The 576,716-nt window shown below is 36.7% G+C and overlaps 2 protein-coding genes and 1 long non-coding RNA gene across 8 annotated transcripts; 1 reads left to right on the top strand and 2 right to left on the bottom strand.

Annotated features, from left to right (window-relative positions):
• Window positions 1-8,173: 8,173 nt before the first annotated feature.
• HGF (hepatocyte growth factor) lies at window positions 8,174-57,990 on the bottom strand. Its single transcript, XM_066184510.1, has 19 exons — window positions 57,985-57,990; window positions 50,364-50,484; window positions 49,902-50,067; window positions 45,123-45,235; window positions 44,382-44,496; window positions 40,148-40,290; window positions 38,286-38,406; window positions 33,448-33,566; window positions 24,521-24,695; window positions 22,955-23,082; window positions 21,447-21,549; window positions 19,491-19,630; window positions 17,400-17,438; window positions 16,832-16,928; window positions 14,020-14,094; window positions 13,288-13,434; window positions 12,524-12,630; window positions 10,450-10,595; window positions 8,174-8,345 (listed from the first exon to the last, which is right to left on the bottom strand). Exons 1-19 carry the CDS (start codon window positions 57,988-57,990, stop codon window positions 8,175-8,177), a joined length of 2,232 nt encoding a protein of 743 aa, XP_066040607.1. The 3' UTR covers window position 8,174.
• A 61,515-nt stretch (window positions 57,991-119,505) lies between these two features.
• Window positions 119,506-492,787, bottom strand: CACNA2D1 (calcium voltage-gated channel auxiliary subunit alpha2delta 1). 5 transcript variants are annotated; one of them, XM_066182784.1, is made up of 39 exons: window positions 492,195-492,780; window positions 441,924-442,005; window positions 425,071-425,187; window positions 315,528-315,587; window positions 292,395-292,439; window positions 274,216-274,345; window positions 232,606-232,737; window positions 219,825-219,894; window positions 218,942-218,992; window positions 217,757-217,856; window positions 200,445-200,603; window positions 196,508-196,612; window positions 176,832-176,910; window positions 174,713-174,762; window positions 172,993-173,082; window positions 169,181-169,249; window positions 167,422-167,496; window positions 166,038-166,112; window positions 162,823-162,879; window positions 158,804-158,875; window positions 157,633-157,704; window positions 153,783-153,844; window positions 152,031-152,107; window positions 150,050-150,110; window positions 148,263-148,360; window positions 146,378-146,462; window positions 146,102-146,164; window positions 145,011-145,114; window positions 143,604-143,690; window positions 143,189-143,256; window positions 141,841-141,879; window positions 140,578-140,649; window positions 139,975-140,127; window positions 139,826-139,878; window positions 136,863-136,918; window positions 136,589-136,718; window positions 135,145-135,257; window positions 132,039-132,121; window positions 119,506-124,113 (listed from the first exon to the last, which is right to left on the bottom strand). In XM_066182784.1, the coding sequence occupies exons 1-39, from the start codon at window positions 492,287-492,289 to the stop codon at window positions 123,997-123,999; spliced, it is 3,306 nt and encodes a 1,101-aa protein (XP_066038881.1). In that variant the 5' UTR covers window positions 492,290-492,780; the 3' UTR covers window positions 119,506-123,996. The 5 variants fall into 5 exon arrangements, with proteins under 5 accessions (XP_066038881.1, XP_066038882.1, XP_066038883.1 ...); XM_066182785.1 differs by lacking the exon at window positions 162,823-162,879; XM_066182786.1 differs by lacking the exon at window positions 162,823-162,879 and having other exon boundaries at window positions 158,804-158,860.
• A 6,222-nt stretch (window positions 492,788-499,009) lies between these two features.
• On the top strand, window positions 499,010-511,065 carry LOC136290111 (uncharacterized). Of its 2 annotated transcripts, XR_010720970.1 has the most exons (4): window positions 499,010-499,108; window positions 508,495-508,663; window positions 509,966-510,069; window positions 511,002-511,065. It is a non-coding gene; the product is annotated as an uncharacterized lncRNA (long non-coding RNA). The 2 variants fall into 2 exon arrangements; XR_010720969.1 differs by lacking the exon at window positions 511,002-511,065 and having other exon boundaries at window positions 509,966-510,217.
• Window positions 511,066-576,716: the final 65,651 nt, after the last annotated feature.

Raw genomic sequence — 576,716 nt, 5'->3', positions numbered from 1 at the left:
CATTCATGCAAAGGCCAGTTAAAGAAAACTGAAAGCCTTTTTAAATTTTTTTTTTCCCTCCTTTTATTTTCCAAGTATATGTATAAACCCGGCAGGAAGGTAAGACTTAAAAAACTTACACAGAAAGCTAAAGGAATTAATGCTCAGTGTTCAGTGTTAGGGAGTTACATGAAATAAAATGTTGCTAACACTAAGTAACATCAGAGGGGATTAAAAAACAATGCTTGCAAATACAGCCTGGTGTGTCTGCTAAAATAAAAAAATAAAATAAAGTGAGAAGTCAGCTTGAGAAAACACTACTTTAGAAGAGACTCCTACCTAAATTAATTAAGATAACAACCCAGAAAGAGCTCTGGTAAGGAAGCACATTTCTACAGGAAGAATTTTCACTTTTAAGTCATCTTTAAAATTAAGGCCAGCCTCTGGTGACAGCTACCAAAAATTAAAGTGGAATAAAAGGAAAAAATAAACCCTCTAGACGGATCTTCAAAGGCCTATTCACTCTTTCAATTAGAAGTGTAGATACAAGTGATTAGCACTGACTCTCTAAAACGTTTGAGCATCTTAAGGGCCAAGGCTGAACTTCTTAATTTATAAATGTTGGACCATTCACATGCAGGTTATAGTTACACCCATGTGTAAAAACTAGAACACAGATAACTGAAAATTATCCAGGTCTGCTTTGCTTCCAGAACAATAAAAAGCAATCCTTGAGCTTTTACATTGTTCCAGGAAGAATAGACACGTGCCTCTGCAAACATAGGCAGGCACACACATCCACAAAGACGTATGCAAACATGCAATCACTACAGAACTAAGTGGATCCAGCTAATCCAGAGCATGGCCAAAGGATAAGAGGTACATAAGATTTTATTCCACCTCAGGCTTACACTCAAATGTGTGTCATCACAAATGTGCCAAATCAGGATATCAAAAATTCATCTCTCTGGCTGGCACTATAAAGCTTCCCCTTGTTATTCTACGTTAGTTTGAAAGTGAGATAAGTTGCCCTGGTAGGATGACCTCTCTTCTCATGCTGTCCTGTTCTTGTAGCAAAGCACTTGACTTATCACAGCACTGGGACAAGGAAACCCTCAGGTTATAATCCTCTTCCTGAAGCATGTAGACTGAGAATTTGTTAATTATTTGGCTAGATACCATTGTGAAGGTATTTATGTGCATTTGGGTGGGTGTGATGTGCACTGGTTTGTGTGTCCATGTGTTATTTTTGTGTTTCTAGTGCTCAGCCACACCAGACCTCAGCCAATGTGTGGCTGGTTTGCTATAGATGGCTCTGGAGCACCTCCCCAGGTTTTGCTGATGTGGGACATGTAGAAGCCATCTAGCCCACTAGAATATTTCATTTCCATGAGTTAATTTACTTGATGGCAAGCTGGGAATATCAGGGTAGATAGCTGAAGGCTGGGCTGCAATGAGTTTTCACCTCCTAAAGGTATTTTGGGGATTTTTTCTGAATATATACAACAGAAAAAAATGCAACCATGTGGGGACTTTGCCAACAGAAACATAACCTTCAAAGAACTGAAGGATCAGGCAAATATTGGGACTCATCTGCCTTGTGAGGATGCACAGAAATGCAAAGCAGAGGTTTTCAAGTGAATGTTTACTGCAAATCTTCCACAACTTAAACCACTGTGAAGAGCAAATTTTCTGTGATTTCATTAAAAAAAAATTAAAGAAAGTAAATAAAAATAAATGGAGAAAGAGTTCTGTGATGGCAGTTTTGCAACTGCTCTGTGATGTGAGAGCCCTGTTAAACACAAAGATGAACAGCAGATGGCATATTTACTCCCAAGACATGAGACTCTTGTTGACATGGTTTGTAATAGCAATGTTGATGTTAATGCATATTTGCTCATTGTGTGTATAATGCTGACACTAATCTTCAAGAAAAGAAAACCATCTGGAATTTTTTTAGCCAGTATAATATGAACTGAATTAAATACTATAAACTCATATATTGCTGGAGGCAAAACTTGTCTCTGTGGAAGAGGACTGTATCTTTGTGTTTTACACTAGCCTCATCTAATCCAGCATATACCTTTAATCTTGAGTTTCTTGCCTTATTTTTGATAAATTGTTATGAATTGCATTTCTTTATAATTTCTCTCCCAGTAGAATGCATTAAATAACCCAACTGAGGTCAACACTAGCTTCAACAGACAAAACTTGAGATACCTCAAGCAAATGACATCTCTTGGACTCTGAAGTGGTAATTTTTTTTTTATGGTGGGGAGTTTTTCCCTAAAGAATTTATTCTTTTGTGTATAAAAGCTAGATTAATAGCAACTGCATTCATCATGGGGTTTAAGACTGTTGCTGTTGTTGTTGTTCTTGTTCTTAACAATTTATAATAATAAAATTGTTGTTGTTATTATTACTAAATTAACAATATTTGATTACTAAAAAGATTAACCAAGTTTCATCTTCAATCAGACTCTGAGAAAATTTGATAGTCTGCAGTTGAACTTTGATGCCCATCTTTGAAATAAAATCTATATTTTCTTCTACTGACACTCATTAACAATCTGGAACATGCCCTGAGCATTTCCTTAAGCCAGGATCCGAAATAATGCCATGACAAGGGCCAAGGGGTTCAAGAAGGAAGTTTTGGGACATATCCATTAGCCCTAGATTGGGCTAAATCATGTTTTTAAAAAGTGTTTTGATGGTGACTTCAATGCGAGTAGGATCAGGATATCAGACACAGAAGCACAGCTTGTCCTATATCTTCTGTGAACATATGGAGAAGTCATTGCATCTTCCCAAGTGTTCTCAACAAAATGAAGTAGATTTAGCTATTAGGCTATTCTGTTGCAGCTTTTCACACCATATACCCTATGTTTTTAAAACTGAGACAACATAAAAAAAAAATCTTTTTTATTTTATGGCTTAATTTGTTAATAATCTTTTTATGGTCTGCCTTTTCCTTCCCAGCTGTTTTCTTTCCTATTTATTGCACATGGGTTTTATTGGAACATAGCTGTCCAGAAATCGGTGCTTTTGAAGGCAGAGTATATACACAACTGAGTCCTACTAAATGGCCTGCTCTGTTTACACGAGGCTTGTTAAATAACACAGAGCAGAACACAAGCAGTGAGCATCAACGTGGGTTTCCATCATTTATCATCTGCAGATCACAGTGTTCCTGGAGCTACAAAAGATAAAGCCACGACAGAATGTAATATGAAGACGATTTCCCTTTAGAGATTTTTCTGGTGCAAATTGCTGTACAAGCAGTTAATTCTCATGGATCCCAGAAGACACACAGGTCACCTGAATATATTGAAAAATGAATGCAAAACTATAGCAAAGTATTGTTTTGACATATGGACATATTTATGGATTTTTATTACTTTGGAAGCATTCTTGCATGGTTGAAGTTATTGCAAGCTTCCCACTGATTTCAAGAGTTCTTGATAAAATCCAATCATTTTATGGATTGATTACAAAACCCCCTTTTTGGAAAACAACAAAAAAGGGAAGTGATATTTGCCATGGAAAACTTCAGAACAAGACTTCAAACACTCTGCATAGGAGTTTATTTGAAAAAAAATTCACTGTGGATGTAGCTGGAGAAAATATATATTTAAATCATCCACATCAGAGTGTAATCAGAAATGCTTACAGCTTTGAAATTCCAGCTGGATAATGACAAAGAAGTAATGAACCTACTGGTGGGGTTAGTAAGGGTGTTGTTTATTTCCTTTTCTGGTAACTGCTGGCTGGTTGTAGTATTAAGTGCAGCAGCAGCACCAAGGTTTATTGCAAGTTATTGCTCTCCTTTGCATCATCTCTTGTTCCATCAGTATTAAGTGACACTGACAGGGGAGCCCTTTCTGGAAGTGTAAAGTGTATTTATACAAAGAAGGAAAATCCCAAGCTTCTCCTACTGAAATCTTAAGGAACAAAAAACTCTTGGAAAGTATTTATGTTTAGCTTAAGAACATCCTTTCCATTGCAAATATAGTAACATGTATCTCATTGTAATATGCTTAGACCATTCTCAGAGAAGAAATCATTCAGAAAGATCTTGGGAAGTCTCAACAAGATCACCATGCATTTGGCTCTTTCTTTAATTTTATTTTCAATTCTACAATTGGACACCAGAGGATCTTTAAAGCACCAGTCCTCTTTACTTTGCACATTAAAATCCCTCGCTGGAATTGGAACTGGGAGACCTGCAGTGGGGTCCTGACCTTATTCCTTCAATAAGAAATGTAATGCTAATTTAGTTTTTTTTTTTTATAAAATACTTTATTAAGAATAATAAGAGTAAACAAGGTTACAAAAATACCAACTTTATTAACTAATGAAGATGCTAATTACAGAAGATTTGTATTATAAGTTATAACCACAGTGTTCCCTTTTCATTAGGCATTCAGCAAGTTGTACTTAATGGGAGCATTATTTTTCCCACTTAAATAAGAAAAAATACTTTTATCATACACTGAACTCCACAGGCAGCTCCCTGAAGTTAGATCCCATGCAAGAAAACACCATACATAAATGCCCAAGGGTATGTTTAAAAGGAACACTGGAAAATTTTAGGGTGAAAAGCCATGTCAGTTCCTGCCAGCAGCCCCAACATTCAAAAACAGTAATATACCAGTGCACATGAGGGAGGAAGAAAATAATTGATAAGAAGACAAGGCTAAATAAACAATCTAATAGGCTTCATACAGTCTCCATGGGGGTCAACTGGTTTACAACCAGCTTTCCAGAAGGATGATGACAAAGCCTCAACTCCTGCTTCAGTTGCCTTGGAGCTGAGAATCTGTGTACAAGGAACCATGTGGAAAAGTACTGAACAACTCTTAAGCCCTGCTCTTTTGACAATCACATTCACTGAATTCAAGGGACATTTTGCCTGAGTAGATTTTGACCCCCAGAAATATATTTGGACCCTCGTCTGAAAAGCTCTTACTCAAGTGAGTAGCTCTGTCAAGTACATTGGCATTACCTGCAGGAAAGGACTGCAGAATTTTTATCTTAAACTAGAGAAGAAGATTTCAGCAGTAGCAGCAAAAATCTAGACCAGTACATTCCCAATGAGAGCTACTTTTTTCTTGGAGGGTCATGAGGTTTACGAGAGACAGAGAGATAAGGGGGAAAACATTTTTTAAGGGAAAAATGTTTACTTTAACAAAAGGAAGAAGTGTTACACAATTCCAATGCCCAAAGAAAATAATGATTAAGTTAGACTAACCAGTTGCACCAAATCAGCACTTAGGATTTAGTCCCAGAATTTTACATCCAGACATTACACCTTTCAGAGATAAAGGATTAGTTACAGCAAGAAGAATGAGAATGAAATTCAATGGAGAATGTCCTTAGATAAGAATTTAGGTTCTGTACCCCTTTTTTTAGTCTGATAAAAATCACATTTATGAAGTAAAGTTCAAATCCCACTGAAGTTAGTAATAGGTTTTCAGCAATTTAGATGGGCACTGGATCAGGTTCCCTTGTTATAGCAGAGAAAAAAATATTAGAACAGTGAAAAAATGTCTATAGAGTGTCCTTTCTTAAAGAGAGTCCTGTAGTTATAACAGTTGCCTGGTACGGTACCATTGGTACCAACAAGAAATATTCACCGGAATAAATGAAGTAAAGATTCATTACCACATGTCATTATTCTTCTCTTCCCTTGCTCTTCAGGATCTCAGGTGCCCTCCATTCTGAGACAGGGAGAGCAAAAGTACCTGGTAAGCAAGTGCATACAAACTTGTAATGTTCTGGAGCATCAACTCTGCAAAATTTATTTTACTGAGGCACTGCCCAGAACAAACAGGTAAAAATCCTTACACACTGCCTAACAAAACCCAGTATTTTTATCATATATTTATGCATGTGTGAGTGATATATATATATATATATATATATATATATATATATATATATAAATCACAGTCTTCTGCACAGCAGAAGCTTATAACTAAAATATTTTAGGATTTGATTTTTTTAGATAGACATAACAAAACGCCTGCAAATATAATACAGTGAGCACGTAACAAGTCTTAGAATACAAAGAGTGAACATGGAATTGTATATTTTATCCACATTCTACTTGTGGCTGAGAACAAAACTCACTTGGAGTTTTTTAAAAGTCTTTCTTAAAAATGTAATCCTTTCAGTAAGATATGGTCAGTATATACTGAGGATGAATACACTCTTCACCTACATGACAATAATTAAGTGTAAATACAACAGGCTAAATCCTGCCCTCTTCAGGGCTGGTAAGTAAGAGAGGCCAAAGGGAGCACAAAAAACTTCAGAGGTGGCCAGAATAGATTGAGACACACTGTCTGCAGAGCATCCACGACCTTGAATCTGCTGTACAGAGAAGTCACATCTTGTCCAAAGAGACTATTTACATCAGGAGGAATTTCAGAAGGTCTGGTTGCTGAAAAACTTTGTCCTATGTGCCAGTTGAATTCGCTGGATATGTGACACAAATCTCAGCAAGCCAAGCCACTTAAGCGTGGGCTGAAACTCATCCTAGCTCACCAGATGTAAGCATACTTGAGTCCCATTGAAGTCAAAGTGCACTGCTGAAGAAAATTTGGTGAGTCAAGACGAGGACTGTCTCCCAAGACATCTCCCCTGAAGTGGTCACTTTCTGACAGGGCAGAATTCAACCCTGCATCTTCTGCACTAAATGTCCTTTTGCATGTCAACACCATGGGGTCAGCCTCGTGGCGATGCAGTTAGATATGACACAGAGACCAAACACTACTGGAAACATTTACAATTTACACAGTCACAAGTGAAACAACAGTGCTGTTACTTATGCAATTATATGTACAGTAGTAAAACTAACACTTGGATATATGTTGTATCAATTTTCCAGAAATTAAATGGTAATCAGTGCCATGTATAACAACACATTTGTACAATATTTCCAGATATAAAACTAAATGCCTACAGAAGAACAAGCACTTTACATAGATGATGATTTTTTGTTCCCCTTCCCTGTCAGCATAAAGAAAAAAGATTGTCTTATAAATAGGCAGGAATCAAGCAACTAAACTATCGGTGATGTTTTCCATATTAAATACAAGATCATATCAATCTCTGTAATTTTTTATTATCCTGAAAGGAATTATACAAAGGATAAAATTTTGTCCAAATCTAGTTAAGGTTTCATTAAATTTCTCAGATCTCTGAAAATTTTTAAATGTATAACTTACTTTTCCCAGTTTTAAGTCTCTCAGCCAGGTGCTAGATTCAACTGTTCTTTTCTTGCTGTAAATGCAGAGTTTCACAGAATAACTAGAACCAACTGAATTTTTAATACTTGTCTGTTTAGAAAAATTTGAGCAGATCTGATTTAAAAATTTATTTTAATGTCCAAAGTCTTCTAGTAGCTAATCAGGATTGCTTTTCCAAACTGTACGAGATGCTGTCTTTAGCATTGTAAATCCACAGTTATTTCTGGGTCAAACTTTAAAGAAATGATCAGTAGTTTGGTAATCAAAATGGGGTTTGAGACATCTGTTAGAGGACCACACATACAGTGAAGGGACCAAGTGCAGAACTAGAGTCTGTAAGCACTGCATAAAAGAAAGTGGTAGTGACTTCTACGAGAACTCTGCTTACTGCAGGCTTGTCAAAGTCCATCAATAAGGAAAAAAATTACTTACTAAAGATATTATTTTTTAATAAAATACTGAAATCTTTGACCTCTTATAAAGGGCAAAGAGAAATATGATCATAAATGCTGTCCTCGACATATGCATATATCTCTCAGTAGGGCTTTTTTTATATATGGAGAGAAATATATGGCTCACAGAAAGAATAAAATGTGTTAAGTAGAACTATAATTTGTTTCTCCTTCTAAGATAATCTGAAGAGCAGCATTAAGGAGGTCATATGATCTATTTCTACAAAACCATTTATCATCCAGTAATGTCTTTGCAAAATTGTTTATCCATTCAAGTATCTTCAGGAGATATGTCACCATACTTGCATATACTGTAAGTCACTCCAACATTTATAAAACAACACTGGTAGACAAAAACACCAAAAACACCCATAAATATTAAAAGAAGCTCAACAAACTTGACTATCAAGTACTTAAAAAATTGTTGATCTTTATATTACACATTAATTACAGGCTGTCCAAAATCTTTAAGTGGGAGTTGTTGACTTTTTCAGGGTTCTCTGTAGGTCATCATAATCTTGTGTATCCACCGGGAATAATATGAGACCCGAACAAAAATCCCAGGACGATTTCGAATGGCACATCCACGGCCAGGAACAATGACACCAATTACAATCTTCAGCCTGTTTTGTTCACAAACCAAAGGACCACCATAATCTCTCTAGGAAAAAAATAAAACGGCGTGAGTGTCACTTCTCAAAATGCTTCAAGACAGAGGTCCCACCTGTCTACTACTGAATGGTTTCTTCTGGGGATGACAGAACGCACCAGGCAATAGTGTTCTTGCCATAGGACATAAACCAACTTCAAATACCTTTTTTTCGTAACCAGAACTTATGAGAAACAGTGAAGAGTTGGCCTCTGACCTTTTGTTCCTTTCTGTGCAAATTAAGCTCTGTGATCCATCTTTACATGTCATTAGACTTCAGACTACCAGGTTTTATTCACCTCTTTCAGCTACCTGGAAGGCTAAAATTTATTTATGTGAATATCAACCAGAGGAGCAGAATGTGAGTTGACAGATAAACATCTTTGTTATGATAGGTTTTGCATGAAACACTACTGGCATAGTCAGGTTAGTATCTCTCTTTCAGTCAACATACTTGCAAGGCCCTAGGATGAGAATCTGTATATATTAATAGGCAGGGGAGATAACAAACATAATAAAAGGTTATATTTTTTTAAGTATTATTTTGAAACATAACTTGTTAAAATGATATTTTTTGTTATTCTGGATGAATGAGACACCTATACACTAGTTTATGCACTCTATGAAAATTTGGAGTATGACCCACCAAGATCAGAGTTAGATACAATCACATAGATCTGGGACTTGAACAGAGATGCTGCAGTTTCTACCTAGGTTAAAGGTAGACTGGACCCAGAAAACTCGCTGCAAAACTAAACAGCAAATGTTCATATCAGATAGTGAGTCATTGTTTCAAAAAATGAAAGCTGACAATTAGCATTTCATTCTTTCTGGATCACCAGAGAAACAACAATGCTTGACCTTTATTTGGTTTGGGATTTTTTCTGACTGACAGCAGACTAGTTCCCATATGAACAATGTACTATGTCAGCGCCATCAGAGCGGCTCATAAAACACTTTCAGGAGTGGAGTTTCACCTGCCAATCTGATTTTGTTCCTCTGCCTGTTCTCTGCTGAGGAAAGTCGCTTCAAAGGAGAACTTAGGGAGCAGGAAACTGCTCAGTGATTAAGACTGATTGCTAATATTAATTCATTCCATTTCTTCTTGCAGGGGAAAACAAAGTGCAGGATCCCCAGCAGACTTCCATGCAGATGTTTCATTTATAAGCCTTGACAAGTCTAAGACCTCATTTACAATTAAATATTTTATTTTGAAGAAAACACTTTGCAACAAAAAATAATCCCATGGAATATTAATAACAAATGGAAGAGGCCTCAGCTTTATGAAGATGACCTCTGTTTCCCATGGTTTAGTAGTACCCTTGGCTAGGGAAAATTTTGCTGCATGTTTAACATTGGTGTTAGGAAATCAACAATTCTATTCCAGATAATAAATACTTAATAACGTTCATGGCTTTCTTCCTTCTAGATATCTGCAGTAAGATTTACAGAAAAAAAGAAGAAAAAAAAAAAGAAAAAGAAGATTTTATCTTCCTGTAATAAATTATTTACAGCTTTTCTCCTCAGATGTCTTTTCTCCATCATCAAAACCAGTGCTAAGCAAAAAAACTGTACCAAACAATCACTGAAATAGTTGTCCTGTCCTCATCAATATATTGCTCAGGCTCAGAAGACTAAAATGCTCCAGCCTTCTGACTCATAAAAACCCAGCACATTTTTGGATCTTTCTCCTTCCTTCATAACTTTATCAACTCTGTTGAATACTGTCAGTTATGTATTTTGCATGCAATACCTCATCTAAATAAGAAGATAAATTTGCTCTAGCTTTTGATTTCTACTCAGTCAAAACACACAGCTATTACTACCACAGAGCCCACCTTTGTCCTTAGTATAGAGAACACAAGTATGTCTCAGTCTAGTGAAGTGTTTTAGCATATGAGTATATATAAGATTCCTGTAAATATTTTAGTGACGTGGTAGCACAGTGAAATTGAAGTAATTTCTGCACTCTGACATAAAATAGAACACTTGTAACATGAATCATTTTCCAATGCAAAAGTTTAGTGCAATAAGAATAATTATAAAAAACCTCCAGTAATTTTTTTTAAAGAAATAGCCAGGGTCCTATAAATGTATTAGGAAATGCAATATTTACCTCACAAGGCCCAGCACCTATGGTTTCAGCCACAGCACAGATTTCAGACTCGTTCACAGTAATCTTCCCTTTGAGATATTGGTTGCATTTCTCATTTCCCAAAATAAACAGGTTTGCTACTTGGAGAAGGCCATCATAATTAACTACTACAATTGAAGATAATGAAAAAAATTGTATTTTAGGGGAAAAAAGTGTTTCAAGATACAGTCTAAAGAAACTTATTAATATAATTTCAGTTACTGTATTTTCTCTCCAAAACTCACATTTTTGTCCATCCCCACTGTTTTTGCTTTTGTATGTTGTATTTTGGATTTCTTATATTTTCTACAAATGGGACTTGCCAGACATTTGTTCAGTTTTCATGGCTGTTCAGTTCTCTGAGAATACCTGGGTAAGTTTTTAGCACTAGAATAGAGGGCTGGGTAACTGGGCTTCCTCTGCAGCTCACCACCAGCTTGCCCAGTCATCAAGGAAATCAGAGAAAGAGCTTGAAAATGTTATCACTCCCATCAGTGGAGAGAGGATTCTTCTCCCTGCCTTAAACACGAGTTAATGTGTAACAGTGCCTGCCATGGCCTAGGGAAGGACATGTGACTTGAAAAATATTGTAGCAGAGTGGAGTTTTTCTCATTCTGTGCTGGCTCAGCTACCCTGAATGACTTTGTGCCTGCAAGGGCAGAGCCACAGCCTTGTGCAATCTCCATTCACCAGTGTGAAGGTCAGGAAGCAGGAGCCCTGTGGAGTTTACTCTTGTTCTACATGTCGAAAGACAAGCCTGGACAAGTTGCAAAGATAAATAAAGGGTCTGGACCTGCCCATTCTCTGCACAAGCCATCAAAAAAAAAAAAAAAAAAAAAAAAAAAAAAAAAAAAAAAAAAAAGCCAAGCTTGCCCTCCACTGACTTATTATCCTGTTTTCTTGAAAAAAAAAATGTATGTAACACTTCTTCCTTTCCTGACCAGGACTCTGCGAGGATTATAATAAGTAGTGCAAAAAATATAGTACAAAGTCCTTGGATGACAGATGTTATGTATTTACTGTATTACATAACTCCACAACATTGCAAATTCCTTATCAGTTGTCTTAAGCTAAGCTTTCCTGTGATGCTGTACTGTGCTCCAGCCTCATGTCCCTGTCCCCCAGACAGCCAGCGCTCCCAGAGGATGGCCATTATGGCCATTCTGGGAACATCAAAGGCAGTCATTTGGGAGAGGGCTGGTACAGATTAACTGCCGCCCACAAAGAAATGGCAGAGTAGTGGCTACAAGGAAGACAGCCTCAGAATTCCAGCCTAGCTTCTGCTCTGCTTCCAGGACAGAGTGAGTATTTTGCTGCTACTTACTCAGGGTCTGTGGCAAAACAACATTTGAGCACAGTAAATATTGGAGTAATTATTGTCAACTGGCAGCTATTAACATTTTATCAACACATAATTAGCCAGATATAGCATTTACTAGACTAAATAAATGTCTGTTCTCCCACATATTTGTATTTTCTTCGCACAGAACTGTGTTTAATAAACATAAGAAAGGTTGCAAAGTCAAGTACTCAAAAGATAGGAAATGCCAGACTTAGAGTTGCCTGTGCATCCCAAATTCACTGTTATTGTCTATGTTAATAAAGTCTTTGATTACATGTTTCTGTATTAGTTTTTCCACAGGGGCCTGCTTTGGATTACAGAAGGAGACTGCTCAAGTAGATGACAAATATTTGTCAAAAAAACCCTGCTAACATTCTGCAGATCAATTTTGTTGGTTTTTTTTGGTTGGTTTTTTTTTTAAACATGTAGATTGGTATTTTTCTCTAATTCACTCCTTCAAATGTTTGAATCCTTTTGCCTGACCCTGAAACAACAACAACAACAACAAAGGAGAGACTAGTGGAAAATATTTCATATTAAATTAACTTGGATAAAAGGCTCAGAAATTTACAAATTAGAAAAGAACAACTCTTATTTTTTAACAAGATGTGTTGGACAACCATGGCATCAGGCAATACCCACAGCCTCACCTATAATGACAAGAGGAAGTAAGTTGTCAACGTATTCATTTAGTTTTTAAAAATAGTTTCTTACATCCAGTGTATCCCCATCCATAAACACTGCAACTGGTCTTCTCTGGAATGGTACATCCAGAAATGGGCAATCGGATTATTTCTACAAAATTTGTCAATATAGCAGGTCTGAAAAGAGGAAAAAAAAATAATACATATAACCTTCTAAAATGTATTTTTAAAATTACATTAAGTCTATTATAGACCACAGCAATTAAAAACTGTGCCAATTCTTTTCCTTTCATTTTCTGTCTTTGAAGAATATGATGGATTCTTCTACCTATTTTTTGTACTACAGCTGCCAACTGTCAAAAAATTCTTGAAATGCTGTCACCACTTTTATACTATTTAACTTGGGTTTTAATCTTAAAAGTAAGTAGTGATGCCATTTCATTTGGATACATAGGTTTGTTAATGTGGAGAAATTTTGAAAGCTTATATATACACAAGGATCTCATCTACAATCTGGTGCTCATTCTATAAATTAAAACCATACACTAGTCCACCACTTTGTGGGTTTTCTTTAAATCTCCCAACAAACCTAAACATGGTTAACAGGAATAATGTAGGTATGATTTCACAGGAGTAACATCTGTTTTCTGAGTAACGTTGATGGACCTGCATTTCTGCGTATACCAAGTAACATTTCTTTCTGTTAGAAGTTTACCCCATGCAGACAGCATCTGTAGTACTGGAGATCATACAGCAGTGAACTTGCAAATCTCATTTAGGAAGAATCTCACCCAGCAGATGAAAGTCTCAGAATTCACAATAACAGATACTAACCTGCTAAGTTTCAGTAAGACCAAATCTGACCCTGGGGGGCCATATACCAACTGGGCGATATTCCGAACTTGTCTACGCTTCTCCTCTCCTTTTCCTTGGATATTATGGACTCCAAGCAGGGCTTTGTAGTCTTTCAAATCTTTGTACCTAAGTGAGGCAAAGTTGGTAATGATTTTTCCGACTGAAAATAAAATAACTAAAAACTTTGCTTAATATGATTATGCTGGAAGATCTTAACTAATGCTCCTTAGCAGAAATGGCTTCATGCTGCCAACTGCTATTCCAAAATCAACATGCTTGGATGTAAGGTTTTGGCTTGACGCCATTACATAATTTTATCTTTAACTGTTGCTAAAATCTATTTTTTTTTTAATAATAGTATCCAAACATTTAAATCCTTGGACGCTATGAACCTTTGAACTTTTTTACATTTACCCAAGTTTTCTATTTTATTTTGTCCAGAAGCATGAGCTTATTCTCATAAAGAGGCAATTGTCTAACCATGACACTTGGAAAATGTATTTATGCTTCCATGTAAAATAGCCAGGGCTATTTAGATTTACAGCAATAATAACAGAAAATACCAAGGTCCCACAGGCCTTTTATATCAGAAAAGCAGTGTTAAAGCCAAACAGGAGGAAAAACTGCTGCATTCAAGCTGAAGAAGAGTTGTGCTGATAAGTTCCAGAAAATAGATGTATTTTCATATTGTAAAGTTACAGACTACTGTACCGAGAAGGGAAACACTGCCTTGCTGTAAGAACCCACTCTTCTTTTATCAAAGTACCACCACAGATATGCTTATTCCTGGGGGAGAAAAGAAAAGAACAAAAGGTTAAAAAAAAAAGCCCCAAACCACTAGGATTAGTTTCTACACAGTCGAAATGTTTAGAGTGTTTTGCTCCCCATGCATGTTTGCTGGTGAAAAGTGGCAGACTGACAACACAAGGAAACTTTTCTCTGTCCCTTTGCTCTACAGTTCCAACACTTACAGTTACATGACTTCTCAGAGCTTTACTCCAATGTGCAAAAACCAGAAAGAAAGATAAATTCAGTTACTCTGTTCATTTAGTGGTTTCAAAGATGAATTTGTAATAAGACACCTAATTTAAAAAAAAATAATAAAAAAATTAAGGCAGATACTCTGTAACAGGAACCGGACTGAAACTTTCAAGCAAGTCCCCAAACTGCCACCAGATGTAAACAACATTTGGTCATTACTCATGTAAGTATTATTCAAAGCATTGACCTCAAGGTGGAGAGTTCCTATTTGATTACAAGCCCTAGGAGATTTGTGTCCCCACATACTTCAGTTGGAAACAATCTGCAGTGTATGACATCCTACATGTGATTATAGAAAAACTGAAGCATAATATATCATGCAAAATTAAAGCAATTAAGCATGACAGTTCTTTTAAAAAAAATTACTGTGGAATGTAGATTAATTAGTTTCCTTCTTTGTGCCTCCAAAATCACATTTATTTTCTGTAGCTCTTTGGAAAGTGAATCAGAATTGTCAGCAATTTGGGAAAAGCTTAAAATCTCAGAAATTATAAATTCAAATCACACAAATGTTCAAAGCTTTGCAAAGAACTACTGGATGTATACCAGACCAAATATGGAGCTCACAGACAGCAGAATACAGAGCTTTGACTTTTATATTTTTTTACACATATTTTGGTTGAGTAGCAAAATATCTGGTCCAAAAAGCTGGAGTCTTCTGAAATGTAGGTTCTAACTTGTTTTATTATAAAAAAATCACATCCAGGAGTATAACTATGTTCCTCTATGTTATGTGTGCATCACTTATTATGTTATACAGAATTTCATTGTCTTTGTTAGATTCATTAGTCCACATAGAAAGGTTAATTCCTCATTTAAGTGTGGGGAAAATTTAGAGCTGGTTCCATGAAACAGATTAAATCCACTTAAAAACACTTAAATACACTTTGTTACAGAATCTGAATTGGATATACAAGAAAATTTCATTAATCAATTTAAGATCTAGAGGTGGGCTTTTGTTACCAAATACGAATAGTTTCTAAGTTTCACTGGGCCTTCACCATTCAGACACAACAATTCCATTTTGGAGTGTACAGTTAGGCTTTCTTGCAGAAAGGTCAGAGGCCATTAAGATTTTGTTTCAGACAATATTCTATTTGCTTCCAGGGTAACAATGCAAAATAAAACTACATTTTTATGCCCTCATGTAATACTTCAAGATATATTTTGCTGCTGGACTATTCCAGGAATCCCTTATTCATTAAAGGATCTGCAATCATTTAAGCACTCATGTTTCATGGAATTTTATTGCACAGCAGAAAATCCAGGTTCAACTACCGTAACAATAACTATTTAAATTTTAGGCACCCAGATGTAATTCACCTTACCTGCCTAAAAGTTCATCAAATATGAAGGCTATTTTTAAAATAGTGCAAAGATTAACTTTTCCAGGGAGTGATTTAGCCCACCTATCTGGTTACTTAGTCTAGGAATATAGTGATTTTCCTCTATAAAAGTCTTTCTGAACCACCCAATGCACTCCCCAAAAGATCAAGATCTGATGGATCTCATAAGATGCAAAAGTAACCAGGGATGGGAAGAACCCCCCAACCCGAACTTCTCTACCAATGAAGAGATGTAGAGAATATAATCTTTTTCTTTACTCCCATTTTTCAATTAATACCTCTTTTACAACATAGTTTTAAAGGAGATGCTGACTCATAAGCTAATAGAACTGAGCTTTACTTTAGTCTGGCCCAGCAGACAAAAGACTGGTTTTTTTAATTATTTTTTTTTCATCATAGAAGATCCAGGGCCAATGCATGAGATATATCCTGTCATAAATTAATGATTCACACTTCCAGCTGATGAGTTATGAACCAGAGTAAAGAACATAGGAAACTGCCATTGTGTGTTCTGGCCTTTAAACAGCAGCAAAGATCTGCCATAATGTAATGCATGTGTTACACACAAGTCGTGCATTTCAGGGTCTTGTTTTACAGAATAAAAAGGATTTCCTTATAGCTCCTACTTTTTTTTCTTTTTCTTTTTCTTTTTTTCCCCAATACCAGATAAATTTTAATTGAATGCAATGTCATAGGGGAAAGCTTAATTTGACACAGGTCAAAATCCTGAATCCTACACTAAATTCTCTACATTCTATAAATTCTCTAAATTCACTAAACTAAATTCTCTGCCATCAAAGTGAAAATATTGATCTGAAATTCATTTTTTTTCTAACAGTCTCTAAACTAAACAGTTTAATGCTGAATTTAAAGCCAATGTTATGAAAAGGTCTACAGTAGCTAATTGAAAGAGCAGAACATTATGAATGCTCTGCAGGTTCATATGTTTAAATTAGTGATAATGAACATATATAGTACTTCACTAGCAAAGTGAATACTATGGCATCAGCTGATTCTCTGCTTTTACAGAACTAAACTGCAGTGTAGAAATATTCTTATTATGGTCAACATTTTCTACAATCCTAAAAAGAATATCCTAATAGTTGCATTGCTCTTCTAATCAAAGTGATAGTTACCTGTATGTCAAACTAACCACCCATCCTTCGTTAGTTTGTGTTGGGATTCCATTTACAACTCTCAAATGTTTTGTTGAGGCACAGGGAATGGCAGTATCTGAAAGCAGATCCAGAGATCACATTTTACTAAAAACAGTGGTAGGAAACCTGCACAGTTGCACATAAGGACCACAAGAAGGTCAATATTTATTATGTACTAACTTTCCTGTGCTAATAGAATATATTTTTAGGCCATCAAAACTACTTCAGTGCAGCTGAGTAGGTCTATTTAAATATCCACGTGGAATATAAAATACATACATTTAAACAGTTTTTTGATATCTACATAGTTAAAAAGCAAACATTGAAGCTCATTACCAAATCTCACCACTGGCAAGACACAACAGTGAGAATAGATAAAGGAATATAATAAAGCTATTCTCCATTTTTGTCTTGTAAAATTAATTTTGCTCAGTCTATATGGTGGGTTTTTACAACTTTAATTAATCTTTATTTTGTTTCCTAGCTGGAAAGAAATGCCTAGATTTAGAGGATAGTCATGCACTGCTTAGATCATACACAAACTTACCATCGAAACTAGCTGTAGTAGGAGTTGTATCACCTTCACCTAGACAGACACACAAGATAGCCACAATAGAAAATTAACATGCATTTAAAAACTGTATAAAATTCAACAGCAAATGCCATATTGTTAACTTTAATGGATCACAAAGTTTTAAACTTCAATGATTTCTTCAATACACTGCAAAAGCAGTATTCAGTAAGGCTTAACAAATGAGAAAAATTTTATTCCAATAAAAGGAAAAAAGAAATAAACATTTTGTAACAGGAATGTCAAGCCTTTTTCTTCTTGGCTGAATCCTGAAGACATCAGGCTGCCTATCATGTTCAATTTACATGTTTCATTCAAACAAGCAAACGCTGAAAAATGGAATTATCATTTTTATATAAGCTTTCAGGAACTATAGAAGTAATGTGATTAAATCCAAAGAAGACTGAAAGAAATTCTCAATTCCCTAAAAAACTTCGAAAAACATTTTGAGTTCCTATCAGCAAAAAATCTTATCGAAACGTGTTCCTCAAAATCTAGTACAGTTCTTCCATCTAGCCCAATTAAAAAAACAGTTACAAGTTTGCTTAAACTTGTTTCTAAATGTTTACCTTCTGTGACACTTACAGAATGACCCAGCATTATGAACTAGAGGTACAGGGCTAACTGCTGAAAACTTGCACAAAGTAAATTTAAACAGTCTCATCCACCTAGACTTCTGTTATTTAGAAAATGTGTATGTATACACACAGTCACACACACAGACACACACACACCCCCACCCACACATATAAGTATATTCATTATATAGATACAGTTATATTCACAGTTAAATTTCTATGTATATGTGTATACACATGCATATACATACATGTATGCGTATAGATGTATGCATTTGTGTGCATACATACATGTGTTTCTATGCATAACTGTATGTACGTGCACATATATTTATATAGTATTGTAATACTAGTCCATATGAACTACAATTGTGAAACTGGCATATTCCCACTCTGGTGTTTGATTGCAGAAATGTACTACTCACCAGTTCTGGACACCCTACAAATGTTTGCTGAGAATACATTCTTAGGATTTCACAGATCCAAATAATGAACTCAGAATAAGTGAATAAAAATATATATTTCTTCAGCTGCTATGCTTCATTTTTACTGAGACAAATAACCTTTTGCAGAGTTTTGTTTACTCTTCACATAGATGTCAAAATATCACCTGAGACTTCAAATATCACATTTTAGAGATGCTGGAGTTTGGGCTATGAGGAAATGCAGCAGATTGCCGCTAGGAACGAGTGTAACATTATCCTTAACCTCTAGAGATCACAGACGTGCATTAAAAAGCCTGATTTACCATTTAAGTGTTCTCCCAGCACATACAGTAAAGTAACTTAGAAATAAGAACTGAAGAGAAAGATTTTGAACATAAATGTGAATTGCGCATTTTTCAGCATAAAACTATCTTTTTCTACTTGTCATCAGTTTATTGCTGAATTCCCTAGTATTCTTAATTCTGTTTATTTAAGCTATTAATATTTAAACATTCAACTTTGGAGGCACAATTTTCCTAGTTCTTACCAGGAGTTAAATCATCCCATAAACATCCGAAAGCAGAATCTAACCTTTATAGCACATATACACTTCAGCATGTATATAGTGACTTATTCTATCATTACAAAGACAGATCACACAAAGAGTTTTTGAAGCTTGTAGCCCAGAAGATAACTCTGCCTGGGTTTCTTGAGGCCACAGCCAGCATTCTGACCGCTAGACAATTCTTTGTCTCCATCCAGCCCTCATTCAATAGCTAGATCTGCTGGAAAATGTTTGACCATCTGTAATAGCCCCTTTGTGCTCCTGCTGCATAAATAAGTCTTAAAAACTCCAAGCTGGTCAAGGAAAAGAACCCCTTGTCCATATATTGCACAAGCAGCTTCAGTCTGCTCCTTTCTCAGTCACGCACAGTTGATTCTTGACAGAATCACACATTTCCTGCTGCCACAAGTGACAATAGGAAGGTGTGCACAGGCATGTGGCACCATGGCTTCAGTGGGACTGCACAGCTGGCAGTGCCAGCGGCACACCGAGTACTCACATCGAGAAATAGGGCAGTAATCCCAGGGAACAAGAGGATCATCTGTGTAACACCAGGGACCATGAAAATCATCATCTGGATTGCGGCAATAGTTTTTCTTCAGTTTACTAACATCTGGTTCTCTGAATATTTGTATATGCCTACAGGGAAAAAAAAAAAATCAAAGTGTTGAAAAGCTTTATACTATAGCCCAAATTTTCAAAGGTTAAATGTTGTTTTGCTCCACACTGTATAATTAGCTGATTGAGAAGCCTACAGGTCAGGGTTTAGGGCTGGTTAAAATCAAAGGGAAGATGAGACCCAAATATTTTCTGGATCTGGGTCCAACTTTCCTCTGGTTGGTATTTTAAGCACTGTGTCCACTGGACAGCTGGGAGGCTTCCAGGTCTCCCACTCAAGCTAAAATCTCTAGATACCTTCAGGAGGGATTATTATACTGATTAGAAGACTGCCTGTGATGCCCTCAGCAAATCTGCAGGCCTCTCTGAGGAGCAGAGGTATTTTCTCCTGCAGGTTAACAGCACAGGGGAGCATTGAATCTACAAAGCTGAATCAAAGGCAAAAGAAAGGCAAACTAAGAAGGTTAGCAAGGATGAGCAGCAGGCAAGGAAAAAGATGAATGGCTCAGACAAACTGCAGTGATAGGTCACCTAAGTTGCAAGCCTACATGAAGCACTGCAGGGGTGAAATTTTGAGGCCAAAATCTGAAACAGAGGAAGATGTTTATTTTTGGCTTGTCAGATACAAGGATAGAGGCTTCCGTAGTTACAGCTGTACTGCTCCTTCAGTTCATAACCAACCACACATGCTGCCTCTAGAACACTCATAACCAGAGGAACTGTTGGAGTGAGACAGAGAACTCCCCAAAGAAGTTCCCAGATGGAAAATGTGTGGGAGTAAGAAAAGAAAGGCTGATCTGTGCTCCATTAGGAGAATACAGTTGCATCAAGAATCCAGTAGGTTTTACACTGCCTCATTCACAGCAAACTACAACTTATCATGCTTCTCAGAAAGCATGAGCTTAAACCTCTGCTTCCCTTACATGGGCAGCACACGGGAATATGTATCCTCTCTCTCAACATCTGTGGGAAGAAGCACATGTAGTCCAGGTGACGATACCAGACAGGGCCACTGAAATCTGCCTTTTTGCAATACAGCTTCCTCAAAAGCTCACTTCCTGACTTACACAGTCCTTCCAAGGGACAATGGCTTATGTGTACAGCACTGTGACTACAACAAGCACCAAAGCTAATATTGACACATTCGCATCAGCATCAGAAACTAAAGGAAAATGAAGGAGAAACTATTTTCATCACAGCCACTAGTGCGTGTAATTTCTCATGCGTAGCAGAACATTTTATTTTTCATTATCCCTTTTTTATATATACAGTCCTGATCATTCATTTTACGTCATCAAATAAATGAACTTGCCATTTCTACTACTTTGAATATAAAGCCAAAGTAAAGATAAACAACAGAAATTGCAGGTCTTTTTACTGGCATTTGACATCAGTGTCACTAGACTGTTGACTGAAGTTGAAGTCAGTTTCAGGCGGCAGGGGACATTAGGTGGTCTCGAGTCCAACATCCTCCTTGAAGCAGCATGAGTTATGAGGCTGACGACACAACCCTTTCCCCTCATTTCTGATACCCTCTCATTGTACCAAACTTTCAAGGACAGGGATGGGGGAAAATAAGCCAGTAAACTAAACACTAAGAAACATCCCAAAGCCTGCAATTAGTGGTTAGCCTGAACAAAGTCATGTTGTGCAATATAGTTAAACGCAAAGAAAAAAAGAAAAATATAAAAATAAAGATTAAGAAAACAAAGATATTAAAAGCTCCAGGGCATAGGGGCTACTTTAGAATCAATGCAGATGAAAAAGAGTTGCCATCTGGAGGCAGTATTTATTCAGGACTCACTGAACCATCTCTTTCTGTTTAGTACATACACACCTACGTAAGTCTTCAATATTTTTGTCCCATGTGGAGCAAGTTAGCCCAAATCTTGTCTTGGAGAGATTCCCCATGTAACTCTTGCCATTGCCACGATAACAATCTGAAAAAAGAAGGTTGAGATAAAAATGGAGGGTGATTGTGCAAGATTAAGAAGAAAACTCTTGCTTTTCATCAGTAATCCAAATAACTAAAGACAAGAGTTTTGTTTAGCAAATGCTATATACTATTAATCCGTCGTGTATAAATCAGATCAGAAGAAAAATGGAAAATAGTTTTCAAATTTACATACATAATCTCTTGTTTGAGACCTTTGTTCCCATCACAGCAGTATCTTAAATTTATACTTAAATTTTATTACATAAACTTGGAAAATTTCTTTCATAAATAGTTGGCTTATGATTAATTTAGAAGAGTCATACAGAATATCCTAAAAGTTTTCAGAAGCTAGTTTATACCAAACCAAGTAAAAATGGTCCCCTCCCTATTCCTCCCTCCACAAAAAAACAGGCATTCAATTTGGCTTTTTGTAGTTTCCAGATATTGGAAACAGCATATAATTCTAGACTTAAGTACTTCTTCAGAAAAATCAAAAAATCATCAGGACTTTAATTTTAATGTAATTCAAAAACTTGCCTGTTTGCTCCAGCAGAAGTCATGTTTAATTCATAAGCTTTTATGACAAGCCTTTTTGAGACTTTTCAAGAGAATTGTTTAAAATGATCAGTACTATAAAGACATTTTGCATTTAATTTCATATTCATCAGTATTTTTACTTTTTGATAATTGATCCTTTACAAGAAATACAGAATAACTATAAAAGTTTAGTCCTTTCTCTGACATAAGTCTTGCAACTGCAACTTTTTCAAACTTAAAGCAAAATTGGCTAAAATTCAAAGAGAGAGACGTTAATGCAGCCTTATATAGGGTTATAGGTCTGAGGTCTTTGCCTCAGTTTATGATGTGATTGACATCCATTCAGGATGCAACATTACTCCTTAGAGTAATACCAAAACCTCATGGGAAAAACATTTGGGTGAAGACTCATAGTGAACCTCACAGGCAGAGGTAGGTAAGAACTCAGAGGGTCAATCCCTTCTAGACAAGGAGGCATATGCAAGAAAATAAAAAGGGGGAAAAATTGCTTTTGGTAGCCTGATAATCCAGTTATAAAAAGACTGTGAACAAAGGAAATCATCTCAGCTGTGCAAAAAGACCTTTCAAACTAAGAAAGGTAAAGACAGTAGAGCAGATACATAGCTTGGCCTTGCCTAAAAATCAGATCCAATCAAATCTTTGCTGCAGTTTTCCCTGCTGGAATCACAAATTAAACTGTGAAAAGAATCTCATTTACACCACAATGAATCCCAAACATGCTAATAAAGCCAAAGCGGAACTCCGTAGGTGTAATGCAGACACAACTTTTCCAGTTTTCAAGGCTGTCTACTTGATGTTTGGAACAGCATGGCAGTCACTTAAAATCAAGTTATCACCCTTTCCTCTGTTACCTTGTTCATTTGATACATCACACTTAGGAATCTGGGAGCAATAACCAATACGGATGTTTGGGTCAGTGGTAAAGCACCAGGGTGATTCAGATCCATCTGGATTTCGGCAGTAGTTCTCCCTCAAATCCCTATAAAAATAAATATGTTAGCTCACAGCAGGGATAACCTAAACCCACCAATGTGGTCCATTGTTTTTTGTTATGAATTAACAAAAATACAGGCTCTTTCAGGTATCTGTGTTACTGATCAGTGTCAAGTGCAAGGAGATGAGCCAGTAAGAACAGTGTCCAGAAAAAAATATTAATGTAATAAGAATATGTTTGTGGAAAATCATTTTCAGCAGACATATGTTTTGATGGGATATAAGATTTCATTTGAAGATTAACAGTATTTTCATTCAGGATCCTCCATCAAAATTTGCATGCAACTGACATTGGATACACCTGCAATGCATTACAAGTGCTTTTAAATACAAACATTACCTGAGTGCTTAAAACTCCCTGTACTTTGAATGGTTCTGGTGAGTTTGGAGAAGCAGAGTGCTTTAGACAATCAGTAACTCATTTAAGAAACTGAATCGTGGAAAATAAAAAAAAGTGTATGTTGAAATTCTACACAGCTGTTACCTTTAAAGTAAAAGTTAGTCACAAGGGAACATCTTTAAATGTCTTTTGCAGCTTGCATGAAATATTCAAGCCTCTTAAATGTTAAGTTTTATTTCCCTGTCTCCTGACAGTTGTTGCCATGTTCTGCGCATCTCCATATTTCACTGTATTTTTTACATCTGCAGCACTTACTGATAACAGACTAGGGAAAGAATGGGCCTTATATGGCAATTCTTACCCATCAATAAAGATATTTAGTAAAAACTGGACTGTAGTTCCAATCTGGTCAGCAAGGTTTCCTCCCTTCTTAGTTAAAAAAGGACTGAACGAACATTGCTAAGGTAATTGCCTAGAATGAGTAGATTATTCACACCTTGGAAGTTTATGAACCATACAGAAAGGTGTGATGACCAGTGGTCACTCAAGTAAGAACAGTCCTATTGATGTATCTATATTTAGTAATGAGCCAGAAAAAAGGATTTAAACTATGAAAAATTATAGAAGTGCTTTCAAGTATTATAAATGGTAATTATAACAAAGAAGATTACATTCAGGTCATATTTAGGACATATTAAATTAAAATCAGTAATCAAGCTGTGAACAAGTATTTAGCTGCATGAAAAAAAATCCAGTGGTAATGTATCATTACTGTTGGGATACAGATGCCGGACTGGAACACATCCAGGAACTTCACAATCAAATTGGTGAATACATGCTTGAAGAAAGTTCATAAAAATCCCTAGAGTTTCAGACAACTTTCTTTAGAACTACAGCATTGAGTTGTGACGGACTGATTTTCCCAGGCATGAATGGTTTTGAGCCTCAGCAGGTGGAGTTGATGCATCAGAACACGGGGCAGGGACAAGGGCCCAAGGTCTGCTCCAGTGGCACAAACTGTTAAACACAGTAAAACTCAACCCTTTTCTCACTGCAGTAACAATACGCACATGTCTCTACTCACTTGCATTTGAAGTTCTCAGGGGTGATGTTGTGCTGGTGAGGGAACTGGGAGTCCCACCTCTGGCACGGGATTCCACTCCATATGGTGCTGACGGTGCCGCGGTAGCCCTCGCCCTGCCCGCGAATGCACGTCGTGGTCTCGGCTGCCGCCTCTGTGCTGTTCAGGGAGCTTTCCTCTGCAGACCCAGACAAGAAGTGCTCTTTCATTCTCTTAAGAATGGCTCAGGATGTCAGGTTTGAACTCTGCGTTACTGATGGAGTCATGGATTACATGATGCTCAAAACATGGTAATTGCTGTTCTTTGGTGAAATTGCCAATGTGATTATAGCATAATTTTCTCCTCTTCACATTTACAGCATCCACCAAAAATCCAAAATCAAAATAAGTGCCAGACTTTATGCTAGTTTATCTGCTTGCATGGAAAGGGTGCAATATTTTTCTTGCGTGAGACACCTGACCAATGCTGTACATTAGAGGTTAGAAGATATTCCCGGTTACTCTTTCAAGTTCAGCAAATACGATTCCCTCAGCTTTAAAAAACTGAGTGACCACCCACATGCACACAGTTAAACATGGTAACACATATTTGCAGGATTAAAATACAATAGGGTTTCTTTAAAGAATTCCCAGAATATCAGGTCACAGGAGAAAAAGATGCAGATAAAAAATAATTTAAAAAATATAGATCCTATTATAGGTTAATGTGCTAAATTCTTTGCGAAGGTTTGTTTTTTGGAGGTTTTTTATGCCTCATATGGTTAAAAGAAGAAAAAAAAAAATCCCAGCTTTTGAAATCAAAGATCAGTATTCTCTACAGAGAGAAAAATGTTTTAAAGACTAACAAATTCATCAGACTCAAGATCTCTTACAGATGTTGATATACTCTGCACTCACCCTGGTGTGGGCTGTCTTGAACTAAATTCAGAAAAACAGTGGTTTTTAAATGACTCATTCACATAACTTTAAAGTCTCTTTTTATTTCTTATGCAATTTTCATAATTGAAAATTAATGGCACAGATATTGCATCAGATATATACAAAGTAGTACAAAACTAAATACACTGCAGTAAGAGTAACTCTTCTGCAATATCCTCAAAAGTTCCCAATACAATATTTAAAAAGTAACCACATATCTGTTGGCAATTGCTATTGTTTACAAGACTAATTTTATTAATTATCTTTAAAGTATTAGTTGCCAGCAAAAAGTATGTTAACAACGTTCCTTAATTAGTTTTCTTCAAATGGTCCAATGAATAGAATAGTATTTGTGTTACTCATAATATAGTTCACTCCTGGCAACTTGAGCCAGTTCCATGAACTCTGAGAAAATATGGATCCCAAGGAAACCAAATGTCATAACAGATGGTTTTGGCTGATTTGCTGACTGATCTTTGACGTTAAAGATCATTTCCCTGTCAGATGATAACATCAAGTAGTGCAGTTGAATTATGCATTTATCCATGCATCCCTTTTGCTCTTCATCTGGTTGATGTTTTTAAATCAAGTGTCTCATGGTCAAATTCATTTCCTGTCCCTCCTTTCCAAGGCAAATGTTGTCCTGTTTCAGTGGGATATTGAGTTAGAAGCTCATTCCAAAGTCAAAAGGATATGGCACTGGAAGTATCACAAGGAGGTTTCTGCAGGCTGACAACTGCACTCTTTCTGGGGGACTCATCAAACAGTCTTGCAGCTAGTTGCTGTATATTTAGTCTTTATACATCACTTTTAAAATAATTAGATTACAAAAAGATGAATTCATACAACTTATAGTAATAAATAGCTGCAATATTTGTGTTTTCCATTATAAATAATATATGAAACCAAATGGAGTTATACTCTAAAATAGCTTCTAAGCTGATTATAGTGAGCATCGCTATGTCACATTCAAATACACATTAATCTTTTTCAAAAATACATGCTTTTCTTTTATACAAATGAAAGAGATCTGAGGAAAAACCTGGGGGGGGATGCAGGGGAGAAGAGCTCCCTAAGATGATAAATTTCAGCATACACCCTGGCTTCATAATATTTCCTTAGTAAATTAATAAATTAAAACTCCGTAACACTACGTACTCCATGAACTCTAGCAAAGTCTTCTTAAATACTAATAGTGTACAAAAAAAAAAAAAAATCAGTCTAACATAAGCAGTTGCAAAGACCTTATCTCTACACAAAAAATTGCTCTTTCAACTTTTATGAAGTGTATACAGCATCTACTTTGTACTCAGTCATGCTAAAGAAAAAGTAATTTGGTTGGTGTTTATATATCATTATGTTGGAATGTTGTTTTTTGGTTTTTTTGGTTTTGTTTGTTGGTTTATTTGTTTTTTGTTGCATTTTTTTTTTAATCACATGCCTGAAATGAAATAAGTAATGTATCAATTAATTTAAGCAAGGCCACAGTAATTTGGAAGAGCATTCCTTCTTGTACATCTGCAGATGTACGTGTCTGGACAGTGACCTCTACCTGTAGAGGAGATTTTACAACTTGGCCATGCCAAAATATACAATCTAAAGAACTTAACTTTCACATTGTCATGAATACTTGCACAGCCAAGCCACTTCTGGAAAGACTTGCTTTATAATGACTAAGAGAAAGTATTTCAAAATCTGCAATGTGATTATCTCCTACTACTTTGTGGCAGCTCTCAATAGGAATTCTAGTAATGAGGGATCACTAAAATATTCTTATTTCACTAATAAAGCAATTTCATTGTTCCAAAAGGTTGTCAAAACCTTCCCCAAATTCTTCTTGCTGTACCACCTGCATATACTACAAATGCCTAATTTTGAAACACGAAAAATGAGACTTCAAAATATTTCTGAAATTTAGTTCTGAAATTCTGAGGGCTTCTGCCCTCAGAACCAATTCCCATTGTGGCTATTGAGTCTCACAGAAAGCTCAAAACTTACCAATAAAGGCTTGAGAAATCCTTTATTCATCTGCCGATTCCACAAACAGGCATGATGGGAACAGTCTCCCTATTCCTGTTAATGAAAGTTGGGCTGGATATGCACAGGAACAGGCAAGAGCTTGAGGAGCAGTGCCTGCCTCACCAGACACTGCAGGTTATACAGCACTTGCCAAACTAAGTGCCCAGGCTGCCCAAGCCTACAACTTACATAGTCATCTCCATTCAGTACGGGTCTTGTTGTTGAGGCTAATTACTCATCACCCATATACCAAATTTAATAACTCTGAGCATGGGCATCAGATGTGCAGAGCATTGGTGAAAGAGCCCTAAGACCACACTCACTGTTCTCTTACAAGGTAAAATCAAGATCAAGATCAGGATCAAAATCTATAAAATTAAATTGCCATCCTTATCCCAGTAAATCGTCTAAAATATAAATTAAGATCTGAAAACCCAAGAGATTGTTCCAATGAGGAAGACAATCTGAATTTAGTTAGATTCATTTAAAATCAACAAGCAATCCTTACTTTGCAGTACTTACTAATATTTCATATTGGAAGTTCCTAGGGGTTTTTTGCTTCAATTCACAATTTTTTAGTTCTGAACTGAGATTAAAAATACTGTTAAAGAAACATCACACAAACTACCACCTTATAAAAGACAACTATTTATCATTTATGGATTAAGTTTCACTTCTTACTCCTGTAGGAAAGTTCATTATGAACAGAGGAATTTGGTAATTGTTAGCAGCATTTTCCTACTTTTGAACTTTGTGGAGTTTTTTTTTTCTTTTTTAAATTCTGGATGACTAAGATTAAATATGTAATTCAGACAGCCACATGTGGGGATTTTCCATTAGCAGTATTTCTACCTTCACATGTTCACACTAAAGTCCCCAACCAAGGGGCAATAATGCAAGGATATCCTTTTATTTTCATAAAACCCTCCTTTTTTGATACTTCAAAATACATAACTTTTATTAATACAGGCCAGCTCATGCATTCATAGGTGCTTAAGTAAAAAGATGAAACACTATCCAGAGCCTTATGTGTAAAGCCACAGACAGTCTTCTCAATTCTGGTTCTCACAGCAACGCCAGCATGAGGGAATCAGCAGGGGCCTTGAGTCATTTGACAGCTGAAGTAACCAGCTATTTCTGACTTTAATCCCAATGACCCAGAAGAAAATCCTGCACAGATTTTATGTCAATGGTGAGAATCATACCGACTTAGAAAGAAGGTGGAGATTTTGCTGGAGAATTTGTCTTCTTTCATGATAATACAGCCTATGTATTTGTGGAAAAATACATAATTGGAAAAGAAGCAGAGTCCTAAATTATATCATGAGGAAAATACCAGTTCTTGCTTATATTCATGCAAATGTCTCTTCTACAGTGTCTACAGAAGGAGAATGTGCCCTGATTTGTAACAAAACAAAACAATTTTAAAAGTTGATTCTAAACGTGATCCATGCAGTTCTGCAAATGTTAGTAAGAAAGCTGAGTGATGTTTTGAAGCTGCTCCCGCTCAGTTACACTGCTTTCAGGCATCCCTTCCTTTAGCAATGGCACTTACAGTTCTGGGCACTAGTTTAGTGGCAGCTCCTTCCTTTCTACATTTACTTCAAGGTACAGTACAAGAATGTACTGTACTACCATGACACAGTATAAGAATGGAAGAAAAAACCCACTGATTTTCAGTGTTTTGCTTTTTTTTCAGTAAAAACATATGGGAAAGCGAAGAAAGCAATTATAGCCAAGCTCAAGAATCACAGTAGTGAAGAACTCATTGTCACCTGAAACCTTCACACATACAATTAATTTGTCCATGAGCACAGACAGATCTTTCCACGCTGTTCCAGTGTCTACAACAAGGCTTTATATTCAAACAATTTTTATTTAAAGTGTATTTAAAAAAAAAAAATCTCCACACATTTAGAGTTCTTATATTTCTCTTTCAAATTATCCTAAAAATGATGAAAAGGATTTGAGAAGGACCCTTTTTGAGGAAATATGGATTACACTGTTGCGTAAACAGTAAACACTGGACCTATTCTTTGTCTCTTTGTAAAGCAAGATGGAAGGTAACACTTTATCAGCTACTAAATATCAGTCTCTTTTCACTGCCTGCTTTACATAAACATCTTTATTTTACACAAATATTAACCTTAAATGAGTCTTATTTTAATTTCTTTACATACAATGATTCAACAAATAACTCTTTAATCAAAACTATGTGTTTGGTTGAAATCTGTTTCTAAAAAATGAGTAATTTCATATTGGCGGGTTTTTGCTTTTCCAAAAGCTGTGAGCACAACACAGTTCATTTTAGATCTAGATTCTCAGTTTTGGTGTTTCATTACTCATCCTTTCCCATCAAACCAAGGCTTACACTGAATCTTCTCAAGGCTTTTCAGGTTCTGGTCGCCCCTGACTGTGACTACTGGTGACAAAGGCTAAATCCATAGTAAAGGCATCTGGGTTAGCTGGATGTCAGATAAGCATCAGTGAAACACTGTCTTTAGCAAAGTAATTCCCAAAAGCTCTGCAGTTCTCAAATGACTGATATACACAGCTTCCTTTACGGGCCTCAGCACCTTCCTAAAGCTCATCCACAGAAGAGCTGCTACCCGTTTGTTTTTTTTGTTGGGTTTTTTTTTTTGTTTTTTTTTTTTTGTTTTTTTTTTTTGTTTTGTTTTTTGGGTTTTTTTTTTAGCAGTACAAATTCCCTACTCTTGTCTTCCCTGTAGTCAATGTTCTCATTCATGCCAAAATAACAGTCATTTTCCTTTTTCATGTTAGCTGGAACTGCTTCCATTTCTTCATTTCATCCTACACTTCTTCATTGCTGTTAGTTGTCCTTTTATCCTCTCTTCTAACTAAAAATTGTCTCAAGCCAAAACCACAGACACATATGTGAGCAACTTCAAACCAGTCCTGGGGTCCCCAAAGTCTTAATCCAAATCCAGTTTTTGCAGCTTGAGCCATCTCTAATTCCTAATTGCTCCTGTCATCTCTTTCTCACAGCCTTGGCTGTAAGCCACAATGTTTTATGCTGCATTCTGTGCTTGGAAGTAAAATTACAATGCCCTCTCTCTCTTCAGTCTTAAAACCATATTTATTTTCTAAACGCTTCCTTCCACCAACTTTTTTGCTGAAAATTTTGTATATGAGCTGTTGTCAGCATTTTGGCTATAGAGCACACTAGCACTCACGACATGTAGCAAAAGCCACAAGCACTATGCTGCCTTGTGGTCACTCCCCAAAGAGAGGACACCTACATTTTTGTATATAGTCCAGGGACTTGGATTTGCAAAGCATTTTTTCCTAATTAGTATTTCTTGTAAATTAAATAAACAGTCCTCAGCATAGGAATTAAAAACCTGTGTGAGAATCCAAACCACAAAGCTATAAAGACCTATAACTCATGATCTCTTTTTAGTGTTCTGAGATTGCAAACAGCCCCAGCTTCAGAAACGCAGAGCAGCCACTGAAACCCAGAATAGCCAAGTGTTTTGGGCTCCCTGCTAGGAGGTGGGAAAACAGTTTTTTTATGAGCCTCAAGAAAACCAGAAAACTGAAAACAGGGTTTTGATATTTTCTGTTAGTATTCTGGCCATCAAGATGGTGATTTAACAGTAGCATCAGCAATAAATTCCCTCACTGGAAAGCATGGAGCACCACTGCATTTTACATAGAGGTTCATGTGACATGCTTGTGAGAAAAACCCTTTGAAAATATCAACTGGATTAGCATTTCAAGACCACTACTTTTGTATTTTTCTCTCATATAGATTGCCTTATTAATTTCAAAAGACACACAGTATTCTGCAAGGAAAATACAGTTTTACATGTGAAATTTCCACTGATTTTAATATAGTTTCTAACTGAAGGAAAGAATTTCTAGTTTCTTCAGTGAACTTTTGCCTAGAAATAAGACAAAAGGCTTTCATCACAATATTAAAATCGTTGCACTGTGGTTTTTTAAATTTCATTTTGATATTTACATTTTGTTCAGGGCTCTCCTATGACCTGGAAGACAAAGGTGATAATATAGTAGTTTTCAGGATATCTCCCACCCAACTATTTTATAAGGCTGAGGCCAGAGTGTAGATACTGGAAGTTGCATGGGGCGTAAGCTTACGTGACCAACAAAGCCAGATGTGAATCCTCAGAACACTGACACATCAGCTCAGGAAATGCCAAAGGATAAAGGTTCATAAAAGTTGCATTTGTAAAACAGTCAGCTGTAACTTAGGAATAATTTTTTTTTCATAATAGTAATATATTTACCAGGGGAAAAGAACAGTTCTAGTATGTTACACATGATTCATACGTTATCTAAAAATTGGAGAAGTGTAGGAAGCACAGTTTCACTTAAAAAAAACAAACCACAAACCAAAACAAAACCCAAACCAGCACAGGCCAAAAATCCAAAGCAACAGCTCCTTACTTAATGGAGTAACTAAAAACTTGGAAGATGATTCAGTTGCACAGCTAAGCAATCTGTGTTCACAAAGAAGAAAGTCTGAGCTTTTATCAAGCTTTGATAAAGACCCCTTTATCGAAGATTATCAATAAGTCTAGATACAAAGACATGAATTATTCCTGCAGTTCACAGGTAAGACTTTCAGTGTGGGTGTGACTTAAGTTTGCCTGACCCAAAACAAGCAGTAATCCTGCCAAGTTTCTTCTGTCTCTGGAGAGCCTGATTAGACATTGCCCAAAGTATGAAAATAACTTTGCCTTTTTAACAGTGGACTAATTTTGATAATTTAACTACCTTGTACTGGAATTACAATGACATAAGATAGAGTAAGATTAATTACTCTACATCGGGAGGTACAGAATATTCTTACTCAACCTTTGGATTTCAAAAACAGACAAATTGATTAGACCAGACTGAATCTCGAATACATTAGAACTGGCCTAAGTTATGAAGAGCCAAGGAGAGAAAATTCTGAATTACTGGTGATTCAGGCAGAAAACATGATATAATTTGTTTGATAAGAATTCTAAGTGAAGGTGGAGAATCCCTCTTTAGGCAGCAGCTGCTCATAAATAAAGTTTCATGTCAGAGCTATTACCTCTTCCCTGTCACCCATCCCAATATTAAAAGCGTTTCTCAGCAAAACTGATTCCACCATCTGCCTCAGCCCCAGTATGACCAGGAAAGTCTAGAAGAATTGCTTTGTGCAAGTTTTCAAGGAATGTCCAAGTGTTTTACCTTTTTCTTGTCCCTTTACTTCTCATTTAGGACATCTAATTATCAGTTAAAAAGAGCTGTCAGAGGTGACACCAAAGTTAAAATGATCTGAGCTTTGTAGACATGCTGCAGGAAGCTCTAAAATGCTAAACAAGAGCATCTCAAAGTGAGTATCCAATAACTGTACACCTTAATGACACTTTGATTCAATTCTGTGTCTCTAAAGTGTGGTTAACAAATGCCACAATCTTGTAGCTGATGCATGAAAAGAAATTCATTGCCTGTGGACTGCTTTGATATGGAGTGCTGAATAACACAGAGAGACCCATGAGGAAATTAATAATTTTTTTCTTCAGCACAAGAGTGAATAATGTGCAGGACTCAAGGCCTTGAACTGCAAAGCAGTGAAGAGTTGTTAGCAGAGGACACTGAGGAGGGATTGTGAGTGTGCACCAAATGATATTTGATACTCTCAAATGATAATGCAAGCGTCCAACAGGGCCAAACCAATACTGTACATGAGACTCTCATGATTTTGTTGCCTCACTCTTTTAGTTCTTGATTTTCGTGCATTTTAATGCAATATACAGTATATAAGATATACACATATTTCAGAGGTAAATAACACACAACTCTTCTTTCCTGCCCAGATTAAATATAAAGTTTTTATAGGAGACCCCCTTTGAAACCTATGTTTTAAAAGCCAATGAAGGGAAACGAATGAACTAGTGGTGGTCCTACACTGCTTGAAATATCTGTGTCCAGATTTTGGAAAGGAAAAGGAAGTAATAAATTTTGCTTGAACTCACCACACGTTTTAATTGCACAGAACTCCCAGGGGGTGTTAGGGTCAAGAGTGTAGCACCATGGTCTCAGTTTGCCATCAGGATTGCGGCAGTAATTATCATCAAAGCCCTTGTCAGGATATCTGCAAACCACAATGAGAAACGTGTCAGGGAAGTCTTCCTGGCAACACTGCACTGCCTTCTACAAGGTACTTAAAGGACAGATTTCAGCACAGGCAAACAAGAACCGGTTCCTATTAACCTTGGGTCTGATCCTGTAGGATGGATACAAACACGTTTTTAACGCTGTTAGAAAGTTAATAACACATAAACACTTTCCAAATCTGCAGCAGAATCAGACCTCCACTGAGGGGACTCCCTGCTGTGCTAATGCACAGGGTACGGATAGGCCAACTCCACTAATTGCTAAACTCTTGCTCTTGCATCTGTCAACTGATGACCAGACATAGAAGCCACTCATTTTTTTGAAACAGAGCAATTAAATGCGGATTATCTAAAAACTGCCTGCCATGCCGGACTCATTAAGAAAACAGGTTCTTCAGTGCCACAGCCCTGAGTTCAAACTGGAAGCTATTTTGAGTAGCTGTGCTAGTAATGATAGCTCCATTTCTGTAACAGAGCTCATTTTTGGTCATGCCCTCATCTCAAGCATTGGGAGAAAGAAGGAATAAAATAAGGAAATAACTTCCGTCTCACTTTATCTCATTAAGACTCGATATTATTGTGCTATTGTGTTATATTTAAATGTTTCCACATTCCTACAGCCATCACTGATGATCAGACAGACATCCAAGATACAAAGGGTTTTTTGTATAAATATGGGATACTAACATCTGTAAACTTGAAGGAGATAAGAGTATCCGGTTGTTTTGGTTTTCTTTCTCTAGTGAATACAAATTGTCTTGTCCTTCCAGTTTCATTGAAATATGTTTGCAAAAGAAAGAAAAAGTAGATTTGCCTCTGAGGGAAACATGCAAAGTATGCAAGAGAACAATAAAGTTAACTACCTGGGAACTTGAATCTATTTACAACTGCAAGCAGATGTGCTTCACACAAGCAAAGGAAAATATGATTTACAAGTGTATTTTTTTGCTAGGATGCTTTTTTCTGTCAAATGATCAACCTAATTTTGACTCATTTGCAACTTGATCTCCCACTTCTTAGGAAAAAAATCAGGTTCCTTCAACTATACAAGGGACAAGGATAAGATTTAAGTAGAATTAAAAAAAAAAAAAAAAAAAAACAACCCAACACCAACCCACCCCAAAACCAAAATGACACCAAAACCACCAAGGAGAAACTTCACCAAACTGCAAATTCAATGCAGTCAAGAGCATGCTAATTTCAGATCTAGCAGCTGGTTTTTGCTTGGTTTAAAACAAACTGTAAAGAACAAGTTGTGCCCAAAGATTTCCCAAAAATTAGTTAATGGGCTAATAATAAAGCAGAAAACAATATAGGTTTGGCCTCCGAGTAGGTGCAGTGGTGAGCCTTGATGCCGGTGGAATACGGTCCACATCAAATAGCGTGGAAAGTGCATTTTACCACACAAGAACCAAGGTGAGTCCAGGAATTGCAAAATATCTCCAGTCACAGCTCACAAAAAGCATTTGAAACAGCTCTTGATGTAAAGAATCCATGTTCTAGAATACAAATGTCTGCCTTTTCACTGAATGCTCCACCCTTCTTAATATTATATAGCATGTTCCACAATATATCAAAAAGCGGTAAGTTATTAATTAAAACTTAAAGCTAGGTAGAGACGTTCTTACAGGATCAAGCTTTGAGTGCCTACATGGGATGGAGTAATGCCTGTGAGCTATATCTTTTTATTCTTATCTAGATATTCTTGTCCTCTTCTAGAGCAAAACTAGACTTCCCAGTCAATGGTTCTTCCCCCAGTATTCAAGGAGGCTTCTGTCTTCCTTCACACCCAACAAGCAACAATTGCTATAAGAAAGGCTAACTAATACCATTAAGAAACAAATATTAGCAATAAGATAAATAATAGGGCTTCAAACTGTTCCACATAATTCAACAGGGAGCCCATGCAGGATTCCCTGAGAGTTGTCTCTTTGTTGTGCACACTCCTCCTTCCGCAGTACATTTGGGCACAGACTCCTTTCTTAGACCTAAGAAAGAGCCTGAGGTGTCAGACATCTTCCAGAACTCTACAAATTTCTGCTTTTCCCCCCTTGAAACAAGAGTAGTTGTACTTCACTGCCAGAACTGAAAAGAAGCATCAGGATACATATCTGGTGTCAAAATCATGGTTTTACCTCAGGATCTAGAGAAAAGGGAGGAGATTATTACCCAAAGAAATAAAATCTACTCTTTTTAAAGAGACAGATGCTGATCTCCAGCTCTCATGGAGATAAAATGAAATTTAGTACCTAAAGCTCTTCACCAATATTTCTTTTCCCCCCTTTTTTTCAAAGACATGTTAGACTGGAAATTTGATTTTTTATAAAGTAAATTTTCATGCAAGAGGCATAAGTCAGGGTACTAATAAAAGGATATCTGCAGTAATTCACCTCCTGTGATGCACTTCAACCCTACTTCGTTCCATGTAATAAATATTTTCTCAGGATGTTTGAGCAGAAAAGCACAAAAAGCACAAAAAACTTTTCCCCCTTATGCTGCTCTGTGCCCAAGACATTTTCCTTCCCTCCATCCTGAGGCATAACTGTGCCCCTGAGAAGTACATAAGAGAAGCAGAGTTTCAGAATATAAGTCTGCAACCACTAATAGCTAAAAAATGGGCCATGCAGGAGCTGTTTGGGGGGATTCATTCTGCTCACTACAATCATGTCAAAGCAGACAGTAAACATCTTCAGTAACTGATCTCTGAGGGGAGTAAATGTGGAACAATTCATTGAGGTGACAGAAAAGTGAGTTGTATTTACCCTGAGCCAAAACCACTGTCCAACAGCAGGTAGACTGATGCATTTGGAAAGATTACCATCTTTATTCCCTTTCTTCATCATTGCAACTGATCAAGCCTTAAATGAAAATAGGTCTAAATGTGTCCAGATAATCCTTCCTGGTTTCCAGGTTATTTACATTACACCTGGATGATATACTAGAAGTGTCTCTAGAGACTGCTTTATTTTAACAGGTCATTTGTTCCAGATCTTTTCTCTTATTTTCAACTTACATGACTATGAAAAAAACCCCCAGCCAACCAAAACCTTCAACATTATAAAAATGTGGTTTGATCAAAGCATAATTGTTGCTATTTTTAGTGACTGTTCACAGAGTTAATTAACATCAGTATATCAGAAAGATGCTGGATTACATTACTCTTCTGAAAGCCCATACATGTCAGTTCAGTCTGGATGGGTTGATTTTTGATTTATAAAAAAGCATTTTATTACTGTATGAAAACTCTCAAGAAGATGTTCTCAGAAGGAATTATTTCAAAGAGGAACACGATTGTTCGTAAGACTGTGGTTAGTCTGAAAAGTCATTTTGCAAACCATCAGAAATTAATGGAAAAAAAGAAATTTCCTCCTGACAGTAAAATTATTATTGTTTGTACCCAGGAGTTCTATAAATGTTTCACTCCCAAGGAATAAAACTGTTTCTGTGACTTATTCTAGAATGCACAGTAAGTGCATGGCAAAACTCAGAAACAGATAATCTTCAGTCCCACTCTACTAATACAAAATATTTATTGTGGCAGAACAATGGGATAGCCTGCTATTATTCATGAAGCGGATCATCCAAGCCAAGGGAAAAAACAGATTATACCACAGAAGGTCCAAAACTGCAGATCCTCAATATTTTGCTGAATAATCAGGCTTTCTAAAATCTACCAGTACCCATACTTCTTAGAATAAAAATAATGTTTTATTTGGTGAAACACTATAACATATAAAAAGATACTTTCAGGGGAAGGCCTTAATCATTCTGGTTTTGTTGATTCTTGCAGTCTTCATCTGGCAGTTTAAATTTATTCAAAACAATATATAAATTGAGTCAATCCAAAATCCAGAATAGCCCAGTTTGAGATGAACAGAGACCCCCTCCTGTGTGGCCTAACCCCTGCCCACCCCCTCTCTCCCACAGTAATTTCAGAAGTGTGTATTATAGATGACCCTTTGTAGTTGGGTGAATTTGGCCCATAGGACAAACCCTAACAGGGATGAAATTTGTTTTGCTGTTTCTGACTCAACTTCTGGCACTGTGAATCAATGCCTAAATCAAAAAAAAAGAAAAGAAAAAAAAGCCTTATAAAGAAATCCATGTTCATAAAATGCTAAACAGAATGATTAAATCCTTTCCAAAGGTGAAATAACACATATAGTGGGCAAAAAACTTGGTCAAACAAATTGGATACTAAAGTGTGATTGCAATGCAAGGTCACCTACAGCTTTAAAGCTCTTCAATATTGCAAAAAGGAGGATATTGTGATTTGACAATACTGGAAGTTTATATTTATTAATTGTGTTAAGAAATCTAACAAAAATGTATGACTTTAAATCATTGTTTACTATGTGATTACTTTAAGGTATTTAAACTGACTGCAGCTGGATATCAATATATACAGAAATACTCAGAAGTTATTTATTTACTGTCAACGATCTAGGGAAGAATTTTTGATCAATTAAAGCAGTAGCAGCATTAGTACACTAGTCAGGCATGGGATGTGACCAGAACTGCATCTCCATCAGGTTAGTAGCCAGCCTACACCATGGGCCAGGAGCCCAAACATCTAAAACTGGTGAAGTCCATAAATCTCAGTTGTGCTGATGCTAGTTTTGCTCAACTGGTTCCAGAATGAGTGTAATTTTCAAATTATGACCACATGGTCGTGCCTGGGGGGGAGGAGAGGTTACCTCTCTGGACGAAATTTGTGCTTGTGTGGTCTCTGAAGATCCCAGCGCTGACACTCCTTGCCTGTCTCAGTGTGATCCATTGGCCCTCTATAGCTCTCTCCATTGCAGGTCATGCATTCAACTAGGAAAAATATAGACAGTAGTAATTTATTACACTGATGACTTATACCACAAAAAAAAAAAAAATTAAAAACCAACAAAAAAATCCTCAAAACCCCCCAAAAGAAACAAACCAACATCAAAGAAATCAATTAAAAATACCCCTTAACGTATCCCTGTTCTTATATGATACCAACATAAAGAGCATAATAAAAAAGCATATCTTTTTGTTGGGTTTGTATGTGTAATGTCCTTTGGAACATAATTGTATCCATTAGCATTAATCCACATGCTTAAATGTTACATCACTTTATAGGACACAGTTTTGAAACAGGTAGAGGGGAGCTACTAGAGGCATTCATGTTCCTATCAGTCTTTGGGTTAGTAAGAGAGAGACACATAGCTAAGGAAGAAGTATTTTTTAAAGGTGATATTATTTATTAAGCACAATTTATTTTTCTAAATTACTCTAAGTCATAGTATAATTACAGGACAAGTTTAAGTGCAGAATATTGTCAGAATCCCAACTTCAGTGCAGTGGAGTGTGTCTCTTTATATACCCACCCCTTTCAACTGTATCTTTTTGATGATAATGGTTTTTGGCAGCTTAAACTAAGATACATTTTCAGTCCTGGTTTGAGACAGTGAGTAGGGGGCATGGAGGAAGAGTGGGCAAAAGTTACCAAAGGAATTTGAAAGAATTGTTGAACCATATTTAGAATGAAAGGTCAGAAAACATAAAACAAATTCACCAGAATTAACTTAGACAAACTTCTCAAGTAGTCCCTACTTAGAGTAATTATAAGGAAGTATAATTTAGAAAACTCCATTTTATGGAATTACAGATACCACAAAACATCAGCTACAAAAGTCTTCATTCTTAAGTGAGCACCAGGCCAAATATCCATTTGAAATTCACATAAGTTTACCTTTAAATAGGTAACCTTTTAATGGATTTAACAAAGCTTTTAATAGATTTTTAACAAATTCTTAAGCTCTGTGTAAATGATTCTATTCCTCCTTCTCTTCCTCTCTCCCTCCCTGTCTCCCTCCCTCCCTCTCTTCCTTTCCTAAGGACAGCACAGCTATTGCATGTGACACATTAGCAGGAAAATTAAAGGCATCCTATCTTGAAAATTTAAATAGGTTGATTGACTGGAACTGAATTGGCTGATTAGCAAGATATAAGAGCTTGGTTTGGAGGTTAACAGAACTTAAAATTCAACAAATGCAATGGTGCTTATAAAGTGTCTTTCAAATTCCGTGACTTGAAAGTCAAATGGGGTTGGATTTGCAAATAGTTATACTTCTTTACAGCATTTATTCAAAAAACAAAATGCATGCTTATCTTAAGCTTTCATTTTGTAATCCAGTATCTGTATTTTCATCAAAAAGAAGATGAAAAGCTGATTTTACCATGGAATGGCACTAGATGATTTTATCACATAGTAATACTGAAATTGCTAATGGATTCAGTATGGACTAGACAAGCAAAAAAAAAGGGTCACATTTGTATGATCAGCACAACTTCATTGTTCAAGCTCCTCCATAACTTGAAAAAAGCTGCTGAGCCTGAAACCTTCCAGCATACTGGAGCATCACAAGATCTCCTCTTCCTCTAATAACTTATTTTCTTGCTATGTGAGTTACTCTCGCTTAGAAATCACCTATTCTTTCTCTAAATCCAAATGATTGCTGGAAGCTCCATGCAGCTGCTGCCAGCAGAGCAGAGGCAGCTTTCTGCAGCAGCTGTGCTGGGTTACCTTCTGAGCAGAGGGGGATGTCACAGACTTCGTGGCGAGTCTCTGGACTGGTGGTGAAGCACCAAGGGCCTCCCTCTTCCCCTCGGGGGTTTCGGCAGTAGTTTTCCCTCAGGTCTTTTCCCCGATAGCTCGAAGGCAAAAAGCTAGTTTTAAAATGACAATCATTACAGTATAAGAGCATGCAAATGTTGGGGTTAATCATACTATTTTTACAAACAGTTAGAAACAATCGCATTTCTGCTTCCTTCTCCCTCCACCCTGCCTAAGCAAATGCACACACCCAAATATCTGTCCGTACACAAATACACATCTTCGGTTGGAATTACTCAACCTAAATGGCCTAAATCTGGGACAATTTGTCTAGCCCATAGCATGCTCTAGGGAGTTTTACTCCCATCCCTCAGTTCTCAAGAGCCAACTATCCAGGGCAGAGCCAGAGGCAGTCACACACTCCCTGCCAGCCTGCACTGTGCTCTCCTTCGGCAGCCCTGGGTGCACAGGGGATGATGGGGTCTGCATTCAGGTGAGGCCAGTCTTTCCTGTGGGTGTTGGCACATACAACAGGTCCAGCTGGGCTCAGAGTTCACCTACTATGTGAAACCCACAAGCAGAGAAACCTCTTTGCATCCCTGGTCAGGCAGCAGCAAGAACTGATCATCAGAGGCATGCAAGTGTGACCAAGTCTGTGCTACACCTCACTGAGAAGCTTTCACTGCCTGAAACCAGGGACTGATTTACATTCCAGCACAAGAGATTTCCCCAGATGCTATTTCAGCTGCTTTTCCTTTGTGGTCTGCCACGAACCCCACTGTTGTCACCTCACGGTCTGCTACTTACAGACCCACTCATAAATGCATTGTCTATGTTCAGATATTTAACAGCACCCCAGCTGACTTGAAATTTCCAGGGTCAAGGTGTTTTCTTCTCAGGTATCTGTAAAAGTATGTGCTTAAACCTAGAGAAACCACGTTGTACACAGTGACACACACACACACACAAATTATATAGCGATATATAAATATTTACACATAAAAGTGATGTTAGCTTATTTACCCCACAAAATAAGGAACAGTTAACCCCAGAGTAAGGAACCCAACTCCAGAGCTGGTCTGTTCAATGCCACTCCAACAGCTCATGACCACATTCAGGCTGCACACTGCAGACAAATCCAGTGATAGTTCTCTCTACCAGTTACATGGCAGTGATGCTAAACAGCAGCTAAATCCCTGGAGTTAGAAAATACCTTAAAATCAGAGATCTGCCCCATGAAGGTTTTTTTGTTAATTGCAATACTGGGCTAACTACACAGGGCATCACATAAAATTTGTAACGGAACTTAATTATTTAATTATTGAGATTTATAAAATTTTTTCCTTTTTTTTAATCAGTATTTAAGCTTTAGTGGAAGTATCATAAATAATGCACCTTTTATTCTGAAAATATCTAATATTTTATTTTGAGTGTTTTGAGAGAGAGAAACGAGAAGAAAATTTTGCTATGTGACATTTATTCCCATTAATGAAATATTTGAACTAACTGAAGTGAAAAAGACCTTTTTTAATCACATTGCGGTTCTAGTCAATGCAATGTGGAAGCATTTCACAAAGGGTTTTTTTTTAATTTTGTTGCTTGAGAAGACTAATTTTTATGTCATTTCGTGCTGCCTATAAAATTGGTGCTTCTTCTTTTCCTCTATAGTTTTATAATGTATCTTAAACTTTTAAACTTTTTTTTTAACTAAAGGCCACAAGGCAAACATTTTTGATGGGACATTCCAACCTGTATATGTGTTAAAGTGGTATGTCAGTGCAAATTAGAATATTCTATTTAACTTTTCTGCTCATTAGAAAATATAGGTAAAAGGCATCTCAAATTACATCAGATACGCTGTAAGAGCATTAAAAAAAGAAAAAAGTCTAAATGAGTGGCACTAGGGATGCAAGATGGGTCAGATATACAAAGGGCTTCAAACGGGTACAGAAGCAACATTCTTGAGAGAGAAAAATATGAGTTGCAGTAAAGTTCTACCCAGAAATGGACAAAAGGGCCACTCATAAATTTAGATTCAGTCCATCTACATTAGGTAAGGAAAAAAGAAGAAAAATCCAAAAACTGAAGCCAGTAAGAGTAATGGTAAAAACAGATTCAACCACACAAAAGCCATGGAAACTAACCAAATGTCTATGAAGCACTGGTCTGCTCCTTGACCATTTCTCTTTGAGCCCTTTTTACACTGCATTTCTAAATCTAAAACTCTCTAAGATTTTTAAAATCTGTACTGGGATAGAGATGACAATAATAGAAAGCAGGGGTTTGCTGGGAATCTCTGTGTTCTGATGGAATACAAATAAATAAAAATGTGACTTGCTAGATTGAAGCAAAAATTTAAAGTTTCAAGTTATTTCAATTCATCCTAGAAATATAACTAAAAATAATTAAAATAGATTTCTCCCTTTAATATTGAAAAGGGATTTATTTTCCAATGGCACTTTGTGATAATCAGCTGTTGAGAAAAACTGACCTAAAAAGCTAAGTCTTTTGTACTAATAAGTTCCAAACACACCACTACTGTCTGCTCCTTCCCACCTCCCTCATGTCTCTGATGATGAAACCAAATTTTCTGATGTTGAAAAACAAAATTAGCATGCAGCCACCTCATTTATCCGGTGACCTTTTAAAAACTAAACTTATTGCACAAGGCAGGAGAAGAGTCACTCTCATAAAATTCAACATAGAAGAGTGGCTGTCCAAATGCATTGAATAAAACTGTGTATGTGATAAAACTGTGTATGCTGTGTATTAAAATGCAATTTAGTGATAATGTGTGCTATCCAGACACTTTCATTTCTCTAATTATATAAAGTCACATGTATATTATATAGAATAAATGCTCATTTTTGCTTAGGTTATAATGATTTAGAATTCTTCCATTTCTGAAAGATGAAGATACATGAAGATATCCACCAAGGTGTTGAGTCTCAAGAAGTCATTGCTTTGGGATCTGGTGGTATTTATGGTATGCTCCCAGTTAAGAGCAGGTCTGGTCCCAAACTGAAAAGCAGACACTGCTGTCTATACTGTAAGAGCCAAGTCCAGTAAGTCCAAGCCTGAGGCTCAGCTTTGTAACACATCATAAGAGGACAGAACTCAACTATCCTTTGCCTTTTAATGTTGTTCCAAGATATCCTCTTGCACACTGGATTGTTTTGGTCAGGACAGGACTGAGCAGTGCAGAGCCCAGTTCTTCACCAGAGATCTCCAGTTTGGCTCCTCCCAAACAAATTGCTGATCCTGGGAGTCTGGAGCAAAAGGCAGCAATGTGGATAGTAAGCTTATGGGTAGAAGGACATTTTGTTTTTGTCTCTTAAAGTTTTATTATCTGCGTGGTTACAGCCAGTACAAAAATGTTTAAAGAGAAGTTGTTAAAGAGTAGACCAGTACTTTGTAGTCCTTTTACTGGTTTCTGGGAATATTTGTTAGGGATGAATCTGTTTTTACCATTACTCTTACTGGCTTCAGGTTTTGGCTTTCTTCTCTTTTTCCTTAGCCAATAGAGTTCAACTGGATTTACTCTCAAGGTGTAGGTTTGGCCTCAGTTTCTCACTGTACCAGGTCCTAATCTGAAATGATAAGTCCTGTACATGCTCCCTTGGTCTTTAGTTATTGCTTCTACGATCTGAAGGGAAGGATTTCAAAAGCCTCTTCAGTCCTTTCCATGGATTTGTTTCCTGGCCTAAGTGCTCCACAGAGTTTCACATACTCTATAAATAACAGAGAATTGACAGTGACTATGTAAAATATATTAACAATATTATACACTAAGCAAATAGGTGGTCTAATATCCCCTGCTTCCTAATAATGTGGTTTTCAAAATTGCTCATTCCTTGGGAGTCAATTAGAAAACAGTGATGAACTTCCAGACCCTGGGCTGAAATAATGCAGATGTTTTGTTTCTGCCAGTAGCTAAAAGATCAAAAGGATGTAAACAGCTAAAAAAAGAACCTCAACATAGAAGAGAAAAAGATACAGACACACAGACTGGCATTAGGAGAGACCTCTTTGGAGAAAGTCCAAGATAAGGATTTTCTGGGATTTGGAGAATGGTATTTATTGGAGAAAGGCAAGAATATGCCCAAGAGATTTTATTGTCTAAGGTTAGTTTTCTCATAAATTCTTATGCTTTATGGAAGCTGTCTGGGCACTATTCCCATTGTCTTTGCTCCTGAACTCTTACCTGTGCTCATGGGGGATCATTGAATTCCAGGCCTGACACTGGATACCACTTTTGGTAACAGACACTGTTCCTTTATAGTCTGCTCCTTTTCCAATGATACAATTTCTGATATAATCTATTGAAATAAAAGAGTAAAAATTAGAGATTTGGTTAATGTATAAAAAATTAAAGCTTATCATCTGTTTTCAAATAAAAATATATTTATTAGACTTTACATACTGAATTCTTCAAAATACTTTTTATTTCTTGACATACATGGCTGTCTTTTTTTTTTTTCTTTTTTCTTTTTTTTTTTTTTCCCAAGTATTGATCACTATTTGAGCCCCAAAAAATCCTGGAAATGTTTCCAATGTATCTGATTAAACAAAACTCCATGTCTGAGGACTTGAGTATCCTACTTATTAACGAGGTAAATAAGAGCAATATTAAGTAATAAATGGCAACTCATACAACTGAGCTGCTCAGTATTAAACTGAAGTACAAAACTGAAACTAGTATGTATGATGGTAGGCAAATATGTAGATTAGAAAACTGACCAACAGCAAGTACATAGACAAATTTGCATGACAGCAAACTCAGGATATGTGTAAATAAACCTATAGGATGCAGCTTTCAAAATGCATGAAAGCATCCATGCCCAGGATGTTCCTACAGCCAAAAAAGTCAGTGACTGACCTCAGGGTTTTGGGTTTTTTTCCCTTCCCTAGCTGGAAAAATAAAATCAGTAAATAAATCAGTTACCCTTCTTTTCATACAGATCAAACGCATGGTCTTGCTTCTTTCTCACACCATTTGTCAAGCTGTTGAAGGATAACCAATGGCACCGTTTTGTAACTCTGTCATAAGCAAAGGCCCTGCAAAGAAAATCTGGATAAGAAAAAAATCTCTGTGTAGTTTATAATAATGACACATGGCCTGCCAAGGAGCATGCAATGACATCAGATTTATTTTTACTGGGAAAGTCAGAGAAACAGTCCAAATTACTATTTAAACCCACAACTGTGCTGACAAGAGCAAAGAAACAAAGAAATTAAATTGATGTGGTCATTACATTAAATACCAGTTTGGTTGTTCACACTAATCTAAGAGTTCCCTTGTCATTAAAGATCTTTATTTTAAAACTTAGATAAATGTGACTGAGACATCATTCGTGTCCTCAGTTATGCTGCTCTCTGGGATGAAAAACATCATCTTTGCTATGCTTACAATATGCCTCTGAAATAGTTAAGTGTCTCACACTGATGGATTGAGGAGAACTCAAGTACAAGGAATCTTTTTTCTTTCCCAGAACAACAGAGCTGTTTAAAAAATATAATTATTTTTATTTTTATTTATAAAAAAAACTGTGATAGTGTACCTAAAGTTTGTCCTTGCTCACTTTTGTTTTCTTTTTTTTTTTCTCTTATTTTGAACTGCTTTCTAGGAATGAGTACAATGTGTGCTGAATTGACTAGATATGGGGGAGGGTAAGAAAGACAAACAAATCCATAGAATAAAAATACTTTCTTTCAATACTTGAAATTAAAAATCCAGACCTTCTTCTCCTATAACCGTTTTGAAATGACAGTCTTTAACTATAGGTAAATTATTTTAAAGGATTTTTAAAACACAGCTGACTGCCTTGGAGGAGTCAACAGTTATTCCCTTAAGGAAATGTTTTAAAAAATAAGAAAAAAAAACTCCATAGGTGTTTTTTCCTTAATTTTTCATTTGAACCAAATAACTGATATAATTTCCTCTAGCCAACTACAATATCTAAATTTTTGTCATTCATCCCATACTTTCTGAGATATTTCATTCTTATCTGAGAAGATATTTTAACAACTATTTGATAATATCCAAGAGTCACACAGATTTCTTACACTTCATCCATACTTTGGCTCTGCCATATTCTTCAGCACTGCATCCTCCAACAAAACGTTCCTTGATCTTCATTTAATTCACCACACAAGCTTTCCGTGTGAGATCTTGCTGGCTTCAGTTAAAAATGCTACAAGATCCTATCCAATCTCCCCAGTCTTCACTCTTTCAGATATCTTCTTCATTATCGTTCCCATCACCAAACAGATTTTTCATCCAACTGCTCTCTCTACTCTGTTGACTCCAAATGTTTCCAACCTGCTAACCTTCATCCCTCTGCCCTTGTGCAGCCTTCTGTTCTCTTCTGGCTGATTCTCAAATTTGAGCATATCCAAGTGCCTCTAACTCCATCTTCACAAAAATATCCTTGACCTTTCCTGCCTTCCCAATTACATTCTGGTTTCCGCTCCTCCCTCCTAGAGAGGGAATGCAGAATGCACTGTTTACAAACTATTCTTCCAGTTTTTGCCTTTCAGTTGCCTTTTGGTTTCTTTCCAGTTTGGCTTCCATCACTTCTGCATATAAAAGTTTGTAGCAATCTTTTCTTGGGCCCAAATCTGGAGGGTTTTTATACCTCCAAAATCAACACATTTGAGCAAATTCTTGGACTTTCTTCTACTGATACAGCCGACCACAACAATTTTTTTTTTTTTGTTTCTCTTTGTGCTGAGATAGTCTGTAGATTTTCTTATAAGGTACTGAAATTCTGTTCTCTATACTGAAATCCCTTCCTGTGTAAACACAGAAATTCCGAGCAGATAACAAAGGATAAGACAGTGACAACTTTGCAAATAAGAAAGGAACATATCTGCAAAAGTCACCTGTATAGCAAACAAAATAGTAACTATAGTGACTTTTTTTAATCCATAGGAATTGTAGTGGGAAAAACTGCAAGGATGACTGTAGGAAAACAGAGAGTGTAATGGAATGCCAAGGGTGGTGAAACAAAGGAATAGAACAGTTCAACGGCTGCAGCTTGATAAAACTGATAGGGAAGGCAGAAAAAGAGGCACAGAGATTTATGAAGTCAAAAACACAGTGAATCTAAGGGTTTCTTTAATGGAGGATTTCAAGAATAATATTATGAAAAAGAAACAAGGCCAGATAAGAATCTTGTAATTCATCTGGAAATGAACAGATCTGTGCAAGCACGACAACAAGGGAATAGAAAAAATATCTGTTCTGAAAAGTGACATATATTAGCTTCAACAAAAAAGTCTTAGAGTTAAAACCAGCAAGGACTAATGATTAACCAATAAAATACTCAAAATTTACTTAAAAGTGATAGAGAAACTTATAATGAAGAAATAGAAAGTTGTCTTAATTTCCCCCCCTCCAGAAAACAAGGAGTACCTGAACTTTTACAAGTCTGTAGTGCCTGAAATCTGCTACTTTTTACCACTTTCTGGCAAAAAAGAAACCTAACACTGTTCCTGCTTGTGTACGTCACAGTGCACAGACACAGATGTTGTGGCTTCCAGTGCTATTGTAATAATTATGTTACAAACAATTCAATTTTTAATTCTTACATAAAGCTTGCATGCAGAAAATAAAACATCCATTCTGTGACTTAAGTGATGGAGAACTCTTGCATGGATATGGAGTATAAGAATCAAGCCATGAAAATGTCAATAAACATAGGAAATTTCAAGTCTCATATTTCAAGCATTTAAAATGTCATTTTGTATTACTTCTTATTTTAGAATGCTCCCATAGCAGGCAGGAAGCTAACTGGTTTTTATTTAAGTTGGCAACAAATTTCACCTTATAGTAACCATGTGCTGGTATGAAGTTAAAGACTGAGATCCTAGGAATAAAAGGGAAACATTAGTTAACACTGGATCCTTTAAGATGGAACACATGTAAAATGTGTGTTTACAGTAGCATCAAAAAACAGTTCACACTACAAAAGGATCCATATGGGGCCAAAAGAGAAACCACAAGAAAGTTCTGAGACCCAGAAAAGAAAACCCCATGCACTCAGTGCATAGTGATAGCACAGGCAAGACCCCATCACCTACACCTCTACTGCTAAAGCAGGTTTTTAGCACCTCCCATGCTAAAAGCCTGCCAGGGAAAACAGGAATTCAGAGAGTAAGTCATCAGGATCTGTAATTCTTCTCCATATTCAGTGCAAAGTAACTGCATGACAGATTGCCGTTCTGTTATCTGTGAGCAGGGCTTTTCCAAGCTGTACTCTCAAAAGTCCCTCATGTCTCCTCTATGTTGTTGTATTGATTCACTGAAGAAGAAATTGCCCCTTAAGATATCCATCAGACACTGTCTCAAAAAAAAAAAATCTACTAAACATGAAGACATTTTTAAAATTCTGAGAGTTTCAAGATTAATTTTATTATAAAAGAGAATAGACACATACATTAACTTGCTTTTTATTTTCATAACACCAAAGATAGGATTCAGACCAACTACAGGTGGTTTGGGAAAGTTTCCCTAAACTGATGCTAGAATACAGAATTGTTGTTTGCCTGGTGTTATACTGAATTTGTTTTATCCTGTGATAAATAATTTTGCAATACTCCTTGTTGCTGCTCATCTGAACTCAAGGGTGTCTTGCTGTATTGAAGACAACCTGATCCTCTTGGCAATGACATCAATGGAAGCTCTGCCAGTAGGGAAAGACATGGCTTGTACCATGTGAAAAATATTAGTGCCTGGAAAATATTTTCTATCTGAAAAAAGTTAACTCCACTCTATTATTTACACATATAAAAAGAGTACAGAATGATACAAACAAGATCTTGCAACAATGGGATTAAAGGCTTATGGAAGAATTTAACTGCAGTTGAGAAACCTCTCTGTCAAGGAAGAACATTTTTGTCCAGCTTCAATTTGTACCAATTGTCAAAACTGTTTTATGTTTCAAGTTCAGGCTTTAGCCCAGTACTCACCACTACAGAAGTCATCCACTCTCTCCAAGATCCTGCATTCATGGCCTTTCAATGATTGCTAATGGTCTAGACTAAGAAAGGCCAGGGGGATCTTATAAGTCTAATACATCAGAAAAAATGATAGCGATTTGCTCCAAAAAAATAACCGAGAATCTGCACAAGGCAGACAAGCGATCAGCTGCGTGATGTGTTTCTAAGAGACAGCAGATGCTGAGGGATAGCTATCCACAGCCCAGGTTTGATTCCATGGTATCAGATTCGCAGCACTTGCCAGTGAACTTCAGCAGTGGCTGTATCTGTGCTCCATGTGTGAGGTTCTCGTTGATTTCAGCAGGAGTAATGTGCAAAGAATGAATAGAGAATATGGCCTGAAGTGGTGCTGAAATAGTGCAGCTGTGATGTGTGACAATAACCATTTTATAAGAGACATAAAAATCTCAGAAATGTTCACCTAATGCTACATTGCAGCCCAAGTCATCTGCATCTTAACATGAGTACATTTTTTCAGCTATGTTATGGAAAAGGTTAGAGATTGGACAAGATAAGAAAACAGATAACTCAGAAAAAGCCTCAGAAAAGACTGACACTCTCTAGACAGGTAGAGCAAGATCAGTGAAATCAAAAATCACAATCTTTAGCTTGTTCTTGGTACAAGCTACCACTGATGACAATTACAGAGAGACCTTTGATCAAAGGCTGTTATACATGTTTCCTGAGGGAATAAAACAAACAAAAGAGATACATAACTTACTTGCAAGTGAAGGAAAGGCCCTTGTTCCTGCTGCATCTCTTTGCACATTGCTCTGTGGTATTTAACAGCTTCGTTTTTACTTCCAGTGTTTTGTTTACTTTAATGAGCATCAATTCTCCTGTTTTTTTGAAGTCATGAAGAGAATTTCTCTTTTTTCCTTTACCCTCTAAAAAAAGAAGCAAAAAACCCAAAAAACCAACAAAATGAAGCATTGTAAAGAAGAATGCAAAGAATAAAAATGGCATTAGATTTGGGTAATATTTTCTAAGAATTATAATATCTTCAGTACCTAAAGCATAGAGAACCCCACAAAAACAGGGTCTAAGTATATACCGCAGAAGAATTGATTATTTTAGATGGTGATTTCCATTTATAAAACCAAAATAGTAAGAAATATAGCAAAACTAATTTCAAATAATGACTTGCACAATGCTGTAAAAAGGTAAAAGGAAAGTTTCTCACCCTTTGCAATTTTTTTCAGAACTTCCAAAATATGTCCAATATAAATGTGTCCAATAAATATGTCCAATCTGAGACCTTGTAAATATTTCCATGAAAAACTCAAGTGAAAGAGGATCACTTCCTGAATGCAAAAAACTGTTCTTAAAACAATGTATTTATTACAAATCATGAAAGAAATGGATTCTGGAAGTGACACAAAATAATCATTTGTCCTCTTGCTGCTCCAGTGAAGACTCAGTGTGAATGCTGTGTCCAGTTTAAGTGTGACTGAACTAGAGTTTTTAGCCTACGGAAAAGATTATATGGTCAAACAGAGGCCATAGCATGGAAACAGTCTGCAGTGTTGCAAAGATTCCTGCAAAAATGAACACAATTATCTCTTTTACATGTCTCTATTGAAAGGCCCAGAGGAAGAGATATCAAATAGAGGGAAGAAGATTGGCTAGAGATGTTTGGCTAAAGTGTAAGAGGAAAGCTCTTTGACATATGCAAGAAAATCCCAGAATTCTTCCATTTTTTATTTATATTTTTACTTTGCATTCCATGAACACCAGTCTGCCAGTGAAGGCTACTCACTCCATTGTCTGTGAAGGCAGATGAGCACATCTGGAGAGTAACTGTCCCTATTCTGTCAGATGAGTAACATAGACAGAATAAATTGCCCTGTGGATCTATCTCTCCTATTTCACTCAGAGATCCCAGATGATCTTTTTGGATTAGATGGCTTATCCACGTAAGGTTGGGTGAATAAATTCCTCCTTAGTTTAAAAAGTAGAAAATAGTATTTTCCATAATTTATTTCCATGAAACTGGATTCACTGTCCTTTCATTTTTCTCCACAGACTCTGAAAACAATAATAGAACACAAATGCTCAGGTTCAATTTATTAAATTTCACCAGAGTTTTTCCAATAGATAAAACCTCTGCCCAATGTTCTGAACAGATCCTCATGCACATGCAGATTGCACTTAGGCCAGTACAGTTTTTCTCAGTGCACTCTGCAGAAGCTCAGAATAACTGTGAATAACAGTAGCTGAGGCTCTGGAGGAGTTACTGACAGCTCCACATACTGAAAACCCAAAGAGGGCTTAGGGGTGTTCCCTTTGCAGAACTCTCATCTCATCACTGAGTTCGCATTTTCACTGGATTCAGCTAAATCACACCTCTCAGTGGTGAGTTATCCCTAAGACACCTAGAAATATAACAAAGACATTTACATTAGATCTCATCAAGCTTCAGCTTTATATTAAAAAAAAAAAAAAAAAACAAAACAAAAAAAAACAAAGGAGCAGAATATCTCTGCTATAACATCACTATAAAATAATCTTCACCCCATTCTCCTTTCTTTCTTCTTTAACTGATGAAAGTAATCTATGCTACTCCCCAGCATCTAACAACTCACAATTTTAATTCCAATCACAAAAAAAATAAGAAAAAAAGATTTACCTTTAATTATAATGTTGCTATATGAAGAAGCTTTTGAATAAAAAATCAAATGCTAATAATTTTGGTGTAGTGTTAGTGACTCATATCTTCTCTCTCAAGCATTTTTAACCTCCTATTTGTGCAGTGCACATGCACCCAAAATGAACTACTGCTTAGAGAAATGTTATGATGAAGTTCTCATCTTAAGGATCCACATCCTGTTACTGGAAATGGTTGTGTCTACATTGAAAGTGCTTTATTTTTTGTTGTACCTGTGATAGAGCCAAAGTGCTTTAAAAAGGATTGTGCTTGCCCCTTAAGTAAACCACAAAAAAAACAAATCTCCTATGAAGCTTTTGTGGTGTATTTCTCAATCTATTATCTTCCAAGACATAGTTGGTAGTTTTATGTTGTCTCAGTCAAGACTTTTATGTCAAGTGGTGGTAAGAATTTGTAGAGAAATATCAAAGTATTTTCTTTCAGCTCCTGATACTAACATTTCCCATCTACTGATAAGTGTCATTATCTTAATTCCCAATGATAACAGCTTCTTAAACTCACCAGCCAGCATGCAATACAATTTAAAAACCTCAAGAAATTCTGTTCCCTGAAAAATATGGTACAGAGTTCTGCTTTTTCTTTTTGTCCTTCTTTTCCTAGCAGTTGTCCAAAGAGGATTATGGGTTTGATCTTGCATTTAGCAATTCATAACAGCCTGATTTAGTTTAGCTTTCAAACAACAACATTCTATGTCTTGCCTATAATCCAAGAGGCAAAGGGCCAAGTGCATCTGTGGTGTGACTGTTAGAAACATCAGAAAAACGCAAAGCACTACTCTAAATTCTTGCAACAAAATATATAAAAATAATATTCTTTTTGTGTTAAATTAGGTGCCTTTTTTTAACAAAAAGCTAACTCAAATAGTGCCATAGGCATGCTCCAATTCGAAGTTCAGATTCTATAACAATGCAACTAATTGTGACTGCCATTCATTTCCATTTTTTAAGCTTTGATTAATCAGGATTTCTGCTCATTTTGTGGACCATGTTTCCTGTAGTTTCAGATCACATTACCAAGGAAGTCTGACATTCCACTTAAATCTGAAAATATTAGCAGCTGATTCAAACACAAAGGAATCCAGTCAAATGTGAACCAACTTTTTTTCTTCAACAGAAACAACCACTAACTAAAAATATTTCTTCAGTCAACTTAAAAAAAAAATCCTCAAAAAGGTGAGGGTGGTGCCATTTCCTGGGTCTTAAGATGAAGTTGAACAGAAAAGAGAAGATCTCAGCCAGTGCCCAAGGAAATGGGAACTGACAGATTTGCTCTAGTAGGATGCAGCATTGGACAAGTGCTCCATAATCACATTTGGGATTTCCACAGTCTCCCTGCTGGTGTTTCCCATTTTCATAAAAGACTTTTAACATTTACTTAAGAAAAAAGGTGCCTCACAAGGAAAGACATTAATCTTGGAGCTACAAGAACTCACCTTTCAGTTCCCTTACTAAATTTTCAAATGAGGTTTCTGTACAATCTTCTCAGACAAGAATCATTGACTGAGACTGCTCAAAATATAGGGCACCTGGAGGAAAAGATCTCCAACATACCTACTCTTGGAGCAGTTCCAGTCCATGTCAAATAATCTCAATAACCAGAGATAAAGAAAACTGACATTCTCCAGCATTTTTGTAGGAAAATTTACCAGCAAGTTCCAGTGCCTGCGTTCTAGAACCTGCTTAACTTTAATTTTAATTATATTTATACAAAACAGGATGAGTTACACAGAGAACTGTGAGCAATGGAGGCCACAGTATGCAATATCATAGAAAGACACTTTCTTGATTAACAAGAGAAACAGGTTTGAATCGGCAAAAATGTTTGTATTTTGATCTCTCTTTCTCTCCAGTTATTCTGTAATCACTGACAGAAAAATGACATCAAAACACCTTTATTTTTCCCTTCTGGCCTTATGTCCACACCAAAATAAGCTCTGTGCTCCCAAACCACCTCATCACTCAGTTCTGAAACTACCCGATTATGTTCCATACCTCAAATAAAACTTACACCCTGCAGAATTTAATTGGTCTGATACTGAGCTACATGAGAGTACAGAATTTCAGGATAAATCTAGTTTCCGGTTATTTGGAGTTCAAACACCTAAGAAAGTCACATTTTACACCCTCAGGTCTTAGTCTGATCACAAAGAGTATTTAGTTTTGCATTACCTACTTAGTAGTAAAAAACCTAGTACAGTAAATACAATACCATTGCTGTGGTAATCAAAATTGCACACGGGGTGTCATAGCACCCAAAGATCACCTTTGTTCATTATAATGAGATCAAAACATTACTTGAGTTATCTACAGCAAAATTGTACAAGGAGATTGCCTGAATTTATCTGCTTCATTGGTAATCCCTTTCTCCTTTCTCCACCATTCCAGCTTTTTCTAATAAAGATATACATTTTAGGCTGCAAAATTATGGTCTTACACAGCACAAGTGGAGCATATTGGCTGCCTCCCCTAGAAAAATCTCAACTCCTATTGACTTGTTACAGACTCTACGAATCTTTTATTAAATACCAGTTATGATGTACTCAGCATGTCAGCTTCCAGGGTTCCCAAATTTCTCTCTATTCTATGCAAAAGTTAGTGCTTTCTTAAAGAAATATATCCTGAAGTCTCCTGATAATGTAAGGAAGCTAATTCCTCTTGTTTCTTTCTATTTTTGCATCCCACTTTACTATTCAGAACAAAACCATCAAAACTTAACACCAGGTTTTCCAAATGGGAAGACAAAAATTAAATGTTTATTTTAAAACTGAGATTATTAATGAAAACTTGGTGCTTTGTGATTGAGTTTTATTTTCCTTTTCTGTGTGTTCAAACTTGCAGAACTTGAACATTTTACTATTTATTTACTTTGTTGAGATAAATTTTCAACTGTGTGGAGATCTTTTAAAACTTCCAGTTTTTAAATGTATATGAACAGTCATGTAAAAGCATCACTGTCCTTTGTTTGTTAGATGTCAGAGATAAACTAAATCTTTGGGAAAATAAATAAAGAAAATGAAGATACCTGAATTCCTTAGACTAGCAGATGCTGTCAGAGAACTGCAGGAATCAAATGCAGTCCTTCCAAATGGAGAATGAAATACAAAGTAACATGGCATGAGGAGAAATATTTAAAAGTAGGAAATTGTCCACATGCTGTGCAGGAAGCACAGAGAAGCTGATGATTCAAAATATATTCCAGTGAATAAAAATGGTCATATAAAGTGACACAATTATTTCAGAAATATAAAACAGACATAGGCGCTTTCTTTAGTACCAACTGGCATATTAGATCTCTGTTTAATATTTTGCATCATGTTTGTAATGAAATTAAGTCACTTGACCTTGAGCAGTTAACAGATGGACTAATTAAAGATTGACTTATTTGTGTTATAATTGATAACCAGGTCAGAATGCTAAAATGAGATTAGCTATTAATTTAATTTTGCAAACAGTCATAACTGCAAGCTAAAGTAAACTGGATTTTCCCAGAGAGGAATATCATGTGATTTAAAACTTGGGTGCAGGGAGTGGGAAATCAGAAATCTACCATCATATGAAAGACCTTTAATTAAAACAAAAACAAAAACAAAAACAAACCAAAAAACTTTAAACACACCTGAAATAAATTTAAGAAAGCACAGTTCAGCACAATAAACATATCTAAAATTTTATCAGGGGACACAATACTTGATAGAAAATGCATGGTAACTTATATTCATAAGTTTCTAAATGGGAAAAAATATGTAAAGCAAAAATCTGCAAAACAGTGTACTATCACAGTGTCAGATACATCAAATCAGAATGCTTATTTCAGTAAAAAAATTGACTATTTAATACGAAAATTAAAAACAAAGTATGTTTATATGCATAAAAGAGCATTTGGCAAAACTTGTGCAACAAGAAAAAATCAGTGAGTGGGGTTCAAAAAAAAGCAATAGTTCTCATCATATATGGGCTGACACCAGTATGCAAATACAGTGAGGTGTTTTGCTTGTCTATAGAATATGATAGAAGGGATAGTTTTAAATTATATTGAATAAAGTATTTCTAAGACAATGCTTTTTAAAGGATATAAAACATCAAGGGTAAAATGTATTCTGATGTGTGCCTCAGTATGATAGCATAAATATACTGGCTTCATCAAGAAAAAAAGAAAAAACAAACAATCCAAATCTTCACCAGATGGTGAATATAGATGTTACTAAATGGTTTTGGATACAACATGCTGAAGTTAAGAGTGTGGTCACAGAAACAAAGACGTTAAAGATGAATGTTGATACTAATATCATCAATAGGGTCATCACAGTATTGTTATCAGTGTGAACAATTAGAAAGCACTTTTTCAATAAATAAATTCAAGGTAGTTTTTTTCTCTTAAGTCATAACAGAGTCACTTTGAAAAAGAATTAATGCTCAACGCTCATAACTTTCATTTAGTGTGACTTTTCCTTCTGTCTGTTTCAGTATCAGAAATATCCAGTTCCTGGCTAGAATGCAAGAAGTGAACATCTCTTCCAAATGACTTTTCATTTGAGGAGGAATAGAAAAAAAAAAAAAGGAAGAAAGGCAGACCAACATAATGAGAAACTGGAACAATCTGAGTTGTGCCCGAGAAAACAACTTCATAGATTGGATAGGTTTAAAATGCCAGATTAAGTTTAATGCGGTTATTTATGTAAGAAAATAATTTGGCGTAAAAGAAGTTTACCAACCATACCCATAAAATCTGCAGTCAGCTGTGTAGATGGAAAGTCACCAAAATAAAACCAGCTGTCCAAGGAAGCATCTCTAGCTTGTCAAAACTAAACAGTTTCTCAGAAGTACCTGGAGGATGATGTGAATATTTTAACTTCTGAAATTTATTTTCTTGGAACAAGAGCTTCATGGAGAAAAAACACACAATTTTTAGAGAGGAGTCTGAAATATGTATAACTATCCATACAATATCTATATATAATAGATAATGATTTCCGTATTTCTACATTGGCTCTCAGTCTGGTTGCTGAGCATATTCAGGAAATGCAAAAAGATATTTCTTTTTTGGCTTTACATTACTACTGACACCACCACACCCACACCCCCTTATTAGCAACTGCAAAGACTGCCATGTAACTAGGAACCCAGCTAAGTCCTGCCTTTTGAACCCACGCCTATAGTCAGCGTGAAAGTTCAAGGAGCTGAGGATAATGCTAAAAACTGATAGTATATTCTAAAATTGGATGGTAGCTGCAAATGGACAGCTCTTTTCCTTCCAAGAAAAGGTTATCTGCTCAGCAGGATGCTGGGATCCACTGACAGAAACAAATGTGCTGCAGTTTGTACTCTGACTTACTGTATCTAACCTCTGGCTAAATTACTGAGAGGATTTTCCCTTGTAAGATTTGTCTTCTTATGCGTTGTGCACAAATACTAAATCGCCACCATTTCCCTTTGAGTTCCACAATCTTTACAAGCACTTGATGCCTCCTCAAGGCACCCAGCATGCTGTGCCCTTCCTTTGTGATGCTGTCCCAGCCAGCCAGAATTCCGGGCATGCAGCAAGGGCTAAGGAGAAAAGCACAAGCAGGCAGGGCAGGGACTGGGCAAAACAAAGAATGGCAGATGGCTGAGGGCAGCAAAACAGCCCCTGTGAGGAGTGATGAGGGCCTTACTGTATGTTGTATACATAAAAATAGTGCCTCTGGCCAAGGCAGCAAGTCAGAGGAAAAGCTGGAGCTGAGGGGGGACAGAGGGAGCAGCCAGACCCCAGCTGGGCCAGCAGCACGGAGGAGTGCCAGGCACGGCGGGGCTCATCAGACAGCACATGGGTGGAGGCCCACAAGGCACTGAAAACTACAGCTAGATTTTGCCAACACATTTGACTAATCTGGAGCACGTTCCCAGCTCTGCTTCACCACAGTGCTCCTCTGCATGTAGGTACTAAATGCATTCGGGAACAGCTGGAGAAACTTTTGGGGCATTGCCACAAAAACCTACAGGAAAAGATGGGTTAACAGTGAGCATGTCCTCACCCCTTCTTCCCAGTTTTTTTAGCTGCCATACTTTACCCACAGCAAGGTTCAAATTTTGCTTGCATTATGGCAGTTGTCCTACTCTCCTTGATTCCCAAGTAAGCACAGAGATCAATCCTTTCTCACCTCCATGATCAATCCATTCTCACCTCTGTGCTGCCTTCCAGCCTCTGTCATTCCACCACACCTCAATGCTGATGGGGAGAAAGTGAAATTCCAACACTCATCCAGCACAAGTAATTGTAAAACATTCAAGGCAATGCTTTTTTTTCTCCACACCGTGCTTTTACTCAAAAAGAGGCCCAGTTATCCTGGTTTCCAACCTCCTTGGAAAAGTTTGAAATGCTTAAGTGGCAAACTAATGTTCAGCATAAAGACCCAAAAGGGAGATATTCTGCTCTCTGAGGGAGACTGCACGTTTCCCTTCCAACCCTGGCCTCAGTTGAAGTATTACAATAATGACAGATGAGCTCCTCCAATAAGAGGCTTTCCTTTCCTTGACTTCAGTGGTCAATTTTCCAGAGTTTTACGCAACATTTTAATCTCATGTCTTTCAACTCTCTATTCTCCTGCTATGTTGCTTATGAAAATGGCATTAATAGAAACAGAAAATCTGTTAAGCAGGGTAAGTGCTGTATTACATGTGAGAGCAAAACAAGCAGCCCCTGGCACTGAGCACCAAAAGGATTCCATTAAACAGAAGGAATACACTCTTCCAACTGGCACAGTATCATTTCACTTTGTTGACAGTATATAGTATAATGATTATCTACAGCTGGGATGGGAAAGTCTAAATCACATTAATTTTTGAAAATATACTTAGCTATGCAGACCACAAGAACACGCAACATTCAAAAAATGATTATGGCTATGGGATTTGATTTTATTTTTCTTAAAGTGATAATTATATATAGGAATTAAGAGCAACTCCCACATCTTCATTAGCAACTTCTTCAGATCATCCAAACTATGGAATGTGCTTTAAATAAATTTAAACACACTTGGCTGACAGTCCTCTCACAGAAAAAAATGTATCTTTAATTTGAATAAATCTTTAACATTCACTCTTTTGCAACATGCCAATCTACCTGTTGCTTTGATTAAAGAGTCATTTTTAGTTTCACCAGATGAACATTACTAAAGAGATACTTCCCAAGGATACTGAATAATATTTGAACAAGAAAGAAAACTCCTTGATAAAGTTATTAGCTACAGATTAAATTCTTTGTGCAAGTGATAGAGACTTACAGGATATTGATAATGACTAGGCAAGCTGTCTATAGGAACCATGCACGTTTATCTTTCATCAATCACTGTCTTATCTTTTATATATTAAAACGAAACTCAGAAAGTGATAGCATAGACAGATTGCTGACATTTAAATTTCTTGTGTTTTCTTCACTCTCCTTTTTCTTTACCCCTTAATATAACCCAACTGTATTATTCAGCAACTTGTGTTACACAGGACATTGTCTTTGCACAGAACTTAGGGCATGGGATTACAAACCCAGAATATTAATTCACACAAGAAATTATTTTCATCATTATGGACATTTGAAATCAGATTTGACAGAACAGCACTAGAAGTATGGATGTGCATTAGCAAAAGACTTCTAGTGTTTTAATTCTCTTTTCATCATTTAGCTTGTTTTTCATATCAGAAAATAATCATATGTAGGCAAATCCTTATCTTAAAAACACCCCAGTAAAAGGAATCCAACATCCCAAACAAAGACAACATGTATGTTTACAAAACAATCATTTTCAGAAATGATCTAGAAATTTGTACTTTCAAAAAGAAGTAGCACAACTTTCCCTTGCCTACAGTGTAAATATACAGACACTTTTGTTGAAGGTGTATTTTTAAAAGCAAGGTAAGCAAAATGGCAGTGTGTAGTAAGAGTCATCTTTCTTGCTAATAAAGTAAACAACAGGATTAATTAATATTAAGCAAGGTGGGGGAGGAAAATCAAGAAAGGCAGGGTTGTCAAGAAACTGTCACCATGAGAGCTGGTAGAAAAACAAGTCCTACTCTAAAAAACTCTGAAGTTTTGGAAATCCAGTTTTTCTCCTCATCAAGGTGAACCATTCACTCCTAAACTGGAGAGCCCATTGGATAAGGCACAACTCTGTTTATCAGCCCCTACTGATGCAGCAGTATAGAAGGTGTCTTACAGTCTCCCTCTCAAAATATTAGATAGATCCAACATTCACTGAAGTTGGTAAACTACAGACCAACACTAAGAGCCTACAGTCAGGGACAACAAGGACTTTCTCTCACTCAAGAAAAGAACCCTGACTTACCAGGAGAGCAAATCATGACCTAGCTTCTTATGAGCTTGGCTATAGACTAGCTGTGTACCTTTGGCCCATGGAATAAAGTGTGTGTGAGTGTGTCTGCAGTGTGTTTGCTTTTTTCCCCTAACTATCCCATCAGTTGATGAGCTTCTGTTACAGGTTAAGGTTTCTTAACCTTCTTCTTAACCTTAAGCTTCTTACCACAAGCTATTGCCAATGTCTTTTGCAGCATATTTCGCTGTCATTTGATTTGAGGGAAACAAACCAAAGAAAGTTTCTCTTTAACAGGAATTATTTTTGCTAAAAGTTCTGATGCATCAGCATTTTCCAGTAAAAGAAACCCAAAACATTTCCTCAGAAAATTCCTAACCAGCTCTAGTCATCACTTTTCAGAGAAGCTGCATTGAAAAATGGAAATTCCAATGTCCATGGAAAAGGAGTTCAGAAAAGTATAGTATCATAGTGTCTGTATCTCTGTGTCACCTGCTAAAGAATGCCTGTAAAAACAATATCCTCAGTGAGCAGACTGAGCACAGAAGCTGTAATGAGATTATTCAGCATCCTACAGAACAACACTCTTGCTTGCAGGGGGAAAACAACAGGTTTTACCGCACGTGATGCTGCCAGTCTGTTTCTGACTTGCTCACTCAGACCACAAAATATTCCCCTTCGAAATCCCATTACAAAATATTATTTTTTTTAACTAGAAAACATAGTTACGTCTTAGAAGCCATCAGTGTTCTTTGCCATAATCTGCCTGATGCCCTCAGATATTGCCCCAGAGCCCAGCTGCCACACTTCCCTGCCCTTGCTTTGCCCGCTCCTGGCAGATTCTTTCCCTAAATTGTGCCTGTCCTTTGTTTCTGTCTGTGCAAAGGTCTGACCCTAACAATGTTGCCGGAAGGAAGGAAAGGTTTGTAGAAACCTTTACAAACTTTTTTCCTTAAACGTCTTCCCAGAGGGCCAATAGAAAGCACAGAGTTGGCTCTTCAGATAACCAGTCCAGGAGGGACACTTCAGGAAAGAAATTCAGCTAAAGAGCATCCAGCACTTGATTACTTATTGTGTTCCTCGCCACCCCCCTCCATCTCCCGGATTTCTGCGGGAACATCTAATGAAATTACAAGTATTTCAGTCTGGAAATAGCATTTTCATGCTGTTGAACTTCAGCAAGGACATTCCCGTTCAGCAACGCACTATCCCGTGCTTTTGGGTATTCCTTGTCAACTTCTGTTATTTAACATTTATTCTACCGCTGGAAACTAAGGATACACGGTCGCGTCCTGACAACGGCCGGCAGCACCTCTGGGCAGTGATGAGATTTCCTTCCCCTCTCTCTCGGTTTCAAGGTCTGCCCGTCCTGGGCGAGCCCCGCGCCCTCTCAACGCGGAGCGGGCGGTGGGGAGCGGCGGCCGGGCCGGGCCGGGGCCGCGTCCCGCGGGGCAGCGCGGCTGGAGCGCGGCTGGTCCCGGCCGCCGCTCGCTGCGCTGCGCTGCGCTGCGCTCGGCTCCGCGGGCGCTGCCTCCCCGCCCGCACACGCAAGGTGAGGCGCTGCCAGCCCCACCTGCGGGCTGCGACCTGCGGGCTTCGGGCTGAGACCTGCGGGCTGCGCCCGGCGCGCCGCCCCAGCACCCTTCCTCCCTGCCTCTCCAGAGCGGGGGAGAGGGGACGTGCTGCGGCTGCGAGGCGGACGGGGGTCGCTAGGGAAGCGATAGAAGAACTGACCTGCCGCGGGGATGGCGGTGGGCAGCAGCAGCAGCTGGTGGAGCAGCAAGGCTGGCAGGAGGTGGGTGGCCCGCATGGTGCCGGCGGCCCCCCCCCGGCGTCTGGCGGGGAGGAGAAGGGGAGATGGCTCCTCGGAGGGACCCCGTGCACCGCCGGTCACTCGAGGAGGCAGAGTGAGCCGAGCTTTTTATTGCGATGATCTAAGTTTGTTGTGTGATTAACTGGAAAGATCTGGGTCCCAACTCCCTCTTACGGTAAGAAACTGTTTAACAACATCCCCTCTCTGCCTCTTCTTCTCCTCCCCTCCTCAAGAGCTGCCTCCCTTCCCTCCCACCTCTCAACCAGCCCAGGGAGAAGGCTTCCACCGCCTCATCCCTCCCTCCCTCCTTCCCCCCCGCCTCCCTGTCTCCATCCCTCAGAGACTCGGGAGGAGCAGCGGGGCCGGGCCGGGCCGGGTCTCCCAACTCTTGCCCCGGGGCTGGTGGCTCCTGCTGCATGCTTACCTCAGAGTCCCCATCTCACCTGCAGCCAGAACAGACCTCTCCTTCCCTGCAGACATTCCCTTCACAACATCCCACTTCCTGCACCTGCCCCTTGCCCTCATCCCAAGGCAGCATAGCCATTTCACTGGGATTCTCCCACCCCATGGACAGTTTCACTTTAAGGAAACACCTTTCCTCTGACCTACCCATGGCTGCACCTAGCCACCAGCCCGGCCTTTCCATCACCCTCCTTGGCCCGCTGACAAATCCCACTTCCCCAAAATTGTGGCAGCTCTGGGCAATTTAAAGGTCAAGTATCAGCTGCTGGCGGCGCTCCATGGAGACAAGCTTCAGTCCAAAGTGATGCCTGACCTTCCTTCTGTTGGAGGCAAAGTCATTGTAGTTCTTCTCTTGCACTTCATTTTAACCTCATGGAAGCAATGACATTGGGTTTTGTTTAAAGTCATGAGACCAGCCTCTGTGACACGCAAGCGTTCGAAAATAAACACTCAAGGAAAAGTTTTGCTGTAATTTAAACTGTTCCTTTCTCCCATGCATCCACCTACCATCTAGGGCAGGAGAGTGTGGCAACAGCGGAAACTGTTTCCCTCCATTTTCCACAAATAAACCAGAGACCTACATGTGGCCCCATGCAATATGAGTCAGAAATGTATGTCTCCTTCCCAGCTTAGACTTCTTTGCCCATATTGATGATTAGCACCTTTGAGTGAAACAACTATTCTTAAAAAAAAAAAAAAAAGTTGTTTCCCAATCCACAAGTAACTTTTAATCAAGTATTTCCAACATATATGAGTGGGACTTTTTATCCAGTTTGTGCCCCGTGGCAAAAGTTAAAATTTCCATTTGGAATTACTGCCTTACTAAATGAAAGTAAGGTGACAAAAGCAAGTTGAGAGACAGTCTGTTAGGAAAATATTTTGAACATTTGGTATTACAGGAAAAACACATTCGTGTGAAAAAAATACTTTCTGTTGTAGAATGAGCATTACTTCCAGGAGTCTTAGTTGATTTCTTTTTGATGTCCTTGTTTTTCTCCCAAGAGTAAAAGTTAATTTTCAGGAATTTCTTGGAGATGTACAACCTGAGAAACAGAGAACATGCGTTTCACTGGCCAACAACCTTGTGTGGAATCCTTGCCCACTGCAACTGATAAAACATGGATTTCCCAGGTTTTAGTTTCTGTTTTTCTCTCTGCCAAAGATAGACATGAGTATAAACAAAAAGCAACAAAAAGAATCATATCACCATTCTGAGCCCATAATAGCCACATTCTGTTAACCAGATGTATTTGTCTTGTTGTCCATACGTGTGTTGAGTGACCTTTCTTGCAGAGGACAGGATCATGAGCCATTAAAGTGTAGTAGGATATTTTTACCAATTACTTCCCTGAGAGGATTATTTGGCCTGTATTCAGATTCCTTCTAAATTTTAGGAAGATTTCTGTTGTGTCTCATGAGGACTAGGGTGCTGCTTAATGGAGGAAATATTCTGCTGTATGGATTCCTATTATTAATACATAATCTTGTGGATTATTCATGATGTGTCTCAGTTCTGTAGGAGAGCTCAAGCCCTGGTCATAAGCTTCTTTAGGTGCATATATTGTGCTGGGCACGTATAACTCCATATTCCTGCTTCTCCACTCGTCCAATTTTGGGGAGCTGCTTGAGGATGCCTCTGCCTTTTACACAGGCCATAAATATCTCCCCTCAGAGGGAGTCAGGGCACATGGGCTAAAGGGCCAGGGGCAGAAGGTCCATTAGAAAGGAAAGATCCTACAGATTCTGTATTCAGATGTTCTATTCGTAGGCAGTCAAGACAAAGATTTACATCTGGACCTGTGAAAGGAAAATATTTTTTGGTGCCCCACCATATATGGCAAAATGTACAATGATTCTTTTTCTGCGTCTTCTTGCCCCATGTATTTTGAAACAGAAGCATGATATCAATTCAATCAAATTTTACCTTGAAATGAATTTTCAATATGAAGGAAAGCTGCAAAAATTGCATTTTCATGCTTCAGTTTTCAGAAAGATTTCAGTGTTCAGTTTCAGTCTGCACATAGAGTAACTAAAGTATAATATTCAAAAGTAGTAGGTTTTATGCAAGAATATGATTTTTTCTGACCTTTTGAGGGCATGTTTTCAGACCTATAAATCTCTTTCTATTTCTGTTTTTGGGGCTTATGTGAGAGTGGGGATTTTTGGGTTGTTGGGTTTTTTGATTTTTTTTTCTAATTTTTTGGCAGCTCTGCAAACTTGCTCTGATAACCTGGCTTTCAAATCAGTGTAGCTCTGTATTAGGAAAGTAGCATAACATTTCTGTAGAAGGTATCTAAAAAGAAAAGTTACTGCACACTTTACCAAAGATGTATTTGGTCTGGACTGCCTACATGAGTAAAAAAAAATAAAATTAAAAACTTTATTTTGGTTGGAAAAGTAAGCAGACATGACCAAACACATAGAAACTACTATTTTAATATTCTCTTTTCTGACCATAACCACATTTCAATCTGTTTTTCAGATGTAACTTGCTATTCAGAAGTGCTAGATATTCACAGTTTGGGCAGGAATCCTTATGTGTGTACAAAATAATATTTAGTCACAATTAGCTTTAAAGAAAAGTTTTCTAAATGAACCGGCATCTTTCATATGAAGCAACACTTTTTCTCAAAAGAAACCTTTTTACCTCTTGATTTATCTGGTATAGGAATCACTGTGGAGAATAAGCCAAATAAACAAGTAAGTAATTGCAGCAATTATTGTTAGACACAGAGCTGATTCATGAAAGTCTCAGGCTGCCTGAGTAGTTTAAACCAAGTAATTGTGCTTCACATTTCGAGTATTAAGCTTTATTGTCTTTTTTATATAACCTGATCTTGAGATTTGGAGCAGAAAAGGCTGTGCTATGGACCACAAGGTTTGACACTGCTAGGAAAGGCAGAGTTCAAGCAGTTACAGCACGTGAGAGGTGTCAGTACTTGCTGAGGCACCCAGGCTCTGGGAACACGTGGTACTTTCCAAGATAATAACCATGCCTTCTTCTTGCAGAAAGAGAAAGGGAAATAAGGTGTGAAAACTGGAAGGAGGAGCAGGAAAAAGTGGATAACAAGATCCACAAAGAGAAATTAATGTCCGGTTGAAAGCAAAGGCTCAGAAACTTCACGGTCTACTATTCTAGATTCAGTCCAAAGGACTTTGCATGTCATCATACCAAATGTTGCAGATCTGACCTGCTAGTCCTAGAGGGCAGATTCACCACCCAGTCAAGTGGGTAGAATCCTGGGCAGTAAAGCAGGATACTGTGGCACCTCACATGAGGCTTTGTGTTGATTCCCCACCAGGGAAACCCAAGAATGAAGACGAGCTCCAGAGTGACTTGGTTGGGCTTTGTTCCACCCCTTGTGACTCACATGTGTTCATAATATTCGAACACACATAATTTACAATTCTTCCTGCAAACAGAGTCGCAGGTGCTCAGGCCTGGCTGCTAAATCCGAGCCAGGTAATCCTGCATTCATATCTGCAGTAGGTTTAATACATAAATCATTTATGGTTTTCCTGCGTGGGACATATGGTAGCTGCTTTTCTTTTATTTCCTATATGCTAACTAAGAAGAGTTAAGATGGATAACAGAACAATTTTCAAGTTCTAGTGTAAAAGTCATTTAAGTCATTTATGGAATGGTACCCAAGGGCAGCAGATGATAATGCACCCCATGAGAAATTACTATTTCTAATATTTGGGAGAAGAAAAAGAAAAAAAAAAGAAAAAAAGAAAAATGTAAAGATATATACAGTGCATTGCTATTAGTAGGAAATATCTGTTAGGTTTTTGTCTAATTGAAATTTAGATATTTACATACCTAAATGCTTTATCTACATGGAGATGTGCATACAAAATTATTATTTTCATTAAAATTTCCAGTAATATCCATTTGAAGTTTTGTGGGATGTCCTGCACTATGGTTATGTGCATTTTGAAACACCAAAAATACCTCACTCAACTCAGAAGAATTTTGTTCCTCTTATGTAATCAAGAGTTGAGGTATACTGATGAAGAATGCTAAACTTTTGGTTTATATTTGCTTTTTTCCTCTTCTATTAGTGTCTGCAGTGTCAAGAAAGTCTGCAAAGAATAAACATCACTGGTAGTACTGGTAAATAAATTCTAATGTACTTTGTATTACTCAAGGCCTAATTTGAACTGCAAACCCTTTACAATAGCTTTTTTTATTTGCTTTGTTTTTGGTTTTGTTTTTGTTTTTGTGCAAAAATTTAAGAAAAAATTAACCTCTCTGTGACCTTGGTCTACTAGAATTAGGTTGTGGTACTGGCCTTTGGAAAAAAAAACCCAGAAGCTGAACATGTTTGATATAAAGCAACAGCCCTTGAAACCCTCAAAACCCTTTATTTACATGCCATAGTTTAAGTGGGGTTGTTTTGTTTTGTTTTGTTTTTGTTTGGGTTTTTTTGTTTTGGTTTTTTGGGTTTTTTTCCTGAGGATGTGTTTTTTGGTTTGGAAAGTCCTCATAGCTTTGCATATTTTGGTAAAGTACAAAGCTTGACCATGGTCAAGGAAATCAAGATTTCTATTTGTACTTTTTTTTTTTTTTTTTAATTGTTGAAAAGCTTGGAAATATCCACCTAAAATATTTAACCACTAAGAAAATCTCCAAGTCACGTTTTCTTTAGAATTGTCTGTATTTTAAATCAGTTTGATGATTTTAGTGCCCGGGGTAAGATGTGTATATATGTAATTTGGGTAGTATATTAAGGCTTTCTTTTTTATATACAAATAATTCACCTGTACTCTTGCGTTTTTTTGAGTCATTGAAAACCAAGCATATGCTTAAATAAAACCACTGAACGTCCCTGGCTGATTTTTTTTTTTTTTTTCATTTATCTGGCTAAACCAGAAAACCTAGGATAGTTTTTCTAAGATATTCTTATGTTAGATTCCAAACTGGACAATAATTTTTTGCATTTCCTAGAGCATTTTTTACTTTCAGTAATTGCTTTTATTTGAAAAACATATTAAAATTTTGATGGGTTTCAAATCAGAACATAGTTTTTACTTTGAATTTTTTTAAAAAAAGAAAATATATAATATACAATAAAAAAATCTAAACAAAACACAATTATTCCAGGAAGATTTTGACAAAAGCAATGCAGGCCCATGTATTTTTTTTTCAACTTAAATGTGTGCTTTTAAATTGGGAAAAGTTTCCAACAAGTTCCTTATAGCACACATTTTGGCACAAAAATTGAAGGATCTTTATCTTTCATTATGATACTTCTGTAAAAAGAAGTCATCATCAGATAAGCTGAGAAAACACTACCAAAACTGATGCTGAGACATCAGATACAATAAAAAAGTAACATGCAGTGGTTTAATAAAAATAAGATATTGCTATAAAGATACTATTAATATATCTCAGACTGGTATAGATTTTAAGAAATGTTTTCAATAAGTTTGGAGTACCAAAGGATAAAATTAAACTGGTCTTTGACTGTGGACTGTATGCTATGGAATAACTTCAACAGTTCAAAAATCCAGAGACAAAAGCCTTAGCTCTTTGATTTCCAGAGACTGAAGATTTCCAGAACTTGCTGTCAAGAGTAAATTCTCTAGGATTTCATATCAAAGAGGAGAATTTCTACCTATAGTGCTGTTAAAGATTTTGAAAAGAAACCTTCATGGGGATTCATCAGTTTCCTAGCAGTCTCTCAGACAGGAGCCCATATTTATAACAGCTCAGAAAAAAAACACAAACAAAAAAGAACTCACCAAAAAGATTCATGGCCATAAAATACTGATCTTTCCTGGTTTAAGGCTTGTAAGCCCAGCGGAAGAAAGCTTGTCGAGATATCAGAAAAAGACATTTGCAAAGGAGAAATCTTAGCTTGACTTCTTTTAAAGAATAAGCTTTGGGTACTTTATTTGAATCGAAGTCTCCTTGTTTGGGATACGAGCTTCATAATGCAGTTACTGGAAAATAGTCAAGTAGGGAAAACGGACATGTGGCTGCAGAATCAGGACAGGAGCTCTCAAAGGAAGACCAGGGCAAACTGTTAAATATCTCTGCTCTGTCATTTCTTTATATCTTAAAGAAAAACCTTCCATCAGCCCAGCATTCTCCCCTAAGGTCATACCAAAGGTATTGCAATTCTGGTAGTGAAATGATGCTGATAACAGTGTGATTGCGCCATATCTTCTATGCCAATAAAGCGTTTTCACTTCTCCAGGTTATTTTTAGTATTCTATACCTCAAAACTATGCACAGTGATTTTCACAAAGTACCCAATTCCCACATTTCATAGAGATAAACTATTGGCCAAGTCTTTTTCTTATAGGTGAAATTTGAGCGTGGATGACTAGGCTTCACTGCACATTAAACAATGACAGAGTATATCCTGGCCTTGGCATATTCTGCTGCTGAGGATTTTGGTACCAATTTATGCAGCGAAAATAAGACTGAAGCAGAATTTGGATGTCTATGGGTTGAAGCTGCAATTCTAAAGTTGTCTGCAACTTTGCCGAGCTTTTCTGAAGTTTTGATCCCATTTTTTATATGAAAAATTAAACTTACCAAATAAAAAAGTTTTAATTTGGAACACTACTGATAAACAAGTTGATATGATAGCCTATTTCAATGTTTTTTGTCATATTATTAAATAATATTTTCCTATTAATGAAATCATATTGATACATATAAACATAAGACAAAAAATATATTTTCAATAGTGGCATAGAAAAAATTATAGGAAAATTGTTTGGTTTTTTCCTGCTGAATAGCAGTTGTGCTGTGCTCTAAACTGAAACACATTATTTCTGACTTTGTATTATTACTGGAAGTTTTTTGAAGTATTTCTTACAGTAGTGATATAAAGATTAATACTCACTGTATCTCTTAACTTCCCAGATCAGTTAACACTGGGTTTTAATTTAACAGTCTGCAGATTAGTTTGAGGGGCAAGTCCAAATGGACAAGAAATTTTATCTGACAGTAATCAATGGAGGTTGTCTAGGGAAAAGTATAAAACCAGAAGTTTTCAATGATATTTCCTTAGAATGTTTTCCAACTTGCCAATATTTGATGGTCATCCAACTTTTGATGATATGAAATTATTATCCCAGTGATTTATGATGTTTTTCTCTCTCTGTGCAGAGATCATTCCCATGTAAACAGCTAAGCAAAAATATTAGCTAAATCAGCTGAGCAAGGGATTTTCAAATATACAATTTTGTGAGTTTCTTTTTTCTTCTGGTAAGAAATAGCGTTTTTCATATACCATGGAGAAGTGAATATTCAGAGTTGCAATATTATTACTTAAGAAGAAAAGAAGCCAAACCAAACCCTAATGACCCTGATGTCCTTTACTTGTTTTTCATCTGAACCCTTGAATAAACAATTCATGTAAACCCTTGAGTAAACAATTTTTAATAAGGAAGTAGAACCATCAATACAGAAAATATGTAAATTTACATACCACATATCTGATTAGCATTTTTTTTGCCATTCCAATGTATTTCTTCATTTATTCCCAGTAGATAAACCAATGTGGTTTCAATTCATGTATTAAAGAGCAATGGCAATACTCTTTATTTTTGCCTGAGATTATTTTATACACATGTCCTTCAGTTATGGAAATACTTCAGATAAACCCCTGATAATGTGCATTGAGCACCCACAGGAAATACAAGGATATGTCGCTCAGCCTGAGATGAACAACGTTTAAATTATTTTTTATATAAGTGCTCTAAGGGAAAAAAAAAAAAAAAGGAAAAAAAAATCTGGTATTTGTTTCCCAAGAACAAAATAGAAATACACTCTTGACATTTAATCTGAATTTTATGACAAGAATGTCTGATAAAGTCCTAGTGAAAGGACTCTTGGTATAGAAACCTGTCTCTCTATCTGGAAACAATTTTCCAATTTTTAACAGGAGGCATAGTTAACCAAAATGTTGAATACTGTATATCACATTTTTAATTAACCTTGAGTGCTAATTACTGTGGTAAACCACTTATATGCCTCATTGGCAGTAGATACTGACAGTGGATATTGAATTTAATATTTTCTTTTCTTTTTCTTTTTCTTTCTTTCTTTCTTTCTTTCTTTCTTTCTTTCTTTCTTTCTTTTTTTCTTTCTTTCTTTCTTTCTTTCTTTCTCATTCATTCTCTTTTCCTCTTTAAATTCATCTTCCTCTTCCTCACTTTCTTTCTCTCTTTTTTCCTTTTTTCCCTTTTTCCATCACAATCTCCCTTTAACTTTCTCCCTACCATCCTGGTTTTCTTTCCTTCTCTCTTTTTCCCTTTCTCTCTTTTAAAACTTTTAGTAAAACCCCACAGTCTTCCTGTATATTGTCAATTTAAAAATACAGTTTTGTGGGCTAATATTTATGAATTTAATTTTGGCCTATAAAACAGACACAGAAGAGAAGTTTGCAAGAAGAAAAGTTAACAAAGAATCATGACTCTGAGGGCAAAATTTAGTAGCTAAATCCCAGATAGTAGGCATTTTAGGTGGCATACTGAGATACACTGCCTGCCACCCTGTCCATGGTCATTTCCTGACTTCGCTGATACCAGAACAACTGGTGAAATGCAGTTACAGTTGAACCAAAGATACTCCTCTGTGGTAGATTTTCAAATAAACTTTTTATGGAGGTAGAAGGATACTAAGAGCTTGAAATGTTCTATCACATCAGTGTATCCACCTAATACCGAGAGAGTATCAGCACTGTAAATAGCAGCCTGTTCAAAGATAAAGCTTAACAGCAGGGTTCAGCTTTTCTGCTGCTCACAAAGATCACATCTGAATAACATTAACTAGCTGTTGTTCTGGGTGACCCATTTTTAAAGAGATAACAAAATATGGTCACAAATTTAGTTATCCTTGGTTATCTCCCAGTCATATCTATGGGAATACTAATGATTTTCGACACTTTTTCAAAAGAACTTTCTTGGCTCTAGGTATACCTGAATATTTCCATTAACTAGAGGAGGTAATTCAAAGGGTGTTGACTCCAAAATAACTCACAAACTATTGATAAAAACCTTATAGAGTTTTATCCTGAGTCAAAACATTGACAAAAAAAAAATTTGCCTTGTAAAATCAAGGCTGAATGAATAGCTAGCTTTTGTCATGGAATTCAAAGAAGAGAATGTCAGGATGGAAAAATGCACGTTCAGACTGAAAATCGTTGGTCGTCTGGCCAGCAAAAATTCCAGTGGAGTAGCACTCATGGTGAAACAAGAATTCAGTCAAATATGACGTGGCTGCAACATGAAGGAAAATAATTTTTCAGCAGTGCATCACACTGTTTAAGCCAAGACTGATCATTACTTGATGAATATCAAGGCAATGATACAACCTTCTAAGTAGGTAAAAAATCTCTGCAGTCAAGCAGGAACAGCAACTGCAGCAAAGGGATAAAGTTGTTTGCTTATTCATTTTATTTAATAGGTAATAGAGCACAATTATTCTGTTTTAAATAAAATAGTCACTGCATCATTTCCAAATGGATTAAGTCAGTTAGAAAAAAAGTATAGTTACAATAGTCTGTAAAAAATGTTCCACTTAGCATGTCTAAATAATAAATGCAGATGTACCATCTGTGTTTGGAATGGAAGGTTGCCTACCCACAAATCCATTTTAAAAGACATTTTTATATATACACCAGGGAACCAGAAGTGAAAATAAGAAACATAAGAAAACTTCAGGCATATATAGAGTCCAGGAAGCCTAAAAAAATACTACTAGAAGAGTGAAAAATCATTACACCTATGGTTGTTTCTTACATAGGTGGGAAAATATGTATTTCTGCCTGTCACACTGTATTTATACCATGTTATACCCCAGATTTCCTAGATATTTCTGCCTTGTAGTCCTCCAGCCTTACCAAAGGAAGCCCAGCTTCCTCGGTGCACATCTCCTCCTGAGAACACTCCTGTTTGTCCCTGAGCTGCCTTCAGGTATCTGTCACATCCCCCAGCAACAGCTGTGCTGCTGGGAACTGCACACACACCTTTTTGCCATGTGCCAGGGCATGCACACATGGACTGGTCACAAACAAGCAATAAAATACATAATCAACGAGAAAAAGGACTCCCTACTAAAGGATGTTTTTCCAGTGGAAATGTTTACATGGGCTTCTCACATGTACCTTGTTATTAATTGTGAGTTTCATCTAATGCTAGATGTCCAGGATCTGGGCATTTAAATCGGAGGTAATCACTTAAGTTTCACTGTAGCATTGCTGGAAGTAAAGAAGTATTTGGTGTCACAATCAAGAAGCCTTCATAGAATAAATTTCAGGGCAACTTTCAGATGGCAGTGTACAGTATTCTGGAAGTATTTGCTTCCTCTTAGCCAAATTCCCACCTTTCTGAGTGTCTTCAATGTAAATCCTTTTAGCTGAAATCTGCTTATTGATTTTGATTGCAAGAAGATAAATAAGTTCATAGGAAAAGATTCTAAGAATTAAGGAAATTTATCTCATGAAACAAAAAGTAGGTAAAGGACAGAATTTTTGTTGCTTTACTGCACCAGAAGTGAATTAGAAAACCATTCTGAAACCTGTGGAAACACATGAAAAACTCCGTGTCCGTAAGTTTGTGATGTAATACAGAATCAGTAGGAACTTTTAGGAAATTATGTAGAATTAATAAAATCAATAGGAATTTGTAAAAAAAAAACCCTAGAAGAATAAAAATAATGAAAATTATCCTTATAATGATAAAAAGGTCATTCCCTGTGTAGCTAAGGTTCTGATTAAATAAGACATGAGTCAAGAACTCAAGAGGTCAGTGAGCCAGTGTTCTGGTCATGAGGACAGTATCCCAAAGTTCTAAACAAATCCACAATTACATATTACCTAATTTTTATGTATGTATTATCTCTCTGATGTTCTGTGATTTGTGTGGTTGGTGTAGGAAACCACATGGGAATGTGTGAACATAATATGTAAATCTGGATATGCATTATGTCCACGAATAAATTTCCTAATCTCATTCATTTTGGTTACTGGCTCCAACAATTCTAACCCATAACAACCAGAAGGTGTTGTGAGGCTCTGTTCATTCATTAAAAGCATGAAATCTGCTGTGACAGATTTGCATGAGCAGTGCTCAAAGTCTATAGCTAAAATTATGTGCTCATAGGATTATAACCCATACAAGGCTTTTTTTTCTTTCTTTTTGCATAATCCTGTTGCATAGATTTAAACCATAATTAGTTAAACCGGGAAATTCCTTGTCAACATTTTAAAGCATTAAAACTATTAATGCTTCCTGCAATAATATTATAACTGACACCTATAATCTTCATCTTCTTTGAATGAATTCTCATATCTGTTGATAGTAATCCAATATTTAGAAGATATAAAAAAACCACAGTGTTTCCTACTTCCTTAGAGACAGACATTTACTCAGAGTATTTGTCTTATTTTACAAAGAGTAAAACATATTTCTCACCTGCTTTTCCACTACCTTTTGTTTTCCTCATATTACTTTGTTAGATTTGTTTTTAGGACTTTTTGTTTTGCTGGGTTTTAAGTCTTATGTAGGTGAAGAAATTTCTGGGAAAAAAGAAAAAAAGAAAACTGGGATAAAAAATAAACATTTCTCAGCTGAACCACCCTCAACAGACCAGCAAACTCCTCCCCTAAACATTCTGATATATGACTGTACATGAAAATCAGATGGGCATGAGGAAGTGATTCCATTTGCCAAATGCAGTTTTGATCCATATGGCAAACAGCTGCTGCTCAGAAGAGCAAACTTCTGAGAAGCTAATTTGTTAAATCCAAACAGAGGATCTTGCAGTCAAAGGTAAGTACATCACAGCACCTCTCAGCTTTTATTTGCTCCCATCACCACTGGTAGTGCATAGTCTCCTGTGACCTGCTCTTTCTTTCTTTGAGAGTAACCTGCAAGGCAGACAACAAATACTCAACCCACAGGATCTAAGTGTGTGCCACGGCTGAAACATGCAATAAATAGGAAAACAGTTCTTTGCAGTCAGCAAATTACCACAGACATTTCTGGGAATTGTGAGAATCCTGATCTTAGACAGAAGACCACTCAAGAAGGTTATGTTTTGGTTTCGTGGTGTTACCACTGCCACTCAGCGCTAACCTGGTTCTGCCTCAGTGTATCTAGGGGAAAACTTGACAATTGATTTTATTATAAACAGTTGCAAGGTCTGTTAAAAATCCCACCTTCAACAACTGAGAGTATCTATGTGAGCTGAGGTCCATGCTGTTTGTCTGCCTGCAGCTTTTGTAGCAAACTCTGAATTGCTTTCTGCCTCTCTAGCAATGTTTGCAAACCTCTTTAGGAATGCTTCCTTTCCTTGGAACAGCCGTGTCATATTTCTTACCATCCACAGTACTGCCTTATGGAGGGCCTGGCTGGACATGTCCAGCTTCATGTTAATTTGTAGGGAGTGTTGAGGCAGGAGGCTTTGAGTTCTGCCCTGAGACACCTTCCAGACATCTGAAACCATGAATCCAAGCCAATGAGTTACATGTCTTGTCTCAGGACTTAGGTCTTGAGTGTCCTCAACATCATAGATTTATGCTATACCTTCCTTATGTAACTTATAAAAACATATATAGAGAGATAGCTTTTGCAGAGATTGGATTTACATAGCAACAGGTTGTCAGGAACATGATTTGAAAACAGCAACTACCCTGATTAGTATGCATTTCTCTCACTTTGTCTTGTGACAATATTTGATGTGCAATTTTTCTCATCAATTTAAGATTACTTAGAGAGTTCATCTCTTTCATTATAAAATTCAATAATGGCATAGGCTTTTTTCCACAGATGTGATGCAGATATCTGAATTTTAAAAGTCATAGACTGGATAAAAAAGAAATTATATTTACTGCCAAATTGTCTTTGGAATAAATCCATAAAAACTAAAAGAGGAAGAAAATGGGAAGACTGAAGCCAAAAGGTTAGCTGTAAGGTTTTCTAGTTCTAGTCTGAGCAAGACAATATCTGAGAAAGTGGCTGTGGATACTTATGTAGTTAGATCAGTAATCACTGCAGTTCATTTTCCTTTTAGTGCTTTTCATAAAAAATGATAAGGTAAGAGGATAATTTTCATATACATATTTGTCTAAAATATTTGAAAGTCAAGTTAGATGCCTATTTAGTTTTGCTTACAATTCTACTTCACTAATTGTTTGAATATATTCCTTTATCTCTCATTCTTCAATCAGATATAAATCTGAAGACTTTTAACCTTACAATGCAATAACATTTCTAAGAGGCTTAAATTCAAAAGTGTTTGTAATTTTTATCTGCTGTGAGAGAATATGGTCATTTGTTTTCCTATTATGACTTTCTTGACTATATTTTTGTTTCAGTCTTTTTAGTTTTGCCTTGCAAATAATGAAATGCTTCTTCAGTTCAGTTAACATCCATTCCGTGATAGGCATAAATCATATTCCCTTCTTTGCTTCACTCCTTTGCAGAAAATAATATCCAGGAAATCGGATCAGATCAGAGCAGGTGTTCGGCCTTGCTCCCTAATCTGAATTACCAGGAACTGAGATTTTTATTCACAATACTTTCACACCAACAATTCAGTTTAGACACAGCATATAAGACTGCTGTATTTATTGAAAAGTCTTTGCATCCCTCTAACTATTACTGCTCCCTTAGAGTTTCTAAGCTGGGGTCAATGACTCCAAATCAGTTTTTATTTTGCCAGCTTCCTGTTGCTAACAGAGATGGGCTACCAGAGAACAGCAATAGCTCTCTCTCCTTCACTAGAACAAAAGGATTGGGTTTTTTCAAGCAATGTTCTCAAAGCCTAAATTTAAGTACTTGATCTTTCTCGGCTTCTGTATTTATGACTGTTGAATTATATGATATTTTTCTGAGATCCACATGTAAGTCTGTGCATGTTGTACTGTTGGATTTTGTTCTATTTCTAACACTTCAGTGTTCTAAGTCATCACTCTTACATTGACAATGTTCATATTACACCTGCTTCATGTTAAAGAGTTCTCTTAAGACTACATCAGGGCAAGATCCAGACACACAGCAGCCTTGTTTCTGCCAGACACTCAAATATCTGCATTGGAAGGAACTGTGATATGCTCCAGGTAGGTCACCAATGTTAACAATTAAGGAACGGGAACTTTTGGTAGTTAGGAAGTGACACCCAGTCTAGCTACACACAACATAGTCTAACTGTTGAAAAGCCCTATGGAAACATATCTACTTTTTATTCTGTAACCACTAATTAGAAATACTAAACAACATTTGTTCCAAAGAGTTACAGTGTCTCTAGCTTGACAGTTACCTTCACCGCAATCTATTGTTATCTTACTTTCACAAATCCATAATTTTATTGTAGTAAAATTAAAAGCTTCCTATCTGATATGGTATCACAATGCTTTTGGATATGTGCACTGTTTGGAAAATCAAAAGTTCTCTGTTGGCAGGCTATGATTAACTTTGAAAAACTCATTGTGTATTATGTCATTTTCTGTTTATTGTGAAATCTTCAATTACACTTTCTCCAGGTGTTCGATATTACAAAGGTTAAACAATTGTTCCTCAGCCACCCAAGATCTCATTTTTCTTCTTTTAAATACAGATTTTGTGTTGTACAGCTTCTAGCTATGAAGTAGAATCTTCAACATGACAGAATCTTTATTATTTCTTGCTACATTCTGTGTCCATTTTCTTGCAGGTCTGAAGTGATACTTTCCAGCCCTCCCAAATTCAGCATATCACTTCACAACACATGAACACAAAAACTGCCCAAAGACCTGTCTATGGAGAGACAAAAATTCAAAAATTAGACCTTAGAGAGTTTAAGCTTTTGTTAATAGAGGATTTTTTTCCGCATTGATTTTAGAGGAGCACAGAAAAAACAGGCTTCTGATCACTCTGCTTAAGTCTTAACACTTGGGAAGCTCTGTTTGGAAACAAATGCCCCTTCCTGCCACAGCACAGGATGGCATTCCAGCCCCTGGAGCTGTCAGTCTCTGCCCCAGAGAAGCCAGAGGACACATCTCCAGCCCTGCTACAACCCTGTATGTGGCCCCTGCCCAGCTGATGTCCCAACCTGGCCCCACCAGAGCCCTGCCCAGCCCTCCTGGTCACCCTCGCTGGCCTGGATCTAAATCCTTCCTGCTGGCCAAGTCCCAGCCTGGCCATGGCTCCTTCTAGTCTCCAAGGAGGTGCTTGTAGCCTGAGTGCCTCAGCTAATCCCTGGCCCATCCATCTCCTTGTTCCAAGAGTTGCTCAGTTGAATGTTAGGCTCTGGTGCCACATTAGGTTTTGTTTTCTCTTGACCCCTCACTGAACAGGAGCCAGACTTCCACATTTTAGACATTTTTAGAAGAGTCCTCTGCTCACCTGCTTTATTTTCCTTTGTAAAGGAAAACCCAGCTTAACTTTTCAAAATTTTTGCTTTGTTCTTGCACTTTCTGACCTTTAAAATAAAGCTTCCCTAAATGGTCACTTGTTTTCCCATTCCAGATAACTTCCCTGTTTATTGCTAATATCCTTTTTATGAGATGGCTGTTTATCCACTTAGGCCTTTAAAAAGCTTGGTTAAAGTTATTTTCTCTCTGTATGAGATGTGAATCCCAGATAATTTTTGGATGTTTGACTTAGATAAATTCCAGTTGTGTTCCTTGATGAAGTTTCTGAGCTATTTGGTCCAGCTAACTTCATTAATTAATTTTCTTAATTATCAAAGTTTGTACGTTGGAAACAAAAACCAAAAGAAATCCTCAGCTCCTGACCCATCCTACTGAAGTCATTAGAGGGGAATGAGCCCAGCGTGGTAATACTTCCCCTTGTTTGCACAATGTATTTGCAAAGTGATTTATACTAGTCCAGTCAAAATGCAAGCACTTCTGTTGATACTGAGTTTAATTGGGCACAGTAATGACTAAAGGCTTTTAAAGGTCACTGCATCCAGATGTTCAGCTATTAGTCACCATCACCCAACAAACTTTCTAAATAAAGATAAATAAAGATAAAATAACGAAACACTGCAACTTTCAAGAAAATTAGTGTCTGCAACTGGTAGGATTATATACTTCTGCTTTCTGGTCAGCTCTGTTAAGTTCCCTCAGAACACAAAACCTTACCAAAAATAATTTTTTTCCCTATAAGGAACAATCTTTGCTATATTTAGGCAAGTAAGCAGTACTTACATGAGTAATGCAATTATCGTTTGAAACTTGTAGAGATTACAATTCTTATAATTTACCCTTTAAATAATCAGAGTGTTCTGAACATTACAATGTGTGTAACCCCTTGACTTTTACCAATTCCTTACTGTTTCCACAGTGCAGTTTAGGCAGTAATATTGAAAGTGAGGATTTTTAGGTTTCAAAAGTTCATAATTCATCCTAATGGAATGAAGGTTCTTATTCTTAATCTTTGGTTTATTATTATCTAATGTATTAATATTTAAAACCAATTTTTTACAGAAATTGACTAAATCATTTCTAGCAAGAAGTTTATATAAACTGACAGCCTCTGATAAAATTTCATACTCTTATATCATATATTCATATTTTAATCTAAAATAATTTTCCCAACTTTTTTCTTCTTTCTTCCTTAAGATGTACATGAACCTTTTAGATTTCCATAAGCTTTCTATATTTCAGCTTCTTGTATTACTCAGGTTTTGAATGAGCACAAAGTAATTTAATCACTTAGGAACTATCGCAGGGTTTAGTCTTTGGGAAACACAAAAATTCCATTGAAGTTTTTTTAATTTTAGGAGAGCTTAAAATTAAATTATTTAAAATGTCCATTCTCAGTCTGCTCTTATAGACTGAAGTTGGTGAAAATTATTCATTTAAAGTGAATGGAAAGCTAAGCAAGAGCTGAAGCTACTGCTGAACAACCATTCATCATTAAATTCTGTACAAATGCTTTTCATATGTAATTAGAATTCACATCATCAAATGTTATGAGAAGGCAACATTTCATTGATCTTTTTTGCTTATCATCTCAGAACTTATATAAATGCATGAGAAACCTGTAATTTAATCAGACATGTAACATGGAACATTCCTACACTGAAGCGGGAAAGCAATAGTATTGAATCTTCCTTTCAAACCATCTACCATGTTTCATCCAAAAGGCTGTTCTCCTTATTTATCAGCACTCTGCTTCCCCAGTGAGATAAACAGCATTCTTTAAAAGATATATTGCCCGATTTTACAGTAGAATTCATTTGCTGAAGTGATAAATTTAGAGCTAAGACAGAATACAGTCTCATTTAATCTGAGAACATTGTCACAATTTATGTAATGGGTTGCTCTAAAGGTTAACAAGAAAACATCCTATCTCTTTTTTCAAATGTCAGCCAAATATTTTATAGATTTCTCTCCATCCTCTCTTGTAGCCCCTTTAGTTAAATTAGCACAGCTGTCTGAGAGATCAGATTTAAGACCTTTCAATGTTCCCTTGATCTGAGAACAGATGCCTCAGGAGTATTGCCAGGCAAAAGGTAAAGTGGTCTAGTGAAGTGCATTATTTTCTGAGCATATTTTCTAGGAACATTATAAACACAGAATGGATAGGTGGGTAGGTAAGGATACACTCTCTATTAAGTGACTTTTAAAATCCTGCAAACAGTTTACAGTGTCCAAAAGCAGATCCAGATAACATACACTGGCTGAATGCTATCCTTTATTTATAGAAATAACCAGTAGTATTTTGGTTGCTTAAAAACCCAGCAAAAAGTACTTTAATAGGATGACTAAAATTTAGCACTGATATTGAATGGCAATGAGTGCAATTTACAAAAGAAAAGTTTGTGACTTTGGGGAGCTCAGATGAAAATATGACCTCTAGGCACACAGCAAGGAACCATTCTCTTGTTATTTTACCTTTACTGGCTGCTGAAGGAAAACTTTCTAAAATTACTCTTGTGCTCTAAAATAGAATCCACTGTTGTGCTTTGGGCATGATGATCAAAGGTTGTCTGTCTTTTGGTGCCTCCACAAATGAGACCCTCCAGCCATAGACAGCTTCACCAATCCATTTGAAAACAGCCAACCCACTGAAATAAGGGAGGACAAGTTTTCTTTCCTTGAGCTTGTTTCCCATAAAGGCTAGCTGTACTCTAAGTAAGCTGTATGGCTCAAGGCACAAATCTGAGTAGGAAATAAGGCCTCTTGACTGTCTGGCCACTAGTGCAAATGCACCAAGTGAAATTAAATAAAGGTAATATGAGCACTGCTGATAGCACCTCCTGCAGGTAGAAAGGAAATCTGTCTTCAAATCTTTAAACAGAAGAGGAGTGACATAAGTTTCAAAGAAAATATTACCCTCATCCTACTCCCCAAAGAAGAGATGTAGTATTTCTCAGAACCATTTTTCATGCCAAGACTCTATGTATGTGGACCGACAATATTCTTGGTTCTGCTCTAGTCCTAAAATGGAGCAGTCAGGGAGTCATCAGATAAAAATCTTTTCGTATCTAATCTTCTTATGGAAAACAAGTCAACATAGATGGGACATGTACATATTCAAAACAAAGAGCTCTATTTTCTGTGTTATCACAGCTAATCCTTGCATTGTGAATGCATGGAGAAATGGGCAAGTGGAATGACTGGAGTTGATAAATAAGTCATTCGGTCTTTGAACTGACAGGCCATAACATTTTTTAATATGTCACAAACACAGAGAAGAAGAATCTTTAAGATTTTACAAGAGTTTTTGTAGGATCTAAGGTTTACTTGCCCATTTTCACCTGATCAGTGTGATGCAAGGACCAAGAGACTGTCTATATCTTAAAAAATGTATCCTCTTTGTGTTTCAGTTTTTATATTGTAATACTATCCCTGTTGAATCATCAGTAAGGATTTCATTTTTAAGCATGAAAACCAGTAAAATTATTTTATAAATTATTGATATAAGCACAAATGTTTATACAAACATAAGACCTTTTTGAATATGAGATTATTGCACTTCAGTAAAAAGGGAAGAGATCAATATCATAGAGTTGGAGCAGAAACACAGTGTACCTTAGAGGCACATACTGAAGCACCTACTACAGATAAAGCAGTTAAAAATATTATTCTACAGTGCTGCTGTTAGCATGAGTCAAAATAAATGGAACCTACTTTACTAGGAATTGTCATCAGTTTCCCATTTGTGCTGTAAAATTAGCAACTCCAGCATTGTTGGGAATAGGGAGGAGAAGACACACTACAGTTTAAAGTTTTCTGAGTTTTAAAAATGTTTTTTCAAACACTTGGTGTTTTACTACATTAGTTTAAGCATTGTGAAACATCCCATCCACCCTTGTAATTAAGCTACTGTTTATTTGTTTTTATGGAGTTTAAATTAAAACCATGATTTTTCCTACCTAAAGGGAAGCCAGGGTTGAGCAAACTTCAAGCAAATCATAAAAGAGAAACTTCTGTATGAGTTGCTTGTTTTTTCCTATAAAATATAAAGGGTGAAATCCAAGCTTATTGAAGTCATTGGGAGATTTGTAATTGGCTTTGAAAGGCCAAGATTTCACCCTTAAGAAACAAGGCTAATTTTTCCAAAACCAGTCTCTGATTTGGAGTGCTTGTATGTGCCTGCTTGATCATTTGTCTGTGCTGAGTTTTAATGCTCTAGAACTCAGACTTGCTGATGCTCAGCACTTCTAAAATAGGATCTCACTTGTCTTAATTTGAATGCTTAAATCATCACTACACCAAGAATTAAATGCTGCCTTTGGAACTTTTTAGCCTACTTCTTTAAAATGAAGTTCAAAAAACCATACTGTGCATATCAGAAACTCTTATTGCTATTAAAATCAGCTGTGTGAAATAAATTGAGAGCAGAAGTGAAAATTGGCAAGAGATATGATCATGCAAATAGCAGTTTTCAGTGTTGCCCTGGTTTTTGTAACCCTGCTTCATTGGACATGTTGAGAAAGGGGGAAAGAGCTAGTGGGATATTTCCATCAAATTCTATTAAGAGATAAGAAGAGTCTGAAACTAAAGAAAACAGAAGTGACATGTTTACAGCACTTGCAAAAGAAAGGTAAAGAAGATGGATTAATTTAAAGGGCACATTTAAATTTGACAGTTTCATATTGTTTAAAATTTCCTCATCACAACCTGTTTGTTTTTTTCCTTCCTGGGCTCACATGGTATCATATTGCCATCAATCATTATCACCTATAAGAAAAAACATATGCAATTGGAAATTAAAAAAATGCTTAGATACTATGGGCTGAATTTTTGAAATTCCAGTACTGGTACATATCTTTGTTTTCCTGTCTATAGCAGGTGTTATGAATTTTTTCTCGTGTTTCCTCCTTCGCTGTAAACACAGCAGATGAGAAAAAAGGAGAATTTTAAAAGAAGGAACAAAAGAGAAATAGAGTTCACAGTGCAGTTGAGTTCTTACTGGGATGAATTTAAATGAAGAAATTTGCCATATCTCCATATCACTGGAAGCAGAAAAGTTCCAGGGCTGTTTTTCTTCTGCTGGAAGTATGGAGAGTTTGGGAAACCAAGAAGTAGCCAATGTTGCTCTTTGTTATTTTGCACTGTGTGAAATATCTACAAAGAAAATGGTAACAGCCATGAGGGCAAAACTTACTTTACTTAAAATCCAGCTCCTTCCTTTTTGCTACATGGAAGAAGACACTGGCCATATCCTGGGGTAGGTATATAATGACCAGGATAGTTATAGGGCACCAGATCCATGGGAAAACAAGGATTGATGTGGCTAGCATCACTTTTGATTCCTTCCCTCATACAACTCAGATGTAAGTGCAAGTCCAGAGAAAAGCTTTAACTCATATCTTCAGCACCTTAGCAGATGGAACTACTAACTTTCCTATCCCATCTTTACTACATTCCTATTCTACACTCTGAATGCAAAGAAAGGGTGTTTCTGGCAAATAAAATGAGATAAATTGCTGCTTTTCAGATACAGAATACTTCTAGGAGAAAAAAAATATACATATTGTGGATTGCCTGACTTGATAAATGATTTTTCTTATGTATTTTTTTAGTAGACCAGAAGTATTGTTCTGGAAAAGCAAACAGCAATATGCTTTAGCTGATGTTTCTTTTCTTTTCTGAAACACACTGAAGAAAGTAATTAGTTTACAAAATTATTTCAGGTAGGATGTTTACTTCCCACCTTAGCTTAATGGAACATCTTCTTGGATATCATTTCCCATCTCTTAAAGAATAAGTGTTCTGAGTTCTGAAAAGCAAGATTTTATTGACTAGAATGAGAATGCACATGCATATAATTTTTATCCCACGTTAAAATGTCCACTTCTTTTGTATTTTTTATAAAAAGGTCAGACAAAGAAATAGCTGGGGGTTAAAATTTTCAACATGACATGGAATTAGTAGACACTGTACTGCAATGTACAGTCTTGTTCCAGACAAAACCAGATACATGACTTGAAAAATGCCTGATGAGCACTGTTGAGACTGAGTGTTCTTTCTTTTTAATCAACTTATTTAGGGCTCATTCTTTCTTCAGTTAATTTCACACAGTCTTAAATATACTTGCAAAGAATGAAATTAATCTGGGAAATGATCAACCAACCAGTGTCTTTTCAGCAAACTTTTAAGCAAAGGAAGCAAGCTATACTATTAGCTCTAAATTCATTCATCACTAAGATTTGTATGTCTGGAATATAGGAACTGTAAAGACCCTGTGAAGACACCACTAAAACTTTTATTTGGGCAATGTCCATTTTTGCACAACATACTGAATAAAAACAAATTTGAAATGTCCTTATCTTAAAATGTATCTGTTTATATCTGTTGCATACAACTGGAATTTCCAAAAGTAAGTGCTAACTTATTTTGTCCTGAAAATGTTGACCTTTTTCTTTTTTTCTTTTTTTTTTTTCTTTTTTTTTTTATTTTTTTTTTTTTTCTTTTTTTTTTTTTTTCTTTTTCAGGAAATAATCTTTTAGGTGAAGGACAACCCAACAAGTACTAGCAATAATGAATATTGAAAAATGTTTTTGAATATGCACTACAGAAAGGTGTAGACCTTGTATATAACCTGAAAAATCATAATTTGTCCAGTCAAATGCATGCAGCTACAGAATGCTCTTGTGCTTAAGACAAATGCTATGTAAGATCATTAAAAATGTCTGGAAATAGAAAGTCAACAAAACTGGATCCAGCTACATTACACACTCTGCTATATTGGTGTCAAAAAGAATATAGCTTCTACCACAAATCCCCCATATTACTACAAAACCTGGATGAAAATGAAATAAGGGAAAGACTAGAAAAATAACACAAATAGCAAAGTACTATGGATAAATATCAGCAACATTAAAGGCAAAAAATTTTGTTATAGAAGAGGAATTTTTTAAAGCAACTAAAAACATGAGCGTCCAAAGCATCTGTTAAAGAAAATCCTTTATTTAGTAACATATGATCTGATTGCTGTATCTGTCTGTATCTCTATGTTTTATAATAGAATTTTCAAAGGAAAACAGGTAGCAATGTTCAAAATAATGCTGACTTTTCCTTCAGCTCCTTTGAAAACCCAAAGGAGTTGTGCAATCTGTTACCCTCATTAGCCTGCTAATTAGTTTTGTTGAAGACAGACAGGAATGCTGTACTGGTTTTCCATAAAGGTATGAGAAGATGACATATTTGTGACTACATTCATGTTACCAGAAAGGATTTTCCGACTCAGCTATCACACTGATTCGCCAGTCAAAAAGCATGTCAGCAGTTCATGTCCCAAAAGAGACATATTGTTATGGCTGAATTTTTTTAACAGCTTCATCCCAAAATTTGAACAACTGGACCAAATTCTGACATTTATTATACTGTGGCATATTTAATAAAGGTAAACTCTGTGTGCAATAAGGCATTATCAAGCAGATCATGGGCCATTCAAACATCTCTGCTTCAGAAATATATATATGTATAGTCACATGTAGGATCTTAAGGACAACTATGATGATTTTGAGGAATAATAATATTAGCAAGTGGACAAAAAAATGACATTATATTTATATCAATATTGTGCATGAGTGGAAGAAATAAAAATATAGTTTTAATCCATATTTGGACGGGGTTGGAGTTGGAAAATGCTTACTATGGAGATAGACTGTAGACAGCATTTTACTGACATATTATTCTCATATTTGTAAAAACATAGATAGGCAGACATTCTCCTGAGGCCACTACAGATGTCATTAATCATATTTGTAATTGCATTCTTAAAAATAAAATAATTCACCGTGTCAAGGATCATTTAGTGTGATGATTTTTTTATTCTTCCATCTGATTTCAATATTCGAGTTTTAATTCATGATCCTAAATAAACAATACTAACAAAACCAGCTGATTAGTAAAGTAAACAGTACTTGAACTAAGCTTAAAATGGCACTAAAAATACACATTCTTACTTTGCAAATTAATTTGCTTATGTCTGTAAAAAGTAAAGTCAATTTTAGGGCTATACTTGGAGTTGGAATTATGGAGCAATAATGGTGTCCCACACTTTTAAGGGCACAGTTTCACTACATGTAAGGAAATCGGCCTTTTTTGCGCAGTGGGGTCACAGTTGAATAAAAATAAATAATAGAGCTATTGGACAGATATTCTTAAGTGTAGAAATTTAGACTTGCTTTGAAGGTCATTTATTCTAAGTAAACATTTTATTCTAGCCTGTCAGTAAATTTCCACTCAACTTTGTTTCACAAACAAAAAAAAAAGTCTTCTTAGGCAAGATACTTATTTAAACACATCTGTATACTCAATGGTTTGATCTGAAAACAGCCTAAGTTACAATAGCTGTGAAAAAGTATCACATCAGCTGGTTGTGTTTCGTTCATAGCTAATGTTGCTTGAGTTTGGCATCAGTCTTCATTTTTTCAGGAAACCCATGGTTGAGCTATGTCTGAGTGAAACTGAAGTGGAATTTTGCTTTCTGATTATTTTTCCCTTTTCTGTGATTGTGCCTCTGTTTTATTGTGAGAACATAAAGACTAGCAGAAATCACAAAGGCAGATAGAGAACCAGTGAAAGGCCACCCATTTCAAGAAACCCAAATCAACAGAGAAATAGAAGTAATAGGATTCAGGGTTCCCTTTTGCCCTTCAATTTTCCCCATGACTTGGTACCTCATGAATCATCTCTGTAAAGCACACAGCTGATGTCAGATGAGAATGTTCAGTCACTTGTTTTTTTTTCAAATGGGACAACGAAAGAAGGGTCACACATTTCATATTTAAATTTGGAAAGTACTGCAGAACTGACCTAAATGAAGCAATAAAGTGGCACAACAAAACATCAATACAAGTATTGTCTTCACAGGAAAAAGTACCAACGGAAAAGAAGTGTCTTTGTGTTCTAATTTCTCTTGGTGGCAAGTTCCTCTCCTTTTTCCTGCACACTGTGAGATTATTGTAATTGATTTGGGTTTAGAAAAGTTTTACACACAGCTGGTGAATAGAGGAGAAAAGCAATTAACCAGAGGCCTAACTTTGGCTTAATGTTTAAGCATGTGAGCAGTTCCATAAAAATTCACTTTGAATCGTGAGTAAGTGGGATAGACAAGTCAGGCACTGAAGTTTTGGAGACAGAAGGGTTGAAAACCCTTTCCTGCAGATGTATCTGCTGCCACTATTACACAGTCCTACACAGATCTCAGATCTCACTAGCTGGATTTGCTCTTGTTGAGTCCTACTCTCCATATGCTGCAAGCATATTTTCACATAGTAGCATCATTGAACTCCATATACAAGACTGTGGACATTAACTAGAAGTGCCTACTAATGTTATTTAGTCCTCTGTCACATTCCGTGTTTTCATACAAACTTTAGTTCTATAAAAAACCAATAACCTGAGTATTAAGTACTCCATGTACTCCTTCACCAATCATGTAGCTCTTCAGAACAATTAACAAGTTGGTTGAAAATGAAAATAGAACCACTAAATTTATGTTTCTCTCCCCTGTGTTCTTTCTTTGAGTGCATTTTAAAACTTAATATTTTTTTGTTTCTGTTCCCGGGTATGAACTACATAGGGCATTGATATTTTTAGACTGAGTTACCATTACAATAAATATTTTCAAGGATTTTGAAGTCCAAAAGGAAGAGATATTTGAAATATGTTAGGCCAAGGAGACACCTTCCACATAATTCAATTTTAAATAAATAATGTCTAGAGATACATTAGAAATAAGACAAAAACTCAGCCAGCAAAGATACAGTTTTCTTTGTGAAATTTATTATCCTCCAAGACCTTCCAGTGCCTTTTCTTTCTGCCCAGAGTCCTCTGAAGTCCTGAGATCATAGATGCAAATTACTTTCCAGGTAGTGGATGAATGCCAGAAACACCTTAATCTATATGTGTTAAAAATTAGCTCAGGTGAAGACTTCTAAAGTTAGGTAAGGTCAAGCCCACCAATCAGTCCTTGAGATGAAAGAGCCAGGAGGTGAAACAATATGAAAAAAAATAAAGGTCACTTTTCATTCTCTTCCTTCTAAACTTGCAAGCGTGATTGGAACAAGAGTTTTCTCTTTCCAGAAAAGTTGTTCATTTCTCCTTCAGTAGAAATCTCTTTGGCCTGTCAGATATATTTCTGGTTTTCTGTCAAAGGCAGCAAGAAAAACAAGATTTCTGTTAATCAAGTTCACATCTTCTTCATTCTATCCTTTTCACCTTCCCAGAGTGTTCTCTTAATGTTATTTTGTCTTTAAGAGATTCACAGAATCACCAGGGCTATGGTGCTCTCTCTTTTCCATCTGTTGAACCAGTGGCATTATTCTTCCTTCCTCCTTATTCTGCTGTTTCTTCTTTCTCATCATCCTTAAGCAACTATTCTTATTTTGCCTCCTTAATATATTAATTCTTTACTTTTCACTTAACTCACAGAACAAATAAATGCAGGTGATTTTGCAGAGGAATAGAGATGATATGGAAAGGAACATGTAGATTTCTGCTTATGATTCAACAGATCAGTTAAAAAATTAAAGCCCTTCCTTAAAACACTGTGGTAAATTGGCCTGAGATTTCGATCATCTATTTCCAAAAAAGTTGGAGAACATTTTAAAAGGACAGAGAAATGCTTGAAGCTGCCAACCACTGACCTATTGTCTTGTTGGTGGCATTGTGCTGTAAAAAGATCCTGGTTTGAGGTCTGGTTTAAAATTTGAAAACTTCTGTTTTCTAACTAATTTAGGAGTCTCAAGTTTATCGTTATTTGTAAATTTACAGCTGTTCTATCCATCATCAACTTACTAATAGGCAATTGTGCAACTCTCAGGAGCCCGTCATAAGAAATAGGAGCAGTAGGTACAGCTGGAATCTCTTTCCACCTCAGGAGCTTCTTAACAACATTCTCAGATGTGTAAATGATCCATTAGTAACCAGAGGGAATTGCTACAAGCATAAAAAGCTACCATCACGGAATGAGATGAACCTTTCACATTGTGATGAGAAACTGCTGGAACAGAGAAACCCTGTACACCAATTCATTACTGCACAGGTCTGTAGAAGAAAATTTGCAAACAATTATCAAAGGCAATTATCAAAAGCCACTGAAATTTGATGAAGGCATGTTCTCTTGTATGAGAAGTTTCATGGGATCTGTCTTATCTCTGTTTTTTCTTCTAAATGTTAGAGACTTTATGACATCTCAGTTGTTGCTTTCACTGCAGAATAATCACTCAATCCAGCACATGAGCCATGGTAGCTTCCCTCTGAATTTCTTTTTCTTGCCTGGCTCAAAGTCTATTTGATCTTCCTGTTGTCCTTAATGCACTTAGTCATTTCCCTTCTTCGTGGCAGCCAGCTTCTCCCTGGTCCCCTCAATTGTTCTTCACTGCTCATTTTTCTAACTGCTCTCAGCAGCCCCACTGGCAGCTCTATTTCCCCACTATCAACCATTACACCAAGACCCCCCCCTTTTCCATGTTTCTTCTTTATTTATATGTATTTTTTTCTGCCATGCTTAGACTAACTACTCAGAATTTACATGTCTATGCTCCAGAGCTTTTAAAATTCTGATCTCTTTCATATTCTTCTGTAGAAGATCTCATCTAGAATAATTTGTCCATGAAGCCCAGTAAAATCAAAGCAAGTTATCTACGCTTTTTCCTTTATTAACCACATCCCTCCAAACGTTTTGAGATGCCCATTTCCTCTAATACATCCATAATATAGTTCCAACCTTTCTTCTTTCTTTCCAGTCATACATCACACAGCCATTGCCACCCTCTTTTTCAAAGTGCACATTCCTTCACAATTTCTTATAAGTTCTTGCACTTTTTTTCAGCCCTATTTACTGTCCCCATGCTTACTTCTTGAGTTCATAGACACACTGTTGGAAAATCAGACTTAGTAAAGAAAAGAAAAGAAGAGGAAAAACCAGGACCATTTAATAAGTCCTTTTCCTGATTAATTGTATGACCTCATTGTCATACTTTCCTCTCCCCTCGTGACTTTCTGGCTTGTGACACATTGAGTATGAATGACATAATCTTCAATTTTTTTTTTTTTTTTGGTGAGAATCCTAAAAAATCCCTGGCCACATAATAGATTAAAATGATAAAATCAACCGATAAAAGCTGGTTTTAACATTAAAAGACAAAAGTATTTTAGATACTCATGAAAGTTCGGAATTAATTGAGAGAAATGTTGGCTGAGGTTGCACTTCTGCTATAGAATTTGGATTCCTTTGCAGATCCACCTTAAACAGTTATAAATTCTTAAGGACAATTACCATAAGGGAAAAAAATATTTTAAAAAAAGTACTCTCTCTTTTTTTTTTTTTTTTTTTTTTTTTTTTTTTTTTTTTTTTTGAGAAGACACAGACATAGTCAGATCATATCACTTGATCTTGTCTGGTTGTTATTCTGGCTAGTTGCAATACCCAAGACTGCACTTTCACTTCCTAAACATTCTTCCAGGGGCAGAAATCTGTTGATGACTCAACGTCACCTCCAGAAACTACAAACATTGTTCTCTGAGGGATTTAGTTCCTGTTCTTTTTCTTTTGGTTAGACAATTGCAATGTGCTTTTAATCTCTATGTCTAACTGATCCAACAACAATGTTAACAAATATTGCTTTTCAAGCATGAAGTACAAACATCTCTGATAAAAGAAGAATTTTTTGGTATCTAGACTGTTTCAAGTGCCATTTCTTTCCAAGTCTCCACTTTTTTGGTTGTTCCTTTATTTATGGAGTACATAAATTACAGAGGCAGCTTTAACACCAAGTAAATTTAAACAATGTTAGAAATCTAGGTGTGATTGACTTGACTAAATGTTAGTGACTGCTTCCAAACTAGTTAGCAAGGCCCCTGTCACAATCAGTGCAAAGAAGCAGTCATGTCACTATGAAGTTCATTGTAAGTTGGATATCCAAAACAGATCAAAGAAACTCTTTTCCCTCTGTTTATAAAAGAGGTGTGGAGACATTATTTCTGATGAGATATACACACACAACATTTTTTGAAAAAAATCTTATCTTTAGAATTTAACCCTTTATTGGTATGGTGGGCCTGTTGGCAAGCAACAATTTCATAGATATAGACAACTGTCGCTTCCTCTGAGACCTAATTTTCTGGATAATAGCCTTTCAAGAAAACCAGATAACCTACCAAATGAAAGAAGAGCAGTCATGGTTTAACTTCATTTTGCCCCAAATTCACTTCATGACATAAAATATAACGAAAAGCCACTGTCACGCAGCCATAATAGTACTGTTTCCTGAATCAGAGGACAGATGGAGAGCTAGATGTACCTGTTTTCCTTTTCTTTGGCATAACCCACCTTCCTGCTTTGCAATCCAGTATCACCACTGACTCAAATCTCAGAAATATATACTATCCAGGCAGGAGGACTTATTTTAATCTCTCATCTGTAAGTAATTCTCTAAGATTAATTCACAATAGCCATGTAAGCATGAATTATAAGTGATTCTGTCATTCAGTGATGAGTTGCATTCTATATGCTTAGCCAAAACCCAAGTAACCTCTGAAATTGAATAAAATAATTGATTATAGAAGAATACAGAAACATTCTTGTGGTAGGTCTTGCTGGAATGATGTCCAGGTTGCCTAGAAAGGCAGTATTGGCTGAAGAATAAGGAAAACTTTCTTCATCAGTTATGGAAAATCTACCTATTGTCGACTCCAAAAGCTGAAAACTACCAAACAAAATTTCTAGAGGTGATTTGCCACTGCACATGCTTAAATCCCTTATCTTTAAATCCCTTAAATATTTATATGTACTGCTTCTCTTTCCATCTGTACATTCACCTTGACATCACATATAGTGGTGATTTAATGTAGATACAGTTTGAGTTGAAAATGCAGTAAATCATGTTACTGTTCTGAAACATGTTCAAAAAAGCTTGTCTATTCCACAGACTTAGGGGATTTTTAAAAGAATTTGAAAGGACCTTCTTCTTTGCCATGGTTTATTTCATTCATTTTACCAGAATAGTGGGGTTAATGATGTCTTCTTGAAATGGGGAACAGATGGAGATAGGCTGGCCATGCCATGCCAGGAAAAAAAAAGAAAAAAAAAAAGAAAAAAAAAAAAAAAAAAAAAAAGGAAAAAAAAAAAAAGAGAGAGAAATAAACTATCTGGTTCAGTTGCAAAAGTAAACAGCCTAATTTGCTTCTTCTAGCTGCACAAGGATCATCCAGCTTCGCAAATGATTCTTTCACTTAATTGAGTGTAAGAAAACTAATCAAGTCTATCAATGCAGTGGATGAGAGAAGAGGATTTTGAGTGAAAATCCATGGAAGATATCATATAACAAAAAATTGAAGGAATTCTGTCTATGATGGTAAGTACCTTGCTTTTCAGAGTTCAGACACATACTTCTGAATACTCTTGTTTTCAAAGTCTGCATATCAGCTTACTTAAGTCTCAATTTTTAAAGCTTGCGCTTCTGAAAACTCAATGAAGTCCTAAATAGGAATCCCAGAATCTAGTTCTAGCCATCTGGTTTTGAAAATGTTGGTTCAAAATGTCATGTTTGTGATTGATATCTAGCTCACAGGGAGATTTGTTTGACAATACAACACACATTCTCTGAAGGTCCGGTCCAATTTTTAAACAACAAAACATGTTTTCAAAATTAGCTCAGTAATTGGGCACATAATATCCATTAAAATAATATAAGTGGGATCTCCAAATGATGTGGCATAGAATTTCAGGACACTTATTTTCTTGGTCTCTTTTGTTGCAGGCAAAAATATCATACAGTTCTATCTATCAACATAATAAAAATAGGCACATTTCATGTCACCACAATCTCATTAAAGTTATCATAAAATCTCACTGTATTAGCAGTTGAAAACTTTTTTTTCATGCCTAACCTGGCCATTTCATATTCACCTATTCTTTGTTCTGTCCACTTCTCTTTATATCATGTTTCTGCTTTAATGATATGCTTAAATAGGAACATCTTTTTGGACATAATAAGAGAAATTTTACGCAAATTAGAAAAAAATTTTGCATCCAAACCACTGTTTTAGGGGCCTCAGTCCTTTGTTGGAAATTCAGTGACTGTGGCAGCTAAAAGCTTAGGTTGTTTTCCAGAAAAAACAAAATGAGAACATGAGTGAAGATGTTCAAAAAATTATTTTCATTGTTTTAATTAAAACCCATTTTTTTCTTCCATCTAAAACACAGTATCCTTGTGGAATAAAAAGCAAAGCCCTTCTTCAGGCATCACCTACATTCCTAATAATTCTGCAGATTAAGCAAGATCTGTGTCATTGTTTGGGGCCATTGCAACATCTAGTTTTGTATTCCTAAAGGGAACAAGCAAACTTGATTCTTGAAAACACTCATTTCAATTGAGTCATAATCACTCAAGTCACACTTACAACCCTCCACAGTGAAATGCTTTTTACTCTGTGTGGGTATTCAAGAGGGAGAGGGAGAACTGGAGAAATTCAGTATTATATGGCACATTTTGTATTAAATTTGGAAAATGCTTGAACTACTTTTAACACTTAGCATTATGACTCCCCTAAGATGATTTTTTTTAATAATTCTGATTACCTTACCTTAAGAATACATTTGAAACCAGAGAACCTAATAAAAGATCTGTCTGGTAAGTACTAAACACCATCCTAATTTCAGTCTTTAAAAAGGCTAGAAAATTCAGAAAGAGTTATATTTCTGGAACTTTTGTGAAAATGTGGAGTGCATTTGAAAAGAGGAGAGAATCCTTGTGAAAGAAAGGCAGACAGAATTTAGCTGTTCCCCAACCCTTTTGGAAGTAGCTGTACGTCTGGGTATGCAGACCCTCATCCAGCTGGGAAGGCCAGATGTGCATGTCTGTGGGTCAGAACTTACCCCTCTGTGGATGTAAGCCTAGAACAGCCTGTGCTGGGGGCGGACTACACCCCCTACATGTGCCTCCTGGCTGACTGGGGCCATCATATTTCATGTAAAGGTGTCATTCCTGCCCTAGGGAAGAACTTATATCCTTCTACTGCTAATGAAGCAACAAAAGAATCCTGCTATGAGATCTGAAATATACTAATTCCCCCTATTAATGATCAAGAGTAAGTCACTAGATAGACTAGATGATCTAATGGTATTTTCCATTCTTAAATAATAAGATTAACATAAAGCAACTGTATGGGCCTGGGTTAGCCAGTGGTGTTATCATTTACCAAAGACAAAATAAAAGTCTCAAGGATTCAGGAGAGACCTAACTTTTCAATTACTCAGTGTCAGAGATGGAATTCAGGTTATGAATATATTCAAGAGCCCAAAACACCTCAAGAATTTTCCACATATAGGTATTTTAATGTTACACTTGATTTTTCCACTTTCAATGGTTTTGCTCATTATTTTATAGTTAGGTGAAAAACCCCTTATTTGTAGACATTGAAATATCACTGATGGTCACAGAAAACTTGGTTCCTTATTACCTTCTTATAGGCTGACCTCCTGTAAATAGCTAAGAAAAAATAACCCTATTTCCTAATGAGTCCTTTTCAAATAAGAAATCCTGGAGGGATATCTCACAAATATGAAATCCAGTGAAATAATCTCCATTTTAATGATATCAGTAGCTGCAATAAGTTATTCTCTCAATATGTGTTTCATACTATGATAAAGACTGAAAACTGCACATTTAAGTCATTGCCAGAAATCTTTCCAGAAAATATTATTTGCTTAGAGAAATCCTATAGCTACTGCTGCCAGTTTACCTTTGAAAAACAAAGGAAAATTTGAAAGCATGCTGGTACTTGTTCACTCTCCAGTACGCAAGTGATCCCAACTTTCAAGGTTTCATCTTCTACAGAAAGAGGCAATTTCCCAGAAGTGCCTATCATCTCTGCGTCTGTCCAAAAAATATGATCCTCATGATATAAAAATAACTATGCTTGCCAAGTTTAAATTTGCTGCACATAATAAGGGCATTTTTTTTAAATTTACCCTTTCACACCATTGTGTAGCATAAAAAAAAAAAAAAAAAAAGCAAGCATATTTCACTATATTGAGCTGAGTTATCATTGAGATAAAAACGCTAAGGAAATCCACCGGAAACGTTCTTCTGTGTGGTTACATCACTGACGTCAATTCAGAAGTTCTGTGTATTTCAAGAACAGATGTCAGTTTTGAAATGTCTTGTGTTATAAATAAATTGGCTTTTGACCTGATTAATATGATAGCTGTACTTTGGCTGTAAATACAATTACTTATGGCTAAACACTGCAAGGTTCCAGCTCTGAGATGTGTTGACTTACAGAAATGCATAACAAAAAAAAAAAAAAAAAAAAAAAAAAAAAAAAAAACCAAAAAAAAAAAAAAAAAACCAAAACAAACACACCACCCAAAAAAAAAAAAAAAAAACCCAAACAACAACAACAAAAAAGCATAGCTCAAAATGATTTTTTAAATTTTTTTTTTAAATCAATGTGGTGAGAAGCATGACTGGATATGGTGAGATACAATTAATGAAATCTTAGGGATTTCTCATTTTACATTACATATTTTAATTCTCAGAAATCTGATCAGTGTGCAAACAAAACCAAAAACTCAGCAAGACTCCAAAAATTCAAACCTGAAATGAAGTGATCCAGTCTAGAAAAGTCACTCTCTAACCAAGCACTTTGTCTTGGAGAGGTGAAGTAATGCTGCTTTCCTGTCACTTTCAGGTGAGTTGTCCTTTTCCAAAGATTTTAATGGAGTATTTAGTTGGCATAGAAAGCTGTAGTTGCCACAGCAGAAGGATCTGTGATCAGTCAAGGGCTCTGGATCAGATTCACAAAGACTTACTGAAATATGTCGGTCCCATCTTGTAGACTTGCAAGGCAAAATATGGATCAAAGTGAGGGACAAATTCCAAAACTAATGTAAAGACATTCAACGCTCATCAATGCCAAACTCTGAATGGATCAAAATTGGCCTAACTCCATGTCTGCCATCTCAAAATCAAGTGATTCTGAAAATTTATTGCCATAATTTTGTGTTAAAGTCTCAGTGATGCTGACACCTCTCTACCAGCTGTCAATCTTTTCAAATGGAGTTGCTCAGTGCTTTCTTCTATTTTGAGCCTTGGACCCTTATTGGGGTAGATTATCTGTTCTTAGATTTGATGCTGCAGATGAGAAAACTGCCTCCTGAGTTCATTTGCCTTACAGTCATTATACCAGTTCTGAAAATTTGTATGGATGGGAACAAAACAGTGAGTGAGTTTGCACTCTCCTGCTGAGATATTGCTTTTCCACAGTAGACTTGGCTCTTGCAAAAATTTTATCCTGGAAGATGATGAATCTGTTGGTTTTGGAAGTCCTTTGATGTCATCCTTTTTTCTTTCTTCAGTGACTTCACAAGGGACTATCAGAGAAATGAACCAAATGTTTGTTGAAAAAAGACATTGTTCTTAAAGCAATTACGTATCTAGATTAAATGCTCTAAATACAATTAGTAGATCTACTACAAATATTTCACTAAAAATGTTTTTCTTTGAAAATAGCTGCTTCAAGAAGATATGTCCGTGGACCTATGCTTTATGATTCTTTTTTAATTTTTCTTTTTGTTGGTCGGTATTTTGTTTCCTATTGAAAGAAAACAAAGCAGAAAGACAGAAAAACTGAAACCAGATAAATCAGTAGGAAAGGAATTGGAAAATCATTGTACATCTGGCTAAAATGTGTTAGCACAGACTTTCAGAGATTTTCTCTCTTTCTTGTCCCAGAGACAATTCTCTTTGTGTCAGCTCCACTTTTGGAAGAAAAGTGAAGTAGTAGATATTCCTAAAGTCAAGTAGATATTGATGGGGCTGATAGTTTGAGGATTGCAACAGGCTATAGAATATTATAATCTGCTAAGTGCATCAGCTCGTTGATACTGGATATCTCGGTTCAAACCCTAAATCCAAACCCACCATCCACTGAAGATTATTTACTCTGATTTATTCTGCAGGACCTGAAACTCTTGAGGTGGCTGAGAACTCAGCTTAATTCCAAAGTATCGTGAACTCCTTGCACTACCTCCTTATTATGTGCACTGCCTGAACCACTGTGTAACACTAACACTTGATGGAGGCACAGAGACTACACGTGCACCATCCCATGCGTAGGCAGAAGGCAGTTTAAAATATGTTGCAAATTCAGGCTTTATACATAAGAGAAGCTACTTTAGGATAAAAATAATTGTGAAAGGTACTATGGAAGTGGAATGCATGGGTTGTTTGCCTGATTTTTTTCCTTGGACCATGACAGGGTGTGAACTTCCCTTACCCACGTATCCACAAGGTCTCCATCTCATAGAAAAGAGGGATCTATAAATGATGCAGTATATATCAGCAGCTCCATTAATGGAACTCTTAATACCTGTATGCAGAGAAAACAATAAAGGGAAAGTTGAGTGGTGTTGTGTTTTGTTTTGTTTTGTTCGGAAGTTTTTGGTTGCTTTTGGAAGCTACAGTTGGTCTTCAAGTAAGGTGCTAGGAAGTCGTAAAGGAAAAAAAAAAGAATTAGAGAGCTACAAGCTTGGAGTGCCATTTGGACCTTACTTCAGTAGAAATGTTATTTATATGGAGAAGAAATTAAGAATGACAATACATAATATATATTAACCCTTGGAAAATCCCTTTGCAGGGTATGTGGAACTGACATTGATTAAAGGAGAAATTCCACATGTGTTTTTGTCCTGTTCTAAATTATTCAGGTCCTGGCAAGACAGCATTTCATACACATCCAAAAATAAATAAATCTTTGAAAAAACAACCGATTTTGAATGCTGGATTTTGAAAGAGGAAAAGAGAAATTGTATGTCCGTCCACAAAAATTAGGAAAATTAATTTATTGTTGTTTGGGAGAAGATTTGTTCCTTTCTGGAAAACAGAAGGATTTGCCTTGTTATCTTAATAAATTCCAAACCTTTAGAAATGTCAGAATCACAGAGGGCTGCACTCTTCTGTTTAAATCAGTTTTAGCTTTCCTGCCTGGACTACCTTTACAGAATTCAATAATTCATATTTTTAAGAATCTAGTCATTTCCACTGAGGAAGGATAAAGATTCTTAGGAGTCAGAAACTAGGTAGACCTAAAGCTATTTTCCATAAAGCTGGACTAAAAGTTACACTTTTTTGATTACAGAACTGCAGAAGTCCTGACCTACACTTTCCAAAGAGAGTTCTCTCACTGTCTTCTGGTCAACTTATAGCTTTGCTTTTTTCTCAGTATTTTAACATTAAATCATTCTCAGAATTTCACCTCTTCAAGGTGTTTTAAAGAATATTAATTAATAAGTAGCATGGCATTTAAAATTACTGCAATCAGTGGAACACTTCATAGCTCCAAATAGGATTGTGATTCTTCTTAATAGAAGATGATCACCTGTCCTGGCCAGCACCCAGTCTAGCAGGGCATCAGACAGAGGGTAGCACTACTGTTGTGTGAGCAGTGAAAGGTTTATACCAGCATGGAATTATGAGATGTTTTGCCAAAGATCCTACAGGATAGCAGTGGCTGAACCAGGCATACTGCACAGGATAAATCTGAGCAGCCTGTGCTACTGTGAAAGTATACAGCTGTCTCTCAGAATAAAGAAGCAAGCATTTTTGGGGTGAATGTCCTCTCATCCTAAAAGGAGACATAACTGTCTAAACTCATTGCTTTGAACGAGGCAGAAAGCCAAGTATTTAGCTCAACAGCAAACATCTAGAATACAGACACAAGTTTAGGGAAAATGGATCTCCCCTCCTGCTTTTATAATACAAAACTACTTTTTGTTGGCTCTTTAAAATTCTCATTTTAAAGATGAGAAATGAGAGAGGGAAAGAAAAGGAAAGAAAAAAAAAGGCAAGAAAGGAAAAAGTATGGATGCTATTGTAACTTCTTTGTAGACAAGAAGTTATTTGAATGAGATCCAGGACCCTGAAGGGGCAGTAGAAAGGCACAATTAGATTTCTCAGAAATTATTTAAATCAGCTATACAGCATTGGGACCTTTTGCATGGCGTGTCTTTTCTAGAAAGAGCCCCCTATCCTCTCAGTGCCTCAGTCCTCTACACAAGGCCTTGACTTTCTCAGGTGCCATCTCCTAGCACTTTCCTTGGGCAGTGAGTCATATATTTATAATGTCATAAGTGTTCAACCATGGTCCAAATATTTTTGAGATTTCAGAGATCTCTGCAGTGGTAAAATGTGGGCTTTTAAATAACAAATCCCTTCAAGGAAAGAAAAGTTCTCAGTTCCTACAAAATATCTGTCACCTCCATCACTCTTAACCCTCCCTGGCTTCACAGTTCCCTGCTAAAGCCACAATCTCACTCTGCCTCATAAAGCTGCTATTTATCTTGCTATTTGCCATCTCTTTCTTTCTATCTTTCAAAAGCTTTAGGTAAAGCTGGTCTCTTTGGACTGCAGTCTGTTGAGGATAGGGCATCCAATTAAAGCATTACATGACACAAGTTGCGACATTCCAGAATGCCCCATTTTGATTTCGTAGAGCAGAAGTGTTATTTCCTGGAACATCTTCATTTTCTTCTTTTCAAGCATGAAGGAATAGATTGTGATAGCAGCCGATAGCATGAAAAAAGGAGGTAAATTCCCAAGTACTTCATACAAAATGTGCCACTTGCTGTGTAGAATTTATCTCACACAGGTGTTGTCAGGCTGCTGGGGGGAAGGCTCTGCAAAACATCTCCCAGGACTTCTTCTCTGACAACCTGACACTGTGTAGTGCTTTACTCTACTCAGATCAGCTTTGGACTGTGTATATGGCTATGGAATATGGGCCTTTGAGTAAAAAAAGAGCTGTAAGCAACTTCCAGATATGTGAGCACAGTGGCTTCATTGGGAGTCCTAATGACAAAATAGTCAAGATTCTCAAAGTTTTCCTTTATTTAGTTTTTAATTAAGTAATTAATTTGAAGAATGAACATGAAAAAGGGTTTATTCCCATGGGTGTTAAATTTTGGAAGACTCTAGAACAAATGCTTTTCTAAAAAAAAGAAAAAAATCACTAAGGAATTCAATAGAAACCTGCATGGTTCCTGGCAGAGAAATAAGCTTCAGAGCTAACCTTTACTCACAACTCAAAACATACCAAATACTCAGCCTTTCTAACTTCGAGAAAACTTTGGCTAAGTTTCTATTATGTACCTCAATTTTGCAAAAGATGTAGAATACCTGATTTTTTTTTAACTAAAGATGTTTCTCCAAGACAAGAGAAGCCAAAATTCTGTCCATATGTCATGACTGAACATCACCCAATTTTTGTTTCTCATCTTCATGCTATTTACAGCATAAATGGTTAACATTAGAAGCAGCTGCAAACTAAAGTGTGTTTATCTAAGCACCGGTTTATTGAATTTGCATCTTAAAAGCCCACAGTCAATTTGAATTCAAAATATGCAGTAAAGCAATCAAATTATCCTTTTAGCTTTCTTCTCCTCAGTCAAAAAACTGCACACATAGAAAACCAATGGCCTAGTGTTAAGAACTGATTTTGCTTTTTTTTTCCCCCAGAGCTTATGGGAAGTTTCAATGCCTTTGCAGCCTGATAATCTGAAATGAGAAAGCCAAAGGACTGCTGAGCTGTTATTTCAAAATCAAAATCATGAGTAAGAGTCATGAGTGCTGGTGCAGCCAAGCATAGACTTCAACAAAGTCCTAAAGATTTACACTGAGAGGGGCTGTCTTCCTGTTTAACTGGATCATTGTCAGATAAACTGTCAAGATTTTTTTTTTTTCTTTCCCTATCCATCTTTCCTTTTATACCCTCTGGCACAAACACCAAGTTCTCAGAGTCACCAGGGCACTGTTTTGGATGAGGGATATTTCCACTTTTAATGTCAGACTCCTTTTCTCTTGATACCAGTACCACGCTGAAATTGCTGGAGGTTTAGTGTGGATTTCACGTATTAATGGCTTTTTGGCTTTTATATTGAGACTGAAGTACTTGGGGCAAATGAGATGCCAGGCACAATTTTGTGACTTGCATTTTCTTCCAGGAGTGTTGCCTCCAGAAGCTAAATTGCTGAGATGCTGCTTTCCAAATCCTGCCTTGTGGCAACCCAAGTCAGTAATTTGCAACAACAAAACCTTGCATGTGAGCCTGCACTCACTCTGGGATATTCCTGGTCTGCTCATGTGGAGTCTCAGCCTGTACCAGGCTCAGAGCGGCTCACATGTCTCATAAACTTGCACTGCAGTTTGCTTGAAGCCAGCAACTCATCAGTGTGGGTGTCACACTGCAAGTATTTATTCCTGCCATACACATCTGAAGTGACTTAGCTGAGCTGCCTGCTTAACCTTTTCTGTTCACAATACCTGGGGGAGGTGAATGGGCTTAGTATATGCCATAACAGTTTAATATCACCTCTCAGAACTTGTTGTCTTTTTAGGCAGACTAACTTCAGCCACAGGCCCAAACAGAGCTGTTGGGGAGAGTCCTGCAAGTGTAGTTCACAATTGCTGTACATATTCCCAGCATCAAAATAAAGTAGCCCTGAGCTACTTTCATCCCACCGGCAGATGAAAGTAGGCGAGCCCTGCGGGCAGGGAGTGCATTGTCTCAGCATTGAGTGTGAAATGGAGAGAAACTACACTCCTATGTAAAAGACAAGAAAATACAAAAAACCCAGTAATTAGCTGTGTAGAAATGCCAACAAATTCTCAGAGAGATACATTATCCCAGATGAGTTGTGAATATGAACTGAGAGTGTGACCCATAAATTTTAAGGCCAGAGAGCATATTATAAACTTTTGGGTCAGTCACCTGCATTACCTAGGTTGCACTTGTGCAACATGGTCATGCATATTCACATGGTTGGGTTTGGGCCCATTTTTTATAAGGCTTCTATTGTTTCTTCCCTTAGGCTGATTGTAATTAGAAATGAGATCAAGGCTCTGAAGTACAGAGTTGAAGTACATCTAATGTACCCCACATCCACAGGGGTGTGCAGTTAGCATTTACATCTGGATCCATCCACCAGCCTCATTTTTAAACTAATGCTAACTTCACAGAGTAACTAGAGAATTGTCCCACATTAGGAATTTGGCTGGTGTTACATGCCTGGTGAAACAGCTTTATCCCTGCAGTCCCACTGTGGAGCTGTATTTCAGCCAAGGCTGTAGCCAGTGGTGAGCCATAGATAATGACTTGGGGAAATTTGCCTCTAATCTAAGAATTTTTAATTATTTGTTTTGGTGTTCAAGCTATTGCCTGAATTAGTCTTGCCATTTAATTCCTACTTCCCATTCACTACAATTAAAAGAGCAAAATATTTGTGGTCTTGAAGCCCAGACAAACTGCTTCTGACCTACAGAAAACCTGCAGTGCCTTGGGTTATATAAAGAGGATGCTGAAGGGACTGGGACCTCTTCTGCTGCTTGACACAGATGGTATTTTGGTTACGGACAAGATGTGACCATGTTGGGGATTTTTCCTCCTTCCTGATCTGCATGAAGCAGTATTCTTCTGATACATCCCATAGCAACCACTCCAGCCCAAATTGCAACGATAGAAGTTGGTTTTATGAAACTGCAGAATTTACTGACATTATGGACAAAGCAGCATCCAATAAACATTGACTTTTTGTTGGTAGTGACTCTTGATAGCTTAGCCATTCACAAATCTCACACCTATCATTTCTAAGTGCTACACAGGTACTTTTTCACTGCTAGAAGCAGTTGTCTACACTGTTGTAGTTGGGAAAACATAGCAGCAATGTCATAAACCTGTCAGTATATATGTAAACCAGAAAGGAGATAAAGATCTCATCCTAAAGAGAAGAGAAAAATAAAATTTCAAATCTGCACAGTTTAGATTAAACAAAATTATTTTGAAAACATATTCGAAAGCAGTAAGCTGGTCCGATGATAATAAATATATTTTTGTTTAGATTAAACAAAATTATTTTGAAAACATATTCGAAAGCAGTAAGCTGGTCCGATGATAATAAATATATTTTTATTACATACATGCATACATGTGACTTTTTTTCTTTCTCTTTATGTAGTAGTTTCAAGGCAAAACAAATGAGAGGCTCCAAGTCAGAGATACAATTTAATAGGAAAAAAAGAAAAAAAAGGAAAGAAAGTAAAATAAAATCAATGCAATAATACAAAAGACCACTGACAGTGTCAGAATACAACCTGAGCGTAGTGATGGAAGCAGTCCAGATGAGGTGGTCTTCCTGAAGCAGTGATCCTGTAGAAAAGTCTGGTAGCTCGGGTCCTCTGGGAATCCAGTGGGTAAGCGCCCCTCTGGTGTTCAGAGTCTCAGCTTATATCCAGGCTGGAATGCTTGGTTTCTCCCTCTGGGCGGAGCATCCCACAATGGGATGGTGAGTCATGTGATAAGGCCTGATGGGCCCATTAACAGGAGGTAGTCCAGGAGGGGGTTATCTGTGAGCTGTGTAGCAAAGGTGCTGATGGCCCATTAACAGAAGATAAGCCAGAGTGGAGGAGGCAGGGAGCACTGCCTCACCTGGTTTCAACAGTTCTTGAAGATGGTGATAGAATATACTTCAACCCAGGACATTTTCCACCCCTTATTCTATTACCATCTACATCATCCCAAATCAATACCTTCCTTAAACTACACACACACACATATATATATATATAATGAAATCCTACACACAGTTCTCACTTAAAATAAGGTCTCCTTGTGGTACACAGTGGGTGTCCCCATCCTTTTGCATCACCCACCAAGTGTAACCAGGTCCTTGTGCAAAGACAACCCCACGGATGGGTTTGCCCTTGCCCGAGGTGGGATTAATCCAAACAGTCTTTCCTAACATACCTCTCATGTGTACCACAGGGACCCTATCTCCATCCACTGTATGCAAGGATTCAGACTGGGCAGGACCAGCTCGATTGATGGACCCTCGGGTATTGACCATCCAGGTGGCCTTCGCTAAGTTCTGTTCCCAATTTTTGAAGGTCCCTCCACCAAGTGCCTTAAGGGTAGTTTTAAGCAGTCCATTGCAGCGTTCCACCTTCCCGGCAGCTGGTGCATGGTATGGGATATGGTATATCCATTCGATTCCGTGTTCTCTGGCCCAAGTGCTTATGAGGCCATTCTTGAAATGAGTCCCGTTGTCTGACTCAATTCTCTCAGGGGTGCCATGTCTCCACAGGACCTGCTTTTCCAGGCCCAAGATGGTGTTCCGGGCAGTAGCATGAGGCACAGGGTAGGTCTCCAGCCATCCAGTGGTTGCTTCCACCATGGTGAGCACGTAGCGCTTGCCTTGGCGGGTTTGGGGAAGGGTGATGTAGTCAATTTGCCAGGCTTCCCCATACCTATACTTTGACCATCGTCCGCCATACCACAGAGGCTTCACTCGCTTGGCCTGTTTGATCGCAGCACAGGTCTCACAGTCATGGATAGCCTGGGAGATGCTGTCCATAGTAATGTCCACCCCTCGGTCACAAGCCCATCGATATGTTGCATCTCTCCCTTGATGACCAGAGGCATCATGAGCCCAACGAGCTGGGAACAATTCTCCTTTGTGCTGCCAGTCTAGATCAACCTGAGATACTTTCACCTTGGCAGCTCGATCCACCTGCTCGTTGTTATGATGTTCTTCATTAGCCCGACTCTTGGGTACATGCGCATCCACGTGTCGAACCTTCACGGTCAGCCTTTCTACTCGGGTGGCGATGTCCTGCCAAATCTCAGCAGCCCAGATGGGTTTCCCTCTGCGCTGCCAGTTGGCCTTTCTCCAGCGGTCCAGCCATCCCCACAGAGCATTAGCTACCATCCATGAGTCAGTGTAGAGATAGAGCCTTGGCCACTTCTCTCGTTCAGCAATATCCAAAGCCAGCTGGACAGCTTTAAGCTCTGCGACCTGACTCGATCCACCTTCTCCCTCGGTAGCCTGTGCAACTCGTCGTGTGGGGCTCCATACAGCAGCTTTCCATTTCCGGTTAGCACCTACAATTCGGCAGGAACCGTCGGTGAAAAGGGCATATCGTCTCTCACTCTCTGGTAGCTCGTTATATGGTGGGGCTTCCTCGGCCCGTGTCACTTGCTCCTCCTCTTCTTCAGAGGATAATCCAAAGGTCTCACCTTCAGGCCAGTTTGTTATAATTTCCAGAATCCCAGGGCGATTCAGGTTTCCAATACGGGCGCGCTGCGTGATCAGGGCGATCCATTTGCTCCACGTGGTGTCGGTGGCGTGATGTGTGGTAGGAACCTTTCCCTTGAACATCCACCCCAGCACCGGTAGTCGAGGTGCCAGAAGCAGCTGTGCTTCAGTACCAATCACCTCTGAGGCAGCTTGGACTCCTTCATAGGCGGCTAAGATTTCCTTCTCTGTGGGAGTGTAGTTGGCTTCGGATCCTCTGTAGCTTCGGCTCCAGAATCCCAGTGGTCGTCCCCGAGTCTCACCCGGCACCTTCTGCCAAAGGCTCCATGACAGACCATGGCTCCCGGCTGCAGAGTAAAGCACATTCTTCACCTCTGATCCCGTCCTGACTGGGCCAAGGGCTACCGCATGAGCGATTTCCTGCTTGATCTGGGCGAAAGCTTGCTGCTGTTCTGGGCCCCAGTGGAAATCGTTCTTCTTGCGGGTGACCAGGTAGAGAGGGCTCACAATTTGGCTATACTCGGGAATGTGCATCCTCCAGAAACCTATGGCACCTAGGAAAGCTTGTGTTTCCTTCTTGTTGGTCGGTGGAGACATTGCAGTGATCTTATTGATGACTTCAGTGGGAATCTGACGCCGTCCATCTTGCCACTTCACTCCCAGGAACTGGATCTCTCGAGCAGGTCCCTTGACTTTGCTCCTCTTGATGGCGAAGCTGGCCTTCAGGAGAATCTGAATGATCTTCTCTCCCTTCTCAAAGACTTCTGTTGCGGTGTTTCCCCACACGATAATGTCGTCAATGTATTGCAGGTGTTCTGGAGCCTCACCCTTTTCCAGTGCAGCCTGGATCAGTCCATGGCAAATGGTGGGACTGTGCTTCCACCCCTGGGGCAGTCGGTTCCAGGTGTACTGCATGCCCCTCCAGGTGAAGGCAAACTGAGGCCTGCATTCTGCTGCCAGAGGAATGGAGAAAAAGGCATTTGCAATATCAGTGGTCGCATACCATTTTGCTGCCTTGGATTCCAGCTCATACTGAAGCTCCAACATGTCTGGTACGGCAGCGCTCAGTGGTGGTGTGACTTCATTCAGGCCACGGTAATCCACTGTCAGTCTCCATTCTCCACTGGACTTACGCACGGGCCATATAGGGCTATTAAAGGGTGAACGAGCCTTGCTTACCACCCCTTGGCTCTCCAGCTCACGAATCATCTTATGGATGGGGACCACAGAGTCTCTGTCGGTGCGATATTGCCGACGGTGCACTGTTTCTCGGGCGATCGGCACCTGTTGTTCTTCAACTTTCAGTAGTCCCACAGCAGAGGGGTCGTCTGAGAGTCCAGGCAAGGTACTCAGTTGTCTGATGCCTTCTGTCTCTAGAGCAGCTATGCCAAAAACCCAGCGGTATCCTCTTGGGTCTTTGAAATACCCATTTCTGAGATAGTCTATGCCCAAAATGCATGGGGCCTCTGGACCAGTCACAATGGGGTATTTCTGCCATTCTTTCCCAGTTAGACTTACTTCAGCTTCCAGTACAGTCAGCTCCTGGGATCCTCCTGTCACCCCAGAAATGGAAATGGGTTCTGCCCCCACGTACCTTGATGGCATCAGAGTACACTGAGCACCGGTATCAACCAGAGCCGTATATCTTTGTGGGTCAGATGTTCCAGGCCATCGGATCCACACAGTCCAGTAGATCCGATTGTCCCTTTCCTCTACCTGGCTAGAGGCAGGGCCCCCCTATTCCTGGTCATGGCATACATTGCTCTCTTCTTGTAAATATGTTTCTGAGGTTCCTTCAAGAGGATCAGTCATATCATCATTCCTGTACCGTCTGGAGTTCTGTGCACGAGAGACCGGAGCAACATTGATTCTAGATGGGCTCTTTGTGGTAGGTGTTTCTCTTTTCAGTTCACGTACCCGGGCTGCTAAGGAGGAGGTGGGTTTTCCATCCCACTTCCTCATGTCTTCTCCATGCTCCCGAAGAAAAGACCAGAGGTTACCTCGGGGTGTGTATCCTCTCTCCCTGGCTGGGGAGCGCCTGCTCCTAATGGCAGAGACTCTCATTGGCTCTGGCTGGATATGGTAAATTTCTTCCTTAAGTTCTTTTTTCAGTTTCTGATGGCCTTCTTCAATCAAGTTCCGGACTTGCTCAGCCAGTCTTGTTTCCACAGATGAGACATGGGTACGAACTGGGGCAGTGACAGTGTCCTCGTAAATTCTTAGTTTATTAGCCAAGACACCTACCCTGTCCTCACCTTCCCTCCATTGCAGTGTTGCCAGGTAACGTGAGTACATCTCGGGTCCAAGCCGTGCAAATCTCAACCACATCCGTGATGTGCACTGGACACCATCTGGGTTTTTAGGAAATCTCTCATCTTCTGAAAAAATGATTTCCAACACAGCCAATTCCCTCAGGCATCGGATACCTTGTTCTATTGTGTTCCATTTTCCTTGGTGCACTTGGAGGTCTTCTTTACAAAGGTATCTATCCTTCACACTTGTTAGCAGTCGCTGCCAGAGGCTGAGAGGTTCTTGGCTTTTCCCAATCCCCTGGTCAATGACCACATCCCGGGACAACGATCCCAGTTGCCTGGCCTCACTTCCATCCAGAATGGTGTCATTGGCTGCAGCGTCCCAGATGCGGAGCAGCCAGGTCAGGATGGACTCGTTGGTCTGGCGGGTGAATTCCCTTCGCAGGTCACGCAGCTCACCCAGAGATAGAGAGCGAGTGATGATTTCTGGCTCTGTCTCTTCTGCTGATTGTGAAGGTCCTGCTGCACCCTCATCAGTCACTATGCGGACTGATTTGGTCCTTGATTTCTTCTTCTGAACGGGGGCAACTGCTACTGGTTTAGGCTGTTCCGGTTCGGTGATGGTTTGTGTGGAGATGCTGATGGCACCCTTAGTCCCTTTCTCCTCTGTGACAGTCTGCGTAGATGTGGACACTGTTGCCTCACTTTTGGCTTCTTTCTCCTCTGTGACGGTCTGTGTAGACACTGATATCGTTGCTCTGCTTCTTTTTCCCTCTTCCTCTTCCTTCAGAACACGCTGTATCACACCATGTAGTGTTTTGATTCTAAGCATGGTGCGGGCCGTGCAGAGAAGACAAAGCAGGACTAACAACAACATCATGCTGTCCTTGGCATCCAGAGGGTATTCCATATTTTCAAAAACTGCTGTGTCATGCCTGAAAAGCTGGAAAAAATCATTCTTCACCCCTCCCCACAGGGGCTGGGTGAGATTGTTGAGGCCCCAGATGTAGCATCCTAGACCAGAACAAGAAAACAAAACTGGGTGTATATTCTGAATGATGTTCATTGCCTCGGAGTTTATCAAGCAATGGACATAATAGACTACTAAAGCAATTTTAGTACCATACCCTAGTCTACGCAGGAGCATTAAGACTGGCAGATAGTACCCCAGTTGTGGAAAAATATAGAGAGATAGATATAAGACACATGTAAGCATGTTGAGCATCATAGCGAACAGGTGTCTTCTTCAATACAAAATTGTAATTCTGACTTTTCTCAGTGCCTTGTGCCCCACGTTGGGCGCCAAAAATGTAGTAGTTTCAAGGCAAAACAAATGAGAGGCTCCAAGTCAGAGATACAATTTAATAGGAAAAAAAGAAAAAAAAGGAAAGAAAGTAAAATAAAATCAATGCAATAATACAAAAGACCACTGACAGAGTCAGAATACAACCTGAGCGTAGTGATGGAAGCAGTCCAGATGAGGTGGTCTTCCTGAAGCAGTGATCCTGTAGAAAAGTCTGGTAGCTCGGGTCCTCTGGGAATCCAGTGGGTAAGCGCCCCTCTGGTGTTCAGAGTCTCAGCTTATATCCAGGCTGGAATGCTTGGTTTCTCCCTCTGGGCGGAGCATCCCACAATGGGATGGTGAGTCATGTGATAAGGCCTGATGGGCCCATTAACAGGAGGTAGTCCAGGAGGGGGTTATCTGTGAGCTGTGTAGCAAAGGTGCTGATGGCCCATTAACAGAAGATAAGCCAGAGTGGAGGAGGCAGGGAGCACTGCCTCACCTGGTTTCAACAGTTCTTGAAGATGGTGATAGAATATACTTCAACCCAGGACACTTTATCAACAGGAGAGACTATCAGGACAAGATTGGAAAGGAGAATGAAAATTGACCCTGCACAACAGTTTTGTAAGCAATCTAACAGGAGTAAGGTCTTAACAAGACAGGCTGAATTTACAGTCAGGCCTGGGAAGACAACAAGGAAGGTGAAGGTATCAACACATCCCCCAAGGGGTAGGTTCCTACTATCAGAACCATCATGTATCAAATTAGCAGCGACTGTCCTTCTGAAGAGATGTCCATAGAAGTTGGACATCTCTTGACTGTTACCACAGTTCTTTCTGGCTTTAATACAAGAACTTTTTGTTTGGATAATTCTACAAATCACAAGAGCTTTCCACTGATGTCAGCAGGACAGTTCACACAAGATGCTCCCGTGCCCTAAGTTTGCAAGATACTGATCTCATATACTCGTTATTTATTTATTTATATGTTGTTATGACGTTGTTATGTTATGTTGGAGTTTGGTGGGTTTTTTGGGGTCTTTGAAGGGGTTTTTTTTGGTTCTTAGGAAAGAATGGTCCTTCTCTAGACTGTGTGTTGGAAACAGTGAGCAGCAGAGTTCATCCTGATCTTTGATAGGTTCTATGACAAGAGCGGAGACTCACTGAAGTTCCCATATTGGCTATGAATCCTTTTCTTTGTTATTTTACCATAAGCAGAATATTGGCAAAGCCCTGGCATTTTCAAGGGAATGCAAAGGAATAACTACAAAAGGAATGATAAAATGCTGAACTTAGAGCAATAACCCCAAAAGTGTATAAAAGAAATAAGAGCATAATTTCTTTAAATTATTATTATCATTATTATTATTATTAATAATATTATTATCATCTCCATGAATGAAGTTTTAAGAAGGGGGAGTGCTCTGACCTCAATGTCACTTATGCAAGAACATGCAGTGCTCAAAGAGAAAGAAGCAAATTATGTACTTTAAAGCCATTCCTGTGACTAATGCAAGAACTTTTGTTTGGATAATTCTACAAATCAAGAGAGCTTTCCACTGATGTCAGCAGGACAACTCACATGAGATGCTCCCGTGCCCTAAGTTTGCAAGATACTGATCTCATATACTCATTATTTATTTATAAATTGTTATGACGTTCTTGTTTCCGTCTCCCATTTGTGTCTTCCTTGCACTTTAAACGAAGCCTCTCTCCACTTCATGTGATTTTGCATGGACAACAAGATGAGTACTGGGGCAAGGATATGAGTAAGAAAAATGTATCATTAATCCATTTTCAAAGGTCTTGGTAGAAAAAAAATACATTAATAAAAAAGAAAATCGTGTATGTGTTACATTATTCCGCATTTGCCTTTGTTGAACAGATTGTAAATGTTGCCCTGTAGTTATGAATTATATTAATTTATTTGCTAAAAAAGTGTTCTGAGCAGCTTCATGAGTCACTGAACAGCGGTGACATCTGGTGATCACTGGGGCTTTTTTTTTTTGTGACAGGCAACACTTAAACTCCCAAACACAGCTGTTTAAAAAACAGTGCCAAATATGCAGGTGCATATGAAGGGAAAAAAGAAAAAAAGAAAAAAGTCCCATCCCCCAAACTTTTATTTTCATAGAAAAATAAGAAGGAAATGGACTTTCAAAGCTAAAAAAACAAGTTACTGAATAACAGAGAATCTCAAATTTAGATGATAATTTCTTCATAAATAAAACCCACTTTGTTTTTATTGGGCTATAGTACTGAACCAGCACTTAATGTGAGAATGAATTTAACCTAGATAACTGGACCTACAAATCTGCATAGACAATGGACAATAAGTGTTTAAATAAAGATTTGTGTTTTCAAGTTTATTATATGGGCGTTATTTTCAGCTGATTAACTGTCATTCAAACAATTGTGCCTGGTATTTGTCTTTAGTGATTCTGTTCAATTGAGGTTTAACACCACAAATCTCTCATTTAGGAATGTGATAATTTACATTTCCGTACCGGAACCGTCTTCTCTATTAAGGTGGTGGGGGTCAGGCAGACTCTTCAGGGTATGACATGGAATAACTCTCTGATACCAGGATCAGTTAGCAACTCCAAGAAGGTCTGCTGATGCTCTTACAAAGTACACCCATATCCATCCTTTCACCTTCCACTGGATCAGGTGCTCAGAGCCCCACCCAACCTGGCTTAGAACAAACACTTCCAGGGATAAGCCACCCACAACACCTCAGGGAAACACACTCTGGTCTCCCCACTCTCACAACAAAGAATTTTACTGTACAGTTTTATAGGTCTCTTTCTAAAAACAAACTAACAAGCAACAAAACTGGAAGAATTATTTCATAGTCTTTACCTAGCAAGTCACAAACGTGACAGCAGAGATGTTGGACACATCATTGGCTTTCCTTACACTGCACTCTAATTTCACTTATTTTTTATCATCTTGCATTTTTGGATTGCATCTGACTTCTGTACCTCCTGCAAACAAAAATACATTTATTTCTTCAGACGTTTTAGAGAAAACACAATTTGGTTTGGAAAGTGATAGGAAGGTGACTGGAGTATTTTCTTTAAAATCATTGCAATTGGAATATGGAATTTTTACAAAGAAAAAAGCTCACAGTATTTCATCACAATTTTAGCCACTATTTAATTTCCTTCTGAAGGTTTGATGTGTCACCAACTGTCGCATAGTTCCTGAGATGTGCTGAGATAATGATTCAAATAGGTTTTTATTGATAATGTTACCATTTGTTGAAATAACTTCAAAAATTTTTGTAGACAACATACTTTGTCCTTTTTATTACTTTTTTTATTAGGAAAATTGCAATTAAGAGTTAAAGGTACCATTCTAAAACCAGTTTTGTTGGGTTTTTTGTTTGTTTGTTTTTTGTTTGCTTGTTTTAATAAATATATATGCAACACTAAAAAAAGTTGCAAAGACAAAATTAGCAGACATATCTCAAGCATTAAGTAACTTCAAACAAGAGCATAACAGAACTCACACTATAGACAGAAATTTATAATTTTTTGAATAATTTTATCCAGTGAAAGTATTCAAATACATATTCAGATTCATGTATGTGAAGTTTTGCCCTCAGAAATATAGTGAAACAAGAGCTAAATTTAATTCAGAAGCTTCATTTCTATGGTTTTCAGATAATTGCCTGCAACTTTTGTTTGCTGGAACAACCAGTCTTACTAGAAACTTCATAAAGCTTTTCCATAAATACCATATTACTTTCAGGATAGATATTTCTTGAATTTCTGCAACCAAAAATAGGATGAGAACCTTTGTCCTTTAATTATTATAACATACTTCTAGTAATACAAAATGGAGAAAGAGACAGCCTGCTACTTATATTCTACCTCTACCAATCACCGCTGTTGGGTCAAAAGTTGTTAATCTGTTTGGCATGGTTTTATCATCCACAGCAGTATATTAAAAGGACAAAAATTCCTTAGCTTTACCCTGCTTGTGAGAGAAAAAAAGGAAAAAACCCACATAATTATCTTTTAATATCTATAATTTATAACTCTAGAGACTTTAATTCATGTTTTACTAATTGAAATATATTTTAAAAATACATTCAGCAAGTGATCTTCCTTCTCAAGCTGTATCACGCTTTCTTAAGGTTAAGTCAACAATGGTGGAACCCAAGATGAAAGATAAATTACCTTTTAAAATATTAATCATGAATTGTAAGAAAATATGAGACAAAATATCAGTGAAGTCATTTAAAAAATATTCAGATAATTTTATAGTCTGCATCTGGTTTTATTTCATGTAAATGCAAGTTGGACATCTATGACCTTTGGGTTAGTAACAGATGCCGTCATGGGGTTGATCATTTTTACATAAGCAAAAGCTAAGCAGAATAATTTCAGGCCACTCAGTGTTTCCAAAAGGGAATTGCCTGGCACAGCCAAAGATTGCACTGGTCCATGCAAAACTGTATCCAGAAACTCTAGACATACTTCTCAATTTTTATTATCTGTGGCTTTAATTATGAATTTCATATGTCAGCTTTTCTTCTGACCAGTGGTGAGAGATGCCTTCAGAGGCAGAGGCTGAGGCTAACTCTCTGTGTGCAGAAATGTTTGAAAGATGCCTGTAGGTGCAGCTAGCAGCACTGCTGGGCACAGGGGATGGAGTCTGTGAGCAGCCTGAATGGGCCAGGGAGAAGGAGAAACCAGCCAGGCATGCAGGTGACAGAGAAAAATTGTCACTGTCCTAAATGATGCAGTGAAACATGTGGATGTAAGCCTCACTGGATCAACCTCAAAGAGTTCCTGCTTGTGCAGTGCACACTGTGCATCACCCACACAGATATATCATTCCCTGGCATCTCCTGGCTTTGTATTCTTAAGTGACCCTTGCTTCCATTAGACCAGAGAAAGAGCAGCTATCGTCTCTAGTCCAGTTAATGTTCCCCCCAAAGAATGTTAACTATCCTTAATTAAGTATGTCTGCTTTTTAGAAGTGGGTAATCCTTCAATCTGCTCTTTAAGTTTCTGCTATTGAGAGGGAAATGCTGAGCAGTATTAAAAATAAAAACTCTTCCTTAAGTGTATTATGATGCACAACAGTGTTAGGAAAAAAATCCAAACCAAAACCAACAAACCAACAAAAAACCCCAAACAGACAAACAAACAAACCAGTTCAAATCAATAAGTATTTAAATTTGGACAAGCAGACCTTTGAATCTCTTCTGGTGAAACTTGAGGCCATTTCTCCTCCTTTTGTCACTTGCTACTGGATAGAAAAGACTGACCCCCACATTGCTACAACCTCCTTTCAGGTAGTGGTAGAGTCTGAAACATATAGAGAGAGCAAGATACTACTGATTGAACCACTTAGCTTTTCTGATTAGACCAGATTTTAAGGTAGCTATTTGGTTCAGCAAATCTGACTTTAATTTCAGCAAGAATTAAAGCTATGTCTGATAACCTATAAAGCTATAGTTATTAAATTCCCTATAGAAGGAAATTTAAGAAAAGGTTCTGTAACTATTAGAGAAAGCTATAGATGTATGAGCTATGTGAGTACTGTAGAGCACTCATTTCATGTTGCACTTCAAAATGGAAGAGCTGGGCTTTGTTTTGCTACAGGTTCATTACATATATGTCATAAACTTTGGGAAAAAAGCCACCAAAATACAGTGCAGAAAGATATTAATATGAAACAATGACAAATGTTGTGTTTCCTAATGGCAATCAGTTCAATCATACATAATTTTTCTGCCTTTTGAAGGATTTATAATCTTTGTGTTCTGGGTGGGTGTGTTTAGTGGGGGAAAAAAATCCCAAACAAACAAAACAATTCCTCTGTTACTGTGGTCATCCTCATCTACACTGTTTGGGAACTTAATTTTGGGATCCACTGGATTGTGTAAATCAACTGAATTGCTTGCAAAAGCCTCATATAAGGTGAAAGCAGTCCAGGGTCAGTTACAGCAGGGTGAATACAGCTAAGCTATAAAATAGAGCATTCCACACTATTCTGTTATTTTTAAATGGCTATTATAGCTATTAGAAAAAGAGGTCTCTAGTAACAGAATATCCATTTACATGAGACAAGTTCTTCTGGAAGCAATAAAGGTGCCTATCTGCACAGTGCCCAGGGTAAGTTTTCATTCAGAACAGGCCTATTTTCTATTTAAGGCATTTCACTCAACTAGAGATTCTAAAAGATCAAATATCACACTATAGGCTCTCCTTCACGCTTTGCAAAGGAGGCCTTACATGCAAGCTGCTTTGAAGCACAGTTCTACTCATGACATCTACCAGAATAAAGCACAGTGGGCTCTTTGACCTAGGAAAGCAAAGCACACTGGCAGGTTGCTAGAAGCCCATGGGTAGCATCTAAAAGGCATAAAAATATTTATGTCTGTGCTTCTCCCCAAAATCTTAATGCCTCAAAATCTTAGTTTAACACCTACATTCCCCAAGAGGTGTGGAAGCATTTGAAAGCTATTGTGTCTGACTTACAGTTTTTCTCTATGAAATTTTAGGCTGCTGACAGCTCAAATATTACGTAGCTTGCTGAATTTCTTGCTGCTAATAAATGGATACAGGGAAACAGATACACCAGTTTGCTCCACTTAGGTGCAAAGGTCTTCCCAACATCCCCAGAGAATCATCAGGCAGTGCTGGCATTGCTCAGCAATCACCTTAGCCTGATGGGCGCACCATGGGGAGAGCAGGAGGGACTACTGTGGTGCCAGACGTGCCCTCTCTGCAGGATGTTCCAGTTACAATTTACTTTCCTCTTGGCCATACTACCCTCACAGTTCTGGTCACATAGCAAGTCAGGTTCGAGAAAAAAAAACTTTATGAGCTGTACCAGGATCCAAGAGTCAAGGCAATGCCCAGTTGAAATACAAGCAATCTGTCACCACTGTTCTTCCATGCTACTGGCTCAGCTACAGGGTTATGCAAAGTTGGATACCATCACAAGTGGCTAGAAACAACACATTTTCCAAGCTATAAAATAGTCTACTAAAACCAAATCCGGGGTCAATAATACTTCCAAATCCTAAATGCTTAGATTTCAGCACAGCTGCTTTCCTTGTGGATGGTGAGACCTTCCATTCACTGAAAATTAAGGATTGATTTTAAAGATTGACACTGTGTGATTTGCTAGATTAGAATTTCACATAAATATAAGTAATCAGAAAATTCAAGTGATTAATATAAATACCCTTCTCAGAAATGTCCTAGAAACACTGCCTAATTTCAGAATCCCAGATCACAGAATTAATGAACCAAAAATGTGACTTAGTCAAGCTTTGGGGCCCAAACACACAAAACTGTGATATCTTGTACATAGTTACAGATGTTTGACCTTTCCAGAACTCTCCAGATCTTCAAGCTCTACCTATTGCTTCATTTCTTCTCATTCCATAATGAAATAATAACAATTTCTAAAAACTGTAATAAAATTACATTAAAATACCAGAAAACAAATGCTTAAAGGCGATTAGTCATCTTCTTACTGCAGACATATCTTCAACAGCCCGATGGCAAGACCAATCAAGGTACCCATCTGACCTGTAGGCTAGAAGTCATTGCTGCATCTAAATGTAAGTGCTCAGATTCTCTCTCCTCTGTGAGAATAGATATTCTCAGGCTAAAGAAAGACTAGAATCTGACTTTCGAGACAAGTATTCCACGTGGAAAGACATGATGCAAACGATGAGTAACCTCCCCTTCACCACCACTACTTTCTCCCCTCTTCCTTGGAAGGCATTCAGTGTTGGCTCAGACTGTGCTCCAACCACAGGAACCAAACAAGTTCCTCTCAGAGCCTGGAGTTTGGCATCTCTTCCACTGTGTCTGCATAGCAATGGCCTTCAAAGCAGATGTAGGGCTGTATCATTCCCTGGTAGCTATGAGTCTAGATTTCACATCTGTCTTGCTTTAAGGGGAATCGACTGAGCCCAGACATTGATCCTAGGAACTAGGTCGATCCAGCAAAACAGAAGAGTCAAGTCTTGCATAAATACATTTCCACTGTTTGGTTCTTCTCTGATCTAGCACCCTCATGCCTCTATTTCAACAGAAAGGGGGGAATGAAAACTGCAATAAGACCCCCAGTGTCTTCGGATAGTTCTCCCTACTCCATGTCTATATATCATGGATCTCCACTGTCCAACCCAGGAACACAGACATCTAGAGCTCACCTAGTGAATCCCACAATTTAGCCCCAGGTTCTCAATGTTTCCCTGCCTGCTATTTCCCAGACTGGTATTCCCAGAAGATGTCAAAAGCAAATCTTACAACTACATGGAGTTGTAAGATTTTTCTTTTTTCTTTTGTGCAGACTACAAACAGTACCGGAGAATGCTTCTAATTTCCAACCCACTTGAAATTAGATATTACAGTATCTTTTTACGCAGAGGGAACCCTCTGTGTCTACAGTTTTGTCTTAGAGCTAATTAATTCCTGTGGATTAATTAATTCCTGAAGATCCCAGCACTTTTATGGCAAACTGACTAACCCGTACCACAACATGCAGTACTTGGACTCTCAAAATAGCTAACAGGAATAATACATGCTAACCACACATACCAAAACACTGTGCTGTAAGTCAGTGTTGAAGCATGTTAACTAACATTTCCATAGTGTGTGTATTACAATGCTCAAAACATTTATTTTTTAATAATCAAGCCACAGAACGGAGGCTGAGATCACAAGAGTCTGGGTCATAAGAAGAGTCTTGGCTAAAGCCACAAAAGTTAAAATGGAAATTCTGAGCAAGATTTGATTTCCAACTCCACATGTTTTGTTTTGTTTATGAAATAACTAATTCAGTAGCTGAAAAAAATAATTGAAAGATACTTTTGAAAAGGAAGAGTGAATACCACTGAAATCCTATATTTCATATTTCCTTCTCATAACAGCAGTCAGAAACTAGCAGCACTAAGAATCCATTAAAAAATCCCAAATGAAGAAGTAACGGATTAAGTAGAAGGTGCCATTTTACTTAATATTTTAACTCCTCCCTTTGAAAAGGCATACAACTACAACAGGAGTAGAAAAGTCATTTTAAAGAATTTGCCTTCCAGTCATTAAGGTAGATGGGTAAAGCCTGGCTGGGCCTTGCAGTGTGTGTAACCAGTTCCTAAACTCTGTTCACTGTACAGTAACTCACAAGCAGTTGACAACTACAGCTAGTTAAGACAAATCACAAACATGTTTATCATTTCCCCAAAGGAAACACTTATAACCAAGTTGAAATACCTGTTCTACACAACATGGGATGTACACTTGGAGATCTAGTCAAGGAAAGATCTGCAACATCCAGAGGAAAAACAAGGTTAAAAACCCCAAAAGGAAGACAAGGGCAGATGTTCTATTAGAAGGGAAAACTCCACTAAAAGGTGTCTGGGTTTCTGAACAAGGTTTCAAAAGGAAAGGTCAGCTTGTGAGAATGTCCTATACACAATCTGACAAAGAGAGAAATTATTAAATATTTTTTAAAAATAGAATAAATACAGTAGAATTTAAATTAAATCCTTCTCCTAAAAGTCTACTTTTTTCTTTCCTCTTCCCCCATATACATTTTTTGAACAAAAGCTCCTAAGAGATTATTGGAGAGAGAGACATAGTTCTCAATGTCCTTTGCAACAGACAGAGAAAATCTTGTACCATTTAGGATGGGCATATTTTTCAGTCAAGCATTACAAGGAGAATTGGACTAATAGATGTGACAATGAAAGCGTTTTATAATATTTGTGTTATATAATGTTTTGATTTCTGTAGATGGTTAGCAGCAATAGAGCTGCATTGGACAATGTGAAGCCATCTCCCAAAATAATACAGTATGACAGGCCAAATGCATTTTGGTTTGATTTGCACAAGGGATGAATATAGAATATCTCACTGCAGTGCAGCCATTTCCCATATCAAACTGACGAGGTCAAAGATGCTTATTAGTTCCAGAAGTGTGTGGGGGGGAAACCTTGTGATGTCCAAGAGTGTCTTCTCCTTTCCTTAATAACTAGTGTATTGTAATACAGTAATTAAACAAAACATGAACAAGAAAGGGATTTTGGGGATTTATTTCTTTCTACATCTCAATGGCAGTCAGCCTACAGAAAACATGATAGAGTGAGTTCAGCATGTGGGGATAATCATGTAGTTAGGAAGTAATGTTTAATCTAGTTGAGGCTGGTAATCTCTGGATGTTGAGGCATGGTGTCATGCACTGCCTTGTAGCATTTCCACATGGGTGATCTATTACTTTGCAGCACTAGAATCTGCATTTGATTTCTTGTTCTCTTATCTACTCCTCAGGGATTCAGTAAATCCATCAGAATTTTACAACTGCCATTCTCTCTGGGCTGTGACACATTCACAGTCAAGAATTAAAATCAGGCTTCTAAAGCAGTAGCTACTTGCAGCCTTCTGCCCTGCACTTCTGACAGAGATTGCTAGTGCCCCTGCAGGAAGTCTGAATCCCAGAAAAGCACCTCCTGAGCACCCCAAGCCTGTTTAAGGTACATACATCCACTTTAATTATAGTGTTTAGCTAAAAACAGCAGCAGTTCAGAAGCTGACTGAATCATGACTCAGATTAGGTCAGAGGTGGGGACAACTTGGGCAGGACCCATTTGAGCCATCTGATTTTATTCTGCTTCTCCATGTGAATGAATTCTTGGACTTCATCAGTGTTTACAAGTTAGCAAAGGGCAACTCTTCCAAAAGCAATTGTTTCAGGACAACAGGGATACTTCAGCTGTCTCAGACTCTTATTTTACTAAGAGCTTTACAGACCCTCAGTTTTCATTGGTTTTATTTTTTTTCTACATTAAAAAAAATCACAGTCACAAATGAAACAGAAATGAAGGTTGCTTTGCATCCTTCTCTGAACCCCTTGAAGACCTGTGTTAATTCACTGTCTTCACTCTCTTTAGACACTTAGGTATAAGTATATGAAACTCAAAAATATTCTATAGGAAAAAATATAAGCTCATATTTGCATGTTTTTATTATACAGAATGAACAATAAAATAGCTGTTGATTTTAAATGATAAACTTTTATTCTGAATATACTGTTTTTGCACAATAATAACACAACAGTTCTAGGATTATAAATTTTTATAACATTATTGTACAAATTTTTACAAAAAATTATTTTTCCAGGCTTGTCAAGTTCCACAAAAGTGTCAAGAGAACACAAGAAAAGGGAGAAAGACCTGCTTGCCTCGTAAGAGCAACCAAGTCCTTTTTTGCAGAAACGCACACTCAGCATTTCAATAAAAATATCCCAGAAAGCATGATCCAGACATTCCATACAACACAAGAAGAGAAGACAGCTTTGTCAGATCACAATCGCAATTTCATGGCATCTGAACAAGACAGTATCCCTTTAGCCTCAGTGAAATATTTCTTCAAGATGATGTTTTTCTTTTAAACCATAAACAGGACAGATGCAAGTAGCTGGGAAGAGGGTGAGGCTAACTTTTCAAAAGTCTTCAATTGTTTTCAGACGCTTTGTTTTAATCTTTTTACAATAGTGTACAATGACTATTAACAATATTAACATTGTGGTATGAAAAAAAATAATAATAAATCTGGCCTTTGTTAAAGGCTTGAATGTCTGATGAAGTTAGGGTAAATTTATCCTAAGAAAGGAGTTATTAAGATTTCACCTTAGGTTGACATTCCAAAAACACCCGAGTGCATTGCAGTGCCTTCTGGCATTCATATATTTCTTAATAACAATTGTGCTAGCATCTGAATTTTTGGATCAGTGGTACTGAGGTTGTGTTTTGGAATTAAGTCGTACTAAGCATGTTTGTAATGTGTTAATGGGAAAAAAAGTCTTAACGTCTCTTCAGTGACAGCAAAAAGCTCTCAACCACAGCAAGTAACACTTGGGTTGCAAAGGTCACTTAAAGGGATACTTCCTATTTGAAACCAGTAAGGCCAGGTTTTAAGTTAATAAAAGGAATATTGTAGGAAAACTTACAAATGGCAGCAACACTCTTGTTTTTGTCAAGTTAAGCAGTAAAGCCTCAAGCATTAGAAAAATGAAAAAAATCATACTAAAGTCTTAAAGGTACAGGACCTAAAAATCTTGTCAGTCAGACCTGCTATGTCATGTTAAAAACCTGTTAAAAATATGGACCACAGTCAGTGTTTTGGCAGTAATGCTGGTTGTGTAAAAGAAAAAAAAGAGAAAGAAACCTTTCATGTTAAGTCCTCAGGTCATGTTTTGCACAGTACCATGCTGTAACAACTTTAATGGTGGTTACTTGTCAGATGTTAAATACACTGCATGACTCTGTGTGAACTGGACCAGTCCCAACAGTTCCCTTTGAGCTATTTAAAGGATTTGAGCAACATTTACAGACCCTTTTATCTGACTTTAAAAACCACAAGTTTTTACAGTATATTGTATTTAAAAATATCTTAATTTAAATTTTGGGATCAAGCTTTTTTCCAAGACAAGAGAAGATGACTATGATGCCCTGTGAGAGTAAGGATACTCTTCTGCATGAGAATTTTTATTTATTCATGTAGGTTATTTCTATCAGACTGCTATTCAGATTTTGAGATAGCTGAAGTTCAGTTTGTATTTTCCGACTATATTTTGCATTTTGCAGATATTGGGGTTTAAAAAGAAAAAAACATTTTGACCATCACTTGGATATATTCCAATATATAATTTCAAAGTATTTAAAACACTCACTACTTTCTAAAGTATTAATAAGATGGGTTTCATGTTGGCTAAATGTTTATATAGAACGTTACAATGTTAACTGGAAGGCTAAATGTTTATATAGAAACACATTTCTTCAGGTCATATAGAGAGGCAGGGGAGAGGAACAAATGATATTTCCCTCTTTGGATAACCCAGAAGGTCTACGTGTCTGTGTGGCGTGGGCTTCTCCTTCCTTTTGCATTTGGGCACTCTAAGAGAAGTAAAAGCCGCAGATGTTTCCTGTGGCAGCATGAATTTTTGCCATCTTTCTTTCTCCCACAAACTCTAATCAAATGCTGATTAAGAAACACTGAATATGGCCTACCAGCATAAGCAAAGTGTTTTAAACAGTGCAACTTGTCCATGAAGAATTTCTTTTGGGAAACTAAGTGAAAATTATAGAGAACTTACTATACTAACATGAAATCAAAAGAGCACAACTCAAACCAAGTATTTAAAGTAACCTCAAACCAAGTACTTAAAGTAACCTCAGAATAAAAGCAGTGAGTGCAGTAATTATTGGCCTAATCCTAGAAAATTTGCTCCTCCCATAAAATGTCAATTGACCACATTAAGGAAAAATACTGGATGCAGTCTTGGCATTAGAAACACCCAAACCAATTTTTTTGTCAGGCTGGTTAGGGTAACTGGTGTTAGGGTGAACAGAACTGCAGCACTATAACTGCAAGGAGGAGCTCCAAGTTTATCTTCACCCTTATCATCAACATTAGCTTACCTTCCCTGAGGAGGACCTGAAGTCATCCAAAACAGTTAATCGTACTTTTAACCCCATGAGATTGCTAGGTTTATTTTTTTTTAATCTAGTTTTTAAAGATTTTATCACTGAACAACAGGTCAGTATTTATTTTTTTCACTCACTGTATTCTCAAACATGAGAAAATACATAGCTGGAGCCAAGGTACATGAAAAAACAATGAACCAGCCATGAGTACAACCACAGTAGACATCTGATCGTTCAAGCCATGCCATGGCTTTGAGTAGCTTCTTCAGTTTTCATAGGATATTAATGCATGCCCAATCACTTTTTTAAGCTTTTGGCATGATCAAAATTATATCAATCAATTGCCAGCATATACATACCGATGATTTGCATTTTTTTATTTTTTAAAGAGCTAGTGTATTGTGCCATATTAATATTTGCATATTGCAGTTGTTAGCAGAACTGTACAATACCAGCAGAGTTGCACATTCATTGGTTTAGCTGTCTTGCAATACTGTTTAGTTCTGAAAACTAGAAAAAAAAGCGCAAATCATATTTTGCATCAACACTATGCTACACTGTAATATTGTAATTTACTGCACCAACCTGTGTCACCAATGAGGTTGTATAAAACAACTTCTAGAGTTATTATTCACAATCAAGTATCAATGTGCATACATATAGATTCAAGGCTCCCCATTTGTTTATATTTTTTCTAATCGCAGCAACCAGGTCATTTTGCTGTTAGATATGCTATTTTCAATAATAAATAGGAACAGCATAAGTTTTTAATATTATGGGTGGGTTTATATGAAAGAAACAATGGGGGAACCTGATATGAACCCTAGAGAACATATACTTCCAAAAATAAATGTGTTAAATCTGATTTTTATATTCTTAAAATATCTGTACACAGATTTTCATGTGAGATCACTATTCTGTAAAAAATCCACCTCAACCTTATTGTTACAATAGCTATATTTACCCTATTTTCTCAGCTTTTTCATTGCACAGTATATTCAGAGCTCTGATTCATAATATAATTTAATATGATTTGATTGCAACACATTTCAATGTTCAATTTCTCACACAATACAAGAATCACTCTGTTATCTTTTCAGTGAACTATACTCTACCATCAAAGAAAACAAACTGAAAAACAATAACATAGCATCATCATCATGCAAAATACCCCTGGAAACCAACGTTCAAATACCACAAAGACATTTTTTATTCACAAGCATTTTTGTTTCAGCCTTCAAAGAATTTCTCCTAGCTTTATATGTAACTGCATTGTGAAAAGGAGGTGAATATTACATTTAAATTAGCATTTTTTTCTGGCAGAAGATGACACCAAGTTTAAGATGAAAATCACTTTTTTAGTTACGCTCTCTAGTACCTTTGTGTTTTGAAACACAGTAGTTTTCTCCTTTCCTTCCTTTCTACATACAATATCAACCTATCAGAGCTTAGCTGGCTGCATGATTCACTTTGGAAGAATTAACCACTCATCATAAAGCATTCCAATCATGCTGAACATCTGGTGAAGATTGGCCAATATTTTCATTTTACTCAACTAGTTTGGACAAAACTGATGTTAAAGGCAGCCATCATGGTGCTAGTAACGAATATTGGGGAGAACACTTTCCTTTTTCTTTTTGTTTTTGGTTTTTAAAACAACTGTTCATGTAAAAGAATAAAAATCTTCGAGATATCCAAAGCTTAAAAGAACTGAAAAATCATATAAATAAGCTATTGTTAGGGGAGCCCTTTTACATGAAGTCATCAAGATTACAATAACAAACAAACGAATGGACAGAAGGTTTGGGGTTTCCCCAGAGGGGCATGTACAGAGATGTGTTAGGGTGGTGTGGATGATGCAGCATTCACACATGGTGAGGGATCCGACACTCCAACATGCAGGCGGTCGCGGCGCCGCGGGGAACTCGCGACGCGCCACAACCAGACACGAGCGCTGCTGCTCCGCCGCCGCTCTCCCAGTAGCTGACCCTTTCCAAAATGAAACTGAGGCTATCGTTTTGGCCAGGTCTGGATTAAGTTATGCGGGTTTTGGTTTAGCAAGGTCATAACTGGCAGTGTCTGCTGCCAGGTAACAGCCAAAGCAGAACCAGCTGAGTTGCTACCATAGACCACAGTGATGGACTCAGACCAGAGGCCCCACCGCAGTCAGCCGAATCTTCCTGTTGACAAGAAGAGAAGAAATCATTTAATATTAATCACAGTGAGGCTGCTTGAGAAGTAATCTACAACTTAGTTTTCAACTTTTTAAACTATCGTTGAGGCATCCTTTTTGGTCTTATACATGCTATTTTGCTAAAATACCACTAAAATAATTCCTGGAAGTTCCTCTGATTTTTGATACAAAGAGTGGCATTATTACTTTAACTATAAACATGGGAGGATTAAATAATTTCAAGGTTTACAGCACACACTTATGAACTAAATGGGGTACTTACATCATCAATCAAGAAATGCTATGGAATTTACTTGGGGGCCCCAGTAAACACAATCTATATTCCTTAAAATTACATTCATCTTAAGATTCTGAGTATGAGTTTATTGTGAGAAAAGACAGAAGAACAGAAAACTTTGCAAGATTAGGAAACAAATACCAGAATATGTATGATCACACAATAAAATGAATATGGTCTGCAGGTGAAGACATGATCAAAGAGAATGAAAATCCTTTCTCTACCTTTGGTGCTCTATTCAAGTATGAGAAAAAAATTTTCTCTTGCTCTACTTGTGCATCCTTGATGCAGTTTGAAGCTCCCTCTGAGCTGCACTGCTCGGTCATGTAATGGTAGCTATTCCTTATTCCACGTACCAATCACACCACTTTTCCTCATTCCTCTCCACCATTAATTACTGTCCTTTGGTCCCACTTTGTTTATATTTGCTTAATATAATGCTTAATACCTTTCACATGATGGACCTATTCATTAGTCTGGCTGAAATACATTTGATAGCTTTTCTGGAGCCTTTAACACCTTAGACCTTGTTTCTCAAGACTGATACAAACTCTGATTAGTACCTAAAACACCAGAAAAAATTTCCCCTCAGTACTCTGTGTGACAAGTCTGAGATTCATGGGTAGCTCGGAAGGCTGAAAATATTTGGTCTTTCTCTTGTTATCACTGTAATTCTGTACCCATGGTATAAAAAGACACTTTCCATTTTCCAAAAGATTCCAAGCCTCCAAGGGCAAGAAAACAGTGTAGGTGGAAAGGAATTTAGGTATATTAGCAACTGGGGAAACTTCTTTAACAGGAGCAATATGTGGGAAGATAAGGACAGATAACTGAATCCGAACACTAACAGAGACTGCCTGCTGGCACAGAAATAATATTAATATTAATACTATTATTATTATTATTATTATTATTATTATTATTATTAATAATAATAATAATAACAGAAAGCAGAGGAAAGCCAACAGGCATGGAAAAGCTCCTGGATCAGACTGACACGCCAGTGAGGCATATGCAATTAATACTTAATATACCCCAGAAAAGGCTTGTGTTTGTGTGTGTATAAAAAGCACAATCAGGATAAATAAAACAGAGTTATTAAACAATTTTTAATTTATTAGCAAATTTCATTAAGCAAATTATGCTTTTCTTAAGCAAAACTTCCCAGCTTTGTAAGAACTGCAGTGCAGGACATCGAGTTTACTCAAATGGGCAAGAACAAAAAAGTACATGAAAATGGGAGATAAGATATAACCAGGAAATAGGGGGGGACTGATAAAGTATTTTTTATAACCTCCCTGAAGATTACAGCAAAATGATAATACAAATCTTTTACTAAATCAAAAGCACAAAGCCAAATATGAAGTTAGGGCAACTCCTTCATAATAGAGGTGTAAAGACAGAATGTGGAAATTACAGGGCATAGCAAAGGCCTTCAATGAGTTCCTTATACTAGCTTTAATGGGTGAGAATTTTAATGTTATTTATTCTGCACACAAGGCATTCTTTAAAACTGGTAGGTTTCCAAAACACTTTCCGAAAAATATGGAAAATCAGATAAAGCAGACAAAGTAGACTCAGTACATTATCAGGAATTATAGTATTCACCAAGAGTCGCCTTTAGAAACTTGGATGTAAAAACTACCCAACAATCCCACGTCCGAAAAAAAAAAAAAAAAAACAACCCAAAAAATCAGCATTCAATTACCTTAGAAAGAAACAGAAATTCATTATGTCCTAATCCTAAAGCTAATAGCTCATGTTGGCTGCCATTCTTTATGAACAGTAGATTTTTCCAGATATATCTCTGTCAGGTGTTAGCTTTATAATTTAGTTGTATAATTTTGGTTTAGCCTTTGATTTTGTTTCTTTGGGTTTTTTTTCTTGGTGCTGTTTCAGTTTGGTTAAGTTTTTTCATTTTGTTTCTTTTTGGTTGATTGCACTCTACAAGTTCAAAATTCCAAAGGTTTCTGGTCAACAAGAAGTCCTAAGTGAACTCTGCTGCACTAGATTTGGACTAGGATGCTAAGATTTCAAGATGCACTGAACATTCTGATTTATTTAGTTTGGCTCTGTCATTATTTGCATCTGCATTGTGTCTTGTCATGCAGCTTTATTTCTATTTGAAGCACTTAAAAATTACCCTGTTGCTTCTTCCTCACAGTGACTACAACTAAAAACAGAATTATCAGTAAAGGTTTCCTCTCACATGAATTCAGTGAATGGCACTCAGTGTTACCTCTTGGTATTTATTATTATCACTGAAATCACTTAGAAGAGTCATCTTTGAAGAAACTTGAAAGCAAAGCAGGAGATTTAAAATTTCCAACAGATGGGAGATGTCTGGAGAGTATAAGTAGTAAACTGAAGGTCTTAAGCAAAATTGTGCTCAACATGAAGGGAAAATACCTTTACAATGAAAATGGCATCCAGTATGGATACAAAGCAAGTAGGCCTCCACATATAGAATTATACAGGACTCAGCTTATGTGATCTTGCATTAGACCAAATATACAGGACTTAGCTTATGGCATCTTGCATTAGACCAAATATTGCAAATTATGTTGATAAATTAATCCTACCAGCATGTGTACTTGAAAACACCCTCCATTCTGTTGTGTATTTCTATTTGCTCTATGAGGGTTTTTTTTTTTAACTACACCACAATTTCTCAACTGCTCTTACATTCATCAGTCATACAACGTAATACTCCTCTTGGGTTGAAAAGAAGTATTTTAGTGTCTTTTTCCCCCTCCCTAAGACTACACAGAGAGTTTTGAAAGGATTTACAACTCACAACAGTAGAAAATTTCTTGGAAGCCTCATGCAGGAGAGACATCATCTTACTATGAATGACAGCATTAAACTGCACTACACAAAAGTGTACAAGGTTTATACACATATTTCAAGGTTAGTGAGATTTTTACCTGATATTGATCGAAGCCACATTAAATTTCTGAGGTTTTTAGACCATTTTGCAGTGGTAAACTAGCAGTTCTGCCAAGAACAATATCTAAATACTGTCTCTGGAATCAGTTAATTTTTTCATGTCCAAAGCTAAGACAAAAATAGCAGTGGCAAAGAAGGTACAGTAAATCCCATCTAAATCAATTTTTTTCTCCACAGAATTTCACACTGTAATTTTCTTTTGTGCTTTAACTGTTGTCAAAACTACAGAAAACATATAAAATATAAAATTAAAAAAAAGAGGAGAAAATCTGATTATGCATTTATTTACATGAATCAAAGCAATCAACAGTCCCCTAGAAATAAATGGGATTCCATTCCCAGTTTAAAATCAGATTGAGAAAAATGTCAGTTTTGTATGGTCTTCAAAATGCCTTTTTTGAAAACACTTCCCCTCTTCTTGAACTTTAGGAAAACTTTTCAACTGTTTCATGTTAATGTTATTTTTGAGATTTCTTCTAAAGTATCCTTTACCAAAGATATACAGCATCATTTTATCTTCTCTTTACATTATCTTATCTTTACCTCTTCTAGTGCAATTAGACATGGAACTATTCTTAAGCAGTTTCACTGAAATTTTCCAGCCCATGACATTAATCACACAAATCCTGAATAACAGATCAGCTGAGGATGTCCTCTCTTTGTTGTCTTCAAAATTATAGCTGTGTATTAATTTTCTTTGAAAAGAGAGAAAATTGTAAAAGAAATTGGAAAGAATTGTTGTAAACCACTCTCATTTCACCAGAAGCGTAAGAGAACTTTTTTTTCATTACCACATCAAATTTCCTTGCATGCTTGAGGTAGAAAAGTGTCAAATCCAAATGCCATCTCCTTCGTGTCATGCCTTATTATGAGAACTCTAGATAAGGCTGTTTTACAGCATCACAGGCTATGAAAATTATTCAGCACTTTCAGAATGGAAATGAATGCTTTTATAAAACCATACCTTCATTTTTAAGTATCAAAACCACATATTTGTTGCTATATACCAGCATTTCCTTGAAGACACTGCCAGTCCAAAATTTTAAAAATACACTTGTAACTATAAATACATATATACACGTACACAAAGGCTATAAACACACTTGTTACTCCCTTAGAAGTGCACTGTAACTATTTAACGTACCAAAACTTAGTTTTTAAATTATAATAATTCATCAGGACTCACTGTGCTACTCTGACTTATAAAAGGGTAAAACATCCGCCCAAAGAGCTTCTGATCTGGCCTTTGATACCAATTGATTACCTCAAAGTTATACCTTTTATAAGCATGTATTTAAAATGTTTCTTATTACATGGAGAACACCTTTGCTTTTACACAAGAGTAATTTCCAGTTTCAATGCATGGTCATTCATTAATTTTGGGTTACCCTCCATTGTCTGGACCACCAGACAAAGCTGTCAAAGGTGTTCGGCTGCCCTTGCACAGACTGGGCACACAGGAAATTCCATCAAGATATAGCCAGTTGCCTGGACTGCGAATCACCCTCAAAGCTCCCACTGACATACCTGAAAGTACCTTCCATACCTCATGGAAGTTAGACATTCCCAGTGGGGGCTAAAAATTTGTACAGTTCTTTTCTTTTTTCTCAGGCATGGCAAACAAAACCAATGTGCATGTGCAAAGTAAGAGTAAGCCATCTGAGGCAGTGATAATGACTACTTTGTTATCCTTGATGAAAAGTAAGAAAACCCGTCAGGTTAGTGAACCTGATCAGCGGGATTGTATCTGTGTTGGCTTCAGTGATTTAATATAACTATACAGATTAATGTCCAGAGAGAACCCATTTCCAAAATCACAAAGTTATTAAAAACAAGATGGATGAACAAAATTACCTTTATAACTTTCTGCTGCCAAAAGCTTATCAGCTAAAATTATATTCTGTGTGTTTCCCACCTTAAGTAGAAAGCTCATTTTGGACATAAAGAATTCAGCTCAAGGTGAGTCTCTGCTGCTTTATGTACATTAGACAGTAGTTTTTTAATTAAAAAAGCTGTGTGCAGAGTAAATTGCATGAGAAGAACATGAGATGCTAATCTAGATTTTAATGTGAAATATTACTGGCTTAAAGAAAGGCCTTTCACCTTTCCCTACAACCTTCTGCCATGACTGTGCAAGTTTCTAGGTTTGCAAGAAACTACATCAATTAAATACAGAATAATAAACTTCAAAATTACTCAAATAATAAGCTGTTAAACAAAATTTAAAGATTTTTTTTTCACTTATGTTCAAGAGATATAAATTGAACCTTCCCTTAAGTATAGAGAAAATATAAATTACTGTGAAAAATGACTGTTCTAAATTTCAATTTTCAACATTTCATTAATTTTCAATATTTCATTACACTAACTGAAACATGCCCTGCAAGCTTTCAGTCCTGCCTCAGTTTTCTTTACTTTGATAGACATGTGAGCATCTCCCTCTAGTGGTTTTCAGAACAATGTTGATCAGAACCCCCTTCAGCCACACATTTTTTTGCTCTTTAGCTCAGCAGTTCTCTTTCAGACATGTCACTTGCACAGTAACTCATGATACAGTCCCACACCATCAAATGCAACACAGTCTAATTGCCAAGGCTTTTGTTATAAACCCCAGAGTCTGCAGTTGATCTTACAGGAACTTACATAGTGAATTAGAAGAAAAAACATCACCTTCTGCTGTAATCAGGCAATTAATATGATTAGGTCACTAAAAAAATTAAGAAGTAAAAATATAATATTTTACTGAACTCCTACTTTAACAAAATTGTTGCACACCATTATCTTCCTTCATGAACTGTTGTGTTCATTTGAATGCAGTGAAAACTCCTTACTCTTCTCAATAGCAACACTCACACAACACTCATCCTTGCCACCCCTAAATAAAGCTTTACTTTCACAGGTATGATGTCTCTTCTATTTGTATCTTTATTTGTCTCTTTGAAAAAAAAAAAAAAATTCTTCTTCTGTTCATTTTAACAAGGACAAGGAAAAAATGTTAGAAGTAAAGGATGCAGACTCAGCTGGTACATGTGCAATCTTAAAGAGCCAACCACATAAACCCAACAGGTTCCCTTGTCTTCATATGTTCTGTGGGAGAGGCCCTCGTGTTTAGTTATTGTGATTTATAAGGCTACAGACAGGTTTTTTCATATTTAATTTCCCTTAGTATTGCAACAGTAATTTACTCCAGATTGTTGCTTTTGGGACTCGCTTCATTCTCTTTTCTGTTGTATGCTCAGTAAGTAAAAAAGTCTGCTAATTGTTTAAGCCAAGAACAAAACAAAAAAATTAGAGAAAGTAACTGACCATCCACACCACATGAAAACTTGCAGAAAAATGAAGATAGGAGCGGACGTCATGGCAGAGGCACGACTCGTTGTGCATATAGGCTGATCCTATTAATAACGGGCAAAGTAGCAAGTAGAGGAAAGGAAAGAAAACACAGAAAAAAAGACATACAAGATGAGATATCATGCAGATTGCTGGCAGTTAGCAGAGTTAATGTGAAAGCATCCACCCAAGAGCAAGAGATTCACAGCAAATTTTGCAAATAAACTTAACCAAAACAATCCACTGTTACAAAAGACATGACTTACACACTGATCAGCACATCAAGCTAGTGAGCAAGAGTTGTACTTTCACACACAGTCATATTGGGTTTGGATTATTTACAATGGCTGGATAGCTTTTGGATGGGTTTTCAACTTCATTTAATCTTTTTTGGCAAGTAAGAAAACTTCCTTTTTTTAAATAAAATTTGGTTACTAGAAAAATACTTTGAATATCAAATCTCTAAACTTTTTAAATACTACTGACACTGACTTCTCAGAAACTGTGCCTCATTACAAGAAAAGCAGAGAACATACAGGAACAAATTTTGGTATATAACAGTTATAGCCAACTAAGTGCACTGGTTTGGGATAACTTTCCATTGCAGAAATTGCATGAGGTATTAAAAAATGTATTTTAAAAGTATTTATTGTATCTAATGCTAGGCACTTTCTTGTTCAGCACTTTTTGTCTTGGAATTTATTCTGAACAACTTGAATTCAGCATAAGCTCTTTAGTACCTTTGAAAGGTAACATAGAAAGAATATTAAAAATAATTTAGACATGTGGCACAGCTATAATTTTTCTATTTCAAAACTAATGCGTAATACACAGAAGTACCAGACAGCATAGTTTTGGTGATTTCAGTAAAGCAATGCAGTTTTTAACCTGATAAAAACATGATCTAAGGGCAGTACAATTTGCAGAATTAGAAACAACATCCTAAAAACACATGTAACATTTTAAAAAAATTAGCAGTACTTTAAATAATATTTAGAAACATTATTGTAAAAATACTACTTCTAAGGCAAGATTATCGACTATTCGTGCAAGCCATTGAAGACCTGAATTTTGGAGCACCATACAGTGACTAACAATTTCATGCTCACTGATGATATTTTAGCGGGAATCATGTGTGAAAGTGCAATTGTTATAGGAAAGGCAGATAAGAAAGCAGCTGTTAAGTTAATGTTATTTGAAATAAAGTGGCTATGGTCTAGAATGAACAGTATGTTTAGTGATAAAAAGGTTACCAGGCACCAATGTACATTTAAACACAGTTTTCACTGATTGTCTAAAGCTGCTCTACAATTTTTTATAAAGATAGTCTTAAAGTTTTACAACTTTAGTTTTACCTGTTTGGCTTCATCGAAACAGATTTCAGGACCCTTTCTGTATCTAGGTTGCTTGACCATTTCACACGGATTTGGGCCTTCATCTGTTTCTCTGGTTAAGGAGTGTCATGGTTTTCCATGCATTGTACATGAGCAGGATCAACATTCTGTTTTTATTCTCTTGGCAGGAGAGAAGATTTATGCTAATTCAGATAGTGCTGAAATAAACATCAATATTCACAGTTTCTTGTTTAAAGTTCAGAAAACAAACCCAAACATTATGATAAATAAAAATTAAATACCTTTTTTTTAATTTCACTACTATAATAAAGAAAATAAACATCCTGCACAACTTTTCAGAATATTTTCAGAACCATAACAGAAATAAAATAAAAGCTGAATTCCTTTAACATTTTCTGTATTGCTTTTTTTTTATCATTGCATAAATATTTCAGAAAATATTTCATAAAGCAGTAAACTTTCAGTGGTGCTGATTACTTAAAGTTTATGTTACCACCGAGTTGCTCTGCTATGATGAAGATACACAGTAAAAGCAAGGAAACTTGTCTGGAAAACTAATGTCATATACAGGTTGAACATAGCAGTGAAAGCCTATACAAACTACTGGTGCTATTATGAGTACACTTATGTTTCACCTAATACAGTAAAGATCACACAACTGTAGGCTTTGTAGTAAATGACAGGAGAACTACTGAGATCCCATTAGCATTTCAGTGATGAAGGCAGACAGAGAAAACGCTGTCCATACTACCATCAGAACAGCAGGAGAGAAGGGGGAGCAGTGACATGCTATTAATTAGCTAACTGAATATATGAGGTGCTGCTTTAGCTCACATCTCTGAAATCTGTAATTGCTGGTGTTAATGTGTACTTCACACTGCACTTCAGACGTGCCACTGGCTAATGAGGGGCACAAGTTATTGCAGCAGACTTGAAAGGCATGGATATGGCAAACTGCAAAACAGCCTTCTGGTGAAAACTGCTCATATTACCATTCAATATGTTAAGCTTTTTTTTTTTTTTTTTTTTTTTTTCCTTTGGTTCTGCCCCAGGTAATTCACATATTAAAGCTATTAACATAATTGAGTGCCAGAACATATCTTAGTAACTCGAATTTATACCTGAGGCAATCCTGTTCGTGCACTATCATGGAGTAGTACAGCAGCTTCAGTGCAACAAGTGGAGAGGCCAAAGGGAAGAGAAGGCAAGATGGCAAGGTGATGGGGGATTTATTTCTACAGATCTCCATCTGCCCTCATTCAGATGTTGCCAGGCTCATCCCCCCTTTTCTCTGCTGTGGCTCAACTGAAAGGGAACTTGAAACAAGAAAATATTCTAAGAGACTGTGCATAAGCAAAGCTGTACCAGCCAAAAGGAAGCAAAGTGTAATAATAATCATCTAAATAGCACCCAAAGGTAATTTTGTCTGCTTGGGTGATGTTATGCTACATCTGCATTTCACTATGTACCTTAGTTACAGAAAAAAAGGAATAGCTTAGTACTGCATAGTTGAATAAAAAAAAATAGTTTCTTTTACTCAATATAAGCCCACCCAGCTGTTCAGATTGCCATTTGAGGTCATTTACTGCTTTCTAGTAGTTTTGGGCTCCACAGGGAAATGCAAGTCATGTGCCCTTTCCCATCTATCATGCATCATTTCCTATAGTGAGTGGTGTCTGTAAATTCAGACAGTGGAAGCAGTTAATCAAACTGTCATGGACTGAAGCCAATTAGAATATTAGGCTGTGTTTACATAGTTCTGTGATGACACCCCAATGTAACTTCCTTTTCAGCCCAAGCGTAGATGGAATTCCAGTTTTATTAATGTGGCAATGAATGCATTGCTTGTGCCAAAGAAACACAGTCATCTGTACCACCATCTGCTTTTTTTTCAGGAGTGGGAGAGGCTGTCTGCAGTAACTTCCTGATGAGGACAGAGGTATTACTAATTGTTTTCCCTGTTCTGTCACAGTAATCCAAATTATGGCTTGATTAACCACTTCTGGCATGCTGTCCTCAAGCCTGCGTAGAAGAGAATATCTGAGGTGAATTTCTCCTGACCTAGAATGTGTGTGTTGGTTTTATGTATTTCCATCACCATCACCTACAGCTATCTACTGCCCTGAACAGGCTAAAGCAGAGAGATTGGCATGAAGGTGGTCGTAAATTAAAACAGACTTTCACATGCTTTTAACTTCACTACTTGTGTTGCAAGAACTCTGCCTAGCATGCAAGCCACCAATGTCTCCAGCCAGCTCTGAAGAAATTCTATGCAGCTGGATGAACTCTAGCCTTTGATGGCTCATTCAGTTACCACAAGAAGTAAGCTTATCTTTGACAGTGAGCACACACTAAAGTACCTTCATCAACTAACCAACAGTGCAGCATCTCAATTTCTCACGATCAAACACCCCTATCCTGGCCTTTTTTTGTTATTTCTCTAGACAGACATATCCTTGTATTTTCTAAAGGTTGAACAAACCCAGGACACTCAGACTTTCCTTGCTTTTGCTGTCAGATGCCAACCCTCTTGGTGGCCCTTCACTAGACTTCCTCCTGTATGCCCGTGTGGTCCTGGGAAGCACACAGCACTCCAGATGTGGTCTCACCAGTGCTGAAGAGTTGGGATGGATCAGTTCTCCCAGCCTGCTGACTACACTCTTGCTGTCATAGCCCAGAATGTGACCAGCCCGCATTTCTGAAAGGCACAGTGCCAACTCATGGTCACCTTCTTGCCCACCATGAACCTCCAACGCTTTTCTGCAAATCTTTCTGTCACTTTGTCCCTAGCCTGTCCAGATGTGCAATTATTCTTTCCTGGGCCCAAGACTTTGCATTTGATTTTTTGAAACTTCATTAAGTTCCTGTGAGCCTATTTCTTTCTAAATTCTCACAAATAAAAGCTTTGCTCTCTACCTCAATGACTGCTTCTTCACATGATTTGTGATATCATCCACAAATACCTGATACTTCAGTATTCCAGTGGCAACCATGGTAGTAATGTAGATAATTACCATGGTTGGGTCATTTCTCCTCAAATATATTCCAGTATCCCGTAGCCAAAAATCAATCCACACTACTAAATAACATGATTTTTAAAGGATACCCGGCTTCTCTGCTTGCATCAGTGGCTTTGGGTCACAGGAACGGCACAGCAGTTGGCTGTCACTAATAATGAACACTAGATTGGTGTTTGAAATCTTCTCTGCATGATAAAGTCTGGAAAAAAGGCCAACAAAACCCTATGTTTAAATGAAGCAAGGAAAATCATATTTGAGAAGGACACACAGTATTGGAATAAAATAATCCAGCTTCACAAATTTAATCTGCCTGCTACTTCTTGTCTTTTTCATTAACAAACAGTAAGAAACATTTATAATAAATTTTGTAATCTTTTTGACATTTCCATCGTACCCTCTTTCAACTAGACTTGTTAGTGGAAAAAATGGAAAAGAGCATAAAATAACTTTAATTGAATTAATGGCTACCTCTGTACTGCGACCACAGTAGCTGTACTGAGAAATAACATCAGTTCAGCATCAATTCACACTGAAAAAAAAACCCAACCACAAATACCCCAAAAACAAATAAACAAAACCCCAAAACATAAACCTTTCTGTAAGAAGGGTGACAGAAGCATAGGATATGCATGTCATTTATTGGATGTGCATTTGTTGTATTTTCATGTCCATATAATTCTGCAAAAGGTCTTTAAGTTAGTAGGGTCATTTTCAGTTTATAAATAAACTCAATGCATACTAGCAACATGGAGGAGGAAGTACGGAAGTAGAAAAAGTGATTGTTTTGGCTGTCTTCATTCTCCAAAGCTCTCTCTCCTTTCCTGGCTTGAAATACTGTCTTTTTTTTGTTTGAAATATGGTTATTAATTCTAATTTCTAAGACGTTTTCAGAAGCTCAAAATGTATGCAAAACCCCAGCAGGCTCTTGTATGAAACAGAGACCTAGGTCGAAGATGCTGTTTCTGACGTATAATTTTTTTTCTTTTCACACATTATTAAATATCATCTTCAATAGCCCTCCTTATGGTGTCTGAAGAGTAATTCTTTTAATTAAAAAATATACCTTCATTTGCTTTACAAGACTCATGGCTTAAATCATGAGCAGTATCAAATAGAAGTTAAATTGGAAGATAAACTACATAATCTTGAACATCAAAAAATCTGATACCTAACCAGATTAGAGAAGATCATATCCCTTGGGATATTGCAGAATGCTTTTAAGTTGACATAATAAATTAAAAAAAAAAGAAATTGTGACAGAGCTAAAAAATACAATTTTCATGAAGTACAGACTATAAAACAAAAAATCTGACTAAGCATTTCTACAATTCCTTTATGATTAAAATTAAAATTGATTCTAAACAAATGAATAGAGAATGCAATTTTCCTGCCTCTATTTTTCTTTGTCCTGCTTATGTAAATTTGGTGAAATTAATCCAAAATATATATTTGCTTCTTATATTAGTGTCCCTATCTTTTGTAAAATAAATAAAAATTCCAAAATTATTACTTATATTGAAGAAATTTTACCTGGAGCAGTTTATACAGTCTACAATCCCACCAAAGGATTTGTCATTGTTTTCAAAGAAATACTGAGTTTGCTCAGTGATACAGCTTGTTTTAGGCAGGGCAGCACCGAAATCATCATCTTCCATATCAGCTGATATAAAAGAATAAAATAAATGAATAAACAAACAAACATTTTTAAGTCACAGACAGAATGTGGAGACCCAAATATGTCCCCTGGCCTACATTCTTAACCTTCTACTTCACTCAAAGTTGACTCTAACATTTTTTTACTTACCTGCTTCAAGGAACCGTGGAAAAGTCAAGCTCAAAAACAGCTGCTGTAAGATAGACCTGAACACAGAAAGACAATATATTTATTTTTAAAGGCTCTTTTTCTTCTTTGAATTTTAATGGATAGTTAAAAACTACTCAAATATAAGTTATTAAAAATATTTTTATGGTTTTGTCAGTTATCAAATCTGTGTTTCTTCAAAATTTGTAGTTTGACTCTGGTTTTCTTTTCCCACATTCTCACACGTTTTTCACACTAATCCTTTATTCTACTGTTCAGGTTTGCTGTAATGTGTGCCCACAACTCACATAATGGAAATATTATCAAACCATCCATGCCCTCCTTTTATACCTCTGTGGGAGGTGTTGGTGTTTCCCTACAACTTAAAGCAACTGAACTCCTTTTTAACACACTCAGAGAAAATGCTTCTGAATTAGATACTTTACACTTATTAAGACTCATTAAATTTCTAAGAAGGAAATCAGTGCTGGAATATTATATTATAAAAACAACTACTGCAACAGTTGACTTTTAAAATCATCTCTATTCTCATTTTTGAGGGATGTACTACATTTTTTTCCTATATTCCGCCAACATACTTAAGCATAAAGAGCTCCTTTTATTTATTTTCTTCACTGATGATGGCATTTTTTCCAATTTTATTTACTTAAAGAAGGTACCAGCTTGCCACACACATAGACCCTTTCTCACTACCAGCCTGTCAAAACAGGACTGCAACAGGTGTATTCTCTACCTCCCTGCTTCTCCTTAACCTTCCTAGGGTTTTATTTTCAAGTTATCAAGTTTTAGGCTTGCTTCTACCCACAAGTATGACCCAATCTCTTCTCATTTCTTTCTATTCTAACACTTGTTCTGCAGAGAGAAGGGACTGTATAACTTCATTCAACCTGAAAGTTTTTTTCTTCTTTTCTAGTGTGATTCCCGTGTGAAGAAACTGAATATGCCAGTCACCTTCCCCATGGAGGCATTCCCTGAAGGAGTTCTGGATTCACATCCACGACTCTATGCTTTGAATCATCACAGGGACAGCACAGAGCAGTTATGGGTCAGAAGAGACCTGATTCTATTCAATAGTGATGCAATTTGCTGACAGAAAATAGTAAGCCTTTTTAATAGCTTACTTCAGGATTTACAGGGAACTGAACAAAAAAGGCAGCCTGGGAAAACTCCTACATCTCCTGACTTAAAGGAGCATGAAGGAGAAATGATACATACTCTCTTAACCAAATGCTAATGTATCCCATATAAATTTTGAAAATGATCACTCACACCTTTTCCCGACATTTTTTGCCTGAAACACTATAGCTTTCTTTAATAACCTGGTTTCTCTTATTTCCCTGTACTTGCTTTTGCCAGGTGCCTCAGAGAGCCCATTTTTTGGTCATCCCTATTCACTCTGCTTGCTTAATGGCCTTCTCTGCCTGCTTCTGACCTAGATTCCATTAAAAACACGACCATAGTAAAGTACTTTAATGTTGTGCTTTCAAGTTAAACATCACACTAAATAAACCTCAGGTCTAAATTGAGACCAGACCGCTGAGTCTGATTTGAACACTGATAAACTGATGTTTCTCTGTTTGAAAAGAACTCAAGTTTCTCTTCTGGACTGTTGCCCATCTTCAATTTTTGAAGCTTGCTGTTGTCCAAGAAAATGAAGATTATTTCTCTTCCTGTTAACTAAATTTAACCAACAATAAAAAACAACATACAGTCTTCACAGTGCTTCTGTGAGAAAATTACTATACGGCTTTTCAGCTGCTACATATTTTAAGTCTTAGTTTCATAAAGGAGGTAATTTATTCCAGTTTGGAAATTATCATTAGGAAATGAAAGAAAAAAAAAAGAAAAAAAAAAAAAAGAAAGAAAAAAAAAAAAGTATGATGGAGCTTTAGAAAAAAGACCAGTCTCCAAGGGTGCAATTCACACCACAGCAAAAACATCACATCAGTGCCAATTACTTATCCCAATGTAGTGCTGAGGGAAGTAGCTGATGTGAATGTCAATCAGCATGGCTCTGAAAAAGGTAAAATACCCCACCCAAGTACTTCATCTGCTCTGTAGTCCTCAGCACAGGAAAACATGGTCCTGTAAGTGGGTCCTGACAAAGGCCACAAAAATGCTCAGAGGAATGGAGTACTTAGCCATAAGGAAAGGCTGAGAGAGTTGGGGTTCAGTCTGAATAAAAGGAGGCTCCCAGAAGAACTTATTGTGGCCTCTCAGTACTTAAAGGGGGCTTTTAAGAAAGATGAGAACAAACTTTATAGCAGGGCCTGTTCCAATAGGGTGAGGGGTGATAGTTTTAAACTAAAAGAGGAAAGATGCAGACTAGATACAAGGAAGATGTTTTCTACAATGAGAATGGTGAAACACTGCACAGGTTGCCCAGAGAGGTGGAGACGTCTCATCCCCGGGAACATTCAAGGTCAGGTGGGATGGACCTCTCAGCAACTTGAAGATGTGCCTGCTCATTGTAGGGGAAGTTGGACTGGATGACCATTAAAGATCCCTTCCAACCCAAATAATTCTATGATTCATGTGTTTTATAAAATGATTCACTGAAAAGAAAACATTGATTTTCTTAAGACTTCTTACTAGAAAAAGTTGACGATGATATTCTGAAATAAGGAACCAAGTGATCAATATTTCAAAATGTGATAATTTAGGCTTTACAACTGCCTATCATACTTAATCCAAACTCTGCTTTCTGAAGCTGATTTTGTAGTCAGAACACACAATCACAAAACCTGGCAAAAGCAGTTTTGAATTGAACTGTTGACAAAACCGTCATGTTTGGAGACATACCTAAAAATTTTCATGATGAGAAACTGCAGAAACAAAGGGTCCAGAGAACATTTATGGAGGAAAAAAATCCAAGCCAAATGGAGTTTCAACCTACTGAATAATTATAGTTTGGATATAGAGATTTCCTATTCACTCATACTTACCAGGCTGCTGCTGAAGCCCACCATCCAAGTTGCAAAATATCTGTTATTGTAGGCTGGGAAAAGAAACAAACCAAAAAAGGTTATTTTATTTGTATGAACACATGCAAACTTCCAATGTATTGTCAGCCACTGCACATGGGACTACTGACCACATAAGCAGAACGAAGTCCAGCTCCTTGCTTTGGTTCTTCTTCAGGATCACAGACTGACTGATAGTCATAAGACTTATTAAAGGCATACAGGGACATGTTAATCAGGTTTCGCATCAGTCCAGGATCAATTTCACCAAAGAATCTTCCAATCTGACAGGGGGGCAACACAGAGACATAAGGTAAAAAATTTCCAAGTATTTTTTGCATAACAATGTGCACAGTTCTAAATTCCCCAGTTAGACAGTAACTGTTAAATGCAGTATCAATGAGATACTGCCTGGGCAAAAGCAAGAATAATATGAGAAAGAAGGTGTGTGGATAACATACTACTTGTCCTCACCATCTGAAGTCCATTGGCAGCCTACCAGCCTAATGGCAAAGCACAAAGAAAGCAATTGGTAGCAAGTTTGGCATCTCCATTTATGAAGACAACTGTAAAAATGACTAACAACCCTCCTAGAATTTCTGATCCAGAAATATTTTTGTGATTCAGAAACGTTATTTTTAGAGTAAGTTGATAGTTAAATGTTTTTTGTTATTTTCTCCCTTTAAACTTTTTCCTATTGGTTTTCACGTTCTGTTCTTAAGGAATATACATACCTGTTGTGTATATTCATCTCGATTGGACATTAAAAGAAATCCACCATCATCCAGGATAACACAGTCCACATGCTATTTTAAGAAAGTGAAATATGTTTTACAGGAAAGATTTGTCAATAGAACACTCTGTAAAAAACTACTTTTTTTTTTTTAAGATGTCAGAAGTATCTTCAAATCACAAACCCATAGCCAAGGGCCAAATTTAAGTTATAATAATCAGCATTATCAGTATAATAAAAGTTTGAACAGATCAAAGGCTTATTTGTGGCTTAATTTCATTGAAGTTGTTTTGCAAATTCTTATTTGCTCAATACTTTGTTAGTTCCAAGACTGCTATATCCTTATTAAATCTGAATATAATTGGAACTCAGTTCATAATAAGGGGCTACAACTTCTCATGTGCTTCAGCTGTGTTGAAAGTACTTTTCCATTTGCAGCTTTCAATGGTAAAAATCTTAAGGGCAGGATCCCAGCTTGCTAGGCATGATTATTTTCACTTGCCAAGGACTGTAGTGGGATTATTCCAGGTGTCAGGTGCAGGAATAGGAAACCCACTGATTCCATATGCTTTGCACTTTGGAAAAGATCCTTGTAGCCAGAGACTGGAGAGATAGCACTGAGGTCAAATGGATAACTCCCCACAGTACCCTTTCTGCTGTAATTCTTGCATTTAATGGTCTTTGCATTCCTCAAAAGAACTCAGAAGACCTGAGCACAGGAAAGCTTTTACGCACATGGCAGAACATGATAAGGTGACAGTCCCTGGATCTGTGCTCTCCTGAGTGCCAGCAGAGCTATGGGGTCCCCTAACCCCGGAGGTGCTGGGACCCAGTGACTGTGGACGGGCACATTATGGACTCTGGTGCTTCTAAATTTGCACTTACCCTTCTCTGAGGTACTCTTTTTTTTTTAGAATTTTAAAAATTATTCTTTTTTTTCCTCAGGATTTGTCTCTTCTTTGCAAATCACTGTTATATTTTTATCACATTTTTCTTCACATCATTCTCTATTGCTTTTCCTGTATATTTTTCTTTACACTTGTTCTCATAACTTCATCAGCATAACCACTTCACCTACTTTTATGCCCTCTTTCCTCCCTTCCCCTCCTAACCTCCATCTTTTACAAGACACCAACAACTATGCCCTGTTTTCTGTAAAATTAACATTCAAATAATAGTGATAGAATCTGTCTTAGATAGATCTAGAAGGAATGAGTGAATTTCAATACTTTGTCAGATATTCATAAACTGAACATTTTCTTACCATACTATTTCTTTCACAGCCACAGATTTCACTGTTGCACTAAAAAAAACAGAAGTACAGTAATCATCAAAAAAATGTTATAAAATAAACTGTATTTTCCAATTACATTAATCATTCAAGAAAAGAACAAACAATTCTATTTTCAATATCTGTATATGAATTTAAATTAATTTTGAGTGTGTGTCATTTATCAGAAATATCTCTCTGTACAACCTGTATTCAGTAATTATCAACAGCACAATCTTGACTGCCTTTCCCAAAGACTGACGCAGCTCCCTTTACAAGTATCCTCAATATTGATAAATATTTGGAGGACTTGTCAGGATGTCAGTGTTGTGAGCATAAAGTAAAACAGAAAGAATAGGAACACTTCCATGTGTTTGGAATTTGGAAGGAAAGCCTTCAAAAGTATCCCTTTTGACCATAAAAAGCTTCAAAGCATGGGAATCCAATGCGATAAAGGAAATCCATGAACCCAGCTGGCTTTTATGGCTTTGATTCCTAACTCGTTTTTCTCATGTTCCTACAGCATGTGTACACATACACACACAACTGTGTCCTTGCATTACATCCTCAGCAAAACAACTACCAAGTGATGCTGGAGTCAACAACATTCTTCCTGAAATACCCATCCTACTTTCCATTTTTCAATTGTGTATTTTTCTCCTTAACTGTTCTGACACTTAGGCAATGCATTTGCCTCCTCATTGAACTACAGCTCCAATACCTAAACCAGACAGACTCTTTTACTGATTCCCTAAACATACGACAAACCAAGCAACATTGCTTCACCCAGTAAGAAGCTTATGTTCTATGAGTCTCTTAATTTTGTGCCTTTCCTTCCACAATTCACTATCAGTTCCACATTTTCTCTTTCATTTAACCTTTCCTCCTTCCCATTTACACCTCAGATATATTACACATAAGATGCATGGAATGAAATGGTTAAGTGCCTATTTCATTAAGTTCTGCTAAAATGCAGTGATGTTGGTTGCAATATAAATCCTTACTGTTCACTGCTTACCCCTCCTGGATATTAAATAAAAAACAGATTCACCAATTCTTTTGTAGATTTTATTCGCTGCTACAGCATAGTCTTACTACTAGCTAGAATATGTCATTTTTCTTTGTCTCTATCCGTGTTTTAAAATTATGAAAGCAAGACATGTACAAAATACAGCTTATTTCAACATAGATTTATTTTATGCATTTGGATGGTTTAAATACTACAACTACTTGGCAACTATTCATCAGTGTGACTCTGGCACATAGAGACAGTAAACCTATTTGCATCTGAAGCTTTGAGAAATGCAAATAAAGTTCAAAAAAGACTTGGTCAATTGCTTACCAGGCTCTTGATTGTGGTTTTTGTGAAATTTTCCATCCAGCTGGTTGCATCAATTTTTATTCCAACAACTAACAAGAAATACATGAAAGTCTTTTTTAGTAAAATGAAGGAAAAAAAAAGGTAACTGTATTATCCTAAAAAGGGGGGGATATTATAATGACATCTAAATCATTGAACTGGAGAAAGCTAAAATACGAGTTGTTCAGTTGTCCAATCACCAACATGGTTCATGAGACTAATAAATTAAACACTTACTCAAATGCAAACAGATTTCCACTAGAAAGATTAAAACTGTCTCAGAGAAAATAATGTTATTATAAAGTGAAGTTCCTTTGAAATTGCAATTAAATTTCCAATTCACTGTTGAGCAACAACTAAATAACTGAAGTACTTTGAGTTTCAGCACCACTCTTACCTGCTGGTTTCAGAAGCTTTCCATCAACTTCTATTTCCACAGCCTTGCTTACCATAATACCTGATTCATAGCTATTGGCACCACTTTCTGACAGTATAGAAGAGGAAAAAAAAAAAAAGCAAACAAACAAACAAACAAACAAACAAACAAAAAAAAAAAACACAAAAAAAAACCCAAGCAAAAAAGAAGTTAGGGTGACATAAAAGACTCTTCCTCTGAAACTTAAATCTATTATTATTCAAATACCAGAATGATTTAAAAAAATCATTGTCCAAAAGCACCGACCCAGCTGTGGTACACACTTATCACCTGCAATAGCTCAGATCACTAACACTGGCATGACTAAGAAATATTTGTGCTTACTTTTCCTCTTTTTGTTCCCTGTTTGACTGCTTCATAAAGTTACTGCAGTCTTTTCTTCTGAAAACAGCGCCATAAATACTTGTGAGCAGCTCTGTTAAAACCAGGATCTGAGCCAAAGATTTTATCCTGTCGTTGTCTGTGAGTTTTTCAATGCAGGATATACTGACACCACTCACTAATGCACAATTCCTGCTCTGACGGACTACAAACTGTTTTCAATACTGCTCTAGTGTGAAAAGGCAAGTTAAAAGCACATTTCCCAGAGCTGTTTGAGGAGTAACAAAGACTTCAGATAATCTTTTAATTACCATCTTTATATTTTACTGAGAAAAAAATGCAATAAATATTTATGAAATAACAGCAATGAAGGATCCCATACGTTTAAGAGAGGAGTATGCCATTTGTGGTAGCATCTGCTTTTCTACAAATTTGAGAAGGTTAATGTTGCTCATATCAATAACGAGCACTTGCTATTGTTCTTATATAGGTTTTAAATGTCACAATATCTCAGACCAACTGCTTTTGGTGAATAAGTGTAATTGTAAATAGAATTCAAAAGCGAAGTTTAAACTAAGTAGTGGTGCAGTGGATGGAGTAATGGCCTCTGTACCCTTATGCCTGGTCCACCAAGTCTGTGCTAGGCGTGCTGAGATAGCACACAGAACTCAGCTCTATAAAGACTTTGGGCAGAGTTATTGTCTATGAGTGCAATTTCATTTAACTTTCTGTTAAAATAATTATGCCAAAGTATCTCTGTAAAAAAAGTGTTTCAATACACTGAATGAACACCAGTACACTCTATGTATGTTTCCACTTCGGTTGATTCTGAGCACACAGGGCCTCCAGAGTAGCTGAAAAATTATGATGAAAAAAAAGATGTTTAATGCCTCCTAGTTTTTCCTTTAAAATGGATATTATCCCAAGATTTCTTTTCTTTATGAAGTAGCACACTTACATCTTTTGTCAGTGACCCCACCTGGTATGGGAAACACCCACTTATATTGGACTAGCCAGCTCTGACAGTTCTAAACTATGATGACTTACTGTTGTAGTATGGAGCCGTGAAAATATAGTTGTCATTATCTAAACTCCTCTTATAGAAGCTGACTTCATAAGTTTCAGCATTTTCCAACCAATCTTCTCCTGCCCTAAATAAAAAAAAAAAAAGGATCAAAAAAGGACAGTTTAGAGTCTCATTAAAGCTGTGATGCTGTCCTCAAAGATTGTTTTCTTTCAATGTTTCACAGTTGGAAAAAAATGTGAAGAAAAGATTCATTCTGCTAGTCCTCAGGCTCTGTCAGTTTTCACTGGTTAAAAGACAGGTTGCAATCATTAAAAAAAAACAAACAAACATCGGGAAAAAAATAATTAGTATTCTTGGAAAAACACTAATTTAGTCTCATCACTTCTAGATTTGTTGTGACAAACACAACTGCAACACTACTTACAACAAAATCGAAATGAAACTTTACAGCATATGCTGTGTTGTAAGCTTAATCCCAGAAGATTTAATATCATTAATAACCCTCAATAGGAAAGAAACTCACTTGGGGAGTAATATTCATTGCCATTTTCACATTTTGGGGAAACACAGAATAACCTAAGAAAATAGATACATTCGCCATTTGCCATAAGTCTGCACTGTACTGGTGCCTTCACTATTCCCAGTCACTCGTGGGGCCTGTCAGTTTATTGTGTCTCAAATTTCACATTCCCTTTCTGTCTTCTGATAATGATACATTTTTCTCTCTAGAAGTCCCTGGAACTTAAGGTCTGATCCTAGTCTAAAAAAAATTATAAGATCACCCACTGCTTTCCAGTACTTGCAGCCTGCCAAAAAACAGAGTGCTTGGGAGTAATTAGGAATTAGCATTGCACCACTGCTACTACAAAGGCATTGTTTTTATGGCTACTCTACACTGATGGGCAACTTGGATTACAAGGGCCTGTCATGAAAATAATGGGTCAGATTAGTTTCTAGCAGTGCTCAGGTGACATTCCATTAATTTCATAGCTATCAGTACAGATTAGACCCTCGGAGACTGCAGCTTCTCATTCAATAAAGCCACTCTTTAACATTCCACCCTTTCAGGCTTCAGAATTACCATATTATACTATTTTGTAATAATTCTTACCTTTTGGGGAACACTCTAGTGATTCCACCATCTGTAACCACAAACTGTGCAACAACTCCATCGCTGTAAATGAAAATAAGATTTAAAATGAAAACTGACTGAAATTCTCACAAATTCCTATGTCAAGGGTTGCCATTAAAGTGCCTAACTGTGAAAAAATACCTACTCTCTGTAACATTAACTGCATATCTGTATATACACACAGATGTATAAGATTTTGTTTCCAAACTCTGAAACGCATAAAAAAAAATCACAGTCAATAAAATGAATACTTACAGAGACAGTTTACTCCAATAATTTTGGGCAAGTTCATTTGTAAATCCTGCATCCAGCAAAACTCTTAAGACCATATCAGTATTACCTATTAAAAGAGTTAAAATGTAAGTCATCTGAAATCATATGAAATGGAGTTTCAATAAAAACCTAAAATGAAATTCTGATTTGTCAATCTGCTCCAGCCACAAAAATTGTGGCTGTTAATATTTGACATTCTGCCTAACTTTAAATTATGTCATGTAATTAGAGTCAAATAGATGCTCTCACACTGTTAAGTTCACTTAAACATTTTCTTTGCATTCATTTTTCTTCCTATCCTTGTTTCACAGGAATAAGTTGATAACAGTACAGGCCCCAGTTTTACAGAGCTCCTAAATCTGAAATTTACCCTATTTTTGAAGCATGCGTCCATAAAAACACTTTTTATCACGTTTGATGCTAGGAAACAACAGTTCCTAATGAAATTCAACTACATTATAAATATATTTAGATTGATTAAATGCCAGCTCTCAAATAAAACACATTTGTCATATGAAAATGGATACAGGGAAATAAACTAATTTTGAATCAATAGCTTATACAGAGATGCCATGCTTAAATTTCTTTGAATAGATGGTTTGAAGTCAGTGCTTCTCAACCACCTTTTTCAGTAACATTTTAGAAGAGTTACTGAAGATTATTTCAGTGTGGGGATTTTATGTGTCATTCCTTTTGAAAAGCATTTTTAGCTGAGATAATTTCTATGGCTACTCAGTCCTTTAGTTAACACTGTTTACTTATTAAGGAGACTATTTTTAAACTAACCTAATTATTAGGGGAAAGAAAAAAAAGGAAAAAAATTACTACATATTCCAAACTGAAATACAGCAATAAGTAAATAGCATTTTGGAATAAATACTTACTAAGCACTACTGTATGCTACAATATCACTAAATGTGTCCTCAGTATTTGCTTGTAGTGAATATTACACAAGAATTTCCATTTTTTATTAATTTTTATTAAATTATCATTAATTGCTTTAATCACTGCAGGTAAATGTTTTCATTTCCAACTCTGAGTCAAGGTATTCAAAAAAAATTTCACTCAGTCAGCGATGTGTCAATGAATAAGATCACTCTACTAAAAGAACACCAAACACCCACATATGCACACAAAAATATCCTTTTGTGAGAAGATATCCTATCTAAGTGGACAGATGTGTATCTACCAAACCAAATCCAAAGACTGTTTTTTTTTTTCTTGAGAACAAGGCTTTAACACCTTACAGATAGTAATAACTCTTCATTTATTCTCTCCAGAGGTTAAGGCCCAATCTCAAAAATGAATTAGTCCCTTCCCAAAGTCCAGTGCTCACCACTGCAGGAATTACATGGATCTAGGGTCTTAAGCTATTCAAGCCCAAGTGAGATCTTTCTAATCAATTTGTGAACTAGCAAAAGAAGTTGCTTATCTTTTATTCTTGTTATTGGTTATTTCGGTCTTGGATTTCTTTTCTTTACTATTTTGGAATAAAATGACAAAAAAGCAGGTTGAAGATTTCATTACAAGGTTTTGGTCTGTTTGAGACTTTGACTGCTACAAGTGAAAAAATATAAGCTCAAAAATATTTGGAATGTATTAAAATGAACCAATTGTTATTTTATGCCTGAGCAAAATGCTGAGAGGAATTACAGAAAACACGGGATGCATAATGCACTACATACATTCTTAAATAAAGCCAGAAACTTGAAAACTAATTTTACCCTCTTTGCCTTGGATAGAAAATCCCGACACTAGATACATTCCTACTAAAAAAACCAAACCCACAAAATTTGAGCATGAACTTTCATCCATGACAAGGTGTTTTCCTAAGGAAAAATTTCAGTTAGGTGAGGAGTGTACTTACATGATGAACTGCTTGGAGTCTTTCTGTCAATAAATTCATTGAAATTTAATAGAAATTCAGTGTTGTTTTCTGATTTTTTTACATCGTTACAGTATTCTCTGAAAAACATCAAAACATCAGTCTTCTTATATTTCTCTTTTTTTTTTTTTTTTTTTCTTGTGCTACTAAAGCAGACAATTTAGAAGTCCAAGCAGGCTTGTACAGCTATTATGAAGCAGCTGGAACTACAATGTCAATTGGCTGCCATGATCAATATTTAATGATTACCATATCAATTATTTCAGATATCTTCAGGAAATAAGGTGTTCAAACACCTACCTAAGCATTTCTTAAGATTTGGATTGTAAGAAAACTGCATGCATGAAATAGGGCATAGATTCCCAGGAAAAAAAAAAAAAAATGAGGAGTAGTATAGGACACATTAGGAGATCATATTCTGTACACTTAAAATATGCCCAGTGAATTTAAATTACTCCTTGGTTAAACTGTACTGGAAAGTACCTGGACTGCTGGTGAAACAGCCACACCATGCTCGACTAGGGCCAGATTAATAGAGTAAAGTCCTATCCTCTGAGAAGTTGTAAATGCAATTGTATTGTATGCAATTGTTCATGCAAACCACATGAACATATAAACACTCTTTGTTTTGACATATGCAAAACAGATAAAAAGTAAACTCCTGTCCTTTATATAATGTGTTGAAGCCATATATCATTGGGCAATTCACTGAATGAAGGCAAGCAAAATCAGTCACTGAGCATTTTGGGGGCAAATATTATATGATGAATGGCATTGAACAACTTTAATTAAAAAGTAAAGAGTGTTTAGCAGTAAAGAAGGAGGCTCACTTTTTAAAATGAGCTTTTATATTAATTAAATTTTACACACAAAAGAAGTCTGTTTAATTATTTCATATCTTATGATATCTTATTACCCTTTATTTACCTTACCATAATCCAGAAAGACCACAGGCAGAATTTACCTTACTATACCAATATTCACATTTAAGCAGAACTACACATCAAACAGACTTTGTTTATGTAGGACAGCAAGTGAATTCCTTGAAGCTGTTAATTGGCACAATTAATTCTCAATAACTTCAGTCTTTCAGAAAAATTAAACAGATAAGCTAGGATACATTTTAAAATTGAAGGCTTTACATAAATCAATCTATAAATTGAAATCGATCTATTAATTTAAATATAAAAGTACACAGAAATTCATCAGAAAAAAAAATAATGCAATGATTCTCAATTGATCCTAACTGTACAGCGTTTCCTTTATTTAGCATAACTAACTTTCAGAGGAACTTAATTTTTAGGAAGTCTTTATCATACCAGGTTTCCCTTGCAAACATAATTTTAAAAGGGAAACAAGAACTGCAGAATTACACATAAAAACCCTCAGGGAACTAATAAAATTAATAATTTTTAATGACTTAGTAACTTTTAATATTCAATTAATTGAAAATTAACTAATACTTGAGTAATAAAGAGCTTTGAAACCCTTTGTCTTGAACTTGGGAAACATGTTGTGGTAAGTATTATGAAACGTATTTTTAAAATAGCTGTAAAGTCTTAGAAGTCAGAACCACAAGAAATGCCCAGACATGAATATGTTTTCCTTTAAAATATCAATATCATTTTTACAGCTCTCTGACTAATATGAGCAGAAATCAGAGCCTGCACATGCTATTTACATTCCAGCATGAAAAACGATTGATCATTTTTTTACCAAAAACCGGATCAGATGCTGAAATAACACTTATAACTGGGAAATCAACCAACCTTGGTGCTAAAAACGTATAGCCAGCTTCATCAAAATGATCAAGCTTCAGTGATTCTGAAACTAAAAAGATGAAGAGTAAACACCAAGCAAATAAACTGGATTTTTTGCCATAATTTCTATTCTTAAACTATTTGGCTAAATTTTGCATGCATCCACGAATTTAGAAAGAAATGTGTGAGACACTTTCACCCTAATGAATTCTATGCTTCTCAGTATTTCACAACATAGGAAGAAATCGCTTCATTATTATATACAACATACAACTGGCAACAGTAAGATAATATCCAATAATTTATTTAAGGAAGACATTTAATTATCATAGTAACATAAAAACAAATAAGAAATTTTCACTAAAAGCAAACTCTGTTGCAAATAAATATTTGTGAAGCTGACTGATTAGAACATGAAGAAAAATGTCCCTAATATTTTCTGCAATAAAATTTTAAAAACCCATCCTATTGAAAAATCATACTGTAAATCCTACTGGCAAAAATGGCTTTAATAGCTGATATCACTGAACACTGATAGGAGCAGACAAAGAAGGATTAGAGATTAGCAACATATTGAAATGTGCATGAAAACAGAAAAATACTTCACTTTTGTTTTTCCCTTTCTATTGCTATGGTACCCAATGATCATGAAGAAAATCCTGAGATGAGGAATACAGAGGAGAATATCCAGTAGGAATAGAAATACAAGTGAAAAATATCAACTGCAGTAAACAGAAGGAAACTGAGCAACAAGAATATACTTGCCCTTTTTGGATGTCACTATCCATCAGAAAGAGAAAGCAGGGAAACAGAAAAAAACAGGGTAAAGCACAAGGGGTCACAAACCAATATTTTATTCAAACAGCCCCTTGAATAAAAATATTGTACATAGATTCAAAGGTTCAATTTACACACAGCTGTAGTCTGGAAAAAAAAAGACAAACATCTCTGAAGACTGAAGAATATGTTCTTCTCAGTTTTTTCTCAGTACCTTCTATACACTGTGGCTATTTCAAGGGTCTGTTTTGCAGGTTTTATTGATATAAGTGCAAAACCAGATGATCTAATCCGTCAAGAGAATCATACTACTCTCTGCTTAAAAAATTAATTTTAAAGTACTCAGTATTGGGAAAAGGTACAAAATAAATCACTGATTATTAAAGTTTGCTACATTCTTCTTCATATGTGGGAACAATGGTAGAGGAGACTGATGTAGTGCTAACCAAGTTTTCTCTAAACAGTATCTATGCCTCTCTGAGGGTATTTTTTGTGTTTTTTCAAACTTTCTATTTAACTACAAACTTGCTCTAAAGTTATTGTAACATCTGGATAAAGTTAAAAGGCTGTGATTGTTTCCATTTTGTGTACTACCCAGACTACAATTAAGCTACACCTAATAAACAGAAAACCTTTGAATACTGTCAAGTAGAATTCCCAACTATCACTTTGGAATCTGTAAATGGTTTGAAATCAGCCTAATCTAAAAATACATTGCAAACATCCACTAAAACTATTTGTAAAATGCAAAATAAAAACCTAACTGCAACCCAAACCAAACAGAGCTTTCACACTGTTCTAGCAGAAATCATTTGCTAAATATTATAATGTATCTAAAATACAATAATTTTTTAAAAAAGCTCTACTCTTACAGTCTATCTCACCATATTTTGCTAATAGAATGAAAAAATATAGTATCCAGACCCTTAAAATGACAGCAATAGAGGATACACAAAGCAATGATTCTATAGGCACAGAGCAAGGGGTAGGGGTTGTCAGTGGAACTGACATGTTCTGCACATATTCTATTTTTATAGAATATTTCTCACACCTCAGATGTTAGAACAGGTTAGAATCATTGCTGAAGATTTTGGGTACATCATGATAACATCAGAGAATTTCAGTAAATTTACGGATTTCAAACATTGCTTTGTTAAGTGAATCTGAGACTTGGCAATACCAGACAAAACCAGGGAATCTTTACAGTACTTACATCTGGCTTGAGTTATTGGTTCATCTATTTTGGCTTTAATATAATAAAAGCTGTATGATGGTAACACCAGTGCCAAACTGCAACAGAAATGAGATGAGTAAAGCAATTATGTTATTTGCAGCAGTTTTCCAGCTTTAGCTTCTTTGTGTTTTGAAAGTAATTAACAATTTTGGAATTTGGACTGTCACGAGATGAGGCAGGCACACAGTGATATACCAGCCTCACACTTAGTAACAGGCGCAAGTATGTTTATGCCAATCCTGAGAGTCCCTGTGTTTATTTTGATTCTTATTTACACTTTTAAACACAAATGCATCTTTTAGCAGATAAGCAAGGAATTTCCAAGTAATAGCAAATAAAAAAAATGCATGATTTTTGTATCTTCCTCTGACACATTTAACATCCCAAGATAACATGTCATGGTGATCACCAACTGCAAAAATATCACTTAGTACTGTGGGCTGATGTGCACACATCATATAATGAGAGACTCTCACTAATAAAACTAGGATTAATATTCTACAGGAAATACATCTGACAATACTTGCATTCACATTACCTTCAGGATCCAAAAAAACCCCCGTTTTCTTTAATCATGCAGTCACCACTAACAACTATTGAACATGACTGTGCAATATTTTAAGATTTGCAGAGCATTTGCAACATTTTCTTTTATATTATACTTATTTTTGTTCAAAATATGTAGGAATTCTTTTTGTGGCTACATTCTACAAATAAGTGGAAGAGTTCAGTTCTCAAATGTATGTAAAGGACAGGAGGCATGAGTAATCACTAAAGAGGAATCATCAACTCCCAAGTAGCATCTTTAATTTTTACACTTGAATTTCATCCATGCAGAACTGCAACAGCTCCTAATGAAGAGGTGATGAAATTAACATTAAAAATGTTGTACAGTTGAGCCATAAATGGACTGACCTTTAATGACACATTTGCCATTTATACAGAATATGACTGAGATTACTGAATATTTAATAATAGCCTTCCACCAATTCTCCTCTAGGGAAATCAGTGGCAGATTACCTGTCATTAATAGTTACTGCTAGCAGAAATTGCTAATTAAAATCTATAATTTTATGTTTAATAGGTTTTGTGCAAGGATACTCTGAAGATTTATTGCGTATCTCATGCAAGGAAGCTCAGAAGGAATTAAGAAGTCATGTAAATGAAATGTATTTCTCCAGTGATAGCCAGATGGCAGTCTGATAAAAACTTCCTTTTCTTACAGAGTATAAAGACAGAGGCAGTTCAGCAGAAAAATGGGATAGTGAATAGAAGAAGATCCTAGTGAATAGAAGAAGATCCTAGGTTTTGTTCTGCTGCAAAAACAAATTTGTTTGGTTTGACACTCAAATTAATGTTTGCATTCTCAGTGACTTTACACCTGTGCAGAAGACAACAGAAATTGGGATCCAACTTGGTTGAGGACTACTGTAATTCACCATAACAGAAACAGCATTTTGGTTGAAATTTGACTCAATATTTATACCACGTACTTTAGAACTAGAGTAGTTTAACTTCCCTGAGACTTGGAAAACTTCTACTTGTTTAGGGTAATGTTAAGGAATGTTTCAACATGCCTTCTAATGTTACAATGCTGTGTGCTCAAATGAATTTGAACTAATACAGACACCAGTGTCGCCTTAGCTAGTATAAAAAGTGTAGTGCTAAAAATATTAAATAAAATTAACCAAAAGGAAACTTAAACAAAGTCAACACACAGAAATGAGTTACCTGTAATCAGTGCCATTCACAGCAGTCCATGTATATGTTCTGTTTCCTTTATCAATATACCTCTACAAAGAGATATTGGTGAAAAATTAAATTATTAAACTAAGGACCTTCAATAATTGTGCCTTTTCTCTGAGAAGTACTGTGTAATATCAAGTACTGATCTGTTGGGATTTCCATTTATTATTTTGCTAAAATAATGGGTTGAGCTGCAACTTCTTTCTTTAAATATTTTCCGAACTTACATTTTGCAAAATAATAAACCATATATTTTTTATTGAACATTAGCAAAATTTAAATTTAAATAAAATCAGAAAATTTTGACCTATAATTTTCACATTAGTCAGACCTATTCAAACCTTTATTTATGTGATTTAAATTTGATAAAAAATGCTTTCTCTTTCATGGATCATTTTGCAGTTAAACTATGAAAAAATAAAAAACAAATGAACAAAAAACCCCTCTCAGTTACAAAAGAACTTTGTAGGTAAGTCTTTTAAAACAAAGACACCCAGACCCTGTCCTTTCAGGTCACAGCATCACTGGCTTAAATGCATTTAAATTTGAATCATAACTATAGGAATAACCTGGTAATTCTGATTGTATAGACACCCCCTGCTAAACTTAGCGTCTGTTTCTAATCTCATTAGGAAGGTCTTGAATTTGTGAAAAAAATTAGCATTTAAATAAATGTGGGGGTTTTTAAAAATAACTTAATACATTAGGGTAATCTTTACCATGTTTTCTTGTGATATGAAAAATAGCATGATAGGCATAGTCCCACAGTTGCCCATAGATTTAGTCATGAATCCACCTGGCTGGCGTAGTTTTACTCAGTTTTCCACTTTGAAAACTGTAAGATTATGTCAGCTGCAATGTATTATTACTTTACAATCAAATCTTTATTAGTATGACAGCAATGAAGACTGTACAGCTGTTACAATGCAACATTGCAAATATTGGTGAAAGGTACCACAGGTATAGCTCTAGATTCATTCTTTCCCTATGGTAAAAGGATCGTGGGAAAATGACCATGGCTGTGGAAAAGACGTGATTCATATGACATTAATAAACTGAAACCTTCTTATTACCTGGCTGCTGCTTTTCAGTATAGCATGGCAGTATAAATAATTTAAAAGTCATTTTTGAAAAAAAATGAAAAAAAGATAAAAGAAAACCAGAAAGGAGATGCATATAACAGCGTCTAGTACCCTGATATATTTTATATTTAAGGTAAAAAGATGGTTGAAGAGGTTCCTATTGATTCCTATCTCGTCGAATATAAATTCCTATTTATAATTAATGTGTACTTCAGGCTAAAATTAGCCACTTGAACGTAGTGCTAGCACAGTGTCATGGGTCACACGTGTACCTCCACAAGAGAAAAGCAGTGCCCAAGGTGGGAGGGGAGAGAAGAGAAGAACTGGGCTATAATTAAATCCTATTGCCACCAGCATTGTCAGAATGCTTGAAAGCAAATTGGCTGAAAGCTCCCTTCAAAGATAACCCAGGAGATAACACATGCTCATACCTCAGCTCCCATTTACTTTTGCCTAATTCCTCAGTGAGCTGTCTAGGACCATCTCACCCCCCGCTGATCACTGCCAAAGAGCTCACACACGTTATTGCAGCTTTTGTGACCCTTCAGTTTTCACTACTGCCCACCCCGGCTGCCAAATGTGGCAATGCTTTTGTTCCTATGGCATCTTCTCTGTTACTTGGAAAGCCCCTGAGGCCCTGGGAGACTCCAGTGCACCCCACCCACATTTGCTACAAGTCCAGTCTCTATGCTGTAGGATGAAGTCATCTCCCAAGACACTGCTGGGGCCAGCTGCAACACAAAAGGAAAGCGATGCAAACTTAAACCAAAAAGCAAAACAAAAAGAACATAAATTTTAAGCCTGAAGACTGCAACTGTCAGTTCAGAGCAGCCGACCACATCAGCCCATTTTATAAGAAAATATATGAAGCTATCAAGTGCTAAGTGATGCATGGCTCATGCGTGGCCATGGTTTAAAGCAGCTTTTTTCTGGTTCTAGCAGCCTGGAGCTGGGAGGGTGCAATGGCTGGAAGCAGTCATCATAGCCAGCCAGCTCTGGCTGCTCCTTTCTTCTCTCAGAGAGGTCTGGTTAAAGGAAGAAATCTTGGGCCATGGTTGCAAGGGAAGGTGAGGATAATTAATTTCACTGGCATTGAAACATCTGGGATCAAAGGCTTGGGGTATTTTATTCCAACACAGATTGTGGTCTGGGCCGTGTGGAACTGGCACATTCTCATGCACCCAGGGATGTTACATCCTCCCTCCTGCCCAGATACTTTAACTGACTTCAGCATTTGCAATACTTCCCTCCCTCTTTCTTTGGGCAAAGAGTTGCAGGACCAACTGTTTCAGGTCTTTTGTAGCACAGAGCCTGAGAAATGCACAAACAGCCTGAAATCTCTTCAACATTTTTGCCATTAATCCAATTTCTTGTACAACCCTTAATATAACTGCATTTTTGTGACCTTCTAACCCTCCCTCTTCTAACCAACTACACAGAGCCTTTTTCATCCACAGACCTGGAAAGGCACTCCTTAAACAAACAACATAAATCTGAGACTGTCCCAGCATGGAGTCTCTTCCTTTAGTAGCAGTTTATCCTCAACTCAGATGCCAGCAGGACTTTGAACTCTCTAACAGTGGGTCAGGAATGACCCAGTTTCCCTTCAGGGAACAGACTGGTGGCATCCTAAACAGCGTGGGCTCCTGACACAGGTGAGGGGACAGAACTGACATCCACTGGGGCTTAGCCTCTCTGCCCCAGAAAACACCTATTCGTGCACCATTCTCCAAGAGTGGAATCATCCAGGAAAAAACACAGTTTTTTCATATAGCAGGATTTACCCAGAGACAGTAAAACAGCATTGTAAAGCTTGGTTTTTAGCATTTAACTGTGGGAAAGCACATAACAGTAAAGGAGGCAAGGGCACTGCTGATACAGGTCTCTAGAAAAATATGGGAAGAGGGGAAAGCCCCTATGAATCAAATGCAAACAATTCCCTTAAGTATTGTTAAAGTGAGCTTATATATATGGGTTGTGCAGTGTCTGCTAAGTCATCAAATTAGATATTTCAAGCTGACTTATGTTCAGAACAAAAGAGTTTCAAACAGCTGTTGTGGAGCTGTAACTGTGGGGCATACTCTGGCCAGAACCCCTTCCACACACCAGTTGTGATTTCCTCTCACTGAGGTCCCCAAGAAGTAGAGCACCCATGTAATGACCCATATCAAATTGGGGTATTTCCTATTGCTAGGAAACACGTCTGCTTATGAGAGAAAACAGTAGCAATGTTTATTAGGAATAAGTATTTTGGACAAGAAAATAAAGAACTCAACAAGCTGTTCAGAAAGTACATTATATAACTGTAAGATGAATCTGCTTATCCCAAAGAGTCTTCATTTATGGCATAAAAATGTTACTTTATTATTTTTTCTCACAACTTTCTTCCCATTCAACCACAATATAAACTACCAAGCCCACCCTCACACATCTCCGCAAGCAAATTAAGCACTTTGTTTTGGAATTCATGCACAGAAGTAGGCTGGGTCCATTTCCTGTTGAACAGAGTGTGAGACCTCATCAACAACTGTCTGATTAATGATGCACCAAAGAAACGAAGAAACAAAACAATTCTTTTTTTCCTAAGTACATTACTTTTTTTTAACTATAAGACAGTAAAACTAGCAAATCTAGAGGGAAAAAAATGGTACAAATTGTCATTACAAAATAAACATCCCAGCATTTCATCATTTCACATTATTTTTTGGTTTGGTTTATTCCTGTAAATGTAACTTTTTGGGTTCCTAACTTACCTCATCTTGGGACTTGACCAGTGTTTCAAATGTTTTTTCTCCACTTTCTCCATCTATCATTTTTTTCCGAATCTATTGGCAAGTAAGAAAAAGAAAAAGTGAAATAAAAGAAATGAAAAACTGTAGGTGTTGCATGTAACATGAATAAGGATAAAGTGAACAAAATAATTCTTTAAAACACAGAAAATGTTAATACAAATGGAAGTCACAACTCTTAAACAAAAGTTTTGTTCAAAATTTTCAGATTTTTCCAATTAGAAGTTGTTTTTATTCAAGTATATAGTGAATCAGTAGAGTTATGAAGCAACAATTCTTGTGTACTTTGCATTCCAAGAGCATGCCATAAAACTCCTTGATGCTGGGCACTGAAAGAGAGAGATGAATTCTGTGTGCATGAAAAGGAGCTTTGTCTAGCATTTCTTGTGCCTCCCAGCACATCCATGTGACTCAGGTAGTAGCAGTGATTCACAGAAACACTTTGGTACCAGTTCAAGAGTAACTCCCCTCTGAAACAACCATTTCGAAGAAACTGAAGGCAGAATTAAACACATACCAAGACAGGCTGATTACTGTCATTATAAAAGAAGAATTTCAGTGAAGAAATATTTTAAAAATGAAAAGTCTTCAAAAACCTTTCATTTGATTTCAAAAAAATAACTAATTATTTTAAAAAATTATCATTTCAGAACATATTACAAAATCTGTAACTGGAAAATATACAGAGGAATTTTTTTGTTTTCCACACTGAACTTTGTTTCTCAGTTCTCTTTCTTGCCACAGGAATAATCTTGCATTAATAAGAGATAGGGAACTATTTTTAAAATAATTCAGGTAATAGTTTAATATTCTATTAAAAATCATTCTGTTTTGAAAAAAAAATTCTAGCTTCCTTCCCAGGAAATGTTACTTCATGAATATAAATTTAAGTATCAATCATGGTGTTTTTCAAGATAAGAGGAATATAATGCATTGCTCTTCCCTATAAAAAAAGTTGGGATTTAATTTCTCTAAATACAACTTCATCTCCATAAAGTCATCACCTTAACAAATTTAAAGTTCAGATTTATATTAAAATAGATTCCAATTTAAAATATAGAACATTTATTGCTTTGCAGTTTTTATAGGGTGAAATATTAGCAGCAACAGGCACTAAGAAACCAGGTAATCTCACCTCCACTTTAATATCATTTTCCAATTCAGCATCTAGAAAATCCAGCGTAACAGGCTCCTGGGATTTAGGATTCTGAAGCAGAAGATATTAAATGATCAAATAATAAAGACAGAGTACTGTAATACTACAAACTACTCTAATCCCTTAATTTCAAATTAGCCTACTTTACTGGGTTTACTTACCCATCTATTTTAATCTCTTGTAGCATTATTAGTGTTCCTTTCTTTTGAATTTTATTTTGTTGGATAGTGAGGTTTATCGGGTAAGTGAAAATCAAATTAATACTAATTGCCAGTGTCTGTCCACAGCCTGTCATCTACGGGGCTCATGCTGAGGTGCTGCTTCCCCATCTCCTGGTATGTCACAGACTGTACTGGTTTGGAGGAATCAGAGGAATCAGAGGAAGCGGAGGGAGCAGAGGATATGAATCTCTCACTTGATATCCTGCCTCCAAGAAGGGTGAGAGAAATTTGGGAGAGTTTTCCACCCAATCAGTAAACTGGGCAACTGTACTCTGCAATTTTACCAAGGGCAGACAACAGACTTGCTGATATGAGGTGGGATTGGACTCCGGTACGAAAGTCCAAAAGGCAGCAATTACAGCAAATTATTTTGGGTTTATAAAAAATAAACCCCACTTTTATTGTCAGCATAACAGGGCTTCCCTGAACACCTTGGAGTTTCAAAAGTATTTCTCTTGACATCAGTACCATTAACTCAGTTTAGAAGATGGAAACCTGTAGCACAGAAATACTGAAACCCAAGCTTCCAGACCTAAGGAGCATTGATGATGTCAACCCTCAACTATGGAGCACAGAGAACTTTGGTGACCTACATCTGTAATAACCCTGGCCCCACAGGAGTGCTGGAAGTCCACTGTAGCTCTGCTGAACTAGTTCAGACCACCCTGCAGCCTCTGCTCCTTTCTCAATTGCAGTCTGCATTTACTTGGCCACAGCCATCGTCCATATGAATTAGGAATCCAACTTTTTTTCCTGGAAATTTTGCCTAAGCCCCATTGACTTTATATTGTGTGTGGTGTAAAAATCATCCATCCTCATCACCCAGTAGTTATTTCATGCACCCCCTAAAAGCAAGTGCATTTCTTTAGAGAAAGGAGTATGGGATATATTACTTAAATATTTAAATCTGACAGTTCAGAGTAGAAACTGACCAAAAAAAAAAAAAAAAAAAAAAAAAATGGATTTCAGCAATTCTCCCCTACTAACATATACAGGGTAGACACAAGTCCCTTCCTTCAAAACTTCCTATCATTCTCTGGCAAAGTTACATGACAAATGTACAAATGACTGCTCTATCAAGGAAGGCAAGCATGTTTCATCACAATTCATGTCTGCACTGGAAGAAAGTAATATCCTGAACAACTGGTAAAAATGCCTTAATTCTGGGGTACTAAGACCTTAATAGTAGCCCTTATTTTCAAGTTTGTAATATAGAATAGTTTCAGAAGACAAAAGACTATTTCTTCCTTATCTTGAGGACAAAATGTACATGTCTCTGGCTATATGGAATAATTCTCGTTCTTAACAAGACTTGATGTCTGCTAAGAGAAAAACCCATAATTTTGTTCTCAGGAACAGAATATGTACTAAAAAGGTTGTATGCAAAGATTCTGTGTGCTTCTTTAAAATATTTACTGAAAACTTCAAGAAATTTTTTGCACTTGTATTTATATATGATGGATAAAACTAGCAACTTCCATATAATGGCATTAATGTATGCTTTGTACTAATTCAAAATTATTCCATTATTGCTGTGCAATTGCTTTTCCCTCCCAGCAAATCCACACGCTCAAAATAAATAACAAAAGGTTAAATGTAAAATGTAAAAAAAATAAAAATATACATATCTTACATGCAATGGATAATGAATAGCATGGTCAAACCCAAACAGCATGCATGAAGGCATTGGCATGGCAGAGGAGGCATTTATGAAGTTCACATTCCATTCCAACACACAAAAAAACAGAGAAGAAAATAAATGGTAAAAAAAAAAAAGAAAAAAAATAGCCATCACATCAAATCAAGGTCAATATTTATTTCAAATGATAACCTGGGCTAGTCATAGTCAAGGAGTCCCAAAGACAAAACTGAAAAACTTTAATCCTATTAAAATTCAAGTATGAATTAACTATTTGTTCTTTCTAAGACTTATATCATTTCACATTTCTTAGATAATATTTATTAATTACTTTCAATAGGCAAAAAAACCCCCCCGTAACTATTTATAAATACATTCTGAGATGTGCCTGAGGCGCAAAGACAACCACTAAAAATTAGAACAGAAAATTCCCACACTGGTACTTTAAATGGAAAAACTATTTCCCCCATATGCCCCTTTCCCCCAAGAAGGTTTTTACCAGTATTTGGGCTCCATAATTTTTATTTCCAAGGTTGCCATTTAGTGGGGTTTATTCCAAGCCACGAAGAAACAAACTTACAGTTCAGTTTGCTCTTCTCTTTATCCAGTCATGGGTGTAACATGACTGGAATAAGCACACCACCACCACATTCACCAGCACAACTTAACAAAACAGAACAGAAGTAAATCACTAGCAATGAAGCATGCAAACAAAAGGACTGCAATTCATTTTCAGCAGGAAAAAATAAATTCAAGAATCTATAATTTTAATGACAACTCATGAAGGAAACAAAGAAAGAAAGAACTGGTGCAGCAACACACTTAAAAAAAGTTAAATAAAATGTTGGTGTGTGTTTTTGGAGGTCTGGATTCTCACAAATTCTATGGATAACCTTCTTTGCTGTGTTGCAGGAGCCTAGTTCCTGCTCATACCTGCAGTACTAATGAAGACAAAGGCTATTAGACTTTTAAAAGAAGTCATGGGAAGAAGTCAGCAAAATCCTGGGCCATAGACATAGACTCAGGAGCATCTGGAGTGGATGGGAGCCCAGAGCTTTTCCAGTGCTGCACCTCCCTGGGCAGCAAGCACTGCCAGGCAAATCTAGCAGCAGCCAGACCACATCACGGCAAGCTGAAGAGCCAGGTGTGCTAAGAAAACAGAGACTTTTTTAAGATTCTGGGCTGCTTTCTCCAGTGCCCAAACAAAAAACTCAGCCCCGAGGTGGCCTTCTGCATGTGTTATAAGCACAGCCACTGACACTGGGTGAAATCACTGACTTGGATCAGGATTTTACACCATGTTTCACTGGTGTTGCTATGCAGGCCACAAGTTTTGCATTATAGATTTCCATATGTGTAAGGAATCAAACTTGATATACTGTGTTTAACCCTTCTATTTTTCTAGTTACATGGTTAATCTATCCTTTAACGATTTTTAAGTTTTCATTAAGTGTTTTCTTCTCAGGAATTGCATTACATAAACAAGACTAGTTACCCTGTTCAGATTAAGGGCAGTTAATTTTGTGCAGTTGGGTCTGCTAAACTGGGAAAAAAAAACCCCATGTAAATAGCAGGTAGAACATATTCCCTACTCTGACTTCTCAAGGGGAAAAAAAAATAAACAAACACTCAAAAAAACCCCAAAAAACAAAACAAACAAAAAAAAAAACCCCAAAAAACCCCACAAAAAAAAAAAAAAAAAAAAATCTGAACAACTCAGATTCTGAAGTTTTATGCTGCATACACTGTACAATAAAACTTGGCAATAAAGTCACAAGAATTATCTTCTGTTCTTTTCTTGACTTTGGGTTTATGCAAGCAAAGCCAGCATAAGTAGTCTCTTTTTATTTCCAGGCTTCAAATTAATTTCAACATCTGAAGAAGAATTTTTACAGCACGACTCTAATTAGCACCTATTAGTAAAGCACCATAATTTAATGGAATGCCCTTCACTACAGCCAATAGCATGTTTTCTATTATTTAAACACGATAGGATGCAAGCTTCATGCTTTGGAAGCTGTTTGTCACAATAAACAGTTCTCTAGTTAGATTTTTCCTAGTAAGCAGGGCAGAAGCTTTCTAATTATATTTCCAGGTCTATGCATACTAATGCACTAATCACCTCCATCCAAAGTTACCTGTACATTGGGTCTCCTTTTTCTCAATTTAACTTTTGGTATGCCCACACCAATTTGCTGAAGTAACAAAAAAGCAGTAATTTATATTTTTGCACTATTAGTAAACAGTCTACTTATAGAATGGAATTATTTTCTCAAGATCCGTGCTGTCTAGTGTACCTTTACTACTGCAAGCAGAGACTACCCCTCATCCTGATCATGGGTTCTAAGCTCTCTGCCAGAACTACACACAGGTTTTGGACAGGGAAACAAAAATTAGACATATGTTAATGTGAATAAAATTAACAGAGAGCTCTCCCTTCCACATACTCTGATGGAATAAAATATAGAATGAAAATAGCTCACTTTTTGTTTACTTTTATATTTGATTTTAAAACCCAGCTCCTCTTAAGTTTCTTAAATAATTCTAAACAGTAAGAAAGAATATTGGGCCTCACTGAAGGAATATATGGAGTTTTAGGACTCTCATTAAATGGGGTTTGATCAGAACCATAGTAAAAATAATCTTAAGAATAGATTGAGAAATGGAACTATTTATTGTTTTCAAAACCTAATTAAGACTTAGCTTGTTAACACGTGCTTAATGGACTCACTTCAGTGACTATGTTTATTTGGTGGTGCATCCACCTGTTCTCTCCTATAACAGTGGGAAAAATACATCCACATATGCAGACACACGCAAAGAAAATTTGCAATAGAACACGAAATTAGGCATTTTTCAAAAAATGTAACTATATACACAAATGGTTTAAGCTGTTTAAAACCATATTAAGCTGCAAATTAAAAAAAAAAGATTTCTCAGTATGCTTTGGCATAATTTTAATACAGTTCAGCAAATAAGAACATGATGGGAAAGTTTTAAATTATTTTAATACGCTTTTGAACTTGTTGTTTGTTAACTTTTCTCAGTTGTGCAAACAACTTTACAAACTTCAAGACAATCTGTCAAAATATTGTGTTGAACCAGTTGTGATTTGAGGAAAAAGATTTTCAGAAGGAAAGTAGAAGACATTCAAAAGAAGGAAGCATAGAAGTCTAAGAAACCCTCACCTCTTCAGAGGTAAAGACGTAGTTATATTTTAGTTTACAACTATTGAAAAATTGCTGGCAAAGAGGGTTAAGACGTTGTTTGTTAATAAGTTAACAGCTACTGAGAGGTTCAACTAAAATTAACATGACATGTTAAATAAAGTCCATGAACTCTAAATATGTCTGTCTTTGTCATGTACCTTAGTTTTAAACTGGAGTTCTTGTATCAGTCTGAATAGCATGCACCACCCCACACAAACCGGGAGTGAAAAAGTCTACTCTGTGTAACTGTTATGAACAATAACAATAATGATGGAAATGCTTAATATTACATTTTAACATTATTCTACAACATTAAACTTATTACTTATAAAACATCCTGATTTAAACATACTGTAAATCAAAATTTTGAGCATTAAGGGAAAGCATCTCTGGACTTCCATATCCTTTTAAGGAAAAAGACTACATAGAGAAACCATGACAATTAGTATCCTAATAATCCATGTCAGTTTGCCTAGATTTAGTTGGGATGAGCTGAGTTTTAACAAAGGATTTTATTCTTCAATGTTATGAGGCAACACTTCAGGATAACAGTACATGTGACATGAACAGAGTCCGTATCTATCAGTATCTTACAAGTTTAGGTCTACAATAAGAATACTGCATTGCTTCGTTTTGCAATACTCGTGAATGAAAAGATAGTTTAATTTGCATGCAAGGGAACAATTAATAGCCCAATCGCCATCACCTAATTACTAATAACCTCTAATTAAGAAAAGATTAGGTCAAAAATTATGCTGATTTGCCTCTAAAGAATTCACCAAGAAAAGTCATCAAATCAAAACTTCAGTTTTTTCAGACATGAAAATCAAATGCAGATATCCAGAAACTGAAGTCCTGGTCAGTTATGAAGACTAATAAAAACCTTCTTTTCCATATTTTCCTTTTTATTTTTTAAGCGTCTTTCAAAATAAATCAAAAAGGATATCTCATTAATAGTTCCAGTCAAGATATTCTTTCTCTTCTTCAGAAGCACTTTTTTCTTTCTTATGTTACACACTTGGCCAAAGAATTCAAATGTATTTATTACTTCACCAGGAAATTAATTCAAATATTCACAAATCTGACTTCTCCCAGCTTAAGGATTAAATTAATCACTAAAATATGTAGATGAATTCTTAATTTCTTCTTCTGTCTTCGACAATTAAAAAAGATATTTTAACTTTGTCTTTCATGTAATATAACCTTAAGAATTCAAGAGACAATGTTCACTGAAAACAAGGAATTAAATTATGAGAATTTTCAGGATGTACACTAAAGAGAAGATTGTTTCATATGGACAAACTTTTCATTAAAACAAAGATCAAAATTATGATTTCAGAAAAAAAAATCACTCATTCATGTTGAGATTTGTCATCAAAGCCAGGGAGGCAAGCTATTTAAGAAGATACAGACAATGTAGGATTGTCCACGAGATACGGACTACAGTTAAAGGATAAAGTGCCAAACTGAAAATTTGGTTTCTATTTTCCTGAATTTTGATGAAAGTTGTATTCTAATCATATTTAGAAAAAAGCTTCATGTTTAACATGAAAGACGTTTCTGAAGTTAAACTACTAAAAATCTAATGTTCTGGGAAAAGGTGCTCAGCTAAATCCATCCCAACTCTGAGATCAGGTCTCAGCTCTGGCTAACAGAAAATAAGCAAATAAATAAATAAATAAATAAATAAATAAATAAATAAAGCAAAATACATAGTGTTTTCCTCTGATTTCTTTGGTTTTGCAAGAATGAAAATTTCAAGATTTTAAATGAGAAAGCATCACCAAAAAAAGTGCATAAAAACTCCTCAGTTTGCTTCAAGATTCTTCACAATGATTATTCTGTTTTCACAATGATATTACACCTACCACTAGTTGTTTTTATATTAATATGTACATTAAAACACTTCATATATATAAATATGCATTCAAATTATATTTATTTTTATTTTATTAATAACCAAATTCAATACAAGCCAAAGATGGTGGATTTTGATTAAACCATATATGTACCACAGATTTTCCTAACACCCACAAAGCAGAATTTTCAATATTGCTGCCTCGCGTCTTCAGAAATCCCAGTTTCTGATTTTTTCTGACAATATCCCCTCATTATAGAGAAGTAAATTAGAAGGTGTTTCATACCTTTGGTTGGAGATTTGGATGTAGTAGCACATACCCATTAGGATCAATTGCAAAATAGTATCCGTTTGGACAAAGCTGAAAGAATGAAATGAAGTTTAGCATTATATGGTATTAAATAATGAAGAAAGAGTAATTAATGGTTTTCAAGAAATGCTCGCATTGTGGAAAACACTCACCTCAGGCATCACGAAGTATAGGATTACTACCAAAGACAGGATAATTTCTTAATATTTACTTTTTTAGGATCATAAACTTGAAGAATGATTAGTCTGATGGGACTTCTGGAGGTCAGAAGTGGTACAAACTTTCACTGAAAGCAAAGCTAACCTAAAAAAAAAAAAAGTCCAACTTCGAAGTTGGACGAGGTTTCAGCAGGCCTTTGAATAACTCCAGTGGCAATTCCACAACCTCTCTGGGCAGCCTGCTCTCCTTCTTCCTTAATTTCCATTGGAATTTCCACTGTCACACCTATGCTGGAAGCCTCTTTTTGAGGCAATGTCAAATTCCATTTTCTCTAGAATTCCCATTAGCCAACCCTAAGACTCTTCAGCCCAAATCCATCTCTCTCAGCTTCTTCCTTTTTAACAGGTGCTGTAGACCCTTGGCCAACTTAGTGGCACTGCACTGGGCCACAGAGTATTTATTATACTGAGGAGATCGAATTTGGACAGTGTACTCCTGATGCAGATGTTTACTGCACAGCTGGTTTTTACTGCCAGGGCACACTGCTGACTTATGTTCTACGTGTCTTCCAGCACGACTCCCAGGTTCTTTCCTGCCCTTTGAGGAAGCCTGTCCCAGCCTGAGCTGTGGTGTGGGATTATTTAATTCTAAATGTAAGATTTTGCATCTGCCTTCAGTCAAACTTGTGATGTTCCTGTTCTTCCTCAGCTTTCGTTTTCCACAGCACTAGTTATTTTTATAGAAATTCCACAGCTAGGTGTCTACATGGATAAATCAGTTGTACATAGTAGGGTACAGACAGACACCTGTATTAAAGAAATTTTCTTTACTGTAAAGAGGAGTCCTTGATAAATGGCAAATATTATCAGCTGAAATGATTGTGTACTCTACATAAAGAACCAAACATTTAACTAAAGAGCAGGGACTTAAGATAGAGGAAGATAATTACTTTTAATATGTGCCCCAATGTAAAAGCTGACTTTTACACAGTGCATCCTGATGGACAAATCACACAGAAAGACATATATGGCTGGAGAGAAAACCACCAGAAAATGTGCAAAAATAGAAAACAATATGTAAAAAGAAGCCTGCTGGTATTTTGACTCAAATCCAGTCATTGCTGTGTGACTTATGAAAGAGCATACACAGAAATCCCCCAATAAATATACATTATGAGAAGCCTCCAATGCAAGCAACTTACCGTGAATCGGGGCGTCAGCTTCTTTATGTCCTCCAGAGAGACATCGACGCCCATTACTCCAAGAATCAGCTGATTCTGGTAAAATTCCAAAATGTTAGTATGTATCTGACATATTTACAATGCAGAATAACTGCAACAGTCAGTAAATCTGTATTTTTGCCTTCATCTTGTTTGACAGATACATTTGGAAAGTTGCCTATTTAGTTTGTGTCTATTCTGAATATTTTAAATAATGTCAAAGTGATCCAAAATAAAATTTAACAAATTTAGATTTTAGTAAAGAGCATGAAAATTATTTCTGAAGATGGATACTTTCTGGGATGAATAAACAATATATTCATCCCGGTAAAAAACTATTTGCAAGAACAAAACAGGTGAAAGCAAAAGTAATGCAATAATATTGCCAGGTATGCAGACACTAAACTACCAGCACCAACACAGAGCCACTTTGCATGCTTAGGTTGGGCAGTTAGTGAGACCTCAAAACAATTAACTCTTTGGGTTATAGTATAATGATGAATTAAAAATTTTTCAATACTAAATATTTGAACAATATTTCAACAACAAAAAACCCCAGTGAGTATAAGAATCATCAACATTTGAAATCAGGGACTCAGGCACTACATTTATTTCTCTTTTAATTTATTTTCCTGCTACACAAAAGGAGGGCAGACATATACATAGTGTCACCTGAATCCCTTCTCCATATTTAATAAATTTGTAAAATTTATTGGAGGAGGAATCTTGCAGTCTGCAAATAAATTCAGGCAGAGATACAAATTGAGCATATTTGAGTTCTCTTCTTGCTCATGTGTACTAGATCATGTCTGTTTTACTTCTCAGAAAGACATCCTTTGATAATCAGTACTCTGTCACTTTGAACCAGACAGACAATTCCAGGCATTGTCTTGTAGATAAGATTATACAACAGACAGACAATTCCAGGCATTGTCTTGTAGATAAGATTATACACCTTTTTTGGTTTATTGCTTTGTTTTTAAAGGGAAATAAGAGAACTATTCTGAAAATAAACTAAAGAAATGGAAGTGATCAAAACCTGATTGATTCATTCTGAGTCTATGTAATAGCTGAGAAAGTAAATGTAAGAAAATTTTGCCTAAATTTCTGTATATTTTGACCTGAATGGAGGACAACAAAAGTACAATATTTTACCACACATTGTTCAAGCATATCCAGGTCTGGTTTTTGTTTTTTTGAAGAGGACACAGATTCCATGTCAGACAGTAATAGGGATCAGTAATTGGATTTATTTAACTCTTAGAGTTTGATTTAAGTATACAGTGTTCTTTCCTGTAATCAATACAACCAACTAATTTATATTCTCTACATCACTGCCTTTTACGCTGAGATATCATAGCCTAGAGATTTGCTAGAAAATTATCTGGACATTGCTTCTTGGAAAGGTCCAAGTAATATCATCATCTGCTTCCCATCTATTGAGCGCTTAATGCATTTCCCACTGCCACTAAGGCACAGGGATAGGTAAAGGAATGCCACACCCTGAAATTCACCATGACAAAAAGGGCAAAGAATGCAGTGCATTTTTTTGCTCCCAGAAGGTTATCAGGCAAGTAGATATGACCCCTTTGTTTCTGATGTACAAGACAATTTCACTGCAAAATATTCTATGGAAATACACATCTTTCAAGACATTTAACATTAAATTCAATTTATACTACTGCAGTTTTTTTGTTGCTTTTTGTTTGTTTGTTTGTTTCTCCTTGAAGGAACAGCTTACTATTTTCCCATTTTGCTCCCTTGTTAGATTGAAGACAGGCAGAGTTCCTGTAATCACAAGGCCCAGCTCCTAGAAAATAACCAATAAAGAAGGGAGAAAAAGACTTTTCAGTTAAAAAGCAAATGTTAAGCCATAATATATTAGAAGAATGGAAGAATGCGTGTAGTTAAACAATTATTTTCAGTTTTTGTAAAAAACAATTACTCTCAATTTCATAAAAAAAATAACACTACTTCACTGACTTGATGAACAGAAAGTTGAAGTTATGAATTTTTTGTGTCCACATTTTAGTGTGATTAATATACTATTTTTTAAAATTTGATGGTCAACAACATAGAATACAGACGTTTAAAAAAACCTAAATGTTATGGAAACATATTTGCAGCTACAGTATCCACCATGAATAAAACTATAGATAATAGAGAGAAAGGGAAGAGGGGAGGGGAGGGGAGGGGAGGGGAGGGGAGGGGAGGGGAGGGGAGGGGAGGGGAGGGGAGGGGAGGGGAGGGGAGGGGAGGGGAAGGGGAAGGGAAGGGAAGGGAAGGGAAGGGAAGGGAAGGGAAGGGAAGGGAAGGGAAGGGAAGGGAAGGGAAGGGAAGGGAAGGGAAGGGAAGGGAAGGGAAGGGAAGGGAAGGGAAGGGAAGGGAAGGGAAGGGAAGGGAAGGGAAGGGAAGGGAAGGGAAGGGAAGGGAAGGGAAGGGAAGGGAAGGGAAGGGAAGGGAAGGGAAGGGAAGGGAAGGGAAGGGAAGGGAAGGGAAGGGAAGGGAAGGGAAGGGAAGGGAAGGGAAGGGAAGGGAAGGGAAGGGAAGGGAAGGGAAGGGAAGGGAAGGAAAGGAAAGGAAAGGAAAGGAAAGGAAAGGAAAGGAAAGGAAAGGAAAGGAAAGGAAAGGAAAGGAAAGGAAAGGAAAGGAAAGGAAAGGAAAGGAAAGGAAAGGAAAGGAAAGGAAAGGAAAGGAAAGGAAAATCAATATTAAAAATAGTAAATTTCGATTTGGAGTGATGGTGTCCGAGTTCCCTAGTCATCTTTTGTGTGATGGAGCCCTGCTCTTCTGGAGATGGCTGAACTCCTGCCTGCTCATGGAAAGCAGTGAATTAATTCCTTGTTTTGCTTTGCTTGTGTGCATAGCTTTTGTTTTCTTATTAAACTGTCTCTGTCTCAACCCACAATTTTTCCATCTTTTACCCTTTAATTGTCTCCCCAGTCCCACTAGTGGGGGCTACCCTGGCTTTTGTTGATGGCTGGGGCTAGACCACAACAGGTAGGTAACGCATACAGGTAAAACCTGAACAGAAAAATACAGCAGGTAATTCCTCTACTTTTTCCATCATCCTTACTTTTGAGTGGTGTGCAGTAATGTCCATCATGGGCTTGGCAAAATCACAGTATCCCCTGGTACTGAGGTAACTCAGGCAAGGAATTTGCATTCATTTGGGAAGATATAAGAAATCTGTTTTTCCTTTAGTAACCTTCACAAATCATACTGAAAATAGGATCCAGAACACCATACGTTCAGAAAGCCAGGAAAGTTTTGTTTTCCATTCCAAAGTGTCCATAGGGAGATTTCTACCTTTTCTGGGTTTTTTTTTACTTTTTGGGTTAAATCTCAAACTTTTTTGCTTCTTTCATGCTTACTCTCCTTCTGTCTAGTTTATTGTGGAGTCATATCCTTTTTCTCCTTTGGTTTCATTTGAAAAAAAAAAAAAAAAAAGAAAAGCTAGAACACTCTATTAATCCACTCTGTTGTAATCTGTTCTCTATTTTCCCCGTCGAGCAGCACCTTTTTGAATTTTAAACCATCCTTTGTGAACTTACATTTGTGTATCAAATGAAAGGTGATGAGGTCAGAGTTGTAAAGTTACAAGCAAAGTGAAATGGATTTTGTAGGAAAATAAGAGAAATAGGATGAATCAGAAGAGAGGAAATTATTTAGAAGAAATATTGAAAAGATACATAATGAAACAGGAGGGGGATGTATGGGAGATAACACAATTTCCAGCCCCCCCCAAAATGTTAATGAAGATAACAATTATGAATAAATTATGCCTAACTGGTAAACCTATAAGTATCTGAAAATTCTGAGCTTATCTTGAATATGAAGCCAGAGCAACACAGTGGTAGAATCTGAGGGAACAGGGCTAGAAAAGAGGTGTGAATTGCTGCAAATACATCAAATCATTAAAGACAGTCTTGAAAGCCAGACTGAAATGGAAGTACCTCTTCAGAATTTTATAATCTGAATTTATGCATTAATGTGGCCTCATGTAACACTTTGTATTACTTTAGTCTTAGCCACAAAACAGCCACTGGGCAGTAAGAGCCAAATAATAGGGATGAGTCCAGTAAGCCACAAGCAGGAGAACCGTAAGCCCTAGACAGGGGAATTATTTTAGGGAATTTAAGATAACAAACCAATGTGACAACTTAGATACAATCCATTAAACAACCAATAATCAGAGAAAGGCTTCAGAGGGGATTAGATATACCCATGCCTTTATGGTCTCAACTGTGATGAGAAAGTCCACAGATCTGAGCCTTTACCTGAGTACTTTACCTCATGTGAACTTACTTTATTTACAGATAATTACATACATAAATATATGTGAGTGTGTTCATACACAAATATATGCATATATAATGATATAATCACAAACACACATATGTAACACATGAATACAGAAAATGTTGAAGGAAAGACTGAATGAACCGACTGAGTATATAAAGTAACATGAGATACCTGCAGGTGTCACTTATTTTACTTGACTAAACAGATCTCTATTCCAAGTTACAAATTTATCTTTGGCATTATAACAGGATATGTACAGAGCATAAGAACTTTTGTCATCACATCCTTTATGTTTCCAGTAAGTACCACAACAATAATAAAGAAAACATGGTTAATGAACTTCTGGCACTGAAATTTTAATGAATAACCAATTTTTCTGTGTCATGCTCAGTTATGTTGACAGTAAAAAATATATCTTGATAAAGATTTTACAGAAATGCTGACAGAAATATGTGCATTTCGACATGACTTTAGATGACTACGTGAACTTGGATAAATACATGATTCTAAATGACCATTTTGCAGTAATTTTTGCCCTGTTGCTCAGAAGTAGGTTATTTAGAGCAAGAGATTAGATTTCTGCTAACAATACTTTTCCTCCTGTAGTTTCCTGAGTATATTTGTTTTACAAGAACACAGCAATAAATTCAGCAGTAAGGAAGTTTTTCATATATATCTTTTTGCTTATTTGCTCATTATTTATGCTGTCCAATTAAAGATTAGAGAAATCATTACCTTGAGCAAGCAAGTAATTACAACAACCCAAGTGCAAAATTTGTGCACATACTTAGTAATACTGATAGATTTCATTCTGCCTGGAATGTTCTTTGGAAGGAAAAAACAAAAAAAAAAGAAAAAGAGGAAAAACTAAGAATTCTAAGGATTCCTCACCAGAAATGTAACAAATGACCTTTATTGCAGTAGGTACAACACTGGAAAACTATACACTTCTGTGTTTTTTTATTCTTAAGCTGAGAACAGCAGTGGCCTACGCTTTAAAGTCTGCAGAGAATAAACTGTTTTTCTCTGTTAAATTCCAGGAGACTTAAAAGAATACTACGTGCAAGTAAGGCGAACAAATTATAAATAAGTCTCTTCCTAGAATTTGTTGTATTGATGTGTACAGATGTTAGAAACACAAGAATATCATGTTTGGAACTGTAGAAATTGGATTCTTGGGAAAGCAGACCCATATAGTTACTGATTTTCTAAAATTCTTACTTTAGTTGAGATAAATACAGATCATACCAGAGCATCCAGATAGACATTTGTCCATTGGACTTGTTTGGCTTGCTCTCCAGCTAAAACCATTGGTCTTCCCAAAACATCTAGATATTCCTGCCAAAAAGTGCAATAAACTCGTCAGAAGGAAATTATTAGATCAAAGAGCACAAACAATATTAAAATAAACAATAAATAATAAAAATTCAAATATCAAAGAAAAAAAGGAAATCAAAAATCACCACTAATACAGGAGGAACATTTATTTACTTCTTAAAAATCATACCACAAAATAATTCAGTCTTCAGTTCGCAGTATTTACTGAAAAGGTAATTCCTGTATTTCACTCCCAGTCACACAGACATTACACACCCATAACCACCACTCTTTTTCCACAAAATGAGAATTACAACAATTTTTATTCCAAAATTAATTGCTAATGACATAAAGAAATTACAAGCAGATTACAGAACCCTCAACGCTCAAGAAGAAAGAGTGGACAATGGAGGGTGAGTGGTGAAACATCTGGGTAAGCTAAGCTCCTACAGCGACAATTTGCGTAACTTCTATTGGAATAACAAAAATCAGAGCTATGAAAAAATCAGAGCTCTTTTTTCTGCCTTCCTTCAATTTGTGAGTATGGCCAAAGCTGGTGATCTTATGAGATGTCAGATTTCTGGACTGATTTGGGAGTGGATGCCATCAAACTTTTTCTACTTGACTGATCTTATTAGTGATACGTCTTGCCAGACACTGTCTGGAAGATTTTAACAGAATCAAAGGCTCTTATTCAGGCCAAAAAAAGGATTCTTATTTTCTGCCAAAAAATGTCATGCCTAGCCTTGGGAGGACAAAGAACTGCTGTGATATTTCTCTGCTGTTCTGGACATGTGAGTACCTGGAGTTTCAGACAATTGAAAAGAATAATCGTTCTTTTCCACTGTTCTTCTTCAGTTTGGATCTCATCGTATAACCCCAGAGTCCTGTACCTTTATTTGTCTACATGCAAGTCTGCTAAAATGTTCCTGCATCCTTTTTGAAGGAAAGAAGTGCAGTCTCTTCCAAAAGGCTTGGATCCACCCCAGGAACCTCTCCTATAAAGCAGGATTGTAGTGTGGCACCCAAATGAGTTCAGATGCTGTAGCAGAGCTGTCCCCTCACATACATCCACAGCCTCCTCCACATAATACAAACCCTTTGGACCATGCAGGAAGTATGGCAGAAGGTGAACATAATAAAAAATTACTGGTTTTATAGAACTTTGTAACAAAATTGCTGTCATGTCTCAAAGCATCAAAATTTGAGGGGCCATGTAAGGCCCAGAGGAAAACTGAGCCAAAAGCAGAGTTGCTTGTGCAGAGGCCTGCAGGATACAGAGCACTTTCGACGCTCCACGGTGTGCACGTGGTCAGCCTGCTCTGGAGGATGTTAACGTGGCCAGTGTTGTGACCAGCACACAAGCTGCTCTGGGCCAGCTGGCCAGGGTAACAGGGATCATGTTTTAAACTGGTTCACTGCAACGACTTACAAGAAAAAGTAGAACACTTTAAGAGAATAACCCCTTAAATGTAGAAGAAAGTCTTAATTTTTTTCTCCTTTCTTAATGTAGTGTATCACCTAATTGATTTAATTAAAATTAAAATTTAAATTGATTTTAGCCAAGGTGAAGAGCAAACATATCCAAGTATAAATATTACTCCACTTTCTGTGTGTAAAAACTGCACCTGGATTTGTACAACTCACTTACCTGGGTGTTTATTCTTATGGCTCCAATAGATGGGATTTCATAATAATAACCTAAAATTTGAAACAGAAATAATGTCATTTTACTATACTAGACTGCTGGCCTTTTAATCTTGAGGAATTTCATTTAGCTTATAATTTCTAGTCTAAATTTTATTAGAATTATTGTTCGTGAATGAAATACTTTTTAGTAGATGCCACCACAATGCATGGCCATATGACGGGTCGCTTGCCATTCAGACCAAGGTAGCTACTCTTAAGCAGTAACTGTTGTTGTACAGTTATAATTTGTTTCTTTTGGCTATTTGGGTTAAGCCTGTATCATACACTGAGTTAGTACTCATGAAATCCCAGTTACTGTGATGTGCAAGTATATTTAATGTTTATTTTAATATGCTGTGACAGCAACATAATTATATGCTGAATGCATATAGGAATGTAAGAATACCTATGGTCTGCCACAAGAGTGAATTAATAGTATAATAATACAGGCATTCTGTGGAATGAAAAAAAGCTAATGGGCATTTTTCCTACACAGAGAATGGACATCAGAAATGTCTTTATTTAGCACTGATTTTATTGCTCATTTGGTTGAATTAAAAATATTTAAAATACTGTTCATATAATAAGACTGAAGCCAGGCACTGAGATCCATCTTCAGTCCAAGAACATTTTAAGTCAGATTGGAAGGAAGAGGCAGAAGATTAGAGAGGTGAAAGTATTGATATTAGTAATTTCTTTTGTTGTACTCGATTTTTTTTTAATTTAGGAAAAATGAAATAAAACTGCTCTGGATATACAAACAGGAATTTTGGACAGAAGATTATGATCATTTTGCCTCAATAATAAGATCACATAGGTGGTTATGCTTTAAACCAGCTGGTCCTCATTGGTTTTAAAACAATGGAGGTTACATGCACACAGTATTTTGAGATACAAAGATGTTAGTAAAAAAAAATCTGTTCAAAACACAGATGCCAATTTTCTGTTATTATCTGACAATACAATCTGCTCTTCATGAAGTTGTAGTGCCTTCTGCATGACTTGTCAGCATGCCGAGGGTTTCATGAGGTTAGGATACGTATGTATGCCATTCATCCAGCCTATGGATTCTGCTAGTATTTCTTTTTTTCTATATCTTTGCCTTTCTCTTATCTTTGCTTTATGTTACTCTGCTGCCTGATCATATCTTTAGGACTGCCAAGGAAGGAGATAATTTTCGAGACCCTTATAATCCAGCACACCTCTCACCTCTTGCTTCTCACCGATTTGTAAAATAGTTTTACATTTTCACTCAGGCCTGGAAATTGCTTTATATAAAATATAAGCAAATGTTTAATAAATTATGTATTTTCTATTTTTCTCTATTTTTTTGTATTATTTCTTATGTATTTTCTGCTATGTCTCTATAACTTGTGCCATATTGTACAGTTATATTATAAGATATTTGAGACTCCTCTTTCTCACACGCTTAAAATGTTTCTGAGTACATTTCTCATGTAAAGTTTAATGTACAAAACATTCTACTTCCTTACTTGCGCCTTTTTTACTTTTTCTTTTTGTCCTACATACAGATAAAAGGATAAAAATAGAAAATATAAGATGCTCTCAGAAACTAAGAAATCACAGCAAGGATAATTTTGGTATTTTCATATAAAAAGGGAAAAAAATTCTAAGCATCTGATCTCTTGTGAGTTTTGGAGGAAAACAGAAAGAAATGTAACCAGTCAACTAACCAAACAAAAATCCTTTGTCCAGACTGCTTAATTTAAAACAGCTTTGCCTAATTTCTTATCTGTCATCAGTTCAAACTTTACATAGATGGTTATTACAACAAATATTCTCAAAACTGAACCATAATGGCTTATTATTATAAAATCTACTGTAGTAGTTTTCATAAAATATAAAGTTTTAAATAAAGTAATAAAGAAATAAATATACCAGTTTCTTGTTTACATGCAACTTTTTTCATTTAACTATTATTTAATAAATTAACTTTGGGAATTTTGATTACAAATACAATAAAGCTAAAAATCAAGCTGAAAAATCATTTCTAGAGAACAACAAAGATATCACCTGTCCAAAGTTCTAGTGAAGATCAGTTTAAAAGCAAGACACAGTACCTTTATTTTCACAGGCCATCCACTGTATGGGTCCTTTGTCATAATTATGTTGGCCAACAGAAAATGTGAACACACGTACCTGTGCAAGTTAAAAACCAATGTACATAAAAACTATAATCCTTTATTGTGACCCTCAAGTCAATGATACCTGGATTTTTCATAAATTTTCATAGAAAAAGAACACAATGAATTTTTCAGTTTTTGTCACCATAACAGATATGAGAGATATAAAAAGTACTATATATCATGGTATCATATGTATTCCTATTATTTCTTCCATGAAGTAGAATCAAGAAGAATGTTCTTTTACACAGCTTTCATCTTTAAAAGTCTTACACTGGTGATTGTTCATGAATTATTTACATTTTTAGGGGTTTTAGTCTAGGGTGTTAAGTATAACTCTTCAGATTTTGTTAAATGAGTTGACAAAACATATCAATATTAGATGCTTACTAATGACTTAAAAAGAATATATGTGTGGCAGTATATGCAAAGCAATGCAAACCAGGACTTTTTAGGATATAAATCACGAAATTTTCAGATAATACAAAAAACAAATTCTCATTTTCCTCAAACTAAGCTTTCTTAATGTAAAACCACTAAATCAGTAAAACAGACTTCCATACAATGGTTAAGCTTCTGATCTTTTACCTTAAGCTTTTGATATTCATTTAGGTTGTGGAGATTTTTATCATAATTCTATTCTTTTTATACAATGCTACTCTATCTCAGCAACTGTAAGGAGTTATAGCTTCAGAAGAATTCACTAAAATCACTCCAAGTTTTGGACTGAAAAGACATTTCAGCTGAAATTATTTTCCATGCAAATTTTCTGATTTGAATGAGAAAAAATTAAACTCAAAACCTCATATTGCTTTAAATATATTAAAAATCCTACCAGACACATAGAAAAAATTACAAGTACTATGTTTCAGCTTCTAGCTGAATATTTTGCTTTAAATTTGAGTGTTTCTGTTAAAAACTGGGAAAAATGTTTTCCCAACAGTTTTAATGAGCTGCTCACTATATTCACGTCCCTCTGCTCAAGGGTCAGACAGCTTTTCCTTTTCAGGCATCTCTTTCTTTATGGGTCTTTAACTTTACCACTTCAATGTACACATAACAGATCACAACATGAAATCAGAATGAAAACTCCTTTCTATTAATTTACTGCTTAAAATTAAAATATAAAACAATTAATTTGCATGCAGGCTGTGAGTAAGAAATAAGGTAATATTTTCATTAAATAATACACTCTAAAATTGCAGAGACTTGTTGTAAACTACTGATCATTTTTTTAATGATTATTTATAAAAATTTTCACCACATTATTTGTCATGTGCAGTTCGTACCCCAATCTTCACTTCTGAAATAGGCAGTAGAAAAAATAAATTGTGACATAATTAGAGATCAAGTATTAACCAAGAAGTGTAGGAATGGCTTCACATCATCTATCAGCAGGTAGAAAATGATGAAACTTTATTAGTGTTGACCCCTATATGCAAGAAGGGCAAAGAAAGCTTTGTACTGGATGGAATTTTTAATGAACAATATGTTTTGATTTGCTTTATCCATACAATCCCCTTGTTTCTACAGTTGAAAGGAAAATTAAAGCACCTATTCTGCTGCACTAGCACTGATTTAAGTGCTTGTTATGCAGTTTAATATAGGGTAATTCCTCACTAATAAGTCAGGCCAATTACATTTCTGGTTACACAGCCAGGTATAGGAACGACTATGCCTGCATAACAGCAATTCTTTTTCATCATCGTTCATATACATAAAGACAGGTGAAAAATACCTTCCATTACCCTTAAAATATCAGTATTGACAGCACAAAAATGACATCACCTGCCATATTTGCATCTCATTCATTAATACTGTACCACATTTGCCACCTCCCTTTTATTCTTGACATCTTTTAAAAAAATGACAGCTATAATTCTTCTTATGGATCTTTCCGCTTCTACTTAATTAAAATCTGGGTTTTTTTCTTATCTGATTAGCACCATGTTATTTTATATTCACACCTCTCAGCTCACATGGCCCCTGCCTACTATGTTCCTGTTCTTTGTGAACTCGCACTCCTCCCAGTTTATTGTCCACTAAACACTTGATTCAGAATAGATTCTTCTCAAAAACTCCGGAAAAACCCCAGTGACGGTCACTAATTAGATACTTGAGAGACCTGATGTTTCTTTCGGATTAAAAGCTACCAAGTCATGTGGGTTCTCTTGTGTGTCTAGAAAATACATGAGTCAATTAGACTGGACCCGTCTAGCATTTGATCTCAAATGTAAAAATGAAACACTGAACTGGATTCAAGTTGCGAAATGCTATGTAATTTAGGGACAAGCAGCAGTGTGTTAAATCTGCAACAAATCTATAAAGAATTTAGAATTTAAATTATTGACAACAAGCAGGAGACAATATATCTGATTTACTGTTCCTTGGATAATTAACAGAGATAAAGAACTGCAATGAAAATTGGAGTTTTTAATTGTTACTTGGTTTGGCAAGAGGGTGGGATATTCAAAAGAGTATTCTTTTTCCTCTTGCCTCATCTGGAATTGAGTAGAATGACAGACCAGCTGGAAAAATGAGTCAGCAAGTCAAATTAAACAAGCCAATTTTAGAAAAAAACCCAAATCAAAACAAAAAACCTCTGTGCTAACATTTTCTGTGACAGAACCCAGAGTCAGCCAAAGTACTGAGATGTATTTGTCTACATGTTTTCCTTATAGACATCCCTTCAAAGAAGACAAAAAAGGAAAGAGAGAAGAGAAGAGAAGAGAAGAGAAGAGAAGAGAAGAGAAGAGAAGAGAAGAGAAGAGAAGAGAAGAGAAGAGAAGAGAAGAGAAGAGAAGAGAAGAGAAGAGAAGAGAAGAGAAGAGAAGGCATCAAAAAATTTAATTACTTTTATTAAGGAATTTATGACTAAGAATACTTTAAGCAACTAGATCAGACACGATGGGTATGAACACCTCTCTGTTTGCCCATCCTTTAAGCTTGGTTTCAACTAGCTGAGTGGGTGTCTGAGTTGAAGCAAACTGCCAAGTAGTCTTTGATCCCCAGGAGTTGTTTTCCATCACCACTGAGGCCTGGTTATTTCTTCTCTATGCCTCTCTGCAGCCTCTTGGGCTCTGTGTAAAGTGCAACTCCTGGGTGGTTTTGCCATGACAGTTCCTCTCCATCACCCTCTCTAGAGGATGGACATTTGTGTTCTCTAACCCATTTCCTAGGGAAAGGGCAACCTTGCCTCAAGGCAGATCTATTTATTCTCTTCACAAAGAAACATAACTTCCAAAGCAGTGAAAACTAATGGAAAAATAAGATAAACAAATAGGAGCTGTCAGGATTTCTGATTTTGAACAGAACTACTCAGAGTGAAGTACTTCTAGAAAACTTGTGCCCTTAGAATTGAGAACTAGAGTTGGGCACCAGCCTGCCCTGCCAGACCATCCAGGCACAGTCTTGAAATTGTTCTGAAATATAAAACTCCTATATTTTAGCAAGGGAGTTCAAAACTAATTCTCTGCATTTTCCTCACTAACCTTAGGGAGAAAAAAAATTTCTTTGTTATAATAATTTACAGTATATAGTAGAGGAATATACTAATTAGCAACAGAACTGAGTGCCACAGGCTGCCCAGTGAGGTTGTAAATCTGCCTCCTTGGAGGTTTTAAACTCCAGACTGGATATGGACCTGTGCAACCTGGCCTTATCTTAGCCCTGATTGAACTAGAGACCTCTCCAAGTCACCTGCAACCTGGCTTAACCTAGGAACCTGTGAAGGACATCAAAGGAACACATGCAGAAAACTCCTAGTCAGAGTAAGTGATAGAAAAGAATGCTACAAAAATAGAGGAACAAGTACTTTATTGAAGAAAATACAATTGTAAAATTAATTATAAAATTAATTTGCTATTTATATGTATTTCTTTCTAGGGGAAGAAGATCATAATCACCAAGCAGAGTAAAAAAAAAAAAAATGATGGCTACTACAGATTTTAAGGGACAATGGCACTTGAGAGTTGTGATGAAGACAAAAATGAAGAGGTACGTATGAAAAGGCTGCTTTCCCTACAGATCTCATTTGCTTTTTACATATTTGATTTCTTCATTTTGCTTTTGGAATAAAATTAAGAAAGATTAAATTAGATGCTTCCTTTGGGTATATCATGTTATGAGTATTACAAAAAATTAAGGCTTGACTGAAGTTAATTCAAAGGGGTAATTAAACACAAAGCACTTGCTGTTTAGGCTACTATATGTGTGAGGAATGTAGAATCACTGAATCACTGAATGTTTTGTTTGGAAAAGAACTGAAAGATCATCTCATTTTAACTTCCCTGTCATAGGCCTACAAATACAGCAACCGCTCTGCATGCCCCAGTGGAAGAAATGCACATTTTTGGGCAGATTTTTTCACAAAAAAATCTAGACACATTTTGTTTTGAATTCTGTGCTACTGGAATGAGAGAGCTCTCAAAAAAAATTCTTCATTTCTCCGTTTAGGAAAAGATTAACTAATTTTTGGAGATATATATGTCAATTTTACCAGATATCAAGAGAGCTATACAATTAATTCACTCAATTGGATTCAGGCAAGACGAATCTTGTCATTTTATGCCTAGCATGAAAAAAGACAAAGAGTGCATCTTTCTCTACCACTAAATAAACAAACTGACTATGACCAAAAACCGAGCTCATCACATCCTTCAACTTTGGTTTTCATGATGACAGTAAGATTTCAGAACATTTTACTCTGGCCTTTATAGCTGCAGGTAAAAATTCACAGATAATCTTTTTTTGCTAAACAACAAGAAAAGCTGTGATAAAGGTGAATAAATAATTCAGTAATTCCAGCATGGTCCAGGAAATTATCTATCCCAGTAATGGCTTAACAGATTATTAGATATGAGGAAAAATTTTTTTCAGTTTATATTTAATAGGTACACTTCTGAAAGAAAAGGACAACATAAGAAGCCTATTATTTCAATAAAATCATAAAAATACTCTTCTATTTTCCATTATGCATTCTGTCTTCTAAATCCCTTGTAAGTATAGCTTGTAAATCACTTAATCATTTATGTGTTTTGTGCCATCGGCCAGGGAGATGTTATGAGGTTTTCAAACTGCCTCAGCTAAACTGTGAATACATCTTTTTCCTTGCATTTTTACATCTGTGGACAGAAATTTGAACATGATTTTGGATTCTGCAGTGAGTTAACTGAGAAGACATTTATGACCAATTTGAACTGAGAACAGAACTTCAGAGGACAATCTGAGAACACAATACACTAATTAGGAAACCACCTAGGATTAGCCAATAGGGTACACCAAAAGCAGAGTGTCACCTAAATTCTGGTTAATAATCCTTCATGCTGAACTGCTCAGCTCAGGACTGCCGGGGACACAGTCCTGAACCATTTAGGTTACAGCTGTAAGTGTAAAGCAATTTTTTTTTTTCCTTAGAAGAGAAATAGAAGTTCTGAGTTTAACAGCAGGGGCAAGACTCACAGCCATGTGCTAGAGGACAGTTTAAGGACCCCTTAAGCCATCATTTATGCGTTACATAAAATGAGACATAACCCATTTTCCTTCTCAGGCCATGAGGGCAAGTGGCACAGTATGGCTCCCATCTCTACGGCTACACCATGGTGCCAACCTCCCTCCCTGTCTGCCCCCCATCTCTTCATCTCATTATAGAATTCATTGGGAATAAGCCCTAGCTCATAATATTGCTGAGCTGAACACTGGAATTGCTGAAAGAATTGACTGCCACAGGCCAGGAACCATACTGTTGGGTCTGTTAACGCTCACAGTTACGGATAACTGTGGACATTTCTCCAGCCTGCACCTTGACCCTGGATCGTTTATTAGTATGGACAGAGCTGTCTGCTTCACTCCTCCAAGTAAGGCTCGTGTTCTTGTGACAGAGCCCTAAGGCTCAGCTTTTCAAAATTACTAGGACAGTGGTGCCTCTAAACTTAAAAATGAGAGTTCAGTAGTGGCACAAAAGAGAGATGAGTTCATGATTCTCAGTTTGAGCACATTCATAACTTCCCCGGCTTTGAATGCCAGGCTCAAGAAAGCTCAGAAGTTGGAGATTCAGGCTTTTGTCTGTAACTGTCAGGCTGCTGATGCATTTTGCCCTTAATAGCTGTTGGGAGAAAGAAACAGAGATGACCTAAGCAGCAGGGTATGACACCTAGTCGGGTGTCAGGGTTCTGAAGTTTGAAACGTCTAGAACTCAGAAAGCAGAATTCACAATTTTATGTCAAATTAGGAAATAAAAAGAATGGCATCATACACCAGCAGATATGTATCAAGCTATATTTTTGACATTCATGACTACATTAAGGTCTGTCCTTTGCTATGGATATTCTCCAAAAATATGTGTAGAGTTGGGGTAACCGGGAAGAAAAACCCACATGGGAAACAATGAGAAGAAGAATTTAGCTCTCAAATATTTAAATGCAAAGATAATTGTAGGCTGGACATCTTCGAATTTATAACCATGAAGAAAGTCTAAGCCCATATGATTTGAAAATCCAGTTGACACTACTTGAGTGTTTCCATAAGTGACCCTCTATACTCTTATTCAGCGAGGCATATAACTATGCAAGTGTCCCCTTGAAACCAAAGGAAAAATCTTTCAACTGAGGCATGTGTTTAAAGAAAAACAAGAGCAGGTCCTTGGAAATACTATTTTGGACATTTATCCACAGCAAATAATTTCTTCTAAACTTTCCATGTGTATTTGCAATATTCCCTATCATTAATATCTTTCATTCACTACAATACAACTACAAACTTTAAACTGCAGTGCTAGCTTATTAATTCACAGTCTAATTATAGTCTGTGTAATTATAGCCTAATAACAAAAAGAAATAATGACACTCTAAAAATTAGCTCACATTACAATCTAATGCTAATCCTTCTATCTTAAAATAAAAATTACACTTATTGCATATCAGGAGATTATTGGAGAATCTCTCTTTCTTTGGATATTGTTCTATACTGGTAATATGGGCCCTGAACCATTTAATGGTGCTAATACATCGGGAAAATAAGATCTAGAACACTGATGCATGGTGTAGTTGCAAGCAATTATTCTAGGAAAAGAATTAAAAACTTAGAATTATGTACATGTTAGTGAACATGTAACACATATATCCAATGAAAACTGAGTGTTCATGGAACTTCTGACTGCCATGAATCCATGAAATATGTTTTGCTAACTGCAAAGTATTTTTAAAAATGACAGAAGGGTGGTGTGGGTTTTGGGGTATTTTTGGTTTGTTTTTTTGTTTGTTTGTTTTGGTTTGGGTTTTTTTGGTTTTTTTGGTTGGTTGGTTGGGTGTTTTGTTTGTTTGTTTGTTTGTTTTTTGGGGAGGTGTTTTGGTTTTTTTTTACCCCAGCTTGTTTCATTCCCCTCAAAGAAAACAGATCTACATTAAAATGGGGATATTTTCTACTGCACACTAATGGTCAAGACACCATTGTAGTTATAGTGAAAAATTTCAGAACTAACGTTCTCACAGAACTAAAACCACTATACTAAGTCAGTCACACTGTTCTACAACTTCTTAGTGCCACCTTGTGGAACCACAGCACCTCATTCCTTACTCACAGAAGTGCTGCTGTGTGGTGCCCTTTCCTCTGCTGTTCCCTGCTGACACCTGCTAATCTACCCCTGCTAAAATGATTGTAATTAGATAGAATGGACCACTGATTATGTGATTATTTGACTATTTACCTAGTTTAGGCATAATCCTTGATGGGCCTCAAGTATCACAGGAACACAAGCACAGTTTCGTACGCTCACAGTAACCTAATGTTGAACTATTGCATAATCACAAGGAGACAGTGTCTGTACTGCACAGTCTCCTCAAATAAAGTGAAGTTTTTGATCTCAACATTTTCTAGGTGTGGGTATAAATTAGCTCTGTTTTATTAGCTTTGTATAACATATTGCTTAAGAACAACAATAGGAAATGCTATATTTCCAAAAACACCAGCAGGACTTCACATTGATGTGCATTTTCACATTTTATGTTTGAGAGTCAATTTGCCTATGTCAGCCTTCCAAAAAGTGGGCTTTGGTCCCAATCTCCAGCCTTTAGAGCAATCCTGCCAGCAGAGCCCACAAACATGCACAGAAATCAAACCACTGCTCCTTTCCTCTTCCCCTTTCTTTGCTACCACAGGAGCAGTCCCAGCACTTAGTCTGAGAGTCTGACAGCTGGCAGAGGCTGAAAACCACCCAGATTTAACTCAGTTAAACCTAAAAATTATTGAATAATTGTGGCTGTAGATCTAGCTCAAAGGCTGTGGACACACTGGTTGCTTCTCCCAGGATTTCCACCAGAAGGGCTGCCTTCATCACCCCACCTCACAAACCTCTGTACAGCACTCAGTTGCATCAGGTGATTTTCTAGCTCCTCATCCTGCCTCCCAGACTTCAGATAAAAAACATATTGGCATCTTTTTAACAATGCATCTGTTGAATGTTTTACTTTGACTGCCCATGTTCTATTTACACAGTTGATCCATGTGTTTCTTTGGGGAGTTTTTCCCTGTTGAAATGAGAAACAATTAAATTCCTCCTTTCCCTAAGCTGCTTCTCCCTGACACTCATCATTTAGCATTCTCTGAAGAAAACATTTTTGTTTCTGAGAATTCCTTGTAAATTTGGTGGTCCATATCAGGAACCAGACAAGGGAGTTGACAAAGTAATTCCCAGTGTACTCAGGATTAAAAGCATTTTAGGCATTTCTTTGATAGTCAAAACAACATTTGGAGGCAGCTGAGCAGCTGGAAAGGACTGGATTAATTAGAGAGATATTTACGGTTCATATTGTGACACTAAGCCCTCTTTTCTTTTTCTTTCATTGTCCTTGTAAATCCCAGGGAAGAAGTATTACAAATATCATCCAAGTATTTAAAGGAATATTTCAATATGCCATTTCAAATACTAATTTTAATCATGTACTTTGCCTTCTTCTTTCCCACGCAAATAGTCTTGTATAGTTGGTTCCTCAATTGTTTGCTCCCATTTACTCCAGTTCTTCTACAGCATGGAAAATGACTGAATCTTAACAGTTGCAAAAGCCAAACAGTTGTACTAAAAGAGGGAAAAGAGTAGGTGGGAAAGGAAAGGACCCTCAGAAGCCCTCATTTCCAGCAGAATCCATTTACAAGAAGTCTCCCTGTCTGGAATTATCAATTACACAAATTTCATGTCTAATTTTATAACTGGCTGATGCTCACAGGAACATGAAAATTATATTAAAAAAAAGATTCAGAGAGCTTTAGAAAGGGTTTTCCACCAAAACAGGTGGGAGGACTTTGTCCATGCTCACATACTGTTTCCTGAAGACTGACCCGGGAACAGAACGATATCTCAGAAGAGAAAGATTAAGGGATGAAAATGCTGCAAGTTTGGTTCCGTTTCCTTTTCAAGGTGGAAAAAAACCCCTATCAGCTGCCGTATGCTGATGGAAACTCAGCAGTGCCAGGTAGGACTTCACTGGGGGCAGCCCGACCTTGCCTCTGCTTGCAGGTGGGACGTGCCAGCACTGACACGAGCAGGCAGTGACGATGCCGCCTGTCAGCAGCTGGCAAGTGCCTGGGCTGGGCTGAGAGAAAGAGGCTTCTGTGCAGTCCTAGAGTAGAGAATGTCCTTCACAGTTAATTATTAATTCAAGCAGTTCATGCCCATTCGTTGTACTTCTTGCCAAGCTGCATCTGAAATCTCAGGGCGGTCTATGAGAAGCATTGAATGTGTACAGGCAGCTGCCACCTAAGCCAGGGGCTGTTACTGATAAACATAAATTTAATCATGACACAGTTCACTCATATGCTGAATGATATGCATTTTCACTTCTTTTCTAATCAGCTAAATAAAATATTTTTTCAGAAAGGAAATACAAATACAAGTAATTTTCCCCTGCAATCCACAGGTAAAACAGCCTTGAGGGGTGGGGTGTCTATAGCCTTGGTGTATTGAACAGTTTGTACCAGAATGTTCTCAGTAAATTTAGATTTGGATTTTGCATTCCTATTGGCTGAAAGAGAAGGGCAGAGAAATTGTACTCTAATAAATCATACTTTATGTGACAAGACATAAGCCATTTCTCAGTCTATAATGTAATATAAATGAACTTTAATAATTTCTGACAAAGTTTTTTTTTTTTAAAGGAAATAAGGAAGAAAGAGGTCTTCAGCCCTAATTAGAAATATGCCTCTTACAGAGAAATTTATTATAGACTAAACATTGCCTTAGAGGGTTTGTCTTTGTTTTTTTGTTTTCAAATGAAATAGCATCAACAGAATAAATTTGCAACTAAAAGCATTGAGGTTATTTATTTTCCTGTCTACACATAGGATTGAGAATACAGTTTTTCAGACTGCATTATACAATTCAAAGTGATGGTTTCAAAAAACATTTTGCAAATAAAATTCTTCCCTGTAAAAAAAAAATCTATATGCATAAATTCAGAATTATTAAAAGAAAAACCAAAAAATTTGCAGCTTGCACTCCAGGTTCTGTGGTCATTATGAATTAGATGTTTTTGTTTGCATGTGATTTAGGATGAGATTATGAAGGACAGAATTCCCATCTAAGCCTCAGTAAACACTGAATACATTACTTAGAATTTGATACAAGGCTAACATGCATATGAGTTCAACTGAAATTACTGACTTCAAATAGAAGTTGAATATAGAAATAGAGGAATAGAAATACATAATAGCATAAGAATTCAAAGACTGCAGATAGGAACCTATTCTCTTCTGAAAAAAAAAAGATATTTTTGGGGTTTTTTTTCTCTATTTTTAAGGACTAAGACCTAAAAAAAAATGTTTGTGAAAACCTCAAAATAATTAGAAGTTCATACTTCCCTAACCATGCAAGTACGAGATGGAAAAGTCATGTTCTTATTCCTCTGTTAAAGACAACCTATTCTTATAGCACATTCAATTCTGCATATTAAATTCTATCCTGTGCAATGCCAAAGATTTGACAATGTAACTGTGCTTCCTGGAGATATGACAGAGCAGATTTTAGCCTTTTCTTTGAGACTAATCAGGATTCTGAATCAAGTCACTTTCTAAGTAGAGACTGGGGTATTTTCTATTTACCAGCATGCTCATTCCCTACTCGTAAGATGACTTTTTTCCTTGTTTTTTTTTTTCAAATTAAAGGGTGAAATTTTTTTTTTTTTCAAAAATGCTTTAGAAAAAGACCTTCTAAGTGAAATTTAGTAGTTCTTACTCTGGGATGAGTCTTCTCTAGCAGAGCTCCTCCATCTCTTGTGCTGATGTTCTCTCTAAAAAGCACCCCCTCCTTACAACATCTGCATCAATCTTTAATACTCGACACTGAAGTTGCACAAGGTTTCTACTTGCCTGGGTGAAATGTACCAGTTCACCTACTGCACTCTAACTTCTCATTTCACAGCCCTTTCCTCTGTTATGCTTCTTGCATATATGAGTACATACTTCTTCCTATCCAAATGGACTGTAACTTTTTTTTTTTAAGTTTTTTATTTCCTTCTTAACCTGTCATCTGCTTAGGCTGCTGCATGCAGTCAGCTTGTGCCACCATCTGCTTGTTTCAGCTGTTCCCTTATTGTCTTGCCCCCTAAAGAGATTCCTATTCTGTGCTTTCCCTCTTGAAGCCCAGCTGTAAACTCTCCTTTTTGTCCATTTTTTCCACCTGTGCATTGGCAAATCTTTCCATCCACTAATAGACAAATCCTCAGTACCAGCTTATGAGGTGGCTAAAGCAGCATTTAGAAACTAAGATTTCTATCAAGTTTTAGAGCCAGTAAATAATAGTTAACTCTTCTAAAATATTATTCAGTTATGCTACCTTAGTTACATTGTGTATTCTCTTAACTAGACAATTCTGCAGTTTCTTCCCAGAAAGCTGCATTTTAAAATCAATGTTGTAAAGTTAACCTTTGGAAAACTCTAGACTCAATGATACAAATGTCAAAATTGTGTCAGAATGACCAACTTTACATAAAACATCTCTTAATCTTCTTTTTTCTTTTTTTCTTACATCCTTTTTGGATTCTCTATATGCAGGAAACAGTTCTTAAATATTCTTCACTCTTTGTGTTTTTAAATGAAGGGAGAGTGTGAGCCTCTCTTATGTGGCTTGTACAGTATAACAACTTAAATCTTCTCCATCTCTGTTCTCTGTAAATGACTCATCACAGTCAGTTTTTACTTACTTATTGCACTTCCCCCAAGAAACACCAGGAGCATAGAAAAATTATTTGTAACTATAAACATATAAGGTCATGTAGATAAAACTTATAATGTGAGACATAATTACTGAATATCTTGTAGCAGGTTATGAAAATTTCTTTTTCTAGAAGATGCCAAGAACAGTTAATTTATTGTTGAATTTTAAGGCAGAATTATCTGTAAATCTAGGAGAGAGAAAATACTTTGAGTGGAAGATCAAGAAGTGATTTTTATTAAATCCTTTTATTAAAAGAAAAGAAGGTTTCATAGCAATAAAAAAAGGGATAACAGACACACTCCAACACACACAGAGAATTAGTTAGCTGAGTGAGTTATGTAGAAAGACAATCTAAAGAATGGAGGATTAAAAGAAAAATGGCAATTCAAGAAGAAAACAGTAAGTATACAAGAAGAAACAGTTTAATGTAATGTAGGATTAAAAAGTCTTAGAAAATCAAGCACAGGTACTGAGACTGAAGACAAACTGTTAAAAAAACCCCAACAAAACATACAATCAAAAAAACACAAACATCTAAAGAAAAAAAAGATTCAGAATAAAGCAAAAACCAAATAGGGTTCAACGACATAACACAGTTCCAAAACTGTAAGTTATGGTCTTTGATATATTTACCCAATTATTGCATTAGAAAAAAAAAAAGTGTTTTGTTCTCTTGATACCACTTAGGTTTCTCTCATTGTTCAAGAGCAACAATGTGCCTTTATACACAAAAGGTGTGTAAAGAATAAACAATGAATATAATCTCAGATAAACATTTGATGAATCTGAAAGAAATTAGCTTGTTTAGTTGAAAAGACCAAAGCTGTACAGCAAACTTGGAGGAGAGTTTCAACATAGAAATTGTTTCCTAAAATGGAAGGGATATCGTTATGATAAGAATTAGTTATCTTATTAAAGAATGTAAAAGGAAAAAGAAAGAAAGAAAGAAAGAAAGAAAGAAAGAAAGAAAGAAAGAAAGAAAGAAAGAAAGAAAGAAAGAAAGAAAGAAAGAAAGAGAAAGAAAGAAAGAAAGAAAGAAAGAAAGAAAGAAAGAAAGAAAGAAAGAAAGAAAGAAAGAAAGAAAGAAAGAAAGAAAGAAAGAAAGAAAAAAAAAAGAAAAAGAAACCCTAAACCCTCTAAGCTTACTTTGTCTTAAGGAAATCTAGGAAAGCTTTCTAAATGGGTAGCTGTTGAAAGAGAAGAATGTAAATACCTAAGGAAACTGTGGAACTGAATACTTTAAAGAAGAGGTTACATAAACATCATTAGGCATGGCCTAGGTATTAAGAAGCTTGTTGCGGAAAGTCCCAGACCTCCAATTCTTGAATTACAGAAGAACATAATCAAATCACAAGCCATTTCACAGCAATTGCAAATTCACAGGAATGAATGCACAGTTAATACACGGAGAGGCTGAGACAGGATAGACCCTCTGATGTCTAGTCTCAGCCAGCTATGCCATATGTAGCATTTTGTTTATATAAATAAGCAAACTGCAGTCTGACTCTCTTGCATTTGTCCCAAAACAAACATAATGTGCTTTCTATATTAACTGATATTTTATCCGTTTTGCCTTGATTAATCATTTTATGCCATCTGCATCAACCTCAATGTGATGCGCTGAATCAATTGCTATTACTACAGTGTTTGGAATTGAAGATCAACAAAAATAGAAGTATCAAATAGCCTCCTCCATGCCAAATTTGAAGGAAACAAGCTGCCAGTTGGGTTTTATGTAATAGATACACATGACTTTAATAAAACAGATAAGGTTACTTTTCAACAAAACTATATTAAAACTTTCATTAGTCCTCTGCAGTTCTCAACACCTCCACGTGGATTTTTATCTTGCACAGGAGATAAAAATGCCACGTGGCAACCCAGGATCATGCTCAAAATGAAACAGCAGCGTAAAGAGAAACTCACATCAACAAAGAGATGTGTGTGCAGGCACACGCATGAAAAGGTTCTGCAAGCAGATATTCCTAAAAGAACCCCCCTCAGCCCCACTGCACTTTCTGCTGCATCTCTAATTCTACAGCAACCTCACCCAGCTCTTCACATACAGAAGAGCACAGGGGATACAACGACTAAATGGAAAAGTGAAAAAAGTGGAAAAAATATAATGGATATTACTTCCTTCTGGTAGTCTCCAAGAAAGATGTGGTGATGTTTGGTGATGTCTGAAGATAAAGGGGTCAGTGTAAGATGGTGTAGGAAAGATGGGCAGACTGTTGCACTCCATGAGCATTTCCAGGGCATGGACACATGGTAGCCTAGCAGGTTAGCTGAGAAGATGACTTGAAAGAACAGGGCATAGATATTTTTGAAAATGAGTATACTAAAAAACTCTGAACTCAGATTCCTAGTGGGGAAACACCTTCACAACCATCAGGTAATTGTGGTTCAAAATCTAAGTTTATGGGGAAAAAAATGTGCACCTAATATCGTACTGAAAATAAAAAAAACCTCACCAACCTCTCTCCCCGACTGTTATTGTATGGATTTATAGACTCTAGACTTACATAGCTTAGTATTGTGCAGCTTGAATATTACTGAAGCATATTTAGGTAATGAGTGTCAAAGGAGGGAGACTGCTGATATGGTATATTTAAATTCATTATTGTAGTGAAATTAGGAATCCAGAAACTGGGACAGTAGGTATATTGCAAGCCCTTAATTAATAAGTGGAACTAAGAGGTAGAAAAAAGAGGTAATTTGCCTTTAGAATAAGATGCTTCTTCTGTGAATACTCTAATAACAGTTTCCACTTTTTACTTTGAAAGAAGAAGTAATGGATTATGGAATTTTTAAATACTGACCCAAGTTTCACCCAGAATATTTTAGGTTTACCATTTGTGCATATCATGGAACATACAATAAACTATAATTAACAGCTGGAATGTGACACATTCTTAAGGCAGAAGTGATTAAGAAAAGGGCCAGGGAGCCAGTTTAACCAGCTTGCTGAAGCTTTGTTCAACCGTTAATTTAATTACTTTGTGTTATATCCTGTGTGACAAGTCTACCACGCACTCAGAAACACAAAATCTGTTGGGATGCAATCTGACAGCTGTTCAACTGTATTCAAAGCTGACACTAGTGTTGTGAAATATGCTGTTTCAATTTTAAGATCTCTAAGTGACCATATAATGTTACATTTGGTCAGTCTGACCCCTGATGACACAAACTGGAAAAGTCAGAGGCTTTTTCGATGGTCCTTTGAATTCAGGACCAACACTCACCTAGAAGTATACATACATCACTGCCTAAATTCACATAGTTTTCATTTTAGTTTTATTGACTTGCAGTTATGCAGTTTCAATGGATTGAAAGCAAAAAGAAAATGGTTACCTCCACTGGTAATGACAGCAGGAGGCTTGTTTGTTTTTTTTTTTTAAAGAAAGTTTTACAATTTCTTTCTCATAAATATTTCATTTTATCACTCTATTGACATACTGAACGTGCCTCATTTGAAAGAAGTCAGTAGCAGCTGTAAGCTTCCCAGTGGAGTTCCAGCAAGCTGGAGCCTTCTCCCACAGGATCTCTTCTGCTTGAGCAATTCTATGCCCATCAAATACAGGTATTCATAATGGAACTGAGTTGTTGGAAAACTTCTCTTCACATAATTTCATCTTAAATGATACTGTCACAAAAATCTACAAAAAAATGAGGTTGTACTAATCATGGTAGATAATCCTGTGAGAGTGAGACATAAAACTCAATTTATAGTTTTGCTCCTACCTGAGGGGTCAAACTAATACTGCCTCTGTGTGTCAGGCCAGTTCATCCAACGCACACAAACCCCTTCCATTCTACAAAACTTCAAACAACTAAAAGTACATGAGGTATGTTTAAGGTCTTTTCCTACTCACATAAGTTGAGCAATTTTTCCAAATACAGATTTCAAGGGAAAAATTTGACCCAAAGATCTGTGGTTTTCTATTTTCAACCTGAATTCGAAATTCTCACAATAAACACCTACGGGGTATACATTTCAATTAAATTTATATTGCTATCTTCACTGAAGCCGTCCGTAGGAGGAGTGCAAATAAAATTAAATTTAGCACCCTCATTCCTGAAATTTAGAGCATGTGTGATATTTTACACATTTAATGTGAGTGTCCCAAATGTCACCATAAAGGTAAACATGCTAGTTTTTAATATCAGACTCAGCATGTAGTTGCAGTATGCGACAATAAAACCTGGCTTTATAAAGGGAAAAAGGCATGTAAAGGTGAAACACAACTGTGATTTTCCTCTTCAAACAGATAAAATGTTCCTCCTCAAATCTGTGTTACTTAAGTTTAATAATAACTCTCCTATTTGCACTGTAAATTTTTATACAGACAGAAAACTATTTTAACTATATCTGTATGCTTATTCAAACAGATTAAAACTTCAAATTTAAAAAGGACTACTTTTCAGCCTCTAGATTCTAGGCTGCTTTTTCAGTAGTTTTCAAGTGTTTATTGCATTATTTCACATAACTTGAAGGTTGCACCAATGACACTGCAAACAAGTGTATTAAATTATGCGCCAAAACTGAAGTTTCTTTCCTGGCATGGATTTACAAATTAGGTGACATGAAAAAGAAAATACCTATAGAGCTGAAGAAATTTTACATGAGGAAGATGGAAACAAGGATTAATAGATTTGAATAAGTGGTACAAGAAGAAAAAAGCACTTTTAAAACTCAGAGGTGCCTAAGTGACTGACTGTGACATAAGACAATAAAGATTCATCTTTTATATACTTTATGCAAAACACAATGATAAGTGGTCAAATAAATGCAGAGCAGGCAAGAAGATACATATGCTGATATAAATTTATATCATGAACTGCTTCTACCGTAAAACACAGAAAACTTTTTAACACCTTGTATTGAATAGTCCCTCTAAAAATGATAAATATCAACACAGTCAAAAATTCACTGGATATTTACAAACTAAATTATAAATTAACTGCAATAAAGACAATAGAAACTACACCCACAATTCGTTAAAGTCTTACCATTTAATATAAGAAAGCAGCCTACTCTGCAATCTAAGAAGGTAACACAATATTTGTGATTATGACTTAGCAAGATTAAAAGTGTATGCATATTTTCCATGTTGGAATGTGTCCACCAATTATGCTGTTCTCTACTGATAATGAACTAACATTAAGTTACATACTGAGGCGACAACAAAAGAGCTCACATGTCATCATTCTGGAATCAAGTGCAGCCTTACTAAGGAGAGCATTATCACAAGCATGTTTTGTATAAATCTTATTTTTTAAAATATTAGAATGTTATGAAAGATGTTGTAAGATTTCGTTGTGACTCCTCAAATAGAATTTGCTGGTCCAGTCTCGTTAGATGTTCTCAAACCATAAATTTCCCTTCAACACTATAATAATTGTTACTGAGTGAAAGTGATAAGGGGAAAGCAAATGGTTCTTCAAATTACACCTGCGTAAACTTGATGCTGCAATTCCAATGTCACCTTGGAGAAAACCAGTTAGGACTGATATCTAGCAATCCAGTGCTTCCTTAGACACGTGACAAAATGTAAGTTTTTCTAAGATTTGAACTTGTAGATGCATAGATCATAAACAAGTGTAGAAAATGTGCCTTGCATTGCATTACCAACACATTAAATTATATACATTAATACACTGACACACAGTGACCATTATTACCATTATACATTTGCTGTATACAATTTTGCCCCCAAATCCTCCTTCAAAAGAGGTAACAACAAAGTGACTGTGTATTGTATTTTATATATTACAGTATACATAAAACCACCTCAACCCTTGGCAGTGAAAATTTACAGCATTAAATTATGCTGTAAAATCACCATTTAAAATTAGTAAATCCTACATTTCGTTTATTATACTTCACAGGATAATCAACCATCAGGCATGATGTGATTAGGATCACAAATCTCAACACTCCAAATCTGTTTTGTTGTTGGGACTGAATATTTTACTACACTTTCCTCCTAACACAGCAAATTAAATTAAAAAATAACGAGAAATGAATCATACATATTCCCCCTTTTGTATGTAATTCCTATAGCTGATGGTTGTTGAAACGTGATTTAAGTTACCAGATCCAAATTTGAAGAGGAATCTCTGCATATATTTTCAGAGTACAGCCATATGTGTCACAAAAGGATACAACTTGCATTTTCTCTTCTAATTGCCAGTTTAAAAAGTACTCTCAACTCAGACACAAGGATTAACTAAACCCCATCATATCATTCTATGTGAAGCACTACTGTAGAGTAGCCACAAAATGGTTTTTCAAGGTCAGTGACTGAATCACTGGTCAAGACACAAACTGAGCACTGCATTTCCAGCTCTACTTTTGAAAGGATTAATTCAAACATATAAGGATTTCCAACTAAATATTTTCATTGCTTCATGCATATACATCCATGGCAACTGTTAAAGTGCCCTCATGAATCATATTGTAACTTTTAGCTGCTTTTTTGGAAATACATCAAAAAACAACTCACAAAACCCCACAGATGTAGGCACATCCCCAGGCACTAGAAAAGGTAAATGCTCAGTTGCAGTGTGAACCCAGCTCATATTCTATTTCTATTTAGAATGTGAATAATCTTCTAATAATATATATATAGTTTGCACTGAAATTTAGTAAGAAACAACTTTAAAGCTGCTATGTTTCATGCACACACTCCTGCAATTTTAAATCTTTAAGTTTGCAAAACCCAGACCAGAAATTTGATTAGATTCAAAAATTAAATCCAAAACCAGCACAGCTAATAATCCAATTTAATCTAAACAACAGAACTCATCTAGGGATTCTCACGTCAAACCCATAATTCAGCTTGAACCAGAGATCAAATTTCATCAGCAGAAAGCCATCCCACTTCTTGCTTAAACATTCAAGGGTATAATTATCCGCATTGGGAAAAATGTGGGTTTGTTCTAACCCAAATCTATTCAAATTCAGATTCTAACCTTGAGTTCTCATTTTGCCTTTGCCTGGCAAACAATAAAAGCACATAGAAGATATTTGCTGTGAGGAGACAGAGATAAACATATATATCCTATAATTTAACTGCCGATGTTTCTGCTGGATAATTCAGAAATTACACTAATGCAAGAAAAGTGTTACTAGAAAGTTGAGTTCTTTATGGATTACAGTATACTTCTGCATCACTTGAGACCAATGCGTCACAAAGTGTAAAGCATTAAGTATATTTTATGATTTTTCAAATAAATAAAATAGGGTGAAAAAGCTTTAAGTGTCCTAAGGATCAATACTATTAAGGTTGGGGGGTTTTTTTAAAATACTTTATACATACACCAAATCCTCTTTCACTTCCATATTTAAATATTACTCTTTATGCTGTTGCATTTAGTACAGTAAATTTTTTCTTATATCACTTACTTTTTTGTCTTCATTATATTTGTGGAAAATTTCTTGTGCTCTTTCTTCACCACCATCTGTAAACAGCATAATAATCTTATTGCAGTTAGCTCTGGAGACACTGTGCTGTAGGAGATACAAACAGAAGAGTTTTTATGCTTCAGGATATAAAGAATAACAATTGTTACGTCTGATGGCTTTTATAGCTACACACTTACTACTTTCATATGGTAATTCCAAAACATAAAAAAATGTTTTAGAATTTCCTTTAATACCCCTTTCTGAACGAAAAATAAAATAAACCAAACACTGGTTTTCTGTTCCATGGCACTTAAATATGAGTCGATTCAGATCTGACCCAACAGAGTGGAATAAGGATTCGGTAGTTCCCTTCACCTCCACAGACACGAGGAGAGCTCTTTAGCTCATACTCATCCCATCAACCCCAGTGCACCTTGACAGATGGTCTGCATGAGACTTGAACACTGAGGATCTCTAAATATTCTTACTCTTCTCTCATCCTTACTTTTTTTTTCCCTTATCATTACTTTCCTTGTGGACATTGGGGAACAATGGACCTGTAATGAATTACTGAATATGCTTATGTTTCTTTCCTACTGGACTCCTACTCACAAAAACTTTCCAGCTCACTGACTGCTTGAATAAAAACTCTGTTAATTTAAGTGTCCTATAGGATATTGACCTTGTTTGGGTTTAAATATTTTTGTTATATTTCCTTAAAATAAGCTTCATCTTCCAAATCTTTACTTCTTTCATGTTGTTTTTTAAACTACTAAAAACCAGCAGATAGCTGATCTTTAGAAAAGTACCTTAGAATAAAGTCTACATAATATATTGTAGCCAAGATATGACCACCTAGATTATTAAAATCTATCCATCACCTACTATTCCAATTATGTTGCCTCTCAGAGCTGAAAAACAGAGCATGTTCCATTATTTCTGGTGAGCAAGCCTGAAATAGAATTAAGAAGCAGCCCCTCTGACTACTAATTCATCAAAGTTACTAGTAAAGCCCCTGAGAAAAGCTGTGTGTTTTGCAAAGAAATAAAAACATTGTACCACAGCCAGATCAATAGAGGTGAGCACCAATTTTGGCTCCTCTTTCTTTAGTCTCTAGAAGTTAAGAATCTAGTCCACGAAAATTGCTTTTTACTTTTGCAGCCATTCCCTGCTGTTCGTGTTGCATACAAATGGTCCCAGACAGACACACCTTGATACTTCTGAGTAGTTGGATGTGACAGAATAAAACCCTTAGAGATCCAGTGAAACAAATTTAACTTCTCCTTCCACAAGCCTGAATTTTGCTATATGAATTTACACTAGAGTCAGGAAGATAAATAGGAGTTGTCCTTACAAAGTCCCCAGTTCCCCCCTGCTCTACTCTTTGTGGCTGCAGAGTGATTGTCACCAGGCTGGTCAGGTGTGATGATCCCACTCCCCTCTGCCACTTTTCATTCTACTCACTGGTTTAAATTCTGCTTAGTATTCAGTGAAGAATTACTTCTTTTCTTATTATTAAAACTTTCAAATTTAAAAAATTGGGACAAAAAAAAATTAAAAAATCAAGCCCAAAGAACCGAGCCCTAAGATTCCTTTAGATGTTAAAACATATAAAACCTGCCTGAAATCAATATCGTCTCTCCAACCTCATCAGCACACTGTGTCTCAGTTGGAATTAAATAATTTATGACCATTTTTCGCTTCTGAAATATAACTTGCAAGATACTGCTTTGGGCTGCAATTCTCTTGATATTAAAAAAGTAATAAAAGTAGGGTTGGATACCTCATAAATAAAGAAATTCACCTACATTCAGTGATTAAATATATAGATCAAAATAAAATCAGAGGGACAAGGAAGGGGACCAAAATTTGCTCATTTTATGGAATTTTTCAAGAGATTTTGAAAGAAGCACTACTATGGGCAGTGGCAACTGGAGCTAGGCTTTGCTTTCACTAAAGCAGGACTTTTCTGTGGCTTACTTAGCATATGCTTTCACAGTATCAGAAAAAAACCCAGTTTTCTCTTATCTCCTCCTACTTACAGAAGGGCATTTACTTACACTACATTGTTTAGACACCAAAGTCATGCTAAAGAAAAAAAAAATCCAAAATTTAAGACTCCAAACATTATTGGAAACCTGAACATGAAAAAACGCAAATCATACGATACTACCCCATCCCTGGAACTGTTTAAGGCCAGACTGGATGGAGCTCTGAGCACCCTGGTCTAGTGAAAGATGCCCCCGTCCATGGCAGGGGTGTTGGAACCAGATGATCTTTAAGGAATTTAAAACACATCTTCCTGCCCCCCACACTCTTTTGGTCTAAAATGGAGAGATACTGGCTCAGAGAGTGAATCCATAACAGATTGTGTAACGCTGATGCTGTAATTTCATCATTTTTCTGAACAGTTTGCCAGGACAGTCCAAAGGGCCACAGGTATTGACCTGTGGTGTTGTCTATACAGGAGCTTACCCAGGATAAGAAACAGCTTCTTGGCTTAAATCACAAAAGAATACAAGTGGAATTGGGCTATGTATTAATTTTTAGGTCTCTCTTCTATTTGAAACAGGCCTTATCTTTTTCTTTCAAACAGACAAGGAAAAAATGATCCATTTTATACCAAATGTAATCCATAATTTAAAGCAAATATAAATGTTATGAGGAACATATTTGGCACAATTTCTTGTCTTCCCAGTTCCCTCTGCATAAGTTGTCACCAGGTGCAGAAAAGGGGAAAATTCTGTCCAGCCTGGTCCAAAATGTCCAACAGACTTCAAAACATTGTTTGTGATTTTATATAACCATCAGCAGAGCACACTCATTTCCCCACCACACCCCTCTGCTAATACAAATAGTGGTCTACTGAGAAAATTCCCATGAAAACATAGAATTTTCTTTTCCTCCATCAAAATTTAGCAATGTTAGAATTTTTTACATCAGATCTAGCCTTAAACTGCAAATACAACGTCAAGGAAGTGTCCTGAAGGTCAGAATCAGGCAGATTAGGGAAAACAAAGAAATAAACAAACATCCTACCAAAAACACAAACAAACAAACAAACAAACAAACAAACCAATAAATAAAAAACCCACACAAAGCAGTAAGGATAAGAATACATTTTTCACTTGTCAAGCTATACCTTACCTGCTTTAAAGTGATACAGCTTTATTTACACTGAGGTTTAAGATATGCCTGGTTCAGGAAAGTGTGAAGTAGAACTATTTTTTTTAAACAACTATGTGAACCATTTAAAATTTACTAATAAACCCCAAACATTTACTATAAATGGGAAACATTGCTATTCAAAAAGCTAGTGCCTGGGTGAAAATTAGATAGTGCAATGTATTTAAAACATGGAAATGATGCATTTCATTTGCATGGAAATTACTCTTTCTATCCATGAGAAAGATAGAGGAATTACAATAGTCTCAGTGAGTGAATACTAGTTTTTAGGCATAATTAGGTGCCTAGTATTCCTCTATTAACTAACTCATTTCCTTCCCCCTGTCTTGCTCAAACCATGGACTTCTAATAAGTGTGAAATTGTAGGTTAACTAAGCATTGCTAGGAGATGATGTGGTAAAATTGAAATAATAGCACAGTAACACAGATCTTTCCATTTCAGAATTAATGGCAAGTCAACCACTACCACAAGTATGTGTCAACTGTGAATCACATGTTAAATTAAACACCAGGTGAATGAATGAAGTAAAACAGTACAACAGATAGAAAACCAAATTAATCCCAAAGTCTGAGCAACCTTTTGGGGAACCTGCAATGAAGAAAATCACGGAAACACTCTTGGGGCAACTTTAATTGCTAAACATAGGTTTGAACTCCTGCTACTTAGTTACACAATGAAGGAGCATGCAGTGGCCATCTGAACATTTCAGTTCTTCACTTGACAGCAGAGAGATCTTACTTAAATACTTACATTCAGCAGCTGCTCAAAAGCATAGCTAAAGCCTTTTTTGTAATCCGTAATTCCTTTAGCAGAGATTTTATAGACAGCTTCTTTCAGTTTCTTCTTGTTCCTCACATTAGCTTGGACAAGATGATTAAAGCAACTTACATTCTGAGCATTATTATTAAACTGCAAAATAGATAGAAATAGCATTAAAGACAGTTAATTTTCTTTTCTGTGTACTGTAGCAGTAAAGATTTATGTTTTCTGGATTTTTGTGAGATAAAAATGTCAAACCTAGATTTTCCTTTCCACTACGCAAAAAGCAACTGTTAGTGACTGGAGATAACAAAATGAGACTTTATATTTAAAAAAACCCAGGTCTTTGATGCTTGACTCAGTGGCAACCCCAAAAAAATCTACTATAGTGGAAAAAAAATCCCACAAATTTAGTTTCAAGTTTACATAAAGAAATAAAACTCAGAAATGCAGAGTTGAGAAAATTAAAAAAAATACATATATATCCTTTTTAACCCCCTGAAAAATACTGGCTCAATTATCATGTGACTTCCATATTGCATGAATTGGTTCGGTGGTTTACAATCTAACTTTGAGATCGGATTCAATTGGAATATGTAAATTATGGAAAACAAAATACACTCTTGGAAGCACATGACAGTATAGCTGCAAATATGAGAATATTGATGATAGCAATAGAAATTTGTGTCTTGAGAACACACATACTTCTGCTGTCTTACATATCCATCAAGACTACTTCCTGAAATGTATATGATTTTCTGAAATTATGTAAAAACATACACAGAAAATTTTTAAGTGCAAAATATTGTCTGCACAAGTGGAAATCAGTTTAAGATTGCTTTCTAAATTTGTCTCTCTATAAATATACATATATTCACATATACCTAAATACAGACTTCACAATTTACATTTCAACTGAAAACAGATAATTATGCTTCTTCCTGATTATGGATGTTCAGTGAAAGTAAACATAAATGTAGTTTTATGCTCTCAACCTTGTGCAAAGCCTTAAAATAACTTAAAAATCAAGCCTCATTGGCTAAAGTTTTACTACTGCTAGCTAGTTCAATAGTGCCCTGTAGATTAAAAGGTAAATAAGGTCACAGGTTTCAATAAATGCTCAACTACTTACATGCCTAAAATAAATCACTAAGTACCAGGCACAAAGCACAGAGAGATAACTGCTGTCAGCAGCAAATACCAACCTGTAACTCTGGGACATATATAACAAACAAAAGGAGGAAAGGATTAATAATATTAAACCATTCTTAATAATGCCTAGTATTTCAATTAATGTTATTAGAGGGTTACACTGTATGTTTTAACATATTCCATTTAGTCCAAAAAAGAATATTTTTGGGACCAAAAAAACAAGCATGTTTTGCCGCTTAAGCAAAACCATGAGATGCTCACACAAATGTAACCTGTTCACTTGGATGCAAAACACTGACACACTCAATGATGCTTCCAGTAAAAGTTTCATATAGAAGTAACCAGTAAACCACCTAATGATTATTGGATATATAAACCATGAGGGAATGAAAACAGTTATTGTGCTGTGGAATTATTTTAGTTTGCCTCAACCTAAATTTATAGCCATGATAGGAAAATTACAGTCATAAAGTAATTTCATAAAGACAAGGTCTGAAAACCAATTCACATTTTGAGTTGGGGTAAAAGTATAGAAATTGTACCTGGAAAATAGAAAAAAAACCCCATTCCCTAGTAGGCAGCACTGCCATACAAAAGCACATTTCATCTGAAAAAATAAAGTGAAAACACTCCTCTGCTTCACCAGTAATATTATATAGAAATTATTTAATGATCTAATACAAAATATATCCTGCGTTTAATCCTATGGCCTGTGCATGTCTTGGCTATAGCAAACAGCAGTTTAGACATTCAAGTGAAAATTAAGTGACAAGAGAAAGTTTCTCCCTGGAATGTCACTAACATTAAACTGCCAACCTAAGCTGCTTGCTAGCAGTCCTGCAAACATATCAGGATAATTATTTATAAGAAGGGCAGGTTTCCAGCACATATAAAATCATACAGAAATGATTTTTTAAATATTTTCAGGAATACTGGTTCAAACTGTGCAGGCAGCTGACAAGGAAATTGTGCAATATTACACTAACATTGCACTGTACTCACAAATGCTTTAAAGTTAACAAAGTGCCAAGCCAAAGCATCTGTACCTGTAGATGCACAAATGCTGATGTAAAATGCAGGAGAGAAACGACACATTTGTAGCAGGGAGAGTTACATGAACCAAAGTCTGCAAATGCTGTAATTTAATTAAGCAGATATATGAGCCAGCTGTTTGCAGATACATCAGTCAACACTAATGTTAATGCCAGTCAGAAAAGCAGATGAGCAGAGATTTTGATTAGATGAAGGAATCAGTAGATGGAACAGCAATCCCTCAGAATGAACATTTCCCTGTTTGCTAGGACATGAAGGCAAGGCTCAAATCTGACTGATGAAAATGCTCAAAGGGGGAAAGAAAATTCGGGGGTGAATTTAATTAATCTGAACTACAGTAAAGTACTGAAGTAATGGAAGGATTTCAAAAAAGCCATCAGATCATCCTTAAAACTCACTTTCCATATGTGACAAACAGCAGGATCATTCAAAACTTAGAGTTAGCCAAACTGAGACAGCTTTTAGTTATGTTCATCTGAAACATAATAGCAAGAGTACCACTGTAATTTTTTACACATTAAGATGTGTAAAAATTTACACATGTTAATTTAAAAGCCAAAATAACTGCTGTAAGCCTTTACTGATTACTGGTCACATTGTCTTACCCCTAAGTACCATAATAATGCTTATTTCAGTTCACAAGATTACTTGAAAACACAGTCACTTAGTATTAAACTGAAGAAAAAAACATGTAAGCTTTCAGAAACAGCTGCTATTTCAGAAAGTCCATGTTCTCACAAAATCAAGTCCCATCAAAGGTGTAAAACTGAGGTAATTACAACGCACACTTTACGGAACAAAGTATTCTCACTGTATCTATGTGAAATATGCCAGTTGTGTATTTATCAGCCTGGTACGTCCCCTAATTATTGCAGTAAATATAAAAATATGCCAATAAAGTGCTATTGGTAAAAAGGAAATAAATGGAATTTTTTTATGATGTCGTGGGCTTAGTGATTCAAGTACAAAACAATATATGACATTTAGAGGCAAACCATTAACTGGCTAAAATGTAAAGCCACCATATAGAGTCTGTCACCAACAATGGTAGCTTCAATTTTTTCAAGTATATGAAAAGCTTATTCCTTATCTAAGCAAAAATACGAGAGGCTTGCAGCAAAACAGTTATAAATCATGGAAAGCAGGATAACCTTGAGCTTTTTATTTTAAAGCATCATGACGTATTAATATAATTAAGTCTGTCTTGTAGTTATACCTGCAAGGTATAGGATCTAGATGCAGTTTCCACTGGGTTATTTCTCACTAACCCATTTATTTATATCCTTTAGCAGTTTCCACCTTTGGGATGTCCCAGAACAATCCTCTGTCCTGAGGAAATTAAGACCTCCTCCTCACAGGTTTGGGCAGGAATAGCTACGCCTCCTACTGGGGCACAGAATGTGTCAAGAGAACTCGACCTCATTGACCTCAGATCACCAGTACAATCTTTGGCCATATATGGGGCAACTCAATAACCTGAAATAAAAGAAAACCAAATCAACTTAACATGAAAGTCCAAACAAAGGGCTTTGAGGCTAATGCTGCTTGAACTTTGTCATTCTGGAGAAGGTCTGAAACAGAAATACTAATCTGAGAGTATAACAAGGACTTTATCTTCTGATTCTCTTAAAGATCAACTTGTGAAAACCAAGTGAAAAAAACAGTGAAAAATTATACAGAATTATACAGAACTGCAGCAAAAGATTTAAGCTCCCTTGGGTAGTTCCACTGAACTGTGGAATCCTCCAGACACATGGACCTCTGCAATCCACAGTGCCCCAGGAGTTGAATTATGAAAAACAAGAGGCTGTCATTCTGAAAACCTCTTCTAATTCCAGAATAGTTACTTATGCATTGCTAAAATCCTTCTCTTTTCCACAATCTCAACCTAGAAATCCTTCTAATAACGTTACTAAAACTGCTATGGCAACATGAGGTTACTGGGGAATTCAAGGGAAGTGAAGCAGAAATACTGATTTATTGCCTATATCTGGTCCCTGGCTAAGGACTTTGTGGATATGCAGATGCAAAAATTAATAACAAGACCCTAAAGACAGGTGTTTTCATTAAGAGGGCAGTGTAAGGCAAAAGAAGGGGGAAGAAACACCTCCCTCCCCGGAGAAAACATCTGAAATTAAGGAAGAAAGAAAGTATCAGAATTCAGAACTGGGATATACAGGGACTGAAAAAATCTTTTCAGATGTTTAGTAGAAAGATCAAAGCTATTAAGCAGCCTGGAAAAAAAAAAAATCAGGAAACAAAATATATCAGTAAAAACCAAACCCAAACCAAACCATTTATAATATATTGTGGGGTTCTATTCTGAAACTACATTATTTTTAATAGATTACCTGCTTAGCAGATAAAAACCACTCTATCTATAGGGAATTTATTTTATAAATCTGCCCTTTGCAGATACCAGCCAACCTCTCCCAAGCTGACAAACTTCACAAAGTTACACAGAGCATATAACTCCCATGGCCATCCACACTTAAACATCACAGTAATTTTCAAATATTACTCAGTATCTTGGACTCCTTCTGAAATTTCTCACCAATGAAATGAGAAAAGTTCTGAGTTAAGTGAAGCAACAGGAAATAAAAAAAGTAAATCCAAAGGCATGGCCACAAGCTTTAATCTTAATTCCCCACTAAAAGAATATACTTTTTCCCTTTCCTTCGTGCAAACAATTCCAAGTCCTCAAATTTGCCTTTTACCTTGATATTAGTTATTTTGCTATAAGCCATTTAAACCACACAGTCAAAGAGAGCACAAAGTTTTAAAGTCTGAATTCTCATAAACATTTTATCACTTAAACTTCTTCAAAATGTACATACAGCTAATCCCATTTATTCTGAAGACTACAGAACTGTGAGAGAAAACCACTTGATTTCACAGCAATGTATAAATTGATGAATATTTCAAATTCTCTTCTGTATACCCATCTATCCCTCTCCACAATTCTATATAGATCTCCATCTCCCAAGGAGTTACATATAGGATATAAATTTAAGGGATATAAATCCAAAATTCAATGTCAATCACTCTGTTGGCAAGTGTAGGAGGATATTTAAATACAAATAAAACATTTCTATTGATTCTATTTCTTTTATGAAAGGAAACACAGAGCTGTCCCTTCATTACACTAAGAATTCACATTTGTTTAATGCTAGCAAAACAAGTAGGCTTTGAAAAGAGCATCGAAAAAGAAATGTTTTAAAGACCTAAAGAATAATATCTTGGGACATTAATCTTTATCAGAAAGTGTTTCTTACTGTTTCTGACACTTATTTTTTTTTCAGCTGTATCTGAAATCTTCATCCAAATCTATCTATATCTATATATGTATACATAAGTATAAATATGTACAGCTTGTTTAATTGTTTGACATGATCAAGAAAGCAAGCTACAGTCAACATTAATTGATTCTTTCCAGACAAAACATTATTCCACTAAGGAAAGTCACACTCCTCAAAAAGCATAGCAATAACTTTAAATAAATCCTCACAAGATGAAACAGAGAAAATCAGCATGAACTCTGTGATTCAGTTTGAAAAGGACAAAATCTTCTGTAAAGCATCTCACTATGCAAAATGCAAAACCAAATGCTAATAAATTGAAAACTTCAAAAAAAAGTTTCAAGTTTATGTCACTAGGTGGCACTAAAACAAAAAAAGTTGAACTGGTCTTAAAAGTACCAGAAAATGTAGAATTTTACATTTCTGGCGGAGGACATTGATGCTTTCTGTGACTCAGAAATTCTCATTTCAACTAAACCAATAAAACATACTCATGTTCTAAATGATTGAAAAAAAGCAAATATTAAAATCTATACTTCCCCTTAAAGGAAAATTTCCACATCTTGAACACAAGAGGTCCTGACTGTAGGAGGATGAAAATTATGGAAAAGCTGCAAAGCAGCTTACTTTCTAAATGTCCTTCTGTGCCTCCAAAATCTGTAGAAGTGATAACATAAGGTAGGTAGGACCAGGTCTTTGTAAAACTTTAGATTTTCCGAATCATCCTAACCTACTGCCTTCCTCTTCTGTCAGTATTGATTCAATGTATCATGTTTAATCAGAATCTTCTGGGATTACCTTTCTAAGTTAATAGTAAAACCAAAACAACCCAACCCCCCAAACTCAAAAAAAGCAACAACAAAAACCCCACCCAAAACAAAACAAATCAAAACAAACAACAAAACTCTGGGAAAAACTTCATTTCCAAAATTTCTTACATGAAATGAAAACCTGACTTAAACTGCATAAACGTTGTGCATTTTTAAACATTCATAAACGTTTATCTTTTATAGAAAATCATATAAACTTGAACCAGGCAGTACTTTCCACACTTAAACTTGCTATAGAGATAAAGCATTCAGAATACCAAAATCCCAACAGCTAAATAAATCAACAGCATAATTTCACGAAAATTGAAATTTGAGGAAAATATAATGAGTTTGCTAAATACTTACTCATATACTACTGCTGCTGACTTTCAATCTGCTGAGGTTTGTTGCTATGCTACTTCTACCTCGTGGCTAAATCAGCTTAGTGACCCAGTTGTATCTATATGTATTAAATGAGCAATAGTGAAATAGATCTGATTTCAGCAGGCTTTCATTTTGTAGCTAAATCCGGCTTTGTCGTTTTCTTTTCCTTTTTTTTTTTTTTTTTCTTTTTTCTTTTTTTTTTTTTTTCTTTCTTTCCCCTGCTGCTTTAGGCTTGGTAATAGGATTTCAGGGTTAATCCCAAGAATAACTGAATCTTGAATAAGGCCAGTTAGAATCTGTATTTGAGCAGTGAGAAAATATTATAAATATTTATCAGAACCCGTTTAGAGAATACTATGAAGGTAATTTGCAAAGTTTTATTCCCATGTAAATTCTCACTACACAGAAAATCTGAGGCCGTTCAACCAATAAAGGTTTGTAATTTGACGTGAGAGAAAATAATATGTGGTATCGAAGTTCACCATTCATATCTTGCTATAGAGTAACTTATTTCTCTTATCCTATGACTTACGTACTGACAGTCTTCAGTACAATCCTAAAGACACATGGCAGAGAAAATACTACTCTAGTACTGAGAAGGAGAACACCTGCATTTCTTAAATTGTGTTTCAAGTACCAATGAAACAAAATTAGCGTAATATGTCAATTTGCACTATTGACATTTCCTGAGATTTGAAATGTATCACATTTATTTTCATTGTTAAACATAGATATGTTCATCATACACCAAAATTAGCAGAATTCAACAACAATAGAACTGTTAGCTCAATAAATAACTGTGGAAAAAACTTGCAGAATAATATAAGATAAATATCAGGGAAAAAACCAAATACAAGGCCAAAGTCTGCTCTCAGTTAGCTCTGTTAACCTTTATAAACAATATTATTATCTGCACATAAATCAATGCACAGCTCCCACTAAGTACCCCAGGATTAATGTTCAGACCGTAATGTGTAAGGCTGCACTGCCAATCTCAGAGTTACAACACTGAACATCAGGCTGAAGAATGAATTTGCTTAGCAAGGTGAAATTTATGGTCTTTTTTATGCTGCTGCGGCTAAGTTAACATGTATTATTTACTTAAAATCATGTTTTTGTGACTACTACTGAAAAATTCAGTACTGTAAACTTCAGCATGTCCCAGGGAAATCTGCTGATCTAAACTACAGCACTGCTGTAGTGCTGCAGCCCTGCAGCCTGCCCTCCACGGCACTGCTCCCCAGATGCACTGGGGAAGAGAGCTATAACAGGAAAAAATTTCCTAGAAAATTATTTTGTAGACGTTTTCCTGTTATCACTTGACAGGGAGAATCTTCATTCAGTCAAATTCAAAGATTTTAAAACATGAAGCACCCTTGCCAAAAAGATGAATCATGAGAATATATCAAGCTGGAAGGGATCCACAATGATCAAGTCTAACCGCCTGCTCCATGCAGGGCTACCAAAAACTAAACCACAGAGCTAAGAGCATTGTCCAGACACTCCTTGAACTCTGACAGGCTTGGAGTAATGACCAATTCCCAGGGGAGCCTGTTCCAGTGCCAGACCATCCTCTCAATGAAGAACCTTTTCCTAATGTCCACACTGAACTCCCCTGACATTCTTCATGTCCCCTCGCTGATCATCAGAGATAAAGTTTCAAACATTAAACTGTTACCTGTAGATTCTCTTGATATGTGAGGTGGCTACACGGGCTATGAAGATGAATGTTGACTTTGTGCAAGAAGTTACAAGACAGAGACACATTTTAGCATCAGCTCACATGGCAGAGGGACAGCAGGGGCTACAGAATCACCTCTGCATTCTCAAATCTTGACTCCAAAGTGCCTGTCCCCCTTTTAGGGCAGAGCACTGTGCTTGGGTGGGCAGGTGCCTGAAGTTCCAGAGCAGTGAGGAGGCTGCAGCAGCACACTGCTGACATGGGAGATGCTGCTGCTAAGGCAGGAAGTGAGAGGCAAGAGGGAAAAGTGTGAGTCTTGAAAGTGTGAGACTTGAGAACTCGATGAGTATTTCATTCATGCTTTGCCTAAGTTAGGAGATCTTTCAGATTCATTCCAAACTACAACATTGGCACACATAATTATTACCTAACAAATAGATATCTGTTATAGAATATATATTTTTAAAAGGGGGGTCACATAACAAACAGCCTCCACCTCATCTCAAAACTTCAGGACAGCCTGCATTTTCTTCTTTTTCCACTAACATGGTGAGTCATCTTTCTCCAGAGGAATCACTAAACCCAGCCCAGTCCAGCCTCTTCTGAACTGGTAAGGAATGAGTTTATTGTTCAAGAAACCATTCTCCTATACAAATTTTTAATGATTTTGTCACAACGCCTCCTGATAATAGTCTCCTAGTTGGAAAGCGGACTCAGCAATGCATTTTTGGTCCAGCATCTGACATGCCATAAAACATCCCAAGATCAATGATATGTCTGACAAAGCAGGGGCCTCTTTAGTAAGATTGGTGGTTTGCTGAAAATTAAGAAACTGGAAAGAGCCAGCAGATTTATTAGCCAGTTGAACTGTGAGGTAGAGCTATCAAATCATTTTATATACCACTAAACCACACATTTTAAATACTCCTTTTTATATGCTACTTTTTATAAACTACTCTTTTTAAATACTACTCATATATTAGAGAGCTCAGATTTATTCTGGAAATCACAGATGCCCATGCCATGTATTGTTAGAAGTCTGATTCCCTGACATTTGACAAGAGGAGACAATAAAAATGTGTATTGATGCCCAAAGCAATCCCTCAAAGTAGGAATGGAGGTGACTTCTCTAGTCATCTGGAGCTGTCAGCTATATTGTACAGTAATAAATGTACATTTTCCAGCAACACTCATGCTCCTGACATCCTAAAGTAGAATTTGAGCTTCTAATTTCCATTACTTTTGGTTCTTCATGCACTCAAGCACTCTATTCCCTAAAATTAACACTTTGTGACCAATACAAAATGAAATAGATCTTGTTTTAAAATTTGTATTATCTCTTTTCCCAATCTTTCAATTTTTTTTCTTTTTTTTTAATCTTACACACATTTTGAACAGTTTCTTTCCACAGCAAGCTAAATTTACAGCTAATAACTGTAAAGTGCATTTTGGGTTTGCACAGGACTTATGCAGTATGGAATATTTAAGAGAAGAATCATTGAATAAGAGTAAGGAGATAAATTTAGTTGGTTTGGAGATGAAAAAGTTGTGTAAAACAGAGGTGCTGCTCCTAGAGGTCTCTAACAGTGAAACTTGCATATGTGTTCACGTGAATGCTCTGCATTTGTTTGTGTTATCTGTCTGGACAGCCTGATTTACACACACACACACACACACACACACACACACACACACACACATATATATATATATATATATATAAAATATATGTATTGTATGTACATGTGCTCCATGTAAATTGTGCCAGTTGGGAAGACATTTGGTAGAATATGTGGCACAGAGCTGCAGCAGCCTCAGCTCTCTTGGGGTGTTGAATTTGGCATTATATGCTTCCCCTAACACATAAAATAATAGATGTGTTAACAAATTCCAGAGTTTGGATGCGTTGGTTATTAATTTGTAATTCTAAAAGAAAAATAACTTAAGCTTCTAAAGGTTTGTCAAGTTTATTTGTAGCTATGTAACTCTCAGTTTAAGTGAGAAATTAAGAAAAAATTGCTGAAACACATTCTTTCTTTCTAAATCCTGTAGCAATTTATCAGGCGTGTCCAGATGGTCCTTGAATAAAAACATGAGTAGCTTCTGTGTGGGATGTGTCTGGCTGTAGTGTTACAAAGGCTTAGTAGCTTGTGCACATTTCTGAGGCGAACGTGGCAACTTGGCTTCTGGAGATAGTCCTGGTCCGAGCTGTAATTCTCAGAGAGAGAAGAACTCACATGATGTTTATGTCATATTGGTTTTTACACACTGACATTATTATTTGAAGCCAGATATTTCAGAAGAAACATAAGCAAGTACCACAAGGAATGTTATCACTGGGATGGAAAAGTAACACTTCATTTTCACCTCTCTGTCACAGACTATTCTGTGTATGTCTGCTTTATATAAGTAATTGCCATTTGGTCTTATTGCATATTGTAGGGGTTGTTAAAATAAAGTTAACCAGAAATTTTTACTTACACTAAAGATAAGAGAAAGCTTAACTACTGAGCATGTCTTTTGCTAGATAGACATGGGAAAACTGTTAAGTACACAGAGAAAAGAAAAAAGTAATTTGGATGTATTCCCTGTTTGCAAAGGTGAAGGCTTTGCAATATTTACTATTTAGAATACTTTTATTACACAAGGCTCGTGAAGTACTTTCCAGTCCATTAACAACTAAGGTGGATGATGAAACACTACTTGGGACAAACATTGATAATTGACATTGTCCTGTCCAAGTTGACAGGAGAAAACAAAAAGAAAAAAAAAAGAAAACAAACAAACAAACAAACAAAAAAACCCAAAAACAAAACCAAAAAAACCACAAACCAAAACAACACAAAGAAACCCAACCAACCAATCAGCCAACCAAGATCTTTACGTATTCTTGATTTAAGGCTAAAAGGGGCAATGAGACATTCCAATTTGACCTCTGTCATACTGTCTCACCACCCACCTATCACTCGTCGTTAAAAATCCCTTGGCTACTTCTGGAATAAACTGTAATAATTACATTTAGAGGTAAGACATTTGCTTAAAGTGCATCTTCCAGAAAAGCATTAAATATTGATATGAAGACAACAAGAATTTTTCCTTGGAATTTTTAAAGGCATTTTAACTAGTTATATGCCATTCAAATTTATTCGGCTTCAGCTGGTGCTTCTTGCATTGTTTTACCTGACAGGTTTGAGAAATTATGGATACAAAAGTTTCCCCAGCAACAGCACTTCTCATCTGTGCTGACATCAGTCATTAGACTATTTATTTCTGTACCCCAGAACAACCAAAAAAACCTTGAATGCTATGAGTTAGAGAGCATGCCTCAAACCCAGATTCTCAGATGGTGCACTCAGATGTGTCAGAAGATGCTTTCTAGAGCCCAACAGTCATCTGCAAAACACTTTCAAGTCCTCAGAGAGGACACCTACAACAATTTTTGTAAAATCTGAGTCAATCCTTTTTGTGTTAAGTTACTGATATGTTTCACAAATATGCAACAGTATTCAGCCACAAGGAAGGAGACATACAAGGAGACATACAGTAAAAATCTGAGTTCAAACACTTATAATTTGCCTTCCAAGAGGGAAAGTGAACCATCAATCTATACATTATTTAGATGAAAAGTTGTCTCTAGCCATGTCACTGAAGCTGTATAAGCATTTCTAGTTCATCCTGTTTGATGAAGATTGCAAGAAGCTCGAGTCTTACTGGTCCTCCACTTCTTTTTCTTGTCAATAAATGGTGTAATTTGCTTTCCCGAGGATCAAGGTCCCACTGAAGTCAATCTCATTTCAAAAAAGTCCGCTAATATAATATCCTCGCTACCCTAATCTTTCTCTCAACTCCAGCTCCACCTGAAGGACTTTTAATAGATCTTTACTGACTCCTTTCTTGACTTTCCTTTTGGAGAGAGGGCAAAAAGAAACACAATTCTACAAGCAGGTAAACATTCCATGACGCTGTTTATACTACTGTAACTCTTTTTGCTAAAAAGAAATTTCTTGCCAACTTTTTAATAATCCCTTGGTTTCCATAATTCCTGAATTTTCTCATTGTTATTTGCAGAATACTTATCTTCATTACATTTGCTAAATGTGTACTCCAAATCTATTTCCCCTACACCTATTTCCATAGATACATAGCCTTGCTTTACCTGTAATTATTAGCAATGCAGAAATTGAATACTAGATTTTGATCATAACTTCTCTGAGCTTTTTTTAACCCTGCACCTACAGTGCTTATTAAATATACCTTTATGAGAAAAAAAACCCACATTTAATTCACTTGCTCCTTGAAAATGGTAGATGCAAGATAATGACCTACCATTTAAAAATGCTAATGATTTTCCGTTAAGGAACATTGCTATGAAGACGTGTTTATCTGCAGCTATTGTTGCCCTTTTCTTGAAAATGAACCATTCAATTTCAGAGAAACTGAAAGGTCACTTAGATGGATTGCTGTTAAGCAAATCAGGAAGCTCAGCACTGACCTAAACTTGCTTCTATCACTTTTCAGTTACTAGGGAAAAAATCCAAATCACATCCCCTGCCAAAAAAAAAAGGAATTACATGTATTTGTTTGCTGCCTTACACAGCTATGATGCTGAGGAGCATTGACACTTCATTGCAGCTGCGGTGATTCATTACCTGAAATGCTTCAAGATTAAACCACTAAGAGAGATTCTTATGCAGACATACTTGTTGTAGAGGGAACCTGATTCTCTATCTAGTTTTTCATTTGTCAAATAGTGAAAAAGATGGCAGGCATCTTCAGATTTTCTCCTCAGTATTGCCCATTAAGGAAAATGAAAAAACAAAGCACATCAGCAAACACCCTCATACAGGAGTCCTCATTTCCTCTAGATCCACCAACAGAAATACTTCAGTGCCACTGACACCATGATCATGTTTAATTTCTCCCTCAAGTACTGATGTTGTTCGGAAAAACTTAGCACCACTGAACTTTTCTGGGTCAAAATTCAAAAACACAGTAACAAAACCTGTCACACCATTTGAGTGTGCAATTTAATTTCAAATCCACTAAAACATTACATTGAAATAATAAAGGAAACAAAGTTTAAGTTTTTTTAAATAAAATTCTTCAAGTTTTTGCCCACTGAACAAAAGTACACTCATACAAAGATAAAATTTTTAGCAACGATAGTATAAGCATGACATGCTTATACTGTAGAATCTAGCATCCTCCTCCCTCCGCTAGGACTTCAGGCTAAGGCTTTCATCCATGGCATGTTAGTCAATTTTTAAAATAAACTTAAGCATGTTAGTCAATTTTTAAAATAAACTTAAGAAAGTAGCTCCCAGAAGGAAGGAACATCTCCTTGTATTTAAGGTAATATAGGTACAACATGAACTGCAGAATACAGGATGGATCATGTAGCAGAAAGGGAAAGGAGCCCTTTGACATACTGAAACAACTTTTACAAAACTTTCTTCTCCCTCAGTTTGCATATTTAAATATTTTTATTAGGAAGGCATAAAGATTTTACCAACTTAGGTGTAAGAGAGGCAAAGTAAACAGGTTTGCAACAACTGAGCTGTAAAATTACAGGAAAAACTGCTATTAAAAATCAATGTATCATCCACAGTTTTTTTTCCATCCCCAACAGTAATTTCATAGGCTGGGTGCACAGTTTTTTCTTCGAAATCAATTCCTGCAGAAATCACCTTCCCTCTGAGTTTACTCAATGTGCAGAATTGCACAAGAGCAGATGAGCTTTCAATCTTCCCAGAATATGATTCTGTTCTATCTCATATGCTCATGAGCTTTAATTTCCAGTTCCTAAACAGTAAATACTAGTTTGGATTTTTACAGAGGCTAAGGGAATTTCAAAAGTACAACAGCTCCTGACCTTTAACACATCTGTTGCTGTAAGGGAGTTTTCTCCTTTGTGTGGTTTTCTTCACCTCTGCAGATTTGAAATACATTTCTCCTGCACACTGCCCACAGTCACAAACAAATTACACTCCCTGTGTCAACATCTGAAACCAAGTCACTAAATCACGACGTGCTGGGATGGAATTGCTGCCCCTATCATCTACTGCTCGCTGCTATCAAAGCCTGTAACCGGATTAGTGGGAAAACAGCTGTATTACTCACACATTTAAGCCCTTTCAAACAGCAGGTTTTCTCCCTGCTACAAAGCACAGCACTTCAGATAAGGAACATGCAAATCCCAAAGGAAACCATGATATATTAACCCCTGGCTATCTTTCTATGACTTAATAGTTCATTCAACCTTTCGTTCCCTGGAAATAAATGCAGGAGCTAAGTTTATTCAGTAGAACTAATGCTTTCAGCACATCTACTTTTAAGCTTCCCCCCCCCCGACCCCCTAGGATTTCCTCATATATAAGGCACAGTTTGTTAAATCCTCCTGTCACTTTTAAGAAGTGATTGACATGAGCTTACATCCATGTCTTTCAGCTGTGGGCATGAATCATCGTGCATATGGGCTTTGTGGGACAACATCTTGGCAGAGGTTAGCAGTGAAACAGCTCTCTAGTTAACTCAAAACCCCAGACCAAAGACTCCATGGTTATTAAAGCTAACAAGCCATAAAACAACCGTCACTTTTTAGGCCAAAAGATCCATGAGGGAAAGAAAAATTGTAGATAACTTCCAGTTAGTGTTAATGTTCATATATACATATGCGAACACTGTTTTAACTGAATATTTAACTTAGTTTTTTGGACTTTTTGATTAGCTTATCATGTCTAATACTGGGATGCTTCAGGAGAAAATGCTCTTAAGCAAAAACATGCAACATATGAATAATTTTTAAAAAATATTTAATAAATCTGCATTTATTTCACCTAGAACAAAATGGTTAAGTTGATATTTTGCGCGTTGAGTTTACTAAGGAAGCACTGGAGTTGGACTTTAGGTATACCTACTCCATTACGGAAGATTTTGTGAATCAAGAGGAGAGAATCATAGACTCATTTATGTTGGAAAAGACTTTAAACATTATCTAGTCCAACTGTTCAACAGATTCTGCCAAAACTTAAAAAAAAAAAAAAAAATCTTTAAAAACAAAATCTTCAAAGACCAAATTTCTGTGTTCACTTCTCTCACCTATAGAATACCTTACAGTACTACAACCATTTGTTTCCTATCTATAGCACATGATTTCTTGTCTATTAGAGAAATAAAATATATATATGTATACCTGTCTTCCTAAACCAAGACAATATATGTTGTAACACCTCCACCACAATTCCATTCATAAATCATCTGAATACACGAAAACGTAGGTTTTACAAAAATAATTATAATACTGAAAGTATTAATAAAGACTTTTAAATTATAAGGACACAACATCAAATAGCACTTCATGAAAGATTTAGAGATGTCATGTTCTATTATGCACATTTTTGTGATTTTTGCCCTCCACTGATGATGAAAACAACATAAACAAAATGTCCTCTTCGGTTCTGCAATCAAATTTCTGATGTGAGCCTCTTGAGTTCATTCAAAAGGAAAAATTGTCCTTACATATTATAAGTAACAAACCCCTGGGGAAAGAAATATACTGTAGAAAATATTTAAGGATTTCTGGTCCTTTTTTGATACAAATCCCAGCCTTGAGGCCTCATTAGAATAATAGTGAACCTTAGCTAATAAAATACTCAGAGCCTAAGGAAGGCTTAGCATTAATATAAACTATTTCCAATCATCTTGGAGCAAATTTAACAGAAGAGTTTGGAAATACGTGCAAATCAAGAGGTAGTACGGTTTCAGATTCTCCAGTAGTGAAAGCTGGCACAGATCCACTGAACACAGTAATCAATTTCCATCAGTTTAGGATTACAAGTTTTTTTTTTATTTTTTTAATCAGTGAAACTAAGAAGATTTCAACTCCGCAATGCCATTACAGAGAAGCTTATTTCCTTTACTAACAATAATACAAAACATTAGGGGTTGTTTGTTGTTTTTTTCGACTGCAATTTATAATAAGGAAAATTGTCTTATGCCCTATTAAAAACTTTAGCAAAGGAAACATCATCAACAGTAAGCACTCGTCTGCTCCTTGCAGAAAGTTCTAGCTAGACTGTCAGCAGTCCATGAAGCAATAAGTGGTTTGAGAAAAGACTTCTTTTAGTTATATTTCAGGTCATTCTCCCTCAGGCTGGCTACAACATGACTCTACAGGCTGAAAATTATTTCCAAAATCATTCCAGTTACTCATCATTGAGGTTGTCTTTTGTTGTTAAGAATATGTCAGTGTTCTCATCCTAAATCCTTAGAATCAAAATATGCAGTTGAATAGCTTAATTAAAAAAACCAAAACAAACAAACAAACAAACCAACCCCACCCAAGAAACTCAAAAAGCTTTGCCCAAGGTTAGAACTTCATATCCAAGATGTTCACCTGAAAATGGAAAATTTCCCATACCTTCTTCATTGATTCTTCCCTCTATTTTATTATTTATTATGAGAAAAAAATATTTTGCCACCCATCAAATGGCAAAGAACTGTAGAGCTTCTCAGAAGCATTTTTTGGGCAGGTCAGATATATGGCTCCACATCTACTGACATTATGCATCAAACAACATGAGCAATCCAAATATCTTCTGCGTAGAAAATCTGGGAAGCAGCAATTATTTCAAGAGAATTTGCATATACCAATCAAATGGGAGAGGTTTTATACAGACCACAGAATGAAATTGGAAAGGAGAACTTGGCTATGCAGTTTATTTAAATTACTTTTGCCCTTCACTCAAATATATATATATATAATATAAAATCTAGGACACTAATTTTATTTCATAAGAAAACAAACGCAATATATTTTAAGCCTCTTTGCAGCTTAACATTCAAATATCTCACATCTGGTATTAAAAATAGTTTGCTTTTGGCTTTGTCAACAATGCAAATTTTGTGGAAAGAACAGATACTCACTGAAACTACATTCACAAAGTCATCATCAGACAAGGTCTCCAACATCTCAATGACAGATGTGCGGATCAGCTTCAATGTCAATCCACTGACACTCCCACTCCTAAAAAAATCCAAAATAGAAAAGTTGAATTCAGCAAATACTGTGTAAAACATAAAATACAGAACATCCACCAGAACTCTCACCAACTTTCATGCTAAAATTTAATTTAATTCCTGACTTCAATTTAATTCCTGAATTTTCCAACTCTTGATTGGTGTTATTAAGCTATTTATAATTATTAAAGAAGGCCCAGAATTTGCATAAAAGGTCCCTGTGTCTTACATGAGGTCATAATGCCACATCCTTTACTCATTTCCTTTTCAAGGAATCTGAGTTTACTACCTTCAACCAATGCATTATCTAAACATTTTATACTCCTACACACATAGTTCCAGCTCTGGATTTCCAGAGACACAAATGACAGCCTCTTTGATTCAAGGCAAACCCTAAGCTGAAGTGAAGAAATAACAAATGTTGATAAAACCCACTGCTGATATGAAAGCACTTCACCACGTGTAAAGGCATTAAATGCAAATTCTATGCCTGAGAAGCTTTTCAGCACAAAGCAATCTGACACATCAGGTTCAATGGTCCCATCAGTCCCTCAACATAGCCAACACCATGGAAGCCTTGCTGATGCAGAGAGTAAGCTTTTATTAATTTCTTTCCTTGCTTTCTAGCAATGTTTTATAGTAACCAAAATCGGCAATTTTTAAATCCGTATTGTAAAACACACAAAGTCCACACACATTCTTATCTGTCAGGCTCATTAAGTCATTATCACATCTATTGTAATGCTTCTAGTCATTTGCTTTTAGGTTTGTGCTTTACAACAAATCTTGGCATACACACGAGAAATATTCACTTGATTGCTGCAATAATTAGTAAGTTGAAAACAGACAAATATTGATGTAATTAAAAAAAAAAACATTTTCTTGCTTACAGTTTAAATAACTTTCATGTTTCCTTTGGGCTTTTTGGAACTGTTTTCTATTATGAATTTATTTTGCTCATACCAAGATTTTTGAACCTTGCATACAAGGACCTTATAATCCCCTCTCTATATTTCAGCATACAGATATTTTTTCAATGTATCAAAGTACTTTTATCCCACTAATATCAATATTCAGACATTAAACACTTACGCATCCACTAAAATAAGCATATCTTTGGGAGATGCAGCTCCTTGGATATACCTGAAATAAAGAAATGGTATTACACAAATATGCAAATTTTTTTTGTTTTGTTTTGCTTTTTTGTGTGATGGAAAACACTCTGTGACCTCTAAACTCAAACTAGCTGAACTAAAATCCTCTTGCTGTAGCTGGTACAAAACCCAAGTGTTGTTATTTTCTCTCTTGCTATGTAAATCTAAGTCTAAACCACATTAGGGTAGTCTGGACGTAGGCTATACTAATCAAAATTCACTGCTTTCACATAACTGAAGATCAAGAATGTTATTTCAGAGCTAAAGATCTTGATGATAGATGAATTATTGCTCAGCCCATCTTAGGCAGAAATACTTAGCTCTTTGAAAAAAATATATCCAACTGTATCCAAGTATCAATATGCTTTATGTCTTGAGAGGCTTACATAAAAAAAGTCATGAGAAGTAATCCCACTGCTCTCGCAGCTTTTACACATCTAGTGATTTTATTGCTGGTCTAAACCACTGAGACATACTTTTAAATATTTGCAAAAGTCTGGAAGAATGGTTCAGTCTACTACTTAGGATTATAATTGATTTTGGCACAAAACCAGAGTTTTTAACTGTCTTACATCTATTTGAGTGTTACCACCCTGTGAAAAGTCCATGTAATCCAACAGGACAACAACTGTAGTGGATATTACATAACAAGGAGTATAATTTGAAAATCGTTTATTTAGAAAAACTATCTAGTTAAAAAAAAATAACAAGATCTAAAAGTAATTACCATTAAAAACAAACAGAAAAAAAAAGATTTTTACAGTAATATCTAGAAAGTAAGTGATACATATATATAACAAACCTTTAAAAAGAAAGCTTACCATGGTCTTCGGCGTACATCATACAGATCTATTTTGTTAGGAGTTCGACTTTTATCTACCCATGGGGAAGCTAAAAAGAAAAACAATGGAATAATATAATAAATTATCTCAAGTGTTTTAATTACAACTATGTAATGAATCAATATCACAGACTTTGCACCATATAAATAGCAACATTTCATATAGATAAAAAAGTCTGTATGTGTGTAACATGTTGTTGAAATAGCTGGACACCCTTATATATATTACCATATAATAAAATGCAATAAAACTAAATGCATTCATGTGTATACGTAAATGTGTATGTGCACGTATACGTATATGCATATGTATAGCCAAGTGTGTTGAAGAAACAGGTACTGACTATAATTGAAAACTGATTTCAATGGAACCAAAAATTCAACCAAAACACCTCAGATAATGAAACAACCTTTTCAACAACAACTTACTTAATTTAAAAAAGAGCTAATTATTGCTGCATATAATAATGGTATCTCAGTTATGAGCCTAAATAATTTACACTGACTCAAGAGCTTTACCTAAAAATGCATATTAGAAAAGTAACATGAAAGCAGCATATTCTCTGAAAAAAAAAAAAAAAAAAAGAGATTTAAATATTTGTGTCTCTGTAAAGAAAATGCTAAGAATGATGAGCGTTTTAAAGCGTTGAATCTAGGCTTTACCATAATTTTCAGAAAGGGCGAGAATTATTTTCTTACTGAAAAGCAAAAGGAGCTTTTCCAAACCATGTGACAGCTTAATGAAAGCAAATAAAAATGTGAAAAGTTACAGGCAATGACATAATGTTCCTCAATTTGTTCTCTCACTGTGTGTCAAAAGCCTTGGGGGAGCTATTTCCTGACATCTATCATTTTTCTGTCTAGAAATAAAAAACTATATAGCCAGCTTCAGGATTATTCCTGAAAAACCATACACCTAGGACAAAATGGAAGAAATATGTCTCCACTCATGAATATAGAAAAAATCATCAGCTTTGAGTAGCTGCCTATTTTTGATGTTACAGAATGAATGCTTCCCTAAGAGACCAAACCATGAGCTGGCCTATCACTCACTGCAACTTTAAGCTTTAACCCACATTTAGCAGTACACATTTAGCAGGCACAGAGAGCACTCTGTATTGTTTCATAATAGGAGAACCTCAAAATCTATACCAGTATTGTCTGTGACTGCAGACTAGACCACCTGACAGGTCCTTTGGGACCTGACAGGATAAAAGTATTTGAAACTTTCAGAAAGGAGAGAATTAAATTTTTTAAGACCGATATATGTCAAAATTCTAGCTTAAGTATCACTATTTTATAAGCCTACAAGGTTTGCACATGTTCAATGATGGATTTTTTTGTCTTTGTCAAGGCTATCCTTTCCACAGGAATTCCATCTGAAAATCCACATTCCTTGAGACCTGCAAAACCTGCATGAAATGTGTTAATTTCAGTTTGTATTATGAGTGGTTTAGGTAAAATAGCAAATATAAATCCAGATATTGACCCGGGCTGCCACATCTTGGCCAAAACTTTCAGTCTTTTCAGTGACAGTAAAAAAGCTATGCCCTACCATATACGTCCCTCTTAACTGACACGTATCTAGGATATCCTTCAAAAACAAACAATTATCTCAATTTTTCATCTGGATATATTTCAAAACAAAAGAGAAAATTCAATTTACACTGGTAATGTTACTTTATTTCCCATGAAAGATAAGTTCAACTCCTTAAGTGCATTCTGTAAAGCAAAGGGATGCTGGTTCAAAGAGAATTTGAATGCAGGAGCTGAAGAAGGGCCCTTCTAACAGCATCTTCATATACTACTGTGACAGTGGATGCTGACAGAGGTAATCATTTAAAACTGAATCAATGTTCTACAGACGGAATGACAGAATGGTCCTCTATCTTAACATAAAGTATCTACTGAAAACCATCATAGGAACATTTAGCTAAAATTCATCTGATATCCCAACCTTCACATCCTGCTTTTAACTACAGGGTAATTTTTCTAAGTGCTGAACTAACATTTACAGAAATATGGGTTAAGATTTTCATTTTAGCATGGGAAATAATTCAGCTACTTTTTTCTGCAAAATTTGAGAGCTACAAACACATGTTAATGTAATACCACCTGACAGGTAAGCTCATTGCATCCTTGGGGCCAACATCAGTCCTCTCGACAGAAAGCCCTCCAGAAATGGGGCCTTTAGACCAAACAGCACATGGCAAACCTTTCAGAAACATGAAGAGGCAAAATTTATACTGACTTAAACACTTCATAGCAAATTAAATTTGAAATTTAAATAGCAAATTAAATTTGAAATGCCTGAAAATTTCCCTACTATTTCCAAAAGTACCAAATGATTGTATAACAACACTTGAGGTGTTTTTAACTGGAATAAAAACCACAACACATTTAAAAATTCCTTCTTTCTTTGGTTTTGTTCTTTAATATGGAAAGGATGCTCAAAACTTCTAGTTGACACAGTAAAATGAATGATGTGAAGACAATTTTTTTCAAACATTTACAACAGAATTCCTTCAGTTAAAACTTTGAGCTGCTAAGCCTTGGACTGAGTTCTACCATAGCTTTTCAGTAATAGCCTGGATTGCAGTGAGGCCCAAATTGTCCCTTTTTGACTACATCTATATTAGCAGGTTAAAAAGAACAATGGAAAGGAAGCCATTCAGCAGAACTAGGCTAAAACCTATAATAACAGTCCAATGACACACAAAATAAACTGAGCAGAAGCCACTCAGCACACTACTTACAGCATATCTGGTCTTTCTGGAGATTACATTGAATAGTAACACAGTTTTTCTTTTGGGTAGATAGACACAGTGGTGAACACAAAAACTAAATTCTACTTTTTGCTCATTAGCATGGCTTTTTCAGTATGCACAGTCCTGCAATGACTGTCAGCAGCTTCAGGGAGATCTGGAGGAGATCTTTAAAATCCTTTGTTTATTACCATGTTGTTAAACCACTATTCCCTGTGCCACATGTCAATAAATATTGTTTTCCTAATAAATATATTATTTTCTCTCCAGAAAAGTATAACAAGCTTCTACATGCTTAAGTTTCCATGACCGGACAATTTATCATAGGATATTAATGGCTGCTGGATCATATATTAATTAAGATATATAATGTATAATGGGAAAACTTGTTGTATTGATCTTTCTGATGATTTCTACAACAATTTACATAATCAAGTACAAAGCCACTGCAAGGCTCTCTACATAAATAAGGCATAACGTAAATAAGGACTCAGCCCTTAGTATCTAACATTTCATTCACACGAAAGTGCTGAATTCCCTCTTCAACCTCAAGAGTTATTATGACTAAATTACCCATTCATCCTAGTCGCTATGTGTTACTCTGGAGTAACAAGTAATTTTAGGTGGCTTTGAATGGCCTTAAATGTATTCACTGATTTTAGTAATATTATGAGTATTTATGGGTTTTATTGAAATTGTTTTTATTGGAAACTGAAATTCCCTTATGATATTTGATCTCCACTGATCAATTTTAATTCATCCTGATTTAATAGTTTTAAAACAACCTTTTTAGAAGATGATAAATACTTTCTACACAAAAATAAGTAAGTATGCATTTATAATTATACAGGAAAAAATCAGAACGAATGGAGACCAATGAAAGAGATGTGTTGTTTTTTTGGTCCACATACAGAACACACTATAAAGGCATTTGGGGAAACTGGCTTATATGTTACTGACAAAAGTTATTATGTGGTCTAAAATAAAAGCAAAAGGAAAACCACAAAAATATGATTACATTTTTCCCTCAAAAACCTAAACCGATCGCCGACTTTGAGATTTACAGTTTTGTTTATATAATCTATTGTTTAATACATTTTTATAAGGTGATTTGGAACCTGGCTTACCAATATCTTCAAGAAATCAGCCTCACCACAGTTCATTGTTGCATAGGAGTATCTTTGAACTGTGTCAACACTGCAGAGTTCTCTGGTGCACACATTAGGCTTTACTCATACTCCCTTTTGATGATTTCCTTGTTTGGCATGTGGATAGATTTGATACTTTATAAATTATTCACTGGGTTTGATATCCCTCCCACTTCTGTTTGCATTATTGAGATACAGGACTGGATATAATTCAAGTAGAGTAAGCCATGCTATTCTGTCATTTCTGCACATTTAGAGTAGAAATCCTCACGCTTGTTGATTACCAGCAGAATCAATTAATTCACTGCAAAGACTGTTAAAGTGTAGAATCTAAATGAACACATTTGTTAGGAAAGGCAGACCTTGGATACAACATCCCATTCTGAATTCATGAGATGATTCCAGAGGCATAGGTGAGTGTCATGAAGGAAACTCTCCTGAAAGTTCTGCCCTGATCTACTGGTTAGGTATGCATGTGCAAGGAACAGAGAGGCAGAGATTAATTATTAACAGCTTTACATCCCTTTACATTATTAACACATTTGAGAAAGGAGGCTAAAAGCTGATAATAAGATAGATAACAAATACCAATTATCAAATCCCAGACTGCATCATTTTATTTTGACTCAAACTCCAAATTTTATCTTTCTATCTCTCAAATTAACATTCATGTGGATATTCAAAACAGTCAAAACCATGCATTATTCAATTCCCTGAGCCAGATTCAGCAGGGTCTTCCTCAGATGGAGCAAAGGGACAAGTTACAGCATATACTTTGCTGATATTTCATAATTCTTTTAGTGAACTTGGGTGAAAAAAACAAAACAAAACAAAACAAAAACAAAAACTGAATTCAGAAATGTGATAGCCCAGACTATTTGAGAAATGTGATACTCCTCAATTTTCTACTCAGAAAAAAGTCAGTTGAATTTCAGTGTAGCAGCAGCACTTGTGTAGAATTCCTTTTCTGTTTATCAGTAAAAGGTGAGACATAGTAACTAAAAATAAAAAACAGCCATTACTTTAAAAGACCCTAAAATTAATCATCAAGAAGTGTTTCCAACTGCTATAACTAGTATTCAGGATATCTGTATCATAATAATGCTTTGGATGAATAACTGGTTAGTACCATCCTACCAAGACAGAGATTGTAACTGAGCAACTCTGTGCTACCGCACCACAAGTTCAGTCAGGACTGAATGCAGCCATTCCCTTACGATTTTTTTTCTCCTAGAAACTGAAATTTGCCAAGACCTTAAAATGTGCTCAAGTAAAATCTATCTAACATAGACAAGTCTGTGCAATGTCTTCTGTAACTTTCACATCACCATCACAATACAGAAAAGAGAGGATAATAATCTTGAGGTTTTTTAGGATATATTACCCATGTGGTAATGGGTAATTATGTTATAGGCAACACTGCACTTAGTTTTATCACAAGTCAGTTAAGTAAAGATTTGATATGGGAATAGGCCATACACAAACAAATCTATTGATTTTTGGTCCCAATGTACCAAAAACCCCTACAGTGATTAGAATGTGCAATACATACTGCATTCTGCTACTTAAAATGAACCTCTATCTGTTATCTTATTTCAGGGGAAAACATTTCCTCTTTCTGCACGTATAAACTGAATTTCATCCTAAAAGTTTTGTTGCTTGCATTAGTTTTACCTGGACTAGCAACCATGTCCCCAGAGAGGGCTGGGGTATCAGAGCTTGAGAAGAAGCAACAGGCCGTTTTGTTTGGTCTCTTGTGGTTTTCATTTTTCTCCTATAAAAGCAAATTCTGAAGATTTAAATCTGTATCATAAAGACACAGAGATGGCATGCATTTCAGCACAAAGGCATGGTGAGCAAGTGAAATGTAATTTCATTAATTTACTAGAAATAGCATGTTATCCTGTAACTCGGTGGATCTGCTTGTGTAACTGCAAAATTCAGCACATGGGTTTTGAAAAATGAGCCATAACTGAACTTACTGCAAGAATTTTCATATCACGAAACAAAGTTGTAGTGAGGTGGGTGTCAATCTTTTCTTTCAAGTAACAAGGGATCAGGATGAGAGGAAACAGCCTCAAGTTTTCCAGGGGAGATTCAGATGGGATATTAGTAAAAATTTCTTGCCAGAAAGGGTTGTGAAACATTGATACAGGCAGTGCAGGGAAGTGGCAGTCACCATCCCTGGAAGTTCAAAAAAGGTGTGGATGTGGCATTTGAGGATCTGTTTTAGTGGTGAACATGGTGCTGGGTTGATGGCTGCACTTACTGATCTTAAAGGTCTTTTCCACCAACAGTTCTATGATGAGTATGGTTAGATCCAAATCATCCTGATCCTACCTCCCAGATTTCAAAGGGGGGGGGGGGGAAGGAAAGAAGTGAACAGCACTCAAAGAGGCTTATTTCTATGAAAAAGTAGAAGTATCCGACTCACACACACTAATTGCACTAATTGATAATTTATAAGCTGCATTACTAGGAAAGTGTTTGTGGTTTTACTTTGTTTATGTACTTTAAAGGCTCCTTTAAACATTGAGCTGTTAACAGGAACTAACAGCTATAAAATATAAAACCTTTTACAAAAAGAAAAGTGAAGTCCTCAGTTTTTCAAGGCTTTTGATTCATTTTGTATGGATTTTTAGGCTTCCCACTCTCTTAGTGTCTGCTTCAGTAATTACTTTCTCTGGCAAGTTCAATATCATGGCCACACCACTATTGCTTGCCATTAATTGTTAACACAAGAGCAGCAGTGCACAGCAAGTTCTTCATTTGGAGGGATACCATTTTATTTTATTAGAAATTGATTTTTAAAGCTCTTCTATTATTAATTTATCTAAGCAGGGTATGCTCAATCTGAAACTTGCTTCACTAACATCTGGAAACAGGGTTTTGGAGGGTTTTTTTGCTTTTTTTTATTTTAATGAAGGATAAGAAATAATCCTTATTCAGATAGCTCTGTTCTCTTCATATTTTTAATTCAAAAGTTTGAAGAGTTTAGGGACAAGATAATTTTTCTGGAAAATCATCACTGAAGTGCTGCTTTCTTTATTTGTGAATTTTTCTATTTAATATCTCATAAGCTCAAATTCCATAGGAATATCCTAGTAAAACACTGGCATGAGTAATGCAAAGATATTTTTTTCTTTGATCAGCTACAATTTCCATCAAATTATACTTACTTATTATATAGATAAACAAAGGAAGACTAAGTAGAAGGCAAGTCTACAGTAAAGAAAAGGAAGAATACAACAGTTCTTTTCACTGTACTCTCCAGTACTGATACTACAAACATCCAGAAGAGATTGCCAGACCTCCTGATATTTAAACTGAATTTAAGGATGATTTAGTGAACATAAACGCACACTCAATACAAAAAAAAATTGTTGCTATGCATACACCTGGCTTGAATACCTAACCTTCAGTGGGTCACTGAAGAAGCCATTTTATCTCTCTATACATGTTTCTTTTACCTGCAAAATGAGGACAATGATGTTTTTATTAGTTTTTTACCCAGAAGTGTTTTGCAGATGAAAATTTGTGGTTTACATGCCATGCAGCATATATATGACATGGAGTATAGCACAAAACAATCCTGGTGTCTCTGAGAACATGAAGTCTCCTGGAACAAAACTGGAGAACTTTGTAGTATTTAAGAAAGAAAACAGCATTCAGGGCTGTCCATTGGGAAAAGCTGCCAGCACATGTTGCCCCTTCAGTCACACTGTGGGGCTGTCTTAAGGATTCCAGTAAAACTCTGATTCATCCTGTTTAATAAAACAGATACATCTTAAAGCTGCGGCAGCAGATGAACTTACAAAACACTTTTGTACATGATTAAGACATGATCAGATATACGTGAAGTAAGAATTCCTCTCTAATACAGGTAAGATCAAAGGACAAGTATATGTGTCTAGGTTATGTGATAAGTGAAGGGTGTGGAGCTGCAGGTTGGACTCTGCTTTCTCCTCTGTGAAAGACCCCCAAGAAAAAGACTCCACAAAGACAACAGAGAGAAGTCACAGATCTCTGCAGAAGCTTGGAAGACTGGCAGACACTGGTATTTCTTTTGCCAGAAATACCGCATAGTGAACACAAGGTTTCAGCTGAACTTCCCACAGGCTGTTGTTAAATTTCCAGGTAGAATTGGGAAGATTTGGAACAGCGGGGGACAGGACAGTATTTCTTTCTCAGTTTTATTTTTGTAATGAATTGACTCAGCTTTTGGGATCTTGACTCAGTGTGGCACATTCCCACCTTCAGACCTTTGGTCACTGCAGACCAAATACTGTCCCACTGAGCCTAGCTTCAGCATTTCCTCATAAAAGATGCTGAATCATGCACCATCATGCCACTGTTACGGATATTTGTGTCTCACTAGCTAAAATCTGGAAACTATCAGTCTCCCTATCAATATTGCCCTTCCTAGTACAACCCTTGGGAAAATTATTATTTAGTGCACTTCCCGGAGAGAGCTGAGTCAGTGTTGCGGATCAAACAGCTTTTTGCTAAACATTCATCTAAATCAGGACTGCATTTTCATTTCAGTAACCCCATGCAACTGATTTTTCTTAAGTAGGTTTATTACTGTAACTAGAAAGCCTCCTGTATCATATTTAACTGCAAATAAATGTCTGCTGTCTGGAGTCCAGAAAAAAACCCCAACAAACTAAAAAAAGAAACACCCTCCCAAAACAAATAAACAAACAAACAAAAGCCCACACCAAAAAAAGCCCCAACAAAATGAACAAAGAGAGAAGTGGTATCTGGTAAAAGGCACATAATTACAAAGTTTTTTTTAAAGTTTGTTAAATTAGTAATTGCTACAGAGAAAATAACACGTCTCCCATTGCAGTATTTTAATGAAACATTGATTAACAATTATAATCCTAATTATGTCTATAATTAAAAAGAATTTCATGATTAAAAGAGGAACTGGTTACTTTATACCTACACTTCCAAGTAGTTCACCAAAAAATAATATACTAAATTGTTCTTTTAGATAGCTGCTTTCTAAAACCTTGCATTCAAATTACCTGGATAGATGCCTCACAAAATGTAAGTAACTTAATTTCAGTCAAATCATATTAAACTACTTTAATTAAATTATTTTTGAGCAACAGATTTGTCCAGTTATGGTTAATTATAAATTAAACTTCAAACCTGATCTATATGAAAATATCTTTCTGTCTACACAGCACCAACAAAACCTTACATGTGCAAGCCCACAGGCAAAGGGTTCAAGATTTATAAAAAAAAGAAAAAATTTCAACTGGATTAGAATAAATTGCTGATTTCAATGATCTTGATAAAACACTTGCAGATTACTGCTTTTATTTTGAATCAAAACTACCAAAACCCTCTATCAGGACTAGAATCAGTCAAGGGTCGTCTTAAAATGACACCTTAAAAGCCAATACAGGGTTCTGGAATTAGACTTCTAAAGTCAAATAATTAGGCCGGTAGATGTACATCTACTAGTACTAAGACAAAAGCAATTCAACATTTATAACAATTTGTGCTCTCTTGACTTATCACATAGAATCCAAATTTTGAACTTAGTGACTCACAGTTTTACCTAAGAAACTCCTGGTATTGTTTACTGTCTCCATAATACTGAATTTCAGTAACGTTGGCATAAAATACATTTCAGCTTCCTTTCACAGCACTTTTGAAAACTGGCTCTTACTCTTGAGTTATACATTAATGATGGAAAACTGTTTGCTTGCAGGAAAAGGGATTTAAATTTCTAATATTTAAAAAAATATCAAATTTACTTAAAGATTAATTTATCTAAATTATTAATTTTTTATTTTTTTAATTTTAATGACTTGACAATTTTACGAGTCATTCTGTTCACTTGTTATAACAAGTTGACATATTTTTACTATAGTTAAAAATCATTAATTGTAAACAAAAAAATCATAAACATCCAAATTTTGTGCAACTGTTTATTCGATATTGTGCAACTGTTTATTCTATATTAAACTGTCCTCTCTGCCCTTGAGGGTGTCAACAGATCCTCCCAGTTTAGTGCTCTGGCAAACTTACTTGGCATTCCTTTGAGTCCAGTTCTTTAAATATCCTCTAACTCAGCCCTCCTCTACTGGGAACAAGGTATCCTTAATCCAGAATTTCCTTTTGATTTTAGAGGCCTGTGGTTACTGAGGGCTGGTCTTACAATGGATGAAAGACTAATTTCTGATTTGTGCCTTTAAACACATGGATGCGCATATATTACATCCTTAAAAGTTTCATGCACTTTATATGCTTTTTTTTTTTTTTCAGAGCACTTTTATTAAATTACTGTTTACTTACTCTTGAGTTGTTCAGAGCTCATAGAGTAGCTAATAGAAATCTCAAAATTGCTCTTGGCATCTTTGTATCAAAATGGATGATTGCCAGTAGAGTAACAGAGCTTAGCATTTCTCTTCAAAAATAAGCTGCCATCAAAACTAATGAGAATATTGATGGTAATGTGAGAGAGTAAAATGGTAAATGGCTTAATCATTGCTAAAATCATCTAAGAACCTTTGCACAGCTGCCCATCCCTCCCCAACTATGGCTACTTACTGGAATTTGGGCTGTGGCAGGAACTTGGGATAAGATAAAGGCGATACTGTGGTCTCATCACCCCAAGTCTAGGGAGAAGAATGTGTCCACAAGAGATAGCGGAAGGCTGGGATGCTGGTGGCTCAAACATTCGTATTTTACACATACTTTCTTCTCACAGGGCTACTCATAAAAAGATCCCTTCATGCTGTTGGCTACTATGGTGAAAAGGACAGCCCAAGAGCCTCCTTGGAACAGAAGTGATGGGTACATCACTTGTCCATCACTCAAAGAAGTGGAAGAATATCAGATAAAAAACATTAATACACAAAGACTCTGTTTGAAAACACCCTTTGTAGCTTAGAAATACTGAACTTTTTTTTTTTTTTTAAACATGAGAAGAAAGGCTGGGTGAATATGTTTCAGAGAATAATGAGCAGAGTTCTCTGTGCATATTAATTGTAGGGTTTGATATTTCCAAATTCTTTCACAAATATCATCACTATGGAAAAAAATCAGCACTTTGAAACAGGCTTACCAAAGTCCAATATAATAAAGCAATGTTTTGCAATCCATAATATAATTTTCAAAATGCAAGTCTGAAAAGCATCCATTTTAGAGTATGAAACCTGAATTATTTTTCAGAAGATCTGCTGTGTCAGAAAACTGAGAAAAAGTTTACAACAAGAGAGAGATGGAGAACCTTGTACAAAGATCTGTTCTACAAATATAAAATTTAAGCCATTGGAAATGATTTTCCAGTTTGAGCTACAATGGGAAGCAGATGCACAAAACGACACATATAACTCACAGAGTATTAGACTGCTCCACACTCTGTGTGTATATCCAGCATTTAAGAATTGGGGAATTGCTCAGGAATTTATGAAGTTATGTTCTGATAGGATAGGACAGCTGTTCAATAATTAACTATGAAATAAATAGCAGGTGTGAGCATCTGGGCTTTACACTAAATTGAAAATTGTGTTTAGATGAAATATATATAAGTAACATTTGCACCTGCAAAACAGAGAAAAGCTTCTCCCATTTTATACAGGTGTTTTAAGGAAGAACACATAGAGATTTTCAGGATTCTCTGTTGTGTTGGTGAACAACTGGAGTAGACAGGTTAATGAGATATAAGAATCTATGGGAATAGATTCTCCATATATACTTTCTATGTATAGATTCTATATACATACCGATATATAAGAATCTATGGGAATAATTTTCAAGTGAATTATTATTTCCTAGAGATTGGCAGAGATACAAATTTAAGAAACATTCTTTTTCAGTACTGGAAAAACCTCACATAGTAAGCCATGACAAATGCTGACCCTACACATGATGATGGACCACAAAAGCATTGGAAGAGTTGGAAAACAAAATAAATATTGAATTAGCATTCTCAGTATTATTTTTTTCTTCCACATCCCCCTGTATTTATTTCATGATCATCCAGCATGACAAAACAACAGGATTCAAGTGCTATGAAATATTCTTCCTGTAAACTAGCCTGAGGCAGTTTCTCTGCCTGTGCTAGCACTTGTGCTCATGATACAATAACAGCCTTACAATAATCCCCTTCGCCCTCAGAAACACAAACAATCTTGTATAAACAGAAGAGAAAGGTTCTCAGGATTCCTCCTTAGGCAATTGTAGGCACGAGTCAACATGCTTCACACAATTGTCTTGTGTGTAGCGGATGCATAATTCAGGCATTGATAAGAGCATCACTTAACAACAGCAGCAGCAGCACAGGCCTTACCCTAAAAAAAGGCTTTCCACTAAATAGAAAACAACAAAAATCAAATGCAGGCCACTCATTATCTAAATACAGTAAAATATACATCTATTCAAATTGATTAGTGCGATCAAGTGATGGGATTCTTTGACTGGTGGAACATGCTTGCAGAAGTCATCAAGTTGAATTGACCTTAGCTCTAATGGCAAAGATGTAGCTGTCAGAGGTTGTGGATTCTGAGAGACATGAACATAGCATGGTGCACTCACATTTTCACTGACATTAAATATGATTATATGTTGAATTTCCAGGTCACTATCTTTAAAGAAGAAAAAAAGAAAATGCTAACTACATACTTCATTCCCAGTTCCTTCCCCCTCATACTAGCTTTATGTCAGACTAAGTTCACAGTCCTTGAGTGTGTAATTCTGATACACAGAAACTGTGCCTATGTAAAAAAAAAGCAATTTTTAGTTATATTTCACTGCTCACAGATAATGCAGAATATTTTTCATGCAATATATGGCATAGGACAGTTGTCTAGGACAGCTCAGTTACCTGGGTAATACCTTGCGAGGCCAGTGGCACTACCAAAAACCTGCCACAATAAAGTGGGGTCCTCTTCCCTGTTCCTCTTGAACACATCATCCAGCGCTGCAGTCCAGTTGAGCTCATTTAACACGATCGTTGCTGTCAAACACAAAACAATTTTTTAATTAGAAAGTCATATCCTGACATGGGAACCAACGGCTACAAAAAGCAAGCTGGAATATTGAGAAAGTGATAAGATTTAATTTAGCTAATCTGGAAATTAAATTTTAAGAAACACACTTCCTTTCCTTGCACATTTTCTTTAAATTTATCACACTCTCTTCTTCTGGTTGCATTATTTACAAACCATGGCTCTTGGTTTATTTGCACAGACAATATCTTCTACAAATACTTCCTTTCTGAGATGTCACTCTAATTACACTTCCCAATCATTGACTGTTAATAGAAAAATAAATGCAAGCATTTAAATTTGATGCTTGCTTATTACAGTGCACTGCAATAAGAACAAGTAGAATGACATCAACAAAAGAAGGTATAACGTAAACGTAACAAAGATTTCCCTTTCAGAAAGGATTATATGGGAAAAAGACATTGATGAGTTATTGCTAGTATTAAGGTGGGGCTGTATGAACAGCAGTGCTCATTAGCACACACTAAAAAGATCTTAATGTTCATTGATCTGGGCCCTGACAGTAAGGACAGCAAAGTAAATGTTAACACTTACGAATTGGATCAAATCCATAATTAACTTAAAATACAAGAAAAATCACAATTCAGCTAAACACTATGTTGCCAGTTACACAGAAACTTACATTAATGAAGTTGTCCTATACCAATACTTGTTTTGTTCAATCAAATAGTTTATATAATGAAACCAATATGGAATATTTTAACATGTTCTATACCTTCTTGAGAAAGACCTATACTGGGAAACTTTAAAATTGAACATTAAATGATGAACACTGCTACACTAATAAATCAATGCACTAGACTGAGTAATCAATGAAATTTTATTGTGACGCAAAACACCATATGATATAGCTTATGATAAATCAAGCTTTACACCTCAATCAGCTGTAAGTATTTCATTAATTCCCCCTCCATGCCCCCAGTTTTAGGCAATTTCAAATGCACATTTATCTTTGAAAAGCAAGGACTTTTTGATGGTTAAGTCACGAATTCTTCCTTTTGTGTTGCACACTGGGATTGTAAGCAATGTTTCTTAAATTGAAACACCTAGATAAGCAAGCCAAGAGTTGAGAGGAACCTAGAGGAAAAAACTTTTGAAAGGTTCTAAAGGTGTAGGCATAAATCCAATGAAAACTGCCACTTGTCATAGAGATCCTGCTTACGTTACAGTACTGCACACAGGAAAGAAAATTCATCTTCTCTTGCAAATGGGCAAGTCAAGCTGAAATAAAGCCAGTTCACATTTAAGGGACCTGAGTGGCATTACAGAGCAAAATTTGGCATGTAGGTCCAGATTCTAGCTCCCTGCTACAACAACAACAACAACAACAACAAAAGGATAGATTGAAAGTTAAAAGTTTACAGCCCATTTACAAAGTAAGGCTCTTAAAAAGGTACTAAAGAAATGAGATCACAACATTAAATTTTATAGGCTTGTTTCTAAAGGTTAAGGAGAAAATTGCTACACCATGTATTTTGCAGAAAGGTTTATCTGTTTTTCTCAGAGCAATTTTAAGATATTACTCTCTTAAGAGATACCTTTTTGAAGAAATATCAAATTAAATTTCCAACTCTTGAGATTTCCTGTAAGCAATAAGCTTGTATTATATATCTCTCTTTGTGTCAAGTAGATAATTATAAATAAATATGTTTACTTAAAGAGGAAAAATTCCCTGAGGCACCATGAGATGTTAATTATATATTTTAAATGGTTACTGTTCAATTATGCCTTAGATCCCATTTGACCTGCTGTGCAATTACAGATTATGTACGGACTTTCTAAACTTGACTTTGTGTCAGATCTTGCTTCCAGAAGTGACTCCATTAAGTCGTTAGAAGCTCTGTCACTTAGATAGACAAGATATTTTCAGCTTGATTTTATTTCCTTTCGTGTTACTGTTTCCTATTCGGAGGGACAGGTATCACTCTTTTCACTCTTGTGACCAGTGACAGGACTCGAGAAAAAGCAAGGAGCTGTGCCAGGGAAGGTTTAGGTTGGGCATCAGGGAAAGATTCTTCATCCAGAGGGTGTCTGAGCACTGGAACAGGCTCCCCAGGCATGCGATTACAGCATGAAGCCTGACAGACTTCCAGAAACATCTGGACAATGCTCTAAAGCCACAGAGTGCAGGGCCAGGAGCTGGACCTAATGATCCTGATGGGTCCGCTCTCACTTTGCATAATTTATGATTCTATGTTTGTAATATCACATAAAATGTATTGCAAAGAGTTACATATGCATGCACACACCTCTGTACATGCACAGTCATATATATCAAATATATATCTCAAATACATACAAAAAAAAAAAGAAGATAGTCTACAGATAGTAAAAAAACTAAATATTGAAGTGCCAAATCCACATACTAGAACTAATAATTTTAGCACTTTATTAGACTCATTGAGATTAGGCTATAAAGTAAGAGATAGGGATTACTAGATCTTGTGTGTAATATTTGTGGGGAAGTGATGCTTTACAGTGAGATTTAAGAGTTTTATATATTATTTACGTCCCACTTTTCCCTTCTTCCTATTCCTCTATAACTTTCCCCTGGAGACAAGTACAACAGCCTAAAAAAACTCCAAGAATTTGCAGAAAGGGAAAAAACCCCAAACCCTAAATTGCCCAAAACATGAAGCTGGAATTAAAAAATAAATAATGTGGAATTGAAGAAAAGCAACAAAAACAGAGCATCTTAACAGAAAAAAACTGTAATAAATATGGGAAAAGGCTGCTAACAGTTTGTAATATATCTGTTCTCAGCCACTGAAAAACAGATATTCCTGCACCCCATAAATTCACAGTTAAGTGTCCAAGTCTCATTTCTGTAATAAACTGTAACACATGACAGGTTCAACACATATCACCTTCTTCTTAATTCACTTTCTCATTATGACAAAAAAAAAAAAAGTGTTTGGAACAGAAACACAGCTTATTTGGTGGGACTGATATGCAAAAAAGTGATTGTATGATCATTAAAACAATCATTCTTAGAGTGGTTTGCTATTTGTAATTCAAACTAGCAAACTGTTCATTCATGGGTTTGGGTTTTTTTGTTTGTTTGTTAGTTTAGGTTTTTTTGGGTTTTGTTTAGTTTCATTTTCTTGTGTTTTTTTTTTTGTTGTTGTTTGGTTGGGTTGTTTGTTTTATTATTATAATTATTTTGTTTGTTGGGTTTTTTCATTCTATCTAAAAGTATACTTGATATAGAATGCACCCACACCTGCGTTAACTAGTCCAGTAATCAGTAAATGAGGAAAAGGGTGGTGGGAATTTTTGTTTGAATGGTTTCTTTCTCTAAGTGTTTTTCCACAGCTTCTTTTAAAGTTTCCCTTCTCCTAAAGCATACACCCTGAACTTTAAAAAACAAGTTGTAAATCAAGTCCTCGAACTTTCCCCCCCCTTTTTTTTTTTGGAATGCAGTATCACTGGTAATGGGCAACTTCAAACCAATACCTGAGTTCTGATTCAAAGCCTACAGCAATGGATTTGAACATTTCCAAAGAAAAGCAAGCAAACCCTAATCAGCAAAAAACTATTCTTCAAATGGTCCCTTATAAAACATCCTGATTCTCAATTGGCACAGAAAAAAATCAAAGCTGGGGTATACTCACTAGCTCATACTAGAGAACATAGCACCTCTCAGAATACCCTAACTGGAGATATAGTTTATATTAACTTCATTTATATAGTAAAAAATTATTTTCTGTTTGGGGAAAATAATGTATTTTACTAAATAAAATGTTTAGAAGTGTTACAGTCACATTTCTGTATATCTGCTTGTCTTTCCTTGAGTCAACTTGGATACAGGAAAGAGCTTTTGACTGATAATTGGCAGAAAATCTAGTTGGATAAAACTCTCCAATAAGCTTATTTTCAATTCTGCTGAAAGAAGTCTTTGAAGATTACTACTTCAGAGTACATCAGCTGCTACCTTTCACATGATACAAGCAAGATGAAAAAATAAAATTCATCATCACATAATATGAAAGATCATTCTTTGTGGCTAATTCCACTGTACTTCATCCATCTTTTCATTTTTTCCCCTCCTTCTTTATGATATGAGGTTTAGGGGCCTTGACAAGGAATGGATTCAATTTTCCTACAAGTGCAATCAATAAAAAATAGGGAGCACTGCTGTGCTTTCTTTAAAAGAACTGGAATACGCTTCTGATGATTTATTCAATGTAGAGGCTCTGGCTTGCATGCAAGACAAAGAATAACTATATTTGAAAAGCCTGAGAGCTATTTCTTATATCTGAAAATATGTGAGCTGCTGTTCCCTGTCATGGCAGCTACACAGACACAGGGGAGAAGAGAAGGGAGCTCCAAAGCAGTTCATTAATCTTCTTTTAATGTCTGGAATGTATTACCCTTCCATATCAAGCTTAATGAAGTTGACTCATTGATTTCTTTAGAGATAACACTGAGCAGTAATTGTTATTATTAAAATATATATTTTTAATCAAGATTATGGTATTTAAAAGTGGGCAAAGTGGGGTAATACATTTGCAAGTGCATAGTTTTGCATATATGTGTGCAGACAAAGACACTTCCATCTGTAGCCATGCTCATCAGATAATATAGAAACTCCGCTGAAGGTATAACTAGTTTTCTTTATGACTTGTGTGTTTCAGTAATTTTTTTAAAGATTACATTTCTTCATGTTTATGTTAAATTACACAGAATTTTATTCACTCTCCACTGCCACTGGAAATTTGCACTTCTGTCTTCTCTTACATGGGACTATGAAGGAATGGACATTTTATTTAAAGGTACTTTTAAATTAGTTTCTTGCTTTGGCTTATCCATACATGTGTCTTTATTAGTAAATACATATGCATGTATATACACACGAACACATGCATTTTCTACATAACTCCCAAATATAATTTAAAGAACTGTTCCAGCAGTAACTTGAACTCCAACCCTTTGAATTTAGATGTGTGTTATAAGTCGGCTTCTTCTCTCTTGCAAAAGCAAAAAGGCCAAAACAAAGAAAATATTTATAGTTGCTCCAAAATGAATATTTTCTCTAAGGTAATAAGTCCTTTGAGTAGCATTGGAAACCTGAATTTAGACATATATGTTTTTTGTATAAAACCATAGGAAAGTGTGCAACTCAACGAAACTTTACAGCTGACTAGGAAACAGTTAAAGGACAGTAATAGCAAAATTTTGAGAGATAAGGGAAATGGGTAGTATTTTATCCACCCTCTCTTTTAGACTCTCAACTTTTATCAGAATGAATATATACAAATGGCAAGGCAATGAATCCTTTTCACTCAAAGCAAAGGAGGAAAAGCAAAAATAGGTCTTTGAATTTAACAAACAACAGTTTTTGTATAGTGGCATTTCCAATGGGATAGATCATTACTTTACATGATGCTCTGCTGGATCTTGTACATATCTTCATATTTCTTACAAAATCTTGCTTTGAAAGAAACATTTCCATATCCCAACATATCATAATTTAAAATTTCTAGATAATCAGAACTGTTTGGGTAATATGCATTAAATGGTGAACGAAAGACAAAGTATTAAAATACAATTTTGACTACATGGAGCAATTACTGAATCAAATAATTTCAAGATCTATAGAGCAGATATTTTATGCTTGCAATAACAAGCATAGAAGATAAAATGTCATGTACTTTTTTCTTTAGATGAACTTCTCCACTCCTCATTAGAAATTTGACATTCTGTCCCAGACACTTCTATAAATATTTCCATGAAGAAGTCACTGAAGACTAGAATACTGTTGTGTCTGTGTCAAATCAAGTAAATTAATTAGCAGTGCTATATGTTGTGTGCTGCCTGGCTTTGCTGCTGTGTACTGACAGCCAGAGAAGCACAATCTGCGTGTATAGTAAGTAAAATCATATTAAAATAACACCCAGGAGAAGGAAATGAGAATAAAAATGTCAATTACAGAAGATGGAAATAAAATTCTATTATAATTCAACGAAAAAGAGTTAATACAATGCAGAGACACAGACTCTTTAGTACACAGTCATAATTTTTCAACAAATTGTTTACGTCCACAAAACACTAAAGACACCCATATTCTAAACTGCAACCCATTGCTGACAAAAGCATTTGTGCATCCTACGTGTAGGTGCCTTGTTTCCTCTTATCTCAAAATATGCCAAGAATTATTTCAGAGTGGAATAATACCCAATGTCAACCACAGAGTGCTGTAAGGTTATTTTCTGGGAAGATGGCAAGAAGACAAAATGTGTGAAAGATACTGCTCACTAGAGTGGTTCTACAGGACTTTTCAGATTTTGTTGAGATATTCACAGTCTAAGAAACTGCTAAATCTTTATTATTATTTTGTTATTATAAAAATAATAATTATACTATTCACTACTAGTTTTACAGATTACTTCAAAGTAATCAAAGTATTCTTAAAAACAAAACAAAACAAAACAAATCAAAACAAATAATAATAATTAAAAAAAAACCCCACCCAAAAATACAAAGAGATGATTTTTATGGAAATATAAGGGATTGAATATCAAAAAAACACCCACATATTTCATATATTAACTCTGCGCTTCCTTCACTTTGCTCTGATTTTTTGTTAGCATTTCAAAGGATATCCTAGTGACATTCAAATTAAAGTAACTACAGAGATATGCTTGATCTTTAATGAAGACTTCTCTCAAAAAAAAAATTAATTAGGTGTTAAAAAAACCAAATAAAACCAATCAAAAGACTGTCTGCAAATGCTGTTCTGAAATTATTTACTAAACTCCATCATCATTCTGCCACAGTTCCACCACTTCAATAACTTTCTAATCACTAGAGCGCCTTAAAAGATCAGTAAATCCTAAGCAATAGCTGGGTTAAGTGAGGAGGAAAAGGACCAGTAACAGACAAACACAAAAATGCTCTTTTACTTCATGCTTTCTGGGGTTTTTTGTTTGTTTTTTTTTTTTGTTTACTATTTTGCTGTTTTCCATTGTGTTTTGTAGTCTGAAAACAGTTAATTCAGAACTGGATGCTATCATGTGTGGTTTTATGTAGATCACCTCCTAAAAAGTTCTTACAGTTTTTCTTACAACATGCATAACATTCATCAACATTTGCTTCTATCCTCTCCCCAGCCATGGCAAACTGGAAAGCACACGTATCTCCAGCAAAAATAGAGATGTGTTAGTACATTAAATAAAGACCACTCATCATATTGCCTGGGATTCTGTAAGTTTGTTTTGTCCATCATGACAAGGCGATGAACTGCAAGTGGACAAAATGCTGAAAATGGCCACTAAGATGGAATGTGAAGAACAGAAAATCTCTCCTCTGAAAACAGACAGAAGTTCAGTGATGAAACCTAAAAAGTTACTCAGAAAGCAAGCCCACCCTCAAAAATGGTATGCAAGAGTAAGGATGGCACTGGTACAACAAATGGGTAGAAAGCACTTGAGAATGAATTAGAAAAGGCAAACAGAAGGTGTCTTTTAGAGCAGAATGTCCTAAAATGATCTTTTGCTATGAGCTAACAGCAAGCAGCTAAGATCTTTTAAGATCGAGCTTGATCAGTTTATTAAAGGAATACATGGACTAGCTAGGCTAAGAACTGGATTTGTCAAGCAAAAAGCTGCCCTACTCTGATATGTCACCTTTTGTTACAAATAAAGAAAATGTCCATTTAGAAGCTTAAATTTAGTAACCACAAAAATGCACTTTTATACAGTGTTAATGACGGAACAAGAATTAGGAGTAAAACCATCTCTCTTGAATTAATGAATATTAAAAGCTTGCAAATAAACTATGGATACTTATATTGACTTCATATATATTTCTTAATAGAGTACATGCATGTTGTCTATATTATAAAATATTAAAATTAATTGTTGATAAATTCTGTACTGTAAAAATATTTACTTATATAGGTAACATGGAGTACACATATTTTAAGAAATGTTAAAGTAGTACAGCGAATTTTTTAAATGGATTCTCATCTAATCCCCATATATATCAAATATTAAGGAATAGCAAGCTGGTTTATTTTATTTAAATATATCTCTGGCAACAGAAATCTAACACACACCAAATGTGAGGGGAATATAGTGCACAAGCAGGAAACATGAGAAAAATTATGATGAGACAATGTCTGTTTCATCACCTGAGCTGGTAAAGATATGACAGCTCCTGTTCCCCTGGGGTGACTTTGCGATGCTTGTATTCCCAACTGTCTGTTCTGTTTATGCTGGATTTTAAGTTCTGCACCTTTAAGACTGGTTCCAAAGAGCAAAGGGGGTAAAAGAAGCGCATGGTTTGTTTGCAGAAACTGCGCTTGTTCCCCTGCATTCCTTCTCACAGACTGTGCTGTCTGTGGCACAGGCAGTGGGAGGGAGCTCTCCTTTGCTTTTAGTTAGTTCCTAGGCAGCTGAGGCAGAGAAGTTCCCCAGACTGTGGCTTTTCTTTTTCTTGGAACTGATCAGCTTGCTCTGGACTGAAAACCCAGAAAAACACCGGGAGTTCAGACCTGTGGAGATAAGAGGCCCAGGAGACAAGAGACTGAGCGAGCCAACCTACACCCCATGACAGGGACTTTCTGAATTTGCCATCTCTTTAGAACACCAAGTGGTTTAATTGCTTAATATTATTAATTTTTATGCTTGTGGGCACTTTGCTTGTTAAATAAACAGGTTTTTTCAACTTTTCTCCAAGGAATCTTTTTCAAAACCAGTTGGAAGAGGGGCCACTTGAAGCTGCTTTCGAGAGGGACCCCTTTGGAAGTTTCCCCCCAAATTTGCCCTAAACCAGGACAACATTCCAATGGATGAGTCTTGAGAATGAAAAATAATGGAATTGCCACAAACTTTTTTTTTTTTTCTTCTTGTTATTGGTCAAAGGCTGGTCCAAAGAGAAAGAGGACTGATATTTTCTGAAATTCAACTACACCAGAAAAAAATTCCACTCTCTCCAACAGATAAAAATCTTTATTATATGCAATTGCATTATACTTTCTCAGAACATAAAAAACAGAAAAGAAATTGTTGTTCTTGGCCCTAGCATCATCATAGGTATTGTAGCTCAACTGTTAAGTAAGTGTGGTTTGGTGTTGTTCTCCAGATTATATAGAGGGAATATGAATAAAACACCTCTGTTTTAAAGATCACGGGGCTACAGAGTACAGAAAGTTGAAAGCTTGCTGCCTGTATAAACAGAAGTGTTTCTCACTCTGAAGACATTTATATTTCTTGCTATAAAGACTTTCCTTGTCTCTTTACAAAAAGAAAAACATATTAATTTTTTTTTTCTTTTGTAGCATTTACACTATGAGGAAGAATACACTGACTCCCGGTCCTGTTCTTCTGAGATGCCAAACTGTGTTCCATTCTTGGAGTGAATCCTGGCCTCCCTGAAGTTAATGACAAAAATTTTACTGCCCAGGGAACTGATTTCATCCTTCATCTTCAGAACACTGTAACCCTGCAGTGTTTAGACACTCTCTCTCTATATAGTATTTTATCAGTCTAACCCAATAAGCAGATGGCAATATTAAGAGTTGGGGCTTGTTGCTTTAGATGTTTTAAGAAAATGAAAAAGAAAAAAATCCTTATAAATCACTTCATAAGAATCTGAACGCCTTTGAAATAATAAAAAAATCAAAAAGATTCTTGAGAACACAGTAAAATTAAGCTTCTTTGTAGTTGTTTTTGTCTGCTTCCATGTCATGGGTACTCTCATGAGTATGTATTCATCTGAATTTTCTCTATTCGCTGCTTTAATCACTCAGTATAGAAGTTCTTTGTTCTACAATGTCCAGACAAAAAAAAAAAAAAAAAAATTAAAAACATGTGCTGTTTTTAAATGATGCCTTAAGTTTAGCTTTCATATTTCCACATTCTGTACTGCACTGGTATGTAACCCTGAACTTCATACAAAGTGTTAGGAAGTTCTCTTCACAGCTTAGTTAGATAAAACAATTCTTTTCCAGCCCAAGAACCAAGGACACCATTGCAGCTTCAGACCCAAAAAGTATAAACAACGGCAAGTTGAGGAGAGCAAACTGGGAGGATGGGACTTCATAACCTGAAGCTCTAATTGGACAATTAACCCCAATATGTAAATGGAGCAAAACTTATAAAAGTGTGAAAATTCAGGACTGGTCATCGATCCTGGATCTTCTGGGGTAGAGCCGTGGCTGGATTCTTGTACTGTCCAAGGTGTATCCTTTGAAGGCCTTTTAATAAATACCTACTTTATTCCTTTAGCTCTGTCTAGTCCCTGCTCCAGGTAGACTCCCTAGGCATCAGCTGAAAGCCTCCTAGTTTTTAATTTACTTTGTGAATATAAAACCACAGGACAAGGCAGTAAAATTGCAGAAAACTGGAATGGGATGAAGAAAGACATCTTCCATCTACTTTACTGTTTAAGAAGAAATTTTATCTTGTTATAAATACCTACCCTAATTGCCTAAAGTGTACTACATTTTAGTTACTTTAGCCTCCCATATTTAACTGAGGCACATAATCCTTCCTGAATGAGTAAATACTGCATAAACAGAGCTTTTAAAATTAGAGAAACTGCTGAGTTTGAGGTTTCTAAAGGCTTCTGTATGGACTGTTTCCAATACTAGGGAGAGAACGATGTGTTAAAGAAATACAGACACAGCTAGAGTAATTGCTATGGAGTGGAAAAATGCATATGGAAACAAATTAATTAAGAATATATTATACAAAACCCTGAAGTCATACAGTATTTAAGCAGATATTTTACACTGAAGTCAGGGAGTAAGGATACAGAGTACCGTATTTCCCTGGATAAAGGAAGAGGATATAAGAGTATGAATCTGGATTTAAAATAAAGTGTAGGAGTCATATCACATAATGAAATACACCAAACTTCAGATTCATTCTTACAGGCATTTCTACACATGTTTAACTTTCATATTTGATAAATGAAAGAAGCAAAATGGAATGTCAGCAGCTGGGCACCTGCTAAATCCCACTGTGCTCTGACATTCTGCATTAATTCAGGATGTATTCCAGGGAAATAATGGCCCAAACTGCTAACATCCCATTGCAGCAATTGTTTCGAAAAATGAAGAGGAAAGACACATTTTTTTTTTCTTTTTTCATATAACTTTCACAAAACAAAAAAACCCAGCAACAAAAAGAACCAATGAAGCAACAGAAAGCTTCTTGTAAGAAACTCATTACTTTGCTTTTCTAACATCACCCTGGTTTCAGAGACTTCACCTGTAACAGCCTGAAGTGCAGGGCAATGGAATCAGCTATGCATATTTAAAAAGCTGCTGCTGGATTTGCAATATTCACATACAGGACTTGGAGGTTTTATTTTCAGGTACACCTGCCCTGTGCTGTTGCCTGAATGCCCACTAACAGCAAACGTGGTCCAGGGGCACTGTGAGAATGCACCTTCTGGTTAGGCTGCATCAGAGGGAAATCCGGCTGCTGCTCTCTGAGGTGGCTCAGCAGTGTCAGCTGCAGTAACTTGGGCCAAACTGTTTTCTTACAAAGGGCATTTCTGATATGAATTACAGTGCTAACATAGACAGATCCAGCTCTCATGAAACAATAATGGTCAAATAAATTAGCTGAGCTGAGAGAACAGCTTGCTTTCCAATAGCAAGGTTCACAGTAAACTGGCAACACTTAACTTCATACATTCAAGAGTGTCACTCTGTCTTATGCACACTGTCACCTCACAATTTTCATTTATCTGTAGCACCAGTCTTATTTGGAACATCTTCTATTATAACTGCAAGGAGAGGTCACAACTTACTTGGCAAGGCGCAAGATGGGCCTGAGCATGATAAAAACCAAACAAACTATTTTTTATAGACATACAAAAGAACTGTAACACGTGTAACAATGAACTTCTTATCTGAAAACCAACTGCTTCCTTGATAGAAATATTCTGTTTGACTAATGGCCAGCTTCCCACCTATTGCAAGTGGACATATTTTCACTAAAGCCACTGCTATGTTATTCCAATATATAACATGAAAATGAGATGTAGTTTTTTGGTTTGTTTGTTTGTTTGTTTGTTTTTTAATTCTGACCTTCAGACTTCTATAGCATTGGCAGAATGTAAAAAAAACAAAACAAAAAACAAACAACATACAACAAACAAAACAAACAAACAAACCAAAAAACTCACCAAACCAAAACAACCCCCAAATGATTTCTTTTGAAGCCAGGAAATTAAATACAAAAACAAAAACAAAACAAAACAAAACAAAACAAAACTCCACAAAAAAAACAAAAAAACAAAAAAACAACAAAACTCCACAAAAAAACAAACAAAAAAACCCAAACCCAAACCAAACCAAAACCAAACGCACAAACAAAAATAAAAACACCCCAAAAACAAACAAACAAAAAACCCAAAAAAAACCCCCAAAAAACCCCCAACAGCAAAAACCTCTAACTTATTTTTATTAACAAAAAACATACATATTTTTTCAGAAAAAAAAAAGCCAAACAAACAAAAAAATTTTATTCCTTCAGTTATCTATAAGAGAGAGATAAAAAACTGGCAAGATACAAATGTTCTGGATAACAAGCTCCTAAAAGCTTGCTTCAGGGACAACATTTAAAGAAATATTGTAGGACTAACAAAAGACAATTTTTTTCATAGCCAAAGACAATCTTTCTTACAAAATGAGATTTCAGGTGCATGACCTAGTGAGTGATCATCAGGTATCTATCCCTTGTCTCCCTTCTTGACAGCTTATGCCACAGCAAAACATAAAATACTGTCAAAGCCATACAGTTCACACTTTGTGACAACATCCAACAAACTGAAAAAGCAGACAAGTTATCCATCATCTCCTGAGAAGAGTATAACCCCTAAGGCAAGGCAATGGAAGAGACAAATGCTGCAGCTATGCAATTTGTCACGATTAATTAGTTCATTATTAATGTATAATGACTCCATTTTGTTAAGCATAATCTAATCAAATAGGTAGGAATCGTTCATGTCTTGAAAAATTTAAAATGAGAATTAAGACCCGATGTATTAAGGCAAACATGAGCAGGGGATTGAGGGAAGAACTCTATCAACAGCAAAACAGAAGTTATTGCAGAGTTCTGCTATACCCTTCAATTGCCTACTGTCCTCCCAGTTTTGGAAAAGTAGAAACAACTACTGAGTATCCCTCTGCCTCTGACCTCTCTTTCCCTGTTATCTCTGACAGTCAGATCAAATTAAGGACTAGCTCTGAAAACTGAAGGAAACTTTCCTGACTGCAAATGGAAGAGCTCAAGGAGAAGTGTTGCAAGAATGAATCTGGTGCAGAAATGAAGAGATATTCATGAAAAATTAGCTGAACAGGTGTGTTCTGTGCAGATATGTGCTGAAATACCAAAAAATGAAAAAAAAAATTCTTGAGAGATCTATAATTAGAAGGAAAAAATGCAGTGTTTTGAGAAAGGAAGTGAAGAATAGTATTCGTGAGACAACCAGAAAGTGTTTAATGAAATCATCTAAAAAACTAGCTCTGATTTTTCTGAAAGGAAATAGGAAATAAAACAGTAACTCCATACAAGCAACTAAAACTGAACCACTTGCAGATGTGCACAAAAAACCTTAAAATTTCTGTATTTTTTACTATTTTCCCTCATCAAACAAGCAAAGACATATAAATTTTTATTTTGAAAGCATATATCCATAATATGCAAGTAAATAATTTTTAAATATTCAATATCATCTGGATTATACATTACATAATTTTGTAAACACATGGTAAAGATATGTGTACATATACATATAAAATATGTTTTCAAAAACAGTGAGTAAGCTGTTCAATCTACGGATGAGACAAAAAATACAGTTCTCACACTAGAGTGGGAAGAAGCTGCGATAAAATACTACTTAATTTTGCCTCAGGTTGCGTTCAGCCCTACTCTAGGATTTCATTATGCATTCCAGCAATTTATATTTTGCTCATGATCTTACTTCATCTGCCTAGAGCTTTCAGTGTTTGCATCTAGCAAGCCTGTGCTAAGGATAAAATAAAATAAACACAGAAATGATAATGAAAAACAAAAAACAAGCAACAAAAAACGCCAATAAACCTGGAATATTTGCTTGTTGTCTCTGAAAAAATGCAAAAAATTAGGCTTACCATTTTACTTTTTTAGAATTTTTTGAATTAAATCAGGATTTAATTCACCATTCCATCCAGTGGCTATATTACTGATTTAATTAGAATTGTATTACCCTAAATATTACAAATAATGCATTCTTCAGTGGGATCTCCTAGTAAAAACTGAACCAGCAGCTACATCAGCAACATAAAAATATAGATTTAGTCATGTGAGTAGTCTCCCTGATATTAATACATACTGGAATGTTAAGTGGGAGGGTTTTCCCTCTAATGTGAGTAGCAAAACTGAACACTAACACTGTCAGCCACTATGTCAGCATTGCTAGCCTTTAATTATTTGTTAGATCTTCAGAGTATATTTAACAGAAAAACAGGCCAAAGTTCTGGCACAGGATCTCTGGTTTGCTCTTCTTTAGACAGCTACATAATCATGGGATCACAGAATGGTTTGGGTTGGATGGGGATCTTGAAGATCCTCTGGTTCCAATCCCCTTCCATGGGCAGGGACACTTTCCACTAGACCAGGTTGCTCAAAGCCCCATCCAGCCTGACCTTGGACACTTGCAGGGGTGGGGCATGATAATGCTCATCTGCCTCCATGTTCAGTTTAGTGACTTCATGCTGATCCCCTGCTGGGAAACACTCAAGCAATATTTCTGTCTTTTGGAAGTTTGATTACCACAATGCACGAAAAATGCTAATGGATCATTCATTAGAGACCATAAATCAAACAACTTATCTGAGCAAGTAGCAAAGAAATCTCAGCACTATTACAACTCTAATCTTCAGAGATAAAGGATGAATTTAGTTCAGCAACAATCAGTCCCTTATTGAGAGTTCAACAGAGTTTACTGTACTACTTATGTTTTTTTCCTTCTCTCTATCTCTTATCTGCACATATTGGTGATATTTGAAATATTTTTCAGTAGTCAATACTAGTGTTAAGAAGTCAAACAAACTTTCAGAGGAGTGAGTTTGAAACCTGAACAGCAAATAAATTACTTATCAGTGCCATAAAGAACTGGCATGCATCTCCTGAAACTAACTGTGTCATTACAGTTATTGCTCCAACACCCCCAGGTAACAACCCCTCTCCAAACACAGACTGGTGTTGTATTTTCTAACAGGAAATTTCTAGAGCACCCGTACAAAAGCCTCTGGAGCAGCAGATAGGGTGATGGAAGAAAGGCAGACATTCTTTTTAGTCAATAATGTCTTGTGACTTTATTAACGTGGAACATCTTAATTTTCTTCAACTCTACTGAAACAAAAGGTCCAGAAAGCTTTCTTTTGTGCTTCCCACTGTAATCAGTACTATCAAACAGCATATTCTTTCAAGACAAAGGATACAATTATTTATTAAAAAAAAAAAAAAAACAAAAAAAAAACAAAAAACAGAAAGAACTGTCTAAGATTTTTAACTCTCAAGCTGTGCCTTCATCTTTGGAGACACTGAAAACCCATTACAGCTGCAAGTTTAGTCCAGAATGTCTTGAACACAGCTGATGTGTCTTTCTGCAATAATCTCATTCAGAAAAAAAAAAATTAAAAAAGAAAAAAGTAAGTCACTGAAAAGAGATGACGTGGAGAATAAGAACATGGATCTTCCCCTTCCAAGGATGCATACAATATGCTTTAAAACTCAGTACCAAAATATTTCCTTCACTGCCCTAGCACCTTCCTGGGACTTGCAATAATTTACGAAAGCTATTCAAGAAAGAAGAAAGAACTAAATATTTGCCACAAGGTGACCAAATAACAGCATATTTCAATGAGATACTTAAACAAAATCATAAAATTAAAAGAAAAAAAGTACACTTACATAGAATTATTCTTATTTACATTATCACATGCCCTAATCTTTCCAATGCAGTGATCTCTATTTTAATTATTTTGCATATTCTCATATTAATCTTATTCTTGCAAGAACATGGTTTTTAATTTCTTTTTTGTGTGTGTGTTATTGCATTGCATCTGTTTACATATCAATATTTGTTTACAATCAATTGTATGCATTCAGCAATCCTTCATTTATGGGTCAGATTTTATTTGTCTCTGATTTATATTCATCTAATTCTAGCAAAAAGCTTTCACTTCTCTTGTCAGCTTCTATTGAATGTTTTTTTATTGATCTTCTCAAAGTAACGGCTTTCCACTTCCCTATCATTTTCACAGCTATCACGTTAATTTTTGTATCAAAGTCATCATTCTGATTTTCCACTGCTTTATTCCACACTATAGCCTTTTGGCTGCTAAAAGCATTTTTAACACTTGATTTTGACATTATTGTTATAACCACTCAGGATGACAATCCAAAAACCTGGTGATGACTTTGTTCAGTGTCTCTTACAGTGCTAAATTCAGACCACTGAATTTACACCAAACACTCTCCCCTCTTCCAGTTATCCCACTGATTTTGATGAGAGGAAAAATAAACTAAAATTTCCTAGTAGTCTAACCTTGTCTCACACACACACACACACACACACACAGATACACATCTGTTTTATGGTACAAGTAGGCTAACTGGCTTTTTAAATTTATTTATGAACCCTTTAGGCAAGCAAAACTTTCCACAATGGTCAGGAAATATGTCTCCAAAAATAACTGATGCTTCTTCCCTAAGACTTCATCTCCACACTACATCACTTCCATTTACCTCAGTGAAACACATTCTTCTTGTGGCCTGAAAATGCTGATTCCTACTGGTTTCCAGATCTGAAACACTGTATCTGCCGCCAGAAATCTTCTCAATTTCACTTCAGACTGAAAAAAATTAAGAAATTGTAGCAGTGCACAGCACATCTGCAAACGCACTGTGGGTGTAATAAGGATGGAACAGGTGCCACCCTCTCTGGGTTATGACCTTTGTTTTGACATCTTTGAGGGATAGTAAAAAGTCACAGCCTGGCTAGATATTATTATTGTGAAACTCCTTTTTTTTTTTTTTTTTTTTTTTTTTTTTTTTTTTTTTGCCATATAATATTGGAAAATGACAAAAAAAAAACAAACTGGAAGTTAGAGAAGCTCTAGCCTAAGACTTTGCTCCTTGTTTCACCACTGTTTTCTCAATAAAGTAAACACATCATCAAATTTTCTGCAAGTGAATATTGAAAGACCACATCAGGGTTTCATAATAACTGTATCACAGAGTCCAACATTTTAAAACAAGTCAAATACAACACTCTAGCTATGTATTTACTGAAAGACAAATACATTATTTTTTAATCTAAACAAACACAACAGAACAGACATTTTCTAACATCAACAAATTTGAGTTCACATTGTTAAACTCTCACGGTATGACTCTTAGTAGAACATAGCATCTTGAGAACAGCACACTGAATTCTTGAGTAACAATCAGAATAACAGATCAGAAATAGAAAATTAGCATAAGTGTACTAAAAGAAAGAAAGAATTTGATAAAATTGGAATACTAAAGGAACAAGCAAGCACCTCTTCCAGGTCATGTGAAATCTCAGAACAGCAGAACAGTAGGGAGCAATTAATTTTCTAGAACAGCACACTTCAGTCTTGCTCAAAGTCAAAAATGCCTTCCTTCAGCCAAGAAGTTATCTATACAAATAGAGTCATTCCCACAATTAATACCATCAATTAATGTAATCAATATTTCTCCTAGAAAATGTATTCAAAAAACTGTAGAAAGCAATTAGTCACAATGAAAAAAATTCAATAATGACTTACTGGGCTACATTAAAAACATATTTAAAAGGGGGGAAAAAAAGGCACAGAGAGTGCTACCCTGATTTAAGAATTAAATAGTTCCATTCATCATGATTGGTGACGTATATTCAAAATCTCCAAATAATTTCATTTCATACACTATGAAATGACATACTGAAGCAAATTATCTTTATTTCTCTTCAAAGTTAACCTCACTGTAAAGTTACTGGGATGATTTTTCCCAATGCCCCAAAGCACCCACCGATATGTACTTTTCTGGCTACATTCTGCACCTTAAATTGATATTATACAGTAACGTGAGACTTAGGTGCAGGAATGTAGGTTCTAGATCCTGTGTCTGCACAGGCACATCAGGAGCAGAACTTTTCACAGGAAACATAATAATGCAGCTACTTCTATCACCATTCTTTCTGAATACCATCAAAAACTTATCAACACAAAAAAACCAAATCAAAGACTAACAGAAAAAAAGAAAAGAAAAAAAGGGATTTGGCCTAATGGGATCCACATGCTTCTCCATTTTATTTCTTCTTCTAAAAAGGGTGATAAATAGACCAGCGTACAAATTTTAAGCTGCTTTTATTCCTAATGGAGCACTGTTATCATGTTTGAAGGTACATTTCACTGATTTGATGTATTAGTAAGAACTCTGTATGGTTCAAATGATCCATTTGTAGTAGAACCTGAAAACATTAATTTCCAGGCTGAAGCTAGCACCAGAAGACTATTTGACCCAATTTTCTGCTTACTCTCAGTGAACAAAGTATGCTATTTATTACAATGTGGCTGTCATTACTGTTACATACACATTAAAACACAAAAGGTAGTTCCTGTTCTTTCATAAATTTCAATTGCTGGTGCTTCTAAGCCACTGCATTTCTAGTAACCGCAAGTGGAGTTTTCTTCATAAACAGTCTGTGCACATCTCTGTCGGGAAAATAAAACAAGGAATCACCTCTTGTAACAACTGTCTACATTTGCAGAATTTCAATTACTGAAAACCCAAACACTTTACTTCTGAATTTGTTTCTGAATGAAGCTAGCTATATATGTGTAACTTATATTAGGTATATATATGGTGTATATATAGGTACAATGTGAGCAGAAGGTATAAGTCCTGGCTGAGAAAACCAATCTTTAGATTGGAAATGTCAGTGAGAGCAGCAATATTGTCAGGCTGGAATCAAAGGTGTGATGGAAGGGAGGAAGAACGAGACTGGACATAAAGCTGCTTGCACTGGAACAGCTAAATCAAATAACCAAGTGATGCACTGGCAATCAGTAGAAGAAATGAATTGCAAAAAACAAGCAGAGAAAGACCAGCAAGTGAAAAAGCAACAGTATAAATCTGATGTCTTCAAAGACACAAAGAAAAAACAAGCAGCAGCAAATGAAAGGAACTGGAGAAAAATGGGCAGGTAATTCAAAATGGATGGATGCTACTGAGATTCCTCTGAGACTTCCTAAGACAGTACTCCTTTCAATATTTGAGAGAGATGTCAGAATGATATATGCACATATTTAGTTGGAAGAACGGGAGAGAAAATTCTTGAAAATCACACTAACTTCAGTAAAAGTCTTTGGAAAACAGTGCTAAGGAAAATTGGCTTATTATAAGCTCCAAAATCAGATAGGCATCCTGTCTCCTGGGACCTAAAATATATAAAATTGGAGAAGACACCAGAAACAGTAAGACAGAGATTGCTGACAGTTTTTCATGCTGGAATAGCTAATCAAGCTTTAACGTCCTTCGCATTGATCTGAAGCAAGTGTCACAGGTGACAAAAGATATTCAGAGAAGCGTAGGCTCAGGTAGCCCTCAGAAAGGAACCTTGGCCACAAGGAAAAAACAATGGCCCAGAAAACAGTCATCAGAGTTTGGTGATTTCTAAACATAATAAGCACAAAAAAAATGTGGGTGAGTAAAGCTCTCAGGTGTTTCCAAAAAATCAGTGAGAAAAGTAGAGTCAAAGTTCATACAATTTTTAGCTAAAAGTGAAGGGATGGGAGAAACCTGTGCACCGCACTTAATGCAAAAACATAGAGAAAGAATTATATAAATTAAGCAATTTCAAAAAGAAACATCTCAGAGTACCAAACAGAACAGTATTATAGTCAACACATCTGCTGTGTCAAATCCACAGGAATTTTGCTTTGGCTACAGGGAAGAAAATGTAAAAAACATGTGTCATAATTACAGTATTTTGAACAAATCTTGGAAGTAGATCTCATAATAGAGGATAAGTAATTGAATATGTAGAACATGAAACATAACTAAAATTATGACTAAAGCAAAAGAATATAAAGTTATAATGCAGCAGCATTGCATCTTAAGTAACAAAACATTAAAATCTTTATTGATTTTTGCAATACTAATCCTACTCTGAAGAGACAGGGCTAATATGTTGTCAAAACCTATTGATACGGGGGGAAAAAAATAAAAAAGAAAGGAATATGAAATACAAAGACATTAACCCTCATCAGAAAGCACCTGAAATTTCAGCAAACTGGAAGTATATTCAGGGTATATGCTAGCTTTGCTTTGAACTCTCTCCTGGGAGTCTTCCATTAGCTACTGTTATTAATTTTTTTTTTTAAAAAAAACGGGTGATATTTTCCATTTCACATTTTGACTTAGCAAACTTACTGCTAGTATGGGAATAATATGGTCTTAATCTCTCCTGCATTTTTTTCCTGTGACAGACTTTAATGGTGGCATTGATTTGCTACTTAGTTCTTAAGTTTACTACAAATTGAAGGCAACTGGAATATAGTTGGTGACCTGTATCTCACAGTGTTCAAAGTGCAGATGATTTTAGGATGTGGACATTTGAACTGGGCAACTGCACCCCTTGGTGACATCAGCATGGGTGGCAGAGAACTAAGGCTACAGGAAACTAACCGTGATTGTGCATTCTGTCCCTTCCAGCAAAGCACATGAATTATTTGTACATATATCCATGATTTTTTAAATAGAAGCTTTAAGTATTTGGTTTTTGAAACAAGAAATGTAAGTTGACACCTTACAGCTATAATGAAGTATCACTTTTAAAGTATCAAAATCCATCAGAATGATAACCATAAAATCCATCATTCTTGATAACCATCAGAAATGATTGTGTGCTTGCTTCTACCTTCCTAGAAAAATTATTAAAATAAAATGGAATTATTCTCCATTATCAATCTGTGCCTTCATTCATAGTAGAAATAATGAATTAATTTGAATGACCAAGTGATCAATAATTATTGACCTAGTAGTAATGAAAGTAGTATATTGGCTGTGATGTAGAAATAATAGGAAAAAAATTATCAGCATAAAGTGTTCTACATGTAAAGCTGCTTAAACAGTACCTTCAGATGAGGACGCTCTACAGTGTAGTTAAGTGTTTTATGAACCATCCCAGTAATAATTATTTTTAGTAGGCACTGGAATATATTGCCTTCAGGAAAATTCAAGCATTTTTCTCATTTTTAAATTGTAGGAAAAGCCACCTTCTCAAAGTAGAAGACACAAAATAGTAAATATGCTCTTGTTAAAGAAAATTTGTAATACCAGACACTGTTTTTTATGCAGTGTAGTGTTTGGTACAACAGTACTCTGCCTGATCAAAATTATATCCCAGAGCAAGAACTAGGTGTCTTCAACAATCCAGCTAATGAAAGATGACTCATCTCTGCTTACTGAGAAAGAGAATGTTTTCTACCTCCTAAAGAGAACTACAGTTGTCCCTTAATGGGCATCAGCCTTTTCATTAATACCTTCCAGAAAGCAGTTCAAAGCTCAGGATGATGTATTGCTTTATTCTGTGAAACTTACCATCATCTATGTCCTCTTGTCTGTGAAGTCTGAAACACTGCTAGTTTTCTGGTTGTTTTTAAACAAAAAACAAAACCAACAGACTAAACAAACAAAAACTCAAGCCAAAAAGAAAAAAAAAAAAATCAAGGGAGATTAAAAAAAACAAACAAACAAAAAACAAACAAACAAAACAACCCTAGAGTTTGAAATCATAAAGTGCCCTACTGGGTACTAAAGCACAGAAAGGAGAAAGAGCCAAATCCATTCATAGCTTAGGAATACATGCAGGTTGATATGATATTAAATAATAAACTGCCTGAGAAATGCAGACTGCTAAATTGCCTCTCTGTGGATAAATGATGTTTTAACACAATGCTTAGTTAGCACTTTGGCAGAGACAAGCTATCAGAAAGTAACTCTCAATATGCACCTAACAAAATATCTTACAGATATTTTTCCCTTGGGTGAATGCAGTGGTGCTTAGTGCTCCCTGCAAAAGGTAGATTACCTTATTTTTAGAGTGGAGTGCATGTGTTCAGACAGCTCCATTCAGTAGATGGATTACTTTATTTTTATAGTGCAGAGTATGCACTCAGACAACTCCATTCAATAGATGGATTTGATAGTCTGACCAGAGTTTGCCTTTTTTCAAATACGTTTCAAAGGTGTTATCCTTATTTTCAAGCCCTCTCCGGACTCCCTAAAGGGAGATCAAACAATGCAGTTGCTTGGCATAAGGAAGAAAAGATCTGGGTGTGATCATTTTGCCAAAAGCTATTAAGTCAAGGTAAAAATAAAAGCTGGCAAATGCATTGCAACTGAAGTTTTCCTTTCTACCAGTAGCTCTATTTCCTGAAGCAACTTCTTTTTTTTTGTTTTTCCTTTTCAGAAACACATGGATATAGATTCTCAACTACTGTAAATAAGGATGCAGAAACAGAAAACACAACACTGAGTAGAAGTAAAAGAGTACTGCATAACAACCAAGGAAATGGGTAATCTTTATCATTAAATTCTGAAAGAAAGGGATTGTGAATTTACAGGAAGGGTTTCTAAAAATAGGACCATAGCACTACATGAATACACAGCTTGCACTTAGGATAAACAGAAGGAAGTAGTGATATATATCAAGAGACCTATAATGAATGCTGTTAGAATGAACAGTGCAAGAGGAAAAACAGAAAGATTAAGGGAAAATCTATTAATTCTAAAGATGGATTTATTTGATGGGATTTGATGCATTTTATTTAGGGGGATGTGGAAGAAGAAGGCAATTCAAATAATCTATCAGGTTGTCAGCAAAACATCCAAAATTATGTACACAGAACAACTATCAGTTAAAGTGTGAAGATGGATTTAATAAATGTAGACTGGATAATGACTAACCAGGAAACTACACTGGTAAAGTGAATGTGAGATTAAAAAGACATTACAACTGAAGCTTGTAAATCATCAGTTTTAAGTACCATTTCAGTATTTTTAGTAGTTTATACTAATGACATAAAATCTAAAAAGCCTGTCAAGAGAGTGATGGTCTGAAAGACTTGTGGAGAGAATAACACCAAAAACATGAGTAGTAGAAATGGGATTATATTTAAGTGAATATTGTCTTAGAAGGTGAACCTTCTGACAGTTTAAAAAATCGGAGGTAGAAAGGGCCAGATGTACTTCAGTATTAGCGCCATTGCATAACTACTGATGTTGAAAGATGATGCTTGTACCACAAGTAGTGCTGGTGAGTACACCTACAGTGATTATACAAAAAAACCCCAAACAAACAAGAAAACAGAGAAGAAAAAAGGAGTCCAACATCAGCAGTAGGCAATCATACAGCCAGAAATACAAGTGGTATGGAAGTAAGCAGAGCCTGACCCCATTAGCTGAGATACAGCATTGGACAACTGCAGCTCACTGCAGCTCATCTTGCACAGGAGCATTTCACTGATCTGGTCTGATGAACTGGAAACTCAGCAGTCAAACAGCGCATCTTGACCAAAGCATCTGCTCTGAGCACATAGGTAAACATCCCAAATATCCTGAAACCCATTCCAGTACCCTAAACTTCAGAAGTTATTAAAAAATTATGTTTTTACAACTACGCCCAGCCGCATTAATGGGTTTTGGGCAGGAAAAAGGTATCTGTTAGAGTTGATTTTTTTTTTTTCTGGGATTAATGAAATTGTAAGATAGTGTCTGAATTTTGATTTTATTTTATTTTTTAACTTACTTTTTAAAAGGTTTGTTGCAAAAATATGTAAGAAATTATAATTCACAAGTTTTTTTAGAACTCTTCCCCATTGTGGCAGAGAATTATCCTTATATTTATCCCTATTTGTATCACAAATGGGTTTTCTATTTTGTCTGTCCTGGGACTCTTGGTATAGTCACAACAAACATACTTTCCAGAGGCCTGAATATGACATTACTGAGACCAATCATCCTCTCAATGACATCTTTTTAACATTGAGATCCTGGCAATGGGTCTCTGATACAACTTCTTTTGATCTAAATTAAGATTTTTATTTGAATATGCTGAAATGGCATAATTTAAAAGCAACCTCTTTCTTCCTTTTGAGAAACTAAACATCCCTATTCCTAAGGAGTGCTCACTATAAATTGGTTCTTTCAAAAACATGATGCTAATATCCAATAATCAATAATAGAGTGCAAGTGAATCAATGGGCACCATGTAATCATCAGGGATGAAAGAGCCTCTGGAACTGGAAAACTGAATTTTCTCTCAAATATATAAAGACAGATATTTTAGATGTGGTGTTTCTGTCTACCCTGAATATACAGGAAGTTTTCCTTTGAGGGATTTAGAGACATAAATATCAGCAGAAACCTGAATCTTCTCGTTGTGACCTACAGTATCCCTTAATTGATATATAAAAGCGTGCATTGAGTATTACCATATGAGGATAAGGTAAAGGTAAAGTGATAAATCTTCTTAAAGCACTGCTGCATCATGTCAGATTTAAAGCTGTCCTGGATCAGGATGTAACTTTTTCTAAAATATGAATATTGCTTGAGGGGACTTCTAACTCTATGCTGCCTTAGAAAGATTGTTTAAGTTTTGTTTCAATATTTAATGAGTTCTCTATGATATTTCAAAAGAATTACTAGAAAGAAACCGTTACAGAAGTACTCTTTTATGGCTGACATGAAAGGGATAGTTAAATCAAGAGTTAACCAGGGCTTCTAAGACAAGTCAACTAATGCATTTATCATTAACTTTACAAACATATTTTTGCAAATCAAGGAGGTTCTTTTCTCTTTGAAAATAGGATTTTAGTACATTTTTTCATTCATCAAAACAAAAGGTTCTTGATACTATTCAAGAATCCTTACACTGTGAAAAAAAGAAACTAGTACTTGATTTTTTTTCTTTTTCTGAGAAAAATCTTCCTATTATTGTCTATTTATTATTATGTAATTTAAAAAAAAAATCTGGCAGCTAAATTTTTTTTTAAAAAAATCAATCTTCCTAGATATTATCTAGGGCTTCATTTGGAGGTAGTGAGCAGTAACAGAATAGAAGTAGCTAATGCAGGAATGAATCATCTTTTCATGGATTTTATATATTAGTTAAAACCAGACTCTGGCTCTTCTCCTGTCCTTCTTGGAGAAATGTATCTGAGATCAAAAGAGGTTTTTTCAGACAAAATCTCAAAAACAACCCCACACTAGAAGTCCTTCAAAACTTGCCACATGATGAAAACAGACTCCTGATAATTCAAATCCCATGACTAATTTACAAAGAGGGGGCAAATCCATACTCTTGAAGTGCACTTGAGGAATGCTTTCTGATGCATTGCTAAGGGGCTGGGAGATCAATTGTGCACTTTTTATTTTGAAGAAAGTAATTTCTCCACCCATTTTTTAGAGGTGCATAAATTTTCTAATACTGTTAGCCACAAACACTCCTTTAAAAACAGAAAAGATAAGCTTTGTTTCTAAATAAAGAACTCAGTCATATTTAAAAAAAAACAACAAAACCAAACCCAAGATCTTATATTTGTCTTATTTTTTTAAATGCTACACAAAAATAAAAAATAACTAACACATTAAAATGCACACAACTGCACTATCTATAAACCTAAATAAATTTATGTAAACTAGCTATTTAAAAAGAGCACCAAGAAGTTTGATTTGTTTACTGTGTGGAATTTTAATTCTCTGATTATCATTAATTGATGTACTTCCACAGGAGTTCATGGTGTTTCAGCAAAATACATTATGAAAATTTATTCAAGGAATGGTATCAGTAAATGATTAGAATAGAAAATTCCAAAAGTTAAATATTTCTAAACTGACTAGATGTGACATAAAAATCCAAATCCAGGATAGAAGGTAGAATCCTTAACACAGCATTTTGCACCACAGAAAGCCTCTTTGTCATTGCTATAAGGAGTAGGCAAGTATTTAGCCTTTCAGAGCTTTGTGTTAAGTTACCCTAAAGGGACCTACATGGATGACCCCATGTAACACTTTGAGCAGATAAAAAAAAAAAAAATTAAAAAAAAAAAGTTGTTTCCCAGTTTTCAAGACGAGAGAAATCAAAAAGTTAATTAAAAAAGTTATCCTCTATATGAAGAATCTACATTTTTTAGGAATCAGGCAAACAAGCAAACCACTGACAACTCATTTGCCCAATTCACTTCTCCCCTCCTCCATTTTCTTATTTTATATAAAAATTCTGCTCTAACTTTGATCTGGATCTGACAAAGGCTGATAACCAGCATACAGAAGCTAAGGTTTATAGGATATAGAACATGCCTTTATTGTCTCTGATTTATTTTCTCTCTGTTTCCAAAATGTGCAAAGAAGTTTTCAGAGACTGAACTAAAGAAGCTACTTGCTGGATTACAGGCAACCAATATACATTATATTATATTTTATTATATTTTATTATATTATTAAATGTAGTCAATATATGCTGGGTTATTTTTCATATATTCCTTAGCACTTTGGATCCATTTATTATATATGTATGTATATTTATACAATATGTATTTTACCACACTTCAATACTGTTGTTTCAAACAATCCAAGAAACTCCAGGAAGTTATCAGTCTCTGAGAAATAGTCCCATTTTTTCATTGCTCTCCCCATTTCTTAGCTTCAACAAAACAAGCCCACTCCACAGGGAAAGAATAATTGAAAACACCCTAAAATAAACATTTTAAAAAGCATAAAACCCCCCTATTTTATCATATCTAATGTGAAGGAACGAAGTTTTGCTAAACATGCACCAAAACTCTTGTTAAAGCAAGCAATAATAACAAAAGATGAGATAATGGAAAATCGTAAGGAAACATCTGTTTTCTTACCATTTCCAGAGTGTGTATGTTCCCCACATATAACAGAAAAAGAAAAGGGTGGGAAGGGGGATGGGAAAGAAAGAAGCACACTCTTCTACAATAATAACTGTGATTTTATATTCCCAGTAAGTGTGGTCCATGTTTTGGATAAAAAGCCTGTTATTGGAGTCAAGCAGCTTTTAGCTGCTGGAGCGTGTAACTCATTCTGAACACACCAGGCTGGTTCAAACAGGGGGAAATGCTAACTTCTATATCAGTAATTTGCAGTAATAGAAAGCTGTTACTAAATCAATGTCTCATCTGGAAAATAAACGCTTCCATTTCACCTTTCACTTAAGCTAGTGGCAAGAGGCTATTATCCTGCGGCTTTCTATTAGACCATCATGAACTCAGACACCCATGTACAGCAAAAGACCAGACACTATTTGTTAAGTTTGTCCTAAAAAAAAAAACCCCAACAATAAAATAGAAAGAAAGAAACAAACAAAAACCCCAAATCAACAACCAAACTGCAGTGCACAGAGGTTCTTTTGCTGGTGAACAAGATTTTTACTACAGTCAGTCTTGCAACTTGTCAGCCTGGTAATCCCCAGGTAACTCCATATCTAATTTTTTGGAGACAATCTGGATGCCTTCTGCAATACCAAAATTCTTAACCAAGTATTTAATTCCTATAGTACAACTATTTAATCTAAGAAAAGATGCTACTTAATATCAGATAACTGTTGATTTCACGGCAGGCTTTCACCAGATAAGGGACAAGCACTATTACTTTAAAGATAAAACAAAGATGGGCAATGACTCCTCAACATCATGGAGCTTGTTGAAGGCAGCCATAATTGAGATTCACATTTCTCAAGGACTACTAGAAAAAGTTAAGTTTTAAAATAATCAGACAAACAATTCAATAAACTGTGTAAAACTTTCCCATTTCTGTAATAAACCATTCATTTTTCCATTTTTTCCTTTTTTCAAAACCATTTTTCAGAACCCAGAGATCAAGCTAAAATCAGCAATATTACATACAGAGAGTGGATAAGAGGAAAAAACCTTATAGATGATGAAATTATAAATATGCAACAAATAAGCACTCTTAGATACAAATTAATAAAATGCCTTGTCTTTAAGTTAAGAATTACAATATTTTTTTGGAATTTATTATCTAAAAACAAAGGCATGACAGATCCCAGCAAGGGCTTCAATTCATTACACTAGACAGCATTGTAAAAACAAAGTGATATACACCACATCTTTATTCACTGGCAAACCCATTTGCACATATATCTGGGCAAACTCTATTTCATTCTCAAACACCATACCATTTTCTCTGCATGTGAGCAGAAATATTTTATCATTTCAGATCCAAACCCTACGATTAAAATCAAGTCAACAACCATCTACATTTGTTGACCTAACAATACATGTTGCAACTATCCAGAATATATGTCAAAAAAGGGTTTTCACGTTGCAGTAAGATTTGCAAAGCAGAAAGATTTTCCTGCTTAAGTAATACACATTTCTCATGCTGGTGAGAAGTGCAGGAATTGAAATTTAAGGTCAATAAAGAATTAATTAGGCAGGGACACTATTTCTGGTCACTAGACTAGAAAGTTAAAAAATCTGTAAAGATATGCTAGATATCTTGCAATACATGTAACTATGAGAGCTTTAGTGAGCCTTTGCAAACCACTAACAAAACCAATGGCATTTGATATTTATGATTCTGTCAAAGGAATTGAGCACTTCTATTTGGATTCAACTAAATGACACTGAAGCAATGTAAAAAGTATGTATTTGGTATGTCCAGGCTGACTGCTGAAACTTCAGTCAGATTCATAGTCAAATGTTGATTCCTGAGATTTTTATTTCAAATAAAGCAAAAACACATCCTAAACAACTAAGTCTCCTCTCATCCCCAGAAGAAAATTTACTAGGAAATACTAAATAAAACATCTCCTGTAACCACTTTCCCAGACCAGTAGCCCCTATGTTACACTCTTCTTACATAATTTAGTTTCTACTGTCTCACAAAGGCTTTTTAACTAAAATTGAGGTTCATATAATCCCACTTGGTCATTTTTAAGAAGGAATGTAAGTACTGTTCTTCCATAAAGAACCATAGGAATACAGCAGCTACTATAGAATCATACAATGATAGAATGGTTTGGGTTGGAAGGGACATTAGAGATGGTTTAGTTCCAACCCCCAATCCATGGGGCAGGGACGCCTTAGCTACACACATCTGTAGCAGGCAGTGCTGCTACCAAAACCTCCTTCCATCCTGCTGCATACATGCAAAAGAGAACATCGCAACTGGAATTACTACCTCTTTGGACCTCCAAAGCTGACCAGCAAAACCTCAGGCTTCTCTGGAAACGAGTTCACATGGTAAACTAGGAGTGCTTGAATTGAAAGGCTCTAAAGATGTAATCTCTTTTTGGCATTCTCAATCTCTTTCTTTGTCTAAGCGAAGACCTATGTGTTTTTGTTTTTTTTTTTTTTTTAAGATTTCATTATCATCTTTCCTTCATATCTGAACAGTCTGTCACTTGCTATACCCATCATGCTGAAGTATACCAATGTGCTTTTGATTTTCAGCTGCCATCTGAGAAGGTCAAGACCTAGATTTTTTTCTCCCCTCTTTCCTACTCTCTTCCTAGTCAGCAACTATCTATTGGTTTTCCACAACATAAAGTAAGGTGCTGACCTAAATGGGCCTGAGTGATTACAAATACTATGGAAAATAAATGGATACCAAGGACATAAGGCCTTACGCAGGAGCAGGCCAAAAGTTTAAAAAATGTAAATAGCTTACCATGAAATACTTCTACAAACTGAAGAGTTTTACAGATAATTGTTTCGAAGAGTGGTTTGTCTAACTGCAAAAACCAAAATAGTTTAAATAAACAACTTGTAAGCTGAAAGTTGACTTGCAAGGAGATGTGTGACTTGTTAGAAGTAACCAATCCTACCATGCTGATTAATGGAAAAGCTCTCATCTAATTTTGTAACAGACACTTAAGCAAAACATCTTTTTTTGAAAAATTGAACATTTACTTGAAAGAAGCCTGAGAGGCTGCAATGGCAAGGGCAGATAATGGTCTTAATGAAATGTCCTGTGTGAACTTGGAAGTCCTAAGAAATAGGTCCTTCAAGAGCAAATGTACTTTAACACATTCATAGGTTATTCCATTTCATTCAACTAACTCAGAATTCAGTGCAAATCCATGTAAACATATCTATTGGGTAATGTTCAGGGGTTTGTCCCAGCATATTTTTTCCACTGAAAATTATCCTTATAAGATAAAAATTATCAATATTTGTACAGAAAATTGCAGAATTTAATAGTCTTTTCAAATTGTTGATATTTATTTTCAAATTTCTGTATTATGTAAAATAAGCAACTACTAAAGGCATTTGAAAAGACAATATGAAGCAAGAGGGCACTCTAGAGGGAAAGGACACACTGAAGATGACAGGATACCAAGGCTGTAGGACACATATTATCTTAAGCAGAACTATGGAAAAAGTTCTTTATTATCCAACAGGGATATGAAAAATTGTGAGAGATGCAATCTGAGAAAACAGAAAAATCCAGTATGCAATAAAATGAGTCTGCAGTAACAAATAAACAGGAGTCATATCCTTATTATATTCTGTATGTTGCTACAACCTTTCAAGACTGCAAACTTTGGACATATTCAAAAAAAGCCACAAAGTTATTCAAATTCACATATGACTACATAATATTTTTTCTAGTCTTTCCTTTTGGTCACCTGTCTTCCTCACTTCAAAACTAAAACTGAACATATTATTTGGGAAGGTGATACTGCTTTAAAAACAGTAATAACTACAATGCTGGATCCTATGATAATGCACATGCTGAAATTATAGTACAGAAGATATATTTCAATTCAATCATGTACTCATGATTTTACAGGTCATTTCTTGCTAATCAACCATGATAAATTTATCAATATGGATATCCCAATAGTATCCAAATTTATTACCTTATTTTTCAGAATAAAATACTGTCAATCTTAACATTTATGTCCTGTCCACCTAAAACTTAACAACTTTATTTCACTTTCTTCTGAAAGAATCAAATCAATGAAGTATTTTTAGAGTATATATTTATAAGGATTGATCATGTAAGTCTTCTAAAGTGCAATAAAACAGGGATATAATTTTTAACCAGTAGAGGTTTAAAAAAATCATGAGTTTGAGCTGAGCTGCCATAAACTCAGCAAAATTCACAGCAGTGGTATTACAGGCTGGAAATACAAGACATTCTGAAATATGAGGACCAATTATTAAATAAATAGTTTTGCAAAACCAAATTTATTTTGCAATATTGTGAAGCTGAAAACTAGATTTCTTTCTAGGGGGAAATCTTTCATAACTCTGTTGATAATAAGCATATTAAACCTCTAAGATATTAAAACCAAGACAAAACAACAAGACAGTTTTAAAAATTTAATGAGTAGAGGGATGGTTCCATACAAAATATTTCACACTGCCCTAGTGAAAAAATTGATAGTCGACAGATATGTTATTTCAGTTCCTCATAATCTGTGTGGGAGGAGTAAAGAACAAACAAACTCCTTATTCAAATACGTTATTATTGTCATAGAAGATTTCTCTATATGCATCAGGCAACTGTTCTTGACGATATATGTTAGTTATTTTCAGCTGTTTATATTATATTGCTGGCTTTAAATCACCTTGTACCTATCTTAAAGGACTTGCGCAGCCCTTTAATTGTCTTGGCTCATCCACTTTCAGCCCATCAGACAACACCATCAGATGTCACAGGGACACAGAGGTGGAGGCAGAGGTTGCCTGCACAGTTTCATTTGTTCCTCTACAGCTTTGGACAGGGTCAAAGAGGGTGTCACCTGCACAGCTCAGAGCAGAGCTGGCAGCTTGAGTCAGACACCTGAAGGTGTCAAGAAGGAAAAGGGGTAGGGCCATATTTTCCCTTCCCTTCTCCTCTCCTTCCTCTTTCCTCATTTAGATCTCAACACACTGAACTGAAAAGAACAACTGAGAACAAAATAAGGCAAACTTGTTTGAGGCAAGGAGAAAAGGAATTGACAGGCTCTCAGGGCAACCAAGGAATATTCCAAAGCTCTTGCACTTCCATTTAAAGAAGGTTTTAAGATCCTTAAGACAGAACATCTTCAATCGTTTTCACAAAATTTGGTATTTTTTTGTTAGATATAAATTACTCCAAGCAATTTAGCACTTTTTTTCCTAGTAGTCAACTTAAATCATCATATCTACTTGTTTAACAAACTGAAACATACCTAAACATTTATTGGTGGATGTTAAAATTGTCTTATATTTTTAGTATGCTGAAAAATGAAGAATATACTGATATTCAGTGTCCTGCTTAGCAGTCTGTATTGCAAAAATAGAAAGGCCATTATTAGCTATTTTTACCATAAGAACATTGCCAATCTTACTACAGAGCCAACTTTTCCCTCTTGGTACAAAAGGGTTCAATACAAAATTGCTATTCCGAGCTGTGCATAGGAGAGAAAATACAGCAAAAGAAATGGAAAGGGATCTGAGGAGCAGCAGCAATCATCTGTTCTCCAGAAGAGGTTTTGGCAGTATGTACAGCTTAAACATTTATTACTCAGTCAAGGAGCCTAACAGACACTGGAACCTCGGGACCTACTATAAAATCCGAGTTAATTCTGGATGCACACCACATCACTGGTCAAGGAATCTGCAGAGAGAGGCAGCTATGCTGAATGCTATTGATAATCACCATTTCATTATTAGAAAAGTATTTTTCATACAAAATGGCTTTTTTACAAACCATGCAAATTAATGTTATACAGTTTGGGAAAAGAAAGTAAATAGGTACACAAATGTTACAGTTCAGGTTTCTTTATCTCTGCTGAGGTCAGGATGAAAGACACAGGAAACACAGATTTGAGTTTGGATTTGGATGTTTATTGTTTCTTATCCATATACAGTCTTAAGAGGTGTGAGCTCTTACTAGCAAGTTCAAGAAACGAGGTAAAATGGAGATCTTCTAACTTTTTCCATGGCTATTTAAGTGATAATTACCCAATTACAAGGTGACACCAATATTATTTATACTTTTGACCCAATAATGACCAACCAAGGCCTACAATGTGGACTTTTTCACCCCATTACAGAAAACCACCGAAAACCAGGAAGAAGAAGGAAGAAGAAGGTGAAGCAGGACTTTGACAACACCTTAAATCCTCCATCTTGGATCACACACATTACTATATACTAAAATCTTAAATCCAAGTTTTTCACCCTGTGAGAACACACAGTATTATTCAAACTACACACCCACAACCCCCATGCTATCACGCAATCTCGGAAGCCTGTTCCAAGGCCTCAAGTCAAATGTGCTGCTTGCCTGAGGGACAGCACCCCTCAGCTCAGAAAGCCTGAGATTTTCACCCTCCAGGGTTCCAACACACAAATGTGTCTTGGCATCTCTCTGTTTACACTCCAGAATTTTCAAAATCAACAGGAAGGAAAATCCCTTCATTGTATTGTATTCTAATTTGTTGAAGCCACATCACAAAGACCAACTTTACCAGGTAACACAACTTTGGCTTCTGGTATGGCTTTTCACACCTCAGTGTGATTTTAAAAATTCTAAACATGGGGGAGACCATATCCTTTGAGTATTTAAGAAGACTGTATCATGTCAGTGGTCCATGCAGATGAATTTCTGGTGATAAGAACAGGAAAGACAGGATACAGAAAGCTTGGCAGCTGATAGTGCCCAGAGGGGTCACTGTGAAAAAAGTCCACAGCCACGGGTTAGGGCCGTGCCTAAGGCCTGTATTGTGCAATTGAAAACCAAACTCACTCTTTTCTTAGATTTTTAAACAGAGCATGAACAACAACAGCCAAAAGGAAATTAATTAAACATTTCCTCGACTTAGATAGAAAAAATAATTCTTGATACATTTTGTTCGATTTAAAAAGAAGTCAGGGCAAACATACTAAAATGTGATTTGGTTTTGTGGAATGTGGTTTTCATGGGGAATTGTGTGTCAGTACAACACCCTGACACTGTTGTATTGTCTTGTTTTTTTTAATCGAAAAAAGGTTTATTCTACTCCATCTATTGAAACCGGATGGAGCAGTGTTGCTTTTCTCTCTGCTCAAATGGAGCAGTGTTGCTCAGATGGAGCATTGTTACTTATCTCTGTTCATTGTTCCACTATCCCCATAGGGATATCTTCTGTTAATGGACCATTAAAGCTCACCAATGACATGACACATTACATCACACCATTGTAAGATGCCCTACCCAGGGAGGAAAAGCCAAACCATCTTCACCTAGATAGAAAGGAGCCACAAGTGTCACCAGTCATCAGGTTGTCCACTGGATTCCTGAAAGAAGACCGGACACATCTCACCATCACTGGACCCTTTTTCTACGGGACCATCTCTACTCCAACAGAACCACATCTGCCACTCCAGGAGGATTTATTCTGGAGTGCTTCCAACACTCTGACCAACAAGGTGTCAGGTTGTATTTCTGACTCTGCCAGGGTTTTCTAGGAGCTCTTGCTTGTTTGTTTTCTTGCTTATTCTTCTGTACTACAACATTTGCATTTTTTTATATCCCTAGTAAAGAACTGCTATACCTATTCCCAAAATCTTTGCCTGACAGCCTTTTAATTGAAAATTTATGATAATTTGGAAAGGGGAGGAGGGGTTTACATTCCAAGGGAGACTCCAATCTTCCCTGGCAGATACCTGTCTATCTAAACCAAGACCATATTTTAGCAATATGGGGGTTCTTTTGTAATCAAATATATCTTTAAATATTTATTCAATAAAGGTGAAGTAGGCTGGAAAAAAGATTTATTTTTTTTTAAGGTATCAATTAAAAGGTAAATTTCTGTATCTGAGAAATAGGAACCTAAAAGATCAAGAGACAATTATTCAGTGCATTTCTGTTATGGAGAACAGACGGTAACTATGAAGTTTGGGATTATCTGAAAGCCTGATTAAAACTGAAACAGAGAAAACTAAGATGTGTGCATGGGTGCAGATCTGCTTTGTTAATATGCTTACTCATAAAAAGAAAGTTGGCAGTGGAAATGAAAATATTATTTCTGCCAAAATTAGTTCTATAGGAAAAAAAAACCCCAAACTATTTGGAAGTAAAAATAGCACCTAGTAAGAGAAGAACACTGCAACAATATGAAGAAAATTTATTTCCAAAGGATCATGTTGTATACCCTGGAAGGTCTTTTCATCCCTGTAACAAATTACTGCATAGGAGAAAAGGCTTCACCAAGATAAAGGGAAAATTCCCATCCTGAACTGCTCATGAGTTGTGACTGTTTGCTTGAATATACTATTTAATTTCCCCAGGTTAAATTATTAGAATAGATGTAAAATATTTAAAATATAGTTCTAAACTGTAAAAGTACTTAAACTGACAGCTGAGAAAGCTCTTCAACACAAAATAACAGAGAGAAATGTAAAAATTTGTATCTTTTTTTTTTTCCAACTCAAGACAAATAACAAAGCCTAGGACACTAGCCCAATTATTTTGGGTATAATTTATTCTGTTATATAGCTTCCTTCAAATGTTTCTAAATAAAACCTTATTTTTTTAAAAGATTTTTTTTTAAAATATCAATATTCCAGGAAAGGTTCTGAGTGTTACATATCAATCATCTCATTATGCTCTCTTTCAGTCAGTTCTCACACTAAAACATACAAATAAATAAAATCAATCACATTGATTGTCAATAGCTATCCCTTGATTCATTTCAAATAGATTTTTCAGTTCTGAGGTAGCATATTTCAAAGTACCCACTTTCAGTACAAATTTGTGTTTAGGCAACTGTATGTCTGTGAAAGCCTAAGGTATTTAGGTTCCAAATTTTCTACTGGAAAAAAAAAATCTGTTTTTATTTTGCAGTAACATCTGAAAATTCTATTCAGACATCTCAAGACAATGCAAGTCTAGAAGAATATCTGGAATTATAACAGAAGTGTGTTTTATTTCAGATTTGCACTTTTTTTTCCCATTAAAAACCTTGTCTCACATTCAACAATTAGTTAGTCTTGGATAAATTTTCCAGGCCAAAATGGATTCTCGAATATTCAGCTAGAGAGTATGGTATCGTATAATTTTTGTGATAGATCACTATTAGGCAGATTGCTTTAAATCTACATTGAGAATTCCTTACCACATCTGTATTTTCAAAACACCATGTCCCTAATAAATTTAGTCTTTCAAAGAGGAAAAAAATTTCCCTTGGCTACAAAAATCTTTCCTTATTCTACCTTATTATCTTAAATGTTGATCACTTTATACAGAAGTCATGGTCAATTTGACTTAAAGTGATTATGCTAGACCATCCATCCAATTAAATTAACAGTACAAATCCCAGTACCAAAATATAAATACCTCCTTCTGATAGAGGATACTGTTTAAGTTGTTTGGCCTTCTGAATTGTGACAGAAACAAGCTTTTTCATCAAGTTAAAAAGCCTATTACTTTTTGCTGATTATTCAAATAAGAATTTAATTCAGGGAGTTTTAGCAATCTACTTGGGGGGAAAATAAAACTGTAATTTTCATAGCATAAAAAGCAACACTGACCCTAGAGTTCTTTACTTAAGCTTCTGCATTGGTATTTTCCTTCTAGGTTTAATATTGAACCAACCAGGCAGTACTTAGGGACTTAGCTGCAACTAACATTTGCTTTATAATTACCCCAAGCCATAGTCTTTGGTATTTAAAACAGGCTGACACTGAAATTCATTTAGAGGTCTACTTCACTCATTACATGGTATCACAAATAACTCCCTGATTAAAAAAATGGAGAATACAAAAAAGTAAAAAAGTCAGAAGTAATATCACATGCCATCTGCACAAGAAACACATAATATCTATTTCCAAATTTATTTCCAAATTTTGCGTGAGAACACACAAAATCAGAGACTTGAAGCCATCATTTTTCAATCTCCGATGCAGTGAGCCTCCACTATTCATTTCTCCCTTAAAATAAACCAGGAGAAAAAATTATCAAGAGCTCTAACCTTAAAATATGCTGAACTAATTAAAGTAATAAAAGTTTCTTGCCTGTTTGTAACTGTTATTTAAACTAGATAGGAAAAAAAACCCCACACGAATTATTGTCTTCAGATATTTAAGAAATGTCGATGTAGCGTGACAAAATATTTACGTAACACTTTATCAATATCTGAATTCCTTAATAAACCTTATTTATTATCCACACATAAGACCTTCAATGAATAAATTAAAATACACTTTTTCCTAGTTTATTTGAATTGGGTTTTTTGGGTTTGTTTTTTTTTTTTTTTGAGGTAGAATATTGTCAGTCTCATGGTTTCATTTCCCAGTATTTCTAAGGTTTTTATTCAAAGAATAGTAGAATGGACAGAGTTGGAAAGGACTTTAAAGATAATCTAGTTCCAACATCCCTGCCATGCGCTGGAACATCTTCCAGTAGACTGCTGTTCCCAAAGGGTACTTTTTTTTCTTTTCAAGCTCTTGTCCTGAGATACACAAGATACGCAGAAATTCTACAACATTTTAAAAATTCACCAAGGAAATAACATACTGGTCAAGATAAAAATCACTGTAGCATCTAACTCAATTTTTTTTAATTATTTCTAAAAGTTTTTATTGCCCTTATGGTATATACTGTCGTACTAGAATGTCAATATATTTTATCAGTAACTGATTATCTACATACATGATGCACCACCAGAAAGGCAAAAATTATATCCACTGTCAAACTTGATATCAAATAATATATAACAAATACAAGACTTTTGAGAGCAGAAAAAAATAGACTGCCTTGAAAGGAGTGTATGAAGCAACAGTATTTATATTTTACTATTAATATGGTATATGAACCATCAATTACTTGTAACTCAATATTTATGCCTGGTTTGATGGCTTCGGAGCAGGGAAGCCCTTTTTTTCTTTCTGGTTGCTGTCCAAATACATTCGAAGTTATGTTGTCATGTTCATGACACATTACTTTCAACCTGACACTTCAATTAGCTCTTCCATGCTAATGTGGAAGCAGTATTTGTGATTTAAAGGGAGTAAAGTAGGAATAACCACACAGAAAGAAGGCAAACCTGTTTTGCGTGCTTTGTCTAACACCTCACCTCAAACCATGGTACCAGTACAGACACACCCCTAGATAAATCACTGCAGCAGATGGGGAGAGTGGATCTCAGACAGTGAGGGCACATGGTGGTATCCACTGGAAAGATTAACCGAACTTTCCTTGTGCCAGGAATTTCCTCTTATTTCTGGACTGCAGTTCCTATATTCTGCTTAGGGATAAGCAGGGTACAGTTTTAATGAGGATTTAGAAACAAGACTTCAGCTATTACTTATAGGAGATGCATGACTAATTCCCAGTGCATGTGGTAGAAAGAGGACCTGAGGGTCTGTTCTGTTTTCAGCTGCAGATTAATTTTATTTCGAAACCTAAACAGGCCTCTTGAAAAATACTGAATTAAAAGCCTGATTTGGTTCTATCTCATTGGGATTGTTCCCTCTTTTTAATCCTTAGAAACAGGCAAGTAAATTAACTCCTTAGACATTTTCCTGTCTCTGCACAGGTTTTGGCACAAGATCCAGGAAAGAGAAAAATAAAAAACAAGAAAAACTTTCATAATATTTCTTTCTACAATGAAATAACTCAAAAAGTAATAGCCTGGATGTAGCAAATTCTTTTTTTGTAATGATGTATCATATATTCTTATGGTGAAATACAAGGAACTACTTCACAAGAAGCTCATCACTGTATTTCAAACAAAACAAATCACTATATCAAACAAAACAAATCACTATATATGTAGGAAGACAAAAGATATTATTTTATAGACCACACTAGATTTTAAGTTTAAGCAGGTTGTGCATCATTACAGAATTACAAGACAAAACAGCTTCCCACTTTCAAAAATCTAAGTGGACAGAAATTCATTATTTTATTCAATTTTAAAAATCATAAATAATCACAAGTAATGACTACAATAGAAATGAAACATAAATAGAAAAAAATTTAATGGAAAGCATATTGATTCTCTTAAAGGTCTCTTCAAACCCTAACAATTCGATGATTCTATGGTTAAGAGTCAAATTCCCAGCTTCATACAGAAAATAATTAATTAGCATGACAAAGTGTGATTGACAGGCCCAAATGAAAATCTAGATCACATGTGGCTCTAAGAGTAATTGTCCCTCTCCCCTAGAGACAATAACCGGCTGCTGTAAGAAGCAAGAGAAGTGAAAACCAATCTCGAGGAGGAATAGGCAAGTCAAATATCTAGTCATTGAAAACTGTTCTGTGAGATCCAAAGAGCAATTCTTTGTTTCTCTTGGCATCCTGCAAAGCACATACACTAAAGGAGAAAAAATGAAATCTGCTTGCCAAGGCATAATTCAGCCAAAAAAATTGGCTTCCAAGACATAAAACTCGTGAACTGTGTCTCATCCACTGTTTCTCAGAAGGATGTGTTGTAATACCTGTGCTGCAAATGCTTCCAAGCAGATTGGGATTTAGACAAGGAATTGCAGATACTATTTTCAAAAGTACAGCTGCTCCCTGCTAGAGTGGACACTGAAACCTCTACCGAGAAATGACAGGTGAGCTCCTGTGAACAGTCAGAAAAATGACAACCGTGTTCAAGATACATTATCAGTGTTTCTAGAGTTATAAAAATTGCTTGTAGATCATAATGTGAAAAGAACAGTAAATTTCTACTTTTTGAAATCTGTTGGTGAATGACTACCTCACAATTGCTCACTTGTGTTTCAGATGACACATGAACTTTGAAACTATAAAATAGAATCCAGTGAACATTTTGTGTTTATTGATATGAAATCTGTCACTTTTAGGTATTCTCAAGCTGTTATCTCTGAAAATTCCATCTGTAATGAAAAGTTACTCAAACACACAACAACACGATTTTTCTGACACAGAATTGCAGGCTTCCTGGTATTTTTCTAGACTTCCACTTTTCTGGTAATTAATATAAAAACCAGACCCAAAGAATCATTACCCATATATGTTGCATATGCAATCACCTCTATCCAGAATCGTGTATTTCTTTCTATTATTATCATTTTATTAGATACTAAAGTTGTACCTTTCCTGTGAAAATCATATTCTGTCTCCCTTTTCAGGTTTATGGGCTGTACAGTAACATTACGTAGTATACATTTTTAAGGGATACGTGTCCTCAAGAATTCCATTTTAAATGTTAAATTCAACACAACAAGAAAACCTTTTTTTGTACTATTATGATGACGATCTCATACCAAAGTTCACACAGCATTTACAAATACCCTAACAATTGGAGACAATTGTTTTTCAACGTTTTAACAGTGAAGTATCAATTCTCTTTAAAAAAAAAAAAAAAAAAAAAAAAAAGAGGGAAATGGCCTGTCACTTCTCTGTAATCCTGAAATTAAGGTGCACTTTAGCACTTATGAAAGCTAGAATCCCAGAATAATCCTTTAAGTCTGCCAGTCAAGCTCACCATATAAGAATACGAGCTACTATGATTCTTTCCCCCATCCTAGTGACATTTCCACTTTCATCCCTGTGCCATTTATGGAAGCTGCACACAACTCTGGCTATGAATTTTAAAAAGCTCAGGTCACACTAGGGTCTCTTTCCTCTTGATGAGACTTTAAAAGAGGAAAAAGACTGCACACCTGAAATTAGGACCTTAAATGAAAAAAAAAAATCAAAACTAAAAAATACAAATCCTATTTTATTTTCCTTCCCACCTTTTAAAAAATATTCGGCCCCTTTGAATGCTGAAATGTCTTTTTATTGTATAAATATTTTTGCTTGCTGATGAGTACAGGGACTTATTTCCATCTTGAAAAATAAATACTTAATTTTGAAATACAATTAAAGAATCCTCATCAGTATATGCATATATATATGTTATTTTTGGCATAGTTAGAAAGAATTCATGTAAATTCTCTGTCAGTCTGTTACTGCAATTCTAGAAATGCACTGGATGTGCTACCAGCTCACACAGAATATTATCTCCCTAAACTGCACCAGCTTATGAGATACTTAAAAATGTTTTCAGAACTCATCTCTGCCTGAGGCCAAACAGTGTGTAAAGAAGAGCTGTCAAGAATTGTTTGTATTAAATGTGAACAGCATGGAGAAAGAATGGATCAGAAAATCAGAATATGCAAGAGTTTTGTTTCACCTCCAGTTTCATTTGTGAAACTCAAATCCAATCCTAATGGACCTTTTTAGCTGTGGCACCTTCCAATTCATAAAATGAATCATATCCCTAATATCTCACATCTCTGAAGCAGCACTGGAATAAGTAAAAGTGACAATAACAGCAAACCTGCACTAAAAATGCAGACAAACATTGTTTTAAGAATGGGACCCAAATAATGAGTTTAGTGTTAAAAAATAAAATTACTTTGTTCACATGCTACTTACAGCCTTCATAAATATCTGTTGGTATGTGGACTGCTGCATGTTGGTAAGATGTTTGCCGTCGGAAAACAGGATCATCTTCAAATACTGGTCTGATTCTCTGGCTGCCAGATTCAGTTTCGTTCTTTTCAGGCTTTTTAGAGAAAAAAATGTAAAGGGCAAAATATTAAAGTGTGCTAAAAACAATTCCACTCACATTTTCTCTTTTTATGTAGAAAAAGCCAAAACAAACATAGCTTTTCTTTCATTGATGACATTTTGCATTTGTGTATAAACACAATTAATTTTTTCAGGTCAAGGAATATTTGTGTATAGTTTGCTTTCAATTTTGATTTACCCAATGCAATTCAATGAAATGAAGACCTACAAATGAAAAGAGCCTAATGCCTTACACATTTAAATTTCATAAATAAATGGAATTTTTTAACCCATAAAACAAGGTAAAATAATTACCTTTTATTACGTGTAATAATTTGCACCAAATGTTAAATATAACTTCTTTTTTTTTTATTTTTACTGCAGATTATTTTGCAAATCACAAATCTAAAAATGATACCACCCATATACATTGCATAAACAGATTTTTCAGAAACTGTGGTGTATATCCCGACTCGGCAAGGAAATTTAACCTTCTTAGAATTTCTGATTAAATTGGGCTCTGCTCATTGATTTATTTTAAGCATGTTTCAGTGAAATCCCATGTACTGGCTACAGCTGCTCAAGGGGAAAGGTCCCCAAACACTCAGGTTGCTCACCACCACCTGTCTGCCTTGGATTCCCCTCCTCTCTCACCTGTCTGCACCCTGATGCACATTTCTTGATTCCTTCCCTTTCACTCAATTAATTTGTACTCGTTCTTAAATATTTTGAAAAGCAGAGAATTTTTCTAATTTAACTTCCAAACCTGCATGAAGTATGGAACCAAGGAGGTAGTGAAGGCCAAAGAGGAGGTGGGACTGTCTTCACCTGTCTCAGCTGCAGCTGGAAAAGGAGGCCCCATGCCATGGGTCCACTGCCACTTAAAGCAATAATACAGCAACTATGATACTGAATGATAACTCAGGCCAGCCATTGGAGGCAATTACAAGGATATTTTTCATACTATAGAGTCATCAGTTTTTGAAAATGTGCTATGCTTGATAAATAGTGCTGACAATGAAGCACCTGATGGTAACTCGGGCATGTGTGTACTGAGGCCATTCTGTTTATTATCTTCTATCGAAGTATAGACAGACGAATTTTAGCTTATCCACAATGTCATGTAATGAAACTGCCTATGTTTTCTCATCTGATTCATCTCAAGGTTACAGAGCAATGCCATTCTAAGTAAAGGTTCAAATGCTGCCTGATATAAACAGCAGTCCTGGGTGGATTTTAAAGAACTGTTTTCCTTTGGGAATACAAAGGGCAGAACTCATCTAACCAGTGACAGCCACCAATTTCGACAACCCAGCAGTCTTGTGCTCATCACTGCAGGCTGCCTTCATAGTGAATGAAGAGAAATGGGAATGTTTAGAGTGCAATTCATCTTATCCTAATTAGACACCTATTTTCCCATGACATGAATCACGCTTTAGAAGTGCCTCCTCCTTTTGATTGATTGTAGAAGTAGCACTAGTGCAAATCACCTAGATGTAGAAGTCAGCAATACAGCTGTCTAGAATTAGGTGAGATGAATCTCACAAGTCTACTACACTTCTGGAAGAAAAGAAAGTGGGTACCCTTCTGACTATTTTTATGCAGCATAGCTACTACATCTGATGCCAAGAAGTTTAATTTGTTGCTTAGAATTTAACCCCATTCTGAGAATGGGCAAGAATTTGGGAGGGGACATAACCAGCACAGCTGGCTCAAGATGATCCAAGAGATATTCCTTTCTAATGGTGTTCTCCTCAGTATTACAAGCTCAGAGAAATGAGGAGAGAAGGGACATTCATCATTAAGGTGGAGAATTTGTGAAGCAACTGCTGTGTGTCTTAAAATCCTGCTTCCCAGGAAGTGTTAGGACATTTCCTGCTTGTGGGAAGAATAAAACTTTTTTACTTACATTGCTTCAATGTTTGGACTTTTCTTTATTAAACTGTCTTTATCTCAATCCATGAGCCTTTTATGGTCTTATTTTCTCACCTCTCCACTGCTGGAGGGGGTGGTGATACAGGAGAATGTGATAGACAACTTTGTGGTCAACCAGCACCCAGACAAGGCTCACAAACATTATAACTTACTTTGAAGGGTGCAGACTAAAGCCAGGATCAGTTAGAGGATTATGCACTGCATGATTTGAAATGACACAGCATTATGACAGATTCAGGCAATGTAATTTGGTTCAATTTTTCAAAAGCTTTTGTTGTGTTGTTTGCTTGTTTGGCTTTGTTTGTTTGTTTGGTTTTGGTTTTGGGGTTTTTTTGCTTCTCTATTACCCCACACATTTTTTCATGTCCCAAAACTGGAATGCAAAACATTACGCAAATTTTGGAGTTCTTTTCACAAGTTATCTTTTAGCTTCCTGTTTCTCAAAGTAACGACTTTGTCTAATTATTCAAATGTAATCCCAACAATCAATCACTCATGTGGCAAAATCTCCCTTTCGTTGCAAAGTAATTTGATTTAAAAAAACATTCTAACACTCTTATTTCTAAAAATTAGTATGACCCCAACAACTCCAAACCCTCAAGTTTTTCACTTCAGAAAAGACTTGAGGATCATCAGGCCACATAACCGCACTAAAATACCAGAATGAGTGAATGTCAAAAGGTTTCTTTCAACTAAATTTCCACAAGAAATATTTGGAAGGGAATGGATATGATAAAAGAGAAAGAACGTGAACATAGAATGAAAGAATATCCCAAGTTGGAAGGGACTGGCTAGTCAAAGTTCATCAAAGTTCAACTTCTGGCCCTACAAAAAAATTCTAAAAATCAGATAATGTTCCTTGCAGTCTATCCTAGCAGATCTTCCACAGAAGTTTTTGTAATTCAATATATTTAGATTTTCGCTTGAAATTCCTCAAGCATCACAACATAAACTGACCAAGTTTCTTCTACTTGATATTTCAACTTTATTCCAATTAATAAATACAACCTTTCAGTCTTTCCATTCACTCATATGCTATGAAAGAAGCTTCATGTCTATTGCCAAACTCTGTTTAAACTTTGTTGAAATTGAAAACATTAAATTAATTTAGATCTGAACATCTTAAAATTTCAAAAAAATATCTGCTTCTCACATTTCTAATAGCACACAGACACACAGGTCTCCCTGAAAAAGACTGTGACTGAGTCTGTTGTTATTCCTACCGATATTCCATGATACCCAACCAAAAAACCTAAATCTAACTCTAAATCTAAAAACTCTTAATCTAAAAGCTCTTCTCAACTTCATTAGTGCAGGGCAGTGGATCTAAAACTACATAAAGTAATGTAGTTGCTTTCACACTGCTCTTGTTGACCCTCATGGGATTATTTGTGATACTGAAACAACACACCAATATGCCCAATACCCAAAGGCAACAAATGACAAAATCCTTTAAAATTTTCAAAGTTACCTTCACACAGAAACAATTTTTTTTTTTTTTCTGAAAATCTAATGGTATCTGAACTGGTTCTGGACACAACAGGTAAGTATCAGAACCATTAGTGGCAAATTAGTGCTGAACTCACTTGGGCCACTCCCTCCTGTCCAGCAAGACCAACAAAAGCTGTACCAGGCCTTAGACATCCAAATTTATAGAATAGTGGATTCTTCTACACAAAATAAATCTATTTGGTTTTAATTTGCAAATTTTGGAATTTCAAGTCGCTTAAATCTCAAAAAAAAAAAAAAAAGAAAAAAGAAAAACAAAAAAAGAAAAAAGAAAAAAGAAAAAAGAAAAAAAAAAGAAAAAAGAAAAAAAGAAAAAAGAAAAAAGAAAAAAGAAAAAAGAAAAAAGAAAAAAAGAAAAAGAAGAAAAAAAGAAAAAAAGAAAAAAAAGAATTATTAAAAAGGGAAATCTCAATGTCATTATTTATTTTAATCTGGAATTTCTATGAAAAGCCTGACAGATTGTGGTGTTGGTACAGCTTTATACCCAGTTAAACTTTGTTTTCAAAAAAGTAGCAAAACACATATTTTGACAGAAAGTGATCCAGAGTGTGAATATAATTAAAATCCAACTCCAACCTATTTCTCTCTCAAGTCAGGAGCTGAAATACAATCAATACTGGCACAGAAAAATCCCACAGGAGATAGTAGCAGAAGCTTAATTTTCTATCTATTCAAACCTAGCCTTCACTTATTGCATTACACTGTTACCTACCACTGACAGTCAGCAAAATAACTCACTCATTTTGCTGCAATGAATTTCCAGACCAATTTCTTCCTCCCTTGAGAGGTAGATAAAATTCATTTCTTTTTTCAGTTCACATTTGTGCTATTAGATGCTTTTTTTTTTTAATAAATTAGGCTTTTGTCATACGTCTACTGTTCACCACGAGGATAAAAGGAAATTGATATAGCATCTAACACTCAAGAAATGAGGGGTTTTTTGCAGCTATTCTTTGTGATTATTTCAAAATGAGTTTTGGCATCATCTCCAGTAAACTGGAGTGTACCTTCTGCATCTTATTTATAAGCCAAATGCACAGCAGAAATAATGCAACTTCTCTCTAGAGGGTTTTCTGAACATAAATTAATGTATTTACATAAGTTAACTGGAAGCTTTATGCCAAGAAGTATTACTGAAAGATGTGTCTAGAAAAGAAAATATCCATTAAAACAAAATTGATAAAGATAATTTCAAGAAATTTTGACATAATCTAGCTGCCCATTTCACTGCAGCCAAACTTATCCTGATTCCTTTCCACAGCATTTAGTTACTTTCCATCATCACAACTTGTAAGAAGATGAGTAGATTTTCTATCTCTACTAATAAATTTTCATTTAGTTGAAAAATATTTGTTTCTGTGGAAATGAGAATGTTTTTTCTATTAGTATAAAATTCATTTCTGCTTTTTGCAGATGTTGGAAACTCACAACCAGAAAGATGATGCTACTTTTAAAAAAATCATTCATGAAACAAAAAAAACCCAAACCAAACCAAACCACCAATTGAAGCAACCTTCAATTGTTTTCTGAAAGCAGATTCTTTTCAGAAACAATGTAGAAGTTGCTCAAAGCATCATAACAGGCTTAGCATCATGATGAAAGAATAAAAGTAGGTTTCATTCAGTTCCTGAGGTGATATCCAGACAGAAACAATGACACCCGCCTGCTTTCATATTTATGGAAAACAGAAAGGAATTGTTTGCCAGTATCTTCCGTTGTCTTCATATCCAGGCACTGTGTTCTGCACAAAACATCACTGTCCCTACCAATGCCATTTTAGAGACTGAATGTAGAGATGGAATTCCTGTAGTTTTAGGGACATCAAAATTCTTCCTCTGTGATTCCTTCTTGTCTTACCTTGCAGAATTCTGAAAGTTTTATATTTTCATCTCTAGGTTTCAGCCTAGTTTTTATTTCTGAATATCTACAGAAATTTCTAAATGTAAATCCTTAATCAATTGAGGCTCACTTCTTTTATTTCCTTCCCAGATCTACTCTGTACAAACGAAACTGTAACATACAGAATAAGCACAGAATTTCTCCAATGCACAGTTCTGTACGCTTTTTTTATTTTTCTGTTTTAGTTAGTTTTGCCCTTTTCCTGGTTTTTTTCCTCCCTGAGGAAAATGATCCAATAGAGCTACATACACAGCCCCTCTGAAAATGCTTGTGGCTCCATTAAAAAGTTAGACCATAACAGAGATAGTAAAATGGGATATTGCTTGAAGCACACAGCTCAGCAAACGCCTGCAGCAAGCAGAGGCTGGGGACAGCTCTTCTAAGGATTAGGAGTTAATTTTTGAAGAGCAGCTAGAATGCATTTCTAATAGCCACAGCCTTTTACTGCATTTTAGATAATGTAATGAGTGGATTGCCTTTTGATAACGTTTTTTATTTCCTTTTCACTAGCTGTGATCTTCCAGCAGCAGGAAGACTGCTGAGTGCATTCAGGTGGTTGTGGGAGAACTGTGAATAGTTTATTTTGTTTTCACTCAGTGTCAGTAGAGGACTGTGGTCTTCACTTTGCAACATGATGATTTTAAGTGTCTACTCAATCTACTGTCATCTTTTAGGAACAAAACAATTAAAAGATTCAAAAATGAAACAAGAAAACAGTTGGCTCAGAACCAAAATATTTTTTCTGTTATACAACAGGGAAGGGTTAAGCATAAAAATATATACATAGGCATATCCACATATATAAACATAGGAAAATATATTTATTTTTTCAAATATAAGTAGAGTCTGGGTAGCTTCAGAAAGAGAACTAGAAGGGAATTTAGTAAGGAAATAGTTTATATTTGCATCTGTCAGTGTGTCATTCTCAAGGGCCATTATATTTAATAAAGATGAGTTCCTTTCAGTGCTTTTAATGTTTCCATATGCTTCTAATGCATCAATTAGTTACTGTAAGTCAATGATAAAACAAATGGAACACTGGATTGAGTACTGATATTTAAAAACAGATAAATTCCTTACAGAAGTCATTTTATTTCCAGTGTTCTTCCAATTGAGTAATTGTATATGTACCAAATACAGAGTCAAAATAATTTAAAAGTATTTGTTTGCCTCTTAAGCTATTTTTAAAATGCAGCTGTCCTTTGTCTATGATAATGTCTAAAGAGCTACCCACAGGCTTTTCCCTGTCTACTGTATATAAGACTATATGATATTTTATGGATGGTGCAAAACCATGTGGGGAGGTTATGCATTCATTTATCTGACCTTTATAGTTCACAGCTTCTGATGTACATATACACAAAACTATTATATATCTCAAACATAATAGTGTGTTCTTTTAATATGTACTTCAACCTATTCACACAATTCAATGCATCATGACTTTGTTTTCATGAATAAATCAATCCTTGATGTAATTAATTGATGAAATGTATAGACCTAGAAATTTGGGGACAGACTTTTTAGCAGGGTCTCTTGAGAGCAGACAAAGGGTGATGGTTTACAACTAAAAAAAGGGTAGATTCAGACTAAATATAAGGAATAAGTATTGAGAGATGAAGGTGGTAAAACACTGAGACACAGAAAAGTGGTAGATGCCTCCATCTCTGGAAACATTAAAGGTCAGGTTGGTTTGGGCTCTGAGCAACCTGATCTCGTTGAAGATGTCCCTGCTTATTGCATGGGCTTAGAGTAGATGTACTTTACCATTACCTTCCAATCAAAACTATTCTATGATCCTGTTAAAATATTGTAGCACTTCAATGAATTATATTGTAGAGAAACAGATGAAAATGTCTGGGTTTTCCCAATTTCTTCAGGTGGAAAGAGTTTCAAAATAGAAATCCAAGGTTCTGGAAGTCCTCTTCTGTTTAAAAGAGTTGACATTACATTTATGAGGGTGCATTAAACACCATAATTCAGGAAATTACATATTTCTATAATTTTTCTAATTTCTGACAGAAAGGAACATTCTTAAGGTATCATTTTTAGTAAGCTAAAAAAGCCCCTAATATTAAAAAACAGTAATAAAGGAATTCATTAAAATTTCTTTTTTCAGTTATTACAGATTATATGTGACCTTCACTAAAAATGTACACAGTCTGCTGCAGTAATATCAGTATCCAAAGATTCATTTCTATCCTGTCCTATTTTCTCTTGAGCTACAATGACAGGTAAAATGAAACACGTATTTAAATATTTAAGCACATAAGAAATCTTAGAGTTATTTATCTTTCTAAAGATAAATGTGGCTTCCCCACCCCAAGGTCAGCAAAAATCTCTCCAATCCCCACAGTGTTTCAGGGATGATGGAGAGCTGCTTCATCATGACATCACTACCCCTGGATCCATCTCATCTGTTCCCATGGACACAGATTTGTCTGATTAGCCTCAGTGGTCCCTAATTCCATCCCTTCCATCCATGAAAGTTCAGGCAAATATCTCCTGGGTTATATATCCTGCTCATGAGGTTGGGTATCATGACATGTAATCCCACCTGAACATCCCACTCTGGTCCTCTTCTACAGGGGGTGATGGTCGGGGAAACCTCAGACAAAACTTAGGTGTTCATTAACAGTGATCTTCCTGCCTGCCCTTTAATTATCAGGTGTGGCACAGAACTGCCTACAGCACTGACTGTAACAGTGGCTTGACTAGATAAGATAATATCATTAGACAGCAGTGGGAATACAGGATCATATTAAAAGAAACATAAATCTCCCTTTAACTGATTGAAATGCTACTAGGAGTTCAGAAAAACCCAGTTAATTATTAAACAAACAAAAAAAAAAATCATTTAAATTTTTTGGCCTCCTTCAGTGACTGATCTTTCACATCCCATGAGAGTACTCAAACATATGTAATAAAATAGAATAAAAATATCCATTGTTGACAAAAGTCCGTGAAATACTTAGTCATCTAAATTTCAAGACAAAAATGCACTCTAGAGAGTTTATGTTTTTCATACATCACCCAATTAAATTTCAAAATAGGAACTGGTCTTCTCTTATTGGAATAAATTACCCTGTCTACCTTTCACTATCCCCACATCTGATTAAAGATCATATCCCTGGAGAACAGGAACTGTTAAATCATCTTAATGCTTCATTGGGAATTAGTTATAATACCAACTGAATGTGAACATTTAATTAATCTGATTTTTTTCCTCTGATACAGTTGTCTTTGCCATGCTTTGCTAAGCCATCAACTGATCCTGTTTCACAGTTCATTCTTATATTCAATCAGACTGGCAAAGTCAAAATTTTGTACAACCTGCAGCATATTAGTTTGTTATTGCTCGTTCTTCTTAATTTGTACCATCGTCTGTGTCAATAACAACATAAATAACAGCAGAAACCTGCTTTGAGAAGAAGGCTGGACTACATGAGCTCCAGAAGGCCTCCTAAACTATTTCCCCCCCCCAATGGGACTTAAAACACTATATAAACATCACACAGTAATTCATGACCACATAAATTTAATGCAGCTTTTCACTAATTAAATGACAGCTGCATCTAGGTAGACAAAGGCTGTAGGTAACACTAAACCATGCACTGGCCAATGGATCACAGGCTTTTCCTGCAGCCTAAACATCGTACCATGATTTAAGTGAAATGCCAGAACACTGTGTAAGACTATTTATATGACTTTTAAAAATGCTTGCATGGTGAAATCCTAACAGTTAAATAATGTAGAAGAATATCATTCACAGGAACTAAGGGAAAGTTTGAGAAAGATAATATACCCAAGTTAAGAAACATGTCAGAAGAAAGCAAACAAACAAACAAACAAACAAAAAAGAAAAAAAAAAAAAAAAGAAAATACAACCAAAAGAAGACACAGGTCAATCTGTACATTTTGAAAGAGCTATTAAAAGGTCAGCAAATTAAAATAATTTAAGGTCAGCTGAAGTTTGAGTTAAAAAGTTTGTAGATCTGGACAATGTGATTTCCCACTGGATTGAAATTTATTTTCAATACACGCCATAAAGAGAGCTTCAAGAATACTTCTGACACACTGTTTTACACACCAACACTAAAAACCCAGGAAGATTTCAACTTTGTAGATTATATGATACGAGATACGATATGATATATGATATGATATGATATGATATGATATGATATGATATGATATATGTCTTCTTCAATCTGTTTTTTTTCCCACTTATTCTCCAAAACACAAAAGGGACAGAACATGTTGAGAACGGGTATGTGGACAGGCCAGGGAACGTGATCTGCCCCTTTGCAGATTGCAACAGCTGGCTCAGAAATGCTCCTATTTGCAGTCAGGGACAGGGCAAGAACAGGACCTGTGTTTCATCACCTACACTACACTACACACCACATCCCCACAGAAAACTCCCTTTAAATATTAAAATACTGTAAGTGGTCCTGTCCAGGATTCTTGATCTGACTTGAAATTTTTAAAGCCTACCTCCACCTTCCATCAGTCATATGAAAACATCAGATTGAGTAATTTGTTTTGTTTTGTACAACTTAAGTCTCAGTGTGACCCACACAATTCAAAGCAACACATCAGAGCACTCATACAACATTGGGATCTGTAAAAAGGCAACAAACTCCTTGCTAAAAATCACTGCCTCAAATGTCATAAATGTCCTATGACAAGTTCAGCTTTTGATGCTGCTTTTATTTACCAATAAACAATTACACTGCAGTCACAGCGATTGTTATCACTCATGCATTTGATATTAGTAGGAAATATCCTGAAGCAAGAAATCTTCCATTAAACTGATGAATCACCAGCTTTAGGGCTGAATTCAGATCTTTGATGTGGCATAAACTCAGCCTCCATGGGGAGACTTCAAGCACTGCTCTTTGGTGCAAATTTGCCTTCAAGGTAGGATTCTCTGCATTAAGAACAGCCTCATCTTTTTTAGGACACTGGCAACTTCAGTTATCATTCTCGCCATTATTATTTCATAACTCTGTTTCACAGGTAGGAGATAGCTTTGGGGCAGTCATTTATTTCATTATCATGTATTTTTCATTTCAAGCTTGGACATATATTCATTTGGGAGAAGGGAAGACTTGCACAGATTTGAATAAAGGAATATAAACCTGACACCTACTTTTTAAATCATGATACTACGAAAAAAAAAAAAGAAAAAAAAGGAAAAAAAGGAAAAAAAAAGAAAAAGAAAAAGAAAAAGAAAAAGAAAAAGAAAAAGAAAAAGAAAAAGAAAAAGAAAAAGAAAAAGAAAAAGAAAAGAAAAAGAAAAAGAAAAAGGAAATGAAAAAGAAAAAGAAAAAGAAAAAGAAAAAGAAAAAGAAAAAGGAAATGAAAAAGAAAAAGAAAAAGAAAAAGAAAAAGAAAAAGAAAAAAAAAAGGAAAAAAAAAAGAAAAAGAAAAAGAAAAAGAAAAAGAAAAAGAAAAAGAAAAAGAAAAAGAAAAAGAAAAAGAAAAGAAAAAGAAAAAGAAAAAGGAAATGAAAAAGAAAAAGAAAAAGAAAAAGAAAAAGAAAAAGAAAAAGAAAAAGAAAAAGAAAAAGAAAAAGAAAAAGAAAAAGAAAAAGAAAAAGAAAAAGAAAAAGAAAAAGGAAAAAGATAAAAGAGTCCCTGCTTCCTGTGGCAATAGATCACTATAATTGCAATAGGAAGCTCAAAGGAATTTTTTTTTTTCCCCTGTGGGCTGTACTCAAGCTTACCTGTAAGACCTTGAAATGGCAAGACCTAAATGTTTCCCAGTGATACTTGGCAAAAGGAACACATTCCCTTTTAAACAATGCAAAAAAATCTTGGTACTAAAGCAGGCAAAGTCAATCAGGCCCTCACTATCAGTTCCAATGATTTCCAAAGAAGCCATCCAAATCACTGTTACATAACACAGGTTTCCTGATCTGAGAGAGAAATGAGTTCAGCAAGAACACTCAAATTTTCCTAAAAAATCTAGAGGTCAAAATATCATGAAATTACTAAAATTAGAAAGCTCTCTTGTATACAAAATATGATGAACAAAAGATGAAAAAATAAAACCATAAAAATAAAGTTTTCTTGCTTACTCACTCCTTCCCCCATATGAAAGATAAAACATTGTGTGTTGTCTTGTAACAGAATTCACTTCTATAACAGAATCTTCACTACAGAGAGAAGTGTATATTTTGGTCATAAATACTGTTTTTGTTATACACCACAATGCACAAGAAACAATGCTCTGCAGTACAACTACATGGATACATTAAAAAAAAAAAAAAAGGATCTACCTTTCCATGGCAGTTTATTTTAAAACATGTTAATTCAAATTAAACTATTTTATTATATGTTACAAAGTATGTTCTACTCTATCTAGAATACAATAAGTTATAAGAGAAATATCTATGAATATGTTGCATATTTGAGCACAGGAAAGAGGAGGCTTGGAACACTCTCAAGAACCAAAAAGGACAACAACTAGTAAGTTCTTTCGGAAATGGAATGAGTAAGGAAGTCTATGTGAATATATCAAATTTTCTGTCCTCATTTCATTATTACAGACTTTAAGTATTAATTCCAAACAATACATTCCAGTACCAAAAAATATAGGTTCATTTTCAAGATATATATTTAATAAAAATGAAAAAATAGTTGAAAAAGTGACAATTACTACAGATTAAAATTTTTTGTTTTAATGAAAATTCTCTAAGGTTATCAAAATGTTCCTTACACAGTAGGGCCCATCAACAGTCCTACTCTGACAGTCTTTCCTAATGAAAGATAAAATTTATACTGGCAGAAATTTATCTCCCTCCCGTGGTCTAGGTCAGTCTAGGTCAGTGTACCCTTTCAAAATTTCTCCTCTGTCTATATCAAAAAAAAAAAAAAAAAAAGGGCTAGATTAAGGCATTTTTCTGTGCAGCTAATATCCAATATGATGAGGAACCAGAACAAACAAAAACTCAATAGAATCCATGCCATATTGCAAAGAATTAGAGTACCTGGCAAAGATGCAGCCCCAGTTCTCAAAAAATTCAAATTCAAAATATCTCCACCAACCACCACACAATTATTATTTCAACCTATTTACAAATTCAGCCGCTAACCCACTTTAGTATCATCATTCTCCAAGAACGCACAAAATTTTGTCCAGAACAAGCGGTAAATTATGTTTTCCATTGAAATTTTCACATGCTTAATTCTACCACATACCATCAAGAGACATGACAAACATAAAACATGAGAACTAGGTATGTAAATATGTATAAATATTACTTAATCTGACATGCAATATCTTGGCCTGGTTAAAACCCTTGGTAGGTTCAGACAGCTGCAACTTACACACATGAAAAATAGCAATCATAAAGATAAGCTCTAAATAGGTATGCTGTATATACAACACCTACTTGTTGGCACTTTATTGCAGGGGTGTGCAAATCAGAGTTATTATGGAGTTATCTAACTTGATTTTCCAATCTCTGTCACATAGACTTTGCCCATTTACTCATCATAAATGTGAAAAACAGAAATTCTTTATGACTCACTAAAAAAAATCTTCAGTATCGAAGCAGTAAAGGACAAAGAGATGATTAAAAGAAATACAACACATCCTAGCTGTGACTCTAACGTCAAACCACATTGGTTGTCATCCAATGAAAGCAGAGGCAATAAGAGACCGAAGGGAGCTAAGGAAGTTAGCAGGTTACTCTTGCTAGGTTGCCCTATTGCAAAAGGAAACTAGATCCTCTACAGCTTAGCACTTAAGCTCATCATAAATGATTTGACACAAACTTCCTCTTGGAAACACCTACACTTCGCTGTCTATGAAATATTGAAAAGTTTGTAGCTTAGCTCAGAAAAAACCTCTTGTTTTGAAGTCCACCATTAGCTAAATCCAGATGGTAAAATACTGATTTATTTGCATGCTGGCATCCAGACACAGTGAAAGCATGGAGACAGAAGTACTCTTACATATGCAGATAAAAGGGAGCTTTCTTAAGGTTCAGTCTTATCAGAATCAGGTTTAAAAGCCTTGAAAAGCCAGAGGAAATCTCTATCTGTTGGATGACATGCAAAAGCAGTCCCTGTCCCAGCTCTCTGTGTAGTGTCAGGGCCAGTCATTACGATCAGTCTCACTCAACTGGCAGTTGCTGGACTTGCAGAAATCTGGCAAGAAATCTGGAAATCACCCTTTCAGTCTCTGGAAGTCTTTTTATACCTGTCACCTCTGAGACTGGATCACTGGAGTCCCCCATCTGGCCCATCTCAGCTCCTGATCATCTTCCAAACTGACCATACCCAGAGCCGTCTCCCCCTCAAGAGCTCTGCCTGACTCAACATGCAGCTCCTGAAACACTGATGTACAGGGGACACTTTTGTTTTCTGATGTCCAGCTATAAAATACATAAAATATACTTATATAAATTAAATTCCTTGTCATTTTCAATATATGTTATAAGGGGAAAAGCCAGGAAACTCCTGAATTCTTGTGGCTGGAGGGAGACAAACAAACCAGCATTTCTCTGATCAAATCTACAGTAGGTTCAGATTTCTTTACAAGTAAACCTGGGATATTTCATTAACAGACTTCTTTTTACTAAATTAATCATAGCTGTACATACAAGCAGATTTTGCAACCTTGATACCATAAAGTAGTACAAAAGACAAGACTTGTGCAAGGCTATAAGCAGAGACTCTAAACTTCCAAAGCATTGTAAATGCCTTTAAATCTCCAAGTCTCCTCTTGGGAAGAAACAGATCCACAAGGAGCATGATGCCTCTTAGATAACCATTCCGGTCTTCTCTTCATTTATAAAAAAACCCAAACAAACAAACAAACAAAAAAACAGATGCAGGGTAGAAAATATTTTGTTTTCCAATATGTTTGTTAAACACACCATGATTTTTCTAAAGAATTTGCATTCAAAACTAATAATCCTTTCATATTTTTACAACAGTTTTCAATTTGATGTAGATATTACTTTATCACTTTTTTCAGCACTTATAAAACCCCAACTTGATAGCTGCATTTATGCTGCAGTTTAAACTCAGAAAGAGCCAATGTGTCACAAATTATTCCAAAATAACAAGGCATGAATTAGGAAAAAATCCTAAACCATATGGCACAGTTTGGCTTATCAGTTTTAAAAGGCTTCTTCCTTCTTTATTATAAATTAATAAAAAATTTATTTGTTTTATAATCAACCATAGGCATGTGCCAGATTTTTGCCTCTTGTTTCCACACATTCACTCCCAGTCACATTCCGAATTCACGCTTTGTGCAGTTACTTATTGCCCAAAGGGACCCACAATTTTACAGCCTCCCCATTAGTGTAGTAAAAGAAAATAAAAAGTGCTACTATCACTTAGTACGTGATCAATAATTGCACAAGGAGCACAGCTCTGTTAGCCATGACTATAAGCTAGTATGAGACTGCATGAAGGCAATGTCTAATAAATCACTTCTGCTAACAAGGGACACAATTCTTGCCAGGAGATGCAACTGGCTGCTACCAATTAAAGTCTAAGGATTACAGGGAAACTGGAGATTTCCAATGATGTGTGGCTGGTTTCATGTTAGAGACATTTCTTTATTTGTATTACCTTCTTCTTTCTATCAAATAATTGAAAATCATTTCCTTAGGCTGTTGTAGCTTCTGTTTTATAAAAAAATTATAAAACCATGACAAGAAATTATACTAAAAAAATTGGAAAAGGAGCAAAATGCAAAGAGGAGATGAAAGAAACATTTGGAAAGGAATTCAGGATAAATGAAAATTAAACAATTGAACAATTCCGTGCATAGTTGAGTTGTGGATTATTTGAATACAAGGAAACAAGAAAAAATAGATTTAGGAAGAATCTATAAACTAGATGTGGTATCACTGGAAATAAAACGGAGACCAACATAAAGAAGAGGAAGATTGGAGCAGTGAAGATAAATTACTCTAAATAAGGTGGGGGTACAAAGTACAAGATGAGAAAACAGGCAAAGCAATATGAAAACTAATGGAAAAGAGCACCTTAATGTGGGACTACTCAGTTGTCCAATAAAAGTACTGCAGCATTTGTCCAAGTACAACAATCTGTTGACACCTGCAAATTAAAGTGCACAAACAGGCTGCAATATATCAAACTGAAAGGGTTCCTGGGAAAAGGACAGTGAATGAAAACCTAAGAGACTTATACTAAATCACAAGTTTGGCCATTATCTCCCTATGAGATATAAAAAATAGAAATATAATACCCCCTACCTTGTTGTGCGGAAAAAACTCATTAATTATCATCAAGTGCTCACACATTACATGGAAAGCTGGGCGGAGGGGGAAATAAGCAAGCAGAATATAATTGCTGTTGTAAGGTAAAGAGTGCAAAAGGTCTATTACTGATTGATGGACTATGGGGTTGCAAATTGATTGTTTTATCTGAGAGACTGAGAAATCTAAAGGCCAGAGAATGATTGGCCTTCATGTCCTTCTTTATTTTTTTTTTAAGTACAAGCAAGCCCAGTCATTAGACTTGAAAAGGTCCATCAAGACAGCAGATGAAAAATGAGAGAAGGATCTCCTGAATGTGGTATGGAAATGGGAAGAAGGAAAGAAAACTGTACTGCAGCATATAAACATACACCAGAAACACACACAGAATTTAAGAGGATTGCTCTTCTGAAAAGGCTTTAATATTCAAAGGATGAGTGGAGACAAATAAAAACTGGCAGGCAAGACCTGTGAGATTAATTTCTTCTGATTCTTCAGCATCCAAAAGTTAAGATCTAAAAGGATCTGTTACAGGCACATGGTCAACACAGAGAAACACACACCTAGAACTGATTCAGTTCAGATAATCCTAGACATCTGTCTCAAAACAAACTGAATAGCTCTCTAGAGATACCCACAGTGATTAGTTTAGATGTCTAATTTTAATAAATTATTTTCTGCTACTAATTATTCTTGATTGTACTCAAAGATAAATATAATATCATTTCCTGTGAATAAATGAAGGCTCACAGCATGGAAGAGAAAAAACAAAAGTGTGGACTTGTTAGAGACAGAAAGGAATGGATTGCAAACACAGTTTTACTAACCAGTGCTTCAGAGATGATTCTATAAAAGTTTCTCAATATTTAAAGAGAAAAAGCTTTCTCAAGCATTTTTTTCAGTCAGGAAGAGGGAAGAATCTGTGGTATTTGCATACATAGTTGACATCTAGATGAAAGTCTTCTCAAAAACAAAAATTCACTATCAGATCACTGACCGTTGTATCCTCATCACTTCTTGACAACAAACATTATAAACTTCATTCTAATAAGTGCTCAAAAAGACTTTAAAAGAAATAAAACTGAAACAGAAATACACCAGGATATCTGGTCTAACAAACTTTGTTTTAGTGTGTGCATGCATACTTTTTTCTTGAAGGGAAAAGAATATCTTAAAGAAAATCATAATGACAAAGACTAAACTCTGAAATAGTATTTACTTTCCCTCCTTGCCTAACAGATTTGGATTTTGGTTATAGAAGTAGTAATCTCAAGACCTTTTCCAGTACTACTTAATCATAACAGACACATCAGAGTTTTTACTTCACACCACAATCTGCCATCGCTATCTGGTATATTTAAATTAAAAATCCAATATTTAAGCTCTGTAATTCTGTTTCCAGAGAAGATTAGCACCTGCCATCCAGTGAATTTAATGAGAACAGAATAACATATTTCAAATGTAGGTAAATTTTAATGAATTCGGCTTAAATCATGCAAACTTAAAAAATCAGGATAGTATTTTGTGGTATCTGAAATGAAATACTCATAACTCTATACAACCATATAAAATAGTCCTGCTTGACATGATCTATGTACCTTCTTTAATTGCCTTACAGCAAAAACATCTATTACAATAGTGATGTCATCAATCTCTAAAGTATACTTGATTAAAAAGTGCAAATGAAGCATGCTGGCATCTCTGATTAATACATTTACAACATTTTTTCTGTGGTCTTATAAATTAAATCTATAATGAAGACAAGCAGTTGTATTATCTTCAGTGAAGGTGAAGATTACTTATATTGTCTCCAGAAAACATTAAGATTTTTAACAGCTAATGGCAGATAGGAGACTTCAAACCTTTTTCAGTAAGAGTTTTAGTAAACCAGGAATTGAAGTATCCTACATTTAGTCTAAATCTTGTGATTGGATTTTCAATTTTCCCAAATCTTATTACAGTCACATAAATGATCACAAAGTGAATGAAAATAATTATTCAGTACCATTTCACATCTTCTTTCTCCTCATGTAAAATATTTATTACAAAGAATACAGAATAACATCATATGATCTTGGAAAATAAGGCCAGAAAATGGTTTCTTCAGAGTGAACTGAATTATTTACATTTATCATTTTGATTTTCCAATTCTATAATTATGATTTTATTACATTTCAAAGAGTGAATTATACTGCTGTCAGGATCTTCATTCTCCCAGCTTATTTTCTGCCTGACCAGTAATTCAAACCGTTGAAAGGAGACAGACTTTGAGAATTAAAACATAAAGTATTGTCTCACTCTTGAGGAAACTTTTAACGACATTTTTGAGTTTCTTGCTTTTTTCTTCTGCCAAGCCTTTAAATGATAGTCTTGGAGTTTCATTAATATTTTCATTCTCCTAATTTTATGAGATTACAGGCAATGAAATTAAATGAAACATATTACTTACATCATTCTGATCATCTTTTGCATTGTAATAGATTATATCATTATTCTGTAAGAGAAAGAAAAGTAATTCTGTTAGTTAGAAAGTAGAGAATAAATCTAAGTAGCAATAATCTCTATTATTGCAAGATACATTTTGAAATAAACCACCAGTTCTTTATGTATTCTCTTCGAGACACGACAGACTCTGATCTTTGCTTGCTTTCTGTTGCATGCACAATTTCCCATGCTCGTGCTTAATTTCAATCATTTAATGAATGAATCCCTCCTCTTCCATGGGAGGCTGCATAAGTCACTCAAAACACAGCTAGAAAAGTACAAATAATATTGGACAAACTCCAGAGCTCATAAAAGGCTTCCAGAAGGTATTTCTGTCACAGACACGTGACTTTGACTGTGCAATAAGGGGATTTATGCACCATGACATCCAGCAGGCAGTAGATACAGCGAGGCATGGGCTTTGCCAAGTGGCATAAGTATTTGCTGCACACGTTTATTGTTCACCTCCCACTGCGAAAATAGAATCTGTGAAAATACATCACAGGAGAGCCTGGCGGTTGGAGTGTGCAGCAGATCCTGGACTCTGTGGAAACACTGTACCGTGTAATTCAAATAAAGCATGGAAGGAGAAGATTGCTCGTTACCATTCCAAAATCAGCCTGAAATTCCATTCAGTGTCAACTTCTGTAGCTTTTTGAAAATTAGGGTATGTCCTATGGAATACAGGGCGGGTTTTTTTCCTGTTTAAATATTACTTAAACATTTAAAAGCCTGGAAGATGTAGGTTCACTAGAGTAGCTTTCCTCCAAATAAATTGCTGAAATATGCCCAAAGCTTTTTGCATAAAATCAATTATATGTGCATTTCTGTATCAAATAGAGACATGTATGAACATAGTCTTTTAAATTACATTTACTGATTTTGAATAACTAAGGAAAAGGAGAAGTTATATTTCTTCATATCTAGCAGTGTGCTTAAAATAGGTGATTGCTGCTGACCTCCAAAAATTGTCTCAATTTATTTTTTCAGTTTGGTTTACGGCAATACCTTTTCTGTACCTAAATAAAAAAGTTGAACACAACAAAGTGTTTTCTCTTATAAACACCAACAGGAAAGAATGTTTTCAGCAATCATTTTTCAAGTGGATAAGCCAACGACAATTTTTACTTTCACTAAAAAAGTATGACATATTACAAGGTAATACACTTAATCTTTACAAATGATCATTTTACTCACTCCATAAAAAATGACATCATTTGTTCTCCTTTGTGACCTTTCAGAGAGTCAAATATGAAATATATTACAGATGAGCTAAATGCCATTTTGAGGTAAATGCTATTAATAGGAATTCATCCTTTTCCCTCAAAATTAACTTTCCCACCTTTCCATCAAGACACTCTTTTATCCATAGGTCAGTTTGGTTGTGTATTGTATCTGGATAACAAAGCCAGACCTCAAGGCATTACAGACACAGGAGGACATTCTTTTCATTATTAAAGACTGAAGCTAATTCCTTATTCACTTGATTGTTGTAAAGAAAAGACCATATAATGCTTGTAGAAGCCTTTGAGTAAGTCAGAAGAAACAAAGGTTCTATTTTCTTTGGTTCCTCTTCACTTTGTAAACAGCTATGTATGAAATAACTCTTCTGAAAATAATGTGATAGGTTCAAAAGAGCCCCTCTGATTCTTTAGTAAGCAACATTTGAAACTGCAAATGATGTGGCTCTGAGTGGTACTAGCCAGAAATGTTACATAAGTATTTTCATCACAGGCGAGCTGTTTAGTTAAAAAAAAAAAAAAAAAAAAAAAAAAAAAAAAAAAAAAAAAAAAAAAAAATTAAATGTTGTTCACCACAGCTCTTGATATCGGGTTGTATTAAAGCAGTTCCTTTGCAATTTCATCCCTAGAAGGTTTTGTTACAGGAAAAATGAGAGCAGGAAAAGCAATGCAGACATAATTAACTGAATATATTGTTTTTGTTTGCTGCTTTTGTTTTTAAGAGGAACATTTTCATAAAATACAATTTCTATTAGGCCCTCTGTTGTATTGACTCTCATCTAGATATGAGTTTATTTCCTGAACTCCTCTCCACTGCTCATTTATTCTGCTATCAAGTCAATATTGTATAGGATTTTTAACATTGTCATCAACAAACACAACTCTGCTTATCTACTTAAACAAAATTATTCTATTTTCACAATTATATTTTCCTTGTCTCCTTTATCTTTGTTTATTTGTTTAAATATTCAATATTCAAAGCTGACATAGCTTTACTATCTATCTCTACTGGAGAGTATTTTTTAAATCACCTTTTAGAATAACATTTCAGGAACATGATATATTTACAAGTTAATGAAAATAAACACTCTCTGCCCTGACTTAGACATTTTTTGTTAGGTTATTCATATCTTGTAGTCCATTACCCTGCCTGGAGATATTACCTATATAATGCATAAACTGACAATGACAGTGGACATATCTCACTACTCTTAATATAGAAAATATGAGATACCCAGTGATTCAACACACTGAATGCTGTGTGGTTCACAAATTAGATTCATGGATCAGTCAGATCTTTAGAGGAGAATTTTTCATCATTTAACCAGTTTTAGTTGGCAAGAACAAATTGCTTTGTTGCTGGCTCTCAAGTGAGTAGTTTAGTTATTTATTAACTCCTTGATACAAAGAATTTGAAACTTCCCACTGCTGTACACTTTTGCCACCAAGTAATACTGCAAACTTGCAGTATTTGTTGCAAAGTTTGCAGCAAACCAAAGTTACAGTGTAAATATCCTAGATATTTATTTTTGTTCTTTATCCAGTAATGCTGTGCGAAAGAGGGGGTAAAGACTCTATTATTTCTGTTCACCAATGAAGGGATTTGGTAAGGTAGTCCTGAAGCTGAACCTCTAAAAGAATGACTTTGGGAGACAATACGCATAAAGCAAAAACTGTAGTGTAGTATCAGTATATGATTTTATGGTTTTCACAATCTTTAATTCCTCTTTCAAAGCAAAAAGTTTTAGTATCTGAGAAAGACATCAGGCAAGCCATATAAAAATGACATTAAGGCCCAAGTACTAAATGTTTTATTTTTGACTCTTACTATTTTCTTTTCTTTCCTAATTTAAAGTTTTCTTCCAAGCTTTCATTGATACTGTTATCTGCTGAAGAGAGATTATTCCACTGTCTTTACATTGCTTTTTATTTCAACAGTTCTCTGTTTTTCAGCTCGGGGTATAAAACAATTCCAATGGGAAACATTACATATTGGGTACTATTAATAAATTCTTACATTTCACCACACAAAATCTTTAGTTGATGGTCTCTATAATCTCTTTGTCCAGAGAAGAAAAACTTGGGAAAATATCACCTGTAGAATACCTGCAGATGAAATTTGAGCTCACACCAACACTAACTTACACTCTTATTTTACTTCTCTACAGAGCAAGTTTACAGACACAATCTATTGATCCAACATGTAAATGCCTAAACTCAATTCAGGATTACATGAATGGAGTTGTAGTTGGCTTTTCATCTCAGGAAACAACTCTTTGTTCAATCAAGTTCTTCCAAGAACAACAAGAAGGGATTACATCGCAACAAGACATATGGACGCTACAGAAAATTATGTATAGCAAAAACTGTAATAGTATTTTTATGTCATTTTGCTGGTAAGAAATCTACATCCTCCTTTACAAAGTGCCAAAATGAAACACCAGAAACACCTCCCTTCTAAACCTTAAGCTAGAATTCCAAGAACTTTTCAAGCAGTGTGTGCTCCACCAATTAGTCTAAAGATTCTTTTTTGAAGTCTTTCTCAACAGACATCCAATGCAGTCTGTTCAGAAATGCTGCTTTCACTGAATCTGTGGTAAAAGTTACATAAAACCTCAGATCTCAGTGGGCTTCCTAGAGACCCTGCAGGACCCAGATCCTGTGATCCAGCCTAAAATGGTGTTAGGCCTATAGGGGAGATTGGCCTGAAATGAATTCTAGAACTTTATGAGACTCTGTAATGAATCACAAGAAAATAAATAAATAAATTTAAAAAAAAAAAGGTAAGGAGGAGAAAAAGGTTTTCTGCATCTTTTCAAATTGTAAGAAATTAATATAATGCATTAATTTTGAAAGATATCACAATTATCCTTTTTTTACCTAAAACTCCATTTCCACAACAATTGTAGGTAAAATGTTAAAGTAAAAAAATTACATTTTTTTTACTAGACACTAGAAAATAACATCTAGTAAACTCTCTCAGAAAAGAAAATAAAAGAGCATTAGTTAAAGGTCTCCAAAACTCAAAGGTTTTCTTCAGTAAACTCGTGGAAGCAAACTTAAAATTATTGCAGCAGATTATATTGCAAATATATATTACTGCATAATTACAAGTGCATGCTTTAAAATCTGAAATTACAGCCAAATATGTTTATTTGGATTTTGTTTTGAACCAGGATACTTCCCATGACTTCTAAATATTTTACCCAAGAAGTGCTAAAGCACCCAAAGTGAGTCAATGTAAAAAAGCTACTCTATATTGCAGATACATGTAGTGAGGATTATTTTAGTTTGCGGGTATGAGGTACAGAAAGAAATCAAAATCAGGGAGAAACCAAACCATACAGCAAATATAAGTCTGATCTTGACTCTTCAGTTTAAAAATAAGCTCTTAGAGTTACAGATAGAAATCTGGAGAATATTTTGAAATCATATTAATCCCACACACTTGGAAAATACATTCACATTAGTGAAAATACTGGGAGTCCTTTTGCTTAGCATAGAGCAATAAAAATATTAATAATACTGATCCATTTCACTCTTTATGCAGGCCAAAGGAAATTAGTGTGAATCCCTACAAATGCTGAAAAAACCTTTCATTAAGTGTTGGAAAACCATGAATTTTAATTAAAAAAATATTCCTTGTATCCTCTTGGATAAAGAAGTACATTAAACAAAGTTCAGTCTAATACCTTTGGGGTAATTAGGGTTTAAACCCATCCTAAAAAATTCTATGACAAATAATCCAGGCAGTTTTAGTTTAATCCTTTATACAGTCTGACATGCAGTTTAAGGCACAATTAGACTCCTCAGAAAACAAAGCTAAACATGGCCTACCACACATTAAAAATGACATCTATTTTTAAAGAGGATAACATTAGGGAATAAAAGCCAACAAACGGGGGAAAAAAAATAAAGAATGTCAACTACTGCTATCTCTTTTGTTACAGCTTTTTGATTTTACCTAAGTGAAATTACACATATAAAATAAGGAGCTCAGCAGCTAATAACTTCTTTTTTCCCTTCAATATCCATGTGCAAAAATACTGATTTATCACTTGTCCTTAAACTGAACAAAATTTCAAGCAATAAAGTAAATCAGTTGCAATTATAATTACAGTGTACGCGTGCAATTACAGTGCCTAAACATGGGCTGTAGGAAATTGGGTAGAACGTGCATTCAAAAAAAGAAAACTCGACATAGAACCAAGATATTTAAAAAATCAAACTATTTAAATGAAAATATAAAACAGTGAAATGATATTCAATCAAGAAATATATCCCTATATTACCCGTAATCTGAACAAACGAGTCACTTGGGTTAGACATTTTTCCCCAAAACATAATTTGATTAAATAATTGCTTTGTCAGAATATTAAATTTCATACACTAATTAAAACCTTTCAGGTTTGCACTATAATTTATGATAAGCCTTTTTCATCAGATTTGTGTAAAGGGCTTTTCTCAAGATTCCACTGAGACTAATAACTGAAATGAAAAGATGAAGGTGAAGATTACAGGAAATAACGTAGAGAAGCATTAAAGGTGCTGATACTCTTTGTTATAGAATTTTCTTTCTTTTAAATGGTGAGAAAGATCAACTTTTTCATCATTCATTTACAAGTATTTTCCTTCACTGAAATTATCAATCTGGAAACCTTTACAATTTACTGGCAGTTTTCATGAGGGTATCACTTGACCATTCTCAGATGCATCAGATTGATAAATAAAATGAGTAATTTATCAATCATCTCCATGCTTAACAGCAGGACTAAAACATATAAGCCTCATTTAAAAAGATGTGAGGTGAGTGTAATACACACAGAATCCAGATACAAGTACAATATAGGAAAGATATGCTTTCAAGCCCTTGACATTGATTCTGAGGAATTTTGATCTCAGATTAGACTCACAGATTGCAGTGCTGAAGGTGCTCAGATTTTAGGCACCTGAGATAAAAACTGAGATCTTGAAAGAGTTCACTGAAGTTGAAACTTGGAAGAAGATAAAACTCTGGAAATATCTGAGATTTCACCATAAATATTCTCTAGGTATCTCACACCCCATGTGCTCTGCCAATCCAGCTGTGACCGGGGCAGGTCTCAGTTCAGCCTGTGCCCGGAGACTGAGCAAAGCTGCTGCCACCCCTCCACCACTCCTGGGTCCACTCAATGGCCTGACCTTCACAGTGACACGTGTCCTTGTGTCCTTCTGCTCACTGAGACAGTATCTGATTACGTGCTGAATTTAACCACGCTTGATTTAATTTGTCTTGTGCAAATTATAATTAGTAAAGCTGAGTAAGAGGTTTTTTATATCACATTCAAATCTCAGGAGGAAACCCTGGTATTTTTCACAGGACACAATAATTAATTTTTTTTTTTCTTTTACCTCAGTGCCCATATCATGCTACATTATACATTTACTTAGAAAAAAGAGAAATAGTGAAGAGTATTAAGGTTACCGATATAACCTCAAAAAGAAAGAGAGCAAACATTAGAAAGTGTACTTATGTCTTCAGATCTCTAGAATTTGTCACAGAAACTGTAAAGAATAGGCAAAGCTTCTCCATGTCAAAAAAAAAAAATCCACAATTTTGAGGTATTCTTCACTGTAACAACAACTGTTAGAAACTGCCATTGGACTACTTAAACTGCCAGGATGATACTTAATTTTGTGAAGAAAAGTTAAGAATATATTTCAAGTACTAATTGTACTTTGTAGAATTAAATGCCAAAAGTGGTTGAATGTGTGAAGTTAACTGTAATAGAGCCCAAAAAATGATGAGAAATACAAGTCAGACAAACATACACCAAACCAAAATCTACAGAGCTGTCTGTTCTTCTGAAAGAGTGCAATAGACTCCACGAATAACTTCTGTATGAAGACATCCTCCGGCTCAGTGGCCTGCAGTCAAACACCAATCTCTGTTGGACATGCAGATTATTGTTAGTGTAACAATGGAATTTTGGCACTTTGCCTACTGATAAGGATAGTTGTTTTTGGTTTTGTTTCTGTTTGTTTTGTTGTTTTTTGGGTTTTTTTTTTACAAGTTGTTTTCTATTTTGGAGACTTTTTAAATTTACTTTATTTTTTTTAAACTAAGAAATTTAAATGGGGCAAACAGTGAAGCATTTTTTGGATTGCAAAGCATCAAAGACCAAATACTTCATGCAGGAATGAAAAACTAGTGATTAAAAATTCCAAGTTGCAAAACCACATTGATACTATTCTCTGGTATAGTTTTCTACATCACAGACTGTCATTTTAGTTAGTCAAGCTGAAAAATTATCCTCAAGAATGATATTTTGATCCACAGGAAAACCTAGGACTTTATGTACTTGCATGTGTGACAAATGACCAGGAAAGAAAATCATGAGGGGGCTCTTCTGGAGGTGCCAAATTTGAAACAACCAGCTACATATGTAAAGTAGTAGGAATAATCATCCACTTTATTCTTCCTCCAGTCCTCTAAGCCAAAATCAAGGAAGACAGAGGTAACCCCGAAAAACAAAAATAATTTAAATCCATCTTAATTTTGGTAAATAAATTCTTCCAAAAAAAGTCCAGGAAGCTGCTAATTTTCTCATCACAATAACTTCCTCAAAGTATAAGCAACTTCTGTTCTTAAGGCAAAATACAAGTGATTACAAAGCAGATTTCCAGGTGGGAAAATGAAATTAATTTGTTAGCAACTAATTAACCTCTATATCACACTATCTGATCAGTTTAATTAAAGCAGCAAAGTATGTTTATTATAATTTATTCTCCATTATTTTTTTTAGTTGATGAAAGAATATAATAAAAAAAAAATTAAATTGTCTGAAATGATTGCATATTATCTAGATCATGAATAGAGCAACCAGTAGAGTACAGGAGCCTAATTAAACAATCTGGACATAAGTTTCCTTTGGATTCACAAGAAATTGACATTCTGAATTCATACTTATGTAGGTGCTAGGATGTAATGAACCTCTTGCACCATCATAGCTGAATATAGAAAATATGCCAGTCCTCCAACTCCAACAAATCTTCAGAAGCCTTTGAGAAAATTATTCTCTACAAAGCAAACGGCAAACATCCCCAAAAAAATGTGTCTGAATTTGTTAGATTTTTTTCTGCGTTTAATCCATTGCAACCAACAAAAAAGACCATGTTTAGCAATGCTGCAATCAGTTGTTACAAAAAGGAATAAAATTTTAGGGCTACGACAAAATTCAAGAGGGAAACTTCTTGGTGATCCATAAGAGTGGCTGAAGTACATATACCTCAAGGTTTATCTTCACCAAAAAAAAAAAAAATATTGTATCACAAGGAATACATCACACAAAGTCACTGCAACTAAATTCTAAGCAATAATATCCAAATAACATTAATGTCTTTTAAGAATCTCACTGGAATAGAAAAATGCCAACAATTTTCATGACTTCCCTTAAACTGAAACAGCAGAAAGCCTTATACAGAGTTTCATTTTTGTAATGTAAAACTAAAATATAAGAAGATTTTAGGATATTTCTACAGGGTATTACAATACTGTGTAACAAAAAAAAAAGAATTTTCATATAAAAATTATGAAAGTACGATCCAAAATTTGGATCACATTTGACAATCCTGACACTGACCTGTAAATCTGGTGATTTCTAATATTTTTAAAAGCATTGATTTCTTTCCCTGTCTGGATCAATTCTTCACTGAGTTTACTGAATAACTTAAAATGTGTCCTTAAACCCCAGAGAGTTATTTAAAAAAAAAAAATCCCTGAAAATATTTCTATAACTCATCTTACACAATTTGCATGAAAATTTGGAAAAAACCCCATCTCTCCATGTCCTCCTAAATGTGAAAAGTACCTTTACAAAAGGTAATAAAGTTCAAAACATGTCAGGCTATGTTTTCAGATTGCTTTGGCTTACCCATGTAACAAATGTCTGGCATGTTGACTGGTAATTGTTTTAATAGGTCTCTTATAAAGACAAATCTTTCTTAAGACTTTAATCTAAATTATGTTTCCTCTATCTCTGATGTCTTAGAAAGAAGGCAACTCCGGACAGCAGTTATCAGGCTCTAAGAATTATCCCAAGCTCACCTAATTAATAAAGAACAGCGGGAATAATAATTTAATTATGCAGCTTTGGCAGCTGTTTTGTGCATGTCTTGCACTCAATCACTGCAATAAAGCGAAGCTTCAGGAGCACACCTTATTTCAGAAGAAGCTCAGTAGCATGAGACAAGCCAGCAGCTGGAAAATATTCCTTTTGCTATTTAGTATGAAATGATGCAGACTCTTCCCGCTAATCACAACAGGCAAAAGATTTTATCAAAAATAATTAGAACAAAATTACTTTTCTTCTTAATTATTGATGTTACACTGGTAGGCTGGAAGTCATGCAGAAGAGAAAAAGATTTAGGAGTTCTATCAACATCTTGCTATTATGTTTCTCATTCTCCATCTTAACAACTACACTAAATGAAAAGGGTTTGTGTTTCCTCACGTGGATCACAACGGGAGTTTTTCACTCATCAGGTATTTGGTGCTTATGCCACAAACTGCAAAGAAATGCAGAGAAACCTTTGAAAGCCAGACTGACGGCCGCTGGCTGTCAGCGAGATAGAGAGAACAGCAATCTTTCCTTGGGAACAATCCTGAGCTTTAACAACTCAGAGAAGGAATCATCTAGCTATGCATTTGCACATCCTTCTTGTTCAAAAACTGCACACAATTCAAAAAATACTTTAAGTTTTATGTAGATGAATCTTATTCTAGGCAGAGATTTGTTTAAGTTTACGGCATTTTAGCATTCCCATCAGAATCTATGGTAACACATGTAAGTTTGGGCCCTTACACTGTATTATTCACTTCCAAATTCTCATACAAATCAGCACTTTGAAATTCAACTCTTTTTTTAAAATTCAGGGTGGACAGACAGATGTATCACAGAAGTGTGAAAATGTGAAGAAAGAGACAATGTGAGAAATTCTGAACAAGCAAAAAATAGCACTCTCATAAAAAAAAATGAAAAGAAGCTGGTATTTGTTAAAACAGACAGTCAGAAAGAAAGGCTCATGCAATCCTAATCAAGAAGGTTACTGAAGAAAGAGCTTAGCACTGGGAGAGCACAGAAGAGAGTATGAAGTAAATTGCAAAGTATGTATTATACTGGTTTTAGTTTGAGGAAATGCATCATTTTGATCCCTGAAATTTATGCTGTGTTGCTTGAGACTATCTCAGCTCAGCTCTTCACAGCAGCATTACACACTACTACAGAAGCGTGAACTGAGATTGCAGAAAGCACAAGAGGGAGAAACTACAAATGTTTAAAAAGGGATAATGGAAGATGGGAAACAGGCTGATGAGGAAAGAAGAAGAAATGCTGTAAAAAAGGGTGAAGTGTCTTGTCAAGGATGATGCCATGTTCACACCCACATAAGACATAGCAATGAAAACTGGGGAGAAAGGCAGGGGACTATTGCAGCAAAGCAGTTCATTCCAAACTGTTCCCATCAATGACCTCTTTGGCAACAGCCAAAACTTCCTGGGCCTCTTTCCCCTCCCTTCCCTCCCATTCCCTCTTCTCATTTTACACAGTTCGTGTTACAAACTTTACAATCCACCTTGCTAGAGATTGTTTTCTTTTGGTTTCACTTTAGGAAGTTCACTGAACATGACGGGCTGACAACTCTTACAGCTCCAGAAAACTATATGAGCAGTAACCATCTAAATTAGCCACTCTTTGCCTGGAAAAGTCCTCCAAAATTATTTCAGCAGCTAATGTACTACAAATACCTCTAAAGACTTGCCCAATGATCTAATGCTTTTATCAGCATTGTGCTAAACCCCTCTATCCTGATGAGATCAGCACAGTCTCCGTGATATTTGGACACAGTGAACTAAAAATCACAGGCAAAAGTAAACCATGGGTTCCCGCACAGAGGGAGCATTAGCCAACTTTACAAATTGACCCCAAGGGCCAGGACTTCTCTTCTGCGGTAAGCCACAAAGACACTGTTCACACTGAATATGAAATATTCCTGGGGTTTAAAACATGAAAGAGGTAAAATTTCAAAAGTATGGGCACGTACTAGTTTAACCACTTGTGAACTGTGTTCAGAAAGTATCTGAGCCCCCCGGTGAGTCCTTTGTAGACCTCCAAAACAAGAGACTCAGCTAAAAGTGTGTTGCTCTTCATAGACATAAGTATGCAAACACTATTAGGGGATCTCTTTGAGCCTGAATGCATGTAGATACATATATAAATGCATGTGTAAGTATAAACACAGAGGAAAATTTATACTATTGATGTCTGCATATAAATAGCTTCCACCCATTTAAGCAGGACCAGCACAACTTTAAAATTTGTCTGAGTCTCAAAATGTCACCTAAATGTTCATGAACACTGAGCAATAGGGAAAAGCATAGTAATATCTCAAAAATCTGTAAGCTTTAATTCATTATCTTCAAGCAATAAAAACTATTTTCTCTTTTATATTAAAACATTTAAAGCTCTTGAAAATATAGAATTGTAGAGCTCATTAAGAGATAAAATAATTTCATTAACTCAGTTGTATTTATCTTAATATTTTCTTATCAGTATAGAGATGACATGAGCTGAATGAATTAGATGCATCCTATTCTTGACAAACATGTACAAGTTCAATTAGATATATTTTACTACTACATGTAGCAACTTCAGTGAATTATTATTGAATCAGTAAAACCTACTTTTGTCAATTTGTAAAGGAAGTTCTGTCCCTGTTGATGTCATAGTTTTTTTTCATAAAAACAGCATTCATAGTTCACAATCATGGCCTAGTTCATAATATTGTAAATATTTTCACAGAAATAGTGGGGTGTTTCCCTACTGCTGTTGGTTGAATGTCGGAATAACTTACTAAATTGATGGATTATTCCTTTCAATTTTCAAAGTTAATTTATCTGTAACTGCTATGTATCTATTGCGATAAATAAAACTTGTTTTCCCTTGAACAATATTTCCTCTTGGTGCTTATTCTTGACACAGGATACCTACTGATGTGTAACTATGGGACTTTTTAGGATAGAGCATGCTTTATTCTTCACAGAGAGTATGATGTCTGTGTTTCAAAATAAAACACAGATCAATCCTGAACACTCTTTGCTTTCATCTATATCGTGCTTGTTACAGCTGCCCCCAAGACACCTAAACAATGTCACATTCCGTGGCACAGCATGCACCAGGAACCATTCTCAACTCAGCTGGCAGGTCTCTAGGCGGTAATACCCTGTCTGGCTTTCTGCATGCCTCCAACATCATCTCAGCAGGTTTTGTATGCTCACATACTCTTATATGCCCTGATGTAATTAATGTAGACCCAAAACATTAGAGATAAAGAGAGAATGGAAGTATTTGGAACTAAATCACCCATTTGTTGTGATCCCTATAATAAAGGAAATAAGGTCAACCATCAGCAGAAGAAATGGCAGCCATCACTTGGGATTAATAAATACATTAATATCATGGCTTTGAAAAAACTTCAGTCTTAATCCAGCTTTTTTTGTTTGTTGGTTGGTTTGGTTTGGTTTGGTTTGGTTTGATTTGGTTTTTTTTGCTGGTATCTTTCACCAAAAGTGAAAAGAAACCAAACAATCCTTTTTTGCACCAAAAGAGCTTTAGCAAAAAAATATTTGCAAATACTATTAAAATAAAACTGAAATGTTCTATCTGAAAGGTGGGGAAGTGACTTCATCTATGAGCATTTTAGAATAATTTAAGTCTAAAGGTCATTTAAACTATGATGCCCATTGGAAATTAGATAAAATTAGACTTGCGTACATGGAGAATATTCAGTCTGGTAGAAAACTTTTGCTGGAAGTTTTCTCTGTGTAGGGGAAAACCTCACAGACAAAGAACAAGAATTTTTATGAGGTGAAAACACCATAATTTTGAGCAATCACAAAAAAATATCAACTGAGACAACCTTCTTAGTTCTATTCTACTCCTGTGTAACTCTTAAGAAATGCAAAACTGAAGTTATCCTCTGGAGAAGTGATAATGCCCAAAGGAATAAGACAATCCTACCTGAATTAATAATTCATCAGGGATTATTCACCCATTTTTAAAAGCAAGGATCTGGTCTGGCCATTTTCACATTTATTCTCACATATTCAAGGAATTTACAATTCACAGTATTTCAGCGCAATATAATTTGTGACTAACAAAAGGGAAAATTAAAACAGAATGATAGTTGATTCTATAGACTCATAAATCACAGTCACAGAGCGTGCCCAGAATTCTCAAGATTTGTTAAATCCTAATATCCCTTCAATGAGACCTAGAGTTGTTTGTGTATTTATTCAAAGAGTTCGTATGTGCTCATAGCATCAATTAACTGGGAAAAAAAAAGAAAGCAAATGCTTAACAGTTGCATTTCTGGTCAAATCAGGTAGAATTTTTAAGCATTTCTTTGCATGTTAGAACATGTTAGGATATTGCTAATTTTGAAGAAATTCTCTACTCTGCGTTATGTGCATCTCTTGCTTTGTGGCCAAGTCTACAGAGATATCTGGCACAACTTCAATCACACATCATCATTTGCAGGACATAAAAGAGACACACTTTCACCTTTTGTTTAAATTCTAATGAGAATTACACTATACTCAGGAGATGGAAAGCTAAGAATTCCCAAATCTCCTGAGCAAAATGCAGCTCTTAATAATAGGAATGTCTTGGGCTCTCAGAGCATTGAAGGTCTATGCAAAATGAAATACCTATTAAAATTTCTACAGTATTGCAACTGCAAAAGAGTGCAGACATCAAACATTTTCTGTTCACATCTACTGCACAAGCCTCTGTTCTAGGAAGAGGGCTTCTTGAAGTGTAGAGGTCTACAAACTTTTAAATATGGAAACTTTCCAACTCCCCTGTTAGGTCTTTTTCTAAAGGTAATGAGCTTTGACAAAGATAACCTGAATTTACATCTAATATCTTACAGGAATCCTGGGACAAAAGGAGAAGCTAAAATATCAGGCCTGCATGACACCTCTGGTTTTGTCATTTGAAAAAAAGTAGAAGTAAATGAAATTAAGAAATGGTCAAATATCTCCACCTCCAAAAATCCAAACCATTCAGCTCAGACTTTCAGAAAAGCTCTATTTTTAAAAGGAAATGGCACATGTAGAATTCCATATATTCACAGTATTTGCTCTTTCTGATGGGAAGTATTTCAAAAACATTTGGGTCTAATTTCCTTTAAAAAAACCTCCAAGATTTGCTATTATGAATGGCATTCCTTCTCTGAAGTAAGAACCAAACCTTCATAACATTTTCTGAATTTCTCAAACTTAGAAGTCTGCCTCCATTATAAAAAGCCATATTTGAGCCTTATACCACTGATTAATTTCCTGTGCATATTCAATCAGGCTTTATTTTAGCTTAAATTAAAAAACAAAAACAAAACAGAAAACAAAACACCTCTCTCTTCCAATTTGTAAATATTGACAGTAAAGTTACATTGGTTAATACTCCTATTTCCAAAACATTGGCACATTTCCTAAATTCAGTGTAAAAAGGGTCCGAATAATATGTGACAGAAAACAGGAAAGTGTATTTCCCTGGAGAAAGTGAGGAAACTAGTCAGATCCTAGTAATAGTGGCAAGGAAAAATCACAGAAAAAAGATATGGTTAGTTTTGAAATGAAAGTTTTTGACAAAAAATCTTACAGACAAAATAAACAGCACCCTTGAAGTCCATTTCTAATTGCTTTTACTGATTCACCAAAGGTAGTAAAGCAGTGCTACGAATTACGTATTCCAGACTAACATGAGAAACTGAATTTGAGGGTGAAAGGTAACATCAAAAACCCAGTTATCTTCATCTGTTCCACAAATTCAATGAACTCTTAGAAAATGTGCACAATAGGAGCCTGCAAAAGCTTTTCTTAGAATATTGTACTTCTCAGTTCTAAAGTGAAGGACCTACATGGTGTTAATAAATTGAGTACAATAGTATATCTTGCTTTTAATAAGGTGTTTGTTCTGAAATCACATTAAAAGCTTCATTCAAAATGAAGGTGATAATGCATACGTATGGCAGCTTAATAATGGAAATCACACCTTTCTTTCTTTTCTTCTTACCAAGATCCTTCCCTCCACCTCTTTCAGAAGCTGCACATTTTTTAAATGAGTTGCCTGGTCAATAAGTAAAAAGTGTATTAGAAGTCTTTAACATATTTGATTTTTCAGATAAAATGGAATGCTTGAAAGCCCTCAACAATGATCGAAGGTGTTTCTTTGCTTTACTTTAAAAGCTTTTTTGGCAAGTTTCCAACCAGTGAAGCACTTCACTGCACAGATAAGATCCTGGCAATGATTTATATTATAAAGTTACACTCCTTTACTGAAGATGGTAAATAACCAGTATCTGAAAACCAAAAGCTATCTCCTCTATAGCTATACATTTAAAATCCATGCATATATATAATGCTAATTCTGCTTGTACTGCTACCACTGTCTTCCTCATCAACTTTCTAATTAGTTTAAAATTCCTGAAGTGTGGAAAAAAAAAATAAAGGATTACCAGTATGATTAATGACACTAACACCCATTGGTGTAATTCTCATACAGGATCATATCAGATATATAATGGAACAGAAGCATGGAAGAGCTGTCGTAAGGCAGCCTATATTTTAGAGGAAAATCAAAGATTTCTAGACTGAAAGACTCACCTGAGAGACTCTAGGAAGTTACAAAACTCCATGCAAAGTAGCATACAACAGTACTCTTAAGATGATTTCTAATGACTTGGATTTTTTTTTTAATTGCCTTTAAGATGTTTTTGTTTTATTTAACTAGTGAGTGCTAGATATTTGTAAATAGAAGTGTGCTAGAAGGCACATTGAGACTTTTTGAAATAAGAATCCAAACATTATGGGACAGGATGCTGGGGACAGACAGGTAAACAGAGGGATCTTGTTCCCAGGAGGGAATGCCAGACAAATTCTGCACTAATCTGGTGAGGCTTATGCCACGTCTCCAAAGAAGCTTCAGCATGGACACATTCACAGTGGATTTCCTCACTTACATGAAATTCTCCTTACTGATGATAGAGATCCCGAGAAGCTGAAGTCAGTGTGTTCCAAAAGCGCTAACTATTGTGTCTCCTGTCTCACTTCAACAAACATTATAGAGAACTGCAGAAATGCTTTTTCTTGCAACATTCACAGCAAACCTCCATGACTCAAAAATGTATAAGTGATTTGATAAACATTAAATAAACATCAGAAGAACCCTTAAATCCACCCAATTTTAGTAAATATGATGTATCCTTACTTCCTCTTTACCTCACCTTCTTATTATTCCCAGTGTACACACACAGAACCTCATCCCCTGGGTAGAAAGATGTGCAAGTACAATCACTGGTATTGCATTCCTTACAGTGAGATGGGGCGTATTTAATTTAAATTATACACAAACGAAGGCTACAGGTCACAGAAGAGGTAGCACACCGCCCTTCAGAAAATAAAATATTATCCTCCCTCGAAGCTTGACCATCTGCCAATTTAAATCTGTCAATGTAAATTGATCGTTTGGATGGGGTTTTTTTTGAACTCACAGAGGCTTTTAGAAATATGAGGCATTATCCAAAATGAATCAAAATTAATGGAAGATTTATTTCACTGAGTTTTGGATCAAAGCACTGTGTGAAGATACAGACAGCTTTGACACTTTGCCTGTGATAAGTGTTATAACTGTCATAAAATTATAAAGTATATATGACTTACTCGGAAAGGATCCCACACCTACTTTGCACCTGTGAGGACCAGTTCCCTGTACTGCAGGTCTGGTGCCAAATCTCAACAGTATCATTTCTCACAGATGTTCTTTGCACAAAAGAGAATTATCAGAGGTACAAGCCATGAGAGAGCTGTATAGTCTCTCTGAAGAGAAGAGAGAAAAAACATACTAGTTTGTTTTCTTCACAGTTTTCCTTCTTTTAAGAGAAAAAATATGTTTATAATGAAAGCATGCAAAGGCTGAAAGCTTAATGGTTGATTTGTTTGTTTGTTTTCCAGCTGAGGCTTTTAAGAGACAGTGTTTTAGCATTGTTGTAACATCCACAAGAAATTACAGACAGTCCTGAAAATCTTCAAACCCCAAGATACAATAGAGACACCTACTACAGCTCTGCTCTTGCAGGTCACTGCTTGGATCAACTCTGGCAAAAAGAAACCTGTTTTACTTTAGTTATTCTTTTCATCTTCTGCTTCTTTGCTGAGCAACTTTTCACTACAGCTTTATGCAGCCAAAATTTCTACTAGAAAAAGGTAAACAAACAAACCATAATTCCAAAGTAATATTCTCAAAGTAATGACCTTTTGTCATTATTTTTAAGTCTGGTTGGTACATGAACACCAGTCTACATATTATCATCGAAGAAAATGCTGTCTCAAAATTACTAAGATGTAGAAAAACATCACTTATACAGAATAATATAAAATTACACTACTGGTTAAAGGATGAAGCATATTGAAAGATTTTTTCTTGTGGCATTTTTAAATGATAATTAATTCCTAAAAGTCTGAGTTTTAATTCTCGTATAAATAAGTGGATTTTAATAGGCCATCCATACAGAGTCCCCTTTTAAAATACCAATGAGATATCCCTTATGTTTATACATGTGTAAGTACAATTAATACAGCAACCCAACTGGAAACAAAATTGCTTTAGTTAACCAACCATTACAAGGCAATCAAGTGTGGTATCAAATGTAATTGTAGAAGATTCATTTGGGGAATAACAGCAATTAATTCATTCAGAATTCTCCCTTCCTTTTTTCATTTTTTTCATGTGTCTCTATGCCAGAAAAATAATTGGACAATCACAAATGTCAAACCATCCCCCTTTAAATCTGTAGTGTACAAGAAATTTCAAACCGACAAGGCTCTTTCATTTAAATATATTGGTTTGTACCTGTGAGTTGTAGCTGCTTTAATCTAAAATATTCAAGCAGGTTAATTCCTCCAGCAGTACAGGCAGCTGGGGAATTGGGCAGTACAAATGGAGTAGGAAACAGAGAATGGGATTTCCTTATTTGCCTGGAGCTAAGCACTTTTGATTTGCCTTCATAAACTTCACAAATATTCTCTTAGTACCTAATAGTTTACTAACAGGCAAGTATTATTTTTGGGCCATACGAACAAACTGCAGTTCAACTGTTTTAACCAACTTTGTGCTTCATCAGGACATAACACATCACAATTCCATATTTCTTTTTTTCCCTTTTTACTTAGAAGATATTTGTTATTCTTAATTACTATTCTTAATTAATAGTTTTGAATAACATTGTACATTTAGTAAATTAATTATTAATTTCCAAAATACTTTGATATTTAATTATCAGTTAAAAATACCCATAAACATCATGATATTTTTTTCTGTCACTTAGCTAAAATTAACAGTAAATATTTAAGATGCACGCTCTTAATTAATTAATTTTAGATTTTCAAAACGGATAACTGAGTTACATAGTGGGGGAGCAACTGGCTCACAGGTCAGGCACAAAGGTTGCAGTGAATGGTGGGACATCAGGCTGTGGACCTGTCACTGGTGGGGTTCCACTGGGCTCCATCCTCAGCCTGCTTCTCTTCAACACCTTCTTTAATGGCTTGGATGCAGGACTCAGAGGAATACTAAGTTAGTTTGCTGAAGACACTAAACTGGGAAGGAACTGTCTACTCCCTCAAAGGCAGAGAGGCCCTGCAGAGACACCTCGACACATTGATTAAGTTTAACAAGGGCAAGTTCCTGATTCTGCACCTGGGATGGGGCAACCTTGGTTGTGTGTATAGGCTGGAGAACAAGAGGCTGGAGAGCAGCTGTAGAAATGGACCTGAGGGTCCTGGTCCATGGGAAATTGAACATGAGCCAGCAGTGTCCTGGCAGCTGGGAGAGCAGGCCCAGCACTGCTCTGCACTGGGGCGGCCTCACCTCGAGTCCTGGCGGCAGTTTTGGGCACCACAGCACAAAAAAAAGACATTGAGATATTGGAGTATGTCCAAAGAAAAGTATGGGGAATCCTTATTGAGGAGCATCTGAGACCACTTGATTTATTCAGTCTGGAGGAGACTGAGGGGACACCTCAGTGTGGTCTTCAACAACATCATGAGGGGCAGCAGAGGGGCAGGCACTGATCTCTTCACGCTCATGATCCAGTGACAGCACCCAAGGAAACAACCTGAAGCAGTGTTGGGGGAAGTTTAGATTGGATATTAGGAACAGGTTTTTCCCCCAGAGACAGGATGAGCACTGGAACAGGCTCCCCAGGGAAATGGTCACAGAAGCAAGCTTGACAGAGTTTGGGAAATGCTTGGACAACACTGTAGGCATAGGGTGTGACTCTTGGGGTGTCCTGTGCAGGGTCAGGAGTAGGACTTTATGATCCTAATGGGTCCCTTCAAATTCAGCACAGTCCGTGATTCTATGAGACTGAAAGAGAATATGTTTAGATTAGGCAATAGGATGAAATTCTTTCCTGTGAAGGTGGTGAGGCACTGCCACACGTTTCCCAGAGAAGTTCCCTGGAAGTGTTCAAGGCCAGGCTGGATGAAGCTCTGAGCAATCTGGTCTAGTGGAAGGTGTCCCTGCCCATGGCAGGGCGGTCAGAACAAGGTGAGCTTTAAGGTCCCTTCTAATCCAAACCATGCTGTGATTCTGTGATTTATAAAAGATGCAAAAATTAAGGTTTTTGTTTTGTTTTTCATTGTCTGGTCTGCTTGAAGTAGTTGGAATTAATTTTCTTCCAAAATATTGGAAGAAATTATACTCTCATTCAATTAGAAATAGTACAGAAAAGGGATTTTAGTAGATGTGTATCCACATGTCTGTAAAGAGTTTAGTCTCCTAATGTCTCTTAACTATTTTTCTAAAAGACATGCATTTTTTTTTTCTTCAGATAATTTGGACAGTCTTTACACTAGATTATAAGGTGAAATTTAAAAAAAAAAAAAAAGTCTGTTGGAGTAAATCTTGTTTTTTTTCTCTGTAGTAGCTTATTTCAAGAGACCATATCTAAGATGCTGAATTTTTATTATACTGTGACATTAATCTGAAAATAAAACCCTTTAATGCTTGCACATTTCTTTTGTTGTCAACTGTGCAAAACTCATTCATATTTAGAATAAGGTGTTAGAACAGGCACCCTGGTGGTCTTTTGACTGACACATTCCTGTAGCTCTGCACAGACCTTGGTCTCACAGTCAGTCTTCTTTGCCCTTTTTTGTATATTGTTCCACTCAATTCAGCCCATACACACTTCCCCAGAGGGAATGCTTGTGATATTTTCCCCTTAAAACTCCATAGGCTATTATTTGGCTGCAATCTGACTGCCAAGGACAGTGCTGATCACAAGCTCATTAGAAGCAGAAATAGCTTGTCCCATGAGTTTCATTCTACAGTGACTCATGTGCAATGCTGCTGGAAGCTTTTTCATCACCCAAAACCAAATCCTGGATGAGAAATGAACCTCATGCAGCATGATATAGACCATTCATAATGCTATCAAAAGTACTTTAAGAACCTTGAACTGCAGAAAGTTTTACATGCTCTTTTCCATCACAGACATTAGGAGAATGAATCTTCCAGTGAAAATTAAGTTTATCAGAAAGATCTGTGTGCAAACTAATTTGAGCAGGCATTTCCTAAAAAGTAGGCCAGAAGAGAAGAAAGATTACTTGTGGCAAAAATGGAACAAATTAAATTATAAGAAGCTTAATACATTTATTTGAAATTTAATTGCATAACCTAACGTCAAGGTTATTATATGGTGCACACTGTTCTGATCCAAATTCAAAACAGTGAAGTACAATCTCAGTTTGCAGTTACTTTATTATAAATCCAACTGCATTTTTTTTAAATGCTGACCTTAGCCTCTGCCTGGACCACAACATTAATACAAAATCACATTTCCAAATCATTTTGAGATGTCTCCTTGGCAATGAACTCAGATAAAACCTGAAGCCTCTTTGGTATGACTGACTTCTACTGTGAAAAAAAAAAAAAAAGGTAAAGAGAAAAACAAAAGCTGAGGCAGTGTTGACATGATGCCAGAATGTAGCACAGAAGCAAAATTATTAGAATGAGATTCTGACTGTATTCACACAGTTCTGCACAGAGTCCATCAAGCCTGCAGGTTTTGTTTTCTAGTCACAAGAGAGACAGATTAGCAGAAAAGGTCGCTGCAGCCCTCTTGTTACCGCATCTCCATGGAATATGCATTCTTGTTTTACCGTGTGTTGGAAGCTGTGCCTGTGCAGAGAGCACACTTAAAAGCATTCAGACTGTGTCCAGACACTCTGTACTCCTGCAATCAGTCACTCCTCTCTGAATTACATGGCCTGACCTTGGGAGTTTTTTGTCTGTTTTCAGATCTCCAAGTGCCTAAGTAACACTGGATCAGAATGAACATTTCTGCTGGTTTTGACCGGGTTAGAACTAATTTTCTTCATTGTAGCTAGCACAATGAAGACTGGGCTATATTTTGGATTTGTGCTGGGAACACTGGATAATTCTGGTGTGGTTTTTTATTGCTGAGGAGTGTTTTAGCACAGCTGAGGCCTTTTGTGCTTTCCACACTGCCTCACCAGTGAGGAGCTGGGGGGCACAGCTTACCCCAGTAACCCAAGAGATATTCCATACCATGCAGCCCCATGTCCAATGTACAACACTGAAGGAAGAAGGCAAGGGCGGACTTTTGGAAGAATGGTGTTTGTCTTCACAACTAATCATTAAGTGCAAAGGAGCCCCACTTTCCTGCGGATGGATGAACACCTGCCTGCCCATGGGAAGTAGTGAAGGAATTCCTTTTTTGCTTTGTTTCTGCGTGCAACTTTTGCTTTACTTATGGAACTGTCTTTATGTCAACCCATAAGTTTTCTCACTTTTACTCTTGCAATTGTCTCTCCCATCCCGATTTAGTGAGTGAGCGGGTGCCTGTGCAGTGCTTACTTGTAGCTGGGGTTAAACCACAACAACATTCTTAGAAAACCATTGTGCATTTAACTGTGTGCCACTGTGATTCTTTGGGATGTCTAGGTTTGCAGCAGCATTTTGTAAAAGTACCATCTGCTTTTATGTCTGAAGGAACACCTAATAAAGGCATAATAAGTAACTTTGACTCAGCCTGGAACATAAATGAAAATTAAGAGGTTTATAATCATGCGGCACAATATTAATTTGGTCAGATTGGTAATAAAAAAATCTATATTGTACATTTTAAAATCATGTCACTTGCTTTTCAGTAAAGCCTGAAATGACTAAAGAAATAATTTAATATTTGACCAGGTTGGGGCCTCTTTCAGCAGTATACTCGAATATTGAAAGAAGAGATGAAGTTATTAAAATATGGAAAGGTATTTCAAAAAAAAGTCTATGACTTCCAAGTCATGCATAACCAAATCCTTCTGTATTTTTTCTTGTTTGTTTGTTTGTTTTCCCTTTACATAAGAAAAAGACAACTTGTAAAAACCTTTTCTGTGATTCTGTTTCAGTGTTTGGAATAAGCACACTTTTAACTGATAGCAACCATCACTCAGATGTCTTCTCTGTAATCATTCTTTGTCTACCAAAATAAACAGATGTCTTGTCTACAACTCAGACCTACATCACTGGGTCTGTGAAGCTCCCTGTGAGCTTCTAAAGGGAAAAGTTCACTTTATTCTCTAGACACCCAGACTGAGACTCTGTTTACTGAATTAAATAGCGTGCCTATTCACAGCCAGTAACCCCTTCTGTAGTAGATACATAAACAACATACTATAAGACTACAGTTAACATTTCAAAGAGGAAAAATCCAAAAAGGTTAAAAGGAGAAAAACTGAAGCTTACCCCAAACTCATCCCTCCACTGATGCGATGCTTGGTACTTCTCTGCTTCTTTAGCAAGGCGCTGAAGAACAAAGAGAGAGAGGACATAAATTTTAGATTTACTGATTCTTCACGTAGAAAAGTCTTTCTCTTTTACTTTTTTCCTATGCATGTTTTCTCTCTATAAATTTTATATCTATGCTTTTTGCATTTACTTGAAAAGTATGTATATTTGAGTCAAGGTAAACCATCTAATATAACAAATTCTATTTTCTGTATTATTTGATATTTAAGTACTGTAATGCATTAGAAAATTTAACCCTCACTCCAATATAATTTAAGAAGTTCTAGTTAAGTTCAAAATCCATCAATATCTTGCTGGAAATGCTCTCTCTTTATGCATACTACCTTGTCTTATGTGCATTAATTTAATCTACAATCTAATGACAAGTACATATTAAAATACTAAAACTCCATTTTATGGACATTTATTTCTCTTTTATATCATTTAGCTTCAATTATAGAAATTACTAACAGCCCTGTAATTATTACGGATGCATAAAAAGTCCCCAAAATTTGGGACTAGCCGGAGTCTGATCTCAAGCATTAAATTAGCAGCTGGAGAGTAACAGGCAGGTTCCTAGAGGGCATTTTTCCCATATTTAATACTTTGAATGAAATCCAGTCTTTTCACTTAGCCCCACAGGAAGCAAAGCACAGTGTATAAGAATTTGCTCTTTCAAATCAATCTCTTGTACAGACATATCCATTGGACTGGATGATATGTTCCTCCTCAGACAAAATCTGAAATCTTTGAAAAAAAGCTGCTTGGGCACAATTCTTAGGACTTTACTACAATTTTGCATATAGAGGTTGCCATGGTGATGCATGTTCTCCAGCTAAGCTGAGCACTGATCCCCCATCCCACGGATCCAACCCTCCCTAAAGCAAGCCAGCTCACTCAGAAGAAGCAGCTACCTGATGTGAATGTAGTTCATGTGGACTCAGTCATGTCCTAATTGCTGAATGACTTACTTTTGGAAGTCAATTATTTTACAGCCCAATAAAAAATTTAGCAACTGTTTTTAAGGAGTCATGGTCCCTTTCCAGCAGACATAGCCTGACTAGGTCCGCCAGGTAAGCAGAGATGAAAATGCTTACTGCATAACAATAAGTCTGATGACCCTTTTAATATTCAGACCAATCCCTACACAAGATGACCTGGTGTCTAAGTCACACTTTCAGCTGAGTCACCTTGTCAGTTCTTGCTAACACCAGAAGGAGTATGATCACCAAGTCAGTGAAAGCTGGAATTCCAGACATGGTGCTGTCAGAACCTCACCTCAAACCTGTCCCAGACTGCAAGTGCCTGTGCTACCTCATCCTCTGAGGGCAACCCCTCTCCCTGCCCTAGCAGCTACCACATTGATTGACGCATAAATAAGAACTTTGGATCTTCTCCTTATTTTTAGGTTTGAAATCATTCTTTAAAACCAGAAAAAAACTCAAAAAATGTGTGCTCTACCGCCATAAAATGTGTCACCACTCAATTGTTCTGTTGTAAATAAAACAATTGTTTTACTGCAAATAAATAATTTGTAAATTCAAATTATTCTTAGCTAACAGAAAGCTACCAACACCTTACAGGCACTGCTTACTGGAGTGTTACTGTGTTACATCCACAGTAACCAAGCATCATGTTAACCGAAGAAAAACTGATATAATTTCATACATTAGACTGGAAAAAAGCACAGTCCAACTCTCTCTTGACTGCACTGGACAAACATCTACAGCATTTTCATTTTTTTGGTAACATACTAGAACAACTTTTCCATCTAATTCATTCACTCAATCTAGCCCATTCTGCATCTAAATTTGTATTTTCTCTGATAAATTCAAGATTATTAAGTAATATTTCAGCAGATTGTAGCAAAACAAGATACAACACCTACTACATGTGTAAATAGCTGCAGTTAACACTACCCTCAGATTTCCTTCCCACTCTGCTCCGTTGCCTTAAGGTACTCTGAGAACCACAAAAGACAGCAAATCCCAAATGCACAAAATGATAGGTGGATTATGGAGAGAAATCTATACTAATCATTAACACTACTAAGAATTTTCCATTGAAAGAACTGCAGCCATGCTTGAAGTTCCTCACCTCTACTTGGAGATTTCTTAGCTAATCAGCCCTGTAAAATGAAAATGCTTAAAGCAAATTAAAAAAAAAAAAAAAAAAAAAGTTGTTTGGGTTGCTTCCTCGTCTCAAATTAAGGAAAAAAATAATATCCCTCACAAAATAGATATTGTATTCTTACTCTCCTTTAGAATTTTTGGTCAGGTTTCAGTTAGAACACATCCTAACTGCCCAAGTAACCTTCTAAAATAACCACAAAATAACTACATACAATATCTACAACACTTTACACCTAAAAATGCCTCCAAAATGAGAGGCAAACATTCGGGGCATGTGTACAGAGCTCTGTTAGAGGTAATCAAGCTCATACAAAAGTCCAAGCAAAGTGTTTAAGAAACAGTAATAACCAAAGAGAAAACAGTTGTTCTTTGACTCCTAGAGCCCCAAACCAAACACCATAATGGAAGTTATGACAACAAGAAAACTACGCACACAGGTTCCAGAAACTAGCTAAGACACCTTTTTGATTTCTTCATCACGGCTTAGATGAAGAATTTTTGCATTTTGCTCTATGGTCCAAAAGTCAGTATTTTCTGCTGTTGTTCCAGTTATTTGATCAATTTTTAAAAATTTTATTTGCAATGTTTTCAATACTTTAGCTGGAATGTATATTTAGAATTTACTTCATATTACCCTGTGTCAACACTCTTTGGGCCAAAAATAGCCGGGCAGTTAAGCAAACTCAATACTTGTGCCTTTTATTGTGACACAAGGAGAGACTAATTTTTCATCTCTCGAAGAAATCATGCCTGCTTCCTTTTGAGGTATGCAAATGCCAGGTCTGGCCTCCCCTGTCTTGATGGAAGAGTCACTGGAGAACGCTGACAGAGAAGTTGCACAACAGCCGGCTGACACCTGGCGCTTCCCATTTTCCCTCTCATGACAAGGAGGGTTTAATAAGGCAACAGCTTCTTTAACACCACGACACACTGCAGCTCCCTACAGGTTTCTCCAGTAAATACTAAAATTCTGAGATATAAGTTTTCATGCGTAAGAAAATAGGAAGAAATGGTTTAAAACAACATTCTTGTAAATTAGCTTATAATAATTTCTTCCTCCATGCCCTCTGTATTGTTTGCTGTGCTGATGTTTTCCAGCCTTGAATGAAGCTCTATTTAACAAAATCTTTTTGGATACAGAGTAGGAAAAGCAGAGCAACACTAAAACTGGAAAAAGAAACAAAACTTATGTAACACAAGTGTTCTGGTTTACTACAATGTATTTAAAGGACCCTACTTGGTGCAGTATGCTAGAGAAGTCAGATTTACTCTCAAATAGTAAATAAATTGAGAAACCACGACCAGGGAGAGAGGGCCGCAAAGGCTAACAGAATGCTATAGCATCTATCCGTGCCCTTTGGAGGATGCGTGACAGCTGTGTGGTGGTGCTTTTTAAGTAAGGGATCAGAGGAGCTGATGCCAGATTTAGCCAGTGTGATTGACACCCTAGCTGATGTCAAATTTAAGATGCTTGGAAACACTTTGATTAAACACACAAATGTTTAATAAATGTTCCTATAATAAACAATTACTTCTATCTCTCTCTTTTTTTTTCTTTTAAAGTTTTTTTAATTTTTGAGAACTGTCTTCTCTCCCTCTTTTTTTTTTTCCCCCCCCTTAGTTGGGGGCAGTATGCATTATTTTCAGGAATTTCCAGAATAATTAGCTCATAATTTAAAATAATTATTTGAAAATCAGTCACTGCTCACAAATACGTACTTTTAATCAAACTTTGAAAGGAGTTCATGAGGTACCTTCTACTAGATTTCCTTATATCTTTCAAAAATAAAGATTTCCTCCAAAGGAAGACAGCTATTGAAAAGCTTGATAAGGTGCAAGTGTTAATTCACTCCACCAGCCTATGAATCTTTCTTTAACTTTTAAAGGGATTATAAAAGATTATGCATACACAAAAACACAGACACGTAAGAGAAAAGCAAAACAATAACTAAAAAGATCCAAAGCCCAGCTGCCTGTCAATCTCAAAACCCTCTATTTTCGAAGGTCTTGTCCCCAGTTTCGAAGTTCATGTTACTATCTCTGAAAGGCAGCCTTTGATGCAGCACAGACTGCAAGAATCTTTATCTGATCTGTAAAGATCAACTCCCTAGAAGGACTATTCATCTTCCAGCCTTCATTTTTTTAAACGTATATGTCATATTTTTATCTTGTCCTTGCCAGCACAGAATTCTATCAGCAAATGGCCCTATTAGATTTATATTCAGTACAATGAAGATTTTTTGTGTGCTTTCCACGTTCCATTTAAGTGTTCTATTTGAAAATAATATTCAACTACTTCTTTATATATTAGGCTACTATAAAATGTGTAATCTTAAGAGTTAATAATATCAGTAGCCTCACAAACATTCTAAAACAAAAAATCCAAGGATTTTTTAGGTTATTTTAAGAAAATAAGTACCGTGGTAAATGATGTCAATATCAAGCTTATAAAGAACAACACAGATTACACAATGACCTTTAAGTCCTGATTGTAAAATATTATCTAAATATTTAAACTTGCTCTTGCATGAACAGCACAAAAGCCACAAGAAGTATGTGATAAAATGGTATAATACATTGTTTTCATATATGTGTCTGAAATACAAATAGTTTTCTCCCACAGTTGGTTATGAATTGGATATTAATTACAAGATAAGGAAGAGGCTTTGTAAGACTCATATATTGGCGCCTGAAGTGTCAATGCAAGACTGATACTGTTATTTCACTACAGGTTTAACATAGACTGTCAAAGTCTAAAGGATTACATTCTCATCTCAGTAAGCTGTTACATTCCTTATTAAACCAAATTAGAACTATTCTATCTTGATTCTAGTATCTTTACATGCCTGTCATATGTTGCATTTTCCCAGGAATTCTTGGTAATGAATTACCCAAATACCCAATTCAATAACTGTACACAATTGTAGAATAAACCCACCAAGTTTGTCACACAGAGAGTGTGAGTTCAACAAAACCCTGTAAACTGGAAGGTCAGTGACCCAAAAGTGAGTATAGATGCACTAAAAATAGCAAGACCATAATGGTCATTTAAACACATCTGGATTTATTTTGTCTTATTTCCATAATTCCAGTGGGGAAAAGGAAAAGTTAATAGGGCCTGACTACCCTTTTACATGTTTGTAAAGGTATTTCCTATAAGATCTTTCTAACAAGTGGGCATTGAAAATAATTACCACCACAAAAGCTGACCTAGATTATGAAGATGAGGCATGTGAGTTTGGATAAGGCAGTCCCAACCATAAAACAATGTTTTAGACTGAACCAATGTCATGCCTAATTCTCCTGATTTAAATTGTAACCACAAGTTTCAATGTTTCCTCTTTCATGCAAATTTGTTTGCTTTTAAAAATATTGTGATTTCTAACACTGAAGCACAAAATTTTCCACAATAATTCCTATTTCCCTATGTCAAATAAGGACTTTTTTTTCCTAAGGTTTGCTGTATTCCGTGATATAAAGGCCATAATCTTCATCATAAGTGTAACTAGAACTTTAAACATATTTTTAAGATTTCTTTTTTTTTTTTTTTTTAATATAGTGACTAAACATAGGTTTTTGCTGACCTACAGCTTGGTTATATTTTAGGTATTTACACTGCAGAGTCACAGCTTCTCTTTACTGTGACATCTGCTGTGCCACATGATGGAAATGTGATCTGTGCTCTGTTAATAAGGATATCTGAAGCATATAAGGTCACAGAAAGACTGTGTTTATAATTGGTCTCCTACATTCTATACAGAATTTCTATGTTGCACTTCTCAGCTACTCTCTGGGGACAGTTTCACTTCTGTCATCTAAGGCAGCAGTTGAGTCACATTCATATGGAAAAAGGGTATACCAGGGGTCTGCTGACATTGTAATACTTATGAAAGCAGTCTTCATATAAAATTACTGGCCTTAATATATATATTAAGATAAGTGGGAGTTAGCACAATTTTTTGAAAATCTAATGTTACTATATTCTGGACAACACTTCAAAGTAATACCTCAATCCTTGTCTTCCACTTTATAAACAATTAAAGCAACCTAAAATGCTACATTTATTTTCCTTTTCTAATTAAGCTGTAGATTGAAAACCTCAACTTTAATTAAACAGTAAGCATAAAATTACTTTCCACAGTTAGTATGTTTTTCCAGTTTGTCTGTTTTTCTAATGCATTTCAGGACATTTCTACTTTATTCATATGAAAAGTAATTCTATTTCAGACCTTCTTAATCAGTTTTTATAACAAGATGACCTCATATCCTAAGCAAGAATGTCGTCTTGGGTAAAGGTAATCTAATGGAAAAAAGTTATTATCACCTGCCATGTATTTAGAAGATAGTGCTTTAAAGATTTTCAGTATCTATTAATAGAGTAAAAGTGATTTTTTTTCATTCAAGACAACCTTTATTCCTATGGTTTACTTAAATGAAAGAAGGGGAAAAAAAGGCTGATTCTCTACAGAGAACTTTTACCCTTCTTCATGATCTTCTAACTTCAAAGCAAACCAAGCCACTGGTCTAAATAAGATTACAAATCAATAGGAAATCAAATCTGAACTAGAGTACTTGAGATTATAATATTGCAGGTGAAGTTAATGCTGACATAATTAATCACATTTATTTTAACAGGGAAAACTGAAATCGGGATGCTATAAATAAACACATCCCACATGTGCTTCTGACATCTAAAGCATCATGTGCAATCACCTGTCACTGTCAAAAGTGTCACATTAGAAAAGTAAAAAAGGATAAAGCCCAAAGAACATTTGTCACAATAACACTTCTCCATTACATAAAAGCAGCCCTTCCCTAAAACATGAACTAGAAATAGCTCTTCTCTTCTATTTGTTCCTTTCTTTTAATGTATTTAAGAATTTCCCTAACACTAGCAAGTTAAGAAAAAGAGAAGGAAAATGCGGCACAGTGGCAGTATGTAAAGGCCTCAGAGAGCTGAAAGTCTCTCAAATATAGCATACTATATTAGAATTCTCAATTAAGTTTTAGAAAGAATATAAAATCATTCAACAGTAGTACAGATATTGTCAAACATTTTTTGTTTACATCCTGAAAACAAACCATGGAAGAACTGGAGACATGTACACCACTGATAGTCATTGCTGGAGAATAAATAATTAAATAAGAAAATAATGAAATAAGCTAAACCCCATACATTTAAACTTCTGGAAAATTAGTATAGCTGGATGTGCACTTAGATGAGTGCACAGCCTGCAGGAGTTGCAGGGGGATGTTGTCAAATAGTAGTTTGTAGCTTTCTGAAAACTTATTTCAGCTTTTTTTCCAATGTCCATAACCCTTACTAGAACTAGCAAGACCACTGGCACCAGATGAAAAGAAACCTTACATGAGCAGTCAAAGGAAAAATGAACCACAGGTCCAGAGGCATCACCAGAAAGCAGATCAAGTATAGCCACCATGAAGAATGTAGGGAACACAAAATTGTCTTCTCTGACTGGAGAACTGAGTCCAGTCCATGAGGCATGAAATATTACTTGTGTGAAATACCTTACACACTTAATATGGTGCAGTAGGGGTGTACAAATTAATTGTATTTAGCTAAAAACAAACAGCAAAAAGGAGTGTCGCAGATTCACATCCGAAGGTAGAGAAGCAGGATTTCCACATTTATAGGGAGAGGGAAGGAGGAAGCAAGTTCAGTTCCCAAGCCAGAGTATATTTCTAGGATGTCTGCAATGAGGAGATTTGAGAAGCTGGGCAATATTATGACAGCTTGATACTGCCAGAAATGTTTCAGTAGACAAGGGAGTACGATAGAGACAACTGTGGATAAAGGCATGAGAAAAACTATTAGAAGAGTAAGATATTCTGTCAAATGCATCTTGACATCTAGCAGTGAAATTTTACTAGAGTGGTGTATATAAATAGCAGAAGACCACTTCTTTTAAGACATCATTCGTCCTTCTCATTTGCAGAGGTTTAAACCCCTTGGAGCTTCTTACATTTGCACTCTAATAATTCATATGCCTTAAATGTAAGTCATATTAGTGTCATATTTTTAAAGAGGCTCAAAGTAAAGGACACACTTTGAAACCATTAGACTGAAATTGCCAACTGCTCCAATAAATCTCAAATTGCATAACACCACCAGCTCCAGTTCACTGCCTGCCTTAGGAAACTCTTTTAAGCTTCACAGCTGAGCGAGTAACTTCACAGGCATGAGCAGAAAATGACATGTACATTGAGTAGGTGTGCCTTGTTACCCTGGGTTTTTTTACATGTTTTCTATCAATGCAAGGAGAAATCAGAACTACAGAAATGGGTTTTTTTTAGAAATATCAAAATTAACTCACTTCAAAAAATATGTTCTAAAATGTTGAAAAGGTAATCTCCCTCTGACTTAAAAAAAATAATTTGATGCAGTTCAGATTGCTTTACAACTCCTATAATACCTCCTCAGTAAGTTTCCACTTAAACAATTAAAAAAAAAGAAAAAGAAAAAGAAAAAAAAAAACACAACGAAAAATCCCAAACACTACCACCACCACCACCACCACCAAATATAATCTACCAATTTATACATGTCGGCAGATTCACTGAAATCTGACTAATATCCATTTAGGAACAGACATAACTGAAATATGTACACACAACTGCTTTATTTTAAAGAGAAAAATAGGAACAAAATAACAAATCAAGTAAATATCTCCTTGCAAAGTACAAGGAGAAGCAACCATTGATACAGACTGGCATCACTTATGCAAGAAAAACACTGAAGTCAGTTACCTATAATCAAATAGGGGATGCAAGAGCAGTTGCATCTTGTTTCATCATAAAATCAAACAGAACATCAAATTTCACAGAATGCTAAAGTTTCATATGAGGTCATTAACAATATATCAATTAATACCATTTTACTGTTAATACAACTCAAAAACAATATTAAATATATACTGAATATTCAAAACAGCAGTATTTTGGTTTAAAGCTATACCTTCTGCTAAAATCACAAGAGTGGAGTTCGACTAGGTAGGAAACACTAAATACAGAGAAATGTAGTGAGTTCAAGATTTACTCACGCTTTGTGTGCTACAAAAGACATTTAGATGTAATGCTGTTGTAATCCCAAAAGAAGATCATAAAGCTGGAGATTTAAAATCTCTGCTGAACTGATAAGCAAATATCACTTTTGGCCATGTCACCAGAAACAGCATTAGGCGCTCTCAGAGTTGGATGAGTATTTATAGAAAGAAGAGCAAAATCCAGAATTTCCAGAAATAAAAGGAGTGAACAGAGCTCATTTATCATCTCTTGCTCTGCAGAATAGGCGAGAAATGCTTTATTTCATTAATACACATTCATACCCTAAACTATAATGATAAATTCCCAAGTAGTTAATGATTTATAATAAAATCAAGACGGAACTGAACTCTGCAGCAGCATTTCCAGAAATGGGCCTATGAACAATGTGAGTTTATTAATAATAAAATGTAGATGAATAGTGGAACCAGACTGTGAATTTTAGAAAAAGAAAAAAAAAAACAGCATGTTCGCCTAAGCTCTCCAATGTATACAACAGAATAATGAATTTGACTTATTACAAGTCTGTTCAAAAATGAATCTACTTCTTAAATATATATACATATTTGCTTAAAAGTACAGCTGAATTCCAAATGCAGCTTTAACAAGGCAAGATAGTGTCTCAACAGCTTTGCATGTCGGAAAAAAAAAAAATAGAGCAGGTGGTGGGCAATAGCTGCTGAATAATCAACTTGATCTCATCAGCAGTCAGAGGGTGAGAGCCAAGGAAACATGTTACTGTTGGCAACAGCAGAAACAAATGATACATTAATACTGCATGCTATTTTCAGGCAACATTTCCCTAATGGAAATAACTCTAGTCAAAAGAAATAGAAAGTGTTTAACTGTGAGTCCTGGAGAAAACTGGGTACAAAGGAAAACTTCCCCTGGCAAAACGTGATTTTTATTTTCATGGAGATCCCGTGTTTGTCGCAACAGCAATGCTGGGAACATTGGTACCCCTGCTGCTACACCCAGCTTTGACCCGGGATAACAGGGACACCCAGAGCCCCTCATTTCCTTCTTATCACATGGACTGTAACAACATGCTGCAGCTTAACTTTCCCAAATATATTTTAAAACAAGTGTTGCACTCCCAACTTCTCTCTGTAATGGACAGGCTCAAGTTTTAATGTTCAAGTGTAGATATGTCAAGTTTTTTAAACCAGTTCAGGTCCTTTGTTAGTCATACCTTTTCTATAAAGGACTAAACGGGATTTACTGGTTCTAACCCTCCAACAGAACATTCTTCCAGACTGTAATATAAAAACACCTTAAAATAAAAAACTAGAGAAAAATATAAGGTGAGAATGCGGAAAATTACATATTCTACATTTCCATGTGTTGTGTTGGTCATGATTTATCTTCAGCATCTTTTGTCATGTATATGTCATATACTGGACAATATATGACCTCTTTGTTCCAGATAGAACAGTCTCTTTCAGGGTATTCTTGTGATTATACAGAAAATACAACCTGTTTAATGTATACCATTAACCATTAATCATATTTCTGCACTGTAAGACTTTAAAAATGGAATTAAATGTGAAAAAAATACTATTTTTCATTGTGAAACCTCCAGTTGTAAAATTAATGCATATTGTCAAGGTGAAAGAAGTATTTCGTAACTTCTTCCCATCCATTGTGAAGTAACTAATGCTAATTGTATTTAACACATAAAGGACATTAAAGCAGAAGGATGACATAAAGTGACCAAAGTCACTCAAAACATTAGTGTTAGGTGCTAGTAACACTGAAGTCTATAAGATTTATCCTCTAGGTGAATGCACTGTATTTTCCTTTCAGTTATTTTCCTCTTTTTTCTATGATTATGTACATGAACTATAGCTATGCTTAAAAAATGTATTTCATCGGCTGTCTTAATGACTAATGCACCGATCTGAATCAGCATTCAACTATTATTTCCTTCCAATTTTTACAAAAAGAAAAAAAAAAAAAAAAAAAAAACCAAAAAAACAAGATTGTTTTAAGTGTTACCCTCACCGGTGTCAAATTTGAGAACTACTACAAGAGATTTGGGTTTATGTATGATGACTTCCACCAAAGGTGTTTAATTAGGATGTCTCACACTTTTCTCTGTATGAAAATCTAATTGCCACCTTCTAGCTCAAAGAACACAATCATGAAGAATTATCCCATTTCAAAACTGTCTAAGCATCTTCCTCATGTCACTTCCACATCTGCTGTTATTTTATTTTTCATTTCTGCATGCTTCTTTTCTATATAGGTAGTACTGAATCATGCTATCAAACTTAGCACCCTCCAAAAAGTCTGTCTGTTTTCTCTTATTTCAATTAAAGCTACTTATTGAAAATCATCATCAGAATCAAACCATGAAGAGCAGAAAGAAATAGGAAGCAGCTAATCCTTATTCTAAAATAACTAAACACAGTCAGGAATGTCACAGTACAAGTAAAGCAAAGTCTCGCAGTACTTTACCAGACTGGATGTTTGGTGCACCTAACTCAGAATGATGCAATTGACTGCAGTTGATCTGAATTCCACTTAAAAACTCTGCCCAAGAAGAATTTCTTCCACATTCCTGTAAAGCAGGCACATTAGATAGCAGAGATGATTTTCAGAAATCAGTCTGAATCTTAAATTAAGACACCTGAGCTGATACTTAAGGGACTGGCAGACTGATAAAGGTTTAGAGTTAAACACTGCAGGATGTTATTGGAAATGGAATTGCTTTTGGGCTATATTCTCCAGGAATACTGGAAAACAGGTAAGTTTTATAAGTGGAAAGGCTGATTCTTCTGGGCACTTCCCTGTCACATGAAACATTAAGATTTGAGAAGTCGGACACTTTGTGCCCTCATTTAGGTCACTGGCAGCATTGAAATGCTGAATCTCTACTATCTGAGTTGAAAAGTGACTCAATGCCAAGGAAAAAAAGCATCCTGCACTTCTATTTGAAACCAACTAGAGATTTCAACAGATCTTTCAAATCTATAGATATTGATGGGCACACTGCATTAATAAGGACTAAAAATGCAGCTTCATGATGCATCAGACAATGACTCTTTACTCACCATCAATCAGTATGATAAATGACATGAATGAGAGTAAAACACATTCACTTGCATATGCAGCTGAAGTTTCAAGCACATAAAACCCCGAACTGAAAGCCTTATTAAATTAAATTACAGCTAAATTCAATCTCACAGTGAACTCTTCACCTGTATCCTGTGGTCAGGTGGCTTTAGCAAAGTTGAACAAAGGGTGTAAGGAATGGTTACAGTGCAGAACCTTGGAGACCTAGGTGAGAAGTGACAACAGGAATTCCTTCCACCATGCTGCCCCATGATAATATCACTACTGAATGCTCTAGTTTATAAAACCAGACAGTTGGACACTCCTTGTCAGCTGAACAGTTGCATGGCTCAGTTGTGTCAGATTAATGAGAAGATGAAAAATTAGGAAAAATCACCTTTATTTAGTAAATTAAAACTGCAAACCGCATTTTCAAGATTTTTGTGTTTCTGTCATTAGTCATTTGCCTGGAAATACCTTTAAATATTTGACTTATTTTTTTATCTGTGTTACCCATCTTCTTACTCCACAGAAAGAGAAACAAACAAATGAACAAACCCAAACAAACAAAAACCACAAACAAAACCAAAAACGAACAAACAAACAAAAAAAAACAAAATAAGAATTCTCTTTGGAACTGGAAATATCAGCAGGCACAGGCAGATGTGTGATGATGGCATATAGGAAGCCATGGGCAATACAGCAAACACTCTGCCTGGCTTCTGGATTCCCACTCATGCCATCTTTGTTAACTCAGGAGTGGCAGCAGCAAAGCCACTGATGCTCTGACACAAACTATCCATGGAAAAGCTGGCAGCCAACCTCAGGAGTGCCAGAAAGGTAAAAAAGAACAAAGTGGAAACTTTTGCCAGCTCATGCATTTTTTTTTATAATTACAATTCAAAGAAAAGCTACTTAAATGCAAAGTTGCTGTGGATCTCAATCCATGAAGTATACTGTTATCCAGCAAAATCTAAGGAGGTTGCTCACATAAGTACTCAGTTGCAGGGAAGATCACAGCTTTGATTAGCAATTTAACTGGAAACAAAGTCACTGATGTTCTGTGCAGTGTAAACATAGTGTGAAAGGCAGATTTACTTGCACACTGTGCTGGAGTTTTACAGGTACTGTATGCTCAATAAACTGCAGAATATAGCACTGAATTATACTACATGTGTTCCGCTGAGTTTGTAGAAAACATTCTTATATTATTTACATAATAAAGTAAAAAAAGCATCGTAAAACACATGCTCATTTTCTGAAATGTATATGTGAAGTACAAATACCTTGCTCCAAGTGCTTCTTCACATAAAAATACATATACTAAGTAATGAAAAAAAGAAAAACATTTGCAATAGAAATAGTTTGACCTATCACTGTGAGTCAGATTGCATAATCCAGACAGATTATGGTGTTTTTTTTTTACAGTAACATATTGGGATTTGGTGTTTAGAGGTTTTTTAGCTGTTGAACTGTTCAACTGATTAAACAGTTCATTCATTTGGACCATTTTTAATCCTTGGGCTTTTAGCCTCAGTAAAACATAAAGGAAAGAGACAAAAAAGGTCAAAAAAACCTTAAAAAGTTAATGACAAAAAACAAAACTAAAACCCAAACAAACAAAAAACCCACCTTTTCTAAAGTAAAGAAATTTGAAGACCGCTTAAATTGATCCTAGTGAATCCCTACCTTCAAAACATCATGATATTCTAAGAGTAATATCCCTTTATGCCCTGATTCATTTGTCTTTGTCTTTTGTAACTTTCCTGCATAGGTAATTTTGTGCATAGTTTTTAGCCTACCAGGTTTATATATATTTGTGTATAGGGTGATGGAGTATTCCAAGGTGAGTTGACTGCAGTCATTATAGCTATGGTTGTTAAAATGGTAAAACTGCTCATTCTAGTTATAGCAAACATTTTGATCCCTTACTTACAGAGAAAAACCAAAACAAAAACAAAAAAACAAAACCAACAACCTTCACCTGGATTTAAAATTCCTTTACACTTTGAATAATACAAAGGATGAGATGTTTTATGAGAAAGCTGAGAAAATGGGGTTTTAGTGTGGAATAACAATCTCTTTTTAAGGCCCTCCTTGCCTCTTCTATGATTTGTACCAATGTTTCTCAGACACAGTTGTGCCTTTTTTTTTTTTTTTTTTTTTGGTCAAATATAAGGAAAGCTAGTTCAGTACGTTTTTTAAAGCAGAAGTTAAAGGAAGACTTTCCTCCCACTTTGGGCAATACCTTGCAATGTTTGCAGAAGGCTTCCTAACAGTTCCAATCAATCCAGAAGAGTGAATACACCTAAGAAGTATTTTGCTTCACAGCATGTAAATAAAAGAAAAGCCTTGTTAAACTGAATGTTTTCCAAGGTTGATATAAATTTTCACAATAATTAAGCTCATTTCAGTAGAAGGACTTCTGGCTGATCACCTCATGTATTTCAGGTGCAGCCAGAAAGGAATTTGTCTTGGATTGATATTTATGCACTTGGCTTTACATACAAAGAACTATTTATGCTTTCCTTGAGAAGCAACATCCGCAATGGGCTTACAGCTGAATCTTCAATATACACTTGAATTGTCATTACATGTTTTAGTATCACCCTCCCTCTCTTACTATAAACCTAGTCAAAAGTCTCAGAAAGAAAACATGTTCCAGTTAGAAATAGGAGGTTACATTTCCTAAAAATATTTGAACTGTTTGTTTTTCAAATATGCAGTTTCTAGGTATAGCACATTTGACAATGTCATAAAAATACTGTTCTTCCTTATTTTTGAACAATCAAGTTGTCAGATTTGTTTTAAGTGGAATCCACAGCATTGTACCCAAATCTTCCCAGTCAGTAGCACCTTATTAAACAGATCTATGTTTGTTTGGGTTTTGCTGCTGTTGTTGTTTGTCAGTTGTTTTCTTTGTTTGGATCTTTAAGTTATGGAAATAGCATTGCTCAGATGATACCTTGAATCCTAAGCAGGGTGTGTTACTGGTGCAAATCCTAGGTTATCTGTCAGGGGGATGAAAGGCAAATCTGAGAAGCTGCAGCACATGACCGTCACGAGCTTCTTGCCCGAGACATCCAGGTAGCTTTCAAAAATTAGTGGGATTTATTAGAACTATTTGGCATCTACAGTTTAATTCTTGTCCAAACATACTCCTTCCCAAAAATCTGGCCTAAGCAGAATCTTCATGGTTTTAATTAGGGATGTAAAAATTTCCTACTACCTTAAAATAGATGAGATGAGCCCAGATCCAATGTTCACTGAAACATCATTTAAGAGCCTGTCCTACGGAGATTTGTTGCAGAAGAAACCCCAGAAATTTATCCCCTACAGAATTTTTCCTCTATATAATTATGATCTAAATTAATTGCTCTGCATTATCCCCGTGCAACACCATCTTCTCTCTTACCTGAGACAAAGCAGCCCAATTTATGTCCAGGTAAAAAAGATCAGATTTTTAAATAGCATAATTTTACTGGTGTTCTATGCAAAACACCAAATTAGTCTTTTAGAGGTAAATCCACAGAATCTAGCAACTGACAATGAAAGACGAGGTACATGGAGGTCTCAGTGCCATCTCATTTACACTGTTATTATTCAGTTTTACTCCCTTGTCAACTGTAATTTCATATTCTGCATTTAGAACTCTATCATCCCTCAACACACAAGGATTTAATGTCTGTCACGAGGACCCAATAAACCATATGTGTTCATGTGTATGCCATGCCGTTTCTATCTCAGACAATATATGTATGCTAATATATCTGGGTTTGAGAGCTCAACAGCTCTACAAAGTACCTAGATTCGGTACTTAAACAGCTTTATGAAATCCAGTTTTGCTTTACAAACAAGTAAGTACTTCTATGCATATTAGAAATACTCCTTATTAGTGTATGTTAACAAAACCATTCTGTGCTATAAAAAACCTATTATTTGTTCCTACAGCACGTGTGCTCAGGCTCATTATCAGTCAGGGGACCCATTTCTGTGCAGGCACCACAGCAATCACTGCAGAATTGGCATGTAACAACATAAAGCAAACTTTTTAATGCAGCCAAAGTCTTTGGATACCAGAGTAGAATAGGAATCCCTAAAGAAAAGTGTTCAAACACAATATTAGAACCCATCTTGAAGTGTAACTTAGCTAATAGCACCCGCTGAGCTGAATTGATTTTCTTCAGTTATTTAAATCTCATTATATATGCTCTATTTAATTCCTTCTCCATCTAAATTGATACAAAATATAAAACAACCTCTAAATAATTTAGTGTGAGAAAACGTACAAGCTAATTAAAAGCTAAAACTTGAAACCCAAACATATTCTAAACCTCTCTTTTTTAAAAAGCATCTTCTTTTTTTTTATCCTGAAGCTGCCTTTTTTTTTCTTTGTTTGTTTTAGAGAGACAATGAATTTTTGTAAGGCTTTTTTTCTTTTTCTTTTTTCTGCAGTGAAAAGTGCTTACAAAGAGGTTCCTAGGCTTCTGTTGCTTTGATTTTATGCCACCAATAAAGGTTTGTGATTTGTGCATTTCTGTTGAAATTGCAATTAAATTAATAAAACCTAAATAATATATTCTTTAACCATATTATGCAACTTTCCAGAACTGCAAATTAAAATAAATATCATTATGAATAATAATCACTCTATTTTAATATGACGTGGACTTATATGCCACCTTACAATACAACAGTAAGGTCAGACTTTGCCCAGATGTCACAGGGAAGGTTGGAGGGAGCAGCAGAAACGGTACATTAATGTAGCAGTGCTTTCCATGAGCAGATCTCAGACATGTGTGCCTCAGACATGTAGTAGGCAATAATTAAAAATCAAAAATCACCTTCTGTAATTCATGAATTGCACTACTGTATACTTCCCTCTTGTGCCAAATAGGTCTTACACACTCAGAGCTGAAGCTCTTTTTAGTCTTAAACCATTTTAAGGTAAAGCTCTTCCTGAGAACATAATAAATGTAAGTAACACCTAATGAGTATTTTCAATTAATTTCTGTTATCTAGTTTCAAATTTAAAATGGTCACCACAGAAATATTTCTGATCTGTGTTATTCTGACTGAAACCATATAATCCTCAGTTTGTTTTCTTCTTACTTTTGCTTGTAATTTTTAAAGTAGGGTTGAAGACCAGTTTACAAATGCACATTAAGATACACATTTTCACATTCTTGCACAGTTCCATGTATAGGGTTCTGCAAATAGTACCCAGTTCAAAAACTTTATTTCTACTCCCTAATTTTTTAAATCTATTAATGAAAAGTAATCTATTAACCTATTACTTAATCTAGTAATGAAAGTCTCTTTCTGAAATATGAGCCGCATTTTTAAATGAGCCACAGTTTCTGATAAAATTAATCTGATTATTATTTCAAAGAAATAAAGGAATGCTTCAGCTACATTATTCCCAATATCACTATTCTTACTTAGCTTCCTATTTAAGAGCATCCTGAAAACAAAGCTCTTCTTGAATCCACTCTCATTTATTACTCAAATTATTCTCTGACTCTTTCTCTCACACATACACACAGAAATTGCCACCTGCAATTGTCTAACCTACAAAGTCAAATCACGCAGAACCTGGCATCATCCCTGCTTTACACTGTCAATTGGAGCCTTAGATCTCAAATGGGAGAAGAGCCACCTAACATGCTTGTATTTGGAGAAAAGTTGTTTTGTAGCTTAATTAAAGCACTATCTGACAGTTCAGAAGATGGGAATTTGCTTCTTCTGCAAGGTTTGACAACATCCTCAGCTAAAATGTGATAATGCATCTTATGCCAGGAATAGTGAAATATGACATTATAAACCTTATCTTCCTGCTTTAAAAAAAAAAAAAAAAAAAAAAAAAAAAAACCAAAAAAAACAGCTTTAGTAATTTTATCTTTCATTTTTTTCCACTAATTTGCTTAACAGAAATACAACTGCCTGCTTAGCAAGTATATGTCTCTAGAATATTTTAATTGAAATTTTAATGTACTTTAAAAGAATTCCCACAGTGAGCTTTAGAACTATTATCAAACATCAAATTAATTATTTTCATACAGTAATGCTACATATGCTATATACACACTTTAGATGTGTTTTATACATTCACAATTAAGTATCAACTATAATCCAACGGGCTCAAAAGTTTTCTCAACAATTCTTAGTGGGAGTTTTTGTTTGTGGTTTTGGTTTTCGGTTGGGGTTAATTGTTTGTTCATTTTGCTGTTGTTGTTTTAATTTAAACAAGTCATTTTGCTGGATGAGAAACTTTTATTGAAAATGGCAGTAGTGTTGTTAAAAAATACTTCCATACTTCCATTGTACAATTATTTGAACAAATAGACATTACAGCAAGGAAAAGGAAAAAGTGGCAAGTATGGATCTGACAGCAGGGCTCACCTACCTCTGAAAGCTGTTTTTTGTGTTGCTCAGATTAAGCAACAGAATGCATTTCCCATGGATGCTTCCACACCCTTCAGTGTAATACAGCTAAATCAGAGCTTTCTTCCCTCTGGCATGTTTTGCAGAAATAAATATGAACTTCCATTCACCCCGTTTATATGAAATGAGAAGAGACATTCTTCAGCAGTTTCCACAAGAAGAACATGGTATGTCTAAACTTTTAATCCTTTCAGGTGTGGCAAAGAATAGCCTAAGGACACACTCTTGCAGCAATAACGGCATTTGCTCCCAATTGACTTGAAAGGATGATCTGAAGTAACTATCCCACAGAACATACAATTAATTATATTCCTTTTCTTCTGTCCTTCAGCTATGTGCCACACTGGAACACTGAGGGAGGAAAATTTAAAAAAAAAAAAATTCTCTTATATCTGCTCTCAAAAACAGTTCTGATATTTTACCTATTTAGGTTTCCCAAATTCTGAAATTTTCTAGACTAAGCATGTGCTCAGTTTTAGCTTGCCAGCTGTTGAGGGATGACTCCTGAATCTCCAACAACACAAGGCACACAGTTCTCTTTTCCAGAAACAACAAATGGCAAAAATGCTTTGGCCAAATCCCCTGAGGTACGTGCCAGCCCTATAACTCCGAGACCCACAGGGACACATCTGTGGTTCTTTTCAAGTCTCAGTGGTCATCTCAGGGCTATAACAACTGTAAAAGAAACATATGGCAAACTCCAGTGAAGTGCAGAAGGTGGAAATATCACCAAGACTGAATTTTATCACCCCTCTAATGCTGCCTGGCAGAGCACAGACATAGTGAATAAGGCTTTGACTCTGCTCATTCCAGTCCTTTCCACAAGAAAATAATTGGCAGCAAGTTGTCAGTTCCCTATTCACTGCAATTCCAGCCAGGCCAAGGCTGTCAGTAGAAGAAGGCAAAGAGTCCATCACCTGCTTTATGCTCCACCCCTGCACAGCTTGATGAGCAGCAGGAATTTGCCTTTCTTTAAATTCCAGGCAGCACAGAGGCACTGTGGCTGTCACTGCAAATGCACATTTAAATGCAACTGGGTTTTCTGAAACAAAGTTCTCCTTTCTTAACATGCATGGATGGAGAAAGAGGCCAGACTTAATGTGAGATTAAATTATAATAAATCCCCCATTATTGTTTGGGGTTTTTTAAATGAAATATTTTGTTTATCAGTAAAATAACTAAGGATAAAAATCATAATGAATCTCTCTCCCCTGCTGCATGCAATCTCTTGGTAGAAAAGCATCCGATGAAAATTAAAATGAGAGATGGAAGCTGCTCAACACTGCTGAAGGCATGCTTTCCTGTTTCTTTTTATTCAGCAAAAGCTGTCAAAAATCCACATCCTCTGATGTACTTGCATTTAGCATAGGGACTTGTCAATTATTTATCGTGGAGAGTTCTGTCAGACTGGGATTAAGATGTCCCCAAACTCCCAAGAGGGTAATTCATCATAACACAATATAGTGTGTGAATAATGGACATGCACAGAAGGCTCAGCTGACATGATGGAAGTGAGGGATAGGTGAATTGAGGTCGGACAATGCACACCCAGGCCGTCAGTCAGGGCATTAAACAGGAGAAAGTGCATAAATATGAAATAGCAAACAAACAGATTGGCGTTTGTTTCCTTGTTCCTAACAGCTCAAAGAAATTATGCTGGAGCTAATGAACACATCCATGCTGTGAGCCAGTATGCTACAGTGGCTGCTACACCTCCAGCTCAAGGAGAAATATCCTTTCAGAGTTCCAGGTATGGATTAATAAGAACAAGTGCAAGGTTTTATTTTGCTTCCTAAAAAGTGGTTTATTTCTGTGTTTTTCTACTCCCAACATACTTATGAGGACTACGTTTCAGTAAAAAAGAGCATCTTAAACCAAAGGAAATTTACATTACATATACTTTACTACCTGTTTACTACCACAGATCTATAAATCTAGAAATACAGTTGACCCTGAACTATCAAATAGCTATAAGAAAATAGCACCTGTCAAAGAAAAAGAAGTGAAGTGAAAGTTTTGTCTCATTTCAACCAAGGTGACAAAATCCCTGGTGTTCCAGCGAGACGTGGTCACTTCACATAGGAAGATAATTAATGTTATTCCACTTGTAACTGTAATATACTACTGGTGCATGACTACTACTACTGTTATACACCAAATTCAGTGCACTCCTCTCTTTCAGGTGCTTTTGTCCAACAACAAAGATCTTCACTATCTAGCTTGCTCTTTCCCACAAACAAAATCAGGAAGAATGAAACCATTGCAAACACTAAGTACAAGTGTTCTCAGGATCCATCTGTTGTTTTGTCCATCATCTCACTTCATTGACTTACGTATTTCAATGATTTAATCTTTGGAATTAATAACTAATTTCATAGAATGATAGAATAGTTTGCATTGGAAGGGAATGTAAAGATCATCCAGTCCCAACCCTGCTGCCATGGGTTGGGACACTTTCCATTATCCCACCTTGCTCAGGGCCCCAGACAATCTGGGTCTGAATTCTTTCAGAGACTGGACATCCACAGCTTCTCTGGGCCTGTTCCATGGCCTCATCACCCTTACAGTAAAGAATTTTTTTTAAAAAAAATTTTAATCCACACCTACCCGCTTTCATTTTGAAGCCATACTCTGTTGTCCTATCACTACATACCCTTGTAAGAAGCCCCTCTCCAGGTCTACTGTAGCCCCTTCAGACACAGGAAGGTGCCCTAAGGTCTCCTTGGAGCCTTCTGTGTTCCAGGATGAACAGATCCAACTGTCTCAGCTTTTCTTCATGGGAGAGATGGCCCAGCCCTCGGTCCATCTTTATGGCCTCCTCTGGATTCACTGCAGCAGGTCTGTTTCCTCCTTTTGTTGGGGGCCCCAGAGCTGGATGATCCAGGTGGGGTCATTTACAGATAGAGAAATTGCACATAAAAAAATAACCTTGTGTTATTGTAATAAGTACAGTATAGTAAGAGTATAGTCTAGTCTAGCCTAGTCTAGTTTAGTCTTCGATTGTATTCTCAAAATGCCTTATTTTTGCTGCTCTTGTGGAAGTTAGTGAATCAACCAGCCAGGTAGGTGTGACAATATGTTATTTCTGTCTTCAAAGTTACTGCACACTAAAAATAATTCCGTATCAATCATAGGTGGTGAAACAGGTTCCAGCAGTCACTTCTGCAGCTAACTTGCCTTGAAATTGTCATGTATATCAGTCTCATACCTGAGCCCACCTCCACAATCTGCTTTGTATCTGAAGATCCCTTTCAGCAGTCTGCACAGCTTCCAGTCCTTCCTACTCCAGACCGTAGCAGAGCCAACCTGCTTCTTTTCACAAACACATTGTTTTCAACTTTTCAATCACTCACGATTCGCAATTGCAGACATAAGAACTCTAACGTATCCTGAGTAATCAGCAGTCATTATGGACTATGCCCAGTGCTCAGAAAATCAGTTATATAAATTATAGCTCGATATCTTTTTCTCAATGGGCTTAATTTAGGATTCCAAGTTTTCCCCTTTGACTGCACACTTGAAAAACCCTAGTTCTCAGAGATCATAAAAAATTTAATAGTGCTTTGCCTCTCTGAGAAAAGTAAATTGTTATTGGTCTTTTCACTTTTCTTATTTAATTCTTATTGTTTATTAGTGCAACATTTACCTTTCCAGGACTCTCATGTGCATTGATGTCAACAAGGGGAGCAAGAGAAATATGAAGAAACCTGGATTAGAGTAGTCGAAGTTGGTTTAAACTTCACCCCAGCTTAGAGGAATGGTAATGCAAGACTGGAGATATTTCTGATTTATTGCAGCGGGATGTAATGACCTGATCACATGTAATAGTTATGAAATACTCCAGCATGGACAAAATGCACACAGATAACTTAAATCCCATTTACATGCCATACATAGATCCCTAGTTTTGTTCTGGAAAGGCATTAATGCCACATGACTGTTGGGGGTTGGGTTTGTTCCTTCTTTCTCTGGGGAATTTTTTCCCCACGGGTTGCCAAGGGGACCGGGTGTTGGATACTTGAGAGTGCTTGGCTGAAACAAAGAGATGGACAAAAGGTGGAAGGGGGAGATAACGCAGGTAAAAGACACAGCTTGAGGCAGCTGCATGCTTTTCTGCTTCCGGCGTTCGGGAGACGCGTGTCTGCCGCTCCTCGAGGATCTCAGCCGCCGCAAAGCACGCCGAGCAGAAGCTGGGCCCCTTTTCTGCCTCGCCTTTGGCTTCTTCGGCGCTGCTCCTCTTGCTGCAGCGTGACCCTGCACCCCCCTGCGCTGCCGGGACATCCTGCCCCTGCCTGCCGGGACACCCTGCCATCCCAGCTACCAGCCCGGGACTTTTTCCACTTTTCCAGCTTGGTGCTCTGAGGATCCTGCAGGGACACCGAAACCAAACTGCCCTGGGTTTTGTGAAACAAAGCCCTCAAGGTTCTTGGTACTGTTGTCGTTTGTCATTAATGCTGTAGTTGTTTGGTGGGGGGGAAGTTTTTTTTTGTGTTTGTTTGCTTTGTATTACATACTAGTAAAGAACTGCTATTCCTATTTCCCAAATCTTTGCCAAAGAGCCTCTGATTGTAATTTTACCTAGCAGATACCTGTCTTCCTAAACCAAGACAGATTTTGGCGCCCAAGTGTGGGGCTTGAGGGCACTGAGAAAAGAAAAGGGAAGAGAAATAGCAGTTCTTAACTAACCTAATACTTTCTTTTGTGTCCGTTGGATATAAAAACCTCATTAGGCTGCATCATGTAGTCTAACTTAGCCTGGTTTGGGTGGCATGTGGTTGTGGCTGTATTCCTTCCATTTGCAGGCCCTTATCTAAACATGGGCCCTATAACTAAGGCTACTGTGACTGTCATCCAGTTCATTTTATGGCTTAATAAAGTGAAGAACTCATGGATTTTTAATTTCCTCTGGAAGGCAGGCACATGGATTCAAGGCTATCGTACACTAACTGTGTGTTTTTGGAGTTACTTTAACAATGGTACCTACTGTGAGGAAATGACACCGGGGGAAGTTTCTTTTTCCCAACCCTTTACCCATCTCTTTGGGTCTGCCCCACCAGTTTTTGAAGGGTTTAAATCCTCTCTGAATGCTAATGATATCATACAATGGCTGGTGCTGCTAATATGCGTATTCTGTTTAGCATTCAGAGATAAGGGAAGATTGACCTGGATAACCACCCTGATACCTAGCCCACAGAATAGGGATGATACCCCAGAGCCTGACTCTGCCCCACAGCCTGCCTCAGAAAGGACCCACCCAGATTGCGTTGAGGTTCTAGTAAAAGAGATAGGCCAAATGCTGAAGGAGTACATTTCCCCAGCTCATAAAAAACCCTCCCCCTGCCCCGAGAAGGCAGAGACTGATGGTGCAGCAGTGGAACCCACAGATGTTACAACTGTCCAGGTTCCAGCTGAACCACAAGGGCAGCCACAGCCAGCAGCAGTCGCCCCTGTGGAAACAAGGAAGTGTAAAGTGAAATCGTCAGATCCTGATATTAAGGGTAAGAAAGGAGGGTCCTCACAGCCCACAGAAGAGCCACAGGTTGAGATCATCACTGAGTCCCTGACATATGAAAGTCTACGTAATCTGCAAAAAGATATTGCACGACGAGGACGTGAGGCTTATACAGCCTGGCTACTTCGAGTCTGGGACCTTATGGGTACAGGTGTGCAACTGGATAGTGCTGAAGCAAGGAATTTGAGACCCTTGACCCAGGACTCAGGTATAAATCAGGTATTTGTAAGAGAGCAAAGGCCCCTTCCCCTTTGGGAACGACTTCTAATGAGTGTGAGAGAGAGATTTGTCCACAGAGACAGAATGCAAGAGCACAATAATAGAATGCAATGGAAGACCCTTGAGGAAGGAATCCAACAGTTGAGAGAAGTGGCAGTATTGGAAGTACTTTTTGGGAGGACCGGACAGCATGATAATAACCCCGACAAGGTTAAATGCACAGGGCACATGTTGTGGAATCTGGCAACTCATAGACCATCCCAATACGCCACATTCATCGCAACAATTAATGCCGAGGATAACCGAGAGACAGTGGGTTCTGTTGCCAACAAGCTCAGAAATTATGAAAGTATGATCAGTGGCCCAATGCAGGCTCATGTCTCTGCGGTGGTGAAGGAACTCAAAGAGGAGATAAAGGAGGTGAGAGAGGAGATGAGAAAGAACAGTTCCCATGTAGCACCGGTGCGAGTCACAGGCCCCAGAATCAGAGCCCAACATTCCCCAGCGAGAAAGAGAGGGTACACCCCTCGAGCTGACCTGTGGTTTTATCTGAGGAACCATGGAGAGGACATGGGAGCGTGGCATGGGAAACCTACTTCTGTCCTGGCAGCACGAGTACGTGAGCTCAAAGAGAAAAACGCTAACAGAGGGAGTTCCACTAGAATGAAGGTAGCCTCAGCCTCCCATGAGCAAGCTGCCAGGTATTACGAAGGTGGGAATGCTGTGTCAAATTCCCTCGAAGGAACCTCTACCATGTACGTCCAAGAAGGGAATAATAACCAGTGCTAGAGAGGCCCTGCCTCTAGCCAAGAAGAGGCACGGGAAAATCAGGTTTTTTGGACTGTGTGGATTCGATGGCCTGGCACATCAGAGCCACAAAAATATGAAGCTTTAGTAGATACTGGGTCGCAGTGTACTCTAATGCCATCAGGACATGTGGGGGCAGAACCGATTTCCATTGCCGGGGTGACGGGGGGATCACAGGAACTGACTCTGGTTGAAGCCGAGGTGAGCCTGACCGGGAAGGAGTGGCAGAAACTTCCGATTGTGACCGGCCCAGAGGCTCCATGTATTCTGGGCATAAACTTCCTCAAGAATGGATATTATAAAGACCCTAAAAGACTCAGATGGGCTTTTGGAATAACTGCTGTGGAGACAGAGAACATTAAGCAGTTGAACACCTTGCCGGGACTATCAGAGAACCCATCTGCAGTGGGACTCCTGAAAGTAGAAGAACAACAAGTACCTGTTGCCACCTCGACAGTGCACCGTCGGCAGTATCGGACAAATCGGGACGCCGTGATCCCCATCCACAAGATGATCCGTGAGCTGGAGAGCCAAGGAGTAGTCAGCAAAACCCACTCACCCTTCAACAGCCCCATCTGGCCTGTGCGCAAGTCTGATAGAGAATAGAGACTGACTGTGGACTATCGTGCATTGAATGAAGTGACTCCACCGCTGAGCGCTGCTGTGCCGAACATGCTAGAACTTCAGTACGAGCTAGAGTCCAAGGCAGCGAGGTAGTATGCCACTATTGACATTGCCAATGCATTTTTCTCCATTCCTCTGGCTGCAGAATGCAAGCCTCAGTTTGCTTTCACCTAGAGAAGCGTGCAGTACACCTGAAACCGGCTGCCCCAGGGGTGGAAACACAGCCCCACCATCTGCCATGGGCTGATCCAAGCTGCACTGGAGAAAGGTGAAGCTCCGGAACATCTACAGTACATTGATAACATCATTGTGTGGAGAAAGACTGCAGCTGAAGTGTTCGAAAAAAGAGAGAAAATCATCCAGATTTTGCTAAAAGCCGAGTTTGCCATCAAGAAGAGCAAAGTCAAAAGACCTGCCAGAGAGATCCAGTTCCTGGGAGTAAAGTAGCAAAATGGACGGCGGCAGATCCCCACTGAAGTCATTGATAAGATCACAGCAATGTCTCCACCGACCAACAAAAAAGAAACACAAGCTTTCCTAGGAGCCATAGGTTTTTGGAAGATGCACATTCCTGAGTACAGTCAAATCGTGAGCCCTCTCTACCTAGTTACCCGCAAGAAAAACAATTTCCACTGGGGCCTTGAACAGCAACAAGCCTTTGCCCAGATCAAGCAGGAGATTACTCATGCAGTAGCCCTTAGCCCAGTCAAGACGAGACCAGATGTGAAGAATGTGCTTTATTCTGCAGCCGAGAACAACGGTTTGTCCTGGAGCCTTTGGCAGAAAGTGCCAAGGGAGACCCGAGGCCGACCACTGGGATTCTGGAGTCGAAGTTACAGAAGATCTGAAGCCAACTACACTCCCACAAAGAAAGAAATCTTGGCCGCCTATGAAGGAGTTCAAGCCGCCTCAAAAGTGATTGGCACAGAAGCACAACTCCTCTTGGCACCCCGACTACCAGTGCTGGGGTGGATGTTTAAAAGAAAAGCTCCCTCCACGCACCATGCCACCGATGCCACATGGAGCAAATGGACTGCCCTCATCACACAGCGTGCCCGTATTAGAAACCCAAATCGCCCTGAGATTTTGAAGATAATTACAAACTGACCAGAAAGAAAAAACTTCAGTTTCACGGACGAAGAAGAGCAGGTACAAGTAACACGAGCTAAAGAAACTCCTCCATACAACCAACTGCCAGCAGAAGAAACACACTACGCTCTTTTCACTAATGGTTCCTGTCGCATCGTAAGAATGAACCGTAAGTAGAAAGCAGCCGTATGGAGCCCCACACGACAAGTTGCAAAAGCCACTGAAAAAGACGAAAGATCAAGTCAGCTTGCTGAACTCAAAGCTGTTCAATTAGCCCTTGACATTGCTGAAAGAGAAAAGTGGCCAAAGCTCTACCTCTACACTGATTCGTAAATGGTAGCCAATGCTCTGTAGGGCTGGCTGGAAAAGTGAAAAAAGGCCAACTGGCAGCGTAGAAGAAAACCAATCTAAGCTGCTGATGAATGGAAAGACGTTGCCACTCGTGTTGAGAAGCTGCCTGTAAAAGTCCGCCATGTAGATGCCCATGTTCCCAAGAGTCAGGCTAATGAGGAACACCAAAACAACAAGCAAGTAGATCAGGCTACCAAGATAGAAGTGTCAAAAATAGATTTAAATTAGCAACACAAAGGAGAGTTGTTCCTAGCTCGATGAGCCCATGATGCCTCGGGTCATCAGGGCAGAGATGCCACCTATAAGTGGGCCCGAGACCGAGAGGTAGATTTAACCATGGACAATATTTCTCAAGTTATCCATGACTGTGAGACATGTGCTGCAATCAAGCAAGCCAAGCGAGTGAAGCCCTTATGGTATAGTGAGCAGTGGTCCAAATATAAATATGAGAAAGCCTGGCAAATTAACTACATCACCCTTCCCCAAACCCGCCAGAGCAAGCATTATGTGCTAACCATAGTGGAAGCCACCACTAGATGGTTAGAAACCTACCCTGTGCCTCATGCTACTGCCCAGAACACCATCCTGAGCCTAGAAAAACAAGTCCTGTGGAGACATGGCACCCCTGAGAAAATCAAGTCAGACAATAAGACTCATTTCAAGAATAGTCTTATAAGCACCTAGGCTAGAGAACATGGCATTGAGTGGGTGTACCATATTCCTTATCATGCACCAGCGGCCGGAAAAGTTAAACAGTGCAATGACCTGCTTAAAACTACCTTGAAAGCACTGGGTGGAGGAACTTTTAAGAATTGAGATACTAATTTAGCAAAGGCCACCTGGTTGGTGAACACTCGAGGTTCCACCAACCGAGCAGGTCCTGCCCAATCTGAGCCCTTGCAAAAGACAGACAGAAATAAGGTTCCAGTGGTACACATGAGAGGTATGCTGGAAAAAACTGTTTAGATTAATCCTGCCTCCAGCAAAGACAATCCCATCCGTAGGGTTGTCTTCGCTCAGAGACCAGGTTGCACCTGGTGGGTGATGCAAAAAAATGGAAAGACCCGATGCATACCTCAAGAGGACCTTGTTTTGAAGTGAACTATCCATGACAATGTGGCTGCATCCATATTTGCATATATATATATGTATTTTTAATAGTTAAAACTCAATGTAATATGTTTGTATGGAAAAAAAATTCGGGGTGGATAATGTTGGGGGTTGGGTTTGTTCCTTCTTTCTCTGGGGAATTTTTTCCCCACGGGTTGCCAAGGGGACCGGGTGTTGGATACTTGAGAGTGCTTGGCTGAAACAAAGAGATGGACAAAAAGTGGAAAGAGGAAATAACGCAGGTAAAAGACACAGCTTGAAGCAGCTGCGTGCTTTTCTGCTTCCGGCGTTCAAGAGACGCGTATCTGCCGCTCCTCGAGGATCTCAGCCGCCGCAAAGCACGCCGAGCAGAAGCTGAGCCCCTTTTCTGCCTCGCCTTCGGCTTCTTCGGCGCTGCTCCTCTTGCTGCAGCGTGACCCTGCACCCCCCTGCGCTGCCGAGACATCCTGCCCCTGCCTGCCGGGACACCCTGCCATCCCAGCGACCAGCCCGGGACTTTTTCCACTGTTCCAGCTTGGTGCTCTGAGAATCCTGCAAGGACACCGAAACCAAACTGCCCTGGGTTTTGTGAAACAAAGCCCTCAAAGTTCTTGGTACTGTTGTCGTTTGTCATTAATGCTGTAGTTGTTTAGTGGGGGGGAAGTTTTTTTTTGTGTTTGTTTGCTTTGTATTACATACTAGTAAAGAACTGCTATTCCTATTTCCCAAATCTTTGCCAAAGAGCCTCTGATTGTAATTTTACCTAGCAAATACCTGTCTTCCTAAACCAAGACAATGACAAAGATGCCTGCTATGAAGTTAGAATGAATAAGAACATGAACTCTACTGGGGAGGTTTCAGTTTGGTTTGGTTTGGGTTTTTTAAGATTATAGGGGGAAATTACAATATGTTTGTCTTCTTTTGTGAATTTTCTGTATTTGGAGAGATTTGGGTTCTTCTGATAATTTAACTTTGATTCTGTATTATCTTCTTTGTGAGTCTAAGAGGTAGTATTGATCTGAGCCTTCAGAATTTACTTTCCCTAACAATGTTTGATATTAGTCATTAAGCTGAGACCATTTGTCACTTTCTTTCACTAAAGTGAGTCATCCTCTGAACATATCCTTTGTTGTTCTTAAGGTCTAATATAACTATTGATTTATTGTCAGCGCATCTTATCTTCTCTGATCATGGCATCTATAGACTTTATCCTTCCTCACTCTCATCTTCAACTGCCATCTAAGAAAGTTGCAGTCTTAATTCTGAAAAGCAAATGCCTGTTGCGATAATCATGACACTTATTTACTTTTTTACTCCTGTCTGTGTGTTTTGACATCTTTTACTACACACTGGATAATGGTTCCTTTTCAGGAGTTAGAAAAATTTCCTCTGAAGGTGCTATTTCCTTTATTTTAGTATAACAATCTTTTTGGTAAGCAGAGAGGCTTACCAAAACCCTTTTACACTCAGCCAATTTCGGACTGATTTCAGGAATCACAAAGTAAGAGCGTTCACTCAAAGCAGGGTCACTTCAGAGTTAGATCATGTGTCTTGGGCTTGTATCCAGTTGTTTTGTTTTTGGTGGAGGTTTTTTATTTTTTATTTTTTTTTTTTTGGTTTTTTTTTTTTGGTGTTTTTTTTTTTTTTTTTTTTTTTTAATCTCCAGCATGGTGATTCAAAAATATGTCTGGGCAACCTATTCCTATTTACCATCCTTCATCTTAAAATAATTTTTCCCAATTTCTAACCACTGTTTCCCCACTGGAAATTTTATTCATTGTTCCTTTTCCTTTCTCTGGGAAAATTTTTGAATAGTGAAAATGAGAGAATTTGCATTTCAATGAACACCATGAATTTGTTCAAAATTCAAATTACACAAGAAGCCTCAACAAAAGCAAGCTTGCCACTTTGTGTGTATGTACCCTCTATAACAGCATTTTAGGAGATCACTTTCTTCTTACCCTCATTCCCAAAATATCCTGTTTTATTGAATTAAAAGTATTTTATTCTGGGTATTTTAAGGAGACAGTTTAATTACACACACTATCAAAAAACTAACACTAGAAGAAGAAAATTCAGATTTACTACTAAGTTTCAATAATGAAAATATCTTCCTCTTAAAAACTTCAACAAAATAAAAATAAGTTTGATACATGAAAATTTCAATAATCAAAAGAAAAATCAGAGGTTTTCAGATAAAGGTTTCCAGAGTATGTCTATGATCACCTCTCCATTGTAGGAACAGACATGAGACAGCTATTTTTTCCCCACTAAAATTTTATGGACAAATTCCTTGGATTTTCTGTAGAATTTGCATTCATAATTTATTGGTAATTTCATCAAATTAAAAGTCACATATAAAATAGACACATGTAGTTTGCATGCCTGAGTATGGCTTCAATGAAACACCAAAGGGAAACAGGCACTGTAGCATTTTAGAAGATTCTCAGCTTTTTAACAAACTTGTCTCTTTCAAGGCAAGGATTTTTAAAAGAGAATGAAGAAATCTTCCTGGCAAATGATTCTGAGTACATACCACTTCTGATTTAATAGAACTGTTCCATTGTGCAATACAGATTGGTGATATACCAGTGTATATCAATATATTAGTAAAATACTAAGCAATAAAAAATACATATATTACCTTTCAGGTACATGGTTGGCTTTTTTGTATGAGCTCAGACAAATCTTACTGGCAATAATAGTTAACTAATCGTTTTACCCGTTCCATTTTTTCCATGTTAGAAAATAAATGCAATTGTTATTCTTGCCATACAGGTAGGTTTCTTGTAATGTCCTAACACATTCAGGTCAGGAGTAGAGCTGGGGGAAAATTGCTCTTTTGACACATCCAAACTTTGTGGCATTTCAAAAGACAACCACTTTCCCCTATTGCTTCATCAAAGAATCCTCTCTTCTATGTCCCGAGGCTTAAATTTACAAAGGATTTTGAAAATTTCAAAGTCTGTAAAATGTTTTTTGGGAGATGGGATGATATCATGATATTAGGAAAGAGGGATTCAATAGCTCAAGACCCCAGTCTGCATGAGAGTTCAAGCATTTTACTCTCAATTCATAAGAGAACTGACAGTGAGGTAGTAAAAGAAGCCAATGTTTCTTCTAAAGGCGAGTTATGACATAATTACCTGTGACAGGATTCACATTCTAAATCATTACATTAAAACACCTTATTAAAAGAAAAAAAAAATCTAGAAAATAAGTGAAGAAATTAAAAATTCCATTCCATATTTCATACTTTGAAAACAGGAACTCACCAGATGCATATTTTATGAATGTACCAATAAAAGTACAGCCAGTGTTCCATATTCATGAAAAGCGTTGCTGAAAATATTCATCGTATTCATCTCCAGGAAAATGTAAATTATCTGTATCACATTGTGCAACTTCTATAAAGGGAGAAAAGTAAAGGCTCTTCTTTACATGACAGTTTTCTCATCTAGTTTGTCTTATCTGGGCAATCCAGCTTTTTCCTCTTCATCTCACCATATCAGGGTATTTCACCCTTCCAGTCTGTTCTCAGCTTTGTGCACGCAACTTCTGACTGGCAGCAGTGGCCTTTCAGACAATCTCTATGGAGTTATTTGAACTATTTAATGACAGTAAACTGTTCAGAAGTTTTACCTAATAATTGACCTCAACAGTACACTTAAACATTTTTTTTACTTTGCCTTGGGATTTCTAGCTGTCCAGGATATTCAATCATTGCCTCTAATCAGTGCTTAACTTTTAATATGCTAAAGTATTTAAGCCTTTAACAGGAAAGTGATTGAAGAAATTGCTGCTTTTGATGTGGGATGTCTCACAGCCACCCAGGGCACCTCCACTGTGTGGTTGTTCAGCTAGTGAGCGGCCATCATTTACATGTGGGGAGCAAAAGGTATCACTCTGAGGAGGCAAATCTTCATTTCTTGATGCTGCTTACAGGCTGAACTGACACAGGGGCTACTTCACGCCAGGCCATGCCACTCAAATGTATGAAGAGAGACATTCTTGCGAATCTTCTCCTTCTGTGGATTTCAAGTCCTTTTTCTTTACCACATGATCCTTGAGTTCTCTTTTCAATCTGGTATACTAGGATTCTTTTGAACCATCAACCATGATAAAAAGTAACTTCCAAAGAAAGGCACTATTCAGAAAAAAAGTTTGCTTTTAGGGAGACATGTCCATTTTACAGTGGATTTGATAGATAAGTTCAAGTTTTCTGAGAATCTGGCTTTTTTAAAATTCTCCCACTCATGGTACAAGCCAGCAACAAAAATTACCCTATCATCTGAATATCCCATAACTGCCTATGAATTTTCCTCTGAAAAAAAAAAATTGTATCAATCACAGACAGAGACAGGATTCTGCAGAGAACAACCATTGACTCACCCAAGATTGGGCACTGCTGCATTATGATTCAGACATGTCTTAGTCTGCCACTCACAGATCTTCAGGATAGCTCCAATATTAGGACAAATGTCCCAATTCTTCATAGCAAAGAAATATTCCTTTCCCCGATGGAAAACTAAATGGTGACTTGCCCTGAAGATCTGCACACACTGTCAGTAGAATACTACTTCTATCACATGGTTTGCTCATTTCAAAAAGCTTTGTACTGTGTTTTGTTGCTTTGTTTATTCTGATGTAGCTCTAACAGGCAGCACTGCTGCTGAAGCTGCTAGTCAGAGTCCAAATTAATTGTGCTTCCCTGTCCTTCACTTGATTCACAGTAATAACATGCAAAACGGAAACACCAAAGACTCGGTCAGAACTCTTGTAACCCGATCACCAGCCTGTCCAATTTAGACGTGTCAGGCTCCTGTTCAATTTTTCCATTTCTAATTCCTCTAGAAGAGCCTCAGTAGTACTGTAAGCTGCCACCCACCCAAATTCAACATTTAAAGACAGAAAGGTCTCAAGTCAAAGCAAACCAGGAGAAGACTCTTGGCATCTGCGAAAACTGCTGCATTCACAATTGTCTTCACTCGTGGCATTGTCAAATTATGCAAATTAGCTGACACTGAAATGCATCTGGAAAAGAAATTTACCCTTTTTAAATCTTCAAGAACATTCTAGAGGGGAAATATCCCAGCCTTGCACTAAGATTTCCATTTGCATTAGTAATCCTGCTGACCGATTGCAGTACTAATTTTTCAGGTAAAGGATGCTGCTCCTCCCCTGAACCTCAGAAAAGGTACCAAGTCAATCTGACTCCTGCCAAATCCTCATTGTTAAAAATCTTCCTTGTAGGAATCAAAACAGAAGAGATTGCATAAAACTAGACTTGGCCACTAAAATAAATATTTCCATTCTAAATGGTAATGCAGTCAAAAAAGACCCAGTTGCATGATTTTCCTGTAATTATTTGTAAGGGGAAAAAAAAAAGGCACTACAGAATAATCTCCCTGAGAAACAGCAGAAAACAAAGGGAATGGAGTTACCTGCTACTTGAGATTGTCTGCAACAGATTTCAGCTGAGAGAAGCTGAGTTCATCTTTGTCTGGAAGCAAAGAATATCTATCATAGCTATACACACTGTTATTTATCAATATTATAATTATGATTCTTCACACAGCTATTTTTTTTACTGTTTTCTTTCCTCAAGTTTTTTCACTGAAAAATTTAATTTTCAAGTCCATCTGGTACAGTGGGGTGTTGTGCACATAAAATAAGCCTCAGATGTAACAACAACAATGCCTTTATGTGTCTTCTACATACTAATCTTTGCTTTAACATAGTCAGGCTCTCTATCACAGTCTATTCTTATCCTGTCATTGTTTATTCATCAAACAGTTCTGCTCTAGAAGCATCTGATTTAGAAGTCAGAAAAGAAAGGACTCTTTCACAAGTAAAACAAAAGTTGAAGGCTGATTTATTAGAAACAGCAAATAAAACATGATATGGCTACAGTCGACTGAATTGGCCAGTATTATCTGTACCCTGCATTTAACCTATTCTCAATCTTCTTTACAATGCACATACATAGAAGGAATGTTTCATTAAATTAATCATTATCACAGTCCCTCAAACACAGCAGTTTCTACAAGCTTCTACATACAAACCAGAATCAGTCCACTTTGCAGAAATGGATCCAGTTCTGTTTACTGTACATTTCACAAGGTGCAAAGGAATCACGCTCAATTTTTAACTAAATTTATACCTGAACCTAATTCTAAACTTTAATTCTGTTGGAACATATTGATTCCATAACTTCTGGCAGCAAACTGCAAGTCCCACTAGAAATAGCCATTAGGCTGGATAATAAATCAGTGTCTTGACAATGGCATTGTATACTCATCACAGTAAGAAGCAGCTGAAAATGTCTTCCAGAGTCTGCCAACGTGGCCACAAGTTATTTAGAATGTGCAGTGATATTTACTCATAAAACTGAGGGGGACCAACCTCTGCCAGACCAGCCCAAGCACCTCAACTTCGACAGGAAAGATGCTTTATTCAATAATAGGGAAATTCACAGAGCTAAATTTCTTTCTAACTCAGGCAATAAATAAAAAGAGATGGCAAAATACACTGGAAGAGAAAGGTGGAGAGGACACAACCCCATACCCTCTGCAAGCTCTTCATGACTGAAGTGTTTTGTTTTGTTTATTTTACTCTTCTTTTAAGCGTGCCACTATTCAGCAAAGCATGTTTCTGACTTTCCAGAAGCGGCTCAGGCACATACTTAAGCACAATCCCATTGCTTCCTAGGAAACAGATCTTGAAATCAAGATGAGGTATCACATTTCCTACTATAATGTGAGTTCTTTTGAGATAGAAAGATATGTTTGTTCTGTATTTATTGCACATGCTGAGCCTCCAGTCCTCTGGATATTCAACAGTGGAGCTTTATAATCACAAAGAACAATTTCAGATATCCATTGGCTGTAGTATAGTCTCCTGTCTTTTTTTATTCCAGCTACTGCATATAGTATTTACTATAAATATGACTGGTTCAATCCACCCTGTTGTGCTGCTCACATCTTGTTTGACCCTGCCACATTCCTACTGGAACTATTGATACTTTCTTTGTCTTTAGATGAAGGACATGATTTAGCCGGAAATTTCTATCAGTGTTTAATTAATTGATTGCGCTGAATGTGCTAAGTACTGTAATCCTGGTAAGACATTGCTGTATGTTGCACATCTCAAGAAAAACAAGTTTAAAAACGACCGCTGAGGTAGATAGCAGAAAATCACACCACAGACCTCCCGTTAAAAGGTGTGAAGCAAATCAGCACAGCTTATTTGTGCCTAAAGAATGTCCCCCCAGCCCTCAGTCATTTTCCATGCACAGCAGGTACCACGTATTACACATCCAGTTGGAAGCATCTGATGATCCCTGGGGCTGCAGCAAAGCGGCTGTGGTTTATTGGCGAGCCCTGGCTGGGAGGGCTCTCCAGGGAGGCTCAGATATTACAGGCTCCTGTTAAAAATGCTACTGGAACAAATAGGTTTCTGCTTGGCTGCAATATTAAAAAGTGATGCCTGACCAGTAATTAAAGAAGCTGCCAAATAACACAAAATGTGTTAGGCTAGTTAATGTATGCAGATGTCACTACAGAGAGTGATCTCATAAACAAAATGGGAAACAAAGCACCAGCGTGACAAATTAACCTTTATGGGTTAAGCAGTCTGTGAGCAATGAGCAGGGATAGGATGTGCGTGTGTTGTTTGGGTTTTTTAATTAAGCCACAAAAAGATCTTAATACTTTTGACAAACAGGATGAACATGAGCCTGTCATTAGAGCTTGTGACCCCCAATTGCTCCACAGCCACTGTACAGCAGCCATTATTCTAATTTCTGTAGATTAGGACTGGGGATTCTTATTGAAAAACTGTTTCTCATGCTTAGTGCTGTACAGTGTAGTGTTATTGCTTTTTGTCAGCATTTTAATCAGATGCCAGGTAATGCAGAAAACGCTGATAACACAGACTTCCAGTTCTGCTTCTGCATAACACAAAAACATCAGGATGTTTCCTGCTTAGTAAGGCACTCCCGACCTGATATGAAGGAACTTTTGTTTTCCTAGAGATAAAAGCAAGACCTGGCACCCCAAAGGGTGCAGATTAACACCTACCACTATTTTAAGCTGGAAAGTTTACAAGTGTTGCTAACATTAGGGTACTTTTGAAACTTTGCTAGGCTCCTTGCCTTCCATATCCTTCAGTTGCTAATTCTTTAGGTTAATTACAGACTGTATCTATGAATATTCTGCTAACAGCCATACAAAATAAATAGTAAGTCTGATGTGAATCATGTCTAGGTGCTTTCTGAGGTGACAGACTCTTGAACCAATACATCATTACCATCTGCCTTGTCAACTCTTCTTAGCTCATGCATTATTTACCTGCTAAACCATGGTGACAGTGGTGAAGCAATAATGCTCTGTTTTGAACCTCCAGCTGCCATCTATGCAAAACAGGTTGAATGCCAAAGAGATATGAAATATTCATGCTTTCACTTCTTTTTTTTATCTGACAAAATCCTAATGCATAGGTGACTTTAAAGGCTCAGAATGTTGGTCATTCCTTTACCATTTCCACTCAAAATATCAAAAAGAGGTGTGAAGGGTAAGATAGGTACATTATCTTTCTGATTATATCCCCTAATATAAAAGTTAGTCTTTATAAATTAGTTTATTCTTATTATTTTTGTTACTAATTTAACTAGTCTTTAATTCACTGATATCTCTGAACAAGTCGTGCTTTGGCTCTTCAACAGAACATGTAACCCTTGCTTATTACCTCTTCTATGTGCCTAATTCAAAAAAATCTGCGATGTAATATACAGTTTTCATCTAGATGAACAGGATTTCTGCAGGTGTAGTATTTGCATTATTAGTCATGTCTTATGGAATACTGAGAAATCAAAAGCTGACTTCCCTCAGATTTAGTTAGCATCATTCCCATTTGCTCCTCTAATATTTTCAGTCTTTCTCCCTGGTAAGATGCTTCTTTGTGGAATTCATTGTGCCACGGAGAGCATCAGCAAAACAGCAGAGGATGATAGATGTCAATGAAGTTGCATACATTTGTATGTTTGTACCATGAAAACAACTTTCTTTTCGAGCATATCCCTCTCCTCTTGAAATGATTATTTTAAATATTTCAAATAATGGCTTACAACTTTTTTCTCCATATCAAAAATTAAATGCAACTTTTAGTTGCAATTAAAACACTCTTTATCTTACTCCACTGTCAGTAAAAGCACTCTAGTGGATTCAAACAAAAGACTTCTTTGTAACAGAGTAATGCACAGTGTACAGTTAGTCTTCATTGCTTCCTAAGTTTTGGAGTTGATGGCATTATGGACTTGTAATGTTCTCATATTTGTCTCTTGCATTGAAATGCAAAAACTTTGAACAGGTACCATGCTCTACTCTGAATTTAGTGAAGTATTTTGGGTTTATTGCTACAGTGCTTATACAAGAGGTTTCATCTTCTAGGGAAGTCACAGTCCCTATCTGAACACAGACGTAATAGAGTGAAATGCATAACAAAAACATATCTTGTGTAAAGTGAGTTTAAATTTGTAAGTGCATTAGCTGTGATTTTTATAGAAACGCTGAAATTATTTTACTATTTCATAAGCAGAAAAGGATTCCATAATTACCACTTACTACCAAGCTCAATGTCAGAAATGTCAGACAGATTTACTGAAACATTCTGACTGCATTTAGCCCCAAATGTCCCATTTCAAACTGTCAGAGAAATTTCCCCAAGTCACTCTCACAGTGTTGATACAAAATACTCTTGAAGGAGCTTTCAAGGTTTAAGAATGTCAAACAAAGGACTATAAAGAAATATTCTGATTGGAGATGCTTGTAAACCATACCTTCTTTTTTCTCCTCTCAGTTAACGACATTTTTGAAAGACATGTAAAGGTCAATGATCTGGTAAGAGTATATTCTACTATATTTACTTTAATTGCTAAAGTTGATTACTCTGTGAATAATCAACCCTAACCCTCTTAGGCTTTTTTCCTTTTTTTTTACTCCATCAAGAAACTAATTTACTGCAATTCTTTTTCAGCATGGTATTCCTTTGCTGTTGTTCTAGTTAAACTCTGCAGATGGTCACATTTGAAAGGGTCTATGGAGTCATGACAGGCCTTCCTTCCTTGTTTCTGTTCTAGTAATAAAATATCACCAGAACTATGAGCAACCAAGGAGAGGATTTTTTACTTTCTTGTACACCAAACTGACAAAAGTACTTCTGTTAGAGAGAAGAAAAGTAAAGTGAATGATGGAAGAAGTTCAAAAGCGAGTAAGGCCAAACTAGAGCAAGAACAACATTTCAGAAATAAACAATTGAAGTATTGAGGTAACAAGAAAAAAGTTCAAGAAGGTTGGACGGATAGATAGATAAATATACTTTAACACTGCAGACTAAAAAGCAGGAAAACTTTAGAAAGCTGAGTGACCAAACTGAAGGAGAAGAGGAGGAAGCTTTTCAAATAATATACTGGCAATTTTGGGTATACACTAATTTTATACGTGGGGCAAAATCAGTACCACAGGAAATAAGGAAAAAAATAGAATTTAATTATTTTACAGCTGATTTCAGTCAATAAAATAACTGTATTTTCTACAGAAATGTAATACTGCATATGCAATTATCACATATCAGTTAGCATGTAACAGAAAATAAAAAACATTTCTGCAATAACCTCACTGCATCCTCATTTGTATCAGTAAGCATTTTAAAAAAGTGCATGAGGCAGGCATTTGATAACAAATTCACACAGGAGGTTTAAACATTCAGCAGTAAAAGGGCACTGAGTACATTTAAACTTGCTGAGTGAATTCTCCTGTGTATAACCTACTATGGATGCATTGATTTCACTTAGGAGTTTATGGACTCTGACATCCACTGAAGTCAACTGAGAGAAACCATTTGGTACCATCTACAGGTCTTGGCCTGTATACCTAAAAATAAGACCAAGAATTTGCCTGCTTGGGTTCTGCACTGCTGAAAATACCAGCTTTTGGACACCTTTGACATACACTGGTGGACCTAAAATCATAATCAGATCAGTGCTGCTTTGAAAAAAAACCATGGTTGCTCAAACAGCAAGTACCTTCAAGAAGGCATGGGAGAGAAAAAGGGAAAGCAAATGGAGAATGGTTGTATCTCTGAACCTTCTGCAGTCCCCAGAGCAAGCCTTGCCACCCCCAAATTTAACATCTCATTTCTTTGCATCTGTTTCAACATAACCCACTCCAGAGGCACTTCAGCGTTACACCTTCAAGCTGTCAGGGAATTCTTGGGTTTGTGCCCCAACCTCCACTGACAAGATGTAGTGGGATGCTGCCTCCAGAGAGGAAGGTGACTACTCCATCTCTTCTGGATCAGCTGAGCAGGCTTAGCGGGAAATATGCTCAAAGTGAGCATTCTTCAATGGCAAACCACCAAGTGAAGCAGGCAAGAGAGAAACAGCATTAAGCAGTGGACATGAAAATTCCAGAAAAGACTGAGAAACTTCACTGAGGAGTAGGAGCAGCCTGCCAGACCTCTGAGACAAAACATATTTCTTAGGAACGAGAGCATCAACAAACCAAAGAGAATTGGAAGCCAAAGCCAAGGAAATTGCAACTAAGCACGGGAGCAAGGACTTGCCTGTAGGAGCACAACAGGCAGGCCAGGAGATGTTAGATTACCTTATTTGCCCTACTAAAAAAAGATTTATTTTTTCACTATTTACACACATGAAGTTTGACTTTTTCAAATGTAGAAGTAGAAGCCTTTTGGAATTTTTGGAGAGAGTATACAGAAGAAAATAAAGATTAACACTGTAGGTAACAAGGGATTCTTCCATTAGGCATTTGCAAATGATTTTAACTATAAATGGCTTTGGTAGAAAAACCCTCAACAAACTGATACTGTTTCTATCCTTTCACACCTTTTTCCTTTAGAAAATCAGTAAGCAAGGAATCCTGTGAGAGCAGAATCCTTGAAAGAACATCACAGTTTAGTCTGAAAATTCCCACATGTGATCCACATCCTGAAGAGGCAAACATTATGGCATTAGGGAAATGTTTGGAGCCACTAACTTCACTAACTGGTTTTAAATACTTTTTTTTTTTTTTAATTTGCTTTTTGTCCCCAGTACATGGTGGAACTTATAATCTAATTTGGGAGGAACAGAACAATAAAACTGGACCTATCTGGCCCCAAGTCCCCAGACAATACTTTATGTAGATCTGAAACTGTCTCCATCTCAGAGTAACTTGCTATCCATCATGTTGTTACTATTTTTTTATTGTAAGGCCATCTGCTCTACTCACTGCTCTGCATCCTCAATGTGACAAATTTTCCCAAGATTTACAATGACAAACGAGATCCCCTTCCACTCCAGAAAATTCAGAATTCCTAGGGGACATAGCAGAAATTAAAAGCTTTGTGGTTGCACTGGTATTGCATTCAGTGGAAGGTTTTACAAGATGTAGGTACAGTATGAGGGTAAACTGGAGATGGACACTCTTGCCATATTGGCCAGCATCAAACAGAAAAATTTAATTGCCTAATATGACTAGTTCTGTTGATAGGAGTAGAATTAGTCAAATACTTAAACGACCCGATTTTTCTGGACTGCCACTAAACATTCAAAAACTGTCCTGATCACAGAGGAAATATCTCAGCTAACACAAGATACTAGCCAGCTGCCTTCTCACATACACATCTATGAATCTTCCACTTATATTTTTTTTATCTTATATTTATTTCTTTTCCACTATACTAGGCTTGTGTGTCAAGGGTTTTTTGGGGGGAACAGGGGAGAACACTTCTCCTGTATAATATTGTAGATGAACTAAAAGGGGCAGAGCAAGCAATAAACATAATCTGATTACTCCCTTCTGGAAGCTTCTTTCTGCCTCACTAAAGCAGGGCCAGGTGTAAACTGATTTCAGTCTGAAATTGAACTTCTTTCTATCAAAAGATATTATCACAACCTTGGTTTCTCTCACACTGTTTTTTACCTGTTTCAAGACATGGACATATTGATATTGAAGAAACAACAAACTGGATGTAAGTGAAGTAAACACTGTACAAGTACACTCATATATAAAAATATTAGGAATTTAAGTTATTTTTAAGGATGTACGTCTGCATGTGTTTCGGAATGGAATAAAAAATGCATAAAAAAGATAATAAAATAACCTCTTAAGTACAACAATAACTTCAAAACATGTCACTTCATATTGCCCTTGGACTTGATATTCTGATGAATTACTTAGGCAATTAGATTTTCCAAGTCACTCTAAAAGTTATTAATATATGACCTCATTATTTAATCATTTCCTATTTCAAAATACAATCATCTATAATATGTCCCATTCTATAACAATCAGAAGAAGAACTGATTAAAAAAAGGAAAACTAAATTTAAAATCAAAGCTTTGTTTATTTTCTTAATTGCAAGTAATTTAGAATTTGTGCAGCAGTTATCCAAACAATAAACCATTCAAATATTATTATAATAGTTATTAATATAATTATTTATATAATATTATTTAAATTAAGAAATCTGCACAAAGTTGAAAGAAACCTTAAAATATTTTTAAGTACTGTAATTATACTGGGATCAGAATATTCCATGACAAATTTTCTAATTTGATACAATAACAACAAGGGACACAGGGACAGCAAAAAAACAGAGAGTAACACACAGGAATATACAGGTTTATAATTCCTCCCATTTCAACAAGCCACTGCCTCATTTACATCACCTTACAGTCTGTAGATCCGAACACAGATATGGGGCTCACTGGGAATGAAATAAATTTATCTAACTGTTGAGAGATTAACACTTTGTTCTTCACCCATTAACACCTGATGATGGACTAGGAATCTGACTGACAGGAGAGAAAAAAAGTTAAACTCTTTATTTAGCTGTATCTGTTTTTCATATTCATAATCCCTGAGTTAGGCGAGACTGAACCAGATATCTTAATGAATTCCATGCATCCTAAGTTATTCCACATTTCTTAGAAAGGCAAAGATGTATTTGACTAATATAACTTTAAATGCCAAAAGCTTTTGAGTACAAAGTTGTACTCTATTCAACTGGCAAAGATATTGCCTATTAAATATATACAGAGGAATATCCCCATATGTTATTCACTGAATTTCTGTCTTAACTATGTGTCATATGAAATCAATGAAGTATTCTCTGTGGGATATATAAAATATTAATATTTATCTAATTTACATAAACACTGACACCTGTGTAACATTAGAGCCAAGAAACCCTTTCTCAATCTGACTTCCAGGTAGATCAACAGTCCTAAAAAATATTGGTTCTTCACATTAAAAACAAACAAACTAACTAACAAAAAACCAAAAACAAACAAACAAAACCCCCAAAACAAAACAAAAACCCCAAACCACAGGGCAAATAGTGTTCAGGTTTTCATATTTTTTGTATTGAACATTCCTTTTTTCTGCTAAGAGTAATGTTAAGGAAAACAGTTTTAAAAACACAGGAAAAATACATGAGTGAAGAAAGCCAAAAGAAGTTGTACAAACCTTCTGCAAATTCCTATCTCATTTATACAAAATCAATAAGAGTTTTTAAGCATACACTTGCTAGAACCAAAATCATTTGGAATTTTACAAGTTTTTCATCTGATGGCTAAATGAAAATGATGCAGCTTTAGGAAAAAAATGTTACTTTCAGTATCATGACAATTGCTATTTTATTCAGTATCATTTATTCCAGATAGGGGTAATAATTATTATTCTCTGGTAGTCGAGAGTTAAATCCACATAAGAGTATATCTTCTTCCTCAGATTTCCTCTCCAGCAGTGTCACAGTGTAGTGCATCAAGCCATGAGAGCAAAATCTTCTGTCTTGCCTTGAGCATCTATTCTCCCATTTTCAAGCGTCACAACAACTGACAACAAAATATTGTGTGAAGTATTCCACTGAACTCTGCATTTGCTTATTTTTCATACAAGTTAGACCAGGAGAGGGTCAGTATCAAAAAAATACATGTTATGCATGCAGATGGTTTGACACACAAATATTTCAATTGGACAGTTGTTTAGAGCCAGACCTTGGCAATGCATAGGAGAATAACTCTGTGAAATTAAGCTGGATGGTATGGAAGTACTACAGGAGCATTCAGCAAGGTTTATGAAGCACAAAACACCAAACTGAAGTACTAGGGGAGGAAATTACCCAAGATAATTAACAATATAGTTCCAGAACTCAAGAAGCATGAGATGAAGTGGCTTTCAGCAAAACTTGTTTTATCCACAGATTCCCTGTGCATGTTTTCCTTTTTCATATCCACCTAGCTCCATTGGCAGCATGCCAGATTGGGGAAAAGAAAATAAAATTGTTGCTCTAACAGCAAGTTTTATGATAGAGTTACTATTTTGAATAATTGTTTCCCAGCAGCATTGAATAGTGGAGAAATTTGCAATACTCTGTGTGTATGGAAGATGCTTTATTTAACAAGTGAGCCTCATGTATTCTTTTGATTTTGTAAGTATCTAGGTAGCAAACCTTATGGCAGAGGAATTTGTTGAGAGGTAAGACAACTAAGTTTTTCTTCCTGTATTTTATTTTTATGTTTTGAAACAAATCACCATGAATAATCCATCTCTGAGCGCAGTTGACAGCAAAAGACCAGTTTCCCTTGGTACAAACCCTGCCCTTGACAGGTGACTACTAAGGATGATATTGTCCAGCCTTTAGGCTACATGATCAAATAAAGAGGGCCTGGGTGAGCACCTGTACCAGCAGAGTCACCATAACATATCTTCCCACTGCTTCCATAATTTTATTGTCTAGTTTACTTTTATTTTTCCATCAAGACAAGACAAGAACCGAATGAAAAGCTTCTCTTTGAACAACCAATTTTCCCGAAGGTGTAAACTTGCACCTTCACTTTCTGTTAACTGTGGAACAGCTTCTATGGAGCAACTGTTGAAGAATCAGGTTTGGAATTTTCTGTGTATTTTTTAATTCAACTTTTAAGGATTTTTAGGAGAAAGGGAGACTTTAGTACTGATTTCTTCCCATCCAAAGAACTGGAGTAAGATTAAAATCACCTTGTAAAAACAAAAAAAAAAAAAATTGAGTGTTTATAACCATTTATTTTTGCAGTTTAAATATACATGTATTTGTCTGCTGACATTACTTATCAACTGAAATTAATCACATGAAAATGAGGATAGCTGCTACAACAACAGCCTCAGTGCAGAGGCAGAACCTACTGCAGATGTATTAAGCCTCATGAAATAGGCTTAATAAAGGCTTAATCAGACACTCATAAAATATTATGCAAACAGAACCAAGCATAAATTGATATGGTGGCTTAGGAACTAAAGCACTCATTATAAATTAAATTTCCCCCTCACCACAGGATTTTTATTCAGATATGATAAAACCAGACACACTGCTCATCTGTGATAATTAAAAAATAGAAGGAAGATCCTTCATTTTCTGAAAAATCAAATTTCTTCTCCAGACATTGTCTCCAAGCTATTCCTTTCTATTCCTTTACTATCCTACTAAACGATTTCAATTTCTCTTTAATTTGCTACTAAACTTCCTTTGGCTTTTGATACTCTTTGTAGCCTGTTGTAATGGCATATATTGCTCATTCACTTTCTCTATAGAAAAGAAGATTTTCCATGTTACCTTTATGACCAAGGCATATTAATATAACAAACCTACCTAGTATTAATTATATTTCTTGCTGATTTAAAAAAGAAGAAAAGTGCTCAATTTTAATTAGCCTTTCCATTCCTCAGTCTTCTATTATTATTTCATAATAAATTTAGTAAAGAAATTTAAGCTAAGTAGGTAGAACTACTTTTGTTTCTTTTAGTAAGGTCTGATGATTAAAGGCTGATAAAACACTGAAAACACAAGCCCAGCAAATAACATATGCTCGTAGTGAAAAGAAAATGCCTTAACTCTAAATGAAATATTGTCCCAATTAAATTAATTTCCCCATTCTCCTCGACAATGACAAAAAGTTTAGAATTGCCAAGTCATTAAACGTTCCTTAGGTGCACTGTAACGCTCACACAGTGATTTTTTGCTGACACTAACAGCTTATTTCCACTGCAAACTTCCTTCTTCCAAGGGGCAGACAAGGATACTGTATGCAACAAATCCAACTGCATGAGAGCATTATGGGTAACCTCACATTACAACACCATCAGCAGCACCAGAGCAGGGAGAATACTAAACTCGTAGTAGGGCTTATTACCACTTCCAGAGGTGGGTTTAAGGATACCACCATTCTAGAACTGTTTTTCTACCTCTGGGCTATCACTTAGTAAAATGGAAAATAACCCCAAAACTTCGGCAATTTAGCTTGTGGCATGTATTGTGGTGATCAGCATGAGTATTTGACCACAGTCAGGGACATGACAAGCACAAATACCCAGAGTGTTTTTAGAAGTGCTCAGGTTCAGTGCATCCTTTGGAAAGGTTGTGCTACAATGTTTTAAATAAGAAAAAGACCATACTGAACCTATTGATAAAAGTGGTAATAAACTGCAGAGAAATCAACAGCATTTATAAGCTTAGGGTCTTTACGTCAGGCTGTGTCCTAAAGCATAACACAGAACCCTGGAGAAACCACATCCTTCACATGGCTGTGATGAGATCTGAGTACGTGTTAACTGTAACCCTCATCCTCACTAAACCAAGACCTGTAATTAGGCCAGAGATTATTTTTCAAAATCCTGCATCATGGCTTTTACCTTCAGCTGCCTTCCATCCAAATCTTATACCATTACTTTTCACTCACTCATGCATTTTCAGAGTTAATCATTACTAGTACAGTTATCCAAAGATATATTCAAACAGACGAGCCTCACTTTTCAGCAGATGAAGAATCCTGGGCTGTTAATTACAACTCAGCCCATGAATTAGTGGCCATGTTGAATGAGAAGCTGTTTAGGGACTTGGCTTGTTTAACAAGTTTCATTTTCATATGTGCTCATTTCCCCTGAAACCCACTCTCTCATTAAGCATCCCCCAAATAATCTCCCAGATCTAATTCTAAATAGATATTTATTATTGCAACATCTTGTTTATTTTAGTATGGCTTGCACAGCTCATGCTACATTTAATTTCAAAGTGATTTACAATATTGCTTACAGACAAAATGTAACATTTCATAAAGACACACAAGCCTGGTTTCAAACTAAAACTGGATATCACATGACACTTCAGTGAACTTTTCTGTTCATGTGCTTACGAATCAAAATCAAAGAAAGTCCAATCAACAACTGTAAGCTATCATATTGCAAAAGATGATTTTAGGGATGCTGTTATAAAATTAATTTTGTATATGTTGTTACAAACTTGTAAAACCAACTGATTAAACATATGATGTAAAAATATGGCTGGGACAAAGAGGATGGCCACAGACTGTTTGACCTCTGATTTTTCCAGTACAAGCTTAAATGGGGATGATTTGAAAGGAAGAGGAGGAAGGAATCTTCACACACCAGACTGGCTGCAGAACTTGCACAGATTACTGAGAGAATGAAAAGTTTACATCTGCTTAGAACAGACCAGACATGGGAGGAAAATCTACTGAGGGTTATTAATACAATTAAAACCATCAGAGAAATTCCTGGACTGCAAATGGCTGGAGGTGAAGAGAGCTTAAGGAAGTACCACTGCATCTCTCCTGGTTCTATACCCTTTCTGGCATATCTGCTTTTGACCCTAGGAGAGAAGCTATTGAGGGATGGGCTGTGGGACTGCTCCAGGATATGGTTTTGGAGTGAGAGAATCAAGCAGGCATACCCTGTATACCCATCCTTCATGGGGTAAAATGTAGTAGAAAAAATACTAATAAAAATTATGTGTGCCAAAAAGCATCTATCTTCATGCCCTCAAAATCTTTTCCATTCACAAAATTACACATACACCAAAAAAAACCCCAACCAACCAACCAACCAACCAACCAACCAACCAACCAACCAAAAAAAAAAAACAAAAAAAACAAAAAAAAACAAAAAAAAAAAAAAAAAAACAACACCAAAACCCAAAAAACCCCACAACAAAACAAAACTAAATGAAAACAAAACAAACAAACAAAACTAACAAACAAAACCCCAAACAAACAAAACCCAAAACAAAAACCAGATGAAATGTATCTCTTTTCTGAAGACCTTAGTTAGGAAGACATGGGGAAATTCTGTTTTACGGTGAAGAACTTAAGCCCTGGTCAGCTCTTTTTCAACAGGTATTAGTTGTATCCTCCGTGCACCAAGGTAGGAACAGGCAAATACAGTGACAGAAAAACAAGACCCATATTACATCTCCTTGCCTCATTCCTAGGGACAAACTAGAACCACTAGTAGTAGCTGTTAACTAGCAATATATAAGTATGATGTCACATAAATAAATTCAGACCTCAACATTACTAAATCATTGCCACAAGCCTGAAGACTTGCAAATTTGAGAAAAGTATGAGTAACAGCAAAAAAATAAATGCCTTCTGTTTTATTGACTGAAGATTTTTGACACAGATCAGAAAAGACAAATTCAAAGTCAAGACGAATAGGGTAAGTTCAGGACAACAAAAAGCTGCCAGACCCTTCCCGTAAAGCACTGCAAAGTCCACATTCCAAACATAACTCTTTGGTCTTTGCTTTGGCTTCCTCTTGCTTTTATGCAGCATTTTATCAGAGACTCTAAAAAGAATTTACTAGTAAACTTGAGTTGGGATCATGATGCTGAGCTACACAGTGCTGTTTAGTTTGTGACCAAGGAAATCCTGTAATTGCCACATCATTAATTTTCCTAAAATATGCATCCCTTAGTTTTTTATGCAGTAAGTTGATTATTCTCACCTCCAACCCTTCATATCCTCTTCTCAAGTGCAAGCACCTTTGAAATAAAATACAGATACCTGTTGCTTTGGTTCTCAGAAACCTGTTAGACATAGGGCAGCAAGTGTGCAAAGAAGCCTTTCTCCAGCAAGTACGGACTCAGGAAGCTCAAAAAAGGAGCACTAAGGAAGAGGAAAGAGTCAATGACCTGAGCCTGCACTGTGGCAATGGAACTTTGCTTGTACAGGAAAATCCATTGGCCTTTTCAATGCCCATGGTTTAAATTACCTTTATTAGTCAAATCCCTGTGGTGAAGCAAGAAAATGGTTATTTCAGAACTGCACTGACATCCTCAGTCACCTCAGAGTCACAGCACTGCAGAGTGGGAAGGAAACTTAAATATACATGCAAAGTCGTAATTTGTATTTCAGCCAGCCTATATGAATTTCCATTAATTCTCAGCATGCTCAGTATTGTGTACAATGCCTCTGGATAACATTCTCTCTGTTCGCTCCTATTTTAGGACTCTTATTTTCTTGTGGTTGAAGGCTGTCTGCTAAGGTTGATTTTGACTGTACACATTATTTCCCACCAACAGAGGGGCTGCTCTGCTCTATCAGGTTCTCACACAGTATGCTAACAATGATAGAAATTTGCCTCAAACCACAATGTGTCTCTGTTAATTAATAGGGGTTTTATACATTTTATTGAGAACTTCACTAGCTGTTTGTTTTTACAAATAATGAGATTAGCTAACAGATAACAGATGCCGATTTTGCCAAATTTATCCTTCCTGCCATTTGTTACATTGCATCTTCTAAGACTACATTGATTTAGCAGCAGCATACTGAGTCCAGTTTTTAAGATTACGTTTGCCTGATATCAAGCATAGAAATACCTCAAATGGAAAGTGAAATCTGTTTATACTATTTGGACAATTTCCTATTCAAAACATGCTTTACAAGAGATTCTTAATGAAATGTTTCTGACTCATCTCCTTAAAATATAAAACCTTCCACTCCAAGCTCTCCACAAATTTCCCAGGAAATGGCTTATTTTTGAAACACACTGAGTCATTGCTTTTCAATTTATGTGAGAACTTACACTGTGAGTTGAAAGAGGACTCAGAGTGAAGGCCAAACACCTCTTATTACATGAACCAGAAAAAAAATTAATTCAAGAGCTGAACATTCATTCCATGGCTGTAGCGAACAGTTAGTAAAATGCATGTGAATCGTAAATATGTAGATGAAATCCAAAATTTAGAATATCATGGTAATTTATGAAATGCTAACAGTGTTTTGGAACACATGCCCAGCACATGTTTAATAACCCTATTTCTCAGATAAAAGGACATAATATGTTTAGTATTATTCTGTCCTTATTTTCAAGCTGCAAGCAAATTAAAAAAAAATACAGTTTTTGAAATATTTCTTCATCATGGCTTTTTCTCCAAGTTATACTTTTGGATCAAAATACTGCTTTCAGAATTGTCTTAGATAGGCTCACACCTAGAAATACATATTTGTACCTAAAGAATGAAAACAAAGCCCAGAGGAAGAAATTACTCTCATTCTGGAGGACAAAGCTGGAGGAAGAGTCATCTCTCACCAGCAGAGAGGCCTGACCTCAAACCAGTGTAACTCCCAACCTGGCTGTCTCATGACATTATCACATGCCAGTCTTTTCAGGGTCTGTGACTGGCAATAACATCCTAAGAATTGTCTAGTTTCTTAACTGTCTCTGACACTTATGTATAAATATTTTCTTGTCTAACCTTGCCACATTTATCAAGGATGTAGACTGCAGGAGGGTGCTTTAGAGGTTCTGGACATTAAGCTTTGAACACAAAAAATTTCCACATCATGTGAGCTAAGTGCAGTTCATTAATGAGACAAGCAAACAGATGTAATCAGATTTGCTCCTTGCAATATGCTAACATAACATCTTTAATTCTTCTAATAATTTCTTGTTAGACAGTCTCAAGAATCCATCTTAAGATTTCATCTTTCAAATGCGTCACTTGTAGCACAAAGTCTCCTTAGAGTATTTTTTACCAGTTTCTCTGATATCATCCTTTCCTAGTTTCCCCTCCCCCTTTACTCTGGATCTTTGCTACATCAAGATGTCATTTCTTCTGCAGGATTTTTGCAGGAGTTTTGTAGAGCTTTGACTATAGTATTTTTATTATTCCCCTCTACATTGCATTTCCTGGTTACATTATTCATAGCTGCACATTCCATTGTGATTCACCAGCTACCATTGGTTATTCACTTTCTTATGTGTTATTCACCAACGTGCAACTTGTCCAAACTTTCTGTGAGTGACTGACAATTGGCTCAATTTCAGTGCCTAAAATCAAATTCAAACTTCCTGCTTCCCATTAAAACAAAAGAAAATAGTCCAAACTCTTGACAAAAGCTAGACTCGGGTAGTATCCTCAGGCAATTTCCCTCTGTCCCCAGTGACACTTGTTTATTCATCGTTTGTACAACATCTCCTCTCTTCAGTTTATGCAACTGGGCAAACGCCTTTATTTGAGCTATGCGTGCAGCTCCTGCACCAGCACGGGTGTTGATGCATCAATCAGCAGCCTGAGATCATTCGGCCTCCAGAGCTCTTGACAGGGGCCGGCGGGTACCACACGCACAGGGATCGGCACGGTTCGCACGTGGAAAACACAGGGAAAACACATCCCATGTCAGAGTGACACCGGGGTTCGGGGCTCGCTCACCCGGGAAGCCGCGTGAGGCCGGGCGGGGATGGGGACACGGGGAAGGATGCGGAGACCGGCGGGAATGGGGCGCCAGCGGGGATGCAGGGCCGGGCAGGGATGCGGGGATGCGAACCCGTGGTGGGATGCGGAGACGGTCGGGGATGCGGGTCCGGCGGGGATACGGGACATACGGTGATGAGGGGCCGGGCAGGGATTCAGGGTATGTAGGGTTGCGGGCTGGGCAGGGATGCGGAACACGAGGGCATGAGGCGCCGGGCAGGGATGCGGAGCCGGGGAGGGATGCGGGGCCGGACAGGAATGTGGGGCAGGGATGCGGAGCCGGACAGGGATGCGGGGCCGGGAAGGGATGCGGGGCCGGACAGGAATGTGGGGCAGGGATGCGGGGCCGGACAGGGATGCGGAGCCGGACAGGGATGCGGGGCCGGGGAGGGATGCGGGGCCGGACAGGCATGTGGGGGCCGCGCTCCGCCAGCACCACCTGCCGGCAGAGCCCACGGGACGCGCCCCGCGGAGCCCCCGACACCACCGGAATTGCCAGGAGAGCAAATAATAATAATAATAGTGAATATATAAATATATTTGAATAGTAATAAGTATAATTATAACAAAAAAAAAAAAAAAAGAGTCGATAATAATAGCAATACCAAGAGCCAGACCACAGCAAGAACTGAATATCCGTGGTCCGTGCCCTGCCCCGGCCCGAGTGCCCCCGTTCCCAGGAATGCCAGGGCAATGAGCTACCCCTACTTTTTCTCTCACTGATGGAACCAGAGTAAATAACTAAGTCTCTTACTGTCCCCTCAAACCAAAATTTCTGCATTAAACAGTTTTTAAAGGTGAAATAACACCTCTGGTCCTGGGTGTTTCAGAAAACCTCAGGCTGATGAGGCACTGAACAAGTTGATCAGAGATGTGGGTGCTCCATGCCTGGAAGTGTTCAAGGCCAGGTTGGATAAGGCTCTGAGAAACCTGATGTAGTGGAAGTTGTCAGATCTTTCAAGTCCCTCCCAACACAAACCATTTTAAGTCTGTATGAAAATCTGTGGACAAACACCCCCCCCCCCCCCCCCCCCCCCATCCTGACACTGTCACAGCTGGCAGAGGGCTAGCTGCCTCTCCTGGTGCTGGAGGGGGCTGGAAAAGCAGCCTGGATACTGCTGCTGGAGAGGGAGAAAGAAATACAAAAAAATAGATCAATTCAAATTGCTAAGAAAATCACTAATGAATAAATAAAGAAATCGCTACAGTAAAATAACCTTATCACTAATAAATAAAACATTGTAATACATTATAAAAAAAAAGCAGAAACACTGCAAAGTAACATTGGCAAAGAATCAACCCAAATCATTGTTATGAATTTGATTTTTTTAAAATCCATTCTAAGTCTGTTTACCAATGTGCTCTAATTGAAATATTGCCTCAAAAATTGTTCAAATACATAGTTTCAGTTAGAACTTTTCACTAAAACAGAACAAATCAGCTGTAATGTCTTTATCTTGAAAATTAAAGTGTAATTTTCAATTTTTGAGATCGAGTTGCAATTTAAAATGATAATACAATTTATTATATGAAGTATGCCAAAAAATGAAAATATGATCTAAAATTATTTCTTTTTTATATAGAAATGAAAATCTTTTAGTTCCTATTCCATTAAGAAACACCAGGAGCAACTTAAAAATCTTGTTTTATAATTTTACTTTCAATTTTATTATTCTTCTCTTTTTGCGAATTTTTCTCTTCTCTTCTCTTCTCTAGGAGGTTTTATTAGTACCACAGTCTCAGTACACATTTTATTTCACAGCAATTTTTAGGTAAGCACTCCAACATTTATGCCTGATTTCTCTGCATCTGATAGGAAAAGAAGATTCTGATTTCTGCATCATGAATAAGCAGCAGTAGCACTTCTCTGAGTTTATACCTCATATAACAAGCACATACCAGTGAAAGAACAAAACTTGTCCAGCTATCCTTTCATTACCCAGCAGTAATTGCAGCATTTATTTTAGCACTTCAAACTCAACAACCACTGTATCACCCAGATACACTATTCCCATTGGCCTTTAGACCATAATAAGAATTATGAACATCATTCATGTGTTATAATTTGAATTATACTTTCACTGCTGTTAAGTGTATAGTATTTTTAATAATCACTGCAAGCAATAAAGAATATGCACATTTTAAGCAGCAGCACTGAGAACACTGAGTTTAATGTTCCACATGGGGATGATTTTTTCCCCCTGTGCATCAGCCTACAACAGGACAGCACCATCTGCATACATTACTTCATTTCTTTCCCAGACTGGACATTTTTGGACTTGGCTATCCCCCAGTGCAGCCTGGCAGAGCTCTTTGCACTGTCACCCAGCCCTCAAGACGCAGAGTCATCAGCTGAGGACAAACCTTTCTGCTTGCTTCTGCTGTGAAAAGAGTTGGAAAAACACAATACTCACACTTTACCTAACCAGTAAATAAACCAATATAAATTACCATCTACACTGATTACAATACTGTTAGCTCAATTAACTCTGACTGAAAATTAGGTCCTGGATGTGTTCCTGGGGACAGGGTTGGGTGGATGCTTTTATAGTTCTCTTCTTTAAGTCAAGGTTTCTTTACAGCATTACTTCAATGAGCACAATACTGTAGCACACCTGCAACATCAGGACAAATTTCTGACACACACCTACACAATCTCTTTTACTAAACGGGTTGTGAACTTTAAAAAAAAAACAACAACAAAACCAACAAAAACAGCAACAACAAAATAAAAATAAAAATAATAAATAAAAAACAACACAAAAACCCAAAACCCAAAACAAAACAGTTGTAAAAGCTACCAGAACTTTTAAGTTTGTTGCATCATAAAAAAACACAAAAACACCTCCACAAACTAACACAGTTCATTGCAAATGTGTGAGTGTGAGCTATAAAATCTTAATTTGCGCAATCACAACTCTCAGAATTTGGGGAGTAGCACATTAGCCTTTTTACAAATCAGATTACATTACTGGCAGATTATGCTGGCTTTTGTTTTATAACTTGGTGATTAAAAAGGTTAAGGGATTGAATATTGTACCTGTAGCCCAGTGAGACACTTTGCACACCACCACAAATTTTTTTTTCTGTTTTCATTGCATTGCAAAAAATTTGTGCAAAATTATTTATTTACATATCCTAAAAATACTTTATCAATGTTATGATCTAGGTATGGGGTATAAAACATAAAAGTACAGTATATTTAAAGGAAAGAAAGCGTTCAAGAAATAAAATCAAGCAATGAATGTTTTATCCAGAGAACCTTTTAAAAACAAAAGTATAGGTCATTTGTATGATAAAAATTCGCTTAATTAATAGCTAAATCAACACATATTAAAAAGCACCTCACAACAACTGATCCTACATCAGCAAAATTAGCTGATTGTGTGGCTTTAAACAGCACTGAGGCTGCTCTACTGATCTAAATCTGAATGCTGAACTGCTGAACCCATTTTCTAGGATAAATTTAGCTGTTCTTTCGTGTTCCACTTTTCTTTGGTACTTGGATCAGTTATTCAGTGTATAATTATGCCAGTGCAGTTAGACAGTGCTTTCCATCTGAATGTCTCAACATGCTTTTTAGATTTAATTACTTTGGGCTTGGAAATCCTTCATGACGTAGATACTAATAGTCAAATTCATTGAGGAAGGAAACAGAGTCAAGGAAGACAGGAGTACCTAGAAAAGGACTGAGATGAAGCCTCGGGCTCCTGGAATTTGTTGCCACCTTGCTTTTACAGACATATGAAATCAAGATGCTTGCCAAGTTTAGCTCCTGGACATATCAGGAAATACCTTGCTTTGGGCAATGGTGAGTAGCTTGGCACTGACCTTACACGTAAGCCCAAGTAAAATCCAGACACTAAATACTTCTTCAGCATCCTCTTGAGTACCCTCACCTATGTGCATTCCCAAAGGGAGCCTAACAACTACCTAGAAGTCCAGGGCAAGGCACAGGGTATCCTTCTCACTCCTCTTAAACACACAGCATCACTTAGTACTAGGAATTAAGCACTTACACAGAACAGGAAGCCAAGCTCCATCTTTTCTCAGCATGAGAGCAAACTCACACCTTACCTTGCACCTCTGTGGAGAGTGTCCTATGATTTTATTTTATATGAAAGACACCTTTCTGTTTCAAGCTATTTTTCTTGGCAGAAAAAAGACAAAAATGTTTTCCTTTTTTTCTGAAAGAAATCTAGAAAACTCCCTTCAGCAGACGTTCTTGGCTGTAAATGGCTTTACTTGAATAATAAAAAGGTTTTAGACAAACCTATGTTGTCAAAATATTTCACTAAGTAAATGAACTTAACATACTTGAGAGACTGAATATACTCGAGGACTGAAGTTCCTTATCAGATGGCTACCCTTAAGGCTTGAATAGAAAGGAAATAAACTCCACATGCTCATTTTTACATAGTTTATCACTTTCTGCACGCTGAAGAATTCCTAAAGTGCAACATAAACTTAAGAACTGGGGAACCCTTCTCTGCTCAGCCCAAACCTCTCACTGTTTAAGCACCTTGGTTTATTAGGGGGACTGAAAATTACATCTCTGGCACCTAGAACCTTGACACTGGTTTGTCAAGATTAGGGACCTTGTTTCATTTCCAGATTTATTTCTCTGTGGGACTTGCATTCAGAAGACACGGCTCAAACTCAGAATAGATGCTGTCCATAACAGCCATGCCCAGGTTAGGGGATGAACCGAACACAGGAACAGCTATTAGTGCTGCACCCTACTTGTGCTAACAAGCCTAGCTGAAAGGCAGGGCTTATTAGGTGGAATCCAGGATCATAAGAAAAAGGGATATCTGCATAGCAATGTGCCGTACTAAATGATAAATCAGCCATGCAGAAAGAAAGCAGAGAGGTAAAATCCTTATTAGCATTTCCCAGACATATCTTGCTTATCTAGGTCACTATAAAGTAAGCACTCACCACTTTTTCTGACAAAGCTTTTAATTTTTTCTGATGTCTAGAAACACATAATGAAGTAAAGTAATTAATTGATTGTTAACATATGAGTGGCATCATGTGTCGTTCACGTGTACCTACGTAGTTCTGCGGTACTAGTTAAAACGAAGTATGTGGTGCAATGAAAGAAAAATGAATCCAGAATACAGCCTCCTTCTCACCCAACTGCACTTACCTCTTTAAACAATCTTGTATTTTGCTTTTGGTAATGTATGCCCAAAGTATGGGCTGTCACCAACACAGAACTCCTAGAGCTCACAATACTGGCAGGATTCAGCAACACAGAAGAACACAGGTGCAATGAGAAGTCTCCATGGAAGCTGCAGGATACTCCCTCAGCACGTGTTTCCACAACACAGGAACACTAGCTGCTCCTCCTTGTGCACAACCTTACAAGGGTGTGATCATCTGCAGGATCAATTGCATCCTGATGTTCTCAGACAGGCCCAGCCAGCTATTTCCTCTAACTCACAGTTCTAGTTAAGGTAGGGGTACCTCAGATGAGAAAGCATTGACTCCTCAAGGATGAGTCAAGAAAGTCCGCTAAGTGCCAATAATACAGACATCATTCTCATTGCTATTATTGTTCATTTTAAGTGCTGATTGCTAACTATAATTCTTTTGATCCCTGCAGTAAAATTTAAATTCTTGAATATAGCAGCATTGCAGGAATATATGAAGAGGTATGAGAAAACTGAATGTAGAGATAGATGCCCTCAATTCAGTAGTGCTCAGTTTAGCCTTGGACTCCTGTGGTGCATGTGCAAATATAATGTTCTTCCCTTACAGCTATGCAAGTAATTCTTAGTGACAAAGAGTAATCTTATTACTGGCTTCCTCCATATTAGGATGGAGAAGATTGGGAGATACACAGAATGTTTAATGATGCATGTGGCATGCAAGAGAAACTATTTAATTTATTGGGAAAGACACTGGAGGAAAGAGTGCTCAAGTGACACATCACTGCTCCTCTTTCAAGAATAAAAAGAAGAACAAATCGGGTTTTGTTAATTTCCTTGGCCACACTTCTTCCACTGACTAAAAATTCTACAGCAGAAAAATTCACATTGCTCTAAAATATTTGCTTGAATAGTGAGGGTCATATAGCCCAACATAAACTTGCATTCCTTTGGCACTGTGATATCCTGTATCTGAGGCTCAGGTAGAGTTTGCTACAAGCATACCTCATGGATCAAACATTGTTAGCTGCAGTTTGTGAAAACTGTGCATGTTTCAGGATCACTGAACATTATCTATAAAAATGATTTAAGGTAGATACTTCTGTGTATCAAATCATTTACACACTTCTAAGCACTAAAGATAACTTCCGTGAGTGCAAAGAGCACATTCAATATTTAATAAAACAGTGGTAGAAACAAAACCAGTCTGAACCCTGTGTGAAGTCTGGAATGGAATTTGGTACACAGACCACAGTAGAAGGTAAATGATATCCCAGCTGTCCTGCAGAACTCTGCCCTCAGACTCTGCAAAATGAGCTGCAGGACCCAAGGAAACTTCCTGAACGTCCCTCCAGCAGGATCAATTATAGCAGTCTGCATAGGCTTTACCACAGTGTTTCATCTTTTAAAGTAGGGAACAGAACCTCAGGTAGTATAAATTACTCTTGTCACTTCAATTCCAGCACCTATTTAAATCAATTTACACCATTTGCCTTAGTGAGCAAAGCAGAAATTGACCTGGGAATAGGTATTATGCTGTATTTGCAGATTAAAACCTCTTCTTCTCATGAAAGAATTGTGCCTGTAATATGTAACCCATTTCGTCTCTGATCTAGCTTAGATAGCCTGCGACAGATGTGTTTTTTTAAGCATGTAATAGCACTATTCACTAAGAAAACCATATCTATATAAGCAACGATGACAGAGCTAGGAGATATGAGATACTTCCCATCCTATACAACAGTTATGAGCACATTCCTTGGCAAAATGAGAATCTTCTGGTTTAATTTTCAATTAAAAGTAATTAATAGCAGAGTTAACTATTTAGAAATTAAGTAAGTGAAAATTTCTATTGCAAAGAAGCCATGCCTTCTAAAGCCCACTCAGTACTATTTCTGAAAATACCCATTACAGACTTAAGCTGACTTATTCAAGCATTAAGTCTTGCCTGCCAAGATAGGTGCAATGAAGTGTTACCACAAGTATACAATCTACTTTCAGGATTATTAACTTCCCAGAGCTCAAGTTACTTGTTTTAAAAGAAAAAAACAGCAAATTAATACAAATCAAAAAGGCAGAAAAGATACTTCCAAATGCTTTGAATTTAGAATGAAAACTCTGTCTGGTATTTCATCATAAAATTAAAGCATCAGTCCTTAAGAACAGACTAATTATATTGTGGTCATATCATATCATATCATAAGATGATTTGTTAGGAATGTTTTTTTTCTGTTTATTTTATTATTGACATACAGGTTTTCCTTTCCTGATAGACTCAATAAACTTTCAGTAGACACATTTTTCTCCCTTTGCCTGCACTCTATATCACTATCACTTCACAACAGGCATGTGATGGAACTGATAGAGTAACTATCGTAAGGACTTCAACATCATCTTAGATTTCACTTCAGAGTTGATCTAAAGCAGTTTCTGTGCTGAGATGCCTTGTGCTTCCACCGTTACAGCTAGGCACAACTATAGAGAAATGCTGATAAAGAGACACTTCGTATAAACAAAAGACAAAGCACTTTGTACACACCAGGAGATTGATAACAATCCTTTACACTATTCTTTCTACAGAGTTTGAAGCCAGAAGAGACCACCGGAAGTGAAGCAAAGGGCTGAAAAGAGGTGTAGGGTTGCCAAGAGGAGGAGTCCAGGCGCTTCAGTGGTGTCCAGCAACAGGACAAGGGACAACAGGCACACCCTAAAACACAGAAGTTGCACCTGAACACAGGGAAAACCTTCTTCACTCTAAGGGTGGCAGAGCACTGGAACAGACTGCCCAGAGAAGTTTTGGAGTCTCCTCCTCTGGAGATATTAAAAACCCACCTGGACACAACCCTGTGGAACCTGCTCTTGTTGAACCTGCTTTAGCAGGGGCTTGGTTGGACTGGATGATCTCCACATGCCCCTTTCAGCCCCAACCATCCTGTGACTCTGTGATTAAGTGAAAGTGATTAACTCAATTACAATGTTGAATAAATTACAGTATCTCAGAAATTATCCTTCTTCTGGTACCAGACATTGCCGACACTCAGTTGTTAAGTGCCTATACAAATAAAGGTCTCCAGAGTTCTCATTCCTGTTACAGTAATTACAGCTTAAAGAGGTTAGAAAACAATTCATAGTCTTTAAGGAGCATGTGATAGCAAAGAAAAAGAAAATTTATTTTAAAAACCTTAAAGACAGTGAGTAATAGCTGCTGTTTGGATTTGCTAATGTACTCAAGTTGGGTACCTAAACCAGGAATTTTATCTTTAACTTCCATCAAACCTTCCTAGACACATTCATTACCGAAAACTTTAAAAGAAAATACAGTCACCAGATCCTCAATCCTAGGAAAGAAGATTTAAAAAAGGGAAAAATTACAGCACTTCCAAGCTCAGGCTGACGCAATAAATACAAATAGTTTTAATTTGAGGCTTCAAAATGCAAAACAACAAAAAACAAAACAAAAACAAACAAACAAACTCATGCTCACTTCCTTTTGTCATTAGCCTTTATTTGTAGGCAAGTGCTCCATTTATGGCATTTATTGAAACTGTCAATAATTTGCTGTACAGCCATAGCCTGAGCCCCATGTGGTGCTCTCCTATTTAAGGGCCTTGGTGGGCTTTGCTTTATAAACTGGCTGAGCACCTTTAGCTGTAACCTAAAGGTCCTTCTAAGACCTGCAGGCATGGGAGCCAGCACAGCTGTATGATGGGTCCTGTCTCCTTCCTCCACCTCAGCCAGTGTCTGATAGTTCCCCTGCTTCTCCCAGGTGACAAACAGGATATTCTTCCCACATCTGCACAGTTTGCACAGATGCCAGATGGATGTGACCCTTCAAGAAAGCAGTTGGAAGGGATCTGCTGCCTTGAAATCAGAATGTACTGCAAAGACCAAGAAGTGCAAAATGTAGTGGGGGAAGATGCCAACATATTTTAGGTCGAGAAAAAAAAATAAAAGCAAATTAAACTAAAACAATAAACAAAATAACCCCCAAACCAACAAAACCCATATCATCTTACCAATTATCAGTATAATTATTATGAAAACAATTGACTCTACAGACCAAATAACTCATAAGTTTGGAAATCCCTCTAAAATACAGGATGGGCCTTCGAGCAATGTGGCCTAGAAAAAGACGTCCCTGCCATGGCAGAGGGGTTGGAATTAGATGAACTTTGAGGTCCCTTCCAACCCAAACCGTTCTGTGATTGACAATCTTTCTCCTCACTTCTGCCCATGTAATGCCTTTTACTTTACTTCTTCAATGACTCTAAAAGATGTACTCTAGGCCAAATACTCTATGTTCTCAGATGTAGTCTAGACCAGTAGTGCCCAGAGAATAAAAGACAACTAAATAGTCTTCCTTTTCCTTTAGGAAAAGCATTTTGTCCGTTGTCAACATGGTAATGCACAAAGCATACCAGGGACAGTAAATGGAGCTTTCACAGAAACAATGATTTTTTTTTTTTTAAACCATGTTGTTGATAAGAAGGGAAAACAGTTACTCAGTATAAAGTGAAACAGAGTAGATTTGCAGATAGAAGAACCAGCTGTAGTTCTGAGCAGTCATAGCATGTGTTTCAATTAAAAGGAGTGAAGCTCTAAAGCACAGAGGGTTTCACTAACCACCAATTAAATAGTTCTGCCAGAGGAAAAAGGAAAATGAGGAATGAAATATAAAACATCACCACTGCCCTTTGTTACACAGAGACATTCATTTCTTGTACAATGAAAGGAGATTTATCTCAGTGCAAAGCCACTGTCCAGCCCATTTGCAATTATTTTGTGGCTTCTTTTGCTAAATACAAAAAGCAATAGATTTCTTGCAGGCGGGGGAAAAAAAAAAAAAAGGTATTACTTATCCCCTTTCACAAAGTCTATAATCTTCCTGTACACACCATGGGAACTACATCTGTTTTTTAACACTTTACAAACTGTACCACTAACAGATGCTTTAAATGCCAAGTAAAGTAAATTCCTTTTGTTAATCCATTTCCCAAGGAATTTCAGACATAGCTTCAGTGCTCAAGGTCTTCAATTTCCTGCACATCAATTTTTGGCCTGGTCTGTTAGTAGCAGAGTAACCCTTATTTCACCCCATCAGATCCACAACCAACTGCTTGGAGCCAATATGGAGATGCATTTATATTACTCTCCTGCCTCATTTCTACTATTTTTAGTCTTTTTTTCCTCTGTCAGGAAGTGCAGGGTTGGCCCCTAAATATACCCAGTCTTGTATTTTCCTGTCAGATTAACTGCCAGTTAGTGATAATTGGACCTGGCAAAATTTTTGTTGATGGACACATATCTACTGTGAGACAGAAAGAGTACTAATTAATTTCAGATAGGTCACTTTTGGCTGTCAGTTTTTCTCAGAACTCTGGATGTGTTCACATAATGCTTCCCTTCAAATTAAACTGGTTGGAAGCTACTTATTCTCAAATGTAGAACTGGACAGTATAGCTAAAACTGCTGTAGTTAAATCTGAAAAACACTGACTTTCTATATATGGGTGAGTCCAGTTGTCAGGTGAGATCTTTTTTTTTTCTGTTCATCTACTCTGGAAGTCAGTGCTGAGGGATGAAACTACCCGAGTCTGGTTGCAGGTCCTTTCATTGCTCAGTTCCTCTGCAGGCTGCTGTGGCATTTGAACTGCAAAGACTTCAAGGCACAAATCAAATGATGTACTGAGATGGAAAAAGGCTTTAATTTTTGTTTGATAGATTCTAATAATATTTCTGCTAGTACTGGGGCTTTCAAAGGCTAAACAAAACTATAAAATTTAAACACTTTTAATAGTTACTGCACTTAGGTTTCATGCAAGTGAAAGAATGAACATGCCAGACCTTGGAGACCCCATAATACTTTTAAATAAGTCTAAAATGTAGCCAGCCATCTTTCACTGAGAAATTTTAAATGCTGTTTCAAGAGGAGACACCTCTAATTCTGTGAAGCTCTTGCTTTTAGTACATTTTAGATGTGTTTCTCCAATGTGAAATTGTTCCTTTCTAGTTAAATTCTCAATCAGAGGCCTCTTAGCTCTTGCTGTAGTTTTTTCTTTCACTGAAATATTAGTCTTTTCTAGGAGAGAAGACTATTTCTAACCTTCTGAGTCATAAAATCTAAGGTAATTTCACATTTTTGATCAGGCTTTCAATAAAAGTTATGAAAGAATGCCAGCAAAAAGTAAAATAAAATGAACTGAAATAATAAAAATTCCATAAAATTGTTTTAGCTGATTACTGTGTTTTTCCCTAATATTTTGAAATCTGGAAAATGTATTATATGTCCATAAAGGTTTTGTAAGCTCCAATTATTAATTTACTTTCAAAAACTGGAAGTGACACTGTTAGCTGCAACAGAAGCTAACATCATAAGCACAATAAAATGCAATACAAATGTTATTACTTTACGATAATTTATGGGAAGTCATATCTTTTTCCCTTCAGCCACCTCAGTAAGGAATGTGATTTCTTTTTAGAAGTGAATATGCTTAATATTGGAATTCTGGCAACCAACATCATTCACTCCCTAGAATGAAAGAATAAAACTTCAAGTTTTAAGTCAAATAAAAGGCCTGTGAAATCACAATTCAATATAAAACTTGAGATTTTTAAAAATTATCTTCAACTTTGCAAATCTATTTCAATTCTAATTTTATATCTGGTAGAAAAGTGCAAGTCCTTGATTTACTCTGCAGTGAATTCCACTTTGTCACCTCAGAAGTCTGAGTGAGCCCATCATGGTGAGGATGGTGAGGACATTGACCAAGATACTTCCCCGTGGAAAAAAAATCACATAGTTGATAAAAAAATGGTTGTGTTTGGGTTTTGTTTGTTTGTTTGTTTGTCAGTTGATTTGTTTTTTGCGAACCCCTGTGGTTTCAGGGTGGGTTTTTTTCGGGGAGTTGGAGGTTTTTTGTACGTGATGATTTTTTTCTAGTGAAAATAGAGAAATACAAAAAATTATTCACTTCTCTTCTCCTGCCTTCCTTTACTGTTTTATAAAAGTTTTATTCTATTTTATTTTGACTTTTAACTCCAAATATATAAAATACATTTGAGGTTCTGAAACTTTCTTCAATTTTCATTCACAGAAACTTGAAGGTTTGAAAAAATTCTGACTTAAATATACAAATAAAGATCTTGCTTTCTTATCAAATTTAACAAGGACAGAGGCCATAGACATAGAGTAAGGTGACAGTCAACTTTACAGTTTCCTTCCTCTCCTCCTCCAGGAAAAATAGGTCTGTATTTTGCTGTTCCTTCAGTGACTATACCAAGCTGACAATGTAATCTGATTTGGTTAAGAACATGTATCAACAGAGATGATGGAGTCACACACCCTACAGAATTTACGATGTAAACTGATGTGCATGCCTCACAGAAGATACGAAGTGCAGCAAAACCATTGTTGACTGATGAAAATGTAGTCTATGTTTCACTTTGATCCATTTTAAGGTGTTTATGTCATGTCCTTTCCCTGTGTCCTGGGTTGTAGTATAGGACGTGCACAAAGTATTCTATCACCATCTTCATGAACTGTTGAATCCAGGTGGGGCAGTGTTTTTCCCAGACCCCCTCCCTCTGGGCCATGATCTTCTGTTAATGGCCCATCAGATGCCTTGCCCATGACTCACAGATAACTCCCTCCGGGAGTTGTCTCTGTTTAATGGGCCATCAAGGACCCCCTGCATGACCCATCATCCCATTGTGAGATGCTCTGCCCAGGGGGAGGAACCAAGAATTCTCACCTGGATATAATCCGGGGTTTGGGACAGTACAGGGGCCCTTACCCACTGGATTCCCAGAGGACCAGAGCTACCAGACCTTTCTACAGGATCACTGCTTCAGGAAGACCACCTCATCTGGACTGCTTCCATCACTCTGCTCAGGTAGTATTCTGACTCTGTCAGTGGTCTTTTGTATTATTGCATCTATTTTATTTTACTTTCTTTCCGTTCTTCCTATTAAATTGTATATCTGACTTGGAGCCTCTCATTTGTTTTGATTTCAAACCACTACACTCTGACAGATAAAAATCAAAGAGCACAAATCTTCTTTCTCTGTTTTCTTTTTTGCTTAGAAAAAATGTTTTTCCTAATATATGGTTTATTATTTATATGTTATAGCTAAATATGACTGCATTCAGCAAAAAGTAGCATAAGAAAGAAGAAAGTGGGGATTTTTTAAAGTATATTTGTTTACTTTAAACTTGGAAGATTTTAGTTTCATACATATATCTATAAACCTGTATAAAAATACTGGATGAAACCCAACCCACCCACAATTCAGGTTCTGCTTCATTGTAACTGTAAATCTGAACTACGAGGATGGGACAGGAGATCTGGCCTACCTAAAACCTCTGCCAGACTCCATTTCACACACAAACAAAAAGAGATGGGCAGCCAAAGAACTCTTGAAGGAAATCCATCCTATGCAATAAAATTTTCTCATTACCTTGGCTGCCCTGTCATCTCTACAGAGCTGAACACTTTACTTGTATGAACTGTGATTGCCTGAGAGTTTGAGAGAAAGTTTGCCTTCTTGCCCATCTGGGATCCAGCTAGCTCAGCAATCCTTACAAGGACAAACCCACATGTCCCATGACTGCTCCATCCTGCTGTCTAAGGTCTACCTCAAATAAAGTCACTTTCTAGTCCTCCCCTTGTGGATAGGAACAGTCACAGGCACACATCCAGGAGACATGGGTTCCAAGCAGGAAAACTAAACTAATTTTTAACCTAAGATATACATGAAATATACAGGGAAAAAAACAAAGCTTTGGACCAGAAAGCATCCCACAGTTCTTTGGTTCATTATACAGCCTAACGAGACAGGGAACCTCCTTAAAAGCATTCCATAACCTGCTTGTTGGAAATAAGAATCCCTGCCAGGAAAGGCTGTGGAGTCTTCATCGCTGGAGATATTCAGAAAACATCTGGCCATGATTCCAGTCAACTGGCTCTAGGCAACCCTGCTGGATCGGGGAGGTGGGTCATGCAATCTCCAGAGGTCACTTCCAGTCTTAACCACTCTGTGCCTCTGTGATTCCCCTCTGGATGCCCACGTCCATGGCACCAGTGGATGCTGATTACATTGAAGCAGATGGAACTTAGTTCATGAACGCCAAATTCCTTAGCAAAGTCATGGTGAATTCCCTATAAATGAAGACCAGATGCTTTCAGGTAGTGTGGGAAAACCTCAGGAAACAAAAAATTTATTTCTTGGGAAAAAAAATCTTAACAAAAAATTAAATTCTTAATGAGAGAGGCAATAACATGCCACTTTAACTCTTTTCATTCTGAAGAATGACAAAGGCTTCAAAAAATATTAAAGATGATAATCTGAAAACAAAACATAGCAAAACAGATGTCACTGCAAAATTAAGGCTCCACAGGCAAATACACAAAAGCCCTAAAATGCAAACCTAAGTGTGTCAGTTTGCAGCCTCCCCCAGTGAACAGCTCTGATGCATATTACATTTTTACTCAACATGTAACTAACTGTTGGAACTCGTTGCACAAAATTAACATGGAATTATGACCATGGCCTAATTCCAAAAGATATTGGGCATTCCTGTGTAAGTATTGACATGGACTATTCAGCAGCAATGCTCCACTAACCTGTCCCAGGAGGCAGGAAAATAATAATATTCTTCAAGTTCATGAAACTCCAAACGTAGAGCAAATGAAAAGGGCTTACCCAATGCCAAATAGGAAACCTCTGGAATAGTGAGGCCTTCTCAAGTCTTGTGATGGGCAACAAATAAAAGTTTTCTGTCACAGTGCATAAGAAATATTTTTTCAACATTTGACAGCACTGTCCCTGAGGATGCAGGGACAGTGATTGCTTGAATCTTCTGAGCACTGATTGCCATGTGGGAAGTGCTGAGAACCCAGATAGGCAAAAGCACGGAGAGATGTTTGCAACTGGGCTTCATAACCTCATGGCCACTCCCTCTCTTCTCCTACAGAACCACCCAGCTGTTTCCATCACCCTGAAGTAGTTGATTATTCCAACAATCTCACCCCTCCCTGCAGTTCTATTTCCCATCTGCACTCATCTATAACATCACTCAGACTGTAACTTTCTACTGAACTGCCTTTTCCCTTTCTGTAGTATATACCAGATCCTTTAAATTTTCTTAATTTCTCTAATATTTTCATTCAGAGATTCAAATGACTAAACTAAACCACCCTACAAAAATATTTTGTTCTTTCACTCTTTTTTTCTCATTAAATCCTTGCCTTTGTGAACAAAATTGTCATTCCTTGTTGCTGCATACAAGTCTTATATCTTACATCATGACTGCACTGACAATGCAAGAAACTCATAAAAGGCACTTAAATAAAAAGCATAGCTCACTTTTATAGTATTTTTTATTTAAATCTGATTACAGAGCACCCAAAAAAGTGAGATTTTATATGAAAAATGTTTCATGAAACAGAATAAGGAAAGTCAGAGAAAATAGTGTATTTCGTATATATAACATCTCCTATTAGTTTCTTTTACTGAGGCTAAACAGACCAAACTGTCTCATCTCTGCCTCCATGTAATGTGCTTCTGACTAATTTTAGATTACTTTCTGGTTAATTTTGTTTAATTTGATTTTGTAGCAGCCATAAATAAATGTGTGTGCATGTGTGAATACACACACATATATATATAAATATACATTATATATATATATATATATAAATATATATATATACACACACACATATATATATATATATACACACACATATATATATATAAATATATATATATATATACATATTTATATATATATATATGCATAAACACAAACACACACATACAGATACATATATACAAGTTTTAGTTCCAGGAATGACAGAATACTCCAACATCAAAAACCAAAGGGCATTATGGAACTGCAAGCTGTCACTACACACATCACTACATGCTCATGTGTGGAAACAATATTCAAGTCTACAAAGTCTTTTCCTTTAGGGCAAGCAACACTGGAAGTCTAGAAAGAGCCAGCTTTTAGCCTCACCCATAGTAAGAGATAGCATGAAGATATCCCACAAAATGGGAAGAAAACTGGATATGAATCACTAATTAGTCCTATTTCTTAAGTCCTACCATTAAAGGAAAAAAGTTATGCCAACACTTCTCATGAAATGGCTTTTGTTTGCATCTGGTAACTCACCCTCTGCAGCAGAAGTGGGAAGAGCACTCGGTGATCTCCTTTATCCTATAAACTTGTCAGAGCTGGATGGAGCAGCGAGGTGGACAAGGAACACAGAGCAAGTTGATAGACTTTGCTATCCCTTCATCTCATAGGAAACGCCCCACTTCATGAGATGCTTACCTGTGCCATAACTTTCCTCACTGCCCCGTATTCCCACAGCATAGTCCTGCTGAGATTGTGGGAAGTAACTGTCAAGAAGCCACTACAGACATTCACTATCAGCAACGACCTGAGAAAAATACTCAGGGATGGTTTTACTCCCATTTATTCACTGAGGATGAGTGAGTAAGGACAAAAGGAAAACAAAAGCTGCCCAAAATGAGACTGGTTTCCATGTCACAATGGAATACAGCATTTCCATGGTTCAGAAGTTATTTTGTGTCACAACATTTGGTGTCTCTTTTCTGCAGCTACAACTGAGAAAATATGCAACTGAACTAGAGAACATGGTAGGCTCCCAGCAAGGCTTGGCATTGCACATAAGAACACTCTGGCACCGAGCCGACAGCAGACTATGTTTAACAACTAATGATATACATTACCATAGCCTTGACACTAAAAACACATATCTAGTGACAGTCATTCTGGTGCCATTTAAATTCATATACGTCTTGGGATGGTTTCCATCCATGCTGGCAGACAAACTGTAATGAATAAGGAGGCTGCACTTTGCAGATAAATAAAAGCAAATGTGGATGTACCTAAATGGATTTGACAGATTGAAGGAATAATTTAAAAACATGAGTATAACACAGAAAAGTTGGAATTATCTGTAATGAGGACAAGAATTCATGAATTATATACTATTGCTAGACCAGAAAAACAGGAATAAGTACCAGAGATGTTCAAGTCCTTCCATTTACACAGCAGTAAACAAAGCCCTTTTGTTTCATGTTCTGTAAGTGCCTTTTCATTTGTAAACCCCTAAGTTTCCTATTCAAAAAAAAAAAAAAAAAAAAAATCTGAGCATGAAACACAGGGCAAAGAAGCAGCTAGTTTTGTCTCACATGGAAAACCAGCACACAACTAGGAGAGATATGGCAAAAGACGTTGTAGGCCACGTCCCAATCTCTGAAAGAGCAACGCAATTCATGCTGGGGCTGTCCCTGAGGACTCCAGGGATTGCATCCCATTAAGCAGCACTATGCAACCTTCCTAATATCCACTACTTGTCATCCACTTGTTAAAGGCACAGTTCTGGCACACAGCCTGGAAAGGATGAACCAGCTCATAAACAAAAGCTAGAAAGCCTTTTCTAACATCCATAAATTTATTACTTTGCTTACGAGAAGCATTTACATTATTTAAAGGCTTGCTAGGTTGGACAAGATACTTTACACAGCTCAGGACCAATACCAGAAGGGTACTAGAATAAAGACACAACAAATATTCTAAATAGATATGAATTTTTGTTGTAAAAAAAAATCCCAAAACACCTTTAACAGCCATCCCCAAATTACCAACCAATTCTTAGAATATCCTACTACTGTTTTTCCTTGTACTTTTTTTCTTTTTATTCTTTTTCCTTGTATCTTTTCCTTCTGTGACTTCTTTTCATCTTTTATCACTATTAAACCAGAAAAAGGGACTACAATTTTTTTACTAGCTTTTTCTATTTAAAAGTACCATACAGTATGCCATTCCAAGAAAATAAATGTAAAATGTTGGGAAAAAAAAACCTATCAAGAAAGGTGCAAAACAGACACCTTGCCTACTTATACCATGGCCTAGTATCTTTAGACAGAAGTAACACTATTATATTTACACAACATTAACACATTAAATGGATATTAGTGACCCCAGAAGATGACTGTGGTCTGAGCTGTGCTGGCCAAATTCCTTTAATGCTGTTGCATTTGAGACACCCAAAGACTATAAAGACTCCAAAGCACAAGCCTCTCTTGAAAATGTTGATAAGCTGCAAATAGCAACAGCTTGTGAATACTATAAGAATACCTCACTGATGAAAATGACTTCTACACAACCTGAGCAGGAAGTGACCTTTTAGTTCACTGTGGCAATTATTCATTAATACAGACTAAAACATTAAATACCATGAGAGCATTCACTGTAAATCATTGCAAACCATAAGCATGCAAGGAAAGACCATCAGAAATTATTTCGCTTGTGCATCTTAATCTCAAATTTAAACAATTTGTATTAATGTAATGATGTATCTCTATACTTATTGTACAAAATAATACTACCTGGCAGCTAGTATGGGCTTAAAGCCATGTGCTGGAGTTTCTTGATGAACATTCATACACTTCTGCCAGCAGAGTGACAGAAGTACATTTAGAGCAGACATTAGAGGTTTACAGCTTGTATCAACATGGCTCAACGACGAATTTAAAAACTGACTAAAGAAATAGGGGTGGTTCTGTACCTTCTGGCCAGCCTACACATGCACACAGATCCATGCACATTCAAGAAGGAATGCAGGAGGCCTGACTTACAAGCACTGAAGCAAGGTAGTCATTGAATTATGTCCCTTCTGGATGATAAAATGTATGGTCCATTTTCATGCTGACTCCAAACAGCAATGTAGCAGGTGTACTTGTTTCCACAGGGGAAGGAATGTAATTATTTCCCAGGATGACCAAACTTACTATGTACAATCTGAGCAAGAAGGAGAAACTCATGGAAAGGACCTCATCTCCTCATGCCCTTTTATATTTGTTATTGTTGTTGTTAACCCTCCCTCAACAGAGTATGAAAATGCGCAAAAAACTTAAACAACAACAAAAAAATAGTATGGAAAGTTATTTACTCCAGAAATTAGGAGAAGAAGTTTACTCTTGCTCCCTTTTCATCCTTTCACCATATACCCAAATCCAGTAAAGGTACGACTAAGGCCACAAGCACCTCTAAAAATAGGTAGGGACCACTAAGCTTCACTGATTTAAATGACCTGAATTCACCAGCAGTTGTGGCCGAAACACCATGATTTCTTACACTTTAAAGAAGAAGCTTTGGAAGGACTAACAGCAACAGCCAAATTGCACCCAGAAACAAGCAGGAAGCCAGCATTAAACATACAATTTCAATGGTATAAACGTGTATTTCTCAGAACATCTTCAGATAAGTAACTTTTATAAAGACAAAAATGGGACAGCAGTTAAAAGACTCAACTTGGTTTGCCTTGAATCACATTTATTAGAAGAATAGGTCTTATCTACTCAGAGATATGCCCTTATTATTACAGCAGGAAATAAATAAAGGCTTCCTATATTATTTTTAGACGTACTCCTCATAACGTTGGTAGAATACTATATGTCTTACTGCTATTCAATGAGCTCCCACTGATTTTAAATTTCATTAAACTCACAAGATCCTCTGGTTGGCAGAGAAATTACATTTTCTGTTTTCCAAAGCTGCATAATGAGTCATGACCTATCCCTTCCTTTTGTCGCCTCATAATACCCTTTTCTTGGCTAATTTCCCCCATATTTTCAAATTTTCCCCAACATTCAGATTGATATTTACACACACGTGAGGTAATATTGCAGAGCATTCAATTTTTTTGTTACAGAACTAGAGACGCTTTATATAGGCTTCCCTGCAGCCACTATGAGTGAAAGCAGCAGAGGAAAAGGCAGTTTCATATCATATGTCTCCTGTCTTTGATTAATCTGCAAGCCACCTATTTTAATGAGTCCTCATAAATAATTCAATTTCTAATTATGCTATAAGCCCCCTAACCTGGAGAAGAAAAAAGAAAGGTAGAAAGGTAGAGAAATGGGAGGGGGAAAGTGCGCATGTTGGATCAAACAACGCCTGTAGCAACCGAGATACTCTTACTTATTCTGGCCCTACAAAATGCACCTCCTGCCTAAACCTTGAAGTGATTCTCTAGTGCAAATGACAGGATTACATAAAAAGTTGGGATTTTAAGACAATAATTCTGGAATCTGCTTCTTTTCCCCTTACTTCCCCTGTTCCACAAGGTACACACGTCCTTGAGACATGCTCCTACTCTGGGTGAATTGAGCATGCTGATCACTCCCTGCCCTTGTTGCCCTGACCACACTGGAGGGGAGTAAACCAGCCACAGAAGAACATCTACTCTTGATTCCTTATTTCTCCTCTTTGAACTCTTTGATAGGGTTTAGGAAATTCAAAATTGGCTACTCTGTTTTCCCATACAACTCGTTGTTGGAACTGCCCCTCTGTCCTCCTCCAGGAAATATTAATTTTCCCGTAGGCACATATTGGCCAGGACTTTGGCAGGAAAGCATCAGCAGCATATGAATGACACCTGCCTTCTCCTCACAGAGGAGTTCTGAAGCTCCCTTTGCACCTCAGTCTCACTTTTCCACTGCAGAAAACATTGCTGCTTAAACTCTTTTCTTGCTTCTATCAAAATTCATTTGACATACAAAAAGCTGGTCAAGGTACAACTGACAACACACAGACAGCTGAATGATCTCCTCCTACCTACAACTATTTTTTAATTGCAAGGAGATCTTTCAATACACAGCATCTGCTCATTAGCACTACAGCACTATTTCTCCTACTGACACTTCCTACCCCTCCTCCTCTCCCATCTTTAACAACTATTCCTAAAACACATGCAAATTGCAAACTTTCTGTGACCTGTGGGGTTGGATTTATATTGTGCATATTAATGCATTTTTCTAAAACTTCCTTAAAAATAACTAGAAATCCAAACTCACTGTGGCTTTTGTCCAAAATCAAAAAGATTTACTTTGAATGGCAGCTATTTGGCTTGCCTTGGTTCCTTCCTGCAACAGTATTATACATTGCTACCATATACAGAGCTTGTAGACTTCCACGATTCTAATTTTAGAATTCAGGTTAGAGAATTCAACCAACACTGTTACACAGGCCAAATCTCATTCTGCCAAAGCTGCTGCAATGGTATTCTATAGAAGATTATGGTAAGTTGCTACACTTTTATTAATTATTTAGTAATCAGAAGGTCATGAGAATGGCCTGTATTACAGAGGGCAGTGCATTTTATTTAGAAAACAGTTTATCAGAGACCACATGTTTTGACTTCTCCTGGTTTTTTTACATCCTGTAAAACTGTAAAACTTTTAAATACCCTACTACTAAATAAAAACCAGAAAAATATACAGGTTGGTTATCTTTAGTTTTGCTGAATCTTGCGATACATATGGTAAATCATCATAGCAATTAAAGCTGGAGCTACGCTTCTGACAAGGAACACTTACAAATTTGGTCCATGTCCCAAAATGTTCTGGAGCCAGATCTACACCTATGTTGCTATTTCATCACCTGCAGACTCCGAGGAAAGGAACAGGATACAACAGACGAGGAGTGTCACATCATGCACCCACGCCCAGGCAAGGTGTGTGCTGTGGGACAATGTCAAATGCACTAATCTTCACCAAATCTTTGCAAAGTAACACAGAAGAGTATTTACTCGTCAGAAAACAACTAATGTAGAATTAAAATCTCTAGACACAATTGATCTGGCTTGTCCCAGACACATCTTTAAGACTAGAAAAGTCAGCCTGAGATCAAACTTTAAATCACATCTCCCAGGGATTTCTGCGCAAGCAACATGATACTACTGCATCCCATGGCATTAGTGAGAAGGTGAGAAGCAAAACAAGGCTCAGTGCATTGGAGTTACATGTGCACCATACAGGTTGTCCCAGCCCCTCACCTGTAAATACTTCTGAAAATCAAGAACATGAAATAAAGGATGTGTTCTATGACTTCATTTGTAGACACATCCTGCATGGCTATGATCAATCAGACAGAAGATACTATAATGAGGTATCTAACTCCAACTACTAAAATATTAGATATCTTGCCTGAACTAGTTATTCATCTTTCCTCTACAAAAATACCTGGGAATACCTACGTCTCTTCTGTAGAGGGAAGTGCAAGTGACTAATTTAAAGAAACAGCTGCTTAGACAATCCTGATAATATTTGGATTGAAAGCACACAAGAAAACTGCAGCAAAGCAAAATCTTCAACCAGCATTCCCTGTGTCTGAGACTAAAGCTCTAAATATGGGGCTGTTGTTCCATTTTCTCACACAGATCCCTATCCAACACAAGCAAATGTATAAACACACGCTTCCATTTTTTTGTAAAATATTACAGTTTCACATAGAATTTGTTAGGACTTTTCATAAGCATAAAATTAGTATAAAGCATGCTTGGTTCTTTTCAAGTCCAGGACCTAAGTGAAAACCAACAGAAAGAAAAAAGCTGCAAAAATTTCAAATAAATATTTATTTAAAAAAAAAATCAATAGACTGTGTTAAAGCATGACTATAAATACCATGTGTGTCAGATGGTTTCTCCTGGGCTAGATTCTTCACAGAGAAACATACTAAATACTCCTAACCACTCAGTGCTGTATTCTTGAAGAATTAACTAAAAACTAGAGCATTCCCACAAGCAAATTGGTGTTCTGCATGTTTTTTGCACTGGTAATGCCCCAAACCAATGAACATAAGTAATTCCAAGTTTGCACAAATTTCATGTCATTTTAAGATTTGGAAAAACTCTCCCTTTACAAAAAAACCCGCACCTTCATAATTCTAAATTTCAAATAGAACTGCATGCCAAATGAGGCAGCTCATTTTTCTAATATTGCTTTTCCACTGCATGGTAGCTTCTACCCAAGATTGCTTTTATCTCTAACAGCAAGATCTGTTCAGAACAACAAAAGAGCTAATATGTTCTTATGTTCTGCATTAACCTCAAATCTTCAATCCCTCCATTTCTTTTGATTAAAAAAAAAAGGAAACAAATAAAATAAACAAATAAAAGAAGCAAACAAAGAAACAAAAAATCAAAAAATAACCAAACAAAACCAAACAAAAAAGACTACATCAAAATAATAATAATAATAATAATAATAATAATAATAATAATAATAATAATAATAATAATAATAATAATAATAAACAAACAACAAAACAACAACAACAACAAACACCCAAAAAACCAGAAACCAAACCAAAAAAAATCCAAACGAAACAAACGCCAACAAAACTCACAAAAAAATCCTCATGGAGGAGAAGAGATGTTTTTTAATCTGTATTTGTTGATTTGACTTGACATGATATTTTTTTCTCCCAATAAACGCCAGCGAATAAACATTGTGTTTTTGTGAGCTGTCTCAGTAAGTCAGGCCTGAAAGCTCATTACAAACTCTAAACCTTTATTACTGTAAAAGTAAACATAAACTTTGCACTCTGGAAGAGGTTGCTACAAAACTTGGTGGCTAAACCGGAATATAAATACCAGGTGGTGGGAAGATCATGTTCCTGAAAAAGTTCCTCTCATTATTAAAAAATGAGAACACCAAAGACTGTGGTATAAGTCATCTAAGGCGAATATGGTGAACTCCAAGTGTGTCCTCCTTTGTATATGTGAACTTTCCCAGCAAGCTTTGGATCCAGTATTTGAGTTTTTGATTTTCCACATGGATCGGGTTTACCCAGGGCTGAAGTCTCATCATCTGTTCAGAAAATATCAGCTTTAAATGGCAAAAACTATTCATTTTTAAACTTTTCAGATGGTGAGGGAGAGTGCAGCACCCTGGAGGCATGTATCTAAATGAAGTCCTCTCTCTCCCCAAAAAAACCTCGTTCACTTCACGTGAAACCAAAATCTGCAAAGACAGATCTAGAGCTTGTTTACACAGACACGGAAAGGAAGCTTGACTCCAGGGTACTTTTAAAGTGGGTATGTTACATTATGCTTAACATCTCCAGAGAGAATCAAACTAGGCATGTTTAACAGGGCTTTTTGATTTTCTTTTTATTATTTGATTTATTACTTTGTGAGTCTTTTAAGGCAATTACCCCTATACAACATAAACCTAGGAAATAGTATATTCCTCCCACTAGTGAGAATACACTGATTCCTGGTGAAAACCTCCTCAGTCTCCCTGGTTTACCCACCACAGAATGACTGAAAACCACAGCAAGCCAAGAATCCCCTGCCACAAACCCACCTGGCTACTGCTGCCCCTCATCAAGTCTCTCTGGTTTCAAAAAAAGCTAAAAGGCAAAAACGAAACTCAGATCGTATCTCATGGTAATGCAAACATTTTAAATGTCAGTATTTACCTAGAAAGTTTACCACAAAAAATAATTGAGTGTTTTGCTAATAAACATCTTAAAAAATTGAAGTAAGATAAAATACTTACAGAAAAAATAGTGAAATCAGAGAGAAAAGGCAGAAGTAAGCAGATGATTTAAAGCATTTAAAGTGTTTAAAGTTACAGTCCCAGAAGCAGGGAAAAACACAGCCACAACTCAAAGTTCAGACATTTTTATTTCCATCCAATACTGAATACTACATGTAGAGTAGCGAGATGATTATGAGGGCAAAACATACTAAAATGTGTACAAATTAATATAAGAAGGGAGTTTTCTGGCAGTAGCAGAGCTATTTCTGAGCTACGAGCCTCAGAGGTGGGGCTTGTGCCAGACCTGATGTTCTTGCAGGACTCACACTTCATAGGGATTTCACCTCTGCAAATTCTGTTCACAGGTTAGTGACTGTGAATTCTGGAAAGCTCCAGCACAGACTAGTCAGCGTGATCTGTGTTGACACAGGGTTAGCTGCTAAGTAACTGGTGCATCAACTCTGGTTTTAGGTGAACGTGAAAACTGAAGAAAAAGGCAAAAAATATGTGTACTAACTAAGAAGCTATTGTAATTTAGTGGAAAGAAATTAATTCTTTACAACTTTTCATGTGCCTAAGCCAAAAAAATATATTTGGAATTGTAAAGACATCTTCTGAAACAAGCAAATAAATGAATGACTTGATCTGAAATGCACAACCACATTCCCCATCTGGGTGAATCCTGTGCCATCAGTCAGAACCCTACCTGGCAAGTTTACTAGGGATTAGCATTTATAATAAAAATAAATGTCCTTTTCCTACATTATCTAGTCGGTGTCTAAACAGCTCAGACTACAACAAGAAGGGCTGAGTAAAACAAGTGCATGGCTGTATGCATTTGCCTCCTAGGACAGGCTTCACATTTCTGACATTTCACGTCCCACACAGTGACCAGAGCCTCATAGAACTGTCTCCTGCTTTCTGCTCTCACCCATCTTCCCAGGGCAGTGCAGTCCCTTGCCTCACAACAGCAATCTGGGAACATTAATTCCCCAGCAGATGAATCCTGCTGCTGCTGTCTCTGGCATCAGGGGCTGCTCCAGCACTGGCCGCAGCGCTGGGCAGGGCACAGTCCTGACACACAGGGCTGTGGGAACTGACAGTGGTCAGAATATGGATTCTCAGGCTCCAGGCAGAATCTTGAAGCCTGTGGGAAAGCCAAGTACAGAACTCTCTCAGTTTGGCCTAGGAAATCATAAGGAGGAACCCAAAACAATCTTTGTAGATATCCTCCTCCTGACACCTGGTGTTTTTCCAACTTGTTTAGTGGCAGAGATGCTTACAAAAAGGTGGTGCCCTAAAGGACCAATCCTATTCACTGTACAGAAACACTGTATAAAAGAATCTGTCTTTCAATAAACTTTGCTACAAGCCCTCTGAAGAAATCAGAGTTCTGCGTGTCATTACATGAGCCGTCCTGAATCGTAACGATACAGGGCATTGTCCTTGCCATGGGTTTCACTGGAAGAGAATGAACATGAATGTCTGTATGAACAGACCCCTGAGTGCACCTGCAAGGTTTAGGGTCTCAGTGTACTCCAGAAAAAGAAGGCAATTTTTACAGATATTTACCATCCTTCACTTTTCCTCAATCTATTGCTTCAGTAATAGATTGCTTCTATTGCTTGCAAGAGCTTATTCTCACCAACTCACACAGTTCCCATTTAGACTGGGAATGGCAAATATACATATTCTGTAGAAAATACAGACCATATACAAAAAAAAGGCCAAATTTGAAAATTATTTCACTAGAAATACTTCCCGTAAAATAGCTGTAGTATTTACATTTGAATGATATATAAAAACAAATTCAGTTTCTTTACTTCTCATTCACTTTAATTCAGTTCCAGAAGCTCTAGCTTGAGAACTGTTTATGTTTATTCTTTCTGAATAATTCTGCAGCATAGCCTGCAGCTGGGACATATTCCACAAGATACTCTTGGCCTCTGGCCGTGAACTTCATTTGAAAAATGTTAAGGGAGACCCTAAAGCTTCTGCTATGAGCTGAGCTGGGACCATGCCATCATAAAGGTCTGATTTAGACTCAAAACCAGTGAGTTTAGCCTTTTCAGGGTGAAATCAAATGTAAAATTTAATCTTATTTGCTGTTTGGCAGCAATGATAAATTCAATTCTGTACTGAAACAAAAAGGACCATTAAGGGTGAATTTAAAAAGTAGAGTTTGTAAGATGCTATACTTTTCATATTGAAAGCTACAATTGCTCCTTCTGCAGCATGGCTAGCTCTCATAAACCATGGACAGAAAGGCTTTTGAGTAAGGTGAAAAATAAAAGCTTCTGTTACCATAATATTTAATGATCTCATTCATTAATAATTTTTTTAAAAGCAGAAGTAAAAGCAATTGTATTTTGTGATTAAGACCCAAGTTACACGGTCACAGCAACACCTTGGGAATGAGAACAAAGCATTCTCTTACCTTTGCAATTCAAAACTGGGTTTGCATTCCTACGTGGAACAAAATGCTTTATCAATAATTCAAGTAACAAAGTCTGCTGGGTATTAGCTTACAACTGGAAGAGTAAACAAGCACTGAAACTTAGCAAAAGTGATTGACACTACATTAGCAACAGGATCCCATTCTGTAGTATTACTGTGGCTTTATTTTAAGTGTGAGATATTATCTTATGCAATGAGGTCCTAGAAATTCAGTGGTTCCAAAGAATACAGATCACCTTCTCTGTGGAATGTTGCCAGATCACAAGTCTGTGAGATCACAGACCACTATGAAAAAAGAATAATTCTCTTCCCACCAAACCCTTCATGAGAGACACACAAAGAATCACAGAATTTGACCTAAGGTGATCTCCAGAATGTGCAGCCTTGCATAGCAGCACAATCCTTTACACCTGAGGCATGTGGTACGATGAACAACTCAACTTCGTGGAAGGATTTAAAAGGCATTGAACAATTCACAACACATGTATCCCAGAAAAAAAAAATCAAGGACATAAAGTTTCATTAATTGCAAGAAAAAAAAATTGACTGTGAACAAGAAAAATACATTCTTGAAGAATGCACAAGAGAGAGGTTTTGAAACCTAAAGCTTAAGAACTTAAACCAAAAGTTGAGAATCATTTGGATGCAGGCATAAAAAATGAATACTAGTCTAGTCTGCTTTTCCAGGGACAGAAGACAGAGTTCTTTTCTTACAAAGGTTGCTACTTGATTCAGTGATATAACCAAAAAGTATAAGTCAGTGATCATGAATGAAGAAGGCCAAATAATCCATATTGAATTCTCTGTGAATTCCAACATATCTACTGAAACCCAAGGCAAGCCTCTTTGAGGGTTTATGTACTTTATCATTCTGTCAAAAAACAATTGATACTGAGCAAGATTTTTACAGTGCTTTGGGCTAATAACAGCTTGATCTGCTGTGGAAATGAAGCCTATGCTACCTTTAAAAATGTCACTAGATCAATAAAAAAACCAACAAAACAACAAAACCTTGTAGTTACAAGCTCCTTGGGGGGAAAAATGTCCACTCTTTGCTTTTCTTATTATAGGTTGAAATAAAAGATTTGGGACTCTGCTTTCTGTCTCTCACAATTCCTCTTCAAAACTTTGCATTTCCCGTCTTAACGGGGATTTTGAAGTTTTTCCTTCCCAAAAACACAAAATGAGCATGAAGAAGAGAAGCACAGCCGCATTGTATTGCTGGACAGCAAAGAGAGGGGCTGCCACGATGAAAGGCAAGAATTAATGCTTGCCATCTGACGGATGGGTGGTAACAAGCAGAGCACATAAGTGTTTAATAGTGAGCCCAATGTTGTTCCATACCTCCACTGACAGACTGGATGATGAGACAGAGTACATCTTGACCAAATCCAAAGGTGACACTAAATTTCGCAGAATGGCTGACAGGCTGAATGACAGAGCTTCAAACCAAAGAAACTCAAGAAGTGAATCCAAAGAAACTTCCCCTGGATCAACAAGGAAAAGTCAAAGGTCTGCACCTAGAGGAGGATGACATCATGCAGCAGCACCAGGTATGAGCACCCTGTAGGAAAGGACTTGGAGCAGAGGACACACCAAAAACACACCAGCACTGGTCTCTCACTGCATGGAAAGCAGCCTGGCTGTAAACTGTACCAGGAGCAATGTGGATAGTAGATGTATGGAAGTTTTATTCTCCTCTACTCAGCAAAGGTGAAGCAGCATCTGAAATAATGTGTTCACCCACACATTCCCCAGTCCAATAGGGATGTTGTTTCTAATTGGAAAGTGTTCAAAAGAGGGCTACCAGGATGGTCACAGGCCCAGAGCACATGACCTAGAAGGAGAGAGCAAGGTTTTTCAGTCCAGCAAAGGAGAGGCTGAGTGGTCTAGCAAAATCCTACAACCATTTGCCATATTGACAGACAATACAACAGGGGCCAGTGAACACAAACTGCAGCTCGGTAAATTCAAGATAAATATCAGGGAGAGGCAGGTCGTTAGGAGAGTAGTGCAGCTGTGAATCTAGCCTCTCAAAGAAGCTACTGGAGGCTTTTGAGACATGGCTGATCTGTTCGTAATACTGGCAACAGTCCTACTCTGAGCAGGAGCCTGGATTAGATGACTTCCAGAGGTCCCTTCCTACTGACATTTCTGTGATTTGATAGTCACAGCAACATTGACACGCTGGCATATGGCAGAAATATATAATCTATGAATTATTCACCCCCAGGGAAAAGAGCCAATGAGGTCTATATTTCAAAGCAGCATTTAGAGAAATACGTGGCATTCTCACTCTTGAGCTGCCACATGGGAGTGGCACAGAGAAAAAAGTAGGACTGAAGGGGCAACAGTGTCATGGGAGTACTGATTCAGACTGTGTGAGAACAAAGGATGGAAATATCTAGGAAAAGAAATAGGGGAACAGAAGTCTATGAAAAAAGAGAAAAGATAAGAAGATAAGCCAGACGAAAGATTTGGAACTGTTGATGGAGGCAGATGGAGGGAAACCTCTGGAGATTCCTTCTGATCATGAGGACTGAGGCTAGGATAAGCAGAATAAAAGAGAAAGGCAGGATTTTCTATGCTGGGAAACCGAAATATAATGAGGAAGCAGGTTAAGGGGGAGAGAGAAAAAATAAATAAGGACAAGCAGAGCAAGGTAAGTGCCAATTATATCTGGCAGTAATTAGGCAAAAGACATTCTACCTAAAGTAACATATTTCCCTACAGAGCCCTAAGGAGAGTTCAAGAATCACACGTTTCACTAATCTGCTGTGAGCAAGGATTTGTGTGAAGTAAAGTAGCCAACTTGGAGAGTGAAATCTGTGAGTGATTTCCAGAGAACCAAGAGAACTGGTTTAAGAGAGTGCTAAAAATAAATAAATAAATAAATAAACAAACAAATAAATAAATAAATAAAATTATATGGCAAGACACAGATGGAAGCTGATGCTTAAAGACAGGATTTGTTTGTCCCCTTTAGATACTGCTTCGGTCATGATCAATGAATCAATAGCTTTCAAAAAAGCTCAAAATAAACAAACAAAATCCCAGAAGAAGTCAACACATAATTAATGTGTCAAAGCAGATATCGAGAAACAATTTTTACATTTTGTTAGTAATATAAATCGACAGACACTGACACAGAATTAATTAAGAGCTACTGCTGACTGCTAAATTACTTCTTCCTAAACTCCTAAATGATCAGTCAGAATTTCTAAGTAAGCTAATCAAAGAGAAAGAATTTATTTTGACTATTAAAATCATGCCTGTAGGAAAGGCCACAGGATCTAATCTTTCCCACTGAATGCTTTGCATATGAGACAGCCCAATTTTAGGGTGCATATTTGATCAAAATCTATGTATAGAATGGATTTTTTTTTTCTTTTTTAATTCTAAAAGAAGATTGGCCTAATCAATATGGAAAAAGACTGGCTTTTTAGTGTGGTTTTATAAAAAACTATTTTTTTCAGGTCAGAATAAGGTTTGCAGAAACTGTGAATTACTTTCTTCACTGGAGTCTGAAGTCACATAGCCAGTTGACAAACTTAAGCTTCTCAAACTGCTTTTGAAAGACAAGATTTAAGTAGTGTTGAGAAATTTACCAAATAATGTCCTCAAAAGCGCCTTCACTATTTTCAGGGGCACAGTGCCATGTGCTAATATATTGTGAAGGTCTTTGGTAATATGGTGTTTCAGACCTTTTTCTCCTTTCCTTCCTTTTCATTTTTCTGCTATGATGAAATAAACCCTACAGATTTGGCTTCTATTTTTCCTTTTGTAGGATTCCTTCAGCCTCACAGGAATTACAGTAGCGGAGCATTGTGTCTGCAACTTTTCAATCATCTTTTCTTTCTGCCTCCTCTGTCCTTCAGCTGACGTGACAGTCTGAAGTCTAGAGAAGCTATAAAAGAGGCAAGAGAAGCAAAGGCCTGAATTAACATCAGATGACCTGTCATTTGTCCAGTGATTTCCAATTAATTTTATTCTTCAGTTATGAAAGGATTTTTTCCACATTGATTGGAGCAGTGTTTTGGTACCTATTCATCTTTTTTTGACAAGAAGCTTAAGCCAGTACTAAATTAAGGAATCTTAAACTTTTTGCTAATTTAAGAGCTCATTTAATATTAACATTTCAGCCCCAAACAACAATTACTGCATACAATCACATCTTTACACCAAAGTTTTGAAAACCTGACATGTGCATCTTGCAAAACAGCTGCTCTTGGAAGGTGCAGCGTGCATCCAGATGAGAGCCAGGACAATATATTCCCTGTTGTTTGAGCTCCAACCAAAATGCCAATCTACAGTAATAGATCCTCATGCTTGAGGATTACATATGAATTCAACCAAAAATATTCTAATGTAATTTGATTCAAGGGTCAAGTTGAGGTAGCATTAGGTATGGATCTGCAATAGCATTGATTCTTTACTAAATACAAATATTCAATTTCAAACCAATTAGCCCTGTCTGGCTCTAAATGCTGCCTATTCTCTCCCCTTCTCTTGTCATATGCACTTCTTTTATTTTGGTTGACCTGACATCTTATCTGTTGAAAAACCTTGCAAAGTAATTCTTAAGATAGGATGGAGATGGTTCTTACTGCCCAGTCTTCTTCTCCTGACACATATTTCCATATTGTTGTCCATAATGAATATTTTTATCACACTTCCTTCAAAATAAGCATTAGTGAGATAGGTAACGTCACAAAATAAACAAGAGAAGCCAAGGTTTCTGTAGCACAAACACAGATCCATAGCACAAAGGCCTTTGCAACTGTTATTAGATTCCCCTTTGTTGTGCCTTCCCACTTCTGGTACAAAAGAACCAGCAGCAACACATTATTATATATCTCTGGATTTGCTCGAATGGGCGTTGGCAAGACAGGGAACTTTTATTATCTTGTGTATAGAATGTAAGTAGAACATCTGTTTTCCACACACAAAACCCATCAATGCTCCCTGCCTGAAGAGAGAGTCTGTGAAAATTGACAACTTGTCGAACTAATAAGATTGTTTCTGCTTTTGCTGCTGTCTCATGTACTTTCACACAGGGAACTTCTCATCTGTCTCTCCAGAACTGAGACGTCCTTTGCCAAAATTCATAGCAGAAATGTGCAACCAACCTGGCAGTGATTCTTTTGATTTCATTTCTAGGTTGGTTTGTTTTTTTGTTGTTGTTGTTGTTTTTGTTTGTTTGGTTGGTTTTGGTTTTGTTTTTTTGTTTGTTTTTTTTTTTTTCTTTCTTGTCCTTCCTGCATTGTAACAGATTCTTGGGGGGGGGGGGGGAAGCTAATCATTGGTTCTCAAATTCTCTATTTGTGTAGTCGTAATTTCTGCACTGATTCATTCCTCTTTCATATTAAATTCATGTATGCTTTCTGAAAGCAAACAGAGCTGGTAAATTATTGATATATAATAATCTGTAGACAAATGCTCAATCCTAAAGAGAATTTTACAGAATGAAAGCTGTGCACTTTCTACCTCTCTGCATTTGTGGCACCAACAGATTTTCAACACTATTCTGTATGATCTACTCAGAAAATTGTAATAAATACTGAAAATAAAAAATGAAGTTTACTCTCAAATTTAAAAATAGAGTATTTGCAGCTTTTTTGACTTAATGATCCAATTCCTAATGTGATAATAATAAATACAGAAAGACCTCCACGCAACTTTTAAACTAATAAATCCTGTGCACATGGACTTTAATACCCCCCGCAATTAATGAGTCGAGTCCAGAAAGTTCCAATAATTTCATTTGAACTTATCCTGATATTCATCAGCTGAAGATTTGGCTCAGTAACCATACCCCTGCAGTGTGACCACACTAACAATAACAAACCAGGCTTTAACAAAGTCATATACTCAGACACAAGCACTACACACTGTTCTAGCCACCAAGCAGACAGCTCTCAATGGCAAGACCAATTAAATGGCAGTGTAAACCTTACCACGTTAATTAAACATGAGAATTTACAAAGGACCTCCAGCAAGAGACTTGTATCTCTCAGAGCAGATTTCTGAAAGAGTAGTGGAGAATGTTAACACTTTTGGATACTTCCCAGAATATCTCCAAGCCAACAAATTCCTTTTCATCAGAGTTTTTTGGAATGCAAAGATCCCCCGCAAAACAAGGAGCTGGTACAGGCTGCCTGTTGTTCAGCTTTTCCTTTTCAATCCTGCAGCTCCCTGGAAAGGCTCACACAGCCAGTCACATAAGGTAAAGCTGCAGATCCCACACCAGGTTCCTAACTAGATCCATCATTCATACACAGAGCGGTATCATTATCCCAGGAAGGGGCCCTTGTGCAGAGAATACCATGGCCTCTGGGTGTTTTTGTGCTCTTTCCAGCGAGACAAGTACCATCTAGCAGGGTTTAACTCTGCCATTTTTGTTGAGAACCTGTAATTATCTTCCAAAGGCGACACTTCAGTCTGTTTAACCAATGAAAGGACAAAGACTCTCAATGGCACAAAGTGGCAAGTCACAGAAAGCAAGGGGAATATCTCATCAGGGCTGACTCATATAAAGACACAGCATTTAATGACGTTTGCTCAGGACTGAAGTTCAATGCTCTTCTGCAACTCCAGTTTTGTACACGTATTTCACTTATTTAATCAGTTCTACTCTACTCACTTTTTAAATATACAGATACATGTCCAAGACTATTTTCTCATAATTCTGTAGGAACCAGTATTGCTCCAGACCCACTGGACTGCTCTTACCATCAGCAGTGGGAATTGTAGATCAAAGGTGAAGTCTGTAGGAAATTAATGCTTATCAGGATCATGTTTATTAATAGATAACTGCAATACAAATTCCAGGAACACACAACAGTACATTCTCTGTCTTATGATGGGAAATAAACTGCATCAGGTTTATTGGTCTTTCACTTTTAGAACAAAAATACTGGTTTAGAGACTACTGAAAAAGAACGACTTCCTGCAACAGAAAATGTTTTGAACCCTTCTGCCATACCATGGTACACCATGACGTCATTTTTGGGGTAGAATAAGAGAAGGTAAAAGCAGTGTGGCCAGCATTCAAGAGAGGTGATTCTTCCCCTCGACTCCACTCTGGAGAGCCTCCCCTCAGAGTGCTGTGTCCAGCTGTGCAGCCCACAACATAAGAATTATGTAGACCAGTTGGAGTGGGTCCAGAGGAGGGCCACAAAAACGATCAGAGGGCTGAAGCACCTCTCCTATGAAGAAAAGCTGAGAGGGTTGTAGTTGTTCAGCCTGGAGAAGAGAAGACTCTGGGGACATCATATTGTGATCTTTCAGTACTTAAACACAGAAAAACAGTAATTAAAGATGGAGGTAATGTTGATAGCAGGACATGTTGCAATAAGACAAAAAGGTAATGGCCTAAAACTAGAAGAGAGATTTAGACTTGATGTAAGACAGAAATCTTTTACAATGATGGCAGCAAAACACTAGCACAGGTTACCCAGACGTGGTGGATGGCCCAGCCCTAGGACCTTCAAGATCAGGTTGGACAGGGCTCTGAGCAGCCTGATCTACTTGAAGATGTCTCTCTCTGCCCATCACAGAGGGCTTGGACTGGATGACCTTTAAAGGTCTCTTCCAACACAAATTATTCCATGGTTCTATGCTCCTATTATAAAATAGGGTTTGCCCTAAAAAAAAGAACACAAAAAAAAAAACCAAAAAAAAAAAAAAAAAACAAAAACAAAACAAAACCAAAAAAAAAAAAAAAAAAAAAAAAAACAAAACAAAAAAAAAAAAAAAAACAAAAAAAACCACCAACCTGGAATTTCTTCAGATGGCATCTAATCAGACTGCACACAAGGACCAAACCAATACAGTGGGTTTACAACATGAGCAGATGCCTGACACATCACAGTCTAAACAGATAATTCACATTTTTGTCAGTGTTCTTCTGCCAAGACCCCAACCTGGTCACCTCACATTTCACCCTTGATAAAGCAGTATCCATGTCATTAAAAAGGAGTAACAAACAGATAAGGCAAGTTCCCATAGTCCTAAAATGATAAAATATGACTTTCAGCACCTGATAATCATCTCTTATCCCATAAACTTTCATGAGAAATTTTAGTATGGAAAAACACTTAGGCTTACCTGGTGGGTCATGTATTGTTCCTAGAAAATCTCCTTTATGTGGACAAAGAAAAAGAGAAGAAACTAGAGGCAGTCCCTAAACTTTTAAGCGGTAGTAGTGTCCCATAAATATCTCCTCATCTTCTTGATGTACAGTCTACTAGTAGAGGAAAGAAAGGATAAAGGGAGGAGATAAAAAGGGAAGGTGATATTCATCTCACCACAGATCTACACTTGAGGCAGTCCTGACTTTCTCTATCCCCTCTGTGAGTATCTAAACTGGACCAAATGTATCATGTTCTAGAAAAGGCTGTCTCTCTCTGCTGCTAGCAAATTTTGTGTATACAGCTAGCTGACAAGTAGAAAACTATATAACAAAACCAGGATTTCTTCACAAGAAAGCATAAGCAAACAGTCCTAATCTCCCCAAGAAATGAGGCTCTGCATTGGCATGTGCACTTTAAATCCTGAACCACATCAAGAATGGTCATTCAGCTGACCATAAGGAAAACAATGAAGCACAAATCCCATTAAGTGGTCATTAAATTGACATTAAAACAGGATATATATAAACTACTTGCTGGAATTCCCACTAACGACCTTTGATGGTTTGTGTCTCCGTAATACTGCAAACATATTTCTGTGTTTCTCTATTTTAAATTTTCTGACAGATTTTAACTACAGCTCTGAACTGAACAGGACTTTTTGTTTCCCTGAATTCAGAAACAAAACAAAACAAAAGAAAGTGAATGTAAGAAATGAGCTGGAGTAATTATGTTTCCCTACAATACATTCTCCCTTGAGGGACCAATATGCCCACTCTTATGAAATATCAAATCACAGTAGCATTTATCTGTAGAAACTGAAGTCTTACAGCATCAGTCCTTGCATCAGAAATCAATACGTAACTATGATGTTTAATATTTTATTGCTTTTTCTAGTATTGGGTTTGAATGAGTTACTAGCTTTTAGTAAATCACAAAATCCAGATAACACAAGAAAGGATTTAAAGCACTGTTTTGGTTTCTGGTACCACAGCCTTCATCTAAGTTGCAGTAGAGAAGACTCTATCAAAGTCCTGCCTAACAGATGACAAATAAGACTTCCAGTTCTTACCAGTTCTTACCTCTTCAAAATATCCTTCCTCTTCAAAACATGTTTACTGAAAGAAAGAGCTTGCTGGGTGTTTGATATCTGTTGTTAAAGGGATCAAAAACTAATTAACATGATAAAGGCTCACTCACTGTTAAAGTTAATGAGATTTTCTGTTCCATCAACTAAGTACTGCCATGCCACTTATTCTGCATTACAGATTAAGGTTTGGTCTGTATTCAAGATATACTCAGTTAGATTTAGAGTTTAGTCTTATCAAATTATGGTGAACAAAACAAAAAAATCCTTAACCTATAGGGTATAAAACTGAGTTTATTCCTCAGTTCCTAACCGAGAAAGACCAATACAGAGAGTAACTACTCTATGCCAACAGAAACCATGTGATTTCCTCATCCATCATCCTCCATGAAGACTATATCAGTCAGGTCAACCGGCGTGTCATGGGATCCCTGTCTTTCTGGTGTGCAAAGCACAGTTTATTCAGGCACTAGTTTGCCAGTGACAGATTTTCAACTGTTTGCTGGTCTGCATTCTCTGACCTGCAGTCTTCAGAAACCCCCTGGTTGCTAATCTGCAGGTAAACCACCACCAACCCTCCACTATGCCACATAGAAATTACTTTATAGTCTGTTCTCACCTATCTCAAGCCCATCTCACTAAGGTTTATGTACACAGTCCCAAGTCTGCTTTCTTTCCAACTTCAAGATCCCAAACTTAAACATAAAATCTTTAAGCCTGCAATCAGACGTTAATAAAGAATAATTTACTCATCAGTTATAAAAGACAGAACATGAGGATCAAGAGAACTGTGAACATGGACAAAATAATCAATTTCTGTGTGTTTTCCTCTTTTTCTTTCATCTTTTTGGATTGATCTTTTGCATTTCAATTTCATCTTGCTCTCCTTGCACACCAATGAACTGCTGTTTCTACCCAAATCCACCACTGCTTTCTACCTTCTTTTGTAGTTTCCTCTTTGTTTTCAGTCCATGTTTCTGGCTTCTCTTCTGCTTATTTTCTCTACCTTTCTGGCAGTTTGCAGACCCTTGAGACAAATTTTAAATATATTTAATTTGAGATTGATATATATAACCACTGTTGCATAAGAGTCAGGTGTTCAGCCATTCTGCCACAGGATCCTCTATTTACTTAACTCCTATGTTAATAAAATAAATTTCTTCTGTGACTTAAAAAAAAAAAAAAGGAATGCACGTTGAATTCCTCTGCAGAACAAAAGAACACAGCATGATACTTTTCTGTAAATTCTTTAATTAGCATCTTACTGTTTCAGTTGTCTGAATGCACTTCATCCTTTTAATGATAATGCTGCTCCTTGACTTCCATGAACAGAAGGTAAACAAATTACCTGAAGGTCCCTGATGTTGTAAAGGTCTGTTCTATTCCCACAACCCAGATCTTTGTTTCAACTGAACAACATTCAAGGTTTTTACGTTTACATAAGATTTTCAAAAGTGAACGTGAATTGCTGCAGTGATAACAACTTTGATTTTTTGTCTTTTTATGAATTGGTATTATGGGCTTTCAGAAACCAAAGAATAATTTAAATAATAAATAAATAATTTAAAAGTATTGTTCCTCTTCAACAATAACTCATTTCATAAGCTCATACTAGACACAAAAAATAATATAAACATAATTCATGTGCGCATTTAGGGGAACATGCCATTTCTCCTTTCTATTCCCTAAAATAAAGAGAAACATCCAAATGACAATATTAGCTCATTTTCCCCATATCCACTCTGTAAAGTTATTTCGAGTAATCTGAAAAACAAAAATGGTGTAGGACAGAAATATAGTCCTCGGGCTGAATAATATCCAGTTGACTGTTGTCAGAGCCAGCAGAGTAGAAAAAAACAACCAAAATCCCCCTCCAAAACAGAGGAGAAAAAGAAAGAAATACATAAAGAAAAACAATGTGGGGAAAGAACAGCCAGAAATAACTGCTGTGCTCTGGTTTTGAACACGGAGATCAATCCTACCTCCCCTCCCTCCAAACAAGGATGGTATGATGTCCCTTAGGCTAATTTGACCAACCTACAGGTGCCACAGCACAGCAAATCCAGCTCCCAGGGCAGCACAGGGAGATAGCAGAGACTGCCTGGCTAACTGGGAGGGAGAAGGGCAAAAACATCAAAATGTCAACTAATTTACAACCCATTTGCTACTTACTAAGCCTATCCTTTACACACTGGGTTCTTTTTGGTTTTTTTTTTTTTTTTTCCACTAAAATACCACCTTCATCTGAGGACACCAAAAAGCATGGATACATATTTCAGTTTCCAGAACATGGCCTCAAGAGCAAGTCCCCAGGGTCAGATGTGCACATCAATTAGTGTATGGCTGTGCAGCCTTCTCTGATGTCTGCATCCCTGCCATAGCTACATTGCTCATTTAAAGAGACCAATTTGCTATTAGCAGAATTCCTATAAAGCAGGCAGATCCAGACTTTTTTTTTATTATTGTTATTATTGCTTTGTTTAGTTTTAATATGAAGCAGTTGTTACTGTGTTTGCCCCATGGATGTTTTCATTCACCCCAGTTCAAATAGCTGAATCCCTGCCGAACACTCCTTGTTTGTGTTTTTGTGCATTTGCTGCCTTTTCAGACCAGAACATCTGTGCAAGATGCTCCCCTGCACCATCCACATTGTAGATTGCATGCTTCAGAAGGGACTGCAAACCAAAATCCTCATCATGAGGCAACTCTGCCTCTCAAATAGTAACACATGCCACAGGTAGTACCAGTGGATTACAATACATCCAACGGCTCTATGAACTTAATGGAATTGCAAATTGCAGAAATGGGAATAAGCTCTCCTTGTTTTGTGACTACAACTTCTTCCTGCAAAGTAGCTTGGGTCAGATTTCCAAGATTTTTGAAGATTAGCATTTGATGACATCCACAAGTGTAAGGAGAGTTTTGATGCCATCCTCCAAGTTAAAAGGAGGACACTCTGGGCAAATTGGCTTGAGTACTTTAAGAATCCCATTCTGTAACTTCCTGCGTATCTGACTGTTTCATCTTGGTAAAGGCTTTTGGCCCTTCTTTTTGGCCTCTGCAGACGAACTGTCTTCCATGAAAATTACTTGAAAACAATGTGTAGGGCATTGCCAAACAAAATCCGTATTACCTGATTTAGTGGAATGTGTCCCTGCCCATGGCAGGAGTTTTGGAACTAGATGATGTTTAAGGTCCCTTCCAACCCAAACCATTCCATGACATATTGTATGATTTTGGCAACTTACCAAGAAGATATCTAAACTACCTTTTGCAGTCTTCTAAATTTGCCTCAAATTGTTAATGTAACGTAAATACATACCAAAAAACCTCCTAAGAAGTCCAAAGATGTTGTCTTAAAAGTGCCTTGACCCAGACCAACACATAAAAAGCACATTCAAGTTTAGCCAATAACAGATGAAAAATCTTTTGGTAATTGGCACCATCTTTATTGGTCAATAGGGAACGACAAAAGAGAATGCTTCCTTTGGTTCTGCCAGTGACAGAATTGATCTCTGATGGGCAGGACTTTACAGCTTTCTTTCTTAATTAATAGGGGAAAATATAATTCTGGAAAACCTACTGAGCAGAGGGAGGTTTTACAGATGTAAATGCCCACTACCTATCAAGATGCAAATAAAAACTAATGCTGGGCTGCAGATGTTTGACAATTTGGATAATCCATAAAATAAATGAAAGAATTTGTATTTATACTTGAACTTGAACATATGAGGTTGCACTGTTCAAAGGGAGTAAGGGTTTGCAAGTGGTGCAAAAGGGTTGCAGATCACAGCTGGCATTAAAAAAAATAATTCACAAGGTAGATGAGCAAAAAGGAGCCAAGCTGTGAAGAAATTTAAAAGTATCATACATTTTCCTTTGCTGCAAAAGAGGAAATAGCACCAAAGGGACTGAAAGAAAGTGAAATCCTCCACTCCATTGTGGCAGAGCTTTTCAACAGGCAGAAAGGAAGCCTAGCTTAGGCTCCTAGCTTAAACTATGCAACATTCTCTTTCGAAACTTAATGTAAGCAAAATTTATCATGCAACATCCTTTTTAATAATTTTGTGTTTAGCATTTAGGAGCTAGAAAAAACACAGTAAGCTTGAGGATATTTTATGGGCAGTGCTGCAAAAATGAACCTGTTACTGGCAAGTCCTTTGTCAGGGATTTATACTTTCTTGCATGCTGCTCTAAAATGCATTGCAGGAGAAACAGATACATCACACTTGGACTCCACAACATAGCTATGGTTCAGCAGGAGCACAACTACTGACACAAGTGGCATATCAGGATTTATTCTGAAAAATGTGAGAAATGGAAAAGTGTCCATAATCTTCCTCTCTGTCAGGTTATCTGAGTCCCCTACCTTCAACTTGCTGTGGGCTGCTGTGAAATGCTTCCAGGCAAACCTCCTCATGGGGCTGAGGAATCAGCTAGACACAGTTTCTAAGCAGTTGCCAAGCCCTTGCCAGTGGAATTTATTTCCTGATCACAAAAGTTGTCCAATGTCTTTTACTGTAGTGCTCTGTTTTTATTGCGGCCATTAAAACTGCAGATTAAAAAACAGCTTGGGAAAATATCAGAGCCAGACTTTTACACAGATATCGTAATGATTCTCAATGCATATCAAAAAAAGTTTAATTTCAATACTACTTAAACTTTGCATTTCTATGTATGTTGATTTTATTAGCATTTTCCCTTGCACTAAGTGCCTTACAAAGTTAGCAAGATTACTATAATTTTTTGTAATTCATAACATAGGAGACTTTCACAGATGCAGAAATCCCTCTAGTATAGGGTGATACATATCACTTCTCCATGCAAACACTGCATATAGGAAATAAACGAAAACTTGCTTCCATCAACATCTATTACCTTCTCCACTCACCTGCCTGACCCTTACTGCAATACATCAAAAATGTACCAGAAAACTTTCCCGAGACTAGATGCAGTTTGAAAGGACAGGAGTTTACCCTCACATGGAAAAAGTGCTTCCAATTATAGTTATTCACTATCATTAATCTAATTCTATATAATAGAATGGAATTCCGTCACTTTCTAGCTGACCAGTGGTTGTCAGTAAAGAAAATATCAGCAGTTTAATGTTTGTGTAAACATACTAGGTATTAAAGAGCATAGAAACAAATGTAGGACAGTCTTTTCTAGGCATTGAGGCCGCTGAAAATACACTGTTGAAGCAGTAGCAGCATATAAGTAGGAACAATGTCCAAGTCACTGCACAGGAGTAATTTGACACAGAGATCTCAATGGAACTGTGGGAAGAAAAGCTCCCCTGCTGAACTGAACATAGCTCACAGCTAAATAATAAATCAAAGCATGTAGTCAAGCATTCTGCAAAAGCACATCTTGTTCCCACATCTCTGCCCCCTTTGTGTCTTTCCTGGAAATTCTAATCCATGGCCATCCAATAGCTGATGCAGATGTAGTTACAGCTGAGACCACAATGAGGATGTCTTCACAGAAGTATTTCAATTAAACAACATAATCAAGAATTTTGCTAGTAATTCATGAAAATATGCACAATGACACTAAACACTGACAAAAGAAAACAAAACAAAACAAAAACCATCAACCAGGAAAAAAAAAAGCACAGCATTGTGTTATGATGAAGCTAAGAGAAGCACAAAGTTGATAAGCTGTTTTACACCAACTTTTGCAAGTCTCCAAAGCTCAAACCTGCTCTAAAGAATGTGAGTGTGTCACAGCACCAATCCTGGTAGAGTACAAGAAGTATTTAAATACTCTAAGACACACACTGTGACTCTTGGGAATAGTCCTGTGCAGAGCTGGGAGCTGGACTCCATGATCCTCATGGGTTCCTTCCAACTCAGCTGATTCTGTGATTCTGTGATACATATAAAAATTCTGGACCACTTGTTCAGTTTAGATCCAGACAATCTACCAAGACTATAGCAGCACTAGTTCCATTCCATATAAATTCATTTGATATCACTTTAGAAAGCCTGAGTTGCATCAAGGACATACATCATACCCACATTCCTCCCCTATCCTGAGAGTGAAATTGTATACTAATAGGGAAGGCAATTCTGAATAGGACCAATATTTAGATACAAAATATCCCCACCTGCTTTCAAGATCACCAAGTTGAAAAATACCAAACATGAAAAACCAAAGGCATCTTCTACATGAAGTGATTCTTCAGAAGCTTAAAGTAATTTTTTTAACAGTAGGTTAAAAAGGTGATTAAGCATAAAGTAATCCCAAGTAGGAAATACTCAAACTGTTTGCAGACATAAATGTTTAGAAATACTGTGCCCATTTAACAGAAGATTTCAGTGAGAAACTAATAGAAGCTCTAAGTCTAGAATAAACCAGACAATAGACTGTTTGCTTGCACCACATGAATGTAATTGTATTTTGTGCTTCTATTATGCTTGTTATTATATTCACTGTTACAATTTTTTTTTTTCAATTCCAAGTCATATCGTAAACTTTTATTCAAGGAAAAAAATGTCATTGATACTACTACATGCTTAACACTAAGTGCATACTTTATTCAGAACAAAAAGAGGAACATAGCCTGGAGCCATAAAATTTGCCTACAATACAGCAATAATTACCTATGCAAATATGTATCTTATGTGAATCTCTTGCAAATACAAAAAAAAGAAAGCTCTTTTATGAAATATTAGAACAGTAGAACAACAGTTAAAAGAAAGTGCTTCATTTAAAAGGTTAAAACCACAAAATCAAAAAGCTAAAGCACCTTGTAGTAGTACCTATGCTTCATTCTTCCAACTACATGGTTATAGTTATGCTACGCCACAGTTTGTACACCATAAGATTAATTTTTCCTGATTTTCATCCTCTGCAGTCACCTCTGTAGTATACTTTTAACAGATGAAAAAGCTGTCTGTAGCAAGAGTTGGATTTAGAAAATGAAAGCCTAAAAATAAGATACGTATTGAAGATGAAGAGTTGAGTTTGCAATATACAGAGTACGGGGAAAATATACAGAAAACCCAGAAGATACAGAAAACAATAACTGAAGGTAAAATTACACCATCTAGATTTCTACTTTGGGAGAAAAGCAATAAATTAGTAATGAAAATTCTTTTAGATTATAACCTTAAAAATGAGTTTAGTTTGCTTTCATGATATGCACATATTTGTACCTAATATTATGTTACATTTGGATATGATGCCATCTTTTTACATGGAACTGAAGGCCATAAAATGTGTCATGAGTTGAAATACTGTCCCTAGAATTGCAAAATGTCATGCACTGGTCCTTTGACTTCCATTCCCCTCCACTGGTTATGAATGGAATATCCTTAAGACGCATGCAGGCTTTGAGGAGGGAAGAGGGAGGAGGAAGGACAGTTGAGGGGCCAGAAGGGAAGAACAGCTCTGTTGACCCAGTGGGAAGTCTGGCATGTCATCAATGCTGTGGAAGGGAAGAGGGATTGGAAATGCTGAGGAAATGCCTGGTGGGACCACATGGTTTACACACACGTCAGGATATTCTATGTTGCTAAAGGCTGATTCTATTTGAAATCGACCTGAAAATACTCACCATCCCTAGGATTTCAACCCAATCTGCTTTTATCACCTTGGGAACAGGTAAACATGCTCCTCTAGCATTTTCTGTTCACTCACATTAATTTTTTTAAAGACCTGGTAAAACATAAATACATCCTGACAACTTCAGAATACATGTAAACCTTTACCAAAAAAAAGGCGGGGGGGGGGGGGGGAAGGTGGCACAACAAACGTCAAGGGGGATTGCTCACTGCCTGCTCAGCAATGAGAGCGTTACCGCCGCCCACTCCGACACCTCCCGCCCAAACACATCCAGCAAAAACAAAATCACTGCTCCACAGGCTCTGACTCAGAGAAGGTACTCAGGGAATAGCCGCTGAATTTAGCAGCAGAGCCTGTCTGTTTAGTACTTTCCAGTGGACTGAGCATTAGTGAGTCACTGCCGCTGTAACACAAACCAACTTGGAGACGGCATAACGAGCAAAGGAGCAGGAGCACGGCCATCGCCAGCGTGCAAATAGCAACTGAAGCTGAAGGATTATGTAAGGGGTTTCTGTACAAGAGGGCAAGACCTAAAGGATCTTCATGACCTTTTCAGTTTTGGCAAGCGTTTCCTGCTAGCTTCTTGGCGGGGAAAAAGTCCCCTCCACAATGAAGTGCAACCTGCTGACATCTGCAACAGGTTGCACCATAAAAATAAAGAAATACCCGTGAAACATAACCACTGATCAATTTCAGGTTTGTTAACTAAATGTTAAGAAAGATATATATTTCTCACCTTAGAAATGTCAGAGCTGGATGTAATGAAGTTGTTAATGGAAGAATCTAGAGGGGAACACTGCTGTCCCATCCTCGTTGGACCCGCCAAACTCCAGAACTGAATCCAGATGCTCTCACCTTTCTTCACACTACTTTTGTAAGCCCAGCACTGCACAGAAAAATCTTCCCTGTACTAATCCAAGGGGTCACAAACCAAGAACTTCCTATATTTGGTATGAAGATAAGTTCAGAATTCACATAATGAGAAGTGTGCATTATGAAACCAGGCTCAAGGAAAAGTACAAATTCTGTTGTTCTTTTTTGTTCTGATATTTGAAGGGAAAAATCTAATTACTTCAACACTTATTTTAACACTCCATGAAAAGGAGCAATATATGAACAATTAGATTTTTCCATAATTATACCTGTCATATTTGCATAGAACAAAATTTATTGCCTAGGGGAAGTTTTAATTACAATCAAGTGGAGGGTGATTGAAGTTTTAATAAGCAATAGCAAATTGAATATAAATTAAATCCCCACATATTTCTATAAAAAAGCAGTATTTGTCTCTAGGTATACTGAACCTAAAGATTGGCAGAACTTCTCTTGTTATTAAGAAAGGAAGGCTTGAAATAGGTTAATGATGTCACTGTTAACTAAATATAGGCAAGGTGATAAAACCTCAGACAGTGTATTTCTTTCAGCTTGTAAGGAATGAAATGGACTCCAGCAAGACAAGAAAAAGAAGAAAAAAAACCCAACAAAAACACCCCAAACCCCACAGAAATTCAAACTGCTTTTTTATGCAAGACACAGACCATAGAAGAACTATCACATAAACTTACAAAATTTGTATTTTCTCATAGCTAAACTACATATCACCACAATTTTTCTTTTGTTATATTCTGTATAACATAACAGCACTGGCTCCTAAATGATTTCTCTTTGTGAGACTAGCTCCAAATCAATATTGATTTTTAAACAATTAAAAAATGAATATTAAATAAAAGTGAATTTCTTTGACAGTCACAATCTAATGCAAACCTTTGAAACACACATGAGGATTCATCCCTCCCCCCCTTGAGAACTAGTGTTCTACACCTTGTACTAATGGTCGTTTTGTTTGACAATGATCACATCCATCAACTTCAAATGAGAAACTGACTTGCTTTGTGTTTGCAAAATATTAGCAGAATTTTTAAAATACAGTGTAAAAGGTATAAAAAATAAAATTTATAAAGGGAAAGAATAAAATAGTATTTAAAAAAATAGAAAAAATTAAGAGACCAGAATAAGGCGAAGGAGAAAGTAGCCTAAAAAAACCTATTACTTTGGGAAAACCTTGTTGTAAATGAAAGTTTACAGGAGAGTTTTACAGATATGAATGTTTAGCAGAAGGTTCTCTGAATGTCTAACCTGTAAGTGAAATAGAAGTGAAAGCAAGCTTTAATATAGAAGAATAAAGGATACAGAAGAATAAAGCTAGAGTTGCTGAGTCAGTTGTTACTGGACAACTAGGAAGGCAATGGTTATGTTGAGTTGGAAAGAGGTTTTATGGCTAGACCAAAGGATATGTTGACCACAAACAAAGAAGATGTTTTCAGCAAGCAGAAAGAGGTCTCAAGAAAAGCAAAAGACACTATAGGCAAACATGTTTTTACCAAGTAGAAAAAAGGTCTAAGAATTTTCCTCTGCAAGAAAACAGAAAAAAAGCTTTAAGCTTTAACTGTAACATAACATAGCAATGACAGTAGCTGTGATAGGCTACAGGTAAATGTAAAGGTATTGTGTATGATGCTGATTGGTTTTTATGTATTAAGATGCTCAGTAAAGAAAACTATACAATGCATTGTAACCAGAGCTAAAGTGGCTTCAGGTTTTGCCTATAAGCTGATGTTGACAGCTGTAGGCTTGGCTCTGTTACCCATGACCCATAACTGCTGTGACTTCAATCTATGAAATAAACATCACCTTCAAAGAGCTGCCTTGAGTCCCGTATCTCTCATTCAGGCTCTTACAAAACCTAATATCAAAGGTTCAAAGAAGCTGAGCAGAGGCTTCCCTAGGTTAACTGTGGGACGGAAAAGAGTTATGCCTGACTTCTGAGCATTAGCAGAAGTGCAAGAGCAGTTACTTCTGCTCCAAATACCCCTCTGCAGTGCCTAACGCTGAGGTGCTCTACCTCACACGCCTCCTGACCCACAGCCACACTTTCTTGAAGCTCCTTGCAGTATAAAGAAGATGGTGATGATGTTTGAAACAATACAAGACCAATGGGAAAATATTTTACTCTCATAACTGAGGGCTGTAAAATCTAAGATCCAAGCCTTCCTGTGCTACCCTGCCTCCTAGTTCTGTGAATCCTCCATTCCTCACACTGACTCAGCACTGGGAAGATGAAGGAATAACCAAGGATAAGCAGGGCATTGTCAATCCATCTGGCTTGCAATCAAGTCATCAGAGAAGTCTTTTAGGAGGTTGGAGACAAACATAAACTTTCTTAGACTGAAGATAAATTTCATCTCAGATCCCTGATTTCTTAGACAGCCATTTGACTTATGGAATCCTTTTTCAAACATATAAAGAAAGAAAAACTAGCCAGAAAAAAAAAGAAAAAAACAAACCAAAAACCCCTATGACCAAAACAACAACAAAACAAAACACACACAAGATGTCTATTGCTACCAATCCTAAGCAGAAGATTTCAGTCTCTGATCCTAAAGAAATTAAAGTGTCATCTTGCAACACTGACCCAAATGCAATGCTCCAGACAGAGGATTTCAGTTTCATCTATGTAAGACGTCTTGTGCTTAGCACATATATCTCTGTCCTTCAGCTGTGCTCCTCACATGTCCAAATGCCAAAGGTGGAATTTGGACCTAGGTGACTCCACGAGGACAGTCAGCTGTGTTAAAATCAAGCACACATGGGAAACTTTTCAGTCTGTGGAGCTCATGCAAAAAGTCATCCCACCGTGCCATAGGAAGGGACAAATGAACACATTCATTGAGTCCACTGAGGATCCCTTCCACCTCCATGTGAATAAGTCAAATCCCATCTATAATAAATCTGATCCCTTTAGGAATCTAGTTGAAGAACATCAATTTGTATCTGTTAATCGGCTTCATAAAAAGGGGTGAAAAATATTCCTGCATAGTCCTTGTACTTTGGAGAAACCATATCTTCATCACATTGACACATCATAAAATGTGTCATCACCTTGTTTCTTGAAGCTTCCCCATCAAAGGGAATCTTTTAATCCAACAAAAGGATTAACATAAAACACATATGAAGTACCTCAGCCTCTACTGATTAATAAAGCTTTTTGAAGGTGAACATTTGTTTATCAGCAAATTCACAGCTGGATCACAGAAAGTTAGACTTTGAGAAAATAGCAAAAAACAGTTTATGCTTTCCCTCAGAAAAATTTTGCTTTTTAAATTTTGCCACTGAGATTTCTGGTACAGAGAACTTGCTGGGCTCCTGTGGAATTTTGCCTTTTGTACTAACAAGTCCTCAAAAGTCAGTGTTGCAAAGAAAGCTCACAGGTACTCTCTTAAGAAAACTTGTAACATGGTAATTTCACTACAAAGCCCAAAAGGTGCAGCAAGGGTGACAGGTGGACACCTTAAACTGATAAGGAAGAAAAACATGAAAGAATAATGCCAGGTGAACACACTCCGTGAAACTGCTTCATACTTTCATAAAGTTCAGTATTTCTTCTTAACTAACTGCAGCAAGCTGTGTCCAAGGATTGGAAACAGCTGATTTGATCCCTTTAAAGCTTACATGGAACAGCCCCAGATTTACCTGCATTCTTTCCTGAGGGGTCCAATAAACTGCGCTCCTGAAATGCTGGCAAAAAGTGTGCTACCAAATGCCTCAAGAAAGACTCAAATATTCCTGGAAATGTGCTACACTAATAAACACACTGTTTTGTTGGGGAAGATGAAAGTTTTACAAGAAAGTTTTACAGATATGAATGCTTAGAAGAACACTCTCTGAATGTAAAACCTGTAAGTGAAATAGAAATGAAAGCAAGTTTTTGATATAGAAGAATAAAGGATGTCTAAAGTTAGAATTGCTGAGCCAATTGTCACTGGAAAACTAAGAAAGCAAAGGTTAAGTCAAGCTGGAGGGAGGTTTTATGGTTAGAGCAAAAAATATGTTGACCACAAAAAAAGATGTTTTTACCAAGCAGAAATAAGTCCCAAGAAAAGCAGAAGATACCATAGGTAAACAAAAACATGTTTACACCAAGCAGAAAAAAGGCGTAAGAATTTTCCACTGCAAGAAAACAGAAAAACAACTTTAAGCTTAAACTGCAACATACTAACTTGATGTGATTGGGTAGCACTAACCATAATATGGTAATGATAATAGTTATGATAGAATAGAGGTAATGGTAAAGGTATTGTGTATGATGCTGATTGGGTTTTATGTATTAAGATGCTCAGCAAAGAAAACTATATAACTTTTCTAACTAAAACTAACTTGGCTTCAGGCATGCCCATAAGCTGTAGCTGGCAGCTTTAGGCATGGCTCTGTCACCCACGACCCAGGACCACTGTAACACCCTCTATACAATAAACATGATTTTGAAGAGCTGCCTGTTGTCCCACATCTCTCATTCAGGCTCTTAACCTGTTACCCAGACCTAACAGTGCATTTAAGGATACTGCAGCTATAGAATAAACATTATGGCAAATCTGAAGATAGGTACCATAACACTCAAAAAACACTACACTTTACAGAAAAAAAAAATAAAATAAAATTAGGAAGCCTGTTTGAAAGAACATACTGTTCCACTACTCATTCTTGAAAGCTAGTTTATTAAATTATATGACCAGCAACCAACCCAAAAGTGGGGATTTATCTTTTGCTTGTGCAAAGGACAGATTCTGATGTTCATTGTGCTATTCAATAGTTTTTCATTGCAGCAAGAGTTCTGCTGAAGTTGAAAGTCTGATGCTTTTACATACTTCATCAGTCAAAACTGACATTTCTAAATTCAATCCTACTCTGGGGCCACAGTAACAATTATTGCACTCAGCTCATCTCACTAAAAATTTGACCAAGAAAAGGCAGGAAAAAACATTTGAGCACTTTATCATGATATGTACATAAAAATTAGAAAGGGTTCCATTTTAAACAACATAGCTTCAATTTTGCATTTGTGCTTTAATTCTGCCCTAAGATATGGAAATTAAACTGAATTACAATTCAAATGTTTTGACAACTTACTAAAACTCTCTAACCCAGGAATGTACAGATTTTGTAGCATATTTAAAAAACACTGACTCAGACACAAAGTCAAATGGGATGAACAATTCAGCATGAGTCAGTGTGATGCTGCAGCATCACAGTCTAATCTGGACGTTTAATACAGAGAATGTGGAATAAGAGAAGAAAAGGGTACAAAGAATTCCACTGAGACAAATACTGAAATCATGCATACAGTCAAGTATCAATGCTCTAAAAGCAAAGATTCTGAAAGACAATAGAACTTTAAGAGTCCCAAATATAACCCAGTCTTGAGGGGGAAAAATGCCTCCCAAAGGCAGAATGCAGGCTTAGGGTTGTATATCACACACAACTATGGTACCACTGTTTATAATGTTTGTGTGCAAATTTGCATATCTGAAAACACTTGTGCTTCATTTTTTCTCCGTTTAATAGAGCTTTCAGCAAGTAAGTGGAATTTTCATTTCATAGAGAAATTATAAATTTTTAAAGTTGTTTTGTTTTGTTTTGTTTTGTGGTTGAAAATGCAAATGTAGTGACTGAAGAAAAAATAAGGAGTCTTGAGAGGGTTGACTAGACAGCACAAGGGTATGGAGCCAAATACTTGCAAATTAAATTAGTTCCATGTAATATTATGATTTGAAAAATGTGCTTTACCATGAAAAATCATTCTTCTGTAAAATTTTCAACTAGCCACAGAGAAAAACAGTCTTGTGCGCACACACACACACACAAACCCAAACAAACAAACAAACAAAACCAGCACAATCAATGTGGTTTTTGGGCATGATCTGAATGGAAGCCATCAGACCAAGAAATAAGGAAGAAAACAGTTTTCTTCGCCTATCAGGCAGAAGCTCATACAAAGAAAACAAGAATAACTTCAGGAGAAGAAGCTGCCTGAGGGTAAGAAGGCTAGCAAAGCCCTTGAGACAAAAACTGGAACTAATCCAAGAAAAGGAACTACAGAGGTTTGGGTTGCATTGTTTTATTTTCAATATTGAGCTTCCAAAGCTGAAAAAAACAAACTTTAAAACCAAAAGAAACCAAGACTTGTTTGAACAGTATTTCATTTTTCACAGTCAAAGCCCCAGCTTAGGGTGATGCTGCCATTAATGAAGTCATGTGCCTGCAGAACATCTTCCACATACGAAAATTTCAGTATCCATAAACCTAGACAAGAAAATCTGCTTGTAGCAAACGCATGAAGAATCTCTCACAGGGAGTAAAAAAAATCTGCAACAAAACTTCTGCAAAATTAACCATGGCCATTTACTTTGTAAGTGAATTTGTGGGAATGAATATATAAAGGGATCTAAATGGGAAAGAACTGCTACAACTATCAGTGCTTTCTTAGTTTTCTCCCTCTGAAAGGTGAATGCAACAAAACTGTGCCAACAGTGACAATTTACTGTGTAAGGAGAAAGAAATGTCACATTGTGAAGCTGGTCAACAAATAATATAATTTGCCACAAGCACTATTTATCTTTCTTTGTCTCAGGCACAGTTAAAGCTCCAAGTGCAATGCACTGTGCTGGCAGGATGGAGATTCAGCAGGTGTCTCTCTAAGCTTGCAGACTTGATTCCATTGCAGCACTATGTACAGTTCAGAGCCACAGAAATCAAAATTATGACTGTGGCTATTTATGAGGACAGGGAAGTTGGAGGGATGACCCCCTATTTATCTGTCAACAAGAATACAAGATCTGCAGAAGGCAAATCAAATCAACTGTGAAAAGAAAAGCATGGAAACAGGCAATATTCATAAGAACTTTCACGGCCAGCCCTCTGATCTATTTTTCCATACTTTTATGATGACTTGCAAGGTATGTGAGTTATGTGAATCTATCCTCTGAGGTGCAATGTTGCATCCACACAACCTGGATTTCAGTTAATAAAATAAGATTCTAGGCAAGACAAGCAAAAACAAATTCAAACATCTGACATGTGGACAAGTTGACAAATGTTTGACTTCACAAGTGTTGTATCTCACTAGCTGTCATTCCAAAACACATTTGCTTCAGCAACTACAGCTGACTTTCAAAATAGACTACATTTACATCTGGAGATTTAAACAATGTTCATACAGGCTAATAGATTCAGCACTGTAGTCTAAAAGAGCATATGTAAAACTTTTCCTGCTAGTCTGCAAATTTCCAGGGAGAGTAGTTTCAAAAATAGCAAAGCATTAGTCTTAAACTCACCTGTGAATTTCCTGCCATATCTGAAGAAGCTATTTGGACCAACTCTAGCCACAGACTGAAATCTAATCTAACGCTGCAACAAGGAGAGGACAATGTCTGTTTTAAATACTCGCAGGAAGCATCCAGAAATAAAATTTTAAAATTTCCACCTCAGTGAGCTACTTAGTATGTTGAGAATTGATGGAGACATAAAAAGTAGACATGTGAATACACCTGGAGTCCTAACACTGTAAAATTCTACCAAATATGTAACAGAAAAGACTTAAAGGACCAAGACATATTGCCATGTAAAAACATAAGGCATGCGTGCATGATCTTACAGTCCTTAGACAGAGGAAAAATGTATTTTAGTTGCATTTTTCCAAAGTGTAAGCTTTTTTTCTGGTAGGATCATTTCAATTAAAGCCATTTGCTTCATGATGCTGGTAAATACTCGGTGTAATCTTTTCCTACAGCTAAAGAGCGATGCCCAGCTTGAAATTAAAAGTTAATAAATATTAAAGAGAAGAAACAGGCACAACCAAACAATTTCAAGTGAGTGAAAAATAGAGTTAAAGTGAAAAATAACATAAAACCTTTGTGCATGAAACAAAAACATGCATAGACAAAATTTTGTTCATTTTTTTGACTGGTAATTTACTCCAGTTAATTTGTTCTTTTCTGTCTTTGTAGACTTCCTCTTCTTATAAGGCATACTTGAAATTATTTTGGCAAACAACCAAGCACATATTGCCAGCTTCCTTGTGATATTCAGCTTTTCATAGAACTAACAAAAAATACTAACAAAAAAATACTAACAAAATGTAGAAAATTATTGTTTGCTGGGAGACTAAGCACAATTCAAGCTATTTTCCTTCTCTGAATTTCTCCAACCTGATCCCTTTCCAATAAAATTGTCTAACATTGCCTGTAACTGGCAGAGTCAAAGAAATAGAAACACCTGAAAATTAAAAATTGAATAGTAGCATATCTGCCAAGACATGGTTTACGTGGTGATGCTTTTTTTTGTACTGATATCAGTTTTCAAATCAGTTCTCAGGAAGGCTTACATTCTTAAAATCGTGTAGGAAAGAGAGGGAGGCAAAGACATTTTATCTTGATTAACCTCTGATATGACCACAACTCAAGGGTAAAACTCTCTGTGGATTCTATGGGATATCACTCACATGTGTAATAACCAACAGGAAACATCAGATTCCTGCATCAACTCAATACCTAGTTTGTCAGTGTCTCCCAAGGACAAAATCACAGTGCTTACTGTGTCCCTGTCTGCAAAGTAATGAGGAAAGTCAGAAGCACAGATTGCCCTCAACTTTAGGAGAATCCAAAATACACCCCTGAGAACGACCTTATGTTCAGGCAAGGACTTCAGCCCTCACAGGCTGAGAATAAAAGTAAATGGATCTAGCACCTGGAATTGAAGGGATACTGGAATGTAGTTTGGAAGCAATTTCAAGGCACCTGTTAAAGTGTGTCCATACCCAAATATGTTTCCGCCTGTACTCACAGATATTTTCAGTTTAGAGACCTGACCCAAGGCATCCTAGAGTGATCAGCTCTAAACTTCAGATTAGCATGTGGGAATGGTGGACTCAGCTATGAGATGTGACTATTTAGGCCTCTTGGAATTCTTAGTAGAGCTCATGAGACTGGAGACTGAGTTGTAACAGAGCCCAAAAGGAAGAAATGATGTCCGGTTAAAGTTCTGCTAAATGAGTGGACAACTCAAATTTCTCTAGAGAGTATTTTTAAAGAATGGAAAGCTGTCTTGTTACTATGGGCAATTTAAGATTAGCAGACTAGAAGGTAGGTGTCCCAGAGTGGTTTTGAGAATGTTTTGAAATCTAAACAAAACTCAAGCTAGAGTGTGGATACCTTTCTAAGAACAGTAGTATCAAACACACTTACAAAATTGATTTTACTTTTATAGGTCTTTCAAGCTACACAAAAATTCCCAACCCTATTTAAAGTGCACAGGATCTCTGCCTGGGAACCTAAAAATGTTAACACATTTAAGCTTCCCAGCTTTATTGTGAGACACTGAAGCCTTATTTCAGGCAGGCAGGGAAATACTGGGAGATCTGGACACACTTGCACAGCTGTGTTGAAATTGCATCTTAACCAGCAGATAAACATTCTGAGCTCCTCATTCAGAGACACAGTTGTGCTCTTGGACATTTCCCAACAGCACGTAGAGGGAACCTGTCTCCTAGCACACAATCTGTGCCTCAGTTTCCATGGAAACTCAGCTTCCTCAGTTTTATTAAGAAATCAAGGCAAGGAGGCTAGAATGAGGATATTATGCCTCTGGTTGAGATGTCTGAAGAAATCTAGACAAAAAGGTGCACATGTGCATGTAATTCATCTTTATCTGCACACAGCTTAAGAAGCCAGGGGTACTGACTAGAGCTTTCCCTTGAGTGACCTTAACATGAGTTAGTTAAAAACAGACACATAACCCCAAAGCAAAAAAAAAAAAAAAACAAAAAAAAAAAACCAAAAAACAAAAACCACATAGGCAGGAATTCAGCAGTGAAAGTATGACACTCTCTCATTCTCCAGTGAAATGTATTTTAGTGGAGCTTCAGTGTTTGCTTTACACTAATGGTTATGCTGTTGCCTTACAGTGTGAGCAGTTTTGATCCTTATTCCTGAAACTTCTACAGTCGGGGCTTGGACAGACTGTAACTAGGTATCTGTTATATTTAATTTTCCTTCTTTAATTTTCTTCTACCTAAAAGTATAAATTTCTTACTATCTTAAATTCAAATACCTGAGCAAAAAGGAGAAGTGGTAAAACTGCAGATTTGCCTGCTGTAGAAGATTCAGGCTGCTCCCCAACATGTACTGAGCAATGGGGAGAGGAAGGCCAAGGGCTGCACAGTTACCAAGTTCATACTACACAAGAGTGAAGCTGCTGTTTAAACTGGTGTGCAGCACTGGACCAAATACCATTTTTTAAATGTTAAATATATTATATTTAAAAGATCATACTTCATTCCCCTCATGATACAATGCATAAACAGAAAAGAAAACCCCAGAAGTATTTAAAATATACCTTTCTAATTTTAAAGTATGACCAAAAAAAAGCACTTCGCAAATCTTAAGATTACTAAAGTATTTTACATGAGCAATAAAAAATATTATTAATCCATGTTGTATATTAATAACTTTCAAAGGGTTTAATTTTTTGCAGTAAATGAGGAAACATTTATAACTCCTCAACTATGTTTTATAAATATAGTAAAATATCAGGTACTCTATTTAGTATTTCTAATGATACTCATCAAATAAGTATCTTCCAAATTTGCCATTTGAATGAAAAGATTATGATCTATTAGCCTGATCTACATAGCTCCAGAAATTTACTGCACCCATGAATGGGATAGGAATGCTAAAAGTGAAGTTAAGTCCAGCAAAAATGAATAATTTGGGTGCCAGACAGCCCAGTGGGCTAGGCATACTATTTGCTGGCATCCTTGGAAAGGCTTTTTGAGTTTTGCCAGTAGTTATTGCAGGATACATTTTCAGTGAGACCTCCACCCACGTGCCAGTACAGACCTGGGGATGAAGGCTGCAGCAAGCACAGCTCATCTGTACCCACCATTTAGCAAGGTAGAGAGAGACAGAATATTAACTTCTCCATAGTATCATGAAATTGTAGAATTATAGAATATCTTGAGTTTGAAGGGACCCATAGGAATCACTGATTCCAACTCCTTCCTTGCAAGACTATTTGCATATGATAATCCATTATATTGAAACAGGGGGTGTTCAGTAGGGTTAGGCCGGACAAATACACAATAGTAAAGAGCAGGAAGCTCTAAAAGACATTCACTATTTCAACAGGCTCCAGTGCAAGACAGTCTTTGACATCCTTCACTAGAAGGCTGTTGCCTGTCTCCCTCCTTACTACTTATACTACTCTCTTTGTCCACTTATCTTCGCTAGAAAATTTTCCATTTTCTTTTCATCCTATCTTCTTCTATGCATTACATTTCCCAGTAAGAGGAACCTAGGAAAGCCCTGTGAGCTTAGATCAAGACTTTCCCCTTTCTCCTTCCTCAGCAATTTCAACTATCAGTTTTAAGCTTCTGTCAAACAGAAACTCACAACCATTTACCTGGTAATTTTATTCTATTGGCTTGAGATTTTTCTAGCCCATAGTTACATGAAAGCATAAATTATTCAGAATGCAAGAGATATTTCTCATTTAAAGGTGCTCTTATGGCTCAAGGGAAGGCAACTTATTATTAGAAAAGTCATCAGTAATATTTATTATGACCTTGCCCAAAGGTTGTTTGGGTCTCACGCCTAAAGGAAGCCATGGCATCCCTGAGGTATGCTAGTCTCTGAACAATATCACTGTTGATGTCATTCACTGGCATCTTCCTCATGGCATCACTGGAGGATGTCTGATGCCCTTGCATCATCCTCTTTTCAGGATTCAGGTCTTAATTAACACTTTGAGTCATATTTGCCCCAATGGTAAAACCCTCTGTGCAGTCATTAGTAAACAGTTCCATTCAACTCCACTTCTGATTTCAGAGAAAATGTGATCCATCAGACTTTAGAAGACTGAAATTTCAGATAAATAATTCAGCCTCATTACATAAAGTTTATAAACTGACAGCATAAAAGTAGTCCTCGCAAAAAGCAAAAAGAGAAATATGAAAGAGGATGAAATCCTCTTAGTAGAAATCAATAGATCACGTTTAGGAGATAGTGAGTGTCTCCTGTGTATAAAAAAATGTACAGGAAGGTTTACAATCAGAAGTCATTGAAAGTTCTGGAATACATCTGGGATAATTGCAAATAGAAAAGTCAGTATAAATATTTGAGCTGTTAGGAGCTACTGAACCAAAGGACCATTCTTCTCCTAATTTAGTCTTCTTTTACCTCAGGAAACTGAATCATATTGCCCTTTCCAAAATATGACCATGTGCTTGCTTAAAGAGAGGTAGCACCTTTCTTCCACATTCACAGAAAAACTGTTCTGGAGTATTTCTCAAAGTAAGCATGAGATACTTATTTAATTTTCTTAAAATTTTAAGATCAAACTACCACAGTCACATATAAAAAACCCCTTCATTAATCTTGAGTCTTGAGAAAATATAAACTATTGCTGTGATAACTTAAAAACATCAAATTTATATTGGTTGAAGGGGAAATGTTGGGAAAATTGTGTGTTCACGAAGGTCTGGAAATAACTTACAGTATTTTGCAACAGTAATAAAAAGCCCACAGAATGCCACATAAACATGTGCCCACTGAGGTAAAACAGGACCTATTTTCCAGTTATTTGAATGAATTAGAGAAGCTTTAGCCCAGACAACACTGGTGCACACTGCACATTAAGTAAACAATGGCAACTGGAAGAATGAACTCCTGCTAAGAACCAAAGGCAGGACAATGGGTACCTCTTGTGGTACCTATGCACAGACAACAGACTGAGCAAAATTTCATTGCCTACAAGAAGATGAGTCCTCAGGGCAGCAGCAGCAGTTTCACTCACACTGATTCTTCAGCTGCATGAAACTGTACTGATAAAAGGACTGTTTGGGTGGGACTCATCTCCCCCAACTTTACACACTTACAATATAGACATTTAGATTCGAGACTTCTCCAGCTGAGAAAGTGAGAAGTAAGTTCTTCTCAGCTACAGTTAATCCCATTTTAAAGTCTTACTCAGAAAATGTCAGGTCACTCCTGACTGAGGAGTGTCTGTTCTATTCCACTGAACAAAAAAGGAACTTAGGATGACCAGCTGAGTGGATGTCTACAGTTACGTGAATTAATCCCTCTTTCTCCTCTATTTCACTTTAAACGACACATCCAAACTCATCGGCAAGCCTATGTGGATATGTAATTGCCCAAGGAAATCCAGTCTGGTTTTCCATCCTTTAAACCTATTTCTAATAGCTCTACTCTGAACAAGGTATGTTTATTAATTCATCCAGATCCCTCCATGCATGTTTGCTCACTGTCTTCTGAAAAGCACTTTAAATTCTTATACTGGTGAGAGTGATTGAGTAGGAAACACATAAAGCAATTACCCAGGTCTGGTGTCTTACAGGATAGAAGAGAAAGGGACTTCTGGCAAAAGCACTTTAAAGAAACAGATAGTTCTTATTTAAAGCATAAAGAATTGTGAGGTCACAATGAAGCATGGCCTTCACACAAAATATGATTGAAATACAGGTTAAATTAGCAAATCAGAAAAAAAAAAGCTCTGTTTCTTGTCTCCCCAAGCTCATTACTGACTACACAGTACAGTGATCTTCAAGTCATAAACATTCAAGTGTGTCACCTAGAGGAATATTTTCCAATCTATTTATAACTTGATTTCTTACTTGGCCATGGTTCCTATATCAGTCAATATTATAAGCATCTGCCCTATGCCAACAAACGAGTTCATTTTTACCATGAAGTCAGGAGCCATCTTTCTACATGTCATATCTTATACACATCACACTGACGTTGCCTCTAAGTGCACAGGCAGTAAAAATAACAATGAAAGCATGTTTCAATAGTAAATAAAGATCCTTTAAAATACAAAATGGAAAACTTAACCATTAGTACTCACCACCAAGGCTTTAGACCTGTTACTTAGAAGTTTTTCAATGTCTCTGGCTGCAATTTCCACTAGTTGACGAGGGTTGTTTGCTTGTACAGTATACAAGTCTTTGTTTTTCAAATAAATCTGCAAAAGAAAAAAATGGAAATAAATCAAAATGACAGTACACATTCAAAATAAGCCAAGTAACTTGACAGAAGAGGCATCAAGATGTCATCTGTTCTTACTTGAGCTTCATAAAGACTACTGCTAGGAAAATCCAAATGAGCCCTGTGAAAGAAGTACTTCACCTTTTTGTCTGAGACGTAGAAGCTGACACTAAAAAGATTTATTAAATCTTCAAAACTGACTAGTTTTAGTGATAAACTAACCAACTGCAAAATGCTCAAGGAATCTGATTCCCACAGTGTTAAGAAAGCAGTCAAATGGTGACCCTTTAAAATTACTGAATTTCAAATAGTATTGTTATTGCTGAATTGAATTCTTCCTTGAAAGCTAAAATACAAACATACCAATTGAATTAATTCAAGTTATGCTAATTTAATCAGTTTAGTCCCTTATCTATTTATTCATATCATAATATTAGTATTCACAAGGAAAGAGAAAGAGGAACTAGTAAGAGGAAAAAAGGGAAAAGTTAAAAAATACAAAAGGGGAAATGGGGAAAAAAGATGAAGGGGAAGAGGGCAAATAAAAATGTGTTTCTCCTCTATCATGAATAAAGGTTATCTCTAGAAGCTATTAACAGTTCCAAAGCAAAACCTGTATACGAAAAAGAAAATTCTTTTGTTAAGAAATGTTTATTTATTTGTCTTGTTTATCAACCACACTACAGTGAAATGTATGTAGCCATAAGAAGAAAGGAAGGAAAAAAAAAAAAGTAAAAAATGCATTTGCCTATTTCTGTCCTACTACAACTGGATAAAGAAAAAAATACATTATTTGGAGGGGAAGAAAAAAAAAAAAAAAAAAAGTGAATACCTTATAGCTAGGTGGGCAAATGAGGAAAACTAATTTATGCAGCCAACAGATGGTCTGAGTTTACACAAGTACTTTGCCTCTGTAGCACTGCCTGGTGGGGGCTGTGCTGTCTCCTGGGGAGTCATTCCAGGCAGAGGCAGGAACGGGTCCAGCACTGATGCACTGGCTACCATCCAGCACGAGAGCCAAAAAACTGCTGAGCAGACTGAGCCCGCCAGCCCCACCAGCTTTCCCGGGTTCAGGCCATGGAGACCTTAAAAAACTTACCACAGTATGTCTCTGATGCTTGTAGCTCATAAGTTCCACAAAAAATTTTTCTGAGAAAACAGCTAGAGATGCAAATTCAGGCATGTCCCATAAGCTGCCGCAGCTTTTCAGCACTTTGGAGTTTTACAAAATTTATGTTGGGTCTTGGTTTGTTGTTTATTTTCCTTCAGAAGTACAGTCATTCCTTTTCACGAGTAACTGAGCAATTGGAATAAGCATTTTTTCCTCATATAGTAATAATTATTTTAAAAAAATCAGTGCATCATGAGCAGAAAGCTACTACAACAGATGACAGATCCTAATCAACTCAGATTGTAGTTTGGATACTTTTGAGGTGCTTGATTTTCAAAATAGCCCCACTAAAAGTTTGTCTCTGGTTAAACCCAAAAATCTCTTTTTGAAGGGTTTGTGGGTTTTTTGGTATTGTTTCATTTTTGGGGGTGGGGGGTGTTTTGGTGGGGAGATTTTTTAGGACATATCTTAATAGTAGAACTAGCCTATAAGCCAATAATTAATCAAACAAATTTGGAAATAAAGACATTTTATTCTACAGTTGATCACTTTAGAATTTCATTCATTTTTCTCTGAAACACATTAAACTTACAGTCAGCATACTATTTTGGAGTTAAATTGACTGTCGTGACCTTGACTACAGACAAGGCAAGAGCAGAAATCAGTTTTACGGATCCACATAGTTTGAATCAAGACTGGAAATTTCAGAGGAACATCTAAATTGGAATGACCATCAAATCTTGTAAAACTTTCAGGTTTTCACATTGTCAGCACACATTCACCCTGGTCACACAAAGAACAGACACTGTAATATACCAGGTGTTGATGTCTTGGTCTTTGAAGAGAAACGTAATGGCAAATTCCTTCAACATAATTTGTGACTGCATGAAGTACACCTTAATCAAAAGTTACTAGATTTACAGAAGAATGGAAAGAAGATTTTGCAAATGGGCTAACTAAATAACTTTCACAGAAGCTTTAAATAATTAATTTTAGAAATCATTTTAAAGCAGTCATATATTTCACGTGTGAAAGTGTTTGAATATTTGGTTTCCTTAGCTCAATTATTTCTGATCTCTTATTTCCCAGATTTTTTTACACAATTACTCTTCACTTGCTATGCAATGGTGAAAGCAATAAGAAAAAACTGGTATAAACCTTTTTCATTTGGAGTTTCAATTAGGCAAAAAATCTAAAACTTGGGGAAAGTGGTACTTCATTGCAAAAATGCCATTTCATAGTAATTAATCTTTTTACTCAACATGATAAACAAACTAAGAGAGCCACAAGAAAAGAAAATTCACATAGAGGCCCAGTGAAATATGTGCTGAAGTTATGCAGGTTTGAAGCAGATGGATGACAGGTATTACTTGGAGATTGCACTGACGAGATATATAAGGGCAAGTGCTGTAGTGCTGATTCTCTGATACTTTTAAGCACTTAGTGAAATTTAGTTTCTAACAGGCTGTGATTGAATAGCCTCAGTTGAAATTAAGGGGATATACTGCATTCACACAACCACCAACCAGAAAGACAATATCTTTTTTGACTTAAGAGTCAGAGAATGATCTGAGTTGGAAGAGACCTTAACGATCACCTGGTACCAACCTCACAGCCATGGGCAGGGACACCTTTCACTACACCAGATTGCTCAGAGCCCCATCCAAGCTTTCCTGAACACTTTCAGGAATGAAGCATCCACAGTTTCCCTGAGCACCCTTTGCAAGTGTCCCACCACATCCACAGCAAAAGATTTTAGAAATTATCACCCAATTTAAACCTACTGATTTTCAGTTTAAAACCTTTCCCTCTCATCCTGTCACTGCATGCCCCTGTAAAAAGTCCCTTTCCCACTCTTTTGTAGACATTTTTAGGTACTGGAAGGCCACCATAACGTCTCCCCAAAGTCCTCCAGGGTAAACAGTCTTAACTGTCTCAGTCTTTCCTCATTGGAGAGATACTCCACCTCTCTAATCATCTTTGTATCCTGGTGGACTTGCTCCAACAGGTCTTGCCCTTCTTGCGCTGTGTTCAATGTAAAGTTACAGTAAGCCTTTCTGGTAAGGGATTGAGAACCTTGATGGAAAATATGCACTTTTATCCCTGCATCTAATTTGCTCTTCCAGCAAATGTATGATCCTATAAAGCCCAATTTGAAAGCACTCCCATTTTACACATACCCAATTCCTATAAGGAAGTCATTCCCATATCCCCAAGCTTGAATGCTTTGAAAGCTGCAGACTATCAAAATGTTGGACAGGAGGACATTTGTAGGAAAAAAATAAACATTTTCATCTTTCTTCTCCAGCACCAGCTATCAGAAAAATTCAAAAGCCTGAATCACATAACAAGGAGATCATCACCACAATAGGCAGAAGCACTATTAAAACCCTTATAAAAGGCATTGTGGGTCCAAACACCCAGAAAGCCTGACTTCAAGATTGGCTTCACAACTTGTATTTGTCAGTGATGTCAAAAAAATAAAATTCAGGACCATTCCCATCCCACCCAAAAAAAACCCCTTTGAGATTTGCACAAGATTCCACACAGACCTGAGTCAGTGACTTTCCTTCTCCCCTTCTCTGTTTTACCCCATTGGCAGGGCTCAGAGCACCAACGTACCCTGCTTCTACTGCCAGTGAAAGATTTATCCTGCAAGCTCTTAAACAAACAGCATCAGGAATTACTCAGAACTTCACACACTTCTTTATTTTCCTGAAGTGTGAGACCTGTCTCAACTACCAAGGAACAGTCTAATATTCATTAATTATTTAGGAGAGGTGTACATAATTTATTTGTTGCCTACTACCCTCTTCTTTAGTTCACCGTAGCACTGCAGCAGCTCAGCACAACACTACACAGGGAAATGATACACACCTCAGGATTTGGCACTCTGGGACAAACTTTTCATTCTCCAAGCCTCCCACCTAGCAGTCTAACAAAATTATCAAATGCTCATCTCAAATAGCCATAAAGGGTATTATTGGCAAAGGTGTGCTCATTTTTCTTACAAAATACAATTTGGCAGGCTCCGTAGCTTGTTAAAAGGAGCTAATTTGAATACAATTTATTAAATTGTTTTAACTAAATAAATACAAGTTTCTATTGGTTTTTACATCTAAAATATTTTTTTTTGTACTTTAATCACTAATATTTTGCTAAAAGATCTCCAGATTGCCAGTAAAACCCTGTCACTTCTCACAGAATAAGGCCCCATTGCATGACTAAGCAAAACCTGTAAGGTCATAGCACAAAAATACTTTAATTCTTTTCTGAAGTCAATAGTCATGCATTTCTTTGTTCAGGAAAAAACTGTATTAAAATTACACATAATGAACTGCAAGGTTTTAGGGGAGAGAACATGATGGGGAGAGTCACATTAAGGTGAAACAACACAACAATAGTTGAATGTGGCAAAGATTAGAAAATCTGCCAGCTCCTCAGCAGAACGTGCCCCTCCCTGTTCAGTCTTCAAGGACATGTTTATAAATCTCTCACAAAGAGACGTTCTCCTTGCTTCCCATAAAACTCACCAGGGCAAGTCAAACACTTCTGCACAAATTGAGAGAGAATGAAAGATGTTTTTACATGGCTCCTGCTATATTGAGGCAGGCACCAGGGCTGGCCATAGCATTGAAAATATATTTAAATGGCCCTCATGCTGTATCACACCCAGAAAAAGAATTATTTTCCACTGCAGTAGAACTCCTTTGCCTCTTTGCTTGTTTGTTTGCTCTGAACATGTCAGTCTCCCAGTCTAAAAAACAACAGAGCTTTTCCTTCAGGCAGTGGTAACTTGGCTGAGGGCCCAAACATAGGACATGAACATGCCAATCTCATTTCCATCACCAAATATTTCCATGGGCATAGAAATCCTACCAGCCAATGTCTTCAGAAGTTCAAACCCAGAATTTTGAAAGTTAACCAAAATCACTGTAATTTTTTCCAGCTTTGGAAAAGAGAAATAAAATAGCTCAACAATCCCACTAATACTTATCTGTACGAGGTAAATCTATGGATGTTTTTATTATTTCAATACTCCTTTCAAGACCAATTAGCTCAACTAGGCTGAGACATCTCGTTCAACAATCAATGCCTTATCACCAAATGCTTTGTTGTCAGTCCAGACCAGCTGGAGATACCATAATGGCAAAAACTACTGCTCAAAGAAACTGCTGAGCTTGCAGTAAAATCAACTAAAACTTTGTGGTGCGTTTTCCTCCATCTTTTCTGAAAGCAACCACACCAAACTACTAAGAGTACTTGTGAAATTTTGACCTAGGTTTTACAAGCTTATATACTAAAGTATTTAACCTATTTATTAAATTTTGAAAATCCTGAACAGAGTGGTGCTTTAAAAAAAATGGCTGAGTAAACTATTCCCTTTCTTCCCATTCCTCACTTTTGGAAAAGTCTCCCATTGCCACTTCCCCCTGGTCCTTTCAATCTCTTCCAATTTTTATCACTTTTTTGGCACTACCAGGCCTCAGTGATCAAGACCTGCCTCATCAGGAACCACTGCCTGTACCTGGGGCCATCAGCTCCATTTCAGCTCAGTCCTCAGCTGAAGAAAAAGTCTATTTCTTACTGAAATTTTGGTTAAGGTTAAAATAAATAAATAAATTACAGTTTTATTAACAATATTCAATGGTTTAAAGAATCAAAGTTTCTGTTTTAATAACTTTGTTTAGCTAACAAACTATCAACTAATAACACACATATATATATATAGTAATTTTAGTTTTTGTTTCTACCAGTGCCATGAAGTTATGTCATGATCTCATTTCTGAGAGAAAAGCAGAGGAGAGGTCATGTGACAGACATCCAAACACATTATGAGATCTTGGCAGCAGGAAAAGTCAGAAAAAAAAATATAACCACTTTCTAATTTTATATTACATTACATTACACTATATTATACATTTCCATTATATTATATTATATTATATTATATTATATTATATTATATTATATTAATTATAGTATAGTATAGCATAGTATAGTATAATATAGTATTATTACTAACTTTTTATTACTGTAGATATTCTCCTTTAACTGAATTTTTAGTAGCCAGAAACAGGATGATCTGTCCAGCAGGAGAAGATTCTATCTTCTTACTAGTGTATCCTATTTCCAAAGTTATATTAATACTTTCTATTTCTAACACATGCCAGACAAGTTCTCTTTCTCACAAGACACTTCTTTTCTTTGAATCAGAAGCAATTCATTGTGAAACACGTTGAAAAATGCTCGTTTCTAAGAAGCATTCTGTGTGTTCAAAGAAATCACTGAGTATTTTATATGTCTTACTCTCTGCTCCATATAGTGTATAAATAAGATTACAGCTGCTCCCTAGCAACTCACAGATGTCTTCATTCCTGAAATTCATGGCAACAGCACAAAGGAGGAAACCACCCCAATAGTTTACTGTAGCTGTTGCTTTTCAGAGTCACTTGCCTGATCACTGACTGCTTTAAAGGTCTGGGATGACAAGTGACAGGGCAGCTGATGTGCTGAAAACCATGACTTATCATAGCAGTGACGTGCACATTAGGGGAAAAAATTATCAGAGCAAGTTCATTCTTCAGTGAAGCACTCAGAGTGAATTGTGCAAGATGCTGGGAACACTTATGCCTCAGTTAACATCAGAGAGAGGATAAGCAGCGCCACAGTCAATGGGCTCACTCAGGTGCCTACTCAAAGGGAAGCATATAATCAGGCACACTTTGTAGGAATCATCAGCCCCTTTTGACTGTTGATAATTAATAGAGTAGTCCAGAGGACTTTCAAATTAAGAAGCAATTTTTGTAATTGCCACTTTGTATTTAAACCTTGATAAAACAGGAGTTCAGCTTTGTACTTCTGCTATTTTACAAACATGAAAAGCAGATTTTACACCCCCCTTTGTTAAGAAAAAAGTATTTTAAGGTATTCTATTTTGCTTCCTAGTGATAAAAATACAGTGTTAAATAACAAGATGACATTATTTATTGGTTTCATAGCAGTTTTAACTCAGGCTTTTAGCTGAGACTGAGTAAGAACTCAAAAATCACAATTCATGAGTACAAGTGGATCTTTCTTGTAATGGAAGAAGAACAATAGGAAGAAAATGTTTCACATTTATTCTGTACTTCTGGTATTTTTGGAGATGGGCATTTATGTAATTTCTCAAACTCACTTATTCAGGAAATTCTGGCCTGCCTCAGCTGCTCTTAATGCAATTTATCATCTACTGACTCTCTCCCCCCAAAAGTAATTTTAAATCTCAGGGAATTCAAATGGGGTTTTTTTGCATTTTGCTAAGGACAGGACTCGGAAAATGATTACCTCTAATGTTTAGGGTTTTGTTGGGTTTAGCGTGTGGATTTTTTTTAAAGAAAATGTTTAATTTTATTCTCAGCTTCTACAAAAAACATCTGAATGTAAGTACAAATAGGACAGAATCTATTATTGTTAAAGCCAACAGAACATTATAAATTAATCAAGAACAGTGCTTTGATCAAAGATTATCCAGATCATCAAATAGTAATTAAATCTATGGTAATATTAGGCCATCTTTTCCCTTGAGCTTGAGCAAGCTTTGTTAATGCAGCCACCTACCTTTAGTGACTTACATCTGCTTTTGTTTGCTGGAAGAAGGAAAGCTTCAGAATGCCAGTTTATTGCTAAGGGAGTAGAGAGAAAGGGGCATCTGCAAACAGTAAATGAGGCTCCCTGTGTTTTGACAATCTCTTAGCTTCTATTTGGATTACAAAGAAAACTTGCAGATATGTATTCATATTTCCCAGCTTGCATTTTTAAAAGTGATTTCATGTTCATGACATCTCGACATTGATTAGCAATGTGTAAACTCATTCGAATTTAGTTTGGAGAGTTCTACTTTTAACGCCTGTAGCTTTGGCTGCACACACAACAGCAGTGGTATACCCCAAACAGACACACATTGTTAAAAAAACTGTTAATAACTTTGGGAGTCCCTAACCAGACTAACCCATCTCATACAATAATTATAATTCTGGTAAATGTACTCGGACTCCTAAATAAGTATCTGAAATTACCATGTTTCACTGTACCAACCCCCTCTTAATTCCATTCTAAAAGTAATCCTGACCTCCTTTCCCTTCACCACACCCCCCTCAGAGACAGCAGACTGGTGTCCTCTCCTTAGGAATGAGGGAAAAGTGTGAATAGTGTGCAGTAGCCTATTTATGCTTAGAAAGAATGCAAGTATTTCAGAGGCTGGCTTCATTTATTCTCACTCAGCCAAACTTTCTGATATCTATTTTATTACATATTACTGAGGCAATTTAAAAATATTAAACAGAGTTGCTCCCTTTTTTTCCTTTTTTTTCCCCTTGTTTTCCTTAGAAAAACAACATAACAAAACTGCACTTTAGTGAAAAACTTCAGTTGTAGATGACCAGAACCACCCATAAATATGGCCTGACCTCAAGAAGTTTCAGCAAATATGAAACTGGTGACCCAGTGAGGATAAAGTGCTTCAACAACTTCAAAATAGTTGACTTGTTTAAATTTTGATTTCAAGATAATATGAAAATGTAGTTTTATTTTATATGGGTAAAAAGTCTTCCCTATGTTTTAAAACAAGTTGCTCAGTATTTTGTTTCATTGAGAACAACAAAAAGAGACAAAAGGGGAAATGAAAGAATATAACACATTTCTGATTTTTGAGATCAGCCACAGCAAACCTCACTGAGTGACAATTTGAATGAATAGATATTTTTATTATTTCCCAAATTTAACTCATTTAAACACTTGCCTTCCCTTCTTAGAGCACTGGAGAGTACACCCAGGACATACAGGAAACAGCTTCATATTTACACCAGTTGTTTCTACAAGTGTTGTGGTATCAGTTACATTTTCCATTTTCAGGGGTGGCAAAGGATGGACTGCACAATGTATTATTATTTCATAAGTCAGAAGCATCTTGAAATCCAGGTTCAAAATACTGACCAGCTCCTCAGAACCTATGGAAACCACAACATTTTAATCAAAAATTCATTTTTGAATGAAATTCAAACTTACAAAGTCCGCATCCAGGACCTCCAGAGAAATGTTCACCAAATGTATTAATTTGGATTGTTATTCTAAAATCAACTATCTTTAAAAAATATCCAGTTCTTTCATTTCTTCACTGTACTTTTCTTAATCATAAAACTCTCCATTACTTCAACCTTAACAAGGGTGAGTGTAGCAAATTTTGGAATGTGTCTATTTATCCCCTAGGTCCATCTGCTAGCTCATCACAGAATAGCATGAGGTACACAATTCTTTTCCTTTGGCTAAAGCATATACAAATACAAATTTGCATATACATATACAAAATCCAACTTGATACATACTGGTAGTTGAAAATAAATAAATAAAGCTGGTAAAAATAAAAAGACGCTTCAAGCCCATGAATCTGTTTAATGTTTTCAAAAAATAATTTCAAATTTTTATAAAGCCTCTGCTAATGCATTCAATTTACTTTATGACTGTGAAGAAAGAACCACATAAATATCATGCCAATCATTGAGAAAAATAGTAAGAACAAATTTGTTTACTGCTAAGTTACCTGCCAAATCACCTTCCTAAACAGGAATTGTAGGTTCCTATGACAATAGGGAAGATCATCCAGATACAAGCCTTATGTAAATTTTTAGTAAGCTGTTAAAATCTCCCCTTGCACAGACTTCTACACAGATATGAATAAGCAAGGCAAGCACTATATGACAGCATCTAGAGGTCTAAGTCAGTGTTGTGTCTGTAGGGCTTCTAGAAAAAGCTTCTAAAATTAATTTAGCTGAAACCTGTAGAATCCAACAGAAAGTTACTCCAGGTTATAATTCCTTCTGGCAGAAGGAAGCTTTCCTGAACATCCCTGCTCCAAGGCAGCTCAAATCAGAGACCAGGCTCTCTTACAAGTCACTCATCCCAGTTAAACTCCAGAGACTGATCCAAGACCTGGAAAGCTGAAAGCGTGGCCTGGGAAGCTGCTGCCAATGTGAGCGCTTGAGCAGACTGGCACCATCTGTGCATTAGGCACACAGACCTCACACTGAGCAAGGGATGAAATGTGCTCCTGCACAATCTCGGCTGGGCTGTTCACTAAGGAAGAGCTAATTATTATAAAACAGCACTCAAAAGACAAAACAAATAAAAATCTTCTAACAATTGCTGGTGGACTCATCTTGTGAATGGAACTCATCACCACATATCATACACCCGTATCTATCTAGCTCTCTTTTTATTTTGAAGGAAGAAACAATATTTTTATCTCAGCAGGAATATCATTTAAAGACCAAGTCAGTCTATATGGATTCACTCTATAGCTCCTGGAACTGTAATAACAGCATGTCTTATGAACATCATGCATGGATTGTTTTTGCAGAGATGTATCAAAAAGGAAGCAGATTTGGAGAGTAGAGGTCCTTGGAACTGCCTCTCTATCTGCTGCTTCATTCAATTATGCTGTTGCCTGAAAAGGTTACACTGCACAAGATGACTTTTTTTTTGCTGTAACAGCCATAGTGAAGCTCCAGTGTGTTTGTCACATCAAAGCTCTTTACACAGACCCACATTTTTTAATTCAGTGTTTCTGTAAAAGAGGATTCTCTTCAATCAGTTTGGAACAGACAAGCTCATGCATTGCTATAAGGCATATTATCTAATCCAAGGCCTTCTTTTCTGGGTACTGCAGGGTTTCCCTCCTTCTCTCTCTCCTGTCCCTAGAGGTATTTTAGGAGCTGGAGTCCAGAAGCATACTTGTAGTAGTTTATTAGATTAAATGAGCTGTCAATTAGCTTAGTCATGAGTCTTTGCTGTGAACAGTCTATGTAAAAATGGAAGTTGTGCATACTTCCATGAAAATGGAACCATGTTCTTACCTAATTCTGTAGTTCAGTAGGCTCTTCAACACTTTTTTCCTGTATGCTGAGGTATCTAGTTTTAGACCAGAATGTGACTTTGAACTTCATACATATTTTTTGTCTTTTCAAAGACAAAATGCCTACTGAGAAACGCAGCTAGCCAGATCAGCCTCAATATTTATTTTGCTACATGGATTTTAAAATTCTATTAATCTGCTGTCTATTCCTTCTTCTTTTTTTTTCCAACAGTCTATTTGCTCTGTAGAAACCATGTATCATTCACACCAGAGCAACTTCATAATGCCTGAATGCACAGAGAGTTCACAGGTAAAACAAAATTACATGAACCTTCTTAAGTTGAAACGACAATTACATGACTATTTGTGGCTGTTGTTTTTGTTGTTTTGTTGTTTTTCTTTTAACGTAATACTTATAAAACTAAAAAGAATATACTGAGTTGTGCTTTGTTGAGAGACAGTTGAAGAAGCACACTAGACAAGATCTTCCTGTGTATCTTGTATTCCTGCGTTAAAGTCTCAGGTTGTAGATACACCACCTCCTTATAAACATTCCCTTTGCTCTTCTAGGGGAAAAAAATATCCTTAAGAAGGACTAAACAGTACCTTCTTTAGCTGGGCAACTACAGCAGCAATAGTCTGCTTTTTGTGTAAAAATCTGTTGGAGGTTTTTTAATACTTTTTACCTGCTTGGCTTGTAAATTAAATATTGTTAGTCATGATTCTTAGCAAATGTAAATTAGTGTAATCCACTGCAGTCAGTGGAGCTCTGCCAGTTTTCAACCAGCTGAGTATTTCGGCATCTTAAGTCCCGACTTCCTGCCTTGTTGAAGCAATCATTGCATTACTGTAATGGGGATATTACATTGGCATTACATCCAAGTTGGAGTTTTCCCAGATCTCACCTAAACTCATAGTAATGTCCAAAAAAGCAGTATGTAAGCATGAGCTTCAAATCTATTTTTGTAAGGCTATTTTGAGACCATTTCCAGGGAGTATCACAGAAGCAGGGAATGTGCTGACTTGGAAGAGACCCACAAGGATCATCGAGAGCAGCTCCTGCACCGTGCAGGACACCCCAACCCCACTGCGCTTCCTCTGGGCATCACCATGAACAGCTCTCGCCTGCCCCTCCATCTCCTTGTTTCTTCTACTCCAGTTATACTGCTTTGCCTGGTTAGGGCTATGGATAAGTGTAGCCTCAACATAAAACTCTTAATTTTAATAGCATCCAAACTTTCTTTTTCAGTTTTTCTCACTATAAGCATTATATTGCTGTCATCATTGCTAACAAGAGAAAAGAGGTATGAAATGCGCATCAGCACAAACATAGTCATGTTTTCAGAGGCAGTATCACTAACGAACTAATTAACTCCCAAATATTTTGTCTTTTTAAACACTCTATGGAATATTCATCAATATATTCTTGTGTGTCCTCGCTGTACAGGTATTTTCAAAAGTTGTGAATACTGAGAGTTACAATGGTTTACAATGGCTACATTATATATGCATTATATATATGACAGTCCATAGTCACTAGAACAAAATTGTGATTCCAAATCACTTGAAGAAAATTGTCAACAAACAAAGAAAAGGGAATCCTTTTCTGAGGAGATTCTTCTCCTTAAATATGATTCCATGAAATTTAGAACATGTTCAATGCAAACACTTTAAATACAAAAAAAAAAAAAAAAAAGATTTCCCTGGTTATCTATGTCCACATTGCAGAATAAATTAGACTTTTACCAAGGTACTGATCTCAACAGGACAGCTATCCACTTAACACATACCTCACCCAACATCAATGGTCACACATATTTTAGTTTTTTTATTCCTTTGTAAGTACATATCACACTCTGAGTTTTACATTCCTTCTAGTCGAAAGCCCTCCCAGTCTAAAATCAAAATAATTGAGAATTAAGGCACTACCCCTATCCCTCTTCCTCAGGGTCATAAAAAGAAATATTTTATAGTTCTCCAGAAGAGAGCATTGTATAGTGGAATTCCCTGCAGCACAGACTCCCAGACAACCAAGGCACATCCAAGCACAAACAGCTCCCGAAATACTTTCAGCAGTTTATGAGAGCACCGTTAGCACTCCAGCTAATTGAAAATGCTCTGGTTTATGTTAATTCACTCCAGGTGAGAATATATTAATTGTGCTACTTGGAGAGTGATCTTGGTCACTTTAGAGATCTTCATAGAAGACTTAATTGCACAAAGCAGACACAGATTGTTACTTCAGCTGAATCAGTGGGAATTCTTTCCAATCTAGGGAAAGGTTGACCAGGCTGTGAAATGGTTATAATCTGTTACATGTTCTTGGTAAGAGCTTTAACCTCACACTTGGCCAAATTAAAATCAATTTTGCCTAGAACAAGAGAAGACATTTCTCCTACCAATCTGATTATTACACCTTTTGACAGAAAGTCATGTTTGCTATTTTATAATAGGAGCAATCTTCTCCTTCTTTTTATATTATTCATTTTGCTTTTAGAAAGAGAAGAGGCAGAAAAACCAAACAAATTATTTCTTTTTTCAAGTTTACATGAGGACTACAGGTTTGGTCCAAACAATTCTGGAGTTGGAAGAAGAAATAAATCACAAAAAACCCTGAAAATTCTATCTGACTGTAAGCATTTTTAAAGCTTGAGCAACTTAAGGCAAGTTCTGTGAATAAAAGTGACAAGCATGAAGGCATACTGTTTTTCATGTCTTGTAGTCTCCATTTTTCCAAGATTGTGGTTCATTTTAGAAGAGATCTAACTAAATGTTAATAAGGCAGTGAGCAGGAGAAAAAAAGAAAAGAAAAAAAGGATGTCATTCAGAAAAGGAAAAGTGACAATTTTCAGTAAACAAGAAGAGAGTGGGAGACTGCATGGCTTACACCTTGCAGCTTTTACACCTTAGGGCTTTGCATTTTCCCTCACAGCCAAGAGAGCTAATTAAAACCTCATGTCTAGAAAAAGACATCGTGCCACTTAGGTCAAAAACATGGCTTTGATATAGTCAGATATTTTACATGGAAACATTCCCCTTTCATGCTTTTAAGCCTAGGATTACAAGCACATATCGACCATCTTGTAAATATCCTCTGAGATAACATTATTTGCTTGAAGTCTATTGCAAATTCTGGCTTTTCAAAAGTAACTTACCATAGTAAGTTGTAGTATTCACACACTCATGGCTTTGTTTTTATCTACGTGAATGTCACTGTGGCAAAGCTGATAGCACTACAGATTATTAGGCTTGCCCAAGAGTTTTCACTATAAGACTCAGGGAAAAAAAGAATGGCAATATCAATCTCATGGCTTTTCATTATCTGTTTTACCATGTGGTCCTTGCACAGGAAGGCATAGCAAAATGGTTGTGACATTAACTCACTGTTTTGCTCCAGTTAGAAATCCTGTGTAACTCATTCTCCTATTGCCTATTCATTGTAGATTAAAACCTCAGTGCTGTGTATTTAAAGATATATTTTAGTCTTTAATGTAAAAAAAAAAAAAAAAATGGCCTAAAAACGACCTGCAGATCACAGCAGAGATTTCATCGGCTAAATTGCTTAGAACACAGCTGTATTCCAACTAAGAGTACATCACTCCTAGACAATGTCCCACCTGCTCTGCAGTTAAAGATCAGACTTGCTGTGGTCTCTTAGGTCTACACAGCGGGAGAAGGTGGAGAGGAAAACTGAATGAAGGACAATGGGCAAGAGACTGAAATATGGAAACAGGAGATAATAGACTGGAAAACAGCAAGCAAAGAGTAAGGAGAGAAGAGACTGCAAGGGAAGGAGAAACAGAAAAATCATACAGGAGAAAACTACAGGTCTGGGACTGAGAATTAGTGATGGTGGGAAATGTGAGAAAGGTGAAGAGAAATTCCTGTGGAAGAGATGAGAGTATTGTGACAGGCTGGCCACACACACCTGGACAGAATGTTTTGGAAATGCTAAGAAAAACAAAAGAGCTCAGAGAGATGCTGATCTGGAAAAAGGTGAGGAGAGAGATCCTAAAGCAGAGACAAGGAACTAGTGTAAAATAGAAAGGCAGACTGGCCAAGCAGGAAAGGCAGGAACTGAGACAGAAACATAGCATAGGTTGAGGAGAAAGAAAGGGAACCAAGGAACACAGCAGAAAAGGAACAGAAAGCTGAATTGGGAATCAGTGGTAGGATGCTGAATGGTAGGGAAAAAAGAGACATAGCAAGTGCAGAATAGACCAGATCACACCTAAATTTGATAAGCTAAAAAGAACTCGTGCAGAAACTCCCCACTAGAACCTGGCTACTGATGATTTGTAAGTCTTGCTGTTCTCTGTCAGCAGATACATGTGAAATCAATTTACAAAAACTCCAATTACTGCTCCATGCTTCCAAACCTTACATTTCCTGAGGAAGCTCAAGTGCTAGACATTACTGCATTGGAAACCCATGCTTGTATGAACCTGATGATTTGTGTTAGGATTTCAAGATTTTTCTTTCAGTTTGTTTAGGGTTTTTAAAGATTAAAGTGTGTATCTAAAGCATCTGCCATAAATTGTATTGCAATATGACACAGTCAAATATTAGGAAAGTCCAGAACTAAAATAAACCATGCAATTATCATTTATGTTCATGATGCATGCAGTGACACAGCCCTTCCTTTTATAAGAGAGTGGTGATCTCATTTGAGCTAATGGACATCTGAGCTAATCATCTAATCTCCTGTTATAGGCAGTAAAGACAAAATGTTCTTCTGGGACAGGATACACACAAGAAATGAATGTCTGGGCAAAAGTTCCTTAAGGTCAAAGGAATATATTAATATACAAAGCTAAATGTGACAACTTCACACAGCATTTTTTCTGTGTGTTTCTTAACAGCTTCAAAACCTCTGCTCCATTTCATGGATCATTTGGGGTCATTTTCTGAAAACGAAATATCAAGGCCTCACGTTCAGTTTCCCAGCACCAGGGGCTTTTGCTGGCAAACAATAACTCAGTTTCCTGATGCAGCAGCAAAATTTCCCTCACCTCAAATCAGACATCCACCAATTCAAAGAGTGAGCCATAGCACTTGTGCATGGATATGGAGAGAGAAACATGTGATTATATAGCTGTATACTGGATTGTGATGTATACACACAAAATTGCGTAGGCAGTGTTATTCTGACACGCTCTTAATTGTGCCTTCATTTTTCCGCAATGGCACATGTTGTCACCATCTATGAACAGAATAATAACACAAAAAATAATGAGAGTAACGTAAATTCTCTAAAACAAACTTGGTGTTAAATTTGAACAGCTGAATAAAAGTAGTTTTCATTCTCATGTGTTTCTGCTAAGCAAAAGCTGCCTCATTTCAGGAAAGATGTGTCAGAAAGACAGGTTCCCTCGTTAATAGAGAGCAGAATTCTCCATCACTGTGAATGGTTGCTTCCTGGATACCGTATTTGACAAACATAGAACATAAAAGTGTTTGCTTCAGGTGGAAGTGTTGCAACAATGGCAACGCTTATGTCTGATACTGCAAAGCTGATTAAATATTGTCAGTGCTGCAACACTGAGAGTGAACTGATGAATGTCTGTTTTCCATTTCTCTCTCAGTAAGCACTGCAGAGTTTAATCCCACAAAATCATTTTTGTATGTTGGGATGAAATTATTGTAAAGCCTAGAAGATGCAAGCCCTTCACTTCATTTTCTAGTTACAGCAGTCTAGGACACCTCTTCTTACATCAGCAAGCCGGTCCACTCCGCTTGCGGTTCGTGCGAGCGTCACGAGATCTTCTTGCATCTTATCCACCCATGCTTTTATCCTGCAGAAAACAAAAAACAAAACAGAGGCATCCTATCAGATCACTGGCAAATGGAAATGGCATATAAGCACATAGCACAGAAAAGGGAAAAAATAAAAGGGATGAAGTTGAATACAAAACATATAAGACTTGTCTTTTATGAAAAGAGAAAAAAAGGTGAAAAAAAAAAGGTTTTCCTTCTACCCAGCCTTGTTGACCTGAATCTGTTCATACAGTTGTCTGTGGTGGTCACCAAGCTATGCCACCTCTAAACCCAAGAGTGACATCGTATCTCTGTAGCCAAGCTGCAGCAAAGATCCCCACAACAGAGCTGGCACACTTCCTGCCAGGACAACTGCCTGCCCTGCAGCTCACTCCCAGAAATGCCTCTCCTGAGTGCCCCAAGGTCCTCCTCCTAACAGACAATGCAGGCAGAGAAAAACAGCAGCTGGAAGGAGGTTTACAAACCACACCAGATTTTCTGGCCTATGGCCTCTCTTCAAGGAAGCAACAGCAGGATAGGCAGCAGTGGCCATGAGCTGTTTTGGAAAGGCACGTTTGCTCTTGGCTGCTGCACCAGGGAACAAGTGATTTGCTGCTGTGCCTGCTCTGCTCCCTGTGCCCAGTAAACCTGACTCTCTGGAAAAGGACTGGATCCAACACAGTTTCTGTGCCATGTCACATTCTGTAGCAGGAAAAGAGCCATGGTGGAAGTTTATTCCAGTAAGACCCATGTTCAGATGAAGGTTGTCTTGCTTGCCTAGCCAGAAAGTTTCATGTCCAACTTATCTCTCACATTATCCCTGCCATTATGTCAGGTTTCTGCTCTGAAGAAGCAGAAACCTTATCTTAGCCATTTCCCAGCCTCAATCTCATACCCCAGGGATTACAACTTATATTAATTCATTAATAAAGACAGGGAAAATGGAGATTCCATTTTTGCTTCAAAACGGAAAATTTGGAAGTCTAAGAAAGAAGATGGAAGACCGATTTTACTCCTTTCCATGGCTTTAATGAACACATTTTCTGCTAATCCACAACCAGTATGTTCAAAGAGCACCATCTCTATTATAGTTGCAAGTTGACTATTTTGATTAAAGGACCCTTCCTCATGAAAGGGTCATGTTCTTTCACACATGAAAATCACATTTGCATTGACTATAGCAATTGATTCCATTGTTGGTATAGTGCTCCCAAACCTTCCCTTTCATACTTTGCTTTCCAAAAACTGAAATAAAATAAAGGAATTTCCTGGTTAAAATCTCCACAAAGCCCTACATTATATAAACATTTCCCTCTGTATAGAAATCAGTTTGTTTAAAACCATGGTGCATTATGTTTACCATGTCTTTAAGACCACCATTGGTATCTGTGCAAAGCGTATTGACTCCAAAGCACAAGGACGAGCACAAACAAGAAAATGCTATCATTATCCATTTTTGAATGGTTCTGTTTTCCTGTGTGAAAGAATGAGGCATATGAAAGGTGAAAAAGTGAAACCCATTACCCAGAAGTGTTTTCAAAAGCATAAAATAAATAATTGAACACCCTGAGATTTTTTATGATCCATTTCAGTTATAGAAATTGTGGGTGTTATTTCTAACAGGTGTCAATAGAAAAATCACGGAGGATTGCTTTTTAAATTGACTTTTTTCATTTCCTACTGCTTTATATTTTTACTGGATATCTTCCTCTCTGATTTTAAACAAAGCTGGAATGGTGAAAACATGTATTAGTTAACTACTTAGTTAGTTAGCTAGTTAGTTACTTAAATTTGAAATTTTGGAAGAAGCTACCCTTAAAACCAGTAATTACTATTACTTGCAAAAGAAATATGAATCATATTTTTTCCTTAACATAAAAAAAAATACTGATTTTTCAATAAATACTTCATATATATTGTCTGGAACTCCTGCCTGCACAAAATTAGCCCACATCTTGCCTTTTGAAATTAGTTGCCGTGACTAGTTTTTGGAGGGTTTTTTTTTTGGTTTGGTTTGGTTTGGTTTTAATCTGTCTTTGAGCTAGGCTTCTGCTTCAATGTCAGTGGGTAAAGGCATGTCCAGAGCTGACTCACTCTCTCCTCAGCCAGGTGAGCTGAACCTATATTCTACATATCTTCTAGTGGAGCTCTGGACAGCTTTGATTCCTAGTTCAAGTTCTCCAGCTTGACTTTTAGTCAGGTAAGGGTAAGAGAGTATCAGTCTGTAAACTGGAATAGGAGGAAGTACACCTTCTTCCTAATTTAATGGCAATCTCCCTCCACAACTGTAATTATAAAGTAAATAATAAGGCTTCTTCCAATATACTCACTACATATTTAACTTAAGATTATTTTCTTGCATATTGGAGGTAGCCTGTTAGACCTTGTGTAGTGAAAATTTTCCTTTTTTTTTTTTGTTTGTTTGTTTGTTTGTTTGTTTTCCTGTAAATCAGGGTGCAACATCATCACAGAATTATGGAATCATAGAATGGTTTGGGTTGGAAAGGACCTTTAAAGGTCATCCAGTCCAATCCCCCCTGTAATGAGCAAGGACATCTTCAACCAGTCCAAATTATTCAGATGGCAAAAAGCAAGAATATCAGAAGTGTTAAGCTACATTACTGTCAAAAGTACAAGTGATAAAATAACATTCTATCACTTAGAGGAAGCTCAGTATAATTCCTCTTGCTTTCCCACAAGAATTTGAATACGATTAGTAGCATTTATAAAGTCCCATGTAAGGATTTCTGCATCTCAATTTCTTACCTTGCTACCAGACAAGTTTACATTTAAGGCATTTCCTGCTCCACACAGACTTTTTCTCAGAAATGGACATACTCGCATTCTATAACTTTCACAAGAAAATTTCATGGAGAACATAAAATAAAGCTTTCTCTTTTTTTTTTTTTTTCTTTTTTTTTTCCCCAGTTAAGGACTCACATTATCTCATTGTGGTTTTGTTTTGTTTGGGTTTTTTTTTTTAAGTGTGCCTTTAAAAAAATAAATAAGGGCCTTTAAGCACTGAAATGCTTGTCTGGTGCTCCTTTTGACTGAAGCCTGCAGTGCAATATCTGTCTGACAGCTGCTCACGGTCAGAGTTTATTTAACAATTGGAAAGCTGTCACAGCAAATGGGAGCTCCCATGACTTAAAGAAGCAGCAGTCATTTTTTTTTTCTGCAAAGGACACTCACAGAAAGCCTGTACAAAAGGCTGGCTTGCTCCTATTGTTATTAGTTTGGCATGAAGATTGCAATGGATGTCCTATTGAAAGGTGATTATGTTCTGCAGGACAATTGACTGTAACCCCCTTCACCCACACACAGGTTGTCCCTGTATGAAGCAGTGACAAGACAAAAGGAGTGTGCACATGCCTTCCCACAGCAACTTCCAAGTGATCTGAATGATGGAGGGAGCTGTCTGATTAAAGATAGACAGACATGGGTCATTTACTGAGGGACTAGAAGGCACAACCCTGCTTCTGTCACCTGGGCAGTGATCAGACAGATGATAAAATAGCCAAAACACTAAAGAGCCATCCATCCACATTACATGATTAGCCAACCTAGTGAAACAGCTATTTTGACAGGACAGGAAGATTTTGTTTTCTTTCTTTTCTTATTGTATTTTTTCTCATTTTTTAAAGCAAGACAGTTACATTTACTAAAGTTAAAGAATTTTAACTTGGTACACCCCTAGCCACACTCCAGGCAGAATTAAATATACCAGGTGCTAGACTAAAAAATCTTTATTTTAATTTCATTAAAACCTATTTTTATATTGAACCTGTACTTACAGAACAGAGTAGTGCTCAATTACAAGAGTAAAAGAAACCAAGACCTCTTGATGCAGAGCAACCTGCCTATAACCTTTTCTTTCCCCTGCTGAAACCGATGCAGTATTTTTCTGCTGACTTCAAGGAAAGTAGATTTGTGTAATGATATGCCATATCTTTGTAGACCACTCACACTAATTTAAGGTCCATTAGCTGACTTCTGCTTGGATAATGTATTATAATCTAAAGAGGCAAGGATAAACCTTCATTCTGACAATCGAAGTCATTTGGTGTGTTGGTGATCCACATCCAGTTCTCTACAGTTAAGATTACATTCACCTCAAGTTTTTTTATAGTTCTTGTATATAAAAATAGCAACATTTGAAGTAATGAAAGCTGTCAGTAGTGAGAGGAAAGAAGTGTTTTCAAAATAGGTCAATATTTCTCTGATTATCAGAAAGGAAAAAAAATACACAACACACTGTTCCTGATTCAATTGAAAAGTGGTGTTTGGAAAGTGAAGATAAATGAGATCAGTTTTGGAAACTGAGAGAGTAAGCCTTGCTATATTTTTTCAGGCTAACCCTACTTAATTTTCTTGCTCATAAAAACCCTTCACTTTCAGGCTTAGATATTTTTTTAGAAGATGTTAGATGTTTTTGCTATTAATGAAGGAGAGAGAAAAGGCTACAAAATTACCATAGCAGCAGGCTTCACAACCATTCTTTGTCACTCTTAGGCAACACCAAAGGGCAAATAGAAATTCTTATAGTAATTTATAGAAGGCATGCGAATGGAAGTTACAATAGAATTACTAACCTTCTACCCAGAAATTACCCATGTTGCTGCATTTACGCCTCTCACTGCACAACTAATGATTTTTAAATACCACTATTTTTTTTCATGATCTAAGATGACAGCACTCATCTTTCAGGTATGGGTACAAATGGATAGATTTATAGACAATAAGATTTTTGAAGGAGAAATAAAGGCAAGTTTTGTGAAATGCTGAAAAAATTTTCATAATGCCCCAAAATTCCACTGATTCTAAAACAGAATGAAAGGGGCTAGATATGAAGACACTGATGCAAAGATCACTTAAATCCCATTGTTACCACATCAACCTCTCAAATGTCCAATCTGTCTCCACAGCCAGAAAATGAACAGAAGAGGGTTATATCATTTAGATGTGACATAAAAACACATGAAGGCAAAATAGTCCATCTAAAGTTTTTTGAATTTTCCAGATTTTACTATAGTGTTGTCCAGTTAGATTCCACAACGGGGACTCAATTTCATTATCTAAAGACAGGCTCACCTCATTGTATGACTTCTATGGTTCTGAACAACTCGGGGTGATATACAGTGCTCCAACAATCCTTTTTCTGTTGTCTGAAAATTTGCTAATGCGCTATTTGAAGGTAATTATAACTATAAAGTGTAAGTACTACACAGAGTAAATAATAGTTTGAAATGAAGGTAAGGATTCAGAAATTTAAGTGCAAAGAAGCTTGTTGTGCAAGTGTTGAAGACACCCCCCTCCCTTTTATTCCAATACAATAACGATACAGGAATATATATCAAGTGCTATCTGTTAAAAATACATCACACAATTTTGTATAAATGTTTGGAAGAATGTTTGTGTAATAAAAGCCCTACAAAGATTAATTCATGACATTTGGCTGTACTGAGTGACGAAAATATAGAAGTGATCTCTGTGCATAAAAATGGATGCACAAGATCTTTGCATCTTCTGCTCCACAGGCAAAGATATTTCCTTTGTTGGCAAGAAGAAAAATTAGCACTTTTTCTTCTTTGCCCTCTTTGACCATCTTATCTTTCCAAATGTGACAAGCTGCTGGCCATGAAGTCTGCAAAAATCTTCCAGAGATAAGATAGCCCTAATGGTCAAGGCCAGATGGCCCCTTTTGTTCTTTCCTGTTTTCTTTTATTCTTTCCTGTTTTCAAAGTGTAAAACCCTTGCTTGGAATAGTTATTTTACTTTTCTCAAATGGAAACATTTGGGAAGCAAGACATAATTTCTCTGTCACTTCTGTCATTCTGTAGACAGAAAATGTCAATGTAGAGGGAAATCTCTTCAGGATACATTTGATTCTTAGTAGCAGACATCCTAATGTTCAGACTTGGGGGATTTAAGCTTTTAATTTACATGGTTAGGCCATCCAGTCACAGAGATATAACATTTTTCCATTTTTCCCCCCAAACACACCTTCTCCATATGAACATAGTTCAGCTCCATCATAGTCCTCACAGAACAAGCTCTCTTGAGCATTCATGAATGACTGCTCTACCAACTATTCTTTCAAGGACTCCCCGTGTACCACAGATAAATTGGGAACAAGGAATCCAGAGATGCAGTATTGGTGCAAACAGAAGGAGAAGGAATGACCCTTTGACTGGGCCAGCAGCTCAGGATATTTAAGTTCCACCACAGACTTCGATGAGAAAGTCAGTGGCAAGTCAATTGTCCATGGCATGTGAAGGGCAGATCCATCATGTACCCTTTTCTATATACTACTTTTTGGAAAAAACTGCTTTGAGAAGAATACTGAGTCCCAATGGCATGTTCCAAGATGGAAATGGCCAACTGTGAATGGCACCATGAGCTGGTTAGCCTTTGCCCATTGCCCAGAGAAGCAGAAATCTTTGTCCATTTTTACCCAGGACTTCTAGGCCAAACTAACTCCTTCACCCCAACTTCTCTTCTGGAGCACAGCCTGAATGGCTGTTTTGCTCTCACCCTCCAACAAAACCTTGCCTGAATAGCTCCGTCACAAGGCTTCACAGATGGATCTGGGAAGAGCCCCCTTTGACCCAGGGGCTGGACCCACTGACTGCTGCTCATTCTCACTGAACTAACCTCACCTCATATTTCAATTCATCATCTCTAACTTCATTTTACATTATAAAAAGTGTGTAGCAGATTCTTCAAAGCATCCAGATGTTAAGCAGAAGTGATCAAGTATTTCCTTCAACATGGTGTCCACTGTCAAGAGCATGGTCCTATTTTTATAATAATGTTCAGTATGAGCCAAGTGCCTAAGGGGTGTTTAACTACTCATGTTCGTAATTATAGTTCCTGCTTCACAAATATTTCCCTTTACTTTGCCAAAAGTGTTCTTTTACAGTCTAGAGCTTCCTAGAAAATAACATGAAAAATATCCTCTCATGGAAATTACAGTTGCACAAAATATAATTTAATAATTTAAGCTCAATCTGTAATGCAAACCTGACACAGTCAGCTGCAAAATTGCTAAAAGCTGTAAAAAGGAGTCCTTAAAAATGATTATGTTTAATTATCAAAGATTATACTGCTAAAACAGTTCAACAGAGAAGACATAACAAATTTTCAGCTCAAATGACTGCCGCTAGAGCTCAGATATGTTTCATTAAAGGTTTTTACAACAAGATATACATGTAGTACCATTGATTGCTTACCACTGAAAAAGCAATCTATCTTTCCATATCTAGTTACCATTTTTGTGACTGAGAAATATAAATTCAGAATCAAGACTTCCTAATTTGTTTCTATTCTGTACCAGATTAAAAGCAATCATTTAATTTTAAATTGCAATGGTCTAACATATGGCCAATGATGTAGATCTCATGGAGGAGCAGGCACTGCTGGAGAACCTGGATGCATTTGCACCTACCAGAGAACCCCTAAAGGAGCAGTTAATATGCCTCTCATCATGCCTTTGCTTCACCTCTGATAACTAGTATATAAAAGAGTGTCCAATGCAACTGGACACTCTTTAACACGATCTGGTCTCAGTTAAATCTCTCCACTAAAAACACAGATATTCCACTAAAATTATGCATGTAATGTGATAAGAAGGAGACTGAAATTGAATCTCATATACATCAGTGCAGTTATTCCAGTACTTCAACAATGGAACCTGGATTAGAAGCTAGTCCTTATGCAAATTCAGATGTAAATGCTGCTATTTTTGATGGTTCTGTATTAAAAGGCAAATCTGTTAATAGCATAATGACTTTGGAGAATAAAAAAGCATGTCTTAAAAATGATTGAAAAATAAATCTCAGTTGTAATGGAATTTTACAAAGTGCTTAACAGCACAATTTTGCTAAGACATTTCAGGCAAACAATTACTTTATCAGTTGTGCTTAACATATCACACTCACATTTAAACCATAATTTATATTGAAATTACTTCTTCCCCACACTAATAAGCATTACATTTTAACACCAGGAAAAAAAAAATAAGGCTATTAAAATATGATACATTGGATACCAGTAAAGAAGGGATTAAAGGAAAAAACTGAAATTCATACAAACCAGGAACATATTCATAATCACATATGTGCATCGATTCAACTGAGTATTTCATCTAAGCCACCCAATTTATGCCCTAACGACTTCAATATTTTGTTTTCATGCATATTTAATGCAGAAGCTGCACATATGGACTGGACCTGTCTGTTCTTCATGCTCAGTATTATAGGCCACCCCAAAAAGACACATACATTTATCTCCTTCAAGCACGCATTTAGTTTGATCTGTTGTTTTGGGTTTAAGTTATACTTACAGGAAAGCCAAGATAAGCTTTGGGAGAAATGACCCCATGTTCACCTCATTAAGTCATCACCCACACTTCTGAGGAACTGAACAGCAAAGCTTCCCTTGATGCAACACATGGATGCAGTCTTCAATCAGTGTTTCTCACTGACTTTCAGGGAATTGAGGTATAAATCAGAACCCTTATTAAAAATCAAGTTTGTTTGGTTTTTTTTTTGTTGTTTTTTTTTTTTTAAATTTTGGGGAGTTTTAGTGGGAAAAAATAGTATTAAAGTGCTTTGCCTCTCATAGATTATAAGAGGCAAGTGCAACTAAGGCAATGACAGCATCATCAGGGAACTGAGTTACTCATTACTCTATTTTTATCTGATTGTCTGATGTAGGTTTCGGCTGTAGCAGCTGAAGTCCAGCACCCAGGACTGACTCTGGCACCAGCAAAACCCTGAAGTACCCAGTCTGTGCTTTGCTGCAGCGAGGTACAGGAGCAGGTGATTAATTCCTCCTATGCAAATCACACTAATCACAGAATTTCAGAATTGGGAGGCTGCGCTCAGATCCTGGACAGCAAGCCTATGTTTTCTGAGTTTGTCATTTGCCTAAATGTAAAAGCTAAAAGTAAACACTGAGAAATGCTTAAAGGTGTTTATGTACTCTGAAAAATAGGCCATGGTTGTATATGGAGAATCTTCCTTATACATTTGTTTGAAATCATTAAAATTACTAAAAATGTACATTATTTATAACAGTTATTTAATATGAAATTCATACTGAGAATATTCTATGATCATTTCAGCACTAAAAAAAAAGAACAAAGGTTGATAAAAAAGTGTAGGGATTTTTTTTTTAAACAACTATGAGCTGTTTGCTATGAAGCTTCAAATTTTAAAACCTCCTTTCAAATGCATTTTTCTGTGGTGTTGATCCCCATTGTTTAATAATGTCAAGGCTTCATAAATAAAACATCTATTACACCAAATATCAGAATGTCACCTTATGCTAAACCTATGTAGTCTAAGGAAAAAACCTGACTCCAAATATACACCATCAATGTAAAGCTACTCTTCTCCTAATTTATTATATTCTTTTAAATCATTAAATTAAAAAAAAAAATTATTGTTGCACAGTGTACTCCAAACCATATTACTTGAAAGCTGCACATCCAAATTAATCAGCTATTTCCTTTGCAAATATATTCTTTCCTTCAAAGCCTGACTTCCAATGTGCAAAGCTGTCACCACCCTAATGTGCCACTGCTGTGGCATGTGTAGTAATAGCATTTAGGGTAATGAAGAAACTTTTTTTTTTGAAAGACCTAAATTGACTCCATGTTCTGAAAGATACGCACAATCTGCATTCAGTGCTGCCATTTAAACAAAATAGTAAAATATCACGACAGAAGATGCAAAGCAGAGATTATTGCACAGGCAAAAGAATGGCACAGAATATTAAGTTCCTAAGAAATTAACATCGAAATTAGCATAGCCACGCTGTCTTTAAATTCTTTCCATTCCACAAAGTCACGCTGAATTACACGGAGTTTTTGCTAAAGGCGCAGCTGGCACGTCGTTGTTCCTGGGATGCAGATGCATGTTAATGGTTGCGTGAAAAGGATAACAGTATATGAGAAATAAGCAATGCACTCTTTTCCTCCTGTTCAAGAGGTTGTTAGTGTGTTCCCCCCACACACATTGCAGTTTGCTGTCTTGAAAACAGGAGGTCAGTACTCCTGATCGCAGGATCAGGACAATGCCTGCACAAGCTGGTGCAGGAGAACCTTAGATGAATTAAACCCACGGGTGTTTCTCCAGGGTGCTAGAGCAGCTCTATATCAGAAGTGCTAGCATACTGTAAACTACCAGAAAATTTCAATTCAATTACCCTGTAAAGAACCAGCAACAACCAAAACCATATTGCAATCTTCCTCTAGAAAATTAACCTTTAGAAATGGCTAGTGTTAGATGTTGCAGGCCAGTTCAGTCATAAACAACTGTGCAGGTCTTATATTTCTGCTGTAATCCTCCATTTGTGATGTATGGTACTTTTCTTAAATCTGAAGAAACTGGAGATTTGAAGGATAGTGTTTAATGTCATTATTTGAGCAATATGAAAGCCCTGGCTTCATTCTTTTTCTTTTAAAGAACTCTTACAGATGGCTCATGGATTACTTACATACACCTTAGAAAAATAACAGTTCATGTTCACGATGTTTGGGTTTCACTTTTGAAAGGCTGTTTGAAGAGACTGCAAGTGTTTGATTCAGAAAGCTCAGGCACAGAAATGGTTTCCAACTGTGCACACGGGGCTAAAGGGCTGTAAGGGTCACTTCACAGTAAAGCTGAACAAGAATGACACTAAATGTAATTCAGCTCTAAAACAATTCCTTCTCAAAGCAGCTTCGCTCTCCTTTCTCAGGCGGGGGTAAATGCTTGAAGGTCAGGAGGCCACAGTGCTTGTCAGTGCATTCAATGCACATTAAAAAGACAGGCTATTAAGGAAAGGTCTCTGACATTTACTTGGGAGCCAACCCTCCCCTCTTCCAGTTGTCCCCTTCCCCAACACATTTTCTAATTAAGCATCAATACAATGCAATATAATTGATGTAGTAGTCATTACTGGGAATTGCCCATTCTCTTATCAAATCAGAGTGTACAGAAAAGGCCGTGTTTGAAATGGGTGAACTTAATTGCCTGATGGTCCCCAAGAGGGTTGTACAAACAGATCAAGACATCATATACACACAACTGATCTCAGCTGTGACACAAGCTTTGTGTCACTCCCTCATCCATCTTTGCTTACAAGGGATAATGGTGGCTGGATTCGACACTGGACAATTTAATAAATAAGAACATTGGATGTGTTTCCAATGAAGCATCCCAGAATGCAGGATTTAGTGACATTTTGATTAAAGGTCTATACATAACAAAAGCTTTTCATGAGGCAGCTGCTTAAAAGACAATCTGAGCAAAACCAGAGCAGAGTAGCTGGTATCCCTTGGCAATTTACTGTGAAACATTTGTTTGCTTCACAACGATCTGGTTCACAATCATTGCGCTTGCATGGTTGGTTGATTAAATCAGGATCTCTAGCAGTCATTACACAGAGCAAAGGAAAAAAAGTCAACTGCTAAAGTAATGCCCTTTCGTGTTCCGCAAAACAGACATGTCAGGAAGGTGCTTTCCTTTTTCTTTTCCAGCCCCTTGTTCTCTGTTTCCAATTCCCAGTAAAAAACACTGGGGCTTTAAGTTTCAGAGCCATAAACAGTATTTGATTAAGGAAAGTGTTAATCCAGAACAGTGGTGTTAGCTGTTCTGGAGGAAATGCACTACCGACAATTTAGTAATCGATTACAGATTCACTAGGAAAGTACTGAATTCATTTTAGAAGAAGAGGAAGAAGAGGAGGAAGGAAGGAAGGAAGGAAGGAAGGAAGGAAGGAAGGAAGGAAGGAAGGAAGGAAGGAAGGAAGGAAGGAAGGAAGGAAGGAAGGAAGGAAGGAAGGAAGGAAGGAAGGAAGGAAGGAAGGAAGGAAGGAAGGAAGGAAGGAAGGAAGGAAGGAAGGAAGGAAGGAAGGAAGGAAGGAAGGAAGGAAGAGTTTACAAATAGAAACAACAACAGTAATTTGAATGTGATCATGCAAAGAACACAAGCCTCCACCGCAGGCTGCCTCTCCCATGCTGCAATCTATACTGTGACAAGTAAAGAGATGCCTTAGTTCCAACCTGGGTTATCAGAAGTAGCTACAGAATATTTAAAAGACACAGATAGGAAGTGTTCAGGCAACAGAAAAGAAGAAAATAAGAAACAGCTTGACAAGCAGGGAAAATGTCAGCTCTGGGGGGTCATGCTGCATTTATTTAGGCCTGGCTGGGTGTCAGTAAGTAGAAGGGAATAATAGATGGCAGGGACAGAAAGTGGGAATGAAGGGACAGCTCTTATATTACAAAAGCACAAACTAGAAGATTGAATTGCTTAATTTAGATAGACCTCTGTCAATAAGTGCATTTCAATTTTTAAAAAAAAAAAAATTATAAAATGCTACGCTAGGCAGTTTCCAAATTGCTTAGTGCAAAAGCTGTCTATTTCATTAGAGGAAGATGAAGGAATCTTTTAAGCTAGGTGCAGTTTCTGTATTTCTCTTTGTTGTCAAGGCTGCAATACAATTTTGCTGTGACAACATACAAGATTCCAAGGATACACTGAATGCCTCAAGAGCTCTGAATAAGTAACATTCTCCAGATGGGAGGGAAGGCAAAAACTTTTGTACAGCTGTGTTCACCATGAAGATAGCTCTGAAAAAACAGAGCCATCCATAGCTTTGCCAGGCATTCATTCACAGCGTCACAATCTGTACAGTTACCATAAGCATATTTCTCATAATTTTCTTTTTACTTTTCGCTGCATCTGACATGTTAGGCTAGCATCTTCTATATCAAAGTTCCTTCTTACCTCTTCCATTACATGCATGTTAAAATAAAATTCACAGCATGGTAAGGTGTCTGCCATTTGCTTATTTCAAAATACTCTCACACAGAGGTATTTTTCATGAATTCGTAGTACCTGAACACCTTATGCAACATGTGCAACTCAAATAAAACTGCCTGCAACCAAGTACTAACCCAATCAGCTGAATTTTGTCAAAGATTCTAGTTAGATTGTGCAGAAATCATCAATTAGGCCCCAGATTCAAGGGGTTTGAAATGTATTTATGTTTACACATAATATTTAGAATATTTTTTTTTACCTTGACTTTAATTGGGTTAATTGAGAGAGCTGAAAATGGCCCTTTACGTATCAGCCCAGCTTCAGAAGGTACTAAAGGAAATCAACCCTTTCAATGATTTTACTGTCTGAAAGTTAAGCAGCAGTAACAGGCAGGTGCTTTGTGTGCAGACAAGGTAGGTTAGTCTGGCATGAACTAAGAGTGGTTTGTTTGACTGATGCACCTTTAGTTCTCTGTTACATGATTATAGATAGAGGCTGTATCTGCACTGTAACTTTACACAGTGCTTAGTGCTACAGAGCACAGATGCCATCTCTGAATGTTTCCTGAGTACAAGGTTGATATTTCTCAGTGTCTGAAGAATCTGTGTACCCAGCCTCCACCATATTAACAACAATTGAAGGGACGTTTGTGTGATCTACTTTAGATTCTTGCTGTAGGTTTTCTAAATTTCCTATTTAGAAGTTTCTGCCTCTTGCCATTGTGTGGGTAAGTCGAGTGCCTCGACTTGGCTTTCTGAGCTGTGCCTCAGGATTGTACCATGGGCTACACAGTACAGGAGCTTTCACAAGACTCTAAATCCTCATGGTTGTTCTGCACAAAAACCCATTCCTACACTAAATTGCCAATCTGCCTCTCTCAACAAAATCCCCCTCTCAAATTCAAGTGAGAGTTTGAGAACGGGCCAGTCTACCCCATCCACAACCACCCGATCTGTGTGGCTGGGGAAGAGAGTAAACAGACATCTGATCAGCTTCCATTTGCAGAATTAGCACATCCTTTCTGTGTACTAGCAATCATGATTGCAGAAGGCCATCCTGAAAGCATTCTGAGATCAGCTGATGTTTAAAAGGCCCTTAGCACAAAACAAAGTAGCACAATCAAAATTTTATAAATTTCTTCCTCTTTCTAAGCATGTTGCTGAAATATAACCTCTTTTCATTTAGAACAGAGTGCAGTGCTATGTGAGATCTGTTGCCTGCAGTACAACTGATGATACTTTAGATAAGAAGGATGAGATAGCTTTCAGTCTTACAAAGGTAACAGGCCACTTTAATGAAAGTTTAGAATTTGTGTTTAATATTTCATCAACTTAATACTTTGATTTATGTAGGCTACTGTATGTCCTCAAAGGGAAAGAGGAGAATACTTTCACAGAAGAGCATTTGGGGAGAAAAATGTTGATATTTCTAGTCAAGTTAAGCTCCTAATTATGTATAAATCTTTTATAGTTCTCCTGTTTCTCTGAATAAATTACTTTCACATTGCAACAACCAAACCAGACATTTATAAACCATGGTTTATGATAAAAACTCATAAAACACTAGCTTCTCATTATTTCTAATAGAGAAACAGCACTAGTGTCAGACATGGAGAGAAGCATTACAGCACACAAAATTCAGGTCTATTATCGTGTTCTTCAATACTGTAGAAATCCTTTATTTAGACAGTTAATAGTAGTTCTTGATAAAATAAATGGAGGCAAAACATGAAAAGGCCAAAGAATAGTGTAATAGATTTCAGCACAAAAGTAATTAAATTCTTAGAGATGGTGTCATATTTCGGTATCTGCCCCCTATGTAGTGTTAGCTGAGAAGAAAAATCCATGTATACAAACTTTAATATCACAACACAAAGGGTTTCTCCATACACACTCTCTTTTTATCGTATACCACAATGAGATATTGAAAATGTGCTGTAAAAGTATCTGATGGTTATTGGCTTTCCTGTGCAAGCAAGGTATTGGCAGCTCAGTTACCATACCTTTGACAGTGCTAGATAAAAAATAATCAAGTAGCATGTTCTGGACTAGCAAACTGTGAAACCTGTCACTATTCACTGTTATTAATAATGAGATTGCAATATTCTCTCTTCTCCACTTCTGACGGGATACGCTGAAGTTGTCTCTTGCTCCACCTAAAACTACTTAACATTTAGCAAATGCACATTTATGCCTTTGACTGTTGACTTTTGCCGTGTCCTTTCAAATGCCAATCCAAAAAGCATGTCAACACAAGGAGTCACATCATCATTCACAAAGTCCATTGGTAGTGGTCTCGAGGAGGGAAAGTGGGCAGATCGACTTTGTTCCCACAAAAAAAAGTAAGTGACCTATGAAATGTGAAGTTGACCTTTTATTTGTTATCAGTCATCTGGACAAGTGACAGGGACCACCCTCTTTGTTATGCTTATAGGCCTTTTGTCAACACTACAAGCTCCAAATAGGTATTTCCTGAAAGGCTAAACAAATTACAATTGACCTGCCAAATCATAAGTAAATCATGGCAGAACCATGAAAAGAATCACCATCCTGGTCATGGATTCACTACACTTTTGGGCAAATGAGTGGGAGCAGAAATATCTTAGTTCTGCAAACCCCCTAACCTCTCCAACCTCCTGATTTTCAGAGCAAAGCAGCAAGCACAGCCATTAAGAGAAGTTGTAACTCTCCACATTCACTCAAATCAGCACTCAGTTGATGCAGTAAAAGAGTTATCTTATGCTACATTATTTTGCAGTACATTTACTCTGGTGTAAGTTGATTGGGGTTAACAACTTCCACAGCAATTGTGACATGGCAATAACCAGAAGCCAAATACTACAATTCCACTGCAAAAAACTGACATTAACCAACATGCCATTTAAAAATTCAAAAGAAAATCCAACAAATGGCTTTGTATGGGGCTATATTTAAATGATAAGTCATTATTTCTTTCCAAAGATCTGATTATGGGTAAAACAAGATGCTCCCTGCTCCTTTCCAAGCTTGCCTCTCCCACAAGCACAGGACAACTCAGAGACAAACAGTTCTCTGATTTCCCCTTGCCACCTTCAGGAACTCCAGGCCAGAGGATCTCATGGAGTGCTCCCAGATAATTCTTCCAGAGCTGTGTCTATTCACACCTCCTCTAGGGAAATACCACTCCTTACACACTCAGAAAACTTTAAACTTGATTTCTCATATAGGGCTATTTTATTTTTTTTTTTATTCATGGCACCATGCCAGAAAGCCTGAAAACTGGAGAAGTGCTGAGGTTAGCTGTCTTGTAACCTGGCCTGGATAATCCAAACTATGGTTCCATTTTACACAAAATTATGAAGTTCCTCATGGATTGGCTCATGGCCTCTTCCAACAGTTCTCAGCTTCTATGATATAGATACCACTTAGCTCATTGGTTTAAGCCAAATGCTAAGCTCACTCTCAAGCTGCAATTACTAGCAAACAGCATGAGCTTCATTTGTGCTATGTGCTTTTATATTCCCTCTGAGATGTCTCTTGGTCTGCACATCTTCTGTGGTTTGTGTTACAGGTAGTTTGTGTGGACTTCTGTTAATCCTTTGAAATTCATTTCTGCGACTATGCACAGTCTACTCAATAGTTTAACTGCTTCATCAGCCACATACTCAAGTTCCCATTACTAAGGAGACACGCTTATCGTAGACTTTGTATTTTTTAAGACTCACATTACACTGTCTCAGCCTTAAGCAAAGAAAAAATGGATGATATGACAGATTCCTTTCAGCCAAATTCTGTTGATCCAGTAAAAATCTTACTGCAAATAATTCCACCGTTTAGGGGCTTAAATGATAGAATTCTTTCACTGCACTCACTGAAGCCTATCTAAAGAGAGAAAAAAAAACAGTTACCAATAGGTATTTCAGTAAGTTATTTTTGTTTTTTAAAAAATGATTTTGAAAATGTTAAACAAACCTACACATGTGCTCCAGGCAAAACTTAACCATGTTCATTCTCCCTAAAAATTCTTTAAACAAAGTAAAAGGAGGAAGATTAACAAAAAACCTTCAAACCAGGGGTAGCGGAGAAACACAAAAATGTTGTTGAAAGCAAACATATAATTTCTCTGTTGTCTGTACTTTTTTTACATAGCTCTGTTTCCAAAAGATGGAAAGCTATAAAATACTTTCACCGACTTTTATTGGTTATCTACTGCCTTCACAATCATGATTACTTCCATGATTCTGTATAACCAATTACTTTAGGTAGACAGCCGCTGTAACTAATGACACACATTAAAATTGCATCAGTAAATAAGGAAGCACCTCAAGGAAAATCAGAGCACATATCCAAAATGTTCAACACAGTCTTTGGGTGTTAGCAGTAAACAATCAGAATTCCTTGCAACAAAATGAACGCTTTACTGCATGAAGTAAAGGCATTCATAATATGGATGGAGCTTGACATGCTGGAAGCAACCAAACAACAGTAATTGCAGCTTCTGTTTGAAATCATTTTGGATAATTTGATGAGCTCCTGTTTCAATACTGTGTGCTTTAAGATAAATTATAGTGATGGACACTTGAACTCAAGTGTTCATGTAGGACAGTGACCACCGGATGGATATAAGAATTCAGCAGACAGGGCTCATTACAAAACCATAAAAGAGTTTGTACAGCTGTTTGTCAAGGTATTTTTAATGTGATGCAATTATATGCAGAAAAGTAATAAAGTATTTCTAACTTTCAGTAGCAAAACCAAACTGCATAAGAAATGTTAGTATTTTCACAGTAGTTTTAAACGAATCTCCAAGTTCTTTAAATGGCTGCATATGCCTGTGTATTTATCTGTATATACACACACAACTTCACAGATAAACACAACTTCACAAATAAACACAACTTTATAGAGAAGTCTCTTGCAATGATTCATGAATATGTCAAACGATTAATTCCCAAAACATTTTGGAAGTAACAGAAGAATGCAATATTTATTCATCTCAAATTCACAGTTATTCTGGAAATTGTTTAGAAATAAATACAAATAGTTAATGGATATAATTCCACTATTTCTCGCTCTCTGTTTTTAATAGAAGAGTTTTTCTCTACTCTCATAAAAGGTACTTAGCAAAGTCATGTCTTTATTACTTTATAATATGTGTCAAACCACTTCTGTAAATAAACCGACATGAATTTCTATGAGAGGAGGGAGGGAGATTTAGAGACATGCCTGTCAATACATTACTCTATCAAGAAAATAAGGAGCTAACATTTTTGTACTAGACTATTAAAAATCCATTTTAATATTTCCCTGTCCTTAACTTAGTCCTTAATCCTTTGAACTGTTCTGTATAAGGAACCTCATGTAACTGCATGGAAACCAAAAAAAGGTAATGAGACAAAATAACTTGCACCTTCCCACATGGAACACAATGCAGAACTACAGACCGAATCTACAATTAATAGAGTAAAGAAGAGACAGTGGCAGCATCAGCTTCCCTGCACTAGCTAATAAAAATGACCAAATTTCTACACTGCAGGGCATGTATCTACTTATTATCCCACTGTGTATTTCCTATTCACCCCATACACAAGTTTCACTCAAGGCATTAGAAATTCAGTACAAAGAAGACTCCATGGCAAGAACTAGAGACCTGCAATGCAGACTGGTGAATAGATTTTTGCTGCTGTTTCAGCCTGCATTTCCTCATGTAGACACAGATTATTCTGATAAGCAAAGGAGTCATCTAGGGGCAAAGTTTGACCTGTGATATACCAGCTTAATGAAGAAGAGGGAAGAGCTCTCACATCCTTCAAAAGAGGTAGCTTTACAAAGGTGTTGAAGCACACATAAAATTACCTATAAAAATATTGCTGAGACAATCTCTAACACAATATTATAAAATCTGTATCTACGTCAGAAATCAGTGCAAAAGAGCAGTGCTCCAGAAAGCCAGAATAGGTTGCATTTGTATTACAGCTGATAAAGTTTTGCAGATAGGGAAGAACCTAAAAACTTAATTTATTATTATTTTTGCAATTTGCCTCTTGAAACGAACAAGGATATTCCATGGCCAGGAGGGTCCTTTAAATCAAATTTTAAGCATTATAATTATCTTCCACATCTAGTACTGAGGAGAATCCATAGCTGATTTTCATGTGGAGAACTTAAAAGGATGAGTAACTTAATCTCCACGTCAGCAAAGTACTGATAAAAATACATCTTACAAGATTATCAAATTAAGATAATGAAGCAGATAAGGTGTACTACAGGAAAGTTGACTACTTATATGAATGAGGACCCAAGTATTACAGAGGGTTTGAAGATAAGCCACAGAAATAAATGAGACAAGCTGGGAGAAAGAGGCTTGGAGAAACCTGGCATAGATTGGTAATAAAAACCAGCTTACTGACTTGGACAGATATTGTTCTGGGGTTCTGCAACATGCTACAGCAGCAAATACTGAATATTATTGGAAATAATTCTTTCTTCTGCGACAACATGTGGCAAGCCATAACCCACGCTATCTGACAACAAAACCAGGGAGTACAAAGATATCTCTGCAGCAACAAGTCATCTGTAAAAGTGTGAATCTTCTTGGGAAATTCTGCTTCCAGCTGGCTGGAGAAGAGCCGTTTCCACCCTAAACCCTGTGTCAGCCCTGCCTGATGGCCAGGCTGCCACAGCCTGCCTCCCCACCTGCCCGAGGAGCCAGCCCAGCACTGCTGCTGCCCGGGCTTTGCACACTCTGCCCGCTCCAGCAAAGTGAGCTTGTGTTTGCCCACACACGCGCTCACAGCCTAAGGAACACCTCGGTCATATGCAAAACTCTGATGTTTCTGTCAGCTTTTCACAGCTCAGGTGCAAGGCAGAAGTGCCATGTGTCACCCACGTGACACACGATCGCTGCTGACAGCCCGTGTCCTTACAGGGGAACACCTCAACGGCCCTGGCGATACAATTGTCTCACGTCACTTCACCTTCTCAGCAGAAGATTTTGGACAGCTATCAAAACAAAAAGAATCAAACAGATATCTGTAACAATGCAGATGTTAAGCAGTTGGGGAAAAAAAAAAAATAAAACCACACAAAACCTAATGCTTGCAAAGGGTTAGCTCAGATAAAGAGTTTGGCCTGCAGGCTCACATCTTAGTTAATGATTACAAACATTATAGACATTGAGAAGTGATGCCTGGGCTTACTGAGGATATTTTATCCATTCCTTATGTTAAATAGAAACTGTAAGTTTCGGGGTGTTTTTGTTGTTGTTGTTGTTGTTTTTTTGGGGGGAGGGGTTGGGGTTTTTTTTAGGGGGGGGTTGTGGAGTAAAATAGTGTTCAAAGTGAGAAAAGAAAAAGAAAAACAAACAAACACAAACAAACAAAAAAAACAACAACAAAAAACCCCTCCAACCCTCCTTATCCTGCCAGAAATCTGCACCTCAAGCAAGATAACTACTCTGCTAGCAAATTACTCCACTGGAACCTCACCATATGTTACTTGCACAGTATCTGTTGATATTTAGGCTTCAGGCAGCCACAGAGAGATTTAGAAAATCCTGATACTGCAGCAGAGGTGTAAAACTTTTATTAAATACCGTATTTAAGGAAATGACCTTCAAGCAAATTGCCTGGCACATACGCTTACCCTCATGCAGTGTGGTCAAGTGTCTTGGCAAGACAGAGCCCCAAGACTGAAATACTATTGAGTGCAGAATAAAACTTCAAGAGTAATATGATTTTTTTTTCTGTCTTTCTAGAACCTGTGCCAATGTTTTACCTGTCACAGGAGAATAAGTGTGAACATCACCTCTATCCATTTAATTTTGTCTTTCTGGCATCTATTCCAAAGGGCCTGTAGTTCAACCAGCTCCGAAACCAGCAGCTTCTTTATCAGTGAAGACATAACACTGTGACTCTCTAATACTGGCCCTGTCAATATCCCATAACCTGTGGCCTCAGAAACCATTTCTAGAGGCAAAGGGACAGATCACCGTGCTGTTCACTCTTTAGTCTTATTTTTTGAGAGAACCATGCTCTGCCCTCCAGGTCTAGTGCCATCCATTCCGAGAAGGGACTGATGGGGTTAATGCAGACCTCCCAGTTACCTCTGCTGCTGTGTGGAACCAGCTGGGATTAAGCACAAGGACTAACAGGGTTGTGGTTCCTGGGAACAAAATACCTCCATGTCACATGAAATATCCAAATCTTCCATCTTCATGACATTCAGAAGAGCAACGTGCTCTCTACTACATATAGGCAATCACTCTTTAAATTTCTGCCTTCACACAGGATTTTTTCTAGAAGTGATAAATCAGGTTTGCTTGAAAAAATGTCGCAAAAATTCATTAGCACACTATAAATAACATGCAATATCTGGACACTAATTTCATGAAAGACTTTGCACAGAGATGTTTCTGACAGTTATTTAGGCTTAAAAATTTATTCCAAGTCCTACATTTACAAATCATATTTATTCATTAAAGATAATGAAGAATTATGAAAAATAGAATGTCTTAGCTATAAACATTAAAAAAACCCCTAAAACCTGACAGGTTTTTAAATCTGAAAATTTCTTGTCAAAGTTTCTGTTAATTCGTTTCCAGCCTCATTGCTTTTTGTCAGTCCCAGTTACAGTCTACTATATGCAATGTAAAGCAAAACATATCGATCTAAAGAGCAGTTTAATATTTTTGAGAAGTTTGATAAAAATTATCTTACCCTATTTACTATTTTCAAATGTATCTATTCACCTTCAAGTGTCAGCTGGGTCTGACAATTTTCATTTAGGTTTTTGTAGTTGTTGTTGTTGTTGTTTTTCACTAAGGAAGAAGCAAACCTGAAAGTTGAATTTGGAGGGATAGCTGAAAATAAAGAAATTCTTACCAAAACTCTTTGGACAACAAAGTAATTCTTTTCAACTTACTCTTTAATAGCAGTTTAACTCCCATGCCAGTTGATACAAAAGATACTAACTTCATAATTTGTCAGAAAATAAAAGACAAATTGCTTCTGCTTATTTCTGTCTATGATTGTGCAACACTACGTGGAACTTAGTTGGTTTTCTGTGGAGAAAAGTTTTGGTCTTTACTGTGAAGACCCAGGAATTTCTTATTCCCAGAACTGACTTTTGTTTCTTAGAGATTCTAACACATAAAGCTTTGTGTCTGACACATTTAATGCTTGTCTTGTATAAAGCCCTGTGATCAAAGTCAAAACACATTTACAAGTTAGATCTTTCTGATTCTGAAGACACTGCAAACTTGTATCATCATTCTGAAAAGGACATACTTAAGCAGCTTCTGTAAGGGTCAGTGATAGATAAAAGAAAACCTGCTAATAAAATAGAGGCAGAAATAAAAAAAGGGATAAGTAGGGGCATTGTGGCCCTGACAGCCAGAAGAACAATCAGGACAGATTATTGGCCTCTTCTCTTTCAGCCTCTTCAACACAAGACTGGCTTGAAAAACTGATCTTATTTAAAGAGGTTGAATGGAAATAAAATGCCTACTCTATGTGGGTAATCACTACTCTCTTCATCCTTTGAGTCTGAGTTCTTACTGAATTATGTCCTTCAGCTGGTCAGGAAATTCTCTAATGAAACACAGCCCCAGAGCTGGAGGAGGGGCCATGTGCTGACTATAGAAATTCCTGTGCAAGGTGTCACATGAACCAGAAAGTGAAATCAGGCAGCCACACTGATGTGTGTTCTAGGTCACCATACTACCTGCTGCAAGTCTTGAAAGCCTGCTGGTGCAAGTATTTTAAGTTCTTTATAATTTTATCAGGAAAAAGAGAAAATTCAGGTCATATGATTATGAACTTCACCATCACACCATAAATACATCAGAGTGAATTCTATCCCATCTTCCAAGAAAATTATTATAGGGTCATTGTGATGTTAGTACAGACTCTGCTATGAAATAGCTGCAACACAAATATCCACCTACAGTTGGCTCTTACCCCACTGAACTCACATGGAAGACAGGGCCCAAGGAGAAAATAATCATCTGCCAGCTAATTATGTTTCTTCTGTTATCATTACTGACGTTTTGTGACAAAGTCACACTCAGGGGCCGTGAGCCACAATGCTGTTCCCTGCCTGCAGTTATGTCATCTTTGTGGCACCAGATCACCCTGTTTCACAGCACCCATAAATGGCAAGAAACTATTTTGATCTTGCAGATGGGGGATAAGTAAAACAAAATATTGCAGTAATAAAGATGATGACAGTTGCTGGAATTTTTTGCATAATATGTAGGTCTTTAGAAATTACTCTTGCCAGTGGTTGTCTATTCCACCCTCTATTCTCACTTATGATCTAAAACCTTTTTGTAAATATATTTCTCCTCCCTGCCTGCTCCTTAGTTTAAGGATATATTTTTCCTTGTTTATATTTTTATCTTGAAGGTGTTTATATATAGAGCATGACTAAAGTCTTCCCTCTTCTGAACTACATACACTTAGCTTTTTTAACCTTTTCCAAAGACTTACACTAGCATTTTCAGATCTTTAAAGAGATCCCTGTCTTTTCTTCTGTTCTTTCATACTCTCATCCTTCCTAACAAGCTGCAGAGAGAAATCAAGTGCACTATAAATGGTGTCTTACAAGTCTACATTTAATGTCCTAAATTTGCATGTTTTATGATTAAGACTTTTCTAAGAGTTTAATTATTCTGCACAGGTAGGCAAAACATGGTGAAATAGACTGATTTTCAAACTGAATGAATGGTTACTTTTACAAAAGTCTAACCTCAAACATAGATGCCCAGAGACATTTTGGGAAATTCATAGATTCTTATCAAAACACTTTGTTTCATTTCTAAGACTTTTTATTTCTTTCTGAGAGAATGTTTGTTTCCCGTAACGTTGCCACTTATCCACCTCATATCAGCTGTCTCTTTTTTTGCTTGTCAGTACTTTCCAAATAGCTCTTCTTCCCCAAAAATTTATATATTCTTATCTCTTCTTCTCTCAAAATGATTATTTTTAATGAATTAACAATAAGAACATTGCACAGGTCTTTTTCTAGACTTTCCAACCCACTATGCAGCAAAATCACCTTTGTTCATTTGGTACAGTCTGAATGCTCAAGTACCTAGGTGCTGTTTAAATGGATGATTTTAGACTTTTATTATGCATCTTCATATCAATTCCTTCTTCCATTTTCTTTTGCTAAAAATGACTAAATTTAATTTAAAAATATTTGGTTTAACAGTATTTTTAGTTACTTCCATAATGCCAATTGAAATATTCTGTAGTAAGTCCTGACATAGTTTATATATTTTCCCAGAACAGAGCAATGAATTGGTATCACCCTTTTTCAGCCTCTGTTCTAATTTTTTTGTTTGTTTTTATTTTATATATATTTTTTCTCCTTCCCTTAAAATACCAAATATTTCTTCTGACACTTAAATTGTGCTGGTTTTGGGTGGACTAGGGTAAATTTTTTTCATTGTAGCTGGTCGGGGGCTTTGTTTTGGGTTTGTGCTGGAAACAGTGTTGATAACTCGGATATTTTATTTCTTACTGAACAGTGCTTGCACAGCATAAAGGCTCTTCCAGCTTCTCACCTCACCACCACAGAGGATGCTGAGGGTGCACAGGTATTTGGGAGGGGACAGGGTGGGCACAGCTGACTCTGATGGACCCACAGGGTATCCCAGACCAAAATGCCACATGCACAGCATAAAAAGAAAGGGGAAGAAGAAAAAAAGGAGGAGACGTTTGAAGTCATGACATTTGTTTTGCCAAGTGACCACTGAACATGATGGAGCCCTGCTTTCCTGGGGATGGCTGAACACCTGCCTGCCCATGGGAAGTGGGGAATTAATTCTTTGTTTTGTTTTGCTTTGCTTGTGTGCACAGCTTTTGCTTTCCTCGTTAAACTGTCTTTATCTCAACCCATGAGTCTTCTCACTTTTACTCCTCAGATTCTCTCCTCAAGGGGCAGGGTGAGGCTCAGGTGCTGGCTGGAGTTAAACCATAACAATCACTTCCACAGATTCAGAGGCTGTTCCTTTAGAACTCTAAAATATCTTCTGCCTGGACCTGCACATTTACAGACTGTGTAAGTCCAACTAACACTCCTCTCATGCTTCCTGGGGGATATGCAAAGGTGACAGCTTGACAACTGCTAGGGGATAATGAAGTTCAAAGGTTCTGAGGTTGGGGACGTGGTTGGCTGATGAAAACTGAGTAGTCATCTTTTCTATTGACCCACAGTCTTAAAGACATCCATTAAAATCAAAAGAATTGGAATTTGCGTTCAGTTTTCAGAATTCTGCTTGACCAAGTCTTTTTTCAAGTTTTACTGCTGTAGGCCCTATAGTCTTTGAAGGTTTTTTTGGGTTTGGGTTTTTTTTTTTTTTTTTTTGGGGGGGGGTTGGTTTGGTTTTTTGTTTGTTTTTGTTTGTTTGTTTGTTTGTTTGTTTTGTTTTTTTAATACTATTTTACCATTATTTGACATTTTCCAAGTATGGAATCTGAATCCTTTTGTATTCTTCAACTGCTGTGATAATGTGCCATCTCCTTCTTTTACTTTCCCCCTTTCCCCCCCTTCTTGTAAATTTCTCTGTATAGTCTTTTGAGACACAACTGTCACACATGTGCAGCTATAATCTATATTGTTTTTAAACTCTTACTGATTACTAAAATCTGTGTAATAAATGTGCCCCTTGGGATAAATTTATAAATTCAGAAAAAGAAAACGTCTTCAACAACAACAACAAAAACTGAGTTGCATTTATGGTTCACTCATTCAAGAAATATTATTTTTATAGTCTTTACCATAGCAGCACATTCATATAAAAAACCTTCTTGAAGTCAGTACAAAATATCTGAATGCTTCTGTGTAATGGTTAAGTCTTCATTGAGTCTATTGATCTGTTCAGACTGAGGTGGGATTTTAGTTTGACAAAGCTCCTGGCATGTTTTTGTACCAGATTTTATTTCCAAAAGAAATCTTTTAAAATGTAAATTAATTACTATATCCAGGCTCAAATTGCAAGCAGATCAGATGAGTTGCTCCCTTAAAAGTTTGACACTAGTCTCATTATATTTATAGTATTTTGTTAAAAATGGTCTCATTCTTTTGACTGGACTCCACAGCCACCTATCAGCTTTGATCCACGAGGAACTGTCATGAATTTAGCAGCAACAGCATAGTCCAAGAAGAATTACCAGGACCACTGCATGCCTGAGGAAGATGACAAGCTGAGAGTGAATAAATCCAGAACTAGGTACCAGAACACTAGTTTTATGATCAACTGCCTTCCAGTGTAAATGGAACAGAGTGCAGCTTCTCGTTTTTATTTATCTGTGGAGAAAAGGTGCTCAATCTTTCCAGTCTTCCAGACAAGGAGAGGTTTCAGAGAAAAAGTGGCAGTTTGTACAGGAATGACTATGTTTAGTAACACCTGAATCGCACTGCAACTAATTTTCCCCACTGCTAAGGAAAGCTTGTGTCATATAAATATATTTTATTTTGGAGGTTTTTTTAATTGTTGGTTATAATGGAATTGAAGAAGACAAATCTTTGTATATATGCAGGCAGTAGTCTATGAAACACTTAAATAGTGCCCACCACTTTAAAATCTTTGCGCTTTACAATCAGAAATTAATTTAGCATCCCTGTGTTTTTAGTCTTTGCAGTTCAGAATTGAGACTCGAGGAAACCAGTCCCAGGCTACAGAGGAAGCACTTGGATCTCTGCAGATTCAGGCAGTTGTCATTACTCCTTCCTTGCAGAGACAGAACAAATATGTCCTTACAGCACAAAAGAAGTGCATGACTTTTTTTGTCACGATGCTCGATGTCAGTTGCTGTGAAATTCGACTTTGTACGTCACATGCTAGTTCAGGAACGAATCTCATCTGCCAGCTCCCTTTACTGGCTAAGTTGCATAACAAATGCACTGAGGACAGTGCAAGGTTCATCCACTCTCACCCCTGCACTTCTTTATGTTCCTTGTGCAGGACAAGGGAGCAGCATCAAGAGGACCAGCAAGAGTACTGCAGAAATAGAGTCACAGTCTGGCTGGCTGGAGTTAGCTCACATCTACAGGAGGTGACAAAGCACATTAAAGAGGACGGAAAAGATCAAGAGAGACAGCCAGTGACACCTCCAGCAAGTATTTAGGAATGCCTCCAGCCATCCTTCAGAGGTGGCCATGTGCACGTCAGACACTGCAGCTGACTCTCACAGCTGCCCTGGGATTGCTCTCCAGCAACATCAGCAACACTTGCACCGTGTCCAGAACTGACACTTTGCTCTTGAGAGACTTAAGAATTACAATGGGACTGGGGGCCACTAAAATTAATACTTTTGTCAATGCTAGAAAGCATGGATGGAAACAGCTGACAAAGCCCTGCCCATGCTGCTGTTCTCAGTGTGCATTTCAGTCCTTCTAGATGTCAGACTGACACTTTGACAAGCAGCAAATGTCTCCTGATGAAAACCATTAAAAACGTGGTGACTGTTTATGAAGTGCTACATTTTAGCATGTCACCCTAAGCCACACTGTATCAACAGCTCCAGAAGAGATCCTCTTTGGGGCTCTTGCTGGAACTAGGAATAGAAAAATCTTTGACACCTCTTGGAAAAGTTGAACGTTCAACACCAAAAGCTAACACATAAAGTGCAGTGAACACAAAGCTGTGCTGTCTTGCCACCCTTTTTCAGCTGTCCTTTGAGAGCCACACGGTTCTGGAGTGCCAGGGCTGCACTTGCAGGCAGTCCTCACATGGCCTGTAAGCCTGGGAGAAATACATTTACTGTCGCCTGCTGTGACATCATGACTTACGGACAAACAAATCTTCCACAAAGGACATATGTAAGAAGCATTTGTGCTGCTGTGTGATTAGTTTTAAGGCTTTGATTCTTAATGTGAAAAAAGCACCTAAATAGTTGAACTACAGAAGTTACTTATATATTTATCATTAGGTTCTTAGCAATTTCAGAGATCTAAATTAAATTCCTTAATCAAACAACTCAAGATTAGTTTGAGTGCAATTGATTTGTAAGATCTTACAAACCTCTCCTTAAAAAGACTAATTGCAAACTCAGGATGCTGTTGCACTGCCAGGTGGCAACTCTCCTAGCAAGTGTCCCTTTAATCCTCCCTATCCTATCCCTGCAGTTTCAAGGCATGAAATAAAACCATTTGTGTTTGGACAAGCCACAGGTGGAAGTCTCTCTAAGTGCCCCACTGAGTCCTCAGCAGAGACACAACTCTGGCACGTGTACTCTTCTCTTAAGAAGATCATTCTGCTTGAGGATTTGCCACTCCTGTGCCTCAGCCACCAAGGGATTAATTGTTGAACTGGAAATAGGATGTTGCAGTCAGAGAAGTTTGCAAACAAGGCAGTAAGTATAAAGGCTATCAATGGTTTAAGGTGAGTGGCTGGACAGAGTACCTTCCTGTGGGGTTCTCTATTTCCTTTCCCTGATGGCAGCAGGGCCCAGAAGGTTTATACACAACTATTTCAGTTGTTCTGAATTTGTGTTTATAGCTGATGGGTTCACAGCTGTGCTGATGCTGACATTTCAGTTTATCATCATACACTGCACTGAGTAGTTTCCCCAGGACAGAAGCACACAGGTGTCAAGTACAACTGATGCCTGCACTTCCAGTTAAGCCTTCCCTAAAAATCAGACAGGGTAGTTCTTCCATTAAAGTTTTGCTGGGGAGAGCATAGTTCACGCTGCTTTTGAGATGTCCTGGCCTATATGAATGTATACTCACAGGGGAAAGCTGTGAACCTATACCAGACTTGCTCTGCCTTTTGCAACCTATGCCTTCCATACCACTGACACCCTGGTACAGCTGTTGGCTCAGCACTGGCACTCCAGCACCTGAGAGCAGGATGGCAGAGCTGTAGCCAGCCACTCTTTGCCACACTCAGGGACACTTAGGTAGACCCTGCCCTCTGACCATCATCTGGTGTAAAACGCTGTGCAGATGTACATCGCTGTCATAGCATTGAGATAAATCTTCTAAATAAATCTGCCGTTACATACTCAAGACTCCGCATCTATAAAATGTTTTTTTTTAAGCACACATAATTACATTATCTGCACACAGTTTTATGCTGTTTTCTCTTAATAGAGATAATAATTTCAATTTTTAGAGACCTATTTGCTTGAAGTACCAACTCTTTCCTTTTCTTAGGAGAGGTATCTGAGTTTTAGCCTGGAATTGAAAAAGTTTTGTGTATGAACGATAGCTTTACAAAAAAGAACAAAGGGAGGTGTCAGAAGAGAACTAGGGTAGGGTTTTTTCATCAAAGAGTAATGTTCCTAACAGCTAAACTAGTTTCAATCTTCAACACAAAGAAAAACATTTAGAAACATGAGTTTTAAAAAAGTCTTTTTTTCCTGAAGGAAAGGAAAATGCGAGGCATTTGTCTGACCTACAGGTTCTGAGAGCCTGTAAATCTTAAACCAGAAATTACAGAAAAATGATACTATGTAATTGCCACAGCGTAGGTTTGCACTCAGACATGAGGATCACAGCTCTTCCTTGCTTCTTAAAACTGCCATCCAGCCCATCTGTTTTCTAAACCTTTCACTTTGGCAGCACTGAATTTGGCCTCTTCCATGGAACTCTTGCCATGAAGAATTCTATTTCATAGGATACAAACCCAAAATACTGCTGCACGAAAAGTATGGCGCCTCGCAAGAGGATGATTTTGTTCAGCATTACGTTTAAAAGCAGTGACTAGAATTCAGCAATGAGAACATATACTACTTTCATGCTAACAAATAAAATACTTGATATTCTCCAAGTCTGAGGGTATGAAATTGCTTAAATAAAAATTCTAGTAATGCTAAAATACTATTAAATTAGAGTAGAGAAAACCTTTTAAAACTATCCAGCCCTCTGAAAAACAAACACTTTGTTTGCTTAAGGAACAGCCATGTAGCTTGGGAGGATAATTCTTTTGTATCACGTAAGATCCAAGATCTCCATTATTTATACAGCTAGCTGTTAGTCACAGGTCTGTTTTGAAAACAGTGAAGGGCTCCTTCTCTCTGTGGGAAAATCATAACTGACTGTGCTTTTGTCAAGATTTATACTTCTAATCTTTGACTCTGCTGCCTGAAAAAGCCTGAAGCTTGTGTATAATCCCCCCAACTGCTCTGGCCAGGTTCTAATGACCAGCATAGAAAAGGGAGATAAAACCTTCCTTGTACCCAAAATGTATATACAAAAGTGAGTGGCACTTCAGAAACTAGCTCAGCATAACAGATTATCCACTCTGCTTCTAGAGTTCCTCCTCTCTTCATTTTGACAAACACATTTGTGTCACTATCAGCACTGCAAACCATCCCTACCCAATGCTACAGAATGCCAGTGATTCTTTTTGTTCCATATATTTGCACTTCAAGAACAGTATTACCAAGCATGTAACATGACCAGTTGGTCTATTTTTATCAACAATCTTAGTCATTCTGCTCACAAAGTACCCATGTATCCTCTCTGTAACCCTCCTAGATCTTTAATCCAGTATAGGCACTGTTTCTTATCCCCAGCTTCATCTCAGGAAATAGCTATATGGATAGAAATATCAAAAGATAGATAGATAGATAGATAGATAGATAGATAGATAGATAGATAGACAGATAGATAGATAGAACAAACAGGTAGAAAAGAAAGGGGTTTTTTATTAGAAAGATAGTTTCCTAACTCATACAAAATAAATGGTTTGATTTTGGTTTTTTTCCCCCTTATACTAAACAGCTAGGAGCTGTTTCAGTTTGAGTTTTCCTGAATAAGCTGCTTTTTTTTTTTTTTTAAACTTTTATGATATACAGTACAAAATGGAAATTTTTTCACACAATTCTGATATGGACCTGATTTAATGTTCTTGAGGGTTAATGGAAAAATCATTCAGTTCGATTTTTTATTCTATTTATAAAACGTATCTGGAGTACGAAAGCACAAAGGTGAAAGTAGAGTATGTGGATTCTGCCCTGGATAAAGGGCAAAGAAAAACCATGTAGACATACAGCCACAACACACTCCTGTATGTTGTGACAATGCTCATGAGAGAGACTACCACCTTTTCTGTCTAGTAAACATCAGGCTGGTAAGATAAAATTCAGAAGAAAAGTTCTTGCTGTATTCATTAAATGATGTGCCAAAGGCAGAAAGAATTTAGTCAGGTCTCTAGCAAGCTGAAAAAACCCCATCCTCCTACAGTGAAAATAAATTTGGAAAACTGAGGAAAAAATAAACTTCTGGCTAAAAAAAACCCCATAGTGCTAAGTGAAAAAAAAAAAAAAAAAGACTGAGGAGAGATTAAAATTCTAGGTATTAGATGTACAAGAATTTTCAAAGAAGCAGTTCTGCCTTCCAACCTGGTGGCTTATATCACAGCAAAGACATGTTTGCCTACACCTGTAACTGCTGGTTACAGCTAGAACTGTAAGAGCTCTGGTAGCTGCATCATCAGCTTATGGCAACTCGTGTTTGCTCCTTTGAGAAGTCACAGTCAGATTACATGAGTTCACACTGAACAATAATCAGTTTTTCTTAAATGCAAAACGTAAAGCTCATAAGAAAAACTACCAGGCTTCAGGGCGTTCAAATTCTGATCTGTGAAATGTAAAAGAGCTTCCACCCAGAAGGCACATTAGATGCAGTTTGGATTTTCAGGTATAAAGCTTGAGACTATCTGCACTAAGAGACTTAGACTTATCCCAGAATCCCTTGTGCCAAATCTGAAAAAGCATCCTTCCATTGGAAATGTGTTCTGTCTTATACCATTTTTCCTTTTCTCAGGGCCAGTCTTGCTATTTCACCTAGCAGCCCTCTTACTTCTTTCTGGGGTTTGAATCATGCTCCACCAACCAGGGAAGCAGATGTTCCAGACATGGCAGAAGCTTCCAATAAACTATACCAATTTATAGAACAGTAAAAAAAGAAATAGAGAAGCAGGTTGTTTCTCATGGGCGGGTATATAAAGCCCTGGTTGCCAAAAATAAAATCTTACATAAGCATAACAAACACATGCTATATTTTGCTACAGAATTTTCACAACCAGACAGACCACATGTAACCACTACAACTATCACTAAAAAGTACTACTGCCTTTCTGAACTACATAAAGGCACTGATGTCTCTTGTGTCCATGTTTAACAAAATGTTTAATACACTAGAATATTAGAATTGTATTAAATAATAGAAGTGTATCACAATCATAAAACAAAAAATCAAAGCATTTCAGTATGAAAAAGGGTCTTCATCACATGAAACTCACTTGCCACAATTAGGTACTGAATTACTGTCTCCTCCTCTGTAGGCTGTGAACGATTTCTATGAATATTAATAGAAACTGGTCACAAGGAACAGAAAGAATTTGAGACATCTGCCTACAAACTAACAGAAAATGTTTAAGTTGTCTTTAATGCAATGTTGCAGCTCTTTTTTTTTCCCCAAATATTCTACTTAGAACTTTTTGCAGTGGTAATATAATAAATTTGGCCAGCTAATTTTTGAGAATCAGTACTTTTGTGCTGACCTCAACCACAGGATAAAGAAAGTAACATAAAGAAAAATATCTCTTTGTGTTAAAAATACTTTTAGTGAGCCCTATAAATATTCAGTACTAAGACACCTCCATTTCTCACCACATGCCTAATTTCTGTGTACAGCAAAGTAAATCCCAGCTAATTAGTATGTTTGCATTAAAATTTCTTCTCATAAGAAAAAATTCATAGGAAAATGTGCAGCTACTTATGTCTGAAAGTGTGTTCATCTAAAAATTGGAGACTGTACTTACACCTAGTCTTAGTGTTGTCCCCAATGAGGTACTGCACCATTAACTAAACTGCTAAACCAAGGGAGTTCTTTAAAAAGCATTTATTTCTCCTTTCCATTGCAAGAGCCTTTCTTGACAACCATCATTTCTGAAACATGACTGCTAATAGTATTCTTCACACTGTAGGATAATCAGGGTTTTTAAAATAATTTTAAAGAAAGCTTGCAGTGGAATAAATTGATAAATGTTTAAAAGAAACACCCTTCTGGAGCTTAGCTGGTTAAGAGAAATACTAAATCAGTGCTTGCTGATTGCTGAAGCCAACTGACGGGTGGCTTCTATATTTAGGATCCTCCTTACACCTGTCAAGAGACAGAGAGAGACAGCCAGCGAAAAAGAAAGAGTGTGTGCACCAGAGCAAGCAATCCAGAGAGCCATCTCTTGCAGCAAGCAGCTAAAAATATAAGAAACAATGAGCAATAAAGAAAACAGAGCAAAATCTTATTATTTGTATTACACCGGTACTCTGTGACATGCTGTCAAGCAAGCACTCTGAACAGGGTACAGACCTCATTAGTTATCAGCAACTCCAGCTCCTACAGGAAGGCACAGTGATACTCCAAGCTGGATGCAATCCAACTGTGTCAAACCTGGGCTCCTCAGGTGGATCCCTTTCCCTGCTGCTCCTTAGCCAAAAGCCTGAGGCCTTTGGAGCAACATTTGCATTCCAAAGTGAACTCCAGCAAGTATCCATCCCTGTGCTCAGCAATGTCACTGGAAATGGGCTTTCCAGCTTTGATTGGCATCTGCCTGAATCCAGGATGCTTTTCCTCAGCTAATCTGACTGCACTCCTCTCTAAGTTGATGAATCATAGGTACATACATGAACATAAGAAAAATTAAGTAGTTTCTTTAAATAACACTATGCAACCAATTAATAAAACAATTCTATTCCAAAGGCTTCAGATCCCCTCTTTAACAGAGTAACAGTACTGCATTTCAAATGGAAAAGCATCCTTCCAGCTGTAGCAGGAACTTGCTTTCAACACATGGATGCTACCTTTTTCCCACCTGAGATCTACCACTCCTTTCAAATTTTTGCTCTCCTGGTAAACAGAAATATTTGGGTTTATACAGATTAGGGATAAAGAAATGACATTGCTGGGAAGTAGAGAACATCATTCTATTTTTACACATATATTTAAATGCTACATGGCAATTCCTAAACAAAGAAACCAAACGTCACCCCACCTCCCCTGACTCATAACAATCCAGGTAAACCTTTTAAAAAATATCTGATGCAACCTGCATTCTTTCTCAGAAAAGGAAGCCAAATGGACTTTAAGTATTCCCCAGTGTTCAATAAACTATATCTATTGCTGGCCAAGCTTAATTTATGCTTCAGTAACTATTATTTTCTCAGAAAATAAATGGAAAAGCCTTTTTTCCCCATCAATAGCAGATGAAATCCATATTTATTTGTTAAAAAATAACAATGTGGGTGTATAGGTGTAAGAAAATGCTCAGTCCTCATGAAAAATGTTAAATACTTCTAAATGTGGATGTTTCAGTTTGGACACACAGCATAGGAAGAAACTGCAGAAATAGCTCTGACTCTTCTCATAAGTAACCATAATTATTTGCCTACCACTAGTAGTAGTTTTAACCACTAGTCAGTAGTTACACTTATCTGCTAAGTGTACATAACTAATTTTTATGTAGATATTAACTTTAATTACACAGAGGCAAGAGGCAGGTGAATATAAAAACACATGGAAGATAATGAACTTGCATTCAGCTCAATAAAGAGCTAAAGGCTCGCAGAGGAAATCTGTGTATGAACCACACACACGTCCAGTAGTTCTGTGTACCTTAATGTCACAAGAGTAATTTCAAACTGTATAGGGTAAAAATTATGGGTTTGCCTGTTTCAACATGAATTTTGCCATCTACATCCATGTATTTCCCCCATAGATTAAAAGACAGAGGATTTAATATTTCAATCCTTTGGAGAAATTGGATGATTCAATACTTTGGAGAAAACAGAATTCAGAGCAAGGGCACGTCATGGTGCCTGGCATGGTGCAGAGTGGCAGAGACGTGTGGTGCAGATCAATTAGCAGAGGCAGAGATAACCATGCCTTATATCTAAGGTCACACATTCACTAGCTGCTTGGAAAAGAACTTTATAAATTTAGGTTTGAAGTACAGTTTATATTTTTGAAAAACTTTTCTTTGTGCTTTTTGGTTTTTTTTTTTCTTGAAGGTCATGCAGATTAATATTTAATCTTTGTAATTCTGCAGTTAAGAATATGCTACAAGTTATCCCATACTTCATAATGAGGAAATATGATCCTGCTGTATAGTCTCAATAACATTGCTAGCACAGAGAAATACAGCAAAACATGTATCAAAAATTACAACATATCACATGCTACTTCCACCCAAACCAATGGATCTCAGTGTACTCATACATAGGATGTGAGCCTGAACAGCTATCAACATTTCACTGAAACTGAGAAACAGAAATTTAAGTTTCTTCCACTGATCACAGTCTGAAGGCAAAATGGGTCCATACTTGATACACTGTAAAAAATAATGTATCTCTTTCAAAAAATTAGCTGTGCCCCGTCCTACAAATATTTTCTTCCTATCTGTTGCACGGCCTGACTGTTCAGAAATATTCACATGCAAAACCAACTGCAGCGTAACAATCCTAAGAGAAAGATTTATGAAGTTTTATGAAGTCCAAAAGGGTGACAACATACATTTACAAAGCACTAAGAGCATTGTAGTAAATACTGGGCAAACTACTGCTCTGTCCTACCTGTCACTAATGGAGTCATCTATGGCAGACATTACACCATTCTCCTGGGTACTAAGCCATGTCTCTCCTATATTGATAACTGCAATGAACACATAGGAGGAAAAATTATAGAACCACTTGGCTGTCTTGCGTGATGTTAGAGGTGCACACACATTAGTATACACAACATTACCCCTGCCATTATTTATTCCCCTACAGGTATTATTAGGGAAAATGCTCAGGAGACATAAAATATACTGCTTTAACATTACTAGGGATGCTGTTTCCCTGAAAAACCTTCTGAATAAGGATCTCTGCCTCATTCTCATAAGTTTGTGTCACACAGAATCTGTAGTGATACAGGGACTGCTCCTTTTCTTTGGAGGTTTCAAGCAGTGTGTTAGTAAGAACAGAGACACACGTAGATGATGTGTGCAGTGCTGCTGTTGGAGATGTGTACACGGGAAAACTCACCTAGTCTGACATACTTCATTCAATATGTCAAACAGAATCATACACAACAGATTCAGCCATATTAGAGAACAGATCCAGAAATGCACCAGGGAAACAAAAAATGATGGAACAGATTATATTCTGCACATAATTTCTATGAATTTTTGAATTTTTTTTTACCACTCCTCAGGAAACAGGGGTTCCTGACCATTTCCACGGAGCTTTAGCATTATTTTGTTCCACAGCATAAGAACAGAAAAGGTCAAGCTTAACATCATTAAAAGGCATTCCCTAAGACAAAAGTGAAAGCTAATCAACAACACTCTCCTTTTCTGGAGTAGACTGGCAAAAAAGATAACATCTATAGAAGCCTTTAAAATAGTCAAAAAATCTTCTACTAAAAGAAGAAAACAGAAATAATGTAAAAACAGGCAGAATCATAGAACAGTCTAGGTCAAAAGGAACTTTTAAAAGTCATCTAACCCAACTCTCTGGAATGGGCAGGGACATCTTTAAGTGAATCAGGTTGCACAGAGCCCTGTTCAAACTGATCTGAAATGTTTCCAGGGAATATGTTTTATCAGCATCATTTAGTAATACTTTCTTCAGATCAAGTAGCTAATTCATTACTTGATCAAAAAATCTGAAATACTATAGTAGAAATATTTTATTTCATCTCATATCATGACATCATTCCATACTTACACCTTTCAAGTGCACTCAAAAATGAAAAGGTTTTTCAGTTTTTTCCTTTTTAAAAATACATCAGTTGAAAATAAAAAAGTTGGGAAATGGAAAAAGTGCTGTCCAGCTCCCAAGTAATACAGGAGAGAGCTTTTGCTCTGTCTGATTTCTCTTCAGTACAAATTTAGAAGCTTAACATTTCAGAAGCACCACAATAGCTTTTAGAGAATAGATCCACAAGATACTTAGTTGCAATATCAAGGCACTTTGTATATTTAATATGAATTTTCCTTACCTCAACTTGCAGGCTAAAGTCTGTGAAGTAGCTAATAGCCTGAATATACCTTCATAATTTTAATAGCAATAAGAATTCAGCCCTTTATTCTGCTTTGATACGAAATAGCAAAAATCAGCACTTACACAGCATATTACAAACAATTGTACAAGCAATTCTCCATGCCCCCTTGAATAATTTACTGATGAAAGAGAAAACTGTGTAAGAATAAAAAAGAAACAGACCACAAAACTCTCGTATTATTGTAAATAAATGCTTTGGAAGCTTGAATCCAGTCCCAACTTACAACTTTGAAGCCATGTAAGCTCAAATCAAGCCTAGTTTTGAGATGCATAAAATTGAGCTTTTCTTCTAAAAAGAAAAGGTAAGCAGCAATGATAACTATAACATTTGTGCAGAGGCACACAAGTAGTGGTGAATTACTTGAGCTGAGAGAAAAATCAGGTGGCCGTTAGATTGCTGACTTTAAAGCTCCTGAGATTTTATTTTTTTACTGTATCATTTCAATATAATTTCAGATTCTCAGAGAACTACCCAAACAATGTAAAATAATGATAGTTCATTGTAAATAGCCCTTATTCTTGCATTGATTTTGTTTAGATAGACATTGAGTGCTAAAAGGATTGTGTAATTGCTACGCTCTGAAAACAGACAGCATTATCAGCCAAGAAAACCTTCATTAGTTCATTATCCAATTTTCCCAGGTGAAAGAAATGTTGCATGGAGAGTGTGTGTCTGTGTCAAATCACATAGAAACAAACCACAAACTGAATCTATCTCAATTACTGTTGAATTAGAAGCTCTATTTCACAGCAACAAACAAAACTGTGTACCTCCTGCAGCCTAGATTTGCCTACCAAATATTTGTTTAAGAACTTTGGAGCAAAAACACTCTTAAAATACTGCAAGTTTTGCAGGTTTTTTGTTTTGTTTTGTTGGACTTTTTCTTTTTTTTAGGGCAGGTTTCTATTAAGAAAAAAATGGTTTAATTTATTAATGTGCAGACATTGTAAGAAGGTTTCATTATAAGTAATGTAGAAGTGCTGTATTTTAAGCAGTCTTTGAGTGATATTGCAGATGATCCTGGTTCGCAGGTTAATTTTTTGTCCATTAAGAAAGCCTTAAGTAAGTTCTATTCAAATACACATCCCTTAGTATCAGTGTAGAAAATCTGGATCTGGTACACAAGAAATCTAACATGTAAGGTACCGAAATTTTTTAATTTGGATGTGGTTGCTTAGAAAATTACTGCACAATTAAAATACAGAGCTAGACACACAAGAAGTTTGATTTTTTTCCAACCATGTAGGTACCTAGAATACAAGTATTTCTCTGGTATATTGCTGATATTTCCTGTTTGTTAATTTTCAGGAGAAATTCCAGCTAGAAAATAATTCCTGCCCAGTGAGAGGCTGTACCCATTACTGAAGTCACACAGCATAAAAAAATGGCAGCAACCAGCACCCTCTCTTTCTGCAGTGAAACAAGGTCCTAGCAGTACAAAGAAATACGAACATCTCAAAATATCTCTTTCAATTGGATATCTTTATCATGGCTTTTAGGTTCAGAGAATAGCTTTGTATAATAGTTTACTTTCAATCCCAAAGGCAAATGCTCCTACACTCTCTCCATGTAGGGGCAACTATTACTAGTTTTACATTACAAAAGACAAGGTATTTCCTTTGCAGCTTTACCAAAGTTATCTACAAAATCCACCAGTCATACAGTGGGGTTACATTTTGAGTAACATTTACAATGAAAGGTGTTTCCAGAAGACAAAAAATTACAGTTGGTTTTGTAACTGAAGACAAGATCACAATGAAGATATTATATGGAAAACAATTTAAGGTTTAAGACAGTTTTTATCTTGCTCTTCCTAGTTTTCAAGTGTTTAATCTTTATAACTTTTTTAAGTTTTTCCAAAGGATTTTTTTTAAAACATTGATCATCATTTTATTCCATTTACACTTTATTCCCACAAAGAGTAATGGGACAATTGTTGAGTCGAATACTATCCACAAAAATGAAACAGAGCCCCAGTTAATGAGATGTGTGGAACAAAATATTCAATCATCAATGTTTAACCTGTATTTGCAACGCTGAAAGCATCACTAATGAATACATAAAGTGTTCGTAGAAGCATGGATACATACAAGAATAACTGAGCATGTTTGTCCGAGACTACCTTGCAGGCCACAAAAGTACTTTATTCTATCAATAAATGGACTTATGAAAGGCAAAAAAATGCTATCAGCAAAATATCTGCAAGCAAATTATTGTTCCATACATCCACTACAGTATTTTTTTATGGTCAATTGTTAACCAAAACTCTCACCATCCATGCAAGGAAGTGATGGGTGCTTTTAATCCTATTTTTGCAGGCTGGGAGAGTGTATCTATACAAGGAACATATATAGAAGTTAAGACACTGGCCAAGTGCTTCTATTAGCAAAGCAGCTATCATATCAGAACTTCACCCTGTGTCCCCATAAAGCATCAATATCATCTTTCAGAGTGAATCCAGCTTCACTGGAAACAAATATAAAGTTTGCGAATTCCTTGCTGATTTTAATTCTACTTACCCAAAAACTCAAGACTTCCTGCCCAAAGATGAATGAAGTACTCAGTTGTGCACAATGAGGGGCTAAATTAAATTACTTCTATTGTTCGTACCATTTCAAATTAAGCTCTAGAGCTAATTGCTTAAGAAGAAAACAAAAAAAAACAAAACAAAACAAAAAACAAAACTACAGAAAAAAAGCACATTTGTGAAAGCTGCTTAGAGTAAACCTGCACAGTACTAGACATTGCAGTACTTGAAAAGGAAAGTATTTCTTCCTTACAATTCTACACTTTTATTTAATAAAATCATGCTTCTTCCTAATCTGGGGTAACATTTTTCAGTGCCTAAGAACAACGTTTTTACATGGACGCTTGTTCAGTGTGGCACAGACAATGAAGTGGTGTCAGAGCTTATCATTTAAATAGAAGACAAACGACCACATCTAATATCACACATGGTTTCCTTGGGATATCTTACTACTCTGCCCTGCAAAGTCTAATAAAATCATGTACTACATTTTATTTTATGTAATTTTCCCAATCAGGCCTTGACAGTGATGACTCATTCTGTTGCAATGAAACCTGTATGTGTTTAATCAGAATTTTTTTTTAATGTGGATTCATCCTTACACTCAGGACTTAAATGATACAGGACTGATACTCATTATGCTGAAATTACACTGGTGGAAAGAAGGATGAAATTGGGTACCCAACCATTTCCAAAGGTATTTAGAGTATATCATAGACATGTTCTTAGTCACGCACAGATCTCTCATGTATTTCTAATCAGTCAAAAGAGACCAGATTCTGCCTTCAATTACCACAAACCTTTTCCCTCTGTGTTTATTACAGTAAAATCTCCTTAAGATACGTTCCTGCACATATTACTGATTCTCTCCCAACTTATACACCTACTACATAATCTTAAATATGTTCACAACAGATAAAAAAAATCTAACCAAGAAGATGATAAGACAACAAAAGTGGCTTGGTAAATAACAAAAAAATGGTAAAAACTACATTTCTATTGCTACTGGCTGTAGCAAACAAAAATAATTGCGTTAAAAACGATGTTTCTCCTGCTTGAAATCTTAAGAGTCTTGGTGATTGAAAGGTATTTAGTGGTTGCTGATGATCATTTTACTGCCACTAGTCTGTAAACAGAAAAAATTATGCTTTTTCCTACTATCTTTCTTGTAGAAAGAGGATGCCGTGCTTTACTAAACACATTGATTCATGCAGGATGACAATTTGGGTGTCATTCCCATTTTAGAAATGGAATGAAACCAGCAGTCGCCTATGCTGCGGAAGAAGCAATAGATCATGTTAACGAACTCGCATCACACACCCTTGTCTAGTATTGTATCTAACTATTGCCTCTTTTCCAAGCATGAAATATTCACAGCACAAATTTCAGAAAATCCCGGGATCCTCAGCTCCCAGGGCTTTCCACAGTGGAAAAGGAATTGGCACGGCTGGCGAAGGAGTGCAACGAGCGCGCGGTGGAGGCATGAGTCACATACTGGCTTCTCTTCACCATTCTGTCTGCAGATTTTTGCTGACTCCTCTTAGTTTCTAAAAATGCTGTTAAGCTTATGTTTTGCAATCTGTGTACATCCAAGAAGTACAGATCTGGGGATTAACTTCTTCCAGATCTCCAGATCACAAGTTACCAAAAGAAGCAGATATGATGGTAACTTTTCTATAAAGATTCTATTAAAAAACCACTTTGAGAACCAGGTGAACCAGAGGTATCATCCATCCAGGAAAGGATTTGTCATGCAAGTTTCTGAGGAAAAGTGGGAATACAGCAAACACACATCTTAATAAATTAGGCTTAACAGCTTAACACTTTTCAACTACAGAAGGCTTTAGAGGCATTAGCTAACAAATTAATCTTGACAATAAACCCTTGCCTGACTAAATGGTAAGATATTGAAGTTTCCTATTTTAGTGAGAGAAATTAATATCAAAATCTAAGGTACAAAATTTGAGAAATAAGGCAAAGCGAGGCAGATAATACTAAAGAGAGGCTTTGGATGATAAAGGTACACACAATTCAGAACCTACATCATAGAAAAAAAATTATGATAAAATAAATCACAGTCTATTGATTCTTTTTTTCTCTTTTTTCTGAAACTGGTGCCACTGAATTAATTTCTAAGAAAAGTCTCAGATCAAGAAATACTTCCTGTATTAAGAAAAACACACACAGCTAACCAACCTAACACGGGATTCTTCAAACAGAAAATGAGGGTGCAAGAGGGTTCATTGCTCAATACACTTAGTTCCATCCCTACATGAATTATTCTTCACTTTGGCCTGTCTTTGAAAAAAAATCTATAGAACTTGATACACCCATATGTAAAAATAATAAAATTACAAGTGAGGCTAACAGAAAAAATGGATGTTCAATAAGCTCTGCAGAAACGACTCTATTTACCAATGAATAGTATATTACATATTTTATTTTATTCTACTTAAATCAACTGCAAGAAAACTGCCATATACTGGGGAAAAAAAGGAACTTCTGCATAAACATCCTCATGAGAAATCACCACACTTCTGGATTAAACTCACAAAACAGACTTTTAAGGGCAGAGCATTCCCCAAGTAAAGAGTATTGCCTCCCAGTATAGGGCTGTTTTTAGGATCCACAAGACCTCAACCAAAGAGACTACCCCAGTCCTCACTGGAGGAAAATTATTATTGTGAGGATTCATTTAGCAATTTACAAAATGAACCATTTTTCTCAACACTAGTCCACATCAGAATATCATTAATTAAAAGTTGCCTTTTAGTGGACTGTTGTACTTATCCCTCAACATTTTGACTGGTTTGACAGGACATTGGATCTACATGTGCAGGAGTGACCTGTAAGACTCAGCTAAGGACTAATGAGAACCCTAATTTTATAATTCATACTTCCTGTCATCTCTTTTTCATTACTTTTCTCCTTCCTGCAGTGTTAATAACACAATTCATCCATTTCAGAGTGAAAAATGTTTCACTTCAATAATCTTTGATAGAACAGCTCCCGTGACTTAGTTCCCTCCTATGGAAAAGGCTGGAATTTCTATTCAAGAGTCAACATATACCTAGTGTGGTACATTTCTGCTCATTTCAAGAATGAAGAAAACTTCCCTTTTACTGGTTGCTTAGGACTACCTTAGTGCATAAAGAAAAATGCAGCACGGTATTAATAGTGACAATTTGGAACAGTGGCATGACTTGATTTAGGTTTTAGTATTGCCACCACCCTTAGCAACAGATCTTTTGTAACCTTTTTTTTTATGCTTACCTGGAAGAATATTTAGTCCATGCTATCAAAATATAATAAAAACCTGAGTAAAAATAAGGGCAGGAGAGATATCACTGGGGAACATTTTAAGCTTCTAGACCAGTCTAGTGGGAACCTGCACAGGCAAAATAGGAGCATTTCAGTTCAAATACTGTTTGGATGAATCAATTCTAGCTTTTCTCTTTTAAATAAAAAAATCACACAATTTATCATCTGCTACAAAAACTGGACTGTGGACCCAGCAACTCCTTTGTGTTCTTGTTTACTTCTCAAATCAGGTCAAAAGTGAATCAGATTTTATTTTAACTAATAAATTGGGAAGACATTGCTCACAGATTTCAACTGAAGCATTCTATGCTGAAAAAAGGACCACTAATATAATATATACCTCCATGATACATCTAATAAAAGCTGTGCGAAAATTATTCTTAGTTCATAGGATCAATAGAACACTTTTTTAAAAAGAAAATCACCTTCTTTCTGCATTCCTGGGTGAACATTCATAGTCCTGGAGAAACAAAGGAAATGTCAAAAAAGGAAAATTCTTAAATCACTATTTAGAATATCTGTTACAAAATCAGACTATAGTTCTTACCCTATCCAACTCTCAAATGAGAGGGAGTGAGAATGTAATTTAAAGAGGGTGAAAATCCAATAAATCACTTTTTACAGTAGTCAGCAATATTACAACTTCATATTCACATTCTACGGTTATTTCAGGCCTGCCTCAGATTATAAAAAAAAGTCTGATTTTGAATTACTGTAATTAACTGCAAAAGCTTGCTGATTTGTTGATGCAAAATAATGTCAATCATTTTCATAAACTTGTTAGAAACTTTGTAAATAAATAGGGAAAAATGACACAAGGAACAGAAATCCACTCTTTGTCACCAGTTTGCTGTTGGCATGCAGAGAAAGGTGTTGTAAGGACAGGCATAAGCAAGAACCATGGTCCTCGACCTGTCATCATCAGTGTAACATTCTCAAACAGTGTGCCATTCTTGTCACGGTGGCTATGAAAGAGAACCTATTTTACATTTCACCCTGAACACTTACTAAGTCTGGAAGGAAGGAGAAAAGAAAGGAAGGTATGAAACACTGAGTTTGCTTAGAAGCAGAGGAGGTAAAAAAATAGTTTGGAAAGCAGTGGAGAAGGAAAAGAAAAATCCCTCTTGAGTTGAATAGCTGCAGGCACATGCCATTAATTTTAGCTATTAAAAAGTGCTGAAGTGTATTTTGAAAATCTTCACTCTCGGACAGATTTTTCTGAGAGTATCAATGGGACTTTTTCATTCATTCCAGGGTACAAGCAACACAGTCTGGCCCTAAATTGAGAATATATCACCCATGAACATTACTGAAGTAGAAGTGCAGTTGACAGTAATTTCACTATCAGTGTTAGGTATTTTCACCTTAAATGTGAGCCGCCCCGCACCACTACTGTGTCCATTTCACAGTACTGTGTAACATTAAAATCATATTCTGCAAACAATATTCAATCCAGTTCTCCTTACTACTGGAAATCAGGAGGGAAAGAAGAATCATAACTCCCCCTAAAGCAATGACCAATTTGCTACAGTAGGCAATGGCACAACTGATGCAAAACTCGGCTCTTGGTCTGATCCTACAGAATAGAGAATTGCCCTCTGCCTGTTCGAGGAAAAGTTGAGTGGGATCAGGCTCTTTAACAGATTCAGCAAGAGAGATAAATCAGAGCTGTAATCTCAAATGCAAATCATTTAAGTATTCATTGATACCTGTCTTGCAGCAACTGTAGTGAGAAAGGGCTAAGAATGATCTAAGACAGAACACGCTGAGCTGGAAGCACAAATGCAGTTATTGTTGTGTACTTCTTATTTTCTGTGCATTTTCAAGGTGCTAGCAAGGGTGTTTTTTTTCCTAGAACACTAAGGACATTGATCTGTCATTCTTTTTATCAAGAAGTCTGGTTCAGCATTTGTAAAAAAACATAAATTAATTATGGTGTCTGGCTTTACCAAATTGTAGCTATGGTCCAGTAATTTTATTCCAGGGTTGTTTTCTGGTAAATTTTTTCTTCTATTAAAGGAAATTGTTAACAAGGCACTAGAAAAAAAAACATTTTCTGGCATCAAAAATATCACCTTTTGTCACAAAGGTCTTTATGAGCACTCTAAACACAACATGCAGCTCGAACATAGGGATCAAAAGCCCAGGTACTGCTGCAAAGAAGCACAGAACAGTCTGGGGCTCAATTCTACTTCTACTATGGTCAACAACAGAGAGAATGAGTCATTTTTCTCTACTAAAATGCTTCTGAACTGCAATCCCTATCTCACAGAGGTTTAAGTCAAATATTGGTCCAGAAGATAACAGTACCTTGGATACGGGATTCTCGCAGAAGGCAAGAAAGGATCAAGGCACAACCATGTCAGTTACCAGTGGGCAACCAGAGTCTGGGTTGTTTCTTTGTTACAAAACATTACAGCAGTAAGAATTTGGCCATGCTTCCATCAATTTAAAATGTTCTGCTAGATAAATATTTTTAAGATCTGTACCACTGGCCTTCTATTTAACAATGAATACATTTCAGGCTAATGTGCTGCCAAGCTCTAGATCTCTTTCTAGCAGCTGAATTCTTGGATAAAATCATTTTGCAGGGTATGAGCAATGCAGTTCTGAAAATAGCATCACTGCAAAATGAAAGATGGCAAGAACCTCTATAATGCTGATTTACTTCAATGAAATTTCATCTTTTATGCTTAGTATCTACTTTGATGTTTTCAGCTAATTTTCATACTTAATAAAATGTAAATCTATAGACTTTTTTAATTCTGAGGCTCCAGCATAAATACCTAGGAGAGAAACAAACAAAGAAATTGCCCATTCACAATTTACATCATAAAATATGTAAAACAGAAAAATGTTTTGTGAATCCAAATAATTTGCATTAATCATCACCACATTTACAGGAAAATTAAAAAAAAATGAAAAACAACAGAACAAAACAAAAAACCACACAGTCAAAAAAATCTCACCAAAACACCAAAATAAACACCACCAATCAACAAGCTGTTTCTCACTTATTCTAAGTATGTTTCCATTAGAAGAATGGATTGAAATAACACTCTTTAAAATATCAGTGGGTTTAAGCATCTTGCATAATGCTCAGCATTTAGACATGTGCTGCTGAGAAAACATTAAGAGGTGATATTGCACTTCCCTGATTCTCAGTAGATTACATCTTTTGGCTCTCTTTCCAATTCACTGTTATGAAGGTACACTTCAGTATTTTTTTTTCCTAATAGTGAATATTTTTAAATAAGTTGAGGAAAAAAAATCAAATGAGAAAGAGTCTGATATTTTATAATCCATTAATAGAGCAGTCTTTTCTAATTAACATCAGCAGCTAAACTGATATTCTTCTCTCACAGACTTTAAGCTATAATGGGATTTTATGCATAGGAGAGGTATCAAAATCCCTATGTCCGACAGTAGAAACAGATGAAAAGAAAACATCATAAATGTCACCGATCTACCTTTGGTCACTGATGCATACAGAAAGTGATGCTGAGACTAAGCCCAGCCACACTCTCAGCAGGACCTACACTTGTTAGGTCCATGTGCAGAAGCCAAAAATATGAATGTCCCAGTTGTGCAAGCCCTAATTCATATGACTCATATAGACTTCCCTGAGTTGTCCTAATGACACCAAAACAGTAAAGATGATTCATGCAAGTAAAAACTGGAAACACACAACTTCTTTTCTAAAAATGTCTTCTCTGCATACATATAGATATTTGTTCATATGTATACTATTTTTATCTTTATATTATCTTTATCCACCAATGTTTTACACCAAGTTATGTAAGTGGCAGATCTGTCTTGAATATAATATTTAATGTAATAGATATGTACAGAACAAGTGACTGAGGAGGAAAATATGTTAAAAGATAAAGGAAAGAGAGAAAAGGAATGGCAGAGGAAAATTGGAAGGGGGATCAAAAAAAAGACTTTAAGATACATGCACAATGATGTAGTAACAGTCCCACTGATTCTGAAAGGCTTCATCTGTAAGTTTACAAAAATTAAAATTTGCTTAATTTGGTTTTTTTTTCTTTTTCTTTTTAATCAGTTCAAATAGGTTTATTATCAGAAAGGAGAATGCATATCTTTATGCAGCACATTACTCACTACCAGTAACAATATCAACACATGCTGTGCCAAAAAGATACTTAGGAATTAGAAGATATACTTAAACTCAAGACTATCTGTCTTGAGGCAGTATAGAGAAAAGAACAGAAATAAACTGAGTCTTCTGCTATCATTGTCAGGCAACATATAAACCGTGTAGATTTAATAGTATGTTTTTTTCTGAAGTCTGCACAGATGTGAATGATAAATATATATGGCTACAAAAAAAAAGTGCTCTGTATACTGTGACAGCAGTAGTATGGTTATAGCACCAGGAGTACTATATACAATATTCTAATCTATGTACAAAATATCTGCTGTGTTGCAGGTGTAATTGAAGGACTTGGAGTTGCTGTGTTAAAAGTAAGAACATAGTATCTTGTACCAACAAACAGATCCCTAACACATGAGACATTTAATATGATACACTTAAATGGAATGCAGTATGCACCAATCAGCAGCTAAGCATTATAGCTCAGATCAAGACACAATTACTACTATACTTAAATAGTTTATTAAAGAACAGTCTTCAATACTTGCAGTGAAATATTTCAGCACTGGAAACAAGGAATGCAATACCACCTGCCCAGATTTTCAGTGAAATATTAATGCTACCATTTCATACAACACAAACCTGCACCTGAAATTCTCTGTATTTTGCTGTGTAAACATATCAGTGCCTTTTTGCCTTATCAGAGAATTAAAATTAATCAAATTACTGAGATTCTATCAAACAGGCATTGCATAAACCTTCAGCATTTCTTGCTAAGAATATTACACACTTCTATATTATTATATTGGTGATAGAGACTTCTGAATGCTTTAGTAATTACACATGTTAAAATATTTATTAATGCAGAAGAAACAGATGACAGAAGGAAAAGTGATTGTACAATAATGAGTTGTTGAAGAAATCATATACTCTGTAGCCCTGAATATGCACATTTTTCACACAACAGCTAGGAAATCCTGCTTCCTCAGACCAACTTTTTCACTAAGAGAAAAAAGAGACTGAAAATAACGGGGAGAAAGCAGATAGCTAAGCACATAATATCAGCAAACCTCCAGTTCTTCAATTATTCACATCCTTCTTTTCCTTTATTCTCCTCTCCCATGTTTTTTTTTTTAACTCCTATTTTTAATATTCTTAATATATATTATATTTTACATTAAGAGCATTTGCGTCACTTCTTTGTTCTTCCCCATTAGTAATTTTTAGTAAGAAATGAAACACTGCTGTCAAGTCTTAAAAAAGAATGGAGAAATTGTTTTCTCCTTCACCTGTTACATCATTACTTTTTGCTAAGTAGCTCTCCCTGCATCAACCTGTTGTGTGCTGCCTTCTAAACAAACTAAGCCTTGCTTGCACTTTGGTTCCATTTCAAAGGGGAAACAGTACTATGAAGGATTCACAGTCACTACAGATGGTTTCTGCAATATTTCAATGGAATAACAATGAGAAAAAAACCCAAAGAGAGCCAACAGCAAGTAGATTGTGCAGTACATGGAAATGTTGATGACTAACATAATATTCTGAATTACTTTATCATAGGTATAGTTATAATTAAAGTTATATGTTTCACTGTTGTCAATTTCTATTATCGTGACTGTCAATAAAGGTAAATTCAGAAGGAAATTAGCAAAAATAGATGGGGAGACAAAACCAGTTTTGAAAGAATATCACATATTCTTATGTTCAAAAGCGATCTGGACTTTTATTTGTAATCTTTTTATATGATATTCTTTTAATTTCACTGGGTTCCATTTTTCTTTCTCTTTTAAACCCAGAAAAATCCACACAGAAGATAAATTGTAATTAGTTGTGTACGATAACCTTATCAGCTCAGTGAGAAACCGTAAATACAGGAGCTCAAAAAACCGTAAATACGGGAGCTCAAACACAAGAAAACAATGAGTTAAAAAGCCCTGGGTTTGTATTTTGCTACACTTGCTTCAACATGGCACATCTTTATAAACTGCAGCACGAGAATGTTTTAAAAGGTAATTTTTCCTACAATGAAAGGCTGTTTTTATTCAACTGAGAAGATGCTAAGTGGTTATTCTACACTTATCTTTGTATTCCTTTCATTTAACAGCGCGAGCATCCCTTTGAGTCTTTCATAATGGAACCGATACTCAGAACTGAATCCAATTATAAGAACCTACCGGCAGTACTAATTGGTGAAAATGCATTGCTGGTAATTACTGCAACGCATCCTTCTGCCCAGGAAGAACGACAGCAATAAATTCTCCCCAGTGTTAAACAACAAGGAAAGACTACCATTAGCACTGTTTTTCTTATGTAAAATGCATTAAAGTGAGTCATCCACTTAAAAGTTACCTACTGGTAGCTTTAACCCAGATTCGGGGACTAAGGTAAGTGCTTCAAAAAAACCAACCAAACAAAAAGAATATAAAAATAATGAGGTGGGAGAGAAGAAAAAGGAAGAAAACACGATCACATAGTGCTTTGTCGTGGATTTTTTTTTTTCCTATCTGTAGGCGAATCTTCAATATGATGCATTGGCTTCCTTTTGCCTTTCTTTTATTGCATCATTATTATTTGATCTTTGCACTGCTCTGGGCAACACTTTGATGCTAATATTTCTGCAGTGCTTTAAAGATTTCCATCTCAGGGCCAAGCAAGGCGCCGAGCTGCGTGCACCGCGAGCATCCTTCAGCTCTCGCGAAGGCATTTCTGAGAAGTAACGATCTGCAAGGCCAAGGCTGAAGAAAACAGTTCTTTTTAGCTGTGTGGTTTGAAGCGTGCGGAAGCCCCTCCGGCGGGACCCAGGAGCCCGCGGAGCCACCGCAGCCCCCGTGGGTGCGCTGGAGCCCGGCCAGGCAGGAGCGAGCCGGGGCTGGGGCTCAGAGCTCCCAGCCGTGCCCGCCTGCCCCGCTTCCCGTGCGGCCGCGGAAAGGCAACGAAATTCGCCTTCCGTGCGGATTTTAATAAAATCGCCAAAGTTTTCAGGTTGTTGGGTTTTTTTTTAAATAAACAATGTTGAAACTCCATCCAGGCTGGAATAACCTCTGTGGGAGGAAGGGGCGGACTCTGCGTAACTCGAAACTTTCTTCACGACAAGGATGACCTGACGGGGTGTATTTGGGAGCCGCTCCGGAGCGGGATTCCGAGGCGAAGCCTTTACCTCAGAAGTCCCGCCGCCGGCCGTCACCGGAGCTTCCCCCTCCCTGCGACCGCCCCAGCGGGACCTTCTTCAGCTACCCTGACTCTTTTCTAAGCAAAAGCTGCCGAAAACCTACAATTTTCCGCGATCGTCACTTTCCGCCCGGTCTAACTTGATTTCCCTTTGTATTGTCGCTGTCCCTGGCGCCGACAAGCGCCCCCGCCCCCGCCGTGCCCCCGCCCCGGACCCCCGGACCCCGCTGGGACTTACGTGGTGGCCGAGGGGAAGGGTCCCTCCGAGGAGTGGTTCATCACCAGGGACTGGAAAAGTGTCAGGCTAAAGACCAGCAGCCAGCCAGCAGCCATCTTCCTGATCGAAGATCGATCCCCCTTCCCCAAGTCGGCAAGACGGCAATAATAATAAATTCAATTATTGTGTGTGGCGGTGCGGGGGGGGCCGTGGTTCTTTAAAGCCTCCTCCGCTCCCCCCACCCGCCCCCTCGCAGGAGGCGCAGCCCAGAGATGCGCGGAAAAGCGGGAGCGAGGCCGAGGGTGGGGAGGAGGAGGAGGAGAAACGATGGAGATCTGTGGGTGGAGTGGGGGAAGAGGCGAAACAGAGAAAAGAGAGAGAGCGAGAGATACTCCACTCTCCGCTACTCCGGCAGCAGCTCCAGCTCCATCTGATCCGCCGCCATCAGCGCTACTTTTGTAACAGATCCTACTCTGCGTGTGTGTGCGCGCGTCCTTCCCTGATTTATTCCACTGATTGCAGAGCAGAAAGAGGAGGAGAGAGGCAGGCGGGGTGGCGGCTCCTGAAAGAAGAGGAGGGAAGCAGGGGGGTAGAGTTGGAGACGGGCAGATCGCTGCCGGCTCCTGCCTTCCCTGCCGGCAGCGGGGAAAGTCGGGGCGAGCGGCGGGGGCGGGCGCCGGGCCCTGCGGCGGCCGCGCTCCATACAAGGCTCCCAGGAACTCCCGGCCGGGCCGCCCCGGGGCCGCGCTGCCGCCGCCCCGCCCCGCCCCGCGCAGCCCGCACGCTATTTTTAAAACCGCTTCGTGCCTTATTTTAATTCCAGCCCTCCCCTCCTCCCTTCTCGGCGGCGGCGGCAGCAGCAGCCGCCGCACATAGCCCGTGTGCCACCAGTCTGGGCTGCGATTTAAATAGATATTCCGTGGATGCATCTATAAATGCCGCTCCCTCTCCCCGCGGCCGGCTGGAGCAGCGCTGCTCAGCCCCGCGGAGCCGCCCCCGCCCTGCGCGACGTCCCGGGCCCGCGGCGTCCCTGAGCGCCTCCGGAGAGCCGCCCCCGGGGCACGGCCGGGGGTCCGCGGGCTGCACCCCCGCCCCGCCGCATCGCTGACCCAGAGAGTCATCTCAGATCCCTCTGGGAATTCAGAGGACGCATTCCCTCTCCCCTCCTTTCGTTTGCCCGTGTTCGCGCACACCAGTCTCTGTGGCAACTATGCGCTGTCGGTATAAATGTAGGAAGTAATCCAGGGAAACATTTCTCAGTTTATTTGTTAAAGCAGTTAAAAGTTCAAGGACAAATTTGATTTTCTTTTCGGTCTGTGGGTTGGTTTTGTTTGTTTTTTCTTTGAATGTGCATACATATTTATATTTTGATACACTTACTTAGTTCAACAGGTGAAAATGAAAGAGCAGACCCAGTATTCATTTTGTTTTCACGTCCTTTGTATTTAAGGATCACGTCTTGAACGTATTAACTCACAACAATTTCTATAAAACAGGAAAGTGCTCATCTCTATTTTAAAGGTGGCAAAGGGATCAAAACTGAGATGCACAAATGAAGAATTGAGTGCTCACATTGCCCGGGCTCAAAGCCAGCACGATATTTCAGTTGCAATCTGTAAAGCATGCAGTCACTCATCTACATTGTTTCTGGATTGGAGCTGGCACTTGGGAGATGGTGGGAAGAACTCCCAGTTGTCTTCACCTATCCACCTACCTATAGGTACGTAGGATTCAGGGTTTGGATGCAAGTCTGAAATAGCATTTTCTAAAATGATTCTGCAGCCTTTAGACTCAAACAGTCTGAAGAGTATCTAAAGCTCAGCTTTTGTAGGTCTCCAGAAGCCTGACAATTTTGCCACGTGAAGTGGCCGTGCTTTGGATATTTACCTGTAACTTCTCACCTGAGTACCTCTGCTTCCCCACGGGGATGTCAAGGGTACCAGCAAGTCATGGCCCTGTGGCACAAAGGTCCTGCTTCACGCGAGATATATCATGAGGAGATCTGGGACAGAAAGATGGTGGAGACTGGATTAAAGTCTTAGAGAAATGCACAGAGGAAAGGGGCTGGAGATGTGAACTAGTACAGGTTGCACAAGACCACAGATAAAGTAATTTACTTAGCTAAAGCTCCTCATTCTTGGGCTCTGACACTAAGAGTAGCATTATCAGTATCAAGTTAACATCAGTTCAGTTATGAACATGAATACTGAACAAAAATACGGATTCTGGTCCTTGACAGGACTCTGAAGTTTGGCTCAAGATCATGCCTAAACCCTGCTGAGTTTCCAGGAACCAGATGTTCCTCAGTTAGTTGTGCCCCAAAACACTTACAGTTTTGCAGTGGGCAACACAGTAATGGATTAACACTGGCAACACCCCTCCAGAACAAAAGGGAGTGCCCCTCCTGGCTCCTTCCCTACCTGAAGGATTGATCATATGCTCTTCTCTTCTCAGCAGGAAAGTGTTCATGTTAAATTCCCAGCAGTTCCAAGGGCCAGTTGAGCAAGCAGTGGGCACTGAGATGGGAAAGAGGTGCTCTCCCAGGAGAGAACCACCTGGAGTGGGCAAACAGAAAAGTACTGACATGTTGGTGTGGATATAGAGAGGGTGCAAGTAACTATGCAAACACACACAGGAAATGGTTTCAGTAGGTGAGAATTAGCAAGATCACCCTTACTCATGAGTACCATTTAAATATAATGTAAAGGACACCAGAAGATCAGGGAGTTATAATGTAAAATAATAAACAGATAAGTAAAGGGCTACACAGGAATATTTCTCTCATCATTAGTATAATTTTCTGTAAGCTTACACTTCTGATGCTTGTAGAGCTTCTTAGGCCAATAATTACAGCTGCAAATAGTTCCAACAACAGTGCAATGGAACTGTGCAATGCATGGCTTGGTTGACACCCCACCTAGTACTGTAAGGTCTGGATTAATCAGAAGTAATCAGCTGAAAAGTGAAAAAGATTCTAGAGAAAATATTGCTATGATTTAATAAAATATTCAAAGCTTCCATTCTACTGTGCTATTTACAACTACATATCAAGATCCTCTGCAGGTTAATCCTACTGTGGGCAGTGTAAGTGAATGCCTGTGGAGCTCACTGAAACTTGGGGATGAAAGAGAGAAGTTGTCTATTATGTGGCTCCAGCATGGAGGAGAAATACACAGGTTAGCTCCAAACAAGCTGGTTGAGGTGTGAAAGAACAGTCAGGGCTGGAAAACGGAGCTTGACAAGGGATGTGGCATTCTGAGAAGGTCTGTGATAGACAACTAAAGATCAACTTGCAAGCTTTTCAGGATTTACAAGTAAACTTGAACTGAAGCCCAGTTTTGAGAAAAGGTGGAATCAAATGACAGTTTTCCTGTAAAATTAAGTAAGGCTGGAAGTCAGGTTTTGAAGTTTTGCCTTTTTTGAATCTAAAACTCAGGATTCCAATGCCAGCCTGAAGGATGAGGAAGAAAAGAAAGCAGGACTTATTCCAAGATCAGTTTGTTATTTACTAATCACCCAGTCTTTGGTACACCTAATTATTTATGGCCTAAAAATTCATTAATTTTCCAGGTTAATCTTTAATAAGGATGCAGAATTTTTAGAAATGGTGATCTCATCCTACAGCTGTGTATGGACATGAGTAATAGGCCTGAAATGAGTTCCCACAACCTTCAATAAGCATGATTGACTTAAAACATAAAATTAGCAGAGATAAGTTTCTTTGTAAGTCTTCACCCTCCCATAATGCAGAAAAAAGAAGCACAAATGTAGTTCCTTCATAAAGTTTTAAAAAGCCAATGAAGTATTCTAAACAATAAATTTCTTTACATTTGCTGATTAAACTATTTTCTTGTATGGTCACTGTTTTAAATACATGGCTTGTACTTCACAGTAACATTGCACTGCAGAAATTCTTATCATCTGCGTTGAGATTCCTAAAGCTCTATTACAGCTGACAAGTCTTTTTCTTTAAGCACTTGAATGACAAACAATGAAAGTAAATCTTTCTTCATTCTTTCTTCACTTCATTCTAAATTTATTGCCTGTCATATCTCACGGAGACCTTTCTGTGAAGGAGCATAGGAGCGACAGGTATTGATATAATGAGGCATCTTACAGAAAGTTTGCTGTGTTGCTGTTTGGTGGACTTGGCAGGGTAAGGCTTATGGTTGGACTCTTACCTTAAATATCCTTTCCAATCTAAAAGATTCTATTCTATGATTCTACTGAAAGTACTGGAAATCTTTGAACTGACCAGGGTAGTCCATATGTCAGAAAAAAAATTCATATTGCAAAACTACAAAATTTAATTTGCATCAAAAGTTTCTTCTCAGTTCATTTAACCCGTAGCAAGTAATTAATGATCAAGCTTTTTTCTTTTATTTCTATTTCTGGATATATTATTTATGTTTTCATGTATTATTTACAGTGTTGCAAACCTGTGCTAATTCATTATGTTAGCACCAGAATCAAAGCTTTATTAATCTGGTTTAATGCTTGTATATAAACTCATTCTTCAGTAATCAGCATTTTCATGAAAAAAATTTAAGCCAGTGACAGGTAAGACCACACGTGCAGTGATTGCAGCACTTGTGTGAATAGATGGGACACAGTTACCAAGTGCTTTTAGTGTCTTTTGTTGGGGCATTGTAGGCAATAAATCTGTACTGGCTTTATTCTTGCCAGTCCCAGTCAGCATTTTGCTGAGCACGTTCCACCTTTGTGCTTGTAAAGTAGCACATACTTTGCTAGATGGAACCCTCAGATGTTAATGGATTCAGCCAAAATGTGCTTGCTGAAATACTGCAAAAAGTGTGTGCATGACCCTGGAGAAAGGTGTAAAACACAAGTCTGAAGAGGAGCAGCTGAGGGAGCTGGGGATACAAGGAGGCTCAGGGGGGACCTTATAGATCTCTGCAACTGCCTGGAAAGAGGCTGTAGAGAGGTGGGGGTCAGTCTCTTCCCATGAGTAACAAGTAATAGGACAAGCAGAAATGGCCTCAAATTGCACCACGGAAAGTTCAGATGGCATCTTAGAAAAAATTTCTGCATGGAAAGGGTTGTCAAGCACTGGAACTGACAGCCCAGTGAAGTGGCTGAGTCATCCTACCTGGAGGTATTTAAAGGATGTGTAGATGTGGCACTTGGGGACATGGTTTAGTGGTGGGCTTGGCAGTGCTGGGTTAGCAGTTGAATGATATAATCTTGAAAGTCTTTTCCAACCTAAATGATTCTTTGATTCTGTAGTTCTGTGATAGACCACGCCACGTACCAAAATACTATTTTCTTCCTGGCATGTAATATCTTCTTTGAGGCTGTGTTTTACATAGGGAAGGAGGGGGTAATCTTGCTGAATAGTTCTAATTCTGTTTGCTGGTTCAGGACTGACTAGAGTGCAGACAGCCTGATCTCAATTTCTAATTTCAGGGGTAAAAATGCTCTTATTGAAGCCTGCACCAGATGGAAATGCAGAATCCAGCCCACTGCAAGTGACATGAATTGTTTTACATATTTGAACTTGATAAAATTTATATTGCAAAAAAACTTTGTGACCTACATCTAGCAGCAATATAACGAACACTGTTTTGTTCTCACCCTTGCTTTTGTTCATATTTGAGTAAGCATGCTGGATCTGGCAGCAAAACTTTCACTATCTGCTACATCAAATGCTTTTCTTGCTATTGTCGGATTTGAGGAAAGCATTCATTCTAATTCTAGCCATTAGAGAAGGGCTGTATGGATTGTCACACTGAAAATTTTTTTTATTTGCTTGGGGTTTTTGATGCCACAGTTAAGCCAACAATAATTTTAGGATACTTTAATATTGAAACTTGTAGTCCAGGACAATAAACATTCTCCCAGTGAAGACCAAGAAAAATATTTTCTAACAAAGTGCCAGTCTAAAACCTCATCCATGGTGCTGATTTTGCTTGGTGTAGTGTTGATTTTCTCCAAAGCAGGTTATATGGGGCTTTACTTTGGGGCAATATTAAAAACAGTGTTGATAATACAGGGATGTTTCAATTGTTGGTAAGTAGAGCTTACACTGTAGCATTATTTGGAGATAGTAGTTTGGTTCTGAAACACTCTGTGTTCATTCTAATATTATCATTAATATGTTTCTGAGTTTCAAAGGAAAATTATTTTTTTTTGTTCATTAATCACTGTGTTATATTTCACAGTATAACGTAAAAGTGCTCACTGTAAATCTCATATTGTTGTTGTGACATTATTCTCAGAAAACCATAAATGTCAGTCATCTTGCTGGAGAAAAACCTCAATTATAAATGTTAAACTGTTGTATGTTCTGAACTTGTAAAGAAATATGACTTCTAAGAGCAGTCTTATACAAATAACATATGTTTTATAAGGTTGAAATTGACACAGTATTTTTTTTACAATCTTGTCTATTTTCTACCAGGTCCCTAATCTATTTTAACTTAGCTTATTCCATCCCTTCCACTGACTTGAAGCTTATACAGTTCTTTCTTGAAACCAAATATATATATATATATATATGTATTTCTTCTTAAACCTCATAAATCAGACAATTTTCCCTTTTTTTTTTTTTTTTTTTTTTCTACCCTGTGAGATATATTCTTATGCCAGTAAATGCTTTTCTAAATGCAAGGATGGGTCTGTCCTGAAATCTGGTCTCTTGCAACTTTGCAGGACTAAAAAAGGTACATTGAGTCACGGAGAGGCACTCTCTGTGATGGCAACAGAATAATCATAGCAAACCACTTTCAGCCAAATGGAATTGAGCCATCTCAGCATCTCATACTTACCTAATCAATCTAACCCAATTAACCAGGTGGTTACAAAAGATACAAGATTCCAAAGTTATTGCTGAGATTTTACTGCAATATTCCTGCAAAGGAATGGGGGCTGTTGTGCCATCCAGCCACAGATGCTACTTTTGGAAGTTCAACAGGGTAAGCTGAACTTTAGTAGGAAGGTTGTATTTGTCTCTCTTTTTTGGAACACAGTCGTTGCTGTTTCCATTCTGCATTTAGCAAGATTTTCATGGACTGCCTATGAGAAAAGGGTTTCCTTTTTTCTTACCCAGTCACATTCTATGATCATAGATCAGCAGCTCCACAGAATGGTTCATCCTATCTTAAAGTATGGGGTTTTGAGATGGCATTTGTATCCTGTTTGATTTGCTTTATAAACTAGTAGTAAATACAAAACCAACTTAGAAGGAATACTGGGCAGGGGGATAGAGAAAAAAGTAAGAATGAAAGATAATAGTGCAAAAATAAGAAAAGATCAGGAAAGTAAGTATCAAGAAGGAAGATTATGCATGTGGAATAAAGACATGCATATCGTCTCCATTACATATTGTACAAGAAAAATAATTTTTTTAAAAGGAAATAGGTGACAAAAGGTAAAGTGAATCAGGAAAGCAGGAATATGATGAGGAAAAAATTCATCAGGAAGATGAGACAGTAAAGGGAAGAAAAACTGTGTGCTGATAAGAAAGAGATGCCAGTAAGTAGGAGAGGAAAGAGGGAAAAGAGTAATGAGCTCACCAGGAGAGATATGGTCCACACATACTGATGTGCACTTGCCCATTTAGTTTTAAAAGATGGCAAGAAGAATGGCAAAAAGAACTCAAGTCCATTATGCCGGGGGAGCAGAGCACAGGCTGACAGGGCTTTGCCACGTGCTGGATCAGAGCCAGGTGACCCTGTTAGCTGGGTCAGGCCCCTCTGATGTGCTCTGCCCCTAAGCACAGATGATCAGCTCAGGTAACAGAGGCCACGTAGCTCCTGGCTTAGGAGCACAAGAATCAACCCTTGTGTTCAGGGTGAAGGCAGAGCTCCCTCCTGTGTAACACACAATCTGATAAAACAGCTTCTGCTGCACATTTCACACCAGCTGCAAAAATGATTTAAGGAAAATTTAAATCTTTTTGTATACTCATAGTTTCTAATGAGAGAACCTAGTGGGATATGAGGTAGACTTTATGCCAAGTTGCCTTAAGAAATAATAAAATAACAAATAAATATTTATAATATTCCTTCTTCAATAAAGCCTGAAGATAGATAAGTTCTCTCATCTCTTTCATGATTTATTAAAAATCTTTAATTGGCTGTTCTTAAAAAATTCCAATTTGACTTTTAAAGTGAAAAGTCAGAAGATAAAAGCATCTGTAGGTAACCTTCCACATCTGATCTGCCCATGTCTATAATTCAAATGAAGGAATGGATTTAAAAGTTATATTTCAAGCTTCTGCTCTCATTTCAGCAGCGAGATTTTTATGTTGTTCTGTTTGAAAGGATAAAGGAACATTATTGAATTTGCCCACAGTATCTATATGAGTCTAATTCTTTCCAGAATCATGCACCACTATGCTATATAATAACAATTTAGTTTATTTATATGGGTAAATGCATCACCTGTCCAAACTATTTCACAGGGCATAGTATATCATTGTGGTAATGTTACGCCCCCTTGTTATAATTGGGTTGTACAGTCTGCCGTTCCATGCAAAGCAACAAAGGGCAGCTCTGCACAAACCACTCCAAATGCTGGAATGAATTGTCTTGTAGACTTCATATTGCACTTGCAGATGTTATTAATTACTGCTACTCTCTGTTTAATAGCTGTTTCCATAGTAACTATGTTGGTTTTTTTCTTTTTTTAAGAGGGTGTGAAGGGAAGTTGAGTAGTTGTTTGTTTGTTGGTTTTTGGGTTTTTTTCCCTAAAAGGAGGACAAAGGCTATCTGACTATATGTACACTTATAGGAATATGTATTTATATGTATAAATACCCAAACCCTAAGCAGTGCAAGAAGTGCAAGATAAAGTAATGACAGAGAGGAACATGAACGTTTTCAGAAGATATCAAGCTACTTAAATGATATCAATTGCCTAAGTTAACAATCTGCTCTTGATCCTTTTAAGTTAGTGACTTTTGGCACGATCTAGAAAGTCCAGTGAAGTCAGAGTGCATGTAGTGCAAGCAAACACAGATTTATGTCTGTGTCCAGCATCACAGATTTACTAGATATAAACACACTGGACACAGCAATGCTGGCTTAGGAGTAGAAAGTTTAAAACACACATCTCTATGAACACTTAATAATCAATTTAATATCTAATGTGAATTATAAACTAACCATAACTGTGTATGCTGAATTTGAAATACAGTTTTTTTTACATCCACGGCCCAGCATATTTACTAGAACAGAGCAAAGTAGTAGTGTATCAGCTAACACACCAAGTATCTGTTATCTTTGAGTCATCTCTAAATTCTGTCTTCATTCAACATATGCTGTTGGTTAAGAAGTATTCTAAAAACAGGTAGAATGTCCTGGTAACTAGAGATGTGGATAGTTTAATATTTACTCCCTACACATATCAGAAAATCAAGTTAAAATAAAGATTCATAAATAAAATTACTTATAAATTAAAAATTATTGTCTCTTGAAACTACATGGGGTGGGAAAAATAGATTTATTTTGGTATTTCAAGATGATACACTAAAATAACAGAAATATTTCCTTTTAAAGTGTAGCATTTATCATATTCTAACTCTTAAAATATATGAACACAACAACAATCTGAGCTTATTTCCATCAATAACTGGGAGAAAACATGACTTTAAATGTCCAGTTCTCCCTCCCTTGAGTACAGAAAACCTTTTGTCTGCTTTGAAATGCAGATGACTGACTCCAGGAGTACTGCAAGAATTTTTCTTTTTTGTGGAAGCTCGTTGCCAAGTCCCATGAGCACCCATCTGTCCTGTGGGAGTGAAATATAACCTTTTGAAGCAAATAAGCATTTGTCCCGTGCACTGATGAAATCCTGGGTTTACAGTTTAAGTGGGTCAGAGTGATGCCCATTTTGTGGCTGATCTTCAGAAGGGTACACAGCACCTCCACTGGTGTATGCATTAGTGGCCCAGTGTTTGGAATTGTCCTCCAAACATCTACATAAAGCACACAGTAAATAGAAATAATGAATTAATTAAGCATTAAAATAGAGTAATGAAAAAAAGGGAGATCTCAATGTCTAAGAGGATAAAGCTGGACTGAGAGTTTTCCTTTTTTACCACAAATCGGTGTTTTCCCTGTGAGCTGGGAAATTCCCGTAGGACCTAAGTGTGTTCTGCCTCCCACACAACACTTTGTAGCAGAAATCCTCTTTGAGGAAAGGTTACTCTCTGCTATTTCCTCATCTGCTGCCTAGGCACAGTGTCCTTGAGGCCAGCTGAGCCGCAGCTTGCATGGTGTCCTGCAGAGGAGTCACCGCCACACCTCCAGACAGTGGCTGAGACCAGACTGAGGTGCCTGCTAAAAGAAAGCAGCAGCTGTGCCAGATTCCATCAGTAGTCCCTGGAAATAAAGTTCCTTTGTTTCTTTTTCACTTTGGAAACTTCCTTTGCCCTTGACTAGGCCTTTCTTCTGGCCAGTCTCCTGAGGTCTGTTTTGTAGGCACAAAAAGAGATGAGAGGAAGATCATTTTTTGAAAACATGGGAAGTCTATGGGAGACATCAAGTGGAGGATGTAACCTTGAGAGTACAGGGGTAAAGGAGGCAGAAAACCTAATGCAAGGTCAGGAATTTGAAAGGAAAAGGATTAATTAAAATATACTAAAAGAGTTTTGAAGATGAAAAAGGAATATAAGTGCTAAGTATTTTCCTTTGCAACAGAAACTGTGCTGAAAATCAACAGGGAAAGCATGGCTTTTATTTGAGAGGCAATTTGCATATTAATATTGTGATAGCATTATGCAATAGTATGTAAGACAGATTGGGTAAATAGAGGCTGTGACCAAACATTTCAGCTTCTTCCCCATGTCTATTGAAAATAAAAACTGGCAGAATGTCACACTGTAGGATTGTCCTTGATTTGTTTCCAGTAGTACATTAATTGATGTGTTCCCATGTTTTGATATGTGATTTACAAGCTCAATAACTCAAAGGGTGATTACAGCCAGGCAGGCAATCTGGATGCCAAGCCTCATTTCAGTGAACTGTCCTGGATATTTCACTCTGAAAATCATGGCTTTCTAAATGTGTGGGAAACAATATTAAGCAGTGGCAATCAACAGTGCAGTTTTCTGTTGGTGTAGCAGGAGGGATTATTTTGAGATAGCTTGTGCATCTGTTTGGTAGCTATTTTTCTCTTGAACTGGAAAAATCTACAATGTTTCAAACAAAATGCTTACAAAATGCTCAGAAATGTAGAAACTCTTGCAAAGAACATTTTGTACATTAAAAAAATCTGTTTTTTTTTTTTTGTTTTTTTTGTTTAGTTTTGTTTTGTGTGTTTTTTTTGTGGTTTTTGGGTTTTTGTTTTTTTTTTTTTTTTTTTAAGCAATCAAAAGGAATGAAGAATATGTACAACCAGTAAAAAATAAATTTTAAAAAAGTCTTTCCATAGTTTGCTTTGCAAAACTCTTGGCAACTCAGTAATTCTAAGCTATAGTTTCATTCCAATACAATCTACATTTTCTCAACTGTGACCCCTAAATACCAAGGCTGTAATGGTAACGGTAAAAAAATGAAAGCTCATTATTGTAATACTCCATGTTCTAAAATATCATCAACCCATTTCATGTTTCATCTCATTTTCTAATACGGTTTCATTTGGTGAAATCTTAACAGGAAAAAAAAAGAACTTTTTTTTTTATTATTAACTCCATTGTTAAATGAGTAACAGAGAATTTGGGTTTCAAAGTGAAAGTATTGTGTTTTGTGTGTGTGTTTGATTGAAAACTACTTCCATTACAGCAGCTTTAAAGGTTAATGTTTCTCACACATCAAAACCAGCTAGGAGATGGCATAAGTACTGAGGAGCAGAATGCTAGAGGATGGATAGGCACAATATAACTTTGCAGAGTGAAAACTGGCACACGTTGCCCAATAATCTGTGGAAGCAACCATCAGCAGAATATCTGTGATATCAAAATGTTTATTGTATTAAACCAACAAATGATAGTTTATTATTTCTTACATTGAACCTTCTGTCTGAAGACTGTGGGTATGAAGATTCTGCTTTATCCAGCATTTAGAAGAGCATCATTGCCCTCTTTCCACCTGTGGGATAAGCTGGCATTTCACTGGATCCTGTGCCACTGCCAGTGCCTTCCAGCATCCACTTCAGATTTGTTGCACAATTGTTGTTTTAGGAGACAGTGATTCACAAACTCCTTTTGTAACAAGTGTCAGTTGTTGCAAGAGGGAGATCAAGTCTATTGCTTGTTACACAAATTCATTAATTCCTCATCACAGTTTCACATGACTGATTTTTCTAAATTTTAATTATATGAAGAATACTTATTCTTATTATATATATTTTCTTCTTTTTCATCTGGTGCTTCATCTGTTGCACTAGAAAGTGAAGCACACCTTACTCTGTGGTCAGGTGAGAAGAGCGGCCCTGCCTCAGGCTTTTCAGTCCAACAGGAAACATGTTTTGATGTAGAAGCAAAGTGGCTTCTTAGCAGCTGAAAGAACTTATGAGAGTATAAATAAGGAAAAGTAAACAGAAAGTAGGAATGAGTTTTTGGTGTGGTAAGAAGAGCGGGATAGTTGAAAAGCGGTCAAGTTTTACAGACAGGGCTTACAGGAAGAAGGTGAACCTCTGCAGATGTTTGGGGAGGAGAAATGAGACCAAAGAGTTTGCAAGAGGAAACAGGAGATTGTATCTTTCTCTGATAATTCTAGGAAGCATATTGCTGTGTCTAAGAAATGAAGTGGCCGTAATTCCAAGTATTTACCTAGTCACCAGATATCTTTAAACCTCTTTATCCAGAGATGAGAACAGGGCTAGAAATACAGCTTCAGCCTTATGTACACTAAGGGTCCAGTTTCCCAAAAGCAAAGTTTTCTTCTGTTTGTATCTAGCTCAGCAGATGAAGATGTAAATAATCCAGAAAGTCATCCTGTGGCTTGGAGCTTCCTGCCAACTAGATTAATTAATTTCTTCCCAATTCTGCTGTACAAAATGAGATGCTAGAAGTTAACAAAACATGCCCAGAAAAAATAGCATTGCTGAGGTCAAAAAGTTTAAGAATAAAGTAATAATTGCCAAAAATATAACTGATTTAAAATTAGCACCAGAAGTTTCACTGCTTTCATAAAGGAGAGAAGCAGAGGCATTATGCAATAAGGTTAAGGGGAAAGATGATAGAGCAATGATTAGGTCACAGTTATGACATGGTCCTTAAACAAACAAAAAAAAATCTTTTGTGTTTGTGGCCTCATTTCTATAGATTCTATGTTTTGAAGGTAATTTAAGACAGAAAAAAAAGTGAAAAAATTCGTGGATTTACAAAAGCTTACTTGATCATGCTGGATTAAGATTCTATTTTACTTTGATTTTCTGGACAAAGGGAATGAAATACAGCTAATCTATTTAGACTTTTACAAAGCATCTGATACAATTCCACAAGGAAAATTATTAGCTAAATAGAGAAGTCAGGGATTAGCACAAGAATTTTAAAATGAGTAAGGAATAGACTTAAAAGAGAAAAAGTGAAATGTTGACATAAACTGTTAATTAGGCAATTGTCTTGAAAACTAGATTAGAGACTTATTTCATCTAAAATTTTCATTAGTAATCTTGGCTCATGGCATGTGGTTGATCTGTTAAAATTTAATGATGACACAATGGAATTGCCAATATAGGGGAGGGTTAAACATCATATGGGATGAAAAATATGAATGATGATGGCAATAACAGAGTAGGAAGAAAATTATGACTTTAGGGACTAATAGGAAGAAATTACTTGCTGCTCATATTGGTTGTTTACACAATGACTATGATTCATTAATGTTATGTAGATACAAGATAACCAAATATGATCCTGTAATCTGGTTGTGTTCTCCTGTATTGCTTTTATATTTTTATTGTTTTCTGCTCCTCTGTATTGTTTCCTTCAGGGGAGGTTTAGATTAAATATTAGGAAAAAAAATCTTCACTGAATGGATGGTCAGGGAGGGGGTGAAATTGCCATTTTTGGAAATGTTCAAAAAATCTGTGGATGTGACATTCAGGATATGGTTTAGTGGTGAATATGGTCGTGCTACCTTCATAGTTGGACTCAATGATCTTAGAAGTCTTTTCCAATTTAAATGATTCTGTGATCCTGTAAAGCACTTGACTTTGGGCTGAGTGTGAAAAACTGTGATTTTAAACTGTGCTTCTTACATTTCCATGCATATATAGCCTGTGAGAGCCCATCCTGATTGTGGACTACTCTTCTGGCCAACCATGTGAAACAAATAAATTCAGACTGGAAAAAAGGCTAAGCAGGGGTCCTGGGACTGAATGTACTTTGCTTTTACTAGCTGGGGGCAGGTAAAGCATATGTTCACCCTCTAGAATTGTAAGGGCAGACAGAAGAGAGAGAAGACACATTTTGGCTAATGAATAATGCTGGTACAAGGATAAACAGGCACAAATTAGCCATGGTTATGTGTGAAGAGGAAAATCAAGACCGTAAGAGCAGTGAGAGTCTATAAGGGCAAAAGGGGAACGTTTGTTTCTAGCTCATGGAACAGAAATAGCAGTGCCCCTTTGCCCAGATCAGTTTCTCACTTAATTTTTATTTCTGCAGTGAGTATGCATTTCCCTTAACATCAGTAACACCATTCTTCACTAACAGATTACTCTGTTAAGCCTGTCCAGGCTGTAGAAATTAAGCATAATTTCTCTTTCAGAGTTTGCATTTGCTGTTCTCTGACCACCCTCCAGTTTCTGTGTTTATGCTCTTTTTCACTGTGCTACTTCACCCTTTTAGAGTTTCTCTCTGCTTCCTCACATGCCTTTCTCCTTTTGCTGCATGATATTTTTTGGCATCTTGATATAATTAATTTTATTATTATTTTATTTTTTTTCTTTTCTTCCTTTTTTAGCCAAACTTTGCACCAAAGCAGTTGAAACATCATTTCTTGCTCAAAAAAAGTGCCTGTTGCATGATTCTCTGTCATCATCATATATAGCAGCCTTAAAATTTACAAAGAAAAGACTGGAACAGGCAGGCAGAATGCATATAACTTCCTGGACTGATACAAGCATAAGTCTTTCTATTTTCTTTTTGTCTGTTATCCTAATTATCTAATTATAGCAGTGACTCAACATTCAAAACAAAAAATGCTCTAAACTTTCTTCTTCAAGTATGCCGGCCCGTACTGAGTCTAGAAAACCCAAAGATCCCATCCCCCTTGGATCCAACATCCAAACCCTTGTTTGCTCTTAGTAACTTCTGATACTTGCTTAAAAACAAGAAAGGTACTGTAAACCACCTCTTCAAACTGGCTCTTGACAGACAAAATGTCTCCAAGATTAGTTGTTTAGCCCCTTAATGCTGATTTTTTCTATGAAAACATTAAAAAAGTTGACTTTCAAGTAGTTAAATTACCATTACTGCTATTTTAGAGCAAGACAGTTGTTTGGTGCACTCGAAGTCTGGGTTAGCTCCTGGGCTGTGGAAGCAAAAATTGCTTGAAAATCAGCTACAAACTGTTCAGTTTTTCAGACTGAAGTCAGAATGTTAAACTCAGTGATATCAGATACAATTTCTATCTTTATTCAAAGCTAATATACGAATTTATGCAAACTTACATAAGGATGATTTTGTTGTTTTTTTTTGGTTTGTTTTGTTGTTTTTTGGTGGAGTTTTTTTGTTGGGTTTTTTTTTGCTTCACAAGGATTAGATGGCCAGAGAGGAACTGCATGCTTGCTGTTATTACATCATGAGTTACAAACTGTTAATAACTGATCCCTTATCAGATCAAACAATGAGGACACAGATATTTCCCTTCAGAAAGGGTTTTCATATCTGGTTTTGTTCCAGGTGGGCATGAAATCCTAATCCTTCTAAATGTTCCACATAAATAAAGCAGTAAATCTGAGCCAGCTAAACAGTGGTTTGATTTTACATCTGAAATGTTAATACTGGTAATAAATGCAAATGCAGTACTGAAGCAGTTTTCACAATTGGACTAAATTTTCTTAGTGCTTTGAACATTTTGCTGAAAAAAAAATGGAGGAGGATCTTTTGGAATATGCATAACATTTAACTTCAATACTCTATGCTGTATTTTTACAAGAGCTGAAACAAAATCTGAATGATTTTGCACATGATTTACATAACTATGAAATTTACTAAATATATTTATTTAAATGAAACAATTAAAAAATCTTAAATTTATCTCATAGTTTGGGCATTTTTCAGTTTAACCCCATCTAATTGGTTTTCTGTCAGTGAACCTCCCAAGTCCAATATTCCCTCAGCTCTTTCCCTGAAATGACCTTTTATGATTTATTGAAGAACTGAAGCTACCTCTACCCTCTGCAGGTGTAGGAACACACCCAATAAACTCAAGATCTTGAAGTCAAAAGAAAAAAAAAATGAGCAGAGAAAAAAGAAAACTAACCACTGCTATCATCAACAAACAGTACAGAGGGACGTCATTTTATCATCAAGCTGCAAAACCTGTCACTACAGGTTTTCACTCAAATAAGAGGTGTGCTATTATTCAGGCTGGAACTTCTTTGTGATATTAAGTGCTGGATACCTATGATAATTGGGGGACATCTGTAAATTGTCCTTGCTGCTGCTGCTGGCAGGGTTGGAGGTGGTGGAGAAGCCCATCAAGGCGTGGATGGAAGAGGACTGAGGAAATCTGTGGGTTTCATCAAATTCAAGGCCAAAGGAGGAAAGTAGACCAAGAAGGACTCAAATATGACCTGTAATTTACACAGCTCCAGTGCCATGAAAGCAAGGGAGTGTCTGTTTTATTTTTCCTTGTTGCTTCTTGTTTTTTTCTTATAAGCCCCTTCAGGTACTGAAAGGCCAGAGTAAAGTCTGTGCAGGCCCTTCTCTTCTCCAGGCTGAATGGTCCCAACTCTCCCAACCTGTTTTCACAGGAGGTGTCCCAGCCCTGTGATCACCTCCATGATCCCCTGTGGACATACTCTAACATGTCCATGTTGTTCTTGTGTTGGTGACCCAGAGCTGGATACATCTCTCCAGCTGGGATCTCATCAGAGCAGAGCAGAAGGGCAGAATCCCCTCCCTCCACCTGCCGTCCTAACTTCTTGTGATGCAGACCAGGACATGTCTGGCTTTCTGTGAGTGCACATGGCTGGCTCACGTCCAGCTCTTCATCCCCCAGTGCCCAAGCCCTTCTCCCCAGGACTGCTCTCAATCCCTTCATCCCCAGTGTATATTGCTGTTGGGAATTGCCCTGACCCACGTGCAGCATCCTGCATTTGGCCTTGTTGAACTTCTTGAGGTTAATTATCTGCTTTCATAGCGCTAAAAATAGGTGCCTAATTCCTGGAGCCTTTAGTTACACTGGAAGGAGGTAAAACTCCTTTAAATAAAGATGTAAGTTTTCTCCTAAGACATAAATTTCTAAGCTCTGCTCTTCCAGAGGGATGATATCACAATATTACAAATCAGAAGAAAGAAATGGTTTAAGTACCATTATTCAGTTAGTAAAATATTTTGACAAAAATGCTTTGATTAATAACCATTAACATGTCCTCTCTTTTGGCTTTTGGTTTTCCTGTGGTTTTGTTTTTTGTTGTGTTACAAAATTATTGTGATCAAATATTTCTGCCTGTAAGTTATTCTCGGCTAACGTTTATTTGGGTTCATGGAGTAAACAAAACTTAAGGCCATTTTGGTTACCAGAGCTACCAGACTTGTTCCCAAACATACCATGGGACCTGAGGTAAGAATCCAGCAGTGTCCAGACAGCCACAGTTCAACTCTTTTTTTCTTTTTTTTTTTTCTTTTTTTTTTTTTTATTTTCCTGTAGATAAGAGAGAAATTTGACCCAAGAATATCAGAGAAAACAATATAAAACCTGTGACAAAAAGCCCAGTAAGGAGCTCAATCACATGTTGGAAAAATGCTGATTTGGTGAGTGGTCATGGCTGCTTTCACCAGTTCCTGTCGCTTTTGCCAATGGGTTTTCTGTTGTGTTAAGAACAGGTTGTGTTAAGAAAGGCTTAATGATAGAAATCAGTTAATTCTGTGACTTCAGAAAACCTGACCTGATGACAGTTTCCTTCCCAGAGGATGCAATTAAGTTATAACTATGGTAATGTCTAGATTGTTTACTGTCTAATAATGGAGTTTCCTGATAGCAGTAAACATACTGCAACATTTATATTGGTGCTAATTTGGCAAAAATAAAGGGAATACACCAGTGCTCATCTGAGTGGTAGTAGACTTACTTTCTCAATTATTTCAGATTTTTTTAAATTGAAGTTAAGGCAAGTTTTTTCTGTTTATTTATCTTTTTATGGAGGAGGCTTTCTGGGTTCAAGTGACTGGCAAATCACTGCTTCTATCTCCCTGTAGCTGAAATTAGTCTTTCTATAGCCATGGAGAGGGCATAACATGCAAATCTAGATGCCTCACTGAGACATCTAAGGGACTCTTACTACTCTGAGTCAAAAAAGACAGGGATTAAGTCTGAGCATTTTGAATATTGTTCAGCAAATATATCCTGGGACCATTTATTGAACCATGAAGATCAACCAAATGGTGAACAGATAGTTCCTGTATAAGCTCTTCCATACTGTACATGTAACATTTTCGACAAGCTCTTGCCCACTGTTGTGATAGAGTGAACAAAATTTACTGTAAGGCAAACTTAGGGTGTAGAACTATTAGTCTAGTATTTTGTATAGAGTCATGGGAAAAAGGAAAGAAAATAAAAGGAAAACACAAAATGGGGACTGAATTAAGGCTACAGAAGTAGCTTTTGAATGCTTCACTCTGTAACCTTTGTAACCTTAATAATGTTATTTTAATGCATACTATGTTTTATTTGTTTAATGCCTCAGAGTAGCTATATTTGGAATGAACTCCATCACCTCCACTGAAGGAAGCAACCCGATAGGTCCTGACCCAGCACGGCCTGTAGTGATCAGCCTCTGTAAGGTCATAAGCATCAGCCTTAGCCCTGAGAGCTGATGACAGAGTGCAGAAAAATTCTGTCCTCAGTTCTATGAAAGCCTAATTGCTCACTTTGTCATGTTGATCTTGTAACATGTCTCCTGCTCCTACTGCTTCTCAGTAATTTTCTGCATAGAAATACCCTCTGTGCACTGTCACCATTCACTCTGTGACATGGTGAAACCACTGTGCAGGCTATTTCTGCTAGATTTCACTGGGGAATGTTATTTCTCCCTGGAGCTGCTCCCATCAGCTTCATGCTATTTCTATCTCTCAAGAAAGAATTCTAAGCAGCACCCTTTCTACTGATATCAGTCCTTCCTTTCCTCCTTCTCAGAGCTGGCAGTCATAGTCGACCGTGTGCCAGATTAAAATTTGAGAGGGTTACTAGCTAAAGTGTTTGATATACTCTAATGCTTCAGGATCCTTTCAGTGTAATGTCGCCCTATACTTCAGCAATGCATTGCCCAGCTCCTGAGTTCTCCAAATCCAATGTGTCCAGAATCCTGGAGCAATGCACTTTTGTTAGGGCAGCTCTGTCAATTATAATATCAGTCTGCAGCATGCAACTATGACTCTGTGATCTTGGATGTCGTGGTGAGTACAGCAATGGTTTAATGAGCTGCCTCTTGGTAGTCCTGTGGGCCATTTGCTTGGATACAGCAAGCATCCAAGGGTGGGATGATGGGGAGGACAACACATTAACCTTCTCTCTGCCTTGGATTGTCCCGAGCTCTAGGTCTGAATCTAAAGAGCAGCATTTGACTTTGGTGATCTTCTCACTGTTGCTTTGAAGGGCATTTTACTTAATTAGAAAAGTGCATCCAAATTATGTCCACATCACCAGCATCATATGGCAACTCTGGGTTGTCTCATAGTAAAGAAACATCATTAAACATAAAGTCAGCTCACAAATGCTATTCTGTCACCAGTTATTTTATGCAATGTTACCTTCCTTTTCTCCCAGTTTACCTAATGACTTGGTCTTGTTATTCATACTCTTTCTGTGCTATTTGACTTACCACCATATGTTCACTCACTTTAGATCTTGTGATAATGATCTTCTCTGTTAAATACACTTCCATGTATTAATTATTACTGAGATTCAGATGTTTGGGCTTCAGAAATAAAAAGCTGGGGGGTTTTGTACGTTTTAACATTGAGAAATGCAGGCTTCTTTCTCAAAAGCAGGTAAAAAAAAGGTAAAGTTTTAAAATATTAATTTTTAAATTAGCATACAACAATGGCAGAAATAAGGATGCTGAAAAAAATTATTTCACAAACAGTTTTTTCCAAAAGTTTTCTTTTATAGTTCTGACTGTTAAATGCAACTTTCTATTATGGAGGACATTCAAGTAGATAGACTGCAGAACCTGTAACAGGAGGAAAACATCTAGGCAGATGGAGGAGGATGTCTAGACAGACCTGTACATACTTAATGCTGAAAAGTAACTTCACTTCTTACTAATACCTGCTGCCATTATTCCTGTGTATGATGTAATATGTTATGCTGGTATGTTAGGAATTGTAAACCAGCTGTCTGATACAATAGTCACAGTGGGTTTTGTTGGCTGGAAATTCACAATGGATGATCTTCATGGGTTTTTGTGTTCTGCATTGGTCTATTTTGCAGCATGGAGTGCCAAAAATGAAGATTTTGGCTGTACAGAAAATGAATTCATTAATTCACTTGTGGGCGACACAGGAAAGCTTTGTTTTTTTCACAACCCCACTAAATCCTGGCCTTTAGTGGAACAAGACATCAGAGGTGAAAGCCATAGAAAGCCACCCCCTCCAAACTTCCTTGCAGAGCAGGGTTGCTGTTATGGTTGATCGCACATTTCTGAAGAATTTGATTTGTATTGATAAATCTGGCTCCTTCTGACATTACCTGGGAGTTTTGAATTGCTCTGCAGCAGTTATCAGAACTGCATAATCCCTGATGAGTTACTTTGCTTCACTGACCCAGCATTAAACAAGATGCCCTTTGAATACAAGACTACACCAGAATATTCACATTAATATCTTTATGTTGACAACAGTACCCTCAAAATATAAAATAATCAAAACAAGGGCCACAGGGAATGGCCAGAAGTTTAGGCTGGATATGAGGAAAAGGTTTTTCAACCAGGTGTTTTTTGGGCAGAATGGGCTCCCTGGGAAAGGGTTCAGAGCACCAGCCTGGCAGAGTTCAGGAAGTTTGTTGGTGTTTTTCACAAATGGGACGGCACTGCTGGGAGATGTTTCCATGAGCTTTATTGCAGCACCAGTCTCAGTACAGGGTGAGACAATTGAAAGATAGCAACAGCTCACGTCTTGCCAATATCAGCCAAAGATCCTGTTGTTACAGGGCATTTTAAAGGTTTTCCAGCCAATATAGCATGCTGCTAAAGCTTACAGACAATTGTTCTGGCCAATCACTAAAAGCACACATACACCTGCTTCAAACTATGTTTGCTTGTATGCTTGTTATTAACAATACACAATACTCCATTATTAAGTTTATAACCTTCTACTATCTTGTTGGGCATTTTTTCTGCAGTCTTAAGGTCTATCATAGCCAAACCTAAAAACTCAAACGATTGTTTCATGTCCTTGCTTGCTGTACTATTGCATCTTCTCTACTTTCAGGCTTTGCAGCTGCAACTAGCTCTAAGTTCTCTGCTCTTTCTGTTTCTGAGACCTGCTTTCACAGCTTCTGAAAGTCTTCTCATCTTTACTATTTCTCACAATTCCCCCTCTCAGTGCAACCACAGGAAGGAAGCTCAGGCTCAGGGTGGGATTCTTGAAGATGGAGCTGTGCAGGCCCAGGAGCTGGACAAGATGATCCTTGTGGGTGCCATCCAAGTCGGCCTAATCTGTGGTTCTGTGATTAATTGAGCAACCAAAACACCTGCCTCTATTTTGTCCACAGAAAAAGTTTAGAGAAGAAAGAATCTACTAGTCAAATGCACATTTAGTCATAAAATGGTTTAGGTAATTTAGCTTTGATGCTCCAGCTGTGCTGAGAAACATTGGGACATATTTTTATTTCATCCAACTGAAATAAAAATACTTTACAAAAAAAATCCTGTAAAACTATGAAACATTAAAAATTCAACTTTTGTTTTATTTCAAAGTATTGGAAAAGGAACCCTATTAACTTTGAGCATGCTGAATAGAAAATATGTTAAAATTTAGAAGTGAAAATTTCTATATCAGGACTGAAGACATAAGTTCTGTGCAGATACCTATCAACAGTTGGCCTATCTGAAGCTGTAATTTTTGAGAATTAGATATTGATTTTTTAAAAAAAATTCAGGTCTCCTGTAGCATAAATTTTACATGGGCTGGAAGTTTAAGTACCTTAAGTACCTGACAGTAACAAGAAGGAATTTTCTTTCTAGAGGAGTAAAAGATCGAATTTCTTTTAAATCTCAAAAAAAAGAAAAAAAATCAACTTTAGTGTTTCTACTTGTAAGGGTTGTAAGGGAACTTTTAAGGGTTCCATGGGCATCCAGTTTTTCCACAATCACGGCCTTTGATTTGTGCATTTACAGAATCATTATAGCTGAATGAATAAATTTGTGGATAGAATATGACTACACCTAAGTGGTCATCTAAATGTTTAAATGCTTAGAACTTGTGTGTTTCACCTTTCTGATTTGACAATTTTCAATTTGTCTCCTTGAAAGAGAGGGAAGCGCTGGCTTTTCCGTGAGATGAGAGAAGGCAACTTCAGAGCCCAGACAACATGTATCTCTGAAAGAGAATGGGAGAACAGTCGATATTATTGAGGTGTCTGACAGCAATCCCCATCCAGCTCTTTGCAGAAGGGCATTTTTTCTACAGCAGCTGAGAAAATGCTCCGTGTGCTGCATGTTTTACCACACAGAAACACAAATGTGAGTGTCTGCAAGAGAGTAATGCTTCAGTGTTGAACTTGGCCCTTGGTTTTCCATTTTTATCAATAAAAGCAGTCTGTTGGAAAGATGGAGGGCTCTATAGTGCTGTGTTTTGTCCCTCCATACCAGCTCATATGTGGTGTAGCCTGAGAGCAATGCTAGGGCTGGAAAGACACGTATACACTAAATTGGCTTTGAGAAAATGGCTTTATCATTGAAATACATGCATATCCATGCACAGTCATTTTCAGAAAAGCCTGGTGTCATGGAGACCAGAAGTTCTACTATTTGTAGAGGTCTTTTCAATAATGGTTTTGGAACAAACTTCTGGATGAATCCTTTCTTTCATAAAACTTCAGGAGAATTTTCTTTCATAAAACCTACAGGAGAGTTTCCCAGTCTCTGTTTTCCCAGACAGGGAATTGGAAGGAAAAGACCCTCTGCTCAGGTATGACAACCAGGATACCTTTAAACATGAAAGTTCCTAAAACAAGTAATAATGTGAATAACATTTTAAAGATATTTTAAATCAAGGATGACATATTTTTACTTTTGTGCTATTCCTATAATTTGTCAGGTTTTTCACTTCTTCATTAGCTAATTTAGAGAGGTGTTGAAAGCTTTTTATAAAAGAAATGTACACCATATCACTTGGATGACAATGCTGAATTTCTTCCAGGATTTAATATAATGGCTGCATTTAGCACTCTGCTCATTATCTGAATGGATAACAAGATTTCCCTTCAGCCAGCACACCTCCTGCATATTTGAAACATACTTGTTGATGGTTGAAAGGTATCTCAGAATATCTGTAATGAGTAAAAAGCCTGATCAAATAAGTGGGTGGTATCCTATTCACCGAGGTGTTACAGGTGCATATTCAATAGGGCATGGAGGAAGGAGATCATTTTTATTTCCTAAATTGTCTTGTTCAGTTATATGTGAAATAGCCATTAATTAGCATTTAAATACTTTTTGACATTTAAGACACTCCCTTATTTTTATGAGCTTTTGACACAGTTTCATTGAATATATTCTATAACTTGATTTAGAAAATTATTTTAACAATTTCTACAGATTCTGTCAGCCGTGGGTGAACTGTCAAGAGGTTTGCTTTTATTTAAATTCTCAAATGTACACATATGCAAAGAGCTTACGTCTAGTTTTGGGCCTGAACAAGGCATTTGCTGTCACATTTTTTTGAGGCAGTTAAGCAACCCTTGGAGAAGGTGGCCTAAAACTTTTCCTTATACTGGCTGCTGCAAACAACCCCCAATACCAAATAGGGAAGCAGGGAGAAAAAAAAATGGAAGAAACTATAATACTGTGTCTGCCTTACAGGCTGGAAGCTGAAGGGAGGATTTCAGCTCCCCAGAGGTCAGGTGGGGGTGCCTGCAGTAGACTACTTGAATGTTAAAACTTTTATTTCTAGATATTCCTCTCATTATGCAGATTTAAATTTTACTGAAGGACCTGTCACCAATAACAAAAAGCGAGTAAAATCATGGAAAGGAACATGACAAGTTGAATCTTTTAATCTAGATTGAATCTTACATTTTGGACCTGATCTCAATTTGAAAATAATGTTCTTCAAAGAAAGAGCATCTCTGCTCTAATGCCTGAGCAGAAGTGTTGTTCTGCCAGGTACTGTTTACATCTATATTTCTGAAGGAGTGAGAAATGTCCAACCATTTTAATGATGATCTGGTACTCCTTCCTTTTATTTCAGCCTGCTAATTTACAAACTTCCTACAAGCACAAGTATCTACTTGAAACTCTACTTGTACACACCTGAAGGTTTCTGCCAGGGTTGGCCCAAGACACCCAGTGCTTGGTTTACAAAGGTCTGTTATTGCTTCTCATTGTTTAGGATCAGCTCTCTTGTGTGCAGGGGGAGCAAAAAATAAGTGAGAGGAACACATTCTTTTATTTTACAAGGAAGGACAAAGGAAACAGCTTTAGATAACAGACCTTGAAATACATTGGCTGCAGCATCTCTTGAGAGAGACTTCAGCATGTTTCCTCTAATCAGCAACCCACTTCTCTCCCTCTGCCTCACTACAGCTGTATGAATAAAAAATTCTTTTTTTCCTAGAAGTTCTGAAAATGACAAAAAACAAAACACCTTTTGGGGCAAGCCAAGATTTATTTTAGCTTCTCAGTGAATCAAGAGGATTTTTTCTGAAAAACACTCTAGATTAAACAAAGCATTGCTTTTGACAGGGATTTTTTTTTTCTTAAGAGGAGAAGGCTTGAAAACAGAAGTATAATAATGAAAAGCATTTTGACTATAAAAATAAAACTGAAAAAAACAGTGATTGCTTTTATTTCTAATCTCAGACTTATATGACTTTTTTCAGTTATGTTTTAATGAAGTTTATTTGTGAAATCAGTTCACCTTTTAGAAATATCTTTTTCTGTTCCCACAACTATAGTTTTAATTAAAAATAATCCATTTATTTATAAGCCACAGGTTGCTTTTGCTCCTCCGCCACTGACTTTTACTTCTATAGACACTGTTTCTGACTGATCCAGCAACTGAAAGAATCTGCTCAAGAAAGCCTCCTCTTCCCCCCCTTTTTTTTTTTTTCTTAAAGTAAAAAACCACCCCAACCCCTTTTGTTTTCAGTACTTCAAAGAAAACCATGAAGTCTCTGTTCTAGAATAACAGGGAACTTTTGGTCCATCTTCCAACCTTTTGCCTCCAGTAACTGGCAGTTTTTGATACTGAACTTTCTGCAGTATCTTGGTGGATTTCTGCATATGACCCTCCCTTCTTCACAGCATCCCAGCACCAGCTGCCTACTGAGCAGAGTGGGATTATAGAAGTGGGCAGCTGAATTCTCTTAACTCATTTTAAATTCCCAGTATAAGAACCCATATATAATGTAGGACAGGGTAAAACAGCAATAAATATTTCTATTTTTTATAGGATTTAAAGTTCAATTTTAAAAAAGAAAAATTAATCAGAGGACTGAATCATTCTTGATTCTCCACAGACAAAGACTACCCACCAATACTTGCTTCCAAGCCCATTTAGGAGGATTTGCTTCTTTCCTGAGGTTCAAACACAGCCTGCTTTGCCTATTTTCTTCAGGTGTGGATCTGTGAAAGCCAGCATAGGCTTTTCTATCATCCTTATTAGTCTTGTATGAAGCAGCTGCTACCTCTTTCTGAGCAGCAAGCAGGTTGCCAGACAGCCTGAGGGGCTACCATCTGACATCCATATTTTGTTCTCAATAGGTCTGTGACTCATGCTTTCAGGGGAATACAGTAGTAGGTAGGTTTTGTCTCCTTTTTTGCTGATGATAGATGCAGTTTCATTTCCTACTGCAACTGGACAACCAGTACAGTTGCATTTCTTTTTTAAACAACTCACCTCCCAAAAAAGCATTTAGTGGATCTGTTTTATTTATTGGTATTACATACTCATTAAACATTACAGAAATAACACTTCTCTTTTGTACCTTAAAATGAAAAAAAAAAAAAAAAAAAAAAAACAAAAAAAAAACCCAAACAAACAAACACACACACAAAAAAAACCAAACACAAAAAAAAACCAAAAAACCAGCTAGTTTAAATTAGGAATAAGAAAAAAAAAACTAATATGAATGGTCTTCCTGGTGAAGACCCTCAGTGGTTTTTAACATAAGACCCTGTCGGCTGGGGAGAAAGGGACATTATTATTTGTATTGTAGTCATTTCTGTGTGCCCCAATGTGAATGTGCTAAACCTGGGTGGATGCTGTGAATTTGTTGGTCTCCCAAGCAGCTTTCAGCTGCAGCAGGAAAAGCATGGTGGGAAGCAGGTGGAAAGGGTGAAGGGATGTGCTAAGGGGCAGTCAGCAAAGCTAAGCATAAGCACTCAGCTTTTGATTCCTCTGCCTCCTGTTCACTGCCTGGAAAAAAAATTCAACAAAAGGATGGAAAATTAAAATGCTGACAATCCTGAAAAGGTAGTTAAATTCTGTAGAGAAACCACCAAAATTAAAGTTGTTAGAATTGTAAAGGATTTTTTATCAGTTCCAAGCTTTGTGCAAGCTCCTAAGTTCCTGTCATTACTTCAGATCCATCTAATTTATTCTTCTCAGAAATAATTTTTAATTTTAAGAAAATGAAATCCACACCTTTCTCTACTGAATTTTTCACCTCAGACTAAATTCTTTTGTTTGTTTTCACTTGCTCTCCTGTGTACTTTATACATTCTTTGGCCTGGACCCTCTGTTGTCTGGACCATAGCATCTATATATTGATGTAAATTAGCATAAAGTGTGTGTGTAATCTAAATTTCACTGATTAATTGCTTCTAAACAGTCCTCTTTGGCTAATGAGATATGCACATTGAAAAAGAAACCAAGAAATGGTTTCAATATACCCAACTGTTCATGTGACTGAACTGCTGAGAATTGTACCCAGCTGTGGGATTGCACATTCAACACTGATATACTGAAAATGAAGCAATAAAGCAGCCTCATCAGTGCATCCCTACTCTAAATTAGTTCAAGAGAAAAAAGCATCATAAACAAATCACTGTGAATAATAAGGTACTTCAAAGCATTGGCAGGTTCATTTGATTATTTTTTTTTAAATTGTGTTAATTAGAAAACATGAGGGAAACTTAATGATGGCTGCTATTTTAATACAAGTTCACAGTCCCACGTCCACCTTGCTTCTGAATGTCTCCCACTCTCCCACTGCGTCAGAAGAATGAGTGGGTTTATTCAGTGTGTTGATATAGAAAAATACCCATTTTCTTCTTTTCTCCACATGCCAGCTGTACATTTGCACGAGTAGTTCTGAGCTTTGGTGAAGCAGACATTTAGAATACAGACACTTCACTCCCCATCTCATCATATTCCTTGAGCAGACAACATTTCTCAGCCCTTTTTTCAACTTATGATTAATAAATATGATTAAAAATATTCAGTGTCTCTTTCTACACCCTCTCAGCTGTAATTTCCAACATTCTGCTTCACTTCAGACAATGATTTTTAAGACGAAGTGGGTATAGCATTGTATAAGGCATCAGAGTTTTAAAAGGTGAATGCATAGCTTTTTGCAACAAAGAATTGAGCTCTTGGTATGTTCTGATTGAAGCTTTCATTTCTTTTTCAGTCCAGCCAAACACAACCTAACATCAATACTAGATAATTCTCTTTTGGATTCCCTAGAGAACATTTTTATGGTCAGCGTTTAATGAATTCTGTCCAATAGCTGCATAAATATTTAAATTATTAGGATCCTAGATATGCATATAGGATAGGAAATGCAATGAGATTTTTGATAGTGCCTGCCTATGGAAAGAGGATTAAAGGTCCTCTACTGGGACTAGTTCCTAAGAGAATCAAGCTTCTTAATGACAAGCTCAAAGAGCTGGTAAACCAAAAAATAGCTATGGGCTATTAGCTAACAATTATGTTTCTCTGTCCACAAGTGAAGTATAAAATATTCCAATTCAAAGATAATGGAGAGGTCTATTGATTTTAGTTAAATTTACATGCATCTCAGCATAGCTGGATCTCCAAATCGCCAATAAGCAACACCAGAAGAAACTCTGAAACTGGGAGAAAGGAGGATCAAAGTTTTAAAGAGTGAAGTGTAAAAGCAAGTGTAAGTACAAGTGCAAGTGGTGCAGGAATCAAAAGTTTGACAACAAATTCCTCAATGCTTAAATACTATTTATGATAAGCTATTGATGTGCCCTCAGCATCACAAATCTGCTTACAGTACTGCATCTAGAAAGGGAAAAATAACTACATGTTATCGTTTAGATCCCTGCCACAAATGGATAGCATAAAAATAAATTAAAACTGCAGTTCACTCTTCAGGCCTTTCCCAATTTTTACTTCCCCTCCATCTTTCCAACTGTGAATTTGTGATGTGAATTTGCTGCAGCAAAAACTCATGGTATGACCTCACGTGAGGGTTTTTTGGATTTCTTTCTTGCTATTTAATGTCTGAAACCAATCTGTCATAGCACAGCACATACAGGAAGGTTCAATGAGTCCAGTTTTTGACATCCTGACCATTTGCTCTGTGCTCTAGATAAAAACACTGGTAGTCTGTAATATGCAGTGCTTGACTGGTGGTTTCTGAGAGAATGCTTCATACATTATTAAACTCTTCATAACATTTACAGTAGTTCAGCTGCTGAAAGAAAATGAGTAATTCTTGTAATGTCCTGAAAATGAGTAAAAATGAAAACTGAAAAGAAAAAAGCAGCAGCTGTGAGCTGTGGTCGCTGGGTTGCTGGGAACTCCCTGAAGCATGATATGCAGACATACCAGAAAAGGCTCTTTTTCTTCTGGAAAGTTGATGTGTAGTCTGCATTGGAAAAGAATGAGGCAGGGATCTGAGCTGAGATTTATCCAACTAACACAGTGTGTGAACAGCTTCTGACTGAGCAGCAAGATTTTTCTTAGGCCCATTCTTCTGTGAAGAAGTATTTGATGCATGTCCTAGCAGCCACTTAATTGTACTTACATACAGTTTGCATAAGATGCCTCCCTCTACTCTCCTAGTAATCAGAATAATAAAATTATGGGATCCCAGTACTTTTAATATTTTTCATGCATATTAGCTGTATTTAAAGAGGGGCTTTATTAAGCTAAGAGGTAAGGCTAAAAGCATACCACCTGGCAGGACTGTATGACTGTCCCTGCTCAGCACACTTGGTGCTATAAAGAGATCAACATATCTGTGAGAAAAGAGAACAGTTAATGCAAATATCCTTGCAGCTCAAGTGGCAGCAACTGCAGATTAGTGCCTTTTTTCTTCAGTAGGAGAGGTAGCTTCTGAATATATACATTGGCATATAAATACATTCATTACATTGTTATAATGACATTCTGTGACAGTTTGTTTGTCTGGAAGCGGAGAACAGAGTATTTTAAATGCTCATTAAAGAGGAGATGTGACAGCTCTACCTCTTGCTTTGTAGTTAGAGCACTGTTCCTGCACTGGGAAGCCTTGGTTTGAGCAAAGCAGATAGACAGTCATTATGAAATTCTGAGACAGGTTCCCTAAGCACCCTTCATCAGGCTGTGCAGCAGAGCAAAACAGGTCTCTTTGAAATACTCCTAGGTATAAAATACAAAAATACTCACTGACAAAAGGCAAAAGAGAATGACCCCATGACTTTTTCTTTGAACACAAACATGAGAAAATATTTTCTCTGGAGTTCCATCCCAATTGCGCATTGATAGAGCGGCAGCTGGAACTGCCCACCCTGAGCCCTTGTCCAGGTACACAGAGACTGGGAATTTCAATGTCCTCATTCAGATAAAGGAAGTGAACTTTTACCTTCTGCAATTAATACTATAACTACGGTCTTTTCTGTAGTTTCAGTTTCATTATAAAATATAATGTTGCCTCACCATCTCTCTTATTTATTTTCAAAATACTCAACCCAAAACCTTTTAAAATCAATCACAGGAAACATGTAACTTGTCATAAGTACGTTTTTTCTTGATGATTGGCCTCTATTTCTGTCTGTCACTGCAAAATCTTGGGTCAGACTGAACTTAAGTTCTTCTAATTTCTCTTAGTCAATTGGAATTTGGAGTGAAGTGATCTGTTTATCTGTTTCACAAGACCAATCTCAGATCTTGTAATTTGGGAGAATGTGGTGGAGACAATTGTAAATTTGTCATGACAATAATAATCAATAAAATCAACAAAATTACTAGAGCAATCCCCTCTAGTGGGAGCAACTTCAGTTTGACAGGAGCTGATCTGGAGGGATTTTTTTGACTCAGAATTGAGGGTGCTGGGAAGGCTCTGGCTAATGCATGCAGAAATCACAAGTGCCTGTTCATGAGACTTGACTGTCTGGGCGGAGCCACTCTTTGCCCTGTTTTCATCTGTCAGTATCTGAAATGACCTGTTTGTCTCTTCGGTGTGTAATGATGCTTTGTGTGTCCTGTGCTTGGTTCTTTGTTTTCCTTGACAGTAGGCAGGAGGGGTGCATGGACACGTACAGACTGTGGAACAAGTGCACTCGTGCTCAGTAAGATCTCCGCTTGACGAATGGGCTTCTTGATTGCTGGATTTATTGTTTCATGGCCGGACACAGTATTTTGTTTTGGGGGACTAGCAATCCTAACTTGCCTTTGAAGGAAAGAAAAGCAGCTGCACTTGTAGCTACTCTGATACACCAGGGAGTCTGTACTATCAGATATGGTTTAAGGAAGTTCTTTATGTTCTCTTAATTTGTTTCCAGGTACATTAAAAAAGATTAGGGAGTGTCAGTTTGCTCCTTTGGGTCTTCCAAGGCACCGGCTGGCTCCAGGAGCAAACTGGCAGGTGTGGGGAACAGCGAGCACTAGCAGTGCTGACGCTGAACCTTTGGGGCACTGAACCCCAAGCCAGGCAAGGAGACGCTGACGAGGACCTGAGCAAAGGTGTGCAAGGGAGGCTCTTTCTATGAGGTTTCAGCAGGTTTATTGCTGAAGGGGAATCACAGAGAAAGAGAGCAACAGGTGCTGCCGTGCAGCAGCTTTTAAACGAGGGGTGGTACAATGGGTGAAACACGACAGCATCCAATGGGATCCTTGTGGGTGGAGAATACAAGGGGAGGTATAGAAAATTATAACCAATGGGGTACACGAAGGGGAGGATACAGAACTGAGGTGCCAATCATACACCAAGGAACAGGGAATATTCTGGACGAAAGGGTATGGGCAAACTGACTGATCGGCGAGGGGTTAGCAAACCTAGGGATTGACACGGAAGGGTCTGGAATAAAGGCTTGGGCTAGCTTGATGGGCAGGAGAGATGGCGGGAACATTGAGGGCTAAACCAACTGTGAGAGAAATAAAGGGGAATCAGGAGCACACCACAACAAGGGAGTTCTAAATTTGTCATAGGATTAGGTGTAAAGGAGAACAGTTCAACATAAACACCAACATCAACCAGCACAACTCTTCCTCTGAAGAGATCGATGTCTAAAAGACACGACAAAACCAGAAGTTTCCTCATTTTTGAGGGCTCCAGGGAGGGACTGAGTTGATCTAAAGGCAATCTGTGTCTAAATCTTTCTCCAGTTGCTGCAGAAGAGGGTTTTTTTTCAGCCAGAATTCTTTAAAAAAGATTTATTCTCTATCAAAACTTCTTGAAAGAAGATTTATTCTGTATCAAAACTTAAAAAGTAAAGTTTTAGTTAAAGCTTTAACCAAAAGCTCTTTTTTTTAGCTTTTTCTAAAGGGATTTGGGAGGTTTTTTATTTTATTGTTGGTTGGTTTGGAGTATTTCTGGTGTGTCTTTTTGTTGTCTGTGATAGAATTACATTCACTTTATTAATTTTTTATCCAGTTATAAAGAAGACAAAACATTTACCTCCCAAACCATGCTAGTTGAAATGTGAGGTCATTCTCACCAGAACACAGTAAATAAGTATGCAAAACAGAACTCTAAAGCCTCTAAAGTGTCATCTGGACACAAAGTTTTTTTAGAGGAGATGTTTCACCCACTCTAAACATTGAAGTTATTTGCTGCTTCTCTCTGCCTTATATTCTGCAGGCAATTCATCTACAGCCATAGAACTAAAAGGTGAACAAAAGCAGATGCTTTCCTTTCTCACCACCCAGCTTGGTTAAGACACATTTCCTTGTGCATGCAGAAAAGGTCCACTTTTACACATACATGGCTCTTAGGGTGCTACTATTTCTATGGTAATAGTATTCCTATGCTGAAGTGTTGGCTTTTTTAGGTATTATCATACTGAGAGAAAAAAAAAAAAAGTTAAATTAAAATTAAGAAATTTGTTGTCCTTCTGAACCAGCATCCATTTGGGCAACGTTATGAAATATCTGCTCCTAAGTACTCCCCTGTCACCACCATCTGTGTATACCTTGCAAGCACTAATGAACACTGAAATTAGTCTCCCTAAGATATAGGATCCCTGAGCTGTCTGCAACATTTTTGACATCTTCACCCTAATTTCATTTGCTTCTTACAAGTTTTTTGAACCAATATTTTCTTTTCTTTCTCTACCCCAATAAACGACCTTGAGTTCTTGTTCAAGATTTCTTTAATTAATCTGGGATTCAAAACACAATGTCTGCTCTAGTCTCTTCACAAACTGACCTCACAAAATGCTAAATCAGAAGTAGACTCATTAGCATTCAGAAACACCACAGATGAACAAAGGAGGAACATTACAGAAAATAAAAGGAAAGGTATTAAAAGAAGGGCATTGCAGGGAGAAGAACATAATTTCTTAAGTGGACTGGATGGAAGGGGTAGGTGAAGGAGGCCACTCTATATCAGAACATCTTTTCCGTGATCTGTCATTTGGCAGATAGAATGAGATTGCCTGCAAAAATTTTTCATTTTAGCTTGAATGCAAGGACATATTGAGAAGAAAATTTAAACAGAATGAAAAGCATACACAAAAGTGCACATAGCCGATGCCATCATCTTAATGGACTCACGGTGCACTGGTAGATTTTTCTTCATAAGGTTGCCAATGTTTTGAATTTTTCTTTTTCCCCTAATGGTATATGTCTCCTTCTTCCTTCGCTTAACAGTTTAGCAACCTTTCACTTCAGTAAGTTGCTATAACAATCCCTGTCATTAAAACAGTTAGGTAGCTCTTCTTATTATAGCACCTGTGGTGTTCCAAGAAATGTCTGGGACTATAAAAGGAGCTTTGATTTTGGTTACTTGCCTGCAAGAGAAAGAAGTTTGAAAAGTGAACTAAGAAAGTTAATATCTCATGATATGAACTGAGTAATTTGATTAATGACTAAAGACTCAATACTGTTGTTTGGCCAGGAGAACATTGCAGGAGTACATTGTACACAAAGTATTCTGCTCCAGCTAAGTGAGGGATTGAAATAATTTTAAAAATAAACCAGCCTAGTTGCTAAGATATTCATCAAGGAGGTGACAGGAAGCCTGAATTCCAGATCCCTGCTCTCAGAAATATTTTTACTTTTACCAATGACTGCCTAGTATAAAATCTATAAACAGTGATGGGAACATTTACCAGAGTTCAGGACTCTCTTGCTGACCTAAAGGCTACATTAGGGCATCTCTGTAGAGTGGGGTTTTCTTTCCTTTTTCTTTTTTTTTTTTTTTTTCTTTTTCTTTCCACATGTCACTGAAGCCATATGGTACCTAAGGCGTCTTGAGGGATGCAAATTGCATGAATTTGAATCTCTTAAGATGAAGATAGATAGGAGTGTAAGTTACTAACAAATAATACCTAATAGACTGTTGGCACCACTGGTTCATCTTCCTTCAATTGGAATGAAGGCATCTCTGTCTGCTACAATTTTTACTTCCTTTAACATTTTAGTTAAAGCAATTGTAATAAAGCAACAGGCCAGATCCTATCCTGTCAACCTGTTAGAAAGTAACACAGCATGGCCAGTTTTTATATGGCAGAAATCTCTTGCCCTCCTTGATCATGGCAATTTCTTCCATTGTACTTTTTAGGGACACTGTAAGGTTGTGCCATTGACTGCACCACTCCTCAACAGTGTGGGGTTTTAGCAGTCAAAAGCTCATTGCACACTCGTGGCCTCTTGCTATTGCTTTACTAGTAAAGATGTCCCATCAAGGTGGTTTCAATGGGACCTCATTCCCTTGCCGTTCATGATGCAGCTCTGGTTATGTACTGGTGAACATGAAGGAACTAATGAAATCATTGAGGCAAATACAAGATGCCAAACTAGTCTCTTCATGTATCAGATTGTTCAAAACTCTACCTAAAATAAGTTGAAATATTCCTGAAATTCATCAGCTGTTTTGTCCTTTATTTTATTTATTTCCAAAGTTATCTAATTTTTCAGGAAAAGAAATTAGCAAAGAATTAGTCTGGACTTTTTTTTTTTTTTTTTTTTTTTTTTTTTTTTTTTTTTTTTACTATGGATAAATCTCTCAGGGTGGATGTTTTTCTTTAATCCCAGAGGAAAAGCCTCAAGCTACATTTTGCAGTTTGTCTCATGGGGCCAATTTTGTAAAGGCCATCAACCCTGTGTTTCAGAGACTAAAATTACCAGTTGCCAAGCTTGCTCACATGTTCAAAGAAGGTTCTGCACATGTGTTTGTGTTAATTTTCAGCTCTCATGAGCACACTAATTCAAAGATGGGCTAACTGAGTCATGGTTAAAGCTATTTTCCCTCACCCTTCATATACAGCAGATTGGCTTTACAAATCTGTAGCAGGCATTTGAAGTCTCCTCAGTGAGCAAAGCACATGATATACATTAATAATTGTCTGTGGTGGTCTGATGGACTCCAAAAGGGTGTAGGAAAAATACAAGCATGAGAAGGGAGTTTGAGAGAAAAAGTCCCAGAAGAGTTCTGTACTTATTCAGTCTCCTTGCAGTGAATATAGCTGTCATCATCTCTCTTGTAGAAAATACGCATATAAAAAGCCAGCTGGCAATTATTCCTCAGGACCATATTTATAGCACAAGGGGATTTTCTTTCTGAAGCACTGTTACTCTTTACTAAAAACATTTTCCATTATTTGTGTATTAACTTTTGAAAAATCATAGGAAAATGCCATAATTGCTAATTAAAAAGAAGTTAAAGAGACATTAATGAAACCCCTACACTGGTCTTTTATGCAAAAAATTGATGAGATCCTGAGCAGACACAGTCCTTAGACAGATTCATTAGCTGGTCTCTAACATGCACAATTCAGTTAATGAGCAGAACATACCTGCCATTTATTCAGATATATCAAGTGATATTCATTCATTTGGGGAAAAGACTGAATATTAAATATAGTTATATGAATGGAAAAAGTTATAAATTTTCAAAGGACATGAAAGCCAAACATTCTGTTTGTCACAGACTCAGTTGGGCACTTGAAGGCTGTATGCATATGTCAGGAAAATTAAACTGTAGAAAAGGAGATTTCATATCTAGAGGACCTTTTTTCCTTTTACCATTTTTATCTTTTGCACTTTTGACCAAATGGAGATATAACACTTCATTTCAGAAAAAAACTCTTCCACTTTGCATAATATAATTATTATTAGGGAAATAATTATTCATTGGAGCAAAGACTGAGAATTTTAGGGCCATTACCTTGGAGGTCTAGATCCAAGTGAATAGATAATTATGCATATAAAGCCACATTCAAAGTAGCACACCTTCAGACAAGTACTCATGGGACTCTTCAAGCAGATAGAAATCAAATAAACCAAGAATTTATTCCTGATCTCCCTGGTATTACTTGTTTGCTAAACTGCTACTCAGAACAAATCTCATGTTGCTATCATTTTATTTTTCTGTCATAAAAGATGAGATACGGATCACTTGAATTTTTTTTTTTTTTCTTTCTCTCTCTCATTGTGGGCTGACTGGGAGAGATCTAATTCATGAATTCTGCTATAGTTTCAATACAGCTCTTTGGACTATCAGTAGTTAATGGATCAGTGCATGGCTAAAGTCAGAAATACAGTTCCCCAAAAGGGTTTTAAATTTTCTTCAATGTACTGAGGAATGTTTGGGAGTAAACCAAGGGTGAGTCTTACAGCTCTCCCACGTCATATCAGCAATTATCATATCATCTCATTGTCTGGTTCCATTGAGCTAGCCCCCCCATTTTAAAATTCTGTTGGGACTAGGGGTACCCAAAGATGTTGGCATTCCAGTAAATAGCATTCATGAATAAAAAAACCTGAAGGCATTAAGTAAAATTCTGTTCAAAAGAGCAGCTATACTGACATGGACACTGATACCAGTGTTATAGTGGCACCCAGCCATACCCATGCAGAAATTAATAGAATATAAGATAAAGTCAGCTGAGATAGTTTCAAACATGTTGCTTCAGTTTCACCAGCTATCTAACTGGTTTAGACAATGCCTTGTATTGTCCTACTGAGCATTAAATCTGAGATGCCGTGCAGGAAGTCTCTATCATTGAGGCAAATGGAATTACCTGTGTTTCTACTTGAAGTCACTGTAGCACACAAATGCTCTTTTTTTTTTTTTTTTTTTTTTTAAAATTTATGTTTGATCAAATGTGTCTGAGCAGTTCAAAACTCAGCACAGATCAAGGGAAGCAGCATGGCTAAAAATATCACAAGTCCTGAAAACACACACATTTGACAATGTGAGGTGTGACTTCAAAGTCCATCTGGTGTTTCTGCTCTGGTTTAAAGGTTACTGAACCCTGTTAGCTCTTCTCCTTAGTACCAACTGGAATTAAAAAGCGCACGAAATTAATTGCCTAGATTTGGGACTTAATTGATGTGTTTCAAGGTTTTGCCCACAGATTCTTGTTGCTGACAGGAATAGGTAAGGTTTTCAACGGCAACTGCTAATCTGAAATGCTGCAGATTTTAGTGTGGTTGTTTAATACCATAGAATTATAGAGTGGTTTAGATTGAAAGAGACCTTAAAGATCACCCAATTCCAACCCCCCTGTCATGGACAGGGACACCTTCTACTAGACGAGGTTGCTCAGAGCCCCATCCAACCTGGCCTTCAACACTTCCAGGGATGGAGCATCCACAACTCTGGGCAACTTATTTAATCATCTCACCACTCTCATTTTGAAGAATTTCTTCCTAATATCTAATCTAAACCTACTCTCTTTCCGTTTAAAGCAGTTACCCCTTATTCTATCACTCCATGACTTTGTAAAAATTCCCTATCCATCTCTTTTGTAGCAACCTTTAGGTACCAGAAGATGCTACTAACTCTCCCTGGAGGCTTTTCAAGGCTGAACAGCCCCAAGTCTCTCATCCTGTCCTCATGGGAAAGGCACTCCAGCCCTCTGATCATCTTCATGACCCTCCTCTGAACTCTCTGGTGATATGCCTTCTTTAAGAAATTATGTGATAGCAACATTTTTTTCTGCTGTTATTTTCTTTTCCATTAGCAGTTTTTCCATATGAGATAAAGTTCCATCACTTATTTGGCTTCATCTGCACAGCTTTAAAGAGATGTGTGTGCTATTAACTATGTCCATCAGATGTTTGGATCTCTCTTCTAATACCAAGTAATGGTCAGATAATACCATTGATTGCTGAGCAGAGTTGTCCATTGATTTTGCTAGACTGCTGGAAAATCAATAAAATGATGTGGCCCAAATTTCACTGACAAAGTCTACAGACCATTTTTGGAACATAAGTGACTGTGTAGGGCTGATGGGGTATTTTATGTGCCTGCTCATTGTGAACTGAATAAATGTGAAATCCATTAGCGTTCCAATATGGAAAACAATATAACACACATGGGGGGTCTAATTTGCTTTCTCCTTCTGTCTCGTTTTGTCAGTCACACTGTTGTAAAGTGGGCACAAAATGTTATTACTCTGGTCCATTTTTATTTTCATTCTCGTTAGTATAAATGACTTCGGGATTACGTAGAGCAAGGGTTAACTGAGAAATTCTATTTAAAGTTTTATGCTATTTCTATGTTAGTGTTATAAAGGAGTTAGCATTTCTGTAAAGTACACCTGCTGTGTCATTCCTATTCTTTTTAAGTAGTGATGAGCCCAAAGATCAGCTCCAAAGCATCTGCTTTTTGTTATATGTCCTTGACGTAATTCAACACCTGAAAAAGAAGGATGGCCTGACACTGAGGGTATTGACTCTCTCATTTTCATTGCTCCAGTTCAGTTCCCTATTTTGTGTATAAATTTTGCAGTGCCACTAAACCTGTGCAGAGTAAGACCCCACAGAAATGCTGGACTGGCTCTGCCTGAGCTGGTGTTTAGATGCTGGAAAAGAGGTGAATTTGAACCCAGAAAATTTCACTTTTATAGGCCATGTGCCCTAATTACCCATGGATCTTGCCATGCTTGAATGTCAATACACAGACAAACACCATCTCAGCACTCTGAGCTTCAGTTTCCATGTGTGGAATTAATAATACCTTGCTATTTGACAGTGCTACTGGGAAGAAAATACATTTAAGACTGTGAGATACTCATATACCAAGTTAATAGGGCCGTTGAAAAGTCTTGGAATATTTAGTTATGCTAATCAGTTATTTTAATTATATACATCACTTGAATTCAGCAAAAGATATAGATAGACCTAAACCCTTTTTTAGTAGTGGTGTTTCCAGGGCCTGAACTTCAAGCATCTGCCTTGGCCTTTTTTTTTTTTTTTTTTTTAGTTTTGTTTTTTTTTTTTGAGACAGTGTTTTTTGTTTTATTAATTTAACTAAAATAATTCTGTTTTCTTGCAACTAAAAGATGCTGTGCCAATGTGGGATAGGAGTCATTTGAGTGACAGTCTTTACTTTGCCTTCCAGTGATGCAAAGCACAACTTAGTGGATTGAAGGCCTTTAAGTAAAGTCTGGCAGACAGACTTTTAAATTGCCAAAGAAATCCCAGGAAATAGAGTGTTATCTACCTCCTCTAGGTTTCTTCTGTCCCTGCTAGAAAGAATGAAAAATTTGAGAGACCCTGAGCAGGGAGATTCCCTTTTATGCTGTCTGTGTAGCATAGGAACACTGCAGATCGAACAGCCTACCAGGAATTAAAAAATGTGGAGTCATTACTATTTTTCAGACACGCTGATGCACTGAATATAGATTATATGTTTTGCTTTGTTTGACCGTGACTTCTTAATGATTTTTTTTTTTTTTTTTTTTTTTTGCTTTAGCAGAAAGAGCTGGCAGAACAGAGAAGTCAAACACAGTCTTCCAAGAGAAAGCCACTTATGACAAAAGTAAAGATAAACGGAGGCAGGGAGAATAAAAAAAATCCTAGAAAGGAGGTGAAATGAGGTGATGACAGAAGGTGCTTGAGAAGGTGGTGCCGGAAATTGTATATTCACCTCCTTTTCCTTAAGAGAATTTCCATATGTTCCCAAGGACTCGGGTTGGAGTAGAATAACATTTTCTTATGCTAGCCTAGTGAAAGAAGACAGTCATTTAATCATGAGGACTTGGGCAATCTGAAGGCTATATCTACTGCATCCTTTTACTCAGAATTTCAGCTTTGAAAACTGTCCTTTGCCTTCACTCAAAAAATGATCAAGAGCGACTCAGCACTGAAGACACTGCCGCAGCATATGAGAAGTTTTATTTATGGCAGTAGGTGGCTACCAAAGGTGATGCAGAGTTCCACACTTTGATGTTACTAATTAATTAGTAAGTCAGTTATTTAAAATTTCTCCTCCAGCAAAATATTTTAAATGTCTGTATCAATGTTAGAGGCTTCTTCAGATTCAGTCTCAGACAATGAATAAGTAAACTCAGCCTGAGGCTCATAAATGCAACATATTTTCCTAATTTTAAAGTAATTACGGGATGAGAATCACTTGTATACTCTGTGGGTAAGCATTTTTATGCTTCCTTCTAGACAGACATATTTTAATCATCTTTACAGAATCACAGAATCATCAAGGTTGGAAGACACCTTCAAGATCATCTAATCAATGACAAGTCAATGAAAATGCAATTGAGAGCCAGGTGGATGATGTGGAAAAATGCATGGAGGCCCTGCTGCACTCCAGTAAGGTGCTGGGCGAGAGAGATAAGTCTGAACACAAAAAATGATATATTCAAGACTCTACAGCAGTGATCAAAAAATAAAACACAGAATAACACAATCAGAGAACATTAAGTTTGGAAGAGGCCTTCAAGGTCATCTTGTCCAACCATCAACCCAGCACCACCATAATCACCCCTAAAACATCCCCAAGTGCCACACCCAGACACCTCTTCAACATTTCCAGAGATTGTGACTTCACCACCTGTCTAGGCAGCTGATTCCAGTGCCTAAGCACTCTTTCAGTGATTTCTTTATATCTAACCTGAACCTCTGCTAGCCATTTAAGGTCATTTCCACTTGTCCTTTCACTTCAGATGTGGCAGAAGAGGTTGACTCCACCTTACTATGGCCTCCTTTTGGGTAGTTGTAGAGAGCAATGTGGTCCCCATGAGAATCCTCTTCTCCAGACTAAACCCCAGATCCCTCAACTCTTCCTCATAGAAGATGTTTTCTAGACCCTTTCCCAGCTTTGTTGCCCTTCTCTAGATACACTCCAGCCTCTCAATGTCCTCTTTGAAGTGAGGTACCCAAAACTGAACACAGTACTCGAGGTTCAAATCTTGTATAATTTCTTGTAAGGTATTCCTAACAACATGTTAATGTCATATGTGGCCATCACTAAAATTCTTCTAACATGATGGGAAATGTTTCTTCACTTAATTGGGATGAAGGCAGGTGAGCTCAGGAGGGTGTGGTACCTTTCTAAGCTGGACACCCTCGCTAAAGAGCTTTCACATCTACAGAAAGTGCCTGCATAATGCCTTGCAAACTTTAAACTGGAAAATTTTAAAATCCTTAACTATTATAAGATTTTTTAATGAGAGATTGTGCCATTTTTCAAATGGAAAGCCAATCAGACATCACTGAATTGCCTTCAAAAGTGTCGATGCATTTGGTATAACCTGGAAGAAGAAAAATCAAAGTGAAACCAAGAAAGTTCCCATTCAAAAGCATTTCTTTAAGGGAGGGGACGATATGAACGAAATAATGATTTTTCTGTCAATAATAAGTGATATTTCTTCAGCATAGGGACCACTGACAATCAAGAATACTTCATTTTATTTGTCTGGTACTGTTTAGAAAGTGTATGATTGCACAGCTTTGCAGATAAATATATGTGATATTTACAGTAGTTGGCTCACCTAATATTTCCTTTTATTAGTTTTAAGCTCATACTTATTGTTGGTTTTTAAGACTGTTATATCCCTCTATCCTTCCTAACATTAAGACATACTAGGAATAAACCATAAATCTATTGCTTGCTTTATTACAAATTGGCCTCAGAAAGGTAGTTGTTTTTTTTTTTTTTTTATTTCTAAATAATGAAGAAATAAAACTTCTGATCTAAGGACTTTGTTTTAAAATAGTGACTCTGTTAAATGAGATCATAAGTGAGGACACTTCCTGAAGTAAAAAAGTCAATAGTCATTATAAATGACATGCTCTTTTTTTCTCCTTGTGGAAGGTCAGCAAACTCACAGCATTGGATTCAATACCAAAGATGGCATCATCTGCAAAATATATGGACAGTTTGTTGGAAATGTTCTGTGTGCCTCCTTTTCACCTTTCACCAAGTCGATACAGGAGGAAGCTGCAGGCTCACTGATGTGTGTTTTTTTCTGCTGCTGTCATGGTTATTTTCAAATGCATTCTTAGATCATCCATTCCACAGGGAAGGTCCTTTCCTCGCCTCGCACAAAGCTGATTGCTCTGCTGCTGTTCTTTTGATTTAGGGAGAAAATCCCGCGTCTGATGTACAACTTTGATTTCCTGGTAATTAAAATTGCAGTGTGGGAGCTCATCTCTCCTCCTCCAATTCACCCTGCAGAAGTTCAAGGCTACCTTTGGAACATGTCCATCCCGTGATTTGTTAATATTGAAGAGGTGTCCATGTTCTTGTGTTCATAGTTCCCCCAAATTTGCTAATGCTTTCTACAATCAGGTGGCACTTAAAAGTAGGGACCATGGCTAAATTGTATTGTCTGGGTAATGGGTTAGTCTGTTCACCGTTATGTGGAAAGTGAGTGGTTTGACTTTTCTTTCAAGTACCTTATGTTCTGTCTTTCAAAAGGACAGTGTTATGGGAACTTCAAGTGCTATGAGGATCAATAGGAAAAGTCCACCTATGTGTTAGTTTTGGACAGGTGAACCATAACAGTTAGTTTTTCTACAGTGTTTAATGTCACTTAACTGGAATCAGTCCCCAACCAAGTAACAGAAAATTCTCCTCTGGTAAATACAGCTATCTGTGCTGAATACACATAAGAACAGAGATCAATAAACTGCTCCTACAAAATGATTTGGGGGGCTTCAAACAAGATTTTGTTTTATTTTTCCAAAGACGGTGTTAGAAGTATACCATTTCACAAAAGCTGAAATAAGTTTTTCTTCCTGCATCTTCACCCAAAATCTCTTGGCAGTTTCACGTTTGCACTTCAGGCCAAAACTAAAATTGACATTAGCCTAGAAGTGGGCTGCCAAATAGTATTTGCCTCCACATCTTTCCTTTTCTATCTCTGCAGGGTTGCTGTCAGTGAGCCAGGGAAGACTGTAGGTCAAACAATAAAGCCAAAGCATTTGATTCAAAAACTTTCTTTCCAGGGATGAATACTAGAGAAGCAGGGACTTGTGATGCTTATCTAGGAGTGTCCTCTTTAGATGGATACTTATTTTCAGTTTTCTACAATTTTCTACATACCTATAACTATTAAAAGGACCCATCCATGGAAGTTCCATCCATGTCTTCAAAACAGTACTGTAACAAAAAGTACTGAGAAAAGCCCTCTGGCACTCATATAAGTATGACATATGAATCAAAGTTCTTTCTTAAGCAGATGACTGGAAATTTAATTTTAAATGAAATACTGATTTTGAAGATTTATATACTCTTGTCTGTGCTGTATGTGAACTTCTATACTTCTCGGTGTGGAGCAGGCACATCACCATGCCTCAAGGAAGCAAATAAAAGCACCGAATTTTATTAAGCGCTCATTTTCTCCAGTGTACCAGCACTGTGTTATTTAGCACAGTCACTTTTCTTATTTTGACACGTTTGGGAAAATTCACAGCATCTAACTGGCTTTCAAACTCCCACTTCTACCTATGTGGCTCGTTAATTTGTCATTAGTACACATGGGATGCAAAAGAAAATGTGTAGCATAGGAATATTGACTGGCTCAAGAGCCGCTAAAAGGTTTCCTGTTGAATCCTGAGTACCTTTTTTCATCTTGGCTTTGTCTTGTTTTTTGGTGGATTTTTTTTTTTTTTGGTGTGTGTGTTTGCAAAATAAAAAATAGGTCTTTGAGTCTTTACCTTGTCTTCCACAGACATCATTCTACTGAAGTACCATGGTTTGACAATTTCTCTCCGTTATTATTGGGGGAAAAGCATTCTTTTTCCTGGCTGCAACAACCATATCCCTGTCTTTGATGTTGTTGGGTGATGTATTAAGGATGAGTTTGGACATTAATCTGACTGTGGATCTTGAACCTGTCTATCATGCAACCAGGTTTCTGGTCCAGAGAGGCACAAGATGTATATTCTGATTGCAATGCAGAATCAGAGCAGAGACCCCAGAAATTTGGAGTGGATTTCAAATGCTCCTATTTTGTCTGCAGAATGTATTTCAGTTAATTTTTTTTATCAATTCTGTTTCGCAGCTCTGTTATGGGCCACTAGAGGAATTTCTATGAAAGGCTTAATGCTTTAGTTGTTTGCAGAATGTTCTTTAAGTGCTGACACTATAAAACCTAGCACAAAACACAGAAGCAACAGTTGTAGCCTTTTCTTGAGATCTGAATATGATGCTCTTTTTGTCAATTGATTGGAGCTCCCCACAGAGCTGGAGTTTTGCTTTCAATTTTCCGTACAGGGCATTTCACCTTCAACTCCCCATTGACAAGGTACAGTGTTCGACAAGAAAGGGAGCTGAAGGAATACCTGTCCTGCTACCTAGCAGCTTGTTTCAGGCCTTTTATATATTTCACATTAGTCAGTAACTGGATAAAAAACATGACCGTGGCTCATGCTTCCTTTTCAAAAGTCAGTGATTTCATCAACAATCTGTAGTATTAGATGCACCCTTTTGTATGACTCTCGGGGTGAAGTATGTTTCGCAAAATATCTTTCATGACGCTAGGTGAAATCCCCGTTTGTTATTAACAAAAGAGAAGTTATCACAAGGGCCTTTAGCATATGAACTGGTGCATTTCCTGAAGTGAGTGATAGGAATTTGATCATGGTAAAATTAGAGAGATTATTGAATTTTCTGTCTTTCTCTTGGGTTTTTCATTCTTATGATACTGCTATGTAGCATTTCACTGCAGCTAAAATAACCAGAGATCTCAAAAGCAAGATGCTGCATCAGTCCTTCTGTAGAGACTCACTGTCTGGAATGTCTGATGGCCACAAGTGTGCCATGTATGTCAAAGTGCTACTGAAATTGCCAGGACAATGCATCAGCCTGTTTGGGCATAGATGTTCCTAAACTGCATGAGCAGAATTAGCAGAGAACACAACACATAGCTGTTCTATTTGTTCACAGAGATTTTCAGAACTTTTTTTGCACACTTTGAAGCTCTTCAAACTGTGTCTAGTCCTTAGGGAGAGAAAAACCTAAGGATCAGACACTTTCACTGAGTCTGGTATGGAGGAACATTTTTTTTTTTTAATGACCAATGGTGGGTCCTCTTAGCAAGTTGAACTGTCATAGTTCAGTAATCAAGGGCTTTAAAAGCAGGAAAGGCAACGTTCAGTGTAATTTGGATGTGATTAATTTCTAAAAAAACACATAATTCCTTGTTCTATAAAAAATATCAAGAGACTATCTCTAGATCTTACTGCTTCGGTCAAAAAATACAAAAAAATATCTTCTTGAGACATTATATCAAAACCGAGAAAATGATTGCCTAAAACTAAACTTGCTTGATATAGGAAACACAAAGACCAATCAACATCTACAGGTTACTAAAGCTTCTTAGTCAACTATTTTACAGGAAGGTTACTGATATAGAAAAATTATCTCAGTATTTTATATTTGTATTTGTATTATTGTATTTGTATTATTGTATTTGTATTATTTATATTTGCATGGAAACATTAGAACACAAGTAAATAGTACATCACTTGTCACTATCACCACTAACAAGACATTGCTTATATTTAAATAAAAAAAATACAGCAATCTAATTAATATCAAATTAGATAATAAGCAATTCTACCTCAGTGATTCAAATGATGCTTAAGCAAAAATAATTATACCAAAAATAATCTTTGAGTGCTGAAAAGTGATCTTTGTTTGATTATAAACCAAAATTAATCGCTTTTCTTGTGTTAATTAGGCATTTAATCTAATTTTTCAAAAATTCTATTAATGCAGCTGTACTGCTACTTAACGACTAAATTGCAGCCTAGAAACAATTATGATTCTTTCTTAAATTTTTGGTTTTACCAGTAGCTATTCCCTTACTTCCATCATCCAGTTCATTTGTTTTCTATCAAAATTTGCAAATTAGAATTTCAAATATCTTCTGTAGAATGTATTTTGTTTCCTACTTTAATGAAACTGTTGGAATTAGGCAACATTTCTTTCCTAACCCTTCCCAACTACGGATTTTAAGATGAACTTTATCAAGGTATCAAGGTACACAGCTGTATTTTCACATTTTAAAATAAGAAGTCCAGCATGTCTCTCAGTTAACAAGAAAAAAAAAGAGGAAAACCTGGAAGATAATTGGCATTTTTTGTGTTTTCAAAATGTTTTCAGCTGTTGCAATTTCACAGAATCATAGAGTGCTTTGCGTCAGAAGGGACCTAAAAAACCATCTAGTTCCAAGCCCCCTGACATGGGCAGGCACACCTTCCACTAGAGCAGGTCTCTAGAACAGTATCCCTGGTCTTAGAAATCTCAGTGCAAACAGAAAACAGTGTTTTTTTCTCTACAGGTCCCTTTCAGGACCTGAAAAAAACTTGGTGAATTCCCAGAATGTGCATATAAATATAGAAATAAAGAAATAATACCATCATCATAATTTGTGAAAATACACAATTATGCAGTTTTAAATTCAGTTTTATGAAGTACATGAAACTATAAAGAGCAGGACGTTACAATTGTGTTATTCAAATTGAGACACAATTTTAGTTGAATGTGATTTAACTGGAAGTGTAGATTAGCAGTATTTAGAAAAATGTGTTTAAGAGGTGTGTTGTTTCAGCCAGATTATCAGAATTCAGACTGTCACACATTGCCAATGGCCAAATTACTGTGGCATTCAAGATGGCTGAAGTCATACATTATTTATGCTGACTTTTGGATATGAAATACAAAAAGATGATTATTAGCAAATATTCAAATAGCTGAGAGATGCAAACTGGACAGCTTGTCATATTGAGGGACCCTAATGAGTTTATAGTTGAATAGGATAAAGATTATAATGAGAAGAGAATGCAGAGTGCATAAAGTTCTGCAGTAACAAGACGACTGCTGTAACAACACATGGCCTTACACCCAATATTGTCCGTCTTCCACTTTGCAGAACATCTGCTGTCCAAACAGTCTCTCCTTAAGAGAATAAGCCTTTGCTCATTTTCTAAAATGTGAGAGCTTGGAGTAGAAACAGTTACAAATTATATTCTTTTCATCACAATTTTCCTATTTCAAATCACTGAAATATAAGTAAGTGTCTTGTATTTTGATTCCTGAGATGCTCCTAATTAGGGTTTTTTTCCTTTCAAAATCCTGTGCCAGGGTTTAAAAGATGAGTGGAACTTGCAGCTTTGATCTTAAAAGGTGTTTATTAAATTTTCTTATCTCAAAGTCTGTGCATTGCCCTACACCAGGCTTAGCGAGCTGAATGACACCGCTGCCAAGAACACGAGACCTGGTGTTCAAGTCTTTTAAAGGTTTCTAATCCAATTAACTCTTAAAACATACTATATTTACAGTTTTGTACCAATAATTACTACCAATTCTAGACACACAATTTTCTACATCACCTACATTCTACCAATGTCTTTGTGCCACTGTCAAAGAAGATGGAGTCGAAGATAAAGAAGACCTTAAGGCACCACCCAAAATTCTCTATCTTGCCTCTATCTACTTACACTCTAAAATCCCAAAATTACAAATTTTCACCCTGTGGCAAATTAAACTACTATCTAATTTAAATTTTTGTTGTTTTAATTTCATCCGTAAGTGTTGGAAGGTTTTTCCCATGAACTAAGGTCAAAGGCAATGCTTTCCTGGGGTCCCAGCAAGGGTCTCAGAGCCCCCAGGGCAATTTGAGGGGTTTTCCCCATGCCCTGGACTCCAACATCTCCCCCTCCTGTTTGAACCAAAAACATCTCTTTGACAGCTTTGTCCATGGATTGTTGAATGCACCAAAGTAGACACGGCACAAGTATCAAAAGGATTATAATGCAAATTAACACATATATAGCTGTTCTTAAAATTCCCTTCCATGTTGGTGAAAGGTCAAATAAATTAGTGGTTACTGCAATTGAGTAAATTAAGGTGTTTCAGTTGAGCTGCAATACCTGACTGGCTGAGCACTTACCCCACAACAGATGTAACATCTGACACTACCTTAAACAAACCTCTTTTATGGCAGGAGATTTTACAAGTAGTTGCTGCAGGAAGGTTAAGAGGCACTTCTGGAGGCTGCATGTGCATGCAATTATTTTTTTCATATTGTCAGTGCTGCCATATATCATAAATTATCAAGTCGTTATTATTTTCCAAGTATTTTTTTTCATTTTCTAGGGTTACTTGTTGCTTGCATAAGGCTGTACTTTGTTCTGCTGCATAAGGGGGAAAAGCAGAAATTAGCAGCAGTATTTTAAGATAACCTATTTTAAAGAATGAGATCTTAAAAGCAAGCTTTAGATATGAGAAGTTTCTGATCTAGTTAACACTGCTTATATATCTGGTAACTATAGAAGGGAAAGACAAACAAATAGACCATCCCTTAGGCTTGAAATGGCCAAAAATCCTTATGGAAAAAGAGCAACAAAAAGCCTCTAGCCATATCATATGTAGATATTGTAATTGCTTGGAAAGACTGGTTACATCCTTGAAGCTCCAGTAAGTATCTAAACTAAAAAGAAAACCTGAATGTCTTGGCTTTCTGCCTAAAAAGGGAAATAAAGCACCTTTGAGTTTTCTGCATTTTAGAAGACTTTACAGAATTGAAAATCTTCCTTCTTCTTGGGTGGAATCAACTTTCCTGACTGTTCTGTCTGCATGAAAAATTCTTCGCTCTCTCTCTTCTTTGCAGGGAATTTCCAGAAGACATGCTTAAGACACAAGTGGAGATTATGGGATTAACTGTCAAAGTGAAGAGAACCAACCTAAGAGGGGCATGGAATGTTTAGACTTTCTGAAGAAAATCAGAGATGAAATAGCTGAATTAAAAACACTGATATCTTATCTTTAAAGGTTATCTTATCCTTTACTGAAGACTGGGGGATGGGAAACAAAAGAACAATTAAAAAAAAAAAACAAACCCAAACCCTACACAACATTTCCAGATATGCTGGTGTAAAAACCTGGTGTCTACAGCAGGAAAATTAGGAGAAACTATATTTAATAATGAAATTGGTGTAGATGTGAATAGATATACTTTACCTTGGAAAAGTCAGCATGGCTTTTGCAAAGGGAATTACTGTCTTGGAAATTTATTGGAGGTCTTTGAAAGGGTCAGCAGGCATATGGATAAAGTGGATGTGATTGATATAATCTATTTGGATTTAGATATTAAGCAGCCACGCATAAGAGGTAAGAAGGTCATAACTTAGATAAATAATTGGTTATAAAACAGGAAAAAAGAGAGTAGAAGTAAATAGTCAATTCTCCCAGTGAAGGAAGATGAGCAGTAGAATTCCTCAGGAATATGTGCAGGGGATTGTTCTGCTTAATATGGTTATCAGTGACCTGCATAACAGGGTGAGCAGTGATGTAAGAAAGTGAGAGATGATACTAAATTATTCAAGGTAGGATGAGGTCTACCTAGAAAAAAATTGCAGAAGGTTTTTATGAGATAAATGAAAGAGAGAGGAAAAAAAAAAGGCAGATGAATTTCGGCATAGTTGAATGTAAAAGGATAAGAAGAAGGAAATAATTCTGCTTTCATATAAAAAGTGCACTGACACAACTGTTGCCAGTCAGGAGCAATTTTTTGCTGCTGAGAAAGAAATTTGCACTGAAATGTTAACTGGTGCTCAGTAGCCATCATAAAGCAAATGTTAGAAATTACAAAGAAAGTAACAGCAAAACAGAGATCACTTTCACCATATAAAGTCATGGATTCAGACATATCCTGGGAAATTCTGTGCAGTCCTGAGCCTCTCATCTCAAATTCATGAAGAAGAACTGAAAAAATGCAGAGAAAGTTGACAAGAATAATCAACTGTCTGTAACAGCTTTCATGTAAGGAATCCTTGTGTGAGCTACAAGTCTTCTGTCTGGAAAAGAGTTGACATGGGGGAAGGATGTGACAGAAATTAAAAAACCTCTTGAGTGATATGAAGACAGTGGGCAGAGATTAAACTGTTCACAGTCTCTTCTAGTTGAAGAACAAGAGACAGTAAATGAAACTCACAGAACCCACCTTCTTTTATTTTTTTTAAGAGAAGAGGTGGTAGTTGATTATACAAGACACTAGACAGGAACAAGTTCTTGCTGAAGAATGATTTGCATGTGAAACGTCCCTTGTGGACTTAAGGGAAGATTGGACCTGTTTGTGTTGAAGAAACCTATCAAGGTTTACCAAACACAAAATCCCCTTATCTGGCTTGGCAGATGTCTGAAACAGAAGTACCTGGAGGAGAGGAGAATGATAAGTGGAGATACAGATTGTTGCTGTTCATTGGGATCATGTCCTCCAGACTTTGGTCCATGGTTGGAATCAGTTTACTGGAGTGGACCTAATATAGATATTTTTACATTCATATTTTCCAACCAAGTTTCCTAATCAGCATGCCAACTGTCACATCCCAAAGCTGAATTTCAAGGCATACCAAAATGCAGGCAGTGTAGTGGATGTATAGGCTGGGACTTATAATTAACTAAAGAATAACTTTATATGATAACACCTACATATATCCAGTGTCATGCCCGTTGGAGCTGGGTCAAGTGCATTTAGAATACATGTACACCACATCATCCCACACTTCTCTTCTACTATTTATAAAAGCTTGCTCTGGGGTTCAAAAAGGACAAACATGCAGTTGAAGAGAGCCTGCAGATGGAGGGAAGATAATCAGTGGCATCCAGCAAGAGTAAAACTATGTAGACACATATACAGAGAATGATCCATCTGCCTGTTTGGCTCCTGGTAAACCCTGAGCACTTGTGACTGTATGTAGGCAGTTTTTATGAGCTGTGATGATGACAGCTACATACGTGCTTCAGACACCATGAGTGTGAAACTTCATTGCAGCTATGTTTTTTTCAGGTTTTGCATATTTAGACTCCTTTTTACATCTTTCCCACCAAATAAAAACAAAAGCTTCTGGATATAGATGGCTTATAGCTTCTTTATAAATGTGTAAATAAACTAAGTATGAAACAAACCGGGTCTTTTTGCTGTTGCTTTGATTTTTTTTTTCTTTTTTTTCATGTTTTGCCTTTGTCTGAATTATGGTAATTGGTTTGTACTTTTGACAAACCACTGACATACATGGGACATTCTATCAATGACTCAATAAATTACATTATCTAAATTAATATTTTTCTGGAAAATATGCCTTATTCACCCTATTGTTATTATTATCTTATATTTATTTATCATATATTTTTATTAACCTTTGATATTGTTCTGCTGTCCTTCCTAGAAAGTATTCATGTATCTGTGTCCCTTATACATATTAGGTAATGTGATAAGAGCCACAGGTGACCTTAAACAAGAGAATTTTTGCAAAATTATTTATTAAAGACTCCTGCAGTAATCTTGAATTTAAAGAATAGGGTTTAAGACAGAGGTAATAAGGGGTCTAATGCTAGCCATATTACTGACATAATAGTAATGAAATTTACTCTAGTTTCTAAGCAATAGAACTCAAGAAATTGTAGCTAACAATATTTTTTCCAAAGGTAAGTGGAAAATCTTCTTTGAAAGGATAAACTTTCAGCAAATTTATTCATGTTTTCCCATCAGAACTGACCCATTCTTTTTCATCTGAAAGACTAAAAATATGATGGACAGTAGAGATTGCCATTTTCTGGAATTTTGGAATGTCATCACTGCAATATTTTTGTTTATAGAGTTAGTTCCCGCCATAACATTTATTGGGGACAAAGATAAAAAAACTTAGATTGAGAAAATGTTTCCAGTCTATCCAGTGATGTGAGGGAGCATTTTGAAGCAACCAGGAGATCAGACTCTGTAAAAAAGAAAGTGCCACTTTCATTATAGTGATGTATAAGAGCTGTGCCTGAAAACCTACCTGAGACTATCCCTGAAGAGGGCTCAGAGGTTGTCTGTGGCTGAGATGAGTTATGCACCTGCTGCTTACAATAGCTAGAGCACACCAGGATGATTGAAATGTGTTCAGTTCTAATTTATTTTGAAAAATAGCCGGTGGATCAAGCACTAATATAAAGAAAGAAGATTCCACTTCAGTTACCTCTACAGCAAGAAATGAGATAGTCTTTCTTATATCTTAGTATCTGTGGTATTTTAAGACCTTCAAATGGTAAAGCAGGGTTCTTGTGGTTTAGTTCATGTTTTGTTTTGTTTCATTTTGTTTCATTTTCCTATCAAGAGAAAGGGAAGGATTAATTAGGAGACACAGAGAAAAAAAACAAAAACAAAAACAAAAACACCCCTCATTTTCTTTAAGATCTATAGTATTCTCTGTTTGCTGGTCAAACAGATTTTTTGAAATGCCCATACAGTTACAAATATTTTAAACACAGGATAGACAATTTAGAGGGCACAACACATAGAGACACGACCACACATTACAATTATTTATTTAGATCATCTTCCAATGGTTCCTGGTATCACTTGGAAAAAAAAAAAACAACAAAAAAAAAACCCCAAAACAAACCAACAAAACAATAAATATATCTATTTCTATGTTTGTATTCACATGTAGAGATGTTACCTAGTGAAAGGTGTTTGTGAAAAAAGAAAACTAAGAAGGCGTGAGAAAGTGGGAAGGAAAAAGATAAAATCTATTCAACAATAACAAATAAGATGGTTCAGTGGCTTTTGATTTAATACTTCTTGATAACTCCCCACTGAAAATCAAGAATTACAGATCAGAGATATGTGTTTTGTTCATCTCCTCATCAATGTGCTGAGCATGAAAATAGGATCTAATTTAATGCTTACCCTATGAGCATGAGTGATTGCATGATGTGCACACAGAGTGTGTTTGTATATTAACATAAAGAACTGAATATGAAAACAATAAAACATATATGTTATCAAGCCTTACCTTTTATAGAATGAATTATTTTTTTCTCCTTATGTATCTCTCTCTTATATTTGAAACTTCGTAGTTGCAGCACACATTTCTACTCAGTCCACAGCAGTAGGTAAGTTTGCTTAAATTTTCTCTTGTCCTATTACCCCAATCCCAGCAGAGAAAAGCCTGCTGAAAGTAAAAATTTTGTGTTTTAGTTTTTAAAAGAAACAGAAAAAAGAATTTTTTTTTCTTTTTCTTTTTCTCCTTCTGATATGACAGAGGTAATATATGGGTCCTGGTTCCAGCCAGGACAGGGTTAATTTTGGCAGTAGCCAGGAGCGGTCATGGTTAGGACTTGGAGGTTATTCTGTGCTGCCTTTTCATTGCTGGAGCTGAGAAAAGGGGAAAGGGAATGTCTTCCCTGGAGAAGGGGTCCCTTCCAGTTGAGACTCAGTGGAAACTGAGCTGGGGAGTCCAATTGCTAGACCATGATAATAAGGCAGAATGTATTCTGGGACCATGTTCTTTTGGCAATAAAATCTTCTGATAAAAGAATAAAGTCAGATAGATTACTTCGTGTTCCAAAAAACCAAAAAAATCAAGTTACCTCACGAATGAAAAGGTCTTAAATCTTGCTATATACTTGATAATTTTTGATTAGCAGAATGGAATGTTATCTGCATTGCAATAAATGCTTTGTGTACCTGCCCAGTGCTGAGGTCAGGACTCCCTGATCTGTTCCCCAGTGATTCTCTTACATACCTTGCCTTCACAAGAAAACAGCACATACATTAAAAATCTGAACAGCTTTTTACATAATTCTGTAACATTTTTACTGTTAGGGCCTTAAGCTATTATTTAAACTTCTGTAGGCATCCTCTGAAAACAATGACAAAAAAAAATGAGCAATGAGTTATCCACAATCTGCCTTCTAATATGCTCTGATTGGTCCTACTTACTTTTTTTAAATTCAGATTAGTGTACTATAGATGAAATTCAGTCTATTAATCTAGTGTGCAATACATTTTGCCTATACTGACTGCAGCATATTTTAGACATCTTCAAAGGTTCATTAGTGTCACTTGGAAAAATATGATAAATTCATTTTAAGACTTTCCATGACTGGATATTCAACATGTCTGTGTGTCTGCAGTTAAGTCCTGACTTTTTATATTTTGAGAAAATCTGTGTTTCATAAATGCAACAACTACTTAAATGATGTAAAAAGTAAAATGAGGAGATAACATACTCACAGGTCTACACTGTGAAGAAAAAAATCGTTCAGCTGGTTTAAAAATAGGCAGAAAAAAAACAGAAAAAGGGAAAAACTAATATAGCATATGTGGGTAGATTGCTAACATTATAGAAAAAATCACTCCTCAATTTGATATGTTCATTGTCATGCCCTTTAACAAGTTCTCACTTGGCCTTGATGCTGTTCTGGAAAGTACAACACTAACTAACAGAAAAACAGAATCCAAAACCCAAACCCACAATGATGCAAACTCTCTAGAACCTCTACAAGTAAAAAAAAAAAAAAAAATAACAAAACAAACCACAAAACAAAACAACAAAAAACACACAAACAAACAAAAAAACCCTAACAAAAAAACCTCCAACAACCAAACCAAAAAGCCCAGGAGGGAGGGGGAAGAAGTGATATATTTTTCTCAGAATAAACCTCATCTTCATTAGTAAACCAAAGAATGCATGTACAATTTCCTCTGTTTTCTGTTGCTTAGAAATAAAGAGCAGTGGTATAAAGCCCTAGCACCATTACAGTCAATTTACAACACCCTATTTACACCAGTTGAGAAACTGGCTCATAATGTTGTTTAAATAGGATGACAGCCCAGAAAATTTTCTGATGAATGAGTCACCTGGTTGTGGAACCACAATTCATTCCTGACCCACTATGGCTACTATATTTATATTATAAAAAAGGTCATGGTTGTTTTATGTTAAATATAGTACTCTGAGGATTTAATTAAAAGGGATTTAAAATTATGAATACTGAAGCCAGACAGGTCATATTGGATAATCCAGTTTTATTTTACAGTAATTGGTTACACAAGTTATTATTACATTATTTAGAACATACTGATTCTCAGTGGAAGTCCTTGTGCATTTAATTAACCATGAGTACAAAATGACTTTAAAAACTGAAGTCATTAAGCCCTCCTTAAATAGCCTTTTCAAATGGAAATTGACAACCACATTTCCATTTAAATTCTAATAATTTTGGAGTTTTTAAATAGAGAAACAATGGTGGTAAATAATGGTGACAATTGCTGTTTTATTTATTAGTTTTAATTACATTTAAGTGGATATTTCATATTTGGATTTTGATCTAAGGTTGTCATAACTTGATTTTCACATGTTCTGACTTTACAGTTAGCTTGACCTGCACTTTGGTAAAGTTTGCAGAACTAAGATTCTAGGCATGAGAAATGCTGGCTACTGATCATGTGTCTTTGCTGAGGTCTACAGATTTTGATGCATCTATAAAAGAGGTGAAAGACTTATACTGTAAGAATGGTGCATTTTAAAGGACAAGAGAGAATTTAACCTTTACTTACCTGAATGACCAAATGACCAGTGTGTACCTCAGTGTGATTGTCAAGAATGATGGAGCACTCAGTTACTTCTTCTGAAGCAGGTCAATGTTTTATGTCGCTTTTGTTAAGGTTTTTGAGATTGATTTTAAAGTTGCTGTGGAGTTTCCCTCACTAGAGATATTCAAGGACTGTCTGGATGCAATCCTGTGCCATGTGCTCTGGACTGACCCTGCTAGAGCAGGGAGGTTGGATTAGACAACCCACTGTGGTCCCTTCCATCCTTGCCCATTCTGTGCGATGCTGGTCATTGCAGTTTTCAGTACAATTCTGGGGGAAACAGGATATCCAGACTGTGACATCAAGGCAGCCCTACCTCCAGAGACTCGACTGAGAGTACAGACTGGGTCTGAGAGAAACCCTTGGCAAGAGTTCATTTCCCTGCCAGTCCAGGGGCCGTATGGATGCAGACAGCTGATCACAGTATCAGTGCAGAGTTTCTTTGCATCAATTCTTTCACTAATTGCATCCCAATTCAGCCTGTTTCGGTATGAAAAGTGATTTATCTGGGTTACCATTAAGAGTGTGGTACAATGGAAGTGCTCTCTGGCACATCATAATGTGCAGTATTAAACAGTGTTTATCCACACATTCATTTGCATTGTGGGTCTGGGCAATTGTTAAATGTAGCACAGTCAAATCTAAATTCAGTAGGGATGATAAAAGGCAGGTTGCTATTTGTGCAGTTTGCTTAATTGTTCTATATGACTGAGAAATAGATGAGAATTTACTGCAGGCTTTTGATATTCAGTGTTGCTGTGTCACAGTACACTGAGAATAATGAATAGGACATTCACTCTGGAGCAAAGAACATTAGTCTTCTTACCTAGGAAACACAGAAGCCAGCTGGAGAGGAGAAAATTGCCAGGTAGATTGTCGACATAAAGGCAAAGGTAGCATGCTGATAATAACCAGGGGAAATATGAAGATAATAACAGAGGATGATAACAACCCAGCTGAGGAAGAGAGGGGGGTCTGGAAGATCAAGTGATCCCTAGCTGTGCACAGCTATTATGCAGAAGGAGGGAACCTCTGCTCCTGAAGATAGGAGATGGTTTATTTCCGAAGTAGCAGAATGTGTTAACTCCAGCCTTTTATTAAACAAGATCAGGCCTTGCTTTCTTCGTATTATAAGAAATGTGTACGGCTTGACAGATTTCCACACCACTGCCCTGTTACTGTGGATGTATCATTATTTATCCCACTTTGCCCTCCCTGCCCCTCCCCCTTGGCTGTGGGGCTCTGCCAGTCGTAGGCAACTGTCATGTCAGGTCTGTGTGAATCTGTCAGACACACGATGAGGAAAGATGGAGTGATCACTTCTTGCTGCCGTGTTTACTCAGTTTTCTGTCCTCAGCAGGCCTGCTTGCAGAGAGACGCTTTCCAGAACGCTTCCCGTCAAGGATACCGGGAGGAAGGAGGGGAGCCACGGCCGCCGTGCTGCTGCCCGGCAATGCCAGAATCCTGGGATCATCTCTCTGCCCCCAGCAGCTCGTCCTGGAGTTCCTTTCCTCTGTGACACCCCTGTTCCTTGCAGCCTCCTCCAGCTCTCACAGCCATCTGCCTCACTGCCGGGTGAGGAGTGAGGAAGAGGAGCTGAGGAGTGGGAGAAGAGGCGGGTCAGGCCGAGGAGAAGCAGCAATGATAAGCTGAGGGGAGCGTTTTGTCCTGCCCTGGAAATCAGCTTGCTTTTAGCGAGTGTAGTTTTCTATTTTTCAGGTTCGCCAGCAGTGGTGGCTATGCAAATATATTTCGTAGCTTTCTTTTCCAAGTCACAATAATTTACTTAATGCCAGTTTTGAAATGGCAAAGCCCTTTCTGCTTTGTCTTCTCTCTCTTTTCACCTCCTTTATTTTTTTTTTTAATTACTTGGCTGGGATTTACAATCAAGATATTTCCTGGGCTATGGTTAGACCATTGTCCTGACTAGAAGAAGAGAAAGGAAACAATCTTTGAAATGTGATAAGAGTCATTAGGCATTATACTGCGTATTTATGAATGTGACTCACACAGTGTTTTGAGTCTCAGTAACAGCAAATGTATCATAGGATGCAGAAGCTGAAATAATATAGCAAGTGACTTTATTGATTGCTGTCATAAAATCCTGTCAAACTGTAACAGTCTCCTTCTCCCAGATAAAATTTCCATTGGAGAAAGGATGGAAGTGTTCTCCCTGAACAATTTTCCATTGTTGGTTATTCACTGTTGGCATTTTAAGAATAGTAGTGAACTGTAACTAGCTAGGCAAAGACTTTTACTATCAAGTTCCGTTTTTTCTAGAAGTCTTGGGAAAATTCAGGTCGTTGACTTTGTAATGATAAGTCTATCTCCTCTCACACAATTCCTGCCTGTCAGAAAGGATGATTCAGGAGTGGTAGGCTCGGCTTAGAACCCCTGATGTACTGAGAAAACCAGAATAGGAATGGCCCAGAGCTCTAATACTATAAATATATATATATATATATATATATACATAAATATAGATATAGATATAAATATATATATATATACTGAACTCTTTATTTATTGCTTTTTCTTTCCCCTTCTAATAGCTTAAACAATGAAATTAAGGGTATGCAACAATTTTCTGGTTGCTGCAATGGATTCTCTAGCTCAAGTAATGCAAGTGCTTAAAATTTAATGCAGAGTTCTGTTCGTGGCTCTCCCTACCAACCCACATTATTTATATAATCTGATTATAGAAATTCTGTCATCACCATGCCTTTCTGTCATGTTAAGCTCTCTCATAGTAAGAGCTTATTAACTTGTGCTTTATTAGATTCTGTGCCTTTACAACCAAGTCATTAGATACAACCATTACCCTGGTCTCTTTCCTTTCTGTCTTAAGAACCATCTTCACGGTGATACCCGTGGTTAATGTGAGTCCTTAAGTAGACAGACTGCAAGTGATTAATTTGTAGCTCTTGTCAACTTGTTTTGTGGAATAAAAAATAAATTAAAAAATCTCTAAAGCTCGAGGCTGAATGTTCAGCCAATAGATTTCACAATCCTGTGTTCCAATTAGTTGCCCTCAGGTTCAGCATCCTTGTTCCACACTGCTTCCTGCGAGCCCTGATGTGCATCGCTGATGTCTCGATTGTAGTGATTTTGAAGGAAGGAATATTTCCTGTTTAGGCTCATACAATAATCAGCACAGTAAGGGCTCCAAACTCACTGGGGCCTCTGGCTGCAACTTGCTTACTGCTAATATACGTTATATATACATCCAAACAATTTGAAGAGGTTAGTGAGGCGGATTCTCATTTTTGCATTCTTGTCCGGTTTTGCCACTACTGAATAGCTTTTTTTTATATTACCTTCATTAACAGGCAACTGCAATGCTCAATTCAGGCTTCAGATGTGACAAATACTTACTCTTAAAGAAGAACTTTGTCTCCAGACACATCTAGTTTAGATTTTAGAAAAAAAGACTCAAGTAGAACACTGTGTATACACTGAAATTTATTTAGTAAAAAACAATGAAAGTATCTTCTGAAAAATGGATTTTTAGGGGTTGTGTGTTTACATATTTTGCCTTCATTTTTGCCTTTAAATGTAAGAATTAATACAGAATTTTTGCTAATACTCTGAGCATCACGCTGACACATTCATTAACTTGAATTGTTTTACAGAGTCTGGATTCTGATACAAGTAAAAAGAGGCAACCTCTGACGTAAAAGCAGTGATTGAATTGTTTCTCAATTGTTTCTGTTTCATGTGACAGTCTTCACTGAGGGTCCTCAGCTTAGTTTGGCATGTAAGACCACACCAGAGAAAAGCCCCTCAGAGAACAAGGGGAAAAGGATGTTATTTATGTGCAACTGCAGCTTTTCTGCTGGTGACTTTGTGCATGGACTTTTGGTTAAGAATGTTCATGATCATAGCAATGCTTTTGGAAATAAGTAAAATCTATTGGTACATGAAATCCTGCTTCAGAGTTGTTCCTTGCAGATATTAAAAATGAATCTGTCACAGAGCCATGAGTAGAGCTTTTTACTAAGCATTTGTTTGATGTATAGTTGCTCCCCAGAGAGAATAGTATCCAAGAATGAGCTCTGAGTAAATGAGTGCATTTGGCACATCCTAGAGTGATGTCAAAGCTTCACTGGCTCCAAGGGGTAGTTTTGTTTTGACAAACCTAGTTCCAGTGCCTTTTGCTTAGAATTGATTCGAGGAATTTAGAAGTATATGAAAAGAATATATCAGCACAATGACACCTACAATGAGCAGAAGGCATCCATTAACAGGGTATGGAAAAACAAAACAAAACAAAACAACCAAAAAAAACAAACAAAAAACCCCAAACAACAGAAAAGAAACCAGCTCTTGTTGCTTTTTTATTAGAAATTTCTTGTGTTTTTCTTCAATTGAATGTATAATGTATTTATACATCTATCTCCCCAGCAAACAAAGAGAAATACTCCAATTGAACTCGGTCAATACCGAATGATCCTGAAGTGCATTTTCAGAGGAAACTCTTGTTATTTTTTTATGTTGGTTATGTGGATGCAGGATGCTCTGTGTAAGGTGTATTGCTGAATGGGAAGTCTGAAAGCTTGTATTCAAGTCCTGCAGCCTTCAAGAGGAGTCAGTGCCCATTTTGCCCTAAAATAACCTCCATTAAGATTAGCAAAGTTAACTCTGCTGTGGAGCTGCGTGTTCCCAGATTACTGCAGTACTAAATGGACGCAGCTGGTGGGTGAATTGTTTAATGCAGAAATATTTGATGGGTAGTAGGGACACATGGCCAAGCCTCCATTTGCCAGATCTGGGTGTTAATTGTGCAGCCAGGTGGGGGCTGTGGGCAGGTGTGCCTGCCTGTGCAACCAGCTTGGGTGGGGATCTATCCCTCCAGAGATGCTGAGATATGGGGCACAGATGCTTGTACTCCCATGGCACTCCTGGCCTCACAGCTCCTCACAAGAGTAAGTGTGAGGTAAAGGGAAGACTTTATGATCAGACACAGGGAGAGAGAAAACGAATGGCCCCAGAAATATTGCATGTCACTGCTCTTCGATATTGGGAGGTTTAGCTTGTCTGGACAAGGTGTCAATCCCAGTTGGTTATCCTGCATAAAACTGCGCAGATTATAAAGCCTGACCCAGAATTCTGATGGCCTTCAGTCCCTATTGAGTTTCCTTCTTTGACAAATACTGGCAGTGTTACCCATGGTGGTATGCAGGAAAGGATCACAGGTGAGGATCTAACTAGGGCCCATTACCAGAACTCCTCCAGTCTGGGCAGATTAGCTCCAGAACTTGGATCTGAACACTGGGGAAGCAGTATTAATGTCCCATCAGGCAAATAAAGATGCTAGAGTGTTCCTGGGACTTTATTTTTTTAGTGACTATCTCATCATATAAAAATGTACAGGTTATCTTAGAAGAAAGGACATCAGTTTTCATGACCTGAACACGTTTGAGCTTTCCTACAGTTTTACAGAACATAGGAACCGCTCCTGGCTCTAAATTAGAAAAGTAGTTGCTTCAGAGGGCTCTTGTAAGTGCATGCTCAGCTCTGGAGAGAGCTCTGAAATCTGAGAGATGGGAAAAAACCTGCCACTGCAGGTTCCATCTCTGAGGCCCAGAAAGCTGCAGAAGTAAACAGGCACACTCCTGCAGATATCTGCCTGCCTTCAGCTAGAATTTGTGGTCAGAACTTCTGAAACACCTTTTTCAGATGCTTGGATTGGTTAAAGTTACATATTGAGGTGAGCAGACTAGTTTAAATGGCAGTGTCACTTTAGTCTGGTGGAGCTGCTGGGAAATTCAAGGACCTATGGAGCAGCTGGACATTGCAGTGTCTCTTGGGTTGAGCAGAACCAGAACTACCACGTGGGATTTGCTTATACTGCATCCAAGACTACAGAGAAGAGATCCCAAACCCAGCTGTGGCTGAGGCAGTCATAATATATTCTTCCAGATCTCGATCACTGCAAATATAACTCTGACGCTTTCTGAGCTATAAATTACATCTGCAATTATTTTTACAGCCATGGTGCTTGGAGAGAGTATAACACATGTATTTTTATACTGTCTTGCACTTAAATGGTCTCAACCAAATTAAAAACATTGGAAGGAGTAGCTAATTTTTGTCACACAAAAATGAATCTCAAGCTAACTATCCAGAAGCACAAAAGATACCAACATCTAACACACATCGCCTTACTTCCTGCAGTATTTTCTTTTGCAAAAATATTTTATCATGTATATATGTGGTTTTCTATGTATATGTACATTATACTATTATACTTTGGAAAAAATAAGGGATTGAGCTTTTATTTGTAAATTAAACACTTATGACCACAGACTGTAAAATACTTGGCTAGTATTCAAAAGTGATTAAAGAACGACAGCTTATGAAGATAGAGTCTGTTTAATTTTGGGGAAGAAAGGAGATGTTATAAATTGTCCATTAAGAGAAAGTTGTTTGCAAAAATTAACATGGGAATTTGCTATCAATGTCCTGCAATGGGAGTTCTGCTTAGTCACTGCTTCATATCAGCTTCTGTGGACCTCTTTTTTTTTTTCATTCTAAAATTTTTCATAGGTTCAGAATTAAACTTTTTCTTATTAAAAATAAGAGTTGAACATCACCTGGGAGGTGTTTTTCTAGACAAGAAATCAGAAAAATTACATTTACTACAGACTCCTGAGTAATAATAGACAATGCCTTTTCTACATTTTTTATCTAATCTGAAAATAAGTTTTCAAAAGTATTTGACTGTTGCAATGTCTGTCTGTGCATAAGCACTTTCCCCATCTAAATGGTATGCAAACATCAGCTTGAAAACGCAATTTAAAAAAGATGGTGTTAATGCTCTGCACTGATGTCACGTGACATCCATTCATTCCATAAATCTTTCCAGTCAAAAAGAATATGCAGATATTTTCATGCTAACTCATCCTTGTTAAGCTGAATAACTTGTTTATTACACTTGTGAGAAGATAAGTAGACTGCAACGTGATACCAAAATAAGTTTTTCTGTTTGAAGAAAAGTGTTCATTTCTGCATGTAGTATCTGTGCACATCCCTCACGGATTTGAGTGCTGCTGAAGAACTGTGTGCATTTGCTCTTCATTCATTCTTCTTGTGCTGATCTAAATCCTGATGAATTCATTGTTCATTCTGACTTTGAATCAAGTCCTTTTTCTTCTGCTGTCTTTGTCTACTCCTTACATTTTAAGAAGCAATATACCCTTTCTCACCAACTTCTCTGAGCTGAGCAAGTGCTGAAATGTTGGACTTCTACAACACTGCCGCTGTCTTTTCTGTTAATTAGGCCATACCAAAAGCCGTTTTTTTTCTTTTTTTTTTTTTCTTTCATTTTTTTCTTTTATCAGGAATGGGACAGAATGATGCATTTGTTCTCAGGGGATGTGCCCACTTTCTATGCATGAATGGACTATTCAAAGCTTTGCGTAACACATATATCAAACACATTTGTCTCATCTAACAGAATAATTAAATCACACCAACTTGTGTTCTAGAAACAATGAATGTTTTTTTTCTAGATTGACTAACTTCTTTCCTAAAAGAAAAAGAAGCTACATTTTTTTATGTAACACCTTGAAGAAAGCAAGCATATATAACAATTAAGAAATTTCAATGGGAATTTTATTTAGAAGATAAACCTTGTTGGCATCAAAGCCTCTGGACTCTGAACTTGAGATTTCCTTAAAGATGCTTCACACCTGTCTAAAGATTATTCATATTCCTTTTTCATTCTCTTTTTAAATGCAGCACCTAAAGCTGCATAAATGTATTCAGAAAGGGCTATAAAGACCCATTTGTATGGAAGCAGTTGCAGGGTCAAGTCATTAGGTTATACAACAGTTTGGCCTATGAAAATTTGAAAATATAGTAGTTAATTTCTGAAAAAAATTCTGAAAACATCACTGTGCATTAATCAAGTTTTTTACCCCATATTCTTTATTAGTAAGTTTCATTATCATCTTGTTATCTGTGGCATTTCCAAGAAATGTGGTCTCTGCTGATAGGCAACTCTAGTTTTTGACACATTTCAGTCTCAGAGGAGAAGCCTAAGAGCAGAGTCCTCTAATATTTGAACTGCTTGATGTTAGCAAATATTGCATTATTCTTCAGGGTTGATTTATATTAGTCTGACATTTGAAAAAAAAAATAGATAGGAGTCCCCAGAAAAGTTAGGTGGAAATAATAATGCCATTAGATCAAAATCATATTCTTTAAAAGTCTGAGATGCTAACAATAAGGAAATGTGAGGTTCTCCACTGATTTAATTCAGCTAGTGCTAGAAAAAATCGTATTGGAACTTGGAAAATTTGGAAAAGTTTCCAAATGTGCAGGTGTCAGGGAATTTTATATTTTAATGTAGTTCAGGGATTAGTTATATATAACACTGCACGATGTGTTCATATTTCTTGCTGAAACTCAGATTGCTGACATCAGTAGTTGTTGGAATTGTAAGTTAAACAGTAAAAGCTGCACTGCAATGGTGTTAAAGCACTACAGCAGTAAGAAGAAGGGATGCAGTCTGGAAAATAAGAAGCCATCAGACTAATGCTTCTAAAAGTGGTGAAAAAACTTCCAGTGCTCACAGTGAGTTCTAGATCAGGGCCTGAGGGAAAAAAATTGGGGTAAGGAGAAGAGGGTAAGAAGAGCTAGCAAATACCAAACCACTGGGGTGAGGCTGTGAGCTCAGAACCGTCTCTGTCTCCAGTGACTTGCTGTGTGTGTGTTGGTATCTGCTTGTGATTTAAAGAATATCTTTTTAGATTCAGATTTATTAATATTGGTTGCTTTTTACAGATTTTTCAATACAGATGGGTTTGGGTTTTTTGTTTTTGTTTTTTTTTTTTTTTTTTAATTTTGGATAAAATTTTCAGTATATTCACTGCAAATGCAGACTCCTATATTTTGCTTTTGAATACTATTAGCAAGTCTATTTTTCTCTGGTTAGATATGTGACAGGTACCTCCTTGTCTATCAGTACATGTAAAGAAAAGTAAAACCTGATTCTAAGCCCGGGTTGGGAGTAGCTGCTGATCAGGATGGGTTCATTTCTCTGTAGGGAAGAGAAGCCAGTAAGGAATCTAATTTTTGAGCTGTGCGAATTATTTATGTCCTCCAGCATATTTTATGCAGCTTCTGAAGTAGATGACTCAGTATTAAGTCTGCTTGGAGACAGGGGCTTAATGTAGATGTTTCTTTGCCTCGTTAGGCAGCCTGTGATCCTACCTCCTCTTGCACATGGGAGAGTGGGAAGGGTTTTTGATGTGTCTGCCTCTAAATGGTTTTGGGAGATGGAATAATGCCCATACAGCTGGAGAGCTGCTCCTATGTCTGGATGTTACCACGTGAATTGAGCCCAAGAAAGCTCTGATGTTATAAAAGGAAGGGAAAAAGATTATCTCTGAAGATTTAGGAACACCTAAACTCCTCAGCTGATGCACTGGGGAGTTAATAACTAGTTTGGACACTGGTAGCATAGACTGAGCTTTTAGCTGGATATGATGCAACCTGTTCTGTATTCTAGGAGAAGTTGAAGGAACAGCTGCCACAGAACATCTTAGAACCCATAGGCAAAAATCTGAGAAGTGTAGCTGTAGTTGTCCCATGGTAATTGAAAAATAAACTATGAAAAGAAATGTCTAGAAAAGATTAATTTTCTAAAAAGAGCATGAAGTATTAAAAAATATTTTCTGGAAATGGCAATATTTTTATGCAATGTGCTAGCTATTCATTTTTGTGATGAAAACTCACAGTCATTTGTGAAAGGTACTTTTCACAGCTGCAACAATAAAAAATAAATCTATCAGATCTTCTTTAAAATGTAGGCTGATCAAAATGCTTAACATATTCTATCTCCCTCTTGAAGGAAAAACTGTTTGCATTTCTGTTTGTAATGGGTTTCTGTCTTTCTCTGCAACCACCTGGAATTCTGATTTCAATTTGACTCTGGCTTTCTAAAACACACAGCTGATAAAACATGTAAAAATTAGACTTGAAAATGATATTGAGTCCAGTGTTCACTGGAAGTTGTATACCCAAAAGACATTTGAGAAAATATTTGTTGTTCTCTTGATTTGCTAAATTTTATCACATATTTCAATGCTGGTTCCCATATCAAACCATAACATTTGTTTTGAGTTCAGGGAAACCTCCATGATACTTCGAAGACCTCATGAGCAGCTGGGAAACAGGAAAAAACATTGTTGCCAATGCTTTGGAAATGTAACCTGAGTTTGCATTTTTTCTAAATGTAAGTAGATTTTTATAGGCAGTGAAGCAATGGTACCTTCTGGGGATGATTATCTGAGGATAAGGTGAGCTTTTGTCTTTATTAATAGAGAATTATTGAAATTAATCTCTCTGGAAAGGTTTTACTTGGTTAGTGAAATCCGAGAGTAGGATTCCCTAATCATGCCCTAGAGATACTTTGAAATTATAGTTCTGCCTCAAATGCATTATTCTTAAACAAAAATTATTTGAATGTATTTGTTTTATATTTTATATCAATGTAGCACCTTTTGAATAAAGAGAAGCTATTGTTTTCATAATAGTATTAGGATTCCAGTCATTAAAAAGGGTGCATCCAAATAAATGAAGCCTTTGGAAAAAATATTATAAGTCACATTTTAAAAATATGGAATGTTCTAGTTTTCAATAATGCTTTGCCAAAAGCAAATCATCAATTAAATAAAAAATTTTAAAAATTTGGTTTTTTCAAAAGGGAAACAAGAGGGTTCATCAGAAGTTTCAGTGTGGTGTGATGTTTTTCAAAACTAATACTCCAGACTCTTAACCATTAGAAAAGGAGTGCCATGGAAAGCCACATCACTGTCATCTCATAGCAGACTAAAGTCATCTAGGAGCACAAGCCATGAGGAACAAAGAAGAATGCTTATTCTTTGTACTAGATCTAGGAATTAACTTAGTGATTACTTCTCCAACACAAACAACACAGACATTGCCAAAGTGAGGCATCCTGACTGGAACAAACATATACAGCTACAGCATTCAGGTATCTCTTACATGAGGCATTCTTACATGGGAGTTTCATACAAGCTATCTTTATTTGCAGTCAGGCAGTGTTTGGATGTCCACATGTGACAGCAGCACACTAGAAGAGAATATTTGAACTCTTAAAATCTGAGTCTTACAGTCTGAGTTCCTCTTTTGGTATCATCCCTTGTGAAAGGTGAAAGCAAGAGGCCTGAGAAGAAACAAAACAAGGAACATCTATTCCAAGGCAGGAGTTATATAGAGCTCACCATGTAATTTCTGCTGAAATTGTCATGCCATAAACTAGCAGAATAATAGAGCATTTTATCTCTCTGTGAATAATGTGAGAATTGAGTGTATATTAGAGACTAAAAAGAGATCAGACACTAGGTTAATAACAAGAATTTAATGTTGTCCCCAAATTGCTATTGCATCGCTTTACAAATATGGAGTGGTAAGGCTAAAGAGAGTGGCAGCACCACAGCATGCTCCCAATGAATAGTTCATACAGATAAAAATAGATCTAAGGCTAGAATTAGGCATTTGATTTAATAAAATGTGAAAAATCCATGGTTAGCCTAAAATAATGTGTTACTCCTTTCAAATTTCTTTAACTTAATCTATATGGTCCTGACCATCTTCTATGGCTTTTTTTTGGTGTTGTTTGTTTGTTTGTTTGTTTGTTTGCTTTATTACTGAATTTATCTTCTGTTAAGAGAGCCCATGGTCCTGAAAGGGACAGTGACGAATGGATCCAGAAGAAAGAACTGAAATTCGAAGACAAAGAAGTTGTCTTTGTTGTCTGCTGTGAAATGATGGATATTACTGGATTGTATAACAACGGTGCTAATGAGCTCCATATAAGGTCCTAGTGTACTTTTACCCACATGTTCACTTGACAACACAAATATGAGCCCATTCAAGATCCACCTAATTAGTGGCATGACAAGCACAAGGAAAATCCAATTGTAGAACTTTTAGAGAGGGGTGCCCAGAGAAATTTGTGCCTGCCTGACTTGCTAACACTGCTGTCACCCACCTTCATTGTGTCTATCTCTGTCTGGTCACCTGAGGTTGTTTTTGTAACCAAAAGGGAAACCCAAAAGCTTTGAGGGTGGGATATAATTGTTTCTTATGACTAGAGGCATTGCATTTTAGAATGACAGTGTTTAGTAAACTGAGTGCAGGGTACACTAAATCCATTTGGCCAGGTGTGACTCATCATCCATGAGTCTCTAATCTGCTTTGACTTTTACATACAGATAGTAAAAAGTTGATCTCTCTCTGAGAAAACTGTGTCTACTTACATAAAGAAGGAAATAATAGTTTGGATTACTTTAAATGTGTTTAAAATTCTGCTAAATAAAAAAAAAAAGATTCAGAAGTATTGTGATATTTATTTAAATCATATTCTTCATAGCCATTTTTTCATCCAACATCTTCTTCTGGTATTGTCATGGAGACCAAGGCTGTTAATGTCATGCAATCCTATAATATATACATGATGAATACTGCATTTCATAATTCATAAACCCAGGTTTATACAGTGTCACAATCCTCACCTCACAAAGCAGAATTGTATCTGTACCTTTGTTGTCAGCTTCGAACTTCAGACATTTACTGGGTATGTCAGTGGCAAATCTGAGCAAAAAGATTTAGTGCTTAAGCTTACTTATGCATGTTCAATATGCATTTGTTTAGTAGGGAAAAAAACAATCCACTGCAGTAGGTTTATTTTGGTTGTGATAAAGAATACAGTCTGAGTAATCTCAGTGCACAGAACAGCAGTTTAATTGACAGCTACATAATCAGTCTTAAGTGTGCTTGCTAGGATGGGTCAAATTCCTTTGGGAATCCAAATGAGGTTTGGATGGCTTCTGCTCTCAGTGTTTTGCTACTTTGCATCACAGAGCCTGACATCAATATTTTACATGAGGAGGAATATTACAGAAGCTCATGTTGCCAGTGTCCATCCGTGGAATGTAACAGATTTATATTTTTAATTAAAGTAAAAAAATCAGTTTTGAAAGTTCAGCAGTAGCAAACACTTACACATACAGAAAAGGTTGCTTTTGTGAGTAGCCCCTGCAATTTCAATCAGAATGAACACAGTCCAGTTCTAATAGGGGTGGGAAATGGATGAATAATGGGAACTTGAGCTCTGGGCATGAATAGTGAGGGCTTGCATGTCTAGTCATGGTGATTTAAGATTGTACTGCCCAGCTGTTCACTTGTATTTGCAAAGCAAACCACATTTATTCTTTACTGTGAATGTTGCTCATCCTTAATGAAAAGTCCACTCACATATTTAAAAACATCCTTTAGGGTTGACTGAGACTAAGCAATATGATTTTGTTTAGTGTTAGGAATGCACTAACTCATGTCATTGACTTGACTCAGGTACAGACCTGGCATTCTCAGGAAAGAATGAGTAAGAATGAACCTTGGACAAAAAAATATACCACTATAATTGCAGAAGACCTTATTTAGATGTGCTGAGACACCACAGAAATGTCGAGACTATTTCCTCTTCAGTGATGCAGATATAAGAGTAATACACTGCTTCATTTCCTCTTTTACCTGAAACATAGACAGCAGAGATGAAATCCAGCAACTCCTTTGCTACTCTACCATAAAATGAGAAGTTTCAAATTTCATAGGATAGAACTTAAGGCAGAGTACCCTACAGAGCTTGAAAATGCAGTCCAGTCATTGTACTAGTTTTATGCCTAAATACCTGATCTAGTTGAAGATGTCTCTGCTCATTGCAGGGAAGATTGGACTAGATGACCTTTAAAGGTCCCTTACAACCCAAACCATTCCATGACTTTATGATTTTATGGCTATTACCTGTATGAAGTCCTGCTTCAGAAAGGTTAGGAAACAAACTCCTCTCTCCGTGGAGAAACCAGGTATATTACTTAGAATGCACTGGATAAACCCAGATGAGCCAGAAACAACCATTCACTGTCTTTAATACTGCTTTTAATTCACTCAGCTGAAATATATTAAATAAGTGAGCAAAAGGGCATGAGGTATAAAGAGAATAACAATGAGCATTCACATTTGCAGACATGTCTATCATTAAAAAAGAATAGATTTTTTTTCTTATATTCAAACAATGTGACCAGCCTTGTAAAATGCTCTATACCAAACTGTGTAGGTTCTGTGGGCAGAATGAACTGAAAATCCAAGGAGATAATTAATAAGAGTATAAACATGAACAAAAAAAAAATCACTGCTAATTCATTTCTGGAAAAGAGGTGAATATTCTAGGGGTGAATAAATAAAGTTCCCAGGCTCTTTTAAAGCATTACCACTGTTCATAGTACCTGAATGCTATTGTTGTATTTCTGCCCTGAGAGTCTTACAAATCTTGTGCAACAGCTTCACCCAGTATTTATCTTTTTGTTGTGACTTACCTCAATTCAACCTTGGCCAAATATTGTTTTTACCATTCTTTTAGTTACACACCAGATTGTGTTTTCATTCTGCAAACAAATCAGGAATACTCATTCTCACTTCATAGTTAAATTGCATAGGAGTCTCAAACTGTCAATGAGGAAAGAACCCCATTTGGGTTTATTTTATAGAAACCATTAGAAACCAGTAGACCAGCACTGTCTGCTCATTGGCTGGTACTAACATGTGAGTTGTGATGGTTTTAGTCATTGTCTTTTTCCTAAAGCCAGCCAAGGTTTTGTTGCACACTTTCACAAGTGGATTACTATCAGGAGTTTTGAGTGCTCAGGCCATTTAAAGCTTTAAAAAGCTAGGCTCTAAAACCTAATTATTTAATATAGTTAACGATAGGTAGAGGTATTTAATTTTGCTGAGTGGTCTAGGATTATAAAAAAGGAAATTAAGTAACATCATATTGCCCATACTGTGTTATGACCAGACTGAGAAAAATATACTCCACTCAGCGACATCAGAGAGAATGTAAATTTGTATATGAGTTGCTCTGGTTTATGGTGCACAATCCAAGTAACTTACTGCACTGTCAGAAAGATAGCTTTGGTGATAAGCTGGTCCAATAAAATTAATTCTGTAAACAAATTTTAAGTAAAACTACTGTCAGAGATACGTGAAGTGCTTTTTCCCTCTCCTTCTCCTGGGAAGTGTGTCCTTTGGCAGGCAGCTATGTGCACTGTGCAATTCATCTGTCTGGAAGGACAGCTGAGAGGACAGCCTCCTGGCCAGCTGGCAAGGTGTCACTATGCACACAGATGCCAGTACGTTCCTCTGAGAGGGAATAAATCAGACAACTGGCACCTGTGACACTGATGTCTGTTCAAACATCTCTCCCTTCATGTAACTTAAACTGTAGTGGAAGAGCATAGTTAGGATCTCTCTCCTTTGTTGTAACCCTTTGCCTGTGAAACTTGCCCTTGAAGGCTGTGAAAGCAGCACACTGAGGCAGTATGGTCTGGAAAACAGGGTCTTCCCATACGTAACTGTATTATGTATTCCTACAGGACTGGGAATTCCTTCTTGGGAAAATGATACAAACAATGAATTCCTAGGAACTGATCTGGTAGTTCATGGCAACACCATTAAGCAATAAGATTAATTTTTATCAAGTGGATTGTGATTTTTTTTCTTCTCTTATTAGAGTATGATTGAAGTGGTGTCTATTGGAGGAGTGCCCTTCCTTCCTTGATATGTAATTTACAGCACAATGGGAAATAGGGTTGTTAGTATCTATGGTCTGGTACAAAATGCATTATCAGTCCATATTTTTTACTTCTTCTGACTCCAGTGACCTTTGTAAAGAGGCATTATACTGGGGTGAAGCAGAACCAAATACACCTGTCTCCCAGAGCCCTTCATTTATTTCTAATACATAATAGCTAGATGCTGGCAAATGAAAGACAGTGCCTGAGGGTTCTGCAGCTCAAACTAAGCCCAGGTTTTTTATTCCACTTACGTGAGAAATCCTGATAATTATCACGTACTGGCTGAAAAGATTTGTGCAGGGCAAGAAACCCCATGAGAGTGCCTGACAACTTCAACCAAAGACCATGGTTTGTTTGAAATGAGGGCTACCTACCACCTTTTATACCAACGATTAAGTATTTTAGATTAAATAAATTTTAATACAGAAAAAAATGCATCAATAGCTACTTTAAGATTTTAAGGGATCATTTCATTTCTGCAGAGATATAAACAATTCATAACATCAGAGATCTAAAGCAGTTGTATGTCTTTGCCAAAAGATTTAGTGGCTCCAGGGAACTTTCTCTGCACTTTCCTGTTAACCAGGGAAAGTTACTCTTGTAACACAAGTGCTGTGCTTCTCCTTCACCTGTGTTTCTACTCTGCTGTAGACACTAGGTATTTACAATCATGAGGTAAGGGAAAATGTAAACCTTCCTTAATTATAATGAAGTCACATTTTCTTTGGCTGAGTACATGTGCAGGGAGGGTTACAAAAGATTCACTGCAGTGTGTGAGCCACAGCACTTATAAGGGTGTAAGAAAGAAAATGATTGTGAATGATGTGAAAATGTCTCCTTACTGCAGACAGTCATGGTCACAGGCTATAGCACTGGTTCAAACACAGGCTCGGCTCATCTCTTGACACAGTGGTCTTTTAATCATTACATTATGGTTATACACACTCTGTCTGGCTTAATGAATATTCAGTCATTCATTTCAAAGACCCCCTGCTTAAAGCACAAGAAATTCAAATGTAAAATTGCTGCACAACAGGTAAATTGAGCTGAAGCCCAAATCCCTAAGCTCAGTGGGCGACTCATTGCTAGTTATGGGTAAAGAGGGTACACTGACTCCTGGTCTGCCTGATGCATGGGACATTGTCAATGCATGATCCAATTCAGCAAAATACAGATAGCAGATGTCAGTGAAAAATACTGATTGTCTGCAGGTGATCTACTATGATTTTTATTTGTGACTCATTAAAGGCATATCACTGGTGTGTTATCAACATCATTCTAGCTACAAATACACAGCACAGCTTTGAGATGGCCACTGTGTGGAAAGGTAGCTCCATCCCAGACCAAACACATTCATAAAAATACCTGATATTTCTAGGGCAGTCAGAGTGGCCAGGTGACTCACAACAGATCTTTCAACATGCTTTGACCTTCTGGATTCCTTAGGCAGACTACAATTTTGGCTTTTGTTTAAAAATTCCATCATGCTCCAAATGGCTTCCCAGGAACTATACAACACTTGCTTCATTAGCTATGACCCAACTGCAGCATGTGAATATTGGAAATATACAACACCTAAATGGACTTTTCAGTCTTACTCCCTATTTCTTTTCCAATTTAGTGTGTTCCAGGTGTGCCCCAAACCAAATCTTTTATTTTTCTGACTCTCCCCCCCCCCCCCCCCCCCCTTCCACAAAACTCTATGGTTCATACTTAAAGAGACTAAGGGAAGATTTTGAATTACATATTCTCTTGTCTCTGTCAATCAGACCATCCACAAGTTCTATCTTATTAACACTGAAGATCTTTTTTCATCCATTCTGTGATTTCAGGACTTTGCCATTATAGTTTAAAAAAATGTTACCCTGAATTTATTCTTGGATATTGTATATGTTTATCCCTGTCTTCGTATTGGTTAGAAAGTGAAGTTCTTCTCCCTTGGTGATATTTATTCTCCTCTTCTCACTTCTCTCACTCTGCTTGTGTATTTTTAGGAAACAATCAAAACTGCCTTCAGCTTTTTCTTTACTATGCTAAATAAACCATGCTTTCATACTGTCCTTCCTCATGACAGTGCTTTCACCATATTGCTACTACTTGCAGTTCTTTTTGACTCTCACTTGATGAGGCTTTCTCTATCCCTACCTTATTTTTATTCACCACTTACCTGTATCATTAAGACTCAAGTGATGAGCCACCATATGCTGCACCAGAGCTCTGTCTCCCACCAGATGAACCTGCACAGACAGTCTAACATTAATAGTAATTAGCAATAATTCTCTATTGCAGTAACATTTGCATTTGCCTTGAATATCTACATTAAACAGAAAGGAACAGGGTAAAGACACACCACAGAAAAGGAAGTTCTCAGTTCAATAACATCTACAAGAAGATCAGTCAGCAGGATTAGGTTTACTAAGCACAGATAAAAGGAAGGGATAGAGAATACACTGATAATGTTTTGTTCTCTTCCCCCTCCACCCCAGTTCACCCCCTTCGTCTAAACAATAATTTCAATTCCTAGTTTCTGGGAAGTAAGCCCTCAACATTTTTTTAATCTATTTTTACATATATATATATATACATATGTATAAATCATTGGCTGCCTGTTTTAAGTGCTGCATGAAAGAAAGATTTCTACCTCTTTCCTGCTCTTAAGGCTCTTGAGTAAAATAAGGAATGATCTCCAGCAGTCTATTTTCTCTTCAACCTCCAGGCTGCAGACTGCACCATGTTCTTCTGCACTGGCCTAAAGACAGGCCCTAGGCTGATTTCAAAACCAAACCCATGTATTGTGCAGTCAATCATCTTGCAAACTGGGCCTTCTGGAAAAACAGGACACATCCTGTGGAGTGTATAAAACACATGGGATGTATAAAACATCATGCTGATGTATTCCCTCATGTGGAGCAAGCATTCTATAGGCATACAACCACATGGATGGGCAAAGAGATAAAAAAGTCCAGAAGATTCTCTTTGAAGAATGTCTAGGTGAAGCAATTTAGCTTTGGCCATTTTTATCTTGTGATTTTCTTCTTTGTCTTTCTCTGTTGCTGCTAAGAATTTCCTGAAAAGCTGCAGCAGCATTTGGCTCATGTAATTCTTGACTGTTTGCCTTCTGCCCACATGAGTTGACAGTGTAACTGTGAAGTTGAACACACTTGCTAAATTCCTTTCTGAGGATTCTCAACATAGCTGTGTGCAGGACCAGAAAACCTGGAATTTCTCTGTACTACCTTAAAAATACCTTGTATTTGGTTTATACTTGTTTAATATTTAGAATCATATGAGTTAAAAACTTCATTCCAACAAATAAATACTAGAATCTTAATGTCTGAAAAGAGATGGATGCTCTCAGTCCTGTCGCTTGCCAAGGCAAATATATGAGTTACCAATAGAAAAGAATGTCAGGGATTTTTAAGCTCTGCAGTTGCTATATGAATATAGAGTAATTGGTGCCTACAGGGCCTTTGTGTAAACACACTAATCTGTTAAAAAAAGAAATAGGAATGATCCTGCTCACTAATAGGAATTTCCTCCGGGATTTCAAGAAGAGCTGGATTGGACAATGAATGGTTAGAGGTGTTCTTCTGTTAAATATCAGCACAGGCTCCTTACCAGGGGGATGATATTTTTCTAATAGTAATATAGAGCCAGTGCTTTAGGTTTGATAAAGCTTTTCCCAATAAATATCAAAAGATAATGAGATTTTGGGAGGGTTTTGGCTTTTATTTATTTGTTTTGGGTTTTTTTTTTCCCCCAGATTTTTAATCCACTGTTTCTAGACTACTACTATGACGTGCTGCCATCAGCGACGTGGCTCTGCCCAGGCCTGACAGTATCCTCCGAGGCTCAGGGTGTGTTCAGCACTCTCACACAGGGGCTGGACCAGGGGACCTCCTGTGGTCCCAACATGAGTTATCCTGTGATCCCACAATGCATACACTGTTAGATTTTGACTCTGAAAAATGATAGAGTTGCTATTGTCTACCAAAGAACTCTGTAAAACCCGTGTATGATGCATATCAAGGATGGGCATGGTAAACAATGGGGAGAGGAGACCGAGGAAATTAATGACTCCTTCATTGCTTACAAATAAAAGGATTTTAGAGAAGAATAATGGCTTGAAGTAGAATATATGTTCTGTGACTTTGAAACTCTGTCCTGATTTCAGCTGTGATAGAGTTAATTTTCTTCTTATTAGCTAATACAGTGCTGTGTTTTGGTTGCAGTATGAAGAATAATGTTGGTAACACAGGGATGTTTTTAGTTGTTGCTAAGTAGTGTTTTGGCAAAGTGAAGAACATTTCAGCTTTGTATGTCCTGCCAGGGAGAAGGCTGGAGGGGCACAAGAAGTTTTGGGGAAGAGACAGCCTGGATAGCTGACCCCAGCTCTCCAAAGGAATTTTCCATACCATATGGTGACAGGGTCAGTATATAATCTGGGGGAAAAGCTGGCCAGAGTCCCCATGGCTTGGGGACTGGCTGGTCCATGAGTTGGTGAGTGGTGAGCAATAGCATGGTGCATCCTTAACTTTGTGTATTATTATTATTATTATTATTATTATTACTATATTCCCATTCTTTTTCTGTACCATTAACCTGTCTTTATTTCAACCCATGAGTTTTCTTACTTTTACTCTTCTGATTTTCACCTCCATCCTGCTGGAGGTGGGGCAAGTGGCTGTGTGGGGCTGAGTTTCCATTTGGGATTAAACCATGAAAGGTACTTTTGCAATATTAATTGTTTATATCTCAAAATATTACTGCAAAGAAGATAAGCATTGACTTACCTGTTTTAGAGGTGTGTCTTGGTTTGGGAAGACAGGTATCTGCCAGGTAAAATTACAATCAGAGGCTCTTTGGCAAAGATTTGGGAAATAGGAATAGCAGTTCTTTACTGGTATGTATTACAAAGCAAACAAACACAAAAAAAAACCCCCACCAAACAACTACAGCATTAATAACAAACGAAAACAGTACCAAGAACCTTGAGGGCTTTGTTTCACAAAACCCAGGGCAGTTTGGTTTCGGTGTCCCTGCAGGATCCTCAGAGCACCAAACTGAAACAGTGGAAAAGTCCCGGGCTGGTAGCTGGGATGGCAGGGTGTCCCGGCAGGCAGGGGCAGGATGTCCCGGCAGCACAGGGGGTGCAGGGTCACACTGCAGCAAGAGGAGCAGCGCCGAAGAAACCGCAGGCGAGGCAGAACCGGCCCAGCTCCTGCGGGTGGTAGAGAAAACTCCGGATTCAGGCCGAACCGGTGATAGTAGATTTCCCAAGACTGGATCCCTTTGGCCACAGTGAAACTCTTCCAGCCAGCAACAGCCGTTCTCTCTCTCCCCAAATGCCGAAAAAGAATAGCCTGGAGCTGCCTCTAGCTCTGTCTTTTACCTGCGTTATCTCCCCCTTCCAACTTTGTCCACCTCTTTGTTTTGGCTAAGTACTCTCAAGTATCCAACACTTGGTCTCCTTGGTAACTTGTGGGGAAAAAATTCTTTAGAGAAAGAAGGAACAAACCTAACCCCCAACAAGGTGGGAGAACACAGATGCAGCTGATGTGTGTGATGCAGCTGTGTGAGGTTAATGCAACGAAGTGGGGCCAGATCTTGCAGCCTCAGGCCTACTCCCTAGACAGCAAATGGGCCCTCAGTGTCCTAAACCAGTCCAAAAGTCCAGCAAACTATTAACTGTCTATTCTTTCTCTAGTGGCATCGTTCTCTATTTACAGATCCAGGGTTTAAGGTACGTTCAGAATGCCTTTGCACCATGAAAAGAAATGGCCATGTGCTTAGTGACAGTTTCACTGCTAATACAATGTTACGCACATTCAAATGCCATTATGTACAATTTGAAGCAATGGATATTTCAGAGAAGTTAATCCTGCCAGCTCTGCTTTGTCAAAGCAGGTCTAAATGACTCATAAAATCTGCATTGGCCATAAATAAAATAAGGAAACCTGACCACTGTATGGACAAAGAGAACAGTGGGTACTTGGCCTGTTCTGGTATATTTTCCTGTTTGCTGTGAGAACAAGTTCAGGAAAAAAACTTCTTGCCTTTCATTTAATCCATTTACTGAAGCATATTGCACAAAGCTTTCATTACCTGAACAGCTTTGACATTATTTTCCAGGCACAGTCTTTATGGTGGCTGGGCTGGTTGGATATATTTAGGCCTGAACAGAAACTCTAAAAAGTAAATAGTGATGCTATCTGAGTTTGGGAGAACAGAATATTTAAGCTCAGTGATGAGCAGAGCACCTGAAGCTCTTATGTCAGTTCAGACAGTAGTCAGAAAAGTCCACAGACATACACCATTCAAATAAAAATATTTGGTGTTGAAAATAGCAGCTTTGGTTCTCTACTGTAAGTGAAGAAAGAACAGAATAAAAAGAAGGGATCTTCTTTGTCCAGTGTTAGTATCTATAGAAACAGGACTGCTCCCTACCACAATGTAGGGTAAGTACCTCTACTTTAAACATATATAAACTCACTTCCCTGAGTGGAACCCGGCAATAATTGATATTTAAAGCTCTAAGATGTGAATCTTTTCTTCTTGCTTTTTTTTTTTTTTTTTTTTTTTTTTTTTTTTTTTTTTTTTATGCATTAGATTCAAAAAGGTAAAATCTATTTGTAGTTATTGCAGCATTGATAAATTCCTCTGTAGGTCAGCTTTGTTACTGCCAAACTTCCTCAATAACAGCTTTCAGACAAAGAAGTTTCCAGAATATTTTTACTCTCAAATAAAAAACCAAACCCTTGCTTCCAGAATTTTGAGGACATGAGTCTGCATTCTCATCCAGAGGATAAAAGTTAAATTTAGCAAGTCTTTCCATTTTAGGTACCAAACATTGAAAGATGAACTGGGCCTTTGTGATGGAGAGATTCCAGGTCTAAAGTTCACTTTACTCCCTAGCTTCTCCTGCTCATGTGACAGAGAACGGATTACTTAACTGGAGATCTGTTTATAAGAATATGATGTTGTTTAGAGCTTCCTTCAAGCAATGGAGTTTTTGGATAAGAGTCTGTGGAGGCCCAGTTCTGAGTGGAAGAGCAAATTAGCAGAGGTTGAAGGTGCTTGGAAAGAAACTGTAGTGGGGGGGAAAAAAAAAAAAGAAAGAAAAAAAAAAAGAAAAAAAAAAAAAAAAGAAAAAAAAGCAGGAAAGTGTTTAAAACTACACTAAAGAAAAAACTTGTGAAATCTACTGGATAAGACCAGCCTGTCTGCTGATGTTGTGGCACGTGCACAGGGCTCTCTTGGTGTTAAGCCAGAGTAATGTCAGCAGTTATGATAAGGTGACTGAAATACAGCATGGGAAGGACTTGACTTCCTCAACTTAGTGATGAGAATAATTTCACCAGAAGGGAAAAGTTTAATACACACACACACAAATGGCTGTAAAGCTGTTTTTATATTTTATTCATACTTCTTTTATTTTAGGAAATATAACTATCTGTGCTCTGAGGGTGACCTGGAAAAAGTGCTCAGTCTGCAAGTACCATGATACTGTGGAAAAGTTGATGTCTTTTTCCTGATCCTTTTCCAGATTTCTGTGGCCTTTCATTTTAGCATTCTCCTAGCATCCCAAAAACAATATTTCCAGGTTTTCTTTCCTCCAAAGTTTGTTTATCCCATAATCAAGGTTTTCTTATATATATACATCCTGGATTATTCCCTTTTATTCTGTATTCATTAATTGCAATAATAAATGGCAGGAAGCAAAAAGGATAGTGAGCAAACAATACACAATGGGTTTGAATGTTATAGCAGCAGCTCAAGATCAAAGTTGTTGAGTCATGTTCCCCATCCCACATACAATTAATGAGATACTTACTAACTGACTACTTTCCACCACTGTCAGAACACATAAAAACAATATTAGATGTTTTTAATTTGGTCTATGGGTTTATTCATTTATCTAGCACACACCTGTGGTTCAATATTATCAGTGTTGTAATTTCAATTCCTGTATTCAGGCAAATAGCCCACTGTGCCAGACTTGGATGTGTCCCATCTGCATGTGCTGTTGTGCTGTGCGCTTTCCATGACTGCTGCAGGTCGAGCCACTGATTATAAGAATAGCTGCTCATTAGTGTTTGTTGGCACACAGTCATCCTGTTCTGATTAGCCTGTGATCCCCTGACCACTGCAGTCACTCACTGAAATAATCCATTACCTACTTACAACCAGCCAGCAAAATACATTGTGGGTCTTTTTTGATAGTGACAGTGACCTGTATTTGACTATTAGCTCAACTGTAATGAGATCATGGCTGATTTAGACAAGCTTCCTTTATTTATTTTTTTAAAAAGTTTTAAACCTGCTGCTCATGTAAGACTACACATCATCTGCTTCCCTTTGGCCTCAAATCACCATTTTTGTCTACAGCCAATTGCTGAGTTGCAAGATGCTAACATATGTCACTCTCTATGTCCTTCAAAATTGCTTTAGCAGCTCCCTTCAAAACAAAGGACTGTGCCTTTGTGGGAACTTATCTTAAAATTTCTCATCGTTTTTGCTAGTAAGAAAAGTATTTTTTTTTTCTGGTTTGAACAATCATTTAGCTTGCAAGCTGATATTTCTCATTGGAATTAGACACATTAACAGATATAAAGACATAAAAAATAGAAAAAAGAGATTTGTGCTGAAATTTTCAAAGCGAAGGCTGAATTTTTCGTGAGAGCTACTACCTATCATTCATCTTTCGGGTCCACCTCAGAGACACTCTTTATTATTAAAGATCATTGGAAACTTTGTATTGCTGAACAAACTTGCAGTCCTTTCAGATTCTAAATTTTCTTTGTATCAGCATCCTAGATTTTTTCCATCCCTCCCAAATTACTATGTGAAGAAAAATCCTGTGCGTAATCTCAATGCTTTCATTATCTGGCTCTCCTTCTGCAGACATCGGATATTAAATCTCTTTCTTTGCATTGCCCCAATATTTGACATTTACCATTGCAGAATTCATCTTTCAGAAGCTACATCTTTGTTGACTTTTCTTCTAAAACAAATATTTATTGTACAGCCCTTACTGTACTTACATTTAATCCTACCAATCTTTCCAACTACAGCATCCAGATATTATTTTTCAAAAAGCTTTTAACTTTAAACTAATAAATAAGGATCTAGTGAGTTCAGTCTATCCCTGCCATTGGTGCAAGCCCTGAGAGTCCACATAGGTTTGATTAAATTCCCTTCATAAACCATAAATGAGTAGCAGCTGTGCCTGACATCACTCAGAAACTTGGCAAATTAGACCACCTCACATTTGACAAAGCTGCAGGTGGGAGATGACAGGTTTCGTTTGTGGTCTTCACATCACCTCCCTCAAATTAATGTTCTGCATCAAAGCCAATCCTGTTTTTATCTTTTGATGAAGAGAGAAAAGGAAAGGGAAAAGATGAATGCCTCTTAGATAACAGAGGTACCTGGATAACCAATACACCCACAACATTAAATATGATGCAGAACCACTATAAACAATGTCCATGTATATACTGGAGTTTCTGCTTCCTGGGACATTTTGAAAGATGGGCTGCATTCAAAGCTTTATGAAATAGCAATATATCACACACACAGTAAGAGACAATAAATCATGTTTTGGGGTGTGATGAATGAATCAAAATAAGCCAACGTTAAATTATGGGTGAGAGGAGCCATCCATACATTTGCCCCACCTTTGGGCCACACAGATGCAGTAACTACTGGGTTTGATCTGAAATTTTGAACTTAAATTTCAAATTTTGAATTTAAGAAAAGGGCTTATTTTTGTTCCAGACCTAGTCCTGCTTTATTTTCTTAAATAACATGTGCAAACTCTGTATATTTCTAACTTTGCTTTGTTCTATTTTAAATTCTACCTGAAGTGTTATAATTTAAAGTATTTAATTTCAGCCACTTGTATGCATTGTTTATATTTGCTCAGGATCTATCCTTCTAAATTTGGCCTGCAAAAAAATAATCTTCACTTAGATTCCTTGCTGCTTAGAAACAGAGATTCAGAATATAATAGATTAAATTTATGTATTAAAACTTGAGAAATTGTATTAAAATAATTTGAGCCCCAGAAAGCTTTTTAGAAGAAATAGATACAGTCTTCAAATTCTTTTAGTTCTGAAAATAACGACAGTTTTTTCAGTGATAGTTCAGCAACAAGGATCAATTTAAATAGGAAGTTAAGAAATAATCACATCTGTACTTTATAACAATTGTAGCCTCATTGGCAGCTGTATATAAAATCTGAGAGATGAGTGTAATAAATAATTCTCCTTTTGATGCCAGAAACTATTTAAACAATGTAATCTGTGGAATTATAATTTATTTTTTTTAACTCATTCCTTCTACTTTTGGGTTAAAGACTGGCGACCGAATTTTCTTTGGACACAACTAAATTCACAAACAGAAAAATGATTTATTCCAATCTTAATTATTAACTGACAGAGTGCCTAATAGTTTAGAGGATGTTGTCATATCCCAATGTTAGTGGGCATTTCTAACCCCGCAAATTAAGGGAGGTAATAAAAAAAAAAAATCAAACATTCAGTGCTTGTTCAAATGTCAGCTCAGTCACTTGAGTCCTTTGACTGGAGTGGTTTTGTGCATCATGTAACAAAGGAAACTGACATTGGCTTAAAAGCATAATCTTCCAATTAAAATCATATGGTTATCTTCATCCCTATTTGATGCTCTCAGCAGGCCAGAGTAGCATACCCCTGAATTGCATAAGCCATTTGTTCCCTTGGAACACTCCCCAGAGTATCGTATTGTGGTTCTTTAACATTTGTTATTAACTTCTCTTTAAACAATCTGCCTTAACATTGCATTTGTCTGTTTTGTTGTATACACTCCAACAGTCCCTTCTGAAGCGTATTTCATGGAAAAAGGCTGGAAAAAATGGTAGAACAATGATTCTTGGCAAACACATTAAAAGAAATGTATTGTTTTGCATTGACTTTGACTGGTATGATTTTTTTCTCTAGCTCTCCCTCTGGAACCTCCAACACACAGTAGCCTAGCTCCTCTTCCCTCAGAGCAGAACAACTTTGCAAATCTTTCTGTGAGAAAAAATAAAAACAGGAGTTGCAAGAAACCTCCTAGCCAGGGACATTTTTTCTGAAAGCATCAATGTCTGAAGATAAGTAGCTTTAAATTTTACCTTTTCGTAGTGTTACATGGGGCTCAATATTTAATTAAATATGTGGACCTTTTTTGCATTTTGAATTTTGCTGGAAGAGAAAAAAATGAGAAGAATAAATGATCTCTTCCCCCTTGGAACAGCAAGAGGGGCAAAGATCTCTTTTTTTACTAAGATGTTCTGTGTGCTGTTTCAGGCTATTGCATCAACTATTCGTTGTTAAATTGTGACTGTGAAGAAAAGCCGAGGGAAAAAGGCAGGCAACCTGTCTGGATTATGCTTCTGCTGAAATGTAAACTTGTGGCAAGAGAATTCTGGAAGTTGGTGTATCCAAAAAGATCCTAACACGTTGTCATTGCCCTTGAAAATATGATAACAAGTTGCATGTGTAGTACAACTTATGTTGCAAAAAACCCCAAACCCCTACCTGTACTGTCTTTGCATTTTGCATTGGTAGCAGCACCTCCTAGGACTCTGACTTAATTTTTAATGTGTCACGTAGAGCCCACTTCCAAAATATCCATGTCCCACAAAGTTTACAATAGGGTAAGAGGAAAGTGCTCCTTCTTTCTCTTTTTTACCATGTCTAAGTTTAAACTGGGGGACCTGGAAGCACTTCTGTGCTGTCCTCAATTGTATGTTCTACTCTGTGTTGAGGAAATCTGGATATTTGAGACGATGGGGGTTGCAGAAGGCAAGACACATGGTGGGTTATTTCCATGCACAAGGAGTGTGAGAGACTAGTTGGCGTATCACAAAACAAATGAGAAACTGTCATCAAAGAAAGGAACTTCTAAACTTTTAAACTTAGTTTCTGATCATTTAACCACTAGTGACAACTAATTGGAGGACAAGTTAAAGGAGGATGTGGATATGATTACAACCCATGTCAGCCTTTGACCAAAGGAGGTAGGAATGGTCTGCAAATCCCAGTCTCTAACATGTCTGATTCAATTGTTTCCTCACATTTGAGCAGCACTGTACACACAAGAGCAGATCAGAACTGCAGAATCCTACTTCTCTCCACAGCAGAGCATTAGGAATCTGTTACCAGCTGCTGCACTTATCAAATTTAATGCAATCTGGCCCCACGAGCATACCTCATCCATCAGCTTTCTGTATTTTCCATGCCTCCAGTGAAGATGCAAATCCTATTGTTAGCTCTGTCCTACATGCTATAGTCCACAAGAAAAATTAACAGAAATCTACTGAAAGTCCATTCAATAATGTTACTAATAGATTGCTATCAGTCTAGGGACAATCCAAATTACAGCCATAAGGTATCAGAGGTGGAAGATTTCACATGGCTCCTTCCATGCCATCTTTTCTCTCAGGAAAAAACAAACAAAAAAACAAACAAATCCCCCCAAATCCCCAAAAAAACAAAAAAACAAACAAAAAAAAAAAACCAAAACAAAAAGCAAACAAACAAACAAAAACCCCCAAAAAACACCACAAGAGCTATTAAGAATGCAGTGAAAATCTGTTTAAAGGTCTGGCATCAGAAAAACAAACAAGGCAAAATCCTCATGCACAATTATGTCATTAGGATTCTGTCAGAAACTGGCATTGTGCATTTCCATAAGAGAATTAGGCATTCATTACCTTCATTACACTGCATTCTGCTAATATGATTCATCATATATATTTAAAAATGAAGTCATTTAACTACTATTGGCCATAAACCATACTTCTAATAAAGATGAAGCCATTTAACTACTGTTGGCCATAAACCATACTTCTAATTACTCACTTCACTAATGTTCATTTATCATCTAACTTTTTGAATTTTCTGCATTGGACTGTGACAAGTATAAAAAAAGAGACCTTTGTCTGATGCCAAAGGATCATGTTCATTGTAATCCATCAAGTGTCCTACTGAGTCAAAATGGAGTGTGCAATCCTCTTGACAATCATTATTGATTTCAAAATGGTGACATTTTGGGTAAACTGCTCAGAAATATCATTCTCCTCAAGTGTAAATATGAGGAGTGATCAGATACATGCCTCTGTGTTCTCTCATAAGAAGTTATGTAAAAGCAGGAAAACCTGTGACTTCAGCAAACAGTTAACCCAGGGCAGGTTGTAACAAAGGAAGATGTAATTCTGTATGGAACATTTATGCCCTATTAGCAAAAATCAAGCTGATGGAAGCTCTGTCTTGAATCAAATCTTAACCATCCTGACCAATTACAACTCTCCCTGCAATGTGCAGTAAATGGGTAGGACACAATAAATCTTTCTATTGTACCAGACATATAAAGATACAAATGTGCTTGGCTGAGTACTATTATCCTACAGCTGAGTTCATGACTTCATTTCTCATTCTGCAGCAAGATTTTAAGCAAGCATATGCTGAATGGCTTAATAAAAGTTCAGGTGGTGATAAATAGCCCCCTACTTCCAAAGACAGTT

Source organism: Chamaea fasciata, unplaced genomic scaffold (assembly GCF_029207755.1).
Source record: "Chamaea fasciata isolate MVZ Bird 193981 ecotype frontalis unplaced genomic scaffold, bChaFas1.0.hap1 SCAF_5, whole genome shotgun sequence".
In the NCBI taxonomy this organism is placed as follows: Eukaryota; Metazoa; Chordata; class Aves; order Passeriformes; family Sylviidae; genus Chamaea; species Chamaea fasciata.
Note: the sequence above shows the minus strand (reverse complement) of the source record. Positions and strands in the feature narration are given on the sequence as shown.

Coding starts and splice junctions, on each gene's coding strand:
- CACNA2D1 (XM_066182784.1), bottom strand. CDS start 492,289: ATGGCTGCTGGCTGGCTGCTGGTCTTTAGCCTGACACTTTTCCAGTCC. Junction 141,880..143,188: donor AAACCACAATCAAGAGCCTG/GTAAGCAATTGA, acceptor TGTTTTTTTTAG/TGCAACAGTGAAATCTGTGG. Junction 132,122..135,144: donor GATGCAAGCAGAGAAGCCGG/GTATCCTTTAAA, acceptor CCAGAGAAACAG/ATGAAGGCCCAAATCCGTGT.
- HGF (XM_066184510.1), bottom strand. Junction 13,435..14,019: donor AGGCAGTGTTTCCCTTCTCG/GTACAGTAGTCT, acceptor TGCCTCACTTAG/GTACAAAGATTTGAAAGACT. Junction 8,346..10,449: donor TAGGTGCTGGGCCTTGTGAG/GTAAATATTGCA, acceptor TTTTTTTCCTAG/AGAGATTATGGTGGTCCTTT.